The sequence below is a fragment of the Pleurodeles waltl genome, chromosome 6 (genome assembly GCF_031143425.1).
Source record: "Pleurodeles waltl isolate 20211129_DDA chromosome 6, aPleWal1.hap1.20221129, whole genome shotgun sequence".
NCBI classification, from domain to species: Eukaryota; Metazoa; Chordata; class Amphibia; order Caudata; family Salamandridae; genus Pleurodeles; species Pleurodeles waltl.
The window spans coordinates 605162185-605738900 of record NC_090445.1 but is presented as its reverse complement, the minus strand read 5'-3'; the positions used below and the strand labels follow the sequence as shown (position 1 = coordinate 605738900).

General features: G+C 45.7%; 2 protein-coding genes across 4 annotated transcripts; one reads left to right on the top strand and one right to left on the bottom strand.

The window, feature by feature from the left end:
* Window positions 1-125826: 125826 nt before the first annotated feature.
* On the bottom strand, window positions 125827-168770 carry PPIL1 (peptidylprolyl isomerase like 1). The gene is made up of 4 exons (XM_069238883.1): window positions 168505-168770; window positions 135288-135442; window positions 134799-134867; window positions 125827-129009 (listed from the first exon to the last, which is right to left on the bottom strand). Exons 1-4 carry the CDS (start codon window positions 168558-168560, stop codon window positions 128789-128791), a joined length of 501 nt encoding a protein of 166 aa, XP_069094984.1. The 5' UTR covers window positions 168561-168770; the 3' UTR covers window positions 125827-128788.
* A 145-nt stretch (window positions 168771-168915) lies between these two features.
* On the top strand, window positions 168916-522840 carry PSRC1 (proline and serine rich coiled-coil 1). 3 transcript variants are annotated; one of them, XM_069238882.1, is made up of 8 exons: window positions 168916-169019; window positions 182931-182987; window positions 183673-183730; window positions 240536-241169; window positions 247929-251484; window positions 357596-357850; window positions 412005-412107; window positions 521007-522840. In XM_069238882.1, the coding sequence occupies exons 2-7, from the start codon at window positions 182975-182977 to the stop codon at window positions 412097-412099; spliced, it is 4611 nt and encodes a 1536-aa protein (XP_069094983.1). In that variant the 5' UTR covers window positions 168916-169019; window positions 182931-182974; the 3' UTR covers window positions 412100-412107; window positions 521007-522840. The 3 variants fall into 3 exon arrangements, with proteins under 3 accessions (XP_069094983.1, XP_069094981.1, XP_069094980.1); XM_069238880.1 differs by lacking the exon at window positions 168916-169019 and adding an exon at window positions 169288-169455; XM_069238879.1 differs by lacking the exon at window positions 168916-169019 and adding an exon at window positions 169288-169459.
* Window positions 522841-576716: the final 53876 nt, after the last annotated feature.

Genomic DNA, 576716 nt, shown 5'->3' with positions numbered 1-576716 from the left:
CTTTTACTGATTACTGCTTCATAAGGGTTGATGACAACTAGGTGTGAAAAACTCACACTTCGTTGTGCCCATGTTGTGGGTCCTCCTGCTAGGGGACAGTCCATAACAACCTGCTGTGAAAAGCATCACTTTGCACAGAGACTGTGTCTGGAGAGCAGCCTTAGAAAGTTACTTAACAGGAGAATCATCCCAAACCAGTTATGAAGTTTGAGACAGTGGATACATTTCCTGTCAATATATTTTGCATACAAGTGGTATTCAAACCACCGCTCTTGGTTCCATTCTCAAGCTGCCAAATCAGACAAATTCAGTGCTAGAAAATGTTGTTTGGGTAAGTCCTTTTTCAGTACCCCGAAGGTGCTGCTGCATGAATCAGCCACCTTGAATTTGAAACTCTCCCCTTTCACTAGTGCAAGCGTTACGTTCCATCAGAGGTGCTTAATTCATAGCTACTGGCCAAACCAGTAACTGACAAAAATGGCCATAGCCCTGTCTTGGCATTAGGTTTGTCATTTCAAGGTCTGGGGCTGCACAAATGACCAGAGGAACTTGAAACGTGGGCTAAATTGCTCACCTAATGTAGTTCCTGCATATAGGTAGTATAATCCAGTATGACTCTGCAAGGAGACAGGCATCTGTGGAGAGGTGGAGCAGGCTGTGGCTTCCAGGTAAATGTGGTATTAGAAAATAGAGCTTGTGAACCTCTGCTAGTTGCAGAAACTCATAGATTCCCAATACTGACCTGGATCAAATGACAACTTACACCTGGCTCTTATGCTTTGCTCTTCTGACACCTTCAGGCTAATGTGGGCTCTTTTGCAGTGCATATGCACATGTCATAAACTGCTTAGTTTCCTTAAAACCTAGGACACTATTTCCTAAAATAATATAAAACTCAAATTAGATTACTGATTTTTCAGCCCCCAAAAAACTATGTGAAAACTCTCTCATCATCATCATTATAACTCCATGCGGTTATTGCAAACCAAAGTGCACAGAGCATGATGAAACAGAATGATAAAACAAATGCAATTCATAAAGAAGAGGGCAACAAATCATTTATGGACCACTCATCAAGACGAGGAAGGCACATTGCAGTCCAATCATGCGTGGAGGTCAACACAAGGCCTTTCGAGACCACCAAAATAACTTCCAGTGTGACAGTCAGTCAATCAATTAATCAGGGTTCTTGTAGAGTATGGCTAATCACCCATTAGGGTCTCAAGGCGCTGGGGGTGGTATTTGCAGTTCAGTCAAGAGCCAGGTCTTGAGGTCCTTCCTGAATTGAGGTAGTGAGGGAGATTGCCTGAGTGCTTGCAAATATTTATAGTAAGAATACAGTTTGCAAACTGCAGGATGAGTGCTGCCCACAGAAGGAACTCCCCATCTCCTCAGTTCTTTGTGTTCCAGAGGCCCCTTGTATGCCAAACTCATTTTAGAGGGGGGAAGGCTGACCCCAGCCTAATTGGCTGGCACTTCAAAAGCGTAAAGGTGTATTTGTTGTAATTGTCTTTTGATTAATTGCCAGCTGCCCACTTTATGAATGTAAGATGGCATTAGCCTGCAGCTCACTGAATAGCTTTTTTACTTGTACCTGAGTGGGCCATGGTTCTGGTAGCATAACCAGAGAGTAGGATCTGAGTGCTGCTAAGACTAAGCCTAGGCCTGCCCGGCTGCTACTCTTGCCCAATGTGATATGTCACCAGCTTGCCAAAATTGGACTGGCATATCTAGAGAGCCGCAAGGTAACCAGAGCTTGCTCTACCCATCCCAATGAGATGGACTGTGAGCTGTTGAGCATTCAGCCCCATCAGACACCAATGTTCTTGACCACCATCTGAGTCCATTGACCCCCACACCAACAACAAGATGGACTCTCCAAGAGATCAATCCTGCATGTGTAGTTGAGACAATGGCGACTCCACCTGGCAAGGATACCATTGTTTGTACCTTATTTTATTACTTATATTATTTTTTATCAATGCTCCGTTGATGCTGCTGCTGTGCATGTCAGTCCAGTACCCAGTTGAGTAGCCAACTAATTGAATCCAGGAACCATTATTGTTCACTCTGAGCTCTGTTTTTTCTTGAGAAGTTACCCACCCCAGAGAAGTTGATGTATCATTACCATACCCCTCACATATGTATATACAATACACATGCCAAGACACTGTTCCTGTGCCTTGAAAGGATGTGTGATATTGTTGACGCTGTAGCTGAACTTATCCATCATTTATGGACATTTAGATTTACGACCATCTTTAAAGTAATGTAAGAGACGCAAAGCATCCATTTTGACAGGAAGGTTTAAAGATTTTGATTAGGAGTTTCTGTATCCCTAGAGTTTCTGGAATAATAGTCATGTGTGAACTTTGGATACTGTGTCTACATAGCGTTAATGCTGCCTCTTTTCTGTTTGCAGGTTGTTCTACGAACGTTTCTGGGCTTGTGATCATTGGAGGTGTGCAAACATTTGAGCTTTGTAATCATTAGAACTTTTCATTGAGAGTATAGTGTGTTTAGCGAGAGAAGAGGGACTGGGGTAGTAGAGCAAGACATTTATGCTCATAACGAAAGTTGTTAATTTTGGCACAGCAAACTCATATAACAATAATTTTACAATCAATCAGGTTTTATTTGTTTAGTGCAAATTGTCATCCGAGTGGCCATCCAGGCGCTCGCTGCAGGTGTTTATTCAAAAAGCCAGGTTTTCAATCCCTTTCTGAAGTGGGTCAGCGACAGTGCAGTGCAGAGGTGGAGGGCGTTACAGGCCTTTGCAGCGAGCTGGGAGAAGGAGCGTTGTCCAGTGCAGCAGCACCGCATGCATGGTATCTTTGCGAGGACGATGTGTGCCGAGCAGAGGTTCCTGGTCGTTGGTGGAGGCGAAGGCGGTGGTTCAGGTAGGGGGATCCTTGGTTATGGAGGGCTTTGTAGGCATGAGCGATTTTTGCATTTGCATAATGAATATTTCAAATTTAAATATTTGAAAAATGGAAATAAGTGTGAGAAAATAATCATCTGGGTTCAACCTACCAACCACTAGGAAGGTTTACCGACCACTAGGAAGGTTTTTTACAGACCCAACAACCCAGAAAGCATATCTCCTTGCTATCCCAGTTCCAACCAGCAATCGTTATGCCCCACTCTCTGACATCCAGGAAATTAATTGACTCCCCGAGGCAGTAGAAGATTTGCCTGAGGCTGTAGCTTTGTCCACAGGTGGGGGGTGGATGACGTCTAGGCTGTGGCCCCACGTACCAGACAGATGTGCACCCCCCCTTTTTATTATTCCATCCTTAGATGGATCCAAACATGAACTATGAGTGGCCTCTCCCTCTGGACTTACTGCAGACCTTGATCATCGGTGGGTCTACTAGCAAAGAGGGTAATGGAAGGTTCTCCCCAGTCTCCTGGAATATAGCAGGCCTCTCCAGCTAGCTGGCTGACCCAAAATGGGGGTGCTTTTATTGACAGATTTGACCTGTGTGTGTTTTAGGAGACATGGCCCACAGAAAGTAAGCACAGGGGGTAGGACACAACCTAACAGGGCGAGGTTATAAGGCTCACAGATGGAAGCTGTAAATATAGGCAGATAGAAGATGCTTCAAGTAGGCTGGCCTAGGCTTTTCCTTTGTGGGCTGCCAATTCCAGCAGTTAGCAGAGCAGGTTGTAGGTGGGGAACCACTATCAGGAGTCTTGTGGGAGTTACACCAGGACTCCTCGTGTCCCCTTGGACATACACTACAAGCTCTCCCATCAATCAAAGGTGGAAGGACAGAAGTCAAGGATACAGGGGCCATTCAGTCACTTACTTCACGTGGGGGGGGGGGGCGAGAGCTCACAGCTCATGGCTCGGGACTCAGGGCATGGGTCTATGCATGGGTCTGTGCCATCCAAACTCTCCAAGCTACCAGGCTTCTTCTCCTCTTATTCCTTCTTCTGTGCAGCAACTGGTAACCTGCAAAGGAAGGGGCCCCAAGCAACTGCTACAGGTAAGGTGTTTTGCGGCACAGCTACAATATGCTTCATTTTTAATTTACTTTTTGTTGTGTTTTGTGTTGGAAATTTTGTGTGTGGGGGGGGCTTAGGGTGTTTTTACTCATTTCATTAAGTTGTTGGTAGCATTTTTTCAGCGTGGTGCATGTTAAGTGCCCCGCTTACTTTTTCATTACTTAGTGGGCATTTTGTTGTGTTTTGTGTTGGAAATTCTGTTGGGGACACCTGGGGCCTTCATACTTGTTTTATTCCATTGTTGGGAGCATTGTTTGAGTGTGGGCACAGGTTAAGTGTCCTGCTTACTTTTTCATTTAATTTTGGCTGGTCTGCGTTTACTGCACAGTTAGCGGGCTAGTTTATTGTGTACAGCCCCACTTAAGAGCAGCAGTGGCACTGACGTCCAGCAGGTGCACCACAGGTGCGCCAAAGGCAAGCCTGTCTGTGCCCGTCCATGCCCGAACAGGTGCAGTGGCCTGGGACCCTGCATCACTGCAGCCGAATAGAATGGTATTTTCGGTAGACCAAATTAAGCCACTCCACCCACCTGCTCAGAGTCCTGTTTGGCTTCCTTAGACCCACAAATGAGTCTAAAAAGCTATACACATTGCAATTTCTGGGTTATCCTAAATGGTAACTCCTACAACTCTTCCAGAGAAGAGGTCCCTTGTTCATATGGAGCTTTGAGTAATGAGACCAATGCCCTGCCTGGTGGGTTAGGGAGTACATTTCTGTTCTAGAGCATCAACTGTCACTCTCTGCAAAGCCATCAACAGCACATATTCAATTGTTTGATGGATAATTTTCCGGATGTCCTGTTTTTGACTGAAGCATGGCTTCACGAGGCCTCTTTAACAGATGCCATTGCCACTCTACCTGAAGCTATTGCATTCTTAGAAAGAATCACATGGACTTGCCATTTCCCCAGGCTGTCTGCCTGCCTGCAGCCTCTCCAGCAGCCAGCCCACCAGGGAGGTCTCATAAGCTATACCCTGAAGCCTCCTTGCCTCTGCAACTTGCATGGAGGCACACAGGGGTAAACTGAACTCCGCAGGGCCACAGTGGACTCAGAGTGGCTGGCATGGAGGACTGTCAGGGGGCTGCCAGGGACCACCTGGGGCCGAGGGCCAGGCTCCAATGGCTGATAACCTGGAGGTGCAGGGACTCTGAGATGCATAGAGCCCCGTGGCAAGCAAGCGTGCAGGGGGTGACTCCTCCTCCCTCCTGGAACCAGTCAATCTCTCACATTGCAAATTAACGTCCATACAAAGCCTTGAACAGGGGCGTAGCTTCAGGGGGGTGTTTCGGGTGATAAACGCCCTAACAGATGTATTTTCCGACGAATAGTTGGGTACAGTTGCTTTCAGTCAGGTATGGTGAGGTGTCAGTCGGATTTCACCTGGGATTTATTCATGCACACACTGACAAAACACAGATACACTCTCCCCTGTCTCTGTTCTGAAAGCCCTAAAAAGTGTTTATTGCTTTACAAAAATGTTGTATTTCTCTCACTTAGTACTCCTACCAACCCGCATACCTCTCCCATTCTTCAGCTTTTCTTGTGCTTTCCGCTTGCCATATAATGCATTTTAACATTGAATGGCAGCATGATTTTCGGGAAATCTGAAGCTCACACCCCACCAATCTTATTGACCAAGCTATGGCCCTGGCCATAAAAGACACATCTTCCTCTTTACGGGTGCAACAGTGATCGTAGATGTTTCTTGAGGAGCAGTAAGTGGGCAATAAACGACAACAGAGCTCCTGCTTTTTAATGCAGAATCTATCGAACCTTCTAGGTAGTGCAGTCGCTTTATTACACATAGTGGATCTTGCGGATTGGTGATGCATATTCGTTCTTTAAAAGGTAGCAATGTTACTTTAGTTTACAGATTCTACAGTCATACACATAATATTTTGTTGTCTTTGGTTTAATGAAGCAAATCAACCAAATATAATAATTGAACAAAGGACAATACAAAATTTCAAAAAACATTTTGTGAGGAAATACAATTTTGAGAATGCAAAAAGAGGAACAAATTAGCTAGGCATCACGGACTCAGTATCCAATTACTGGTTCTGAAAGATGATAACAATATTTTTTAAATATTTATAAAACATTTAAAAAATACACTTGGAAACTTGCAAATCCCAACAAGAAAGAGAAATGGAAAACTGTATTAATAACAATGAAAATAATTAAAAAAAGAAAATAGACAGAATTTGCTTAAGTGTGGATGGATGACAAGCAACAGCAAAAAGGAAAACAGGCAAGGAAAAGGGGAAGGAAACAAGTGGCTTGAGATGGGGGAGAAGAGGAAAAAATCCATGTGCCTTACAAGGGTTGCCATATAGTTAAAAAAAAAACAGAAACGGGGTCGAACATTAGGACGGGAAGGAAAAAGAAGAGAGAGGGAAGTTGGCTTATGAATGTGTGATTTTGGGGTTCCAATCCCACAAACAGAAGAAAAAGAAGAAAACCAAGAAAGCAGAAGAGCAGTTGGGGGTGAGATTAGTAGAGTCGAGGAAGAAGAAGAAGACAATGAAGAATCGTGGAAAAAGGGAGGAAGGTTCTATGTTCAGGGAGAGGCAGGAACTTATTCAGAAGAAAAGAAGACAACATCAAATGGGGATAATAGTTGAGTGTGAGGGAAAGATGAAAATAAAGAAATAAATCGATTAACATGATTGTTTAAGAAGAGAATTGTAGAATGTAGTTTCAAGACAGTGATCACTACATGCAGTTGTCACATTTGGTCATAATTCGTATTCTACAAGTTTGCCTTTTTTGAAGATCAAAACTGTTGTACTTGGCCCTTTCTGCAGGGTCACCAGCAAACTTTTGCCTCCACCCTCCTGATTTCTGCCAGCTAGTGCTAAAGTGATCATGTTCTCTCCTATAAAAGTGGTAAAATTGGGGAGCATGGCTTGCCAAAGATGGTGTCGGATACGGGCCAGTGAAGCTCCACTGCAGCGGACCTCACAGCGATATAGATCCTGGTACCTGGGGACAGTGAAGCCATGCAAGTCGGGTCCTGAGCTGCTGGACCATGGGCAGCATGGAGATCCCGACCTGCTTTGAGGGACTTTGATCTGGGCCCCAAGATGTCCCACGGAACTGGCGCCGGCATGGCGACGGCGTGCTGCCTGGCCCAGACATAGAGCCCAGCTGCAGTGAACGGGGTCAAAAAGGAAGTGACAGACCCATAATCGGCTGCCTCACTAGAGGTGAGATACAGTGGGCCCCCGCCACAGCCCTACGGGAGACCTGGGGCCATTGAGAAATGCTGCAAGAAGCCCTGAAGAGAGAGCCAAAGTAACTTTCAGCGACTTGATCAAATAGGACATTTTCTGCCATGGAGGAGTCTGGGACTGTGTGGAACATGGCATGGGGTTCTCCCCTCACCCACATACAGAGGGATTGAAACAACCATAGACTATGGACCGTGGTCAGTCCCCTGGCTCAAGGGACCAGCCTTAGAGGAGATAAAGCGCGCAGTGCGGCAGCGGTGACTTGACTTCCCCTGAGGTACTGAAGACTAAGGTGAGAGGGGCGCTTGTGCCGGCTGGGGGAAGTGGTTGGCTGGCTTGCATAATGGCCGGGATGGCTCCTCTCTAGTGGACCGAGGAGTCGGCCCTGTTGGTGGTGGGGGGGTGTGGTGGCATGTGGCTGGCTTCTCTTGGGGTGGTGGCAGACCCCGGTGACAGGCAGCTCCTGAGCCTCTAACTGTGGTGACTGTATCAGGGGTGACGCCCAGGACATACTGTTCAAGGTCAAGGACAACAAGTTTTCAAATTTATTTTGTCCTTGGGACATAATAAGGCCCAACCGCCCAGCAGCACAAACTCTTTGGCTGCCAGTTTAAAGGGAAGGGGACTGTCTGCAGTTGTGGTAATATGTATGTCCATGTGTTTGAACTTGTATTTATGGTTCATTAATACAAAGCCTTTATTATTAGGGTAAGCGATTTAAATAAATGTGGTTCCAGTAAAAAAATTTACACACACATTTGAAAAGTTTAATAATATGAGGCAATGTATAATGCTCTCTGATTAGATGCAATTGTTTGCAGAAGCTTGTTATCAAGATTGATGATTATTTGCTTTCAAAATAAAATGTTCAGAAAAAGAATTCAACAAGGGAAAAAAATGTTATGCTAAATTACTGCAAAATTTTAGGTACCAATTTTTTTAAGCATCATTTAGTAAAACGTGTTGATGCATGCTAGTATTTCCAGAAAATATTCATAACGGAAAACCAGTTTAACCAGTTTCAACAAGATTATGGGAAATATGAAAATAAACAAGCATTGGCAAAGCCACCCGATCCGACATTGGTGGTCAGTCTTTTGGTTTCGTCACTGCGTGTCTTGTTTTGACATGGCTTTTGTGAAACTTTGTTGTGGGAGATGCCAGGCCTTCACCATTGTAACAAGCAGGGGCAAAAGCAAAATAATATTTTACTTTTTCTCAAAAAGCACACATAGCCACATTAGTTCTAGGCACCGAACAAAACAATTCTGTGTGCCAATATGCTCTTTGTGAAAGAGGGGGATATTATCTATCACTCAGACGATAGATAGATAGATAGATAGATAGATAGATAGATAGATAGATAGATAGATAGATAGATAGATAGATAGATAGATAGATAGAATTTTAATAAAAACAAAAGGTCTTGGTTAACGCCAGACCTAATTATGGACCCAATTCCTAAAGGAAGTCATAAAAGTGCACCCATCTTATATGCCTTTGCATTAGTGCAGAATTGTGGCTTTCATGAATTCACAAGAATTTACAGAAGATTGGGAATTCATACTCCTAGAAAATATATGTGAACTGTATTTTAGCATGCGTAAATGTGTACGTAAAGATTTGCTCATGCAAAAATCTATTGATCGTTTACAAGTTCATTTTCCCTCCAAACACTTTTTTCACAATCCTGGATAAACTTCTACTTCTGCCCTTGTCAGGAGTACATTTCCGGCCTTTTTCAGTATGGTTAAAGATTATAGAAAAGCTAGTGAAAATCCTTAAAATATGCAAGTTGGTAGGTTTGCACAGACTCAAAGGCATTCCAGCCCTGGAACTATTGCTTACTGCTTCCTCCAGCCCTAGTATATAGATCTACAGAAAGGTGACAAAATAAGGAAACTGCTAGTATTCACGCCTTAATATAGTATTAGCTCTGCATAATCAGAGGCCCTTATCATAGCTCTTATATAGTGAGACTGCTGCCATAATTTGTCATCACACTACATGGCACCAAAGGGACAAGTAGATTTCTTTACAAGACAAGTAGATTTATGAAGCAAACTGTACCATCGACAAGTAGATATTTTATTAACTTCCAAACCCCTGCTGTATACCCGTGGGTGCCAGCTAAGAAGACTGAACGGGCTATGGTGCACACTAAACAGACACAGCCGAGCCCGCCACCTGAGTTGAAGGAAGGCCAGGCATCTGAACTGGAGGCAGACCGGTCCCCAGTGTGCGCAGGACTGGAGGCACATACGACAGCAATATGAACACCATTGGAGAAACAAAGATGGCACTAGAGGGCAAGATTGATGTGGTAGCCATAGACCTGGGTATCCTATGCCCAGATCACCACAAACCGGTGGACAGAGTGGAGGAAACAGAGTCCACGGTGACTCAATTGCATCCTATTACAGCAGCTCATGAGAAACAATCGAAATCCCTGTGTGCAAGAGTGACTGGAAGATGCGGAGAGCCAATACCGCTGAGACATTGCCCACGTGGTAGGCCTCCCGGAGCGGATGAAGGGCCCGAGTGTGGCACTTTATATAGAAAACTAGCTCCTAACTGTGGTCATGGAAGGCAAGGCCACCAAACTATTCACTGTAGAGAAGGCATATAGGGTAGAAGGGGCCCCCAGAAGCTGAAGGAACCCCAGAGGGTATAAATAGTTTGACTCCTCAACTAGGAATGACATCCTCCAATGGGCCAGAATGTGCGGACTGTGGGAAGTGGAAGGGTGGTTCAGCAAATATCCTGACTACACTCAAGCGGCCCAGTGCCAGAGAGAAATATTTGTGGTCATGAAACAACATCTGCGGACCCTATATTTGAAAAATGTGCTTCTCTTACCCTCCAAACTGAGGGTGGTGGAGCAAAACCAAGCCTACATTTTTAGCTCAGCAGAGGAGGCCTCATCTTGGCTGGAGAGCAAGGGCTGCATGCAGCCAAATGGACGGGAGACCCTGTATCAGGATGTCTGGCGGAAACCCAGACGAAAGTCACGCCGCCACTTGGAAGCAGGTCCAACAAAAGACCAGGCGTAAGTGGAGAGGGTAAAGATAGTGGCAGAATTGCAACAGACCTGCTTAATACCCAATACCAACAAATGGGCCGAACTGGTAAACTCATCACAAGGTTACGGAGGATACCTCTGAGGGATCCAGGGGCTCACTGGATAATCCACTTAGACCCTCAAGCTCAAACCCACAGGGACTCACAGGTGGAAGTGACTGGTTGGCCAGAGGGTCACACCCTCTACCCCTTCCCTAAAAAAAAGGAAGCTTTCGACTTATTGTCTAGAGACAAGTCTCACTTCAAGTTCTAGTTATGATGTTGGGGTGACAGGCTTCTCTGGCATTCAGGAGCTGGGTAATTTTGAGCCTTTAGTGTGAGGTGACGGGGGCTGTTTTGGAGGGGGCAGTGCTTTGAGGGCATGTGGGCGGCAAGGTGGGTCCCGAATGGATGAGACTGGAGAGCATCGCAGACACTTAGATACCAAATGAGGAGTGAGGCTGAAATAGGCTTGGGATGGGGACTGACCCTGAAGATACTCTTCTGGAAAGTCAATCACCTGGAGGGCAAACTCAAGAGGGGGTGGTACAGAGATACCAGCTCTGACACGACCCTGACATAGTCATTCTGCAGTGGACTCATTTGTTGGGAAATAACTGTAATATTTTAGGCAAAGGAAGATATGTATTGTTGGCACATACAGGCTTCACAAGGGGATCCCGGGGAGTGTGAATCCTGGCCCGAAGGTCCCTACCGCTAAAGGTCATCATGCATGGGTTGACGAGAATAGGTGCCAGGCTGAGATACACAGCAGTTGCTAAGGTGAGAACATGGTGCTGGGGTCATGGTACTTCTCTCCGGGCTTACAATACCTAGGCCTGAAATGTCTGGAATCCTGGCCAGTGGGTACCCCAGACACATTGACTACTATTGAAGGTGTCCTTAACCTAACTCTGCAGGGGGATCTGGATAGAATGCTGGGGACATACGAAAGGCCGAAACTGAGGCGTGATTGGCCACCTTCGTGGAGGCCATGGGACTGGTTGAACAATGGTGAGAGACACACCCAGGACAACACCAATACTCATTTGCAGCCAGATCTCTGAGCGCCTTGTCCAAACTGGACTTCTTGTTGGTGCCCAAACACCAGAAGGACAGATTCTCCTGTGTAGATTTTCTCTCCCAGGGCATATCTGACCACTCCCCCTTAACCATAGTGTTCCATATGGGAATGCTGGGTTGGGCAAAGATGTGTAGATTAGATGCCTGGGAACTGGGAGACAGGAAAATTAAACAGGTAGTGACCACCACCATGGATTAGTACTTGAAGACGGTCATGAGAGGCCAGCTAATTGCATGAGTAACAAGCAAAGGAAAGGAGAGAGAGGTGAAATGAAGAAAACATGAGGAGAAATTGATGCAATGGGAAACTGATTATGTTGCCACTCCATGCAGAGACCTGGCCCATAGAATAGAAGAAGTGAAGCAGGATTACACAGCTCTGGTGCATCAAGTGTCGAGAGCCCAGTTCTCAGCCATTCTGGGCCGATTATATGAAGTGGGTAATGAGGCTGGCAAAATATTAGTGTGGCTAGCCAAGAAAGAGGAGGGAGAGAGATAGATCAGGTGAATCAGAACAGAGCAACCCAAATTAAGGGTGACTTCTCAGGAAACTGTGCAGGTGTTTGCAACATATTTAGAAGAGTTATACAGGGCTCGCTCCACAACATGCTTTATTAGGGATCTGCCGACTCTGCGACTTAACCCTGACCAGGTGGAGCTGCTGGTCAAAGAGATTACTGAGGGGGAAGTGGTGGAAGCTATCTCCCAATTAAACAATGGCAGGACCCCTGGCCCTAATGGCTTCCCCATATAATTTTTTTAATGTGTAAAGTCTAAAATTGTGAAACCAATGCTGAATATGTTTACCAAGGCCAAGGGGATGGGTACATTGCCACAAGACCTTAGAGAAGCGACAATCTCCTGATCCACAAGGATGGAGACCCTACTGAAGACTGTGCCTCCTATAGGCAAATGCCGCCGGTCAATGTTGAAACAAAAGACCTAGCTAAAATTCTGGCCAACCGCCTCATGCAGGTGATAGACTCTTTGGTCTCTCCAGACCAGTCTGGCTTTATGCCCTACTGGGCCACACGGCACAATTTATGGAAGCTGATGGGCTGCTTAGCATGCAACAAGAGACTCCGTGAGCAAGAAGTCCTCTTGGCCCTGGACGTCAATTAGGCCTTTGACTCGCTAGAGTGGCAATATATGAAGGCGATACTTGGCAGTATGGGCTTTTGAGCATTTTTTTTAAACCTAGGTTGGCTGGCTATACAAAGACCCAGTGCCAAGGGTCCGGGTTAACAGAGCAGTCTCTGACACCTTCAGGTTAACCGAGGGCACCAGACAAGGCTGCCCAGTATCAACCTTATTATTCACAGTGGATCTTGAACCACTGGCATTATGGATCCAAGTGGAGGCACATATACGCGGTCACCAATGAGATCTAGAGTGGGAGGATGTCATCTCGTTCTATGCTGATGATATTCTCCTATTTCTGGCATACCCTTACTTTGACATCACATATTTTATGTATACTGGAGATCTTATGGACATTTTCAGGACTCTGAATAAATTGGCACAAATCGGTGGCCTTCTTTGTGCTAATGGGGGCCCTGGCTGCATCAAGAAGGGCCCTTTCGGTGGGCAGGTCTGGGGTTTCATTATTTAGGCATCTTTGTGACCCCGGATTGAGACTTGTTTCTCCAGAAAAACCTGACGAAAGTCCTGGAGACCTACTGTCCAAATATGGAGAGGTAGAGGGAGTTTCTGTTATCTCTTCTGGGCCGCATGGCCCTGAACAAAATGATCTACTTACCTAAATTCATGTATATTCTGCTGAACACCCCCTTCCTGGTTCCACACGAATTCTTCCACAAGGTGTACGGGACTACAAGGGTACTACTATGGGGTGCCTAGAATTGCACTTTCGCTATTGAGTCGACACGTGGCGGAGGGTGGCATTGCACTCCCAAATCTCCAGCTCTATTACTGGACCTCATAATTGCTGACAGTCAATGACTGGGCATTTTCATCCCAACTGGAATTGTCCCTGAGAGTGGATCAGACTGCTATGGCACTGGAGGATTCCCTCCTCATCCCCTACCCCATGAGTTCAGTGGTCAACATTTGGAAGAGGGCAAAGCATACATTAGGATGGCACGACAAAGTGACACTGAAGAACCCTGCTCTGGGATTTGGACCTCTTGAGTGGCTTACCAGAAGTGGAGGGGCACAGGAAGTGAGATATTTTGGGGATCTTAAAATTTAACACCATATGGAAGGAGGGAACGGTGGTCTTGTTTGCTGAATATAACTTGAATATGAGCTAACGGCGAATCAGATCCTGAGATACCAGTAGACGCAATATATTTTGGGGAAGTGCGAGGACCTCAGGGTGGACATATAGGAAAAAACTCCACTTGATTAAAAAGTGTTAGGTGCTCCCATGACAAAACACGCGATATTCCAAATCTAATCCACACTACTAAACAATAGTCTTCCACTACTTGAACCTCTTAGAGAGAAATAGGACAGGGACCTGGGGAGACTCGAAGACGATAACTGGGGGCAGGTATGCAGAAACCCGAGCTAAGTCGTAGTCAGGGCGGGATTCTGCTTCATCCAATTAAAGATCATACACAGGGCACACTACACACAAACATGTCTGTTCTGCATTGGGAGGGCGGCCAATGAGTACTGTCAACGGGGTTGTCGGATGAGGTGCATCCTGCTGCACACCCTATGGAAATTCCTGAAGATTGGGACCTACTGGTAGCGGGTAGGCAAAATAATAACTGAGGTTGTGGGTTATGAGTTGCAACTCACACCCCAGCTGGTCACACTGGGCATCTAGAGTGAGCAGTCCTCAGACCGATATGCTCTGCTCTTTTGTAACACCACCCTGCTGGTGCACATAGGGATTTACTGAAATACTGGGGGGTGCAAGCTTTGCATACTGTGCTGGAGTAGGAAGAGGGCAGGGACTGGTGTATTGGTATACTAAGCAAGAGGATGCCCACGCAATCTTGATTGGATCTGGGTCCTTGGGCAGAGGTAAGGGATGAGAGAGCGTAGGACTTCGGGGCATATGAGTGCAGGCAGAGAGTAGATCCGGCCTGGGCCACCAGACAAAATGCAGGGCTCAAGTGATGGAGAGTAGAACTCTGAGTCATGGTAATAAATGATGATCCCATTGAGATTACACAAAACTTCGTTTGATGACCGCTATATGCTTGCTTGCATGCTGTTCACAGTTGGGGGGAACTGTTATCTGTTTTCTCTGAAATTTGAATTAAATGATTTTAACAAAAAGTGGCACAATTGGTTTACACCCAATTGGCATATTTAATTTAATTAAAAGTCCCTAGTAAATCAGTACTCCATGTACCCAGGGCCTGTACATCTGTAAATTAAATGCTATGAGAGGGACTAAAACACTTATTGTGCCAACCACTTAAGCAGCCCTTTAAACACGTCTTGGGCTTGCCATTGCAGCCTGTGTGTGTAGTTTTAAAATGCCATTTGAAAGTTGGCAAGATAAACCTATTACCGGGCCCAAACCTTTCTTTTTAATGCATTTATGTCAGTCCTTAGGTATGCCAAAATAGTTCATAGGGCAGGCTACTGTGTATTTAAAAAGGTTGACATATAGTTTCATGATTTACATGTCATGGTAGTGGAAATGTATTTAATTCGTTTTTCAATACTGCAAGAATGACCTCTTCCATGGGATAACATCAGGTTAACTTATTACATTTAATAAGTGATAACTTTCAATTGGAAGCAGATAAGAATCTTGTGTTTGCGGTCTGAGAAATTTTAATGAAAAGTTCTCTTTAATGGTAAAGTTGGAGTTTAAGTTACAATTTTGAAAATGCCACTTTTAGAAAGTTGCCATTTTCCTTCCCTCAGCCACAAACCCAATTGTCACCAAAAACCAACCTTTATTTTCACTGCAATATAACCTTCGGAGCTTCCAGATTTTTTCTTTCGCTATCAATACCTTGAACCATATCATGAATGTGTGCGTTGACTCAGACCAGAGTTGAATACCAGTTTTTACACGATTGGTCTGGCTAAAGCACTGACTCGTCTGCATAAAACAGGTGTCCATCTCTGCTCGAAGCCAGCACACCAGTTTGTGATGCAACTCATCGATGTCAGAACGTTTCAGGAAGTACTAGTCCTCTAGTACACCTACACTTTAGAGGTTTCCAGATAGTAGAGGTGGTTTACTACACAGGCGCTGGCGTTTTTGCCCCCCCCCCCCCCCCCCCTTGCAGATTTAAAAGACAAAAGCCACTAGGCTTAGGACAGATGAGGGCGTATGATATTTATATTTATTATTAATAATGTAATAACTAGGTCGAGAGAATACAGAACACAAAGGCTCGTCCTTTGCTGGTAAAGGAGCAAGAAGGAGGTATTCATCCAGTCCTGCAGTGCATACTGTGGAACCAGAAACCTGGGTTTAAACTTTAAATCCCAGAACCTCCCCTTAACCGAACTGTGTGATCCTACGCAAATCTCTTTAGTACACTGTGCCTCATATTGATGAAATGTCGAATCTGAATCTACCTAGACAGAATTCAGTTCAGGGGTGCACTATATAGACATCTCACTCAAGAATGGTTCAATAGACAATAGTTTTACTCCACAAACTAAGACGTTAGCCATAGAAACAGCACACATGACGGACTGACACCTCTTGGTTTAGGTAAGGCAGCTTTGTCAGAGCATTCGGGAAGAAATGCTCTTGTTCAAAAAGGAATGCTTGTTCCAGGTATTAATGACATACTTCTGACAATCTAATGTACTAAAATGAAACAAAAGCGGTCAAGAAATAACCTATTTTTTAATTTTAGGAACTTTTGTTTGAAGTTCAACTAGTAATACGTCACAGGTACCAGAAGCAGTTGAATTGGCCTTGTAGTACAATGCGAGGTCTAGGCTAAGCCCACGGAGACGAAAGATACAATAACATCGCGCGCTAAAACGAGAGATTAGTTGACCTTAGATAAATGGCGAAGAGAACCCAGTCCTTGAACTGCGGAATGTAATATGTAAGGCCGATAGTTTGTACCACTATGCATGACACGTATTATTTTCAGAATATAAAAAGATGGAATAGAGGAGTCCTTAGCACTTAGAGCCAGGCCAGAACCCTGGCTCGGACCTCCGTGTGAATTTGCTGGCTTGCCACCTTTTTTTAGTGCATGCACAATTAGAGAGGGTCCGGTACAAAGTGCAGTGCTTTAAGTGCAGCGCTGCCGCCTCGGTACACAGACTTCACAGCTCTGTTCTCGTGCATACAGACGTCAGACCTCCGGGGGCTTCAGTGCTGCTTTAGCGCACACAGACAATCGAGCTTTACAGGCAGCATTTCTGCTCTGCCGAGGAGCGCACACACTGTCTAGATTTCTAGGCGACATATGTTCATGCAGACTTTACATCCAGGTAGGCCGAGCGGGTACGTAACAGCGCCTTTTGAGAGCTTTTATGGTACTTCAGCTCCTGTCAAAGACAGACATTAGGACTTGTAGTATTCATGATTTACAATACACACACGCTGCGGAATCTTCCGTGTGTTGCTGATGATACACTGCAACCCCAGCTTTAGAGACGTGCATGAAGTATGTGTGATTTTGTGTATACCCACTGTAAAAGTTTACTACGTGCTTTTGATCGTCCAAACTTTAGACTTACGCCTTCATCGCTCTAAGCAGCCGCTGATACTTTGAACCTTGAGAAACCTGGTTAATCATTACAAGAAGCACCGGCCGTCTTCATGCAGGAGCCGTGAGAAGCCACAGAATGGCGGAGCAGGGCTTCTACCCAGCGGTGGCACTCTACTACTTCTTCAAGGTGTCCCGGGGGTGCCAAGACGATGAACTGATCCTGGACTCGAGGGCCTCGATGAATGTGGCGTGCCTCTTTGTGGTGATCCAGCCAATCTGTCTGCTTCTTGGTGGCTACACCGGCATGCTGGTCTACCTGAGCTCAGCCTTGGTGTCATACAGCCTCATTCCCAGGAAGGCCAAAGATCAGGCTAGGGCAGGCCCGGTGAAGGACACGAGGGAGAAGAAGCAGGTGAAGGACAAGAAGAAAAATGGCACCAAAGAGGACTGATATGACCATAGACTCAGGTAACCCTTGAGGGGAACTGGGGTTGAACAGTCCTAACACAGTTTCGCCCTTTGCATCTGCTTGCCCCAGGAAGCGTTCTTTATCTTCAGGGGTGGGACAAAGTGCATACTCCTTCACTCTGTCCTTTCTTTTTCTCATCTGTCTTTCTCCCTTCCCTCTGTCTGGAGCACACATCTCACTATATCAATGAGTTCCTGTCCTTTAGAGAAAAATACCCCTCTTGCTACTCCTTCTGCAGGAGGGCAGCCCTCACGCATTTCCAAATATCTCACTTTAGAGTACCATATGCTGAAAAACCTTTTTGGAAAGTTCTCATCTTCAGCCCGAGCTTCCATCCCTCTGCATGAGCAATCATATCTCCCTCGGTCTTAGTAAGTCTCACCACTTCTAGCTCTATAGGATAATCTTCTCTCTCTAGTATCGACTCCCCCTCAGAGAGGAGCCTCACTGTTTCCTGTATGAGGGGAGTTTTCATTTGTCCCTCCCCACTGTCTACTTCCAGAGAAATCTCTATCTGTCCCTCTCCAGTTTTTAGGTGAGGTAAATAAAATTGCTTGGACTTAGATATGTTCATGAGTGGGGACTATGCGAATTCTTGAAAATGCCTGGTGGGATGATCAGATAGGCTAGAGGAAATTAGTTAGTATTGAGTTGTAGGGATATTGCATGATCCCAAAACTCTTTTTTTTTTTTATTTGGCCCACAAGGTCCAGGGGGTATGGATGCCCCTATCTTGCCTCCTTATAGTTTTTTATATATATATATATATATATATATATATATATATATATATATATATATATATATATATATATATATACATATATAGGTATATATGTATATATACATATAGTAATTTTCAGAACACAGGGACAGAGTCCCTGTGTCCTGTAATGGCAGCCGCTATATTTCATTTTATTTTGCAGCCAGCCAATCAGAGCACGAGCTCCCGCAGGAGTAAGGTGGCTGATAGGCAGACAAAACACAAGCTAATCTGATCTCCCTATTATTTGAAGCTGTGTGCCTGCAGGACTCCTGCGGACTCAACCATTCAAACAGTTATACATTTTGAACCATAATTTATATAAAGAATCTATTGAATGGATATACACCAAAGAATAAAAGTAGGCTGTGGACAGAGCTAGCTTTCTGCCAAATTTAGTGTAATTCTCTTCAGACATTTTGGCTGTAGTTCTGTTAAAAAATCAGTATGGAAAGTTTTCTCATCACCCTGCTTAATAAGTTTAATAATCTCTCTTCGGACCCTAAATGGCTCTTCTGCTATTGCACTACAAAGGTCTTACTTTCCTCTAAAAAATATTGTGAAACATGTTTCCTAAAGGTATTTACATGCCAAACTGTATAGGAAAAAAGCATTCCAAGCTTCATAACCTTCAAGAGCAAAGACTTTATTCAAATATAACAAAATAATCCAATTCAGATATAGCATATATGTCTTTCTTAGGATAAAGGGCATCTTGGCCGAGCATCAGTGAACATTAACGCCCTGTGCTCCAGTTATAGCAATTTCTGGCCTTTTTTTCATATGTATTATTTTTATTGAATTTTACTAAAATGTGAATTCACAAAAGTTACTTTGACTGCAGGAAAGTTAGAAGTATTCATATTGCTAAGTATAGTACAGTATCGAAGAATAGTGGCCTCCTGTGACTACCATGGAGAGTACCTTTAACGTCCCTTCCTTACCCCCAACACAACAACCATATAGAAACGAAAAACTATAGGAGACATCATGTTAGGCAGACTGATACATGCATAAAATCCACCTATGTGGAAGTAAAAGCAAAGAACTGAACATCAAACTATGCATTCATTTCCAAACCCCACCGCTAAATAACCTCACCAATACATACTCTGTCAATATTTCGGTCCTTGAATGCATTCACTGAGAGGAGACATTCAAGAGTTCTTGCGAGATATAGGACAGATGTCGGATCCATGTACTTTATCTCTATAGTGGGTGGACAGTGCCTGCGTCAGTCGTTCTTAGCCATCCGTGATCAGAGCCTCTGATGCCCGCGTATGATGGGTGGAGGAGTCCTCTTCTTCCAATGATAAGCTAACATGGTTTTTATCATCCCCAAATATTTCCAAGAGATGGCCAGCCTTTGCTTGGGGTGCCAAGAGTGGGCTGCAAGGGCAAAGCAGCATATAAGCAATGTCTGGAGGACGAAATATCCCAGGATAGACAGCAAGGATTTCAGACCAAACGTGTCTAAAGCCGGTACCATACCACTGGATGTGTCTATAGCCCCCCAGTAAGCCGCAACTCCACCATGATATCACGCTTTTGTAAATAAATGACCAGCTTGAACAGGCAGAGAACGCAACTTTAATGCACCTCCCTTGCCTGGTTACTGCTAGAGTTCTGGGTGATATCTCATGATTGTTGCTTTTATTTAGTTTCTATTATTTCCCTTTCTAGAATGTCTCTTCATTGAGCTTTAAACAGACGGGGTGCTGTAGAAGCTGCCCCCCCAAAAAGCCAAGATTACTTCCTTCACAACACAAGCTATTTGTAATCAGGTTTCCTTCTAATAGCAGCTTCCCTAATGCTCAACCGGGCGTAAAGTTTAGTCTATTAAACTTTTTCTCGAAAGGTAAGACCTCAGGTGTCAGGGCACATATCTGTTATAATCAAGCACTAACCCACACCTCCATCTATCAAAATGGACCAGGCGTGAGTGTAGGAGTGAATGTCAGATCATATTCATTTTGTGAGTGTGCCTCATGTTGTCAGTATGGCGCTTGTGGAGGTGCTAATGCATGCATTTGAGGGCCTATTTTGTTTTGGTTTCCAAACTGGGGTGGGGTTAAATAGTTCTTCCCATCACTGTGTGGTCACAGCTTGTCAGTTTCCCTAAGGGACATTTAGATAGGACGTGCAAATATGTAATCTTGTAGTATGCCTGAAAGTCTGGAGGCACAGTTGTCTTTAATTTTCGACCAACACATCATTCTGTGCAATAGTCTAGCTCGACGCTCTGCCACATATATTTTAAGGTCACCACTATGAGATCTGTAAAGAATTCCCACCACACCAGGGCTGGCAAGTCCGGGAATAGGTAGGGAGCTCTGGGCAATTGGATAATTTTGCATTAATTCTACCCAGCCTTGAAAGAAAGTTTGGGGTGGAGGGAGGGGCAAGGGGGGGAGGGGTTTTGGTGTCGGGAAGGATTGCTGTGCAGGAAGCATGTGAGCTGTGGGTAGTTCACCCTATAAGCATCTGTGGTAGCTGAAGTTATGTTAACCTCAAAATTAGCAAGCAGCCCATCTAAAGGATGCTTGCAATGACAGTCTGCCTTTCGTCTGAGTTGTATCAGGGACAGGAGGAATTATTTTCAAAGGTTTATATGAAAGTCTGTCACTCTTCCATATTGTAACAATTGGGTCTGAAGAGCTGGAATAGACATACTTTGCTTTGTCAGGGTTAGCAGACGCCATCTGCAACTTTGTATGTGTCTCGGCCGAATGGAATGCCGTCCATTGCCCCATCTGCTATAAGACAGGCCACAGAGAGTTCAATGCTCAAGGCAAGTAACAGAAAGAAAGTGGATCGTTGGCTGAAACACAAATCTCCGAAGGGTTTTGGTGATAAAACTGCAAACCTACTCAGCAGTCTTCCTTGTGTACGTCACTTCAACCCTACACAGCACTCCTTGTTGCTGTTGCCCCTGTGCTTCTGCCCATTCCACGTCAAGTTCTCGCTCACTCGTGTACTTCTGTTCCCCTGTTAGAAATGGGGTCCCTAGTTGGCAGTCAATTTACACCCTGTCCAAGTAGGGACCCTCACTCTAGTCAGGGTAAGAGAGTCACACAGCTAAGATAACCCCTGCTCACCCCTTGGTAGCTTGGCACGAGCAGTCAGGCTTATCTCAGAGGCAACATTTTAAGGATTTGTACCCACACACAGTAATGCAGTGAAAACACTACAAATGGACACCGCACCAGTTTAGAAAAATAGGCAATATGTAAAAAAGTAAAACAAGACCAAAACGACAACAATCCAACATACACAAGCAAAGATATGAATTTTAAAAGATTAAATCCCAACAAAGCGCTTAGAAACACACTAGTTCCAACTGGTGCTATCACAGCGTCATGACAGAGTCATTCCCAACAGTCCAACACCACTCATGAGGGAGTCCAGCGCTAGTCACAGACTCATACGCACCTCAGGTACAGTACCTTAGAAATGAGGCAGAGTCAAAGATATGGCCCGGAGTTGGGGAAGTAAAGTGTCGCTGAAGCCGGTGCGGCGTCGGTTCCCTACTGCTATGCAGGAGGTGAGGCATCGGTTCCTTACTGCTACGTAGGGGAGGTGACCTGAGGCATCGGTTCCTTATGGTGGCAGCGGAGGTGAGGCGGCAGCACAGTGATGGTTCCCAATGATCCAGAGGTGTCTATGAGTCCAGCTGGTCAAGACGTGATGGGGCGACCTCGCGGTCACAGACGTCCATGGCACAGCGCTCAGACTAACAATATTGCAGGTCTTCAGAGGCACTGCGGCGGCATCGGGCCTGCGGTGTCAGTTGCAATCGTCACACTTCAGCAGGGACCACAGCTTCGGGTACAGGCAGCGGTGCCGGTTCTGGAGTCGATGTGCTCGTCGCTTCAATTTTTATGCCAGATTTCACTCCCCAGGGCCCAGGAACTGGAGTGGGCACCTCTTGGTAAGTCAGGGTCTGCATCAAGAGAAACCAGGGGCTGGCAGGTGAAGTCTTTGATGTGCCTGAGACTTTTTAACAGGAGGCAAGCTCAGTCCAAACCCTTGGAGAAACTTCACAAGCAGGATACACAGCAAAGTCCGGTCTTTGTCCTCTCCAAACCAGAAGCAGCAACTGTAGGCCAACCAAGCAAAGCACACACAGCAAAGGGGCAGTGCTCTTCCTCACAGCTCTTCAGCTCTTCTCCTTGGCAGTCTCCTTTTGATCCAGAAGTGTTCTAAAAGTCTGGGGTTCTGGGGCCAATACTTATACTCATTTCTACTTTTGGAGTAGACAAACGTCAAAGGTAAGTATTTGTAGTGCACAAGAACCTGCCTTTCCTGCCCTGGCCCAGACACACTCTAGGGGGTTGGAGACTATATTGTGTAAGGACAGACACAGCCCTATTCAGGTGCAAGTGTCAGCTCCTCCCACCACTCTAGCCCAGGAAGACCCATCAGGATATGCAGGGCACACCTCAGCTTCCTTTGTGTGACCGTCTTGAGTGAATTCACAACCCCCGACTGTCATCCTGACCCAGACATATATTCCAAAGCCAGGCAGAGACAGAGAAAGGTTAAACAAGGAAATGCCCACTTTCTAAAAGTGGCATTTTCAAACATGCAATTTAAAAACCACCTTCACTAAAACATGTATTTTTAAAATGTGAGTTCAGAGACCCCAAACTCCAAATCTCTATCTGCCCCCAATGGGAAATTACACATAAGAGATATTTAAAGGTAATCCCCATATTAACCTATGGGACAAATAGGCCTTGCAATAGTGAAAATAGAATTTAGCAATATTTCACAATCAGGACATGTGAAACACACCAGTACATGTACTAACTTTTAAATACTGCACCCTGTTGGGCTACCTTGGGCCTACCGTAGGGGTGCCTTACATGTACTAAAATGGAAGGTTTGGGCCTGGTAAGTGGGTGCACTTGCCAGGTCTACATAGCAGTTTAAAACTGTACACGCAGACACTGCTATGGCAGGTCTGAGACATATTTACAGGGCTACCTGCACATGTAGGTGGCACAATCAGTGCTGCAGGCCCGCTTGTAGCACTTGAGTTACAGGCCCTGGGCACACATGGTGCACCATATTAGGGACTTACTAGTAAATCGAATATGCCAATCATATATTACCAATCATAATCACAATTTACACAGGGAGCACTTGCACTTTAGCATTGATCAGCAGTGGTAATGTGCCCAGAGTACCAAAACCAGCAAACACAAATTCCAGCACACAGTCAGAAATACAGGCGGCAGAGGCAAAAAGACAAAGAGAAACCACATGATGGATGCCAGGTATAACATCTCCCATGCTCCATGTTGCTCTCTCACACGTGCTTTATGCTTCCACCATCCTTTGTGTTGCTTCTGAACAGGGATGTTATGAACCCCCAGCTTTATCAGGTGGGGGGGCGAGGTTCTTCTTGCACCTCTTCTGTCTGCAACTTGGCATATAAAATCTCATAATTAACATTAAAAAGAAGAAAGTAATATAGGACAATAGGAAAGGGAAATAAGAATGGAAGGTTGAAAAAAGGAAAGTTGAAAATAAGGAAGGGTGAAAAAGGTGGAAGTGTGATAGGACAGATGAGTGGGTGGATAGATGGATGAATGGATAGGTGGGTGCATGTGTGAAAGGATGACAGAGTAAATGGAAATCTGAGTGGATAGATGACTGACAAAAAGGATCAATTGATGGATAAAATGATTGATGGTTGTTCAAGTCAAAGGATGGATGTATAGATGGACTGATATTTGAACGGATGCATGCATAGATGATGAATGGAATGGTGAAAGATTGAATGATGGGCAAAATAATTGATGGATGACCAAATGTAAAAGTGAAAAACTGGATATCAGCAGGTGGATGGAACAGTGAAAAGATGGAAGAGGCAAGGGAGCTCTTTTAAGGAGGGTCGGGCTTATTTGATTCACTTGCTTGGTTTCATCAGAGCATTGGTTCAAAGTGGGATTATTTTAAGTTTCAGGCTAGTCCCTCTAGGCTAGTCCCTCTCTTCAGACCCTGTCCTCTGCGATGCTTTTCTCCCACTTGCACCTTACATGTTGCTCACACCCCTACTCTCTCTCCCTTCTCTACGCTTTTGTACTACTTTTTTTATTTACAAATCCATCTTTGATCAGTAAATAAAAAGAAAAAAGAATGTGAATTTTTTGTAGGAGCTTGCATGTGCCTACAAAATGACAGGGCCCCGTCATAGCGCCTTTTTTTTCTACTTTGAGCTTAGTGATCTGCTGTACATGCTTGAGGGGTTCATCTCCACCCCTTTTTGTCTATGTCAGTGGCCTTTAAAAAACCTTGCTTGCTAATGGGCAATCCTTTCTCTTTGTCAACCCTTTATGTCTTTTGTTTCCTCTCAAGGCCCACCGGCAAAGTACTGTATTGTTAAGCTTAGCTTGTTTACCTCTTCGTTTGGGGGGACTATTTTATTAATTCTTTCCAGCTCGTGTTACAAGAGCGCTCAATGTTTTTAGTCACTTCGACGTCAGAATTCATAACAAGCTTCCAGCCTGTTGGCTAGATAGTAGGTGAACGCGACCCAAAGGTATTGGAGCACACAACATGATCTTCAGTCACCTTACATGCATTTAAACGATCTCTTCACAATAACAGTTTTTTTTAGATGATGCCGAGACTCTATACTGGCCATCTGTGTAATTTTACAGCACATGCTGCTTTCAAAGTAGTTAAGCCACCTGGCCTGTACCCTGTCATGCTATACCTGGTATACCTCACTGTAAGTTCCGTCGGTACAAGCACATCCCAGGCTCTGAGCGCGATGCAGGGGAAGATGAAAGGTCAAGTACATTTCTTATAGTTTCCCCCTGTGAGCGGTGAAAGGGCTATACCATACCGTAGCAGGGGGTTCACAGGACCTATACCATTCCGTAGCGGGGGTTCACAGGACCTATACCATTTCGTAGCAGGGGGTTCACAGGACCTGGATGCAGGTTTACAATCCTCAAACGTTGTTCATACTTGTAAAAAAATGCCACATCCATAGTTTAGCGGCATTCCAGTGGCGGCTGCTTCTGTGACTGAGTCAACTGTTTCACCCCACCCCTCCCTTTTCGCAGTGCAGGCTGCAGTACTGCCTGGCTTACACAAAGTGGCACTGGAGACCTGGGGCTGCATGTCTGCCCCCTCCGCCTCCCACAGAATCCTTGCACTTCAATGCCTGTTGGTGATGGTGAGTTGTGACTGATGGACTTATAACAAATGTGCGAAAAATAATTTACTTTAACTGTATTGGCCCATCGTTTAAAGACCGTGTGATTTCATGCATACATTAGCAGTTTTTTGTATTTGATGCAGAAGCGGGTTTTGCGAGCTCTTCTCCCCAAGGAGCTCCAAACAGACAGTGCCATCGCCTCTCCTGCACACACGCTGCTGTTCCCGTCTCTTAAGGTTATGGAAGGGACAGCCTGAGGCCCTCTCTGCTAAAAGAACTAAAATGAAATACAGATTTCTTGGCCCCTCCCCTCCTGCAAGCAACATCTTTTAATATTTTACAAGAGACCCCTTTTAATCCTTTCAATTGTTTTCTTCACCCTCCCGCCTTTCAACCCTACCTCCTCCGTGGCCTCGCCAACCTGCATTTGTGTTCATTTAAAAATATAAATAACATTCCAAGCGTTGTCTTAAAATATCATTTGTTTTGCCAATTATTTTACATTGTGTTGTAAGCAATCCCTTTGCAACGATCGGATTTGATTTGTTGTTGTGACCCAAACAATAGACACACCCCTGATCCGCTCTCTACAAAAGCACCGGTCTTTCAATTTGCCTGCCTTTGTTTTCATTCTCAAAATTGTTTAAATTAAACAAAAAAATAGTTTTGTGGTTGTCCCTAACCTTAATCAACCTCTTCCCCTCCCCTAGGGCCTTACCAATGGGCTCAATTTTCAAGGTTATAGGTGGCATCAGGAATGTTTGTGTTGTAACCCTAAATGGAAGAAGGGACTCACCTGAATTTCCCCACACAATATCTCGGTGAAGAGGGTAAATTTTGGGCCTACTTAAAGCAGCTTTATGCAGCGTCTCCAACAGACAGAGCAGGAGTAAATACTAGGCAAGGCTAGCCGCCGTCTCTCCCAAATGCTAGTCTCAATATATCTGGAACACCGCATGCAAAACAAAAGGGACTATCTGAAAATTCAGGGACTTAATTTTCTTCAGACACAGTTAAGGGAGTGACCTTCACCGATGATATCTTGCTTCCCAAATTCAAATTCATTGACAAAGTACTTAGTTAAAACCAGTGCACATCCCACATCGAGAACAACATGGATGCAACATTAAACACTTTTTATTTGTCTTACACTCAAATTCAACAGCATTTCATTATAGGAGTTCATAGTTACAACATAACTTAAAACTGGGTAAGAATACACCCCAAACATTGGCAATTAGGTGAAGTATCTCAAGAATGCACATTATAAACTTGAATACTTAATTAATTGACACTTGCTACGATGTTCAGACGGATGGCCAGAAAATCCACGCTTCGACAATTTTGTGTTCTCTGACGTGTTGTCTCTTGACCACTTTTAACAAACCGTCCAGGCACATACCTTACTCCAGATATCTATCACATATAGAGTGATAATCGTGTTTCCAAGGGGGCGCCATTCCTTAGCTTTATTTTCGCTAAGAGGCTTCAATGACTTAGCTTCTTCCTAATAGCCTTGACTATTTCTTCAAGGTTTGTCAGAAACTTTACCATTCTGACATTTATATACAAGTAGGCGGGATCAAGGGCTGCAATAAGAGCTTGTCTACAGTTTCGTATCCTTACCTGGTTAAAAACGTCCGGCATCATCTTTCTTCCTTTCTGCCACCAGGACTGAGAAAATACAAAGGATGTGAGCCATAGTCTCCAGCCCTGAACCACAAAGTCTACTGGCAACTGATTAATGTATTCTTATCCATGGGAGCATTGAGTCCAAAGTTGGATGGACTCCCAGCTGTAGTTGCATAAACTTCATGTTTGTTTGGTACCCATACCCCTGATCACAGTATGGCTGTGCTTTAAGCAGTTTATATGTATGAATACCTTAGCAGGCATGGGCCCTCTTGATCAGACTAGATGTATCCTGAGCTAGAATGGTCATGCTATTAAGCTCTTTTTTAAAAACACTGTGGGATATGTGAGAGTTCCACAAGTTGACTGCTCGAAGTGACTGAAGTGAGCCCTCGAACACAGCTCCAAATTTGTACATACTGTTCCGTTTGTATATTTCTTGCCAATGGGTTTTCATCAACAGATTTGAAACTGTAGCACATCTTGAGAAAAGGGTACTTAAGGGCCCAAGATTGTTATGTGAGCCCAAATTCAAGACGTAATTGAGCCTATGAGGAGTAATTTGGCATGTTATACACTGCCCGTAGGTTCTGGCCACTAATAAGTGTAACTGCTTTCTAGCCTTGCCTAGCGATTTCACCTCCATATGCAGCTGCTGAGAAGAAATCTTTCGACATTGTCTTCAACAAGGACATTAACATGAGGCCTGTAATGATCTGGCAAACTTGGTGATGGCCTTAGTTATCATTGTCTCAATTTTGTGGACTATAAGTGCCCCTTGAGTCAAATATTCCCCCTAGATATTTGTATTTTGTGTCACAGGTAAGTTTGGTCTCATTGATTTGCCAAGAGTCTGGTGTATTTGACTTCTTAGCAAACTTCACGACATTAGTTTTCCTGTGTTTTTTAATTCCTAGTTTGTTCCACGACATGTAGGTGTGAGAGGACGGTTCTATCTGGTCCGCCCTGATTTTTTGCTTTTTGATCACCTGTTTTTTTAATTTTTACTGTGAGAAGCATCATAGTTGGGGACTCACCCACAGTAAACTCAGGGTAAAATGGACTGTGCGTATTTACCGCTGGTGCCACCTTGCTAAGGGAAGGCTGCCGTGGCACAACAAGAGTAGGAGGCCCCAGGCTGGTTAAACTTGATCACGTGTGCACACATGAGGGCTGGGCGGGGAGGATTCTTGGCATGCGCAGCCCAAGATCTGCACTTTGGTAGTTTGGCGCAGAAGGAACTATGCAGAGTGGGTGGTGACCTGGAGTAGGTCTCATGAGATGGGTGTATACATGTTAGAGAAAGTCAGTGTGCTTAATGTATTTTCACTGTAGGGACACTCCATTAAATGTCAATGGGAACAAGTGGCCAAAGGCTTAACTCAGGTCCATAGGGCCCAGAGAGACCAGAGTCATACCAATGTGCACTGTAACCTGTATGAAAAGAATGATGCAGTAGATAACAAAAGCATAGTTGTACAACTTATGGGTCATCCAGGAATGTTATCTTTCTCTGACTCAGCTCAGAATTAGGATCAATTACTGCTCAATCCAACTACCTGAGCAGAGCCTTGCATCAATCAGCCAGCTGTCATCCTGTACCAGAAAATGGGCAGAGAGGCCCTGAAAGGAATGTCAGGGAAGAGGGGCACAGAGTTTCAGAGCAAATGGGGCACTAGCTCCTGGACGACGTCATTTTGAGCTATTCCAGAAGACTGTAGAGGAAGGAGAGGACAGAGGCAGGGAAGTGAAATGGCACATCTAGATTGGCCAGAGGTGCAGGCTTGCTTGACACTTCCGCCCCCCCTTAAAAGGTCTTGCACAGGGGAGAGCTCTCTCTCTTGGCTGTGCTTCAATGCAAGACACTGGGACTGAAGAGGGGTGTCATGGACAACTGGAAAGAAGAAACCCCACACTGCCCTCTGGTGCAGGGACTCTTCCCCTGAAGGACTTCAGGCCTAGCGAGGCACATGCCAGGTAAGCTAGCCCTCTTACCCTCCCTGAGACCAACTGGGGAAAATACTGGGCTGGTCCAAAGGAGTGTGCGCTGCCCAGAAGAAAAGGAGCCACCCAGGGGAAAAGCTGGTGCAGGGAGTCAATGGGACTGGCTCCCTACAATCTGGGATCCTTCTAGGCCAGAAGGCCTAATGAAAGTGCTCCTGGTGGCAAGGGCTCGCCACCAGGAGCGAAACGACACCAAGATCATAAAAATTGGCCCTTGGGGCCCAAGATATCAGGAGGAGAATGTCCATGACCTTTGACCTTTTCCTGAGCCAGCAGGGAAGTGCGTGGGAAGGCCTGGTAAGTGCCCCTGCATTCCCCTCTAACCCCCAGGTTTGGCCCGCCATTCCCCCTCCAGCGCTCTGCACTGGTAGGAACGAGGAGGATGGGCCACAGGGAGCCTCTGCCAGCAAGAGTGGGCAGATCAAAGATTGGTTGCCGGCTCCCACAGCAGCCTGGGAGCCAGAGAGGGTCACCAGAGGTGGGCTCCCCGAGCGGCCCTCCTTGGGTCAGCACCACATGGGGGTGTCCAGGTGGGACTGGACACCCCGAAAACGAGGGCAGCCAGGGGTGGGCTACCTGTGCTGCCCTCCAAAAAGGCAGCATGCCAGGGGTGTCCGGGTGGGACCGGACACTCCCCAAAACAACAAGAAACACGGCACAAGGCTGCAGAAAAGAAAAAAGGAAAATAAAAGAAAATGCACACAAAGGGAAAACCAGAGCGAAGAGGCTCTCCCTGGGCACAGCAAGAGAGCCGTTCATTCAATATGCAACTCGGCCCACAATGCCTTGCGATGCCCAACGTCTTCCTGAGCTCTGTTCTCAGCTTGTGGTGGCCTCAGGAAAATGGGACCACCACCCACCAAGTGCCCATGGACAGGGGGAGGTGCAAGAGCAACGTCCCCCCCCATGCAACATTTGTGTGCCCAATCTAGGTTGGGTGGGACAAAAGAATCATAACCCCTCCAATGGTTCCCAAAGCATCCTGTAGCACAAGCTCGGTGGAATTTTTGTTTTTTGCTTGTGGAACTGTGCCCTCTAGGGGTGAAATGCTGTAATTGCAAGCCTTTTTTATTGCACTAGCTAAAGCAACAGCACGTTATGCTAAGTGTAATCTGAGAATGTGTGCTACTAGTAGAGAGACCGCTAGTATGTCCTGAGAAGGTTCATATGACAAAGCATCCTCTAGGGGTGCAGGATGGTATTACAAAAATGTTATCAAAAGTAATCTGAGAGTAATCTAGAAGTAATCTGAAAGTAATCCTATCTGCACAAAGTACTCCAACATGCATATACAGGTTCTTGTATATGCTTATTTAAGTAATGAGACTGACAGCCACTTCTTATCAAAGTAGATGTACTTTAATGAAAGATTTAGGTGCTCTCACTCAAACTTACAGTCAAATATTGCATTGGGATACAAGGAATTGTTTTTCCATGTGGGTTGCTGGGATATATTTCCCCTCAGGGGAGACAAGAATGATTACACAATGTCATTCAAAAGTAATTCCATCAATTTGTGTATATTTGTAAATTGTTACATAGTATTGAGTAGTGTGTGTGTGTGTGTGTGTGTGTGTGTAATACATGTACTTTTACTTTATCAAAAGAAAAAGCAAAGAAAACAATTTTTTGAGTGTCATGCTTGTGTGCTCGATTACTAGCCCACACCACCTTCCTTGAGTAAGCCTTGGACTGCTCTGCAACGCTACCCTGTGATAGTCAAGTGCTGCAATGGGGTGTTTGGTTCCTAGTGGTGGTCGTGTGCGGACCCATTACTTGTGCAGCCCACACAACTAATGACCCACATTCCAACAGTAGGCATCAAGAGCATCTAAAAGATGTTGCAACCCAACTTGGGTCCTGCTCAGTAGTCTGTGTACAAAATATGGGTGAAAATTTGACCCCCAAGCCTTGGTGTGTGGGTGTTTAAAGTGTCCAAATCTTTGCACAGTGTAGATATATAGATATTAAACAGTGGGGTGCAAGTAGGCAACACTGCTTAAGGTCGGCTGTAGTGCGTATTTTCCTAGACAATTTTGTGCCATCTCCTAATTTCACACGGACTCATGCGTTAGAATTCAGGAGTTGACTAACTTTAATGTTGGTAAAATCCTGGCATATGTTAATTTCTGCCACAGTAGTTTTCTAGAGACTGTTGAACGCTGCCATGAAGTTCATGAAGCAAGCATATAGAATGTTTTTTTGCTGTGATCACCTTTTCCATACTGATTGCAAGAGCAGCTAAAATTGATGAAGTACTCTGCCCTTCATGGAACCCTGCTTTGTTCTAAGGGATTAGGCCCAAACTAACACACCAGTCTGACAGGTCTAGTAATATCCAACTAGCATAATCCTTAGCTTCGACATCTGGTTGGCAGGTTTACTCCTGCTGCCACCTTTACAAATTGGGTAAATTATAGAACCCTGCCAAGAGTCTGGTACGGTCTGGTGTAAACTGACTGTGTTATACAGAATTTATTGCCCAGTATTCTGTGCTCCTTCAGGTAATGGGTCCAGAATTCCTATGTTATATTTGCGTTATGGGCTGCTGTAGGGTTCTTATCAATCCCACTGATTATTTTCCAAACATTCTACTATTTCCTCTTTCACCTATATGAGGCATTTGTAACCAAAATTTAAAATGTGTCCATGTGTTCTATTTGACCTGCCAAATTGGTCTTTTTATATTCTCGTTGCAGCTTCCTCACCCTTTCTTCTTGGGCCCCTTCAAGGGGATGTTTCTTTTGTAGACGGTTTTTCCCTATTTAGGGCTTTCTTTATTGCTTTTTGGACAGCCATTGCAGATCCTTTCTTTTGGCTGTGACACTGAGCAAGGAGAACCTTTTTCTGCCATGTTTTTCATTACTAACTCACAGTAGTGCTCCCAGTTGTTAGCTGCTTTTTGCAGTGTCAATCAAAGGTTATCTAGTAAGGTCATACAATTTTGAAAAATGGCTTCCGGAGTCTTTGTTTGCCAGTGCAGTCTCTTCAGATTGCGTGTGATTGGATCAGAGATGAGTGTATTAGCTTGCTCGTGTAAGCATTGGCTGGCATTTATAGGTATTTTCTGGGGATTCTGATCACTTTCTTCACGTTCCTCTATCCCATAGACACCAATATATTTGAAGAGTGTCAATGCAGCTGTTGTATATAGTCGTTGTGGTCTTTTGTGATATGTGTGTCCAAGCTGGAGGTTTGTCCCCTGGAAAACTTCCATTTAATATTCAAAGTCCTGACGTTGTCAATAGAGTCACGAGGCCAGTGTCTGCACTGTCTTTTCTTCTTGGTGATACAGTCAACTGTGCTGGAATATTTCTTAGGTCTCTTCTGTCTTGTGTGGCTGCAGCAAGCTAGAGGTAAAAGATTCCGTTGTTATCAGATGATGTGTTTTGTGGTCTTTCAATAGATTATTTATTATCCTTTCCAATTCCCCTACAACAGCCATTTTTTCCTTGAAAGCTGGATTGATATCTATGTTGATTAAGTTCAGTGGTAGTTCTAGGCCTCCAGTCCAGCTTTCAATTCTTATGGCCTGAAGTCAGCTTTCTGGATAGTATAGCTCTTCAACAATTGGTTTTACTTGTGCAGCGGTATGTACTGTGAGGTCAACTTTTGATCTGTCCTTATGGCTTGTTCATTGAGCTTTCTTGTTGTAGTCAAGGTACCCTATCAGCGGCACTGAGTCTTCCACCCAGATCCCTAGTAATACAATTATGTGATATTTCTTCAGATACTCAATGATTTTTCCCGGGAACCTGAAATATTCCAAGAGCAGAGATAAATTGGGCCCATATACCAACACAAAAAGATGATGGGCGGAATGCTGAACATTGTCAAACATTCACCCCAGCCACAGATCTGGGTAAAATCCATAATATTTCTGATCACCACGCAACCCCGGTTTGAACCCAGCCATATGGAAATTAGTCTTGACCCTGCTCCCCATGGGAACAGTCCATCCAAAACTGCCAGGTAAAGTTCTCCCAGGACCAGAAAACAAGCAAACTGGTGTGGCAGATCTGTGACTGGGAGTGAATGTTTGACAATATTCATCATTCCATCCATCATCTTTTGGTATTGCTATACTCACCCTAAGTGGAAGGGTACATCCAGACGTCGTCCTGTGCTCACTATGGCCTTGGATTCAAGCTAGCCTGGCTGATGAAGGGTGATACCCAGAAACCGGTCCCAGGATGCTTATTTCTAGTCCAGGGAGGACCTGGACTGACAGTTCAGGCTGGACCCATGGCGAGCAAGGCTAAGACTGCTATGCATATGGCTGGGTCCAAACTGGGTGGCATGGTGAGCACAAAACCAATGGATCTAACCCAGATCCGTGTTTGGGGCTGAATCTTTGACAACGAGCAGCATTCCATCCACCATCTTTTTGTGTTGCTATAAATTGGGCCCAGCCAGATGGTTGCCTCAGTAGCTTTTGTTGCCTGCACAGGTGGTTGACATGATGATGTTGCAGTCTCTATTCATAAATGATTTTCCTCTGTCACTGCCGAGGGGAGCCAGGACCAATCTCCCTTCTCACAAGTTGTCATATTGGGAGGCCCTTCCATATTAGTGACCCGTGTCTGTAAAGATGTTCTTGTCTCCACCCTTGGGTAAGTGTTTGTTTTTCCATTAGGATTCTGCAGAATTAAGAATGGTGGCACTTTTGACATTGTCTTCGCAAGTTACAAGTTTTGTCTTATGGCTCTTTATAATCTCTCATCAACTGTGGGAGGATGTCCGTGGACCAGGGATGGGTGCTCCAATATTCGTCCCTGTATTTTGTCAATAGTTGAATCAGATCTAGGAACTGTTAGGGGTGTTTGATAGCAATGTTCTTGATGGGGCAATCACCATCCATTGAATGTTTCTCTCTCATCACGCACTTTTGGAGCTAATTCAGGTGTAACAAAAGATATCAATGTTGGTTCTGTGACTTGTGTTCCTGACGGTTTTAAAAATGCTACTGATGAGATATCCGAAGAGCACAAGTTATCTAAATTCTTGATGTTATGAATTTTTTTTATCAAATTCCCACAATTTAGAACTTTAAACAATCCCTTAGCTATATATTGAGGGATGAAGAAAAGTTTGATTTTGTAGTACTTGCTGTTTTGTTATGTGTTGAGTTTTGAAGATAAGGCCACATTATTAGTTGACATATATTCTTGGTTTGCTGGTAGACTGTGTTGGCTGCTTAGATGGGCTATCGTCAAATCCCAGTTAATCTGACGGGGCTTCATAGTTCAATATTGGCATACATTCCTTCCGATTTTTTAAGATGGTTGTGTTCTCTAACGATCCTAAATCTTCCCTAATTCTTGCTGTTTACGAATATGGTAAATAATTGCTTTTAGCGTAACTTCAGTTAAGCATTAATTCTGGTTTCTCCTTTTCACTTGCAAAGCCTTTTAAGTTCACTCTAACATATGCCCTAAGGCCCTCGCTGGGTTTCCAATTGTGTCATGTGCTTCACCTCCCTGGTGAGTTGCCTCCCCGTGTTGGTAAACCTGTATCTATTCATTACTAGGTGCTGCTACGCCCAATATTCTTTGTACTTTGGCCTCTTCCTGATCTTGGAGAGAGCAGCTATCCTCGTTCAGGTATGGGAGTTCCCCTTGTGGTGAGAGCTGGTCTGGTCCATCCAAGGCATACTTTTTCTGATGAAATCACTGATTTTGCCTTAACCTTCGAAGATAGTAAACTCAGAGGGAGTATTTCTCAGTGATATCTCTTCCGCATATGTTGGTTTGTTCTTAGCTTGGAGGTTATCTCCTGAATTGGCAGGCCCCTTAAAATCGGGCTCACAGGCTACAGCGTGATTGTATTAATCCTAGAGATTTCATTGTGGATTGAAGGCACCTCTGGCAGTGGCATGTAGTGAAGTTAACATAACATCTCTCTGTACCCTGGATATCAGTTTGTTTAAGGACTCCAACTGTCAACGCCCAATATAAACACTGCAATAGTATTTAAGATATCAACTTGTATGCCTAATTTAGTGGAGTGAAGATTTATTGCATCAACGGTTGCCTGTAGGCTGATCAAGAGTGTAGCCCAACACTTAGAATGTTTTATATAATCTATTGTTTCTGGGTCTACTCGAGGGCTGGCTGCCAATTTATGGGTTAGTCCCTCACAAGTAGGACTGAAGTTGCTTGTTGGTTGCTCATTTGAATGACAAGAACAATGAATTCGTTGGGGCATTTCCCTGATGTGGGAATAGTTACTGCAAATATTGAAATTGGAATTGGTGTTAGTACAGAGCTTTTCTTGCAGATTGTTTTCATACAGATACAGAGTCCTCTGAGCAGGAGACCATGCGGTTGACGTGGGCTCACTTGGCAGCTATGGCAACGTGAGGTTGGTGGGCTTGATGCCCTAAGTGGACTTTACAACTTTTACGAAACAGAAATATCTAAATGTTCGTTTGCTGTGGTTAACTTATCATGCATCAGACAATTGTCCAGTTCAGAGTGAACTTGCTCTAAGCGTATGAGTTGGCATGCCATTTTAATTGTGAGTTGCTGTGCTTCCCTCGTTTGAGATCCAGGTTTTGAGTTCATGTTATCCTCTTGATTTGGTCTCTCTTGCGTGCTCTGTTCTTGCCCATCCTGCTTGTCCAAAGCCCCCCGTTGGGCACGGGAGTCTTTATATAATTGTTAGGGCAATTGAGCCCTTACTACACTTGCAGCTCTATCTTTTGAGATGTTGGGGGATTCATTTGGCTTGCGTTCACTTTGTTGTCAGCAGTAGCAGCTGGGGAGGGTTGTGAGTGGTGTGGCTGGGCTAGGTCCAGGGATTGATTGGGAGGGAGGGTAAACGTTAGGCAAATGGACGAGTCTACAATAAAAACCACATATATTTGAAAAAAAAAAAAATACATTGTGAAATATGGTCCACCGGTTTATTAATGATGAAGCACAAATTAACGAATTAAGAAATTACTTTGAGATCATTTACGTTCTTATGCTGGATTCATGACATTATACGTTAAAAATTAGATTTGTGGGCATGCTATTTCTTTTTTGTCAGTGCTCTGAATGAGCCACCTGACTGCTTTACCTCAGAAGACAATAAGTACAATAAAAATAATCACATAAAAATGTACAAAGACTTTTCAATGTTTCACTTATTTGAAATCACTCAGTATGTGAGCCGGAGAGGACACTTCTAAGCCCTACTCTGCTGTTAGTTGGGATCTATCCCAATGCAGTAGACGTGACGATGACTGGTTTCAGGAATGTGATCTATGGCCATCGTGAAAATAACAAGTATTACTATCATCACAAGCTATACCGCCTCACAGTAACACAGGGCCACAGTTGCATCTTAGCAGCAGCAGCATGTGATCAACACCTCACCCAAGAAAGACATGCATCCTCCTAGCAAGGCATGGACAAGGCCTGTTAATCGTCATGATCAAGGGCACGTGCACCAGAAACGCTGTACTGGATCTTAAACATGTATTTTGCACGCAATAGTAACATGTTTTCAGTATTTTTAAATCTTATTTCATTGGTGGTGATTAAAGATGCAGATTCAGCTGAGTGTGCAGTAACCTCCCCCCAACCTATAGCACATTGACAAGACCCTCTCAATCGCTTGCAAAGCTGTGAGAACACGTGCTTGCTTCTTACCAACAGGTGAAACATAAGCAGGGCACGTGCATGCAACAAAGAACAATGCACGAGACCTACCCACTGAGTCCTGCTGTGCCAAACTAAGGGAAGGATGAAAAATTGCTAAGCTTATAATGGCCATTGCACAAAGCTCATCATATCAAAATATTTGACATGAGACTCTAAGTGCAAACAAAAGGGGGAAATAAAAATGGGGCTTAAATTAGCACCATCAATTGTTCCCTGCCCTTTCAGCACTGGGCCCTCCAGATAACACAGCCACCAGAATTCCTCTGCTCTGCCCTTAAATAGGGAGCACGTTGGCTCCCCTCTGCTCCCAGACCCTTTTTAGGTTGAGCATTGCAGCATGCAAGCACTGCTTTTCCGACATGTTGGTATCTATGTGGGCTTTTAACCACATCTATCACTTTCATTCGTTCATGTGTTTGCCTTTCAAAAATCCTTTGATGACATTGGTAAGTGCTTTATGTTTGTCCCGCTTTGGAGCGGTTTTGCTACCGCCTTGGAGACCAATCATGTTACATTGCCAATTGCATGTTTGCCGATATGTTTGACTGCGAGTGAACTTCTTTTTCCTTTTGTGTCTCTCCTTCGCGCTCATGTTCATGGTGGCAGTGGCGCTTTGAATTGACTTCCTCATGTCAACAGTTTTATTTTTCATTTTCAATTTATGCAGCAAGAAAAGTCCAGTTAGGAATTTACAACGCTAATAGCTCTAACTTGAGCAAACGCGAGACCCATTGCATTGCAAAGGCTTGTTGAAACATGAGAGGGGCAACCATTCCCTCAATGGAGCAAGGGATGAAGACTGTCCGGATCTAAAATGGTGCCCAGCAGCACCAGCATTAACTTGCAACTGGAAGCAGACACCACAAGTCGATACTGCGCAGTGTGTCTTAAGTCTTGATGATAAACTGCACAGACTCGATTTCTTGCCTTCCTGCACTCAAGGGTCTACCACACCCATTCCCAACTCGTCAAAGGGATAGTGTGACAATGCTCTCCATTCCCTGAGTGACATGGAGGCTTAGAACTACAGGGTGTGAGTCTGAAACACCCAGGGCTAGCTTTACCTCCCGATCATTAGGGGGTGGAGAATGATCCTTCATGCTCGGTCGTTGCCTAGCAGGTTACCTCACAGACCTCAAGGCTGTGAGATTGTCAGCCTGGACAATACTCGAGTCCAAGGAGCAAGGGGGAAAGCAATGCCCCGTGGCGCGTCACGCTGCACGCACTAGTTTCAACATCACGATGAAAGACAGCAACAACGGTGAGTGGCAGCCAGTGCCCCTATGATTACTTTCATTTTTACGGCGAATGGAAAGGGAGTGGAGCCCCGATGCCCTTGCACGGAAACTGCCGCTAGTCATCAGCCAGCCCTCCTGGGTTGATTTGGTAAATTAGCTGCTTCTCCCTTGCAGTCCTTAAGAATCTAGGTATAGTGTGTGTTAAAGAACTCTTCGTGATATCATAAATGTGTGTGCGGGCAGCATTTTCATGGGAGGTACTGACTGATAGCTTTTGTTATAACTTGCTGTTTTCCTTCTTCTTTTTGATGGGGGACCTTATTCTCTCAGATCGCATGCTTGATCCCCAGTGTTGCCTTTTTAATCCCTTGTTGACCTTTAACTTGTAATCTCCTTTAATAAATGTTTTCCCCTCATGTACTCCTCTTGTGTACCTCAATGCCCTGTGGGCGGGCCTCCTCTGCGGTCCTTTGTGTTCTTTTCAGATAGTTTTGCCTCTACTTAAGTGCCCACTTGCATCTCTACAGTCTTTGTTTTCCTTTTTCTTTTTTTCCTTTATTTCCATTTATTTTCCAATCAAAGTTGGGGCAGCCAACCTGGTATGATGATTATTACCAACGTGATATATATTCGTTGTGCAGATGTGCAGTTTTATTGCTTACATTAGGCCTCCTTGTTCAATCTGTGTAGTCCTTAGTTGTGCAATTGTGCATTTTCTGCCTTTTAGGGCCTTACAGTGATCCTTTCACTAGGCCTCACAGTTCCCATTTCTATTCCCTTCTGTCAAAGCAGCGCTAGATCACCCTCAACTGCACTGGCAGTGGAGGTTTACTCGGGCTAGAAGCTGAGGCACTTAAGCAGCAGTAGAGGCAGCAATATGTGCACCACGGGGAAAACCTCAAGAAAAACAATGCAAGGAGCAAGAGGCAAGAAGTGAAAAGCTACGGGAAGCTGCTAAGCAAAGTGGGTTAGGAGCAGAGTGGGGGCTGCGAGGCAGACACAAGCTGCACCGGCTGCTACGCGCCCTCCACCTCCGTGTCACATGACACACTACCCCTTTCTTCATCACCAGATGTCTGCTGCCCTCCTTTCCACCTCAGCCTTATGGTCTGCGGTCCACGGTCCCCAGTTTTTCTTTTCTTTCATCGTAACGGAGCAGTGTCACTGGTTGGGTCCAGTCACTAGAGGCTCCAGAAGTCCACCACGCCTTGCCGCTCCTGCTCGTTCAGGAAAATTACACAGGAGACACTGGTTCAGAATGGTGCATCTGAGATCATCTCAGAACCTCTGCTCAGATATCCATCTCTAAGCAAAAAATACAGACAGTGATAATCCCAATTCCTGTTAGAATTTGTCCTATGGCAGAATAGCTGAGAAGAGGGTGTGGGACCACTGACATGGGGGGAAGCGGCTCACTGGTGTAGTGATGCAATGTAGTTGGTGATTTCCCTCTTTGGTGGAGATGAATGTTGTTGCTTAAGGTCTTCCTCTTTCAGTTCCTTGCTGATCTATTTGTCCATCCTCTTTTGTTTTGGTACTGGTATTGTATTCCATCAGTTGCCCCTGCAACAGGGACTGTTGGTTGGCTATAATTTCTATACACGGAGGAATACTATAGTCTATCAGCATCCAAATTAATCTTCATAAGTCTGAGGGTTTGATACTTTCGGGGACAGGAGGTCAAAGATTGGTCGTCTCCTTACAAGCTGAAACCCCCTGTTGGTAGACCCTGAAGGGGCTCAACTCCCTGGGGATCTATTTAGCCCACAATTTACATCACACCAGGATCAACTTTAAGTTACTACTAAAAATGACTAAAGCACTCCTAAGCTTATGCAGCAGTCATGCCATTTCGTGACTAGGGAGAACAGCCTTACTTAAAACGATGACCGAAGACACATTTCTTTCAGGCTCTGCCTCTCCCACTCCTCAAAGGTGATATTGCACAGCTAGCAAGAGATTTGCAATACTTTGTTTTTCTTTTTGGAGGTGAGGGGCCAGAAGGCCTCGATTGCACAGATGTGCATGTACTACATACTTTAGAAAGGGAGGATTGGGACTTCCAGATTTACACCATTATTACGAAGCAGAACAGGTATATTATGTGACAGAGTAGTTTCAGGGCGAAACTGATAAAATATCTCAGACCAACGATCCGTTCATCGGGGAAGTCCTGTTGTCCAAAAAGTGCAAATATGTCAGAACCAATATATGTCCCCTATAACCACGGGAACAGTAGAGACAACTGGACCAGTCTCACCATAGCAAAGGTGTAATTTCGGGGAGTCATGAAGGCAGGCGAGAGAGCAGAGAATAAAAGTTGGCTTAAAGTTATGGCCTGTATGCCCGCCTTAAGTTATGTGTTATGGAAACCTCAATAAAAACGATTGAACCATAAAAAGCAGAACTGTACAAAGTGCATACATGTGTATTAACTGAACACAGAAAAAGAGATGTGAATACATTTCCAAAAAAGAAAGCTGATGCAGTTCTGCCTCCTATCTGCTATAGCAGCCATCCCAGGTTAGATAGGCAGTTTGTCAACTTCAGCAATTAAAATAGTGCACACCAGGTTTACAAGCAATTCCAGAGTAGTCTCCTGCTGCTGAAAGGGTCAGTGCATGTGCCCTTCTCATGAAAGCAATCACCCTGCCATTGGCAGACATTCTCAAGAACCCATCGATTTGTTAAATTAAATTTAAACTAGCTGTCTATCTGTCTGGGAACTACATCAAACTGAGAAGATATTCATTCAAAATTACCATGTTAATTTTCTTAAATCCTAACAAAATACCATATTGCGGTATAGCAATACTCACTCAATCCTTTGAGACAGCAAAGTAGACACACTAGAAAGTTCATGAAGAAATGTAATAAGCATTTGACTTGCTCTTGTAACAATAGCATGAGCCTTTTATGCTATTTTCACACTTTTCCAGTTGCTTTCAACTAATTCTAGTTTAAAAAAAAAAAAAAAAGTATAGAAAACTTGGTTATCTTTATGTCTGCGTTATAACTCAAAGATTTGTGAATATGCATGTGTGCTATTGTGAATGGGATGAAAGCAAAAATTTGTCAGTGGGTTGATGAGAAATGAATGCATGCATGCAAGGATCAGTGGCAGAGTGTGTATGATTAATGATTGAGTACTTACGTTCACTAAATAACTAAGATTCACTTTCAGTTATAAGGCAGGCCTATTGACTTTGCCAATGGTCTTTCTTTTGTGTTGTTTTCATGCATATAGCTACTAGATTGCCATGGGTGAAATATTGCTGTCTCCCATTTGTTTGAGGACATGATTCTAGGCTTTAGTTTACTTATATAAAACCTTGTGTTAAAGACCACGGGTCAGACGTACAAATGCTTGTTTTGCAACTTGTAATTTGCGAACCGTTTGAAAATCGTGATTTGGGAGTCGCAAAACAAAATGTACAACAGTGTTAAGCACACTGTTAGCGATTCACAATGGGGTTGCAAAGACCTACCTCATCAATATTCATGAGGTAGATCGCAATTTGTGACCCCATTGTGAATGGCCGCACTCATAGGGATTTTTAGCCTCCTGGGGATAGCAACCATGACTGTGACTGCTTTTTAAATAAAGCAGTTTTTTTCTAATGCAGCCCATTTACCTTAAAGGAAACAGGATGTATTACATAAAATGGACCACTGCCTGCCCTGAAAAAAGTTTTGGGACTTCTTCCCGTTTGCAAATGTTTACCACCAACTTGAAGTTGGTGGTAATCTGCAAATGTTTTGCGACCGCATTCCGGTCGCAAAACATTCACACATGCCAGTGCAACTCACAATTAGGAAGGGATGCCCTTGGCACGACTCTTCTTAATAGCAACTCACAAAAACATTTTGCGATTCGGTAACAGATTACCAAATTGCAAAATGGGGTCTGTACATGCAAACATTTGTTTTTGCATACACAAATGGCCCAATTCTGCGAATCAGACAATTTGTGAATGCAAAAATCTTTTGTACATCTCGCTCTACGTCACAAGAATATATGAATAAACAAGACTAGAGACTAAAACTTTTTTGTCTTGAGGGGGAAGGAAACGCTAGATGATAATCTATAAAATATACATCTATACATACACACGTACATCCTTTGTTTGCAAGTCCTGTTAAAAATACTGAATTATCACCACACCGATGACGATAGACATCAATTAATCATGCTGCACTTCACATTTATGCAACAAAAAGAACGATATGTGATGAGGTAAAGCAGTGAGCCTAAGTATAGGGATAATGGAGAATATGGATTGTGTCTAAGGAGGTGATCCATTCGTTTTTTAATTTGATCCCATTCACACAGCTTTGTTTGAAATCACTTAGGGTGGTGGTTGGTAGGGAGGCATGGGCCTTCTGGCTAACCTCTTTCTGCAGTGGTATGCCCACCACTTGTTTGTTCATGCTGAATGACTCCTATGCGTGGAAGCAGTTGTTTTTTCTCTAGTGTATGTGGCACAAAAAAGCAAGCAAATTTACTGAGTTGGTCCTCCGTGCTGTTCTACTCAGAGGTGTTGTGTTCTCAAACTTGGGGTAGGGTCCTAATGCCCGTAGTGTGCATTGTTCTTTACAGTAGGAGTACAATGCTTCTCAAGCAAGTGTACGATAGAGCACGGCATCATCATACTTCACGATTTTAAGCACTGTAAAGTTCAAATGGAACAGCTCTGCATTCCGCACCGATTATAACGAAGGTAAAATCTTCCCCTTGTTATTCAATTATTTCAGGTAATCAACACGGGATGCGGACACTAGGGAGAATATTCAGAAAATGACAGGTGTTGACAGAGTCAGCGCCTACTGCAACTTTCAGTTTGAGAACTTTTGAATGGCAATCAGTTTTGGAAACGGTGCCTCAAGAAATGGTTACTAAACTTGTAGCCCTGGTTCTGCAAAGTACGAATGATTACTGAAGTCATACAAATAGAATAATTCCCCAATGTATTCGGGTCCCATAAAACACTTCTTCAACAGTGTATGATTTAATTGCCCATAACTCAGCAGACAGGGTGAGGAATCTAAGATGTCCATATGTACCCAAAACCTATCTTAGGGAAGGTTTTTCGAATTCCAGACTTTTATACATGAGAAAAAAGTATCTCGTCTTAGGCTGCATTGGAACACTTATTGAAATGCTTACTGTCTGATGAACAAGCAATGAGAAAATGAACAGCTTGATAGGCTTGCATTAAAAGAGTTGAAATTGTGATGCATTCCTTTAAGGCACCATGAGTTTTCGCTACCTATGATGCCATGGACTGGCAACTGCCTCAAATAGTCATTTTGTTTTGGAAGCAAATTGAATGAGATGAATCAACTGCAAGTTGCTGTTCTTGATAGTCAGGGTGCAGAATGAAGTAGGAAAGCAACGATTTATAACAAAGTCTACAAGTAACCATTTCTTCTGCATGGTTTGATCTTCATTGACAGTTATACATTTTAGAATAGAACGAAAGCTAAAGTCAATGATTTGCACCTGTGTGACATAAGGAGTAAATACATGAAAAATCATAATAGATCCTTCCGTAATCTCTTTGTCAAAGAGATTCTTCCGAACAGGTTGGCTCACTATGGACAATGCTTTCATATCCACATCATGCTCATAATGCCTTATGAAAGTATGCATTGACGTCTAAGTGGCTGCTTAACAAATGTCTGATAAAGTAATATTTCTCAGTCAAGCAGCCATATGTGTTTTTCTTCTTGGAGAGTGGACTTCTGGCCTGTCCAGGAGGGGCTTTTTTTCTAATAGGTAGCATGAGACTATGCAGGCTATGATCCAAGATGAGGTGGACTGCTTGAAATAATTAGACCTTGACAGATGTGCCTGAAAAGTTGGTTGGATTTGTGAAGTGTTTTGATTCTTTCTAAATAAAAACGAAAAACCCTTTTAGTATCCCGAGAATGCAGTGGGCATTTTGCTGGCAATTATGTATTAGGAAAGAACGTTAAATAGTGATAGTTTGATTGATGTGGAATTCTCAGACTAGCTTCGGGATGAAGGAGGGACGAGTCCTAAATACTCCCTGTTAGAATGGAATACAGTGTAAAGAACTCTAGCCCATTGAGCCTGAATCTCACTAACACTATGGATTGACATGATTAGGAAGGCTGTCTTCCATGAGAGATGCTGTAATGAAGCCTTGTGAATTTCCTGAAATAGTGGGTTCAATTTGGTCATTATTAAGTTAAACTCTCAAAGAGAAGGTGGAAATCTGATGGGTGGAAACGCAGTCATTGACCCTTCCAGGAAGTCTTTAACGTAAAGTCTTTTGACCAGTCTCTGTTTGATCAGGCCCTTTTCTGTATGCTGTAATAGCAATGAGATAAGCAAGGTGAACCTTAGTCCAAGTAAACTATAATTGTGAGCCAAATACAACAGATACAGAATGAAGACATACTCTTGGTAGGTGATAGAGTCATAGGTTTTTTGTCGACACCATATACAAAATCTCTTCCAAGGAGTAGTTTGTTCTAGTTGAAAGGCATTTTGCTTCATTTAACAAGACTGTAGAAAACTGGATTACTGGTTGAGAAGAGTGACGTTACTCAAGCAGTAACCACAATTCTTGTCAGTATGAAAAACAAGTAAACCTCAAATGAACCTGTGCCCACCTCTGGCAGCTTGGTAGAAAGCACTCAGGCTTAACTTACAGGTAATGTGTAAAGTACTTATGCAGCACGTCAAACAGTAATTCGGTGACAACACAGCACAATCAATATCCCACACCAACTTAACATATATAGTTAAATATAATACATTATTTGAGACAAAAACCACAAAAATCCAATCAGTAGAACCGGAGATATGCAATTTTAACGATTTAAGTGAAAATAGTGCCTAGAAGCACAAAGCGCCAACTCTAGTTATCTAATCACACTGGACAGGGACAAAATCATAAAGTAAGGCTGACGACGATGACAAGGGGGCCGATTACAGGGATCAGGTTAGGCCTACTGAACAATGTATCTAAAATCCTGGTGCACAGTATGCATGGCGTTGCTTTGTGAGGCTTCATGTTGTGCAGAGTCTGTTCCGACAAAGCTCTGTGGCAAGGCTTTGCATCGCTTTGCGTCAGTCCCAATGGAGCTGGCAGTTGTGCGACAAGGCTTTGAGTCACTCAGCATCGATTCTAATGAGGTTGGCAGCTGTGTGCCAAGTTCGTGTCAGTTCCCAATGGGGACCACAACTGGATTGGAAGAGCACCGTCAGGCCCTCTTCCAAGGATCCAGGACTGGGGCAGCAACTCTCTGGGGGCAGTGCAGCAGGTCAAGTCCAGGTGCAGGGTTTGGGTGGTTGTAGCCTTTCCTGTCACTGAGACTCTGAACAGGAGGCCAGTTAACTAACCCTTGGAGTAACTCTGGTGGTCCTGGGTTCAAGAAGCAGGTCCAGACCTTCTCACTTGGTCAGCAGAGTAACAGTCCTTTTTGCAGCACAGCAGTCCTTCTGAGTCTTCCACAAGTCCAGAGGTGTACTGAAGAGCTGGATTGGTGCCAGCCTTGAAGTAGAAGATGTTTCTGGAGGTTTCCACCCCCAGAGATGTTTGGAATTTCCTTCCTCCTTGCCTAGGCCCCAGCTTGCCTGGGGGCACAAAAGACTAGTGTCAAAACTTTTGTGAGTGTACTCAAAAAGAGGCATTGTGATGGGCAGTTGTGGTAGGTGGCAGCTAAACCCACTATCAAGTCAGAGATGGCCCATCGTGCCAACACCGATTCCCCCTTTGTCTCACCTTCTGGTAGCAATATGCAAAGACCAACTGCCAGCTACACCTAGTCATGTGACTCAGGATACAAGCTGCAGGCACCAAGTGGGTGGGACAAGAAAATTTAAACTTTCTAAAACTGGCATTTTCGGAATTGTGACTTAAAATCCAACTTAACCATTAAAGAGGGTTAAAATTACAATTCTTTAGACACTAAACTCAATAGTCCTACTTACTGCCAATCTAAAGTTACAGTGACAGCAAACAGGAAGGCCTCAAGAGCTAGATTGATTGCTCTCAGCATTAATAGGTAGTCTTCTTCGGCCATTGGTTTTGCACTACCAGAGATTTCAGATGCTCTCCCTATCCTGACGGGAACTTCTGTGATAATGTATTAAGGTAACCCAATGGTATCCTTTGGGAGAGGTGGGGCTTCCAACACTGAAAAATAAATGTAAGAGGTTTTCACTACCAGGACATGTAAAACTTAAAAGTACATGTCCAGCTTTTTAAATACACTGCACCCTGCCCTGTGGGCTGTTTACAGCCTACCATAGGGTTGAATTATATGTATTATAAAGTGTGGTTTAGGCATAGCAAAAGAGTTATTTTGCAAGGTCGGAATGGCATTTTAAAACTGCAAACACAGGCTGAGATGGCAGGCCAGGACATTGTTTAAAAGGCTACTTAAGTGGGTTGCACAATAAGTGCTGCAGGCCGACTAGTAGCATTTAATTTACAGGCCCTAGATATATGTAGTAACACTTTACTACAGGCTTACAAGTAAATTAAATATGCCAAGTGTGTGTACGGCAATGTTCCCTTGCTTAAGGAAGAGAGCATAAGTACTTTAGCAATGGTTAGCAGTGGTAAAGTGTGCAGAGTCCTAAAGCCAGCAAAAGTAAAGTCAGCAAAAACAGGAGCTTGGGAGGCAAAAAGAGACTTGCCCCTGGCCATGGCCCACTACCAAATCTTTTGAGACTCTAAGAAAAGTGGTCTCAAGTTTTTGCACTCAGCTTGTTCAGGTAGTGTTGTATTGTTCAAATGGCTAAGGAGAGAGGCCACAGTGACAGCAGAAAGGAAGGCCTCAAGAGCTAGATTGATTGCTCTCAGTGATAATAGGTAGTCTTCTTCAACCATTGGTTTTGCAATACCAGAGATGCCAGATGCTCTCCCCACCCTGACAGGAGCTTCTGTGACAACTGTTTGAAATGGGGAAAAAAGGATTCATTGAAGCAAGTTTGCTGCCATGCACCATGCTTGGCCATGCTGATGTCGTAAGATGCAGTTTGTCTTCTCAAATGTTGAGTCTCTGGGACCTCTGATCATCTAGCCACTGTTAGGTATGCCTCATATGAAATATTGCATTCAGGAAAATGGAAATGCAGTAAGCTGTGGAACTCAGTAGAGAGAAGATTTGTTGAGCTCTTGCATTTACGTTAATTAGGAGAAGAAGGCATTTCTCCGGATTTATATCACTTTTCCCTCGGAAGGAAATACTTCTTACGGTTGTTTTAGTGTTGCTCTCAGATAGGATATTATTTGTTCCAGTGTTGACATTGACTTTTGTAAATGTATTTCTAAATCTAGGCAAAGAAGAAGATGTTGTCTTGTTGAAATTGTGCTGCACTTTTTCAGGGATATGTGCTTTCATCAGCCAGTCATTTATGTAGAGACTGGTAAATATTCCTTGAAGATGTAGATGGACTGCGACTTCCGCCATGCATTTTGAAAAGGTGCTAGAGGCTGATTTCAGAACAAAATGTAGTACTGTAACTTGATAATGTGTTCTTGCCACAATAAAACGCATTCACAATCTCCTCAGTCTTCCTTACGATGATCAGGCAGGTAAAAAGCCTTAAGTCCATCACATACTGGTATATCATAATGGCCAATAAGTGTTGTGGAACTAGCATTCTTCAAAGCAGTGGCTACTACACAGCACATCTTTCTACCAGCCATATTCATCCTCTTTCTCTCCCTATCTTGAGATGCCGAGGTTTCAGGCGCTGAGGCATGACCTCTTCTGACTAACAAAATAACAGTAGAATCTGCTTTTACGTCTGTTTTCTGAAACTCTGGATCCTGATGAGGACTATACATTTTTTTAGAATCCTTGGAGCTCTCGCTTTTACTACTACAGGTGTTAAGAATTGTTCTTCCATCTGTTCCAAGAAGCTTATAACTAAAGAAAAGGAGACGTTTAGGTTAAGCTCTTGATTGCAGTGTGCCCATTATAACAGACACCACCTTCTGTGGTGCCTCCAAACGAATGTCCAGTTTAGTCATTTTTATTACGAATACATCACAAAATGTTGTAATATTGTCCATGGTGATACTATTGCCAGAGATGCAACAGGTGATGTAGGAGTGTAAGAAGATTAGATTTTACTGTGCAACTAGCATGATAGAGATGAAGACAGTGATGTATTTCTTCTATGCCTCCTTGGCACATGTGGGGCAATTGGATCCTCTAAGAGAATTATGATCCTGAGGGGAGCCATGTCGTCCTGAAGGCTGTCAATGTGATGCTGGCAACTTCCTAGTAGGTGACATAGATGTATAACATGACACCATCTGAGAACAAAGGAGAGGTAAATTAAGAGGCTCTCGAGGTACCTGCTGAGGATCCTCAGCTGGAATTGTAAATTTAGAGGATTTAAAGGCTGTGTAGGAAATCACATTTGTTTCTTATTATGAGTAGATGAAAATGTTGAAGTTGAATACCTCAACATCGATGTAGGTAGGCCATATCAAGATAGGCCTTAATGCTGGTGGCCCCATCAAGGACTACTGTGGTGAAATCTAACGTATGGACCATACCAACAGCAAGCAGGATGCCATTGGTTTTTTGGAGTGATTTGACATTGATGTCCAGGCTGTCAGACATATCAACCTCAATCATTTCTAGTAGTGCCAATGATTTTGTTGTGGTATTGAAGGCAAGCCCTTCAATGGCAAGCCAAAGGGTGCCATGGGTCTCTATGACAATCCGATGGTCTTCGACAGCAAATAGTTCAGTCAGCAGTAATAATGATAGTGATATCTCCTTTCACCTTTTGCCTCTGGAGGTCACTTCTCAACTTTTCTTCTCCTGTGCACTCAGAGCTTCAGCATGCCTCTCATGTGTATTCATTGTCTGTCCTTAAGGGTCCTTTTGAAGCTGTTTTGGCAAAACGTACACACTTTCAGAGAATGAGAAGTAGGCAGGCATACCACACATCATGTAGGTCCAAGGCAGATTTCTTCCTCTCACATGAGGTGCACTTCATGAAGAGGAATGGCAATTTTCACAGAAAAAGATCTCCAGAAGTGCAAGAAGAAAAAAAGATACACAAGCAGAGCAAAAGGAACTGACTCTGGGAGGCAAATGCCATTACAAAGTATCATGGGTAGTGGAAGTTCCTTAAGCCTTAAAAGCAATGCAGTGCTATTAGATTGCATATTTCCTCACTACTTATATTTCAGACAGCAAGTTTTTACAATACAGGATTCAATGCAGTCTGAGAAAATATTTTTTGTATGTTTTATGAGTGTGGAATTTGGAAACCCTTGCCTATGACGGCCCTTCAGAAAGTGCTCAAAAACATACAGACATGTTCAGTTCTTCATTTTTCTGCTGAAAAATGGACAGATAGAAGATATATAATGCTGAAGACGTGTTCTGAGATCCCCCAAATATATACCAGAGATTTATTAAAATGTTTATGACTATCAATGAAGATCCTAAGATGCAGAAAAATAATTTACAAGAGAACACTAGAAAAATGCTACACATATTTGTACCACCATGCACTCGACAAGTTCCCTGTCCCACTCCAATGCACACACACCATGGCCAGACAAACTTGCAGAAACTGGAACAATATCCTGGTCTAGGTCCTCTCTCAACATTAACCTGCCCGATCACAGCAGAAGCTTCTCCAAAGCCATAAAGAAATTCATCAGCTAGATCATCTCCTGTGCTGACTGTCTGGCCCTCCTCAAGCACAGCAAAGCAGCAGCATCCAAACTTGGGGTGGGCAGAACTCGTGGAATGTGACTCCGCGGAGTTACATAAAAACTATGCAAGATTTTGCAGAGTTCCACCGATGAGTGGAAACAGGCACGTTGCGCTGTGACTCAGTACCGGAATCACTTTCCATGATGAGATATCAGTGTGAACTGCACCATGCGGCGCGCCAGAGGACGCATCTACTTGAATTGATTTTGCTGTCGCTAGAGTATATTTTCTACTTGAGCACCAGCCTTCTGACTGTGAATGGTAACAACCATTCTTGGTAGCAAAATCTCCCCAGATGTCTTTCTAGTGACCAGAAGTCGCACTGGGGGACACCAAACCTCGCTTCCGCTCACCAGCTTACTGGAGTCTCCCAAAAGAAACAATTCTGCCGCACAGCAATTGGAGGAGTTTGACTGGAACTCCAGTACTCTGCCAAAATCCACCAATTCTGCGGGCAGAACAGAACATTCCACCCATCCTAATCCAAACCTCAAGCCAGCTGGTATACAAAGGAACTCGGGATGATGAAGCTCCACTGTAAACAACTGGAGAGCAGCTGGAGAATAAGCCAAGGTGACGCAGACAGGAACACATTTAAATCTGCCCTGAGATGCTACCACTAACAGATTTGGCCCACCAAAAGCAGTGCCCCACAGACCACATCAACACCAGCACCAACAGAAGAAAATACATTTTCACCATTGTGAAAGACTTCACCTCACCAGCAGCTACCTCCAACAGAACTATCCTCTCACAGGATCTTTGCAACAGCTCAATTTTTCATAAAGTTCACTGCCATATACAACAACTTCAACTCTCGACCAGACCCGACAATCTTCGCCACAGGGCTAATTATCTCATCCAGAGAACCAATGCAGACTGCATGGCCCAACATCACCCCAGACAAAACTGCCACCACCATGAAGTCCAAACACTCAGGGGCCCATTGTACCATGCCAACAGACCTACACCAGAGGACTTCAACCCATCAGCACCACACTAACACCTATACCGAACACCTTCATCATGTCTGCAATCTTCCTTAATACTTGGAAACACACCACAGTCTTCCCTTTACTGAAGAAGCCCTCTGTAGATCCATCTACACTTGCCAATTACACACTGATCTCTATTCTTCCCTACCCGGTCAAGGTCTTACAAAAAAGAATCAACAAACGCCTCTGTGACTACCAACACAGTCCGGTTTCAGACCCAACCACAGACTTAAAACTGCCTTCATCGCTGACTCCGGGGACATCCGCATGATTGCGGAGAGCAGCAACATAGTGGCCCCCATCCTCCTGAACATCTCTGCAGCATTTGACATTGTCTTCTACCTGATTCTCATTGAATGCCTGCATGACTTTGGAACCCTAGGACCCTTGCTCTGCTAGATCTGCTCCTTGCTGAGAGGCAAGACCCAATCAGTCATCCTGGATTGCATCACCTCAGACGCCCACAACCACATCTGTGGAGTCACACAGGGATCTTCTCTGATCCTGACACTTCAACACATACATCATCCCTCTCACCAGCATCATCCACTCACACTACATAAATGTCCTTTGCTACACTGAGGATACTCACTTTATTCTATTTCTGTCTGGCAGGTCTCCCAGCACCTGGAACATGTTCACAGCCTTCATGATCAATAATATTGACTGGATGAAGACCAAATGCCTAAAACTGAAAACAGACGAAACTGAAGTCGTGCTCTTTGGGAAGAGCATCTGACTGTGGGACTTCACATGGTGGCTGTCCAAACTAGGACCCACACCCACCCCTACTCACCACGGTTCTCTGGATAATTACCTACAGCAAACTCTACAGGACTGCCCAAGTCAATGCCAGCATTAACTCATGTTACCAGACACTGAGATTTTCAAATGGCTCTCTGTCAACACCTGAAAAACTATCACTCATGCCCTCATTACAAGTAAGCTATACTATGGGAACACCCTCTAGGCCGGGATCAACAAACAACTCACCAGAGTTCGACAGGCCATCCAGATTGATGCGGCTAGAATCCCCCTCAATATCCTACATTGCACCCACATCTCACCTTACATCAGGGACTTCCACTGTCTACACAAACAAGCACAGTTCAAACTTGTCACTCATGTCTACAAAGCACCACACAACACTGGCCCAGCATACCTCAAAAATCCCATCTCTCTTCATAAACACTGCAGACACCTCTACTCATCTGGACTCCTATTTGTACACATGCCACACATACCGAAAGCTAGATCCAGCTCTCGAGCATTCTCTAACATTGTTCCTAAAGCGAAGAAAGACCTATTACTACATTCAAGCCTCCTCTTCACTTCTCCCCTAGAAGTTCTAAACTTGTGCCACCTATTTTCCTTCCCACTCCTGATAAGTGGCAGGTACGCCTCCTGACTGAATATGAACTAGAGGACTGGTCAGAATTGACTGTGGCCAGAGACCGTGGAGCTCGGGAGGCTCGCTTAAAATTTACTCTTTTCAAGACGTTACATGAGTGGTACTGGACCCCCCAGAAGTTACGCTCTGCAGGGCTATTACCCCACGCCTCTTGTTGGAGATGCCCCCACACCTGCTGTGATTTACCACATATCTTGCACGACTGCCCAGTCATACAACCTTTCTGGCGGACGGTGGGATGTACCCTTCGGGAAGTGTTACCCTTACCGCCTTCTCTGACCCCCTCTCTCTTACTACTGCATGACCCCAGAGATTTATACGACCTCTCCCGACCGCAGCAACGCTTATTACACACAGCATTGGCTACTGCCAAAGTGTGTATCCTCTGGCACTGGCGCGCAGAAACTGTCCCCTCTCATGGGGAATGGATCACTGCCATGTATCAGGCTGCTCCCCATGAACGTCTCATTTATGGCCTCCAGGATAAGATGGATGTGTTCCTCCAAACATGAGCCCCCTTTCTCTTAGTGCCGGAGGGCTGAGTGCTGCCCGTAGGTGTCCTGATTCGAGATACCAGGTGATGACATCCCTGTCTGGGACCCGCATGACCACACACCAGCACGTTACCCTTCCCTCCCGCTTGGCTCTAGTTGAGCACAGGCACGCGTTTGGGCCTTTCTTTGTTTTACCAAAGCTATGCTGTCCCTCCCTACCCTTGCCTCCCTCTTTCCCTCTACCCCTCCTGCCACTTCTCCTCTCATTAGCTCCGCTACCTCTCCTCGACCATTTCCTTCAGACTCTGCCCCCCCTTCCACCCTTCCCAATCACCCCCCCAGTCACTGTCATTCTCGCCTACTTTCCGTTTACACTTCTACTCTCACTCCTCTCTCTTACTTTCGTTCTCATTGTTCCTTCCACTTTCACCTTCCTTTCCACCGTAAATAATGTCCTTTAACTGCACTCCTCTCTTTTTTCTGCTGCTCCCACCTTCGAAGACCCGACCTACCCTCCGCTAAGTATCCTTGACACACATGGTAGCAGATATGACCAATATCCCTTGTTTAGCAGATACCTTCCTTCCCTCAGGTATTCGGTATTTATTGTGTTTCCACTGTGTTCTGCTCCCATACTATTGCTCATTTACAACATTTCTGCCCCCACTGCATTATATTGCATGCAACCCGCCATTACCTCCTATCCCTCCCCCTTTCCTCCTGCATTTCTCTCTTTCTCTTCTCTCGGTACATACGTCAATCACCTCTCCCCACCGTCCTAGCCCCCTCTCCCCGCCACCAGCTTGTGTCTTTCACCCCCGTAAGCCTGCGGAAATGCCCCTTCCCCCTGAATGTTCACTCACACGAAACATCCTCATGATCCCTTCTTCACCTGCAACCCCGGTGATGGATAATGGGGTCTGGGAGACTCGAGGGAGGGACATTTAGCGGGAATATGCCCAGAATAATGGGACCTGTACATATACTGCTGCTAGGGCATGGGCACGGACGCGGGCGAGATTCCGCACAATGGCTAGTCCACCTGTTCTGTTTCAATCGCTGCACTGTACTTCCGAACCGTACCAATTGTTATTTAGTCCTGTTGGACATTTATGCATCTCTGAATATGTTTTCCTCCCTGTACGGTTGACGTTTTCTGCACAATTATGTTGGAATTGATTGTGCGCCCTGTAACTGTGTCGCATTAGACAGATTTTTATACGGTGTCGTTGATTTTAAATAAAGAATTACAACACAAAAAATAAAAAATAAATAAAGAAGTTCAAAACCTGGATCTTCAAGTAGTCCCATGCTGCCCTAGCCAAGGCTGAACTTACACCTGCTCAGCGCCTGGATGCCGTCCTGGGTGATAGTGCATTATACAAGCCAACATGACATATGTAACCAAGTGAAAAGAAATCAGCCGGTTATGCAGCTGTAGCAGAGTCCCAAATACAACACAAAGGACAGGTTCAAAATTCAGCAATCTCAACATAAACTATACAATAAGGACTACAGTTTTGAGCTTAAAGCGCTGAAAAATTACATTGTGTGTGTGCTTGTTTATACAATATTGATTTTCTTGGCCTGTTCCTTGGCTTTTACATCTCAACACAAAACAAATGTCAAGCTCGTCACCTTGCTCACATGGATATTTAAAATGTTATTATTCAGATAACGTTAGCAGCAGTAGCACAGACAACACAATTGAACGGCTAAATATATTTTTTAATATATAAGGGTAGTGTAGGAAGTTGGCTCTGTATGTGCTATTTCAAAGTAAGGAATAGCATGCACAGAGTCCAAGGGTTCCCCTTAGAGGTAAAATAGTGGTAAAAAGAGATAATACTAATGCTCTATTTTGTGGTAGTGTGGTCGAGCAGTAGGCTTATCCAAGGAGTAGTGTTAAGCATTTGTTGTACATACACATAGACAATAAATGAGGTACACACACTCAGAGACAAATCCAGCCAATAGGTTTTTATATAGAAAAATATATTTTCTTAGTTTATTTTAAGAACCACAGGTTCAAATTCTACATGTAATATCTCATTCGAAAGGTATTGCAGGTAAGTACTTTAGGAACTTTAAATCATAAAAATTGCATGTATACTTTTCAAGTTATTGACAAATAGCTGTTTTAAAAGTGGGCAATTTTCACAGTTCCTGGGGGAGGTAAGTTTTTGTTAGTTTTACCAGGTAAGTAAGACACTTACAGGGTTCAGTTCTTGGTCCAAGGTAGCCCACCGTTGGGGGTTCAGAGCAACCCCAAAGTCACCACACCAGCAGCTCATGGCCGGTCAGGTGCAGAGTTCAAAGTGGTGCCCAAAACACATAGGCTAGAATGGAGAGAAGGGGGTGCCCCGGTTCCGGTCTGCTTGCAGGTAAGTACCCGCGTCTTCGGAGGGCAGACCAGGGGGGTTTTGTAGGGCACCGGGGGGGACACAAGCCCACACAGAAATTTCACCCTCAGCAGCGCGGGGGCGGCCGGGTGCAGTGTAGAAACAAGCGTCTGGTTTGCAATGTTAGTCTATGAGAGATCAACGGATCTCTTCAGCGCTGCAGGCAGGCAAGGGGGGGGCTTCCTCGGGGAAACCTCCACTTGGGCAAGGGAGAGGGACTCCTGGGGGTCACTTCTCCAGTGAAAGTCCGGTCCTTCAGGTCCTGGGGGCTGCGGGTGCAGGGTCTTTTCCAGGCGTCGGGACTTAGGTTTCAGAGAGTCACGGTCAGGGGAAGCCTCGGGATTCCCTCTGCAGGCGGCGCTGTGGGGGCTCAGGGGGGACAGGTTTTGGTACTCACAGTCGTAGAGTAGTCCGGGGGTCCTCCCTGAGGTGTTGGTTCTCCACCAGCCGAGTCGGGGTCGCCGGGTGCAGTGTTGCAAGTCTCACGCTTCTTGCGGGGAGCTTGCAGGGTTCTTTCAAGGCTGCTGGAAACAAAGTTGCAGCCTTTCTTGGAGCAGGTCCGCTGTCCTCGGGAGTTTCTTGTCTTTTCGAAGCAGGGGCAGTCCTCAGAGGATGTCGAGGTCGCTGGTCCCTTTGGAAGGCGTCGCTGGAGCAGGATCTTTGGAAGGCAGGAGACAGGCCGGTGAGTTTCTGGAGCCAAGGCAGTTGTCGTCTTCTGGTCTTCCTCTGCAGGGGTTTTTCAGCTAGGCAGTCCTTCTTCTTGTAGTTGCAGGAATCTAATTTTCTAGGGTTCAGGGTAGCCCTTAAATACTAAATTTAAGGGCGTGTTTTAGGTCTGGGGGGTTAGTAGCCAATGGCTACTAGCCCTGAGGGTGGGTACACCCTCTTTGTGCCTCCTCCCAAGGGGAGGGGGTCACAATCCTAACTCTATTGGGGGAATCCTCCATCTGCAAGATGGAGGATTTCTAAAAGTTAGAGTCACTTCAGCTCAGGACACCTTAGGGGCTGTCCTGACTGGCCAGTGACTCCTCCTTGTTGCTTTCTTTGTTCCCTCCAGCCTTGCCGCCAAAAGTGGGGGCCGTGGCCGGAGGGGGCGGGCAACTCCACTAAGCTGGAGTGCCCTGCTGGGCTGTGACAAAGGGGGGAGCCTTTGAGGCTCACCGCCAGGTGTCACAGTTCCTGCCTGGGGGAGGTGTTAGCATCTCCACCCAGTGCAGGCTTTGTTACTGGCCTCAGAGTGACAAAGGCACTCTCCCCATGGGGCCAGCAACATGTCTCTAGTGTGGCAGGCTGCTGGAACCAGTCAGCCTACACAGATAGTTGGTTAAGTTTCAGGGGGCACCTCTAAGGTGCCCTCTGTGGTGTATTTTACAATAAAATGTACACTGGCATCAGTGTGCATTTATTGTGCTGAGAAGTTTGATACCAAACTTCCCAGTTTTCAGTGTAGCCATTATGGTGCTGTGGAGTTCGTGTTTGACAGACTCCCAGACCATATACTCTTATGGCTACCCTGCACTTACAATGTCTAAGGTTTTGTTTAGACACTGTAGGGGTACCATGCTCATGCACTGGTACCCTCACCTATGGTATAGTGCACCCTGCCTTAGGGCTGTAAGGCCTGCTAGAGGGGTGTCTTACCTATACTGCATAGGCAGTGAGAGGCTGGCATGGCACCCTGAGGGGAGTGCCATGTCGACTTACTCGTTTTGTCCTCACTAGCACACACAAGCTGGCAAGCAGTGTGTCTGTGCTGAGTGAGAGGTCTCCAGGGTGGCATAAGACATGCTGCAGCCCTTAGAGACCTTCCTTGGCATCAGGGCCCTTGGTACTAGAAGTACCAGTTACAAGGGACTTATCTGAATGCCAGGGTGTGCCAATTGTGGATACAATGGTACATTTTAGGTGAAGGAACACTGGTGCTGGGGCCTGGTTAGCAGGGTCCCAGCACACTTCTCAGTCAAGTCAGCATCAGTATCAGGCAAAAAGTGGGGGGTAACTGCAACAGGGAGCCATTTCTTTACAGGTAGCACATTTTACCCTCCTGTACAGATATTTATATATGCAACATTGGTCTCCTTGCACTGAGGGAAGTCAGCCACCCCAGCTGTAATTCTGGACTGGGATGCTTTCTTCTTATATCTGGCACTCTGATGCAGTCTGCAAAGTGCACGTGTTGCATACAAAAACCACCTAGACATAAAATAAATGGTCTATCCGGCTTACATCATCATTGTAAATGTTTTTCCTCATAAACATACTTTGTGACTCCTTTCAGATCGTCCAATCAATACCGAAAGAACCAAAGAAGTCCCCAGGCAATGAAACAGTCACCCTGTGCTCTATGCATTTTAGGACCTGGATCTTACTTTACAAATACAAAGACCACTCTCAAAAATCTATCCACCGAGAAAACCCCTGTTCACTTGAAAACAATCTTTGGTATGCCTTCAGTGTGGATGCCCCCTTACTCCCTAAAGCGTTCTCTCTGGTTCCGAATTCCTCAAATCAAGATGATCTTCTGTCCAAGCAAGGATTTCCTCCTGAAACCCAATTTCAGTACAATGCATTTTAGTTCTCAATCTGTTTTCGCTCTTTACTTTAAAAAATGTACTGAAAACACCTTCCTGAGCATATGGATATTTACATAAATCGCATGTACATTATTGTATACGACTAAGAAATTCTCCTCCAAATATCACTTATAGGACTAGCCCTCTGTTCATACCCTGTAGATATTCTTGAAAACAATATATGCCAATTGTTTTGAACAATTTTACTATGGTGTAAGTAATATGTATACTTTATTAATATGTATGTTGCCATTTTACAATGTTTCTGCAAATGTCTGTATATTTGCCGACTCACTGGGCAGACACGCGCTTCATCCTTTAAAACTGTAAACTAGCGTCCTGTTGTTAACTGGTAGACCTGAAAGAAAATTCATACTCTTTACTGCAGGGCGAATGGTATCCTGGCATCTATAAAGGAATCAAATCATTTATGTTGTACACTGCTCCCAAGCCCTCCTGGGGCAAGCCTGTGCTATATAAAACAGCTGTAAATAAACAGATGAAACATCCCACATCTAAGCCAGCAGGGCGTGAAAAGCCTAGTGTAGGGACGAAGTTACAAAAGGAGGCGTGCAAACGTAACCACAACTGTTTCTCTTGCAGGACGCACAGGAGACAAATGACGCACGGAGACAAATGACGGACCAGAAAAAAAGCATCCTGACCACCGCCGCCATTATCAGATGGGCCCTATAAAATAAAGCCACAGCAAGGGTTTTGAACCGGATTACTGAATGAGCTGTACGAAAATGGCATAGTTCTGTCCTTTCGCTAACAGGAATAAAAAAAGATTCTCGTGTGCATGTTATCTTGCTGTCTCGTGTGGGGACACTATTAACTCACTGTGTCACTGACAGCAGCTCGGAGTAGTTGTGTCTCTCTTCTGACGTAAACAGTGTATGGACCACGTCCAAGTGCCAGGCACTAGTGTAATGCGCTTCACTTGTTTGCATGACCTTCTAAAATGCTCATGATTGGTGAATAACATTAAATACTCCCGACAGAGCAATGCAGATGCTAGGGGTTTTGTGGGGCTAAACTCAAAGGTAACATGATAGTCAGTGGTACAAGACCCTTCACCTGCGCTGAACATATAAAAGGTAAAGTTTGTCCAACATGGTATACAGCTCAGGCAGAGACGGCACAGGGAACTTAGGGCCTGATTCTAACTTTGGAGGACGGTGTTAAACCATCCCAAAAGTGGCGGATATACCACCTACCGTATTACGAGTCCATTATATCCTATGGAACTCGTAATACGGTAGGTGGTATATCCGCCACTTTTGGGACGGTTTAACACCGTCCTCCAAAGTTAGAATCAGGCCCTTAGTTTTCTCAGACAGCCTCACTCAACCCTCGGCTCACATATATAAGCTGTGAAACCCAGTCACAGTTACCTAAGCACCAGAAGCCCATGTCTGCATTCTCTTAGACATACCTTCAAAGCCTTTAGTCCCAGATTCCCTAAGGTACCTCTGTAGGAATACTCTTCATCTTGCCCTAAAGCCCTTGCTGCCCACATTTAGGCATTCTGAAAGCAGCTCAGACAGTCCGGAGTCACTGCCCCTCCTCACACTCAACAATGGTGATAAATAGCATATTACGCTCAGCGCATCTGCATAAATATACACACACATTGACACACACAGAGAAGAGCAGGATATGTAAAAAAAAATGTTCAAATTACTCAATGGAATAAATGTACATACACCAGAAATTACTATTGTCTCACAATGTGATGCTACATTGAATTACTGTGCTTGGACGGCTGCAGGCAGGACCTATTAAATACACACTTTAACACTGAAATGTTAATTTTTAGAGCCTGAGTTATTGATGGAGCAACAGGCCAAATTTCCCAGGTGAGCCGTTAACCCGCCTCTGACCTTGTGTAGAAGGTCGGCACGCGCTCGTTTACGAAAGCACGCACATGGAAAAGGCCCAAAGACGTTCGTTATCTCGCGCTGAGGCCAATCAATGTTGCAGGAGCCGATGCTGGAATCTAAATGCAGCTGCCAATCGTTCCTCATGAGGAGGCAGACGGGAGGCAGGAGAGGGAGGCACGCCTGCTCCCCGGAATTTGAACTGCTGTGGTCCTCACCTGACCAACTGTATTAGTGCCGGAGGAAATAAACAATGCTTTTACAGCGAGAATAAAAGTCTCACGCTGGCAATAGCAGAAGACGCACAAGAAGTGGCCGAATCTGCTTATCTGGTGTTCTGCAAGACCCCTCAATTGATCTTCACACAGCATTCTTTCAAGGGGATCCCTCCTGGCTGGTGGCAACCTACAGTTTTGAGAGGAAGGCAGTAGCAGATGCTCTCAAATGTGATTCAAACTGCCCTAAAGTGAATGAATCCCAGTATTTTTTGGTAAAAGAGACATCTTTGGGCTATTTCTTTTTGGTAAGAGTATTAACCTTGCTTTATGATTAGGGACATGTAAGCACTGAAATACATATAGTTGAGGGAGTTTAATCATGGGGATTGTTGAGGGGGTTACTCGTGGCAGATCATGAACATCTGTGTGTGCAAGATGGAAGATTAATGCTGCTCACAGAAACAAGGATAGATGATTCCTCAGGGAGAACGTGGCTGTAATGAAATAGGGTTCCACAGAGCAATCCCTGGACTTACCCATGTGTGATGGTACATAACCACAAGAACAGCAGTGGATGCCGAGAGTGGGACAAGTTTTTCTCCTAGGTAGAAGCAGCAGAAAAAGTTGACCCACCATAGTAGCAGGCATAAAAATATCCCCCCAAAATTAAAAAAATGTACAGCTAGTTACTGGTAGGTGGCTGCAGACCAAGTTGCAAGGACTGAATACAAGATGGTGGGACACTACATTGGTGCAGATACCAATTTTCTCAAGGTTACCCATGCAATATTGAAGCTCATCCGGCCAGTCCTGCTGGAGCGGACACAGACTGACTCAAAGATCTCAGGTGGCTCCAGGACATCACATAAAGGAGGGAGCCACAAAAAGTTTTCACTAAACTTACGAAAAATACATCAAGGCAGCTGCCTATATTCGCAAATGAATTGAGAGATGGCTGCATGAGAACTACACTCTCATTGTGTCCATGTTTGTTTAAACATTGTACCCCCAACCTGCACAATGTCCTTTCCTTACACCAATTAGCCAGGCCTAGCTCTCCATTTAGCAGAGACCCATCACAACTCTTTGGTCTTAGCGACAGAAGACATACCGCTGAGCCACACTTGGTGCTTCTCACTCTGTGCAACACGGCACAGTTACACCTGACTTGCTATCATAATACACCCCTCGCGGGTCCTAAACCCCTTAATCATCAAGCCACTCACCCATTCCAGAAGCAACATCAAAATATAAGTTAGTATCATTTTAAATAAGGCAGGGCCACCCGTTTTTTCAATGGTCACCTCAGAAACATATGGCAGGCCTACTGGCTTTGTCAGGGTGTTACCACATTATTAATAATAACCACATTCTAATTCTCCAGAGAGTCACCATTAAAACTAATGAGGACAATAACCAGACTCAAATGGAATCGTTATATAAGCATTTCAATGTTCATCATCAATATATCAATAAAGCATGTGTTCAAAACAACTACAGACATGTGTCAGTCTTTGTTTTACTGTCAATCTGCAGCAGGATGCAGCCATAGGGCTAACCACTTGGGGTCACTGCTCTCCAGAGATAGGAGCAAAAGCTCCAGCTCAAGGAGTGCTTTAAAAACAACAACAAAATCTCCTGGAATCCATTAACTCAATACAGCCTAAGACTTAGGTTTTAAAAAAAATATATTTTTAAAGAAGAACGTCTTGGGACTGCTGCTATCCTTGTAGCCCCCTAAACAATGATTCACAATTGTTGGTGGTGATCCTGCCCCCCGTAGGTCACCAGAGAAGCCATTAAGTACATTTTCAGCCTCCTTATGGAGGATTATGGAGCACTCCTCAGTCCACAAGTGCATTTTTTCGGTCTGTTTTAAGGATGTCCCAGTCCCACCTGGCCTATTAACTGCCCATATCGTCAAAGGTGGCCCAAAGTGGGGAGTCCCAGGACCCCCAGCATGCACAGGTGCTGGGATCTGCTCCTGCTGCCCAGGAGCATCTCTTTTGCTCTTTCCCCACCCATGCTCTTGGAGCAGCAGGTGGGAAGATCACAGCTTTTTCTTTCTCCTCACATGGAGTGTGGGCAGAGCACAGTGTGCTTATGCTTTCCTCTCTTTGCATCTCTTTATGCCTTCCTCTCTTTGCATCTTTCTTTGTATCGGGGTCCAGAGATGGATTTAAATGAAACACTGTGCATATCTCAATTCCGCTGGGTCAATTTTCTTCATCCAGAGCTTGTTTTGGTGCTGGTGGCAGAGGCCTAGCTACCAGGAGCAATTTCAAAAGGCCTCCTGACCTTTAAAGAGATGCCTTCTGGAAGGAGCTGGATTTGCTAACTCTCTGGACCGCCTGGCTGTTTCTTGGAACCTGATTATGAACTGAGTCAGAGAAATTTGACAATTCCTGAAGTTCCATAAGTTGCAAATGTAGTGTGTTAGGAACTGTGAATTCATACTCTGCATGCATATTTTACCCCAGTTTGATACATTTAGGGTAGATTTTACCTATATGTATAAGGTGAAAGCACTAGAGTTTTTTTTTACTAAACTCAACCGACGTACCCACTCATGAATGCCCACTCATACTACAAGGCCTAGGCCTAAAACAGGTCAGCACTAGTCCTTTCAGAGTCACTTCTGAGACAGGCTACCTTTTTATAGATACCAGGTCACGCACAATGGTAGCCTCAAATGTGTAGTCCTCATACAGGTGCACAGGTGTAACCAGCCCAATGTCTCTTACCCTTGCTGCGCAGCAACGGCATGATCTTAAAAGGTGGATACGGACAGGAAACATGCTTAGTTCAATTACCAGGAATTTACAGCGAGTTAGACTCATTCAGAGTTTTTCCCCAAAAAATAAAAAGGGTAGTGAGAGAAAAATCTGGGTGGACTAAATAGGTGGAACGCATTTGCTATATTGGGGTACAGCAAGCTTCTTCTGGATTCCAGGTTTTTAGTACTCACTGTAGAACAGCCCATCCACTAGTAAAGCAATATTTAAAACTTCAGAAAGATCAGCTTGTGAAGAATACAGCTTGCTAATAGTAGCTCAGATAGTTCCTTTGGAGAAGTTGGCAAGCCAAACTGCAGTATTTGTGTCTCTTTAGTGCCCAGAACTTCCCAAGTCCCTTGTGTGTTGCTGGGTGGTAGGATCTTATGAGAGATCTTTTTTTTCCCACTAAACTAAATAGTGATCTCCTGATGGTCTTTGCCCATGTTAGTACATTCTTCCTCAAAAGCCACTTCCCAGCACATAACTCATCCTGAGCTTTATCCTGCAGCCCAACAGTATACTTGAGCATGGATTAGCAAATTTATGGAACACAGCTGCATTTATTGTGGTATGTTTACAATACTTTATTTTAGGGACACTCATTAGCTTTCAGCTTTAAAAAATAACAAGCATTTGCAATGTAGTATGTCTCACATTTGCCTGAGTTAGAGCTATTGGCACTGGAAATGCATAACTGGACTTTTATTGCCACATAAATTAGCCAACTCTGCAGCATAATTTGGTCCTCTCTGCCACATAATTCAAGTGGGTCTGGATATAACTAAAGCACGTCAATTTACCTTTTTCTCTGTCTGCGGCAAAACTGAAAATGTTGCCATTATTTATTATATTTTTTATATTATTATTTTGGGGTCCCCCACTTTAGCGTGGGGACTCAGAGATGACCTACACAGAGAGAGCAGGTTGTGCGGTGAGTTATGGGCAAAATGTTTTGTACAAGGAATGCCCCACAAACCGAGTGCAGCGACTATTGTAGCATCTTGACTGTAGTGCTCAGAATAGCCCGTAGAGGGCACCATTATAAAAAACATTTGTAAGAAACATTGTCATGTAATCATACAGTCAGCCCGTAGAGGGCATAATGTCATGAAAACAGAATGGCAGAAAATAATGCAGTGTAACCATATATGTAGCCCCTAGGGAACATAGGGGGTCATTACAACATTGGCGGTAAAATCCGCTTACCGCCGTGCAGAAGACCGCCAACACACCGCCGCAGCCGCGGAATTCTGCCACAGCTATTATGACCGCAGCTTGGAATCCGCCAAAATCTAGACACCCACACAAGTCCACCACACCAAAAGTCAGTGATAAACTGGCGATAACAAAACCTCCACCGTCACGCCAACAGGAATATGCCCATACTATCACGACCCACTTATCCACACGGCGGTCTTTCAACCGCGGTATTCCATTGGCGGTACACACTGCTGCGCTCACAATTCACACACATTTACAAAACACTACCACATTGGACAATTCCAAATACACACACCTGATACTTACACACACACCACTCCCACACACCCAATACAATATAAAACACACACCCACATCACCCACAAACCCATACGACAACAATTGCAACAGAAGGCCAGAGAGAGACACCACCAGAAACAACACTAGCATCTACAGGCACACAACACCATCACTCACACAACATCCATGCACCTCACACAACACACCTCTAAATATCACCCCACACATCACAACACACCCCACCCCACACATCACCCACACCACCCCATGGCACCCCAAAGACACCCCAGGTTTTCTGAGGAGGACCTCAGGGTCATGGTGGAGGAAATCATCTGGGTAGAGCCACAGCTATTCGGATCACAGGTGCAGCACACCACCATAGCTAGGAAGATGGAGCTCTGGCGCAGAATCGTGGACAGGGTCAACACAGTGGGACAGCACCCAAGAACTAGGGATGACATCAGGAAGAGGTGGAACGACCTAAGGGGGAAGGTGCGTTCCGTGGTCTCAAGACACCAGATAGCGGTTCAGAGGACTGGCGGCCGACTCCCACCTCCTCCCCCAAAACTAACAACATGGGAGGAGCAGGTCTTGGCTATACTGCATCCTGAGGGCCTCACAGGAGTAGCTGGAGGAATGGACTCTGGTAGGTCAAACCTTTAACTACCATATCCCCCACCCTACCTGCATGCTATCACATACCCCCACCCACGCCCTCACCCCCATCACTCCAACTCCTCACACATGTCCCACTATCACAAACCACACATACCAAACCCAAGCCCTGCATGCAACACCAAAGCATGGACACCCATCACCAAAGCTTGTCCACTGCACATACCCATACACCCCCCTAAACCATTATCACCGAAGGTCCCACACAAGAATGCAAGCACTGGGGCACTGGGTCACCCACCCATTGCACACCATGGCACACACAGATGCAATAATCATGCCTTTACACCCCTGCAGGACCCCTACCCAACGTCACCGGACAGGAGGGTCCAGACATGTCCACTCCACCCACAGAAGAGGCCCACAGTGATGACAGCAGCTCTGTCCAACTGGATCAAGATGACCAGCCCAGCCCATCTGGGACCTCGGGACAGTCGGTTTCCCTCACACTGGCACAGGCCACTACAGAGCTTCCCCCCTCTGGAAACACCAGCACAGCACCCACCCAGCGGGCCCATACCTCTGTCCCCAGGACACGTCAAGCAGCAGTGTGTCCACCACTACAGGGAACCCAGGCTAACCCACCACCCCAACAACACCAGGGACCTGGGGTTAGTGGTAGTGGGCACACGGTTCAGGGGACAGAGGCCCAAGAACACAGGGGAACTGGGAGGGCTGCTGTGCGACAGGGGGAGGACAGGCCCAGGGAACCCACTCTCCATGAGACCCTCTCCAACATCATTGGAGCCTACCACCATTCCCAGGAGACGATGGCAACGGTACTGGCCAAGTTTCAGGAGACCCAGCGGCTGCAGGAGGAACAGTATTTGGGGTTCAGGGAGGAACTCAAATCCATCAATTCCACCCTGGGCACCATTGTAGGGGTGCTGAAGGAACTCGTCAACACCAGGAGGGACACTGTGGCACAACAAGGGGCCCCTGACATTAGCCTGGATGATGAACTGCCCACCACATCCACCGGCGCTAGTGGACAGGAGGCACCGCCACAGGACCACAACACCAGCACCCCACCCCCTGCAGATGGAGAACCACCCGCAAGCGGTCCCTGAGATCCAGGACAAAGACAGAGAACAATGCCAAGACCCTGCCAAGAAATGAGACCACCCAGATTGTCATCCTTCTGTCCCACTTTGTCACCCTGTCCATCCTTAAACTGCCCTAGCTCCACTTCCTATGCCCCTTTGGACAATGCACCTGTGAGACTAATAGACTGGACCTCGCCATGGACATTCCTCCACCATCACCCCTGACCATTTTACAACCCCCTCCACTATTTAGCACTTAAATAAACACCCTTAAATCACAAAACAATCTGGAGTCAGTCTGTGCTTTCAAAAATGTGTATTTGCAATAACTGTGGAAAAATGATATATCCAATGTAATGTCAACATACCTATGTCACACAGCTCTAGTCCATGCGGAAACAAAGCAGAGGTCACACAGTGGGACCCACATCTGTGAAACTGAAAGGGAAAGTGACAACTCAGTGTCCATACACTGGGTGAAAATGACAGACAGATGAGAGGTAGAAGAATTAAATCAGATGTAGCAGGCAGTGTTGTCTTCTTACCTGTGTCTCACTGGAAGTATTGCTGGATCACCGTGTTCCTGTTGTCTATGTCCTCTTCTTCTCCTTCCTCGTCTTCACTGTCCACAGGATCCACAGCTGCCACAACACCTCCATCTGGACCATCCTCCTGCAGAAAAGGCACCTGTCGTCGCAAAGCCAAGTTGTGAAGCATACAGCAGGCCACGATGATCTGGCACACCTTCTTTGGTGAGTAGATTAGGGAACCACCTGTCATATGGAGGCACCAGAACCTGTCCTTCAGGAGGCCGAAAGTCCTCTCTATAATCCTCCTAGTTCACCCATAGGCCTCATTGTAGCGTTCCTCTGCCCTTGTCCTGGGATTCCTCACTGGGATCAGTAGCCATGACAGGTTGGGGTAACCAGAGTCACCTGCAAATGGCGAGGGACAACTGTTAGACACACACTAACTCTTAGGGACATCCCCAGACCCAGACACCTAGTCACACTGTATTGGGTCCATGTCCTCACCTAATAGCCACACACGGTGCCTCTGGAGTTGCCCCATCATATAAGGGATGCTGCTATTCCGCAGAATGTAAGCGTCATGCACTGAGCCAGGAAACTTGCCATTTACATGGGAGATGTACTGGTCGGCCAAACACACCATCTGCACATTCATAGAATGGTAACTCTTCCGGTTTCTGTACACCTGTTCACTCCTGCGGGGGGACCAAGGCCACATGTGTCCCATCAATGGCACCTATGATGTTGGGGATATGTCCCAGGGCATAGAAGTCACCTGTCACTGTAGGCAAATCCTCCACCTGAGGGAAAACGATGTAGCAACACATGTGTTTCAGCAGGGCAGACAACACTCTGGACAACACGTTGGAGAACATTGGCTGAGACATCCCTGATGCAATGGCCACTGTTGTTTGAAAAGATCCACTTGCAAGGAAATGGAGTACTGACAGGAATTGCACTAGAGGGGGGATTCCTGTGGGATGGTGGATAGCTGACATCAGGTCTATCTCCAACTGGGCACACAGTTCCAGGATTGTGGTACGATCAAGTCTGTATGTGACAATTACATGTCGCTCCTCCATTGTCGACAGGTCCATCAGCGGTCTATACACCGGAGGATGCCGCCATCTCCTCACCTGCCCCAGCGGACGTGCTCTATGGAGGAGAACAGCGAGCAGAGAGTCAACCAACACTGAGGTACGTAAACATAACTTTATAGCAAAATGTTTGAAAATCGATATATGGCTGTATTAGTGTTTAAGCAAGGCCTAGATATGTGTGACGCAGTCAAAATTAATGCCATGTGGCCCCCAAAAATGGCGGCTGCCTGACCTGTAATGTGGGACAAGGGGATATGAGGTAACAGCGCTGGCGTTGTACACCGTCGCGGTAGGCGGTCAAAGACAGTAGAGGAATCCTGCATTGGTTAACATTGGACCCTATGGGTCCCAGGAGCCAATGACGATGTACGCCGGCTGTGATGGTACGCACCGCCGCGCACGTGACCGCCATTTTCTCTCTGTTCAATCACTTGATACCTGATTTTCAACAGGAGAGGACCTACACTGCAAGTGCTGCTGTGACCTCAGTCTGGAAGAGACAATGGCTCATGTGTCTGGGAAAAGGGCCCCTGCCTTCAGCACGGAGGAGTTGGAGAAACTAGTGGATGGGGTCCTCCAGACAAACAGGTAAGTACACTGTGAGCATGCCGAATGGGCAATGCCTGTGTGGAGTGGTGTTGATGAAAGGTGGGGGGAGAGAATGAGGCGTGCATGATACGACGGTGAGTGCATGTGCGTCATGGCAAGGGTAGGGATGCGGGCCAATGACTGTGACGGTGCGGACGGTTATATCTTCTCCTTTTCCCCTGTACTATTTGTGTTGGTCAGCGCCCACCAGAAGAAGGATATTTGGCGTGTCATCGCCAAGGAAGTCCGGACCCTGGGGGTCCACCACAGATGGAGCACCCACTGCCGGAAGAGATGGGAGGACATTCGCCGCTGGGCAAGAAGACGGCGGAGGCCCAGCTGGAGATGGCCTCCCAATGTGGGAGGGGTGCCCGTCGCACCATGACCCCCCTGATGTTCCGGATCCTGGCGGTGGTGTATCCGGAGTTGGATGGGCGCTTGAGGGCATCACAGCAGCCACAAGGGGGTGAGTACACTCTCATTCTGCTGATTCAGCGCGCATTGTAGGTGTCTGGTTGGGGAGGTGGGCTGTGGGTTCCCCTAGGCCAGGGCGAGTTTAGTAGGCAAGGTCCCTTCTTAAGGCAGGCCCTGTGGCACCCCACCCCACCTGTGTTCAGAGGCCACTACATCTAGTAGGCTCCTGTGACTTCCATGTGTGCAGCAATCGGGCATAGGCCTTGTAACCCATGTCCCTGTGATGAATTAGGGAACTCTAAGTGCATGGCGTAGTGCAGAGGGCTTCTGTGTCTGTAGTGTCCGCCAACGGTAGCGGTATTGGATGCACTCAACATGTCTTTCTTCTGTCTTCCCCCCCTTTTTTGTGGTCTCCCTGTTCTTGTGTGCATTAGCATTATCAGGTGGAGGAGCAGTGCCAGCGGAGCAGGAGGGAGCTGCATCCCACATGGCCCTGGAGGGCAACACAACAGAGTCAGAAGCCACCAGTGGGACGGAGGGCGAGGGGAGCTCCACGGCGGGGACAGGAGCTGAGACCAGCGACACAGACTCCTCCTCTGATGGGAGCACCCTTGCGGTAGCGGGTCCCTCTGTGCCCACCGCATCTACAGGTACAGCCGCCACCCCCCCTACCAGCACCGCTCTCCCAGCAGCACCTCAGCGTTTGCCCCGTGGCCGTTCACCCAGGAGGGTGGGCATCTCCTTCGCCCCAGGCACCTCAGCCCCTGCCCCAGTCAGCCCTGCTGCCCTCAGTGAGGAGGCCATTGACCTCCTCAGGTCCCTCACTGTTGGGCAGTCTACCATTTTGAATGCCATCCAGAGTGTAGAGAGGCAGTTGCAACAGACCAATGCATACCTGGAGGGCATTCATTCTGGTCAGGCAGCCCAACAGCGAGCTTTTCAGACTCTGGCCTCAGCACTGATGGCAGCCATTGTCCCTGTCTCTAGCCTCCCGCCTCCAACTTCCTCCACCCAGACCCAAACCCCTGTACCTCAGCCTATCCCAAGCACACCATCAGACCAGCATGCACACACGTCAACACACAAGGGAAGCTCAGGCAAACATAAGCACCACACATCCCACAGGCACTCACGCAAGCATCATACACATGCAGACATACCAACATCCACTGCCTCCACTGTGTCCCCCTCCTCCTTGTCTCCCTCCTCCCTCCCAATCTTGTCTCCACTCACACCTGCATGCACTACATCTTCAGCCACTACCTCCATCAACAGCACACCCCCCACCACAACCCGCTCACGTGCAGTCACCACCCCCACTACCATTCACACATCCCCTGGGTCATCTCCCAGTGTGTCTGTGAGCCCACCTCCCAAGGTACACAAACGCAGCCACACACCCACCCAACAGCCATCCACCTCACGATAGCCCCCAGCCCATGCACCTTCACTCAAAGTCAGCAAACGTACACCTCCTACAACCACTACCTCTTCCTCCACTCCCAAACCCCCTCCATCTACCCGTCCCAGTGTGTCCCAAAAACTTTTCCTGTCCGACCTTGACCTCTTCCCCTCACCTCCCTCACCCCTTCAGTCTCCTAGGGCCCGCCTTTCCAGGTCCTAACCCAGCACCTCAGCCACAACATCTGCGGGAACAGTGGTGCCAGTAGTAACCGGCTTCTGGAGTGCGCCAAACAGCAGGGCGGCCAGTGTGCCAAGGAGCCAGACCACAGACAGTCCCCCACCTCAAAAGCACAAAAAGTTGGCCAGTGCCCTGCGGGAGAGAGGCAAAACATCTACCACCAAAGCCTCTCCCAGGGGTACAGTTGGGAGTGGGAAGACAGATGCGCCACTATCCAAGGTGGGTAAGGGGCACAGAAAAACAGGCAAGTCGGCGAAAACCTGCACGGCGGACAAGACCGCCACCAGCACCGCTGCCAAGGACACCGCCGCCACCAGCACCGCTGCCAAGGACACCGCCGCCACATCCACCGCTGCCAGGGACACCGCCACCACAAGCACCGCTGCCAAGGACCCCGCCGCCACCAGCACCGCTGAACAGGACACCGCCGCCACCAGCACCGCTGCCAAGGACACCGCTACACCAGCACCACTGCTAAGGACACCGCCGCCACCAGCACCGCTGAACAGGACCTCGCCGCCACCAGCACCGCTGGAGAGGACACAGCCGCCACCAGCACCGCAGGCCAATGAGGGCCAAAGCTTCCGACACTACTGAGGCCGCCACGAGCAGGATGAATCACTCTGAGCACAAGGCTCCCTCCAGAACCAGTGGAGTATCACATCCACCACCTCTGTCCTTGGCAGGATGAAGCACTCTGGGCACAAAGCCCCCTCCAGAATGAGTGGAGTATCACATCCACCACACAAAGCCCCCTCCAGAACCAGTGGAGTATCACAACCACTACCTCTGTCCTTGGCAGGATGAAGCACTCTGGGCACAAAGCCCCCTCCAGAACCAGTGGAGAAAGGCATCCACTTGAGAGACTGTGGCTTTGCAACCCACCTACTGGAAAGACTTGTGAGACTGTGGCTTTGCACTCCCCAGGATGCAGCAGTGGGCAACCCACCCACTGGAGAGACTTGAGAGACTGTGGCTTTGCACTCCCCAGGATGCAGCAGTGGGCAACCCACCTACTGGAAAGACTTGTGAGACTGTGGCTTTGCACTCCCCAGGATGCAGCAGTGGGCAACCCACCCACTGGAAAGACTTGTGAGACTGTGGCTTTGCACTCCCCAGGATGCAGCAGTGGGCAACCCACCCACTGGAAAGACTTGTGAGTCTGTGGCTTTGCACTCCCCAGGATAAAGCAGTGGGCAACCCACCCACTGTAAAGACTTGTGAGACTGTGGCTTTGCACTCCCCAGGATACAGCAGTGGGCATGGAGCCCCCTTGTGGATCTGGCGTTGTGCACTCATCCGGCTGAGGTGCCCACCCTTCCCTTCCCCCTGAGGTGCCTGTTGTATTTCTATCTGATGCCCCAGCAGTGTTCTCTCTGTTTTGATTGGGTATTGAGTGTGGGCCTCACCCATGCATTTTGGGCCCAGTGGTCCACGGACTATGATGGTGGAATACCTTGGACTTGTACTCTTGGTGTATATATTTGTTTTTAGTGAAAATATTTATATATATATATATATATATATATATATATATATTTTGGATTACTGTATTTGAAAAGATTACAAACGTTCGACTCATTTCCTTTTGTCCTTGCATTCTTCCAGGGGGGGCTGGGGGTTGTAAATGTAATGTATCTACATGTACTTGTGTGTCTGTTGTAGTGAGTGAGGGTGGGGGTGGAAATGTTGCGTGTTGCGTGTGTGTTTCACTCTTTTTTCCCTCCCCCCTCCCCTGTGTCGTAGGTGCAGTAGTCACCGTGGTCTTCGCCGCCGTCTTTTTTGTTCCTGGTAGAGGAGCAGGAAGATAAAGGCTGGGAGTATCTGGAGCTCGGGTTCCATGGCGTCCTGGTTCCTCGTGGGGTGTGTAGAGGTGAGCGTTTTCCCTTCCAAGTCCTGTTTCCGCCGTGTTTTTGTTCGTGGTGAATCCACCCCAGAAAAGGTGGTGGATTGGCCTGTTGTAATACAGTGGGCAGTACATTGTGTTCCGCCTGTCTGTTGGCGGTTACAGTCGTGGTGTTTGTTTGTACCACCGTGGCGGTCGGAGTGTTAAAGTGGCTGTCTATGTTGGCGGTTTCCTTTTTTACCATCGGCCTGTTGGCAGTTTTACCGCTGCTTTAACACCGACTGCCAGGGTTGTAATGACCACCATAGTGCCTTGCACATTTTCAGACCTAGCAGACCTACTGCAATACTATTTTACTATTACAAACAAGGCCCTTAAAACACAATCTACTCTCAGCTGTAAAACAAAAGTTCCAGCCCTGAGAGAGCTTTAAAAACACTGATTGGTGGGAGAGGTTACTATTTTAGGGTCCCCCCAACCTAGGGTGGGGACCCAGAGATGACCTAGATAGAAAGAGTGCATCATGCTGAATGATTTGGTGGCAGTCCCATTGTTGTAGGACACCTCAGGCTGAGTTATAGGCAAAAATGTTATGAAAAATAAATGCCTTGGAAAGCATTATGGGACAAGTTTCCCCAAGTGCAGTGAAGATTGTAGTATCAACTCTCCTGCTGTGCCTGGAGAGCCCCTTTGAGGATTTCTGTGTTTATTCTTGTTATAAATGCTCCAGTTTGTATATTTTTCAACTGCTAAACTTGTAAAGTGGTCCTCATGTAAAGCACTTCTATGATGGAAACTTCACACAGTCATGTAAAGCGCTCCTCTGATCGAATTCGCACTATATGAAACTTCAGTGCTCCTCCCATCAAGCTTGCGCTATATGAACCTTTAAAAAAAAAATAATAATAAATAAATTAAAAAGAACCCCCCTCCAGCTTGCAGCCTTGTGCGCAGATAAAGAAACAGCGGCATGCCCAAAACAAGGAAGAGGAAGAAACAGCATACAACCACACAGGGCAAAGCAGTGAGGCAAAAGAGAAAACACAGCGCAACAGAACAAGGTATCTGGCCGATTGTGCAATAATCCATGTAACAGGGCCAGTCTGCAAGGCGTATCAAAGCAGCCTCAAGGCGGGACAATCTTAAAAGCATTTACCTATGAAATCAAGGGAATTTTGAAAGGCAGGCCCAGGAATGAATTAAAGTGATGGGTGCCGAGATGGGCGTGGTTAAAGCCTACAGAGTAGATTACAACAGGTCGAAGAGCAGTGCTTGCACGCTGCTAAGCTCGTCCTAAAAACTATTCCACCAGTCATATATTAAATCTAGATCAAGCACTACAGCGAATGAGGGAGAGAGAATGGATATGTCATAATTTTTTACTAATTTAACGTCTTCACCACATAACGTTTCTGCTTCTTCATAACCTCCAGATCTTCTTACCCTTCCTCCCCTGATCTCACAAAGGCCCTGCCTTGAGTCATGTCCTTCCATTTCACTAGTGATCAGAGCAGCAGAACCACTATGCAAACAACCAATATAAAATAATATATCAAGATGGATAACAATTTCACCACCACAAAAAACTGTCCTTGCACTGAACAGTTATACTTCAGGTCTTGGGCAACTCTTCCAGGCAGCAGCCTTTGGACCTCTCAGCAGGTGCACAAGTTACTTCCATATTCTTCATGTCACAGCAACAGAAGTTTGACCCTAGTTTGGAGATAGCAGCCAAGTTTCATGCTTCACACCCAATCCTTTCTCTGGGCATGAGCAAAATGTTTCACGGAATTCAAACGCTTAACTTGATTTTGGGCTCACAAAATATTTTCAAAGAGAGGAAGTTAGTGCCATGTCAACCAGCCAAGAAAAACTTCTGCACACTAAGTTTTAGAGGAACTATTTAATCAGTACCAAGTACATTTTCGTTCAGGTACAGTTTAGTCCTAGAAATTCAGTCTTTGATTCCATTGCAATTTCAAGCGCCTCTGATCGAATTCGCACTATATGAAACTTCAGTGCTCCTCCCATCAAGCTTGCCCTATATGAACCTTTAAAAACATTTATTATTAAATAAATTAAAAAGAACCCCCCTCCAGCTTGCAGCCTTGTGCGCAGATAAAGAAACAGCGGCATGCCCAAAACAAGGAAGAGGAAGAAACAACATACAACCACACAGGGCAAAGCAGTGAGGCAAAAGAGAAAACACAGCGCAACAGAACAAGGTATCTGGCCGATTGTGCAATAATCCATGTAACAGGGCCAGTCTGCAAGGCGTAACAAAGCAGCCTCAAGGCGGGACAATCTTAAAAGCATTTACCTATGAAATCAAGGGAATTTTGAAAGGCAGGCCCAGGAATGAATTAAAGTGATGGGTGCCGAGATGGGCGTGGTTAAAGCCTACAGAGTAGATTACAACAGGTCAAAGAGCAGTGCTTGCACGCTGCTAAGCTCGTCCTAAAAACTATTCCACCAGTCATATATTAAATCTAGATCAAGCACTACAGTGAATGAGGGAGAGAGAATGGATATGTCATAATCTTTTACTAATTTAACGTCTTCACCACATAACGTTTCTGCTTCTTCATAACCTCCAGATCTTCTTACCCTTCCTCTCCTGATCTCACAAAGGCCCTGCCTTGAGTCATGTCCTTCCATTTCACTAGTGATCAGAGCAGCAGAACCACTATGCAAACAATCAACATAAAATAATATATCAAGATGGATAACAATTTCCCCACCACAAAAAACTGTCCTTGCACTGAACAGTTATACTTCAGGTCTTGGGCAACTCTTCCAGGCAGCAGCCTTTGGACTCAGCAGGTGCACAAGTTACTTCCATATTCTTCATGTCACAGCAACAGAATTTTGACCCTAGTTTGGAGATAGCAGCCAAGTTTCATGCTTCACACCCAATCCTTTCTCTGGGCATGAGCAAAATGTTTCACGGAATTCAAACGCTTAACTTGATTTTGGGCTCACAAAATATTTTCAAAGAGAGGAAGTTAGTGCCATGTCAACCAGCCAAGAATTTTTTTTGCACACTACGTTTTAGAGGAACTATTTAATCAGTACCAAGTACATTTTCGTTCAGGTACAGTTTAGTCCTAGAAATTCAGTCTTTGATTCCATTGCGATTTCAAGCATCTCACAATTATATCAGGTGAAAAAACAAACTTAAAATCTTGTATGTATTATGCTATTATACTCTCATGTATTATTGTGTTAATAATTGCACATACAGCCTTGAATATTGCAACTATTTTAATCAATTATGGATCTCGTTTGTCATTAGTTTAAGGTGTTTCTTAATAGTAAACATGCTCATTTTCATGACTCTAATATGCACTGAAGCCATAGGTCTCAGGGTTGTACCTTGCAAAGTAACCTTGCTTTCGAACCGGTCACGTGGAAGCAGGATTTAGTAAGAATAATTAGGCTAGTATTGTGCAAATGAGTGATGTCTTCCCCTCAAAGCCATTCAGTGTTTCCTCTGCATGGAAGATCCTACCAATTGCACAATAGATATGGTGTCAGCTAAGAGTAAAACGTTTGTGTCAAATGATTAAGTTTTATTGACTCGTACAAAAAAAATATATATATATATCCACCAACTGCTCCAAAATAAGAGACCAGCTCCGACTCATTCAGAATCCCATTATAGTTTATTCAAACGTGGTTTCCATGAATAATGGATGTGTTTCGGCCATAAAACTGGGCTTTTTCACACATGGCAAACGCCATATTGCATTTGCCTTTTAAACATACCATAGTGCACGTGACACATAAACCTAGAAGAACAGTGCCAAATGTTACAACCTTCAAACTGGGAGCATGCACTATCCAAGCATCTCATTTTCTGTTATTTCACACCTTCCCTCATGTACGTGCAATAAGTCCAGTGTCTGCAGGTTGTCAAAATAATGAAGACCTCCAGTAAAATACCATTGACCAGAGTGGAATCCTCAAAATTAAGGCTCAACACACGCAGGTGACTGGGCAATATACACATATCATACTGAATAGAGTAAGTGGCAATCACAGGGTACATGCTTCCCACTCCACTCCCCTTAATCAGAGAAGAAATCATGTAGCTAAAAAAAGTCACTTTTCATGACAGCACTTGGTACAGTTCTCTTAAAAGTCAAGTAATTGTTATGGCGTTCCACTCCCCAATTATACTCGATGGTTTATATATATATGTATATATATATATATATATATATATATATATACATATATATATATTTTACTGAAAAAAAATCAAAGGTTACAGGGACGCTAAAGTTTGGTTCGGAATTTACTCGTATAAAACTATAGAAATTTAGCAGTTATAATTACAGTTATTTCAAGTAACTATAACTTGCGCCCCCGCCATGCACAGTTTTTTTCTTCTACAATTTGACTGCTAATGTTTCATTTATATTTTTAATGACGTTATAGAAGTTGTCAGGAGTGCTGTTATATCTGGTGTAATTAGCAGTGCATGGCGAAGGCGCAAGTTGTAATTACCTTAGGGCGCGAGTTATAGTTACTTGAAAGAACTCTAACTATAACTGCTGAATTTCTATGGTTTTGTACGAGTACATTCAGAACCTAACTGTAATGTCCCTGTAAACGTTGTTTTTTTTTCAGTGAATTTCTATGTTTTTTTAAATTCTATTTCCCAACTTTAACGTCACAGTAACCTTTTGCTCTCCCAGTGAATTTCTTTGGCTGTGCGTGGCAGGGGTTGGCCGCAGGGTCTGGCCTGAAGCAGGCCCTGCGGCCAATCCCCTATAAACACCCAACTTTGCGCATGGTCAAAGGGTCTGTCTCTCTGGGTGTGAGAATAGGTGGGAGAGGGTGTCTCTGGATGTGAGTGTGCCTGTCTGGGTGTGAGAGTGAGTGCATGAGGGTCTGAGTGGTTCTATGAGTGGATGTGTGACCTGAGTGGGTCTGTGAATGGGTGCATCAGTGTATGGGTGGATCTGTGACTGGGTGCCTGAGGGTTTGGGTAGGTCTATGAGTGGGTGTATGAGTGGTTGACTGAGTCTGTGAGTGGCTATGTGATGGTCTGAATGCATCTGTGAGTGGGTGCGTCAGTGTCTGATTGGGTCTGTGAATGGGTGTGTCCATGTCTGAATGGGTCTGAGTGGATGCACAAGGGTCTGAGTGAGTCTGTAGGTGGGTGCGCAAGGGTCTGAGAGGGTGTGTGAGTGGGATGGGAGAGAGTGACTGGACCGCGGGGGAAGCCTCAAGGCTCCCACAGTACTAGCTGACTCCCCACATCCTGTGCAAGCTGCCATTGCTCCCAAAAGCAGGGAGCTGTTTTTTGTATCAGTTCCCTGGTTGCAGGAGCAATGTTTTCATCTGTCTTCCCCGCACGCAAATGACAGATGAAAACTCTGCTTTCTGCGAGGAAGAGCTGTTTAAAATAGACCCCTTCTCTTTTTTTGTCTCCATATTTTGCCCCCCCCCCCCCCCCCAGAGGTGGTGGTCCCCGGCGCTGCAGGGTCAGGGGTGTGGAATTTATTAAAATATCTACTTGTCCAGGGGACAGGTTGCTTCTCAAATCTACTTGTCCTGTAAAAAGATCTACTTGTCCCTTTGGTGCCATGTAGTGTGGCGACAAATTATGGCAGCAATTAATAGCCTCTCTGATTATACCAGGGCTACTACCATAGTAGGGCTTGAATACTTGGAGTTTCAATCCCTACTGTAACAATTTCCTTATTTTGCCACCTTTCTGCAGATCTGCATACTGGGGCTGGAGGAAGCAGTAAGCAATAGTTCCAGGGCTGGAATGCCTTTGAGTCTGCAAACCTACTAACCTGCATGTTTTAAAGATTTTTACCAGCTTCTCTCTAATATTTTCCCATAATAAGAAAGGTTGGACATTTACTCCTGACAATGGCAGAATTAGAACTTCTTCCAGGGTTGGGAAGAAAGTGGCTGGAGGGAAAATGAACTTGCAGATGCTCAATAGATTTTCACATGAGCAAATCTACACATCGTATTTACCCACGCTAAAATACAGTTCACAAATATTTTAACGGGGTACGACATATACCATGGGTGCACTTTTGTGACTTTCTTTAAGAATTTGGGGCCACAAGTAGGTAGGTTCAGATTTGTGACCTGCAAATTGCGAGTCGCAAATCCGAATGTAGGATGGTGTCCTTGACACCATCTGTGATTCGCAAGGGCTTCGCAAATGCCCACATCATGAATAATCATGAGGTGGGTCGCAATTTGCGACCCCCTCACGAATGGTGGCCTGCTGGAGACCGCAGACCACCATGTCTGTGACTGCTTTTCAATAAAGCAGTTTTTGTTTTTTTTTTTTGTAATGCAGCCCGTTTTCCTTAAAGGAAAACGAGATGCATAACAAAAACGAAAAATGAAACGTTTTCGTTTCATTTTTTCAGAGCAGGACCACTGCCTGCTCTGAATTTTTTTTTACAGTGACATTCACAATGGGGAAGGGGTCCCATGGAGATCCCTTCACTTTTGCGAAAGTGTTAGCACCCATTTGAAATGGGTGCAAACTGCGATTGGTTTGCGCCCGCGTTCGCGGTCACAAAACAATCCTACATTGCACTGCGAGTTGCAATTAGGAAGGGAACACCCCTTACTAATTGCGAGTCGCAAACCTGTTTTGTGATTCGGTAACCAGGTTACTGAATCGCAAAACTGGGTTTTGCATCGCAATGTGCTTTTTGCATGTCGCAAACAGCGAAAGTCGCTGTTTGCGACATGCAAAAAGCTACCTACATGTGGGTCTTGGTCCCTAATTAGGTCTGGTGTTAACAAAGACATTTTGTTTTTATTAAACTTCTATTTCTCTCTCTTTCGGCTGGCTTTACTGTGAGTGATCGCATTCTGCTCTTCCACAAGGAGCATATTGCCACACAAAGTAGTTTTGTTCAGTGTCAGGAACTACAGTGGCAATCAGTGACGTAACGAAACTGGAGGGTGCCCCTTTGCAAAGAACATGGAGGAGCCCCCTCTCCAGACTCACTCAGGGCAGGTGCTGTGCTGACGGGGCCCCCTGGAGGGCGGCTGCGGGGCCTTTGTTATGCCGCTGGTGGCAACGTGTGCTTTAAGAGTTCAAAAACTTTTGGTTTTTTTTTTGCCAATGTTTGTTACAATGTTGAGGGCCTGGTAGCTCCCACAACAATAAAGTGTTACAAAAGCCATGTCAAAATAAGACACGCATTGATGAAACTAAAAGACTTATAAAAATATGTCAGATCAGTTGGCTTTGTCAGTGTTTGTTTATTTTCATGCTTCCCATAATCATGTTGAAAATGGTTACACTGATTTTCCATTAGAAATGTTTTTGGGAAATACTAGCATGCATCAACACATTTTACTAAATGACACTTCATTTGCATATAATCAGAGAGCATTCTGGGAGCATTATACTTAGCCTAAACTTTTCAAAAATGTGTGTACACGTTTTTTTTTTTGTACTGGAACCAACGTCAGTAGTGAAGTGTGACCTTAAAACATTTATTTACAGCACGCACCCTAATAATGAAGTCTTTCAAATAATGAACCATAAATACAAGTTCGAACAGCATTATCTTTTGGAAACACATTACCTCAACTGCAGAGAGTTCAACTCTCTGTAAACAGGCAGCCAAAGGGTTTGTGCTGCAGGGGGTTGGGCCTACTTGTCCCAAGGACAAAGTAAACATAAAAACTTGTTGCCCTTGACCCCAAACAAGATGTCCCGGGCGTCGGGCGATAGGAATTCCACAACCCTGAGGGTTCTGAAACGGATCCCCTTTTCTTTTTTTCATGCTTGCCCCAGAGAGGTGGTGGTCTCTGGGGCTGGGATGGGACCACGTGCCCTTCTACCTTAAATGAAAAAAAAAGTCCCAGGGAGGTGGCGGACCCCGGGGCACTGAAATGCCCAGGAGGTGAGCCGCATGCCCCCCCCCCTCCTTATGGGATCTGGTCTAGCTGGGGGCTTTACTCAAACAAGTGCGGGAGACCACACTTTTTTTGTTATTTTTTACTTTTGCTGCAAATTTGCAACAACACTGCAAAATTGTGGTAAAAATGCCCCTCTGGGATCCCAACACCAGAGCTAAGGGATCAGGGTGTTCCTACCCTGACCCCTTTTCCTTTTATTTACATTTTTGTTTCTGAAGCCAAGTCCCAAGATGACTGCCAACACTTCCTGGATAAGTGTTGGCAGCCAATCAGAGCTGTGAATTTCCCTGCACAAGATCATTATGATTTGTGAAGTCCTCATGACCTCAGGTTTACAAATTGGCATTTCCTTTAATTTCTTCTAAACTACTGAACAGATTTGCACCAAACACCCCAAAGCACAATTTACATACCAACAGCTAGCTTTCTGCCAAATTTGGTGGAATTCCATCCAGTGATTTGGGCTGTAGTCATGCTCAAAGGTTCTACGGGAATTAACATGGGAAACGTAACTTTTTTGACCCAACCCTTTTTCTTGGCCCCCCCACTTGACGGATTACCCCGAAACATTCGGTGCTCAACAAGAATCACAGTCACTCTTCTTTTGGAAAATTTTGTGAAGATTTGTCAAACGATGCCAACAATACAGGCAAGTCAAAAAATGCTTTTCCTATGGAAACATGGGGCCTCATTAAGAAAGAGGTTGGTGGTCTTTTGGAAAGACTGCCACAGTGGCTGCGGCCAAAAGACCACCAGGTTCGCATTGATCTGACCGCCATATTAAGAGTCACACACCAAAGTCTGCCAAAATACAGTAAAAACTCCAAAACCGACAGGACACTGCAGGGTGGGAAAGTGGCAGCCCCACCACCACCACCAGCACGCCGAAAAAACTCTGATCATATTACGATCCACAAATCATGAGAGTGGTTCTTCCATGCCGGAAAACCATTGGTGGTGCGAACCGCGGCATTCAGCGTTCACATCAGTAATGCACCACACCACATTGGATATTTTGAAAAGCTCACACCTGCCACACATTCACACACCTACCAACTGCACTGTAACACACACCGTCACATCCTACAATCCTTTGAAGCTAGAATGCCATACACAACCAGAGAGAAGCCAAAGTAGAAAATATTATAAAGTACACAATAGGCACCCTTACACATTTCACTCTGCACTCGTCCCACACCTGTACAACACATAATTTAGTACCCCACACAATACACAACCGTCAACCACACACAACAGCACCCACACCTCCTCACCTATTCATTTTTCTCCCCATTTTTCATTAGCTCATTGTCTCATCCACCACTACCATGTCCCCACAAAACCATCCCAGTTTCACTGATGTCGCGTTGAGATTCACGGTGGTCGAAATTACCATAGTAGAGCCATAGATTTTTGGAGCACAGGTCTAGCAAACATCAGTAGCCAGAAAAATGGATTTGTGGCAAAGGATAGTTGACAGGGTGAACTTAGTAGGCAGCTACCCACACACAAGGGAGGACATCAGAAAGAGGTGGAAGAACCTTAGGAGAAGGTCCGTTCCATGGCTGCCAGGCACCAGCAGGAGGTCCTCAAGACTGGCAGTGGACCTCCACCTTCTCCCCCTACTTTCACATCATGGGAGGAGAAGGTCTTGGACATCCTGCATCCTGAGGGCCTGACAGGAATACCTGGGGGAGTCACTACACCATTCATGTCACCAAAGAGTTTTGCATTGAATGCTCACTGATCACCTTTCCCCACCTCAATGACCAAACCACCCACCACCCCTGTGTCCAAATATACAAATACCCCTCTCTGGCATGCCACATGTCAACTAAACACACCTGGGGAACACTGTCTGAGTCTGCATGGGTAGTACAGGAACTGACAGCACTACAACTCTCAGCAGGCACTGTTCCACCTGTAAGAAAACCAGAACACAAGTAAAATAGCCTTGCATGTGAAACTAACAATCAATTCAACACACTTGAATGCTCCACTACTGGACAGTCTAAGGCAATGACAGCAATGCTGTGGCACACTACCAGTACTATTAAAAGCAAAACACAGCAACAGCTATGTTCCTTACTAAACTGGCCTTTGAAATTACCATCCAAACAATGTCATGTACTCACCTAGGGGGAAACTATATGGGAAGCTAGATGTACTTGTAGCACACCCATACAGAGACCCAAGTGAAATGGTAATTCCCATACTGTTGGCCAGCTCTGTAACCATCATGCATTGTCCAGCTGTTTGTTGTCTCAATTATGCCATACACCTTAGTAGGAGATAGCTTTATGTTGTCATGTCTTTTCTCAGACAAGATATGAGGGAATAAACAGTCATTTAATTAGAGTTTGGAGCATGGTGTATGCAATTGCAAATTTCTGTGTCCCACATAGCTGTAACCCAGATTTGAAAGCAGCTCTCATCGTCATATTAGGGGATCATGTAAAGATTTTGTGTGCTTGTCACATAGCATGTCCAGTAGTCAAAGTTAAAGATCACTTATTTCATCACTTACAGCAACTCTGTGTTCCACTTCTACTGGTAATCTTGCTGTTCACACCGTGGAGAGGGCACCAGAGACTGCCACTACCCCTCTGGACGAAGGCCACAGTGGGAAAAACACCCCTGGATGTTTGGACAAAGAAGACAAAGTTGGCGCATCAGCGACACCTGGTCAGTCATCAACTGTGAGCATCACCCTGGCCACATCGACTCCTCCCAGCCCTGTTGCATCTACATCACAGGCAACCATTTGCGCCCAAACCTGTGTCCCAAGGGCAGTGTTTACCATTGTGTGCCCCCCAGTACAGACAGGTACCCAAGTCACCTGCTGTGACCCCTGACAATGATGGACCTGCCACCAGTGGGAGTGGGCACACTGTGCCAGGCACTTGGGGGTACGGTGTGTGGGAGAGATGGTGTGGACCAGAGGATGGGGGCTCCAAGGAGCACTACTGACCAGGACACCATCTCCCAAGTCTTGGAAGCTTACCAACATTCCCAAGGCATGATGGGCCAGGTACTGACCATGATGGGGCGATCAGGTAGCTGCAGAGGGACAACCACCAGGAAGTCATGCAGCAATGGCAGGCCCAAAATGCCCACCTGGCTTCCACTGCTGGGGTACTAAAAGACCTGAATTCCACCCTGAGTAGGTTTTGTACCCAACATCTGGCCTCTTCCACTAGAAATGAAACATCAGACCATTCCACATCTGTGGCAGCTAATGGAATGGGGGACCTGTCAGCGGAAGTGAATGCCTCAGACACCCCACCCTGTGTAGCTGAAGAACGTGGCCATCAACCCGAACATCCTGGAGGAGCAGATGCCAAGACTAAAATCACTGCCAGGAAGAGAACCTCTACTGATTGGTTCCCCTTGGGGGGCACAGAAACACCCCGTTGACTGTTCTGAAACCTATCTCCATTTCCCTTTGTTAACAGGATGCTGGACTTGTGTTTCCATATGGTGTAGCAGGTACCCTGATGATTTCATCCACCATGACTGGCCCCTTCACTGTTTTCTTTCTGTTATTTTTGTTTTAAAACACTCATTTTGCTGTGCACTCCCCAATAAATACCACTGAGCCACAGATTGTGTGTTAGTGTTATTTATCAACCATATTCAACTGTCATGCATAACAAATCATGCTCTAAAATATTTCTCTCAAAAGTAAAACCTTTGTCATGGTCAACACACATTTACTGTATAACAGGCTATATATTGCATTGAATGATTATGATATACATTACACAAATCACTTGTATTGTACTTTCTCACATATAGATTTCAGAATGCCAATGATCACATAGTGAAGTACTGCTGCTAACTTCAGAGTGTCAGCATAGGTGCCATACACTACCAACCCACAGACTTTTAAAGTTATGAAAAGGTCATTCTTTAACTATGCCAGGAGACACACATATTGGTTCAATGCATCATCAGCTAAAGCCTAATCACATACCCATGCAAAAGCTTCCAAAATAACAGACCCCATGAAACAGACAGAGGTCAGTACTAATGTCCCCAGTCATGGAACCTACCACTTAGCATGGTCAGGTATCTGTAGGTTTGCCATTCACCTATGTCAGTCTTCAGACACATGCACATTAGTCTGCAAAGAGGGAATACACTGACAGCTACATACAAGTCAGTTCTCATCCAACACAAACCATTATGATAGAGCGTCTGAATACCACATCATGACATGCGTCAGAGACAAGTGAACACACACATGGAACCATTGGCCACACCTCTAATACCAAACAGGTATTTAGTGTTGAATACAACACTACTATCCCACTGTCTTGACAGTCTGGGCATAGAACTCACACACCACAAATCTCATGCCAGACAGTACCTGGTTCAATCAATGCATTTTACATGTCAGTCTGCAAATCCCATCTGCTTGTGACACTGTCTCATATTGCCAAATGAAGATGAGCCAAACAGTCAATCTGCAATCTGTCATTGACAAACATAAGGTATAGGCTACATTGATACATATACATTACACAGCCAATTTATATATACAAATATACTTCTGATTGTGCATTGTGAAAACATTAGACTATGTACATAACATGTCTGTACACAACTCCATATAACAATTGGCATGCATAGTTGAGCCATGGGCTTTGGAGCCACGTTTGACCTCTCTGACGGTCATAATATGGACCTTATCTGGCATTCCTAACCTCACCAATAACCCACTTAACCACTTTAATTACATCACATCCGATACCTTAAGTCAGGTGAAGTACTGATTGATGAGATCCACCTTGATGTCTCCAGAGTCATCCTCATCATGCTCATCCTCACTTGGCAAATCTGAATTTCCACCCGCAAGATCTGCTGGCTCCCCCCATCTGGTATGAATGGAATCTGACGTCTCAGTGTGAGGTTGTGGAGCATGCATCAGGCAACAATAATTTGACTTACTTGGTTGGGTGAGTACAGGAGGGCTCCTCAAGATTATCAATGCTACGAAATCTTGCTATCAACAGCCCAAACGTCTGCTCCACGACACGCCGTGTCCTTCCGTGGACCTCACTGAAGCGGACTTGCCCTGTGCGGTTGGGTACCTCACTGATGTAAACAACCAAGAACGTTTTCGGTAGCCAGAATCCCCTGTACGGAAAAAATACAACAAGCCAAACATCAATCTTGGTCATCCACATATGTGGTAGCCAATAAACGTTACAGACACACATGACATATATGACTTACCAACAAGCCAGGTCTTCTCTGTGTATTGTCGTTTCATTAGCAGTGGGGAATTCTGTTCAGCATGATGAAGGAATCACAGACTGAACCAGGATACTTTGCACAAGCTTGTGGTATGTAGAGGTCAGCCAAACAGACCACTTGGACATTGATGGAGTGAACGTTTTTGCTGTCCCTATACACATGTTCATTGGCATTTGGGGGCAACCAAGGCTAAATGGGTGTCACCTATGGCTCCAACCACATGTGGAATGTGTCCCAAAGCATCAAAATCAGCCTTTACATGGGCTAAATCTTCACGTTGTGGAAATCGGATGTAGCTGTCCAGGTGTTTCAACAAAGCAGCCAGTACAGCCTTCAAGATCAGACTGAACATAGCCTGAGGCATATCTGCAGTTAGGGCACTGTATTTTGAAAGCAGCCTGTGGCAAGGAAGTGTAGCACTGACATGACTTGTACAATGGGAGGTATGATATTGGGATTATGAATGGCAGGCATCAGATCAGGCTCCAACTGACGACAGAGATCCATAATTGTATGCCTATCCAGGCAGTGTATTTGAATCTCAGTTCGCGCCTCCATGGTCTGCAGTTCTGCTAGTGGACGGTACACTGGAGGTTGTCTTGCTCTTCTCATGCCAGGGTAACTATGTGGGACAACACCAGAATGTATGTATAACACTCAATCTATACAGCATACGTTTGATCACGTCACATTTAAAGCTTCATTTTGTCACTTGAAACTGTAAAAAAATTGTACTCAGCACATACCTAGGCAACATTTGACTAATAACTGCACTCAAACTCCCTAACCTGTATAATCGTTTTTAAACAGAGAAACATGTCACTGACAGTAAATATGACATTAACGTACTTAACACGGTGAACATATTTTGTACACCAATACTATTTTCAGATTGTCATAACTCTGCTGACAATCTATTTCAGGTACATAACTCAGGATACATCAATGTGTCCTCCTCTATAATTATACATGCACATTTCTACATGTTTGTATAAAGTCAGCAGTTAACACACTGCTGTAAATACGTTTCACAGTTAGTGACACACGTTTCAGAACCTTAGAGTTCCTAAATGAGCCTTAAAATGGCAGCTGCCTGACTTACTGTACTGAACATTAGGAAGTTACCTAACTCTGCTGTATGTGGTGGACGTGACCGCCATCTCATACTTCATCCTTCACTTAACTCCTGGCACTGCTGCCAGCAGGACCTTCACGACCTGAGCTGCTGTGTACTGCCTCTGAGAGCAATCATGCCACATCATACAGGTGACAGGGACCCTGCCTTCTCAGCTGACAAGCTGGGCAGGCTTGTGGAGGAGGTCCTACTCCTGCATGGACAGCTCTTTGGTGCATCAGAGGAGCAAGTAAGTGCAATGCAATGCCAATGTTTGAAATGTTGAGCGTATGATGATGTTCAGGAAATGTTGTTGAAAGAAGGATTGGGGTAATATGTGTGGGTAGATGGACATGTGCACATGTGCATAGATAGATTCTGAGTCCTGGTACATAGTAGGGAGTATGTGATGTATGTACCCTGACCCACCTATAAATTGTAAACATTATTTCAAAAATACTTGGACAGATATACCATGTTTAAAGACACGCTTGTGGTCTGGGCATGTTTCTAGCCGACACCTGGTGCTGGATATGCATGCTGTATGCCTGCCTCAACTTAACTTCACACATGGCCTAACTGTAGATGGTCATTCTACATAGAAGGGGATGTTCGAGGAAGTGTATGTATGGATACTAGCACAAACCTTTGTTTTCACACTTCTTGTTTTGGTATGGTGCATGTGTAAATGACTTTCTCCTCTTGTCTGTGTCATCCATGCAGGTCAACCTCCATCAAACAAAGGGAATTTGGTGTGCCATTGCCAAGAAAGTACGGACCCTGGGGATACACAGCTGGCGGAGCACCCACTGTAGGAATTGGTGGGAGGACCTGAGACTCTGGGCCTGGAAGACTGCAGAGGCCCAGCTGGGAATGTCCTCCCAAGGAGGACGGGGTGCCCATCAGACCTTGCCCCCCACCCTAATGGCCCACATATTGGCGGTGGTCTACTGTAAAGAAATGGCTCCCTGTTGCAGTTACCCCCCACTTTTTGCCTGATACTGATGCTGACTTGACTGAGAAGTGTGCTGGGACCCTGCTAACCAGGCCCCAGCACCAGTGTTCTTTCACCTAAAATGTACCATTGTATCCACAATTGGTAGACCCTGGCATCCAGATAAGTCCCTTGTAACTGGTACTTCTAGTACCAAGGGCCCTGATGCCAAGGAAGGTCTCTAAGGGCTGCAGCATGTCTTATGCCACCCTGGAGACCTCTCACTCAGCACAGACACACTGCTTGCCAGCTTGTGTGTGCTAGTGAGGACAAAACGAGTAAGTCGACATGGCACTCCCCTCAGGGTGCCATGCCAGCCTCTCACTGCCTATGCAGTATAGGTAAGACACCCCTCTAGCAGGCCTTACAGCCCTAAGGCAGGGTGCACTATACCATAGGTGAGGGTACCAGTGCATGAGCATGGTACCCCTACAGTGTCTAAACAAAACCTTAGACATTGTAAGTGCAGGGTAGCCATAAGAGTATATGGTCTGGGAGTTTGTCAAACACGAACTCCACAGCACCATAATGGCTACACTGAAAACTGGGAAGTTTGGTATCAAACTTCTCAGCACAATAAATGCACACTGATGCCAGTGTACATTTTATTGTAAAATACACCCCAGAGGGCACCTTAGAGGTGCCCCCTGAAACTTAACCGACTATCTGTGTAGGCTGACTAGTTTTAGCAGCCTGCCACAAACCGAGACATGTTGCTGGCCCCATGGGGAGAGTGCCTTTGTCACTCTGAGGCCAGTAACAAAGCCTGCACTGGGTGGAGATGCTAACACCTCCCCCAGGCAGGAATTGTCACACCTGGCGGTGAGCCTCAAAGGCTCACCTCCTTTGTGCCAACCCAGCAGGACACTCCAGCTAGTGGAGTTGCCCGCCCCCTCCGGCCAGGCCCCACTTTTGGCGGCAAGGCCGGAGAAAATAATGAGAAAAACAAGGAGGAGTCACTGGCCAGTCAGGACAGCCCCTAAGGTGTCCTGAGCTGAAGTGACTCTAACTTTTAGAAATCCTCCATCTTGCAGATGGAGGATTCCCCCAATAGGGTTAGGATTGTGTCCCCCTCCCCTTGGGAGGAGGCACAAAGAGGGTGTACCCACCCTCAGGGCTAGTAGCCATTGGCTACTAACCCCCCAGACCTAAACACGCCCTTAAATTTAGTATTTAAGGGCTACCCTGAACCCTAGAAAATTAGATTCCTGCAACTACAAGAAGAAGGACTGCCTAGCTGAAAACCCCTGCAGAGGAAGACCAGAAGACGACAACTGCCTTGGCTCCAGAAACTCACCGGCCTGTCTCCTGCCTTCCAAAGATCCTGCTCCAGCGACGCCTTCCAAAGGGACCAGCGACCTCGACATCCTCTGAGGACTGCCCCTACTTCGAAAAGACAAGAAACTCCCGAGGACAGCGGACCTGCTCCAAGAAAAGCTGCAACTTTGTTTCCAGCAGCTTTAAAGAACCCTGCAAGCTCCCCGCAAGAAGCGTGAGACTTGCAACACTGCACCCGGCGACCCCGACTCGGCTGGTGGCGATCCAACACCTCAGGAGGGACCCCAGGACTACTCTGATACTGTGAGTACCAAAACCTGTCCCCCCTGAGCCCCCACAGCGCCGCCTGCAGAGGGAATCCCGAGGCTTCCCCTGACCGCGACTCTTTGAACCTAAAGTCCCGACGCCTGGGAGAGACCCTGCACCCGCAGCCCCCAGGACCTGAAGGACCGGACTTTCACTGGAGAAGTGACCCCCAGGAGTCCCTCGCCCTTGCCCAAGTGGAGGTTTCCCCGAGGAATCCCCCCCTTGCCTGCCTGCAGCGCTGAAGAGATCCCGAGATCTCTCATAGACTAACATTGCGAACCCGACGCCTGTTCCTACACTGCACCCGGCCGCCCCCGCGCTGCTGAGGGTGAAATTTCTGTGTGGACTTGTGTCCCCCCCGGTGCCCTACAAAACCCCCCTGGTCTGCCCTCCGAAGACGCGGGTACTTACCTGCAAGCAGACCGGAACCGGGGCACCCCCTTCTCTCCATTCTAGCCTATGTGTTTTGGGCACCACTTTGAACTCTGCACCTGACCGGCCCTGAGCTGCTGGTGTGGTGACTTTGGGGTTGCTCTGAACCCCCAACGGTGGGCTACCTTGGACCAAGAACTAAGCCCTGTAAGTGTCTTACTTACCTGGTTAACCTAACAAATACTTACCTCCCCTAGGAACTGTGAAAATTGCACTGTGTCCACTTTTAAAACAGCTATTTGTGAATAACTTGAAAAGTATACATGCAATTTTGATGATTTGAAGTTCCTAAAGTACTTACTTGCAATACCTTTCGAATGAGATATTACATGTAGAATTTGAACCTGTGGTTCTTAAAATAAACTAAGAAAATATATTTTTCTATATAAAAACCTATTGGCTGGATTTGTCTCTGAGTGTGTGTACTTCATTTATTGTCTATGTGTATGTACAACAAATGCTTAACACTACTCCTTGGATAAGCCTACTGCTCGACCACACTACCACAAAATAGAGCATTAGTATTATCTATTTTTACCACTATTTTACCTCTAAGGGGAACCCTTGGACTCTGTGCATGCTATTCCTTACTTTGAAATAGCACATACAGAGCCAACTTCCTACATTGGTGGATCAGCGGTGGGGTACAAGACTTTGCATTTGCTGGACTACTCAGCCAATACCTGATCACACGACAAATTCCAAAATTGTCATTAGAAATTGATTTTTGCAATTTGAAAAGTTTTCTAAATTCTTAAAAGACCTGCTAGGGCCTTGTGTTAGATCCTGTTTAGCATTTCTTTTAGAGTTTAAAAGTTTGTAAAAGTTTGAATTAGATTCTAGAACCAGTTGTAGATTCTTAAAAAGTATTCCAACTTTTAGAAGCAAAATGTCTAGCACAGATGTGACTGTGGTGGAACTCGACACCACACCTTACCTCCATCTTAAGATAAGGGAGCTAAGGTCACTCTGTAAAATAAAGAAAATAACAATGGGCCCCAAACCTACCAAAATACAGCTCCAGGAGCTTTTGGCAGAGTTTGAAAAGGCCAACCCCTCTGAGGGTGGCAACTCAGAGGAAGAGGATAGTGACTTGGAGGAAAATTCCCCCCTACCAGTCCTATCTAGGGAGAACAGGGTCCCTCAAACCCTGACTCCTAAAATAATAGTCAGAGATGCTGGTTCCCTCACAGGAGAGACCAACACCTCTGAAATCACTGAGGATAGCCTCAGTGAAGATGACCCCCTGTTAGCCAGGATGGTCAAAAGATTGGCTTTGGAAAAGCAGCTCCTAGCCATAGAAAGGGAAAGAAAAGAGATGGGCCTAGGTCCCATCGATGGTGGCAGCAACTTAAATAGGGTCAGAGATTCTCCTGACATCCTAAAAATCCCCAAAGGGATTGTAACAAAATATGAAGATGGTGATGACATCACCAAATGGTTCACAGCTTTTGAGAGGGCTTGTGTAACCAGAAAAGTAAACAGATCTCACTGGGGTGCTCTCCTTTGGGAAATGTTCACTGGAAAGTGTAGGGATAGACTCCTCACACTCTCTGGAAAAGATGCAGAATCTTATGACCTCATGAAGGGTACCCTGATTGAGGGCTTTGGATTCTCCACTGAGGAGTATAGAATTAGATTCAGGGGGGCTCAAAAATCCTCGAGCCAGACCTGGGTTGACTTTGTAGACTACTCAATAAAAACACTAGATGGTTGGTTAACTGGAAATGAAGTGTGTGACTATGTTGGGCTTTATAATTTGTTTATGAAAGAACACATTTTAAGTAACTGCTTCAATGAAAAGTTGCATCAGTATCTGGTAGACCTAGGTCCAATTTCTCCCCAAGAATTGGGAAAGAAGGCAGACCACTGGGTCAAGACTAGGGTAACCAAAACTTCCACTGGGGGTGACCAAAAGAAAGGGGTTACAAAAACTCCCCAGGAGAAAGTGGGTGACACTAGAAATAAAGAAAAAGAGTCCTCTGTAGGCCCCCAAAAACCAGAACAGGTGGGTGGGCCCCAAGACACAACCCAAAACAAAGGTGGGTACCAGGGTAAGAACTGGGATGCCACTAAGGCATGGTGCCACAACTGTAAACAGTCTGGGCACCACACCAAGGACACTTCTTGTCCCAAAAACAAACCCCAGAACAAAATTCCTGGGGTAACCAGTGTAGCCATGGGAGATGACTCCTCAGATGAGGAGGTCTTCCTAGCCTTCAACTGGAAACAGGGCCCAACAGGTGAGTTGGAGATTCCAGAGGGAAGTAGACACTTCCACCACCTACTGGTGAATGGAATCCCAACCACTGCCCTGAGAGACACTTGTGCCAGTCACACTATTGTGCATGACAGGCTGGTGCTCTCAAACCAGTACATCCCAGGTGAGACTGCCAGGGTAAGAGTTAGCCTAGACAGGGTCACTAAGAGGCCTGTGGCTTTAGTACCCATAGAAGTGGGTGGCACTCTTAGCTGGAGAAGGGTAGTAGTCAGTACAGACCTCCCCCTTGATTGTCTCCTTGGAAATGACTACCCAGAGGTTAGTCAGAGCCCAAGAGAGGGACTGGTCCAGTGCCAGTCCTCTCCCAAGGATTCTGGAAGTCCTGCCTCTGCAGTAAATGCAAGTAGGCCCCAGAAGAAAAAGAAAAGGAAACAGAGTAGGAAAGGTGGACAACCTTTAGCCAAGGTTCCAGCAAGCCAAGGAGATTCTGCTCCAGTAGGGGAGAACTCCAAAAATGGCTCTGATAAAGTCCAACCTGACCCACAAGAAGTCCTGGCTAGTCAGGCAACTGTTAAGCCTGAGTGGGTGGCTCCTCAGCTAACAGAAGAAAGAGTGGAAGAAGGGTGTTTACTACAAGATGTGGTGACCCCCCACTCTAATACAGCAGACAGGCACCCTGAACCCAAAGAAGCCTGTAACTTAGCCCCTTCCCTTGTAGGTGAAGAGCTAAAGGTGTGGTTCTGGGCACTGACAGCTGTCAGTGGCCTCTGCTGGGTGTTAGCCTTTATGGCTGCACTATCCTTGGCCTGGTGGTCTGACCCCATGCCAAATAACAAGTTAGGCCCCCTGACCCTGTTGGTCCTGGTGGGGTTACTCCAGCTCTGGGTAACCTCTTTGGGTAAGCTAGGGGTGACCCTGGCTAAGATAAGATTAGCAGAGGTGGATACCTCTGACCTCAAAATAGAGAGAATGGGTGAAGACATAAAAAGCACAGACAAGAGGCAGTTCAGACTAGGTCCTATCACTGTGGAAGTGGGTCAGTTCCCCAGAGGGAATGACCTGAACAGGAGGATGTAAGGCAGAGTAGGCCCTGCAACAAACCAGCCATTTCCTCTACTCTTCCTCGCCTGACAGACTAGGAAGACTCTTCCAGCGTTGGCTGAGTCTCCTGGCCTGTGGGCTGGGGGGGGCTTGTGTAAAGAAATGGCTCCCTGTTGCAGTTACCCCCCACTTTTTGCCTGATACTGATGCTGACTTGACTGAGAAGTGTGCTGGGACCCTGCTAACCAGGCCCCAGCACCAGTGTTCTTTCACCTAAAATGTACCATTGTATCCACAATTGGTAGACCCTGGCATCCAGATAAGTCCCTTGTAACTGGTACTTCTAGTACCAAGGGCCCTGATGCCAAGGAAGGTCTCTAAGGGCTGCAGCATGTCTTATGCCACCCTGGAGACCTCTCACTCAGCACAGACACACTGCTTGCCAGCTTGTGTGTGCTAGTGAGGACAAAACGAGTAAGTCGACATGGCACTCCCCTCAGGGTGCCATGCCAGCCTCTCACTGCCTATGCAGTATAGGTAAGACACCCCTCTAGCAGGCCTTACAGCCCTAAGGCAGGGTGCACTATACCATAGGTGAGGGTACCAGTGCATGAGCATGGTACCCCTACAGTGTCTAAACAAAACCTTAGACATTGTAAGTGCAGGGTAGCCATAAGAGTATATGGTCTGGGAGTTTGTCAAACACGAACTCCACAGCACCATAATGGCTACACTGAAAACTGGGAAGTTTGGTATCAAACTTCTCAGCACAATAAATGCACACTGATGCCAGTGTACATTTTATTGTAAAATACACCCCAGAGGGCACCTTAGAGGTGCCCCCTGAAACTTAACCGACTATCTGTGTAGGCTGACTAGTTTTAGCAGCCTGCCACAAACCGAGACATGTTGCTGGCCCCATGGGGAGAGTGCCTTTGTCACTCTGAGGCCAGTAACAAAGCCTGCACTGGGTGGAGATGCTAACACCTCCCCCAGGCAGGAATTGTCACACCTGGCGGTGAGCCTCAAAGGCTCACCTCCTTTGTGCCAACCCAGCAGGACACTCCAGCTAGTGGAGTTGCCCGCCCCCTCCGGCCAGGCCCCACTTTTGGCGGCAAGGCCGGAGAAAATAATGAGAAAAACAAGGAGGAGTCACTGGCCAGTCAGGACAGCCCCTAAGGTGTCCTGAGCTGAAGTGACTCTAACTTTTAGAAATCCTCCATCTTGCAGATGGAGGATTCCCCCAATAGGGTTAGGATTGTGTCCCCCTCCCCTTGGGAGGAGGCACAAAGAGGGTGTACCCACCCTCAGGGCTAGTAGCCATTGGCTACTAACCCCCCAGACCTAAACACGCCCTTAAATTTAGTATTTAAGGGCTACCCTGAACCCTAGAAAATTAGATTCCTGCAACTACAAGAAGAAGGACTGCCTAGCTGAAAACCCCTGCAGAGGAAGACCAGAAGACGACAACTGCCTTGGCTCCAGAAACTCACCGGCCTGTCTCCTGCCTTCCAAAGATCCTGCTCCAGCGACGCCTTCCAAAGGGACCAGCGACCTCGACATCCTCTGAGGACTGCCCCTACTTCGAAAAGACAAGAAACTCCCGAGGACAGCGGACCTGCTCCAAGAAAAGCTGCAACTTTGTTTCCAGCAGCTTTAAAGAACCCTGCAAGCTCCCCGCAAGAAGCGTGAGACTTGCAACACTGCACCCGGCGACCCCGACTCGGCTGGTGGTGATCCAACACCTCAGGAGGGACCCCAGGACTACTCTGATACTGTGAGTACCAAAACCTGTCCCCCCTGAGCCCCCACAGCGCCGCCTGCAGAGGGAATCCCGAGGCTTCCCCTGACCGCGACTCTTTGAACCTAAAGTCCCGACGCCTGGGAGAGACCCTGCACCCGCAGCCCCCAGGACCTGAAGGACCGGACTTTCACTGGAGAAGTGACCCCCAGGAGTCCCTCGCCCTTGCCCAAGTGGAGGTTTCTCCGAGGAATCCCCCCCTTGCCTGCCTGCAGCGCTGAAGAGATCCCGAGATCTCTCATAGACTAACATTGCGAACCCGACGCCTGTTCCTACACTGCACCCGGCCGCCCCCGCGCTGCTGAGGGTGAAATTTCTGTGTGGACTTGTGTCCCCCCCGGTGCCCTACAAAACCCCCCTGGTCTGCCCTCCGAAGACGCGGGTACTTACCTGCAAGCAGACCGGAACCGGGGCACCCCCTTCTCTCCATTCTAGCCTATGTGTTTTGGGCACCACTTTGAACTCTGCACCTGACCGGCCCTGAGCTGCTGGTGTGGTGACTTTGGGGTTGCTCTGAACCCCCAACGGTGGGCTACCTTGGACCAAGAACTAAGCCCTGTAAGTGTCTTACTTACCTGGTTAACCTAACAAATACTTACCTCCCCTAGGAACTGTGAAAATTGCACTAAGTGTCCACTTTTAAAACAGCTATTTGTGAATAACTTGAAAAGTATACATGCAATTTTGATGATTTGAAGTTCCTAAAGTACTTACCTGCAATACCTTTCGAATGAGATATTACATGTAGAATTTGAACCTGTGGTTCTTAAAATAAACTAAGAAAAGATATTTTTCTATATAAAAACCTATTGGCTGGATTTGTCTCTGAGTGTGTGTACTTCATTTATTGTCTATGTGTATGTACAACAAATGCTTAACACTACTCCTTGGATAAGCCTACTGCTCGACCACACTACCACAAAATAGAGCATTAGTATTATCTATTTTTACCACTATTTTACCTCTAAGGGGAACCCTTGGACTCTGTGCATGCTATTCCTTACTTTGAAATAGCACATACAGAGCCAACTTCCTACATCTACCCTGAGTTGGATGGACGTTTGAAGGCACACAGCGGCCATAAGGGGGTAAGTACAGCTTTAACACATTTTCAGCCCTCTGCCAGGTCAGTGTATGAAGTGATAGAATCTAAGCTCTGACAATGTAGTAAGTGCAAAGGGTCTTCAATAATGGTACAGAGGTGTGCACATTCTATTATGTATAGGGACATATTACTCACCAATGTTATCCACTCTGAACAGAAGCATATGATACACATGTGACTATGTCAAATGTGTACCACTATACAGCTTTTCATACCCTGCTGGTTGTTCCTTCCTACCTACAGATCAATACTCCCAGTACCATGTCGGTAAGTTGTCCAGGTCTTTGCCCTCTGTCCTTTTCAATGTCCCTTGATCCATGTCTATGTGCAACATAGAGTCAGTCATTCCTACTTTTCATTAGGTTTTTGATGAGTGACAGATTCATGTGAGGCTGTTATGTCCATCTGACATTTCACATGGGATGCATGCAAAACGTACTCAGAGCTGTTAGAAGGTGAACCCTTTTGTTAAGTGAGGGCTGTACATTGGCCCTTGTAATGTTTCATCTGAGTGGTCATCCTACATGTAGGTAACCATGAAGGTATTGCTAGACTCCTATTAGATCATATACATTGATATCAGAGCTATGAATGTCAGGACTATTTACATGTTCTCTATGTGGAAAATGGCTACCCAGCTATTTCCTTAGCCATAGTACTGTAGGCATGATAAATAGGCCAAGACATCTTCTCAACAGTTACAATCTTAACTGGTTTTTGCCAACATCATGTGTACATTGTAAGGTTGGGTCGAAAATCAACATTGTAATGTGTCTCAAATATACCTTCTTTTGCTGTTTTGGATAGATGTTGAATGTTTTTTGTATGGGAACCTATTGTTTGCATTGACTACATTGTGGTGCAGGTGTGGTAGATCACATTCATGTGTGGGTGGACAGCCATGTATAGACAGGCATTTGGCTCGCATCAAGGTGTATGTCACTATCATGGTAGCTTCAGGTGTGGTTTGTTTTATTGCTATTTTCCCAAACAGATGTAAGGCTAGTCATGTCTGATGTGAGGATAGTGATGTTGCCACTCAGCCCTTGGGCTATTGATGTTGCCATGAACTGTAAGTCACCTTCATGCACGACGGGTGTCCATTGTATTGCAAGAGTAGTAATACTACTTGTGGTTAAGGGTGCATAAATGCTCTGGGCAAAATGTGTCCTTATACGTGTGCAAGACTTTGTTTACAGGAGGACAATGACTTAGATGAGTAGGTCCACAGGGTACGAGTCATCCTTTCCTACATTGCCACTGGCACGTGTTGGTGACGTGTTCAGATTCTATCATACTCCAATATGCCAAATAGACTGGTTGAATGTTTGCAAATTTCCATTGTGAAGGTTGTGAACTCTGTGACATGAAATGGTTCTCTCTTGTATGCAACATGCTGTCTTGTGTTTAGCATAGAATAAGGTCCCTTTCCTGGTACATGACATCTGGTTAAATTGTAAGTATGTGTAGATTTTGTGTATGTGATATGTGGAAATCAATGTTACCACTTTCTCCCAGAGCTTGGTTGTTGGTTGACTATGTTGCTGTGGTCCGGGACCCAGATTATTGTTGCCAACTCAGCTTGTCATGGAACAGTTAGTGTGATAGCTCTACTGATATAATGGTAGTGTACGTATGAGATAGGTGGCTTAGCTGGTGTGTGACGTTGATATATGGGGTGTGCATTGTATCTTGTTGTGACATGATGTTGGCACTAACCTGGTTCTACATGGGGGTGTAGTACAACTAGATGCAATGTTAATGATGTGTACAGTGTGATGTTAGTAGTATGAAAAGAATGTGATTACCCTACCTCTCTGTTTTGAAGCATCAGCAGGCGAAGGAGACAGGGCACAGCCGAGTGGGGAAGATGCTGGCCACTGGAGCTCCAGTCATTGGAACACAGACACTGAGGGACGTGCCACGGGGAGACACAATCCACTTCATCATCCCCAGAATCCTCGTTCACTGGACACTCCCTGGCGGTGGGGGACCCATCTGGGACCACCCTAGCACCATCTCTATCTGCCACTCCCCTTTCTATCACCGTCCTCCCTGTAGCTCCCCACCTAGTAGTCTGTGCCCGCTCACCCAAGAAGGTGGGCATCTCCTTTGCTTCAGGCACCTCTGCCCCAACCCATTAGCCCTGCTGCCCTCAGTGAGGAGGCTATTGACCTCCTGAGGTCTATCCCTGTTGGTCAGTCAACCATTGTGAATGCCATCCAGGGACTGGCAACTCAGATACAACAGAGTAATGCATTCCTGGAGGGCATTCACAGTGCACTGGCTGGCCTACAGAGATAATTTCAGGCTCTGGTATCCACACTGATGGCAGCCAGTCACTCTTTGTCTCCCATAAACAAAACCACCACAGGACACACCACCGGCATACACACAGGCAACATACACCTGCACACACAGCAACAGTCACAACCTGCCCTGACACCCCCACTTCCACAGACATCACACCTGCAGACACCACACCAGCATTCACAGATCCAGCCACTACACCTATCCTAACCACAGACAGCACTCCAGCAGACCCTCAGACATCCAGTCTAGTCACCACACCTGCAGACATCACAACCACTGACACTCTTACATACACCACATACACCATACCTGCAGTCACTACCCCAATTGACAGCCATGCACCCACCACGGCATCCCCCAGCCCACACACAAACGCCCTCACTCACCCACCCAACAGACACCCATCACCCACAAGCATACCTCCCACAAACACGCACCCAAGACATCCACAACAACATCTCAAACAACCACCCCTCTTCCTCCACACCGAAACCCTTTTGCTATGACATCCACATGTGGGGTGAGAGGGGGGATCTTTACAAGGTTTGCCCTTTTCCTTACTCATCTCCACCCGTGAAACCCCTAAACGTTCTGTTTCCCTCCCCAAGGCCATCCCTTCCACATCCAAGGCCTCCCCTACCCCTTGCAAGTACCCATGCCTCTCCCCGCCAAGTGTTGACCCCTCCCGAGAAGACCCCCCGCCTAACCCCAAAACCCCACCCCTTCCGCCACCACCCCTCCTACCTCATTCCTGAGGTGCCTGCCTGCCCCCTTGATGTGGCAGTCAGGTGTAAAATTGGGGCACCAAATAGTGCCTTTGGCAATTTTGAACTGCTTTGTTATTAGACTGGCTAATAGTCTTGTATTTAGCTATTTATACCTTTAAATAATATAAAATTACCAACCAGTTGTTGGTTTTGAGGTTACATCTTTGTCCTGAATTTCCTTTTCTAGGTTAAAGTTGTTCCTGGCTGGCACTGGTTGTGTGTCAATATTTGTGTGTATGTGGTGCATGTGCTTCCTGTATTGTATGGGCAGTTTGTGAGAGTTTGTGCAGTGCTTTTGCTCCCCAGGGACAGGGTATGTGTTGTGCAATGGGCATGTGTTTGCTGCAGACATGTTGATGTGATGGTATTGTGTGTTTATTGTGTTGAAATGTGATTGTTGTATGTGGCTTTGCGTGCTCTGACTGTGTGAGTGTGTGTGCATTGTGCATGGTATGATAGGTATGATGTACTGTATGATCGATGTGTCAATTGGTAAGTTGTATTATTGTGTGTTTATTCCCTGTTGGTCGTACATTGCATTGTATGTGTAATGTGTCCGAGTAGTGTCTATTGTGAGTGCTTGCCAATGAATGTGTTAACGATGGTGTGGTTGTGGTGTTCTATGGTATTGTGTGAGACTGGGCCTGTGCTGTGTTGCCATGCGTGTGTTTTTTTGACGTGTGGTGTTTGTGTGTGGTGGCTGTGCTGAGTATGTGAGTGTGCATGTCAGTGTACTGATACATGTGAGTGTAGCCCTCACACCCCCTTCACTATGGAATGTTATGTAAGTGTACAATATGTCACAATATACAACTTTAACAGGTGAGTGTGTGTACTTATGGTTGCTGTCATTGTAGATTTTGTAGTCTTTCACCGAGCAGGAGAAGTGGAATGACGTCTAGTTCTGGTTCCATGGTGGCTCTGGATGAGTAGGGTTTCCTGAAGGTGATTTATACAGTTTGTTTCCGCCTGGGTTTCCATGGTAGTCCGACCGTGGCAGAAATCTTGGCAGCGTGCAGCCTCCTAATCTGTCTGACTACAGTGACGGTGCTTTGGCTGTATTCCATAGGGATTACCGCTGATGTCATAATTTGGCAGTCTTCTCTGCCAGCCTGTTGGCAGTATGACCGCCAAACTCGTAATGATGCCCATGGTCCTAACTATAACGACCTAATGGCAACCGCCAATAGGTTATGAGATATATATATATATATATATATATACACACACACACACACACACACACAATATGATATATAGTTAGCTAGATCGACACACACAAATCTACACACTAGGTTGAAATTCAATTAATTTTACCTCTTTGTACCAAATATTATCTGCAAGAACCCAGGCCAGTTGAAATGGCAGCTGTTTTTGAGTTTTTGCTGTGCTGCTTACAATTTTACATTTAATGCTAGTTGGACTTTGGCTTTCCGACGTGTTTTATTTTTAACAGACAGCACACTAGTAGAAGTGAATTGTCTTAACAAAAGAAGAACGCAGGAGAGAACGCGACCGAGGTCCACCAGATGGCCTATGGCATCAGAGGTAAAGAAGTTTCTCCGAGGGAACTAAGGTGGAAAATAGCCCAGCACCAGTCCGGGCAATTGATTAAAACAGAAGTGCAAATTGAACCAACATTTTTGGTACAGTCTAACAGTGTTTACAGTTTGTCTGCTGCTTGCTTGATTGGCTACTATTGTTTGTGACCAATGTATTGTTAAAAAGTGTGCAGCTGTGGTCTGGATAGAAGACGACGGGGAGAAGAAAAAAAAAAGAGAGAGAAAAAGATTAGGTAGGCAAGACAGAGTAACTAGAGAAAAAGGCAAAGAGTATGCGTGTGAACCCCGGCGAGCAGGATCTAGAAATGGTGGGTGTGATAGACCTGAGCACCAGGACCCGAAGCAAAGGCTCATGAAGGATGAACGTGTGAAACAAAAATGACCCTCTGATATAGCCCTCTGACAGCTTCAGAATCCCCTCCAGGTGTTGACTGAAGGTTTGTCGAAAACAAGGGAATCTTTGGGTATGAGTGCTTGATATGCTCCTCTCTAAATTAGTCAAAACTCAATCCCACTTTCGGTTACTTTAATTCCTCCCTCAAAGAGATTAGACGTGGGCACAAGGCCTGTAGACCATTTCCTATTTTTAATTTGAACATGAATGGATTACAAGGAATCGAGATGGGGGCTGGACAGGAAACGTAGCCAGCTACCACGGACAGTGACTCTTGTCCACACTATGCACCAATGATATGTAAAATGCAAACACTTGAGAGTGAGTGGGACTCACTAACGAGGACAAGAAGTCATTTCTTCCAGAGATTGATACCTTTGAAATAGAAAGATAAGCTAATTCTCATGAACAGACTAGACGCAAAATGGCGTCTGCTATCATACAGACGCATGAGGAGGTACACAAGCGAAATCATGAATACCATGTCCCGAGTATGAAGTTACTCAGGAGAAGCTTGAATAGCAAACTAGCCATTAAGAATGTCCCCTTCATCTTTTCACAAGCCCTGAAATAGGATTCGGACACATTGGTTTTCCCTAGGGCTCTACGCAAACATGTTGAAGAGTTACTTTGGATCAGTCCAAAACGAGAGGGGGGCTCATCTCACTGCACTGGCTAAAAAGGGCCTCAAAACTTCAAAAGGAAAAATTGAAGTTTTGCCTTCCCAGAGTGCGATATAATTGCCATGAAATTTACACTGCAATCCTCACCTGTTTTCTGAACGAGTTGAAGCCATTCATGAGTTGCCTTGCACTTTCATTGTTTCTCATGTGCATACCTTTTTGGGAATGGTTGGGTACTGCAGACAATAGATTTTTGGTTATGCTGACATAGTCAAGCCTTTGCAAGACTTTATTTGAAGATGAACCCCTGAACCCTTGCAGTTGTCTGGCGGAGCAGAAAATGCATTTGTGAAAATTAAACAAGTGCTGACTTCTGCTCGCACCTAATGTCTCCCTGATTATGCAATACCTTTAATCCTGTACTGTCATTAACGAAATGGATTTGCACTTGGGTGTCTACAGAAAGGTGGGGTGGGTGCTGTAGCAATTAGCAAACATTTATAGCTGACCAACTCCCAGTTTTGGGCCAGCTCACGGCCGGGCTCCCACCTTGTTTACGGTATGTGGTGGCTGCCACAAATCTTGTTGAGGCATCTTAAAATACTCTGTTGAATACCCCACTCTGCAGCTGCACCCCTATTCACTACTAAAACCTCAGCATCTCTCTATGGTGACCTCATACTACTTTGATCTACTGCCCTACTGTCAATCCCCGTCTCCTCTTATGACTATTAGTAAGGACTGATTTGACTAATGAACCTCTTAACAAATGTGAATTAACTTATTTTGTGGATGAGCGGGTCTTGGAAATGACGAACTGAAGTAAACAAAGTCATGAACGTAATGTGTTAATTAATCGCATCCATTAGTAATTACTCAGAGTCTGTTAGACCTGACATCCATGGCATTGTATTACCCCAGACTTTTTGCCTTCACTCCCTTAATTTTCCTGAATTTGTTTTTATTGGCCTTAGGACCCTGTACATGTTACTCTTTCTATCCAGTGGTAAAATGCATGTGCTATTTCCCTTAAAATGCTTTTCCCTACATCTAATTGGCACATTTAATTGTCCCTAGTATGTGGTACTACATCTACCCAGGGCCTGTAAATTAAATGCTACCAGTGAACTGCAGCATTCATTGTGCTACATGCTATCATAGCACGGTAAAACAGGTCTCAGGCCTGCCACTGCAGCTTGCGTTGCCATTTTGAAATGGCAAAACATTCTTCACAGGCATAAACCTTCCTTTTTATTACTTACAAGTGGTAGGAAAGTACCCTCCCTTTTTGGCATGGTTACGCCCAGTTACGCCCATTATTTGCCTGCTGTCAGTGAGTTTTGACTTTGTTCACTGGGATCCTGCTAACCAGGACCCCGGTGACTGCTCTGTCCCTCTAAATTCAGTTGTTCCTGACTTAGTACACTTCAGAATTGGCATACTGGTGCCCCCACGTAAGTACCTAGTATATGGTACCAAGGGCTTTGGGGTACCATGAGTTCCCCATGGGCTGCAGCATGTATTACTCCACCCATGGGAACCCATACAAAATGTGTCTGCAGGCCTGCCATTGCAGCCTGCATGAAAAGGTGCATGCACCATTTCAATACAGCTCACTGCAGCACTGTAAGTCACCCCTATGGCAGGCCTTCCTGGCCTACAGGGCTGGGTGCATGTGCCATGAGCAGAGGTGCCCCTATAAACTCTAGCTCAATTTTCCTGGACTTCATAAGAGCGGGGAAACCATTTTACCATGTACTGGATTGGTGTCCAGTTACATAATGGTAACTCTGACCTGGGCATGTTTGGAATCAAAAATGTCGAAATCATATCCCAATACTGTTGCCAGTTTTGGTTGTATGATTCCATGCACTCTGGGGGCTCCTTAGAGGACTACTAGCTTTTCTCTTACTAGCTTGCTGGGTTTTCCCAGGCAGCCTGCGTTGCTGCCATCCTACAGATAGGTTTCTGCCCTCCTGCTACTTGAACAGCTCAAGCCCAGGAAGGCAGAACAAAGGATTTCCTTTGGGAGTGGGAGGCAACACCCTCTCCCTTTGGAAATAGGTGTTACATGGCTTGGGAGGGTTAGCCTCCCCAAGCCACTGGTATGCTTTGAAGGGCACATTGTTGCCCTCCTTGCATAAACCAGTTTGCAACAGTCCAGGGACTCCCGGTCCCTGCTCTGGTGCGAAACTGGACAATGGAAAGGGGAGTGACCACTCCCCTGCCCATCACCTACCCAGGGGTGTTGTCCAGAGCTTCTCCAATTTGCCCACTTGATTCTGCCATCTTTAATACAAGCTGGGCAGAGGCCCTTGAGGGCATCTGAGCAGCCAGGTCAGGCAGGTGATGTCACAACCCCCCTCCTGATAGGTGGTCTTCCTGTTAGGTGACCAATCCCCCTGCCTGGGCTATTTAGGGTCTCCATCCAGGGTGGGTCTTCAGATTCAACATGCAAGATTCCAGCTGGACTCCTCTGCATTGTTTACTTCATCTTCTGGCCATGGGGCTGCAACTGGACCCTCCAGGAACCAACAATCTGGAACTCCAGCGATGACTCTGCTTTGCAAACATTGTTTCTCTGGCTCCTTCCAGCAACTGCAACATTTTACTAGCTGTGCACCCTATGAGGGTGACGAGTCTTCAGCCTGCAGAAGAAGCAAGAAGGAATCTACCTTGGAGATCTAGAGTGGTCATCTTGGTCCTCTCTACCAGCTGTCCAACTTGGGAGATGGTAAGCCCTTGCCTCTCCTTGCAGGACAGTACCCCTGTGCACCGTGACTCTTGCAGCTACCAAGGCTTGTTGGCTCTTCTTCCAAGGGATCTTCTAGCTACGTGTAGCCCCAGCCTCAAGCACTCTTCCCTGCAAAGCACAGTCTCCTGCCTGCTGCTCCAGCAATGTGGGACTCCTTTCCAAGTGTGCTGAGTGCGCTTCACTGCGATTCCTTTGCCTGCTGCCTGTGGGGGCTGCATCCTCGACTTCTGACTCTCCTCACTGCTGAGAGTCACTTGGGACTCCCCTCCATGGGTTGAGCCCCCCTGGACCTTCCTGGTCCCCGGAAGCTCTGCATCTCTTAGTCTGCAACTCTTGCCTTTGCCAAAGCTTGTTGGTGGTTTTTCCACACCACTGACTGACTGCAACTCTTCTTTCGACGTGGGACATCGACTGCATCCCCTCTGGAACTCTTCTCCTGCTCCTGTGCTGCACAGCAGACTCCTGGTCTTCACCATCGCCCTGGTCCTGCATCTCCAGAATGGTGGGTAGTAGCTCCTGCCCCAACCGGACACTCCAACTCAAACTGGACTTGGTCCCCTTCATTTGCAGGTCCTCCTCTGTCAGTATCCACCTCTGGTTTCCCCAAGTCTTTCACAGTCCTCTTGCAAATTTTACCTATGGGTTTGTGAAAAAAACAGGTACTTACCTCTTCTCTCCTGGTCGCTGGGGGGGGGGGGGCAACCTTGTTCTTCCCTTTTGGGGTTCCAAGTTCCTTCAGCTTCCCTCTACAGATTCCACTTCCTTAAGTGGGAGACTAACTTTTGCATTCCACTTAGTATATGGTTTGGTCTCCCCCTAGGATCTCCATTATGTTTATGTTATTTCACTGTTTTCTATGCAGATTCCTGACTACTGTGTATATAAAAGTGTGTTTACTCACCTTCTAGAGGCATATTGCCTATACAGTATTTTAGTATTTGTGTTACCATAACAAAGTACCTTTATTTTTGTAACACTGTGTGATTCTTTCATGTGAGTAAGTGCTGTGTGACTGTAGTGGTGGTGCATAAGCTTGGCATGTCTCCTAGACAAGTCTTGGCTGTTCATCCACAGCAACCTCTAGAGAGCCCTGGCTTCCTAGACACTGACTACACCTCACTAATAGGGGATACCTGGACCTGGTATAAGGTGATAACACCATAGGTGCTCACCACATACCAGGCCAACTTTCTACACAAGTCACCCCTAAAGGCTCATAGGACAGGCTGCACGGAAAAACAACTTGAGCCATCTTTCACTGCAGTAAGGCGATCTCTCAAATACACTAACCTTTATTGCACTTATGTGATAGGTTCGGTTAGGGAATAGACAAAATAAATGCTTCCTTCACTTTAAAATCATCTTTAATGGTAAGATCAGATGTTACATTACTATTCTGAAAATTCCACTTTTAGAAAGTTGCCATTTTTCTTCCTAAACCAAATGTACATTTCTGCCAATGCCAAATGATTGTGATTGGCTCTCCTGTGGTGTGAGGTAGGGCATTGCTTTCCAGAGAGGATGTCGTGGGGGATTGTACTCCGCTTTCCTGAATTTCAATGGGTAGTCTGAGGGATATAATCATCCTTTTACTGACTTCTTAGGCTGCCTGGCCTGCCACTGGCAAATTCAACTCACACGAAGGCCTGCCTGCTCTTTGTTATCCTAGACAGTTTGGAACCAAACCCAGGAAAGGAGAACGTTTAGACAAAGGAGGAATGGTACTGGGTATAATAGCACCTTCTGCTCCTCTCCTGAGAAGACACCTGGACTTGGGGAAGATTCAGGACTGCCCCCTGCTGACTGAAGAAGGCTAGACCTGCTTGCCTTGATCACAGAAACCGCAGAAGTGGCTCAGAGGTTCAGTTGGCAGACCTCCTGTTTGACCTACAGGGACACAATAATCTTCCAGAAGCCATCCCTGCAACCTACAGCTAAGACTGCAAGGATTTGGACTGTGAGAAGGTAACCTCTTCACCGGATACACCTGATTCTGTATCTGACCCGCGCTTCATCATGTTCTGCTAGAATCTGTGCCTTTGACTTTTGATCCTGCCCAGCACAACCAGATACCCACGAGCAGTGCTTTGTGCTTTTTGGCGCTATTTTCACCACAAACTTCCAAAACTAATTACTGTTATACCAATTAGATTTTTGCCATACTGGAGTCCATTTGGTTTTATATTTTACTTCATTTTTCTTAATTGGTTTGCAGGTTCTTGTGTGTGTTTACACTTTATTACTATTTGCGTGCTGCATAAATACTTAACATATTACTTTTAAGTTTAGCCTGACTGCTTTTGTGTTAACCTACCAAAGGGTTAAGCACTGGTTTGTTTAGTGACCTTAGAGGTTCACCCAGACAAGGATTATGTTTATTATTTGAGTGGAGCCCCCCACCAACTAATAACCCAGGTTCTTACATTGGTAGTAGCAGTAGGTTCCAGTACTTATGTTTGTGCAGTGCAACTCAGTGATTTGTGCAAACCCCCCCCAAAACAAAACCTTGCAATAATCTGACATCACAATGTTTTTTTCCCTAGACTGGCCTTTTTTCCCCTTTTTCCAAATTCAATGTCTGCCCCATATTTGTGCAACTGTAACACTAAACTGTAACACTGGAGTCCTCTGCAACAATGAAGGCTACATTGCGGCAGAGCTGAAACAGCTGTGCAGGGAAAAGGGGTTGCAGATGACAAAAAGCTTCAAGAAAGAAGAGCTCCAGAAAGCCCTCTTTGCTTGGGAGGAGGTCACCGGCTGCAATCTACAGTGCAGATGCAGGAGGAGGATGAAGTGGAAGGGGAGAAAGAAACAGAGGAGGAAGAATGAAGAACCTCCAGACCGTGTCCCCATAGGAGAGAGGAGAACCCACAGCAGTGAGATCCCTTGCTGGATCCAGAGCAGAAAGCAGTGTCCTCCTGCAACTTGACCCCTGAGGAGCTGGAGGACAGAAGTACTGAAAATACAGATGGCCAAGCTGAAATTTGCAGCAGAGGAAAGAAGGGCTGAGGCAGAGTAAGCCTTGGCAGGGAAAAAAGCAGAGGCTGAAAAGGCTTTGTAGGAAATGAAACAGCTTCTAGAGGAGAAAAGGTTTGAGGCAGAGGGCGCCTTGGCAGAGAAAAAGGCTGAAATAGAGTTTGGCTTTTATGTTCAGCTCCTTTTGACTAATTTTATAAGCCAGCAAGATTTTTCTCTCCTTCAATTAGCTCTCGGAGACCACCAGCAAAGATGGCAGCGACAAAGCAGTGTACAGAGATCACTAGTTACAGTGTAGGCAAGTCTTCATTACAACAATCGGGTCTCCACTGTACTTTCCAGATACTTAAATGGCAAGCTATAACCATTCAAGAAAGTGGCAGATAGACATGATGTGGCAGAAACTTTAGTGCTGTCCCTCATGCCACAGAAGTCAACTATATGTGACAGCTTATGCATTATGTTAATTTGTTTAGACTAACCTTAGAAACCCTGGTTGTATAAAGTTTAACTAAATGTTCAAATAAATAAACTGATATCATGATGTCATTTAGACTCTAAACTAAAAGTATGTATTGAAACTATATTGATTTTTTTATGATTTAAATACGTGTGTAAAATAGAGAAATGCAGTTCCTCGTTATACTGAACGAAATGTGTTAAATTCATTTTGGTTAAAGTTACTGAAATATGAATGGTAATGAAGAATTATCAATGCAGAAATAACAGTTTGCATATTTATTATACCCCCGAACCCTAGAACTCAGATCCTGACTACCTATGAAACAAAGGACAAAGAAGAGTCACCTGTGCTGCAGAAGAAAGAAGCAGCTGATGTGGAACCAGTCCTTCTGGCCTGTCTGCTGACATCGATGGACTCTGCCCAAAAGATGACTTGTCCTGCAGCTGAGCCTCCATGAAACCCAGTATGACTGCCTGCCTTCTACTAAGACTCAGACTCCTGTAAGCAGCAGTACTTCTCTGCAACAAAGTTTCAGGAAAGGACTCTGCAGCCCCTGGAATAGCAAGGACCCGACACCCGAAGTGACCTCTGCACCCGCTCGCTACGATCCGAGGTGAAGCTAACCAACGGTGCCAGCCCAGTTCACCAACCGTTTGGAGTCCGAGTCCAGTCAGGTTTCACCCCTATTGAGCTCCCTCAAGTTGCCTCCACACAGGCCTCACCCCCTAAGTTGCCTGCACACATGCCCCACTCTCTTGCAGCCGTGTGGTGAGAGGAAACTAGACACCTCCAGTAACCACTGCACCTGTCACCCCATCTGAGGTGGGTCACTGGTGCCAACAACGTCCCTCGGCTACCCTCAGCTTGAGTCCACCCCTGCCGGACTCCCCGACGAGGCCTGCAGCTTCAACACGCAGGACCTCTTGACCTGCTCCCTGATGAGAAAACCAGGTGCATAGAGAAACCCCTGCATCCTTCACCCCTGGGCACTGGAGAAGAGAACTGGAAGTGCACCTACATCCCAGAGCACCCCAAGTCTACTACCTACATGCTTATTGTCCCCGACTGGCTTACAAGCCAGAGCCTGCAGCCTGTTTATCACAAGGTCCAACTCCCATACAGAACCACTAGGCACCCAACGCCTTACTGCACCCCTGCACTCAGCCACCCCAGTGCTGCCCAGTGTGACCTGTTGGTGTGATTCTGATCAGTGCACAGTACATACCTTTGCTACCGGAGCTTGACCTTGTAAGTCATTGTTAACCCTGTGTTTGCAGAACATTTTTTTCCTCCATAGGATAACATCAAAAGAACTCTAAAAATTGCACTGCGCTGATTTCTGAAACTGCAAAATATTTATGCTTAAATGTCTACTTACCTGATAACGAAGTACTTGGGTTTGAAACCTACAAAAAGAATGGTTATTTTTCTAAATTGGTCTCCGATTTACTATTTGTGTGTCTCATTTATAGCCTCTTTGAGTACAACAAATGCTTAGCACTGCCCTCTGATAAGCCAAACTGCTTGCCCACACTACCACAAAATAGAGCATTAGTACTATCTACTTTTGCCTCTGCAAAAGAGCCAGCTTCCTACAGGCACAACGTCTGGTGCGTGATGACTTCAGCTGCACCAGACTCACCGGTCACACACTTTGACACACGTTCAGCTATATCACACGAGGCAGTGTATAGCACACCTTTGGCTGCACCACCAACTCCCAAATTTGCAACCTGTGAACGGGGCACAGCACACAATGAGCGTGCAGCAGAGGATCACATGAGAGAAATGTGACTCAATTGCCTACAGCAGGCCAAGAGGGGTGCCGCAACGGGTAATCCCGTTCACATCAAAAGACATCTCGACATGCAGTGGTCCCCACAATAAAGGGTCACTCATCTGAAGTGCGGGCAGTACTTGCAGGCTCTGCACCAGGTAATTCCGCTCTCCATACAGACTACTTAGTCCACGCTCACGCCTGTGTTGCCTGGTGGAGTCCAGTATACAAAGTAGGCACAGAAGAGGGCACCGCTCTCCAGATGGTATCGGCAGACAATGTAAATCCCTCGCCGGAGGTCTTTGATGTCCTTGAGAACTCCGCAGAGAACACGGGGCAGCCAACCTGCCCTAATAGAGCACACCTCAGGTTTCGACACATCAGCAGGCAGTCAGCTCAGGCCAGCCACAATACAGGAAGGGTTCAAAGGGTTCTCCTTTGAACCACAGATGTCGCCCCTATATTTCCTCCTCCATCTGCCCCAAGGATGTGGAATGCAGATCTTTATCTTTAGTGGGGCCATGCTCTGGCTCCGAGAGGCCAAGTGTCAGAAACCTATCCTTCCAATCGATCTATTCCAGGCCCCGAATGGCAGGGGTCTGTCGTTCTGGATGCCCAAGTTTTATTGCTGTCATTTGGGGAATGCACAGATGTGCTCTTCATCAGCACCCAGTGGAATGAAGCTGAATTTACGAGACACACAAAGCACTTTAGAATCTAGAATCTATGACCTTAATAATAAAACCACCTTTACCATTAGAAGGGGTTGTCACTCTGAATCCAATGATACCAAACATCGTGAGGCTGCTCCTCTGCAATCCACTATTACAGCCAGACCTACTAAGACTGTTCTCCCCCATGTTAACTTAAGGTCAGAGCTTCCCTCGTGGGCAGTTGGAACATGAATGGGAGCTCCGCACCCCTTGTGCACATACAAGCCTGCAGATTCAGGATGGACACTTAGGTTACAGGCTCGACCCCTAAAGTTTTAAATCCCATGTACAAGTGTGCACACCCTGGCATATGATGCCAGAACAAATATCTATATAGAGAACCACCTGTGTGCCACTATTCGCAAATGGGCTAGCGCCAGGTTCACTATAGGTATGACGTCCTGGTGCAGGTAGGCACATAGAGGCCAGCTATGCCAGACTCAATAAATAAAAAAACACCATCATGCAGGTGGGCGCACCCTGGCCTATTGGCTACGTGACTCCAAAGGTCCTTTGGCGCAGTGCACACCCTGAGGACTGCCATGGCTGGTCCTGCCCACGTTGGTCAGCCCTACCTCTTACCAAGTAGAGGGCATGTGCGTGCACTTCCACCCTGCACTTACAGGGGGACAGTGCCCAAGGCCCAAAGGCCACTACTAGGGGGCCGGCCCATCCCATGGGTGCAACTTAGGTGGGGGTCTTCCCTACTAGAGCAGAGTACCCTTCATATACCTGCCCTGCGCTACGCCTACCACCTCGCCCATCTTTGGGGTCCTCCAGGGAAGGTTTAAGTCTAGCTCAGGGTTGGCCCTCGCATACGGGCTGTCACGCTGAGCGCAGGCGCACTCATGCCCCAGCCTGCCCATCCAATCGGGCCTAAGACATGGTTGACAGGGTCTTCTAGGGGGTGGCACGCACAGTGCAACGTCCCCCTAGAGGCCAGGGTCATACCTGCCCAGGTATGTGCGATACCTTTCTTACAGGGTCCTCCTGGGTACAGCACCTCAATCATGCCCATATTTGCCCCTTCCTATCATAGGTAGGAAGGGAGTGTGCACTTTCCCACTGCCATACAGGGGAGAAGATTCCCAGAGTCCTAAGCTCATGCACAGCGAGTAAGCAAAGACCAGGAGGAACAAAAAAATAAAGTTTTAGGAAAATTCCCCAAGAAGTGTCATGTCCAACAACCCCTAAACTTTATTCCTGACTGTAGGCTTCCTTGTATGGCCACATTGGCCATACTGTGTACCTTAATTGGTTTGTTTGGAAATTGTTTTAATGGTTCTACCACATCCTATGCAGGGTCCAAAGATTCATTGACCTCGATGAGCATTGATTCCTGTGAAGTATGGAAAATGCTACAGCAGATCTGGTAGCAGAGGAATGGTTTGTCCCACAAGGTGAGAGAACCATCAAAGTTTAATATTAGGGAGATAGGATTGGTCCCATGCGATAGCCAGCCCAAAAATTGTTTACCGAGAATTCTGTCTTGTGATCCATTCCGTGAACTGATGAACTACCAACGTCGTGCCTACAAGAGACAGATGTGCATTAATAGAGTTTTGTGCTTGCATTGCTTTTTGCCTGAAGACTGATAAAGTGTGATGTTGTGAAGTGTTTTGTGGAGTCGTCATACTCCTTTGATTGTGCTGCTTTTCGCTAAAAAATGTCCACAGGTCTGTTGTTGCCTAAGATTCCGGGGTAACACACAAGTGCAAAAGACACTTGGTTAATTTGTCTGCAGTGAGGTACTTGTCATGAGACGCTGTTGACAGTCCCAATAGCTTCCTTGAGTGAGTGTGAGTTATTGGTTTGTATTAGGTGAATCCTGAGTGCATATTGAGGATCTGTATCAACCGGAGTGAGAATTGCTTATCAAGTTTCACTCGTGCTATTGTGAAAGCTACAGCCAGAAAGCGTATCGCAGTACAGGTTCAAAGTGTTTGAGTTCTACCCTGTAGTGTGCAGACAGGTTGTTGGTTTTGCTCACAATATTTTGCATTAGGTGTGCGAGTAATTGTGTGAGAAACAATTGCTAATCAACTGTACTGCTGAAAGAAGTGAGCATGAAGTCAATGAGTGTCGCACTCGTATAGGTCAGTTGATGTGAAGCTACCCTGCTATTGATGGATAGTGCTGCATTGCTATTGATGAAGAGCATTGAGAGAAAATGATTGTGGTATTGACATTATTTTCTGATTCAATGGAAAATTTGTTTTGGTTAATTGAATTTGGTTAAAAATGAAATTGTGTAAAGCTTTAAAGAGTACATGAAGAGGAGGTGTATGTATTCTAGTTAGAGAGGTTATGGAGGCCCCATCCGAAGGAACGTAAGGTCATTATGTATTGTCTGTTAAAGGATTTCTTGCATGCTTGTGGCTTGAACAATGGTGCAACATTACTGAGAAAGAAGGTGCTTTAGCATTTCCCCATTATGGAACATTTAATCTGAGAATTCTAGACAATTTGAGGTGAATACTGTATGAGAAGAACCCATCTTCATGACTCACACAATGTCTTAGTATTTGGGAACTCATAGTACGCAAGAAAGTGAAACATATGAGAACAGAATGCAGAAAGCCATTAAGACACGTGCAGAGGCTTTATGGGATGCAGAACAGAAAATGTAGAGACAGGACATAATTGAGGGAGTAAGAATGTTTGCAGCTATTTCAAATGAAGATGGTGAAAGCACTAAACGTAAGACTAAGAAAGAGACAGGAAAAGCAGAACAGGCAACAGATACGGAGGATAAAACGAGTGACATATGAAAGTGATTCAGATGAGCTTATAAATCAGATCCTGATTCACTACCTGCTTCGGTACCACTCAGGTGAGGTAGGAACAAGAAGTAGAGCAGTCCTAAATGTAACCTCGAATGTGCCAACTGCTCCAGTTGCACAGTGCCCTGCATCAGATAGTACCAGGCACACCAGCAAGTTCAGTGACCCAGGTTCCTGTAGCAAATCAACTAGTTCAGAGTTTTAATGCAAACCAGTCTGTACAAAGTCCAGTTGTGAACCAGGTTGTGCCAAATTCTAATGTGAATCAGACAGTGCAGTCACCTTATGTGAATCCACCTGTAAAAAAATGATACCCCAAATCAACCTATGCCCATTATATTCCAGTTTAGTAAATGCCCGGTGTTACCCAGAGTCAAACAGGAAAATGTTTCAGCACTGTCTTAAGAGGACAGAGTGTAGGAATGACAATTCCTCAGAATCAGACAAATTATAGGGGTCCAGATGCATTAACAGTCCAGTCCCCATGATTATAGGTCCTGTTGTTCCCTTGTATGTTACAGGTATGTTTGGAAGCAATGCACACTCAATAAAGGTCCCAATTGTTCCTGATACACCAGTTACATCCTCTGGGATATCACCAATTGGTATGCTACAATCAGTACATTCAAACAACTCAAAGATGGAGAACACAGCTTCTCTTGTAAGACCACTGACCCCTACACGAACTGCAGATCCAAAAGCAATGAGGAGTCAGACAGATCTAACTCCTGATGCAAGGTTTCCTCAGGGATTCTCACCATATTTTGTGCCCAGACCTGATCAGATCCCAAATGCACACTGCACCACTCCTCACGGAGGAGTACCCTTTATCATGCCAGAGAACATGTCAATCTTTAATACTCTGGATCGACAGACTGTAAGACTATCAAGAGCAGAAGAACTACAGAATAATAACATAAGTTTGTGAGGTTTTACTGCACAACAGTTGACCGATTGGTTAAATAGTTCAAGTGCTCAAGGCGCAACAGGTATGACAAACTGCAATGCTAGAACACCACAGAGAGATAGATCAGTGAATGTGCCCTGACTGAAATTGGAATTGAATGAAAGGATACTGGGAACGTTAGACAAAGCCCAATTCGAAACCTATTAAGAAGATAAACTATGTTTCATACACAAATATGTTACTCAACATGCAGGACAGGCTTATGAGAGACTAGCTGGAGTAGTCTGAAAAATATGAAGTGGATTTAGAGAAATAAAAGCCCTTAAAGAGAGGTTACAGACTATAATTCATATTAAGATATAGTTCAAATGAGATCTCCTGGATCTCCTGGAATGAAGATGCACATTAAGGAAACAATTTAAAACATTCAGAAAAGGGGAGCCATAGATATTTGGGAAGCTAGATGGGCAAAGGAAAGAGACCAGAAGAAAGCAAAGCCAAATGTGCCTCTGGCAGGAGCAAGTCAAGTCAATGGAAAGATGATGACCATGAGGGAAATACCAGCTGGAGGTTATGTTCACGTACCCTGGAGTAGGAGTGATATGTCATTCATCAATGATTATCCAAGATTAAGAGAGAAACCAGTGGAGTGGTACAAGCAACCAGAGAGATTTGTGGCACTTTCAAAATGCTGTTGGAGAATTTGAATACTTTGTTTGACATTTTGGTTCTGACTAATATGTGGAGTGAATGTTTATTTTGCCTGATTGTGAACCTCGAAGAGACTCTGTAACGGGCATGCCATCTGAAGGGGTAATGAAAAAATATTACAAGGTGATTTAATTTCTGAAAAATAAGTTGTCCCTAAAAGATATTGATTGGCAGAAGATTGACAGGATAGCTCAGGAGTCAAAGGATTCCATTCTTACCTACTACAATTGCTTCAGGCTTTCAAACAGCATAGTGGCACAGAGACAATAGAAGCTAAAGATATGGGTCATTTTGTGTTCAGATTTGTGCAAGGATTGAAGCTAGACATAAGTGACATGATTCCGCAGCACCCGATTAGTTGGCAGAACATACAGATTGAAGAAACCTTGTGGTTTGCAAAGTATTGTAGTGACAAATGAGAACTGAAACAGAAAAAGTTGAAAGGGAAAGTGATGGTCATGCAATTGAAAGCTGCACAAAAAGATAGTCCGAGTCCACAGATGATGGTGAACACTGGCGGTACACAAAGAGTACCAGAGCAGGTGACAAATGTTATCCAGCCTAGAGGTAGAGGACGTGGTGGTCAGGTAGATCAAAGTAGAGGTGTTCTTGATGTTCAGGCTTTGAAGAGAACTAATCCTGTGTCATGTGTGTGGAAATTGACATCATTGTTGACAGGAGTGTCCACTTAATAATGTGAAGAATCAAGTGCAGAGTGTTGGAGTTGCTCAGGTACAAGGCAGTAATCAAGTTCAAAGAGTCCAAAGACCAAGAGTGCAAAATGTAAATATGTCCCCAGGACTGCAGAAGGAGGTACTACAGGCCCCCACAGACACAATAGCAATTGTTTTTTTTAACCAACAGAATTTAAACCAGATTGGAAATGTGAACCAGATTGCATCACAATTTCCTCTATTGGATTTGAGTGATGAGGAATTTTCAGAAATTCTTTAGCTGAGGACTCTGATGATAAGAACTACATCCTAGGTGCATCATTAGAAGTAAATCAGTGTGGTCCCTATATAAATGCCAATGCTACGGACCATGATTTATGATTCCTAGTTGATACAGGAGTTACACATTCCACTGTCTGAACAGATGAAGTCCCAAACTTGCCCCTTTCAGGAAAGAGAATTCATGTTGTAGGAGTCGCAGATGAGCAACTGACCATCCCTGTAACACAGCATGTCCCTGTAAAAATAGGTTCATTTGAAGCTGAGCACCAAATTGTGGTATGTGATTCAAGTCTTGTAAGTTTGGAAGCCACCTATTGTATAAGCTAAACTGCTCAATTAGCTGCACACCCCAAGGAATAGCCATTCAAAGAAATGTGGAAGATGCGCCTTGTAAAATTGTAGAGCAGTACCAGAGTGTCACATTGTACCCAATGCTGTCATGTAATGAATTCCCCAAAGAACTAAAAGACAGTGACACCTGAGGTTTGGGATTTTTCAGTAAAAGAAATAAGACTCATCAAAGGAGTTCAGCCTATTAAAATATTAGTGAAGCCAAATGCAGTATTATCAAAAACACCCCTGTTTAATATGTCTTCAGAGACAATTGCTGGCATGAGCCCTTTCATAAATTGTCTTATTGAACACGGAATCTTGAAAGAGAAAATGCTAAGTCCACGTAACTCATTCACTTTAGGACTGCGGAAGCTCAATCGAAAGTACCGCATAGTCCTGTACCTGAAAAAAATAAACACGATTGTTTTCTATGTTGACCTGTGATAGCGAATCCTACAGTGATTTGATTTAAAATTCCATGAGAAGCAGAATGGTTTACAGTGATTGACTTGTGCCAGCCACTCTTTTCCTTATCAATGCATGAGGAAAGTAAATTCCTCTTCTACTTCAAATTCGGCAGTCATGATTTGGCATGGTGCAGTCCCACAAGGGTATACTGAATCATCATCCATTTTCAACCAGATCTTGAAACAGAACCTGGAGTTTCTTAAAATGTCCTATCAGGCAGTGTTAGTGCAGTACATAGATAATTTGCTTGTTGCATCAAAAACTTGAGACGCACGCAGGAGAGGCACAACTGCTCTCTTGAGTCAATTAGGAGAGAATACACAAGGTTTCTCAAGCAAAATTACTGTACTACAAGAAACAAGTTATGTACTTAGGTCAACACATAGATGGAGGTGTGTGGAAAGTGTCACAAGAGAGAATCTCAATCATGAAAATGAGTCCCCCTGCCACACAGAAAGATTAAATGTTCCTGGGAATGGTTGGCTACTGTCGCCAGTGGATTCCAAACTTTTCCTTTTTAGCCAAGCCTTTATAGAAACTGACACATAATGATGTGTCTGATCTAGTACCACTGGATGATAGCTGCATACATGCCTTCACGGAGCTGGGAGAAAACGTATGCCAAGCCCCAGCTCTGGGAATGCGTTATAACAAATGTTTTTCTTTGTTTTGCTGAGAGAGGCATGGATGTGGCCTCTCAGTTTTGGCACAGCTGCATGGAAGTGCGAACAAGTCTGTGCCTTATTTTTCTGCCACACTTGATCTTGTGACTTCAGTGCTGCCTGGTTGACGGCAGTCACTGCTTTAAGCATCAGCATAAACAGTGCAAAGGCGTTGTTATGGGTCATCACCTGAATGTTTTTATCCCCCCCAGTCTGTGTACATTTTATTAACCCAAACAAAGATGCACTACCCAGCAAATGCACAATAGAAGGAAGTTATTCTATTATCTCCCAATGTTAATATCAAAAGGTGTACTGTCCTAAATCCTGCTACGTTGTTGCCAATTCCTGTTAAAAATGTAAATGACCGTGAGGATGAGGTTGTTGTCTTAATGTGACTGAATTGTGCACCAAACCAAGACCTGAAATTCAAGATGATCCCTTAACTGAAAATCATTATGTCATGTTTGTTGATGGTTCCTGTTTAAGAGATACACGATACCCTGAGAGCTGAATATGCAGTTTGTATGGTCTCAGATGTGGTAGAAGCCTATGGCTTCAAGGAGTCTTTTCTGCCAAAGTAGCCAAATTGGTCACTCTTTATAGAGTATGCTGTGTTTGCTGAACAGCTCAAACTGACAATTTCTACTGATAGTCAGTATGGTGGTGTTCATAATTTTGGACAGTTAGGTCCCAGAGAGGGTTGATGACCTCCTCTGGACCCCCTATCCAAAACAGTGGTACAATTTACAATGTGCTGAATGCATCACAGCTGCCTGAAAATATTGCTGTCATCAAGTGCACAAAGTCATACCTCCTTTAATGGAGAGTGGAGTAATAAGGCAAGTGATGGGACAAGTCAAAATTTCCTGTTGACTGCTGTTGATACATGGAAGGAAGTTAAGAGATTGCAGGAAGAAGTGACAGAAGAAGACCAGAAACGTTGGGTTAGAGCAGGATGTGTCAAGAGAAATGAAGATGATATTTGGGTTTCAAGTGATGGAAGAGCAGTGTGACCAAACAGCTTGTCGCCACCTATGGCTAGATACTATCATGAACAGGCTCATATAGGTAAGGATGCAAAAATCCAACCCTTTAGACAGACATGGTTTAACCCCAGATTGAGTGATTGCAGAAGCTGTATGCCACAGATGTGTCACATGCCAGCAGATGAATATAGAAAAGCACAGTTGTTACACTGAATCACATAGCTAGATCAGGAGGAACGTTCTACAGGATGCAACTGGATTTCATAGAGCTGCCTGTGTGCAATGGACTTATATATGTATTAGTCGTATGAATTTTTTCACACTGGGTTGAAGCCTACCCGACCAGGAGATGTGATAGTCTCACAGTAGCAAAGCTGTTACTTAGGGAGTTGATTCTGTGATTTGGATTTCCGATTTCTCTAGATTCAGACCGAGGAACTAATTTCAACAGTGCGGTCCTGAAAATGTTGTGTGCGGCATTACAAGTTGAGCAAATATTATATTGCAGCTGCAGGACTTGTAGAACAGATTAATGGAAGCCTGTATTTGAGAATAACGAAATTATGTGGATCCACCACTTGAAAAAGTGGCCAGACGCATTGCCTCTTGTCTTGAGGAGTATGAGCAGTACACCCAACAGAAAAACTGAGCTGTCTCCTCATGAAATTATCATGAGGAGGGCCATGAGATTGCCATCAGTGCCATTGAACACGCATATGAACATTACAGATGACTTGGTACTGGATTATTGCAAACGACTGGCTGACGTGGTTCGTTCTTTGTTTCATCAGGTTGGAGAAGCTATAGTACAGCCGCAGCAGGAGCTTTGTCATGACCTATGTTCAGGCGACTGGGTGATGATCAAGAAGCATGTAAGGAAAACCTGCTTGCAACCACGTTGGAGAATCCCTCACCAGGTGGTTTTGTTAACCATTATAACTATGAATTGTGCTGGCCTCCCTAACTGGGTACATGCAAGCCATACTTGCAAAGTTCCAGGTCCCCTAGATGATACAGTACCTGTTCCACAAGGGTTGGTTACAGTGAGCGAAAGGGATCAGGCTAGTCAAGCTGTTGGGACTGGACAAGTGGCTGCTACAGCACAACCACAGTCTAATGGGGGTTCTGTGCAAGTGAACAACAGTGGATGGTACAGAATGGCCAAGACAGAATCAGGTGACTCATGCGAGTTCAGATGCTGACGAAGGACCAATTGCTGTAGATAAAAGAACTGTACCAGAAGACAATTGGCCTAAAGAGCAAACTGTGCCAGCAGTAAAAGTGCCTCCAACTATTCCTGAAGAAACTAGAGGGTCAAGTCACAGTGAAAGTGATGCAGAGTGTCAAGTATCAGAAAATCAAATAAAAAGAGTACCCAGTCAAAAGTACTCCACACTTGAAAGGACATATTTTAATGAAAATGACTGGGAGAAGGTGTTTGCAACCTTTAGCTTCAACAATTTCAATCCAGTTCAATATTTTTGAGTTTGAAATTGCAGTGGAGCTTAATTTTGAAATCTCATTGCTGCTTGATGAACAAATACATTATGCTTTGGAAGTGATTATCAGGGATTATGAACTGTGCCCTTTATTGGAGACATTTGAACCTTTAATAGTAGCTTTTGAACACTTGCAAGTAGAGAACATGCTTGATGAACTTTCTAGAAAATCAAGTGTTTTGTGAATACTTTTCACCTTATGGAGATCATTTTTGCTTTGCTCACAAATAAAAAGGACTGGAAAGAGACAGTGATATATATTAAAAGCCACTTTGCCCTTTTGATTTTTGAATTCAAAACTTTGGTCTGAAATTAGACAACTTATGGAGTCAAAAATAGAGGTAGTAAATGTAAATACATATGTATAGGTTCAGTAGTAGTGACAGTTATCAGGATTATAATAATGCTCATTGGATTGAGTTTGCCCATAGCAACTGATTCAGAATAGGTTACATCCACAAGTACTCCAAATTTAGCAAACCCTATTGCAGATCAGAATCTATTTTACAGTGATAAGAAATATTTACACACTGAGGGTTCTAGAGGGGATCTATCCACAAATGTGTATTACAAATTGCTAGACAAGTATGTACCATGGAAGCTAGAGATTCCAACATTTGTACACAACTGTCTTCATTAGTAAGTGAGGGATTCACGTACCATAGTTTAATCCTAACATTGAATTTCCTGTAGCCTGCTATTATCACTGTTGTATCAGCAGTAGTATTATCAATACTTCTACTCAAATTATGACCTAGTGTTCTCAATTGTCCCTATCTTGAAACATTTGAGCAACATTGCAAAGATGAAGAACACTGACACAGAGTGAGGCTTCTTTGAGCCTTCATTGAAATTTGATGCAGTTTATGCTGACAAGAACAATTTGACCTGCATTCTTAGTCCTTTAGAAAAGTACTTCATTGGACAAGTTGAGGAAAGGAGAAGGGCTATTAAAACAAAAATTAAAAAAGGAGCAGTTTTACAGCATCAGGAAAAAGATGAAGGGGCAGATCGGCCTATTATTAGGCCGATCTGCCCCCGGAGGGGCAGAAACCTCTAGGCGCCAGGGCAAATTTTTTTTTGTGTGTTTTTTTTTTTTTTGTTTCTTTTTTTAGAGATGGGGAGCGACCCATCAGGCAAGGATCGCTTCCCTGGGGGGCAAATTGTATTTAGACCATTTCTGCCCCCCTGGGGGGAGATTGGCCGATTTTAGGTCAATCTGCCCCCAAGGGGGCAGAAACCACTAGGCACCGGGGATTTGTTTTTTGGCGCCAATGTCACGCAGGGGGAGCGACCCCGTAGGCAAGGGTCGCTCCCGGGTTGCGGGGGGTCAAATTTATTTTAGGCCATTTCTGCCCCCCCTGGGGGCAGATCGGACTATTATTAGGCCGAACTGCCCCCAGGGGGGGGGCAGAACCCTCGAGGCACCAGGGCAATTTTTTGTGTGTGTTTTTTTTGTTTTGTTTTTTTAGAGATGGGGAGCGACCCATCAGGCAAGGGTCGCTCCCCTGGGGGGCAAATTGTATTTAGGCCATTTCTGCCCCCCTTGGGGGCAGATTGGCCGATTTTAGGTCAATCTGCCCCCAAGAGGGCAGAAACCACTAGGCACCTGGGATTTGTTTTTTGGCGCCAATGTCACGCAGGGGGAGCGACCCTGTAGGCAAGGGTCGCTCCCGGGGGGGGGGGGGGGGGGGGGAGAGGGGGGGGGGTTTGGGGGGCAAATTTATTTTAGGCCATTTCTGCCCCCAGGGGGGAGCAGAACCCTCAGGGCACCAGGGCAAATTTGTTGTTGTGTTTTTTTTTTTTGTTTTTTTTAGAGATGGGGAGCGACCCATCAGGCAAGGGTCGCTCCCCTGGGGGGCAAATTGTATTTAGGCCATTTCTGCCCCCCTTGGGGGCAGATTGGCCGATTTTAGGACAATCTGCCCCCAAGGGGGCAGAAACCACTAGGCACCTGGGATTTGTTTTTTGGCGCCAATGTCATGCAGGGGGAGCGACCCCGTAGGCAAGGGTCGCTCCCGGGGGGGGGGGGGCAAATTTATTTTAGGCCATTTCTGCCCCCCCCTGGGGGCAGATCGGACTATTATTAGGCCGAACTGCCCCCAGGGGGGGGGCAGAACCCTCGAGGCACCAGGGCAATTTTTTGTGTGTGTTTTTTTTGTTTTGTTTTTTTTAGAGATGGGGAGCGACCCATCAGGCAAGGGTCGCTCCCCTGGGGGGCAAATTGTATTTAGGCCATTTCTGCCCCCCTTGGGGGCAGATTGGCCGATTTTAGGTCAATCTGCCCCCAAGAGGGCAGAAACCACTAGGCACCTGGGATTTGTTTTTTGGCGCCAATGTCACGCAGGGGGAGCGACCCTGTAGGCAAGGGTCGCTCCCGGGGGGGGGGGGGAAGAGGGGGGGGGGGTTTGGGGGGCAAATTTATTTTAGGCCATTTCTGCCCCCAGGGGGGAGCAGAACCCTCAGGGCACCAGGGAAAATTTGTTGTTGTGTTTTTTTTTTTTTTTTTTAGAGATGGGGAGCGACCCATCAGGCAAGGGTCGCTCCCCTGGGGGGCAAATTGTATTTAGGCCATTTCTGCCCCCCTTGGGGGCAGATTGGCCGATTTTAGGACAATCTGCCCCCAAGGGGGCAGAAACCACTAGGCACCTGGGATTTGTTTTTTGGCGCCAATGTCATGCAGGGGGAGCGACCCCGTAGGCAAGGGTCGCTCCCGGGGGGGGGGGGGGGCAAATTTATTTTAGGCCATTTCTGTCCCCCCTGGGGGCAGATCGGCCTATTATTAGGCCGAACTGCACCCGGGGGGGGGGGGGGGATAGAACCCTCTAGGCACCAGGGCAAATTTTTTTGGGGTGTTTTTTTTTTTTGTTTGTTTGTTTTTTTAGAGATGGGGAGCGACCCATCAGGCAAGGGTCGCTCCCCTGGGGAGCAAATTGTATTTAGGCCATTTCTGCCCCCCCTGGGGGCAGATCGGCCTATTATTAGGCCGAACTGCCCCCCGGGGGGGGCAGAACCCTCTAGGCACCAGGGCAAATTATTTTTTTGTGTTTTTTTTGGTTTGTTTGTTTTTTTTAGAGATGGGGAGCGACCCATCAGGCAAGGGTCGCTCCCTTGGGGGGCAAATTGTATTTAGGCCATTTCTGCCCCCCTTGGGGGCAGAAACCACTAGGCACCTGGGATTTGTTTTTTGGCGCCAATGTCACGCAGGGGGAGCGACCCCGTAGGCAAGGGTCGCTCCCGGGGGGAGGGGGGGGTGGGTTGGGGGGGGGCAAATTTATTTTAGGCCATTTCTGCCTCCCCCTGGGGGCAGATCGGCCTATTATTAGGCCGAACTGCCCCCAAGGGGGGGCAGAACCCTCAGGGCACCAGGGCAAATTTTTTTGTTGTGTTTTTTTTGGGTTTGTTTGTTTTTTTAGAGATGGGGAGCGACCCATCAGGCAAGGGTCGCTCCCCCTGGGTGGCAAATTGTATTTAGGCCATTTCTGCCCCCCTTGGGGGCAGAAACCACTAGGCACCTGGGATTTGTTTTTTGGCGCCAATGTCACGCAGAGGGAGCGACCCCGTAGGCATGGGTCGCTCCTGGGGGGGGGGGGGGGTGGAGGTTGGGGGGCACATTTATTTTAGGCCATTTCTGCCCCCCCCTGGGGGCAGATCGGCCTATTATTAGGCCGAACTGCCCCCAAGGGGGGGCAGAACCCTCAGGGCACCAGGGCAAATTTTTTTGTTGTGTTTTTTTTTTTGTTTGTTTGTTTGTTTGTTTTTTTAGAGATGGGGAGCGACCCATCAGGCAAGGGTCGCTCCCCTGGGGGGCAAATTGTATTTAGGCCATTTCTGCCCCCTTTGGGGGCAGATTGGCTGATTTTAGGTCAATCTGCCCCCAAGGGGGCAGAAACCACTAGGCACCTGGGATTTGTTTTTTGGCGCCAATGTCACGCAGGGGGAGCGACCCCGTAGGCAATGTTCGCTCCCGGGGGGGTGGGGGTTGGGGGGGCAAATTTATTTTAGGCCATTTCTGCCCCCCCTGGGGGCAGATCGGCCTATTATTAGGCCGAACTGCCCCCAGGGGGGGGCAGAACCCTCAGGGCACCAGGGCAAATCTTTTTGTTGCGTTTTTTTTTTTTGTTTTTTTAGAGATGGGGAGAGACCCATCAGGCAAGGGTCGCTCCCCTGGGGGGCAAATTGTATTTAGGCCATTTCTGCCCCCCCTTGGGGGCAGATTGGCCGATTTTAGGTCAATCTGCCCCCAAGGGGGCAGAAACCACTGGGCACCTGGGATTTGTTTTTTGGAGCCAATGTCACGCAGGTGGAGCGACCCCATAGGCAAGGGTCGTTCCCGGGCAGGGGGGGCTTTAAATTTATTTTAGGGCATTTCTGCCCCCCCCTCCCGGGGCCGGCTGAGCTAGAGGCCAAACTCCACAGGTAGGCACTTTGCAAAAAACACCTCTGTTTTCTGTGAAAAAATATGTTGTGTCCACGTTGTGTTTTGGGCCATTTCCTTTTGTGGGCGCTAGGCCTACCCACAGAAGTGAGGTACCATTTTTATCGAGAGACTTAGGGGAACGGTTGGTGGAAGGAAATTTGTAGCTCCTCTCAGATTCCAGAACTTTCTGCCACAGAAATGTGAGGAACATGTGTTTTTTTTAGCCAAATTTTGAGGTTTGCAAAGGATTCTGGGTAACCGAACCTGGTCCGAGCCCCGCAAGTCACCCCTCCTTGGATTCCCCAAGGTCTCTAGTTTTCAGAAATGCACAGGTTTGGTAGGTTTCCCTAGGTGCCGGCTGAGCTAGAGGCCAAAATCTACAGGTAGGCACTTCGCAAAAAACACCTCTGTTTTCTTCCAAAAATGTGGATGTGTCCACGTTGCGCTTTGGGGCATTTCCTGTCGCGGGCGCTAGGCCTACCCACACAAGTGAGGTATCATTTTTATCGGGAGACTTGGGGGAACATAGATTAGCAAAACAAGTGTTATAGTCCCTTGTCTTTCTCTACATTTTTTCCTTCCAAATATAGGAGAGTGTGTAAAAAAGACATCTATTTGAGAAATGCCCTGTAATTCACATGCTAGTATGGTCACCCCGGAATTCAGAGATGTGCAAATAACCACTGCTCCTCAACACCTTATCTTGTGCCCTTTTTGGAAATACAAAGGTTTTCTTGATAGCAATTTTTTACTCTTTATATTTCAGCAAATGAATTGCTGTATACCCAGTATAGAATGAAAACGCACTGCAGGGTGCAGCTCATTTATTGGCTCTGGGTTCCTCAGGTTCTTGATGAACCTACAAGCCCTATATATCCCCGCAACCAGAGGAGTCCAGCAGACGTAACGGTATATTGCTTTCGATAATCTGACATTGCAGGGAAAAGTTACAGAGTAAAACGTAGAGAAAAATTGATGTTTTTTTCACCTCAATTTCAATATTTTTCTTTTTCAGTTGTTATTTTCTGTAGGAAACCCTTGTAGGAACTACACAAATGACCCCTTGCTGAATTCAGAATTCTGTCTACTTTTCAGAAATGTTTAGGTTTCTGGGATCCAGCATTGGTTTCATGCCCATTTCTGTCACTGACTGGAAGGAGGATGAAAGCACAAAAAATTGCAAAAATGGGGTATGTCCCAGTAAAATGGCAAAATTGTGTTGAAAAATTTGGTTTTTTTTATTCAAGTCTGCCTGTTCCTGAAAGCTGGGAAGCTGCTGAGTTTAGCACCGCAAACCCTTTGTTGATGCCATTTTCATGGGAAAAACCACAAGCCTTCTTCTGCAGCCACTTTTTCCAATTTGTTTGATAAAAACGAAATTTTCCCTGTATTTTGGCCAATTTCTTGGCCTCCTTCAGGGGAACCCACAAAGTCTGGGTACCTCTAGAATCCCTAGGATGTTGGAAAAAAAGGACGCAAATTTGGCTTGGTTAGCTTATGTGGACAAAAAGTTATGAGGGCCTAAGCGCGAACTGCCCCAAATAGGCAAAAAAAGGCCTGGCACAGGAGGGGGAAAAGGCCTGGCAGCGAAGGGGTTAAAGCTGAACAACGCTTTTTGTCTGTATCTTAGCTATTCTTGTTGATGTTCGGATTGTCCTTGACCAATGCTTAGTTTTATTAATTTTAGTTTGTCTGAACTTATGTCATCACCTTGGCCAACCCATCATGATTTTGTATCTTTATAAAACTTTGTCTTACGAGTTGTCTACATGACTTTGAGCTTAAGTGTGTAATAAACCCCTACATTTTATTCCTGACTGGATTTGTCCTTGTATGGCCACATTGGTCATACTGTGTAACTTGAATGGTTTGCATTGACGTTGTGTTAATGGTTCTACCACATCCTATGCAGGGTCTAAAATCAGTTGACATTGATGAGCATCGATTCCAGTGAAGGACAAAAATGCTTCAGCACATCAGTCCAAAAACAGCAGATAAGAGCACATTAGCCCCAAGTTGAAGGGTCAACACTGGTTAGCAGTCACAAGAAAAGAACCCTCCAAGGCAGGGCCGATCTTACATTCTAGACTCAAAATGTATAGTACAAGAATAGATCCACTCTGTCTTTCAAAACTACAAAAAAAAACATTGGTAGGAGGTTGCTCAATACAAGCAGGCAAACTCTGGAACAGTCTCCTTAAAGAAATCAGGATCAGCCACAGGCACTTGGAATTTAGAAAAGAAATAAAGACCTGGCTGCTCCCAAAATCATGACTCTGGTGATTTCTCGGACTACAAGTCATAATGACATATACAGTGGTGATAAACTATGCCTTACATCCCCTTTGCATTTTACTCTATGCATTAAAGATGCTGATAGATGCAACAACGCCAAATTTGGAGCGCCTTATTCTGGCCACAAGTATGACATCAAAACACACCACTGGTATATGACACATAAACCAACAATGGTTTTCAAAGAATAGACTCACTTTCAAACGTGGTTTACTTAAAAAAGGAAGTTTATTTGACACAGAGAATTGAAGAACATCAACAGTTTTGCATGAGAAATAAAAAAAACAATCAATGCAATAGGCACAGGCTCTATTTTTGTGCTATTAACCCACTCACAAAGGTGATTTCGGAGAACCCAGTAAAAAACATAACTTGTTACCTTTCACAAAGGATACTTCTTTTATTTCAGTGAAATGCAACAAACTGATTGAAAGGTATTCTATTTACAACTGTAAAGAGAAATTCACTTGGTAGATGGATGCTACTAATTTATCCACAGCATCTTTCTGCTCAGTTGCAATATGTATATTAGCCATTACGGGTCTTGGTGGATGAAAGTTCTTGGATTCATTTTTTAGCTGTTAGAGCTTAAGGTCAAGTAAGCAGTCAATCTTTCTAGTCATTGTTTTCTGGGCTGCACGATTGTTTCATGTCATTCTGTTCACATAACACTAGTCTAGCTGTTGGTGTACGAGCCAAGGACATAAAATCTATAAACAGCTCCACTTCCTTAGTTGGGAGGCTTCTATAAAACCTGTCATCAATAATTTCAAAGGAAATTCTACTAATCAGTAACAGGAGTTACTAAGAACAATCGGTTTCTTAGCATGTGTTTTAATTTTACAGTTCACAAAATATAGATGTAGAAATATTCTGTTCCATTCAGCAGATCCTTCATAAATGTTAGTAATGTCTAAAGTTACATGATCCTGACTTCTTAGCATTCTTGAGCATGTAAATGTTAAGTAGCAATAAGTAAATGTACCATGCAAAATGCCTAGATGTACACTAACAAACAACTGTACTAGTATAGCCAACAACTACCCGTAATTCACCAAGGACAAAGTTCAAAATACGTGCGATTTTAGAATCAGAAAAGTCTGATTCTCAAGTGTGACACCCCCAGGACTGTAAGGCTGGTAAAACTGACCCAAGAGGAAGACTATGCTCCAAACTTGAAGACTTGCCAGAAGTACCTGCAGGAAAAACCTCAAGGTGGTTCAAAGATTTCAGCTTCGTGGTGTGGTGTTCTGTAAAGGGAAAGGCGTTGTAGTTTAAGCATCGCTCACATTTTTTATTTTATTTTCCCAATATACCGCCTGCTTCGACCCTGATGGAACATTTACTGAAAGAATTGTTTGACTAAAGAAAGCATGGAGCTTGAATGATCATCATGTTCGAGGACTAATAATTCAGCAGTGTTACATTTTTGTGACAATAGCATCTAGCATATTAAGCAGTAAGCAGCACTAAACTAAACAGTTTACTTAATTACAGAAAATGGCACACTGAATACATACAACCTCGTGGCATCAAACACAAGTTCTCCTTCATGGAACAGAATGCCAAAACGTAAAAACACATATCAGCCACGAGAATGTGTTTGTCTTCAGCTGCCACATAGTTGAAATTGAGGCATCCCTACACAACATGGAGTAGGACCCCCACGCACCCCCACTAACCCGCACACCTTTAGTGTAGGTATACAGCAAGCAATGCAAAAAGACTACTGCACTAACAACTGGCATATGATAGATGGTAATGGCCGGCACAAAGCTGATGCCCCTTTCCTGTGCTTCCAGAAAAAAAGGTAGAGGCCACACAGACCAAGACTCACAGGAACGGATTACCATAGGATGCAGTCAGAAATACCACAGAGGCATGCATGTGAGGGGTCAATTCAGAAGGCTGCAGAAAAGAGCAAGAAACCAACAGTGGAGGCATGTGCAGGAACACATTGAGGTTTTCCCTCCAGCACACAGACAGACAACCCGGCACCTATTCTGCTTACTAATTTTACACTAAGAAGCCTCTCTACAAGTGCACAGGGGATACATTTTATGCATGAACCTTAGAACACCTGTGTTGCAGCAGCCGTAAATCGGAGATTACTAAACACCCTCAATCTTAACACTGGGATGAAACAACAAAAACAATCCCTTCTTAGGTGTCAGTTGGACTGAGCGGTTAAGAGGGCCTTACGAGGCTCTCCGAAAATAGGACTGGCAAGCCTATTCACAACAAGGTGGCCAACAAAAGGTGCACATTGTTGTGACTCTAGGCTGTGCTATTTTCAAAGGTATGAGAGTAAAAGAAACACATGGTTTGAGGAAACCTTGGAAAACAAGCGGACCTGTGGAAGAGAAGGTTAGTTCAATTTAAAAACATTCAACATAAAAAAGGTTTACCAAAAATGTAGGAATGTCCCCAACCTCCACTGAATTTTTCTGTCCTGGTTAGTAACAAACCTTTCCCGCTTTTCAAGCACTAAAATCTACCTGGTTGTGGAAGCCACCAGGAGAATAGAATGTTTAGTACATAACTAAGATATTTTAGTTGACAGAAAAAATGATTAATGTGTTTAAGAGCTTTGTGCAAACAGTAATCATGGAGGGAAAAACATTTAAACCTTTTGTAGTTTAGAGGTGCACCATTTAGCTCTTGTACCATTTTATATTTTTTAATTCTCAGGCACTTATAACAACCTACTTATTTAGAACCCGATTTAAACTTAGTAGCTCCATCAGTACGGCAGGCAGGAGAATATGGTTGGTTGATTCCCCATTATCTGCATTTTGCAACAGTTAACCTCATCCGGTCTGGATTTGCAGCAGTAGCAAATTTCCTAATGAGACTTTCTGATCCATACTTAAATAGGAAAAGTGAAACTACAAGTCCCATAATCGAGGCTAATGTTACCAATACACCAGGCTCAGTTGGCTATTACATGACGTTAGGCAAGTTTGCAACTATGAATATTACAAACAGAATCAAGTATGCTATGAGTTGATGGAAAATGAAAGTTGACATTGAGCAATGTTGACCTGCTAAAGGAAGGGAGGAATTGTCAGCACATTCTAGTAATAACCTTCCTTTCCTCCAACCCATCCCGTCTGCACCACAAATCAGAGCTTGGCGGGATGGGGCACTGATGTCTTCCTCTTCTGAATTTTAACCTGCTGGGGCAGCTTTGAGGATTTTGACGTCATCTGCTGGGCGATCCTGGGAGTTGGTCTCCACCATACCGATCCGGTTCACCACACCAATACCCTGGCAAACACGGCCAAATATGGTGTGTTTGCCATCCAGCCACTGTGTGGGCGCCAGGCTGAGGAAGAACTGACTGCCATTAGTGTCGGGTCCAGCATTGGCCATGGCAAGAATTCCAGCACCTAGAAAAAGAAGCTAGTGTTAAGCAAACGTTTAACATGAGCAGAACACGCAAGCTGCAGATTGCTAGACCATAGGCCTCATCGCTTAGGGGTGAATACACCAAATATAGATTATTGGATATCTGCAATGTGGGAGCTTCATAACTTTGAATCCTCCCCATGTCATCTAATAAACCACAAATGGCTTAACAGCCTTAAAACTCGCTATGACATTACAAAGCTCGATCACAATATCGTGGCTGTGCAATCTACATACCCAAGTATTAAACAGTCTTTCCAAAAGGTGCAATGGGAGGCACTGACATATCATTGCAAACATGCCTTTGTGGACTACTCTGTCCAGCGTGCTACCCACACGAAGGGGGGTCTGTAGTAGGACAGTCACACATGGGAAACATTATGGCAATGCTCAAATAAAATGTAAAGCAAGACAGACTCAAATGTTAAGAGATGATCATTCTTTAAAGTAAGTAGCTCCAAATAAATACATGAAAACGATGCACAGATGGCACACTGGGCCTTTTGCCCTATCTCGTGTACTATTTCAAGTCCATTTTAGCATACTAGTTTTAACCTAGCTGTTCCCAAACATTTACTGACTTGCGCATACTGTGAGCTTCTGAATTTCTATTTGTTGCAGCCTGCTACTTCCACAGAGTTTCCATTTTGAAGTTCACCATCTGAATTTTGCTTCACCGCCTGTTCATAATGAACAGAGATCTGCGCGGCTCTTCATACACGGCTACGGGTATTTAACCAACGATCAAGATAAAGATGATGTAGGACAGTAGTTCAAGAAACATGAAAGTAAGAGGTACACTAAAAAATTACAAAAAGGTAGTAACATGAAAGGATGCCATTTTAAGGGGGGATACACGTGGGAAGGGCAAGGATTCGACAAGGCAAAATTGCAGGATGCACTTTTAAAGTTTAGAACACCCATGGAGGTTTAGGACAGCAGCTCACCAAGGTAACAGGACAGATGTCATGACAGCTGCACATAAACAATCTGAAATGCTATAATTCAAGAGTAACATCAGGGGACTACAGAACAAATGGTGGTAAACCCAGGAGTAACACTATGTTGTCATCGAAAAGCAGCATGTCATACAATCTATAAAGGTAACAGCTAACAATGGCATGAGTTAGTCATAGAACGGGTGCCCATGAACAAATGCCAAGGGTGGCAAAGTCAACCAGGAGATGGGCGGAGGGCAGCTGCACCAGATGTACACCCGAAAGGAGCAGCCTCAGGAAACACAAAAGAGGTTTTATTTAAAGTGGCTCATAATTTAAAATTGAAAGCGGCAACTCTGTAACATAAGTGAGGTGGTGGTCCCAGGACAGCACCTGGAAGGAGATGCCGCCCAATGGCTAGAGGTGCCGACCTTGGAGACCGAGAAAGAGGGTGGAATCCCGGCCTCAGGCCAGCGTCCAGCGATTCTGGGCATGCCACAATCTCCCTGTACCTACAAAAAAAAATGATAATAACAAAAAAAATTGAAACGCATTCCAATGTCCTCCACTCAGGTCCATGTTATTAAAAAACAAAAACAAAAAAAAAACAGTTAACTCGGGGGGAACTGAACGAGGTTATGGGCAGTCTAATGAATCAGTTTCTTAAATCCCTTCTGCTCATCACAGGATTAATGATTCCTTGGGGATTAGGAAAGCAATTTGCGATTGATCATGGGGAAAATTAATTTTGGGTAGATGTTTTCCAAACGCCATTTTAAATCCAATGTTAATTTCGTTATAACCCCCAGATGGCAGTGTTGCCTCATTTACAAACGAGGATCCCTTTGTAACTATAACCACCCCTTCCTTAAATCTTACAACAGCAGATTTTTGCATAAAAAGACATATTTGGATTTTTTAAGGCTTGTGGTATACTAGATGTAAATAATTAGAACTAAAGATTGTTGTTATATTGCTTTCTATGTCTATACCTGCACATGCTTTTGTTATGCTTTTACTATAAACAGAACTCTGTGTTCTATGGAATTTTCCTTAGGGGAATGCTTGATTGAGTTACTGACTACCTACTCTGCAGGTGGGTGTGATGTGCTGCCAGAATTAAACTCTCCTTTCCACAAATTGAAGTTCCCTCTATTCCTACAAGGGAGACGAGCAGCAGAGGTATCCTGTCATTGAGGGCAGCACAGGAACGGATTTACCTAAGAGGACCCATATTTTTTCTATGGAAAATATTTTTTGGGAAAACAAATTTATTGAACCTGGATAAGTTCACTATTTATCTGGATATACTCTGTGATGATCGCTTGGTGGACAACTGTACTATTTACAGTGAGTACTACTCTTACATATTTTATGCGACACAGGATAGTAACGTTACTGTTTCTACAACACCGACGGAATTGCTCCTCACTCGACCGAGTGAGTGCATTCTCTGGCTGCTGACTCGAGCGTGCTTTGAAGCGGCACCGGATGACTACAAGGAAGGGTGAAACATCACAAGTCACCATTGCACCGGTAGATTCCTCACGCACCACCCTTTGAGCACCCTGCTACAAACTTTCCTGACCTTCACATATTACGCTAGCGTGTACGGCAATGTTGTATTTTATCATCACTCTTAGGCAACTGCCTTCTATACAAGGAAGTGTTCGATTATGATCGTGAGCGTCTCAGCGCATTCACAAGCAATTTACCCACTGACATTATCGCAACTCAAAGTACATATTTCTCCAACGCAGTGTCATCCTGGATTCAAGTAACAAGTGTATATGGTGGTATTATTTTGAATATCTGTCATCTTTATATTTTAATTGAATTACTATATATTTTGCTTTTGATGATTATACCACTGATGGATTACAAATCATAAAGTATACAGTTCATTAATATTTACAGATTTAGAAATGTTGGGAGAAGTGGGGCATTACTGAAAAACATCACGCAGTCTGACCCACCAACAACATTTTTACAAAGCAAAGGGGAACCTTCTATACCTTGGATAAGGTGGAAGGACGAATTTATAATCTATTATGAAAGCTATTGATGGTAAAAGAATGGGGGCTGAACGAAAGAAAAACATTTTGTTACATTGTCTCAGGTCAGAAACTCAAGTTATATTTAGAACATTACCCCAAGTAATGACCTCTGGTGGTCAGGGAGATTTAGATGCATATCAAGAGCCACTTTTAAGGATGGGACTTAGATTCAATCCTACTACCAGCACTGTTCTGAGTAGATTGAAGTTCTTTGTAAGGGCAAAACTAGAAGGAGACACAGTTGATGAGTTTCTTACAGCTTTAAGAGCTACATGTCATTTTGATACCATGACAGACGAAATGATTAGGGACCAAATCAGTCCATGTAAAAACCAAGAAAACTCAGGAACAATTGTGGATCATGGGTGATCCCAAATTACAAGACGCAATATATATGGCTAAAGCATTATAACAATCATAAAAATGAATGTCTACAGTCAAGGGTACTACTATACCTGTGGGAAAAGGTGAAGATGTATATGTTGTGAAACGACACAACGAGTATCACGAGGATGGTAGCAATATAGGTGTTTCATGTACAAATCATTTTGGCAATTTGAGAAATTGAAAAGGGTAATGCATGTTACAGAAGTGGAAGCTGTAATCACATTGCTTCATGGAGTTTGTGTCCAGCAATAAAATAATTTGTAAAGTGTGGTTGCACAGCACATTTTGAACAGGTGTGCAGAGATCTTAAAAGGAATTCTAGACAAGTGCAGGGTAAAGTGTTGTTTGCTACAGAAGTGGTTAACCCCTTCCCTGCCATGGATGTAACGGTTACATCCTTGGCTGCAGCGCTGAGGAGCCAAGGAAGTAAACGTTACGCCCAGGGACTGGCTCATTGGGTGGGCGGGGGGGGGGGGAAGGGAGGGAGGGAGGGGTTAGTATGGGGTGGAGGGAGTGGTGCTCCTCCTATGAGCCTCCGACCCACCACCGCAGGTCAGGGATGGAAGGGGAATAGGTTCCTCTTCCACCCGCAACGTCTGATGATGTCAGCACGCGAACGAGCACTGACCTCATCAGAGGCCGCCCCCATCTTGCTGAAAGCTCAGCTTCCAGTACAATTGGAAGAGAAATGCAAAGCCTTTGAGCAAGGGTCGCTACCCTGGGGGGCATTTTTTTATTAGGCCAATCTGCCCCCCATGAGGGCAGAAACCACTAGACATCAGGATTTTGTTTTTTATGTCAGTTACACGCAAGGCAAGAGTCGCGCTCCCCTGGGGGGAAATTTTTATTTTAGGCCATTCCTGCCAACCTAGGGGGCAGATCAGCCCATTTTTCTTAGGCCAATCTCCTCCAAGGGGGGGCAGAAACCACTAGACACCAGGGATTTTTTTTTTTTTAGTCGCCAATTTCAAGCAAGGGTCACTCCCCTGGGGGTGCAAATTTATTTTAGGCCATTTCTGCCCGCCTTGGGGCAGATCAGCCTATTTTAATTAGGCCGACCTGCCTCCAAGGGGGGACAGAAACCACTAGGCACCAGGGATTGGTTTTTTTGGGGGAGTGACCCCTTAGGCAAGGGTCGCTCCCCTGAGGGGCAAATTTATTTTAGGCCATTCCTGTCCCATTTGGGGGCAGGGCGGCCTATTTCTATTAGGGGTGTGTGTGTGTTTTGTTTGGGGGGGGGGGGACAGCCCCTTGGGCAAGGGTCGCTCCCTATTGGGGCACTTTACTGCTGGCCATTTCTACCCCCCCATGGGGGCAGATCAGCCTATTTTTGTAAGGCCCTAGAAAGCCTCCCAGAAACCAAGGAATAATTAAAAAATAATAATAAAAAATAAAAAAATAAAAAAAAGAAGAGGGTGGGGGTATGGCCATACACCCATCTCATATAAATGGGGACAAAGTTGTGTTGCCCATCGGTGGGCAGATTGGGCAATTATCCCTAATCCACTATGGCAGGAAGCCTACTGGGATGACCGGGAATAAAAATTAAAAAAAAGTGGTGTGATGGCTACCAACCAGTATGGGCATGGTGATGCCCCCACCCCAACTGAAGGGGGTAAAAGTATTTCAGCTTTCCTCCCGCACACTATAACATCTTATCCCATGGCAAGCAAGAAGACATTTGGTTATTTTGGGTTTTAGTTTTACATTTGGGCCATGAGAGCTTGTCTAACTCTCAAAATCGTCCCACTTGTAATGGGGAGGGCTGCACTTTTTGGACTTTGGGATGCTGCCATGTAGAAAAATATACGAGACCTAAACACATCTGAAAACTAAACATCTAGGTGGGTCCAGGGTGGTGTGCTTCACATGCACCCTGCACCATTTTCATATCCACAATGCCCTGCAAACCTCCAACTCTGCTTGAAATCACACATTTTCCCCACATTTTTGTGATGGAACCTGGCGGAATCTGCAGGAATCCACAAAATTCCTACCACCCAGCATTGTTGCATCTATACCGATAAAGTTTCTGCCCCACTTAGCCTAAAAATGTTTTTTTTTCCAAACTGCCCTGTGGACCCACTTTGGTTCCAACTCAGTTTCGACATCCATAAAACCGGAGGCATATTCTCTTGACAACAAAAACCATATAAAGCAAGGATTTTCATGTTATATTCCCACTTGATGCCAAGATGCTTTACATTCCACTGGGAACAAAGGATTATACTTCTAGACATTCCATTCTTCTAGTAATTTATTGGTTTACTCAAGGTAAAAAAATTATTTAAAAAAACGAAGATAGCACTACTGGCCCTTTTGCAGCACGTCATCAAACCATGTAACTCATATTTCAAATAATATAGCACTGCTTAAGATTTCACTTGCCTGTAAATTTCAGATCAGGATGAAGCTCGTCCTCAAACTGTTTTCCAAATATCGAAGCACCACCGCGGCCTGACACAAGAGAGAAACAAATTTCTTGATGGCACTGGAAAAGCTTTGGAAATTGCGTCCCTGCTAACCACTCACAAAGTGTGCATCATTATAGGCAGCCTGAACTGGACAGTTTTGTTAGGGCATGCCATTAGCCCCGCATTTATTTCTGCCTTCATAATGAATCATAAGGAATCCAAATACTGCACGACCACACAAGCTTGTGGAGCTATGAGACACAAAGCAAGTTACTAAACAAATCGGTTTATGAAGTTCTGCCCCACGTTTTACAACTTTAAGCACCACCTTATTCACTTTTTTAAAAATGCCAACTCCATGAAATTGTGAAGTTTTAAAACTACCACTGCTGAAAAAGTAACTAAACGTTTGTCTTGAACAGTACCCAAACAAAGACCAAATTTATAGCATTTTCTGCCTCACCAGTTCCAGTTGGGTCTCCTCCTTGGATCATGAAATCTTTGATAATTCGATGAAATTTGGTGCCATTGTAATAACCTCGTCGGGCCAACTCAGCAAAGTTTTTGCAAGTTTTGGGGGCATGTCTCCAGTAAAGTTCAAGGACAATAGTACCCATGCTGGCAGGAGATTAAAAGAATGAATGAGTATTATCAAGAGACAATGAAGTTCAAGTAAAATAATCAATATCATTTTGCATGCTGTATGAATTTAAATGCTCAGTAAGGACATTTACCATTGTGTTTTCTCAAAAACAATTACTAATCTTTTGTGAAATGTAATCAATACAGGCTAAGTTTGAGAAACCTTAGTGGGTAGTGGTGAAAAGAAAGCATGCCGGCGCGCGCCGCACAAAAAAAAAGATATGTCACTTTAAATAAGAAATTTAAAATAGATCGCTTTTTGTACTTTGGCATCTTTATGACTGCAACGGCTGTGTGTTTTTCAACACACTGACGTCAATTAAAGTAGTACAAACCAAGAAAATAAAGCATGTTACATGAAGCGCAATATAAGTGCAACTACAACACAAAAGAGAGTGAGGACCTCATTGTGTGCAGACAGAATGGTCATAAGCCCTGAGGCACAGATCAGGTGTGGTGAAAGCGAAAAGCTGGTGGTGGCAGTTGGAGTTCACTGTCAAGATACATTTATAGCGTCAGACTTCTTACTCAACTGCTGAATGCTTTAAAATCGAGGAGGAGAAGAAAAAAAATATCAATGGAACAAGAGAAAAATATGGTTAGATGATAGCACCACTCCTCTTGAATCCCTAAGGAATCTGAATGTCCCCAATTCAGATCCGATCCCACCATATCTCTGCATTCCAAGGTTCATAAAAGTAAGTACCATAGAGGAATAATAGCACAATTTTCAAAGTAATTATACGCCTGGTGGTACACCAACAGTTGAAAGTGAGGCACAATCCCTAATGTCCGACCTAATCTTATGTAGGCCCCAACTCCATCTTAGTTCCTGGAGGCTGCCATCTTCTTCAACTTAGACAACATAAGTGTCCATATTCCCTGATTTATGCGGAATCATAGTCACGTCTGCCTCTTTCACGCAGATGTCGCCAGACTTTATCTTCCCAGGAACAGTGACAGCATCAAGTTCTTCGATTAATGACATAGATATAATATGTAATGCAACATTCGTCTGGGTCAGTTGTCTATTCCTTACTATGTGAAGGTCAAATTAGAACACATTTAGAGACATAACCAAAATTATGTAGTCTGAATTGATGTACTTTTGCCTTATACGTTCATAAGGAAACATCTAGGCTGTACCGAAATGGATGAAGAGCTTTTAAAAGTTGTATATACCTACTGAAACATTTAAAACATTACTGTACAAGTCCCAATAACATTCACAACATCAACAACATTCCCAGACAAATAGAAAACCGGTAAACACCAATTACTTTACAGTCCATACATCAATCAATTTAATAGCCCCAATCAGTAAAAGCGTAATCTTTCATTCACATTAATATGAAGCATCCTCCTTAAAGGTTTGGTTTTGTCTTCTTTTGAAGGCTTATTGCAATTTGCAAACATTAACAGATATGTCAGAACAAACCACATTACTCATTACTCAATGAATATTCTGCAAAAACCATTAGCAAAAGTTTCTCATCCAATACTGGGCTCAACCCAAATAGATTTTAGCTGCAGCGGGGCATTTAAAAATATTGTAAAATTAGATTTCCAATACCCAGCCATAACACCATCCAGTTACGTCCCGTTTCTGGAGGATTTAGCTCTCATTCAACTGCCTCAGCCAGCCGCTGAAATGCTGGACGCCCCTATCGAGCTAGAGGTGCTGTGACTGGCGCTGAGCATGCGCTCACAGGCAAAGGTAGTGACTGCTTCCCTCACAAATTTTACCAGGTACTCGCAGCAACAATCATGCAGAACCTCCTGGAGGTATTCTAGGAAGCATGGAAAGTGGGGCCCTACCACCCTACAATGCAGAAGGGGGAAAATATGTATGTTTCCTAAACCAGGTGGCAAAACGTCCCATCCCTTCGCCCATAGGCATCTCACCATGATCAATGTCAAAATACTCTGCAAACTGCTTGCTAACCGGCTGGCACCTCACATGTCTCAATTGATGAATGAGGACCAATGCAGGTTTGTCCCAGGTTGGAACACGAGAAAAGATTTACAACATCTTGCCCACATCTTACACGAAGTAGAGCCCAGTAACGAGGAGATTGTGCTTGTTTCCATAGACTTAGAAACAGCTTTCAACACTGTGGACTGGGGCTACCTCCTCAAAGTGCTTAGGACTATGGGAATTGGCCCACATTATTGGGAATGGGTACAACTGCTTTACGCCAGCTCCACTGCGAGAGTGCAAGTGGGGTGAACTCGATCAGAAGAATGTATAATGAAACATGGGACACAGAAAGGTTGTTCCCCTAACCCCCACCCCACCTCCTATTTGCTACCACCATACAGCCACTGGCGATATGGGCGTGCCACAGACTCAGATACCGGGGCATCCAACTGGGTACAAATCATCACATAATTTCTTTATATGCAGATTATGAGTTACTCTACATTGCCTTCCCACAAGAAGCAATACCTGTACTACAAATTTTAGAGAAGTTTGGGAATATATCTAGACTCTGCCTCAACCGCAATAAATCTCTGCTAGCCCAGGCCGGTACATCGCCGGATCAGCTCCCGTCTCTAGGACTACGCTGGGAAACAGCGCACTTTTGCTATCTAGGGTTGCAGCTGGTCCAGACTGAAACGTAGCAACTCTGGCTCAACATATAACGGGTCCTTGACACTCTCCAGACGTAAGTAAGCTTCTGGAACACATTGCTGCCATAGTTGATTGATACGCTGGCTATAACCAAAATGGTGATGTTGCCCAGATGTCTGTACACTCTGCAGAACACGCTCCGCCCCATCTCCAAGTAGGTCTTTAAATGGCTGAATTCCATAGTTATCTTGCTACTGAGGGCAGGTCGCCGTAGTAGAGTAGCCTTATCCACTATGACCAGACAATATGAAGACGGAAGCTTGGAGGTACCAAGTTTAGTTCTATAGTATTGGGCTGCACACTTACAGCATGCAGCAAAATAGTTTGAGGATGGGGACAACTGGGACAAGCGACTCCTGGCAGGCTTAATCGCCGCGGACCAGCTTCCAACAATACTAATGGAAGGGACGGGAGTACCCAGGGACAGACCTTATATAATCCATCAGACAGCAACATTAAGGCAGGACTTTGTTGAAATAATGCTAATGACAGCCCTGTTTGACACAGAACTTCCTATATGGATATTGAAGTCAATACACAATATGATCGACAATATGTCCTTTCAAGCATAGAGGGCGGGCGGATGCATCCTGTTGGAACATCTCTACCCTGGAGAGTACTTTATCACATATGAGCAAGCCTGTGAGAACTTTACACTAGGACCAGGGAACTACCTGCACTATGCTGAGCTTAAAGAGATGGCTAGAGTGACCTGGCCCACCTACCTGGATACATCACAAATCACACACACACACATTGGGCGTCCTACTGAAGTGTGAGTCAGGTCGACACCTAATAACGCTACTGTAAAGGGCAATGAGAAAAGACACCACAGGCCCTCTGGTCTGCGCACACGTCGCATGGGAATCTGATCTAGCAACTCCACTGGATGACAGGGAGTGCAACAATATCTGTAGAGACACACACAGAGTGCCTAGCAACTCGTGCTTCAAATTGGTGCACTACAACTTCTTCCATAGGACATACTTAACACCCAAGACATTGCAATGCATGACACCTACATGGCAGGATAGTTGTCCACCCTCAGAGCCAGTGGAGTGGACTTCATGCATTTAGCATGGTTTGCAGGGCTGTCCAGGACTACAGGAAACATATAGTGTTAGTGCTGGCCCGGCGCCGCATGGCTATCACATGGATGGGACAGAGGTCCCCCACTGTACAGCTATGGTACAAGGATGTCCAAGAATGAGCACTGGCAGAGGAGGTACACATGAGGCTGAACAGATGAGATGAACAATTCGGGGAACTTCTACAGACCTGGAGGGACGTCTGTGATACATTCTTAGACTCAGATAGGAAATTAGTGGATAATGATGACTTGACCTCAAGTAAAGACAATAGTACAGACTCAGCCAGGGGTCCTAGTGAAGGGCAGAAGAGCCAGTGTAGAACGCCACCTGTACATAATGTATTATAATATGTACTGGATGCTAGCAGGAATCCACGAATGTGTGCAAAGGCTGAAAACAAGTGCTTATCATTACATCCTGCCTTGTAATGTGTACAACGTTTCTCTAACTGCTATATGTTGCTATCTAAAAACTAAAAATAAAGGTTTACAAAACAAATATATATTTCAAATAGTCATACCTTGCAAAATGTTGAAAAATTGTAAAAGCTTGTAGAATCAAGGAGAGTGCATTACATTTTCTTCTAGCTGAATCACAGTGGAACACTTAAACGTAAAAGTGTCTCTACATTTTAATATTGGGGGAAGTTTTTTTATTTTTTTAAAGCCTCCCCCAATTCCAAAATTTGTCTGTGGTACCACATACCCAAGTACAATTTTAACGGAGAAACAAGGGTAGAGCCCCCAAATGGATTAATACATTTAGAAAAAGGGTAACCGTATGACATTCCACCCCAAGGACGATGTAGTTTGATAACCTAAATGTTTGAAACAGTCCATCTTGTCAACTGACTTTATACCCACACATCTTTTCCTGCAAAAACAGTTATCAAACACCATCATTTTGGCTTTAACTGTAAAGATTGACAAAGGAATTGCCTGTGTGTACATCAGAAGAGTAGATCATGCTATTTAAGAAGTGCCATAACGATCTGGGTAAACGCGGCTGCCTCATCTGCAAAGGGAAGCAGATTGGCCTGAGATATGGTATGTACACTTATTGATCCATAATGGCAAATTGCTACAGAAATACTAGATAAGGCCTTGACAAATATGTGTTTCTACCAAAGTTCATTCTTAATGCCAAATTTATTGGTTAAAACAGGTGCTAAATGGAATGCATTTCATGCATTGGGCTATTGCAACCACATTTGAATTTTAGTATTTATATTAATCGGTTTTTATAACAGGGCAAATTGCGGAAGTCTGTCAACAGTATTTTCCAGATACCCAAATACTGCGCAAAAGGTACCATCCATGAACAGTTTAATACTTTGACAGACTAGTATGAATGGAGTCAAGCTTTCTTAAGCCGGTTTTTAAAACAATACATAAATCGCACATTTCCATATCTGACACCAGAATGTAATGAATTTAGCAAATATTGTAGAAAAGAAACTCAGAGGTGCTAAACTAAGAAATTGAAAATACCATAACTCTCCTTTTCATAAATGGGTACATATGTCATCCCTAGCCAGGACAGGGGATCTGAAGTATTTCCATACCAATTGCAAAAATTAAAGAAAAATAACCCACACCATTCAAACCATCTCATCTCCAATATGAGATCCCTGCTAACATTTCTTGACACTTTTTCACTCAACACAAAAAGACATGTAAATTAACATATTTAATATCCTTTGACACTCTCATTCATTAAATTTTAAGAAGTCTTTCTAGAAATCTCATTCAAATTTGCCTTCAAAAAAGTCATTTTTTTCTTGTCAAACGACATATTAAGCTAGGGTAAAACCATTAGGCAACCACATTATTGTAATATACTAATCTGTAATTTCCTCAAATTGAGTAAGTATCAACATAACGTACAGTTGTAATTATAGGAAGTCACCTGTAGAACGCTTAATTATCTCTTGTAGTAATATAATGTATTTGGAATGTTTGGAAGGCTATGCTAGAATGTTGGATCTGTGAAAGTCACTAACGAGGTGGCTTGAGGAATCATAGCTTCTGAATAAAGGCCTTTGAACTTCATTTCTCTTGAGTGACTACTTCACTCTTTCTCTTAGACGAGGATGGGATGCACACTGCGCAGATGGAAGGGAATGAATACCTCATCCTTGTGAGATTCTACAGATAGCCACCTCACTTATACAAGTGCCAAGTTCAGGAGACGTTCTTGGCACAGTGACTGTATACTAAGGACAAAACGGGTACCGTTTCATGTATTTATGCAAACATCACTTGACAAGAAATGGAAATGGATGATTTGCACTCAGTCTAAAATATCACCTAACGGATGTTCTAGTGTGACAAGATAGAGAGGTACTAAAAGTGTTTAGGGAAATTAAGTCTAGATATCCTTGGTTTCAGCTATATTACACCAGTTTGGCACTAGACTGGAGTATACTAAAAGATAATCGTGCCAACTTACATCTGTACAGCAGAAAGTCACATACCTCAGGTGCCAGCTGCTGCGGTAAATGGAACTGCTTAGTTTCCACTCATTGGGGTGATTGCACACTGAGAAGTTGTGCCATCCTGTGAGCAGCAGGAAGTCAAGGGAAGGATTTGCTCACTGGTTTATGCAGAGAGTTAGCCAGCAGGCGTGGGGGTGCAGGACCGGCTTCACAACTATTGCGGAGACCCAACCGGACACATCAAGAGGGCCGAGAGTTTCTGTCAGTGAAATGACAGGTGTGAGGATTTGAGGCAACTGGAGGATCGAGGCGAACCTGGTAGATATGCCGCTTCAGGAAAGTTTTACGTTGAGGCTGACAGATGCAAGGATTTGTGGCGGTTGGAGGACTGAAGAGGGGCCGCTACGAGGGAACCTCGGTGCTGCACTTGTTGCTCTTGTTCCCATCATCGATCGTGGAGGGGGAGTGAGTTCTCATGGGCGTGAAGAGGGAGTTCACTCCGTTTGGCCAACACTCCATCTAGGAACCGAGGTAGACCTGGGGTTTGAGGACCGCCCCAGCCCTGCACAGATCCTGGATGATCTCTTTGTTGTCACCGGGACCCGCCCAACAGAGGTGGAGCTGGGGGTCTGAGGACTGCCCCAGCCCTGCCCAAATTCTGGCTGAGCTCTTTGTAGTAACTTGGTTATGCCCACATAGAACAGGGTGGAGTTAGGAGTTATACTGCTAATATTGCTGGAACCAATTTGGCAGTATTAAAAAGCATTGCGCAAAACATGCTTTCCCTGCAGCTTCTGCATTGTCGGTGACGAAGTCATCATGAGAATTGTACAGCTGTTGTCTAGCTGCATAAAAATAAAAAAAATATTTAAGTTCCATGACATTTTATAGACACATTATCAATAATGTTTCAAAACCAGACTACATGGAATTTCTTTGTGGAAGGAGGAGGAGTTTTATATGATTGTGAATGGCACAATAATGCACACAAAATGCATTTTGTGAAATTGTAAGCAAACGTATATTTCCAACTCTAAAGCAACTGCATAACAGCGTTCTTAATTGCTCTTCCCTGCCTCAGTTATCTCATCTTGTGTCCTAGGTGTAATATATATTCATTGTAGCATATAGTCAGTAGAGCATCAAACTGTACCAAACTATCAGTTTTTCTATTCAAATGGCAGCAGTGTGTATGACTCAACCTCCAGCCCTCCTCAATGATGTAGGGGAGCCTCTTCTACCATGGAATGAATGAGGGAAAATATTCAAATCATATTTAATTGCCATAGGTGGGGAAATGTTACCTGTGTGAAAGCAACATATCTTATTGTATATCTTAGGCATACAAGAGAGGAAGATATATGAAAATCTAACAGAAAAAGAAGATGAGGATGATGAGGAGGAGGATGGTGTACAAGATGACTATCAGAAAGCTCTTGGCAAATTAGAGACATGCTTTGGGCAAAAGGTTAATGTTGTTTTAGAACAACATACAATCTTTAGTAGAATCCAAGGAAAAAATGAGGAGGGGACTAGCTATGTAGCTTTTTTAAGCGGTTTAGCGAATGCATGTGAATTTGGATTGCTATGTGATTCATTAATAAGAGATCAATTGGTTCGTTGTACCAACGATCTACGTATTCAGGAAAAACTGTTAGGTCATAACCCTGGCTTAATTAAGCCATTGACATAGCCAAGAGTGTTGAGCACACAGCAGAATGTATTAAAGAAATGAAACATACCAATGACTCAGACACCGTACAAGTGGTTAATGAACCAAGTAGTCAAGAAAATCCCATAACTAATAAAGAGGAAAAACAAAAAGGTATATGAGGTGCGTGATAAAAAGAACGTCAATTCTGACAGGGAGGGAACAAACAACAGATGTTACCAATGTGGGAGTGGCAATTATTTAGCCAACAGTCCAAATTGCCCAGCAGGATTGTAGTGAAAATAGGTAGGTTTGACCACTGACTGTGTTTCACCACTGTGCATATTAGTTGTTCAATGTTCACCAGTTGCAGATTATATTTTGTGTTCAGATTAGCTGCCTATTGGCTTTATTGTGGCATTAGACATTGCAGATGAGCTGTGTTTTTCCACATGGCAAACTAAGCTTGTGTTTTTTGTATTTTCTCTTACCGAACACGACAGCATGATAAGAAAGCACATCTTTTTATGCTTTTCTTCAGTGCAGGGAACAGGTCGGCCTTGGAAGGGGAGCCTTGAAAGGTTGGCCAATTTTCAATGTTTTTCTTCCAACTCTGACCTACAGTAGCCAGCAATATTTCCATCTGAGAGGGGAGGGCCTTTCAGAAAGCTCTTTCCATGATTGTTTAAGCTATAAAAGAGGTGACCCTGCTCAGTAGCGGAGGAATTTCCATGACCTCGGTCAGGATTAGACGTTGAATGCCTGACACAGACACTTGTCCTGTGAGAGTGGATATCTCTTTCTAGCAGTTGAACAGGGGTCATCTTCTTGCTGGCATGAGAAAGATGAAACACTTGGCAGGCCCTACAGTGATGAAGTTTTACTTTATCCTTTGCTTTGCAATTATGCTATAATATAACCACATATATTTGCTGTGTACATTGCAGTTGAGAATCACTTTGATATATTTTCCTTTCGTTAATGTGACTATTTTTAAACGTGTGCCTTTGACCTACTAATCTCCTTCATTTTTTTAGGAACCTCCTGCTGGAATAATAATAAATGTCTTCTTTAAACTAAGAAGTGCATTCCAGAGATTTTTGTCAGCTCGGTCATTAGTGAAAGCAAAACAAGGATTTAGCGAAAGCAGAAAATGCAATAAAAAGGGAGACTATGCTTGTGTGTGTAAGAATGTGAAGGCTGAGAAAAAACAAGTTAATGCGGTTGAAGGCATGAGTAACAGCAAAGGTAAATTCATATTTCAGGTGAAGGGAGAGAGCCTAGACTCCACGTATCCTACATGAGAAATTACCCTAGATGAAATTAATGTAGCAATATTTGCCTATTAATGTTCCCCTTACACTTTTATTGAGCAAAAAGTGTTCAATAACAAATTCCAGGACAAAGGTTATGTTTTGCAACCTGCAGATATCCAACCGGGGGATGGGGGTAATAACAGGGATCCAATTCCCATAGCAGGAATGATAATGATGTGCATCACATTTAAGGACCGTCCGATAATTGTGGCAGAAAAGGGGCCAAACTTATTAGGCTGGAGACATCAACATTGAATCCTAATAACTCTTAACAATTCCTGACGGATGAAAGGTCTTTCACAGGAATGGAGATTTGCAAGGAGTTTCCTAATTTATCCGAGGATAGGCTGGGCATCTAAAGAATTTTCAGAACTACGTTAAGTTAAAAGAGTATGCAGTGCCAGTAGTGCATAAGGTTAGATCTATCCTGCATCTGATGCAGGAGCCCTTAACGGCAGAGTTAAAAAATAAAATAAAATAAAAAGTTGCTCAAGGGGTCATAGAATCTACGGATTGCTCTTTGAGGTTGGTTCCCATCATCGTCACCAAGAAACCAGGTGGTAGTGGAATTAGATTATGCATTGATCTGAGGGACTTGAATGCCAACATCTGAGCTGATCGGTTCTCGCTACCAAGAATAGGTCAAATGATAAGTATGATTGGTGAAGCTAGTAGTTTTGGTGAGATCGATTTATCATTGGCCTATCATCAAATAGAATGACATCCAGACTTCAAATCTATCACATCATTCATAACCCCACACAGAGCGTACAGTTTTTGCAGAATGCCTTTTGGATTGGCCTATCCAGCAGCTGTTTTCCAGAGAGTCATGCAGAATCTCTTAGAAGATACAGAGCACCCGATTATCTTCCAAGATTATATTTTAGTATATGGGGGTCATGGAAAATGCACACAACCACGTATTGAGAAAAGTATTCATGGCCCTGGATGATGCAGATTTGATGCTAAAGATAGTTAAGTGTTAGATTGGTGTGGGTTTGGTGGAATATTTCGACCACACCATTTCCAAGGATGGGGTTAAGCCCAAATTGGATTTGGTAGTCGCTGTTTGTGAAGCACACGCACCCACTAATAAAGAACTTAGGGCCTCCTAACGAGAGAAGGGAATCAAGATTCCCATGATCCTTTTTTATATGTTATAATACCCGGTCTCATAAAACAGGAGCGGAAGCGAGGGATTAAGGATTACTCCTTGTTAAAAATGCTGAAAGAGAAAATAATCCAGGGGCGGCCACCAAAATCAAAAGATCTGCAGAAAGAACTTAGAGGCTACTGGGATGTACGCCTGAAACTAAGTATATACCATGACATTGTAATGAGAGGAGAGAGAGAATCGAACCATCTAAAGAGTTATGGGACAAACTTGTCCACATAGCGCATGATGGAAATCTGGGAAGACACATCACAAAGTGTAAGCTCAGAGCCACTTATTGGTTCCTCCCTATCAATAGGATGGTATAATCTAAAGTGAAAGAAGGTATATGGTATGCAATGAGTGATAGAACTAAGCTGTAGGAAGCTGGCCTGGTGTGTGGTGGGTACCTATGGCACTTACACCTTATACAGGTCAAGGTATCCCCTCTCATTGAAGCGTAGGCAGGGTCTAGAAGACAGGTGCAGATGAACAGCCATGGCTTATCTGGGAGACATGCAAAGCTAATGCAATAACACTACAGCCACACAGTACATACACACCAGAAGGAAATCACTTGGTTGTACAAAAATAAAAAGGTACTTAATTTTTGAAACACAGTATCAGAAAATACTGGGGTGGCGACCCTCCAATAGGAGGTATGTAAGAAGCTGGCTCTGTATATAGTACATCAAAATGAGAGATAGTGTGCACAGAGCCCAGGGGTTCCAGAAGAGGCTTGACAGAGGAAATAATAGATAATACTAATGCTCTATTTGTGGTAGTGTGGTCAAGCAGGTAGGCTTATCAGAGGGTAGTGATGAGCATTTGTTGTACACACACAGGCAATAAATGAGAACACACACTCAATGACTAAACTCCAGACCAATAGGTTTTTATATAGAAAAATATTATTTTCTTAATTTATTTTAGAACCACAAGATTCAAATTGCAGGTAAGTACATTAAATGTAAGGTACTTTGCATAGGTATAGATAGGGCTTTGAATCAAAACAATAATGTACACAGTTTGGCATAAAATGGCAGAAATCAACAGTTTCTGGGGGAGATAAGTACAGTTAGGTTAATGCAGTAAGTAAAGCACTTAAAGGTTCAGTCTCCAAAGCATAGGCAGCCCACCGTTGGGGGTTCAAGTCAACCACAAACATCCAGCAACACAGGGCCGGTCAGGTGCAGAGGTCAAAGAGGGGCCCAAATAACAATGGTGCCTATGGAGACAGGGGGTGCTCCCGTTCTAGTCTGCTGGCAGGTAAGTATCTGCGTCCTTGGGGAGCAGACCAGGGGGGTTTAGTAGAGCACTGGGGGTCCCAAGTAGGCACACAAAGCACACCCTCAGAGGCACAGGAGCGGCCAGGTGCAGTGGGCAAACAAGGCATTGGGTTTGTAATTGAAATCAATGGAGGCAGCTGGGGGTCACTCAGACTTTGCAGGCAGGGCACAGGGGGGCTTCTCGGGCCAGCCACCGACTGGGCAAGGATGAGGGCCACCTGCTGGTCACTGCTGCACCAGTAGTTGGTTCTTCACGAGCCTGGGACCTGCGGGTGCAGTACTTCTTCCAGGCATCAGGTTTCTTCTTTCCGGGCAGTCGCGGTCAGGGGGGGTCCTCGGGATTCCCTCTGCAGGCGTCGTCGTGGGGGTGCAGAGAGGTTAGCCCAGGGTGGACACGTTGTCAGAGTTACCTGGGGATCCTCTCTGGGTCGTTGGTGTCTCAGGACATGGGGCGTCAGGTGCAGAGTGGCGGCGACTCACGCTTCTGGAGTGAGGTAAGAGTCCCTTTAAAGATGGTTTCTTCTTGCATGAGGTAGACAGTTCCGCTGTCCTCAGGAGTTCTTGGTCCTTTGTAGTTGCAGGGCAATCCTCTGAGTCGGCAGAGGTCCCTGGGCCAGCAGGATGCGTCACAGGTGTAAGTTGTTTGAATCAGGAGACAGGCCGGTAGGGCTGGGGCCAAAGCAGTCTTCTTCCTTCTCTGCAGGGTTTTCAGGTTAGCAGTCCTTTGTAGGTCATCAGGAATCTCCTTTCCTGGGTTCAGGGTTGCCCCTAAATACTACATTTAGGGGTGTGTTTAGGGCTGAAGGGCAGTAGCCAATGGCTACAGTCCCCGAGGGTGGCTACACCCTCCTCGTGCCCCCTCCTTTAGGGAGGGGGGGCACTTCCCTATTCCTATTGAGCTAAATCCTCCAAAGCAAGATGGAGGATTTTCTAAGGAGGGGGTCACATCAGCTCTGGTCACCTTAGGGGTGGACCTGGCTGAGGGGGTGACTCCTCCTTGTTTTGCTCATTGTCCTCCCAGTCTTGCTGCAAAAAGCAGGGGCTGTGTCCGGGGAGCAGGCATCTCCACTAGCTGGAGTGCCCTGGGGCGTTGTAACACCAGGCTTGAGCCTTTAAGGCTCACCGCCAGTTGTTACAATTCCTGCAGGGGAGGACTGAAGCACCTCCACCCAGGACAGGCTTTGTTCCTGGTCACAGAGTGCACAAAGGTACTCACCCCATTTGGCCAGAAACTGGTCTGGAGGTGGTAGGCTGGCAGAGACAGGTCAGCCTAGCACTAGCAGTTGAGCTGGCATGCAGGGGGCATCTCTAAGATGCCCTCTGTGTGCATTTCTCAATAAATCCCACACTGGCTTCAGTGTGGATTTATTGTGCTGGGAAGTTTGATACCAAACTTCCCAGTATTCAGTTTAGCCATTACGGAACTGTGGAGTTTGTGTTTGACAAACTCCCAGACAATATATTCTATATGGCTACCCTGCACTTACAATATCTAAGGATTGGCTTAGACACTGTAGGGGCATAGTGCTCATGCAGCTATGCCCGCGCCTGTGGTATAGTGTACCCTGCCTTAGGGCTGTAAGGCGTGCTAGCACCCCTCTACCCCTCTGCCCACAACCCACTGCCTGTGGTATAGATAAGTCACCACTTATCTATACCACAGGCAGTGGGTTGTGGGCATGGCACTCTAAAAGGAGTGCCATGTTGACTTAGTCTTTTTCTCCCTACCAGCACACAGAAGCTGTGAGGCAGTGTGCATGTGCTGAATGATGGGTCCCCAGGATGACATAATCCATGCTGCAGCCCTTAGAGACCTTCCCTGGCCTCAGGGCCCGTGGTACCAGGGGTACCTTTTACAAGGGACTTATCTGCGTGCCAGGGCTGTGCCAATCGTGGAGACAAAAGGTACAGTTTTAGGGAGAGAACACTGCTGCTGGGACCTGGTTAGCAGGGTCCAGCACACTTTCAATCAAAGCTGGCATCAACAAAAGGCAAAATGTTAGGTGGCAACCATGCCAACAGTGGCATTTTCCTACAAGGTAAGTAAATACACTTCAGATATACTCTAATAAAATAAACAGTAAGAGGCATAAAAAGGTTGTAAAACTGTGTAAAATAGCAATAGGCAATAGTAGCCCTAGGGGGAGCCAAAACCATATACTAAGAAAGTGGAATGTGAACACAGAGCCCCCACCTAAGTAAATAAATGTTGTAGAGGGGAACTGGGAGTACTAGGAAACCACACAGGTAAGTAATCAAGTACCCCTGAGCGACCAGGAATGCAGGAGTTAAACACTGGATTTCCCCAAAACCACCCCAAAGGATGAAAAGAAGAAAAAGAAAAGAAGACATCAGAACAGCCTACAAGAAATCAGCGGTGGAACACTGAAGATGGAGACCTGTGGAGAGAGGAGACCAAGTCCAGAAGTGTCTGTGGAGTCTGGGGTGAATAGGAGATAATACTCACCCAGAGGTACCTTTTGGAGTTGGTCGACGAAGAAGGAAGACAGGTCAGCACTGCAGCACAGAAGCTGGAGAAGAGTTCCTGATGCGTGAAAAAGGAATCCCACGCTGGAAGCTGGATTGCAGATGGGTGTCGGTGAAGGATTTCCACCAACAAGCCTTGACAAAGGCAAATTTGCGGTTAGAGGAAAAGAGGGGCTGCCAGGGACCAGCAAGGTCCAGGAAGACTCGACCCAGGAGGGTGGAGGGGTGGTCCCTGAACCGGTGTGGACTGGTTTATGCACGGAGGGCACCAAATGTGCCCTTCAAAGCAAACCGGTGGCTTGGGGAGGCTCCCCCTTCCAAGCCAGTCTCACCCATTTCCAATGGGAGAGGATGTTACCTTCCTCTACTAAAGGAAATCCTTTGTTCTGCCTTCCTGGGCTTGATCCGATCAAGCAGCAGGAGGGCAAAAACCAGCGAGGGGTAGCAGCAGCTGGGCTGCCCGGAAAACCCTGTAACACTGGTGGTAGCAATGCTGGGGGTCCTCTAGGAAGCCCCCACAGTGCATGGAATCATACTTCCAATACTTGCAACAGTATTGGGGTATGATTCTGACATGTTTGATACCAAACATGCCCAGGTTCGGAGTTACCATTATGTAGTCGGACATAGGTAGTGACCATATGTTCGATACACATATAAAATGGCGTCCCCCCCCCCCACCCCCCTCATGAAGTCCAGTAAAATGGGTCAGGAGTTCGTTGTAGCACCTCTGCAAGTGCAGGGGTGGCCTCACACACAGGTATCTGCACCCTGCCCTCTGGGCTGAGAGGACCTGCCATAAGGGTGACTTACAGTGACCCGGTGCAGTGACCTGTAGTATAACCGGGTGCGTGCACCTGGTTCACGCAGACTGAAATGGCAGGCTTGCAGAACCCTTTGCCTAGGCTCCCTTTGGGTGGCAGAATAACTGCAGCAGCCCATAGGGATCCCCTGGAGCCCCACTGCCCTGGGTACCATATACTAACGACTTACATGGGGGCACCAGTATGCCAATTGTTGGGATAAAAAGTTACCAACTACAACATTTAGAGGAGAGAGCACAGTCACAGGGGTCCTGGTTAGCAGGATCCCAGTGAACACAGTCAAACACACTGACAAACAGGCCAAAAGTGGGGTAACCAAGCTAGAAAGAGGCTACTTTCCTACATAAGCACACCCATAAAATAACTAATTGCCAGTTGAGGTACCCTTAAAGCCCTGGGATAAACTGGGGTTAGACATAATTGGACCCCTGAGTCACTCCAGCTGGGTGGAAAAATACATTTTGGTATCAGTCGATTATCATTCTCACTGGAAAGTCACAAAAGTAATGAACCACATGACCAACCAGGATCTATTACTTTCCTATCTTATGTTTTCATGACCGAATGGATACGTAGCATTTTGATAACTGGTAACTGGGTGCAGTTCACTTCCGTTACTATGAAGGAGTTCCTGACAGAAATGTCTATTCCGCATTATAGAATGGCTCCATACTATCCAAGAGCTAATTGATTAGTGGAAAAGGGAAACTGAATGATTAAATAATGTTTGCAACTCGCCACTAATTCTGTAGAACTGGTGAATATGGATCTCAAGAAGATGCAGTGGTCATACCACATGCACCCAATGCTGTCATAGATTGGACTCTGGCTCTGGGAAAGACTGCTGGTTTAAGGATGACAGTACTTTTGTTTGTAGGTGACTACGCCTTTCCTACAACAAGTCGCAACTGTTGTCCCAACCTTACCGGCTCACTAGCAGCACCTCACCAGAAACACAATAGTAAAAGGTGATTTGTGGCAGCCTTTACGCATGGACTCGAGAATAAGATATCTCAGGGAGTGTCGTGGTTAAACGGAGATTACCCCTTTCTCACAGATATATCATGTCTCATACAAACACAGGCAATGACAAAGATGTTTTTATTCAACATAACTGCAATTTGCGATAAGGTGCATGGGCTGCAATGATTAGGATAATGAATAATGCAAGAAAAAAAATTGTGAAGACGAGAGTCATTATTACAAAGACCCCTACCATCTTGCAATGCATAGAAAAGACATACGAGATGCAATATGCCCTAATACCCTAATGTGAAAGGCCGAACCTCCTACCTAAAGGAGAGCTTGGTTTGCTAAACCTAATCTGCCAATGCCATGTCCATGAGAGGAGCCCCCAACCCTCGTTACCTTGTAATGAGGTCTCTCTCTCAGACTCCGCAGGGACACAGACTGGGTCAGCGTCAAGACGACGCGCAGCATCGATATCAGCGATGGTGGCGATGCCTTCTGGTCGGAATCCCTCTGATTTTCTGTCTAAAGTGCGGTATATTTATACAGATCTACAAGGACCCCTGACGTAGGTGTGTTCCCAAACAATAGATAACAGACATGCTTGGGACGGCAATTAATATAAACAATCCCTCGAAAGTAAAGAGAGGGAAAATCCCTAAGTGTGAACACCTACTGTTTGTTTGTTTTTGTTGCTTGATCTTGACGCCTTAGCGCGGTAACACTGATAATGTAACTCATAACAAGTGGCCTAACTATAAACAAGGCAGCCATCTTAGAAGAAATAAATAATTAAATGGGCTAAGACAGAGCAATCTAAGTAGGTTAAAAGTAACTAGGTGACGGGGGCACGAGTCTGCAAGCCAAAGGCTAAGCTAACTCCTGTTATCCCATTAAAAACGAAGTAGGATCCACTACACCCTCCCCATTGCCCTAACAGGTATGACGAAGGTATAGGAACCCAAACGCTAAAACTGCTCTGAACTAAAAGCTAAAAGCATAAAAATCTGCCAAAAAAAATCTTTAAAATGTGTTAAAAACTTAATAAAAACAATGTCGCTAAAACACATACAGAGATGTTAATGTCAATCATGACAAGCACAGTGTGCCAAAGCAAGTTAATTGAAGTGCACAATTTTAAAACGGGAATGGCAAATCAAATCATCAAATTATGTGCTGTATGCATGATCTTGAAGAGTGTCATCGAAGTCACCAACCAAGGACCTCAAAAATGAGTCAACATCATCTGATTTAAAATCGAGAGCTGGGTGGACAAATGGATCCACAGAGCAGTAGTGAGCAGTATTTCCTGGTGTAACGTTATCCGTTCCAGTGTCCTCATCAGTGGTAGATCTCAAAACGGAAGGCTCATAGGTGGCCTCACGGAGCAAACTCAATCTGGCCAAGTTAATTTCATTATACATAGCATATAAAAACCTCTTCGAACGTTCTTTCCTAGGACCCAGCAGAAAATACTGCAAGCCTATAACTTCAGAAAGAGTATTCAGGTGTTTCTTAACTGCGGCTAACGTGTTGGTCTGTACCCATTGCTGGCACAGCTTACCCACACTGTATGTCGTAACTATACCTGTATGTTGACCCGATACAAAGCGAGGGTCTGGTCTGTTAATTGAGAAACCCCCTGAAGAGTTCAAAAAACGCACTTGACACTCATTAGTGTCAGTAGGCCAGATTAACCACCCGCCGGGACTAGAAAGTGAAGAATTATAAGTACCAGCCTTAACCATTGCATCTAGCTTGTCCTCAGTGATATTGAGGAAGTATTGCCAATCTTTAAACCTTGCCGGGGTGGGGATACTGGGCGTGTTCAAATCTTTAATTTTCGCTAACTCCAGATAGGATGTCTGTTGAATTGTGTCATTTAAGAAAATCATTTGCACAGGAATTAGGCATGCTCAAAATAAAGCCTTCCTACCCTGTATCTGCCAATCTTGTGTTCCCCATACACTTTTCAAATCAATAGTGCTCTTCCAGTATTCGTACCCGTCAACTGCGAGCCGGGAAACAAAGGGATCTGAATAAATCAGTTTTGTATCAGTTAGCAAAATCTTCCTAATTTGTGCCGGAGGTATTTTGAAATAATATGACTCTTGTGTCATGCCCAGAAAAGTATGTCAATTTATCACTATATTAACTTGGGCTCCCCACCGGAGGTGTAGAACAGTGTTCCCACTGTGTGTAGTTTAATACTGGCCTGTATCTAGTGGCATGGTGTAGGTAGTAATGTCCCCAATTGTTATAGCGAAACATTTCCCCATAATTCATTATATATTCATATACATCATCACTTTCAAAAGCGGAATAGTCCTTCATTTCAGTTAGCATGGAATCAACTGTTTGGACATCGCAATCATCAGAGACAACATCAGGTGTAATTACATCAGTCATTGAAATTTTTAACACGTATGGTATTTGAATAATTTCTGTAGGCCCGCATATTTCGAATGGAACTTTGTCACACACAATCCCATCAGAAATCGGTACTGCTGTAATATTTACAGGGGACAAATCTCTTCAGACCTTATGAGAAGAATGATGTGGAGTTAAAACTTCATCAACAGGCTCCACTGAGGAGCGATCAGGAATATAGTGACCATTTATAAGCAAAAAGAAAACAGTCAAAAACCCATAAAAATAATGCACAAAATGTCAAACAGAACCATAAGTACTTCCATGGGGTATTTCAAATAGTTCTTTTTAAGCCATTGATACAGCTTACTTCTTTTTGAAACAGTGTCAATCACAGTAGTGGATGAATCTGAAGAAAAATCATCAATGTCAATGGCATAGCCAGAGGTAGTCTCTGCAAACACGGGAGCTGGTGCACCATCCGTACTTTGGTCCACTTCACGTGAAGGCTCTTGGTAGACAGTGTCATTAGTCTGTGATGGGTTTGTGTAAAAAACATCTAGATCGTGAACCGGGGTGGTCACTGAAGTAGTGACTGGAACCAGCAAATGTTCATTTTCCACCCTCCCCATGGTCAAGGAGGTGGCTGGAACAGCAGTTGACATTGTTGCATAGTCTGTAGTAGTGACGTTCATCCTACTATGTAGATGTATGTCCTGTTGGGTAGTGAGAGGGGATCGGGAACCACCCAAGGGACCTCTTGGTCTACTGTGAAGGATCGGCCACATGGTGTAGTTTGATGTCATCAACGGAGAGGAATCTGTTTGTTTTAGAACCAGACAGTGGTAGTAAGATGACAGTCCTGGTGCCTTTTATTCCCAAGACCGGTACACGTGCTCTGTATGATGGACCGAATTCCTTCTTCACTGCGATCTTCTCACGAACCAGATCCCCTACTTTAGGAATCCAGCCAATCGACATTTTCGCTAAATCCCTTATTCCTAAAGTGGCAGCACTTGCAGATGATTTATCATCACGAAATTGCTGAAGCTCCTGTAAAACAGTGAGATGTTCATTCATGTCAAATGGTGTTTCTGCTGCCACCATACCAGGGGCATCAAGAACTGGGACATACATAGGTATCCCAAAGAGAACTTCATATGGAGTGCATCCCCCCCCAAGGACCGTTTTGGCAGATTATTCAGTGCTCTCTGGAACCCATTTAGGTGATGTAACCAACTGCGGCCTGAACCTAATACTCGAGCTGTTAAGGACTGCTTTAGATGGCAATTCCTCCTCTCCACAACCGAATTTACCTCGGGATGGTATGGTGAGGAGTAACGGAGTTCAACACCCATCGTCCCCATGGTGTCCCTGAATGCCTTAGAGGCAAATGCAGGGCCCTGGTCCGAATGGAATGCTGCAACCGCATATGTCCTAATAAAGATCAGCAAGTCTTTTATAACAGTCCGGGCGTCAGCCGACCTCTGTGGCCATACCCACAGGAATCTAGAACAAGAATCTACAGCGACTAAAATGTATTTGTATGCATCATCAGGCTGTAATGGACCACAATGATCCAGGTACACACACTGTAGTGGCCTACTGGACACTAAGGGGGATGTCTGCGGTGGGCATTTGATATTGGAGCCCTTAATCTGCTGGCAAATGTCACAGCAAAGGATGTACTGCTTTGTCCGTCTGCACAAACCTGGCCACCAGAAGCGTTTCTGTAGGAGTGTTATCGTGGCCTGAATACCAGCATGTGAAGAAGACACCCTCATGCGCTGCTTTAATTATATCCAATCTCTGGTCTTCATTGGGGATCACTCGATCTCCAACCCCAGGAATTGTTGTGTAAGCAACATTCTGCGCACTGATATGGTAAGTATAGTTTGTAGGGTATCCTTTTGGAATGTGTTTACCTGCAGCCGAAGCTTTAACGGCAATCAATATTTCATTATCCACTCTCGTCTGAGAACGAGTCACTGCAGCCACAGAAGCCGTAGCTACTGCTGCTTTGGCCGCTTCATCAGCCAATGTATTACCAGTAACATGTACTCATAAATGTTGGTGTCCCAATATATGGACTATTTGCGTTTAATGCTGTTCCCTTTAGAATCTCTAAACCCGTTCAGTTTCCAATGATTGAGATATTACTGCGTCCAGTCATACAGTGACTAAGAGTCACAAACTATTAAGGTCTGGCGTCCTGGCTCAGTATGTTCGAGCACTGGAATAAGAGCTTTAAGCTCAGCCAACTGGGCTGTGCAGTCCTCTAAGGTCTGCATGTAGGTATTGTGAGGGTGGAAAACTCCATCTTCCATCACTCCGCTCACGGCTGCAGAGTATTGATGTTTAGTACCTAAAGCCGGTTGTGCTGAACCATCAGTGTATATGACAGTATGGTAGTTGTCTAGTGGCAAGATATTTAGAGGAGTGGGGTACTCTTGTTCGTACTGGAGAAACTCTTCTGTCTGAAGTTTTGGATCAAAAATGTAATCAACATCAGTGGCGGTCAGAGACGTTGCCCATTGAATCCAATGTGGATGTAATGCTTTAGCATTAGGAACGCTTGCTTTGGTAACAGCCTCTAAGGCCGGCACCGGGGAGACAACAATAATATGTTTTCCCTGGGCAAGTGGCCTCTCTTTTATGACGGCCATCTGAACTGCCGTCAGAATCTTTTCTGTAGGTGCAAAACGCTGTTCAGCATTGGAGTATAAATGTGATTTATACGCTATGGGTACCGTGTCACTCTCATTGAAGGTGACATAAGTAAATCCAATGGCACTAGCAATTATTCTGATGACCAAATTTGTTTTGTGTTTAGCTTCTAGCATGTCCTGTTGCATTTCCCTAAGGATGCGTGTATGTTCAATTGTCCAGTGTCTGCTAGAAAAATTGGGCTGAACTAAGTCATAAAGTGGCTTAATCCGTTGTGCATAATCTGGAATGTATGTTCTGCCAAATCTAAAGAAACCTAGTAATGACTGGAGTTTCTTAAGCGTGTTGGGAGGGTGCAGTTGAGCAAATTTTTCTAGAAAGTGCGGTGCCAGGTTCTTTCCCTCATTTGATAGCTCATATCCCAGGAATAATACACTAAGAAAGGCTATCTTGCTTTTCTTAAAATTGAATTATTAACCGAGGTCTGCAAATCCCAAAATGATCCGATCGACCCTCGCAAGATGAATGTCGAGGATGTTGTCTGTGAGATATATGTCATCCACATAGGATAACACCTCGGAATCAATATCATGTAATATTGATGTTACACGGGCTGAAAATAGCCCCGGGCTATTCTTATAGCCTTGAGGTAAACAGCAAAAGCGTTTGTGAGAGCCGAATGAGAATGCACTCATGTCCCGACTTTCATGTGCTAAATTCTGGCAGAAGAATCCATTAGAAATATCTAATGTTTTATATTTTTTACGCACTATGGGCCATATGTACGAACACTTTTTCCCATAGACACAGAATGGGTAAAAACCTTGGCTACATCTGGCCCTATATTGTTTATTAGTGCCATGCTGTGTGAATTTTGTATAGCATATGTGCGTGTATGACTATTCTACATGAATGGTCTGGCTTTGCAACAGGGAATAACGGATTATTCATTGCAGATGTACAGGGCTCAGTCACTCCCTGGTACTCCAGTTGAGCATGGATCTCCATCACCGGAGCTTTTGCTTCATGTTTAACAGGATATTGTGGTTGCGGTTGGGGTGTAGACTTAACAGGAATAAGAAGGCAAGGAGACTCCTTGTCCCAACCTACATGATTGCGATATAACGCAGGTGTCTGCGCTAAAGCCCATTCAGGAGCATAGGCTTCTCTGTCTGCTTCCGGAACAAGATCGGAGAAAGAAGGCAAAATTACATCTTCCCCATGCGGGAGCTTGCGGACGTGTTCAGGTGGCCAGTCTCTTTCGGCCAATAGGATATCACTAGTAAGTTCATCCCAAAATATCACACTAGTGATGCGCTCCACGTCTCCCTCTATCTGAATTTTTAAATCATAAACCCTATCGGGGGAGAACGCGGCCATCCGCTGTTTCAACTGCGATGTAATCGCTAGTTGCTGTTGCATCCAGATGATTTTTCAGACTCTGGCGACATATTGTGACCTCTGCGGCGCTGTCTAACAGAGTCACCGCCCACGTCTTGTTCCTCAACAGTGTTCTCAAGTATACTGCCATTCTTAGCTGTCAGTGCTGCCACCGTCTTCTTTTTAAACTGTGGCTTTTGCTGGGGAGTCTTTTCTTCTTTTTTTAATGGTAGACTGCGAAGAGTCTCTTTTCTTTCACGTATTCAGGACGTCGATCTTGACAGCCCCCTCTCTCGCTACGTCTATCCGGTGCGTCCTGAAAGGAACAAGAGGGACGTGAATCAGTATATCTGTCTGGAGTTTTAATGTTCTCCCAATTTCTGAGATTGTATCTCCTTTCGAAGTTCTCCAGGTGTGGAGAATCAGCTCTCTCATTTCTTCTTTTTTTTTTAAATCTTTTTGTTTGTCCCAGCGCTTCTTAGAGCCCTCTTGTGCCTGCCTCGTACCCTCCTTATGGGTGGTACCTTGTAACTCCAATTTCTTTGGTTTGGCTCCCAAACTATCCCGTCCTATACTAGTGTAGGTATCGGAAATAATTTTCGGTAGCTGTCTCTCTTGTTCATGGTGTGGAGTTTCCCGGAGACGCTGGCGGATTGCCAGTGCTACCGCGTCCCATTTAATGTTACTGAGTATTATCAAGGATATGGCGTCAAAGTTACGCATTCATTTCATCCCCAAATCCAGGGCTGGTGCAGCCCTATGCTCATTTTGTATTTGTTTTAACACTTCCGGTAAACTCACAAGTGTCGCTGCGAACCCCATGTGGCACAGTTATCCACCGAGGGAACCATTCCAAAAGGCAAGCACATAGTGAGCAGTCTATGTTTTTCCTGTGGTCCCATATGGGGAAACGCAGCTTCCAGCTGATTAGTTTTCTGGGCAATCTAGAACTGTATTTTTTCCCGTTCCGCGGCCACTTTACCCATAATAGTATGTACTGTTTGTGGATTCATCCCAGTAGCCAATTGATAACCACCAGTGACTGGCGGTGCTGGACACGCTGGTGTTGTGTTCAATGTTCGCATTACGAACTGAACTAATCGTCTATATAATGTCACCAAATCATTATATAAATCTCGCAGATCTGCTATTGGCATATTTTGTATGCCTGGGTGAGGTGTGTCCGTCATTACTTAATGGACCTAACCTCACTATTTGTAGTACATGTGGTAGGGCGCCTTCGAACCAGTTCTGATGCGCTTGGTATGTGAGTGATATTTCATGATACTGGTATGCTCGGTACCGTTGAGGTACGTTCGCAATTTCATATGTGTGGAATGTATGTGTTCTTTGGTCGACCTCAGGAAAGGTGACCCATCAGTAAAATGTTTCCGTTTGGTATGCTTCATTAGCTTCTATTATAAGAGTAACATCCACGCTCTCATCTGTAAGGCCATGCATTAATAAATGTTGTGTTACTGCTTGTCTAGCATTTTCAGGAATGTCAATGGCTTTAGCCATATTTGTTTAGAAAAACGGAACACCAAAAACGGGGAGCTAATTCCTTTTATGAGTTCGAGCTCGAACAACCTACAGCTTAATCAGGTGTTACCTTTTTAGCTGAGGAGGATTTTCCCCAAAGACCACGGACGTCTCCGTATAATGGTACTTAGGGTACCTGTTGTCTGTGAGACAGTGATAGTCGGGGTATCCGTAAATTAGTGCCTAAACACCATTGTTGGTGGCGCCATGTCGTAGTTTGGACTCTTGCTCTGGGCAAGACTGCAGGTTTAAGGATGACAGTACTTTTGTTTGTAGGCGACTACGCCTTTCCGACAAGTCGCAACGGTTGTCCCAACCTTACCGGCACACTAGCAGCACCTCACCAGAAACACAATAGTAAAAGGTGATTTGTGGCAGCCTTTATGCATAGACTCGAGAATAAGGTATCCCAGGGAGTGTTGTGGTTAAACGGAGATTACCCCTTTCTCACAGATATATCATGTCTCATACAAACACAGGCAATGACAAAGATGCAGTAAAGTTTCAATAGTTTTTATTCAACATAACTGCAATTTGCGATAAGTTGCATGGGCTGCAATGATTAGGATACTGAATAATGCAAGAAACAATATTGTGAAGACGAGAGTCATTATTAAAAAGACCCCCACTGTAGGAAGTTGGCTCTGTATGTGCTATTTCAAAGTAAGGAATAGCATGCACAGAGTCCAAGGGTTCCCCTTAGAGGTAAGATAGTGGCAAAAAGAGATAATACTAATGCTCTATTTTGTGGTAGTGTGGTCGAGCAGTAGGCTTATCAAAGGAGTAGTGTTAAGCATTTGTTGTACATACACACAGGCAATAAATGAGGAACACACACTCAGAGACAAATCCAGCCAATAGGTTTTGTTATAGAAAAATATATTTTCTTAGTTTATTTTAAGAACCACAGGTTCAAATTCTACATGTAATATCTCATTTGAAAGGTATTGCAGGTAAGTACTTTAGGAACTTTGAATCATTACATTAGCATGTATACTTTTTACATAAAACACAATAAGCGGTTTTAAAAGTGGACACAGTGCAATTTTCACAGTTCCTGGGGGAGGTAAGTTTTTGTTAGTTTTGTCAGGTAAGTAAATCACTTACAAGTCTCAGGTTTGGGTCCAAGGTAGCCCACCGTTGGGGGTTCAGAGCAACCCCAAAGTTACCACACCAGCAGCTCAGGGCCGGTCAGGTGCAGAGGTCAAAGAGGTGCCCAAAAAACATAGGCTTCAATGGAGAGAAGGGGGTGCCCCGGTTCCGGTCTGCCAGCAGGTAAGTACCCGCGTCTTCGGAGGTCAGACCAGGGGGGTTTTGTAGGGCACCGGGGGGGACACAAGTCAGCACAAAAAGTACACCCTCAGCAGCGCGGGGCGGCCGGGTGCAGTGTGCGAACAAGCGTCGGGTTCTCTGTAGATTTCAATGAGAGATCGAGGGATCTCTTCAGCGGTGCAGGCAGGCAAGGGGGGGGCTCCTCGGGGTAGCCACCACCTGGGCAAGGGAGAGGGCCTCCTGGGGGTCACTCCTGCACAGGAGTTCCGTTCCTTTAGGTGCTGGGGGCTGCGGGTGCAGGGTCTTTTCCAGCCGTCGGGAAATGGAGTTCAGGCAGTCGCGGTCAGGGGGAGCCTCGGGATTCCCTCTGCAGGCGTCGCTGTGGGGGCTCAGGGGGGACAACTTTGGTTACTCACGGTCTCGGAGTCGCCGGAGGGTCCTCTCTGAGGTGTTGGTTCTCCACCAGTCGAGTCGGGGTCGCCGGGTGCAGTGTTGCAAGTCTCACGCTTCTTGCGGGGAGTTGCAGGGGTCTTTAAATCTGCTCCTTGAAACAAAGTTGCAGTTCTTTTGGAGCAGTGCCGCTGTCCTCTAGAGTTTCTTGTCTTTCTTGAAGCAGGGCAGTCCTCAGAGGATTCAGAGGTCGCTGGTCCCTTGGAAAGCGTCGCTGGAGCAGGTTTCTTTGGAAGGCAGGAGACAGGCCGGTAGGACTGGGGCCAAAGCAGTTGGTGTCTTCTGTTCTTCCTCTGCAGGGGGTTTTCAGCTCGGCAGTCTTCTTCTTCTTGTAGTTTCAGGAATCTAAATTCTTAGGTTCAGGGAAGCCCTTAAATACTAAATTTAAGGGCGTGTTTAGGTCTGGGGGGTTAGTAGCCAATGGCTACTAGCCCTGAGGGTGGGTACACCCTCTTTGTGCCTCCTCCCAAGGGGAGGGGGTCACATTCCTATCCCTATTGGGGGAATCCTCCTTATACAAGATGGAGGATTCCTAAAAGTCAGAGTCACCTCAGCTCAGGACACCTTAGGGGCTGTCCTGACTGGCCAGTGACTCCTCCTTGTTTTTCTCATTATCTCTCCTGGACTTGCCGCCAAAAGTGGGGGCTGTGTCCAGGGGGCGGGCATCTCCACTAGCTGGAGTGCCCTGGGGCATTGTAACACGAAGCTTGAGCCTTTGAAGCTCACTGCTAGGTGTTACAGTTCCTGCAGGGGGGGAGGTGTGAAGCACCTCCACCCAGAGCAGGCTTTGTTTCTGTCCTCAGAGAGCACAAAGGCTCTCACCGCATGAGGTCAAAAACTTGTCTCTCAGCAGCAGGCTGGCAGAGACCAGTCAGTCCTGCACTGAACAATTGGGTAAAATACAGGGGTCATCTCTAAGATGCCCTCTGTGTGCATTTTTTAATAAATCCAACACTGGCATCAGTGTGGGTTTATTATTCTGAGAAGTTTGATACTAAACTTCCCAGTATTCAGTGTAGCCATTATGGAGCTGTGGAGTTCGTTTTTGACAGACTCGCAGCCCATATACTCTTATGGCTACCCTGCACTAACAATGTCTAAGGTTTTGCTTAGACACTGTAGGGGCATAGTGCTCATGCACATATGCCCTCACCTGTGGTATAGTGCACCCTGCCTTAGGGCTGTAAGGCCTACTAGAGGGGTGACTTACCTATGCCACAGGCAGTGAGAGGTTGGCATGGCACCCTGAGGGGAGTGCCATGTCGACTTAGTCATTTTCTCCCCACCAGCACACACAAGCTGGCAAGCAGTGTGTCTGTGCTGAGTGAGGGGTCCCTAGGGTGGCATAAGACATGCTGCTGCCCTTAGAGACCTTCCCTGGAATCCGGGCCCTTGGTACCAGGGGTACCAGTTACAATGGACTTACCTAGGTGCCAGGGTTGTGCCAATTGTGGAAACAATGGTACATTTTAGGTGAAAGAACACTGGTGCTGGTGCCTGGTTAGCAGGGTCCCAGCACACTTCTCAGTCAAGTCAGTATCAGGCAAAAAGTGGGGGGTAACTGCAACAGGGAGCCATTTCTTTACACCCACCATCTTGCAATGCATAGAAAAGACATACGAGATGTAATATGCCATAATACCCTAATGTGAAAGGCCTAACCTCCTACCTAAAGGAGAGCTGGGTTTGCTAAACCTAATCTGCCAATGCCATGTCCATGAGAGGAGCCCCCAACCCTTGTTACCTTGGAATGAGGTCTCTATCTCAGACTCCGCAGGGACACGAAGACTGGGTCAGCGTCAAGACGATGTGCAGCATCGATATCAGCGATGGTGGCGATGCCCTCTGGTCGGAATCTCTCTGATTATCTGTCTAAAGTGCGATATATTTATACAGATCTACAAGGACCCCTGACGTAGGTGTGTTCCCAAACAATAGATAACAGACATGCTAGGGACAGCAATTAATATATAACACTCCCTCGAAAGTATAGAGAGGGAAAATCCCTAAGTGTGAACACCTACTGTCTGTCTTTGTTGCTTGATCTTGACGCCTTAGCGCGGTGACACTGATAATGTAACTCATAACAAGTGGCCTAACTATAAACAAGGCAGTCATCTTACAAAAAATAAATAATTAAATGGGCTGAGAAAGAGCAAGCTAAGTAGGTTAAAAGTCACTAGGCGACGGGGGCACGAGTCTGCAAGCCAAAGGCTAAGCTGACTCCTGTTATCCCATTAAAAACAAAGTAGGATTCACTACAATGCCATCACAGATATTTCTCAGCTTTTGTCACTGAAAGGGAGACTTCCTGGCATTAAGTTAAATTCTAATTGGTTGAAAGGGGGTGAACCTAGAAGGGTACAGAGGGAAGAAGAGAGTGAGAAAGTCTATCCATTTCAAAAGAAATACACAGACGGGTACAACTGGAAACAGGGGGCTAATGATGGACATTGGAAAGTAAGACAATGGGCTGTAATCAGGCTCCCTGATTCACGTCTGAACAAAGGCAGCAAATTTTCAAAACTAGTGAGAATTAAAAAAAAAAAAAAAAGAATCAAAGAAATGGTACATTAGAAGATGACATGGTATGAAGCATGTATAGGCTTGCCAAATGTGACTTATTCTCGCCCCATAAACTGCCTATCTCCGAGCAAAAATTCCATATTACTCCAGAGCAAGGGGGATCTCCTCATCTTGAGAGGAGCAAGACAGTGCCAACTTGGCATAAGGACTATGTTTTTCATTAACTGTGGGAGGGAGATGTGTTGTAATATACTAATCTGTAATTTCCTCAAATTAAGTAAGAATCAATATAATGTACGGGTGTAATTATAGGAAGTCACCTGTAAAACATTCAATTATCTTTTGTAGCTATTTAATGTATTTGTAGGTTAGTAATGTGAAACATTCCCCACCTTCGATACCCCCTTATCCCTTCCCTGCTTTGGAATGTTCTGAAGGCTATTTTAGAATGTTGGATCTGTGAAAATCACTGATGAGGTGGTTGGAGGAGTCATACCTTCTGAATAAAGACCTTTGAACTATATTTCTCTTGGGTAAATACTTCATACACATTATCCATCAACCTAATCACTAACTCTCTCAACATTATTGCACTTAGAAGTTCATAAAAGGTGATTCAGCAGACCTCCCTAAATGTTATGGACCAATGCTTCCAGAGAGGTGGTTTAATCTAGGGGACGCTCTTAATTATCAACAGATTAACGCCCCGAGAATCTGCAACTCCATACCTATTCACATCAGATCAAACCCTTCCCATCAGATCTTCAAGAAGCTATTTAAAGAATTCCTCCTCAACCAACCTCCACTCCAAAAAGAATCTCTCACCCCCACCCCTGCCAGATTTTTATCTTCTTGACTGTGTGAAACCCACTGTATAACTGTTCTCTTTGAATGTATTTGTTTATTATCTATACTGTTGTAAAGCGCTATGATACCCTTGGGGTCTTGCCAGCGCTATAGAAAACTATCTAAATAAATAAATTAAGTTTTAAAATAATAATCAGACTAGAAGGTTTTCTAAGTTTTACTCATCAAAAAGAAAGGCTGAATTCCCTTTTCAAGATTCTTATTCTCATTACCCCGAAATGGAAAATAAATAAAAATATTTTTCAAAAAGCAATCCCTTTCTCCAATTTGAGCAATTTTAAACTTGAACTTAAAATATAATTGATTGTTGAACATCGCAGGGCACAAAAAAGTTCTATAAGACACACGTCATCCAGAAAACTTACATTGAATGTCATCATTAAATTAATTATTTTTAAAAAGATTACTTTCATTTTCCACACCATTTAACGAGTGCCCGTTAACCTGGTATTAGCAACGTCCACAAATTAATTTACATTAATACCTCCAGATATCCGAATTAGTTCATTTGTGTGGGGTGGGCAGCCAATACAGAATGTTACTATCTTAACTAGACTCTACCCTAGAACCTGTAACAGCCTTCAAATCAAAGGAAAGAAAATACAAAAGTAAATCTGCATTCTAGTTCAAAGGACAATGATTTGAGCAAATATTGCACACGTTTGGTTTGTGCACTAGCCAATTTAATCTTGCAGCATTCCAAATGATGCAACCAAATATATTAGAAACATTTAGTCAAATACCCATGCACTCAAATATCCAATAAAGTAGCACTCGAACCAAGTGGGTCATGAAAAAGCCTCACAAACACCCCCAAAAAGAAACAAGCATTGGCAAAGCCAACATGTCTTGCCTTTAGGACTGATTGGCTTTGCCAACGATTTTCAGCCATGTCGTACTGCATGGCTAAAGAAGAAAAAAAACTAATATGCTGTGGCCTTCTGCATCATTTTAAAGGTGCACAAATCACACATGCAAACACCCTCAAAATGATGTGGGAGCTTTTCTTTTTACTTTCGATTTACCAATGCTAGATAGATTGGTAAATTTAAAAAAATGAATGTAAAAAAACAAACAAAAAAAAGTTAGTGTTTTTTTTTTTTTTTTTTTTTTTTTAAAGCAGGGGAAGCCGAAGCAACTCGGGAGTGCTGATGGCAGAAGAAACATGTGGATGTGGGAGGGACGAAACAGACGGCCTGGGAAGAATAGTGAAGAAAAGCATCAAGTAAGAAAGACCAACAGGGGAAAAAGTAAACAGGCGAGAGAGCAACATGGCGCTGGAGAGGGGCACATGGGTAAGAACGCAATGAGGGGGAGTAAAATACAAAGGAAAGCGAATCACGGAAGGGGATGAAGCACAAAGGCGAGACAGAGCTACACAGAGTGGGGGAGCGAGAAGAGCACTATAGACAGCTAAAAACACATGCACTCACTCGGAGTGCTTAAGAAAAATGTAGTTCACCAAACGTGACCAGTGAAACGACTGAAATTGGTAAAGCCAACCAATGTTAAGCAATGGGTGGATTGCACTCCCTCAATGTTCTTGGTAAGTCCTGATATGTATTTTGCAACCTGGAGCCTTTCCTTAGATCTATCATCTCAGAGTGTAAAAAACGAGACTGCACGATAAAAACTCTAAATATTTTCCTAGAAGCTGCAAACATTTCGCTCAATTGGAAATGAAGCTTATGGCTGATAGCAGACACACTGGATTTGAATACAATCAAAAGCAGAGAAAGTACAATTCTCATAATATTTTTTTCAGTTTTTCTTAGCTTACCCCTTAAATCTCTAACATCTCTAAAATCTGGGTAACATCTTTTTCTGTATCATAACTGTTGAGTTGCACCCGTATCTTCTGCATATACTCCATATAGATGTACATACATTTTTGATGCAAACGGCACCTTGGACACTGCATCTTTTTGTAGGATGTCCTGCTGTCGCCCCTGTATTGCTCAACAAATTCACACACATGCCGCTCGAGGTTGACAGCACCCTGATTAACAAGCTGTTATTAACTGCTTCCTCTAACGGGCTCCACACAATACACATGCTGGACTATTCTCCATCTCATTTACAGGGGATTACTGGATATTCGGCCTCCTTCAACCCAATATTACAGGTTTACTCAAAAACAATTAGCCTATTCCCTTCCTCTCAATCATTGATCCAATCATCTTCACCCTCTCCTCTTGAATTTACCTACGTTCACCATTCTTCAAACCTTATCAAACTTCCCTCCTGCCGCCATACGCTCCTTCTGGCCCACTTCACTATACAACCCACACTCCTCCCTGCCCACCACACCCCTAAAATAACATTTGCTCCACTGTCATTCAGCTCCTTTCCCATACTTTCTACTTACATGTTAGTTACAACTCTCCATCCTATCAGCCTCTATATAGTCTTTCCACCAGGACATCACCTTAACACTCCCTTCATAACAAAACATATACCCTGGTTCCCATCTCCAACAAGCCCATGGGACTATTGGTTTAATTCTATATATACACACACACACACACACCAAGAAATCCTTCCTTTATTATGTTTTTTTTTTCCGAAAGATCTTCCGCTGGATCCCCACCAACACCAGAAAAACTGTGACCCACGCCCTCGTCACAAGCCGCCTGGACTACGGAAACACCCTATACGCAGGAACCACCACAAAACTCCAGAAACGTCTGCAGCGAATACAAAACGCCTCCGCTCGCCTCATCCTCGACATACCCCACAACAGCCACATCTCCGCCCACCTGAGACACCTGCACTGGTTACCCGACAACAAAAGGATCACCTTCAGGCTCCTCACCCACGCACACAAAGCCCTCCACAACAAAGGACCCGAATACCTCAACCGTCGCCTCAGTTTCTACACGCCCACCAGTCAACTTCGCTCCGCCAACCTCGCACTCACCGCCGTCCCTCGCATCTGCCGCACAACGGCAGGTGGGAAATCCTTTTCCCCTACCTGGCGGCCAAGACTTGGAACTCCCTCCCTTCCAACCTCAGGACCACCCAGGACCACCTCGCATTCCGGAGGCAGCTCAAGACCTGGCTCTTCGAGCAGCAGTAACCTCCTCCCCTAGCGCCTTGAGACCCTCACGGATGAGTAGCGCGCTTTATAAATAATATTGATTGATTTTTTTTCCCAGTAGAGGGCCACAGTCTTTTCTACTGATCGAAATGTTTTTAGATTTAATGGGGCGGAGTTGGGGGCGGGGTGCCATAGAAGTCCACCAATGATAAGAAACGGGCCGGCTCCAAGCCACTTACTGTAAACAATAGTCTTGCAATCAAAAAGGCTCATCCTAAAAAGTTAGCTCCTGAATATAGGCAGAAGAACAAAAGTCCCCCAATCAAAAAGATGGTAAAAAAAAATGTTACTGGAGGAACCACCACAAGGAAATGCATCTAATAAACAGCACGCACATGATATTAACAAGATAGTCAACCCAAGTTAAGCAATGGGGTGGACCACAACCCATCGTAAACTCTGCCACTGTCCAATAGCTTGTTCCATTACCCAGCAAAGACATATGGGATGCAATCCATAGTTACTTTATTCTGACAAGGCTCCTGTGGCGTGTCCTGGAGGCCAGCTGGATCTGAGCTGTTAAAGCAGACCACCACAGGCTGGCATGCATAAACATTCCAAGCACTGAACATCACGTCTTGACTTAAAGCTCTATCTTTCGACAACAAATGAACGTGTTAGTCGGGATGTACGTATTCGTGCCCACCCAATATGCCTTATACCAAAACCTAACATAATATAGCCTTGTCAATGCTTGGTAAACGCTTCCTGTAGAAACGTAATTTCAATACATCTCGAACGCAACTGCTGTGGTTTCTGTCGCAAAGCATCCCACGTGGGTGTGTTCAGCACACGACTCTGTCACTTTATACAATATAAAGCAGTCTAGGCTTTCCTTTTGCAAATGGATATTATCCAGTCAGACAGCACAAGGACACGACTTCCAGAATGCCCTATTATATAAAGCGAAATGCCAGATATGGACATGTTGCATCCAAGAGAAAAGGAGTCACCGGATCACTCTACTCGTGGGTATTTCAAACATTGAGCAGCATGATGGTGTTAATCTCACCTGGTTTCTAACACCACGTTGGGCGGTTGCCATGAATCTGGTGGGACACCCGCCATAGTTCAACAACGAAGAGAATAATGACACAATAAAACACACAGATTGCAGCCCGTATCTCTGTGGCTGGTGCTACGAGTTCAAGCAAAACGCTTCCCGAGAACTGAACCAGTCCGTATCAGTTCAGTTACGCCCCTCTTGCGGGCCAAGCCTCGATTTGAAACCATTCGGAGTTTAAACGATTTTTAACTCGTAACCACCAGAAGGCTGTTTATTGTCGACCCGGCAGTGTGTAGCCAAAAAACACGATGCCCGATCGCGCCAAGCCCACAGGACGGCGTATAGAAAAGAAAAAAAAAAACAGAAATCAGCATTCCATTTAATCCGGAAAGGAAATATTCATGCTCTGAAACTGCCTACTGTTTTGTTAAAGAGCTAAATAAAGAAAGGAGGCGGGGCAGGAGGACGAAGTTGATGTGACAGAGAAGATAGACTAACTAAAGCAAGCGTTTTCCAGCTATGTAAGCTTCACCATTTTACATAGCAGAATTTCCACGTTTGGTTATAGAAAGGTAGTAGTATACCTCTGGTAGTGAAAAAACTGACCCACAGATATAGTTTGTTTTGCGAAATTTGTTAAGTAAACATGAAGCAAACATTAATCATAGTACTTTGTATGAGTTTGCATGGCATTAATACTTAAGAACGTGGTGCGTTTCCATACAAAATAAAACGTTTTGTTTTCTGATGTTTGCAAGACTACCGCCTTTTCGGGCTAGCTGCCGGAATTTGCGGCGGAGCCAGGAGCGCTGCTCGCTTGCTTCCGACGTCATCGAGGAAGCCGTTGGGCGCCCTGGATTTGAAAATGGTTTTGGACTGGTGAGGCAGGCGACTGTGAAGCAGAACCGAAGATAGGTGGAGCAGTGCGGGAGCTACGTTAGGACGGGGACAGCGCAAGTAGGTGAGGGTGGCGACAGTGAGAGCTCTGAAAGTTGGTAGCTGGCTTACTTGTCAGCTGCCGCCCACCCATCTAATTACAGAAAGTATTTTAACTTTTCAGTCGGCCGTCGTTAGAAAAGGGGTCGAGCAGTCAAATTATTTATGCAGTTTTATATAGCGCGTGCATTACATAGTTGTTCGAGCATTTTACAGTCACACTAGTACTTTACAAAACCCTCAAATCCTAAATGTACAGTACATGATGTGAACAGGGTTTAGGACTGCATTATCATATCTGAAAAGGCTTTAGTTTGCTTCTGTGTGACATTTCCACGGTTTCAGTGTACCTGTGAGTGACATGCTACTACCTACTTTGTGACACTTTGAGTGACACTTTCTTGTCAGGGAAATGTATAACTCATCAAACAGCATTGAGTTTCCTGGTAGTTTATTCAAATAAGAAAGCACACCAACACCAGTGTCTGCCTGTTCTCCACCCTGGTCAACTCCAACTGCCCCTTACTCCAGTTCTACACATCCTCTCCATTCCATTCTTTCAACTACAAACATTCCACTAACTCTACATTCTAAGTAAGAACAACATTACACAACACATCTTCCCCCTTTGGAAAATAAACAATAAGTAAAACATAAATCACAAGGAAAGGGAACAGAAGGAAAATGATACAAAGTAAACTAATTTACAATACAGATCCTAATTTACAATGTAGTCCTTTAAATGCAAAGGTTTATTAATCATTCTACCCAATCTGTTCCTGTAGGTTACATTCCTTCCAAGATTGTCCGGATGGTCCTTGGACACTTCCACTTCCTGTGCCGGGATGTCATAATTATCACCCCATTATCAGTTATTATCTTCCTAGGCAGCCCTTTCCTTTTAAACACCTCTATCCATTCCGACAATGAACTCGGACACCTCAACCTCTTGATAGGCCAAACCGTTCCTCATTTCGCTTTTTGTTCTGCACCTAAGAGAATCAGACAGAACATTAGAGTAACTCCTACAATCTCCCTTGACATTATCAGGAGGGGGGGAAATATAGACATTACAAATACATAGGTCGTTATATGCTGACATAATCATACATTATAACCATACATTATCAGATCCTCAACCGGGTGGGATAATCCTCGCCTCCGTGTCCTTAATGGAATTGAACATTCTTGGTGCGAATGCTAGCAAATGTTTTATTCTATTTCAGGACCAGAGACTCCGATTATGCTAGTTCAAAGCTGATTGAAAAACTCTTGTCGCAATATCACTCACCGGTTCGAAATAAAACTGCTCGAAAGTGGAATCGGAAGACCAATCAGCTGATTTCATAATATCCTGAATAGTCACTCCCAATTCGAGAGATCTGGAGGCCATAGCTCCTCTGACTTAGTGAACACCAAACTGAGTAACGTCAATCCCTGCCTCAACCATCACTCCTTTTAGCCATCTGGCAATGGTCGCAGCAGAAACCAGTTTGAAAGGTTTTTGCAATGAAATGAGTAATTGACCCCCCTCATCTGATCTGAAAACTCTAGTACATTCTTCATACTGTTTCAAACAATTCACTACGCACAGTTTTGAATTGAAGGGAAATGCAACGTACTCTATACTTGCAGATATTGTTTTTGTCCTTCTAGTAATAGTGAAAGAAACACCTTCCGGTGTAAACACTCTACCTTCAAGGTCCAGAGCTTTCATATCTGACGATCGTCGACATGCTGCAAGGCACAGCACCATGGCCAATTTTGCTGATAATTGCTTCCTAGATAAAAATTTGTTATCAGGCCATCTCTCAGACAACTTAAGCACGAGGGTAACGTCCCACAGAAACGTATATTTAGCCTTCGGAGGATTAGAAACTCTAATGCCCTTAAGAAGCTTAGAAATATTTGGATGCATTCCCACCGGATTATTGCCGACTTTGGCGTGACCTGCCGAAATGGCGGAACAAAAATTGTTTATTGTCCTATAGGATATGCATTCCGCTGCCTTTTGCGACAAAAAAATGACTTTTTCCACTATTCCCGCTTCCACGGGATCCACGTGCCTTCCCATGCACCAACTCCGCCAAGCTCTCCATGCTGAGGAGTATCTCTTCCTGGTAGATGGTGCCCACGCTCTACTGATAAAACTTGTAGCTGTGTCCAAAAAACCTGGCAAGCACCACTGTTGCCTGAAAGCCTCCATGCCATCAGACGCAATTGTCTCTTCACCACAAGAGGGTGCAACTCCCCTTGGGGACCCAACAGCATGTCCTGAGACCATGGAAGGAGTAGGGGAGAGTCACAGGCTAACTCTAGCATAAGAGGAAACCACTGTTGCGCCTTCCAGACCGGAGTGACCAAAATCACCTCCTCCCCCTGCTTCCTGATATGAGTTGCTACCCTCTGAATCATTGCAAATGGGGCAAAAGCATAATTGAGGCCTTTTGACCAGTCCTGGGAGAAGGCATCCGTGGCCATGTGAGAGGGTCCGGCCTCCAACTGAAGAAATCCTCCAGCTGCCGATTCAGACGGGAGGCAAAAAAGATCTATCTTGCAACTACCCTGTATCTCCTGGGTCAGGCAGAATAGTTGGGGAAGAAGTTTCCAGTCGCTGTGATCTTTGAGGTACCTGGAATTCCAGTCGGCAATTACATTGGATTGCCCCGGGATGTACTCAGCCACCACAATCCGCCTGTAAGACAGGCAATAGTACCAGAAGTCTTTGGCAATCTCCGCTAGCAGAGGGGATCTTATACCCCCAACTTGTTGATATAATGGACTGCCGAGATGTTGTCCATCCGTAAGAGGATGGAGCATGAGACTTTCTTTGAGGACAAGGTCTTGATCGCAAAGGATCCTGCTAGTAGCTCCGGACAATTCATAAGAAGCTGGAGTTCCTCTTGGGACCAATGGCCCCCCGTGGAAATATCCCTGCATCGGGCTCACCAGCCCCACGACTGGCATCTGATTCTATGATCGCCTCCAGTCAGGAACTGAAAATGGCCCTGCCATTCCAAGCGTTCACTTGCGTCAACCACCGCCTGAGTTCTGTCCTGACCTCCTCTGTCCGGGGAACTCGTTCTGAATACGCCAAACCTCTTTGCAAGTGTTGAATCTTGAGCCTATGTAAGGCTCGGTAGTGTAAGGGCCCGGGCATATCGCTTGAATCGAGAAGGCTAAAAGGCCCACCGGACAAGCTATCTTTCTCGGGGACAGAGACGCTTGCGTCAGGGCCACCCTCAACTCATTCTCGATGTCTTGAAGTTTGGACCGGGGAAGGATCAGTTGAGAAGTCTCTGAGTTGATCACAAAACCCAGGAACTCCACTGATCTGGTGGGCATAAGGATCGACTTGGCTTCGTTTATAACAAACCCTAGATCCTGTAAAAGAGAAATTGTCATGAAACCGTGTTGCTTCACCAACTCTTGGGATTGAGCCATGATCAAAATATCGTCTAGGTATATTATCAGCTGAATCCCTTTCTCCCGCAAGTGAGCTACCACCGGCCTGAGCGGTTTGGTGAAGCACCAGGGTGCTGAAGAAAGCCCGAAAGGCAAGACCAGATATTCTAGCCATTTGTCCTTCTATCTGAATCAGAGGAACTGTCGGTGAGGATACCAAATGGGGATCGTCAGATAAGCGTCCTTCAGGTCCAGACTCATTAGCCAGTCACCCGTTTGGAGTAAATCTGGAAGAAGATGAAGGCCTTCCATCTTGAAGTGCCGCTAAACAATGAAATAATTGAATTCTTTAAGGTTTAGTACCAAGCGGTGCCCTCCTCCCTGCTTTTGCACAAGAAAAACATTGCTGCAGAAACCAGCCGGGTGGGGATGGCAATAAGCCACTGCTCGTTTCTTCACCAAAGTCTCTATCTCTAAATCTATAAAGTTGGTCTCTGGTAGGGAAAAATAGAGAGGAGGAGGTGGAGCCAGTTGACATGGAGTCTGATAAAACTCTAAACGAAAACCCTGCACAGTCTGCAACACCCACGCATCCTGAGTTACTCAGAACCAATTGTGAACATAGAACTGCACTCGAACCCCCAACTGAATTAGTGAAGAATCCAAAAGTCTTACCTGCTGAGTAACCAGTAGGGGCTCTAGCCCGTGAGCCTCCCCACTGTCCTCTGCGCCGTTGGAAACGGCAGGGAAAGAAGGTACCACCTCGGGTGTAATCTTGGCCTCGCATAAAGGTTCCTCTCTGGGGCTTGATAGTATACGCGGCCTGACGAGCAGCCCCTGCTTCGCCCGGCCAAAAAGGCCAGAATGAAACACCTTCTTTAAGTTAGCTTGCGCCATGTCTAAGGTCGTAAATGTAGTTACGTATTTGGCAGTGTCTTTTACGAATTTGTTGCCGAAAAAGTGACCCTCTGCAGGGGACCTGCATCCACAGTGGCCAGCTCCGTCAAATTGGAATCGATCCTCATGAGGAGGGACTTGCGCCTTTCAGACAAGATGGCACAGTTGGTAGTACGCAACAGACATATCGCCCTCTGAGTCCACTCAGCCAGGATGTGGGGGATCAATAGAGGCACCAGTTGCCTTGGCTCTCAATGCCATCTCAAGGATTTTCGCCAGAGGACCCGGCAGATCAAAACGTTTGTTCTGGCAGGAGCACCAGGCCTGGTCAATCCCTTTCTTTGGGTCTTTGGCAAATTTTTTAGGAATGTAAGCTTGCTGGTATCGATCTCTGCCGTTTCCGCCACCTTATCCGGGATTTCGGGCCTAGGACATTCGGCTCGCAACATACTGCGGACCTCTTTGTCAAAGCTCTTGCGCAGCTTACCATGCAAGTATTCCGCTACAGCCTGCGCAGAAGCCCAATCCGCAGAACGGGGATGCACTATGTCCTCTAAATGGAACTGAAAAGGGTTGGAAGGAGGAACGGGGTTACCCTGCATCACACTTCTTTGATCTTTTGCGCTAGCGTAAGGAGCTGCTGGAATGAGATGATTTCGAATCACTGGGGTCAGAGTCTGATGAAGCATGGACCCCTCTAGGGAAAACACTGGAAGTGGACGGGGCAGAACAATACTGGTGGTCACTAGCAGAGGGCTGGTGCAGTGCAGCCATGACTCCATCATGAGGCCAAGAGGAGGGGGCGTCTTTTGATGTGCTAGGGAGGGAAGAACTCCCTTCTGTGGAATTACTCTCTGATAAGGGAATAAGACTTTGGGTTTTAGCGAAGGTCTCCAATTGCTGCATGAAAGGCTTTAGAGCCACCACCAATGCTTGATTAATCTGCTGAGGGACAAAAGCTCCTAGGGCCCTGCTGACTGACTGCTGAACCAAAGTGTTGATCGCCACGGACAGACCGTTGCCCAGGAACTGATAATGCTCCTCCTCCTCGAAGGGCACCTAATCGGTCATAGTAGTGAACTGTCAAAGAGCAGTAGTCATTCAGACTTCAAGGGGGGAGCCACCCGTAGTGCAAAGAAAAATGAGATTGACTCCTCAGCAAAAGCTGTCCACCAATTATTACAGCCCCCCAAGAAGGAGGAAATCTTGAGAGCCACACTTGTGAAGGAAAAATCAATATATATACGAGCGTGCACTCTGCTCAATTTCAGGGCCAACTCGGTTGCTACAGCCTGAGTATGGTGTCTACGGCACTGACAGGAAGCCAGGAATGCAGAAAGTGTGTGCAATGCCCGGCGTCCTGTCAGTGTCGGAGAGGGAGAAATGAACGTAGGACAGCGTGTAGCCCAGTCCTACCAAAATTGCCCAATTGGGCTACGCGCTAGTCTCAGGCTCTCTGCCTGGGACTGACAAGGGAAAGGCTCCGGGCCGTCGCAGATCTGCTGCCGTGAGGGGAAAAGAAACACTGCTGATGAAAGTATCAGAAACCCCCACCGTGCCGCACGCTGAAAGCTACTGACCTGTCACAACGTCTTTGGAAGGCCGGCTGGTACCGCAACTCGTCACGGATGGCAGCCGGTCAGAAAACTAAATACCAAGGAATGTAGATGCCGCAATCAAGGCCAAAAGAACGGATTGAGCGTCGCACGGACAGGAGAGATCCTGAGCGCAACGCAAGTAACACAGCACTAAGGTAACACTCTGTAAAAGGCAAACATGAGAAAAAGTGAGAGGCACTTATCTTATCCTCGAGCAGCAAAAAAAAGAGGAGTTCAAGATGGTGTTCGGGTCTCTAATAAGGCCTGGAGAAATGTGATTGGTGGACATATTATGATGTGCAATATGGGAAATGTAGTTGATATTTTTCTGTTTTGTGATTGGCTGCTGTTTTATGAGTAGTAAAGAAAGAGAAGCATAATCTGAGCCTCCGGTCCTGAAATAGAATCACAAGTGCCGCCCCAGTGACTCACTGTCAGGCTGGGCCGTGGTTTCTTCTTCGGGCTGGGAGCCACACAGGGCTCTGGAGTGCTGAATATTGCATGAGAGACCTGGGCTCAGTTATTACTGCTAGGCTCTGTGCCCTCAGTCTGGACCATGTTTAAATTCTGTGGTCTCACGGCCAGCCCAGACTTTTATCATCCCTGAAATTCGTGGACACAGTCATGTGTGTCACAGTGCGGCTTGCCTGCCAGAGAATGTGACCTTCCCCATGGTCGCACATTGACCAAAAGTGTAACTCTGGTGGCAACGGGATAGCTCAGCTTTGAAACAAAGCAGCTTCCTATTGCCTGAGCAGCTCTATGGCCGAGCAGACTTACAGGGTCACATTGGGTGGGTGCCTTACTGGAAAAGAACAACAGCCAAGGCACCGCCCCAAGATCCAGGAAAGGAACGCTGCTGATTCAAAATTATGTTTATCCATGCAGCGCTGTCAGAATATCCCATGGTACACTGAAGAGGCACGCAAGGCTCTGCTCAGATTAATGTGGGTGATAATTTATTCCCTGCGCAGCGCCCTTTTTCTGCTCTGAACCTACTTCTAGTTTGTAGTGGAATTCAGTGTTAAATCCATGGGTGATCCAGGAAAGCTATATATTTCTGTAAGATAGACAAAACTCAGAATTCAGCAAAGTGTTGTGTGTAGATCCCTCAAGGTGTTCCCAAGGAAAATAACTTGAAATAAAGGAAGATTGACAATGAGTAGGAAACATTGGGCATTTGTGACATTTTCATCTGTAACGTTTTGTCACGATGGCCGATTTACAAAAGGATTATACCATTACATTCACTGGATCTTTCTGGGTGTGGGGGTTTGTAGGTTCTCTAAGAAGCACGCTATCCAGAGCCAACAACTGTACTGCACCACACAATGATTTTTCATTGAGTTTCGAGTATAGACCAATACACATAGTGAAATAGGTAGAGTGAAAAATGGGTTTCAAGGACACCTATGTATTTCTGAAATGGGCACAAGATGTGCAGGTCTCGAACAATCATAAAAATGTTACTAGACCTGCAGGTCAAGTAATTTGAATAATCTACTCGACCTAACTGTAATGTATTTGATCTGTAAAAGGGTCTCAAATTGTGTGATCCTCGACAAATATTTTATTTTAAAGTCACCTTTTTCCTCATTCTCATACGAGTGCACCTCCAAATATGTAAGTTCAGCATTTCTGCTGTACAAAGAAAATCTTTTGTTTGATTAAATAGACTAAACATTTGCTCCATGTATAAAGTGGGGCCTATTTATGAGGCTGTTTGCATCTCTCTTCCTCCTCGCAACGTGGTGCAAGAGTGACACAAACCTTGTTGTACGGCTCCTATTGTTCGAACAAGACTGCAAGATTAGGGGCGTGGTTGTGGGTGACTGAGTAAATCCCACACTATCTTGCCAGTTGTCGGCCCATCCCTTTCGGCTAGCTAGCAGCACTTCACTCATACTTGGAGGAGAAGGTGAATTGTGGCAGCCTGAAACATGACACTGTATGACATCTCCGGGGAAGTTGTGGTCAAGTCTCACCCCTTTCTCTCTTTAGCAAAATATCTCATACACACACACAGGCAAAGAAAGAGCTGTAGGGTGGTTTCAATACATTTATTTATTGAAAAGACTGCAGTCTACAATAAAATATACAAACTGCAATTATTCGGGCAACGAGGCATAACAAGATTAGACCAGCGAGAAGAAAATAAACAGTCCCAACATATTGGAATAACATACATAGATTAATTCTACCTAACCCCTAAGCGAAAGCAAAGCAGTGATAGCCCAATCTGTCCGTACCTAGTCCATAAGAGGAGCTCCCACCCCCATTACCTGAAGGATAGTGGTCTGCCCGCTATCGTCATGGGTTGGCTGTAGAGACAGGGCTGAGGTCAGCAATGAAATGGCATGCAGTGTGTTAAAATCCTGACTGGAATGACCTCTCAATTGTCCTTTGGCCTACACAGTGTTTTTATAAGAAAACATATTTTTGTTCTGTGAAAAGGTCTGATGTGGGCAAGCTCCTAAGTGCCGGACTGTTTAAAACTCTTGTATCGAATATTACGATGTGGATCACCATGTACTTTGCCTTGTCAACCTTGGGCCATGGCACATGGTAAAATGTTGTGCACAGAATAATAATAACAAAGCATTCACAGAATTACAATGTTGAAGCTGATTTGAAAATAAAAACTTCACAGCTGAAAGCAGGCTACCTAAAAATGAAATATAATGGAGTATATGAAATCAGCACACATATGTAGGTAAAAGGGCCCGAGAAGAGTCTACAATAACCCCACTACAACCTTAAGAGAGATTTCTGAAGCCATGCAAAGCCACTTTGCGTGGGTCTGAGTGTCTCCAAAATCTATAATAATGCAATGTAGCGCTTATAGCTGCATTGCGTTACTCTGCCCTGGGAAGGCGTTCTATGGGTGTTGCATAGGTGTTCCCAAATCTCTCTGATGGAATTGGACTTATACCCAGATTTACACGAACCTGTAAACCTGGGGCTATGCCAAAATCTTACACCTTCCCAGTGGAGGAGTAGCAAGGAGAAATATCTCTATTTCTTCCTGTTTCTATGTGTGTTGCCTTCTGCAGCACATGTAGAAAGAGGACTATGACTCCCACGATTGTTTTTGTGCTGGAGGGTGTCCCTTCCTGCATAAAAACAATCCTGCATGCAAAGCAAGGCACCCTTGCATTGTGGTGCAAGGGTGCCTGCGTTGGCACTAGGCAGCCCATTGTGCGCCAGTGCATGGGAAAGGACAGGAATGTGCTGTATTGCTTTCCATATGGTGCATTCCTTTCCTTTTCCTGTCACGCAGTGCAGCAAGGTGACGTGCTGGACTTCTTCATAAATGAGGGCCTAAGAATTTAGCCCACATATAGGGTACACATGATCCCTGACTTGCCTCTTAGTTTACTAATAGCATTGCCATCAGGGCAGGGATAGGAGCATTTCTCAGTTAATGTTTAAAACATCACTTTTAATAAAAATATTAGAAAGTCATGATGTGGTAGCACACCGACATTTACAGCCAGTACATTTCCAAGAAATGAGCAAAACCCTTCCCACTAACTTGCAGCTTCACTGATTAAAAACTATATAGTGTATTAACAATCTGTGACAGTTGTTTCAGAAAACATAATTATGATTTGCACATCACCAAGTAAAGTGTTCTGATTTGTTTTCATCCTTTAAAATATTTTTTCATCACTCAGAAGTACACAAATTGGGCTTTCACAACTACTGAACTATATTTTGAAATGTTTGTACAGTTGATTTTAAATGTGTTAGAAAAAAATCTGACACTCTACAGCCTTTCATTTCACACTTTTTGTACAGCAGGTCAGACAGTTCAATATACAAGATCCTTGAACTCTGCAGTCAGAGAAGGAAAGGTAATTGTGATAAGACTGACGTTTGAACTCCGTATCTGAACACAGAGCAAATATCTCAAGATAAAAACAAGATTTAAAGGCTTCTTTATTGGTGCGTCACTTTCTGACTGAACAGAAAACCTGTTCTCTTGCAACTCGCCAGAATGGGTGAGTAGGTCCTAAATATAGCTCGACCTGATAAAATATGACTCGCCGTAGAGAGTGGGCAGGTAAATTTGTCGAGGCCTGATATGGACTTTACAGTGGTTATTTGTACATCCCTGAACTTGTGGGTTCACATACGAGCATATGATTTAAAGGGTATTTTTCAAAATGTCTTCTTTCTTATACACTTACCATGGGTCAGGAGCTTGAATTGGCATCTCTTCTGTACGGGGAGCCGGTAGAGTTGCTTCAGGTGGGGTGTGATGTGGGTTAATTGGAGAAGGCAGAGTATGAGTCTGGCTGCGGCATACTGTATGGCCTGAAGTCTTTGTAGGAGATGCGTGGCGATTACTACGTCGAAGACATTGCCGTAGTCCAGTCGGCTGGTGATGAGGACCTGTGTCACGTGTGTCTCGTGGAAGGGGTAGCCACGTGAAGATTTTTTATAGCTTGCACTAAGTCAGGAAGTAGGAGGAGGAGACGGCATTGACCTGTCATTTCATCTTAGTTTCACTGAAACTCTTCTATGTGAAAACCTTATAACTAACTACTTGAAGGCCAGCGGTCGTAGTTCTCTCCCAGCAAGAGTTGTAAAGCACCTGGGCATTTTCAGGAGCTGTGGCATAACTCTCTTACATAAGGTAGCCAGTAGTAAAAGCCTGTTTCTTCTACCTGCATACCAATATCCTGAAGTGCTTTTCTCCTTAGGTAGAATTGTTACTAAATGTAGGGGCCTGCCTTGTCCATAATGTCTTAAACCTCCTTATTTCTATAAAACCCTAAAGTCTGGGCTACTCCCCATAAAGCTCAGACTCATCACAATTGATAGGAAGCAAGTTGCCAGGATCTACTTTCGAATGGCCAAGTTCTAGAGCCAGAAATGCAGTCCTCATTTTTAGCTGCAGCACCAGCTCCAACATTTGACACAAAACACCTGACTCAACACATGCATTGGTGTCTTTTTTTAACTAGACCAAGTACTCTGAGAAAGAAAAACTGGTAGTGGATCTGAAATCATGAAAATAGGTATGCTCCACATGTCTTACAGAGTACACAGAAAAAATGCCAAGGAGAGAGAAAATGACTGGGGCTGCGAGCCTTGGCAGTGGAGCAGCGAGGCATTGACAGCGCCTCTTTCTACTCTGATAAACTTATGCATGCCCACAACTGCCCCAAGACCCTCTTTAAGGTGGTTAGAGAACTCTCTGATCCTCATAATGTGACTCCCGCTCCCTCGCTCTCTCAGACTCAGTGCGAGGAGCTTGCCCAGGTTTTCATTAAAAAGGTGGCAGCCATCAATCTTCATCTGTCCACAGATGCTAAGAGCAAACCCTTATTTAGTGTGTCAGCCATTTCTAACCACCCATTGAATCACTATCAACAAGAACTTAGTGACAGTGTGAGCAGATCTGGCTCGACTCCTGCTATGTCATCTTGGCCCCTCCTTGTCTTTTCTACCTTCTCCACTATCCTTCAATCCATCAAGTCAGGCTCTCCATTGGACCCTCTACCACCTTCCAAACTATGCCTTTTGGATCCGACACTACTACAGATGATAGTGGATCTCTTGAACACTTATCTACGTGAGGGCCATGTCTTCCCGCTCTCAAAAATGCCTAATCTGAACACGTTGATTTGGTCGAATTTCTAACCAGTCTCTAGGCTACCCGTGCTCTCCAAAATTTGGGAGAAGCGTGTGACTGCTCTGCTTACATCTTATGTAGAGGCTCAAGAGTTTTTCATGCCTCTCAGTCACGCTTCAGGGCTCGCCATGGTACTGAATCCGCCCTCCTTGGAGTCACCGAACACCTCAGACAACTCCTGGATGGGGACTGTACAGCTGCATTTATTTTATTACATCTTAGCGCAGCCTTGGGTTTTGTGTCTCACTCCATCTTGCTCAAATGTTTGGCTTCGGAAGGAAAAGCCCTTGTCTGGCTAACATCATTTCCTAAGGACTGCATGTTCCAAGTCTCTTGAGCCAACACTAGATCCGAAACCTGAGTCTTAACCTCTGTTGTCCTCCCAAGGCTCTGTGCTAAGTCCTCTGCTATTTAATATCTACATCCACCCTTTGGCAGACGTAGTGGAGAGTTGCAGTTTGGCTATTTTTTTCTTACACAGATAACACCCAAATTATTTTCTCTTTGTCATTTGCTTAGGATCATGGACCTTCTGATTTTTAACCTTAGCTTGAGCCGAGTGGCCAGTTGGATGAGTGCTAACTATCTCATGCTTAATGGTGATAAGATGGAGGTCATGGTCCTGGTTAAGCATGTCCAGCTTTAGGGCCCCCAACACTGGCCCAATTCCTTAAGACCTCTTCCCATTCTGTCCTCCAAAGTTAAGAACCTTGGTTTTGTTCTTGATGAAAAACGATCAATGAAACCTCAGGTGTCTAAAGTTACCTCCACCTGTTTCGCTGTGCTGAAATGGTACGAGGAAGAGCATCTGGATGATCCCCCCCAATCTGCCCAAAGGACTGTGATTCAAACCTTAATTTTATCTAGATTGGATTACGATAATGTCCTATTTTTGGGAATAGAACAGGCATCTATTGGGCGTCTGTGGATGGTCCAGAATTCGGCAGCCAGACTGATGTTTCGTCTTCCCAACACGCCTCCGTCTCTCACCCTTTTCTTGAGCTGCACTGGCTCACAATCTCTAAATGGATTCAATTCAATGTTCTCTGCTACATGTTTATGGCCAAAGCTAAAACATGTCCACGCCACATCCAGAACCTGTACCTAGGTTCCACCTGGCTGGGATGGGAGGGCATTCTTTTGCAGTGTTAGGTCTGAAACTGTGGAACGCCCTTCCCAAATCTCTCAGTGAAGGCCTGAAGACATGGCTATTTTAAGTTGACAGTTTGGCTTTTGTCCTGCTTAGCGCCGGGAAACTCTTTTGGGTAGCTGTGCACTCTACAAGACTATAAATAATAATTGTGTGGAACATGGAGGTAGCATCTCAGGCCTGGAGTAGAAATACTGATTTGCAGACAGTAAGGCACAGATGCTAACAATGGAACTCTAAGATGCACACATAGACATGCCTTCTAGAGGACCCAGACAAACTTGGCAACACTTAATCAGAGGCTGAAAGACTCGACATTTGCACAGGTCTTCAAGAATCATAGGAACGTCTCAGGAACGCACCTTCCATAGATCTCAAAGGAACACAATGGCATTCCAAATTGAAGAAGTAATAAGACATGCAGTAAAATAACATGACACCACAACAGCTCACTGCCTCTTGTCATTACTATGTTGCATAAGTTAATTTCAGCAGAACATTTGCCTTGAACAGACGTAAGAGTGGGACCTAATGTTATGGTGCCCAGTGCATTTTTTCCATTGTCTTTTATTATCTCAGTTTAGGAAATACACCACACAATTAATTTGATAGCATTTATAATCGGTTTGCTTTTTCCTATGTACATGCTGCCTTTTACTACTGGAAAGTTAGTGTACTTTATTTTGAAGGCACTTGAGGAAGTTCCTTAGTAGTGTCTGTTTATTTATTCATTTTTTTGGTGATTGGAAAATTATACTTCACTCTGGTATCTTTAAGCTATGTCTTGTGTTTTCTGTTCTAGGTACGCCTGAACAGACGTGGAGCTTGGCACTTGGGGAGGAGGACATGATGGATAATGGTAAGGAACCTAGGACAACTCTGTTCGCAAGGTGATAGGGAAAGCTCTTCCACAGATCTACATTCTAGAAGAAAAACGTCGAGCAGTCCAACACAACCTTGGTATTTTTTTTATTTTTTTTAATCCAGAGGGTATACAACACTGTTTCATGCTACAACCATTCTGTTATCTGCAGTCTTTTCTCTCAGCCTTTGCAGATTTATTTTCAGCATTGGAATTGCTGTGGGTTATGTATGGCTATACAGTGTATTTGTAACTTTTTTAAAGTAATGTGGAAAAGACTGGTATGTGATGAGAGACCCCATTCCAGTTCAGAATTGATAAACCAATTAGGTCGATGTTCCTGCTACCGAGAACTACACAATATGCCGGTCACACATTAGGCTCCAGCAAGGCAAACTCAGCTTTTTCTCTTTTGTAAGTCTACACAAAAACAGGTATGGTGAAAAGCTACAAACCTCCTTTATATGCGCTTTTAATGCATAATAAATTAGCAGTATCTACAAGGTTATGCGTCAGTTAAACCTAAAGCATCTGGTTGCTTATGGATAAAACGCATAGCACCTTAAAACTGGCGTTTTCTGATTGTAAAGACCAAATGTGCACTGAAAGTTTTTATACAATTTTTAGCTTTGCAGATGTCATTGAGATAGCATCTTCTTAATTCTCCATTACTTTGTTCTAGATATCACATTCATTACCGATGAGACATTTGACTTTGGAGTTAGTTCTTTTTCTGACAGGTAAGTGGAATTGTATTTGATACCCTTTTGTGTCTCCTTTAAAGTTTCTGCCGTGAACCGTATCCCATTTTGGCTGCAAATTATCAATTACTGCTAGGAAAAGGATATTACAGTTTTCATACCAGGAGCTGTAACTTAACAAGAAGCCCCTAATGTAGGATACTGAGGTAACGTGGGGGCAAAGTTGAGGCATTTAGCATGTGGCTGTTTTTGGAAATCATTTTGATTTTCCCCAGGTCCTGTAATTTTATCCGTATAACTTTCCTCATGACTTAAAACTATGAAGTAGCCCATTTGGGTACCCACAGGTCCACAGTGGAGAGATTTTAAAACATTCCACTTGTTATGTGCTTCACAGTGCCCCGAGAGTCCCTACTGTAGACCTTTTCACATAATGGAGTTGATAGAAGTTTTTTTCACTATGCACAGTGATAGAAATAATGCGTTTAAATTAACTAATTCTTTTAAAATGCCTCCGCCTTGTTTTTTAGTTGCCTAAACCAGTGGTACTGAAATCCAGGAACCACCAAGCAATTTGTATGATTTTAAATTTCAAATATTAAAACAGTAATTTGCAAAAAAAATACACAAGCAAGTACACACCAAACAAATATTCGAATTACTAATGATATCATTATTTACCCTGAAAAAATATGCAAATATCAAAACATTTTAATGGGAAGGTTGGCGCTGCATCTCGGCGATATTTGGTTTTATTTAGGAAAGCTGAATCCTCAAGTCAGATTCTACATATCCCTAGCGATTTCGTTTTTTATTTTTTCAGTAACGTAAGATCTGAGAAAGCTTTTTCACATAAATATGTGGTGGAGAAAGGAAGTAAAACCATAAGGGCCTCATCTCTCCATAGTATCTCTGTCACATGTATTTAATTTGTTTTATAGCTCAACTCAAACCAATGTAGGGAGTAGGAGCACTTTACAGGGGACTACAAGATGTAGGATTCACATGTCATCCATACTGGTAGGAATTTTCTTAGAGTACTTGGTCTGGAGAAGCACACACTCAGGATTCAGAACATAACACAGTGGTTAACATTGACTTTAATAATAAAAATGTATTTCTATGCAAGTACACCTTTTTTTGGTAGCATAAGGATAATGAAAGACTGGGAAAAACATAACTTTCTAATTTGTGCCATGAAGTTTGCATGTAGCTCTTTGATGGCAGTTAATATCTCACTCTACTAGATTATGATTGCAACTTATGAACTGCACAGTAACAAAAGAATCTCTGTGACAAAAGCAGAAACCAACTGTGCTATGCACATATAATACTGTTTCTTGCAAGATGCACGTTCTTTGCAGCAGGCATATTAACTATCTGTGCTACCTTAGATGAGTCAAAACGGCCACTAGACAAAACTCTGATCTCTCGCCAGCAGGTACATTAATCAGCAGAGTTATATTGATGCTTTTATTTTTGCCCAAAAGCTATTGGATGAACATGGAACTTTGCAGTGCTTTGAAAACTGCTTCACAAAAGAAGTAACAAATATAACAAGCATTTGCAATGCAATAGGTTTCGCACATTTCGAACAAGTTAATTGTCATCTTTTGACAACAGCGCCCACGAGCAAAAACAAAAACAAAAAGTGGAAACTGAGAAAAGACGACCTAACAAAGTAAAATGAAGTTAGCTTTAAAAAAAGTTGCAATTTTGTTTGTTCTGCTGGGCACGTTTTTGTCAGTCACAAGCCTTCTGTTTGTGGGGCACTGGAAGTTAGAACAAAATAGTACCTCGATCACGTCAGGAGCAGCGGAAGGGCACTAATTAAATTGAAATCAATTAGTGCTTGATCCCTGATCCACACAGAGTAACGGAAATGATGGTAGACATGCCTTGACAAATTACAAGGCTGTAGAGAAGAGTGCCACGCAAGCCAACAAATTGTGAGCGACAGGCAGACTCCAGGCCCTTTACTGAACACAACAGTGTCTCACATGCACTCGCAGGCTCAACCCTAAAAACGCGAGCGAGAGGCTTCAGCATGAGACGTGCCTTCGTGTCAGCCTAGGTCTGCAGACTACCTGGTACTGTGTCACGGACCCCTGGGAATTGCACAGACCACAGATTGGGAGCTGCTTATAAGTTAAAAGAGGATAACCATATCCAGTTTAAACTTTAAACAATTGTTTGAGCTTATCAATCTAATTCAGAATTGTTACAATTCTGAATAAGATCAGTTGCATCAGTTACAATTCTGAATAAGATTGTTAAGCTCAAACAATTGTTTAAAGTTTGAACTGGACTGGGTTAGCCTCTTTTAACGTATAAACTGATTTAAAACACATTTTCTCCTCTTGAATTTTAAAGGTTCAAAGGTGACAAGTAGTCACCGCTTGTGTTCATGATCCTAATATTTCTGTTAAACCATTCACTTCTGAACCTACACTACCTGGCATATTCACAGAGAACTCTGAAGTAGATGGTGTGCTAAGGCTTATTCAAGACAGACATTTGTGGTTGCTGCACATAATGGAGAGAGTACAGTCCCCTTTGAATCACTTCTCTCTAACAATTGAACCTTAGCAGGGTACATTTGGACAATGGACAAAAAATAAATGGATGCTACTTGTAGATTAAAATGTTTATTTGAATGTAAGATGTCCAAAAATCAAGAGGCTAGTATTATTGATTTTGTTGATCAAAGCCCATTTTGCGGTTTCAACTATAGAGCCCCTCTAACGCAATTATGCCATAATGTCTGAATGTCTAATGAAGGGAGCAGGCTAAAATTAAAACTGCTTATTGCTTCTTGATTTCAACTGTGTGCATTTAGATTCTTCTTATCTTTAATAATTATGTCTACTTGAATACAAGAAGTGTAGCTTGCGGTAGTGTAATGCACTAAAGTAATTTTTAAAAATCCTTCTGCCGTACTACTTATAGTGCCATCCCTTCCCACACACAGCACTGCCAGTCCCTGTCATGCTTGATACACACTACCCTCAGCATTCATGCTACTGCCAGTCATCTTCCAGTTTCTTTCTCACATGAGCGAGACCACACTATGATTGAGACTACTTCCTATTGTGGAAACTGAAAATAGCCTTATGTTTAATTTTTATGAAAGGCATTCAAAGGGTTCACATTTGAACACAGTGTCTAAATCCTTTTCTTGTACCAGCAGTCAGTGAACCAATATAACTCTGGTATTATGGCTGAGAGTCTAAAGCAGATGCACAGCTCAGTTTTGTATCGATGACTACCTCTCAAGCACTTAGCTAGGCTCAACTCCCCATTTAACCCAGTTTTCAGAATTTAAAAAACAATTTAGGTGTCCAATTACAGATAATCAGTCAGGTGGAGTGCCATGCGAGCTGTACAAGGTGCTGTGCCCTTTGCTCACACTCCTTACATTCCAGGGACCCTGGGATGAGGCGATGGTCTCTGCTGATTCTTGGTGCCACCTCTGTCGTAATGATTGCTCAGAACCTCCATGCCATTAAAAGTGGGCCCTTTTCAGCATGTCCACTTGTCAAATGTGCCCGGTGAGGAGAACAGACTAAATAGGTTTTGTTGACTGTATCAACCTGGCTTCCACAGCTAATGAAGGCATTCCCACTGAAGTGAGTATGAAAATGTGGGGTTTCCCTATGCTCTTTTGGATGAGCCATAGTTGGCTTGAGTTGTACCCACTTTGCTGAACAAACTTGGTTGACTTCTCTTGGCCCTCCGGCTAAGAAAAGGTACACTAGCATATCATCTTGAGTGGGGAAAACTGACGTGGTGTCCCACGGTTCTTTCTGAACTTACAGAGCAAGAGTTTGCGTTTGCAGCTTAATAGACAAACAGTATTGCCTGTCGGAGGCACAGGGTTTGGTGTGGGTCCATTATTTTCTTTTTGTCAAGCAGCAAAAACAAGAATTATGAAGCAGTCTTTATGTAAGGCTTTAGATCCGTGGTACTCAAAGTACGGCCCGTGGGCCGCCAGCGGCCCCACGCACCTACCTTGGCAGCCAGCGGACACGTTGGACAAATGTCATATGATAATGGCCGCCGTACATAAACATAGAAGAGGGCCGCGGGAGCATGCGCAATAGCGGCTTCTTTGCGCATGCTCCCGCGGCCCGCCTCTGTTTACATACGGCGGCCATTATCGTATGGTGTTTACATCACGAGCCTGGCTAGTGGCGGGAAGCCAAAGCCCCTAAAAGTAAGCGCTTGCAGCTAACTTTTACGGGGCTTTTTCGTCTGCTTCCTGCCACCGTCTCCACGTCTGACGCCGTACATTTGTGACATCTTTCCTCAAGAAGCCCCAACGGTAATTCATTGAACCTTGGCTCTCGTATATACATATAAGAAGTATACCAGAAGCATCTTTACAGTGCTTTATTGAGGCAGGTAACGCTCAGCAGCAGTATAATAATCATTTAACCAAGGAATTATTTGGGTGTGACTACTCTTTTTATATATTCTCTTAAAGGAAATTATGCAGCTTTGTCTAATGGGAATATATTTGCTTAGAATTTTATATAGCATTCTCACAGTAGTACAACTGTTTTCTCTCCACAATCCAAACTTATGATTGTAGAATATCCAGCCACCAGGTGGACTTTCCTCAGGTGTTTGTGCCTTTTGTGTGACTGGGAATGAGCACATCCTGATTCTGTATATCAGGAGTGAAGGAGACTGGCCCTCCAAGTAGTGTGCTAAAGTAGGCACACTGTGTAGTGGGTGCCTAGATTGCTTTCATGTTACCAAGCGCTGAGGCTAGTTACTGTACAAATCTTTTATTTGATCAGGGCACCTGGAGTCTTTGGTTATTTTTTTTTTATTATTTATTTATTTTAATGTAGTGCTACATCCTGCTGTTTCCAAGCGCTGGGACTCACTAATGCTAATTACCCAATGTATTAGTTGGTTTTGCTTGCTTTGAAAGGCTCCAGTAATTCAGGGGTTTGATAGTAATATCGCACTAATGTCAGCAGTGAATGTTTAGCTCACTAAGCCATTTTGACGCCTGGCACCAGCAATACCATTTTGGCAGCCCAAATGGTTCCGTGTAGTGGCACAAGTGCTGTCACCCAGAGGCTACACGTGAACCCATCCCATTTAGACCCTTGCTCCATCAACTTGGTAAGCCTTGTGACTGGCTTGTGATTTGCCACTGCCCTATGTTTTTATACCACCCTTGGGGGTAGTGGTGAGAGCAGATGGCGCTGTGTGTGATACTGGGGTAGGGGTGAGAGCAGATGGCGCTGTGTGTGGTACTGGGGTAGGGGTGAGAGCAGATGGCGCTGTGTGTGATACTGGGGTAGGGGTGAGAGCAGATGGCGCTGTGTGTGATAGACCGGACCCTGCAAGGGTAAGAACTATGCTGCTATATCTTTGTCTTGTAATGCTTAGGCACCAAGTTAGACCTTTGTTTGTGCAACCTCCAAACAATAATGCTTACTTTCATAACCCATACCCACCAACCCAGTACATCAAGTGAGAAACCACCCACCCATGAAAACTACCAGAAATCAGATGACAATCCCAGTATAAATCAAACCATTTGGGAAGGATCCAGTGGGGTACACTTTGTGTGTTGGGCAAACACCTTCAGCTTACTCCTCCTACCAGGGGTGCAGTTGATAAATGGCTGCCGCATTTAATTAAATGTCTCTTGTGATTAGGATAGGTATATACTCTGGAAGACTGTAAATGTTCCTGTTTGGTTCCTGTGATTAGAGTAGCAATATACTTCGCAGACTGTAAACATTCCCATTTGGCTCTTGTGATTAGTGTAGGAATATACTACTAGAGCCAGGGCTGTTGAAAATGTCTTACAATAATACACTTTTTTTTATCTGCCCCCTGGCATTTCTGCACAGTTGATTTCTATTGCTGTGTGACCCAGCGTGCTGAAAAAAAACAGTCTCTAAAAAGGGGCCCGTATACCATTCACTGGCCTCATTATCACTCTAGTATGCCTAGCAGGTTGCAAGCATAATTGTAAAAAAATACTTTTTATAACATGGTTCTCTGGGAATCGGGAAAGGCCAGCATGTGTGTTGACAATTGTTAGATCACGGTATGCTTTGTTTCCTTTTACACATCACTTTATATTACTTTGGTGTTGTGCACAGAGGTTTGTAGCGAGACGCAGTGTTGGTCCATTGGTCGTGAGGCGGTGTTGGTCCATCGGTCGGTCGTGAAATGGTGTCGGTCCTTTGGCTCTGAGGGGAAAATCTGATTCCTGACCCTTGATACTCATTGCACAAACTCGCCTGAGACCAATGGCCTACAGTCCAGTTACCAAGCCTTGCAAACGACCCAGATCCATACAGAGTGAACACAGATCATTCCAGGCAGCATAGGAAGAACAGTACTTGTTTGTTGAATGGCCAAAGGAGAAAGCCACCCGTTTGCTTTGCAAAGAGAAAGTAAATGTTCTTAAGAGATATAACCTGAAACAGCACTACAAAACTCGACACGCAAGTTATACTGAGAACTTCCCATTGCACTCACAACTGCGTTCAGCAAAAGTGGCATCGTTAAAGCAAACACTTCTTTCCCAGCAGAAGCTCTTCCTTTGCCAAATGAAGGAATCTGAGGCTGTTACAGAAGCATCATTCAAAATATACTACCTGCTTGCCAAACATAAGAAGCCATTCACGGAGGCAGAGCTGGTGACGAAATGTTTCCTTTCTGCAGCTGAATTTTTTTTTGGAAGACTATAGCAACAAATCCAGCATTTTAAAAGAAATCGGTGCATTACAGCTATCGGATACCACTTGTGCACGCAGAATAGAGGCAATGGGTGAAAATATCCAGGAGCAGGTGATCAAAGCTGTCAGAGAGTCACCGTTCTTCAGCATTGCCATGGATGAGTCCACAGATATAGGCGATGTGGCCCAGTTATTAGTTTGGGTGAGGTATTTGGACCAATCGCTTCATCCCAAAGAAGAGCTCCTGTGTCTTCTACCACTGCAAGGGCACACAAGAGGAGAAGATATTCTGGACAGTATCTGCAACTACTTTGAAACACATCACATACCACTGGACAGTCTTGTTAGGATCACAAAAGATGGCGCTCCTGCTATAGTAGGCCATGACAGAGGCTTTGTATCTTTGCTTAAAAAGAAGCTCACTGGACAGCCTGTAATAAACTACCACTGCATTATTCATCAGGAAGTTCTGTGTGCAAAATTAAAGCATGGAGAACTGAATAACGTCCTAAAACTTGCAGTGAAAATTGTTAATTTTATTCGTGCCAAAGCCCTTAACCATAGACTTTTTAAGGCTATGCTGCAGGATTCTGAAGCTGAATATACAGACCTCTTGATGCATACTAAAGTGCAATGGCTAAGCAAAGGGAAAGTTCTGGAGCGGTTCATTGCTTTGCTTCCTGAAATTGAACACTTTGTAAACAGCAGAGGTCAAACATTCCCAGAACTAAAGGATGTGAAATGGCTTTTAATGCTCCATTTTCTTTCAGATCTATTTGCACACTTCAATGCTCTTAATTTGATGCTGCAAGGCAAACAACAGCTTGTGTGGTCCATGATGAATGGTATTTACTCATTTGAAAGTAAGCTTGTGCTATTCAAAGAACAACTGGATGTTGCTGACTTCACCCACTTTCCAAAACTGTTGGCTGTGACTCAGAGGTTTCCAAATGCACAAGAAATGCTGCCAACGCTAAATCTTGGTGCATGTCTTGAGGAAATTTCTGGGGAGATCAAAAGTCGATTTTCTCAATTCAGAACACTCATCCCCCTGTTCAGGTTGTTTGAAAACCCCTGGATGGTGAGTGCACGAAATCTTGAAGCTGTTGAACTTATTGGCGTGAAAAGACCGCAAGCATAAATGGAGCTGATAGACATGCAGCAGAACTCAGCTCTCGAAGCATCTTTTTTGGGGCAGGCACCAAAAGAATTCTGAAACACTGTGCCTTCTGACAAATTTCCTGTTCTTTTTACAGTGGCCCTGAAAATAATTTGTATGTTTGGGTCAACATATGTTTGCGAAAGTTTGTTTTCCACAATGGGACTTTTGAAGAGTAAACTCAGAAATAAGCTAACAGACTTACATCTGGATCAGCTCTTCAGGCTTGCCGTTTCAGACATAATACCAGATTACAGAACACTAATAAGAGACATGAAGTGCAAAATAAGTTCTTAGTATGCCTTCCTTTGACATACCTATTTTCCAGACTCAGATAAACCTGTGCTGCATTGGGCCTGTGCTGAATATCCTGTTCACAAGGATTACCATGCCATGCCTCTTAAGATTACTATTATCTGATAATAAAAATGTTTTTCAAAATGTCCTCTTTGTTGGTTTGTAGTTATACCTGGATTCAAAATGCAGCATTGTCTAACAATGTTTTGAAAAAGGGGGCGGGTGGTTGCGCCCCCTATAAGCCACCCACCCCCGCTGTCCCTTCAGTGCGGCCCTCGGCCGCAAACCATACTGCAATTTTGGCCCCCAAGAAAAAGTTTGTGAGTACCCATGCTTTAGATGAAGCCAGTATAATACATATGATAAGTAAAACTATTAAAGTAGGTATTAAAATAGCGATAGCAATAATGAACAAGCAGACAGCACATATTACTCTCAAAGACAACATGTTAAATTAATTCCCTCTGTGGTGGCCAGGGTGGGATGGGAGAGAGGAGGGCGGATGGACCGAAGGTGATACATGTGGCTGGTAATACCTTTGGAATGGCTAACTCAATGCATATTCTTACATTGATTCTGAGGGGGGTGAATTAATTTGTGAAAAGATAAGGACCCACACATATCTTAGAAGGTTGGGAGTACAATTTGAGTTTTTTCAGGAAACACACCCCTTGGAGTCCGAAGTCCAGAAACTTCATAAAAAATGGCGGGGCAACTGTTTTCCTCCACTTACTACTCCTATGCCCGAAGAGTATCGATATGGGTGGCCCCAGGTGCCCCTTTCCAGATGCATTGACAGGTAGCTGACGTGGCCAGGGAATATGCGCTGTTGCATGGTATACTGGATGCACTGGAACTATACATGCTTAAGATATATGCCCCAAACACGTATGATGAGTTCTTTGGAGCTCTAGAAACCAAGTTAATACCCTATGTTTGATTGCCTGTAATCTGGGTGGGGTATTTTAATGTTTAGGACTTATAGCTGTATCGCCACCCACTATGTATGGATACGAAGCCCCACGTGGTGGCAGGGTTGCGCAAAATTATGAATAGACTTCAATTTGTTGACATGTGGAGGGAGCTCCACCCCGCATAAAGGAATATTCCTGTTATTTCCCCACACACGGGGCTTACAACAGATTGAATCGTTACTAATGAGGACGTTCTTAATGTTGTGAAGGTAAGCTACCACGTGCTGTTTCTCTCCGACCATGCCTCCTTGAGGCTGGAGTGTGAAGTGAGAGGTCTTAGACCTCATGTCCCTTTGTGGAGGTAGCGCCCCGAGGTGCTGGGAGATCCGGAGTATAACATTGATACGAAAGAAGCCTTCTGGGGCTTCTTCACTACAAATTGGAATACCACCCAAACAAGCAGTGCAGAACGGGGAACTCTTAAGGTGGTTGTTAGAGGCGTAAGTTGGTAGAAGGGGAAGAACAATTTGGAGAGCTGCATTATCGAGCTATAGGACAGAAGTTGGAAAATGAGTTGAGGCACATAGGACGGTGGCAGTCGTTTGGGACAGGCTAGACTCCCATGTCTGGAGAGACTGTAGGCAGCGCCTAAACAGAGAAGGAGATAGGTCAGGTCGCATGTTAGCCTGGATGCTCAAACATGAACGTCCCCCACCACTTATATTTGCCCCTCTTAGGCCTGACGACTCGGTCATTATGGGTCAGACGGCTATTAGCCAGCTGTTACAAGACTACTTGGCTGGTGTGTATAGTGCTCCGGCACATGAGGAAGCCCCTAGAGTCTAGGATTTCCTGGCTCAGATGACCATTCCCTGGTTGACCGAGGCTCAGGCAGAGGGCCTCGGATAAGTCATTACTCTGGAGTAATTGGGTGAAGCCCTAAGTGATATGGCCAGGGGGAAATGTCCAGGACCAGGTGGTCTCCGGTTTAATATTAACAGGCAAACTCTGCTGCCTTGCTCCTTGCGCTTGTTCCCTGCGCTTCTTGAGACACTACTCGAGCTGCCGAACTCCCATCCCATATGAGGTAAGCAATTATTATTATGGTCCCTAAACCGGGTAAAGACCCTTCCGACCCAGGGTCTTACAGACCACTTTCCATGCTAAGCGTGGACGTTAAATTGCTCTCTAAGGTTCTGGCACTACTGTTCATCCGGGTCATTGTGAACTTGATTCAGCATGATCAATGCAGCTTCATGCCAGGAAGAGGCACACACATGAACCTGAGACGCCTGTCCAATGTGATGCACGAAATGTGAAATTCAGACCTTGGCACGGCGCTGATAGCCTTAAACATAGAAAAGGCATTCAACATCCTGTCCTCGTCGTATCTATTTGAGGTCCTCTGGCAGATGGGGTTGGGTTCCCGACATGGGTGCAACTTCTATACAGGGCACCCACTGCAAGAGTGCATGTCGCTGCTGAGCTGCTTAACACCTTTTGTATAGAGAAGGGTACATGTCAGGGCTGCCTACTGTCGCCACTTCTGTTCTCCTTAGATATGGAGCCACTGGCAGCGTACCTCAGAGATCGGATGCAGGATTGGGGTATGCAGCTAGGTGACAAGACGCACGTTGTAAGGAAATGCCTCCTTGGCATGGTTACCCCTGACTTTTTGCCTTTGCTGATGCTAGGTTTTGATTTGAAAGTGTGCTGAGGCCTGCTAACCAGGCCCCAGCACCAGTGTTCTTTCCCTAACCTGTACTGTTGTTTGCACAATTGGCACACCCTGGCATCCAGGTAAGTCCCTTGTAACTGGTACCCCTGGTACCAAGGGCCCTGATGCCAGGGAAGGTCTATAAGGGCTGCAGCATATCTTATGCCACCCTGGGGACCCCTCACTCAGCACAGACACACTGCTTGCCAGCTTGTGTGTGCTGGTGAGGACAAAACGAGTAAGTCGACATGGCACTCCCCTCAGGGTGCCATGACAACCGCACACTGCCTATGCAGTATAGATAAGTCACCCCTCTAGCAGGCCTTACAGCCCTAAGGCAGGGTGCACTATACCATAGGTGAGGGCACCAGTGCATGAGCACTGTACCCCTACAGTGTCTAAGCAAAACCTTAGACATTGTAAGTGCAGGGTAGCCATAAGAGTATATGGTCTGGGAGTCTGTCAAACACGAACTCCACAGCACCATAATGGCTACACTGAAAACTGGGAAGTTTGGTATCAAACTTCTCAGCACAATAAATGCACACTGATGCCAGTGTACATTTTATTGTAACATACACCCCAAAGGGCACCTTAGAGGTGCCCCCTGAAACCTTAACCAACTACCCGTGTAGGCTGACTGGTTTTAGCAGCCTGCCACACTCAGGACATGTTGCTGGCCACATGGGGAGAGTGCCTTTGTCACTCTGTGGCTAGTAACAAAGCCTGCACTGGGTGGAGATGCTTATCACCTCCCCCTTGCAGGAGCTGTAGCACCTGGCGGTGAGCCTCAAAGGCTCACCCCCTTTGTTACAGCACCCCAGGGCATTCCAGCTAGTGGAGTTGCCCGCCCCCTCCGACCACGGCCCCACTTTTGGCGGCAAGGCCGGAGGAGATAATGAGAAAAACAAGGAGTCGTCACTGGCCAGTCAGGACAGCCCCTAAGGCAACCTGAGCTGAAGTGACTCTGACTTTTAGGAATCCTCCATCTTGCAGATGGAGGATCCCCCCAATAGGGATAGGAATGTGACCCCCTCCCCCTGGGAGGAGGCACAAAAAGAGGGTGTAGCCACCCTCAAGGACAGTAGCCATTGGCTACTGCCCTCCCTGACCTAAACACACCCCTAAATTCTGTATTTAGGGGCTCCCCTGAACCTAGGAACTCAGATTCCTGCAACCTAAGAAGAAGAGGACTGCTGAGCTGAAAAACCCTGCAGAGAAGACGGAGACACCAACTGCCTTGGCCCCAGCTCTACCGGCCTGTCTCCCCCCTTCGGAAGAAAACTGCTCCAGCGACGCTTTCCCCAGGACCAGCGACCTCTGAATCCTCAGAGGACTGCCCTGCTCTAAAAGGACCAAGAAACTCCCGAGAACAGCGGCCCTGTTCATCCAAGACTGCAACTTTGTTTCCAAAGAGGCAACTAAAAGACAACAGCATTTTCCGCCAGAAGCGTGAGACTTTCAACCCTGCACCCGGCGACCCCGACTCGACTGGTGGAGAAACAACACTTCAGGGAGGACCCCCCGGCGACTCCGAGACTGTGAGTAACCAAAGTTGTCCCCCCTGAGCCCCCACAGCGACGCCTGCAGAGGGAATCCCGAGGCTCCCCCTGATCGCGACTGCCTGACTCCCAGATCCCGACGCCTGGAAAAGACCCTGCACCCACAGCCCCCAGGACCTGAAGGATCGGAACTCCAGTGCAGGAGTGACCCCCAGGAGGCCCTCTCCCTTGCCCAGGTGGTGGCTACCCCGAGGAGCCCCCCCCCCCCTTGCCTGCCTACATCGCTGAAGAGACCCCTTGGTCTCCCATTGATTTCAACGACAAACCCGACGTGTGTTTGCACACTGCACCCGGCCGCCCCCATGCTGCTGAGGGTGTACTTTCTGTGCTAACTTGTGTCCCCCCCGGTGCCCTACAAAACCCCCCTGGTCTGCCCTCCGAAGACGCGGGTACTTACCTGCTGGCAGACTGGAACTGGGGCACCCCCTTCTCCATTGAAGCCTATGTGTTTTCGGCACCACTTTGAACTCTGCACCTGACCGGCCCTGAGCTGCTGGTGTGGTAACTTTGGGGTTGCTCTGAACCCCCAACGGTGGGCTACCTTGGACCCAAATCTGAACCCCGAGGTGGTTTACTTACCTGCAAGAACTAACAATAACTTACCTCCCCTAGGAACTGTGAAAATTGCACTGTCTAGTTTTAAAATAGCTATATGTGTTTTATTTGAAAAGTATATATGCTATTGTGATTATTCAAAGTTCCTAAAGTACTTACCTGCAATACCTTTCATGCAAAGTATTACATGTAGAATTTGAACCTATGGTTCTTAAAATAAACTAAGAAAAGATATTTTTCTATACAAAAACCTATTGGCCTGGAATTGTCTCTGAGTGTGTGTTCCTCATTTATTGCCTGTGTGTATGTACAACAAATTCTTAACACTCCTCCTTTGATAAGCCTACTGCTCGACCACACTACCACAAAATAGAGCATTAGTATTATCTCTTTTTGCCACTATCTTACCTCTAAGGGGAACCCTTGGACTCTGTGCATACTATTCCTTACTTTGAAATAGTGCATATAGAGCCAACTTCCTACATTGGTGGATCAGCAGTGGGGTACAAGACTTTGCATTTGCTGGACTACTCAGCCAATACCTGATCACACGACAAATTCCAAAAATTGTCATTAGAAATTTATTTTTACAATTTGTGCTATTTTTCTAAATTCTTAAAAGTCCTGCTAGGGCCTTGTGTTAGTCCCTGTTAGCATTTCTTTTAGAGTTTAAAAGTTTTGTAAAAGTTTGAATTAGGTTCTAGAAATAGTTTTAGATTCTTAAAAAGTATTCCAACTTTTAGAAACATAATGCCTGGTGCAGAAGAGAATGTGGTGGAGCTCGACCTCACACCTTACCTCCATCTTAAGATGAGGGAGCTAAGGTCTCTCTGCAAAATAAAGAAAATCCCAATTGGCTTAAGACCCTCCAAACAACAGCTCCAGGAACTGCTGGCAGAGTTTGAAAAAGCCAACCCCTCTGAGGATGACCTCGCAGAGGGGGAAGATAGTGACTTGGAGGAGAATTCCCCCCTTCCAGTCCTAATTAGGGAGATCAGAGACCCTCAATCCCTGACTCCAAACATAATAGTCAGAGATGCTGCTTCCCTCACAGGAGGGGCCAGCACCTCTGAAACACTGAGGATAGCCTCAGTGAAGAGGACCTCCTGCTAGCCAGGATGGCCAAAAGATTGGCTTTGGAAAGACAGATCCTAGCCATAGAAAGGGAAAGACAAGAGATGGGCCTAGATCCCATCAATGGTGGCAGCAACATAAATAGGGTCAGAGATTCTCCTGACATGTTGAAAATCCCTAAAGGGATTGTAACTAAATATGAAGATGGTGATGACATCACCAAATGGTTCACAGCTTTTGAGAGGGCTTGTGTAACCAGAAAAGTTAACAGATCTCACTGGGGTGCTCTCCTTTGGGAAATGTTCACTGGAAAGTGTAGGGATAGACTCCTCACACTCTCTGGAAAAGATGCAGAATCTTATGACCTCATGAAGGGAACCCTGATTGAGGGCTTTGGATTCTCCACTGAGGAGTATAGAATTACATTCAGGGGGGCTCAAAAAACCTCGAGCCAGACCTGGGTTGATTTTGTGGACTACTCAGTGAAAACACTGGATGGTTGGATTTAAGGCAGTGGTGTTAATGATTATGATGGGCTGTACAATTTATTTGTGAAAGAACACCTATTGAGTAATTGTTCAAATTATAAACTGCATCAGCATCTGGTAGACCTAGGACCAATTTCTCCCCAAGAATTGGGAAAGAAGGCGGACCATTGGGTCAAGACTAGGGTGACCAAGACTTCCACAGGGGGTGACCAAAAGAAAGGGGTCACAAAGCCTCCCCAGGGGAAGAGTGTTGAGACATCCAAAAACAAAAATAGTAAAGAGTCTTCTTCAGGCCCCCAAAAACCTGCACAGGAGGGTGGGCCCAGAGCTTCTTCACAAAACAATTTTGGGTACAAGGGTACAAACTTTGATCCCAAAAAGGCCTGGTGTCGTAGCTGTAATCAGCCTGGACACCAAACTGGAGACAAGACCTGTCCCAAGAAAAGTACCACTTCCAACTCCACTCCAGCTAACACTGGAATGGCTAGTCTCCAAGTGGGATCAACAGTGTGCCCAGAGCAAATCAGGTGTCACACTGAAGCAACATTAGTCTCTGAGGGTGGGGTGGATTTAGCCACACTGGCTGCCTGGCCTCCTAACATGCAAAAATACAGGCAGCAGCTCTTAATTAATGGGACAAGTGTAGAAGGCCTGAGGGATACAGGTGCCAGTGTCACCATGGTGACAGAGAAACTGGTTTCCCCTGGTCAATACCTGGCTGGACAAACTTATCCAGTCACCAATGCTGACAATCAAACTAAAGTACATCCCATGGCTATGGTAACTTTAGAGTGGGGAGGGGTCAATGTCCTGAAACAGGTGGTGGTCTCCTCAAATATCCCAGTAGACTGTTTGCTTGGAAATGACCTGGAGTCCTCAGCATGGGCTGAGGTAGAACTGAAAACCCATGCAGCCATGCTGGGTATCCCTGAATTGGTGTGTGTCAAGACAAGGGCACAGTGCAAGGCTCAGGGTGAAAAAGTAGAGCTGGAGCCTGGAAAAAGGGCCCAGCCTACCAAGAGAAAAGGAAAGACAACTGGGAAACCAGCTGCAACACAACAACAAAAAGAGAACCTCTCTTCTCAGGAAGAAGTTCTGCCATCTGAGGGAACTGAGCCTATGGAGTTGGAACCTTATCAGGTTGATCTCTTAGGCCCAGGGGGACCCTCAAGGGAGCAGTTGTGTAAGGGGCAAGAAACCTGTCCCTCTCTTGAAGGCCTTAGGCAGCAAGCTGCTGAAGAGTCCAATGGCAAGAAAAATGGAACACATAGGGTCTATTGGGAAGATGGACTCCTGTACACTGAGGCAAGAGATCCCAAACCTGGTGCCACCAGGAGAGTGGTAGTGCCTCAGGGGTTCAGAGAGTTCATACTGACCTTAGCCCATGATATTCCTCTTGCTGGGCATTTGGGACAAACCAAGACGTGGGAGAGACTAGTCAACCACTTCTACTGGCCCAACATGTCCCAGAAAGTCAATGAGTTTTGTGTCTCCTGTACCACCTGTCAAGCCAGTGGTAAGACAGGTGGACACCCAAAGGCCCCCCTCATTCCACTTCCAGTGGTGGGGGTCCCCTTTGAAAGATTGGGTGTGGACATAGTGGGTCCACTTGAACCTCCCACAGCCTCAGGGAATATGTACATACTAGTAGTAGTGGATCATGCTACTAGATACCCTGAAGCTATTCCCCTTAGGTTGACTACTGCCCCTGCAGTAGCCAAGGCCCTCATTGGTATCTTTACCAGAGTGGGCTTCCCTAAGGAGGTGGTGTCTGACAGCGGTACCAACTTCATGTCAGCATACCTGAAACATATGTGGAATGAGTGTGTAGTGACTTATAAATTCACTAGACCCTATCATCCACAAACTAATGGCCTTGTTGAGAGATTCAACAAGACATTAAAAGGCATGATCATGGGGCTCCCAGAAAAACTCAAAAGGAGATGGGATGTCCTCCTGCCATGTCTGCTTTTCGCTTACAGAGAGGTGCCTCAGAAGGGAGTAGGGTTCTCCCCCTTTGAACTTCTGTTTGGCCACCCTGTAAGGGGACCACTAGCTCTTGTGAAAGAAGGCTGGAGAGACCTCTTCATGAGCCTAAACAAGACATAGTGGACTATGTACTTGGCCTACGTTCAAGGATGGCAGGGTAGATGGAAAAGGCAAGTAAAAACCTTGAGGCCAGCCAACAGCTCCAGAAGTTTTGGTATGACCAAAAGGCTGCAATGGTTGAATTCCAACCAGGGCAGAAAGTCTGGGTTTTGGAGCCTGTGGCTCCCAGGGCACTTCAGGACACATGGACTGGCCCTTACCCAGTGCTAGAGAAGAAGAGTCAGGTCACCTACCTGGTGGACCTAGGCACTAGCAGGAGCCCCAAGAGGGTGATCCATGTGAACCGCCTTAAGCTCTTCCATGACAGGGCTGATGTGAATCTGTTGATGGTAACAGATGAGGACCAAGAAGCTGAGAGTGAACCTCTCCCTGATCTCCTCTCATCAAACCCTAAAGATGGTTCAGTAGATGGAGTGATCTATTCAGACACCCTCTCTAGCCAACAGCAATCTGATTGCAGGAAGGTCCTGCAACAGTTTGCTGAGCTCTTTTCCCTAACCCCTGGTCAGACACATCTGTGTACCCATGATGTGGACACAGGAGACAGCATGCCTGTCAAAAACAACATTTTCAGACAGTCTGACCAAGTTAAGGAAAGCATCAAGGTGGAAGTCCACAAGATGCTGGAATTGGGAGTCATTGAGCACTCTGACAGCCCCTGGGCTAGCCCAGTGGTCTTAGTCCCCAAACCTCACACCAAAGATGGAAAGAGAGAAATGAGGTTTTGTGTGGACTACAGAGGACTTAATTCTGTCACCAAGACAGATGCCCATCCCATTCCAAGGGCTGATGAACTGATTGATAAATTAGGTGCTGCCAAATTCTTAAGTACCTTTGACTTAACAGCAGGGTATTGGCAAATCAAAATGGCACCTGGAGCAAAAGAAAAGACAGCATTCTCCACACCTGATGGGCATTATCAGTTTACTGTTATGCCCTTTGGTTTAAAGAATGCCCCTGCCACCTTCCAAAGGTTGGTGAATCAAGTCCTTGCTGGCTTGGAGTCCTTTAGTGCAGCTTATCTTGACGATATTGCTTTCTTTAGCTCCAACTGGCAGGATCACCTGGTCCACCTGAAGAAGGTTTTGAAGGCTCTGCAATCAGCAGGCCTCTCTATCAAGGCATCCAAATGCCAGATAGGGCAGGGTACTGTGGTTTACTTGGGACACCTTGTAGGTGGAGGCCAAGTTCAGCCACTCCAGCCTAAGATCCAGACTATTCTGGACTGGGCAGCTCCAAAAACCCAGACTCAAGTCAGGGCATTCCTTGGCTTGACTGGGTACTACAGGAGGTTTGTGAAGGGATATGGATCCATAGTGACAGCCCTCACAGAACTGACCTCCAAGAAAATGCCCAAGAAGGTAAACTGGACTGTAGACTGCCAACAGGCCTTTGACACCCTGAAACAAGCAATGTGCACAGCACCAGTTCTAAAAGCTCCAGATTACTCCAAGCTGTTCATTGTGCAGACAAATGCCTCTGAACATGGGATAGGGGCAGTTTTGTCCCAAACAAATGATGATGGCCTTGACCAGCCTGTTGCTTTCATTAGGAGGAGGTTACTCCCCAGGGAGCATCGTTGGAGTGCCATTGAGAGGGAGGCCTTTGCTGTGGTTTGGTCCCTGAAGAAGCTGAGACCATACCTCTTTGGTACTCACTTTGTAGTTCAGACTGACCACAGACCCCTCAGATGGCTGATGCAAATGAAAGGTGAAAATCCAAAACTGTTGAGGTGGTCCATCTCCCTACAGGGAATGGACTTTATAGTGGAACACAGACCTGGGACTGCCCATGCCAATGCAGATGGCCTATCCAGGTTCTTCCACTTAGAAAATGAAGACTCTCTTGGGAAAGGTTAGTCTCATCCTCTTTCGTTTGGTGGGGGGAGGGGGGGGGTTGTGTAAGGAAATGCCTCCTTGGCATGGTTACCCCCTGACTTTTTGCCTTTGCTGATGCTAGGTTTTGATTTGAAAGTGTGCTGAGGCCTGCTAACCAGGCCCCAGCACCAGTGTTCTTTCCCTAACCTGTACTGTTGTTTGCACAATTGGCACACCCTGGCATCCAGGTAAGTCCCTTGTAACTGGTACCCCTGGTACCAAGGGCCCTGATGCCAGGGAAGGTCTATAAGGGCTGCAGCATATCTTATGCCACCCTGGGGACCCCTCACTCAGCACAGACACACTGCTTGCCAGTTTGTGTGTGCTGGTGAGGACAAAACGAGTAAGTCGACATGGCACTCCCCTCAGGGTGCCATGACAACCTCACACTGCCTATGCAGTATAGATAAGTCACCCCTCTAGCAGGCCTTACAGCCCTAAGGCAGGGTGCACTATACCATAGGTGAGGGCACCAGTGCATGAGCACTGTGCCCCTACAGTGTCTAAGCAAAACCTTAGACATTGTAAGTGCAGGGTAGCCATAAGAGTATATGGTCTGGGAGTCTGTCAAACACGAACTCCACAGCACTATAATGGCTACACTGAAAACTGGGAAGTTTGGTATCAAACTTCTCAGCACAATAAATGCACACTGATGCCAGTGTACATTTTATTGTAACATACACCCCAGAGGGCACCTTCGAGGTGCCCCCTGAAACCTTAACCAACTACCCGTGTAGGCTGACTGGTTTTAGCAGCCTGCCACACTCGAGACATGTTGCTGGCCACATGGGGTGAGTGCCTTTGTCACTCTGTGGCTAGTAACAAAGCCTGCACTGGGTGGAGATGCTTATCACCTCCCCCTTGCAGGAGCTGTAACACCTGGCGGTGAGCCTCAAAGGCTCACCCCCTTTGTTACAGCACCCCAGGGCATTCCAGCTAGTGGAGTTGCCCGCCCCCTCCGGCCACGGCCCCACTTTTGGCGGCAAGGCCGGAGGAGATAATGAGAAAAACAAGGAGTCGTCACTGGCCAGTCAGGACAGCCCCTAAGGCAACCTGAGCTGAAGTGACTCTGACTTTTAGGAATCCTCCATCTTGCAGATGGAGGATCCCCCCAATAGGGATAGGAATGTGACCCCCTCCCCTTGGGAGGAGGCACAAAGAGGGTGTAGCCACCCTCAAGGACAGTAGCCATTGGCTACTGCCCTCCCTGACCTAAACACACCCCTAAATTCTGTATTTAGGAGCTCCCCTGAACCTAGGAACTCAGATTCCTGCAACCTAAGAAGAAGAGGACTGCTGAGCTGAAAAACCCTGCAGAGAAGACGGAGACACCAACTGCCTTGGCCCCAGCTCTACCGGCCTGTCTCCCCCCTTCGAAAGAAAACTGCTCCAGCGACGCTTTCCCCAGGACCAGCGACCTCTGAATCCTCAGAGGACTGCCCTGCTCTAAAAGGACCAAGAAACTCCCGAGAACAGCGGCCCTGTTCATCCAAGACTGCAACTTTGTTTCCAAAGAGGCAACTTAAAGACAACAGCATTTCCCGCCAGAAGCGTGAGACTTGCAACCCTGCACCCGGCGACCCCGACTCGACTGGTGGAGAAACAACACTTCAGGGAGGACCCCCCGGCGACTCCGAGACTGTGAGTAACCAAAGTTGTCCCCCCTGAGCCCCCACAGCGACGCCTGCAGAGGGAATCCCGAGGCTCCCCCTGACCGCGACTGCCTGACTCCCAGATCCCGACGCCTGGAAAAGACCCTGCACCCGCAGCCCCCAGGACCTGAAGGATCGGAACTCCAGTGCAGGAGTGACCCCCAAGTGGCCCTCTCCCTTGCCCAGGTGGTGGCTACCCCGAGGAGCCCCCCCCTTGCCTGCCTGCATCGCTGAAGAGACCCCTTGGTCTCCCATTGATTTCAACGACAAACCCGACGTGTGTTTGCACACTGCACCCGGCCGCCCCCCCCCATGCTGCTGAGGGTGTACTTTCTGTGCTAACTTGTGTCCCCCCCGGTGCCCTACAAAACCCCCCTGGTCTGCGCTCCGAAGACGCGGGTACTTACCTGCTGGCAGACTGGAACCGGGGCACCCCCTTCTCCATTGAAGCCTATCTGTTTTGGGCACCACTTTGAACTCTGCACCTGACCAGCCCTGAGCTGCTGGTGTGGTAACTTTGGGGTTGCTCTGAACCCCCAACGGTGGGCTAACTTGGACCCAAATCTGAACCCCGTAGGTGGTTTACTTACCTGCAAGAACTAACAATAACTTACCTCCCCTAGGAACTGTGAAAATTGCACTGTCTAGTTTTAAAATAGCTATATGTGTTTTATTTGAAAAGTATATATGCTATTGTGAATATTCAAAGTTCCTAAAGTACTTACCTGCAATACCTTTCATGCAAAGTATTACATGTAGAATTTGAACCTATGGTTCTTAAAATAAACTAAGAAAATATATTTTTCTATACAAAAACCTATTGGCCTGGAATTGTCTCTGAGTGTGTGTTCCTCATTTATTGCCTGTGTGTATGTACAACAAATGCTTAACACTACTCCTTTGATAAGCCTACTGCTCGACCACACTACCACAAAATAAAGCATTAGTATTATCTCTTTTTGCCACTATCTTACCTCTAAGGGGAACCCTTGGACTCTGTGCATACTATTCCTTACTTTGAAATAGTGCATACAGAGCCAACTTCCTACACACGTCATATCCATATATGCTAATGATACGTTGATTTATGTGAAGGCTCCACAAGACAGTACTGTACCCCTAGCAGCACTGGTCCACCAGGATGAATCTGATCTCCCCGGGTGGCCTGCTGTGAGAGACCCAAAGCTTTTGATACATGGGCCTACAGATATCTCACGATTGCTGCCTTTAATATGAGCTGAACATTGGTGGTATACTGGAGGGCTTATGATGTCAGTGCGGTTTTGGATTACACTGCCACTGTCGACGATGGGTAGGGTAGCATTAAGCAAAATGGTCTGGTTACTCCTCTTCCTCTATTCAATGCAAAATCCATTTTGTGTACTGCCATCCACATTGTTTAGGCAGATCGATGCACTGCTGACGTACTTGGTCTGGGCTGGTAAGAGGAATAGAGTCTGCCTGGAGATCCTTAAATTGGACCCCACTCAGGGTGGCCCTGGGCTCCCAGATCTCCCGTTATACTATTTAGAAAGTCTATTATAATATGCTGCTATGTGGTGTGATGATGGCCCTAACTGGGAAAAGGGATTGGTTTCTGGTTCCTCTGGGGTACTCAAGCTCCCGAAGCTGCTGATGTGCAGCAATAGACTCCCAGTGAGGGCCCCATTAATTGTCTGCCAAGTGTCCCAGAGTGGGAAAAGGCCATCACAAGGGTCCTGAAACGGGCACCCTATGCTAGGCTTCTCACGATTTGGTGGCTGCTACTAAATGGCTAGAGGGGGGCTGACAGAATGCAGGAGATCTATTTGGAAAAGTCACCTTCATGCCTGTGGAGGAGGTTAGATCTCAATACAGAGTCGAACAAAGGCAGTTTTTACAATATGCGAGCATATTCTGCTGTGCTTCTGAGAATTGGACCACCTTCCCTGAGGAACCAGAGCAGTCCGAAGTCCTCCAGGTGATTTTAGATCCCGGATCCTTTAAGGGAACCAAAGCCTGCTTGAATACAGCCCTAAAATGTGATAGACGAACATTGCGATGAAGTACGCCAAATGGGACAGAGAACTAGTGTCCCCGCTTACAGACAGGGAGTGGAACAGAGCCCTTGCACAGATGAGGGTAGCCAGCAATGCTTGATTAAAGCTGGTGCAGTTTTACTTTCTCTATAGGGGGATCTAACTCTGCAGCGCCTGCACAAGGCTTATTGGGTCTGTTGCCTCTTACCCAAAAAAGGAAAAGAGATGCTGTACAGATTTGCCCAATTTGGCTTAGTGCTAGCAAGACGTTGCATAGCTATAGACTGGGCCAGTCCCACATTGCTGCCTTGGCCTAAGTGGAGGGCTGACTTCCTGAAGTGGACGGATGAGGAGGAGTGTTGGCTGCGGAAGGTACACACTGATAATCACGCAGAGAGTGATCTTGAGGACTGGGTTAGCATGCTGGATACATTGAGTAGACACGATACAGCCCTGGGAAATGAATCAGACTTGACCACATCAGAAGGGAGGGTCACAGCAGCTGCTAAGGTAACCGATGCTGGCTCTGAGCTAGATGAGCAGACGTCTCTCTCACATCCAAGCTCATCTGCTCCCTCTGTCACAACCGTGTCCACTTCGAGATCACAACTAAATTAGACTGGCTTGGGCCCCACATATGAAATTCATGTCAGTGTGTTGATGCATTTTATTTTTTTGGTCGCTCCTCCTCCCCCTGTATACTTACCTCTACCTGAGAAATCCCTGACACTACGCTTCCCACACATCAATAATGTGAATGTGTTTGAAGTTACTATTCTGCACTGTTGGTTTTTGTATTATCTTGAAAACAGAATGATTGAATAGTTAAAAAAAAAAAGAAATCATTCTGTTATGGCCCATAGTTAATAATAATCAACACTCAAAAGCTTGCCATCATAAGGAGTCCACAGGGTCAGTCGCATACCTGAATGCTGAGGGCAGATGGCTCAAAGCTGCCTGGAAAGGCAGTTTGTTTCTTGCGAAGCCAGGTTCTTCTTTAACTGCAGCTTTGATAGAAAACAAGTTCCCTAGTAGATGAAGTGTTGCGCTCTCCCTGAAAATATTGAGATTACTGGTTTTATTTTGATTTCCAAAACTATGGCTGTTAGAAATGGAGTCCATAGTTGGCAGTGGTTTGCACCCCGTCCAAGTAGAGACCCTCACCCTAGTCAAGGTAAAGAAGTCACACAGCTAAGATAACCCCTGCTCACCTCCTTTGTAGCTTGACATAAGCAGGCAGGCTCATCTCAGAGGCAATGTGTAAGGTATTTGTGTATTACACACTCACACTCACACACTCTCCGTAAAACAAGACCAAAGCAACAAACATACACAAGCAAAAATATCACTTTTAAAAGATTAAATGGAATTGTAGTTCCTTGAAATTAATGAAGCACTTGACTGAAGCAGAGTACCTGAGAGGCATCAAAATCTGAGCTGATGTGGGCCACATGGAGGTGATGCGTTGAAAGAGCCAGAGATGCGTCAGTTTCTTACTGTCGCAGTTGAGGTGGTGCATCAGTTCCTTACTGCCAGAGAGGAGTTGATACGTCATTTGTGGCACAAAGCGTTGGTTCCTTACTGCAGTGCGGTGTCGATAAAGAAAAGGCACCCAGGGACGATGCATCTTTGATGCGTTGGAAGTCAGGTCGTCATGTGTCAATCTCACAACTATGAAGCAGGCACTGAGTCGATGCGGTGCGTCACAGACTCCACTGATGCGGTGCTCGAAACTCAGGCAGCTGTGGTTCTTCTGACGTGCTGCGATGGAAAGCTGGGGCCTTCGTGGAAAACCGTGGTCGTTGCATAAAGCGGGGACCACACTCCGGTGCAGGCAGCAGCGATGCGTTGAATTCTTGTAGCGATGCATCAGTTCGGAATGATTCAGTGAGTTGATGCATGGATGTTCTTCTTGCAGCACCAAAATCCTCCTTCAAGGGCACAGACTGAATTTGGCACCACTTGGCAGGACAGGGCTCTCAATAGAGGAGCCCAGGTGCTGGCAGATAAAGTCTTGAATGTCCCTGAGACTTCTTAACAGGAGGCAAGCTCAATTGAAGCCCTTCGAGAACCTCGATTGCAGGATGTAAAAAGCAGAGTCCAATCCTTTCACTCCCATGACAGAAGCAGCAAGCAGTCACTCCCATGACAGATGCAGCAAGCAGCAGGCCAGCAAAACGCAGCAACTGGCAGAGTGGCAGTACCTCCAACAGTATTCAGATCTTCTTCCTGGCAGAATGTTCTCAGTCCAGAAGTGTTCTTTGTGGGGGCAGAGGTCCAGTACTTATACCCATTCTGTCCTTGAAGTAGGCAAACTTTGTGCACAAGGCCATGCTGTTCGCTGCTCTGGGCCCAGACACACTCCAGGGGGTTGGAGACTGCTTTGTGTGAGGGCAGGCACAGCCCTATTCAAATGCAGGTGTCGGCTCCTCCCACCACTATAGCTCAGGAAGACCCATCAGGATATGCAGGGCACACCGTAGCTTCCTTTGTGTGACTGTCTAGAGTGAATTCACAAACAGCCCAACTGTCATCCTGATCCAGGCGTGTATTTCACATCCAGGCAGAGGCACAGAATGATTAAGCAAGAAGATGCCCACTTTCTAAAAGTGGAATTTTCAAGCTTACAAATAAAAAAACAACTTCACCAAAAGACGTATTTTTGAGTTGTGAGTTCAGAGACCCCGAACTCCGCATCTCTATCACTCCCAATGGGAAATTGCACTTAAAAGATATTGCAAGCCAGTCCCCACTTTATCCTGTGGGAGAGATCAGCCTTGCAATAATGAAAAACAAATTTAACTGTATTTCACTATCAGGACATATAAAACACACCAGTACATGTCCTACCTTTTTTAATACACTGCGCCCTGCCCATGGGCCTGCCATGGGCTTCCTTAGTTGTGACCTATATGTAACAAAAGGGAAGGTTTGGGCCTGGCAAGTAGGTGCACTTGCCTGCCAGATCAAAATGTCAGTTTAAAACTGCTCACACAGACCCTGCAGTTGCAGGTCTGAGGCATGTTCACAGGGCTACTCATGTGGGTGACCCAATCAGTGCTGCAGGCCCACTAGTAGCATTTAATTAAAAGGCCCTGGGCACACATAGTGCAGTTTACTAGGGACTTACTAGTAAATCAGATATGCCAGTCTTGGAGAAACCATTTACAAATATAATTTAGACAGAGAACACTTGCACATCAGCACTGGTAAAGTGCCCTGAGGCCTAAACCAACAAAAACAGGTTGGGAAAAATAGGAGGAAGAAGGCTAAAAGTTTGGAGATAACCCTGCAAAAAGGGCCATTTCCAACAATGGCGAGATGATGAGAGAAAACCTATGGTAATCATTTCCCTATTCCACACATTTGTTTTATGCTGATATATGTGCTAATGTGCCCTTGTTGTATATTTTAAAGATATTGCAGATCACCTAGGAGTTCCATGACCATATACAGGAACAAGGCCAAAGGCAGAGTTCCCTTGTAAGGGATGGGACTCCCAAGTGATTTGCAATTTTCTTTTAATGTACGTCAAAGGGTATTTTGTAGTATATGGTCACACCATCACCCTTTCCCCAAACTGCATAAATACTGTGGTTGCACACATGAAGAATAAAAGTGGAATCTGTAGGTTACAACCAAAAAGCATTTAGTAATTTGTTTAAACAAAGAAAGATATCTGTATCAGTTTAATGTCAAATTTAAAATGTGTGTAGAAACATGCAGAAAAAAATGATTTCCTGTAAAGACTTATAGCACACAAAAATTAAAATAGTTCCATAAATGTCTCCTTTTTGCTAATCACTGTTAGCTGTAGAAAAAATGATAAAAAAGAAGGGTGGAAAGTTATTGTTTTATTGATTAAACTCCAGGCACAGTCAGGCTTGTGACCTGCCTTTCACCTGGGCTGCCGGCACCAGACATTATGATGTAACAGCTCAAATGTAGTAAGTATTTACCATTGAGCAGTAACATTATTTCATTTATACAGGTCACTGGCTACACCAGTTTTTATAATGGGATTGCATGTATTATAAAACTATTCAAAATAAAAGCATATGAATGTGAAAACCGAAATGTATAATGAATATAAAACACACTACATACAATAATACGTATAATATAGGCAAGCGTTTGTAATGCCTATTCACTCTACGCCCTTCAGCGTGTGAAGGAAGGCCCAGCCAAATCACTCCTCCCGTCCCTAAGCACGCGTGTCACTGGCCCGCCATTTTGACTGTTGGTAGAGCTTCTTTAGATACCTGCCCACGTCTCAATGTATCCAAGCACCATCACAAGAGGTCATGCAGTGTGACCTTGAGGGTCAGCCATTTTGGCCTTATTCTTAATGCTTAATGTTGGGCTTATGTTTAATGTTACTGAGGGACCATTTTGGATTGGATTCACATTTAGTGTTTCTGGAGCAGCCATTTTTCATTGGTGTCACCTCTAATATTACTGGAGTCATTTTGCTTTGGGCTGTCTGTTGAAAGAAATTATTCATTTTCTGTGCAGTCTTTGCTTAAAGTAACAGTTCCACCATGGAACGTATCAGCAATGTAGGATACTGGCCTGGTGTGTGGTGGGTACCCAAGGTAGTTACACCTTAGACCAGGTATCCCCTCTCAGTGAAGTGTAGGCAGTGTCTAGAAGCCAGGCTCTCTAGAGGTAGCTGTGAGTGAGCAGCCAAGGCTTACATAGGAGACATGCAAAGTTCATGCAATACCACTGTAGTCACACATGAAAGAAACCACAGTTACAAAAAATAAAGTTACTTTATTTTAGTGACACAATACCAAAATTACTAAAAAAGCAATACTCCCTTAGGTGGTAAGTAAACCCACTAAGGCCATCATTATGACATTGGTGGCAAATGCTGCCTACTGCCACGGCGACGGCTGCCAACATACCGTCCACCTTATTATGACCGTAGGCAGCATTCCTCCAGAAGGCTGGCGGAATTCCATCTACGGTCATGATGGCGGTAAGGTGGCGCTGCTGCCAGCAGCAGGGCCACGCCAGCAAAACACCGCCTACCGTATCATGTTCCATGGGCAGGGTCAAAATGCCATGGGCGGCCTAGTAATGGCCGCCGGTCTGGAGACTGAAGTTGTTACTGCCGTGGCGGTCGGTTTGTTGACTTGACGGTTTGGCTTTGGCCAAACCGGCAATGTCCTAATAGTGCAGATAGGTACCGCCAGCCTGTTGGCGGTAATGCCTCCACTATAGCACCAACTGCCAGGGTCGTAATGACCCCCTAAATATGTACACTAGAAATCAGAAATAGGCATAGAAAAGGTTTGAAAACAGTGCAAATAGCAATGAGCAAAAGTGTCCCTTGGGGAAGCCCAAACCATATACTTAAAAAAATGGAATGCGAACACTGGACCCCCACCTACTTCAGTGGAATGTGTAGAGGGAGCTGGGGGCACTAGAAAACCACAAAGGGAAGTAACAGTATACCCCCCAGCAACCAGGAAAACAGGAGTAAATCACTGGAATTTCCATAAACCACCCAAAAGGAAGGAAAAGAAGACACCCAGACAAGACTGCAGGAAACCAGCAGTGGATTCCTGGAGAAGAGAACCTGTGGAGAAAGAGGACCAAGTCAAAAGTCACAGTGGAGCCCAGGAGGAGTAGGAGCTACTACCCACCAAGCTGTACTTGCAGGAGTTGGTTGACAGTGAGAAAGGACAGGTCAGCACTGCAGCCCTGGAGCTGGAGAAGAGTTCCTGATGGATGCAGAAGATGTCCCACGCTGGAGTGAAGAATGCAGACTGGTGTTGGTGCAGGAATTTCACCAGCAAGCCGTGGCAAAGGCAAACAAATGGTTAGTGGAAAAGTGGTGCTGCTGGGAGACCAGCAAGGCCCAGGAGTGGGAGTCACAGGATACCCTCAGCGTCGCAGAGAGTCCACAGGAGCAGAGGCAGCACCCAGAGGATTCCCACAGGATTGGGACACTGAAGTTGTAGAAGGAGCCCAAGCAGCACTACAGAAAGGAATCCCACGCTGCAGGAAAACCATGCAGAGGGCTGAGCGTCTCAGGAAGGAGTGCTGGGGCTGGAGCTACACGTCGCCTGAAGATCCCTTGGAGGAGATGCAAACAAGCCTTGGCAGCTGCAAGAGATGCGTACACAGGGGTACCGTCCTGTGTGGGAAGGCAAGGGCTTACCTCCACCAAAGTTGGACTGCTCCGGACCACCACCTGTGATGCAGGATCCACGCAGCTCAGGATAAGAGGAGATCCACGCAGCCGGTTGTCGTTGCAGCAGGTGTCTGCGGATGGAGGGCAGCGACTCCTTCACTCCAAAGGAGATTCCTTCTTCTTCTTGTGCTGGCTGAAGAGTTGCTGTCTTCTGAGGATGCACAGCCTGGGAAATGTTGCAAAGCTGGCAGGAGTCGTGGAAACAAAGTTGCAGAAGAGCCTTCTTTGTGGTTGAAGCGTTGTTGGTTCCTGGAGGGTCCAGTCGCAGTTCCAGTGGCCAGACGTTGAAGTTGAGGTTGCAGAGGAATCCTGCTGGAGTCTTGCAAGCCCCCCCCCCCCCCCACCCCCCCCAGGTCACGTAGCCAGGGAAGCACCTATCATGAGGGGGCTCTGATGTCACCTGCCTGGACTGGCCACTCAGATGCTCCCAGAGTTCCCTGCCAACCTTGGAAACAAGATGGAAGAACCCAGGGACCCTGTGGAGGAGCTCTGAGCACCACCCGTGGGGTGGTGATGGATAGGGGAGTGGTCACTCCCTTTTCCATTGTCCAGTTTCGTGCCAGAGCAGGGACGGGGGGTCACTGAACCGGTGTGGATTGGTTTATGCATGGAGGGCACCAAATGTGCCCTTCAAAGCATACCAGTGGCTTGGGGAGGCTACCCCGCCCAAGCCAGTCACACACATTTCCAAAGGGAGAGGGTGTTACCTCCCTCTCCCAAAGGAAATCCTTTGTTCTGCCTTCCTGGGCTTCATCAGATCAAGCAGCAGGAGGGCAGACACCTCTTAGAGGTGGCAGCAGCTTGGGCTGCCTGGAAAACCCTGTAAGACTGGTGGTAGCAATGCTGGGGGTCCTCTAAGAGGCCCCAGAGTGCATTGAATCATACTTCCAATACATCCAACAGTATTAGGATGCAGAAGATGTCCCATGCTTGGCAGTATTAGTATCTGATTCTGACATGTTTGATACCAAACATGCCCCCGTTCAGAGTTACCATTATGTAGCTGGACATAGGTACTGACCTATGTCCAGTACACGCGTAAAATGGCATCCTCGTACTCACAAAGTCCAGGAAAATGGACCTGGAGTTCATGGGGGCACCTCTGCTAGTGCAGGGGTGCCCTCACACACAGGTACTTGCAGCCTGCCCTCTGGGTTAGGAGGGCCTGCCATAGGGGTGACCTAGAGTGACCTGGTGCAGTGACTTGGTAGTGAAAGGGTGCATGCACCCTTTTACGCAGGCTGCAATGGCAGGTCTGCAGAACACTTTGCATGGGCTCCTTTTGGGTGGCATAATACATGCTGCAGCCCATAGGGATGCCCTGGGTACCTATGTACCATATACTAGGGACCTACATGGGGGTACCAGTATGCCAAATGTGGGGTTAAAATGGTTCGAGCAACCAAGTTTAAATAATTGAGCATAATCACTGGAGTCCTGGTTAGCAGGATCCCAGTGAACACAGTCAAAACACACTGACAAACAGGCCAAAAAGTGGGGGTAACCATGCTAGAAAGAGGCTACTTTCGTACAGTGCGCCTTCTGCATTTTTATCTGCGCCTGGTATACCACTTTTATGCCGGGTTCAGTGGAAGGAAGCATTTGAGGCATACGTGGATGCCATTGATGGAGAAACATTTACCAATAACATAAAAAAGCATTACTCATACACAATTTGGATGCCATTGATGAAGACACATTCACCAATAATATGAAAAAAAGCACTACTCAGATGCAATTTGGGCCTGGAAGGGAGATAAACTTTAAAAACATTACCGTAACAAGAAGTGCAATTGGAACTACACCAGGAAGGTGAATCTGACGAAATGCTAGTGGTAGACGTTGTGGATGAGTTTGCTTTTATCATTAAAACTTCGGACAAAAGTTTTTCCCACACATGAAATGTTGTGTTGGAGAGGCATAAATTCTTACATACAGCCCAACAGCAAGGGTAATAAATGTATGACTTTGTGTCAGCTTTACATTAGCTAGCGGTCACTAGCAGTTAATGGAGTTCAAGCATGAAATTATTCGTGACCAGTTGATCAAAAAAAATCCAAGAAAGATTGCTTTCTACTGAAGACCTGTGTCTAGAGATGGCGATCACCATACTAAGGCAGTGGAGAATTCCGATGCATACTTCAAGGATTTGTCAGGCCATCGTGACCTAGGCACTTCTAAATTAGTTCATGCTTTGGAAGCAAAGTATGGACTTGAGGACGGAAAGAACTCATCCTTTTAGAAAGCCAAAGGAACAAAACTGGTAACATTACTGTGTGTTTTAGGTGTGTAAGTTACAATCGTGTTACTATGTGTGATAATGCTGAGGACGAAGGGGTTGACATTGCTGGCGAACCAGTTGAAGTAGCAAATGATAAAGTAGTGGTGAAACTAAAACCTTTTCATAGGAAGCTCCCTTTATGCTATTAACTTTGTAATCAATTATGTGAATGTGTGTTTGCTGGCAGATTCAGGGTCACCTTTCACGTTGTTTGGCCCCGATATTTTCTTGAAATTTAAACCACAAGAACTTCAACTGTCTAGTGTAAAAATATGTGCGTACAGTGGTAAAAAAAAGTCTAAGGTCAATTTGACGGGCTGTTGGAATTTGATGGCAAATCTGCACGTGGAGCGGAGTATGTGGCAAAAAAAGGGTTTGAACATTTTGGGATAACACGGACAAGGAAAGTTAGACATGTTTCTTAACCCATTTCACCCTGATTGTGCGATCTCCAGATCCAAGTTGATGTCTGTGCATGAGTGTTTCTCCTGTGAGCCTGTGGATTGATAAATTTACCAGGGTATTTACCGAACATTTATGTAAACTGAAAGTGTTCCAGCATAAAATTTTATTAAAAATCATTTCCACTCCTATGGTACACAAAGTGTGGAGGGTGCCCTTATCACTGACAAAGGATCTACGCAGTGAATTAGATAAACTGTTATTTGGATGCAATTGAGCCCATTGAAACCTCAGATTGGCTTGCGGTGTTGTTGCCATGTAAGAGTGATAGTGCTCTGCATTTATGCATGGATTTACATGATTTCAACCAAAATATTTGGGTGGATAGAGAACCCCTACCTAATATCAGTGAAATGTTAACTGCATTGGATGGAGCTACTGCATTTACCGCTCTAGACATGCCAGCAGCATACCATCAGGGAGTCTTGCGTGAGGAGTCAAGACACTTGACCTCGTTTGAAATTCCAGAAGATGCATTCTGTTTTAGGCGAATGCCCTTCAGGCTTCCATCTGCTTCATCAGTATTCCAAAGAATTATGAAGGATATATTTAAAGACAGGGATGTCCGGTATTTGCAGGACAAAGGAAAAACTTTGAGGGGAGATGGGTGTAAATTTTTATATATAGATATAGTATTTTTGTTTTTGTTGGGGTGAGAATGTGATGGGTCGGCCTTTGGGTGGAATCTTGTGATGTGGGCTAGCACATGAGATTTTCCAGGGTGGGGATTCTGGGACAATGGTTGGCAAAAGGAGAGCTGTTTGGTGGTCATGCGATGTACTGGTTGCGTTACTGTGCTCAGTACTTCAAAATTAAAGTATGAGTCACTCACCTTCGTGGAAGTGTAGGATCATTGCACTAACCTTTGTCGTTTATCTCCCTTACTGTTTCCTTTCGGGATCATCAAAACCTGTCAATTTGGTAAAATGTTACTCTACCAGATTTGCCTGAGGCCATATCTTGCCTTCTTACTGCAGTATGCAGAACCAGCAAAATCCTTCCCTACCCCTACCTGGCATTCATCCTACTTTCTTCTTAGGTCAGAAACCTGTAAGAAGGCATCTAAGCTTTTTGGTATTTCCCCATTGTGCCTAGGTCAGTTTTCTGCTCTACCTGCTCACCCAGATCTATTTGACTACTCCCCGACAACTCCTATTGAAGTGGCATAATCTCCTTTTAGCATGGGGTGGCAGATCCCAAAATCCCTGCAGCTGAAAACAGAGTGACAGACATATTTTTATTGAAACTATTCTGGACTTCAGCATTAGCCACAGCTGAGTTTTAACTAGGTGAATAAACTTAACTTGAGCCAGCAATTATCTGTCCTGCTATTAGAGCAGGTGTACTACTGCACTGCATGGTTCTCTGACCGCAACATAGATGTAATGTTTGTAGATGTTCCAGTCCAAATGGAAAATACTTTGATGATGGGAGCAAGTTATTTCAGGGTGTTTTTGTCACACCCCCAAGACTCAAAGCCTACTATGCATTTCCAAGTACAGCACCATAACCCTCACCTCCCAGGCCTCTGTGAATAACTCAGGCTGGTGACTACTAGCCATCAGGGTTCCTTATGTAAAATTATGCTTTTTAGTCATAGGAGCCAAATTTCCAAATCCTCATATCTTTCTAGATGCCCACACACAACCTAACATGTTGGTGCCTCTTCCTTGTGCCCGTAAATCGTACAAAGGCCCTCCCAGAAAGAGTTATTTTGGCCACAAAATTCAACTTGTACTTAAATATTTTTTTGGGTGGCTCCTTGCTCCCCATTACCACTGGTTTTGTTACGGCCAGCATCATCTTCTCTGTGAGCCTTCAAACCTGGCCACAGAATCCATTTTAAAGTCCAGTGATGTAAGGACACTTACTGGAACCAGTGCCTTTTCTGCCTCCAATCAAATGCGCAAGACTTTAGCCCAGGGGAGCGACGATGAGTGCCGGCAAGTGTGCTGTGAGCTAGTGAAGTTTCTAAGTCAGAGAATTAGTCCCCTAACAATCCTATTAAAAATATCCTGATTGGCTACCTAAAGGAGGCGGAAATTGGAAGCATGTGCTGCTAAAGAATAAGCTGACTAAGACAGGCATTGAACAAACTGATCTGGAACATGGCCTCACAGACAATATCAGCCAGAACATAACTGGCGTCCTTGACCGAGAGGTGGCAAAGTTAAAGGTGACAAAGGGATTTGAGCTTCCAGAGAGAGGACAGAAGGACTGCCCCAGCAGAAGGAAAATTAGAAGCAGGTTGCAGTGGAGAACAGGAACATGGCAGCAGTATGGACACCGCAGTGATGGGGCATCTAACATTGGCTTGAATATGGCCTTTCTCCCCAGAGCGGTGGCGGTAACAAGACTGTGTTGATGAGAGAGATTCAAGAACCAGAGAGAGGTTAGAGGCAAAAGGGAGACCAAAAGGAGGAGAATGTGGAAAACTGATAGACACTTGCAGTAGCTCCAAAACCCGGGAAAGAGAAAGAAATTCTCAGGATCCAGAGAGAGTAATGAGGAGCAAGAGAGAAGAGAATGAAAACAGATGTTACATTCAGAAGGAAAAACAGACTGTAGGGTGGAGTCAGCTGCTTGAAGGAGACAGTTTAGATCCCCAATACCCCCACCCCTGCAATACCACAACAACAACAACATATTGGAACCTGAGGCATACGATCATCATAAGGCCTAGTAAATGGGCAGAGAAGCACCATACATGACTCAATACACTTGAGGGGGAGTGAGTGTAAAGATATTTACTAAAGTGTGGATATAGGGGAAAACTAACAGGTCACAAAGTGGTCCCATAATTGAGTTTGCAGAGGGGGTGTCCCACTCTGATAGGTGGTGGAGAATAGCCAGGAGTATGCTGCTTTTCTACTTGAATCAGTGAAGCACAGCCTATGAGGAAGCCAAAATCACCCTTAAAAGTAGAGTCCAATTTTTCCTCCCTTTCATCTTCCCCAACTTGCTGCAGGAATGAGATGTGACATAGGAGCTAAGTCCACCCAGCAGAGAAAAATGGACCCATTCTTATGCAGCAAAACAAGAGAAACTGTCCAAAGGCTGGAAGAGTCACACAAGACTACGGAGCAAGTGGATGATCCAGGGGATCAAGATCCAATTTTAATTGAACTGTTAAGGGCAGGCCACAACTTAATAAAACTCTTCAAAATAAAATAGATTCAGTATCCATTTACAGTATTCTACTAAGATGAGATCGTAAAGGAAGAATGAGAGAGTGAAGGGAAGAAATACTGCCCACTCCTATCAAGTAAAGGTTCTGAGACTTAGAGGCAGGTACGTTGAAGAAAGCAAATAGCATATTGTTTGGAGAGAGAATGATGCAGAGAAAGGTCATGAAGGAACATCATCAGGCTGGTGTGAGTTCCAGAGTGAGAAGAGGAACCTTTTGCAGAGCTGCCCATGGAATACTGGGCATTAGAAATGCTGAAACTGAAGAGACTGTCATTTTTTCTTTAAATCAGTGGAAGAGGTCATTAGGGCCCTGTACCGCCTCGAAAACCAGGGAACCTTCTGCAGGCAATGCATCTTAAAGCATTGCAACCAATATGAGATCCTACAAGTGGCTAGGGAACAAGGCCATCTACAGTATGAGAATGCAACAATAAATGATTTTCCCTAGCAGTCTGGAAGCAGAGCTGCTGCTTCGATGGTGTAACAACAGCTTTGAGAGAGAAGAAGATAAAGTACATGGTTGTTTTTCTTTGCACAGCTATGCCTGCTAGAAGATGGCAGTTCATAATTTTTCCTAACATAGGATTAGGCCTGGAACTGGCTCGAGTGGTGGTGCAAGGTAGAATGGAAATATGTAAAGGAAGAAGGTGCACAAAGAGGTCACAAAGACCTGTCCCTTTTGGTATCAGGGGTCCAAGACATGACTTTGAGGCTGCCTCTGGCATGTTATGCATCCCAAGTAACCAGAAGAGACAGAAGCGATCAGTACATGAAGATGCTGATGCATGAGTGAAGCACAACACATTTAGAGATTGGGTAATGGCCCAATATGGGCCCAGGTGTGGAAATCCTTCTGTGAATATTGGTGGTAAGGTTGAGGTCCAATTGGAGGAGAAATGTCTGTGATGCTGTGATGCATCTCCACTTTCCTCTTTAATTTACAGAGGACACTGGGAATGAAGATGATTTAAGATTAACATCATCTCCATGCCGTGCAGGGCCACGTCACTGACATATAAGAAAATACTCCAGAACACATGGGAGATCCTGATACACTTGCATGAGTGCTGGACACATGATCTGGGGGGGTCTCGAAGGCCAGAACTGAGAGGAAGCCATAGTCTTCCCTAGAGAGGTGGCCATAAATTCAGGTTTCCACCTAATACAATTAAAAATCCGTCACCATTCATATTATCCCCTCGAGTATGTTGTTTAAGATGGGGAAGACAATAAGTGTCAATTGCAGACGGAGGTGTGGACAAGTGGGTACCTTCTATCGCACAATTTGGAAAGGTCCAAAAATACAGGGTTTTTGGGTGGCGGTAATTGACTTTGAACAAAGTAAATGTGTACTTCCTCACCCCGACTGCAAAATGGTGTCTCCTGAATGTTTGGGAGGAAGTAGACCTGCTGCGTATGGAATGTATATGGTTAACATTGGGGTTGGCCATGGAAAAAAGGAATATTGCCAAGATGTGGGGAGCAGAGCAGGTGCACAGTTAGAAGATGGGGAACAGGACATGGACTGGTGCATGCTAGCCGAAAGGGCTGTCAATGAAGGCCAGGGCTGCCCTTCAAAATAGGTTAAAATTTGGGGACAATTGCATGACACCAGAGGTAATATTTGTGGTGCCCCAGGCACTTCTGTTGTTTGTGACCAAATGGCCGTGGCAGAGCCATCCAGCAGGGTTGGGAATCACACTGAGAGGGGGAGGGTCGGTTGGGGGGAAGTAAGGTTTTAAAGTGTCCAGGTGTGTGATGCCTTGGTTTTTATTCTTAACTGTACTCGATCTTGTATTCTTTCTACTGAAAATATTAATACAAAGATTTGGGGGAAAAAATAGCATTATCTTGGATAACGAGATGAGGCACAAAGGGGGGAAAGAGAAAGGCATTAGATGATGGAACAGAGTTAGAAAAAGAGGGCACTGCTACAGTTACAATTGAAACTACTAGAAGGCGAAGTTGATATCAAGTTAGTGACATTAGGCGTGATGGGAGACAGGTTCTTATTGAATTGAGGTGGCAGTAGTTCAACAGCATGCAGCACAGGTTTTCAGCAAGGAGAGAATAGGGTGGAACAGAGCAAATTATAGTTCTGCTTAAACGTTAAGAGAAGATCAGTGGTAGGATGTTTGCAGTTTTAATGCACAGCGTATAGTGTATAAATTTAATTGGAATGAAAAGTACTCAGATTACAGAGTTTCTTTATTGTAGGGAAACTTAGAATGAATAACAGGCTTAAATTATCGACCTGGCATGTTAACAACAAAATAAAAAGGGAAATACTATACCAGGCATTCCAGTGACATGACCCAGATGTCGTTCTCTTACATAGAGCGGGTGCAGACTGCCAGATATCAAATAGGGTAACGTGCAAATCTATTGCAAGTGCAAATTTCACCACTAGCACCAGGGGAGAGGGCATTCCTTTTTTAAAAACAGTGCTCATGGTGGAAGACTAAACACGGACAGATATGCAGCAGCAGTGGTCTCATGGAATGGTGGAAGATCACCCTTTTAATCAGCGTATCTATCCCGTGGTCTCCAGAAGAAGACTACTGTCAAGCCAGGGTCCCTGTTACTAAAACTGAGAGACCAATTCATAATGTTGGGTGGAGACCTTCATTTGACAGGATCAGAGTTGTATATACAATGTGTTAACAGAGAGGCAGGAGACACAATTGATTACATTCCCTGAATGCTTTTGAGATGGTATATCTTTGGCAGGTGCCAACACACAAGGAGCTGACCACATACTTTTATCATTGAACCATAACACATTTTCTCAAACCAACTGTATGGTCAGAGGTATCTCAAACCATTTGCTAGTTTGTTCTGAGCTAACTGATAATTGGACCTCAGACACAAGCCGATGGAGAATGGATCCTAACGGATGGAGAACCAGAATACAGGGTGTTCAGCTATTACCGTTTGGGAGGCATTCAAGGCCTTCATTAAAGGACAGGTGGCAGCCTGGCAAAAAAATTAAAGTGGGAAAAATCAAGCACAAAACAGATAAACGTTTTGAACTGGAAAAAGGTATCTGTTATTAGAAAGTGTTGAGATAAGACAGCATCTTCGCCTCAAGAAACATGACTTTCTGATAGCTACAACTACCTGTGGATTCCTCACCCTTTGAATTCTCCTAGTGCACCAGCATTTGATGGAAATTTCTTTCTAGCTCTCCACCTCGTTGAGGACGTCATAATAGCACGGCTCCACACGTGACTCCATCTGATGTCATCAGAGGCATAAGAAGTCCTTGCTGGCGTGCTGACGTCCATTCCTTTTGTCTGCGCCTTCAACGCTAACGGTTTTCTACCTCTCCATTGTGTTGCAACTGTTTCAAGGGAATATATCTACCACTACAATGCCTCCACTGAGGAAATCTGGCTTTAAACCTTGTAGAGAGTGCTAGGGTCACGTGTCTGTGACTGACCCGCATGAGTTCTGTCTCTGTTGCTGAAGTTTGGATCACGACGTTGCAGGTTGCTCATCCTGTCAAAGCATGAATCTGAAAGCTCTGAAAGAAAGAGAGGCAAAGCTCTTTCTCTCAAAGGCCAAGAAAGAGAAGAGAGGACGTTTTAGATCCAGGGCTTGGGAGGTCACTTCATTGCACGGATTGTCAAGATCACACAAGAAGCGATGTCGTCATGGATCAAGGCGTTGTTCGTCCCTCGGTTGGTATTCCCCACTTCGAGATCACGGTGCCGCACGACTTCGGAAGTGAATCTGATTCTATCTCACCAACCAAAGTCACCTGAGGCGTCTTCGGTGCTGTCTTTAGTGAAGATACTGGCATCACCTTCGAGCCCTGTAGCTCAATTTTGTCCTGCATCCGCACAAGGTCAGGACTTGGAAGAGCAGGCGACAGATAATGAAACCTCCAAGGAAACAAGAGTATCCAGCCTTCCCGACTCCGGGAGCGGATCCGTCTATATTCTTAAATACTATTTTTAGCATTTTTAATAGAGCGATGGCCCCCTCTTGTGTGCCTGCTGACCCCATGGGTCCTTTAGATTTTACGCTCGGGATGCCAGCGCCGTAATGGCAGGCTCCATTCATGCCCTTTTTGCCTTCGACTTCATATGAATGGACTGGCTTGGTGCCGAAGAAGAAGACACCACCTCCGTCTGAGATGGCGGCGCCCATACTGGCGTCAGATAGACCTCGACTGACGTCAGCTCAGTCTACTCCGGCGCGGAGGAAGGATTCAGCATCGCCTGCGCCTTCGCCAGTGCCATTACAAGATTTATCAACGCCGTGCCTGGAATCCAGGCTGAAATCGAGGAGTGAAGCTTTGGGGCTGCTACAAGAACAGCAGTATTTGGAGGAACAGCAATAGCTGGAGAAAGGGGAAATACCAGTACCTTCCGATGAATATCAAAGGCTTGATGTAGCAAGTGGACTTGATACATCCCCTGAGTATGATTTGTTATCCCCTGGAGGTATGCTTTTATCAGAAGTAACTTCTTACCGTGAGGTAATTAGGAAGGCAGCAGAACTTTTGAACTTGCCTCTGCCTGCTGCGGAATTGAAAACAAATATTTTGACAGAGGTTCTACATTCTACAACCTTGTCATCAGAACCCCTTCTTGCATTTAATGAGGTGTTGTCGGACCTGATATTGGAGATATGGAAAAAGCCTGTTACTACTCCTGGAGTTTCAAAATCCATAGCCATGAGGTACAGAGTTGCACCAGGTGACCCAGAGTTCTGTAGTCAGCATCCAGCTCCTGAAAGTTTGGTGGTGCAACATTCTTGCTCGTCAGAATCAGCTCTAGGGTCGTTTTCTACAACTCCTGCAGATAGGGAATCGAAGCGCCTGGAGAAATCGGCAAATAAGACCTTCTCTTCAGGAAGCATGGCTGTGGAGTCATTTAATGCAACTTGTGTACTTGGCAGGTACATTAATGCATTGATGGACTCAGCAAAGGAAGTCATATCTAAATTGATGCAAGATGTACAGAGCCATTTTGCGGAACTGTTGCAGGCCAGGCGGCGAAAAACATACCTTTCAATCAGGCCTAGACACTGCAGACTCTGTTGCTAGAGCACTGGGGGCTTCTATTTCAACCAGAAGTCATGCTTGGCTCAGAGGATCTGGATTTTCCTGTGATGTGCAATCCACTCTGCATTTGACGGACCTAGACTTTTTGAATCGGCCCTAGGAAGATTTAAGGACAGTACAGCTACTGCTAAATCTTTGGGCCTTCAGACTTTATCCACAACCTACAAACCATTCCGTAGGTTCGGGGGTTTGGCCGTGGATCCTCCTTTTGAGGGAGGCAGCAGCTCCAAGTTAATCAGCCTACCAACCCCCTCTACAGATCTTACAGAGATTGTGGAAGACTTATATCACGAAGTGCCACCCAGCAGTCTTCCTCCTCTTCCAACTGTAACTTGTCAGGGAAGCAGCTCTAGTTCTCTCCCCTTTCACCAGCATGTGTTGCCCGTAGGGGGAAGGTTTTTACATTTTCTCCAACAGTGGGAGTTGTTAACATCAGGCTAATGGGTGCTGAGCATTGTGAGAAATGGATATGCCCTTCTCTTTCAGGAGTTTCCCCCTCTGACATTCTTTTTGCTTAGAAGAACATCATCTGTTGCTTCAACAGGAGGTGCGAAATCCTCTGTTCAGAGGGCACAGTAGAGTTGGTTCCAGTGCAGGAGAAGGGTCAGGGATGTTATTCAAGGTACTTCCTGATTCCCAAGATAGATGGTAAGTCAGACAAGACAGAGATCCTCGTAATCGGCTCCACCCCTACCGCCTGGAACGATCCCTGGTGCCCCACCGCACTGAAAAATGCCTCTACCCCCTCGGACCATGCACGCAACCTGGGCATCATCCTGGACTCCTCTCTGTTCATGACCCACAAAGTCAACACCATCTCTTGGTCGTGCTTTCACACCCACCGACTCCTGAGGAAGATTTTCAAGTGGATTCCCTCTAACACGAGGAAGACAGTGACCCACACACTCGTCACTAGCAAACTAGACTACGGCAACACACTCTATGCCGGCATCACCAAAAAACTTCAATCAAGACTACAAAGAGTCCAGAATGCAGCAGCCAGACTCATCCTGGATTTCACCCGACACAGCCGCTTCTCCTTCCACCTCAGAGACCTACACTGGCTCCCAGTTAACAAGCGCATCACATAAAAACTCTTGATCCACACCTACAAGGGACTCCACAGCATAGGACCAGCATACCTCGATCCCGCCTCACCTTCTACATACCCAACCGTAATCTCTGTTCCTCCCAACTTGCCCTTGCAGCCATCCCCAAGATCCAGAAAAGCACAGCAGCAGGAAGAATCTTCTCCTACCTAGCAGCCTGGACATGAAACACGCTACCTCTCAAGCTCAGGCAGACCGCATCACTGAAGCAATTCAGGAAGGACCTCAAGACCTGGCTCTTCGACTGAGCAGCACACCCACAAACAGTGCCTGAGACCCCATGGGCGATAATCCGTGCTCAACAAATCTATGTTTGATTGATTGTTTGAGGCCTATTCTGGACCGGAGGATTTTGAATTGGTTCCTTAAGCAGGAGAAGTTCAATATTCTGATCCTAGCTCAAGTGCTTCCAGCGCTGGACAAGAGAGACTGGATGGTTTCTATCGACTTGCAGGGTGCGTATTTTCAGATCCCCATTCTGAAGTTGTACAGGAAGTATCTCCCGTTCATGGTAGGGTCGCAGCATTACCAGTTTGCGGTCCTTCCATTTGGTCTTGCTTCTGCACCTCAAGTCTTCACAAAGGTGATGACCGTTATTGCAGCACATCTCAGGAGGAAGGGAATATCGGTATTCCCTTGCCTGGATGACTGGTTGATCAAAGCCAAGTCCCCAGAGTTAGTGTTGCATCATTTCGCAGTTGTTGTTTAACCTGGGCTTTTCGTTGAACATTCCCAAATCTCACCTGGAGCCCTCTCAGCGCCCCCATTTTAGAGGGGCAGTACTGGACTCAACATTGATTCATGCCTGTCCCCTCCTATTAGGATTCAGGACATTCAGGCTATGATTCCAATGTTTTAAAATGGAGTGTCGGTTCCAGTCCTAAAGGTCCTGCATGTCCTCGGTCTGTTTGCTTCCTACATTCTGTTAGTCACTCATGCACGTTGGCACATGAGGGCTCTCCAGTGGTGCCTCCGCAAACAGTGGTTTCAACATAAAGGGGATCTTGAGGAGCCAATAACAATATCAACAAACATGAGTAGGGTCGTACCTCCTGTGTAGAGAGGCTCTGCGGCTCTGGTCCTGGGCTCAGGACCGTCAGATTTGCATAGTAGCAAACCATTTGGGCGGAGTTCTTAACATACGTGTGGATGGTCTTGGTTGGCACTTTTTAGCAGATCACTAGTGGCGTCTCCATTTGGAGGTAGTTCTTCATGTCTTCCAGCTGTGGGAAACGCCTTAAATAGACCTGGTTATGCACTGTTCATCGTTCTGCAGCCTCCAGTATTCAATGCAGAAGGTATTGGGGGACGCATTCCAGCTGAGCAAGCGGCTGCTTGGGCAAGATGAGGGGCAAAACCCTCCACAAGAGAACTCTGTCAAGGTGATCATTCTTTGCATAAAGATATGTTATTCGCTGGCAAAGGAGGATCCTCTGGAGGGCATTAAAGATCATTCGACAGGAGCTTAGTCTGCCACTTCTACTTTGGTTAGAGGTGTCCCTGTTGATATTTATAAGGCAGCAACTAGGGCTTCCGTCCACCGTTTTGCAAAACATTATTGTTTAGACTAAAGTGAGGAGGGATGGTCATTTTGCCCGTTCTGTGTTACAGGACTTCTTGGTTTAACCAGTCAGGCACCCACCTCCGAGTGCGGGGCTGCTTTGGGATTCTAAAGGTGAGGAATCCACAGGTAGTTATATCCATCAGAAGTTACTTGCCTCCGGTAATGCTTTTTCTGGTGGATACAGTATCTACCTGTGGATTCCTCACGGTCCCATCTCCTCCCCGTTGCTTGTCTGGTCCTACCAAGAGTAATATGAGAGAAAGACAGAGAGAATATATATATGTGTGTGTGTGTGTATTATAGAAAGTGTGTATGTGTATATATATATATATATATATATATATATATATATATATATATATGATGTTTATGTAATGATTTTGCACATGTTGTGCTTGTGATGTTGGCATTCACTTGTTTGCCTCAAAGGCATAGTTAAAAAAAAGTGGGTAAGACTGATAACCAGTACACCGGCGAGGACTTCTTATGGCTCTGATGACGTCAGACAGAGTCGCATGCAGAGCCGTGCTATTATGACACCCTCGTGGGGAGCTAGAATGAAATTTCAGTCGAATGCTGCGCATTGGGAGAATTCAAAAGGTGAGTAATCCACATAGATACTGTATCCACAGAAAAAGCATTACCAAAGGTAAGTAACTTGTTCTTCAGGCACTAACATGCCCGGAACCAATATTTTGCTATACAAAGGAAAATCTATGAGATGGGAACTAAATCAGGGAAGCTCCTACCATGACTGGGAAAGAGAAGAGAGCTGAGGTTAATTGAGGGATAGGAGAGATAGAAAACTGAACAGGGCAAAGAAAGAAACAACAAAGGCATAGCACAGACATTTGCTATCTATTTCACAAAGCTGCGTACAGTGCAAAGCAAGGTGGTTCCAAGTGACATTTAGGAATTTTTTATTGACCTACCATTAACCTGTTCAACTAGGGAAAACAGGGAGCAGTTGGATCAAGACATATCCACTGAGGAGGTAGCAAGCATTTTCAAAGAGATGCATACAGGTGTGGCACCTGGGCCTAGTGATTTGTCTGTGGAGCTCTTTATAACATTAGCCACTAACCTAACTGTTCCACTGCAAAATATGTCTATAACATCTCAATAAGATGCCTTCTTGCCATATTACTTAAATATGACCACAATTGTGGTTGTATAATAAAGAGGGTGTGAAGTTCCCTAGGATGGGAGGACAGAGAGGTCAGAGTGAGAACTTAGAAAGCAGATCAGGGATCTGATTGCTCAGAAGCAAGAGCCCTCACATACCCAGTTGGGTGTCGTGCTTCATCATCAGACAGATCCTCAATGGGCTGCCGCTGTAAGGCACACAGATCCCTTAAGGGGGCTCTTTGCCTGAGGTCTTTTGAGCATAAGATGTTGATGTTAAGTGTAGGTTTGAGGTGCTTTGGGTGTAGATTGGTGTGATGTGAATTTAAAACAGCTAAGAGATACCCCAGTGAATTTTAATGGGTGAGTTCTCTTGTTATGGTTAAAAGCAGTGGGTGGCCGAATGTGAAGGTGTGCAGCTCATAAGGTAATATGTGTAAAGGTCAACATGTTTCTTGTCTCAAATGTCGTTATTAATCAGGACAATTCCTCAGGACCAAAAAACCCTATCTACTGGTGAGTGGGAAAGAGTGAGTGTGACATTAGCAAATGTTTCCCAATCAAATAAAGTATATGTCTTCACAGTATATTATATCTGTCAGTATCTAAGAACCAACCTAGAATGAGAAAAAACAAAGCAAATTAAAAGCACACTGTTAAGTACGCAATAGCCTCAGCCGTATTGAAGGCGTAAATGCAGGTAACAGAGTAAACTCATGCCAAGGCGTAATCACGCCCATCAGTGTTAGTGCAAATTTCCATGACAAACAAACATTGAAGCAAGCAGGTGACACACAAATGAAGTGATGCAGTAAGCACAAATACCACATCTGGGCTCAAATCCAATTATCTTTAAACCGCAATCACGGTGAGGCTTACCCAAATTCAGTAAGCTACTGACCCTATAGGTGATGGTAGAAACTGCGTAAGCTGCGGTTTAAAACTGAGGGTGAGGCGTTATATTGGACCTAAATAAGTCTTTAGTTAAGAACAGTATTGAAAGGCAATAGCCAAAAATACTCACAGCGTCCAGCGCCAGCCTAGAGGTAATGTGGCAGCAGAGGGGACAGTCTTTATACTGGAAGTAATGAGGTAAGTGGCTACAGGTGCCGTGGGTATAGAGCTCGGATAAGAGTGGGCTGACCGTTCAAAGTCCGTGTAATGGTCTGAAACCAACACCATGTTGGAGATAGGCAGATGCGTGCTCATTAGTGCCCTGGGCGGCTGATTCCCTTAATGCCCCTGCTGATCACTGGCTAAGACCTGCACCAAAGCCCGGCAGTGCTGGCTGTGCAGGACGCCGTCTGTTGATCTCAACAGCGAAGGTGCTTGGTGTGCGTGGGTCTCCTAATCGGGAGAGCCAAAACTACCTCCATATTGAAACGGTTAGAGGTGATGCTAGTTCCATTAAAGAAATATGTGAGAGAACGGTGCACATAGACATGTAGTGAGTGTGTAGGGGTTAAAAATGATATTAAAAAACCCTCTAAAACAGGGCAGTGATAATAGTTATGGGAGAAAATGAAGTTATGAAGCAAACAGGCGACGGCTATGAGTGGTAAACAAATGAATAAGGCAGTACAATATACCTCTTCGAAACCTCAACAGTGGGGTGGTTGCTAGCAACTACTGGCTATGGGAAAATTGGGACATAGCCTCTGAGACATCGAGAACTCTATGAAACAACAACTTGTATGAAAAAAAAAAAACACCCAGCCAGGTGTTAGGTGCCCCTTAGGGAAAGCCCCAGCTGTGGAAGTCTGTGGGCTGGGGTAAACTGGTGTGGTTGGTGTGTGTTCTGTACTGGTCAAGAGAGTATATTAGGATAGTTGTACTCAAATGGATGGAATGGGTGGAGGTTGTGTCAGTTACCCAGTTACCCATCTCGCTCCATGAGTCTCATTGTTTAGGCCTCTTTAATGGGAGGCCAAACCAAAATCCAGGTTTGGTCCCTCCTGAACATAGTCTGTTTGTTCATATGTGGGTGAGCTTCTAGATTGGTCCACCACACATCATCAGAGGTATGATTTTGACTAAGGTAGTGAGCACTCATTCTGGTCGTGTGTTCTTTTTTTTTTTTAACAAGGGATCCAACTACATTGTTCCTTGATCCGTGATCCTTCCTTTCACTGGTCACATAGTCCAGAGTAACGCTTGGTGCAAGGACATAAGATCATATAGATACAGTTTTTCATGTTGCAGTTTGTTTTTGTGTCCAAGTATGGGTCTCAACAAGAATTATTATTTTGTAGGTTCAGTGAGATCACACATGCCACAAGAACCACAGGCTCCTGTCACGGGGGTAAGTCCCACAGGAGGCGTTTCTCTGGTCTAGGAATTGACAACAAGCCTGTGTGCAGAATGGACCAGTGTTTCCGTATTATTTTTTTAAAATTTTCTTGGAACTTGAGGTAAATGTAGTGACACAGGTGAAGGAGTCTTTTTGTGAGCGGATGCTGGGTTCAAATAAGGCTGCTCGGTTATTGTTCCTGGCCCTCTGATGTGCCAGGTCATCCTTGTTGGGTGGAGAGTGCCAAGCTTGCAAACTGGAACAAAGTTGCTGTGCCTGTAGGTCCTAGTCTGCAGAAGTACTACAGTTGTGGCGTAGTCTCAAGAATTGGCATAGGGGAGGTTGTCCCTCAGGAATTTGGGATGATGGTTATAATACTGAAGTAAACTGTCAATCAATAGTTTTTTTTTTTTTTTTTAGGCGGTGGTTACCAAATGCTCTTCCGTACTAGTGATGCAAAGGTCCAGAAATGGGAGACTTTTATTAGAGATGTTCTTTGTGAACTTTTATAAAGGGGTTCATAATGTTGACCCAACCACAGAAGTACTCACATTCCCTAATGTTTCCCTGCCAGAAGATCAAGATTTTGTTGATCTATCAACTCCATAAGAGGATGTTAGTTGTGTGAAGGTTTTCATTACAAACGTTCTTCCCCTTTTCAGCATTTGCCATGTAAAGGCAGGCTAAGAATGGCACAAAGATGCTCCCCACAGATGTGCCCTTGGTTTGATGGTATAGTTTGTCCTTAAATTGGACAAAGTATTCTTTGAGGGCCAGAATGGCACATTTCATATTGAAGTTGATTGGTGTGGGTGATGGCCAGTCTTCAGTCATCAGAGTGCTCTGTATCACCTCCATTGTGGCGTCTGGTGGGATGTGTGTGTAGAGTGCCTCTACATCTAATGTCCCTAGAAGGTCAATGTGACTGAAATTGTTGGATTCGTCTATCACATTTAGGACATCCCTCATATATTTGAGGAGAGATTAGGAGAGAATTGGTGGAGGGTCTGGACAACTGTGATTAGATGCTTGGGATAGGTTAGAGTTGTGACACTAAAGACACTTCAGTGACCTCTTAGGAGACTCAGGAAAATCAGTAGGTTTCAAGAAATAAAATTACGCCGGGAGGTATCTGGAATGGAACAGACATTAAGGGCCAGATGTAGGAAGGTTTCCTTTTGCGAGTTGCAAATTGCGAGTCCCAGCGACTCGCAATTTTCAACTCGCAAAAGGAAATGCAGAAAGGTGTCTCAGACACCTTCTGCGACTCGCTATGGGGTCGCAAAGACCCACCTCATAAATATTTATGAGGTGGGTCGCATTTTGCGACCCCATAGCGAGTCTAGACACTCACGGGGATGGTGGCCTGCTGGAGACAGCAGACCACCATGTCCGTGACTGCTTTTAAATAAAGCAGTTTTTTTTTTTCTCTTTGCACCCCGTTTTCCTTAAAGGAAAACGAGCTGCAAATAGAAAAAATACCGAAACCTTTTTGTAAAAAATATTTTTGTGAGCATTCACAAAGGAGAAGGGGTCCCATAGGGACCCCTTCCCTTTTGCAAATTAGTTACCATCCACTTCAAGTGGATGGTAACTGCGAGTTGATTTGCGACCGCTTTCGCGGTCACAAATCAACTCTACATCGTGATGCGGTTGCAGATAGGAAGGGAACGCCCCTTCCTATTTGCGAGTTGGAATCACATTTTGCGAGTCGGTACCGACTCGCAAAATGTGATTCTGCATCGCGGAAGGCCTTTTGCACCTCGCAAATTGCGTTTTTCGCCGTTTGCGAGTCGCAAAAGGCTTACTACATCTGGCCCTAAGCTTTGTCCAGACTCTTAAGGTTGAGTATGAACTGGCAGACTCCAAATATTTATGCTACATAAAATGAGAGACTCTAAAAATGTACACTATATTCAACTTAGGCATGCCCTTAAGGTACATCTCAAAGAGGGAAGGAGGAGGGTATTGGATAGCTCCCCTCTGGAAGGTAGAATATTAGAGCAAATCTAGTAATACTCCCCTCAGTATGCATATAATCACCAATACTACATAGGCACTCTATTCTTACAATCCACAGACACACAGCCTCTAACCAAAAGAAAGCTAGTATGAATACCTATTTCTTAATTTGAGTCGGTGGGTTTAGGTGCTCGTCACCTGCACTTATGATAATGGCAGCCTGATGGTGCTTTTTGTCAAATTTAGAGATGAGCACAAGAACAGTTGCTTAATGACTAATAGCTGCCTACCAAGCCATTCTTATAGTGTTGAGGCCTTCCATAGTCTGAATTGTTGCACTTGGCTTCTTATAGCTTCTTATAGCTTTGGGGCCTCCAACAGTCTGAACTGGAAGAGTGAGATGCTTATTAATTGTGTTAGTACGGTCATTGGCAGCGCTGGCAGGGGCAATGGGTGGTGCAAGCTGCAGTGGCCTCCTGACCAGGGCCCGACACTTAAAATCGTCCCTTTTTTAACGTTATATTCAGTAGATGTTTCTGTGTTTTACATATGTGATACTTTTAATATATTAAGTATAATTTGTTTTTCTGATTAAAATGATATACATATATATTTAGTTAAATGAAATAATGTTTGGACAGGGTAAATAAGTTAAAAATATTACACAAGAGTTAACCACACACAGACACAGGAGGTGGGATGGGGTAGAACCAGATCTTGAAGATTGTCTTAGATGGTGTGGCTGAGTAGGTTTATTTCACCATATGCTTTGGAGTTGTCCCAAGGTCCAACCCTACTGGAAAGGAAATAAAGACATGTCCTACTTGAATTACACTGAATAATTTAAAATTAACGGCCAACCTGTGTATTCGGGAGATACGGGTTGTATAACAAATACTCTGTAAACTGGTCCTGTTGGTGGCAATGAGAAATGTAGTACAATTATGATGGGCAGGTATGCTACCAGAGCTGAAGGATTAGATAAAGACATGGGCTGGTGCAACAAAGCTGAGCAGTATATACATGAGGGCAGAGGATACCAAACAAAATATGAAGAGATCTGGGGCGGAGGTTTGTGTGGGTGGGTGAGGTAAAATACAGGGAAACTACTGAGGTGCGTAGTCAGAAATTAAATGCTAGGCTGTTAGGGAATAGTATCTAAAATATCAAAAATGCTGATTCACCTTAAAACAAGGTGGACACTGTCAACGCACCACCCTGATGCATGAGGGATCTTGATGTTTTGTTTCCTGCAATGTATGAAGGATCTGTATGTTTTACCACACTTGATGTGCAGCTATGCTCCCTGTTGTATTACTTTGCAAAGCCAATAAAAAAAGTAAAGAATTTAGCCAAGAATTGGAAGCATATACCCTACTCTGCAGTTTCCCCTGAAACTTGGTGATAAGCTGCCCTCTGAGATCATTTTCTGCAGCAGTCATTCTGAGAAGGGCCTGAACATCTCCAATTGCAACAAGGACACCAGGTAACACATAGGCATAAACTCATACACATATTCTGTCCTCAAACTAGACACCCATCAGAAGGAAACAATCTGTGTGCACAAACATAAGCCTGAAAGCAGGTTTAGTATATTTCATGGCCAGCAAAGCACCGCTTCTTGTTGCTCTTTCAATATTTATTGCTTTGTTAATGGATGAATAAAACATAGAATGCTAATTTTGACATGATTAGGGAAATTTCACTTTGGCTACCATTTTGTTGGTATGACCCCAAATGTCTGTGGTCTAATTACATGCAGAGTTATGTCTGCATTTTGGGCCTGAAGCCTTGGTTTTGTTGGAATCAGGCATCCACGCCATATGTTAGCAGTATGTTGTGTATTCTGATCTCATACAAAAACAGGTCTGTACTCAAGGCATGCGCTTCAACCATCAATGTCTTCAACAGCCTGGATTCTGACTACCAATACTTTATGTTCCTGTTGCGCTTTCCTTCCCTCTTCTTGCAGGATTTCAGTCAATCCTGTTCTCTCTTTAACTAGGCAACTATTTGTAATTATTGTTCCTCCTCTCAATGATAGCTCTTGGTTTGTGTACTGTTGAATGCTGGCTTCGTTATGACATTGTCTGGGACATCTCTGCCTCACACCCAGCCAACGTGTCCAAAGTCCCCATTTGGCATATTGCTCAACCTATGTGAAGTCTGTTGGTCTCGTCTGTTCTGTTGACCTGCAGCACATGCCACGGTGAGCTGTTTGAGAGAGCATGGTCACCTGGCCGCCTTGCATTAGTGCTCACACTGCTCTTGCACATTAGAGATCTGTATGCCTGCCAATCAGTTGCAGTTGCTGGCTTGGACCTGATGCCCCACTCAATGGCTCTGTCATCATTATGCCATGTTGTAGAGTGCCCAGTGTCACACCTTTAGTCCTGAAGGTAGATGTAGATGGTAATGGGTTACTTCTACATTCAGGGCTCTGGTGTAGATAAGCCATCCCTATTGTCCTTGGGGCTGTTGTCTTCTCAGCTATGCCATTGAAACAATAGCTGGCAGAACCTCACCTTGGTCATGAGTTATCTCCAACCCGGAAGGTGTGTGATTGATGTCTGAGGAACAGAGACTGTGGCCTCCTCTTCAGCGCTATTTGGGACACGTTTACTTACTAAGCGTTGCCTCCCACCTCCACAACCTGCTTAGAGTAGATCTCTCATTGGTCTTTGATAGGTAAAGAGTTCATCATTAGCACCCAGTGTCCCTTCTCCCTAAGCCCTTCTGAACTTGACATTATGCCCATCCTCTGGAGAGTTGAAATGTGCTGTAGACCACAAAATCTCCATGAGGGCTGTCAAGTCCATTGGGACCCCCACTCACTGATACTGTGCCACCAGAAGGCTGCACTGTAGCAGCTATGTTTAACCATGAGCTATCAAAATCCTGTTATCAGAACTCTTCTCTGACACTGACATTTTTCATCATCCTTATTTGCTACAGAGACTGAAAAAACATAGGAATACAGAGCACTGCTTTGGGTTACCGTCTTCCTCACTACCAGATCCATCATTATATCACAGTCTCCCTTCTCCTCTGTTTCATTTCCCTCTATAGCTGCTGTCCCTTATGGCAGTATCATTGCCCCACTCTTCAGAGTGTACTTTATCTCTTCCAACCTCAATTGCTGTAACCGTGCTGATGACATGATAATAATTCTAAATTTTGGAAAGCCATCAGATTTAAACTCCTGTGTCATTTATCAGTGCCTTCAAATTCTGGCCGCTATTTATTCCTACAAGAATACTCATAATTGACAATCACTGTGCACTTCAGTTAAACTAAATGTGGCTGTTTGAGTTCACATAATTTATTAATTCAGACTGTAGACAGTATCTGTTCTCACAGTATGCAATGCCTTATGCCAGCTGTGACAGCCTAGAGCTGCCTCCCTCTATCCTTCAGATCTAAACTGAATTATACCTGATTCTACAAAATTTTAACAATTGGTGCATTCTTTCTCATGTAACCCTTCTGATGACTTGCTTGCATAACGCTGGGATACACTTTGAGGCACTGTTGTGCTTTCTAATTATACGTAATTTCCAGCTATGGTTATTGTTTTTCTGCACCAACAAGCAGTACATAAATCTATACCCACCTCATCCATTCACTCCTTGTAGGTCAAACTACAACTTCTATGCTACCAGCCATGCACTGCGAAAGGGAACGAGAAAATCAATGTGAATCACTTTGCTTTGCAGCCTAAATATGGGGTACAGCACAAAATCAAACAATACCCGAGCCCCAAAATAATTATTAAAGGCTGCAGTACACCACACTGCAGTTTACTAGCATTAGAAAATTATTTTTTCCCATCACTTTGTCTTGCTGCTCAAACATTTGAAGAGGATACATCTTAAAATAGGACAACAATTGCCCAAAATGTAAATTTTGTGGTCTTTTGATTAAAACAACATTATCTAATCCCTACTTAAAAGTGATTTTAGTAATAAAGTTACAACAGTCTGTTAAATAATTTTAATTTTTTTATTCCTCTTCAAAAAAGTGTTTAGTTTGTGTTATCCATTCATTGAGTTTCCCAAGTTTGGTGTTGGATAGTTTGTATTTCTATTCCCCAACAGTACTTTGTTCTTTATTCATTATATTTCCCACAAGCTTTTATTTTCACTAACCGTTTTCGCCGTCTTCGTACTGCAAAGCACCTGAGTTAAAACACTCCCCCGGACAGGCTCCTTTCTCTGACAGGCTTCTTAATGGCCAACACTGCATCCACATTGCCTAAGGTAAGCCCGTCTGTGCCCGTCCACGCCTGGACTGTGTCCAGCGCCCGTCCCCCTGGCAGTTTGGTTTTTCAAGTCCAGCCACGCAAGTCATACTCCAGAGAGGAGTTACTTGCTCACAATTTATCAGGCAACACCATGCGCTGCCCCAAGCTGAATCCTATGTTTGTTATAAATCCCACCCATACACTCTTCCAGCTCTGTAAATGTAGGTTCATTAAAATGAACTTACAACCTTCTGTTAGACCTGACAGTTTTGCACAGAACACTTGGGTAATGTCATAAGTCCTAAAGACTTACAAATTTCCACCATCTTGATTGACTCAAGATCCTTGGTCAAGCACCATTTTGAGTTTGCTGATTTCCTAGACTCATATCAGTTCGGCCTACCCTTCGGCACACAAACATGAGTAGACCTTGCTTCTGGCCTGGACATGGTGGCGACTGTACCTTTTGGATACGCCATCAATAGAACTTTTTTAACATAGAACTAACTAAAAAACAGTCCTTCAACAGACTGCTAGTCTACCACCCTCCTGGACTCAGAGGTCCCTTTACCCATATTCTCTTCCGAAATGTGTCTCCCATAAAAGTTTCATGGCGCAAGGTGATTTCAATTTCCGTTTAGAAAATTTGCTAGCTAAACATACTGAATCTTTAGTAGATACACTGTCATGTCTTTGTCTCTTTCAGGTTCTAGCTGATTCTACATATCTTGCAGGGCACGCCCGTGACGTCATTTTCACCAACAATTGTAGCATCCCCAGTTCATCCAATCTTACATTAACTTGGACGGATCACAGGGCCATAATTTACGAAATTGTGATTCTTTCCAAAGACCCCCGGGTCTCCCCCACTAAATCCTCTTACTACTCACATTTCACATGCCTGGCACAAAATTCAGGCCTCTGAATTTAATTCCCTACTATAAGCTTCACTATCAGCTTTCATCAGTGACTTGGATCAGCTGTTTTTTAATTACTCTGCGTGGCTAAAATCAGCAGTCAGTACTCTTGCACCCCCTAAAACCAGGACCGGTAATAGAAGTAAACCATCAGCACCCTGGTTTAATGAGAACCTTACAGCTCTTAAACAAGGATGTCGCAAGCAGGAATGGATATGGGGAAAGGACTACAACTTCCTAGCAAAAGAAAAATACAAACATAGTGTTACAGAGTATAACAACTAGTCCTTGGGGGGAAAAATCTATTTATTACACCAAGCAAATTGAATTGGCTACAAATTCAACCAAACAACTTTTTCAGAATGTTACCAAGCTCAGTTCTACACCCACTAGTAAGTCGGCAGAATGTAGTCCGTTTTCTGTAACTCTCTTGTCAACTTCTTTCTTAAGAAAGTTGAGGACATGTTTAACAAGTTCTCCTCAAGCAATTCTACAAATCTTCTTAGTAACAGCACTTCATCGAGGGATCCAGCAGAACCAATTTTGGAGGAATTTGCACATCTCACTACAGATCAGGATAAACAGGCCATTCTTAGTACCAAGTCCGGTTCTCCTCTCGATCCCTGCCCACCTGTAGTTGTTGAATTGGTGCCAGACACTGTAGCTATTTTCTTGACCACAGTTTTTTATCTTATGTTTAGTTGTGGCTCCTTCCCTAAACCCTGGAAATCTGCTTCCATTCTCCCTTTACTTGAAAAGGCAACCCTTAATTCTTTAGATCCTGATAACTATCGGCCCATCTTCCTTTCCCAGCCAGAATGGTGGAGAGGGCCATAAACTGACAACTTGCATCCTTCATTGATAGTAACCACTTACTGGATGACACCCAATTCAGCTTCAGAAGTAGCCACAGCAGCGAAGCAGCACTGATTGTATCCTCTGAAGAAATCTAGTGAACTTTAGATAAGGGTGGTAGAGCAGCCCTTATTTTTCTTGACCTGTGACATGATCAATCACTATTTTCTGGTTAACCGGTTACACAATCTTGGGATCAAGAATACAGCTCTGTCTTTCCTCTGTTCCTTTCTCTCAGAGCTTTTTCAAAAGGTCACCCTTGGGGGATTCACCTCTGATTTGTTCTTTCTGCCTTCGAGGGTTCCTCAGGGCTCTTCATTGAGCCTAACCCTTTTTAACCTTTATGCATTGCCCCTCGCTAGTTTAATTAGTTCATTTAAGTCTTTTGGGTTTTCTTTGGTATCTTATGCCAATGACACCCAGATTGTTGTTTCACTCTCTAACAGTAATCATAACTCAGGTGAGGCTTTCCGGAACTGCATGTCTGCATTCATCAACTGGATGAACAACAACTGTTTGGAGTTGAACTCTTCAAATATGGAAGTTCTTCTATTAGGGAATATTTCTTTCTGGTTCCCCTCATGGTGGCCACAAGATCTTGGAGCTCTCGTCACCCTGCAAACAAGGTAAAAAATCTTGCCGTCATAATGGATGAGAAACTTACCTTTAAAAGCCAACTGAACGTGATTATTTCCTCTTTCTTTCATATGCTCAAGATCATAAAGAACATTTCTTATTTTATTCCTTCTGACTTACAATATTTACAGTTGTCTCTGCGCTGGTCTTGGTCAGGTTAGATTACTGTAATGGCCTATATCAAAATCTGCTAAAACTATTGTTGAATAAACTGCAAATCTTGCAAAATTTGGCAGCCTGGATGCAGTTTGATATTCCTAGATTGCAATCTGATGCTTTGGCTCTTAATAAATTACACTGGCTTCCTGTTAAGCAACGCACCACCTTTAAGGCGCTATGCATTGCATTCAAGGTCCTGCTCGGATCCGGCCCTGCCTATCTGCGGGAAAGGTTTAGGTGGTATTCTCCCAACAGAACTCTTTGCTCTTGTTCTGCCAACAATTTGATTGTCCTGTCTTTAAAATACTCCTCCTGGTGAGGCAAAAGCTTTTTTAGGTGTACAGCTCTTCAGTGGAACAGCCTCCATGTGAAACTAAAATCTTCTACTTCATTATTAGCATTTTGAAAAATACAAAAAACTTGGTTGCTCAGCACCTCGTTTGGTTCTGTTCAACCATATCTTAATTTGTTTCAACCTTTAGCTTGGGTTTCAGCCTTGTTCACTTACATCGCCAAGATGCCTCCAAGCAATCGAGCGCGCTATAATCTTTATCCTCGAGTGATATCATTTGTACAATGTAAGTATCCTCCTAAAATATAGTTTGATTTTTCTTGCTTGGCTTCTACCATTAAAGAGCATGATTAATCTCTCTCAGATAAGTCTCCCGTGATTAGTCTCAAAGTGATTTTTAGCCTTATACTGAATTTGGTGGTCTGGCGCCCATTTGCAGACTATTGAAGTTTATTTCTTTGCTTGACGAAATACTGTCCTGCGACGAAAACTTGTGGGCACACCAACCTCACATAAGAGGGCTTGTCACTCTAAAATGTAATAATTAACCACCCAACCAGCGGCAAACTCTTTTCACAGTGTGAATTAAAGGGAGGCATCACACCACAGTATGTGGACCTTTATTTCACTAAAGGTGTATGGGATTTCATTCCTTCATCGAAGTTAATCCTCCAGACCCCTAACTGCATTCAAGTCTAGAGCAGAGAGGGTGGGAGGCCGAAAAAGCACAGATGCAAATCCGATACCAGTGATACTAAATGTATTGGTTTCTAGTCTCCTTTGTCTGCCATTAGCAACACTTGTTGTTTATTACGCACAAATATTATTGATAGCTATCAACATTGATTAAGAACACACTGATATTTTTAATAGATTTAGAGATATCCAAATTCAAGAACACAGTTCTTTTCACGTTTTTAATCTTTACGGCAGCTTTCCTTAAGCAAAGGAAATGGAAGCTGTAGAGAATCCCTTTCTGCTACATGAAACTCCAGAAGTGAACCCAGCATTTAAATTTTTTTTCTTTTATTTCATTATTTCAGTTATAAACAGCCATAGTAGCTCTACAATTTTGATATTGCAAAGAGCAGTAAACTGGCATCAGCCGACACAAATATTCTTGCACAAGATTAAGCAACACAGTATATTGCAAGGAGTATGCGGCCTAAAAGGTAGAATCTTTTGGAGCGTCATTGGTTATATATTTGAAGTATGATTGGAACCAGTAGAAGAATCTAAAGTCTTCAGTAATCATTTGCATAATATACATTATTTTGAGAAACCCTAGTTTTTGGGCATACAAATTGTAAACATTTTGAGGTGTGCTTGCACACAGAAGGCACTGAAGGTAACAATCTTTTCTTAGCTTAAAATGATCATCCACTAGTGACGAAACGTCTCTGGTTCAGTCATTTATTGCATATAAAACACACAATTTCTGATGTTAGTGTTTATAGTATGCAGGAGGGAGAAAAGCTGTACATTTTTCTTTAGAAAACACCTTACAGAACACAAAAATAGAAATAATAAGTCAAAAGAAAGATAGGACTGAATGGAAGACCAAGGAGTTGCATAAGAAACATATTATTAAACTGATAACTTCTTAGTGCAGATGGTTGTTTCAAATACAAAAAGGTCAGTGCAAGACACGGAAATATTTTAGAGAATGACTCCATTCAACACATTATTTTTAATGTGAAACTATGAGTGGTTTATCCAAAGAAATGTAATTTATAAGGTGGTGTGATCAAAGCAGAAAAAAAGAAAGTTCAAACAAATGACGTACCAAACAAAGTAAAAAGAGACATTCTCATAATTTCAGTGTTGCAAATGTGAAAATATCACAGGATGGTCCCTGTAGATCACCTGTCATAGGGAAGAAGCTTTGCATTATATAACATCACTATTGTAATGTAAGCATACTTTGCCCTGGAGAAAACTTTAGTTTGGCCAGACTTTGTGACAAATTAAAATATGCATTAAGGAACTCACATCCACAATTGAGAATGAAAATATGAAAGTTAGAGTATTACAAAACATTTCATAGAAAATGGACATACCATGCCTAAAATTATGTTTCATGTCTGTATAGTGGTAATCCTGCCTCCAGCTGGTGATATTAAAAGATTGCGGGCGCCAGTCGTTAAGGTATTCAAACGAAATTCCAGTATTGCAATCAGTTCCGCTTTCATGTACCTCTTGCTGTAATCTGCTTCATTCCTTTATGTAGTTATAAGCAAAAAGGTGCCCATGTTTGTATAAGTTTACATCTATGATCAAGCATTGTAATTCAGGTTTTAGCATGCTTAACTTTTTCTCCTAAATAATTTTCTCTTTCAGTCCAGAAGATTGTGCAGAAGAAGGCAATGGACTGGTCATTCCTGGACCCAACCACTTTACAGAAAGATGTATTGCAAAAAGGATAGACCTCAATATACAAGGTGGGGACAAGTCATGTAAGAGCAGAGAAACTCTTCTACGCTGGAGTCCGCTCAGCACTGAAAAGTTGGAAGAGATTGTGAAGGAGGCTAATCGTCTGGCAGCCCAGCTAGAGAAGTGTGCCGTGCAGGAAAAAGAAAACAGTCATCTGCTAATAAATGGAAGCAGCTTATCTGACCAGCCAACACAAGAAGGAAATCCATTAGTAAAGGTCAGGCTATTGCAGGAGGAAAGACCCAGTCCCAGGGTTCCACGTAGTCCGAGGAGGGAGACCTTTTTTGTAATGAACAGTCCTCTGAAGGACCTGTTACCCACTATAGATTTAGAGACCGTATCCCCATTGGCTTCTCCTCTGAGTATTCTTCCCTTGGAAAGTCCTTTGCCTCCAAGCATTGGAGAATCTCCTCTTCACACTTCACTTATTTCTAGAACTGCTGGATGCCCTCAACCATCTGGGAAGATTATGCAGAAGAAACCCACACCGAAACGAACACCCACTTCCTCACCAATGAAGAAAGCTCCATGTAATCCTAAGGTATGTTAGCAGATACAAATCTCCAAGTAGACGAATTGACTGTCCTCTGAACTAAATGTTCCTAAGATTTGTACAGCTTAATATTTGCTTATGTGCACAGCTGTGGTTGCTGGACTATAGCATACAGAAGGGAAAGTATGAGCCCTGAAGAAAGAGTATGTACACTCTTTTTGGCCTTCTATGTGACTGAAATTGACATAAATTTAGTGAATCCCAGATGGTCGCATGGATTGCTCAGTAGAGCTCCCTAGTGAAACTAGGAACCTGGAATAAATGTACTTTTAATGATGAGGTGAACTTGGCTATTGAGTAGATCAGATCCCTTTCTGGGGCCCTTCAGTCTATCCAATGTGGTGATGTCATCGGAAATAAACACTTTACATGGTGTGGGATTGTGTGACAAAGAGCATTCCCTATTCTGTGATCTCCTTGAGGGTGAAGTTCACCTGGCTAGAGGGAAATTCTTCTTTCTGTCAGACTGGCAAATTACACTTGTATGGTTTCTCTTGCCAAAGGCTTGGATCATTTTAAGAAGGGGAGGTCTGTGGTCCAAAAGACATACTTAGAAAAGCACAACGTATGCTGTAGCTTTTTGGAGCAGATCTAAGTCATAAGTCACAGGGGTGGTCTAGAAGCAAAACAAATAGGATCTTAAACAATTTTCTGAATTCCAACAGATTGGTCTCTGAATAAAGATGCTATTGATAAAGCAAGGTCACTAAAGCTTACCATCCTGCTTTTGGGAATTAAGAAGAGCGAGTGTGAGTTCAAATGTAATGTGCTCTTCAATCAGTACCATTAGAATTTATCAGCAGTACGTTAGGAGTTTGAGAGTATAAAGATCTGTCACAAGTAATTTAAAAATTATTTGCTGTTTAAAAGGACACCAATGTAATTGGTGTAGAACTGGACTGATATGACAGGTTCTAGATACCTTTGTAATAAATGAGCAGCTGCATTTTGTACTTGATACAGCAGATAGTCTGGTTTGGAGCTGCCAGGTAAATAGGGCTGCGTGGGCCAATCTGGACTGTATCTGAGCATTTACCACGGGCATATGTAGATCAGCATCAATAAAAGGTAGGAAGGTCTTCAACAGCTTGAGTTTCCAAAAACATGTTTTGTCCACCTTAGCTGCCTGTGGTGCCAACAATGGTTTCTTATCTGTTTCAGTTCCTAGGTTGAAAACTAAATCAGCAGAATTGGGACAGGGGCGCATTTCTATTGGCCTGGCTAAATTCTCAAATATTGCAGATAATCTGGAATAAGGAATAATTCTGATTTGTGGGATTTCGTTTTAAGTAATTGTTTGACATTCACCACCTGACATAGCCTAGGGAGTTTTTAAGGACAGGATGGATGTTTTTTGTTTATTTTCGAGATCTTGAAGATCAACTGTATGTCATCCACATCAATGTAAAAGAAAGAGACAAGCTTGTGTAGCACCAGTGCAGGGGGTCTCTTGTATATGTAAAGCCAAAGTATTGGAGGAAGCCCTTGGTTACTCCACATTTGAGTAATTTAGGATGGGCTCAAAAAAAGGAAAAATACATGCTTAAATCTCTGTGTTGGGAAAGAGAAAAAATAATTTAGTGTCACTCTTTCATCTCTGTCTTGGAGTCACTCTACGAAAAAGGTGACTATGTCAATCCGAGCCAGAGCTTCGGTTTCGTCTCTGTTAATAAAAAATCTTAAATCATCTAACAAAACGTCTCAGAGCTTTTCCCTAGTTGAAATCCTACTTGAAAATTAAACAGAAAATTACTCTGATGTATCTGAATTAATGGAAAAGTGAAAACTGAACAACCATATTGGAAGAAAACAATAATGGAAAATCAATTTTAAGGAAAGACAATTAGAAAGAATTACAAATAAGTAAAAAAATGAAAGGAACATTATAAAGAAGAGCTAAATTTAAGGGAAAAATCCAAAATTGTATGCAACGTGGGTGAAATTTAGAGGGAGTGAGGGGTTTTAGGATTCAGGGATGGGGGATGTAAATGGGTGATGATGAGTTTTCAGGGGTCAATGATGGGTGAAGTTCAGGCACGGGAAAGGGTTTTTTAAGGATCAAGAAAAAGTCAAATTTAGGGGCGGTGAGGGACTTTTTAGGTTCTCGGATGGGCAGAGTTTAGGGTGTGGGAGGGTTTTTAAGGTTCAGTGTTTAGGAGTGGTGAAGGGTTTTTAGGTTTTAGAAATAGGTGGAGTTTAGGGTAGGGTTTATAGGCAGAACGAGTTTTAGAGTTCAAGGGTGGTGTTTTAAGGAGTTGAAAGGTTTTTTAACCACTTCACTGCCAGGCCTTTTCCACTCCTGAGCCAAGCCTTTTTTTGGCTATATGGGTCAGTTCGCGCTTAGACCCTCATGACATTTTCTCCACACAAGCTACCCATGCCAAATTTGTGTCCTTTTTTCCAACATCCTAGGGATTCTAGAGATACCCAGACTTTGTGGGTTCCCCTGAAGGAGACCAAGAAATTAGCCAAAATACAGCAAAATTTTTTTTTTTTTTTTTAAATGGGAAAAAAGGGCTGCAGAAGAAGGCCTGTGTTTTTTTTCTCTGAAAATGCCATCAACAGAGGGTTTGCGGTGGTAAAATCACCATCTTTCTAGCTTTCAGGAATAGGCAGACTTGAATTAGAAAACCACATTTATCAACACAATTTTGACATTTTACTGGGACATACCCCATTTACATTATTTTTTGTGCTTTCAGCCTCCTTCCAGTTAGCGACAGAAATGGCTGAGAAACCAGTGCTGGATCCCAGGAAACTAAACATTTCTGAAAAGTAGACAACATTCTGAATTCAGCAAGGGGTAATTTGTGTAGATCCTGCAAGAGTTTCCTACAGAAATTAACAGTTGAAATAAAAGAATATTTAAATTAAGGTGAAAAAAATCAGCCCTTTTTCTCCACGTTTGACTCTGTAACTTTTTCCTGCAATGTCAGGTTTTTGAACGCAATATACCATTACGTCTGCTGGACTCTTCTGGTTGCGGGGATATATAGGGCTTGTAGGTTCATCAAGAACCCTAGGAACCCAGAGCTGCACCTTGCAATGGGTTTTCATTCTATACTGGGTATACAGCAATTCATTTGCTGAAATATAAAAAGTGAAAAATAGGTATCAAGAAAACCTTTGTATTTCCAAAATGGGCACAAGATAAGATGTTGAGAAACAGTGGTTATTTGCACATCTCTGAATTCCGGGGTGCCCATACTAGCATGTGAATTACAGGTCATTTCTCAAATAGACGTCTTTTTTGCACACTGTCTTTTATTTGGAAGCTAAAAATGTAGAGAAAGACAAGGGGTTTTGCTATTCTGTGTCTCCCTAGTCTCCTGATAAAAATGTTACCTCACTTGCGTGGGTAGGCCTAATGCTCGCGACAGGAAACACAAAATGGACACATCACATTTTTACATTGAAATCTGACATGTTATTTGCAAAGTGCCTAGCTGTAGATTTTGTCCTCTAGCTCAGCCAGCACCTAGGGAAACCTAGCAAACCTGCACAGTTTTGAAAACTAGACACCTCGGGGAATCCAAGATGGGGTGACTTGTGGGGCTCTGACCAGGTTCTGTTACCCAGAATCCTTTGCAAACCTCAAAATTTGGCCAGAAAACACTTTTTCCTCTCATTTCGGTGACAAAAAGTTCTGGAATCTGGGAGGAGCCACAAATTTCCTTTCACCCAGTGTTCCCCCTCAAGTCTCCCGATAAAAATGGTACCTCACTTGTGTGGGTAGGCCTTGAGCCCGCGACACAGAAAGCCCCAAAACACAACGTGGACACATCACATTTTCCCAAAGAAAACAACTGTTTTTTGCAAAGTGTCTAGCTGTGGATTTTGGCCTCTAGCTCAGCCGGCACCTAGGGAAAACTTTCAAACATGCGCAGTTTTGAAAACTAGATACCTAGGGGAATCCAAGATGGGGTGACTTGTGGGGCTCTGACCAGGTCCTGTTACCCAGAATCCTTTGCAAACTTCAAAATTTGGCAACAAAAACACTTTTTCCTCTCATTTCGGTGACAGAAAGGTCTGGAATCTGAGAGGAGCCACAAATTTGCTTCCACCCAGTGTTTCCCCAAGTCTCCCGATAAAAATGGTACCTCACTTTTGAGGGTAGGCCTACTGCCTGTGAAAGGAAATGCCCCAAAACACTATCTGGACACATCAAAATTATCAAATACAAAAGTACTAGTTTTTGCGGGGGCACCTGCGTTTTTGGTCCTGGGCTCAGCAGCCATCTAGGGAAACCTCCCAAACTCAGACATTTCTGAAAACTAGACACCCAAGGGAGCCCAGGGAGGTGTGACTTGCGTGGATCCCCCAATGTTTTCTTACCCAGAATCTTCAGCAAACCTCAAATTTAGCTACAAAATCACATTTTGTCCCACATTTCTGTGTGGGATCATCGCACCAGGACAAATTTCATACCACCCAAAGTTCCCCTCAGTCTCCAGGTAAAAATGATACCTCATTTGTGTAGGTGGGCCAAGAGCTTGTGACAGGGAAGAGCCAAAAACATGTCGAAATTGAAGGGTAACCAAAGCAGGTCCAAAAAGGCAGTTTAAAAAAAAAAAAACATTTTTAGGCTAAGTGCAGCAGAATTTTTATCAGTATAGATGAGGCAATGCTGGGTGGTAGGAATTTTGTGGATTCCTGCAGATTTCGAAAGGTTCCATCACAAAAATGTGGGGAAAATGTGTGATTTCCAGCAAAGTTTGAGGTTTGCAGGGCATTGTGGGTAAGAAAATGGTGCAGAGTGCATGTGAAACACACCACCCTGGAATCACCAGATGTTTAGTTTTCAGGTGTGTCTAGGTCTTGTGGATTTTTCTACATGGCAGCGTCCGAAAGTCCATAAAGTGCAGCCCTCACCATTCCAAGTGAGACGATTTTGAGAGTTAGCCAAGCTCTCCTGGCCCAAATGTAAAACCAAAACCCAAAATAATCAAATGTCCTCTTGCTTGCCTTGGCATAAGATGTTTTAGTGTGTGGGTGAGAGCTGAAAGACTGTTACCCCCTTCAGTAGGGGTTGGGGCATAACCAGGCCCATACTGGTTGGTAGCCACCACCCCACTATTTTTGTTTTTTAATTCCCTGCCATCTTGTAGACTTTCTGTCCCCCGTCCCCCCACCTCGCTTCATGATCCGGCTTCTGAAATTTTCTGAGAGACTTCAAAGGGAAGGAAACTCCTTTCCTTTGAAGCTTCTCATGCCCCCACTACATGATCGGAAGAGAAATGCGAATCACGCTGGAAGCTGAGCTTCCAGCACGATTGGGAAGTGGCCTCTGATGAGGTCAGGGCGCGTAAAGCGCGCTGACGTCATCAGATGTCCCTGGGAGGGGGGGTTGGGGGTGGAAGGGGAAGGGCTCCCTCTGAGCTCCAGGCCGAGAATGTAATGGTTACGTCCTTGGCACAGGAGCACTGTGCCGGTGGATGTAACCGTTACTTCCCCGGCACAGAAGGGGTGAAGGTTCAGAGATGAGTTCAGTTTAGGTATGGTGAGGGGTTTTAAGAGTTCAAGGATGGGTGAAGTTTAGGGGTACAAAGAGCTTTTAGGGTTCAGGGATGGTTGTAGTAGAGGTGTGGTGAGGGCATGTAAGGGTTCATTTCAGGGATGGGTGGAATTTGAGGGTCAATGATGGGTGTAGTTCACGGATGGTGAGAGCTTTTTTAGGTGGTATGGATGGGTGGTGTTTATGGGTTATGAGGGGGTCAAGGATGAATGGTGTTTATGGGTGATGAGAGGGTAGTGAATTAAAAGCATCCAAAGTAATTGTTTGACAATGTAAAAGATATACATCCATAATAGAGTAAAACACTAAAATAAATAGTTTGCTAAAAAAAAACTTGGGATAAATAGATTCGACCTAAAATTAATACTTTCTATTGGATTTAGTCTTTTTTTTAAAATAATGATTTTATCAGGGCATTCTTCCAAGGCGTTCTTAGAACAGATCTGGAGAGGACTAATCTGTGAAGCACAGGCAAGTGAAAGGAACAAAAGGGCATTTTTTTTATTTTTTTATTAGAGTATTATCTCTCTCAATTACTGTGCCTTTCAGTGTTACAATCCTGTTTCTTCATAAGTGAGATGCCATGAATACCCCCTATAAAAATGTGCCTCATATATTATTTTAACTGCTGGGGTGAAATATCAGACGAGCTAGGTGCGAACTCTAGCGCCCTGATTTATCTGGGGAATTCTACAAAAACAGTGTTCATACACCACGATGTCAAAACCAATACAATATTAATGGCTGCAACAGATAACATATAAGCTTATAATTGTGGATCAGAAGCTCTTCATCAACAATTCCTCATTACTCAAGACAGATTGGGTTACATTGGTGGCATCATAATCATTTGATAAAAATTGAAAGACAATTATTGAAAATGGCCAGGTCAGATGTTTTTTAAATATCGTAGACCAGGAAAATTTCAACCTGTGGTACTATATTTGGCAGTGTTGCATGTAGTCATATTGTCATTGTTTAACAATTGTGATTAACTTTTGTGCTGTTCAGTCCGTGGGCTCATGAACCTTGTTGCACCTTTGTGTTTTCTATATTTAAACTGACTTTGTTAACAACATCAATTTCTCCCACATTTAGTACATATGTAATTAAGTTGTGAGTTACCATCTTTGGCTTATTAAGCGCTCTATAGAATTAGTGAATGCCATCATCTTTCTCATCTTTCCACTTCCACTAAATGTCATCTTCTTTATCTTTTCCTTCCACTTTAGTTAAGCTCTCTGGCATCAGAAAAGGCTCAAGCTCAGAATGAAAGGAACAGTCTCATTCATCCCATTCTCCAACCGGAACCGTCTCTAGTACCACAGAAGATCACAGCTCAAAAGAACCAGCTTTTTCCCATGAATTCCAGTTTCATTCTGGAATCTTTTCAAGCACAGGATAAGGTTGGAGTTCACAAGGATAAGCATTCTCCCATCCATTGTAATCCCACTACAAAATCTTCAGCAACAAGAGAGAAGGTTGAGTCAAGAACAAAAACACATTTGCTCATTCATTCTAGCCCTACATTGGAAACCTCACCAACAAAAAGGATCAAGGCAGAGGCTCGAAGCACAAGTACTTCTCCAGTTCTTTCCCATAACAATTTGGAATTCTCCACTGTACATGAAAAGGTTGACACTAAAAAGACCAGGCGTTCAATTGTCTATTCCAGTGCGAAAATAGAATCCTCATGCGTACGAGAAAAAAACAATGTTCACAAGAATAATCGTTCTCCTATCTGCGTCAGTCAAAACTTGGAATGCTTATTTACAATGCAGGATGCTGAAACGCCAAAAACAAAGCATTCAAATCACAAACTAAAATCCTCACCAGCACCTGCAAAAATAGAGTCTCTGCGAATGCAACAGTCACTTATCCTTTTTAGTCCGAAAAAGGAGCTGTCACCAGAACACAAGAAGGTTGAGGCTCGAAAGAGTAAGCAGTTGTCAATCTCCTTAAGTCCCAAATTGGAGTCCTTATCAGTACAAGAGACAATCATCACTGATCAGAGCTGTCAGCCACACAGTCACCTCATTCCCAAAGTGGAATCCTCCCCTGTACAGAAGAATACTGAGGCAGTCAGTACAAGGCATTCTCCGATTCATCCCAGTCCTAGTGTAGCATTCTCACTGGTAAAGGAAGAGGTTAATGCTCATGTGACTAAGAGTGAACCTATCCATGACAATACCAAATATGAATCCTTGCAGTCTGAAGAAGTTGATACTCTCAAGAACACAGTTTCTCCCATCCATGCTAGTCCGAAACTGGGATCCGTAGCTGAAAAGGAAGTGGCTGAGGCTCAAAATAGCATGCATTTTCCCATTGATATCAGTCTGAATCTGGAATTCTCACAATTAAAGGAGGCAGCAGATGCACGTAAAATCAGGCCTTCCCCCATGTACACCAGTACCACACTAAAGTACTCATCACAAGTGTTTGAGACTGGCATGAACAAGCATCCTGACATCTGTCAAAGTCCTCAGCTGGACTCCTTACTACCACATATGGTTGAAGCTCACAGAAACCGGTATTCTCCAGTCTCTGTCAGTAACAATCTGAAATTCGGACTGGTACAAGAGAATGCAGACAATCAAAGTAATATAGCTTATAGCAATATGAATACCACCCTGGGATCCTTGGCTTCTCATGAGAATGAGACTCCCAGGAATTCTGCTACCTGTTTATCAACAGAGATTTTAAGTCACAACAATATGGTTTCTCCCATCCATCGAAGTCCCAAAGGGAATTCTGGATCATCACAAGAGTTTGAGAGTCAGAATCACATGGATTTCCAAATCCAAGCAAGTCCTGCACTAAGATCAGTGTCAGAACAGGGAATGCATGATGATCAGAAGAACAGGGATTCTCCCCTACATACCATTCACAATTGTGAGTTGTCACTAGAATGGCTGAAGTCCGAGGATAAGAACAGTCACCCACCCATGCACTTCCATCCCACTCTGGTATCCTCACCCTCACAAGAGATTCACACGAACAGCCATTCTCCACTCCATCAAGGTGTCCAACTTGGACCTTGGCCTTCACCAGGGATGGATGCATGCAAGCACGGTTTCAAACTGGGATCCTCATCAAAATGGCAGACAACAGGTGTTCAGAACAACATTGATTCTCCCATAGATCCCATTCTCAATGTGTTGCCTTCACCAGCAGAGGAGGCAACTGAGGCACATAAGAGCAGGTATTCTGCAAGAAGCTCCAGCCCCACAGTTGGATCCTCACCATCTCAAGAGACTTATATGAACTGGCATTGTCCCCCCCTTCAAAGTGTCAATTTGGGATCTTCTGTTGAACTGAATATAGCTGATATTCATGTGGTCAGCAGTTGTCCGGTTAATGGCGTTCTCAATGATTTATCCTCACAACGAATGGAGAATGTTGAGGGATTTAAGATTGAGCATTCTCTCATTGAGACCAGTCCCAGAGTGGGATACTCGCCTTCACATCAAGTTCACTTGAGCAGGCATTCTCCTGAGCCTGAAAGTTCAGAAGAGGAGTACTTGTTATCACATGAAAAACAACCTCACACATGCAGGGATTCTGCCATCCATAATTTTATGCATGTGACATCTTCTCTAGAACAGAAAGTAGAGGCTAAAACAAACAAGCAATCTCCTAGCAATATGTGCCCCAACACGAGATCCTTGGCACCACAAGAGACTGACACTCCCAAGAATAGACAATCCCCAATCCATGGCATTCCAAGTTTGGATTGCTCTCTTTCACCAGAGGTTGGAACTCCCAAGAAGCATTCCCCTACACATATGAATCCCAAACAGGAATTTCTACCAACCTTGGAGAAAGTTGATGTTAAGAAGGCCAAATGTTTTCCTATCCAATCCAGCCCCAAACTGAGACCCTCCCCAAAACCAGAGCAGGCCAAATCCTACGACGGGCATTTTCCTACCCACACCAGTCCCAAACTGAAATGCTCACCTGAACTGGTGAAAATAATTGCCCAAAATAACAGGCATTCTCATAGTCAACAAAGACTCCATTTGGAATCTTCACGAGTATGTAAGAATCAAGAGATTCAAAAGAAAAGGCATTCACCTATTCACAATAGTCCCATAATGGGAATCTCAGCCCGGAAGAATGCCAAAGCTGAGAATATCAGGAAATCTCCCATCCATGCCAGTTCCACAATTGATTCCTCACTGTCTACACAGAAGGCAGAGGTTAGTGATAACAGACATTCACCCATCTACCCCAGCCCTAAACAGAAAGCCTCACCAGTTCAGGAGAAACTGATTGCTCAGAAGAGCACACGTTCTCCAATCCAGCAAAGGCTCACGTTTGACTCTTCAACAACAAAGGAAAAGTCTCAGACTCCTAACAATAAACATTTGCCCATGTATTTCAAACCCAAACAAAACTCCACAATAATCCAGGAAAAAGTTGTTGCTAAAAAGAATGCCCCCTCTCTGGTCCATCAAAGACTCAAATTAGAGTCCTCAACAGCACAGGAGAAAGTCAATGCTGAAAAGAACAGGCAGCACCCCAAATCGGGATCCTCACAGGCTCAGAAAGTGACACATGCTCCGATTTACACCAGTCCTAAGCTAAAACCCGCATCAGCACATGACAAAACCGATACTCCAAAGATAAGGCACTCACCTGTCCATGTTCATCCTAAACTGGTAACTGTCCCAACCCAGGAGAAAATCGAAACACAGAAGGCAGGACACCACCTACCACAATCCAGTGCCAAAGTAGAATCAACATTTGTTTGGAAGAAGACCGAACCTCGCAAGAAGACCACAGCAGGTACGTTTATTCGAGTTACTTTGAGTTTTCACGCCATGAGTGCAGTTGTTTTCCATTCAAGTACCCCATTGATATTTGAAGAGCAAATGTAAGGGTGAAGGATTTGAAATGAGTGGAAAGTAATTTTATCCACTTAATGCTTTTATAAAAGAAATCTATTTCACACGTGCTCTTGCTGTGTCGTTTTATAAGCTCGTTGAGTCTTTAAACTAGAGGAGCTATGGTAAAGAAATATATTCTGGCCCACATAAGAGCCTGTTCTCTTATTTGACGGGAGAAAGGAGAGGGTTAAGCTGGTGTAAAGGCTAACTACTTTGCCCACACTCAAGTTTTTTAACAACGTTGTCTGCTTACATTGTTTTATTAAATGATACAGTAAGAGAAAATATCACAGTAAGCACTGTCCAATAACCCTTGGGCATAATTGCTTTCTACCATAAGTCTTATATTCTGTTTTGTGGGTGCACAATTCATGCTGCTAAGCTAGAGAAGATAAATGCTGTCTAAATGCCTCTTGTGGAAAGTAAGCCAGAAACATTCAAATGTTACCGTACGTTGTGGTTTTACATATTCCTAACTAGCAGCACCTGGTGTTCTTTATGGAAGGATCAAAACGGCTAGTTCTTCAAAAAGAAAGTACTGCTTTATATGAAAGTCCTTCCCTGTCTTGCTTATTGTCTCTTCTCTGATTTATTTTAACTGCTATTAACTGGGACTTGTTTCAGAGGCTACCTAATGCATATTTTTAGGCCTCGTATCTACACATCAGTTCCCGCCCTTTCTTTATCATCATTTACTTAGCGGCTGCCAGATTTACTCTGCATGTGCCAAAATAATAATGTTTTGGCCCTTTTTCTCCGTTTTACATGGTATAAGAACTCCCTTATAGTTGCAGTCTTACTTATATATTTTTTCCTTTTTTCTCCTTTTGAATTTGTGAGGGCTAAACAACTAAACTGAAATTGTCAGTGTACCAATAATTTCTTTGGGCCATGAGGTTAAAAAAGCCTGGGAAGCACATAGCAAAAGTCAAGTTATATTTCTGCTACTTCAAATTGTCATCCAGAGCTGCAGAACATTATCAGAATATCTGTTGGTGTTGGATTTGTAAGTAGAGCAGTCTTGTCGATCTTGACACTGTAGCTCAGTAAGTCCCTCTGTCACCCCTAAAACTCCTTGTGTGAACCCACAGGCATGAGTCTTTTTTGTATCTGGACTTCCTAAGAGAACCACCCTTGCACCTTTTAAAGTCCTTTAAGTAATGTCTGGTCCTCCTTAGACAGGGAGTTCCCTCTTCACCATCTAACAAGACCTAAAAAATGAAGCCTTCTCCAAGGCTTTAAAAAGTCAAGCAAGACTCTTTTAGCATAATAGTAATGATACGTAGCACTATGAAGTAGCTAACCAGAGAAGCCCCTCGTTTTGCACCAACTTTCAGGCGGAGTTATTGAATTTCGAAAATCCAGGACCACTGTTTTAAGACTTGAGTGGCAATTTCCATACCTTCAGGTTCTTCATCATGTTCGGTGACGGACACAAACATAAAAGGTCCCTACCAATGTGTGTGATCTTGGAGCACTTTAAGGAGGGCTGTTATCCTTTTCATTCTTCATTTAAGAAGACTCTTTGTCATAAGAGACTAGTATAAAGCTACCCTTTTTCCCGAGGAAAAAATGAGGGATATGGAGCTTTATAGGAAGCATCTTTGTGAACCTATAAAATGAATAATACACCTTTAATATAGTGAGCCCACTAATCCTCTGCAGTGGCAGTTTGCAAGTTTTTGTTTTTTGTCAACTCCTGCTAGAATGACCTCTGAGCATTGGGTTCTGCCTTTTTCGGACAGAGGGAATCGGTTACACTTTAATTTTGTTATTTTCACTAATTGAACCTTAAAAATGTTTCTAGCGTTTCACACAGCTTCTTCCTCAGAATGATTCTCTCTGTATATAAGAAGTAATCTGAGAAGAAAGAGCTGTGTGCATGTGGCCCAACAATGACTCAGTGTAGGAAGTTGGCTCTGTATGTGCTATTTCAAAGTAAGGAATAGCATGCACAGAGTCCAAGGGTTCCCCTTAGAGGTAAAATAGTGGTAAAAATAGATAATACTAATGCTCTATTTTGTGGTAGTGTGGTCGAGCAGTAGGCTTATCCAAGGAGTAGTGTTAAGCATTTGTTGTACATACACATAGACAATAAATGAGGTACACACACTCAGAGACAAATCCAGCCAATAGGTTTTTATATAGAAAAATATCTTTTCTTAGTTTATTTTAAGAACCACAGGTTCAAATTCTACATGTAATATCTCATTCGAAAGGTATTGCAGGTAAGTACTTTAGGAACTTCAAATCATCAAAATTGCATGTATACTTTTCAAGTTATTCACAAATAGCTGTTTTAAAAGTGGACACTTAGTGCAATTTTCACAGTTCCTGGGGGAGGTAAGTTTTTGTTAGTTTAACCAGGTAAGTAAGACACTTACAGGGCTTAGTTCTTGGTCCAAGGTAGCCCACCGTTGGGGGTTCAGAGCAACCCCAAAGTCACCACACCAGCAGCTCAGGGCCGGTCAGGTGCAGAGTTCAAAGTGGTGCCCAAAACGCATAGGCTAGAATGGAGAGAAGGGGGTGCCCCGGTTCCGGTCTGCTTGCAGGTAAGTACCCGCGTCTTCGGAGGGCAGACCAGGGGGGTTTTGTAGGGCACCGGGGGGGACACAAGTCCACACAGAAATTTCACCCTCAGCAGCGCGGGGGCGGCCGGGTGCAGTGTAGGAACAGGCGTCGGGTTCGCAATGTTAGTCTATGAGAGATCTCGGGATCTCTTCAGCGCTGCAGGCAGGCAAGGGGGGGATTCCTCGGGGAAACCTCCACTTGGGCAAGGGAGAGGGACTCCTGGGGGTCACTTCTCCAGTGAAAGTCCGGTCCTTCAGGTCCTGGGGGCTGCGGGTGCAGGGTCTCTCCCAGGCGTCGGGACTTTAGGTTCAAAGAGTCGCGGTCAGGGGAAGCCTCGGGATTCCCTCTGCAGGCGGCGCTGTGGGGGCTCAGGGGGGACAGGTTTTTGTACTCACAGTCTTAGAGTAGTCCTGGGGTCCCTCCTGAGGTGTTGGATCGCCACCAGCCGAGTCGGGGTCGCCGGGTGCAGTGTTGCAAGTCTCACGCTTCTTGCGGGGAGCTTGCAGGGTTCTTTAAAGCTGCTGGAAACAAAGTTGCAGCTTTTCTTGGAGCAGGTCCGCTGTCCTCGGGAGTTTCTTGTCTTTTCGAAGCAGGGGCAGTCCTCAGAGGATGTCGAGGTCGCTGGTCCCTTTGGAAGGCGTCGCTGGAGCAGGATCTTTGGAAGGCAGGAGACAGGCCGGTGAGTTTCTGGAGCCAAGGCAGTTGTCGTCTTCTGGTCTTCCTCTGCAGGGGTTTTTCAGCTAGGCAGTCCTTCTTCTTGTAGTTGCAGGAATCTAATTTTCTAGGGTTCAGGGTAGCCCTTAAATACTAAATTTAAGGGCGTGTTTAGGTCTGGGGGGTTAGTAGCCAATGGCTACTAGCCCTGAGGGTGGGTACACCCTCTTTGTGCCTCCTCCCAAGGGGAGGGGGTCACAATCCTAACCCTATTGGGGGAATCCTCCATCTGCAAGATGGAGGATTTCTAAAAGTTAGAGTCACTTCAGCTCAGGACACATTAGGGGCTGTCCTGACTGGCCAGTGACTCCTCCTTGTTGCTTTCTTTGTTCCCTCCAGCCTTGCCGCCAAAAGTGGGGGCCGTGGCCGGAGGGGGCGGGCAACTCCACTAAGCTGGAGTGCCCTGCTGGGCTGTGACAAAGGGGTGAGCCTTTGAGGCTCACCGCCAGGTGTTACAGCTCCTGCCTGGGGGAGGTGTTAGCATCTCCACCCAGTGCAGGCTTTGTTACTGGCCTCAGAGTGACAAAGGCACTCTCCCCATGGGGCCAGCAACATGTCTCTGGTGTGGCAGGCTGCTGGAACTAGTCAGCCTACACAGACAGTCGGTTAAGTTTCAGGGGGCACCTCTAAGGTGCCCTCTGTGGTGTATTTTACAATAAAATGTACACTGGCATCAGTGTGCATTTATTGTGCTGAGAAGTTTGATACCAAACTTCTCAGTTTTCAGTGTAGCCATTATGGTGCTGTGGAGTTCGTGTAAAACAGACTCCCAGACCATATACTCTTATGGCTACCCTGCACTTACAATGTCTAAGGTTTTGCTTAGACACTGTAGGGGCACAGTGCTCATGCACTGGTACCCTCACCTATGGTATAGTGCACCCTGCCTTAGGGCTGTAAGGCCTGCTAGAGGGGTGTCTTACCTATACTGCATAGGCAGTGAGAGGCTGGCATGGCACCCTGAGGGGAGTGCCATGTCGACTTACTCATTTTGTTCTCACTAGCACACACAGGCTTGTAAGCAGTGTGTCTGTGCTGAGTGAGGGGTCTCTAGGGTGGCATAAGACATGCTGCAGCCCTTAGAGACCTTCCTTGGCATCAGGGCCCTTGGTACTAGAAGTACCAGTTACAAGGGACTTATCTGAATGCCAGGGTGTGCCAATTGTGGATACAATGGTACATTTTAGGTGAAGGAACACTGGTGCTGGGGCCTGGTTAGCAGGGTCCCAGCACACTTCTCAGTCAAGTCAGCATCAGTATCAGGCAAAAAGTGGGGGGGAACTGCAACAGGGAGCCATTTCTTTACACAAGCCCCCCCCAGCCCGCAGGCCAGGAGACTCAGCCCAAGCTGGGAGAGTCTTCCTAGTCTGTCAGGCGAGGAAGAGTAGGAGAAATAGGCTGGTTAGTTGCAGGGCCTACTCTGCCTTACATCCTTCTGTTCAGGTCATTCCCTTTGGGGAACTGACCCACTTCCACAGTGATAGGACCTAGTCTGAATTGCCTCTTGTCTGCTTCTTCAATGTCTCCACCCATTCTTTTTATTTTGGGTTTAGAGGTATCCACCTCTGCTAATCTTATCTTAGCCAGGGTCATCCCTAGCTTACCCAAAGAGGTTACCCAGAGCTGGAGTAACCCCACCATGACCAACAGGGTCAGGGGGCCTAACTTGCTATTTGGCATGGGGTCTGACCACCATGCCAAGGATAGTGCAGCCACAAAGGCTAACACCCAGCAGAGGCCACTGACAGCTGTCAGTGCCCAGAACCACACCTTTAGCTCTTCACCTAAAAGGGAAGGGGCTAAGTTACAGGCTTCTTTGGGTTCAGGTTGCCTGTCTGCTGTATTGGAGTGGGGGGTTACCACATCTTGTAGTAAACACCCTTCTTCCACTCTTTCTTCTGTTAGCTGAGGAGCCACCCACTCAGGTTTAACAGTTGCCTGACTAGCCAGGACTTCTTGTGGGTCAGGTTGGACTTTATCAGGGCCATTTTTGGAGTTCTCCCCTACTGGAGCAGAATCTCCTTGGCTTGCTGTAACCTTGGCTAAAGGTTGTCCACCCTTCCTACTCTGTTTTCTTTTCTTCTTCTTCTGGGGCCTGCTTGCATTTACTGCAGAGGCAGGACTTCCAGAATCCTTGGGAGAGGACTGGCCCTGGACCAGTTCTTCTCTTAGGCTCTGACTAACCTCTGGGTAGTCATTTCCAAGGAGACAATCAAGGGGGAGGTCTGTACTGACTACCACCCTTCTCCAGCTAAAAGTTCCACCCACTTCTATGGGCACAAGAGCCACAGGCCTATTAGTGACCCTGTCTGGGCTAACTCTTACTCTGGCCATCTCACCTGGGATGTACTGGTTTGAGAGCACCAGCCTGTCATGCACAATAGTGTGACTGGCACAAGTGTCTCTCAGGGCAGTGGCTGGGATTCCATTCACCTGTAGGTGGTGGAAGTGTCTACTTCCCTCTGGAATCTCCAACTCACCTGTTGGGCCCATTTTCCAGTTGAAAGCTATGAAGACCTCCTCATCTGAGGAGTCATCTCCAATGGCTACACTGGTTACCCCTGGAATCTTGTTCTGGGGTTTGTTTTTGGGACAAGAAGTGTCCTTGGTGTGGTGCCCAGACTGTTTACAGTTGTGGCACCATGCCTTAGTGGCATCCCAGTTCTTACCCTGGTACCCACCTTTGTTTTGGGTTGTGTCTTGGGGCCCACCCACCTGTTCTGGTTTTTGGGGGCCTACAGAGGACTCTTTTTCTTTATTTCTAGTGTCACCCACTTTCTCCTGGGGAGTTTTTGTAACCCCTTTCTTTTGGTCACCCCCAGTGGAAGTTTTGGTTACCCTAGTCTTGACCCAGTGGTCTGCCTTCTTTCCCAATTCTTGGGGAGAAATTGGACCTAGGTCTACCAGATACTGATGCAACTTTTCATTGAAGCAGTTACTTAAAATGTGTTCTTTCATAAACAAATTATAAAGCCCAACATAGTCACACACTTCATTTCCAGTTAACCAACCATCTAGTGTTTTTACTGAGTAGTCTACAAAGTCAACCCAGGTCTGGCTCGAGGATTTTTGAGCCCCCCTGAATCTAATTCTATACTCCTCAGTGGAGAATCCAAAGCCCTCAATCAGGGTACCCTTCATGAGGTCATAAGATTCTGCATCTTTTCCAGAGAGTGTGAGGAGTCTATCCCTACACTTTCCAGTGAACATTTCCCAAAGGAGAGCACCCCAGTGAGATCTGTTTACTTTTCTGGTTACACAAGCCCTCTCAAAAGCTTTGAACCATTTGGTGATGTCATCACCATCTTCATATTTTGTTACAATCCCTTTGGGGATTTTTAGGATGTCAGGAGAATCTCTGACCCTATTTATGTTGCTGCCACCATTGATGGGTCCTAGGCCCATCTCTTGTCTTTCCCTCTCTATGGCTAGGATCTGTCTTTCCAAAGCCAATCTTTTGGCCATCCTGGCTAACTGGATGTCCTCTTCACTGGAGTTATCCTCAGTGATTTCAGAGGTGTTGGTCTCTCCTGTGAGGGAACCAGCATCTCTGACTATTATTTTTGGAGTCAGGGTTTGAGAGACCCTGTTCTCCCTAGATAGGACTGGTAGGGGGGAATTGTCCTCCAAGTCACTATCCTCTTCCTCTGAGTTGCCACCCTCAGAGGGGTTGGCCTTTTCAAACTCTGCCAAAAGCTCCTGGAGCTGTATTTTGGTAGGTTTGGGGCCCATTGTTATTTTCTTTATTTTACAGAGTGACCTTAGCTCCCTCATCTTAAGATGGAGGTAAGGTGTGGTGTCGAGTTCCACCACAGTCACATCTGTGCTAGACATTTTGCTTCTAAAAGTTGGAATACTTTTTAAGAATCTACAACTGGTTCTAGAATCTAATTCAAACTTTTACAAACTTTTAAACTCTAAAAGAAATGCTAAACAGGGACTTAACACACAAGGCCCTAGCAGGACTTTTAAGAATTTAGAAAACTTTTCAAATTGCAAAAATCAATTTCTAATGACAATTTTGGAATTTGTCGTGTGATCAGGTATTGGCTGAGTAGTCCAGCAAATGCAAAGTCTTGTACCCCACCGCTGATCCACCAATGTAGGAAGTTGGCTCTGTATGTGCTATTTCAAAGTAAGGAATAGCATGCACAGAGTCCAAGGGTTCCCCTTAGAGGTAAAATAGTGGTAAAAATAGATAATACTAATGCTCTATTTTGTGGTAGTGTGGTCGAGCAGTAGGCTTATCCAAGGAGTAGTGTTAAGCATTTGTTGTACATACACATAGACAATAAATGAGGTACACACACTCAGAGACAAATCCAGCCAATAGGTTTTTATATAGAAAAATATCTTTTCTTAGTTTATTTTAAGAACCACAGGTTCAAATTCTACATGTAATATCTCATTCGAAAGGTATTGCAGGTAAGTACTTTAGGAACTTCAAATCATCAAAATTGCATGTATACTTTTCAAGTTATTCACAAATAGCTGTTTTAAAAGTGGACACTTAGTGCAATTTTCACAGTTCCTGGGGGAGGTAAGTTTTTGTTAGTTTAACCAGGTAAGTAAGACACTTACAGGGCTTAGTTCTTGGTCCAAGGTAGCCCACCGTTGGGGGTTCAGAGCAACCCCAAAGTCACCACACCAGCAGCTCAGGGCCGGTCAGGTGCAGAGTTCAAAGTGGTGCCCAAAACGCATAGGCTAGAATGGAGAGAAGGGGGTGCCCCGGTTCCGGTCTGCTTGCAGGTAAGTACCCGCGTCTTCGGAGGGCAGACCAGGGGGGTTTTGTAGGGCACCGGGGGGGACACAAGTCCACACAGAAATTTCACCCTCAGCAGCGCGGGGGCGGCCGGGTGCAGTGTAGGAACAGGCGTCGGGTTCGCAATGTTAGTCTATGAGAGATCTCGGGATCTCTTCAGCGCTGCAGGCAGGCAAGGGGGGGATTCCTCGGGGAAACCTCCACTTGGGCAAGGGAGAGGGACTCCTGGGGGTCACTTCTCCAGTGAAAGTCCGGTCCTTCAGGTCCTGGGGGCTGCGGGTGCAGGGTCTCTCCCAGGCGTCGGGACTTTAGGTTCAAAGAGTCGCGGTCAGGGGAAGCCTCGGGATTCCCTCTGCAGGCGGCGCTGTGGGGGCTCAGGGGGGACAGGTTTTTGTACTCACAGTCTTAGAGTAGTCCTGGGGTCCCTCCTGAGGTGTTGGATCGCCACCAGCCGAGTCGGGGTCGCCGGGTGCAGTGTTGCAAGTCTCACGCTTCTTGCGGGGAGCTTGCAGGGTTCTTTAAAGCTGCTGGAAACAAAGTTGCAGCTTTTCTTGGAGCAGGTCCGCTGTCCTCGGGAGTTTCTTGTCTTTTCGAAGCAGGGGCAGTCCTCAGAGGATGTCGAGGTCGCTGGTCCCTTTGGAAGGCGTCGCTGGAGCAGGATCTTTGGAAGGCAGGAGACAGGCCGGTGAGTTTCTGGAGCCAAGGCAGTTGTCGTCTTCTGGTCTTCCTCTGCAGGGGTTTTTCAGCTAGGCAGTCCTTCTTCTTGTAGTTGCAGGAATCTAATTTTCTAGGGTTCAGGGTAGCCCTTAAATACTAAATTTAAGGGCGTGTTTAGGTCTGGGGGGTTAGTAGCCAATGGCTACTAGCCCTGAGGGTGGGTACACCCTCTTTGTGCCTCCTCCCAAGGGGAGGGGGTCACAATCCTAACCCTATTGGGGGAATCCTCCATCTGCAAGATGGAGGATTTCTAAAAGTTAGAGTCACTTCAGCTCAGGACACCTTAGGGGCTGTCCTGACTGGCCAGTGACTCCTCCTTGTTGCTTTCTTTGTTCCCTCCAGCCTTGCCGCCAAAAGTGGGGGCCGTGGCCGGAGGGGGCGGGCAACTCCACTAAGCTGGAGTGCCCTGCTGGGCTGTGACAAAGGGGTGAGCCTTTGAGGCTCACCGCCAGGTGTTACAGCTCCTGCCTGGGGGAGGTGTTAGCATCTCCACCCAGTGCAGGCTTTGTTACTGGCCTCAGAGTGACAAAGGCACTCTCCCCATGGGGCCAGCAACATGTCTCTGGTGTGGCAGGCTGCTGGAACTAGTCAGCCTACACAGACAGTCGGTTAAGTTTCAGGGGGCACCTCTAAGGTGCCCTCTGTGGTGTATTTTACAATAAAATGTACACTGGCATCAGTGTGCATTTATTGTGCTGAGAAGTTTGATACCAAACTTCTCAGTTTTCAGTGTAGCCATTATGGTGCTGTGGAGTTCGTGTAAAACAGACTCCCAGACCATATACTCTTATGGCTACCCTGCACTTACAATGTCTAAGGTTTTGCTTAGACACTGTAGGGGCACAGTGCTCATGCACTGGTACCCTCACCTATGGTATAGTGCACCCTGCCTTAGGGCTGTAAGGCCTGCTAGAGGGGTGTCTTACCTATACTGCATAGGCAGTGAGAGGCTGGCATGGCACCCTGAGGGGAGTGCCATGTCGACTTACTCATTTTGTTCTCACTAGCACACACAGGCTTGTAAGCAGTGTGTCTGTGCTGAGTGAGGGGTCTCTAGGGTGGCATAAGACATGCTGCAGCCCTTAGAGACCTTCCTTGGCATCAGGGCCCTTGGTACTAGAAGTACCAGTTACAAGGGACTTATCTGAATGCCAGGGTGTGCCAATTGTGGATACAATGGTACATTTTAGGTGAAGGAACACTGGTGCTGGGGCCTGGTTAGCAGGGTCCCAGCACACTTCTCAGTCAAGTCAGCATCAGTATCAGGCAAAAAGTGGGGGGTAACTGCAACAGGGAGCCATTTCTTTACACTCAGGCACTATTTGCATTTCATTTTTTACTTAGCCTCTTAAAACTCCAGGGCACAAACAGGCAGTTAATTTCTCTCACAATGCTTTTATGCCCAAGAGAAGCATTGTGAGAGGAAGGAGTGATGTGTCTTTGCCCTGAAAAGGAACCAGATGTTGTTGGATTTTTTTTATTAGCAAAAAGAACAGATGACTGGGGCTGAATGCTTGATTTGTTCAGCATTCCATCCATCATCTGTTCTTTATGCATCTGTCGCCCTAAGTGGGAAGGGTATGCCCAGACTTGGGTCCTGTGCTCGCTATGCCATCGGATTCAAGCTAGCCTGGCGATAGGCTAGGGGCGATCCTCTGAAACTGGTCCCAGGATGCTTGTTTCTGGTCCAGGAAGGGCCTGGCCTGGCAGTTCGGGCTGGACTGTTCCCATGGGGAGCAGGGTCAAGACTTATTTGCATATGTCTGGGTCCAAACTGGAATGGCATGGGGGGGACAAGAAATGGTGGATTTAACCCAGATCTGTAACTGGGGGTGAATGTTTGATTTGTTCAGCATTCCGTCCATCATCTGTTCTTTTTTTGATTTTTTTTTTTTTATTAGCCAAGAAAAATACCAAGGCAGTCTGTGGCTCCCTGCTGGGGCACAGTAACACATGTCTCTGCCATAGCAAGAAAGAACTTTTGACTCCTTGCTGGATATTGGGACATGAATGTTCTCTTTATAGAGTACAGACGTTTTCCCCTGCCTTTAGTGCCGACTGTGTGTATCGGGTATCCTGACTTTTACTTCTGGCCCTGATTTCACACCAATCTAGTGTGTGTTCAGAGGTGTAAGCCTGTCTTGGTGATATGAGGGACCAGGACCTTTTCTTTGATCTGGGGGACATGCCAAGCGTATCATCTTAGTTGACAAAGGCCTACTGTTCCTGTCTAGGGTGCAGCCCATAAAGTGGTGGAAGCACCCCGTGGTGTCTGTCAGATGGAGTGATTAGATCTTTTTTATCTGGGTCAGTGAGAGTGTGGACTAGTGGTCCTCTCGTTTATAGTTCCTCTGGAAAGTGAATTCCAAGAACCTTGTGTTGGCACTCTGTGCATGTGTAGGATTTGTGAAACAAATGTGTAGTAATTAGACTGTGTGTGAGTCTTAGCATTGGAGTCAGTGGAATCCATTTTCGATGGCCCTGGATTAGCATGGCTCAAGATAGAAGATGAGGACTTCTTTCTCAAACATTGGAAGGGTATTGCTTGCATGCCTGTGACTGAATAGTGGCAATCAAGACACTGAAGTGAGGAGGATAGCAAGTGGGTTACCTTTAGAAATTCCACAAAGACATTGTTAACAAAGGGCTGCTGATTTAGTTCTTTCTGAGCTCTGCCTTTTGGTATGGAGGGTTTAAAGGTTCTGGGTCAGGCCTAACCTTTTGTCTATCCCTGATTACTTCATAAGAGAGGTTGACAACAGCCACTTATAGACATTTCGCACTTCATTGTGCTCATGATATGAATGCTGCAGTTTAGAGACTGCCCCAGAACTGTGTGAAGTCACGCTTTACAGAAATACTTTATAGAGAGCAGGCTGAGAGGTACACTTGAAATACAAACTCACTAGAACGGTGCTTAAATTTGAGGCAGTAGATCCAGATCACCTATCTGGAAAGTGTGTATAAAAGTAGGATACAAACCAGCCCACTTTGTACCAGTTCCAAGTTATTCATGAGCAACTAATGTATTGCTCTGCAGAGCACTTGAAGGACCACTGTGTGGTGTCTTCAGACAGCTAGTTTCTCAAAGATGAGTGGACATATGCAGTCTGCAGTTTCTGCTAGATCAGCTGAGGGTCTGCCTGCTATCTAGACGCCTGCCTGCTGAGGCAGGGAAGGAGGATGCATGGCCCTGCAGAAGACACTGTACAGGAGAAGAAACTCAGAATGTTATTGGACTAAGGAACAACCAGAGTAAGCAACTGCATGAGAGCGAAGCCAACAGTGGGTGCCACAGAGGGCCTCAGCCTCGCCTGGGGTTCCTAGGGTGGGCTGCGAAAGTCTGCGTGCCACAGTGTACAGACTGGGTTGGTTGGAGCTTTAACTGCATCCGTGTACTGGACGGCCCATTTACAGCTGCAACTGCTTTGGTGTACTCTCAGCCTGGGACAAAGAAGTTTTGCCTTGATGAGTACCAGCAAAGTGGTGCAATAGCCCACTGACCAACACCAGATCACCCCAACTGGCCAACCTCACAATAGTCACAACCCACACCCTACTTTCCTGGTGGCCATCATAGAACTACACACAGTAATCGCAGGCCTCCGGTTGTGGTGGATGTGAAACACCAAATTTGCACTAGGTGAGCCCAAAATATTAAAAGGCTGATTTCCTACTAGCTATACCACCAAGCGTAAAAACTCCAGCAAACAAGTGAACAGATTGCACATTTCACTTATGAGGAACCACAAATCTGCATCTGAGCTTTATTCGTACATGTCCTGTAATTGTTAGGGGTTTCATTCAGCTGAGGGCAACTAGGTGGGAGGGAGTGCAAAAGGGGAATAAGAGGGGTAGCAGGATCACTACCCCGTATAGTGGATTGAATTGTTTGGCATTGGCTACGGCTTCAAAATTATAAAGTATTTTCTTTTTAAATAAACAAGCACTGGGCTGGACATTTTAAGTTAATGTGCTGGTTGGGTGGTTGACTGAGCTCTGAATTCATGACTCTCACAATACCTCTGAGAAGCCTCTGACTACTCTCCCTCGCTACCCTGAGAGTCAAGTCTGAAGAGGTTGTATTTGGTCAGTTTGTAGAGCCATAGTAGGACACGCCCTCTGATAACTAGTGGCAAGCAACCTAAAATTCCAGAGTTGAGGCCCAGTAGCCCCTGCCTGCCCTCTGGCCCCCAAACAGGTTCTGACCCTGGAGCGCAGAGACACCGACTGTGCCACAGCAAGGAGTTTAAGAAAAAAATCCCTATAGTGTCTGGCTGCTTTCTGGGACACATACATGTGCCTGTGTTCAAGCAAGGAGCCCTAGGCTGTTTGGAAAAAATTCAAAGTGTCTCCCGCCTTGCTGGAGCACAGTAGACACACAGATCTTTCCTCTCACAATGCTGCTTTCTCCCGGAGAAACATTGCAAGAGAAAGAAGCCATGTATCTGTGCTTCAAAAAAGGACCTAGATCCTGTTTGTATCATTAGTATTATTTTTGCCCAAGAAATAATCCAACAGCATGTGTTTCCTTTCTAGGCACTGATCTACACATCTGGGCCCATCAAGAAGCCACATGCATGTTGTTAAAATCATTTTCTTAACCCAATTAAAAATATATATATGCAGGTGTAGAGACTCGTATATCTGTATCTCACCCAGCACCCAGATGCTGTTGGAATGTTTTGTAGCACCCCACAAATCCCAAACGTTCTCTTGCTCCTTTCTAAGGCATTGACACACACGTCTATGTCATTTTGCAGTTGGTTGCCCCTCCACCTTGACCTTCATGAAAGGATGCCTTCCCTGTGGGTCCATCTCTCAGGCCTCTTCCCTTTGAGGGCTTTTTTGGGAGAGCTGTTCACTGAACTGGTGCAGGTACCAGTGAACAAGAGGCCATCTGAACTGAGGCAGAGATTAATTTCCGTGCACACTGTACCATTGGAACCAAGCTATACCTTGCTGGTGATCCCTTTTAAGCGTGAAACCAGTCCTGGGTTGCTTGTCTTTGATTCAGCGAGGACTTGGCCTGGCAGTTCAGGCTGTACTATTCCCACTGGAGCAGGATCAAGACTGATCTGCCTACGACTGGGTCTAAACTGAGATGGCATGGTGTGCCAAATAATGAAGGATTGTTTTTGTACTCTTCAGGGAGTGCGGAGCTGGGGTAGGTGTGACAAACTTGTCGTACCACTGAGAAATGATCACATTGATTGGACCACTTAAGCCCGGCGCTATCCCTGTGGGGCCCATCCTTTATTATGAGGAGGGTTCCTGTCCCGTACACTCAACTTAGTTTACTACAAGAGTGAGGATTAGGTATGTCTGTTTTAGGTCCTGACGAATCACACCTTGAGGGGCCCATCAGGCTTTGCAGTGCCGCCCTGACGAGGAGCAAAGCCCGATGATGAAGTATGTCACCAAATGGTGAGTGAGGGCTCCTGTTCCTGACTTAGGATACCCACAGGAACCTACCGATCTCTCCCAGACTGGGAGTAGATCCACCATCTTTACTGTGGAACTGTGCATCCATTCTTTTGTGATTTTAAATGGGAGTATTATGCACAGGACCATTCTCTTGAAAAAGTCTCCCATCATATATGCCCTCCTTTTTTGTTTTGACTGTTTTTGTATACTTCAGCTTCAAACTCTGTCCTGCTACCAATTAGACTTGTAGTAGATGCAGACTTTTGGGATATTTTGCTAGCGTGTTCATTGGTACAGAGAAGAGAGTGAATGTAAGGGCAGTAGATAATGATAACCAGATGCTAGTAGAGAGTGTGAACAGTCTAATCATTTCTATGAGTATATGTGAAATCAAAGTAAAGTGTGAATTGGGAATGATGAAGGATGTCAAAGCTGATGTAATTACTGAAAGTTGAACTGCTGAGACGAACGGACATAGACACTTAGACGCAACGCAAGAGGAGGAGGAATCAAGGAGCAGAGCACTGCTTCCTGGAATCAGCCGAGAGGCCCCCAGGAATAAGTGAGTGTGGCTTGGAGGGGGACGCATCCAGTTTTTAGTTTTCCGTTTCTAGGTTCCTGGCCGCTCCTGCTCTACCTTTACTGAGCCGTTGGCGTGATCTTTACAAGCATAAGCTCCTGGTGCTGCTGTGCTGTGTCATCTGGACAGGCACTGAATGGGACCGGAGAGATGAGCAACAGCAATGCGGTTAAGGGGAGGCCTTGTCCTCGGTCCCCAGACCTGGAAAAAAGTCTGCAAGGGCCTCCCACCACATCCCCAGCCACCCCACCCCCCACTTCCTTCCCACAAGTCTTGCAGCTCGTAGGCTACAAACAGGAGCAAGCACAAGTGTAAGGTCCTGGGTCACCTATTGATGAAGGCCCAGGCAATTTTGATAATCACCTAACACATCAACAAAGATGCCAGACGCACAGCAACTGAGGAGAGACAAGGGAGGCATTATCACCGACTAAAGGAGCCTGGTGTCTGGAGCCTGGCACCCAGTACATTCGGGGAACCCAACGTTCCACTAACAGCTTCTGTGTCTACTAGGTCGGAGCGGTGCTGTGTGATGGGTCCAGCCTACCTTTGTGCTCCTTTGGGACCTAAATTCATACAACCTACGTGTGCTTGTGCCCCTGAAGTTGGGAGGGGCATAAATGGGAGGGACTATTACCAAGCCATTGGGAAAAAGACAACAGCATTAAAGAGAACTTTGTCCCTCTGCCCCACATCACCACCCCCATGCATCTGCAAGCGGTGAGCCTATAAGTAGCCAATAAGGTGGTCTTACGTAAGCAGCCTGCATCCCCACTTGGAGCTGTCAGATGAGTCCTGTCGGAGGGATTATCAGCAAGGAGTAAACTGCGCGGTACGCCAAAATCACAAGGCACTAGGACAAGCTCAATGAGGCATACACCTCATACTCATCCCACCATCCACTCAAGGAAAGCGAAAGCTTATGCTTCTAGGGTCACCGAGGTGCTTTTCACCAGTTCAGGAAAACTCTCCTTCTGGATCTTGACATACGAAGGCCCCCAAGTAATGCCCAGAAAGAGGTCTCACATGGCAATAAAAAGGCAAAGCCAAGGTTGCAGAAACTCCCAGGACACAGACCTTGCACAACTCCCACCCCCAGCCCCCCCACAAAGAGCCAGTACAGACTGGAATGAGCAGGGCCAGATGGGACACTAGTCCCAATCAGGCTGACTTCAAAGCAGTTCAATCAACAACAAAAATCAAGATGTGGGAATCATGGACAATGGCTCAAAGTCTGTGGGAGTGGTTGAAGAGTTGGGATCTCAGGCCCACCCCTCACAGTCCACACTTCAAGGCCTTTCAGGGAGGCTAGGCATTCCTGGGGAAGAAAAAGGTCCAGCTTCTGTCCAAAATTAGGAGTCCTTAGTGGAACAGTCTGAATCATTGAGCTCTCTTCGACATCTTTAGACCTCCATTTATCACCACAGATGAGGAAGGATGTAAGCAGTTCACTCATGTGTCACCCTGAGCCTCCACTGCATAGTCCGGCTCCTTGCAGGAATGTAACCACTGCGCAAGTTCTTCACATATCCCTGGCTCACGAAAATTAGGATGGAAAAAAGGAGGCAGCACCCCTTGAGGATGCTGTGTCCCCAGAAGACCTCGAAGCAATAGGGGTCAAGCAGACATTTGGTTACCCCCAAATGGAGAATAAATCTGGACTGAAAACTCCACCCTAGTCAGAGCCACATGTCTGGTTACAAAGATCTCCTGCTTTTCTGCCCTCTGACCTTTCTGATGCACAGGTCCCTGCCAAATTGATCCCAACAAATTGCTCCCAGCAGTTAACTACACACAGCAAGTTTTCCCAGGTACTCTGGCAACGACCTAGAAAAGATCCAGTGCACAGCCTATAAGAAGATATTCTCCCTCCCCTCTTATACAAGGAACACATTGATCAGGCTGGAATTTGGGCTTGTTCAGCAAAAACTTGAAAACCTGGCAGCTCTGGCAAAATAGTACTTCCAGACAACGACTGCGTCTGCCAACACCATGAAGGCCCTAATAAAAACAATCTTCACTAGCGCTAACAGCTCTTGGTCCGTAAATCTTACCACAGCCAAGGAAAGCCTGCAACTTGCGTTGGAGAACAGGGACACAAACACTGTTACATAAGCATTAAATCCGCAGTAGAAAAAAAAAAAACTGTACCACTGTTCACGGGAACGGGACACGGAAGCCCTTCTAGTTAGAGCCCCACACGAGTCACTAACGGCGCCGTAATAGTATGGATCAGCTCAACTTCACCTGAACCAGGCAGTGGGAAAACACGGTCTATACCACATTTAATCAGCTAGATTAGTGCCACTTCCAATTAGAGAACTACATCCAACTTGGAGAACCATTGAAACCATCACTCACTGCTGACTGTTTAACTATAGAAGGGAATTTCTCGCACACATACTACTCTGCTGTCCCGCCAGGTTTTACAAGCCCACCAAACCTTATTGAGGCCTAGTTGTTTAAAACAGGGCATCCGACCAAAGAGGCAGTTTTTCTTTTGTATACCCTGGAATCAGTGACTGACCTGGCCTAGTTTGGGCAATACATATTGCAAGCCCGCCATCTGTTAATGGGTAGGCGTGGGCATGAACCGCAAACCGCTCATCAATGAAGCGTGATTCAGTGGTCTGCGATAAAGTAGCTTGCACTTTTGCACCAAAGTCGTGTCCCCCTCAAATTGTGTATTTTGCACCCAAAAGCAACAGGTCACAACTTGGTGAACACAATTCGACACTCTTCCTCCTGTAGTATCTCTGACGTCACTATGCCTAGCACGCCCTCGAGCTGCTCTCATACGCTCCTGTCATGCATTTTATCGTAGCCAGCACTTTATTATAAACATGTACTGGCATCCACATATTCTTTTTCTAAGGTTTTTAAAGGATAGCGTGTTTTTCTTTAGTATAACATTTTCGTATTGCCATACTTTTTATTTTCCTTTAAACATTCTGTATTTCTATAAATTTTGTATTTATTTTTAGTGTCTCTAGTACTTTATTATGAACGTGTATTGCACACAAAATTATATTTTCAAGGACTTTAAATAATTGTGTGTTCTTCAGTATGTTATTTCAAATTTCACATATTTTTTGTAATCATTTTAAGTAATCCCACAATAATCTGCTGAATTTTTTAGTAAATTCGGGAGCCAAATTAACAATTATGTCTAGGGCTACAGTGATTATAGTTGTGAACGGTTGAGTGCTGGAATCATCAAATGTTACACCCACAGCAGACACAGTACAACAATATGAGTAGATGGATATTTTTGGGCTGGTATTAAGTGTACCAACAAATAAATTAAGAGTAGTGTTTGTGTGTATGTGTGTGTGAGAGACAAAGGTCAATACGTTTTACATCTAATGCATCAACTAATGTTAGACATGCGGGCTCTGCTCGGCATCCTTCTTTCAGTGGCAAACAACTCCCTAGTCACTGTACGGGTTTATCCGACACCATCTGGCTTCGAATGTACATCGATGTTCCACGATGAAGTTGTGAAGAGGATGGAATCAAAAAGAGAGGGTCAGCTCCCCCCGGGGGAGGAGCAATTTCAGGAGGTGCCCAATTATTGGGAATCAATCCTCACAAGCAAATTAGCCACTAGATAAGTTGCAGTAGTTAAACTGTGAAGCAGAGGATACACCAGTAGGGGGGTGGATATCCTCTTTTCTGCAGACGTGGAAGGCCATAAATTGAGACCAGTGAGTCCTGCAGACTTTGGAAAAGGGGTATATCCTACCCTTTCAGTAGCCATCTAAAGATCCTATAGCACGCGTAGTCCTGCTACAAAAGGGAGCAGTGGAATTTGTACCAGAGCAGGAAATTGGATTGGACAGGGGTGCTACACTCTGTACTTCCCGTTTCCCAAGAATGACAATGGCCTTCACTAATAAATAGACCTCCGGTCTTTGAACTTCTGCCTGCACAAAGATTTTCGAGATGATGTCCTTGGCTCAGATATTTTTAGCGGAGGATACTGGATAATGTCCCTTCACATGCAGGATGCATACTTTCATGTACTGATTCTGTGGTCACACAGGAAGTACCTGCAGTTTGTGGTGGGGTTCACACACTACCAATTTGTGGTTCTTTCTTTTGGATTAACTTCAGCACCTCGAGCTTCACTTAGATGATGGCAGTGGTCATGGTCCAGCTCAGGAGATTGGGGGATCTCAGTTCTTCCATACTTGGGCGACTGGCTGCGTAAAGCAGTGTAGGAAGCTGGCTCTGTATATACTTTATCAAAATGAGATATAGTGTGCACAGAGTCCATGGGTTCCTCAGAGGATTAACAGAGGCCAAAGTCGATAATACTAATGTAATCTTTTGTGGTGATGTGGTCAAGCAGTTAGACTTATCAGAGGGTTGTGCAAAGCATTTGTTGTACACATAGAGACAATAGAAGAAGCACACACTCCGTGAGAACTCCAGACCAATGTTTTTTATATAGAAACAATATCTTTTGTTAATTTATTTCTAGAACCACAAGATTCAAGTTGCTGGTAAGCACATCATTAAGCACGTATTTCACATATGAATCAATATTACTTTGTTTGGAGCTGGTAAATTACACAGTTTAAGAATAAATGGCAATCTGTTTTAAAAGTTGACAGTGCAATTTCGGAAACAGTTCCTGGGGGGAAGAAAAGTTAGTGCAATTTACAGGTGAGTACTTGACTTAATGTTCCAGTCTCCGGGAGTTAGGAATTCCACAGGTTGGGGTTCAAGTTCACCCCAAACACCCACTGTAGTGTGTTCTGATTCTTGTTTAGAATGGCTCTTAGCTGATGACTTAAGGAGATTCCACGAGCTATGACGTGTAGTCTCCTTGTGTCAGTTGAGCCTTAGCGTCTCTCCTCAACTGACCTGTTTCTCTGTACTACTGTACTTCAATAAAGAGCTTTCATCCATCCTGCATTCCGATCCTTCATTGCGGCACCACTTCAATCTGGCGACGAGGTGGAACTCTTACCTGTTATCAAGGCCTGGGACCTCTTATTGCATCGTGAATTTTGTTTTCCAGCCGCGTTTCGGGACGATCCAGCAACCCGACCGTTGAGGTGATATTTTTTTCTTAACCCCTTCAATGTGGGCGTCGGCCAATGGCCGACGCCGCACTACCTCCCTGGTGCGGGTCACGACCAGTGGGCGACACCAGGGAGGGGGTGCACCCGAGGATTTATTTTTATTTTTTTCACTCCCAGGGAGACACGGGAGCTCTTCCGTGTCTCCCCCTACCCCCCACCCGTCCCTTTGGGACGTCCGATGGGGAAAACGGCCTTCCCCACGTTCGGGAAGGCCTCGTAAGAAAGGGGAGAGTCTCCCCTTTCTTATGAGGCCTTCCTCAAAGTGTTTCCTGGCCCCCGATCGCAGCACAGCCACGATCGGGGGCCAGGAAACAGTTTCAGGAAGGCCTCGTAAGAAAGGGGAGAGTCTTCGGAAAACGGGCACCCCCCCCATCCCCCGGGGGCATATTTTGGCCCCCAAGGAAACCATACAACAACAAAAAAATAAAAAAAATATATATATATATATAGATAGATATATCTATGTAGATATATCTATGTACATGGATATATCTATAGATAGATCTATAGATATATATATATATATATATATAGAGAGAGAGAGATAGATCTCTCTCTCTATATATATATATATATATATGTCACTTTTGTCAATATGTGTGTGGTTTCCCTGGGGGCTGCAGTCGGCCCCCAGGAAAACCAGACCCACATATAAAAGTGATTATATATATATATATATATATATATATATACATATATATATATATATATATTTGCCACCAGTTGTCTTGCAGTTGCAGCTTGTGTCTTTAAAGCAATGCACATACTTCAACTGATGCTTTTCAACTGTAGCTTTTAGGCAGCAATAAAAAAGTCAAGTATTGTGATTATGTTTCTGCTACAAAAGGGTCAGACTTGTCTAATGGCAGTTTTAGTGGCATAAAGAAGCGCAGAAGGTTTATATGCCTACTGCAAAGAGCAAATCTGTATTTTATGTAAATAGCTGAGTACATTAGTAAAGTCAGCCATTACCTGCGCTATAATACAAATGAAATGTATGTGCGGGGTGGAGGGCAGCTATGGAGAGATGAAGGGCACTTTTGCTGGGTGGTAATGAGGGAATCCGAGGAGGAGGGAGTGGGAGCACCAATAATGATTGTTGGACTGGGCGCAGGAGGTGCTAAAGACTGTGACGAATGGTATGTGACAAGGTGTTTTTTGAGTGTCTTGAAAGAACGAGCTGATTGAGGGAAGAAGCGCAGGTAAGGTGGCCTCTACTGTTGCACGTATCTCACACACACCATCAATTTTGTGACTGTCTACGTAGGCTAGTGTTTTAGAGCAACAGTTTAGCCAATAGCAGAGATGGCATCTTGATGGATGACTGCTGCCGGCACTCGGGTTATAGAGGACAGCTCTGACATAGGATCAGAGACTGAGACATCAGATACTGAGACAGCATCTGAGGGATAGAACAATGGCGCAGACTCTGGGAGTGATTTTTCAGTAGGAGGAGTCCCATTTGATAACTCCTCTTCCAGTACATTATGAGGGAAGTGATGAGGACAGTCCTGCTGTCCCTTCGCAAGCAGTCTGTGCAACTGGGTAATAGTGGGTTAGCCAAACCCAGAGAGCAGGTGAATGCGGCGGCAATCAGAGAGAAAGAGAGAGCGTGCTCTCTTGGGAGCTCCCCAATTTAGTTCAGCCCCAAATTCCACATCCCAAATCGTATTGTGGACACATCAAAATTATCTATCGCAAAACAAACTGGTTTTGTAAGGCAGGCACCTTTGTTTTTGGTCCTGGGTTCGGCAGCCATATAGAGAAACACACTAAACCCAAACATTTCTGGAAACTAGACATTCGGGGGAGCCCACAGAGGTGTGACTTGTGTGGATTCCCCAAAGTTTTCTTACCCAGAATACCCTGCAAAGCTGAAATGTTGAATACAAACTTTATTTTTCTCGCATTTCTGTCACACAAACTGCAGGAATATGCTGGGATCCACAAAATTCCTACCACCCAGTGATTCCTCACCTGTCCTGATAAAAACACTACCCCACTTGAGTGCCTACACCTAGTGCCTGCATCAGGAATGGATCACCCCAGGGACAACAGCTGCCTCATGTAAGGACCAACATTGACCGTTGTGTGATCTATTCCTGTCGCGGGCACCAGGCCTACCCACACAAGTGAGGTACCATTTTTATCGGGAGACTTGGGGGAATGCTGGGTGGAAGGAAATGTGTGGTTCCTCTCAGATTCCAGAACTTTCGGTCACCGAAATGAGAGGAAAAGGTGTGTTTTTGGCCACATTTTGATGTTTACAAAGGATTCTGGGTAACAGAACCTGGTCAGAGCCCCACAAGTCACCCCATCTTGGATTCCCCTGGGTTTCTAGTTTTCAAAAATGCGCTGGTTCGCTAGGTGCTGGCTGAGCTAGAGGCCAAAATCCACAGGTAGGCACTGTTTTCTATAAATAAATGTGATGTGTCCACGTTGTGTTTTGGGGCATTTCCTGTCGCGGGCGCTAGGCCTACCCACACAAGTGAGGTATCATTTTTATCGGGAGACTTGGGGGAGCATAGAATAGCAAAACAAGTGTTATTGCCCCTTATCTTTCTAAAAAAAAATTCTTTCCAAATATAAGAGAGTGTGTAAAAAAGACGTCTATTTGAGAAATGCCCTGCAATTCACATGCTAGTATGGGCACCCTGAATTCAGAGATGTGCAAATAACCACTGCTCCTCAAAACCTTATCTTGAGCCCATTTTGGAAATGCAAAGGTTTTCTTGATACCTATTTTTCACTCTTCATATTTCAGCAAATGAATTGCTGTATACCCAGTATATAATGAAAACCAAATTCAGGGTGCAGCTCATTTATTGGCTCTGGGTACCTAGGGTTCTTGATGAACCTACAAGCCCTTTATATCCCCACAACCAGAAGAGTCCAGCAGACATAACGGTATATTGCTTTAAAAAATCTGACATCGCAGGAAAAAGTTACAGAGTAAAACATAAAGAAAAATGGCTGTTGTTTTCAGCTCAATTTCAATTTTTTTTTTATTTCAGCTGTTATTTTCTGTAGGAAAACCTTGTAGGATCTACACAAATGACCCCTTGCTGAATTTAGAATTTTGTCTAGTTTTCAGAAATGTTTAGCTTTCCGGGATCCAGCATTGGTTTCACACCCATTCCTGTCACTAACTGGAAGGAGGCTGAAAGCACCAAAAATAGTAAAAATGGGGTATGTCCCAGTAAAATGCCAAATTTGTGTTGAAAAAAGTGGTTTTCTGATTCAAGTCTGTCCGTTCCTCAAAGGTGGGAAAATGGTGATTTCAGCACCAGAAACCCTTTGTTGATGGCATTTTCAGGGAAAAAACCACAAGCCTTCTTCGGCAGCCCTTTTTTCCCATTTGTTTTGGGAAAAACAAAAATTTCACTGTATTTTGGCTAATTTCTTGGTCTCCTCCAGGGGAAACCACAAACTCTGGGTACCATTAGAATCCCTAGGATGTTGGAAAAAAAGGACACAAATTTGGCGTGGATAGCTTATGTGGACAAAAAGTTATGAAGGCCTAAGCGCGAACTACCCCAAATAGCCAAAAAAGGGCTCACCACTGGGGGGGGGGGGGGGAGGCCCAGCAGCTAAGAGGTTAAAGTATTTTCCTTGCCGATCGTCTACTTCCTGTTACTTCTAAATTCAAAATTTTTTTTTTTTGACTTCCTGGATTTTGACCGAGCGCAAGCGGAGACCGTTGCTTGCGCACGTGTCCCTGGCTTGGAACTGCCGCGAGCGCCTCCAGGGAAACGGAGACGCCAACTCGAGCGGCGATCCTAAGCGTCGGCACGTGTCTCCAAGGGAACGGAGACGCGGTGTCCGCAGCAGTGACGCGTGTTTCATGGTAAACAGACACGCGGCATCCTGCGCGCTGCTGTTCCAGTGACGCGTGTTTCAAAGTAAGCAGACACGCGGCACCCTGCGCTTTGCTGTTCCAGGACGCATTTTCATCCAAACAAGCGTCTCCTTGGGAATGGAGACGCAGTATATATGATAGTAGGAAGAACAAGGAAAAACAAAAAGGAAAACACGGTAACAGAACTATTTTTTTTTCCAATTGTTTTTATACTTGAACCTATAAAAGGAAACAAGCATATAAATGGGAACAGGTCCGGGAGGGGGGAGTATTGAACAGTGTCTGCGAGTTAAGTGGAATTATAAGGAGTATTGAACATTGTCTTCAAGTTAAATTTGAATTTTTACCTCTGATATGGCGCAACCAAATTTTACCATTGTTCCTCCGCAAGTATTTTGGGCCATGGGTAATACATCGCCCATCAAGTGGTTGGAGTGGAAGGATTACTTCTTAAACTATCTAGGTGGTATCGATGGTTGCTGAACAGAAAAAAAGGATTTTGCTACATTCGCTGGGACCTCTGGATTTAAAAACCTACAATAAAATGTCCAAAAGTCCTGTAAGCGGTGAGATATGCACCTTGAGTGCTGCAATGCTGGACCTCGATAAGTATTTTGCACCAAAAGTTTGCGTTGGAATTGTCCGATTCAAATTTTTCCAGAGGAAACAGGAAAAAGGAGAACTGGTGGACGACTACGTTGCGGATTTAAAGAAATTGGCCCTTGACTGTAAATTATGTGCAATTCATGATGAACTTATTAGAGATCAAGTGGTCATGCATAGTAATAATCAATCTATTCAGGAAAGACTATGGATAAATGGCGATTCTCCACTGGATGAAATTTTGGCTATAATAAGGAAGGCTGAGATTTCAGAAAGGTGCATTTCAGAATTGAAATCTACTGAGAAGAGTGGGGATGGTATTTACAAGGTGATAAATCGCAGAACTGGGAAGGAGCAGAAAAGTTTACAAAGTGGAGAAAACAAAAGAAGATGCCACAGGTGTGATAGCAAGGAACACCTGGCATACTCCAAGTCATGCCCAGCTTTAAAGTTAAGATGCAGCAAATGCGGGGTTGTGGGCCACTTTGCAAAAGTATGCAAAAACAAAAAGAAAGTAGTCAAATGTATCTACTAAGGTGATAATGCTGTGGGAAGTGATGTTGAGGAAAAACCAGAGCCCAGAGGGATTGCGGAAGATAGGAATTTCATTCTTAACAAAACGGAGATGAACACCAAAGGAAAACATGTATGTAACATGGAAATTGGGGGGGTCCCCATTACAATGTATGCAGACTCAGGCTCACCGTTCACAATTGTGAATGAGGATGTATGGAACAAAACGTTTGTAGAGAAAATAGGCAAGCAGCTAATACAACCAGACATTCAACCAGAAAGCTACACTGGGGAAAAATGTTATCTATTAGGATTTAGATGGCTTGTGTTTACATTCAAAAGCAGGAGCGCCAGAGGAAAATTGTATGTGTCTAAAAAAGGACCATACGTTCTGGGTTGGAAGGATCAGGGACAGTTACAGATGATTTTGGACCCAAATGGCAAAGAAAAAGTGTTGGTAGTGGGTGGTAAACATTCATTGGCTTCCGAGATGGAAAGAAGGTTTCCTAAAGTCTTTGATAAATGTCTGGGGAAACTAATTGGGTTTGAGCACGAAATTGTATTAAAGAGGGAGGCTGTACCCAAAATTCATAAAGTTAGGGCAGTGCCGATGATGATAAGAGAAGAAGTTTCGAGGGAATTGGAAGAATTGATGTTAATGGACATAGTAGAACCGATTGAAAGCTCTGAGTGGATTTCGCTTGTAGTGATTGCTCGGCGCAGCAATGGGAAAATTTGTTTATGGATCAAATCTGTTCATTAATATATATTTCAATGTAAACATTGTATATATAACACTACAAAATGAGACCAATGCCACAGCATACAATGTGTTCTATGTAAAGCAGTAAGGCAAAGAAAACCTAAGTAGTAAGAAAAAAGTAAAAAGAAAAGAACATCAAACACAGTTTCCCCTCTGTTGGCCTACATGGTCGCAGCAGTATTTTACATCCCCAGGACTTGGGTCTGCATAATCATGGCTCCGGACACGAATAAACGCAGCCCACCCCTTCCCACTCTAAATCAACTTCAGAACCCTCAAATAAGTTGGACAGGTCAGAGCCGTGAACTCCGTCGACAATATCTGCAAGAATGGTCGCCACAATTCCTTAAACTCATCCCCATTCTGCAAAGAGGACAGAGTAAGCTTTTCCATGGCGAGAATGAACCATAGCTTATGAAGCCATAGTGTTAGTGATGGAATCTGGTCAGACCCCCACATACTCAGCAACAACTGAGTAGCTGCATTTAATGCTAAGGCCATCTGTCTACCTTTCATTGACCTCAAAGGGAAGGTAAGCTCATTGGGTAAACCCAGCAAGACGTATGCAGGAAATCTAGGTATCTGAGTGTCAAAGGCTGAGTCGAGGGTGTCCAAAATACTTTCCCAATACCGATGGAGCTTAGGGCAATGCCATAGGAGATGTGCAAGCGAACCGGACATTCCTCACCCTCTCCAGCACAAGTCTGACTTAACAGGATCCCAGACATGAATCCTTGCCGAGGTATAGTACCAGTAAGACGCCACCTTATAAGCTGACTCTGTTCCTGCCGCGTTGTAAGCAGTGTGATGTGTTCGGTAAAAGATACTCTCCCACTCCTCCTTCGAGAGCTCTCTTTCCAGCTCCCTCTCCCATCTCAGCTGACCCTTAGTTTTGGGCGGTCGGGCCCCTCCTCGCAGGAGAGCATAAAGCTCAGAGATCAATCGCTTGCCATCTTTTTTTGTTATAATCCATTTTTCGAATGGTGTTAATGGCCTATCTATTGATGGTCTATTGGCAGGCGACAGGGCCCAGTGTCGGATCTGATAATACATCATCCTGTCCACCTCCGCCAGGCCGTATGTCTCCCTCATCTGGTCAAAGGGAATCACACCCTGTTCATCAAAGAAACAGCCAACCCTTTTACAACCCCTGCGTACCAACGACGAAGCGCCTCCACCTGAAGACCCGGCCCGAAGTCAGGATTCGCCCCCAGAGGGGTCATTGGAGATGGAAAGGTCGTCAGGCCCACGCATCCGCCCAAACTGTCCCATATTCGCATCGACACTTCCGTGACTAGGGACACATATAACCCGCAGGCTCTGTGACGGCGCCTCAACCAGGGCTCTTTCCAAATATGTGAGCCCGCCACCGCCTGGTCCATGAAACACCAGTGCTTCTCGGAGGATGGGCGGTTCCACTCCAGTAGGAAACGCAGTTGTGTGTCCTGAAAGTATCGCAGGAGACAAGGAACAGCCAGTCCCCCCTCCCGCTTAGGGCGATACATCAGTCGTCGTGGTAGCCTCGCCGCCTTCCCCTCCCATATAAATCTTAGAACCGCTGTCTGAAGGACTGCAATTGTTCGCGGCGGGGGTTCCACTGGGAGTGCCTGAAAAACGTACAACACTCTTGGCAGGATAGTCAGGATAGCCACCCGGCCCAACCAGGACAATTTAAGCCTCCCCAACTCTCCAGATCACACTGAACCTCCCGCGTCAGCTTCTTATAATTCAGCGATGCCGTACGGGCAACTGTCGGGCCCAACTCCACTCCCAAATATGGGAGCTTTGAGGAAGACCAGATAAAGGGGAAGCGGTCCCTCAGATCCCTTTCGTGTTCAGCGCTAATAAACCTGCTCATCGCTTGCGACTTTAGCATGTTGATTCGAAAACCCGAGACCCGTCCAAAATTCTCAAGCACATGCATTAGCGCAGGGAGCGAGGTCGCGGGGTTGGCTATGGTAAGGATCACATCATCGGTGTACAATGAGATGAGATGTTTATCACCCCGAAAATTTGTTTATGTGTGGACTTAAGATACTTGAATACCAATATTCTGATCGATCGTTTTCCTCTACCGAAGATTACAGAGATGGTTTCTAGCCTCGAGTGGGCATGTTGGTTCTCCACTATTGACCTGTCATCTGCCTACCATCAGGTTCCCTTGTCAGAGGAATAAAAAAAAATAACAGCCTTTATCACACCTTTTCGGTGTTTTCAATACAAGAGGATGCCTTTTGGGCTTGCGTCTGCTGCAGCAGTTTTTCAACGATTAATGCACAAATTGTTTGGGAAGTCCAGGGGGGTAATGTGCTTCCAGGATGATATATAAATTTTTTGGAAAGGATAAGGGTGTGCATGATGAGCGATTGCAACATGTGTTGGAGGTTTTGGGGAACAAAGGTTTAACTGTTGAACTAAGTAAGTGTACATTTGCAGAAAGAAGTGTGGAGTATTTGGGGCACGAAATAAGTGGTGAAGGCGTAACACCGAAGGCGTCATTAGTGAATGCGATTGTAGGTGCGTCACCTCCTATGACTAAGGAGGAGGTAAGAGAATTTTTGGGCATGGGGGAATTTTGTGTCAAATTTATTCCGAACTTTGCTAGCAAAGTTTATAACTTAAGTTTATTACTTAAAAAGAAAACTATTTGCATGGAGTGAGGCGTGTGATCAAGAGTTTGAAAACATTAAATGAGATTGGAGCAGAGTAGCAAATTTAGAAAGTTTTGATCCCAAGTTAGATAACTTTGTTACCACGGATGCAAGCAACAAGGGACTAGGGGCTGTTTTATCTCAGAGGGATGGGAACGGGAAGGAAAGGATTATATTATTCGCTTCCAGGTCATTATACCCATCTCAGGAAAAGTACTCAGTCATTGAAAAGGAAGTCTTAGCTTGTGCCTGGGCTCTGGAGCACTTCCGAGCGTTTGTGTGAGGTAAGGACATTACTATTCGGTGCGACCACAAACCCTTAATTAAATTGCTTACATGCAAAGGTAGTGTACTAGCATCAGCAAGAATATTAAGGCTATCCATGCGTTTGAAGGATTACACATATGGCATCATGTATGTTCCTGGTAAGAAAAATGTAATGGCGGATTGCCTATCTAGGTTACCAAATCCGCTGGAAAAGTGTGTTGATGATCCGTGGTATGAGTGGAGTGTTGCTCTCGTACAGGATTCCGGTAGACCTGCACTTAGTAAGGATTGTTGGAGGAAAGAAATGGAGGAAGATGCCATACTACAGTCTATTTTGAAGTATGTTTTAGAAGGGTGGCCTAAGAGGGACCAGTTAATCAAACAATGTAAGTGCTTTTGGGAGGTTAGGAATGAACTCTCTGTTGTGAGGGATGTTACTTGGAGAGGGGATAGAATCATTCTTCCGTACGGGATGAGGGAAGCAATTTTGGAATTATGGCATGAGGGCCATTTTGGCATTGTTAGAACTAAATTGGTGGTGAAAGAGTTGTTTTGGTGGCCAGGAGTAGACAAATCAGTGGAAAGATTAGTCAGAACCTGTCCAGTGTGTTCTTCCACAGATAAGAGCTTATGTACTCTTAAGACCACCTATGCAGCAAACATATTTACCCAAGCAACCATGGGAGTATGTTGCTGTGGATCTCTTAGGGCCGGTTGGTAACGCTCAAGAATTTGTGGTAGTTCTCATTGACTTATTTTCTAAGTGGCCTGAAATTGGGATATTGGAGAGAGCTGATTCCACCAGTGTGTTGGAGTTTTTGGATAGGGTATTTCTATCTGAAGGTATTCCTTCTAAATTACTGAGTGACAATGGTGTACAATTTATGTATGAAGCAGCAAAGAAATATTTTGAGAGAGTTGGGGTCGAACACAAGACTACATCCTTGTACAATCCTAGTGGAAATGGCACAGTAGAGAAGTTTAACAGAGTTGTCAAGGGTGTTATTCATTATGCTGTGGAAGGAGGTGAGTATTGGCATATTGCAATTTTTAAGGCAATGTGGGCATATAGGATTACTGAGAATGCGACAACAGGACTGAGCCCTTTCGTTATTATGAGGGGAAGGAGTCTGAGGAGCAAATATAACCCAGCATGGTTGGTGAAGACCGGTATCCAGCACTGGTCTATGGAGATGGTGAGGGATGGTTTGGATAATTCATTGGAGAAGTCGAAGTCTTATTATGACAAATTCCATCATGTCAAGCCAGTTGAAATTAATGTAGTAGATTGGGTTTGGGTCAAGAAACCTTACAAGGTGAGGAAAGGTGAGAGTCAGTGCTTTAAACCGAAACAGGTGATGGAGGTTCTGCATAATGCCGTCAAACTGAGTGATGGTAGGGTTTGGAATCTTAAGCGAATAGTCTTACTCAATGATGGACGAGAGTCTGGTTGCATTGAAGATCATGTGAACGGCAAGATGTATGAGAAGGGAAGGGCTGAATGGTTAGAGGACGAAGTTAAAGGTCACAGTTTTTCAGGTGTGGAAGAGAGTGGGCCTTCGTATATGCTGGATGGTCATGTCTTGGGTGAAGAGGAGAATGTGATGGGTGACTCTGGAAGTGGTGGTTCAAGTGAATCTGATCAGGTGCAGGAATACTCGGAAGTTGTGTTACAGAAAGGAAAAAGGAAAGTGACACCTCCAGGTTGGTTGAAAGATTTTGTGTTAGGACACATAGCGATATCTTCAAATATCCATGGGTAGGTTATCAGTTCATCATCAGTTCCTCTAGACTTTTGTTTTTTTGTTTTTTTGTTCTCTTGTATTTTGTTTTTTTAAATTCTTTTTTATTATTATTATTTATTGTTTAAGGGGTAAAAAGGGGGGATTTGTAGTGTGTTCTGATTCTTGTTTAGAATGGCTCTCAGCTGATGACTTGAGGAGATTCCACGATCTATGACGTGTAGTCTCCTTGTGTCAGTTGAGCCTTAGCGTCTCTCCTCAATGGACCTGTTTCTCTGTACTACTTTACTTCAATAAAGCGCTTTCATCCATCCTGCATTCCGATCCTTCATTGCGGCACCACTTCACCCACCACCAGCAATACGGGGCCAGCCGGGTGCAGAGGTCAAAGTTGAGGCGAATTGAAGGTTTCATATCTGCTGGCAGGTATGTACACCTGTCTTCGGAGGGCAGACCTGGGGGGGTTTAGAGGAGCACCGAGGGGGGGGAGGCACAAGTAGGCACCAAACAAACACCCTCAGCGGCACAGGTGCGGCTAGGTGTCGGGTGCATACAGAGCATCACACTCCCAATGCTTTCCTATGAGGGGACCCCAGGGTCACTTGGATGCTGCAGGCAGGGCCCAGGGGGTCGGTTCCAGAAAACCACAAGCTGGACAAGTAGGAGGGCTGCCTGCTGAACATTGCTGCACCAGAGGTTGGGTTCTCCCATGCCTGGGGACTGCAGGTGCAGTGTACCTTTAGGCATCAGATATCTTTGTCCGGAGCTTTCACGGTCAGGGGGAGTTCTCTGGAATCTCACTGCAGACGTTGTCGTGGGGTACAGAAGAGGTCAGCCTGGGTGGGCACTTGCTCAGAATCGCCTGGGGATCCTCTCTAGTCGGTTGTGCCACCTGGACACCGGCTGTGGGTGTTAGGTGCAGAGTGTTCAGGACTCGCGGCTCCCATGAGGCTCTGGAGTCCTTGGATGTTGTTTCTTCTTTGACAGGGCATCTATCTATGGGAGTTCTTGGTCCTCTGTGATGCAGGCAGTCTTCTGGAAGCTTGACAGAGGTTGCTAGACCCGCAGGATGTGTCACCTTCTTTCTATAGGTTCTCTGAAGCAGGAGACAGGCTTGTAGGGCTGGGGCCAAGTCCGTTTGTGCCTTCCTTCCTTTTCTGCTGGGGGCTCAGCTTCTTCTTTCTTGTGAGGTCACCAGGAATCTGATGACCTGGGTTCAGGCAGCCCTTAAATCCTGGATTTAGGGGCATTACAGGGGTCAGAGGGCAGTAGCCAATGGCTACTGTCCCTGAGGGTGGCCACACCTCCCCATACCTTTGGGGAGGGGGGACACAAACCTAACCCTATTGGTCCCTGTTCTCCAAACTATGATGGAAGATTCTGCAGGGAGGGGTCACTTCAGCTCTGGACACCTTAAGGTTGGTCCCAGCTGAAGTGGTCACTCCTCCTTGTTTTTCCTAAGTTTCCCACCTAACTTGCCGCCAAAAGTGGGGCTTTGTCCAGGGAGCATGCATCTCCACTAGCCCGAGTGCCCTGGGGTACTGTAACAGGAGGCCTGAGCCTTTGAGGCTCACTGCCACGTGTTACAGTTCCTGCAGGGGGAGGTGTGTAGCACCTCCACCCAGAGCAAGCTTTGTTTCTGGCCTCAGAGAGCACAAAGGCCCTCACCCCATGGGGTCAGAAACTTGTCTGCTAGTGGCAGGTTGGCACAGACCAGTCAGCTCTACACTAGAGCATTGAGTAAAATACAGGAGCATCTCTAAGATGCCCTCTGTGTGCTTTTTAGAAAATGTCCAACACTGGCATCAGTGTGGGTTAATTGTGCTGAGAAGTTTGATACCAAACTTCCCAGTATTCAGTGAAGACATTATGGAGCTGTGGACTTCGTAATAACAAACTCCCAAACCATATACTTAAAATGGCCACACTGTACTTACAATGTCTAAGAATGTGCTTAGACTCTGAAGGGGCATATTGCCCATGCAGCTATGCCCTCACCTGTGGTATAGTGCACCCTGCCTTAGGGCTGTAAGGCCTGATAGAGGGGTAACTTAGCTATGCCACAGGCAATGTTTTGTGGGCATGGCACCCTGAGAGGGATTCCATGTCGACTTTGCCTTTTTGTCCCCACCAACACACACAGTCTGCAATGGTAGTGTGCATGTGTTTGGTGAGGGGATCCCTTAGGGCGGCACAAAACCTGCTTCAGCCCTTAGGGACCCTCCCTGGCAACAAGGCCATTGGTACCACTGGTACCTTTTACAAGGGACTTATCTGTGTGCCAGAGGTGTGCTAATTGTGGAAACAATTGTACAGTTTTAGGGAAAGAACACAGGTGCTGGGGCCGGATTAGGACAATCCCAGCACACTCTCAGTCAAGTCTTCATCAATATCAGGCAAAAACTGAGAGGGTAACTACAACAAAGGCAGTTTCCTACAAGCAGGTTCACCGCTGATGTTGTTGCTCCACCTGTAGATGACAGCATCATTGTTGTTCGTCTTTGAGTTCTCAATCAATGTACCCAAGTGTCACTTGGAGCTCTCCCAGTGCCTCTGTTTTTAGGGGAAGTACTGGATATGAATTTACTCTATGCTTTCTCTTCTCGACAGAAGATTTAGAACATTTAGAATATGATTCCAATGTTTCAGGGTGGAGCTCAGCTTCCAGTCCTGATGTTATTACACATAGTCGGTGTGTTGACTTCTTGCATCCGTCTGGTCACATACTCTTATTGGCACACATGTGCCGTCTAGTGGTGCTTCCACAGACAGTAGTTCCAGCATGAGAGAGATCCAACAGTCTCTATTGTGATCTCCAGGGATGCTGTAAATGACTTAAAATAGTGGGAAACGGATCAGAACCCGACTCAAGGGAGGTCCTTCTGTCCCCTACTGGCATTTACCATCTTTAGGTGGGGGGTTGCTCCTCTGAGAGAAGTGGAGATCCAGGCCTTCTGGTCACCAGAAAAGCAGGGATTGCTCATCAGTCCACTTTAACGCAGGGTGGTCTGGCTGGTCCTCAAGGTCTTCCTCCTCTCTTTTAACAATCAGTCCTTTAAATTCATGACAGACAATACAACTGCCATGTGGTATGTCAAAAAGTGCTGCAGCCTCTCTTTGTCGGTTTCAGAGAGCAGCAGAACAGTTCTTACTCGGTCCTTTCTCCAGTGTAGATGTGATCTGAGGTTTGGGTGCCACGTTTTTATGCTCAGAAAGCGTTAGCGAGATTCAGTGACATCTAGCCAAAAGGCTACCAGGTCCCCTCCCACCTGATAACGACTCCCTGCATGGTGTGGCATCGAACTATCCCAGAATGCAAATTCTACCCACTCCCAAAATGGCAGGACCCCTCTCTGTGTGTTTCTCCTCCTCAGTCCTCAACACCAACCTGTAAGAACAAGAGAAGCCCCACTTGTGTGTTCCCCATTTGCCTTTCAAAGGAAGTGTCTCTTTTGAAGCTTTTGTTTTTGCTGAAACCCCTCCCCCCACCCCCAGTCCCCACTCCCCCACCCCCCTCAGTCCCCACTTCCCCCTGCCCCGAGGTCTGAAGGCTGTCTCGTGGTCAGCAACTGTAAATGGTGGCTGGTAAACTTTGATCAATAGAGTGACAGCTTCCTAAAGTTCCCATTTACTTTAAGGTACATTAAATTCAAACTGAGCATCAAGTCAGGTTTAATGCAGTGATCATTTTGATACCTTGATGTACCATTCAGAAGTTAGCACAGCTGAGTTGTCAGCGTGTAACCCTGTACTTGTCAATGGGGTAAGTGGCCTTTTTACAGCAAAAATGACAGTATGGGGTATTTACTGTGAGACCATGTAAAAACACTTTTTTTTTTTTTTTTTTTTTTTATTTTTTTTTTTAACTATGCCTGCCTTAGGGCATGGTAGGCCTGCTTTAATGGTGACTTATAAATATTAAAAAGGAAGGTCTGGACTTTGCCATTATTTTAAATACCAAAAGTCAAGTTAGCAGCTGGAAAACTGCTCTGCAAGCCAGCAGTCACAGGCTGGGAGTCATGCTGTACTTTGTCACACTCATGGTGGCACAATAAATGCTGCAGTCCACGAGTAGCACTTTAATTTACAGACCCTGGGTATCCATGGTATCATACACTAGGGACATATAAGTAAGTTTACTTATGCCAATTGTTGGTGAACTAATTAGACATATAGGTTTTAAGGGTTAGAGCGCTGGCACTGAGGCCTATTTGGCAGACCTGAAAAACCAGCAGCATCAGTTCAAACCTTTTGGGGGTGATCATGCATTTCCTTACACATTGTTTGTCTAAAAATCCATAAGCATAATGTTACTAATTCAACCCTGCAGACTCACTCACCAATTTGCAACATTCAGTAATGTTAGCACATTTGTACATTGTAGGAAAATGGCTCCCTGTTGCAGTTACCCCCCACTTTTTGCCTGATACTGATGCTGACTTGACTGAGGAGTGTGCTGGGACCCTGCTAACCAGGCCCCAGCACCAGTGTTTTTTCACTAAAAATGTACCATTGTTTCCACAACTGGCACACCCCTGGCACACAGATAAGTCGCTTGTAAAAGGTACCAGTGGCACCAAGGGCCCTGTGACCAGGGAAGGTCCCTAAGGGCTGCAGCATATATTGTGCCACCCTAAGGGACCCCACACCTAACACATGCACACTGCCATTGTAGATTATGTGTGTTGGTGGGGAAAAAAAGGCAAAGCCGACATGGCATCCCCCTCAGGATGCCATGCCTACAAAATACTGCCTGTGGCATAGGTAAGTCACCCCTCTAGCAGGCCTTACAGCCCTAAGGCAGGGTGCACTATACCACAGGTAAGGGCATAGCTGCATGAGCAATATGCCCCTACAGTGTCTAAGTCTATTCTTAACCATTGTAAGTACAGTGTGGCCATATTAAGTATATGGTCTGGGAGTTTGTCAAAAACGAACTCCACAGCTCCATAATGGCTACACTGAATACTGGGAAGTTTGGTATCAAACTTCTCAGAATAATAAACCCACACTGATGCCAGTGTTGCATTTATTGAAAAATGCACACAGAAGGCATCTTAGAGATGCCCCCTGTATTTTACCCAATCCTTCAGTGCAGGACTGACTGGTCTGTGCCAGCCTGCTGATGAGAGACGAGTTCCTGACCCCCTGGGGTGAGAGCCTTTGTGCTCTCTGAGGACAGAAACAAAAGCCTGCTCTGGGTGGAGGTGCTTAACACCTCCCCCCTGCAAGAACTGTAACACCTAGCAGTGAGCCACAAAGGCTCAGGCTTCGTGTTACAATGCCTCAGGGCACTCCACCTAGTGGAGATGCCCGCCCCCTGGACACAGCCCCCACTTTTTGGCAGCAAGTCCAGGGGAGATAATGAGAAAAACAAGGAGAAGTCACCCACCAGTCAGGACAGCCCCTAAGGTGTCCTGAGCTGAGATTACCCCTGCCTTTAGAAATCCTCCATCTTGATTTTGGAGGATTCCCCCAATACGATTAGGGATGTGCCCCACTCCCCACAGGGAGGGGGCACAAAGAGGGTGTAGCCACCTTCAAGGACAGTAGCCATTGGCTACTGCCCTCCCAGACCTATACACACCCCTAAATTGAGTATTTAGGGGAACCTGACAACCCAGGAAATCAGATTCCTGCAACCTGAAGAAAGAAGGACTGCTAACCTACAAGCCTGCAGAGAAGGAGGAAGACGACAACTGATTTGGCCCCAGCCTTACCGGCCTGTCTCCAACTGCAAAAACCTGCTCCAGTGACGCATCCGACAGGGACCAGCGACCTCTGAATCCTCAGAGGACTGCCCTGGACTACAGGACCAAGAAACTCCCATGAACAGCGGCCCTGTTCAAAACCAGCTACTTCTTTGCAACAAAGAAGCAACTTCTAAGGACTTCACGTTTCCCGCCGGAAGCGTGAGACTCTACACTCTGCACCCGACGCCCCCGGCTCGACCTGCAGAGAACTAACACCTCCGGGAAGACTCCCTGGCGACTGCGAGCCCATGAGTAACCAGAGATGACCCCCCTGAGCCCCCACAGCGAAGCCTGCAGAGAGAATCCAGAGGCTCCCCCTGACGCGACTGCCTGTAACAAGGGACCCGACGCCTGGAACCAACACTGCACCCGCAGCCCCCAGGACCTGAATGAACTGAACTTCGATGCAGGAGTGACCCCCAGGCGACCCTCTGCCTTCCCCAGGTGGGGGCTGTCCCGAGAAGCCCCCCGTACCTGCCTGCACTGCTAGAGTGACCCCCGGGTCCCTCCATTGAAACCTATACAAAACCCGACGCCTGCTTTGCACACTGCACCCGGCCGCCCCTGTGCCGCTGAGGGTGTGTTTTGTGTGCCTACTTGTGTTCCCCCCAGTGCTCTACAAAACCCCCCTGGTCTGCCCCCGAGGACGCAGGTACTTACCTGCTGGCAGACCGGAACCGGAGCACCCCTGTTCTCCATAGGCGCTTATGTGTTTTGGGCACCTCTTGGACCTCTGCACCTGACCGGCCCTGAGCTGCTGGTGTGGTAACTTTGGGGTTGCCTTGAACCCCCAACGGTGGGCTGCCTATGCCCCAGAACTGAGACTGGTAAGTGTTTTACTTACCTCCTAATCTAACCTTTACTTACCTCCCCCAGGAACTGTTGATTTTTGCACTAATTGTCCACTTTGAAAATAGCTTATTGCCATTTTTACAAAGACTGTACATGATACTGTTTTCATTCAAAGTTCCTAAAGTATCTGAGTGAAGTACCTTACATTTAAAGTGCTTAATGTAAATCTTGAACATGTGGTTCTTAAAATAAACTAAGAAAATATATTTTTCAATATAAAAACCTATTGGCCTGGAGGAAGTCTTTGAGTGTGTGTTCCTCATTCATTGCCTGTGTGTGTACAACAAATGCTTAACACTACCCTCTGATAAGCCTACTGCTCGACCACAAAATAGAGCATTAGAATTATCTGCTTTTGCCACTATCTTACCTCTAAGGGGAACCCTTGGTCTCTTTTTTCTGCTGGTCGGAGAAGCTGGACCGTTGCAACCTCAAGGACTATATAAACAACATGTGGAACCATATCCACTGTTTATTGCATGTAAATTCAGGGATGTGATACTGTCAAGGGTAGTAGAAGTCTGTGCTTTTCCCATGAGGTTAATTTCCCTCTGACTGTTCTTCAGGTTATTGAGAAAGAATGTTAAAGCTGACGTTCCCTGTGTATAGAAAACTGTAACTCGAAAAGAAACCTGAACACTGCACCAAATGTGGAAATTTTTACCAGAGTATGTGCAATATATGGGTACAATGTTCAGAAGTTTAATACCAACTCTGCTTCAGTATAAACTAGAATATCTGAATCCTATATGTGAATACGTTCACTGTCTTGCTGTTTGTCTCATATGGCTAACATATCTATTTCATCTAAATGTGTCCGGTATAATTTCCTACGTAATGTGTGCTCTGTTACTATTTGCTATCAAATATAATGTAGATGTGTGGACTGACACAAGTGTTAGAAAACCATTTTAAACAGCGGTCAACAGGCTCGTAAAACATAAACCATTTACAGATTTCCTGGACCTTTGTTAGACATTTTTTTAAAACATAGCTCATCAACACATGCATAATCTCAGTCTTCTGTCACAAGTCACGTCTCCCTCAATGGCATACCAAAAACGTTTGCAAGAGATAAAGGCGTTCTAATTTGTGAGAGCATTTAAGCTAATTTCGCCCTCAAAGGGATCAGGGATATAATTTCTACTATTTTGTTATAAAGAAAAGAGAGGGCTCAGCTCTGTCTTAAAAATCCAGATCTAAACCAGACACCGCAGCATTGCAGAAGAGAAGCAGAAAACTGTGTTAGGTTTCAGTCCTGCCTTTGGGTCTTTTCCATGAACCAGAGAGTGAATCACTTCTTGACCAACCAGACATTAATTGCCAGGTGGCTACGGAGGCTTCTGGAACTGCTGGGCTTGTTCGCATAGTTGGTAGAACATACTAAGCTCCACTAGTGATCCCTAGAGCTCTAGCTGTTGGCACAATGGAACCTGCACAACCCCCTGTAGACATCCCAGGTGCCAGTTCTGTGATGTAAGACACACATCTGTAACCTCTAGTATGGATGCCCATTGTTCTTGCACGTGTGCAACTTGCTGTTAAAGCTGCCCCCATAGTTTAGCTGGGGGCATATTGCGGAGACCTCTACATTAGTGCTTGGTAGGACAAGTCAGATTCATCCTTCTATATAACTGTGTTAGAGCTGAAGGCAGTCTTTCTTGGCACAGAAAGGGCTTCCTGCCACTGGTGATCATTTCCAGAGATAACACTACAGCCCTGTTCATTGTGAGAAAACAAGGAGACACTTATTTCTTGCAGCCCCGCTAGTCGCCAGTCCTTTTGTGGGAATGGGCCTAGCAACATGGCCTGTATCTGCTAGCCTCCCAAATAACAGCCCCAGAGTAGACACAGCCTATGCAGATGTCTAGTCACTACACAAGAGGGACATTTTCCAGCTAGTTCTCACCCCTCATTTCTGAGGCCGGGGGTAATTTTGCCAAGACCAATTTAGCCACTCACCTAGTCAGACTGCCTTGCTAATTCTGGATCTCAGGCTTTGGCAATCTACTTCGTAAGGACTGTATCCTACTCCCCAGACAGATGTACTTCTGTCCATGGTGGAAAGGAGTGTATTGCACCTCTCCTACAATTGCCAAGGAGTTTACCTTTGCACATCTAGGGTTCGCCTTTTGAGACTGAACATTTAGAAGCCCTGGGAACTTGTCCAAAATCTTAACCTGTACCCAATGCAAGAGAAACTGTCCTAGATTCTGCCACTAAACAAGAAACTCAACCCACTCAGATATATGTTGTGCCCTTAATGTATCGCCTGACTGAGTTTAGGAGCAGATGGACAGGGCTTAGTGCCACTTCAGCCTTTCACAATAGACCTGGGAAATCCTTTTCCTGGTTGATGCACAAACGTTTTCAGACAATGGCTGACTATAAATGTATTTGTATTATGGAAGGTTTCCTTCTTGATGTCTAAAATAATGTCCATTTGTATAAGTGAACTTCCCACAGTTTGTGCCATGCAACCTTTCACCATTTTCCATAAGCGGAGGGTGGTTCTTAGGACTCATCCATCCTCTGTCACTAAACAACTGTTGAAGTTCCTTTAAAAACTAAAACACCAATAGTCTTCCCAGTAACACTATGGTTATGGCCAAACAACATGGATTTAGCTTCACTTCATTCATACTGTCCATCTTGCAGTTCTTCCTTGTCCACATGCTTCATTATTGAGGAGAATTTACATAATTTGGACTTGAAGTGTGCCTTGTGCTTTTACTAGACAGAACCGAGGTCCTATATTCCTCTGACCCAGAATTGGGCATAGTGATGTCGGTTAAAAACGTCCTTAGGCTACCATTCCAGATGGGTACTGTCCTGTATCACCCATTGTTACAGGTTCATTAGCAAATTCATAGGAGTTTATAAAGGGACTAGAACTTGTCCCAGGCACTTTCGTTCTGGGGGGTCCTCATCACAGGATAAAAGGGATTAAATGTTGAAGGGAGGGTGATTTCCTACTCCAAAATAGGTTGCAAAGTTTACTGCAGATGTGGTTTCAGATTATTCTAGGTGCCAAAAGTGCAAAGTATGCCCTGCGTGAGCACCTCGAACTATAAAGTCCCGCTTTGGGTCTCTCTCCGTATCAGAGAAGGGTTTTGATGCAAAATCATGATCATCGGGTATGGCGAAGTGGGGGTCAAAAACACTTGCTATGAGGAACTTACGGGTGCATTTGCTTTCCATAGCCACGCAGGGGCCTATCTCTGTCCCAACAGCAGCCATAGTATGTCAGGCCCTGGGCATCTGTCGCAAAAGAACCCAACCCCCACTGTCGAGAGACATTAATCCCTGATTGATCTGTGACCCCTGAACAGGTTCCAAAAGGTGACAGTCTGCAAATATTTATGTGTTAAAGACTTTGGCCGGTCCAGTACATGGGGTGCCTCCCATTCATTGACTCTGTGGTAATTTTCTTCTCAGAGTGATACAAGATTTAATCAGAAAGTTCTCTGCAAATTGTTGGACTGTTGTAGGCTGCTTGAAGCTGCCTTCTCTCTTTCATTGGCAAACCAATGGAATCTAACTGCAACGAGAGCCTGGGAAGATCCACTATATAAAAATAGGACAATGTTACCTTTAAGAAGACTCCCTCTTCTTGGACTCTTTCCCATAATCAGTATTCTCCTCCTGATCCCTTGGCCAGCCACCAAAAGACACATTGATTGGCTAATTTTTTTCCACAAAGAGAACTGGTGAGGATGCACATGGATGGAAAGTCTTGCATAAGAATTGCACGGAACCTGGAATTAATAAAAACAACCCATGACAACACGTGTTTTGCTCTAGTTAAAGCTCACCAGAGAGGTAAAGCTTCAGGTTGGCTTGGATGGTACTTTACCAATCCGAAGCTGTAATTCTGTGCCTGGATTAGTAAAAGGCTTTTGCAACTTTTCTGCTCTGTGTGGAAGACACCTGCTAATCCTATACCTACAGACTTTGCTGTAAAGTTGGCAAAAGGCTTTGTCACTCTAGCTCAGCATAGAATACACTGTTCTAATCCTATGCTTAAAAACTCTGCTGGAGAAGAGAAGCAGGGTGTGTGGCCAAGTCGGCATCTGTAATGGCTGCCAGGTCGTGAAGCTCCAGCGGCATCCGCTCGACAATGCAGTCTTAAGGCACTGCATCCAGCACAATCCGCCCGGACCCCCACGCCAACATGCTCCACATAACCTCTGCCCCTGCTCAGTTATTGGGGCTGGGCGGTGACCGGGGCCACTCCTATGAGATTCAGGACGATGCGGCCTGCCATGCCCTGATGGCCGCTGAATATCTGGCAGGAACCAATGTTGTGGATCTTGCCCAAAGCTCCCTGGGCAATCGCCTTTCTGTGGTATTTATATCACCATCTTCATAGACTGCTCATCACTGTGCCGCCATGGGGAGAGGGGGTACTGTCGCGTGGGCTCTCATTATTCTAAATGAGACTACTGGATTTCTAGGTAGCAGGATCGATAACGGTGTGGGGGACTGAGTCTGACCCACGTGTAAAGAACTCTGTCACCCTAAATCCGGTTTTTGCTCCGGCTAACTAGCAGTGCCTCATTTCTCCCGTGTGGAAGGAATGATTTGGCAGCCGAGCGCATGTCATCTTTGGAACTTCTCAGGGAAGTCGTGGTTACTCAGATCCAAACCAACTCTCTTATTTCCAATATGATCTCATATACAAATGACAAAGACAGTATAAGTTTTATATAATGTTTTAATAAAACGACTGTATTTTAGATATTAAGGCGTGAGCCGCAATAACCAGAACGATACAACACAGTAGGATTGTAATAGTTACCAGGAGAGTAAAACATAAAAACAAAGCTATCATATTGTCAAACAGTTTCTACTCTCCCTCTGCTTGTTTTATCTAGAGCACAGCATGTTAAGCTTCTAGCTTGCCTATTAGAATCACTATGGATACATCAGCCCTCATACCTGAGCAAAGACCTATGATCTTGGTTCAGCATCTGCAACTAGGCAGTCATCGTCAAGTTGTGGTTCCCTGGTCGGAATCTCCCTCTTGCGTGTATTGGGACAAGGAAGTGATTTTATAACTAACATGTCATCGTGATCACAAAATGTCCCTACGCAGGAATGCCAAGTCTAAACTCTTACCACGTCTATCGGCAATGTACCAGACTGTATCCTTGACTGAAGCACAGAGTAAATATGTTATGGAGAACTCCAGTGCTGGAGTAGGCAAACCAGTATGATACGAATAAAAAACAACACCGTAGAACTGGCTATTTGAAAAATAACAGTACGAAGCCTAATAAAAAGCATGTAGAGCAAAGTGCACAGAGGCTCTAAGCTGTCAGCAAATTAATAAAATATATCCAGGGAAAAATGCACAAAGGCCTAAAGCCTGAAGCTAAAGCGCAATGAATACGTAAAACTAACCACACTACACCCTCCCCTTGTCGGTAGCAAGTGGTTCCAATAATATAAAAGGATGCCCTAAATATAAACAATACCTAAAACAATTATTTCGAAAAGGTGAGAAGACAACAAAGTCATAAATTTAGGTAACGTGATCATAAAGCCAAATTCAATATAGTGTCAATTTCGTAAAAATCCAATCGTCAGATAGAAGCAATAGAACGCAGGAGTTCCTCCACTTCTATATATGTCAATATCGGAAGATCCACGCCACAAAGTACCATGGAGCAGGTGTGATCCAAAGCCCCAAAACCATTCAGGGCGGCACCCCGTGCAGGGCCTATGAAAGAGACAATACCATCTTCCTCCAGGAAGGGAATCTCATAAACTGCCTCACGAAGCAAACGCATCCGTAGTGCACAAGTCTGGGAATGAGCCCTAATCGGGAACATCAACAGATCAGTATCGACCATTGGAGGGCGCTGCAATGAGAGACAGAGAGCCAGTGCATGTTCAAACGAGCACAAAAGGCATCGAAACACGGGTTGCACACAATCCAAAACCGGTCTGAATGACAGAGACCAGTCACACTCCAAATGTCCCAGGAGTGTCGCTCCAAAATGCTGCATCATGCGTTCACGACACAGCTGCGCTGACGGGAGCAGCAATACAGGATCTCGTTGTGACGGGACAGCCATTGCGAAAAAATAGCAACAACAGCAAGACTCCAGCCAATAAAGCCAAAGTAATCGGGAAACCCCCAAAAATGCTTCCGAAAATAGAATGTATAGCCGAAGGTATCAAACCGAATATGGAAGAGAAGGTGTGAGCGAAACCAACACCAACGACTTTGAAAAAATGTGCAATACCAGCAGTGCTGGATGCATTAAATATACATCCCACAAGTTCACCGAAGTGATTCGGAAAGTTAGTATTCAAAAGGGACTGTATCTCCGCCGATGACCTTGCCACCTGAAGTGCGTAGGTCTCGCTAGCAGATGTAAGGGCCACATGATTTTGAAACAATAAAGCTTTTAGCCGACTCAACTTGTCGAAATCAACCTTGGAAGTAGCAATATGAGGCCAGATGTCCGCCACCTCCCTAATTTGAGTGGGGGAAACAACACATTCCCGCAGCACGTAACGGCCTTGTTGACAACGACGATGTAAACTATTCCGGCACGCATGCCACAGCAGCGTTCGCTGTTAAGAACAATGTAACTGCCGTTAGAAAGCACCTGGAAAGTGTTTTTAATAACCGGGACTGGAACTCCCTTCAGATAACAAGCTAAGTTAGCAATCGAAGCGTTACACGCCCCGTGCAAGGACAGCTGTTTACAAACCATTGAATGGCTGACAGAAGCTTCGCATTCGCCGCCGCTAAGAAAAACCTCCTTCAAACCATTAACACATCTGTACTGAAAGGGAAGGTCCCACACCTCGTGTATGTAACTGTCTCCCAATAGTTCATATCTTCCCACCGGAATGTGTTTCAAACACGAAGTAAATTGCAAAGTAGAGATAGGCAAATTAATAACCCCATGAATCAACCATTCAGCTGACGGAATCTCAGCTACCGTGAAAGGCAGTTTCTCTAATTTCTCAATATTTAACATAATATATGTCGCTTCCTTTTTAGCCATCAGTTGTTGTTGACGAGTCAAATTAAAAGAGATAAAGATCTCTCTGGCACGAACGAGCTGCCATGGAACGCGACCTGCCTTCAAGGTCTGAAGAGTCCAACCCAGCTGCATTATGGACCGCGTCTGACTCTGCCCATGATATAAAGAAGACATGTCCGATTTAATAATGTCAATGGCAGAGGAAACAATGCTGTCAATCGTGTAAACACATTCAGAAAGAGTATGCATGCCATTATCAACAACAGACAAAGTCTGCATCAGATTTTCTTGATCAATCTGCCTCAACCGGGCTGCAGCCTCTTGTTGTGAAAGTTTCCAAATCTCATTATAAACCTCGTATAAGAACCTTTTCTTCCGTGGTACTTTGGGACCTGACAAAAAATCTTGTAAATCAGTATTATTAGACAGTAACATGAGATGTGACTTAACTGCATCCAGTGTGGATGACTTCAACCATTGCTGACAAAGCTTCCCCACACTGTATGTAGTTATAATATTAGCATGTTCTGGTGAAACGTAACGAGGGTCTACCCTACTAGTCTTGAACCCCCCTGAAGAGGTGCCAAAAAGTTGATGACACATATTAGTGTCTACAGGCCATAATAACCACCCGCCTGGATGTAACGATGAAGTGTTAAGCGTACCATTCTGGACCCAATGTGTAAAGTCACTGAAAGTAGCATTCACATAGTGCTGCCAATTTTTTAATTTAGAAGGGACAGGTATACTAGGCAAAGTCAACTCCCTAATCGTCGCGAAGCCCAAACAGCTAGTCTGTTGTACTGTGTCATTGAGGAAAATTGTAGGAAGTTGGCTCTGTATGTGCTATTTCAAAGTAAGGAATAGCATGCACAGAGTCCAAGGGTTCCCCTTAGAGGTAAAATAGTGGTAAAAAGAGATAATACTAATGCTCTATTTTGTGGTAGTGGGGTCGAGCAGTAGGCTTATCCAAGGAGTAGTGTTAAGCATTTGTTGTACATACACATAGACAATAAATGAGGTACACACACTCAGAGACAAATCCAGCCAATAGTTTTTTGTATAGAAAAATATCTTTTCTTAGTTTATTTTAAGAACCACAGGTTCAAATTCTACATGTAATATCTCATTTGAAAGGTATTGCAGGTAAGTACTTTAGGAACTTTAAATCATAAAAATTGCATGTATACTTTTCAAGTTATTGACAAATAGCTGTTTTAAAAGTGGACACTTAGTGCAATTTTCACAGTTCCTAGGGGAGGTAAGTTTTGGTTAGTTTTACCAGGTAAGTAAGACACTTACAGGGTTCAGTTCTTGGTCCAAGGTAGCCCACCGTTGGGGGTTCAGAGCAACCCCAAAGTCACCACACCAGCAGCTCAGGGCCGGTCAGGTGCAGAGTTCAAAGTGGTGCCCAAAACACATAGGCTAGAATGGAGAGAAGGGGGTGCCCCGGTTCCAGTCTGCTTGCAGGTAAGTACCCGCGTCTTCGGAGGGCAGACCAGGGGGGTTTTGTAGGGCACCGGGGGGGACACAAGTCCACACAGAAATTTCACCCTCAGCAGCGCGGGGGCGGCCGGGTGCAGTGTAGAAACAGGCGTCGGGTTCGCAATGGAAGTCAATGGGAGATCTAGGGATCTCTTCAGCGCTGCAGGCAGGCAAGGGGGGGGTTCCTCGGGGAAACCTTCACTTGGTCAAGGGAGAGGGACTCCTGGGGGTCACTCCTCCAGTGAAAGTCCGGTCCTTCAGGTCCTGGGGGCTGCGGGTGCAGGGTCTCTCCCAGGTGTCGGGACTTAGGATTTAAAGAGTCGCGGTCAGGGGAAGCCTCGGGATTCCCTCTGCAGGCGGCGCTGTGGGGGCTCAGGGGGGACAGGTTTTTGTACTCACAGTCTTAGAGTAGTCCTGGGGTCCCTCCTGAGGTGTTGGATCGCCACCAGCCGAGTCGGGGTCGCCGGGTGCAGTGTTGCAAGTCTCACGCTTCTTGCGGGGAGCTTGCAGGGTTCTTTAAAGCTGCTGGAAACAAAGTTGCAGCTTTTCTTGGAGCAGGTCCGCTGTCCTCGGGAGTTTCTTGTCTTTTCGAAGCAGGGGCAGTCCTCAGAGGATGTCGAGGTCGCTGGTCCCTTTGGAAGGCGTCGCTGGAGCAGGATCTTTGGAAGGCAGGAGACAGGCCGGTGAGTTTCTGGAGCCAAGGCAGTTGTCGTCTTCTGGTCTTCCTCTGCAGGGGTTTTCAGCTAGGCAGTCCTTCTTCTTGTAGTTGCAGGAATCTAATTTTCTAGGGTTCAGGGTAGCCCTTAAATACTAAATTTAAGGGCGTGTTTAGGTCTGGGGGGTTAGTAGCCAATGGCTACTAGCCCTGAGGGTGGGTACACCCTCTTTGTGCCTCCTCCCAAGGGGAGGGGGTCACAATCCTAACCCTATTGGGGGAATCCTCCATCTGCAAGATGGAGGATTTCTAAAAGTCAGAGTCACCTCAGTTCAGGACACCTTAGGGGCTGTCCTGACTGGCCAGTGACTCCTCCTTGTTGCTTTCTTTGTTCCCTCCAGCCTTGCCGCCAAAAGTGGGGGCCGTGGCCGGAGGGGGCGGGCAACTCCACTAAGCTGGAGTGCCCTGCTGGGCTGTGACAAAGGGGTGAGCCTTTGAGGCTCACCGCCAGGTGTCACAGCTCCTGCCTGGGGGAGGTGTTAGCATCTCCACCCAGTGCAGGCTTTGTTACTGGCCTCAGAGTGACAAAGGCACTCTCCCCATGGGGCCAGCAACATGTCTCTGGTGTGGCAGGCTGCTGGAACTAGTCAGCCTACACAGACAGTCGGTTAAGTTTCAGGGGGCACCTCTAAGGTGCCCTCTGTGGTGTATTTTACAATAAAATGTACACTGGCATCAGTGTGCATTTATTGTGCTGAGAAGTTTGATACCAAACTTCCCAGTTTTCAGTGTAGCCATTATGGTGCTGTGGAGTTCGTGTTTGACAGACTCCCAGACCATATACTCTTATGGCTACCCTGCACTTACAATGTCTAAGGTTTTGTTTAGACACTGTAGGGGTACCATGCTCATGCACTGGTACCCTCACCTATGGTATAGTGCACCCTGCCTTAGGGCTGTAAGGCCTGCTAGAGGGGTGTCTTACCTATACTGCATAGGCAGTGAGAGGCTGGCATGGCACCCTGAGGGGAGTGCCATGTCGACTTACTCGTTTTGTCCTCACTAGCACACACAAGCTGGCAAGCAGTGTGTCTGTGCTGAGTGAGAGGTCTCCAGGGTGGCATAAGACATGCTGCAGCCCTTAGAGACCTTCCTTGGCATCAGGGCCCTTGGTACTAGAAGTACCAGTTACAAGGGACTTATCTGGATGCCAGGGTCTGCCAATTGTGGATACAAAAGTACAGGTTAGGGAAAGAACACTGGTGCTGGGGCCTGGTTAGCAGGCCTCAGCACACTTTCAATTGTAAACATAGCATCAGCAAAGGCAAAAAGTCAGGGGGCAACCATGCCAAGGAGGCATTTCCTTACACAACCCCCCCCCCCCAAACGAAAGAGGATGAGACTAACCTTTCCCAAGAGAGTCTTCATTTTCTAAGTGGAAGAACCTGGAAAGGCCATCTGCATTGGCATGGGCAGTCCCAGGTCTGTGTTCCACTATAAAGTCCATTCCCTGTAGGGAGATGGACCACCTCAACAGTTTAGGATTTTCACCTTTCATTTGCATCAGCCATTTGAGAGGTCTGTGGTTAGTTTGAACTAGGAAGTGAGTCCCAAAGAGGTATGGTCTCAGCTTCTTCAGGGACCAAACCACAGCAAAGGCCTCCCTCTCAATGGCACTCCAACGCTGCTCCCTGGGGAGTAACCTCCTGCTAATGAAAGCAACAGGCTGGTCAAGGCCATCATCATTTGTTTGGGACAAAACTGCCCCTATCCCATGTTCAGAGGCATCAGTCTGCACAATGAACTGCTTAGAATAATCTGGAGCTTTTAGAACTGGTGCTGAGCACATTGCTTGTTTCAGGGTGTCAAAGGCCTGTTGGCATTCCACAGTCCAGTTCACTTTCTTGGGCATTTTCTTGGAGGTGAGTTCAGTGAGGGCTGTCACAATGGATCCATATCCCTTCACAAACCTCCTGTAATACCCAGTCAAGCCAAGGAATGCCCTGACTTGAGTCTGGGTTTTTGGAGCTACCCAGTCCAGAATAGTCTGGATCTTGGGTTGGAGTGGCTGAACTTGGCCTCCACCTACAAGGTGGCCCAAGTAAACCACAGTTCCCTGCCCTATCTGGCATTTGGATGCCTTGATAGAGAGGCCTGCAGATTGCAGAGCCTTCAAAACCTTCTTCAGGTGGACCAGGTGATCCTGCCAGGTGGAGCTAAAGACAGCAATATCATCAAGATAAGCTGTGCTAAAGGACTCCAAGCCAGCAAGGACTTGATTCACCAACCTTTGGAAGGTGGCAGGGGCATTCTTTAAACCAAAGGGCATAACAGTAAACTGATAATGCCCATCAGGTGTGGAGAATGCTGTTTTCTCTTTTGCTCCAGGTGCCATTTTTATTTGCCAGTACCCTGCTGTCAAGTCAAAGGTACTTAAGAATTTGGCAGCACCTAATTTATCTATGAGCTCATCAGCTCTTGGAATTGGATGAACATCTGTCTTGGTGACAGAATTGAGCCCTCTGTAGTCCACACAAAACCTCATCTCTTTCTTTCCATCTTTGGTGTGAGGTTTGGGGACTAAGACCACTGGGCTAGCCCAGGGGCTGTCAGAGCGCTCAATTACTCCCAATTCCAGCATCTTGTGGACTTCCACCTTGATGCTTTCCTTAACATGGTCAGACTGTCTAAAGATTTTGTTTTTGACAGGCATGCTGTCTCCTGTGTCCACATCATGGGTACACAGGGGAGTCTGACCAGGGGTTAAGGAGAAGAGTTCAGGAAACTGTTGTAGGACTCTCCTACAATCAGCTTGCTGTTGGCCAGAGAGGGTGTCTGAGTAGATCACTCCATCTACTGTGCCATCTTTTGGGTCTGATGACAGAAGATCAGGGAGAGGTTCACTCTCTGCCTCCTGATCCTCATCTGTTACCATCAACAGATTCACATCAGCCCTGTCATGGAAGAGCTTAAGGCGGTTCACATGGATCACCCTCTTGGGGCTCCTGCTTGTGCCCAGGTCCACCAGGTAGGTGACCTGACTCTTCCTTTCTAGCACTGGGTAAGGGCCACTCCATTTGTCCTGGAGTGCCCTGGGAGCCACAGGCTCCAGAACCCAGACTTTCTGCCCTGGTTGGAACTCAACCAGTGCAGCCTTTTGGTCATACCAAAACTTCTGGAGCTGTTGGCTGGCCTCAAGGTTTTTGGTTGCCTTTTCCATGTACTCTGCCATTCTAGAGCGAAGGCCAAGTACATAGTCCACTATGTCTTGTTTAGGCTCATGGAGAGGTCTCTCCCAGCCTTCTTTAACAAGAGCAAGTGGTCCCCTTACAGGATGACCAAACAGAAGTTCAAAGGGTGAGAATCCTACTCCCTTCTGTGGTACCTCTCTGTAAGCGAAAAGCAGACATGGCAAGAGGACATCCCATCTCCTTTTGAGTTTTTCTGGGAGCCCCATGATCATGCCTTTTAATGTCTTGTTGAATCTCTCAACCAAGCCATTAGTTTGTGGATGGTATGGTGTAGTGAATTTGTAAGTCACTCCACACTCATTCCACATGTGTTTTAGGTATGCTGACATGAAGTTGGTACCTCTGTCAGACACCACCTCCTTAGGGAAACCCACTCTGGTAAAGATACCAATGAGGGCCTTGGCTACTGCAGGGGCAGTAGTCGACCTAAGGGGAATAGCTTCAGGATACCTGGTAGCATGATCCACTACTACCAGGATATACATATTTCCTGAGGCTGTGGGAGGTTCTAGTGGACCAACTATGTCCACACCCACTCTTTCAAAGGGAACCCCCACCACTGGAAGTGGAATGAGGGGGGCCTTTGGATGCCCACCTGTCTTACCACTGGCTTGACAGGTGGGGCAGGAGAGGCAAAACTCCTTAACCATGTTGGACATATTGGGCCAGTAGAAGTGGTTGACTAACCTCTCCCACGTCTTGGTTTGTCCCAAATGTCCAGCAAGGGGAATGTCATGGGCCAATGTTAGGATGAACTCTCTGAACAGCTGAGGCACTACCACTCTCCTAGTGGCACCAGGTTTGGGGTCTCTGGCCTCAGTGTACAGGAGTCCATCTTCCCAATAGACCCTATGTGTTCCATTTTTCTTGCCTTTGGACTCTTCAGCAGCTTGCTGCCTAAGGCCTTCAAGAGAGGGACAGGTTTCTTGTCCCTTACACAGCTCCTCCCTTGAGGGTCCCCCTGGGCCTAAGAGCTCAACCTGATAAGGCTCAAGCTCCAAAGGCTCAGTTCCCTCAGAGGGCAGAACTTCTTCCTGAGAAGAGAGGTTCCCTTTCTTTTGCTGTGTTGCAGTTGGTTTCCCAACTGACTTTCCTGTTCTCTTGGTAGGCTGGGCCATTTTTCCAGACTCCAGCTCTACTTTTTCACCCTGTGCCTTGCATTGTGCTCTTGTTTTCACACACACCAGTTCAGGGATACCCAGCATTGCTGCATGGGTTTTTAGTTCTACCTCAGCCCATGCTGAGGACTCCAGGTCATTTCCAAGCAGACAGTCCACTGGGATATTTGAGGAGACCACCACCTGTTTCAGGCCATTGACCCCTCCCCATTCTAAAGTAACCATTGCCATGGGATGTACTTTTCTCTGATTGTCAGTGTTGGTGACTGTGTAAGTTTTTCCAGTCAGGTATTGGCCAGGGGAAACCAGTTTCTCTGTCACCATGGTGACACTGGCACCTGTATCCCTCAGGCCCTCTATTCTAGTCCCATTAATTAAGAGTTGCTGTCTGTATTTTTGCATGTTAGGCGGCCAGACAGCTAGTGTGGCTAAATCCACCCCACCCTCAGAAACTAGAGTAGCTTCAGTGTGGACCCTGATTTGCTCTGGGCACACTGTTGATCCCACTTGGAGACTAGCCATACCAGTGTTACCTGGATGGGAGTTTGGAGTGGAATCTTTCTTGGGACAGGCCTTGTCTCCAGTTTGGTGTCCATGCTGTTTACAGCTATGACACCAGGCCTTTTTGGGATCAAAGTTTTTACCCTTGTACCCATTGTTTTGTGAAGAGGCTCTGGGCCCACCCTCCTGTGCAGGTTTTTGGGGGCCTGTAGAAGACTCTTTACTATTTTTAGTTTTGGTTGTCTCATCACCCTTCCCCTGGGGAGTCTTTGTGACCCCTTTCTTTTGGTCACCCCCTGTTGAAGTCTTGGACACCCTTGTCTTGACCCAATGGTCCGCCTTCTTTCCCAATTCTTGGGGAGAAATTGGTCCTAGGTCTACCAGATGCTGATGCAGTTTATCATTGAAACAATTACTTAACAGGTGTTCTTTCACAAACAAATTGTACAGCCCATCATAATTACTTACACCACTGCCTTGAATCCAACCATCTAGTGTTTTCACTGAGTAGTCTACAAAGTCAACCCAGGTCTGGCTCGAGGATTTTTGAGCCCCCCTGAATCTAATCCTATACTCCTCAGTGGAGAATCCAAAGCCCTCAATCAGGGTACCCTTCATGAGGTCATAAGATTCTGCATCTTGTCCAGAGAGTGTGAGGAGTCTATCCCTACACTTTCCTGTAAACATTTCCCAAAGGAGAGCACCCCAGTGAGATTTGTTCACTTTTCTGGTTACACAAGCCCTCTCAAAAGCTGTGAACCATTTGGTGATGTCATCACCATCTTCATATTTAGTTACAATCCCTTTGGGGATTTTCAACATGTCAGGAGAATCTCTGACCCTATTTATGTTGCTGCCACCATTGATGGGTCCTAGGCCCATCTCTTGTCTTTCCCTCTCTATGGCTAGGATCTGTCTTTCCAAAGCCAATCTTTTGGCCATCCTGGCTAACTGGATGTCCTCTTCACTGGGGCTATCCTCAGTGATTTCAGAGGTGTTGGTCTCTCCTGTGAGGGAACTAGCATCTCTGACTATTATTTTTGGAGTCAGGGTTTGAGGGACCCTGTTCTCCCTAGATAGGATTGGTAGGGGGGAATTTTCCTCCAAGTCACTATCCTCTTCCTCTGAGTTGCCACCCTCAGAGGGGTTGGCCTTTTCAAACTCTGCCAAAAGCTCCTGGAGCTGTATTTTGGTAGGTTTGGGGCCCATTGTTATTTTCTTTAGTTTACAGAGTGACCTTAGCTCCCTCATCTTAAGATGGAGGTAAGGTGTGGTGTCGAGTTCCACCACAGTCACATCTGTGCTAGACATTTTGCTTCTAAAAGTTGGAATACTTTTTAAGAATCTACAACTGGTTCTAGAATCTAATTCAAACTTTTACAAACTTTTAAACTCTAAAAGAAATGCTAAACAGGATCTAACACAAGGCCCTAGCAGGTCTTTTAAGAATTTAGAAAACTTTTCAAATTGCAAAAATCAATTTCTAATGTCAATTTTGGAATTTGTCGTGTGATCAGGTATTGGCTGAGTAGTCCAGCAAATGCAAAGTCTTGTACCCCACCGCTGATCCACCAATGTAGGAAGTTGGCTCTGTATGTGCTATTTCAAAGTAAGGAATAGCATGCACAGAGTCCAAGGGTTCCCCTTAGAGGTAAAATAGTGGTAAAAAGAGATAATACTAATGCTCTATTTTGTGGTAGTGTGGTCGAGCAGTAGGCTTATCCAAGGAGTAGTGTTAAGCATTTGTTGTACATACACATAGACAATAAATGAGGTACACACACTCAGAGACAAATCCAGCCAATAGGTTTTTGTATAGAAAAATATCTTTTCTTAGTTTATTTTAAGAACCACAGGTTCAAATTCTACATGTAATATCTCATTTGAAAGGTATTGCAGGTAAGTACTTTAGGAACTTTAAATCATAAAAATTGCATGTATACTTTTCAAGTTATTGACAAATAGCTGTTTTAAAAGTGGACACTTAGTGCAATTTTCACAGTTCCTAGGGGAGGTAAGTTTTGGTTAGTTTTACCAGGTAAGTAAGACACTTACAGGGTTCAGTTCTTGGTCCAAGGTAGCCCACCGTTGGGGGTTCAGAGCAACCCCAAAGTCACCACACCAGCAGCTCAGGGCCGGTCAGGTGCAGAGTTCAAAGTGGTGCCCAAAACACATAGGCTAGAATGGAGAGAAGGGGGTGCCCCGGTTCCAGTCTGCTTGCAGGTAAGTACCCGCGTCTTCGGAGGGCAGACCAGGGGGGTTTTGTAGGGCACCGGGGGGGACACAAGTCCACACAGAAATTTCACCCTCAGCAGCGCGGGGGCGGCCGGGTGCAGTGTAGAAACAGGCGTCGGGTTCGCAATGGAAGTCAATGGGAGATCTAGGGATCTCTTCAGCGCTGCAGGCAGGCAAGGGGGGGGTTCCTCGGGGAAACCTTCACTTGGTCAAGGGAGAGGGACTCCTGGGGGTCACTCCTCCAGTGAAAGTCCGGTCCTTCAGGTCCTGGGGGCTGCGGGTGCAGGGTCTCTCCCAGGTGTCGGGACTTAGGATTTAAAGAGTCGCGGTCAGGGGAAGCCTCGGGATTCCCTCTGCAGGCGGCGCTGTGGGGGCTCAGGGGGGACAGGTTTTTGTACTCACAGTCTTAGAGTAGTCCTGGGGTCCCTCCTGAGGTGTTGGATCGCCACCAGCCGAGTCGGGGTCGCCGGGTGCAGTGTTGCAAGTCTCACGCTTCTTGCGGGGAGCTTGCAGGGTTCTTTAAAGCTGCTGGAAACAAAGTTGCAGCTTTTCTTGGAGCAGGTCCGCTGTCCTCGGGAGTTTCTTGTCTTTTCGAAGCAGGGGCAGTCCTCAGAGGATGTCGAGGTCGCTGGTCCCTTTGGAAGGCGTCGCTGGAGCAGGATCTTTGGAAGGCAGGAGACAGGCCGGTGAGTTTCTGGAGCCAAGGCAGTTGTCGTCTTCTGGTCTTCCTCTGCAGGGGTTTTCAGCTAGGCAGTCCTTCTTCTTGTAGTTGCAGGAATCTAATTTTCTAGGGTTCAGGGTAGCCCTTAAATACTAAATTTAAGGGCGTGTTTAGGTCTGGGGGGTTAGTAGCCAATGGCTACTAGCCCTGAGGGTGGGTACACCCTCTTTGTGCCTCCTCCCAAGGGGAGGGGGTCACAATCCTAACCCTATTGGGGGAATCCTCCATCTGCAAGATGGAGGATTTCTAAAAGTCAGAGTCACCTCAGTTCAGGACACCTTAGGGGCTGTCCTGACTGGCCAGTGACTCCTCCTTGTTGCTTTCTTTGTTCCCTCCAGCCTTGCCGCCAAAAGTGGGGGCCGTGGCCGGAGGGGGCGGGCAACTCCACTAAGCTGGAGTGCCCTGCTGGGCTGTGACAAAGGGGTGAGCCTTTGAGGCTCACCGCCAGGTGTCACAGCTCCTGCCTGGGGGAGGTGTTAGCATCTCCACCCAGTGCAGGCTTTGTTACTGGCCTCAGAGTGACAAAGGCACTCTCCCCATGGGGCCAGCAACATGTCTCTGGTGTGGCAGGCTGCTGGAACTAGTCAGCCTACACAGACAGTCGGTTAAGTTTCAGGGGGCACCTCTAAGGTGCCCTCTGTGGTGTATTTTACAATAAAATGTACACTGGCATCAGTGTGCATTTATTGTGCTGAGAAGTTTGATACCAAACTTCCCAGTTTTCAGTGTAGCCATTATGGTGCTGTGGAGTTCGTGTTTGACAGACTCCCAGACCATATACTCTTATGGCTACCCTGCACTTACAATGTCTAAGGTTTTGTTTAGACACTGTAGGGGTACCATGCTCATGCACTGGTACCCTCACCTATGGTATAGTGCACCCTGCCTTAGGGCTGTAAGGCCTGCTAGAGGGGTGTCTTACCTATACTGCATAGGCAGTGAGAGGCTGGCATGGCACCCTGAGGGGAGTGCCATGTCGACTTACTCGTTTTGTCCTCACTAGCACACACAAGCTGGCAAGCAGTGTGTCTGTGCTGAGTGAGAGGTCTCCAGGGTGGCATAAGACATGCTGCAGCCCTTAGAGACCTTCCTTGGCATCAGGGCCCTTGGTACTAGAAGTACCAGTTACAAGGGACTTATCTGGATGCCAGGGTCTGCCAATTGTGGATACAAAAGTACAGGTTAGGGAAAGAACACTGGTGCTGGGGCCTGGTTAGCAGGCCTCAGCACACTTTCAATTGTAAACATAGCATCAGCAAAGGCAAAAAGTCAGGGGGCAACCATGCCAAGGAGGCATTTCCTTACACAACCCCCCCCCCCCCCAAACGAAAGAGGATGAGACTAACCTTTCCCAAGAGAGTCTTCATTATCTAAGTGGAAGAACCTGGAAAGGCCATCTGCATTGGCATGGGCAGTCCCAGGTCTGTGTTCCACTATAAAGTCCATTCCCTGTAGGGAGATGGACCACCTCAACAGTTTAGGATTTTCACCTTTCATTTGCATCAGCCATTTGAGAGGTCTGTGGTTAGTTTGAACTAGGAAGTGAGTCCCAAAGAGGTATGGTCTCAGCTTCTTCAGGGACCAAACCACAGCAAAGGCCTCCCTCTCAATGGCACTCCAACGCTGCTCCCTGGGGAGTAACCTCCTGCTAATGAAAGCAACAGGCTGGTCAAGGCCATCATCATTTGTTTGGGACAAAACTGCCCCTATCCCATGTTCAGAGGCATCAGTCTGCACAATGAACTGCTTAGAATAATCTGGAGCTTTTAGAACTGGTGCTGAGCACATTGCTTGTTTCAGGGTGTCAAAGGCCTGTTGGCATTCCACAGTCCAGTTCACTTTCTTGGGCATTTTCTTGGAGGTGAGTTCAGTGAGGGCTGTCACAATGGATCCATATCCCTTCACAAACCTCCTGTAATACCCAGTCAAGCCAAGGAATGCCCTGACTTGAGTCTGGGTTTTTGGAGCTACCCAGTCCAGAATAGTCTGGATCTTGGGTTGGAGTGGCTGAACTTGGCCTCCACCTACAAGGTGGCCCAAGTAAACCACAGTTCCCTGCCCTATCTGGCATTTGGATGCCTTGATAGAGAGGCCTGCAGATTGCAGAGCCTTCAAAACCTTCTTCAGGTGGACCAGGTGATCCTGCCAGGTGGAGCTAAAGACAGCAATATCATCAAGATAAGCTGTGCTAAAGGACTCCAAGCCAGCAAGGACTTGATTCACCAACCTTTGGAAGGTGGCAGGGGCATTCTTTAAACCAAAGGGCATAACAGTAAACTGATAATGCCCATCAGGTGTGGAGAATGCTGTTTTCTCTTTTGCTCCAGGTGCCATTTTTATTTGCCAGTACCCTGCTGTCAAGTCAAAGGTACTTAAGAATTTGGCAGCACCTAATTTATCTATGAGCTCATCAGCTCTTGGAATTGGATGAGCATCTGTCTTGGTGACAGAATTGAGCCCTCTGTAGTCCACACAAAACCTCATCTCTTTCTTTCCATCTTTGGTGTGAGGTTTGGGGACTAAGACCACTGGGCTAGCCCAGGGGCTGTCAGAGCGCTCAATTACTCCCAATTCCAGCATCTTGTGGACTTCCACCTTGATGCTTTCCTTAACATGGTCAGACTGTCTAAAGATTTTGTTTTTGACAGGCATGCTGTCTCCTGTGTCCACATCATGGGTACACAGGGGAGTCTGACCAGGGGTTAAGGAGAAGAGTTCAGGAAACTGTTGTAGGACTCTCCTACAATCAGCTTGCTGTTGGCCAGAGAGGGTGTCTGAGTAGATCACTCCATCTACTGTGCCATCTTTTGGGTCTGATGACAGAAGATCAGGGAGAGGTTCACTCTCTGCCTCCTGATCCTCATCTGTTACCATCAACAGATTCACATCAGCCCTGTCATGGAAGAGCTTAAGGCGGTTCACATGGATCACCCTCTTGGGGCTCCTGCTTGTGCCCAGGTCCACCAGGTAGGTGACCTGACTCTTCCTTTCTAGCACTGGGTAAGGGCCACTCCATTTGTCCTGGAGTGCCCTGGGAGCCACAGGCTCCAGAACCCAGACTTTCTGCCCTGGTTGGAACTCAACCAGTGCAGCCTTTTGGTCATACCAAAACTTCTGGAGCTGTTGGCTGGCCTCAAGGTTTTTGGTTGCCTTTTCCATGTACTCTGCCATTCTAGAGCGAAGGCCAAGTACATAGTCCACTATGTCTTGTTTAGGCTCATGGAGAGGTCTCTCCCAGCCTTCTTTAACAAGAGCAAGTGGTCCCCTTACAGGATGACCAAACAGAAGTTCAAAGGGTGAGAATCCTACTCCCTTCTGTGGTACCTCTCTGTAAGCGAAAAGCAGACATGGCAAGAGGACATCCCATATCCTTTTGAGTTTTTCTGGGAGCCCCATGATCATGCCTTTTAATGTCTTGTTTAATCTCTCAACCAAGCCATTAGTTTGTGGATGGTATGGTGTAGTGAATTTGTAAGTCACTCCACACTCATTCCACATGTGTTTTAGGTATGCTGACATGAAGTTGGTACCTCTGTCAGACACCACCTCCTTAGGGAAACCCACTCTGGTAAAGATACCAATGAGGGCCTTGGCTACTGCAGGGGCAGTAGTCGACCTAAGGGGAATAGCTTCAGGATACCTGGTAGCATGATCCACTACTACCAGGATATACATATTTCCTGAGGCTGTGGGAGGTTCTAGTGGACCAACTATGTCCACACCCACTCTTTCAAAGGGAACCCCCACCACTGGAAGTGGAATGAGGGGGGCCTTTGGATGCCCACCTGTCTTACCACTGGCTTGACAGGTGGGGCAGGAGAGGCAAAACTCCTTAACCATGTTGGACATATTGGGCCAGTAGAAGTGGTTGACTAACCTCTCCCACGTCTTGGTTTGTCCCAAATGTCCAGCAAGGGGAATGTCATGGGCCAATGTTAGGATGAACTCTCTGAACAGCTGAGGCACTACCACTCTCCTAGTGGCACCAGGTTTGGGGTCTCTGGCCTCAGTGTACAGGAGTCCATCTTCCCAATAGACCCTATGTGTTCCATTTTTCTTGCCTTTGGACTCTTCAGCAGCTTGCTGCCTAAGGCCTTCAAGAGAGGGACAGGTTTCTTGTCCCTTACACAGCTCCTCCCTTGAGGGTCCCCCTGGGCCTAAGAGCTCAACCTGATAAGGCTCAAGCTCCAAAGGCTCAGTTCCCTCAGAGGGCAGAACTTCTTCCTGAGAAGAGAGGTTCCCTTTCTTTTGCTGTGTTGCAGTTGGTTTCCCAACTGACTTTCCTGTTCTCTTGGTAGGCTGGGCCATTTTTCCAGACTCCAGCTCTACTTTTTCACCCTGTGCCTTGCATTGTGCTCTTGTTTTCACACACACCAGTTCAGGGATACCCAGCATTGCTGCATGGGTTTTTAGTTCTACCTCAGCCCATGCTGAGAACTCCAGGTCATTTCCAAGCAGACAGTCCACTGAGATATTTGAGGAGACCACCACCTGTTTCAGGCCATTGACCCCTCCCCATTCTAAAGTAACCATTGCCATGGGATGTACTTTTCTCTGATTGTCAGCGTTGGTGACTGTGTAAGTTTTTCCAGTCAGGTATTGGCCAGGGGAAACCAGTTTCTCTGTCACCATGGTGACACTGGCACCTGTATCCCTCAGGCCCTCTATTCTAGTCCCATTAATTAAGAGTTGCTGTCTGTATTTTTGCATGTTAGGCGGCCAGACAGCTAGGGTGGCTAAATCCACCCCACCCTCAGAAACTAGAGTAGCTTCAGTGTGGACCCTGATTTGCTCTGGGCACACTGTTGATCCCACTTGGAGACTAGCCATACCAGTGTTACCTGGATGGGAGTTTGGAGTGGAATCTTTCTTGGGACAGGCCTTGTCTCCAGTTTGGTGTCCATGCTGTTTACAGCTATGACACCAGGCCTTTTTGGGATCAAAGTTTTTACCCTTGTACCCATTGTTTTGTGAAGAGGCTCTGGGCCCACCCTCCTGTGCAGGTTTTTGGGGGCCTGTAGAAGACTCTTTACTATTTTTAGTTTTGGTTGTCTCATCACCCTTCCCCTGGGGAGTCTTTGTGACCCCTTTCTTTTGGTCACCCCCTGTTGAAGTCTTGGACACCCTTGTCTTGACCCAATGGTCCGCCTTCTTTCCCAATTCTTGGGGAGAAATTGGTCCTAGGTCTACCAGATGCTGATGCAGTTTATCATTGAAACAATTACTTAACAGGTGTTCTTTCACAAACAAATTGTACAGCCCATCATAATTACTTACACCACTGCCTTGAATCCAACCATCTAGTGTTTTCACTGAGTAGTCTACAAAGTCAACCCAGGTCTGGCTCGAGGATTTTTGAGCCCCCCTGAATCTAATCCTATACTCCTCAGTGGAGAATCCAAAGCCCTCAATCAGGGTACCCTTCATGAGGTCATAAGATTCTGCATCTTGTCCAGAGAGTGTGAGGAGTCTATCCCTACACTTTCCTGTAAACATTTCCCAAAGGAGAGCACCCCAGTGAGATTTGTTCACTTTTCTGGTTACACAAGCCCTCTCAAAAGCTGTGAACCATTTGGTGATGTCATCACCATCTTCATATTTAGTTACAATCCCTTTGGGGATTTTCAACATGTCAGGAGAATCTCTGACCCTATTTATGTTGCTGCCACCATTGATGGGTCCTAGGCCCATCTCTTGTCTTTCCCTCTCTATGGCTAGGATCTGTCTTTCCAAAGCCAATCTTTTGGCCATCCTGGCTAACTGGATGTCCTCTTCACTGGGGCTATCCTCAGTGATTTCAGAGGTGTTGGTCTCTCCTGTGAGGGAACCAGCATCTCTGACTATTATTTTTGGAGTCAGGGTTTGAGGGACCCTGTTCTCCCTAGATAGGATTGGTAGGGGGGAATTTTCCTCCAAGTCACTATCCTCTTCCTCTGAGTTGCCACCCTCAGAGGGGTTGGCCTTTTCAAACTCTGCCAAAAGCTCCTGGAGCTGTATTTTGGTAGGTTTGGGGCCCATTGTTATTTTCTTTAGTTTACAGAGTGACCTTAGCTCCCTCATCTTAAGATGGAGGTAAGGTGTGGTGTCGAGTTCCACCACAGTCACATCTGTGCTAGACATTTTGCTTCTAAAAGTTGGAATACTTTTTAAGAATCTACAACTGGTTCTAGAATCTAATTCAAACTTTTACAAACTTTTAAACTCTAAAAGAAATGCTAAACAGGATCTAACACAAGGCCCTAGCAGGTCTTTTAAGAATTTAGAAAACTTTTCAAATTGCAAAAATCAATTTCTAATGTCAATTTTGGAATTTGTCGTGTGATCAGGTATTGGCTGAGTAGTCCAGCAAATGCAAAGTCTTGTACCCCACCGCTGATCCACCAATGTAGGAAGTTGGCTCTGTATGTGCTATTTCAAAGTAAGGAATAGCATGCACAGAGTCCAAGGGTTCCCCTTAGAGGTAAAATAGTGGTAAAAAGAGATAATACTAATGCTCTATTTTGTGGTAGTGTGGTCGAGCAGTAGGCTTATCCAAGGAGTAGTGTTAAGCATTTGTTGTACATACACATAGACAATAAATGAGGTACACACACTCAGAGACAAATCCAGCCAATAGGTTTTTGTATAGAAAAATATCTTTTCTTAGTTTATTTTAAGAACCACAGGTTCAAATTCTACATGTAATATCTCATTTGAAAGGTATTGCAGGTAAGTACTTTAGGAACTTTAAATCATAAAAATTGCATGTATACTTTTCAAGTTATTGACAAATAGCTGTTTTAAAAGTGGACACTTAGTGCAATTTTCACAGTTCCTAGGGGAGGTAAGTTTTGGTTAGTTTTACCAGGTAAGTAAGACACTTACAGGGTTCAGTTCTTGGTCCAAGGTAGCCCACCGTTGGGGGTTCAGAGCAACCCCAAAGTCACCACACCAGCAGCTCAGGGCCGGTCAGGTGCAGAGTTCAAAGTGGTGCCCAAAACACATAGGCTAGAATGGAGAGAAGGGGGTGCCCCGGTTCCAGTCTGCTTGCAGGTAAGTACCCGCGTCTTCGGAGGGCAGACCAGGGGGGTTTTGTAGGGCACCGGGGGGGACACAAGTCCACACAGAAATTTCACCCTCAGCAGCGCGGGGGCGGCCGGGTGCAGTGTAGAAACAGGCGTCGGGTTCGCAATGGAAGTCAATGGGAGATCTAGGGATCTCTTCAGCGCTGCAGGCAGGCAAGGGGGGGGTTCCTCGGGGAAACCTTCACTTGGTCAAGGGAGAGGGACTCCTGGGGGTCACTCCTCCAGTGAAAGTCCGGTCCTTCAGGTCCTGGGGGCTGCGGGTGCAGGGTCTCTCCCAGGTGTCGGGACTTAGGATTTAAAGAGTCGCGGTCAGGGGAAGCCTCGGGATTCCCTCTGCAGGCGGCGCTGTGGGGGCTCAGGGGGGACAGGTTTTTGTACTCACAGTCTTAGAGTAGTCCTGGGGTCCCTCCTGAGGTGTTGGATCGCCACCAGCCGAGTCGGGGTCGCCGGGTGCAGTGTTGCAAGTCTCACGCTTCTTGCGGGGAGCTTGCAGGGTTCTTTAAAGCTGCTGGAAACAAAGTTGCAGCTTTTCTTGGAGCAGGTCCGCTGTCCTCGGGAGTTTCTTGTCTTTTCGAAGCAGGGGCAGTCCTCAGAGGATGTCGAGGTCGCTGGTCCCTTTGGAAGGCGTCGCTGGAGCAGGATCTTTGGAAGGCAGGAGACAGGCCGGTGAGTTTCTGGAGCCAAGGCAGTTGTCGTCTTCTGGTCTTCCTCTGCAGGGGTTTTCAGCTAGGCAGTCCTTCTTCTTGTAGTTGCAGGAATCTAATTTTCTAGGGTTCAGGGTAGCCCTTAAATACTAAATTTAAGGGCGTGTTTAGGTCTGGGGGGTTAGTAGCCAATGGCTACTAGCCCTGAGGGTGGGTACACCCTCTTTGTGCCTCCTCCCAAGGGGAGGGGGTCACAATCCTAACCCTATTGGGGGAATCCTCCATCTGCAAGATGGAGGATTTCTAAAAGTCAGAGTCACCTCAGTTCAGGACACCTTAGGGGCTGTCCTGACTGGCCAGTGACTCCTCCTTGTTGCTTTCTTTGTTCCCTCCAGCCTTGCCGCCAAAAGTGGGGGCCGTGGCCGGAGGGGGCGGGCAACTCCACTAAGCTGGAGTGCCCTGCTGGGCTGTGACAAAGGGGTGAGCCTTTGAGGCTCACCGCCAGGTGTCACAGCTCCTGCCTGGGGGAGGTGTTAGCATCTCCACCCAGTGCAGGCTTTGTTACTGGCCTCAGAGTGACAAAGGCACTCTCCCCATGGGGCCAGCAACATGTCTCTGGTGTGGCAGGCTGCTGGAACTAGTCAGCCTACACAGACAGTCGGTTAAGTTTCAGGGGGCACCTCTAAGGTGCCCTCTGTGGTGTATTTTACAATAAAATGTACACTGGCATCAGTGTGCATTTATTGTGCTGAGAAGTTTGATACCAAACTTCCCAGTTTTCAGTGTAGCCATTATGGTGCTGTGGAGTTCGTGTTTGACAGACTCCCAGACCATATACTCTTATGGCTACCCTGCACTTACAATGTCTAAGGTTTTGTTTAGACACTGTAGGGGTACCATGCTCATGCACTGGTACCCTCACCTATGGTATAGTGCACCCTGCCTTAGGGCTGTAAGGCCTGCTAGAGGGGTGTCTTACCTATACTGCATAGGCAGTGAGAGGCTGGCATGGCACCCTGAGGGGAGTGCCATGTCGACTTACTCGTTTTGTCCTCACTAGCACACACAAGCTGGCAAGCAGTGTGTCTGTGCTGAGTGAGAGGTCTCCAGGGTGGCATAAGACATGCTGCAGCCCTTAGAGACCTTCCTTGGCATCAGGGCCCTTGGTACTAGAAGTACCAGTTACAAGGGACTTATCTGGATGCCAGGGTCTGCCAATTGTGGATACAAAAGTACAGGTTAGGGAAAGAACACTGGTGCTGGGGCCTGGTTAGCAGGCCTCAGCACACTTTCAATTGTAAACATAGCATCAGCAAAGGCAAAAAGTCAGGGGGCAACCATGCCAAGGAGGCATTTCCTTACACAACCCCCCCCCCCCCCAAACGAAAGAGGATGAGACTAACCTTTCCCAAGAGAGTCTTCATTATCTAAGTGGAAGAACCTGGAAAGGCCATCTGCATTGGCATGGGCAGTCCCAGGTCTGTGTTCCACTATAAAGTCCATTCCCTGTAGGGAGATGGACCACCTCAACAGTTTAGGATTTTCACCTTTCATTTGCATCAGCCATTTGAGAGGTCTGTGGTTAGTTTGAACTAGGAAGTGAGTCCCAAAGAGGTATGGTCTCAGCTTCTTCAGGGACCAAACCACAGCAAAGGCCTCCCTCTCAATGGCACTCCAACGCTGCTCCCTGGGGAGTAACCTCCTGCTAATGAAAGCAACAGGCTGGTCAAGGCCATCATCATTTGTTTGGGACAAAACTGCCCCTATCCCATGTTCAGAGGCATCAGTCTGCACAATGAACTGCTTAGAATAATCTGGAGCTTTTAGAACTGGTGCTGAGCACATTGCTTGTTTCAGGGTGTCAAAGGCCTGTTGGCATTCCACAGTCCAGTTCACTTTCTTGGGCATTTTCTTGGAGGTGAGTTCAGTGAGGGCTGTCACAATGGATCCATATCCCTTCACAAACCTCCTGTAATACCCAGTCAAGCCAAGGAATGCCCTGACTTGAGTCTGGGTTTTTGGAGCTACCCAGTCCAGAATAGTCTGGATCTTGGGTTGGAGTGGCTGAACTTGGCCTCCACCTACAAGGTGGCCCAAGTAAACCACAGTTCCCTGCCCTATCTGGCATTTGGATGCCTTGATAGAGAGGCCTGCAGATTGCAGAGCCTTCAAAACCTTCTTCAGGTGGACCAGGTGATCCTGCCAGGTGGAGCTAAAGACAGCAATATCATCAAGATAAGCTGTGCTAAAGGACTCCAAGCCAGCAAGGACTTGATTCACCAACCTTTGGAAGGTGGCAGGGGCATTCTTTAAACCAAAGGGCATAACAGTAAACTGATAATGCCCATCAGGTGTGGAGAATGCTGTTTTCTCTTTTGCTCCAGGTGCCATTTTTATTTGCCAGTACCCTGCTGTCAAGTCAAAGGTACTTAAGAATTTGGCAGCACCTAATTTATCTATGAGCTCATCAGCTCTTGGAATTGGATGAGCATCTGTCTTGGTGACAGAATTGAGCCCTCTGTAGTCCACACAAAACCTCATCTCTTTCTTTCCATCTTTGGTGTGAGGTTTGGGGACTAAGACCACTGGGCTAGCCCAGGGGCTGTCAGAGCGCTCAATTACTCCCAATTCCAGCATCTTGTGGACTTCCACCTTGATGCTTTCCTTAACATGGTCAGACTGTCTAAAGATTTTGTTTTTGACAGGCATGCTGTCTCCTGTGTCCACATCATGGGTACACAGGGGAGTCTGACCAGGGGTTAAGGAGAAGAGTTCAGGAAACTGTTGTAGGACTCTCCTACAATCAGCTTGCTGTTGGCCAGAGAGGGTGTCTGAGTAGATCACTCCATCTACTGTGCCATCTTTTGGGTCTGATGACAGAAGATCAGGGAGAGGTTCACTCTCTGCCTCCTGATCCTCATCTGTTACCATCAACAGATTCACATCAGCCCTGTCATGGAAGAGCTTAAGGCGGTTCACATGGATCACCCTCTTGGGGCTCCTGCTTGTGCCCAGGTCCACCAGGTAGGTGACCTGACTCTTCCTTTCTAGCACTGGGTAAGGGCCACTCCATTTGTCCTGGAGTGCCCTGGGAGCCACAGGCTCCAGAACCCAGACTTTCTGCCCTGGTTGGAACTCAACCAGTGCAGCCTTTTGGTCATACCAAAACTTCTGGAGCTGTTGGCTGGCCTCAAGGTTTTTGGTTGCCTTTTCCATGTACTCTGCCATTCTAGAGCGAAGGCCAAGTACATAGTCCACTATGTCTTGTTTAGGCTCATGGAGAGGTCTCTCCCAGCCTTCTTTAACAAGAGCAAGTGGTCCCCTTACAGGATGACCAAACAGAAGTTCAAAGGGTGAGAATCCTACTCCCTTCTGTGGTACCTCTCTGTAAGCGAAAAGCAGACATGGCAAGAGGACATCCCATATCCTTTTGAGTTTTTCTGGGAGCCCCATGATCATGCCTTTTAATGTCTTGTTTAATCTCTCAACCAAGCCATTAGTTTGTGGATGGTATGGTGTAGTGAATTTGTAAGTCACTCCACACTCATTCCACATGTGTTTTAGGTATGCTGACATGAAGTTGGTACCTCTGTCAGACACCACCTCCTTAGGGAAACCCACTCTGGTAAAGATACCAATGAGGGCCTTGGCTACTGCAGGGGCAGTAGTCGACCTAAGGGGAATAGCTTCAGGATACCTGGTAGCATGATCCACTACTACCAGGATATACATATTTCCTGAGGCTGTGGGAGGTTCTAGTGGACCAACTATGTCCACACCCACTCTTTCAAAGGGAACCCCCACCACTGGAAGTGGAATGAGGGGGGCCTTTGGATGCCCACCTGTCTTACCACTGGCTTGACAGGTGGGGCAGGAGAGGCAAAACTCCTTAACCATGTTGGACATATTGGGCCAGTAGAAGTGGTTGACTAACCTCTCCCACGTCTTGGTTTGTCCCAAATGTCCAGCAAGGGGAATGTCATGGGCCAATGTTAGGATGAACTCTCTGAACAGCTGAGGCACTACCACTCTCCTAGTGGCACCAGGTTTGGGGTCTCTGGCCTCAGTGTACAGGAGTCCATCTTCCCAATAGACCCTATGTGTTCCATTTTTCTTGCCTTTGGACTCTTCAGCAGCTTGCTGCCTAAGGCCTTCAAGAGAGGGACAGGTTTCTTGTCCCTTACACAGCTCCTCCCTTGAGGGTCCCCCTGGGCCTAAGAGCTCAACCTGATAAGGCTCAAGCTCCAAAGGCTCAGTTCCCTCAGAGGGCAGAACTTCTTCCTGAGAAGAGAGGTTCCCTTTCTTTTGCTGTGTTGCAGTTGGTTTCCCAACTGACTTTCCTGTTCTCTTGGTAGGCTGGGCCATTTTTCCAGACTCCAGCTCTACTTTTTCACCCTGTGCCTTGCATTGTGCTCTTGTTTTCACACACACCAGTTCAGGGATACCCAGCATTGCTGCATGGGTTTTTAGTTCTACCTCAGCCCATGCTGAGAACTCCAGGTCATTTCCAAGCAGACAGTCCACTGGGATATTTGAGGAGACCACCACCTGTTTCAGGCCATTGACCCCTCCCCATTCTAAAGTAACCATTGCCATGGGATGTACTTTTCTCTGATTGTCAGCGTTGGTGACTGTGTAAGTTTTTCCAGTCAGGTATTGGCCAGGGGAAACCAGTTTCTCTGTCACCATGGTGACACTGGCACCTGTATCCCTCAGGCCCTCTATTCTAGTCCCATTAATTAAGAGTTGCTGTCTGTATTTTTGCATGTTAGGCGGCCAGACAGCTAGGGTGGCTAAATCCACCCCACCCTCAGAAACTAGAGTAGCTTCAGTGTGGACCCTGATTTGCTCTGGGCACACTGTTGATCCCACTTGGAGACTAGCCATACCAGTGTTACCTGGATGGGAGTTTGGAGTGGAATCTTTCTTGGGACAGGCCTTGTCTCCAGTTTGGTGTCCATGCTGTTTACAGCTATGACACCAGGCCTTTTTGGGATCAAAGTTTTTACCCTTGTACCCATTGTTTTGTGAAGAGGCTCTGGGCCCACCCTCCTGTGCAGGTTTTTGGGGGCCTGTAGAAGACTCTTTACTATTTTTAGTTTTGGTTGTCTCATCACCCTTCCCCTGGGGAGTCTTTGTGACCCCTTTCTTTTGGTCACCCCCTGTTGAAGTCTTGGACACCCTTGTCTTGACCCAATGGTCCGCCTTCTTTCCCAATTCTTGGGGAGAAATTGGTCCTAGGTCTACCAGATGCTGATGCAGTTTATCATTGAAACAATTACTTAACAGGTGTTCTTTCACAAACAAATTGTACAGCCCATCATAATTACTTACACCACTGCCTTGAATCCAACCATCTAGTGTTTTCACTGAGTAGTCTACAAAGTCAACCCAGGTCTGGCTCGAGGATTTTTGAGCCCCCCTGAATCTAATCCTATACTCCTCAGTGGAGAATCCAAAGCCCTCAATCAGGGTACCCTTCATGAGGTCATAAGATTCTGCATCTTGTCCAGAGAGTGTGAGGAGTCTATCCCTACACTTTCCTGTAAACATTTCCCAAAGGAGAGCACCCCAGTGAGATTTGTTCACTTTTCTGGTTACACAAGCCCTCTCAAAAGCTGTGAACCATTTGGTGATGTCATCACCATCTTCATATTTAGTTACAATCCCTTTGGGGATTTTCAACATGTCAGGAGAATCTCTGACCCTATTTATGTTGCTGCCACCATTGATGGGTCCTAGGCCCATCTCTTGTCTTTCCCTCTCTATGGCTAGGATCTGTCTTTCCAAAGCCAATCTTTTGGCCATCCTGGCTAACTGGATGTCCTCTTCACTGGGGCTATCCTCAGTGATTTCAGAGGTGTTGGTCTCTCCTGTGAGGGAACCAGCATCTCTGACTATTATTTTTGGAGTCAGGGTTTGAGGGACCCTGTTCTCCCTAGATAGGATTGGTAGGGGGGAATTTTCCTCCAAGTCACTATCCTCTTCCTCTGAGTTGCCACCCTCAGAGGGGTTGGCCTTTTCAAACTCTGCCAAAAGCTCCTGGAGCTGTATTTTGGTAGGTTTGGGGCCCATTGTTATTTTCTTTAGTTTACAGAGTGACCTTAGCTCCCTCATCTTAAGATGGAGGTAAGGTGTGGTGTCGAGTTCCACCACAGTCACATCTGTGCTAGACATTTTGCTTCTAAAAGTTGGAATACTTTTTAAGAATCTACAACTGGTTCTAGAATCTAATTCAAACTTTTACAAACTTTTAAACTCTAAAAGAAATGCTAAACAGGATCTAACACAAGGCCCTAGCAGGTCTTTTAAGAATTTAGAAAACTTTTCAAATTGCAAAAATCAATTTCTAATGTCAATTTTGGAATTTGTCGTGTGATCAGGTATTGGCTGAGTAGTCCAGCAAATGCAAAGTCTTGTACCCCACCGCTGATCCACCAATGTAGGAAGTTGGCTCTGTATGTGCTATTTCAAAGTAAGGAATAGCATGCACAGAGTCCAAGGGTTCCCCTTAGAGGTAAAATAGTGGTAAAAAGAGATAATACTAATGCTCTATTTTGTGGTAGTGTGGTCGAGCAGTAGGCTTATCCAAGGAGTAGTGTTAAGCATTTGTTGTACATACACATAGACAATAAATGAGGTACACACACTCAGAGACAAATCCAGCCAATAGGTTTTTGTATAGAAAAATATATTTTCTTAGTTTATTTTAAGAACCACAGGTTCAAATTCTACATGTAATATCTCATTTGAAAGGTATTGCAGGTAAGTACTTTAGGAACTTTAAATCATAAAAATTGCATGTATACTTTTCAAGTTATTGACAAATAGCTGTTTTAAAAGTGGACACTTAGTGCAATTTTCACAGTTCCTAGGGGAGGTAAGTTTTGGTTAGTTTTACCAGGTAAGTAAGACACTTACAGGGTTCAGTTCTTGGTCCAAGGTAGCCCACCGTTGGGGGTTCAGAGCAACCCCAAAGTCACCACACCAGCAGCTCAGGGCCGGTCAGGTGCAGAGTTCAAAGTGGTGCCCAAAACACATAGGCTAGAATGGAGAGAAGGGGGTGCCCCGGTTCCAGTCTGCTTGCAGGTAAGTACCCGCGTCTTCGGAGGGCAGACCAGGGGGGTTTTGTAGGGCACCGGGGGGGACACAAGTCCACACAGAAATTTCACCCTCAGCAGCGCGGGGGCGGCAGGGTGCAGTGTAGAAACAGGCGTCGGGTTCGCAATGGAAGTCAATGGGAGATCTAGGGATCTCTTCAGCGCTGCAGGCAGGCAAGGGGGGGGTTCCTCGGGGAAACCTTCACTTGGTCAAGGGAGAGGGACTCCTGGGGGTCACTCCTCCAGTGAAAGTCCGGTCCTTCAGGTCCTGGGGGCTGCGGGTGCAGGGTCTCTCCCAGGTGTCGGGACTTAGGATTTAAAGAGTCGCGGTCAGGGGAAGCCTCGGGATTCCCTCTGCAGGCGGGGCTGTGGGGGCTCAGGGGGGACAGGTTTTTGTACTCACAGTCTTAGAGTAGTCCTGGGGTCCCTCCTGAGGTGTTGGATCGCCACCAGCCGAGTCGGGGTCGCCGGGTGCAGTGTTGCAAGTCTCACGCTTCTTGCGGGGAGCTTGCAGGGTTCTTTAAAGCTGCTGGAAACAAAGTTGCAGCTTTTCTTGGAGCAGGTCCGCTGTCCTCGGGAGTTTCTTGTCTTTTCGAAGCAGGGGCAGTCCTCAGAGGATGTCGAGGTCGCTGGTCCCTTTGGAAGGCGTCGCTGGAGCAGGATCTTTGGAAGGCAGGAGACAGGCCGGTGAGTTTCTGGAGCCAAGGCAGTTGTCGTCTTCTGGTCTTCCTCTGCAGGGGTTTTCAGCTAGGCAGTCCTTCTTCTTGTAGTTGCAGGAATCTAATTTTCTAGGGTTCAGGGTAGCCCTTAAATACTAAATTTAAGGGCGTGTTTAGGTCTGGGGGGTTAGTAGCCAATGGCTACTAGCCCTGAGGGTGGGTACACCCTCTTTGTGCCTCCTCCCAAGGGGAGGGGGTCACAATCCTAACCCTATTGGGGGAATCCTCCATCTGCAAGATGGAGGATTTCTAAAAGTCAGAGTCACCTCAGTTCAGGACACCTTAGGGGCTGTCCTGACTGGCCAGTGACTCCTCCTTGTTGCTTTCTTTGTTCCCTCCAGCCTTGCCGCCAAAAGTGGGGGCCGTGGCCGGAGGGGGCGGGCAACTCCACTAAGCTGGAGTGCCCTGCTGGGCTGTGACAAAGGGGTGAGCCTTTGAGGCTCACCGCCAGGTGTCACAGCTCCTGCCTGGGGGAGGTGTTAGCATCTCCACCCAGTGCAGGCTTTGTTACTGGCCTCAGAGTGACAAAGGCACTCTCCCCATGGGGCCAGCAACATGTCTCTGGTGTGGCAGGCTGCTGGAACTAGTCAGCCTACACAGACAGTCGGTTAAGTTTCAGGGGGCACCTCTAAGGTGCCCTCTGTGGTGTATTTTACAATAAAATGTACACTGGCATCAGTGTGCATTTATTGTGCTGAGAAGTTAGATACCAAACTTCCCAGTTTTCAGTGTAGCCATTATGGTGCTGTGGAGTTCGTGTTTGACAGACTCCCAGACCATATACTCTTATGGCTACCCTGCACTTACAATGTCTAAGGTTTTGTTTAGACACTGTAGGGGTACCATGCTCATGCACTGGTACCCTCACCTATGGTATAGTGCACCCTGCCTTAGGGCTGTAAGGCCTGCTAGAGGGGTGTCTTACCTATACTGCATAGGCAGTGAGAGGCTGGCATGGCACCCTGAGGGGAGTGCCATGTCGACTTACTCGTTTTGTCCTCACTAGCACACACAAGCTGGCAAGCAGTGTGTCTGTGCTGAGTGAGAGGTCTCCAGGGTGGCATAAGACATGCTGCAGCCCTTAGAGACCTTCCTTGGCATCAGGGCCCTTGGTACTAGAAGTACCAGTTACAAGGGACTTATCTGGATGCCAGGGTCTGCCAATTGTGGATACAAAAGTACAGGTTAGGGAAAGAACACTGGTGCTGGGGCCTGGTTAGCAGGCCTCAGCACACTTTCAATTGTAAACATAGCATCAGCAAAGGCAAAAAGTCAGGGGGCAACCATGCCAAGGAGGCATTTCCTTACACAACCCCCTCCCCCAAACGAAAGAGGATGAGACTAACCTTTCCCAAGAGAGTCTTCATTTTCTAAGTGGAAGAACCTGGAAAGGCCATCTGCATTGGCATGGGCAGTCCCAGGTCTGTGTTCCACTATAAAGTCCATTCCCTGTAGGGAGATGGACCACCTCAACAGTTTAGGATTTTCACCTTTCATTTGCATCAGCCATTTGAGAGGTCTGTGGTTAGTTTGAACTAGGAAGTGAGTCCCAAAGAGGTATGGTCTCAGCTTCTTCAGGGACCAAACCACAGCAAAGGCCTCCCTCTCAATGGCACTCCAACGCTGCTCCCTGGGGAGTAACCTCCTGCTAATGAAAGCAACAGGCTGGTCAAGGCCATCATCATTTGTTTGGGACAAAACTGCCCCTATCCCATGTTCAGAGGCATCAGTCTGCACAATGAACTGCTTAGAATAATCTGGAGCTTTTAGAACTGGTGCTGAGCACATTGCTTGTTTCAGGGTGTCAAAGGCCTGTTGGCATTCCACAGTCCAGTTCACTTTCTTGGGCATTTTCTTGGAGGTGAGTTCAGTGAGGGCTGTCACAATGGATCCATATCCCTTCACAAACCTCCTGTAATACCCAGTCAAGCCAAGGAATGCCCTGACTTGAGTCTGGGTTTTTGGAGCTACCCAGTCCAGAATAGTCTGGATCTTGGGTTGGAGTGGCTGAACTTGGCCTCCACCTACAAGGTGGCCCAAGTAAACCACAGTTCCCTGCCCTATCTGGCATTTGGATGCCTTGATAGAGAGGCCTGCAGATTGCAGAGCCTTCAAAACCTTCTTCAGGTGGACCAGGTGATCCTGCCAGGTGGAGCTAAAGACAGCAATATCATCAAGATAAGCTGTGCTAAAGGACTCCAAGCCAGCAAGGACTTGATTCACCAACCTTTGGAAGGTGGCAGGGGCATTCTTTAAACCAAAGGGCATAACAGTAAACTGATAATGCCCATCAGGTGTGGAGAATGCTGTTTTCTCTTTTGCTCCAGGTGCCATTTTTATTTGCCAGTACCCTGCTGTCAAGTCAAAGGTACTTAAGAATTTGGCAGCACCTAATTTATCTATGAGCTCATCAGCTCTTGGAATTGGATGAGCATCTGTCTTGGTGACAGAATTGAGCCCTCTGTAGTCCACACAAAACCTCATCTCTTTCTTTCCATCTTTGGTGTGAGGTTTGGGGACTAAGACCACTGGGCTAGCCCAGGGGCTGTCAGAGCGCTCAATTACTCCCAATTCCAGCATCTTGTGGACTTCCACCTTGATGCTTTCCTTAACATGGTCAGACTGTCTAAAGATTTTGTTTTTGACAGGCATGCTGTCTCCTGTGTCCACATCATGGGTACACAGGGGAGTCTGACCAGGGGTTAAGGAGAAGAGTTCAGGAAACTGTTGTAGGACTCTCCTACAATCAGCTTGCTGTTGGCCAGAGAGGGTGTCTGAGTAGATCACTCCATCTACTGTGCCATCTTTTGGGTCTGATGACAGAAGATCAGGGAGAGGTTCACTCTCTGCCTCCTGATCCTCATCTGTTACCATCAACAGATTCACATCAGCCCTGTCATGGAAGAGCTTAAGGCGGTTCACATGGATCACCCTCTTGGGGCTCCTGCTTGTGCCCAGGTCCACCAGGTAGGTGACCTGACTCTTCCTTTCTAGCACTGGGTAAGGGCCACTCCATTTGTCCTGGAGTGCCCTGGGAGCCACAGGCTCCAGAACCCAGACTTTCTGCCCTGGTTGGAACTCAACCAGTGCAGCCTTTTGGTCATACCAAAACTTCTGGAGCTGTTGGCTGGCCTCAAGGTTTTTGGTTGCCTTTTCCATGTACTCTGCCATTCTAGAGCGAAGGCCAAGTACATAGTCCACTATGTCTTGTTTAGGCTCATGGAGAGGTCTCTCCCAGCCTTCTTTAACAAGAGCAAGTGGTCCCCTTACAGGATGACCAAACAGAAGTTCAAAGGGTGAGAATCCTACTCCCTTCTGTGGTACCTCTCTGTAAGCGAAAAGCAGACATGGCAAGAGGACATCCCATCTCCTTTTGAGTTTTTCTGGGAGCCCCATGATCATGCCTTTTAATGTCTTGTTGAATCTCTCAACCAAGCCATTAGTTTGTGGATGGTATGGTGTAGTGAATTTGTAAGTCACTCCACACTCATTCCACATGTGTTTTAGGTATGCTGACATGAAGTTGGTACCTCTGTCAGACACCACCTCCTTAGGGAAACCCACTCTGGTAAAGATACCAATGAGGGCCTTGGCTACTGCAGGGGCAGTAGTCGACCTAAGGGGAATAGCTTCAGGATACCTGGTAGCATGATCCACTACTACCAGGATATACATATTTCCTGAGGCTGTGGGAGGTTCTAGTGGACCAACTATGTCCACACCCACTCTTTCAAAGGGAACCCCCACCACTGGAAGTGGAATGAGGGGGGCCTTTGGATGCCCACCTGTCTTACCACTGGCTTGACAGGTGGGGCAGGAGAGGCAAAACTCCTTAACCATGTTGGACATATTGGGCCAGTAGAAGTGGTTGACTAACCTCTCCCACGTCTTGGTTTGTCCCAAATGTCCAGCAAGGGGAATGTCATGGGCCAATGTTAGGATGAACTCTCTGAACAGCTGAGGCACTACCACTCTCCTAGTGGCACCAGGTTTGGGGTCTCTGGCCTCAGTGTACAGGAGTCCATCTTCCCAATAGACCCTATGTGTTCCATTTTTCTTGCCTTTGGACTCTTCAGCAGCTTGCTGCCTAAGGCCTTCAAGAGAGGGACAGGTTTCTTGTCCCTTACACAGCTCCTCCCTTGAGGGTCCCCCTGGGCCTAAGAGCTCAACCTGATAAGGCTCAAGCTCCAAAGGCTCAAGGGCAGAACTTCTTCCTGAGAAGAGAGGTTCCCTTTCTTTTGCTGTGTTGCAGTTGGTTTCCCAACTGACTTTCCTGTTCTCTTGGTAGGCTGGGCCATTTTTCCAGACTCCAGCTCTACTTTTTCACCCTGTGCCTTGCATTGTGCTCTTGTTTTCACACACACCAGTTCAGGGATACCCAGCATTGCTGCATGGGTTTTTAGTTCTACCTCAGCCCATGCTGAGGACTCCAGGTCATTTCCAAGCAGACAGTCCACTGGGATATTTGAGGAGACCACCACCTGTTTCAGGCCATTGACCCCTCCCCATTCTAAAGTAACCATTGCCATGGGATGTACTTTTCTCTGATTGTCAGCGTTGGTGACTGTGTAAGTTTTTCCAGTCAGGTATTGGCCAGGGGAAACCAGTTTCTCTGTCACCATGGTGACACTGGCACCTGTATCCCTCAGGCCCTCTATTCTAGTCCCATTAATTAAGAGTTGCTGTCTGTATTTTTGCATGTTAGGCGGCCAGACAGCTAGGGTGGCTAAATCCACCCCACCCTCAGAAACTAGAGTAGCTTCAGTGTGGACCCTGATTTGCTCTGGGCACACTGTTGATCCCACTTGGAGACTAGCCATACCAGTGTTACCTGGATGGGAGTTTGGAGTGGAATCTTTCTTGGGACAGGCCTTGTCTCCAGTTTGGTGTCCATGCTGTTTACAGCTATGACACCAGGCCTTTTTGGGATCAAAGTTTTTACCCTTGTACCCATTGTTTTGTGAAGAGGCTCTGGGCCCACCCTCCTGTGCAGGTTTTTGGGGGCCTGTAGAAGACTCTTTACTATTTTTAGTTTTGGTTGTCTCATCACCCTTCCCCTGGGGAGTCTTTGTGACCCCTTTCTTTTGGTCACCCCCTGTTGAAGTCTTGGACACCCTTGTCTTGACCCAATGGTCCGCCTTCTTTCCCAATTCTTGGGGAGAAATTGGTCCTAGGTCTACCAGATGCTGATGCAGTTTATCATTGAAACAATTACTTAACAGGTGTTCTTTCACAAACAAATTGTACAGCCCATCATAATTACTTACACCACTGCCTTGAATCCAACCATCTAGTGTTTTCACTGAGTAGTCTACAAAGTCAACCCAGGTCTGGCTCGAGGATTTTTGAGCCCCCCTGAATCTAATCCTATACTCCTCAGTGGAGAATCCAAAGCCCTCAATCAGGGTACCCTTCATGAGGTCATAAGATTCTGCATCTTGTCCAGAGAGTGTGAGGAGTCTATCCCTACACTTTCCTGTAAACATTTCCCAAAGGAGAGCACCCCAGTGAGATTTGTTCACTTTTCTGGTTACACAAGCCCTCTCAAAAGCTGTGAACCATTTGGTGATGTCATCACCATCTTCATATTTAGTTACAATCCCTTTGGGGATTTTCAACATGTCAGGAGAATCTCTGACCCTATTTATGTTGCTGCCACCATTGATGGGTCCTAGGCCCATCTCTTGTCTTTCCCTCTCTATGGCTAGGATCTGTCTTTCCAAAGACAATCTTTTGGCCATCCTGGCTAACTGGATGTCCTCTTCACTGGGGCTATCCTCAGTGATTTCAGAGGTGTTGGTCTCTCCTGTGAGGGAACCAGCATCTCTGACTATTATTTTTGGAGTCAGGGTTTGAGGGACCCTGTTCTCCCTAGATAGGATTGGTAGGGGGGAATTTTCCTCCAAGTCACTATCCTCTTCCTCTGAGTTGCCACCCTCAGAGGGGTTGGCCTTTTCAAACTCTGCCAAAAGCTCCTGGAGCTGTATTTTGGTAGGTTTGGGGCCCATTGTTATTTTCTTTAGTTTACAGAGTGACCTTAGCTCCCTCATCTTAAGATGGAGGTAAGGTGTGGTGTCGAGTTCCACCACAGTCACATCTGTGCTAGACATTTTGCTTCTAAAAGTTGGAATACTTTTTAAGAATCTACAACTGGTTCTAGAATCTAATTCAAACTTTTACAAACTTTTAAACTCTAAAAGAAATGCTAAACAGGATCTAACACAAGGCCCTAGCAGGTCTTTTAAGAATTTAGAAAACTTTTCAAATTGCAAAAATCAATTTCTAATGTCAATTTTGGAATTTGTCGTGTGATCAGGTATTGGCTGAGTAGTCCAGCAAATGCAAAGTCTTGTACCCCACCGCTGATCCACCAATGTAGGAAGTTGGCTCTGTATGTGCTATTTCAAAGTAAGGAATATCATGCACAGAGTCCAAGGGTTCCCCTTAGAGGTAAAATAGTGGTAAAAAGAGATAATACTAATGCTCTATTTTGTGGTAGTGTGGTCGAGCAGTATGCTTATCCAAGGAGTAGTGTTAAGCATTTGTTGTACATACACATAGACAATAAATGAGGTACACACACTCAGAGACAAATCCAGCCAATAGGTTTTTGTATAGAAAAATATCTTTTCTTAGTTTATTTTAAGAACCACAGGTTCAAATTCTACATGTAATATCTCATTTGAAAGGTATTGCAGGTAAGTACTTTAGGAACTTTAAATCATAAAAATTGCATGTATACTTTTCAAGTTATTGACAAATAGCTGTTTTAAAAGTGGACACTTAGTGCAATTTTCACAGTTCCTAGGGGAGGTAAGTTTTGGTTAGTTTTACCAGGTAAGTAAGACACTTACAGGGTTCAGTTCTTGGTCCAAGGTAGCCCACCGTTGGGGGTTCAGAGCAACCCCAAAGTCACCACACCAGCAGCTCAGGGCCGGTCAGGTGCAGAGTTCAAAGTGGTGCCCAAAACACATAGGCTAGAATGGAGAGAAGGGGGTGCCCCGGTTCCAGTCTGCTTGCAGGTAAGTACCCGCGTCTTCGGAGGGCAGACCAGGGGGGTTTTGTAGGGCACCGGGGGGGACACAAGTCCACACAGAAATTTCACCCTCAGCAGCGCGGGGGCGGCCGGGTGCAGTGTAGAAACAGGCGTCGGGTTCGCAATGGAAGTCAATGGGAGTTCTAGGGATCTCTTCAGCGCTGCAGGCAGGCAAGGGGGGGGTTCCTCGGGGAAACCTCCACTTGGTCAAGGGAGAGGGACTCCTGGGGGTCACTCCTCCAGTGAAAGTCCGGTCCTTCAGGTCCTGGGGGCTGCGGGTGCAGGGTCTCTCCCAGGTGTCGGGACTTAGGATTTAAAGAGTTGCGGTCAGGGGAAGCCTCGGGATTCCCTCTGCAGGCGGCGCTGTGGGGGCTCAGGGGGGACAGGTTTTTGTACTCACAGTCTTAGAGTAGTCCTGGGGTCCCTCCTGAGGTGTTGGATCGCCACCAGCCGAGTCGGGGTCGCCGGGTGCAGTGTTGCAAGTCTCACGCTTCTTGCGGGGAGCTTGCAGGGTTCTTTAAAGCTGCTGGAAACAAAGTTGCAGCTTTTCTTGGAGCAGGTCCGCTGTCCTCGGGAGTTTCTTGTCTTTTCGAAGCAGGGGCAGTCCTCAGAGGATGTCGAGGTCGCTGGTCCCTTTGGAAGGCGTCGCTGGAGCAGGATCTTTGGAAGGCAGGAGACAGGCCGGTGAGTTTCTGGAGCCAAGGCAGTTGTCGTCTTCTGGTCTTCCTCTGCAGGGGTTTTCAGCTAGGCAGTCCTTCTTCTTGTAGTTGCAGGAATCTAATTTTCTAGGGTTCAGGGTAGCCCTTAAATACTAAATTTAAGGGCGTGTTTAGGTCTGGGGGGTTAGTAGCCAATGGCTACTAGCCCTGAGGGTGGGTACACCCTCTTTGTGCCTCCTCCCAAGGGGAGGGGGTCACAATCCTAACCCTATTGGGGGAATCCTCCATCTGCAAGATGGAGGATTTCTAAAAGTCAGAGTCACCTCAGTTCAGGACACCTTAGGGGCTGTCCTGACTGGCCAGTGACTCCTCCTTGTTGCTTTCTTTGTTCCCTCCAGCCTTGCCGCCAAAAGTGGGGGCCGTGGCCGGAGGGGGCGGGCAACTCCACTAAGCTGGAGTGCCCTGCTGGGCTGTGACAAAGGGGTGAGCCTTTGAGGCTCACCGCCAGGTGTCACAGCTCCTGCCTGGGGGAGGTGTTAGCATCTCCACCCAGTGCAGGCTTTGTTACTGGCCTCAGAGTGACAAAGGCACTCTCCCCATGGGGCCAGCAACATGTCTCTGGTGTGGCAGGCTGCTGGAACTAGTCAGCCTACACAGACAGTCGGTTAAGTTTCAGGGGGCACCTCTAAGGTGCCCTCTGTGGTGTATTTTACAATAAAATGTACACTGGCATCAGTGTGCATTTATTGTGCTGAGAAGTTTGATACCAAACTTCCCAGTTTTCAGTGTAGCCATTATGGTGCTGTGGAGTTCGTGTTTGACAGACTCCCAGACCATATACTCTTATGGCTACCCTGCACTTACAATGTCTAAGGTTTTGTTTAGACACTGTAGGGGTACCATGCTCATGCACTGGTACCCTCACCTATGGTATAGTGCACCCTGCCTTAGGGCTGTAAGGCCTGCTAGAGGGGTGTCTTACCTATACTGCATAGGCAGTGAGAGGCTGGCATGGCACCCTGAGGGGAGTGCCATGTCGACTTACTCGTTTTGTCCTCACTAGCACACACAAGCTGGCAAGCAGTGTGTCTGTGCTGAGTGAGAGGTCTCCAGGGTGGCATAAGACATGCTGCAGCCCTTAGAGACCTTCCTTGGCATCAGGGCCCTTGGTACTAGAAGTACCAGTTACAAGGGACTTATCTGGATGCCAGGGTCTGCCAATTGTGGATACAAAAGTACAGGTTAGGGAAAGAACACTGGTGCTGGGGCCTGGTTAGCAGGCCTCAGCACACTTTCAATTGTAAACATAGCATCAGCAAAGGCAAAAAGTCAGGGGGCAACCATGCCAAGGAGGCATTTCCTTACAAAAATCATCTGCACAGGGATAATACATGCTCTAAATAACGTGTCCCTGCCTTGTATTTGCCAATTTTTCGTACCCCAAACACTTTTCAAGTCAACAGTTTTGAACCAGTATTCATATCTCTCGACCGACAGTTTAGATACAAACAAATTGGAATACAGTAATTTAGTATCGGTCAATAACATTTGCTTATTAGAATACGGTGTAACCATAAAATAGTAGGACCTAGCATTACGTGGATCATGCCCAGCAAAATATGCAAATTTTTCATAATACGTTTTTGAACTCCCTTATGGAGGAGTCGAGCAATGTTCCCATTGCACATAATTAAACATGGGCTTAGGGATACTAGCTTTATGAATAAAGTGGTGTCCATAATAGTTGTAACAAAACATGTCACCATGATTATCTCTAAACTGGTAAGCATCTTCATCGTCATAGACAGTATAATATTGCAAATCCGTTAGCATAGAATCTACTATCTTCACATACCAATCATCAGAAACAATGCCAGGTATGACAATATCATTCATTGATAATTTGAGGACATACAGTATTTGAATCAATTCAGTGGGACCATATATATCAAACATTACTTTATCCCACACAATTCCATCCGGAACTGGTATAGCAGAAATGTTCACTGTGGACAAGTCTCTTCGAACCATATGAGACGAAAAATGCGGTTTTAACACAGTCTCCACGTGCTCAATGTCAGATCGATCAGGAAGAAAATGACCATGTATTATCGGAAAAAAAGTAACCACAAATCCCAACCATAATAAAATAGTCATCACGGCCAAAAATAGTTCCAAGGAAAAACCAAATATGTTCGTTTAAGCCATCTCAGCAGCCGTCGTGGACCGTGGACAGAAGACATCGAGGACGAGGAGCCGGACCCATCATTATCAGCGTCGTTGAAGCAGCCAGAAGCAGTTCTAGCAAAAGGTGCAACTGTGAACGAAGAAGCAGATGGAGGCTCTCGCCGTGGCACGCTATAAACCACATGTTCAGAAACGTCAGTAGAACGTACAGCAATTTGATTACAAGATTCCATATTAATCGCCGTCGGTGGAACAATCGCAAGATCATCATCATCCACCCTCCCCAAGCTCGGAGAGGAAACAGTGTCTGTGAAAATCACCTGCAGCGGGACCTCTTCCCCAGTAGTGAGAGGGATTCCGGAACTACTGGGTGTCCCTCTTGGTCTGCTGTGCAGAATCGGCCACATGTTGTAACTTGACATTATCAATGGAAACGGAGCGATTTCCTTTGGCCCCTCGCAGCGGCGGTAAAATCACAGTTCTCGTGCCGCTCACCCCCAACACAGGGACAGGTTCTCGATAAGAAGGACCAAATTATTTTTTAACTGCGACCTTTTCACGCACTAGATCCCCAATCCTGGGTATCCAACCAGTAGGTGTTACTGGCTCATCCTTAATTCCTGAGGAGGCAGCACTGGCAGAAGAGTTAACTTCACGGAATTGTTGTAAATCCTGCAAAACAGTGACACGATCATTTATGTCAAAGGGCGTATCTGCCGCCTCCACACCAGGACCATCTAGATCAGGAACATACATTCGTGTTCCAAACAGGCACTCATATGAAGTACGACCCCCCAGTGACCTTCTAGGCAAGTTATTAAGTGCTCTCTGTACTCCATATAGGTGGGCTAGCCAACCACGACCCGTACCTATAACTCTGGCCGTTAAGGACTGCTTTAAATCACGATTTAAACGCTCCACGACAGAATTTCCCTCGGGATGAAATGGAGACGAGAATTGGAGTTGGACCCCCAACGAAGCCATGGTGTCCCTGAATGCCTTAGAGGCAAAAGCAGGGCCCTGGTTCGAATGAAAAGCCGCAACTGCAAATATATCGACAAAGATGCGCAAATCTTTAATAACAGTTCGAGCGTCAGCCGAGCGTTGTGGCCATACCCATACAAATCTGGAGCACGAATCTACAGCAACCAATATATATTTGTATGCACTATCTGGTGTCAGCGGACCACAATGATCCAAGTACACACACTGAAATGGTTTATTTGATATCAGAAGGGGCGTCTGCTGCGGGCGTCTAGCCGACGACGCTTCAATTTGTTGACAAACGTCACAACAAAGGACATACTGCTTCGTCTCTTTATAGAGACCAGGCCACCAGTAACAAGCCTGCAATAGTGAAATCGTGGCAGCCACCCCAGCATGTGCAGAAGCCACCCCTTCATGTGCTGCAGAAATTAATCGAGGTCTCTCAATTTTATTGGGAATTTCACGTACACCAATGCCTGGAATTGTAACAGTAGCATTTAGCGCACCATTCAAGCAGTAACTATATTTTGAAGGAAATCCTTTAGGAAAGGGCGTGCCATCAGCCGTAGCTTTTATGGCAGCTGAAATTTCTGTGTCTGGTTTGGAACTCGAACGAGTCACTGCGGCCACAGTGGCGACAGCCACTGCCGATTTTGCGGCTTTATCAGCCAAAGTATTCCCAGCAACGTGTATTCCAACGCGCTGGTGTCCAAGTGTATGCACAACATGGACTTTAGGAAGCGTTTCCTTCAGATCCGCAACCTTACCCCACAATATTTTATGCTTAATAGTGTTGCCTTTAAAATCTCTGAACCCATTCATCTTCCAATAGTGTAAATATTCGTTGAAAGACTGCACACAGTAGTAGGAGTCACAGACCAGCAAGGTTAAAAGTGCCGGATCCGCGTGCTCCAACGCTAACAATAGAGCTTTGAGCTCAGCCAGCTGTGCCGTGCAATCTCCCAAGGTTTTAGTATAAGTATGTCGGGGGCAGAACACTTCCCCCTCCATAGTGCCGCTCACCACCGCACATGCAGCAGAATACTGTTGTTTAGTCCCAACCGCTGGTTGCGCAGAGCCATCAGTATACATGACCACTTGATATTGGTCAATAGGCAACGTACCAGCAGGAACAGGGTATTCTATTTCGTATTGAAGAAATTCTTGAGTCTGCAGTTTAGGGTCAAATACATAATCTACATCAGTGGCTGTCAAAGACGTAGCCCATTGTATCCATCGCGGGTGTAAAGCTTTCGAATTAGGAACACTCGCTTTTGTAACAGCCTCTAAGGCCGGAACCGGGGAAACGACAACTATGCGTTGACCCTGGGCCAGCGGTCTTTCTTTAATAACCGCCATCTGTACTGCAGTGAGAATTTTCTCAGTTTGTGCAAAACGTTGCTCTGCAGCAGAATACAAGTGAGACTTGTATGCAATCGGGACAGTCTCCCCTTCATTAAAGGTGACATAAGTAAACCCAACAGCCCCAGGTATCACCCTGATCACTAAATGTGTCTTATTGTCCCGTGTGTGTAAGTGTTTAACTGCTGAGAGATCACTCTGTAATTCTCGCAGTATGTGTGTATGTTCAATCGTCCAAAATTTACTCGAAAAATTCGGGCGAATCAACTCGTATAAGGGTTTTATACGCGTTGCATAATCAGGAATGTAAGTTCTGCCAAAATTCAGAAACCCCAACAATGACTGGAGCTTCCGAACCGTATTAGGAGGCTGCAATAAAGCAAATTTCTCCAAAAAATGTGGCGCTAGGCTCTTGCCCTCACTCACAACTCATATCCCAGGAAAATGACACTGAGGAAGGCAATCCTTGATTTCTTAAAATTAAACTTATAGCCAATATCAGCAAACCCCACAACAATGCGCGATACACGCCTTAGATGTTGCAGAATCTCATCATCTGTCAGATATATATCATCAACATATGATAATGCTTCAGGGTCGAACTCATGCAGCTTTTCAGTTACACGAGCCGAAAACAGTCCTGGGCTATTCTTATACCCCTGAGGCAAACGACAACATTTTTTCTGAGAGCCAAACGCACTGAAACAGGTATAGTCCCGACTCTCGGGCGCTATATTCTGGCAGAAAAATCCATTCGAGATATCCAATGTTGTTTTGTATTTTTTACGCACTATATTATTCATAAGCGCCGCGCTATGTGAATTCTGTATTGCATATGTGCGTGTATGACTATTCAAATGTCGGTAATCCACCACTATCCTATATGAATGGTCCGGTTTAGCAACCGGAAACAAGGGATTATTCATCGGCGAGACACAGGGCTCAATTACACACTGATACTCCAATTGTGTAAGAATTTTTCTAACCGATGCCCTAGCTTCAAATTTGATAGGATACTGCGGTTGTGGCTGAGGTTTGCCCTTTATCGGAATTACATGATAAGGTGATTGCCTGTCCCACCCCACGTTATTTCTATACAAGGCGGGAGCCTGTGCTAGAGCCCATGATTTACTATAGGACTCCGCGAGTTCTCTCGGAACAAGTGGTGAGAAGGAAGGTGTAATAACCTCCTCCCCAACTGGACAGTCGCGAACAAAGTCAGGTGGCCAATCTTGTTCGGCCAACAGAACATCATATGATTTTACCACATGGTCCCAAAAAATGGCGTTTATAACACGGTCAATGTCCCCTTCCAATCGCAGACTCACTTCATATACTCTATCAGGATCAGAGACACCCATATCCGCCGTCTCGACTTGTATGAAGTCATCAGTTGCTTTCACCTCCAGATGCTCTAGAAGACTCCGGCGAACTATTGTGACCTCTGCCGCGCTGTCTAACAGTGCTAACGCCCATGTCTTGTTCGTCAAGAGAACTCTCTTCTTGAGCGGCATGTCTAACTGAGACAGCTGCCACTTTCTTCTTTTTAAATTGCTGTTTCTGTTGCAGCGGTTTCTCTTCTTGATTAATAGAAACCTCCGCCGAGCGTTGTGAATCCTGTCTCGGTTTCACGTACTCCGTCCTCCGCTCTGACCGCCCACCTCTCTCACTTCTCTTTTCCGAGGAGTCCTGAAAGGAACGAGATTGGCGTGTATCAGTATATTGATATCTATCAGGCGTCTTCAAAGTATCCCTATTCCTGAGATTATACTTATTCTGTGGGGTCTCCGGTTGCGGAGACTGCCCACCATCTTTCTTAGGTGTTTGCTGTTTCTTTTCCCAGCGCTTTCTTGAACCCTCAGGTTGTTGCTGTTTAGCATTATCTTTATTATTTTTACCCTGTAACTGGGGTTTTTGTGGCCTAGCCCCCAGGCTATCACGACCAATACTAGAATATGTTTCCGCTATTATTCTCGGAAGCTCTCGCTCCTGATTAAGCAGCGGAACATCCCGAAGACGCATACGCACTGCTAGTGCTACTGCCTCTCCTTTGAGATTACTCAAAATAATAGAAGAAACTGTGGCAAAATTGCCCAGCAACTGCATGCCCAAATCCAAGGCAGGGGCAGCCCCATATTCATCCTGAATCTGTTTAAGTACGTCCGGTAAATTAGCTAATGTCGGTGTACCGTGTGCCGTAGTGTAGAGCGCGGCAAACACCGTGCCCCAGGTATTACAAAGGTCCACCGGAGGAACCATCCCGTACGGCAAACACATCGTCAAAATTCTATGTTTATCCTGAGGTCCCGTATGGGGAAATACTGCTTCCAGCGTATTAATTTTTTGCGCCAGCCAAAACGGAGTCTCCTCGCGTTTAGCCGGTACTTTACCCATAACTGAATGTACAGTGGCCGGATTAATACCCGGAACCACAGCCTGTGGGTGCGCTGGAGCAGCACGCGCTGCATTCGTATTTAATGTCTGCATCACAAACTGAACTAATCGTCTATATGTAGCCGTTAATTCTGTATATAAACGACGAACTTCCACTACTGCCAATTGAGCAACCGCAGGATGTGGTGTATATATAGCCAATAAAGGCCAGGTAGGACCATCATTACTCAGTGGACCTAACCTAACTTGTGCTATTGAGTGTGGGAGGGCACCATCAAGCCAATTATGGTGTTCTTGATAAGATAGAGGTATTTCTAAATAAGCGTAAGCCCTGTATTGTCCAGGGACATTCGCAACTGTGTATTCGTGAAAAGTATTTGTTCCCCCATCCACTGCTGGAAATGCGACCCAAGAATAAAAAAGTTCTGTTCTATAGGCTGCATGGGCGTCCACCACAAAAGTGACTGGACCCCCCTGGACTGTCAGTCCATGTGTCAATAGATGTCCCGTGACCGGATGTCGCATATTAATTGCTATGTTCACTACATTAGGATTCGCCATTTTATTAAAAACGGCTGCAGGTCAGAGAAGGCACACCAATATCGGGGTTTTTTTCCTTTCAAAGTTCAAGCTTGAACAACCAACCACTAAGCAATAGGAAGCACCTATGCCGTGGCGGCGGAAACCCTCAGCCCCACGGACGTCTCCGTATACGGAACCGAGGAGTCAAAATATATATGAGACCAAGAGAGTCAGTCGGACCTAATCATTAGAGCCTGACCAAACGTTGGCGGCGCCATGTCGCGTGGGCTCTCATTATTCTAAATGAGACTACTGGATTTCTAGGTAGCAGGATCGATAACGGTGTGGGGGACTGAGTCTGACCCACGTGTAAAGAACTCTGTCACCCTAAATCCGGTTTTTGCTCCGGCTAACTAGCAGTGCCTCATTTCTCCCATGTGGAAGGAATGATTTGCGCCGAGCGCATGACATCTTTGGAACTTCTCAGGGAAGTCGTGGTTACTCAGATCCAAACCAACTCTCGTATTTCCAATATGATCTCATATACAAATGACAAAGACAGTATAAGTTTTATATAATGTTTTAATAAAACGACTGTATTTTAGATATTAAGGCGTGAGCCGCAATAACCAGAACGATACAACACAGTAGGATTGTAATAGTTACCAGGAGAGTAAAACATAAAAACAAAGCTATCATATTGTCAAACAGTTTCTACTCTCCCTCTGCTTGTTTTATCTAGAGCACAGCATGTTAAGCTTCTAGCTTGCCTATTAGAATCACTGTGGATACATCAGCCCTCATACCTGAGCAAAGACCTGTGATCTTGGTTCAGCATCTGCAACTAGGCAGTCATCGTCAAGTTGTGGTTCCCTGGTCGGAATCTCCCTCTTGCGTGTATTGGGACAAGGAAGTGATTTTATAACTAACATGTCATCGTGATCACAAAATGTCCCTACGCAGGAATGCCAAGTCTAAACTCTTACCACGTCTATCGGCAATGTACCAGACTGTATCCTTGACTGAAGCACAGAGTAAATATGTTATGGAGAACTCCAGTGCTGAAGTAGGCAAAACAGTATGATATGAATAAAAAACAACACCGTAGAACTGGCTATTTGAAAAATAACAGTACGAAGCCTAATAAAAAGCATGTAGAGCAAAGTGCACAGAGGCTCTAAGCTGTCAGCAAATGAATAAAATATATTCAGGGCAAAATGCACAAAGGCCTAAAGCCTGAAGCTAAAGCGCAATGAATACGTAAAACTAACCACACTACAGTACAAGGCAACACAAACTCCCCTTTGAAGGAGTGGAGAGGGTTAACAACGCTGAGGCTGTGCATCAGGCCGGGACCCCGTAAGAGCGAAAGATGAGACAGCTACAGGGTTAAAATAATTATGGCTGAAATGCGGGCCGAATTTTGAACTACTGAAACACGCTTCGATACCATGGCAGGTAAACTTGACAGGATGGGGGAAAACTCTGCACGTCTGTAGGGCACAGAGGAACGCATATCAAGTCTGGAAGATGGCAGTACTTCTCTTACCAAGCGCATGTACAAAATGGAGCGCCTCATAAAAACCCTGGCATTAAAACTGATGATCTAGAAAACAGATCTCGCAGAAACAATATCCGCATAATTGGCATAGCACAATCCACTAACATTGGCGGCCAGATCAATTTATTGAGCGATTACTGATAGACCTATTTAATTGCCAAAGCTTCACTGATACATTTGTAGTGGAGAGGGCTCATTGCTCGTTTAGCCCTCGGCCCCCACCGGGTGGTCCGCCATGGCCCCTCATTGCTCGGCTACTTAACTTTCAAGATAGACACATGGCACTTAGACTGGCACGTGAGCGCAGCCCTTTAAACTACCAGGGAGCCACTATCTCCATTTACCCCAACTTCATGCTAATGGTGCAAGATGCTAAAACCCCACTCCGGAAAAAGGGGGATCAAGTATGGCATGCTGTACCCTGCCAGACTCTGCATTGACATTGGGGGAAACCTCAATAATTGACATCCCAGCTGAGGCTCTTGCGTTCTGTAAATCTTAGAAGGGTGAGGCTGCTTCCTCCCCAGAACGTACACCAGACTTATCTTTCAATACTTCTAGAACATCCTCCGGGAAAGACCTCTTCGGTAGTGGGAGTGTGGCCTAACGGGGCCAGAAATAGCCACTCTATCTGTCTAGACTGCACGCCTCTAGTGTGCACTGAGTCCCACACTTTTGAGGCAGTTTGCTAACACACACTGTTCAAGATGCCTTAAACCTCCTCTTACACTGTTATGCCTCAAACGCAACAAGTAGGCATTGCCGATCCGGGCATTGTCCGCCCCTTTGGTATACACCAAATTTCAGTGTTTTTGCGATATGTAGGTTTCTTGGTTTATGGTATTGGGATTTGCCGAGCTGTTCTCGCTCAGTGGTAGGGTACGGGGGGGATGGAATGTTGACTGTTTTGTTAAGAATGCTATGTTACTGTTCTCGCATTGCCATCCCTATGAGGGAGACTGTTTTAACGCCACAACCAACTTTACCTACACAATTCACAAACCGACAATGTCTACGACTGTCATAAACTGCAACAAACCTAATATTATCCCATGCATCACTTGGAATGTACGGAGTTTGAATAACCCCCGTAAAAGGAAGCAGGTCCTGGCCTACCTAAATAGACAAGGGGCAAAGATTGCCTTTCTCCAAGAGACCCATCTCCAACCGAGTGACTCACCCACCTTTTCCAAGGCATGGGGACAGCATCACTACTTCTTTTGCTACAGCATCTACTTCAGAGGGGTCTGCACACTGATACATAAATCCATCCCCTCTAGCCTCCTCAACAGTTTCCTGGACAGGGAAGGCCGCTACATCATACTATTCTGCCGCCTCCTAGAGCAAGGAGTGCTCCTAGTCAACAACTACCCACCAAACACAGACTCTCCTGACTTTTACCATGATGTCTCCTCTGTTATGAACCGCTTCAGCACTTCAAATGATACAGAATACCTTGCTCGACTCCTGGTATACATCCCTCCACTAAGCCTAGGTCATTAAAGGTCCTCCAAGATATTATGGACACATTTTGTCTTCAAGATGCATGGTCTCACGTGCACCCTCCTCTTTTCACTCTGCCCCTCACTCTGTCTGGACCGGTATTGATTATTGGCTTTTATCAGTGTGCACTCTTGAGTGGATACACAAGAGCACATATGTACCCTGTACGCTTCTTGACCACACTCCAGTCCAAGTATGCCTAGACACCCCACTCCAACACAACCTGGAGAGACGCCGGTGCTTCCCCAGCACAGTTTTACTAGCTACAGTTTTCTACACTGTGCTTAAAATATTTCCAACTGAACATGGGTTCTGTGTCCTGCTACGCCACCTTGAGGGAAGCCTTAAAGCATACATTAGGGGGTTTGCATATCTAAACATGTGGGGAGTCCTTTGGGCCATTTGAAATAGCATCCGTCGAGTGGAAGATAGACTTTCTGAGCTGGACAGACCTACTGCCGTATCGGTGACCCAGACCACCCTTCACAAGCTTTCGAACCTAATGGAGGAGTTTTGCTCCCTTGCGGAGAATGAGGTCGGTTATCTGGGAAAGTATCCTAAGGCTCTCCAATATGGCGGAGGCGAGCATCCTGGGCGCACGTTGGCCAATCTCCTCTGTCCTCACTGAAATCCCACTTACATTACGGAACTCACCACAACTTACAGCGTAAGTGGTAGCACTACACCTGACATACTCAAGGTGATCCTACGCTGCTACAAAGGCCTATACTCCACCACTCTCCAGGGGAACAGTGCCACAAGGATAGCTTACCTTAAAGAGGTAACCATTGTCTGGGTTGAAGGCGCGCAGCATCAATTCCTAAGCGAGCTGATCTCTGCTGAGGAGATTCGACAGGCCATATATGCACTAGATGGAAGCAAGGCCCCGGGCCTGGACGGCTTCACTGGCAGTTTCTATAAAACATATAAATCGATTCAGACTCCACATCTATTAGAGATTTATGCTAAGGCCCTTGAAAATGTGAAACTTCCCCCTTCCCTAAGAGAGGCAGTCATCACACTTTTATTGAAGCCAAACAAAGACCCCAAACTATGTACATCATGTTGCACCCTGTCCCTGCTGAATTTCAACAATAAAATATTAGCTAAGATAATTTCTACACGACTCGCTGATAATCGATCGAACCATCTCCCCATACAGACTGTATTTGTCCCCAACAAATCCACGGCCTTTAACCTGCATACAGCATTCTCGGTATTGCACCACATTTCCCCTGTCGTCCTTGTGGCTGTGGCCCTCCTGGATGCTGAGAAGGCCTTTGACTCCATGGAGTGGCCCTTCCTCTGGGCAGTGTTGGAGAAGCTTGGCCTCCCTAAGGGCTTTTTATCACTCGTCATGGTCCTATAGTCACGCCCAACACCCCAACTCAGGGTGAATGATGTAATTTCAGACCTATTCCAGATTGCTAGAGGACCCGACAAGGATGCCCCATATCGCCTTTGCTTTTATAATAGTCATAGACCCACTGGTTTGACACTTGCAGGCTAAACGTATGCAGCAAGGGCTTTCATTCAAACAAGGCACACTGTTGTTCTCCATGTATACAGACGACATACTATTATTCCCCCGGCATCCAACCCAAAATCTCCACCCCCTCATTGCAGAAATTACACGGTTTGGAATATTCTCAGGATGACACATAAACTGGGCAAAATCTGAACTATTCACTGATTGATGCCACTGCCACCTCAATTTGTGACTATCCGCTTAGATGGTGTCAGGATTCAGGCAAATACCTTGGTATTAATATACATAAGGAGAATTCGTTTGAACTATGGCACTGCAGTCGAGAAACTGATGGTACAGAATGAGCGCTGGATAAGACTCCCCCTTTCACTAGCTGGACTGGTGGGTATAATTAAAATGGTAATACTTCTCCTGTTTCTATACCACTTTCTCAATATCCCTACACCACTAACCAACACATTTTTTGCTCAACTCAGAAACTACGCTGATCTGGACTGGTAGGAGACCACGAGTCAAATGGGAAACATTGGTGTTATTCCGGTATAGGGGAAGTCTTGGAGTACCTGATTTTCAAATGTACTATCTTGTGGCCCAGGCCCAGTTTGCTAAACACTGGTATCATGCAGATGCCAGGATCCTCCATTTGGTACCTGGGAAGAACCAAGCCGATACTACCCCTTTATCATCCCTTCTACCATGCGGTGTCAAACGTGACCCTGAGGATAGTCAAACATTGTCTACTACCTGCTGGGCATGGAAAAAACTAAACCGACTGTTGGGGGCGGGGCCGCTGTACTCACATTTGCTCCCTCTGCTTTAAAACCCTGGCTCCCACCTACCATGGAATACATGGAAAAATATGAACTAACTACAATTGGCGACCTATTACCTAGTGGCCGTGCCTTGGTACACTGCTCAGACACCAGATTCCTTACAGCAACCCATATGGTCCTCTTCTTCGTCTGACGCATACATGCTGGGCTCCATGCATGCATTCCTTCCTACCCTCTGGCCTGGGTGATTTCATCCTGCTTACAGCTCTCTTGTCGGACGAGTGCACAGTATCCAGGTTCTATAAAACCTGTATGACCCTACGACAGGCACATGACGGATAAGCGCAAGAACGTTGGGAACGAGATTTGGGCCACCCCCTGACTAACAAAGTGTGGGGATACTGTTATGCGCAAACTAAACTTGTATCATCACCACAGACTACTCCATTTTACATTTTTACATCAAGCATATGTTACCCCAGCTAAACTCGCAGGTTTTGACCCCACTAGATCACCCAACTGCCCTAAGTGTGGTGGAACTTCCTCCACTTTCGCTCATATGACATGGTCTTGTCCACCAATTTAGCAATACTGGTGGGACATATATACCCACCTTCCATTGATGACTGAGACAGACTTCAATCCTAATCCTCTACTGGCGCTGCTTGGATACATGGCTGATGTTCCCCCTTCGAACCGCAGATACACAGCAATTGCACTGCTACTCACCAAACATGAGGTGGCCCTGCACTGGGGCAACACTAGACGACCCACTGTAAAGGCATGGCTAGCTAGCCTTATCTATTGCAACACTACCAGTGAAATATACACCACCCTATAATCGCCCAAATTGCGTACTCAGGCTATCTGGCAGCCGCTAAGGGACTATCTATTGGCACTTATATCCGACTCTCAGGATACACACCCTAACCCTCCGCAGTCTCCCTAAATAACTGGGTAGATGCTTGCTGAATTTTGCCAGGACAGTGTGAGCTTTCCCTGTCCCCCATTGCCGGCTACGTGGCCTGCCGACACAATAAAAGTGCCATTCACATTGATGTAATCTTTCAACCCATTTCTAATGCTGTATTAACTGCATGTTAATGCAATTGTTTCTTTTTGTATGTTCTTACTTTGAAAAATGCTTAAAGTAAAAAAAAATATATATATATATATATATATATATAACTTGCGCCCCACTATGCACTGCTATTGACCTCATATTACATCACTCAATACATAATTGATGACATCACTCCTGACATCATCCAATAAGTGTGCTAGTTTATTTTATAATTCACATAGTGGCGGGTAACTACCATATTACTATTCTACCTAATTTTGTACAGCCGGTGTCTAGCTCAAGGGAATACATGTTTACAAAACGCATGTGCTTCTAAAGCATCATAGGTCTGTAGAGGTACTGAACACTTTATAGATCTTCATATTGAAGAGTAAGTAACTCTTGATTAGTGCGCTATACACATCAACATAACATAACATAGCTCTGTGTGCAGATTACAGTTGACAATTTGTCTCCAGTATGTTCCACACAGGTTTTTGGGTTCTGATACTAAGGATTACAAGCAGCCTTGATTTATTAGACAGAATTGTCGTAGCATGACAGTTTCTTCATAATATAGAAGACTGCTTACAATAGATACTGCACGCTTAGCTTCAAAAGATGGGCCATCTATCAGGTTTTTACCACAGTATGAAGTGTGTGGTATGGGATCAATGTTGCACATAACACATGCTTGCTACACATACATGTGTTGTATCTGTGAAGGCATTAATGATGCTTCATATTATTTTGAAATATTTTGTACTTACCTTCAGTCCTCTAATGCCATACTAGTTTATAGTGTAATGTATAAAAACAAGCTTGGATAATGTCATCAGTGATGCCATTTGAGATGTCATGAGATGTCATCAGTGATGTAATATTTGAGATCATAAGCAGTGTATGGCGGGGTGCAAGTTCTGGTAACGATCTGTGGTTTTTTTTAGTTCAAAATGTTAATGTCACTGAAATATTCACCCAACTATAATGTTACTTTAACCTTTGTTCTTTTCTGTTAATTTCTATTTATTTTTTTAACATAAATTTTTTATTAACATCCATGCCTAAGGCTGGGCCCTGCGGCAACTCCCACCCTCACCATAGGCAGCAAACTCCACAGTGCGCCCAGCCTTCAGCCGTGCACAGCAGGAGGTTGGCAACAGGGCTTGGCTGCAACCAACACCCCTGCATGTAGCCAACCTCTTGCTGTGCACAGCCTTCCGTCGTGAGGGGCATGGGGTTGACCACAGGCAGCCATCCATAGGCAGCAAACCCCGCACTGCACCCAGCCTTTGCTTGTGCATGGCGTGGGATTAGCTGCAGGACCTGTGTTGCAGCCAGGCCCTGCTTCCACCTCCCTGCAGTCTGCTAAACCTATGCTGCCCAGAGCCTTTGGCCATGCGCAGTGGGCTGTTGGATACAGGGCTTGGCTGCCGCCAGGCCTTGTGGCCAACCCCCCAGTAGGCTACCAACCCCACACCGCGTACAGCCTTTGCCGTGTGCAGCGTAGGGTTGGGATTCAGGCCCAGGAAGCCTTATTCCCCAGGGCCCAAATGCTTATATATTATGGGGAGGGGGTCGTGCAGCCCCCTCCCTACCCTTAATTGACCCTTGGGGCCCCATCCCCTGTGCCAAATATAATTAAACAGGGAAGGAGGGCGTGCTGCCCCCTCTTCCCTTCCCTGAGTGTTGATATGCCCAGGAGACCACATCCTGGGGCCAAACCCAATAAAAAAGAATTGTGAGACGTGGCACGGCCAATGTCCCCTTTTCTTCTTGGCCCTCAGGGACTCCATCTCCAAGGGTCAAAATCTATGGGGAGGGGTGCTGCACGCTTCATTAGGCCTTACGTATTTTAAGGGTAGAAGGGCTATGTGGCCCTCTTTCCCGAGCCTCATTAGGCACTGGGACCTCATAAATGATGGCCATATATATATATTTTTTTTTTTTAAAGGAGGAAGGGGGTTGCAAACTTCGCCACTCCCCGAGCCTCATTATTTCTTGGGACCCCAGCTCCTTTTTGTCCTTCTTTTAAAGGGGAGGGGGACCGTGCGGCCCACCTCCTATGCCTATTTTGGCCACAGGAACCTCATCCCACTGGCCCCCATTGCTTTAAGGTGGTCACCCTGGTACCCACCCGGGGCACCCACCATGCACAAAATTGGGGGCCGCAGAGGAGGCCCCAGCCGGCTCCCCGCATGCTGCGGGAGCCAGCATTGCTCCCGCCTGGAGGGAGCAGCGACTTAGGCTGAGCGCTGAGATGCCTACGGGCATTTGTTTATATTTATACTTTATAAATTGATAAACTTAAATTCATAAGCAGTGCAAACGGATGGATTCTTTGGGAAGAAAAATGTATGCCCCACTCGCCTCAATCATGAAAACAGCAAGTGGCACAGTTCTGGTAGACTTCTGTAATAGAGCCCTCTGGGACTCTTTACTGAGTTTTATCAAAAAGCTACCAAGGAAGGAAGGACAGACAAGATTTTCAAATGATCCTTGAGGAAGGAATGCTGGTGTCCAACTTATACATTTTTCAGCAGGATCTTCAGCCTTAGCTGCCCATAGGTGTTGCCCTTTAATTTGTCTCATGTGCTGTGCCTGGTTGGGGCTTACAGAGCTAAAACCAGAAGCCCTTCCGTTCTCTGGCAATTCAGTTTTTGGCTCTTATGCAGATGATGAAAGGGCTCGGATGAAGTCCGAAATAGCCTATCAAAGGCAGTACATCTTGAAAAGAGGAAGGATATCAAGAGAATCTATAAGCCTTATCATAGCAGGTATTTCTAACAGAGGGTTCAAGTCACTCAATGGCAACCATTACAGCAGCAAATACAAAAAGATAGCCTTTCCACCAAAGAAGGTCTGTGAAATGTAGAGGAAGCCAGCAGACATCAGCCGCCACAGGGAAGCCTACCTAAAATCAATTAGACCATACTTCCCTCCTCTCCGTTTGTCACCAAGCCAAGAAGCACTTCATTCTGATGGATACAACTACCTGTGGATTCCTCACCTTATGAATTCTCCCAATGCGCCAGCATTCTATGGAAAATCTTCTTCCTAGCTCTCCACGTTGACGAGGACGTCACAATTGCACAGCTCCCACGCGACTCCGTCTGACGTCACCGTGACAATAATAGGTCCTCGCCGGCATGCTGACGTCAGTTCCCTTTTTTCCGTGACTTCGACGCTAACGGTTTTCTCCTAGCTCTTGCTACTGTTTCGAAGGTGTTCCCTCTTGTCTCTGGTTACAATATCTCCTTCTAAGAAGTCGAGGTTTAAGCCTTGTCGGGAGTGTCGGGGTCGCATGTCGATTACGGACCCTCATGATGATTGCCTTTCGTATTTAAGTTCAGAGCATGACGACGAGGAGTGTGTGTCCTGCCAAAGCATGAATCCGAAAGCGCTGAAGGAGAGAGAAGCCAAACTCTTTTTGGCTAAGGCGAAGAAAGGACATAGAAGTCATCGTAGATCGTCTTCTCACACTTCTTCGAAAAATCATAAGAAGGGGCGTCGACACGACTCTCGGCGTCGTTCGCCTTGAAGCCTTTCAAGGTCCAGGTCTCCATCTAGATGGCGCCGTGCGACGTGGGAGGTTAGTCGTACGGTGACTCCACAGGCTTCTCCGGCGCCGTCGGTCTCCGAGGTGGTCGCGCCTCAAGAGAGTCCTTGCTTTTTGCCTGGGGTGCAGGATTCAGGTGCTCAGCCAGCGCAAGTGCCGCATGAAGAACAGCGGTATCGTGCCTTCCCAATGTTTAATATGTTTAATGCTATGGTCCCCGCTGGTGCACCGGCTGGGCCCACGGGTCCTTTGGCATTTACATTTGGCTCCCCAGCTCCTTGCAAGGTGGCGCCGTTTATGCCCTTTTATCCGGCTGAGGGTGCCGATTTGGTGCCGTTGACTTCACCTCAAAGGCCTACGGCGCCGATGACATCGCCTTATAGACCTGCGGCGCCGATGACATCGCCTTATCAGTCGACGCCTATGACGGAGCCTCAGGTGTCCACGGCGCCAATGGGATCCGCTCTGGCGCCAGATGGATCCTGATTGGACTGTAGTGTGTCTCCTTCTTCTCCTGGTCCGCGTCTTACAGTCTTGAAGCCGGTGTCATCTACATCAGCTAACTCTATGTAGACGCCAAGCTTGGAGGCCAGGCTGAGGTCGCGCAGAAAAGCACTAAGGCTTTTAGAGGAGCAGGAGTACCAAAGACAGCTGCTGGAAGAAGGAGAGATTGCAGAGCTCCTGGGGGAATATCAAGGCCTAGACTCAGCCAGTGGGCTAGACACGTCCCCGGAGTGGGACCTTTCTTCTCCAGGGGAGTTTACAGAGGAGGCAGCCTCTTTCCATTCTGTGGTCAGGAAAGCAGCAGATTTCTTGGATCTTCTCCCAAGGAAGGCCGTTTTCACTGCCTCCTCCGGTGGCCACAGTCATAACTGATGCTTCCACTCGACGGTGGGGAGCTCAACTGGGGGACCTGGAGATCAAAGGTCTTTGGTCTCCAGTGGAACAGACTTTTCATATCAATCTGTTAGAATTGCGGACAATACGTCTGGCTCTCAAGGCCTTCCTCCCTTCCCTTCGCAGTCAGTACGTTCAAGTCTTAACGGACAACACTACCGCGATGTGGTATTTAAACAAACAGGGAGGAGTGGGGTCATACCTTCTCTGCAGAGAGGTTCTGCGACTCTGGTCTTGGGTTCAGGACCATCGGGTTTGCTTGGTAGCAAATCATCGGGCCAGAGTGCTCAACGTACGTGCGGACAGTCTCAGTCGGCATTTCTCGATCGATCACGAGTGGCATCTCCATCCGGATCTGGTCCGTCACATCTTTCAGATGTGGGGTTCTCCGTGGATAGATCTGATTGCCACTCTGGAGAAGGCGCACTGCCCGTCATTCTGCAGCCTCCAGTATCCGGTGCAAGGAGCTTTGGGGGGATGCGTTTCAGATATCTTGGTGCGACCAGTTGCTTTGCGCGTTTCCCCCATACCCATGATTCCTTGGGTTCTGAGGAAGACTCGCCAAGATCAGACTCCGGATTGGCCGAGAAGGGTGTGGTACATGGACCTGCTCAAACTCTCACTGTGTCCTCCGCTCCATCTCTCTCTCGGGCAGATCTCCTCTCGTAGTCGCAGGGGCAGGTTCTACACCCCCGCCTCCAGAGCCTGCACCTTCATGCCTGGAGATTGAACGGGGCAATCTGAGTTCTTTCTCTCTCCCACCAGAGGTAGTGGATGTTATTTTATCAGCCAGGCAATACTCCACTAAGACTGTTTATGCCGGCAGGTGGGCAAAATTTGTGGCTTGGTGTGGAGAGAAACAAATTGATCCCTTGAGAGCCCATCTGTCTGATGTTCTGTTTGCTTTAACTTTAGCACAGAAGGGTTGTGCAGTTGCGACTGTTAAAGGCTATTTGTCTGCACTGTCAGCCTTTCTTTGCCTTCCGGATCAACCCTCCTTGTTTAAATTGCCTATTGTCATTAGGTTGCTAAAAGGTTTGACAAATACATTTCCTCCCACTCCGTTTCGTATGCCTCAGTGGGATTTAAATCTGGTTTTTACTTTTTTAATGGGTTCTCTGTTTGAACCCATGCATTCTTGTTCATTAAGATTTTTAGTTCTTAAGACGGTTTTCCTGATAGCTATTACGTCTGCTAGGCGTGCGGGTGAGCTTCAGGCTCTTAGTGTTAAACCTCCCTTTACTTCATTCTTGCTGACAAAGTGGTGCTGAAAACCAGGGTGGCTTTTCTCCCTAAAGTTGTCCCTTCTTTTATATGGGGCAGTCCATTAACCCTCCATCTTTCTATCCTCCTCCTCATCCTTCAAAGGAGGAAGAGCGACTCCATTGTTTGGACCCCAGAAGGGCTCTCAGTTTTTATATTGAGAGAACAAAGGACTTTCGGTTGGAGGACCAGCTCTTCATTGGATATGTAGGAAAGAGGAGGGGCAGAGGGATTTATAAAAGAACTATGTCCAGGTGGGTCATTCGTTGCATTAAGATCTGTTACTCGTTGGCAAAGAAGTTTCCTCCTAAGGGTATTAGAGCCCATTAAGTCAGCCACTTCGGCCGTGGCTAGAGGGGTTCCGGTGGTGGATATTTGCAAGGCAGCAACTTGGGCGTCCCTCCACACTTTTGTGAAGCATTATTGCTTGGACTCGGAAGTTAGGCGGGACGGCCATTTTGCACGTTCTGTGTTTCAGGATTTTTTGGTTTGACCTGTCAGGCACCCACCTCAGAGTGCGGTACTGCTTTGGGACTCTATACATAAGGTGAGGAATCCACAGGTAGTTGTATCCATCAGAAGAACAAGTTACTTACCTTAGGTAACACTTTTTCTGGTGTATACATTAGCTACCTGTGGATTCCTCAAAGTCCCACCTGCCCCCCACCCCCCTTGCCTGTCTGGTCATACCAAGACTTCTGTGCTACAAGCGTATATATGTTTTGATAATTTTATATATAAAGGATTCTTGTAATTGTGTTACATCAATATGGTTTTATGTGTGTATTCATTTGAGCTATTTTGAGGTCGGGTTTCACCTGCTCGCCTCAAAGGCACATAAATAATGGGTGAAACTGACGTCAGCACGCCGGCGAGGACCTGTTATTGTCGCGGTGACGTCAGATGGAGTCGCGTGGGAGCCATGCAATTGTGACGTCCTCATCGACGTGGAGAGCTGGAAAGAAGATTTTCCGTCGAATGATGGCGCATTGGGAGAATTCATAAGGTGAGGAATCCACAAGTAGCTAGTGTATCCACCAGAAAAAGCGTTACCGAAGGTAAGTAATTTGTTTGTCATTCCCTTTGTGTTAGAAAGTAATCAACCTCCTGTAGGGATTGCCTTTTCATCATATCTTAAAGAGACCATTTATTTTAGTAGAAATGTTCCCCCTGGGCAATGTCATTATAACATGCCAACTGAGAGGCAATAAACAGTGACTTTCTGCGCTGTTTTAGAAGAGGCAAACAGACCTTCCCCTAGAGCGTCATGTGCATTTAAGTAGAAAACTTACTGCAGCTCTAAGAGTTTACACAGAATAGCTATAACCCTATTAGATGCTAAAAAGTGGAAGTTCTCCAGTATTGGATCTTTCATAGATTCACTTGCTTGAATCATTCTCTGTCATTTAAATGGGAGTCCTTCGGTACCATTAAATAACAGTGTCAAATATCTAGAAAGAAAACAAGGTTAAGGACTTTCACTTAAATACCTTATTCAGATCATTAAAAAAGACCCAAAGTCCAGCCAGTCAGGTGACAGCTCCCTTTAGAACCCTCATCGCAGAGGCTCTATTCCCTCAGATTTTCTACTGCACACCGTATGGAGTCTCCGTGAGCTTTGCTCAGTTTTTTCTACACACTAGTATTGTAAGCTTTCTTACCTTATTGCCAATAATGTCTGAAACGCCTAAAAAATTGATATTTAGACCCTGTAATACTTGGGGGAGGAAGAGACAGAGGACCCCCTCCAGGAATATATTTACTGCCTGCACTGAAGGACTGTATGATCTGTCACACCTTTTCTACAAAAACACTGAAAGATCCTGAGGGGAGGCTTATTCTATGGCTTCAGAAGACTAAGGGGATCATTATGATCCCCGGCAGTTCAGCCCACCATTCCGGCGGCGGGTAAAAAGACCGCCACCGGCATGGTGGGCTGAACCGCCATATAATGTACACATGAAAGGCCGCCATAGGCGGCCCTCCTCCACCGCCAGGCTGCCTCTGACAGGTAGCCTGACAGTGGAAGGAATCATCATCCGACAGGGCAGCACTGCTGCCCCTCGGATAATGATCCCTACAGCCACCAGCCTCTCCCTGGCAGTTTCCCCCACTAGCAAAAGGCTGGCAGAAGGGGTCCTCCAGTGCTCCCCTGGGGGCCCCTGCACTGCCCATGCACTTTGTATGGGCTGTGCAGGGACCCTTGTGCAGTGCCCCATCGCGCAGGTCACTGCCCGATTTACGGGCAGTGATCTGCGCGACGGGTGCTGCTGCACCCGCTGCACAGAGACATGGAGCTGGAGCCGCCGGCAATGTCTCGGCCAGGCATTCTGCTGGCCGGTGGGCGGAAACAATGTTTCCGCCCGCAGGCCCAGCAAAATGTTCATTATTCGACCGGGGTGGTCCCAAGGGGGCTGGCGGTCAGTTAAATGACCGCCAGCCTAAACACCGCCATGTTCATAATGAGGGCCTAGATCTGAATCGTCTGTCTGTCTTCTGAAGAGGACAGTGACGCTTCATCGACCTCTCACAAAAAAGTCAAGTAAGAGGGAAAGATCCTATAACAAGGACTGCACAGGGAAATCTAGAAAGGCTGTAAAAAAGACTCACCATGAGTCTGTCAAAAGCACTGTCCAAAAGGGGAAAAAAGGAAAAACATCCTCAGAGCACAGTAGACCTCATCCTTCTCCTCCTCCTAAGAAACCTGAAATACAGCCCTCAAGATCTGTATCAGAACTGTCGACGGTTAAAACTACCTTAAAAATCTCTTCAATGACAACACCATTGAGTACCACATGATGCCATAGACTACTACAACAACGTCTTCCAGTCTTGCGTCGGCATCTGTTCCAGAGATGAAGATTTTGTTGGCGAAATCACTGTTGAAGCCACAGAAACTGCCATCGACGACAGTTCCACTGTCGACAGACCGCCAACAAAGATTCTGCCTCCATTAACAACCATGAAGGGCTTCACAATGATTTAGTCGACAACAGTGTTAATGATCATTAAAATTTCAAAACATTTCCTGCGCCCAAAGCACACCTCTCCCAGTAATGGGTCTCCATACCTTCCAAGCCATCTTCTGGATGTAGAAGACTGAGAATGAGGGACCATTTGGAACAGCACATAGTCCCTCGGAGCTAAGGGTTAAGTGCAAGGATATAAAGAAGAGGAAAAAGACCAATACTATGAAGAATATTATTAACAGCCCAGGTTTGCTAAGAGACCCTTAAATTAAGAAGAGCACTAGCAACACCATGACCAGTCTCATGCCCAACAAGACATCATACAAGTGCCTATGTCTTTATTGCAGGACCTGACCTACAGGGCATGTTAAAAGATTACCAATGGAGGTTTCCTGAACCTGCTCATCCACCTTCTCCTGAGCAGTTCATTGTTCTTCTACCTCTGTTGCCAAAAACTCCATAACCTATTCCACCACCAGTGACGCCCAGGATGACCCCAGTATCCAACATTGCAGCTCCCCCAAGAGACGACCCGTTTTCACTGGAGGACAATCAAGAGGAAGGAGAGATTCCTGAGGATCGGTCAGACCAGGAACGAGTTGATTACTTAATTCATACACCGTACCAACCCCCTCCCGCCACACCGCCCAACCACCCCCCCCCCCAACACCCCCCAGCCCCCCCCCCACCCCTCCACCAAGAAGTGGATTCTCCTTCCAATGATATAGGAGTATTCCACAACCTTAGGGAGAGGGCTGCAAAAAGGTTTCAGCTCCCGAAGGCTGTCAAACAGTCATACTGTTTTTTATGACGTCAATGAGCCAGCAAGAAAATCTGTGTGTACTAACCCCATAGTAGATTACATCTGGCAGGAGGGCACGAAAATAATGCAGAATATTTTATTGTTCAGGCAGTGCAATGCTGCTCTAAACCCCACTCACCCACCCCCCCCCCCCCCCCCCCCACCCCCCAAACCTGTTTCTGCTCCTTCAGATTGTCCAGACAGACGCCTAGACAACATAGGCAAACGATTTTCATCGATGTTTGCCATTGCAGTACGGGCTGCTAATGCTCCTGCCATATTGGGTTAATGCAACCGGCAGATGTGGTTGAATATTGGGGCACTGAACACCAAGCAAGGGCCTTGCTGTAAGCAAGCCTCACAGGAGAAAGAATCCAGCAGAAAACAGTGACCTGTCTCGAGTGTCGGCTACACCCAACCCCTCTCTACTAGTGGGTACGAACATCTCCAATTACTCCCATCATTTGTGGAAAATAACAACCGACAAGTGGGTATTGGATCTTGTCACCTATGGTCATACCCTAGAATTTGTCCAATGACCAACTATAATGCCCCCAAGGGGAATGCACCCACCTCACCTTCACTTACTTCAGGAAGAAGCCCACATCAGGTTAAGGAAAGGCGCAATAGAAAAAGTTTCTCAATCCCAAAATGAAATGGGTTTCTACTCCTGTTACTCCCTTATTTGAAAGAAATCAGGGGAATGGTGACCCATTCTAGTTCTACGGAAGTTAAACAAATTCCTCTGCATGTAATCCTTCAATATGCTCACTCTTCAGGACATCCTAAGGCTCCTACATCACAAAGACTTTATGACAACACTAGATTTACAGGACGCATACGTTCACATCCCCATACATCCCTAGCATTGAGATTTACAGTAGCCGGTGCTCATTACCAATTCAAGGTTCTTCCCTTCGGTCTCAAGTCAGCTCCACACATATTCCCAAAATGCCCAGCACCTGTGGCCAATTTACTGAGAAGCACTAGATACAGGTATTCCCATACCTCGACGACTGGCTGATCAAGGCACCCACAGCCAGTCAAGCGATGGAAGCCACCTCAGCTTGTCTGATGTTATTCAACAAATTGGGGCTCAGGTTCAATCATCTGAAATCATTGAGTACCATCAACAAACAGTGTTCCTAGGAGCAGCTTTGGATAGTACGCAGAACAAAGTTTTTCTATCAGAAGACAGACAACAGAGACTACAGAGTTTAGCCCTGAAACTACAAATAAAGAATTCAGTACAAGTCGCTCCTAGGGATGATGTCCTCATCCATAAATCTGGTTCCTTTTGCCTGCTTACTGATGAGGCCTTTACAAGAGATGCTTGACAAGCAGTGTGTACAAACAGATCATTCAACAACCTTGTAAGGATTACACCACACATGACAACAGCTCTAAAATGGTGGTCACAACCACACTATCTTTCCTAAGGTCTTACATCCCTGCCCTAGGTTCCCGATAATGTTATCACCATGGATGGCTTCCCTAGAGGGATGTGGTGGACAGCTTCAGGATTTACAAATGCAGGGGAAGTGATCTCCAACTTAGAAGGCCATGCACATCAACCAGCTGGAGCTCAAAGCAATTTATCTCTGCCTCCAGACTTTCCTGCCAAAAATAAAGGGCGTCTCTGTGTTGAAATGTACAGACAATACCACCAGGATGCACTGTGTCAACAAGCAAAGGGACAAAAGATCATTACCCCTTTCCAGAGATGCACAGAGGAACTGGAATTGGACAATGCTGCACAGGATAACTCTCAAGGGTGAACATTTTCCCGGAATAAGCGGCACCTCAGCGGCAAGGCTGAGCAGGACAAAGTCAACTTGCCATGAATAGGAGGTGGACCAATCCACACTTGAGATATTTTCTCAATGCGGCAAACCAGCAGTGGACCTTTTTTGCGACACAAGAGAACCACAAATGCCAGTTCTTTGCAACCTGCCATCCACATCCAGAGCCGTGGGGGGAATGCCTTTTCAATTAGATGGTCAGGAATATTTTCCCTGATACCTTTGAGCCCAGAAGTTCTCAGCAAGATCAAAGCAGAGGAGTGCCACATTATCCTCATAACTTCCAGGTGGCCCAGACAACACTGGTTCATGGAACTCCTTCTTCTCTTAGAGACCAGCCACATTCACCTGAGATCATTACAAGTACTATTGAAAATTAACATCCCCAGAATCAAGAAAAGCCCAGCTGGAGGCAGATCCTTCTCCTACCTTGCAGCCCGGCCATGGAACACACTCCCTCTCAAAAACAGACATGCTGCACCACTGAAGCAATTCAGGAAGGATCTCAAGACCTGGCTCTTCGAATGATCAGCATCCCCACCACAGCGCCTTGAGACCCTATGGGTGATAAGCCATGCTCTACAAGTACTGATTGATTGATCCATCATCCAGACCCGACCTCTCTTCACTTGTGCGCATGGCTCCTGAATTCAATGAATTCCAAAGCCTAAAAATCTCTCAACTGCCAGAACATCATCTCAAAGGCACAAGCGGATTCTCGATCAAAGACATACAAATTAAAATGGAAAAGGTTCTGTATTTTGTGTCAGAAGTCAATCTTACACCCTCTGCATGTATCACCTGAGCAGAATCTGTCTTATCTCCTTTGATTGGCTCAGTCAGATTTAGTTAATTCCTCTATTATAGTGCCCTTGGTTGCAATTCCCAGATACACAAGTTCAGAGCATTCTCCCTTCCTGTACTCCACCAGGATCGTCAAACAATGTATGAAAGGACTGTTTAAAGTCTTCCCACCAGTGAGGGCTCCTCTGCTTTAATGACACCTGATTATAGTCCTGTCTTAGTTAATGAAACAGCCTTTTGAACCCATTCCCAAAACAGACTTCAAGTTTCTTACCTGGATGATTGCTCTGCTATTAGCTCGGACAACCACCAGGCTTTTACAACTCCAAAACCTTTCTTGTGCTTTACAGATGTGCTATAATTCTCAGGGCCAATCCAAGGTTCATCCCTAAGGTGCCCTTTGATTTTCATCTCAATGAGCCTCTAATATTGAGGACATTATTCCTGAATCCAGCATCATTGTCAAAAAGACATTTACACATGCTAGATCTCAAAATGTGCCTCAAGTTTTACTTGCATCGCACAAAACATATCAGAAGAACAACTCAGCTGTTGGTCTTTTATGGTTACATTCATAAAGGAGCCCAGTCACTAAAGCAACCGTCACTCGGTGGATTTCATCCGCAGTCCTGTTTTGCCATTCAGAGGCAGGAAAGCCCTTATCAAATAAAGTCAAAGCAACTGCTTGCTACTCTGATTCAAGCGTATGAATCTATGAAAGATACAATACTGGAGAAAAATGAGTTACTTACCTTTAACTTTAGTTCTCCAGTGTTGGTATCTTTCATAGATTCACATGCAACCCATCCTCGTCCTCAAAGAGGCTCCCCTTAGCTTCCCTAGATTTGGATCACACTCGTACTGGAAACTCTGAGGCAATGGAGCCTCTTTGAGGGTTCTAAATGGAGTTATTGCCTGATTGGATGGACTTTGGGTCTTTTTTAATGATGTGAATAAGCTATTGAAGTGAATAGTCTAGTTGGTGCTTATAGCTATTAAAGAGTGTCCCCTGAAAGAGAAGGAAAAATGTCTTACCTGTAATCCTAGTTTTTTTCCAGGGCAGTCCTCATCAAAGTCATAAGTAGCTCTTTCCCCTCCCCGGGCAAGAGGTAAAACGATGGCCCTCATCTTTGCTAAGGATCTTATTATCTGTATAAAAATGAACTGAACTGTCACCTCTCAGGCATGATGGGGCACTGGAGGAAGTGTGAGGCCCTTAAAGGCACAGTGCCAGTTTTTCTGTTTTGCGTGTGCATCCTACCTGCTAATATTGCCCTGCATTCCATTTATTTTTTTCTTTCTCAAGGGGCTTGTGAGTACTATTTCTAGTCACTTTGGCAGCAGTGACTATTTTTCTAAAACTGGAGATATTTTCAAAAGGAAAACCTAAATGAAACTTGACAATGGCTAACCTTCTTTAAGCCTAAAGGAACAATGGTCCCTGAATTAAATAAGATGAACGTACAAATCATAGAGTTGCAATGAAATCTATTAAAACAGGTGAATACATTGTTTCAAAATGGAACTTGCATTTATTAAATAGACAAATAACGTGGTCAGGCAAGGTGGCAGAAAATTCCAAGCACCTCTGGGGATGGAACCCTCTAGTAACATCTACTTCAAAGCTGACACCAAAGATATATAGTGGACCCTTACACCCATCTATTCAGTACACCTCTGGAATATTCAAAAGGATTGCTGTGCTGCACTGCTGCAAGAAGGAAGCAAACCTGCAACTGGCCTGCCTTGAGCTTTGCTGACCTCTGCAGGAGCACGTTCCTCGTCCCCAGGAGGTGCCCCTCAGGTCCTGGACCCTTGGTCTGGCATCAGTTGAGTTACCCCCACCCCCTCAAGAAAAATGGTAAATCTTGAAGTTATGGGCTTTTTGCAACCATGAACAAGCCTTTTTGTGCCAAGATCATGCCGTCTGTGGCAAATGCCAAAGCGACTCTCTGGAACCAGACTCTTCACGCTACAGCAGCTGCCAGTGATGACCGGCAACACGAAAGCTGCACTGTGGGCTACAGCATCAACAGACCATGGTGACTACCAATGGGAATTTCCAACAACGAGCATCCGCGGCACCCGACAAGATCTTTGCCCTACAGCAACGACTGTTCACAGAATCAGCCTCCTCTTCACGCTACAGCAATGACCATCCACAACCTCGCCCTGCTCCTCGCAGCCCCCTCCACCGCAAACCAAAGATTTCAGGCTGTACTTTATAAGGTAACTCTTTCAGCAGGACTACCCAAATCCCTTTATCCAGCTGGCGCTCCATCGTTGACGGCCTGTACTAGTGTGTTTCATCCGGTCTCCAATTTCTAAATAACTGCAAGTAGAGCTTAGGGCTTTAAGGCGCTTTACTTACAGTAAATCTTTAAAATTGCATGTCTTTGTTCCTACTGACTGAATTTTTGTTAGTTTGGCCTCGAATAATAATTTATTACATTTTACTTTATTAGTCTAAATTTGTGTGGGAGTTGTGTTTTATTACTGTTTCAAGTGCTGCATAAATACTTTATACATTCCCTCTAAGGTAAGCCTAACTGATTTTGTGCAAAGCTGCCAGAGGTTTAAGCAATTTTCTATATATGTGTGTCTGTCTCTTTCTTTCTCTCTCTCTCTACATACATACACATACATATTTTGCAATGTGATCTGTGATCCTGTATGTGGGCAAGACAATTCAGTACTTGTGACTTCGATGAAGATTTCTCTTTAAGAGAACTAGGAATACAGGTAAGAAACCTTTCCTTTATCCTTCTGCAGTTGGTGAAAATGGAATAAGTGGGTATTTTGTTGACGTGTAAAAGAGAAGATGCCCTTTTGATTTGTCAAGACACCTGTGGCAAATAGTATGGCATTGCATCCTCTTTGAGTACATGTTCTGAAAAATGTTATTCTGTTTAAAGATACAAAAAAAAAAGTAGTACCGCACATTATTCTTTTACGAAGATGCCTTTTATATTTATTATAAACTCCAATTCTTTTTATTCCCATGTTCACAGAGATCGGTCTAATGAGACCTAAAGCCTTTAGTTCAGCAGTGAGCATTTCCACAACTGAAAAGCAAGTAAGAAATACAGGGATTCCCTTACCAACAAGCAAGTTGCCTGTCTCGTCCATTCCAAAGTCAATTGGCCTCAAAGCTCGATCTACAACCCCTGGAATGGAAGCACCACAGCCTACTTTAGACAAAACAGCTGGAACACGCATTGGATTGCCCAGGCCAACATCAGCTCCTGCTTCAAAAAGACCACACGGTGAGAGCCATAACTGGTGTTCTAGCTTAAATGTGGATGGAAAAAAGTGTTTGTTTTCTTACCAAAGCTTTCTCAGTGGTGTGGTGAATGATAAAAAATGGGGAAGTATCCAGTGCTGAGTACCATAGAAAATGACCTGTGACAATAATCAAACCACGTTGCCTCTGTTCAAATAAAGCTAATCGAGAATTTAGCTCTGAGAACTGGTCCTTGAACTGAGGCTGTAGTTGCGCACATTATCATTACTAGAAAACAGTAACTTTAGATCGTAATTGTTTGTGAGTAATATTTCTGATAAATGACAATGTAAATCTGATTAGTTTCATTGCTGTATAATCTAGCGTTCTACTCTAAAATAGTGTCATCTGCTTCAGAGTAACAGGCCTCAAACAAGCAGTACAAATCTGTTAAAGATGAATATCTGTGGCAGATTAGCAAAGCTATGTTTGAAGTTATTCTGACTTCAGGATATAACACAGCTTGGACTTTGATCACGAATATTCGTGGCTTTCATGTTCTCTCTCCTCTCTGAGATAAAGAAGTTAAAAAAAGTTTGTCGTGCAGGGTAATTCTCTTAGTTCGAGCAGACCTAAACAGAACATGATTCTGTTCATGGTGTAAAGTGTGGAGATTCTTACAGCTGTGGATGCATACTGAATTAAAAGGAACAGGGAGTGCTACACATATCCTATCTTAGTGACCTTGAGCGATTTATTCCTGGACAAATTAGATACAAACATTTGATTTTCTCTGGTGAAGAGTAAATAATTATCCCGGGTAGTTTTATTTATGATGAATGCTCCACGGATTGCCCATGAAGTATCTCTGGCTGTTTTACTGGATCAATTACCTTCCTTGCAGTTCACCAATCTAGCACTCTGTGGCACCGGTCACAGATCTGCTAGGGCACGTACTTGCACAAGGTGTTTGTAGAGTGGCCGACTTTTCATCATCACTTCACAAGACATTTTGCAAACGTGCCGACATTTTCCATGCACGGATACTCTTTCACATTGCTTTTGGGATTTAATTCTACAACCCCGTGCTCTAAATCAGACTCTTTAAAAAAAGGTATAGATCAGCTGGATATTAAGCTTGTTGAGGCTGTTATACTTCATTTGAGTTCCAAACCATTTACCACCTGCTTGAGTAGCCTTGGCTACTCACTATTGGCATATTTGGAGTAGTTTCCAAAATATATAAGTCTTTGCCACAAATGGAGTAAAATAGTCTTATGACCTGAAATGCCAATGGCAAACACCTGCATTGACTATGGGCACTTTCCACTAACCACATACTGCTGCAGGCCCTAAAGAAACAGTTTCATAATCTACTTCTGCTTTTTACCATTGTATTAAAATGACTTTAAAATGTGCACAGCACAATACAGTTGGTGAGTGCTAAAACGCGTTGACAGGACTCTTGGCAAGGTGGGCAATTCCGATGCATGGGCAGACATCACCATTTGACTTAAAATCTCATCCTGGCTTTACAATTTTACCTAAATATTCTAGAAACAAAAACCGAATTCTGAATCGTTTGGTCCCACAATACCGTGACGTTTTTTTGGGACGGGTAGTAACTTGGTCTTTCCACCAGAATCACTGCAACCCCATTTGAGGGCTAGTGAAATAGTAAACAAAAACAAAAAAACTGTGCAACCAAGAGGCATTGGGGCCTATTCACAAAGCATTTTCGTTGAATAAAGTTTCACTGATCTATTGCTCTTATATGTTCTTATATAAATGTGTGAACTAGCCTCAAAACATCTAAAACGGGAACATTCAGGCAATTTTCATATTCAATTGTGCACATTTACTAGTAGCGATTTGGAAGTTTTGGGGCCGATTCACAAAGGCGTGTTTTTGTACCTAAAATAATACTACTGCATTACTACGTCCTGTAACCTAAATGCTTTTTTGAATCGACTCCAGTGTTTTTAATCCCGGCCTCCCTAATTAACTGTGTGTGGGATTGTTTAAAAATTACCAAAGGATAAAAGCTTCTTTAGAAGAGAAGGGATGGTGAAGAGGATTTAGCAGGAAGGCAGAAAAACCATCGAAAAAACATTACTAAAGGTAAGTAACTTATTCACGTAATTATCACTTTTTCCACATAAATTTTATTCAGAAAGAACATGCAGCAATGCTTGCAACAGCAGAAATGTCTGAGGACCGTAATGAGAATGGAATGCAGGCCAGAACTTATTGTAAAGCAGCTCATCGAAAACGAAAGGACAGTTTCATCAATTGTATTTACCAACAGTGTGCTGCAGGTTGCTACCGAGCTTTTATTCTTGACAGCCCAGAAGTAACAAACGTCCGTATGTTGTGGGTAATTCGTAGCCCAAATTAATGCATAGCACAGCCACCTGTAATCATCCCTTCATCGCCATTCTACCTTTTTTCATTCCAGAGGAGCCAATTGGTCATCCTTCCTATTTACTCTATTCCTTTGAGTGCTTCGCATAAAAACATCTGGCCCTGTTTAGGTCTTGCCTATTAGACCGTGCATGCACTACACTGTCTGCTTCAAGATAGTGTCTGCTTACACTGGGCTTGAAGCCCGCCCATTACCATTGGTTGGCTTTATAGTCACTCTCCTTTGCTAGCTTCTCACATGTTAGCTTGTGTGCGCTTTGCTTCCTCTTCTTGTTTGTCCTTCCCCTGAGACATGGACATATTATTGAGTTCTTCCACTGCTCATTTCTCGGTGCTACTTTTTTCTTTTTGTTGTTTTTTTCCAGCTTTCTCCTTCATGTACATCTCTGCCACGCTTGTGTTGCTCTTTCTCTGTCCGTATTCTTCTCCCTATCGCCTCTGCTCTGTTCGTAGTCTTCTCTCCATCACTTCGGTCATGTGTTTCCCCCTTTGTGTGCTTCTCCCCCCACCATGCTTTGCATTATCCACATTGCCTTCATCTTTGTGCTTTCCCTCTCCCCCTCCAAGTTACTCTCATCTGTTTGCTTTCCCTCTCCACATTTCTGTCTCTCCTTTTTGCTTCTCCCACCTGCACCCACCTGTTGTTTTCCCTCACTTGTGGCCTGTGTTTTGCTTCCTCCCACCTACTCCCTCTTTATTTCCCCACAGCAGCTGCACCCCTGTGTTGCTTCCGCCTGTTCCCCGTATTGTTTCCCATCCTGTATTTCTCTCCCTTTTTTTCTTTTTGTTTGCCGATCCTTCTCTGATTGGTAAAGGGGAAAAAAAAGCAAATAAGTCCAAAAGGCGAGGCATACTGACTTTGCCAGCACTGGGATTGTTGAGCTGCTATAAGTGGTCCTCTGATTTGGGTGAGATGATTACGTTGGGAAAATTAAGTAATGTAAAAGTGACATTTGGCAGAGGAAAAAAGGCCTGATTTAGGATTTCACAAACATGATGGATATCTCACCCACCTTATTACATTATAACCATGACCCTTGGAATAAGGCAAATGGGATACCCATCACATTTGTGACGGAGTACCCTTTTACCATTTCTAAATCAGGCCCATAAGCATGCCTTAAGCAGGCAGAAAAATTGTAAACCTCGTGGGTGCAGGTGGCTGCAGCTCTTATACCCTCCAGGATGACATGCCATAAGTGTAAGTAAGACTGTTTTCATTATAAGTAGCCATAAATTTACAAAAATGAAGACTGTGCCATTGAAAGGGGAGGCTATGCATGGGTGTGAAGAAAGACTTAGAAACAAAGAACACTCTGGTCTCGAAATGGGGTCTTTGGTTGGCAGGCAGTTTGCACCCTGTCCAAGCAGGGACCCTCACTCTAGTCAGGGCAAGGGAGATACTTGCTTAAGATAACCTCTGCTCACCCCCTTGGTAGCTTGGCACAAGCAGTCAGGCTTATCTCAAAGGCAATGTATAAAGTATTTGTACCAACACACACAGTAACACAGTGAAAACACCACACCAGTTTAGAAAAATAGCCAGTATGTATCTAAACCAAACAAGACCAAAATGACAAAAATCTAACATACACAAATAAAGTTATGGATTTTTAAAATAATAGAATCTTACTCCATAGAAAACAAGGGAAATGTTACACAAGTACCTGGTTTGCGTCAAAAATAAAGCCACACGGGTGAGCGTGTGTCGGAAAAGTCAGCGATGCGTCGATTCCTTACACGCAAGTGAGGCCCTGCGTCGTTTCTTCTCCGGTCAGGTAGGCAATGCGTCGTTTTTCTTTCCCTCAAGAGAGTGATGTGCCGATTTCCGGACGGGGCACCTCGGATCTGCACAGGTTCACATTGATTTTGACGCTCAGCAATTATGTGTGCGAACTCTGTCCACACGAGGATGAGAATCTGCGCTACTTGGAGTTTGCGTTGCTTTCAGTAGCTGCAAGCGGGTGTTGTTATTTCTCCAGCCACAATGCAGGTGATGTCGATTTCCCAGCCGCAAAGCAGGCAGTGCGTCAATTTCAGCCGCGAGGCGGGTGGCGCGTCGTTTTTACAGCCGCGTTGCAGGTGGTGCATAAAATTTTTCCCCGCATGGCTCTTGTGCATGGATTCCCGCCAGCTTCACCTTTCAAGGGCCCAGCGACTGGGTAGGGCACCACTTGGCAGGGCAGGAATCTCAGCAGAGGGTCCAAGTGCTGGCAGGGGAAGTCTTTGATGGCCATGAGACTTCAAAACAGGAGGCAAGCTCAGATCAAGCCCTTGGAGACACTTCACAAGCAGGAATATACAACAAAGTCCAGTGTTTGTCCTCTCTCACGCAGAAGCAGCAACTGAAGGCCAACCCAGCAAAGCACAGTCACAGGCAAAGGGGCAGTACTCCTCCTACAGCTCTTCTCATTGGCAGCGGTTCCTCTTGGTTCCAAAAGTAGCCTAAAAATCTGGGGTTTTGGTCCACTACTTATACCCCTTTCTGCCTTTGAAGTAGGCAAACTTCAAAGGAAAATCTCTGGTGTTCACAAGTTCCTCCATTGCCCAGGCCTGGCTTCCAGACTCACACCAGGGGTTGGAGACTGCATTGTGTTAGGGCAGGCACAGCCCTTTCAGGTATAAATGACCACTCCTTCCTCCACTCTAGCCCAAATGGCCCATCAGGATATGCAGGCTACACCCCAGCTCCCTTTGTCTCACTGTCTAGTGGAGATTCACAAACAGCCCAACTGTCAATCTGACCAAGACAGGGAATACACAAGCAGACAGAGTCACAGAATGGTTTAAGCAAGAAAATGCCCGCTTTCTAAAAGTGGCATTTTCAAACTAACAGTTTGAAAACCAACTTTACCAAAAGTTGTATTTTTAAATTGTGAGTTCAGAAGCACTAAACTCCAAATCTCGCTCTGCTCCCAAAGAGAAACTGCACTTAAAAGTTATTTAAAGGCAGCCCCCAGGTCAACCTATGAGAGGGATAGGCCTTGCACCAGTAAAAACCAAATTTAGCAGTATTTCACTGTTAGGACATGTAAAACACATCACTACATGTCCCACCTTTAACATACACTACACTGTGCCCACGGGGCTACCCAGAGCCTACCTTAGTGGTGACTCACATGTGCAAAAAGGGATGGTTTGTACAGATTTGGCAGTTTAAAACTGCACACACATACACTGCAGTGTCAGGTCTGAACCATGTTTACAGGGCTACTCATGTGGGTGGCACAATCAGTGCTGCAGGCCCACTAGTAGCATTTGAGTTACAGGCCCTGGGCACCTCAAGTGCACTTTACTAGGGACTTAGTAGTAAATCAGCTATGCCAATCATGGAAAAGCCAACTACACATGCAATTTACACAGGGAGCACTGGCACCTTAGCACTGATCGGCAGTGGTAAAGTGCCCAGAGTACCAAAACCAGCAAAAACTAAGTCCAGCACACAGTCAAAACATAGAAGGCAGAGGCAAAAAAGACAGTGGAGACTACACCAAGGATGCCAGGTCTAACACACTGCAATTAAAGCCAGCATTGACAAAGCCATTAAGTCTGGCCTTGGTAATCTGGGGTGAAGGTTAATTCGTTTTTTTCATTATTATTCCAAGCATATACCACATAAATGCCTTTTCCTTGTGCCAACAGGAATCATGTTTTCCTGTGATATGCATTAAAATAAAATAAAAGGTTTTTATACGTGTTCTAAATACACCTACCTGTTAGGAAGACCTGTATCGGTTTAGTAAAATTATATGCAATGCCACTTATTTTTTTTCAAAATTGTATTGCAAGCATTTGGCTGCCACGTTTATGTGGTAGTAGCATGTCTACTGTTTTTGTGGCATGTGTTTCTGATATTTATTTGTAGAATAGCCATCACAACAGTTTTGCAAGGCCACACCTGTTAGCTTTCACAGTGTTTGTTGTTAGAGCAGTACTTTACCGTTGTATTGTCAGTCTGCATTTGCACCGGAACGTTTACACCAGTAGCAGAGTAGTCTATAGCATGCATATTTATGCAGATCTTAGATTCTCCTGTGCTCTAGCATGAGTAGTTGGCTTGTAAACAAGAAACATAGGGCCAAGCTTCCTAATTACACCCACTATTCCCCCGTGCAGTTTAAGTACGTTCTTTATTAATCAGGAGAAGTGGTAAGAGGGCTTTATGGTGTGATTTTGCAAAGGATCCTGTCCCCCTTTAACACTTGAGTGTTGGCCATGCTGTAGCAAGTATAGTGCCCGAAGGAGCAGATCTAGGCTTCCTAACCCTCTACTTGTTTACTGATAAAACTAAACTCATGCGTCTATAATTGGATGAATGTGGATTTTATTGCTGGACTGGAAGGCGCAGTTACCGCAGCTTGCTGAAAGAATTATGTTTATAAAAAATTCATATCTTACTGAAGCGCTGTCTGCTTGAGTATTTTCAAAAACGCTGACAGCCGAGATAATTGGTCGGCCAGGAGACTTGCTCTCATTCTTGTGTAATTTAAGGTTAGGTATGTTGATCATTCCTTATTGAGAGGTACTCTCGTTGGTTTTGCAATCCTGCATTGCGTCACTGATTCAATTCAGTATGATACTTGATTTTTATCGTTGCTGGCCTCTTCACTGCAGCACCTGGCATACCAGGTTTTGTCATTAATCTGGTCGTAAGCTTCATTGTTATACAAATCCAAGGGCCGTATTACGACGTTCACTCCGTTGACTGCATTTATTACACAATCTGATCTATTTTGGAGTTTATTTACTAACTCATTATACTCTTTCTGATGTTGACCAACACTTCTCTGTCATGTCTGCTTATACAGGTTTTTGATTTACTGAGTGACAATGTCATAGTGTATAGCAATTGCATCTTTTGCATCGTAGGAAAAAAAGTTGATGCTGGCTTTAAAGGGCTGGTAGCTTCTCCACACACTGTTTTCTGTAGACAATTTGCATGAACATTGAGTTGCATACTGTCAATTATTTCTCTTTCAGTTACTTCATCAGAGCTATCTAAAGTATAATTTATAGTTCTTTCAATTCTTCCATTAATTAATTTATAAATGTCCACTCTCGTTTGACTATAATTCAAGTCAAGTCAATGAAGTCTTTATTCGATATTTCATCATAAAAGACATGCTACACGTCATAATACTTATAAAATTATCAGTGCTAACAATTAAAACGATAAATACAATATTTCGTAAAAGCTACTAAGAACGTATTAAATCTATCTAATGCTTCAATTATTAAATATTTTAACATATTAAAAAAAAAAAAAAAAAAGAACATTACTTTGAAAACTCAGTTCTAAAGTTCAAGATAATTTACTTATCTAAAACATGTAGCTGTTTTAATAGTTCAAAACGAATTATCCATGCCCACCCCAGGAATTTGGCCACCCCTATTGCTATAGTAGGTGAAAGATCAGTTTTAAGGATCCTACAAGCAGTCTCGGCCGATTGTGTGCCCAGACTTTGGCATAGGGGAACCAGCCACTTCTTTCTTGGGGCAGCATATAGTGGACAGACAAAGAACAAATGGCTCACATTTTCCCGCATTTCTGTGCACAATGGGCATTTATCTGGGCCTCCAGTGCCCCAGGTTGACGTTAAACACCTTAATGGTAGTGAGCCCACTCTAACTTGGACTATAATTAAATTATCCTTCTATGGGACCTCTTATCACCCAGAACGATCATTTAATTATGGTCAAATGGGAGTGGACAGTTAAAAAGCAAAAGCTAATGAAATTGTACAGCACCAACAACGAGCAAAAGAAAGTGTGCAAACATGAGACCATCAGAAGCGTTTGAAAGTGTTAGGTCTTAAATTAATGATGTCCTTTGAGATGTCATCAGTGATAGCCTGTGAACGTGTCATGGGTGATGTAGTATGCGAGGTCATAAGCAGTGCACGGGAGAGGCACACATTATAGTTAGCTCACTAAACTATAACTGGTGGATTTCAGTGTTCTCTTTAGTTTAAAATGACATTTTTTTAACTAACATTTTCACGTAACTATAACCTCACTTTAACCTTTGTTTTTTTTTGTGGTAAACGTACAAGATTTACTTTAACGTAAAACAACACCTGTTTCTCACCCCTAACTATAACATCACTTTAACATTTGTTTTTTTCAGTGAATATGTTTGTGTGTGTGTGTGCGTGCGTGTATATTATGTGTGTGTGTGTGTCTGTATGTATATGTATGTGTGTATATATGTGTGTATATATATATATATATATATATATATATATATATATATATATATACAGTATATATATATAACCTTGTGGAATTCGCCAATAGGTAGGTATAGTTAGTACCTATTTTTTTATAGAAAGTGTTTTTTGTTTTGCTAATAAATTTGACGCCATTTGATGAATCTTCACAAAATTTTCTTCAAAAAACTACGACGCTAACTTCAGCTGCTGTCTGGAAAGTTTCGGGGTGATCCGTCAAGCGTGGGGAGAGAAAAAGGGGGGGTCCTTAAATGCTTTTTCCTCCTATGCATTTTTCCCTAGGGATTTTAAACGGGAATACCACCCAAACTACTAGACGGAATTACACCAAATCTGGCAGAAAGGTAGCTCTTCATCCATAAAGTGACCTTTTTGATATTTGGTGTAAATCCATTCAGTAGTAATATAGGGACGCAAAGGCTCCGCAAACCCTCCAGAGCTCGTGCTGATATCTGAGACCACCACCTCCCTGGGGCCAAACATACAATACAATGTGGGGGACACCCGGCCCTGCTGGGGACCGCCACCTCCCCGAGGCCAGACATAGAATTATTTGCGGTGAGACAGCGCGGCCCCCTCATGGGGCCAATATTGGCTCTGGGGACTGCTACCCACCACCCAGGGCCGGCTCTTGCTCTGTCCCAGGGTGCCCACCCCCAGGACATAGCTGTTTGCTGTGACTTGGCAGGAGCTTTGACAACTCCCAACACATCAGAGCAAACACTCCAGTTCCAGCAAGTAAGAGCTGTCAAACAAGTAACTATAACTTGTGTCCAAAGACAACGAAAACCTGCGCCCTTGCCATGCACTGTTATGGTCAGGCTCACGTTTTAAACGTACAAAACCATAGAATGTCACTTGTTATAGTTAGTTATCTCAAGTAACTAAAACTCGTGCCCTAAGGTAACGTAAACTCATGCGCCCGCCATGCACAGTTTTTTCATTGCATTGATATTATCAATGATGTCACGAAAGATGTCGTGAGTGTCGTAATTTGTGGGGTAATTAGCCGTGCATGGCGAGGTCGTGAGTTATAGTTATCTTAGGGCACGAGTTATAGTTACTTGAGATAACTCTATAACAGGTGAATTTCTATGGTTTTGTATGTTTAAAATACGAGCCTAACTATAACGTCCCTGTAATCTTTGGTTTTTTTAAGTGAATATATATATATATATATATATATATATATATATATATATATATATTTATATGTTTGATGGCATGTGTGGCTGTAGCTACACATGCTCTGCATACTCCTGCTATCTAGTGTTAGGTTTGGAGTGTTGCAAGTTGTTTTTCTTCAAAGAAGTATTTTTCCGAATCACAGGATTGAGTGACTCCTCCTTCTCGGTGATACTGCGCATGTGCTTCAACTCCTTCATTAGATTGTTTTCCCTACACTATCGGGTTTGGGCATGTCTTCCCTCCATCTTTCGATTTTCTCAGGTTCTAAACTTTCCTTCCGTCTTTCTTTTATCAACGGTATTGTTTACTCAATCGTGTATTTCCATCTTCTCATTCATCTCCACTCATGGTCCGGGCATCGACAGCGCCTCCCCCAGGGGCGACCTGGCCCATTCGGGCCCACCTCAATCATGCAGCACCGAAGAGTATGCTGAGCTGATGGAACAGATGCCGATTTGTTTCTGTCCTCAGTGCCACTCGAAATTCCCCCACCGACCAACATCTGTGTGTAGCCTGTGCCTCTCTGTGCTTCTCCCCAATCATTAGGAAGCTTCTTGCGATGCCTGCAAATCCTTCTGGTTGAAGAAGACCCTTCAGGGCTGAAGAGCTCGTCAGTTGGAGATGGCGCACAAGAGTCCGGACGACACCTCAGACATTTTTAGGAAGGAGCATGCCCAGGAGGAGCCAGAACAAGAGAGGAGGCCTTCTCTGTCCAGGTCTCTGATGTCCGGTCAGATGTTGAAAGCCACAAGGTATCATCAGCGCAACCCGTGAGTACCGTGGCCCTTCCTGTCCACCCTAAAACTGTTAAAAGGCCCTTTACAGAGGTCACCGGCCTACCAGTGTCACCAGGGCATGTTTGGAACTGAAAAACAGTTTTGGACGCCCCGCCCTCTGGCTCGGCTCCGAAAATAGGCAAGACTCCAGCAAGTCTTCAGCTATGCCATCACCAGTGGAGCCTATTTTGAGGACTATGCACACTCAACAGCACTGTCTCCATATCCAGGAGGGGACAGGGCGCACTATTGCTTCCTTCCTGTCACTTCCCAGAGGAAACTGTTCTTCCAAGAGGCTCTGGACACTTCACCACCAACAAAGAAGTCACTAAGGACAAGGCTACCACCACTTCTTGCTCCTTCTCCTGACCCACCTTCTCCACCTCCACTCCCTGCTTCTCCTCCACTCCCATTCACCTGCCTCTCCTACTACAGGAGATGTGACACCTCAGGGTTCCCCTTTATCAGGGAGGATTTGGGTGGGACACAGCAGCACCTAGATCCATGGCACGCATATGACCCCGATCCCATGAGAAGTACAGACCCAGATTTGTACCCTGCATGACCTTCTGCACAAGAGGATACTACACCCCACAGGCAGGTAGTAGCTCGGGCAGCCATCTTCCAGAATGTTTAGCTGCACAAGGGCCCCATTGAGCAGGACTTACTTTTTGATACCCTAATATCCACCCAGAGGGATATCCAGTTCCTTCCCATGCTTCCTGGTACGCTTCATCGCAGATGACATTTTTAAAGAGCAGGTCCACTCTAGGGTTATCACTCCAAGAGTAGAGAAAAAGTATATCTCTGCTCCCTCTCATCTACTATCAATCAGATCCCAGGTACCGCCAGACTCCACATAGTGGCCACCACTGCACGTAAATGGTCCAACAGTTAGGCCACATGGGACTCTTCTCCCCCAGACAAGGAGAGCAAAAAGCTGGATGCTGCCCAAAAAATAGTGACTGCACAGACATCCTGTCATTGGCACATCGCCAATTCACAGGCATTGCTAGCAAAATACGATCAGGCTCACTTGGATTAAATGGAAGAGCTCCTCCAATATGTCCCAGATGAGCACCACAAAAGAGGACAGCAGATAGTTGCGGAGGGGCCAACAATCACTAATGAGTCCATCTGTTGTGCCCGCGATACTGCAGACATGGCTGCATGTTGTGTAAACACCAGTATCTTTGTTAGGAGGCATGCCTGGCTTTGATGCTCTGGCTTCAAACCAAAGGTCCATCAAGCAGTGCTTAATATGTCTTTCAACAAGAAGCATCTTTTTGGCCCTCAAGTGGGCTCCACCCTTGAGAAGTTGAAAAAGTATACAGACACCATGGATGCTCTTCAGTCCATCTCACAAAGAAGCACTTTTCATCACCCAGTGTTCAGAGGTGGTTACAAACAACCTCAGAAGCCTATACCCCCAAGTCCAGACAGCCTTCAACCTCATATTCCTGAGGTTTTTTCAGGGAAGCTGATAGAGGCAATAACAACCGAGGTAGAGGTAAGAGCACCACCAGCCACAGCTTTACCTCCACATCAAAACAGTGACTATCTGCATCTCCTCACCCCTACTCCACACCTGTCGGGGGACGACTTCAAAATTTTCATACAGAATGGGTCAACATCACTTCGGACCAATGGGTCCTTTCCATTATAAAACACGGTTACTGTCTGGAGCTCATTACCACCCTTCCAAATATTCCCCCTCGCTCTCACAGGCTATCCCATGAACACCTCACCCTTCTCAAACAAGAGGTGCAATCCTTTCTTCTCAAAGGGGGCATAGAGCCTTTTCCAGTACAATGCCAGGGAACTGGAGTATACTCCCTCACCCCCAAAAAAGATGGCTCTCTCAGACCGAAATTGGATCTCAGGCCCTTAACCACAAAATTCTATCAGAACACTTTCACATGGCCACTCTTCAAGACGTTATTCCCCTCATACAGCAGGGCAACTTTATGATACCCTCAATCTAAAGAACGCCTACTTCTTTATCCCCATCCATCATGCACATTGAAAATACCTAAGATTGATAGTTGCAGACAAATATTACCAGTTCAAAGTCCTGCCTTTCGGCGTCATGACTGCTCCCAGAGACTTCACAAAGTGCTTAGCAGTAGTCACCACACACCTCAAAAGTCAAAACATACATGTGTTCCCTTACTTAGATGACTGGCTTATCAAAGCCAGCACCCTACCACACTGCCAACGTCACACTCAAATGACAGCGGACCTGCTTCACACACTGGGATCCACAATCAACTTTGTCAAATCCCAACTTCAACCTCTTCAAATACAGCTCTATCTAGGAGCTAATCTCCATGCAGAGCTTGGGCTAGCATACACCAGTCCTGCTCGAGTTCACACTTTTCAGTCTCTTCTCCTCCAGTTTCAGGAGAATCGTACATACACAGTCAGGACTATCATGCTCCTGTTAGGGATGATGGCTTCCTGCATTGCAATTGTTCCCCATGCATGCCTCCACATGCATCCTTTACAGCTATCTTGTCAGTGGTCTATGTCACAGGGTCACCTGGAAGATCTAGTGTTGTTAGACTGCCATACTCTCTGCTCTCTTGCTCTCTGCAATGGTGGAACACCACCAACCAATTGAAAGGGCGTCCTTTTCTGGACCCTGTGCCTCAGGTCATTCTGACCATAGATGCATCACTGACGTATTGGGGCTCTCACCTTCAAGGCCTCACATTACATGGGCTTTGGGATCTCATTCCCCAATACCTGCATATTTTTACCTCGAGCTTCAGGCAGTATTTCTCACCCTGAAAGCATTTCTTCATCATCTGTCCCACAAGTTTGTCTTAATCTGCACCGACAACATGACAGATGTGTATTACCTTCAGAAACAAGTAGGACACAGTCGTCTTAATTGTTACAACTCTCTCAGACAATATGGAAGTGGACTCTTCACCACCACATTCACCTGGTGGCAGATAATCTCCCAGGAATGGGCAGCAACTTTGAAGACCTGCTCAGCAGGATGTAGCAACAAGTTCACAAATAGGAACTCCAACCACAAGTCTTTCAAAAATACTTCCTAAAGTGGGGAACTCCTTAGCTAGACCTTTTTGCAACAACAGTAAACACAAAATGCCCAAGCTTCACCTCCAAGTACCCACACCCTTTATCCAAGGGCATAGGTCTGTGGATGAACTGGTCAGGGATATTTGCTTACGGTTTTCCACCTCTCCCTCTCATTCCATTTCTGGTTTGTAAAATCAGACAGACATCTCTCACCATGATCCTTGTAACTACCACTTGGGCACGTCAACCACACTTCTGGGTCTCTAAGTAGTTCCTCATGAGAAGCTCCCCAACAGGCCGGTCCTTCTCACTCAAAATGAAGGACAGATAAGAGATTCAGACCCCAAGTCACTCAACCTTACGATATGGCTCCTGAGGTAATAGAGTTTGGTTGCTTGGACTTGCCTGCGGAATGTATGGACATCCTCAAGGACGTTTTTAGACCCACAAGAAGAGCATGTTATCCTGCAAAATGGAAAAGTTGTGTATGCTACTGCCAACCCAAACATATTAATCCCATTAAAGGTACTGTCCAAGACATTGTTTGTTACTTGTTCCACTTACAGAAAGCAAATTTAGCTTACACTTCCATTTGCTTACATCTCACAACAGTAGCTGCATATTTACAGAACAAACAACATACTTCCTTGTTCAGAATTCCAGTTATCAAAGCTTTCATGGAAGGTCTTAAAAGGTTTATTCCACCCAGAGTGCCTCCAGCACCATCCTGGGACCTCAGTATTGTGCTTACCAGGCTCATGGACCCACCATTTGAGACATTTCATTCATGCTTTCTTCAGTATCTTTATTGGACAGTAAGTCACTATCACATCACTCAGACATGTTAATGAGCTCCAGGCCCTAACCTTGGAAGAACCTTTCTTCCAGATCCATAGAGACAAGTTGGTCCTTCATACAAACCCAAAGTTTCTTCCTAAAGTGGCTTCCCATTTCCGTATCAATCAATCTATTGAGCTATTGGTCTTCTTTCTGTGGCCTGACTCAGTTGCAGAAAGAGCCCGCAACACATTAGGTGTTAGAACGTGCATTAATGTTTTACATTGACAGAACCAAAAACTTTAAGAAAACCAAACAGCTCTTTGTAGTTTTTTCATTACCTCACAAGGGCTATCCAATATCTAAAAACAGCATAGCTAGATGGCTAGTGAAATGCATGAAAACTTGTTATGCTAAGGCAAAACAACAACTTCCTCTCGCTCCCAGAGCGCACTCTACTAGGAGAAGGGAGCCACTATGGATTTCCTTGGAAACATACCTATAGTTGACATCTGTAAGGCAGCCACATGTTCTACACCACATACATTTACAAAACATTATTGTGTGGATATACTTGCACACCAATAAGCCAATGTAGGCCAATCAGTAGGAAGAACACTTTTTCAGTCAACTGCAACTTCCACAGGCTAACCACTGCTTTCATGGAGGGGCTGCTTTACAGAATATGCAGAGCATGTGTATCTACAGCCACACATGTCATCGAACACAAAATGTTGCTTACCCAATAAGGATCTGTTCATGGCATTTAGTGCTGTAGATTGACATGCACCTCCTCCCTGGATGCCTGTGGCTGTTCCAGTTACTTTATATCTGTGTATACTCGTAGATATGTAGTTACATTTGCATGGACAGCTCTTCCTCCACACGCCTTTATTTACCCACATGTGGGAAAACAGTCTAACAAAAGTGTTGATGCGCAATATCACCGAGAAGGAGGAGTCACTCGATCTAGTGATTCTGAGAACCAACTTGCCACACACCAAACCCAACACTAGATGGCAGGAGTATGCAGAGCATATGAATCTACAGCACTAAATGCCACATACAGATGCTTACTGGGTAAGTAACATTTTCCATTTATAAATATTTTCACATAGTGGCGATTGGCACTACCTAGATATACTCAAATCAAAATTTCCATGAAAAGAGCTGTTTTTTTTTTTCTTTTGACACAATAATATCTTTTTTCACTGTTTGACAAATCTTCACAAAACGTTCCTCCTCCTCAGCTACTTTCTTGGATGTTTCGGGGTGATCCGTCAAGCGGGTGCCTAGAAAAAGGGAGGTGTGGGCCTAAACACTTTTTCCCTATGCTTTTTCCAAAATAAATATTGCACCCAGTTTGGGAGAAATCTAGATCTGTACCCAGAAACTGTGCTTTGTGATTTGGTGTACATTTGTTCAGTAGTTTTGGGGAAATTAGAATTCAAGATTTATGATTGGAGCTGTCTGATTGGTTGCAATTGCTTTCCCACCCCCACCCCCTCGGTCGGCTTGTTTGTGAGTCCCTTGGGAACAAGCAATCTGAGTGGCTGGCCGCAGCATGAAACAAAATGTTGTTACTACCATTACAAGATACAGCACATATATGGGACCAAAAATAATAATCAAAAATTGTTGGCCTTTTTGCGACTCCACAGCACTCATGTGGGAGCCAGTGCGATGCCCAGTATGCTTCAGTGTAACAAAAAATAAAATGTTTAGATTGAAATCGGATGTGTTTTTTGGAAAGTGCATAGCTTTGGATTTTGGCCTCTAGCTCAGCCGGCACCTAGGGAAATCTGCCAAACCTGTTGCCTTTCTAAACTAGACACCTAGAGGAATCCAGGATGGGGTGACTTGTGGGGCTCTCTCCAGGTGCTGTTACCTAGAATCCTTTGCGAACCTCAAAATTTGGCAAAAAAACACTTTTCCCTCAGATTTCAGTGACAGAAAATTCTGGAATCTGAGAGGAGCCACAAACTTCCTTCGACCCAGCATTCCCCCAAATCTCCCGATAAAAATGGTACCTCACTTGTGTGGGTAGGCCTAGTGCCCTCAACAGGAATTGCCCCAAAACACAACATGGACACATCACATTTTCCCCCAAAAAACTGACCTGGTTTTTGCAAAGTGCCTAGCTATAGTTTTTGGCCTTTAGCTCATCCAGCATTGAGGAAAACCTAGCAAACATAGACATTTCTGAAAACTAGACACCTAGGGGAACCGAGGATGGGGTAACTTGTGGTGCTCTCACCAGGTTCTGTTACCTGGAATCATTTGCAAACCTCAAAATGTGGCAAAAAAAACACTTTCCACGCACTTCGGTGATAGGAAGTTCTGGAATCTGAGAGAAGCCACAAATTTCCTTCCACTCAGCACTCCCCCAAGTCTCCCGATAAAAATGGTACCTCACTGGTGTGGGTAGGCCTAGTGCCCGTGTCAGGAATGGATCACACAACGGTCAATGTTAGTCCTTGCATGAGGGCAACTGTTGACACTGGGATGATACATTCCTGACGCAGGCAGTAGGTACAGGCACTCAAGTGTGGTAGTGTTTTTATCAGAACAGGCGGGGAAACACTGGGTGGTAGGAAGTTGTGGATCCCAACATATTCCTGTAGTTTGTGTGACAGAAATGCAAGAAAAAATAGAGTTTTATTCAAAATTTCACCTTTGTAGGGTATTCTGGGTAAGAAAACTTTGGGGAATCCACACACGCCACACCTCTGAGGACTACTGTCTAGTTTCCAGAAATGTCTGGGTTTGGTAGGGATCCCTATATGGCCGAGCCCAGGACCAAAAACGCAGGTGCCTTACAGAACCAGATTGTTTTGTGATAGATAATTTTGATGTCTCCACAATACGATTTGGGCGGTGGAATTTGGGGCTGAACTAAATTGGGAAGTTCCCAAGAGAGCACTCTCTCTCTGTGCTTGCCGCCACATGCACCTGCACTCTAGGTTGGACTAACCGGCTACTGTCCCGCTGCACAGACTGTGCTTGCGAAGCGACAGTATAACTGTCCTCATCACCTTCCTCAGAATCACTGGAAGTGGAGTTGTCGGAAAAATCACTCCCAGAGTCTGCGCCATTGTCCTATCCCTCAGATGCTGTCTCAGTATCTGCTGTCTCAGTCTCTGATACTACATCAGAGCTGTCCTCTGTAACCCGAGTTAGGGCTTGAGCAGCAGTCATCCAACGAGACGCCATCTCTGCTACTGGCTAAACTGTCACTATAAAACACCAGCCTACGCAGACAGTCACAGAATTGCTGGTGGGTGTGTGTGTGTGTGTGTGTGTGATGCCTTCAAAAGTCAGCTTACCTTCGCTTCGTCCCTCAATCAGCACGTTCTCTCAAGACACTCCAAAAAACAAAAAAGACACTCTTATTACTTCACCTTGTCACATACCGTCACAGTCTTTAGCACCTCTGTCGCCCAGTCCAACAATCATTATTGGTGCTGCCACTCCCATGACCGCCCCTTCTGATTCCCTCACTACCACCCAGCAAAAGTGCCCTTCATCTCTCCATAGCCTCCCTTGCACACACATTTCATTTGTATTAGCGTAGGTAATGGCTGGCCTAATCCACTCAGCTATTCACATAAAATACAGTTTTGATTATTGCAGTAGGCATATAAACCTTCTACGCTACTTTATGGCATCAAATCTGCCACTAGACAAAAGTCATATCCTTTTCTATCAGAAACATAATCACAAGAGTCACTTGACTTTTTTTATTGCTGCCTAAAAGCTACAGTTGAAACGGGTCAGTTGAAGTATGTGCATTGCTTTGTTGACGCAAGCTGCAGCTTCAAGAGAACTGGTGGTGAACATATATATATATATATATATATATATATATATATATATATATATATATATATGTATTTGTGTATGTAAAGAGATCACTTTTATATGTGGGTGTGGTTTCCCTGGGGGCCGATCTCAGGCAAACCACACATGCATTGACAAAAGTGATCTTTCTCTCTCTCTCTCTCTCTCTCTCTCTCTCTCTCTATATATATATATATATATATATATAGACATATATACCTATTTAGATATATCTCTATATAGTTCCTGCTCTTCGTCTTGGCCACACCAGCCGGGATCGGTGCACGGCTATGGGTGCAGGACCTGTAATTATGTAACAAAGCACAAAAAGAAACTTTAAATATTTCAAATGCCAGCATGCCAGATTACTCCAATAGTGGTTTAATAACTCATTAATGGCAATGCATTTCAACCCATACGGTCTTCTTCTTAGCCAAAGTGTTTTACAGAGGCCCCATTCCCCCCTAGAAATTATACTGATAGGTTTACTAGACATAAAAGAAATATAATAATCAAAGAGGTACTACACAATTTCCACAAATATTCAGCACATTTTTCTTTTTCAAAACAAGTCTACAAGTAACATATAAAAAAGGGGGTTTTCATCTGAAAAATATGTACTCACAAATTTTACCCTGTGTTATTCTAATTAGATTTGAAATGTGTATATTATAACCTGCTATTTTCATGTAAGTATCCTTCTAACATTAAATAAACATTTCTCTTAACCTATAACCAACTTAAAAATTATTTAATTAATGCAATTTTTACATTTCACAGTGAGCATCCATTCTTAACCAGATATACATTTATATGGTTACAGTATTACTATATAGGATCAAACCTTGTGCAATTAACTAAATCATACCATTTCAAATAATTTTGCGGGTGTGCCTATACCTTACATTTAATGCTAGCTATCAATAACTTTGAGAAATCAGGAACCCCAATGTCATGTGACCTTTAACAAGACCCGCTCAAACAGCAGGTATCCTCGGGGTTTGAACCAGGACGAGGAACTTTTTGTACATGTGGGTTAATCCAACAAAACAGATTCATTTAATGACTGAGCGGGATTGTAGTGGCACATAAACTGATTGCTGTAGACCTGGACTAACTGTGCCAACCACCATAATTTCAACCCGGTCATGGGCTTCTTGTATGATTTTAAACAGTGGTACTGCAAATGGTGACATCTCCTTATCTATGAACTTTTTCCTAATGTGAGGCATAGATCTTCAATAGTGCACTCCTCCTTTTACCATATGAAGCCCACATCGGATGCGAGAACATTGCACACGACCTATTCACTGACCTACAACTGGTATAATCGGACAGTAAGCAAGGGAAATAGCAAAACGTTTAGGCGCCTGTACTAATCGTGTACTGTTCTCTCTTAGCATATTAGTCTACGTAGGGATCTGTCATGGTGTGCTCACAGTCATCACCTACGTCTGATTCTCGCTCCCGAAGTTAGTGTTGTTGCACCAAGAGTACACATTCATTCCAAGTACCTGAGCAGGGTAATGTATAACAGAGGAGAAAGGGAGCAGAGAAAAGGGTGAAGACAAAAGCAGCACTTCTTGGAGTAGAACGTAGCCAATGCCTCACAGAAAGTGGGTCCTCTCTAACACTGAGGAGTGCGCTGTGGCTCTTGTAGAGTGCAACGTAAATCACACATGTTCACTTGAAACAACTGACAATTTAAAAGAACAAAACTTTTAGGTTTAAACTCAAGATGAGTCTTTCAGGAAGATGCTCTAATAAGTACCTTAATTTCTCTAGCGCACCTGCCAGTTAGAGGACAGTGTGCCACAACGCGGGCATTCCATTTGGCTCCTGCCCTTTATCACGCTGGTTGGCATAAATAAGCCATTCCGCATGTAATTCCAATGTTTGATTAACCACGTTTAGTAATAGTTTCCTCTTTAGTCTGTATCTAAATTTTAGATGAGTTACAGTATTAAGGAATAATTACCCTATGCTCAAATACTATGAGCAACCCAGTTGTACCTGTTTTGAAGCCCAGTGGCTATGGAAGATTCGTTTTGGCTGCTAGAGCGTGCCCCGGTAAAGCAAAATGGCCATTGCACAGGTTTGATGACACAGCGTACATGCAAAAAGTGCACACTTGACCTAACTAATGTTTTTTTCAAGCAAAGCTTTACCACTTTATCAACATTTCCATTAGGGTGGGGGCACAACACTGTTCACTCATTTACCGCCGAGGTATAAAAATAGACCTGGGATTTTTTGTAGTATTTATTGAGTCGTTATAAAGACATGCATGAAGTGTTTTATGTGGATGTCCTATTCTAAACTGCACGTTCACCCTGCAGATTTGACTGTAATGATAGTAGCTAGTGAAGGGTAAACAATATGTATTCGGTCAGTCAAAAGCGGTTTTAACTATGATTCTTCTGCATCATAGGTTCTTCATTGATAGTCAACAATGTTAGAATCATTGACAGCTGAGCAGGAGGGTCCCTTTTAACCTAATTATTGAAACTTTTAAATCTACATCTGACAGTATGAAATGCAGACAACCACACCACTGCTTATCTAAGGCCTAGTTTTCCAGAATGTTTTGAAGAGTTTGTATACCAATTAATGTGAAAAGGTTACAAAAAGCAACATTTAACGATAAAAGATAATGTCCGAACAGCATGGAAAAATAAAGGAAAATGCAGTCGGATAAGCAGCACCCTGAAGGAGACAGAAAATAGCGCTTTGTTCGTTTAAGTTGCCACTGTCTCTCAGCATGCTTTCTACTGCCAGTTGGCTCACAAGTCAGTTCTTTTTTCAGGCTGTGAGAGACATTCTCTAAACGTTATGGTCTTCTAGAACCCTATCTCTAGAAACTTTTCATCCAGATTATCTTTTTCAAATGTTAATTCGACATAATTGAAGTACTTCCACCCATTTTTACCGCCTTTCAGATGGATTTTTTATGTTTTCAAGAAGAAATATGCTTTCACTCATTGTGAAGTGTCCTTTGTGTAGGAAGAAAATAGGCAAAAAATAATTTACCTTCGATCTGTGTCTTGTGCCTTCCTTCATCCCACTCTATTAAGGAGTGCAAACGATGTTAAAAAAACTTCCCAGGCGAACTCTCATGGCTAGGAAGGCTATCCGCTTCACAGGGAAGCTGGAGGAGCTAAAGCATTTTTTTCATAGTTTTTATTAACTCTTTGAACATACACAAGCAAAACAGCAAGAGGCACACGAGACGCCATTTCCCAACTCACGTACAGTACATTACAGGTACATAAGCAATATTAATGCCGGTCACTCTACTCTTACCCACCCCGTTTTCAATGTACAGCTTTGTCCACACACAATTTCAAAAACACCTCTACACGAGCTCAAGGTAGTCTTGTGGGGTAGGGCCATTGTCTTAGCAAGCATGTCTCCCCAGGTGATCAAATCCTCTATCACCCAGTCATCCGTGCAAGTGACCTTTATTTGTAGTTCATCAGCTATCGCGCATTCCAATAGATCCTCCTTCCAGGCTTTACTTTCCGGGGCCCTAGACGTCAGCCATTGTATTTCTATCCACCTCTGTGATAACACCAAGCCCATCACCAACATTCGGAATTGCATTTTAAAACGTTTGTGTAGTGGCAGCACACCCAGAAGGAAGCCACACAGCAAACACACAACCCACCTCCTCTACTGCTCAAAAGAGTATCTAGATGATTATTTGGAAACGAAGTTACTTGTATATATAAATATATTGCAACATCACAGCACAGAATGAAATGATGGATGGAGTAGAGTGGTGTTGCATAGAGTAACACAGTGTAGAGTGGTGTGGACTGGAGTTGCATGGCAGAGTGCCTTAGAGTGGCATTGTGTGGAGTGGTGTAGAATAGAGTGGATTAGAGTGGTGTGGAGTAAGTGGTTCAGAAAGGAGTGGTGTAGCATAGAGTGTAGTGGCATATAGAGGAGTAGAGTGAGGTGGCATAGAGCGGGTGAGTGGCGAAGAGTGGCATTGTATAGAGTAGCATAGAGTGGGGTGGCATGAAGTAGAATGGCTTGGTGTAGAATGCCATTGAGTAGAGTGACAGTGAGTGGAGTAGAGTGGCATATGATGGAATAAAGTGGCGTAGAGTAGAGCGGTGTAATGATGTAGCATAGAGTGAAGTAGTGTAGAGTAGTACAGTTGTGGGTGCAAATGATTAAAGCTTCAATAGAGATGGCAGGTAAGTTGAAAGCAAAATAAATAGGAAGCTGTATGCTGTGTTGAAAGTACAAAAGCACATTGACCATCCAAGAATAATACTGAAATGCTTATAACATTTAAAAAGTAGCGAGTTGCAAAAAGACGAGGAAAACAAAGTTGAGAAAGAACACATGAACTTGGTCCATGCGCCTTGAAGGAGCTAACACAAGAAAGGAAGGGAAGCATATGGGTGCTAAGCAATCAAAAGATTGCAAATTAAAGTGACAACGGAAGCAACTAATGGTATGCTGTGGGCGGGTTGAATTGCAAACAATAGGTCTCACCCGCACAGCGTATGCACTGTGTACGTGACACCTTAAAATGGCCTTCTGTCTACATGTGGGGAACGTCTTGTTAATTGCATCAGAAAACTGAAACCTAAAATAAGGTGTGAGAGTCACAGTAACCACACACAACACACCTCCTCTACTGCTCAAAAGAGTAACTAGATGATTATTTGGAAACAAAGTTGCTTGCATAGCTACATATATTGCAACATCACAACACAGAATTAAATGATGGATGGAGTGTCGACATTTTTCAAACACTCACCCCCCAGTCACAGATCTGGGTTTAATCCATCTTTATTTTGCTTGCACGTCACCGCAGTTTGGACCCAGCCATAGGCAAATCAGTCTTGACCCTGTTCCCCATGGGAACAGTCCAGCCCGAACTGCCAGGCCAGGTCGTCCCTGGACAGAAAACAAGCATCCTGGGACCTGTTTCAGGGTATCGCCCTTCATCAGCCAGGCTAGCTTAAATCCAGTGGGTCAGGGAGCAAGGGACCCATGTCTTTACCACGCAAGCCTTCACCACGCATTTCTTTTTAAATGCATGTTTGGTAAAGGAATATGCTTAGTAAATCGCAACCCGCTGCCCCCCTGTCCTGCCCCCAACGCCTCATACGTCGGCCCTGAAATCCACTTCGACCCAGCCCTTAAAAAGGCCCCTCCTCCCCTCCCAGCCCTAAAACTCACCATGCCTTGCCTTTAAAACTACCCGATCCCCCTCTCCAGCCCTAAGCTCTAAAACTGACCCACCCTGCCCATAAAACTACCCCAAACCCCCCCCCCGTCCTGAGCCCTAAAACTGACCTCGCCCTGACTTTAAAACTACCCCTTCGCCTCCCCCGCCCTAAGTTCTAAAACCCTGCCCTTCCTAAAAACTACCCCAGCCCTAAAACTGACCCCCACCCATGAAAACTGGCCCATCCACGCCACCTTGAGCCCTAAAACCTGGCCCCAGCCCTTAAAACTACCCAACCACCACCCCCACCCTGAGCTCTTAAACTCTGCCCTGTTTATAAAAATAAAATAAAAACCTACCCTGAGCCCTAAAACAACACTCCACCCCTAAAAACTACTCCTCCTCCCCACCCCGGCTCCAGCCTCACATTCCTCTCCTGATCCTTCCTGTTCCAGTCTCTGGCCCCTCCCTAAAACTACCCTGACCCCAGCCACCCCGCCCTCAGCCCTAACACTGATCCCCACTCCTGAAAACTGTCCCTTCCACCTTAAAACTACCTCTCGCCCTGAGCCCTAAAGCCCTGACCCCCCTTTTAAAAGAAACAACCTTGACATCCCCCCTGCCCTGAGCCCTAAAACCACCCCCACTTCTGTAAGCTACCCCCCTCCAACCCGACCCCAGCCCTACTTGCCTCTCCCGATCCTTCCACATCTGTTCTTCTCCACCCATCCGCACAGCTAGACCGCACACAATTCTCTGCCATAACCACGTTTATGCGTGGTTTAGGCAGCGAAGTGGGGAATCATGGTTTAGACAAGCGTTGTTACACTTGCGGGGAAATGGCATGCATGACTTAGCCCGTGTTGTTAAGGCTGTTTCCCTGCCGGGGATGGCTGAGAGCAACAAATGCCAATAGATAAAATAAATTACAATAAATTACAAACAATTACTGTACAGACAAAGCTCGAGTATCGTGGGGCCTCCAGATAACAAGACCCAGTGAGCACAACTCCCTTGAAACCAATAGGACCAACACCATCATACCATTGGAATCTGCATACAGACAAAAATACCAGGAGAATAGTGAAATGTTAAGAAACACCACCTTTAAGATAAAAAGAACATTTATTAGTGCCACCAAGACATACACAATAATGCTCAACTAACCTCGATACAGCAGAGGACTATCCTATAGAAGAGAGACATTTTCTTTCCTTGCTTCTAATGCAGCCTGTTCCCTTGTATCACGGTCCTTCACTCTGTATATAGGAAATACTTCACATTGGAGGGGTCCTATACACTTGCGCTGGAGTCTTCCCAGCTATAATATCATCACCTCTCCCCAGTATTCTGTCAACCATGGGCAAGCCCACGTCATGTGCTAAAAATCAGAAACAGGCAGCCAACATTTGCTGCAAACAGTAGACTTAGTAGAGTAAATCTTGGTCAATTTCTGTGCTGTCATGTAAGTTCAGTGTCAATAGTGAAACTGAATCACTTCAAATCGTGCATTGTGAGGGACACCTGCTTAACTTGGTCACATGCCCTCTTCCACTCAGTTAGTCAATGCCTCTAAGCAGTCCATACTACACTGGTTCTTAGCCCGTTCAATCATGGCCCCCTTGACCATCACCTAGGCACATGCAAGGGAGTTATTAAACGCTTTCTTTCTGTCAGGAAACTGAAGCACAGCAAAATATGAAAGAACTGTGACAAGAAGGCCAGAGAAGGTAGATTTTTTCCATCTTCATTCTTACCAACTGTTATGATCCTGTGCTGAACTTTGTTTTTGCTGGCTTTAGGACTCTGGGCACTTTACCGCTGCTGACCAGTGCTAAAGTGCAAGTGCTCTCTGTCTAAATTAGGTTGGTAATTGGTTTCCTCCATGATTGGCATATTTGATTTACAAGTAAGTCCCTACTACAGTGCAATATAGGTGCCCAGAGCCTGTAAACCAAATGGAACTTGTCGACCTGCAGCACTGATGGTGCCACTCACATGAGTAGCCCTGTAAACATGTCTCAGACCTGCCACTGTGGTGTCTGTGTGCATGGTTTTCAACTGCCATGTTGACCTAGCAAGTGCACCGACTTGCCAGACCTAAACCTTCCCTTTTACTGCATATACGTCACCTCTAATGTAGGCCCAAGGCAGCCCCATGGGCAGGTTGCAGTGAATTTAAAAATAGGACATGTACCGATGTGTTTTACATGTCCTGATAGTGAAATAGTGCTAAATTTGGTTTTCGCAATTGCAAGGCCTATCTCTCCCATAGGTTAACATGGGGATTGCCTTGAAATATCTTTTAAGTGTAATTTACCATTGGGAGCAGATAGAAATATGGAGTTTGGGGTGTCTGAACTCACATTTTAAAAATACAAGTTTTGGTAAAGATGGTTTTTAGATTGCAAGTTTGAAAATGCCACTTTTAGAAAGTGAGCAATTTCTTGTTTAACCATTCTGTACCTCTACCTGGCTGCTGAATACACGTCCCGATCAGACTGACAGTCAAGCTGTTTGTAAATTCACTCTAGACAGTCACGCAAAGGGAGTTGAGATGTGGTCTGCATATCCTGATGGGTCTTCTTGGGTTGGAGTGGAGGGAGGAGCTGACACTTGCACCTGAATAGGTACCTTTTCTTAGACAATACAGTCTCCAACCCCCTGGTGTGTGTCTGGGGACAGGGCAGGGAGAGGCAGGCTCTTGTGCCCTACAAATAATTTTCTTTGAGGTTTGCCTACTTCAAAGTCAGAAATGAGTATAAGAATTGGACTGCTGACCCCACAACTTAAAAACGTTTCTGGACTGAGGACATTCTGCCAGGAGAAGAGCCGGATGCTTGAGGAGGACCTGCCACTCTGACTGCTGCTTTGCTGTGCTGGCCTGCTGCTGCTACTTCTTCCATGGGAGTGAAAGGACTGGACTTTGCGTACTACATCCTGCCTTTCAAGGTTCTCCAAGGGCTTGAACTGAGCTTGTGTCCTGTTGTGACGTCTCAGGGACACCGAAGACTTCATCTGCCAGCTCCTGGGCTCTCTTGCTAAGACCCCTGACTTGCCAAAGTGGTGCCACATACAGCCCACGGGCACTTGGAAGGAGAAGTTGGTAAAACCTGAGAGAAAATCCATGCACCAGGGCTGAGTGGCAGATAAATTGACAGCGTCTGCACCACGGCTGAAAAATCGACTCAGTGCCAGTGAAATTGATGAATCGCCTGCTTCAGCTCAGATCACTCATTGCCATGCATCTAGATTTTTTAACACATTGTCCCTGGGAATCAAAACTTCAACATCAGCGCATAGACCCGAGGCTTCCTGTCCGGAAATCAACGCATCCCCTTTCTGCGAGGAAAGAATGGACACATAGCTTACCCAACGGGGAAAGAATCGCAGCATGGCCTCACTTGCGAGTAAGGAATCAACTCATCACTTGTGTAAGGAAATGCCTCCTTGGCATGGTTAACCCCTGACTTTTTGCCTTTGCTTATGCTAAGTTATGACTTGTAAGTGTGCTGGGACCCTGCAAACCAGGCCCCAGCACCAGTATTCTTTCCCTAAACTGTACCTTTGTCTCCACAATTGGCACAACCCTGGCACTCAGGTAAGTCCCTTGAAACTGGTACCCCTGGTACCAAGGGCCCTGATGCCAGGGAAGGCCTCTAAGGGCTGCAGCATGTCTTATGCCACCCTAGGGACCCCTCACTCAGCACATGCACACTGCCTCACAGCTTGTGTGTGCTGATGGGGAGAAAATGACTAAGTCGACATGGCACTCCCATCAGAGTGCCATGCCAATCTCACACTGCCTATGGCATAGGTAAGTCACCCCTCCAGAAGGCCTTGCAGCCCTAAGGCAGGGTGCACTATACCACAGGTGAGGGCATTTGTGCATGAGCACTATGCCCCTACAGTGTCTAAGCAAAACCTTAGACATTGTAAGTGCAGGGTAACCATAAGAGTATATGGTCTGGGAGTTTGTCAAACACGAACTCCACAGTTCCATAATGGCTACACTGAAAACTGGGAAGTTAGGTATCAAACTTCTCTGCACAATAAATGCACACTGATGCCAGTGTGCAATTTATTGTAAAATACACCCAGATGGCATCTTAGAGATGCCCCCTGAAAACATACCCGACTTCCAGTGTAGGCTGACCAGTTCCTGCCAGCCTGCCACACACCAGACATGTTGCTGGCCACATAGGGAGAGTGCCTTTGTCACTCTGTGGCCAGGAACAAAGCCTGTACTGGGTGGAGGTGCTTCTCACCTCCCCCTGCAGGAACTGTAACACCTGGTGGTGAGCCTCAAAGGCTCACCCCTTTTGTTACAGCGCCACAGGGCATCCCAGCTAGTGGAGATGCCCGCCCCTCCGGCCACTGCCCCCACTTTTGGCGACAAGGCTGGAGGAGATAATTAGGAAAACAAGGAGGAGCCTCCCACCAGTCAACACAGCCCCTAAGGTGTCCTGAGGTGACCCTTACTTTTAGAAATCCTCCATCTTGTGAGTGGAGGATTCCCCCAATAGGAATAGGGATGTGCCCCCGTCCCCACAGGGAGGAGGCACAAAGAGGGTGTAGCCACCCTCAAGGACAGTAGACATTGGCTACTTCCCTCCCCGACCTACACACACCTCTAAATTCTGTATTTAGGGGCCCCCCAGGACCTAGGAAACTAGATTCCGGCAACCTTAACAAGAAGAAGGACTGCTGACCTGAAACCCTGCAGTGAAGACGGAGGCAACAACTGCTTTGGCCCCAGCCCTACCGGCCTGTCTCCCAACTTCGAAGAAACCTGCAACAGCGACGCATCCAACGGGGACCAGTGACCTCTGAAGCCTCAGAGGACTGCCCTGCAACCAAGGACCAAGAAACTCCCATGAACAGCGGCCCTGTTCAACAACCTGCAACTTTCTTGCAACAAAGAAACAACTTTAAAGACTTCACGTTTCCCGCCGGAAGCGTGATACTTTCCACTCTGCACCCGACGCCCCGGCTCGACCTGCGGAAAAAACAACACTTCAGGGAGGACTCCCCTGCGACTGCGAGCCCTTGAATAGCCAGAGACGACCCCCCTGAGCCCCCACAGAGACGCCTGCAGAGGAAATCCAGAGGCTCCCCCTGACTGCGACTGCCTGTAACAAGGGACCCGATGCCTGAAACCAACACTGCACCCGCAGCCCCCAGGACCTGAAGGAACTGAACTCCAGTGCAGGAGCGACCCCCAGACGACCCTCTGCCTAGCCCAGGTGGTGGATACCCCGAGGAGCCCCATGTGCCTGCCTGCATCATTGAAGTGACCCCCGGGTCCCTCCATTACTTCCTATCTAAAACCTGACGCCTGTTTGCACACTGCACCCGGCCGCCCCTGTGCCACTGAGGTTGTTTTTTCTGTGCCTTCTTGTATTGGGGTTGCCTTGAACCCCCAACGGTGGGCTACCTTGGCCCCAACTCTGAGACTTGTAAGTGTTTTACTTACCTGCAAACTAACTTTTACTTACCTCTCCCAGGAACTGTTGATTTTTGCACTGTCCCCTTTTAAAATAGCTTATTGCCATTTTTACAAAGACTGTACATGATATTGTGTTTATTCAAAGTTCCTAGAGTATCTAAGTGAAATACCTTTCAATTGAAGTATTACTTGTAAATCTTGAACCTGTGGTTCTTAAAATAAACTAAGAAAATATATTTTTCAATATAAAAACCTACTGGCCTGGAGTAAGTCTTTGAGTGTGTGTTCCTCATTTATTGCCGGTGTGTGTATAACAAATGCTTAACACTACCCTCTGATAAGCCTACTGGTCGACCACACTACCACAAAATAGAGCATTCGAATTATCTAATTTTGCCACTATCTTACCTCTAAGGGGAACCCTTGGACTCTGTGCACACTATTTCTTACTTTGAAATACTATATACAGAGCCACCTTCTTACAACTTTCTGACAATCCCTCACCCCTGCGGCTTTATATTTGACGCATACCAGTCACTCTGTGCTAAAACAACGTATCTATTGATTCTTATGGATTAAGACTATTTTTTAACCTTAAAAAGTAATATCTTTTCGTGTGTATTTTGGATTTTTGTCGTTTTGGTCTTGTTTGATTTAGATAAATATTGGTTATTTTGTAAACTGGTGAAGAGTCCTTTTGTGGTGTTTTCACTGTGTTACTGTATGTGTTTATACAAATACTTTATACATTGCCTCTGAGATAAGCCTGACTGCTTGTACCAAGCTACCCAAGGGGGTAAGCAGGGGTTATCTTAGGTTTGTGACTCCGTTACCCTGACTAGAGTGAGGGTCCCTTATTGGACAGGGTGTAAACTGACTGCCTACTAGAGATCCCATTTCTAGCAGCCTCAAACCCCAATGATGTATACTCATTCTCCAACACCACCTGTAGGAGAGAGGTGCAAGAAGTCTCCTAGACTGTCCCCCCCCCCCAGAGGAGCCATATTATTCAGATTCTGATTTCATAATACACCTCTTATACAGCCACATCCCAGCAGGTTCCACGTAATGGATTTTGCTAGTAGAAAATATTTCAACGTCCTGCCTCGATGATCCTTTAAGCTAAATTTTTCACTTGAGACACCGCACACTCTGTTGGATCTGTGTTCCTGCATGTTGTATCTTGCCTGTGGTGCCTTGTTTTGTAGAAATAGTGAAAGCAAAATGCCTGTCTCCTGCCACACCCGAAGTTGCAGCTTTTAGGTTGTTGAAAATATTCAAGCAGCCAAGTAAAATCAAATTTCCTTTGCATGGATCCAAAGCCACCACATTGTTATTTTCTCAGCAATTCAGAAGCAGCATGCCTCTACTTCAGAGACACATCTATCACCAGACAGGGAAAGCAAGAGATTAGATCTTGTTGGCAAAAAAGTATCGGGAACAAAGAGGAGTTGCCCTGAAAGCAACAAGTGCCTTATCTGTTTGGGGCAGGTAAGAGTTGAGGCACATGAGTATCCAGCCCTTAACTAGAATAACCTACCTAAAGACAGAAGGCAGGATTTTATCAGAAGTTGTCCATGATGACCATTTGGTACTTAAGAAGGTTATCAGGACATCCAGTAAATCTGTTGGCCTGTCTCTAAACGTGCTGCAATGGCATAGCCTTAAGAGGTTTGTGTTGGCTGAGACTGGCATTGTTAAAAATGAGGGTAAACAGTAAGTCATAAATCATTTGGGAGAGAAGATACCAATAAATACTTGAAGTCCAAATGAAAGACTTGAATATAGGCAGAGGTTTCAAAACGTCCCTGGTCTTACACAGAATATCGTCATCTCCAGCAACGTGTTGTGTTCCAGAGAAGGCCAGCCAGAGACAGGGGATCCCAGCAATCCAGCTCCTCTGGGAAACCACCATCTGGTTCAGAACATTTACTTTTTTCACTTCCACAAACTGGTGCTCGATATTATAAAAAAAAAAATTATGCTTTTCGTTTCAGTACACCGCCACTATCCATTCCACCCAAATTTAGTCTAAAGCAGTTGGAAATAGAAACAGCTGTACCTCTGACGACAAAGGTAACAGAAACAGACCCTCCTGCTCAGAAAAGAAAATGGATTCATAACAGGTACTTCTTGGTATAATTGTGGTCTATCCTACATCCGAAGCTAGCCCACTTCTGGATCAAAAGCAAGATGTTCCATGTGCTAGCTCTTTGTCAATTTTTCTGTCGACATGAGTGTGCAGATTGGATGTGTGTGATATACCTCCAAAATGCATATTTCAATAGCAAGAAAGCACAGAAGATTCCTGAAGGTCATGGTGGGGAGGTTGCAGTACCAACTTACAGCTCTGCCATTCGGCCTGAAGTCCGCTCTTCAAACCTCCAAGTGTATGGTAATTGTAGTAGCTCATCTAAGGAAGTAGACGATATTCATTCACCCTTAGCTGAAGAGCTGGCTTATCAAGGACAACAATCCAGAGAAAGTATTGCAAGATGTTCACATGACAACCAGTCTTCTGAATTAACTTGGTCTACCTATCACCCTGGCTAAGTGTGCAGAAAACTCAGTACAGCTGTTGGCTTATTTAGGAGCAATTTGAAGCAAACCAAGGAAAAGTGTCTCTTTGGTGGAAAGAATATCATCAATCTCTCAGAATTGTCATCAATACCTCCAAATACAGGCAGCTACAGCTCACCAATTTCCCTACCTTTCAGGATCGAATGTCTCATGTGACTGCCACAGCAATGTATAAGGAATCTGCAGGAGTTGGGAAAACAAAGTCCAGCTATCAGTGGGAGCTTAATAGTCCATTCCCTTGTGAAGCAAGTAAAAGAAATTGTTGTGAAGAGATCAGTTTCACCAAGGACTTCTTACCAGGAGGCGATGTGGCCTGGTGTCTTGTGCTATCAATTTTGGAAATAGCGAATCAGATTTGAATCCTGGCATTGGCTCTCCATCCTGTGGCTTTGGGCAAATCACTTAACCTCCCTGTACCTTAAAAAAAAGAAATTATCAGCTGATTCTCGTTTAAGATGTCGGGTTTTCATGTAAAGAACCCTTGACCCACATTGTGCTATATGAAACTACAAAATAAATACTAGGTTGATTTACAGATGCTTTGATGGTAGGCTGGTGGACTCGTCTTTGGCGCACAATGCTTAAGGCCTCCTGACGAAGACAAACTCTCACTAACATATCAGTTTCTTAAAGCTCAGAATCGGATATCTACCTAAAGGCCTTTCAGTCTTCTCTGAAAGACGAGATGATTCTAGTACAGTTCGATAATACTATCACCATACATTCCTTGAACAATCTAGGGGGAACCAGGCCCAGGTCCCTTTCTTTTAAGCAGAAGCAATTTCGAATTGGCTTCTTTAAAAAGAGCTGCCTCTGTAGGCTGTTCATCGCTGAGGGATGCCCCACACTTTTTCATGTTAAGCAGGTGCTTAAAGGAAAACAAACCCACACATGGGTCAGAAACAATAACGTTCTGCTAGAGCTCTTTGCACAGTGGGAATTCCCCGTAGTAAACACGTTCTCCACAGCTGAAAAAGCGACTTTGTTTTTAGGCCGCACTTATTGTCTGATGTGATGTGGTCATGCCTTCTTGTAGGATGATTTTAAAGTCCTCTTTACTATCTTCTGGAACCCAGTCAATAAAATCATCAAAAGAGTTATACAGCTACCAAACAAGTCATGCCTTGGAACTTGCAACACTCAAGAACATGACTAAAGTTGTTCAGACTTTTTTTCCCGTTGCTCCATCTGAAAATGACAGTAAGTGAATGGATGCAGAGAACTTGCAACACAAGCACTTTAGCACATCTGGGCGGTGGATACTACCAAGGAGGCTCAATGCAGAGTTTCTCTTAAGGGAAGGAGGTCAGATTCTGGAGGCCTGTAGATACTTTTGAGAATGGTCCACTGTTTTGATGGAGGCTGAAGTCTAGATGGCGTGCATAGTTGGTTCCAAGTGATCCAGAACAAAAGGTATCATGGATCTTGATTGTGGTTTTGAAAGGAGAGTTTCTAAAGGTGGAGCAGAAGCTTCAATGTTCAACTTTCTAGCTATTGGTAATTTCATGAAAAGAGAAGACTTCTGTCAGAAAAAACACTAAGAGGTGGGAAGTCTAAGATATAAATGAGAAAGCCGATAAGGACATTTCCCTACTTTGAGGATTGTGGGATCTGGATCTGCAGGACTGTTATGAACCTTTTCCTTTTGTATAGAGAGGGTGGCGATTTTCTTCTTAGCAGGTTCATCAGTGGACTGGTGATAACTACATTTATTGGGTTTTGCTTCTGCAGAACACAAAGGAGGTAGCAACTAAAGAAAAAGATGGCTGGTTGTTGAAGGAGGCAATGTTGTTGGTGTAGATGGGACCTTTTGAGCTTGGCGTAATTGAGAGTTGTCTTCTCCCAACAGTACAAGTGGTAGCTCTTCATTGGAGGGTTGTGGCTTTCGTGACATTAGAGTATCAACAGTATGTCTACAGTTTCTAACCTCTATGCTCGATATCTCCATCCGGGATCTTGGCTCTTTAGGAAGTACAGAAAGATCTCTCATAGCTCTTGGGGCACTTGACATTGATACTAATCTCACCATGATAAGGGCCTCAAGATACTGATGGTGAAGTTCCTTAAATCCTCGATGTTCACTCCTTCCATGTCTAGTGCCTGAAACGTCAAGCACAGCAAAATTGAAAGGAGCACTGGTGGTTCAAAAAGTGGGCTGAGTGACCCAAAGGGAGGTCAGAACTGTTCACAATAGAAGCAGAAGAGGATGATTAAGCCTTCCATGCCACTCTGAAGCCAGTGGACTGTGAGGCAGCGCAGAGAACTTTAATTACTCCAGTATTGGAACTTTCATAGATTCACATGCTTGAATCATTCCCCGTCGTCGAGATGGGAGTACCGGTACAATTTTCACAAGTAATGTTAAAACATATTGAAGAGAAAAAGGCCCTAGGGCTCTTCAATTTCATAGTCTATTAGAGTCATTTTGTGAAAAGGACCAAACCTGATCCTCCACCAATCAGGCGACAGCACCCTTCAGAACCTCCTGAGAGAAGCTCTAGCACCTCAGATTTTCTACCGCACGTCGTGCTAGGGAGTCTCCTCAGAGCTCTGCTCTGTCCTCACACCTTTATTCAGCTCTTTTTCTCTCAGAGAAACTCATTTATTTGGATTTGTCAGCTATTTTTCAACTATGTCTGACAAGGAAAAGAAGAGTCTCTTTAGAGACTGCAAGACTTGTGGGAAGAAAAGACTTCATTCTGAAGACCCTCATCAAGACTGCATTTACTGCCTGTACCCAGATCATTCAGCCAAGGACTGTAAGATTTGCCGTACTTTTTCTTCTAAGACCTTAAAAGATAGAGAAGGCAGATTATTAATATGGCTCCAGAAACTAAAACATAGGAAGGATCCAGTTTCTGGTTCTGAGAGTGAGGAATCATCAACATCTAAGAGATCAGCTAAAAGGGCAAGATCACGCTCTAGATCTCCCTCACATATCTCAAGAAAAGCCCTCAAAAAGACTGCTTCAGGGTCTTATAAGGGTCGCAGCCCATCTTCTTCCCCAACTAAACTCTCAAGTAAAGAGGGTAAAAGACATTCTTCCAGTTCTGAGAGGCACAGGAAATCTTCATCTGTTCCACCATCTGTGCCTTTCAAAAAGCCAGCCTCTGTGACTGGAAAAAAGGCCTCGTCGACGGATTCCCCGTCGACGGCACCGTCGGTGGGCGCATTGCCGACGACAACAGCTACTTCAGGATTTCCATCGTCAACGGCTCCTTCGGCGACGAGAACAAGTACACCACCGTCGACGAGAACTGCAACGACTGCATCAGCGTCGACAACCGTCTACACCTCGTCATCGTCGACGGCGCTGATGGTAGACTCGTCGGCGAAGCTTTCGGCTATTAAGATAACTGTGCGTCCAGCGTCGACGGCACCGTCCATGACAAAGTCGATTTACACGTCGTCGATGACACCGTTGACGAGGGGAAAACATCAAAAAAGAGGAGAAAAGTTAACTCCAACCCACGCATCACCTAGTAAGGTATCCTCCCTGGTGCCAGTACATCTTTTGGAGGGAGATGAAGATTCAGATGAAGATAGGCCTTTTGGAACAGCCCACAGCCCTTCTGAATTGAATGTAAAATACCAGAAAGAGGAGGAATATGAGGAAGCTTATGATCCCCAGGCTTACTCTGAGCATCAGCAGTATCCGCAGGGAGCGTATATTCCTTCCGACCTGCTTACTGGCCTTAGAGCGATGTTAGTGGATTACAACAGAAGGTTTACTCCACAAAGAGAACAGCCTCCTCCATCGCCTATTTCTGGTGTTTCTACTCCACACCAACGACCAACGTCTTTGCTTCTCACAGATGTGGCCACTCCGGACATGACGATTCCCCAAGACACTGACATCTCAGAAGGAGATCATGAAGAAGGGGAGCTCATTAACACTCACTCAGAGTGGGAGGAGTACATTATTCCTGCTCCATCTTCTCCTTCTCATTCGAAGGTGGAATCCCCACCTGAAGACATTGGAGGTTTTCACAATCTCCTAGAGAGGGCAGCCAAGCGTTTTGCTTTACTGCTACCTACGAAGCAAATAGATTGTTTCCTATATGATTTTAAGGAACCCTTTCAAAAGTCTGTGCGCTCTATCCCGATGGTGAACTACCTGTGGGAAGAGGGCCTTAAAGTCATGAATAATCCGGCAACAGTCACAGCAGTTTTGCCACGTCTGGATAAGAAATACAAAGCTCCTGATGATGCACCAACATGCTTGACAGGACATCCTCCTCCGGATTCAGTAGTGGCTCAGGCAGCTCAAAGAAGATCAAAAAATCCTTCTGCTCCGATTTCCGCACCCCCAGACAAGGAGGGTAGGCGGCTAGATAACATAGGGAAAATATTTTCGTCTATGGCCAGCCTAGTGCTTAGAGCTGCCAACTCCTTGGCTATTTTGTCTCGATACGACAGACAGCTTTGGGCGGATATTGCACCTTTTATTAATCAACTGCCAGAAGATGTAAAATCGGAGGCAAATAAGACTGTACAAGAAGGTCAACGCACGTCTGCAGAGCTTATAGACTGTGCAATGGATATAGCGACCACTGCTTTCAGACAGCTTGCAGGTGCTGCTGTATTAAGAAGACAGGGCTGGCTTAAAGCCACCTCATTTCGCCCAGAAGTCCAGAATAAAATCCTAGACTTACCCTTTGATGGCCAAGCGCTATTTGGGAAACATGTGGACGAAGCCCTACAGTCAATCAAAACGGACACGGACACGGCAAGGTCATTAGGAACCCTGCAATATCGAAGATCGTCCTTTCGTCCTAGGGGGCGTGGCCAACCCTCTTATAGAGGGGGATATCAACAACAGAGATATTCTTCCTATCCATCATCTTCACAACAATATCGTCCATACTACTCCCAAAGGCAACCGACTCAACCAGCCTATAGTAGACCGGCAGGCCGTGGACGTTCAACCCGACCGGCCAAAGACTCAGCTCGTAGAACCTGATGTTTTCGAGGCGCCGGCTACGCTCAGTCCTCCTCCTGTCACCCTAGGCGGGAGAATTTCCTTATTCCTCAGTCAGTGGCAAACCATTACGTCAGACAAGTGGGTCCTACAATTAGTGGAACGGGGCCATACTTTAGAATTTACCCAGATACCTCCCTCCAACCCTCCCCGCAGGACTCCTTCAAGATATCCTCAGCAACTAAAAGAAGAAGTCGACAAGCTGCTTCTCAAGGGAGCTATAGAGAAGGTGCCTCGGGCTCAACGAAGAACAGGATTTTATTCCAGGTTCTTCATCTTTCAAAAAAAGTGGAAGGATTGGAGGCCGATCCTCGATTTAAGGGAACTAAATGTATACCTAAAAAAGCAATTGTTTGAAATGATCAGCCTGCAGGACGTCCTTCTGCGTCTCAATCAAAGAGATTTTATGTCATCACTAGACCTCAAAGACGCATACTTCCACATACCCATCCACCCTGCCCACAGAAAGTATTTGAGATTCACCGTAGCCGGGAGCCATTATCAATATCGCGTCCTTTCCTTCGGACTCAAATCAGCCCCAAGAATATTTACCAAATACCTAGCACCAGTCGCAGCCTTTCTCAGGAGAAGAAAGCACCAGGTTTTTCCATACTTAGACGACTGGTTAATAAAGGCAAAGACTTACACAGGAGCACACAAGTCAACAAGAAAGTGCATTTCCTTACTGACCAATCTCGGATTCACAATCAACTGGGAGAAGTCCAACCCTCTACCAGTACGCAGTATCACTTTTCTGGGAGCAAAACTGAACACGGAATCCGGCATGGCATGTCCCACGTTAGAGAGACAACAAAGATTACTAACCCTAGGGAGTTCCATACACAGAAGACAAAAGGTTACAGTCCCTCTCTTCAAATCACTGTTGGGCATGATGTCTTCATGCATACCTCTGATCCCTCTGTGTAGGCTAAAGATGCGCCCCTTGCAGGAGCTGCTAAACCGTCAGTGGCTCCAAGTATCAGGCACTTTCGAAGACCAGATACAAATAACTCCGATAATGATCAAAACTCTCAAATGGTGGTCTCAAAAGCATCATCTGTCAATCGGTCTCTCGTTTCTTCAACAGCCAGCCCCGTGGACCATAACAACAGATGCCTCACTGGAAGGCTGGGGCGCAGTATTACAGGACCTGAAAATAAGTGGCAAATGGCCAATCCATCTGGCATCAATGCATATCAATTGGCTAGAACTCAGGGCAGTGCACCTCGCCTTACAAGCGTTTCTCCCAAGAATCTCTGGATCGCGAGTGGTGATCAGAACGGACAACACCACTACGATGCACTATCTCAACAAACAAGGAGGTACAAGATCTCTCACCCTCTCCAGGGAAGCCCAAGCGATCTGGAACTGGGCCTCACAGCAACGCATCACACGATTGGTGGTACACTTGCCGGGAATAAACAACAAGGCAGCAGATGCACTCAGCAGGCAGAAATCGGACTGCCACGAGTGGGAGCTAGACCAGACAGTACTGACCCAGATTTTTTCCCAGTGGGGAACACCAATAGTGGATCTGTTTGCGAAGAAGGACAACACCAAATGCCAGTTCTTCGCAAGTTGGCATCACCAAAAGGGATCTTGGGGGAATGCGTTTTCGATAGTCTGGTCAGACATCTTTGCTTACGCCTTTCCTCCCATTCCGTTGATCCCAAGGGTCCTCACGAAGATGAAAACAGAACCATGCACTCTCATACTGATAGCCCCGTACTGGCCGCGCCAACATTGGTTCACGGAGCTCCTCATTCTGTCAGTCAAACCTCATATTCCACTGGAGCCGTTACCTCATTTACTAACAATGAACAACGGCCAAGTTCGGCACCCCGATCCGCAGTCGATGCGGTTATCAGCATGGCTCCTCACCACAGAGAGTTTGCGCATTTGAACATCCCGCAGGACTGCAGGGATATTTTGTCAAAGGCCAGAGCGGATAGCACTAACAAGACGTATCAGTGTAAATGGAAAAGATTCTGTGCCTAGTGTCATCAGCGTCAAATCGACCCTCTACTCTCACCACCAGAAGAAATATTGCCCTATCTCTTACAGTTAGCTCAATCTGGCCTAGCGCACTCGTCCATTAAAGTTCATGTAGCAGCCATAGCTGCATACAGACGTTCAGATGACGCACCCTCGCTCTTCTCTTCTCGGCTGATTAAGAGATTTCTAAAGGGGCTTTTCAGGGTTTACCCTCCTTTCAGACCGCCACCTCCTTCGTGGAATTTGAATATTGTTTTGGCACAACTGATGAAGCATCCATTTGAACTGATCCACTGTGCTTCCCTCAAATACTTGTTGTGGAAGGTTGCCTTATTGATAGCTCTTACATCAGCTAGGCGGGTCAGTGAGGTGCAAGCGCTGTCCATCCAAGAACCATTCCTGCAGCTTAAACAAGATAGACTACTAATGCGCACTAACCCGCATTTTATTCCAAAGGTTCCGTCAGACTTTCACATGAACGAACCTTTGGTCTTCAAGTCTTTTTTCCCTCATCCATCCACTCCGGCGGAGAGGGCATTACACTCGTTAGACGTGAAAAGATGCGTTCAATTTTATGTGGACAGGACTAAATCTTTTCGGCGTTCTAATCAGCTATTTGTGGCGTACAGTGCTTCTAGGAAGGGGTACCCACTATCCAAGCAGAGTATTTCTAGATGGATCGCCTCTGCTATTCGCTTTTGCCATCAGGCAGCGGGCAGACCTTTGCAGTCTTCTGTGCATGCTCACTCGACGAGAAAGGTCTCATCGTCAGCAGCACTGTTTGCCGGAGTGCCACTACAAGACATATGTAGGGCATCAACATGGAAGAGCTGTCATACCTTCACTAAGCACTACTGCTTGGAGTCCCTCTCGCACGGAGAGGTAGCAGTGGGCCAGGCGGTTCTCAGGAATCTCTTCAGGTGAAGGAGAGCCATTTCTCCTCCATCCTAGAACAGGTATGCACATTATGAAAAGAAAAAAAAACAGAAATGCATGTAAGGATAAGAGAACGCTAGCATAATCCCATAAGTAAGCGGGGTTTTCAGACATTGATCATGTTACAGTAGTGTCTTATGATGATGTCTATTACTGTTTTGTTCTTCAAATTTCATCATGTATCTTTACTGGTATATCGATATATATATATATTAGAGATAAGTAGATAGTTATATTTATTTATGTATATATGAATATATATTTATATATATATATAGAGACATATGTCAGTACATTCATATACTTCATCAATTTATGCATGATGATAAGGTTTTGTGGTTTAAGATATTTTGTTTCTTAAAGATGCTGTCACTTTACAATGTGCATAGTTATTGCTTTCTACTCTGATTCAAGCATGTGAATCTATGAAAGTTCCAATACTGGAGTAAGAAAATAAGTTACTTACCTGTAACTGTAGTTCTCCAGTATTGGAATCTTTCATAGATTCACATGCGACCCACCCGCCTCCCCGGAGAAGCTCACTTCACCTCTTTCTTTCTATTTATACATATATTCAATATAATATAAGCACTTGTGCTTGGAAAATCTGAGGTGCTAGAGCTTCTCTCAGGAGGTTCTGAAGGGTGCTGTCGCCTGATTGGTGGAGGATCAGGTTTGGTCCTTTCACAAAATGACTCTGATAGACTATGAAATTGAAGAGGCCTAGGGCCTTTTTCTCTTCAATATGTTTTAACATTACTTGTGAAAATTGTACCGGGACTCCCATCTCGACGACGGGGAATGATTCAAGCATGTGAATCTATGAAAGATTCTAATACTGGAGAACTACAGTTACAGGTAAGTAACTTATTTTCTTCTGGAATATCAACTGGTTTAACACTTCATGTATGCCAACAAATTGGTCAAAAGAGAATGGTTCTGCATGCTGTCCCTTCATGAGATTGTTTCACATTTATATCAGGGAGACTGAATAGTGTCATATTTCCACATTTCCAGCAATAAGGCTTTACAGGAAATTCCATAGGTTTCAAGTAGGTGCAGCTCACTTACACTTACTTAGTTCTTTCCTTCTGTTCCAAGGGTTTCGTTCTAACTAAATGGCTGCAGTTGCAGCAACTCTTCGGTAGAGAGGTGTGTTTGTCCAAATGTTAACAACTGGTTGGTGAAGGCCAGTTTGCTCTGAAACGTCAGCAAAACATGAAAATCATTCTGGATTTATTATCTAGGCCTCCAGGTCAATTCAACAAAAAGCAGTTCTTCATCCTTTGCAAAGATTACCTGGATGCAAGTGTCTCTTTTGAAGGAAAATCTTTTGTCAAGGCATCTGGAAATTCTCTCTCTTGTTCCAGCATGACCTCTTGCATCTTTCAAGGTCCCAGTGCAAGTGCAAGGGGTGCATTGTCCATTACAGAAAAACCTTGACGATCAAGGGTACTAGAAGAGGGGTGGGAGGGAAGATAGGACTGTCAAGAGCAGCCTCTCATTCCTTCTCTTGGTCATGCAAGTCGACAAACATGCTTCAAGGAGTCCCTATGGGGAAAACCTCCAGTTATCTCAATTGTAATTGATGCCTTGATGGAAGCCACATGTGACAGCTCTTGACACAGGCCAGAAGGTCTCCAACTAGAAAACTGTTAGAACAGTTGTCCTAAAGATTTTGTCTTAATTCCATTTCAGGGAGTTTGCCCTACCTACATTTTTCCATATCTGCATGTCTCTATATCTAAGAAAAACAGATGCCTTAAATGTCTAACTCATTAGAGCCAGGGCGCTAAGTTCTACTGACCAGTTTTTTTTGTGTTGTTTGGAGGCAATGATACCAGAACAGAAGGATCAGGTTCACTATATGGTGCCTCATTTATTCTTTGCTTTACACTTTTTCCAATAATCAACACATTCCTCAAACCCATTAACTACCCGCTAAAAAAACGTGTTTTGGCTCAATTTTTCGGGAAGGGAGCTTGTGAGGGCACACAGGAGTGTTATGTTGAAGGGCCTTGCCTGACAATTTTAAAGTAGTTTTTGGCTTCCTTTCTGGCAAGGATGCCCACAGGTTGATAATGGGAATAAGCCCAAAGACTGAGTCTCCCTATAAAGGTAACTGTTTTCTCCTGTAACCTGTACTTTACTTCACTAACCAAGGATCCCCAGTGCTCACCCATCATGTCTGGAAGAGCAATCCTGTTGAGTATTTTTATTTGCCTTACGTTTATCTCTAGCCTCATCAGAACAGCTTTTACATTGGATTCTTGGTGCATAGTTCTACACTTAATACAAAAGTTACATTAGAAATCTGAAACCTAAGTCCGTGCATCATCTAAAGTAATTACTGCCCTCCTTCCTGCCTCTTGACTTTTCTGGAATAATATTTTATTCTCTTACATTGGAAAATGTGAGTTGAAGCTCTTAGGAGGTGAAGACGTACGCATGAATAACCTTTGGTTCCATTTGCAGCCATTCTATATATATATTCATTTCGTTTTTTTTTTTTATTTCAATACACTTTATCAAAGTTTTCTGTAGGTGTACAACAGAATTTATACCAATAAGCACCCGTTGGTAAGCAGGTAGGAAATTACAATGATCAATAGGACTGGACAAACAGCTTGGTAATTATTGTGGTTCATAGTTGCATGTCTTATTGTACAAGATAAAACTTGGGTGCATGGCAACTGATATCTAATAAATGGAAGTAATGATAATTGGCAGTATAATTTAGAGATGTGTTGAAGTCATACATATAATCTGACATATTGTCCCTAAAAGTCAACAAAGACAAGAAGAGGCGAGCAAGAAAAAGAATATCAGAGTCAAGAAGTAGGGGAGGGGAATTAGAGGCCAGATAGTTGATCAAAGTATGGTACGGATACATGAAGCACTTGGGTCATACAGTGGGTGGAAGAGTAATGGGCATGCTATAGGTGGGTCGCTACTTTACTGAGTTTGTCAAGTAGATCCCTTATACTGGTGGGCAACCTAGACGAGACCTGAAGGAGGAGTTGAGAGATGGATACGGCACGGATGGTGGGCACGGATATAATTTACCTGAGCCCACCATCTATGGGGGGGGCATGGGTAAATGATGAACAGAAGATCAAGAAGTGCATACTCTACATGGTTAGGAGTTAGGATTTGTAGGAAAGTACCATCTTGCCTGGCATGTTACCCCCATATTTCACTGTATATATGTTGTTTGTCTATGTGTCACTGGGACCCTGCCAGGCAGGGCCCCAGTGCTCATAAGTATGTGCCCTGTATGATGCCTAACTGTCTCACTGAGGCCCTGCTAACCAGAACCTCAGTGGTTATGCTCTCTCTGCTTTCCAAATTTGTCACTAACAGGCTAGTGACTACATTTACCAATTCACATTGGCATACTGGTACACCCATATAATTCCCAAGTATATGGTACTGAGGTACCCAGGGTATTGGGGTTCCAGGAGATCCCAATGGGCTGAAGCATTTCTTTTGCCACCCATAGGGAGCTCTGACAATTTTTACACAGGCCTGCCAGTGCAGCCTGCGTGAAATAACGTCCACGTTATTTCACAGCCATTTACCACTGCACTTAAGTAACTTATAAGTCACCTATATGTCTAACCTTCACCTGGTGAAGGTTGGGTGCAAAGTTACTTAGTGTGTGGGCACCCTGGCACTAGCCAAGGTGCCCCCAAATTACCCGGACTTTGTGAGTGCGGGGACACCATTACACGTGTGCACTATACATAGGTCACTAGCTATGTATAGCGTCACAATGGTAACTCCAAACATGGCCATGTAACATGTCTAAGATCATGGAATTGTCACCCCAATGCCATTCTGGCATTGGGGGGGGCAATTCCATGATCCCCCGGGTCTCTAGCATAATACCCGGGTACTGCCAAACTGCCTTTCCGGGGTCTCCACTGCAGCTGCTACTGCTGCCAACCCCTCAGACAGGTTTCAGCCCTCCTGGGGTCCAGGCAGCATTGGCCCAGGAAGGCAGAACAAAGGATTTCCTCTGAGAGAGGGTGTAACACCCTCTCCCTTTGGAAATAGGTGTCAGGGCTGGGGAGGAGTAGCCTCCCCCAGCTTCTGGAAATGCTTTTATGGGCACAGATGGTGCCCATCTCTGCATAAGCCAGTCTACACCGGTTTAGGGATCCCCCAGCCCTGCTCTGGCGCGAGACTGGACAAAGGAAAGGGGAGTGACCACTCCCCTGACCTGCACCTCCCAGGGGAGGTGCCCAGAGCTCCTCCAGTGTGTCCCAGACCTCTGCCATTTTGGAAACAGAGGTGTTTGTGGCACACTGGACTCCTCTGAGTGTCCAGTGCCAGCAGGTGACGTCAGAGGCTCCTTCTGATAGGCTCTTACCTCTCTTGGTAGCCAATCCTCCTTCCTTGGTAGCCAAACCTCCTTTTCTGGCTATTTAGGGTCTCTGCTTTGGGGAATTCTTTAGATAACGAATGCAAGAGCTTACCAGAGTTCCTCTGCATCTCCCTCTTCACCTTCTACCAAAGGATCGACCGCTGACTGCTCAGGACGCCTGCAAAACCGCAACAAAGTAGCAAGACGACTACTAGCAACCTTGTATCGCCTCATCCTGCCGGCTTTCTCGACTGTTTCCAGGTGGTGCATGCTCTGGCGGTAGCCTGTCTCCTCCCTGCACCAGGAGCTCTGAAGAAATCTCCTGTGGGTCGACGGAATCTTCCCCCTGCAACCGCAGGCACCAAAAGACTGCATCACTGGTCCTCTGGGTCCCCTCTCAGCCTGACGAGCGTGGTCCCTGGAACTCAGCAACTCTGTCCAAGTGACTCCCACAGTCCAGTGACTCTTCAGTCCAAGTTTGGTGGAGGTAAGTCCTTGCCTCCCCACGCTAGACTGCATTGCTGGGTACCGCGTGATTTGTAGCTGCTCCAGCTCCTGTGCACTCTTCCAGGATTTCCTTCGTGCACAGCCAAGCCTGGGTCCCCGACACTCTATCCTGCAGTGCACAACCTTCTGAGTTGTCCTCTGGCGTCATGGGACTCCCTTTTGTGACTTCGCGTGGACTCCGGTTCACTTTCCTTCCAAGTGCCTGTTCAGGTATTTTTGCGTGTGCTGCCTGCTTCTGTGAGGGCTCCCTGAGTTCCTGGGGTGCCCCCTCTGTCTCCTCCTCCAAGTGGCGACATCCTGGTCCCTCCTGGGCCACAGCAGCACCCAAAAACCTCTACCGCGACCCTTGCAGCTAGCAAGGCTTGTTTGCGGTCTTTCTGCGTGGGAACACCTCTGCAAGCTTCATCGCGACGTGGGACATCCATCCTCCAAAGGGGAAGTTCCTAGTCCTCTTCTTTCTTGCACAAATCCAAGCTTCTTCCATCCGGTGGCAGCTTCCTTGCACCCTCAGCTGGCATTTCCTGGGCTCCTGCCCACTCTTGACACTGTTGCGACTATTGGACTTGATCCCCTTGTCTTACAGGTACTCAGGTCCAGAAATCCACTGTTGTTGCATTGCTGGTGTTTGTTCTTCCTGCAGAAACCCCCTATCACGACTTCTGTGCTCTCTGGGGGTAGTAGGTGCACTTTACACCTACCTTTCAGGGTCTTGGGGTGGGCTATTTTAATAACCCTCACTGTTTTCTTACAGTCCCAGCGACCCTCTACAAGCTCACACAGGTTTGGGGTCCATTTGTGGTTCACATTCCACTTTTGGAGTATGTGGTTTGTGTTGCCCCTATACCTATGTGCTCATATTGCAATCTATTGTAATTCTACACTGTTTGCATTACTTTTCTTGCTATTACTTACCTAAGTTTGGTTTGTGTACATATATCTTGTATATATATCTTATCCTCATACTGAGGGTACTCACTGATATACTTTTGGCATATTGTCATAAAAATAAAGTGCCTTTATTTTTAGTAATTCTGTGTATTGTGTTTTCTTATGATATTGTGCATATGACACCAGTGGTATAGTAGGAGCTTTACATGTCTCCTAGTTCAGCCTAAGCTGCTTTGCCATAGCTACCTTCTATCAGTCTAAGCTGCTAGAAACACCTCTTCTACACTAACGGGATAACTGGACCTGGCACAAGGTGTAAGTACCTCTGGTACTCACTACAAGCCAGGCCAGCCTCCTATATTGGTTGTGCAGCTGTGGGATAAGTACTTGTAACTACTTACCACTTTGTCATTGTGTACTTTTCATAAGAGAATAATATACAAAACAAGTTCAGTGTATGTACACCTAACCAAAAAGTTTTGCTTTTCTCCTCTTAAACTTTTTACAAAGTTCTGAAAAGTATTCTAAAAAAGTATATCTAACTAAAAAGTTAGAAAACGTTTTTTTTCTCTGTTCTTTGAAAAGTTCTGAAACGTTTTCTTCCTTCTCACTATTTCTAAACCTTTTACTATCATGTCTGAAGTAGAGTCAGCTCTTAAAATGGTCAATACAACTTATGACAATTTGAATTACAAGAGCCTAAGGAGTCTCTGCTTAGAGAGGGGTTTAGTGATAGGAAAGAACCCTACCAAATAATTTCTATTAACATGCTTATTGTGAATGATGAGTCCCAAGCAGGCACTTCAAATGAGAGGTTAATAGAAGGTTCCCAATCTGACTCAGGGGATCTCCTTGAGGGAGGCAGGGAGGGTTCTGATCAGGATTTGCCCTCTAACAAGACACCCAGTAATGTTGGTAGTAATGGAGGTTCCCATCACAGTAGGGAAGTCTTTATTCCTAGAGGCTAAGTTGCTAGGGTTCAGTCAGTTAGGGACAGATCCCCCTCTGTTGTTTCCAATTTATCTTCTGTGTCCAAGCATTCCCCACCCACCCCGAAGACAACATGTTAGAAAGGGAACTCCAAAAGGTTGAGGGTTGAAGAGACCAGACTGAAGCTTAAACAGCAACAGCTGGCCTTAGATAGGGAATCCCTAGACCTGGAGAAGGAGAGACAGAGACTGGGGTTTGGACCCCATGGTGGCAGCAGCAGTATTCCTGATAGTAATCCTGTTAGAGAGCATGATTCCAGGAATCTGTACAAGGTAGTCCCCCCCCTTACAAGGAGGGGGATGACATCAACAAGTGGTTTGCTGCACTTGAGAGGGCCTGTATGGTACAGGGGGTCCCTCAAAGGCAGTGGGCTGCTATATTGTGGCCATCTTTCACTTGAAAGGGTAGGGATAGGCTCCTTACTGTTAGAGAAAGTGATGCTTACAATTTTGCAGTTTTGAAGGATGCACTCTTGGATGGATTTGGCTTAACCACTGAACAATACAGGATTAAGTTCAGAGACACCAGAAAAGAGTCCTCACAAGACTGGATAGACTTTGTTGACTGTTCAGTGAAGGCCTTGGAGGGGTGGTTACATGGCAGTAAAGTTTCTGACTATGAAAGCCTGTAGAATCTTATTCTGAGAGAGCATATTCTGAATAACTGTGTGTCTGACTTGTTACACCAATATCTAGTTGTCTCAGATCTGACCTCTCCCCAAGAATTGGGAAAGAAGGCAGACAAATGGGTCAGAACAAGAGTGAACAGAAAAGTTCATACAGGGGGAGACAAGGATGACAAGAAGAAGGATGGTAAGTATTCTGACAAGGGTGGGGACAAAAGTAAAAATGAGTCTTCATCAGGCCCACAGAAATCCTCTGGTGGGGGTGGTGGGTCCAAATCCTCTTCAAATCAACCTAAAAAGCCTTGGTGTTATTTGTGTAAAGTCAAAGGCCATTGGACAACTGATGCCAGTTGTCCAAAGAAAAACACCAAACCTCCCACTACCACAACCCCTACTGCAAATTCTAGTGCTCCTAGTAATAGCAGTGGTGGTGGGAGCAAACCTACTAACAGCCAATCCAAGGGAGTAGCTGGGCTCACTTTTGGTAATTTAGCTGGGGATGGTCTTGTTAGGGAGACCACAGAGGCTGTGTTAGTCTCTGAAGGTGCCATTGATTTGGCCACCTTGGTTGCTTGTCCCCTTAACATGGATAAGTACAAGCAACTTCCCCTAATAAATGGTGTTGAGGTTCAGGCCTACAGGGACACAGGTGCCAGTGTTACCATGGTGATAGAGAAACTGGTGCACCCTGAACAACACCTACTTGGTCAGCAGTACCAAGTGACAGACGCTCATAACAACACTCTTAACCACCCCATGGCTGTTGTGAATCTCAACTGGGGGTGGGGGGTTACTGGTCCAAAGAAAGTTTGGTTGCCTCAGATTTACCTGTAGACTGTCTACTAGGGAACAATTTAGAGACATCAGCTTGGGCAGAAATGGAGTTGGAGGCTCATGCAGCAATTCTGGGCATTCCTGGGCATATTTTTGCTTTGACAAGGGCTCAGGACAAAAAGCAAAAAGGACAGGGTAACTTGAATCTTGGTACAATGGACCAAGTGCTCCCTAAAGCTAGGGGTAGCAAGGGTAAATCCCTACCCACTATCCCTCCCTCTACAGATGATTCTCCTTCTGAGGAAGAAGAATTTTCTCCCTGTGCAGAACCTTCACCAGATGAGCTGGCAGCAGACACTGCTGAGCTTTTGGGTGGAGGGGGGCCTGCCAGGGAAGAGCTGAGTGTGGCACAGCAAACAGCAAACCTGTCCCACATTAGAGGGTCTCAGACAACAAGCTGTCAAGCAGCAAAATAGGGATGTCAGTGACTCACATAGAGTTTACTGGGAGTACAACCTCTTGTACACCGAGGCAAGGGACCCAAAACCTGGAGCAGCCAGGAGATTGGTCATTCCCCTGCAGTACAGAGAGTTCCTCCTAACTCTTGCACATGACAGTCCTTTGGCTGGGCATTTGGGCCAGATCAAAACATGGGAAAGGCTTGTCCCCCTGTTTCACTGGCCAAGGATGTCACAGGACACAAAAGATTTTTGCAAGTCTTGTGTGACCTGCCAAGCCAGTGGCAAGACTGGTGGCACACCAAAGGCTCCCCTTATTCCACTACCTGTAGTTGGGGTCCCGTTTGAAAGGGTAGGGGTTGACATAGTTGGCCCCCTTGACCCTCCTACTGCTTCAGGCAATAGGTTTATCTTGGTGGTTGTGGACCATGCCACAAGATATCCTGAAGCAATTCCTCTAAGGACCACTACAGCTCCTGCAGTGGCAAAGGCCCTCCTGGGAATCTTTTCCAGGGTGGGTTTCCCAAAAGAGGTTGTATCAGACAGGGGTAGCAACTTTATGTCTGCATACTTGAAAGCAATATGGAAGGAACCTACAAATTCACCACTCCTTATCATCCACAGACTAATGGACTGGTAGAGAGGTTTAATAAAACCCTCAAAGGTATGATAATGGGACTCCCTGAAAAACTCAGGAGGAGATGGGATGTCCTGTTACCTTGCTTCCTTTTTGCTTACAGAGAGGTACCACAGAAAGGAGTGGGCTTCAGCCCCTCTGAACTCCTCTTTGGACACCCTGTAAGAGGTCCACTAACACTTGTGAAGGAGGGTTGGGAACAACCTTTAAAAGCTCCCAAACAGGACATAGTGGACTATGTACTTGGCCTAAGATCCAGAATGGCCGAGTACATGAAAAAGACCAGTAAAAACCTTCAGGCCAGCCAAGAGCTCCAGAAGCAATGGCATGACCAGAAGGCTGTTCTGATCCAGTATCAACCAGGACAGAAGGTGTGGGTATTGGAGCCTGTAGCCCCAAGAGCACTCCAGGACAAATGGAGTGGACCCCATCAATTGTTGAGAAAAAGGGTGAGGTTACCTATCTGGTAGACCTGGGCACTACCAGGAGTCCCCTTACGGTGATTCATGTCAACCGCCTAAAACCCTACTATGACAGGGCTGATCTCACCCTGCTCATGGCAACAGATGAGGGACAAGAAGAAGAGAGTGACCCTCTCCCTGATCTCTTTTCCACGACTGAATCTGATGCTTTAGTGGAGGGAGTAGTTTTGGCAGACTGTCTTACTGCAGAACAGAAAGACAACTGCATAAATCTCCTTGGACAGTTTTCTGACCTCTTTTCAATTGCACCAGGAACAACTTCCTGGTGTGAACACACAATTGATACTGGAGACAGCTTGCCTGTCAAAAGTAAAATCTATAGGCAGCCTGACCATGTCAGGGACTGCATAAAACAAGAGGTGCAGAAAATGCTTGATCTAGGAGTGGTTGAACCTTCTGAAAGCCCATGGGTGAGTCCTGTGGTGCTTGTACCAAAGCCTCACTCAAAAGATGGAAAAAGGGAGATGAGGTTTTGTGTAGACTACAGAGGTCTCAATCAGGTAACAAGAACTGATGCTCACCCTATACCCAGGGCAGATGAGCTCATTGATACACTGGCATCTGCCAAGTATCTAAGCATCTTTGATTTGACTGCAGGGTATTGGCAGATCAAATTGGCTGAGGATGCTAAACCTAAAACTGCATTTTCAACTATAGGAGGGCACTACCAATTTACAGTGATGTCCTTTGGTTTGAAAAATGCACCTGCCACTTTTCAGAGGTTGGTGAACACAGTCCTGCAAGGGTTGGAGGCTTTTAGTGCAGCATATCTAGATGATATAGCTGTCTTTAGCTCCACCTGGGATGAGCACCTGGTCCACCTTTGGAAAGTTTTAGAGGACCTGCAAAAGGCAGGCCTCACTATCAAGGCCTCAAAGTGCCAGATAGGGCAGGGAAAGGTGGTTTATCTGGGACACCTGGTAGGTGGAGAACAGATTGCACCACTGCAGGGGAAAATCCAGACAATCGTGGATTGGGTTCCCCCTACAACACAGACCCAGGTGAGAGCCTTCTTAGGCCTCACTGGGTATTACAGGAGATTTATTAAAAACTATGGCTCCATAGCAGCCCCTCTTAATGATCTCACAAGTAAAAAGATTCCTAAAAAGGTATTGTGGACAGCTAGCTGTCAGAAAGCTTTTGAGGAGCTCAAACAGGCCATGTGCTCTGCACCCGTCCTAAAAAGCCCATGTTACTCCAATAAATTCATTGTTCAAACTGATGCATCTGAATTAGGAGGAGGGCCAGTCTTATCACAACTGAATTCTGAGGGCCAGGATTAACCAGTTGCTTTTATCATCAGAAGGTTGACCCCTAGAGAAAAGCGTTGGTCTGCCATTGAGAGGAAGGCCTTTGCTGTGGTCTGGGCACTGAAAAAGTTGAGGCCATACCTGTTTGGCACTCACTTTATTGTTCAGACAGACCACAAACCTCTACTTTGGCTAAAACAAATGAAAAGTGAAAATCCTAAATTGTTGAGGTGGTCCATATCTCTACAGGGAATGGACTATACAGTGGAACATAGACCTGGGAGTACCCATTCCAATGCAGATGGACTCTCCAGATATTTCCACTCTGACAATGAAGACTCATCAGGTCATGGCTAGTCTTATTGTCTTTCGTTTGGGGGGGTGTGGGGTTGTGTAAGAAAGTACCATCTTGCCCGGCATGTTACCCCCATATTTCACTGTATATATGTTGTTTTAGTCTATGTGTCACTGGGACCCTGCCAGGCAGGGCCCCAGTGCTCATAAGTATGTGCCCTGTATGTGTTCCCTGTGTGATGCCTAACTGTCTCACTGAGGCTCTGCTAACCAGAACCTCAGTGGTTATGCTCTCTCTGCTTTCCAAATTTGTCACTAACAGGCTAGTGACTAAATTTACCAATTCACATTGGCATACTGGTACACCCATATAATTCCCTAGTATATGGTACTGAGGTACCCAGGGTATTGGGGTTCCAGGAGATCCCTATGGGCTGCAGCATTTCTTTTGCCACCCATAGGGAGCTATGACAATTCTTACACAGGCCTGCGTGAAATAACGTCCACGTTATTTCACAGCCATTTACCACTGCACTTAAGTAACTTATAAGTCACCTATATGTCTAACCTTCACCTGGTGAAGGTTGGGTGCAAAGTTACTTAGTGTGTGGGCACCCTGGCACTAGCCAAGGTGCCCCCACATCGTTCAGGGCAAATTCCCCGGACTTTGTGAGTGCAGGGACACCATTACACGCGTATAGCGTCACAATGGTAACTCCGAACATGGCCATGTAACATGTCTAGGATCATGGAATTGTCACCCCAATGCCATCCTGGCATTGGGGTGACAATTCCATGATCCCCCGTTGGGGTGACAATTCCATGATCCCCCGGGTCTCTAGCATAGTACCCGGCTACTGCCAAACTGCCTTTCTGGGGTCTCCACTGCAGCTACTGCTGCCAACCCCTCGGACAGGTTTCTGCCCACCTGGGGTCCAGGCAGCCCTGGCCTAGGAAGACAGAACAAAGGATTTCCTCTGAGAGAGGGTGTAACACCCTCTCCCTTTGGAAATAGGTGTCAGGGCTGGGGAGGAGTAGCCTCCCCCAGCCTCTGGAAATGCTTTGATGGGCACAGATGGTGCCCATCTCTGCATAAGCCACTCTACACCGGTTTAGGGATCCCCAAGCCCTGCTCTGGCGCGAGACTGGACAAAGGAAAGGGGAGTGACCACTCCCCTGACCTGCACCTCCCTGGGAAGGTGCCCAGAGCTCCTCCAGTGTGTCCCAGACCTCTGCCATCTTGGAAACAGAGGTGTTTGTGGCACACTGGACTCCTCTGAATGTCCAGTGCCAGCAGGTGACGTCAGAGGCTCCTTCTGATAGGCTCTTACCTCTCTTGGTAGCAAATCCTCCTTCCTTGGTAGCCAAACCTCCTTTTCTGGCTATTTAGGGTCTCTGCTTTGGGGAATTCTTTAGATAACGAATGCAAGAGCTCACCAGAGTTCCTCTGCATCTCCCTCTTCACCTTCTACCAAAGGATCGACCGCTGACTGCTCAGGACCCCTGCAAAACTGCAACAAAGTAGCAAGACGACTACTAGCAACCTTGTATCGCCTCATCCTGCCGGCTTTCTCAACTGTTTCCAGGTGGTGCATGCTCTGAGGGTAGCCTGCCTCCTCCCTGCACCAGGAGCTCTGAAGAAATCTCCCGTGGGTTGACGGAATCTTCCCCCTGCAACCGCAGGCACCAAAAGACTGCATCACTGGTCCTCTGGGTCCCCTCTCAGCCTGACGAGCGTGGTCCCTGGAACTCAGCAACTCTGTCCAAGTGACTCCCACAGTCCAGTGATTCTTCAGTCCAAGTTTGGTGGAGGTAAGTCCTTGCCTCCCCACGCTAGACTGCATTGCTGGGTACCGCGTGATTTGCAGCTGCTCCGGCTCCTGTGCACTCTTCCAGGATTTCCTTCGTGCACAGCCAAGCCTGGGTCCCCGACACTCCATCCTGCGGTGCACAACCTTCTGAGTTGTCCTCCGGCGTCGTGGGACTCCCTTTTGTGACTTTGTGTGGACTCCGGTTCATTTTCCTTCCATGTGCCTGTTCAGGTACTTTTGCGTGTGCTGCCTGCTTCTGTGAGGGCTCCCTGAGTGGCTGGACGCCCCCTCTGTCTCCTCCTCCAAGTGGCGACATCCTGGTCCCTCCTGGGCCACAGCAGCACCCAAAACCCTCTACCGCGACCCTTGCAGCTAGCAAGGCTTGTTTGCAGTCTTTCTGCGTGGGAACACCTCTGCAAGCTTTATCGCGATGTGGGACATCCATCCTCCTAAGGGGAAGTTCCTAGTCCTCTTCTTTCTTGCACAACTCCAAGCTTCTTCCATCCGGTGGCAGCTTCCTTGCACCCTCAGCTGGCATTTCCTGGGCTCCTGCCCACTCTCTACACTGTCGCAACTATTGGACTTGGTCCCCTTGTCTTACAGGTACTCAGGTCCGGAAATCCACTGTTGTGGCATTGCTGGTGTTTGTTCTTCCTGCAGAAACCCCTATCACGACTTCTGTGCTCTTTGGGGGTAGTAGGTGCACTTTACACCTACCTTTCAGGGTCTTGGGGTGGGCTATTTTTCTAACCCTCACTGTTTTCTTACAGTCCCAGCGACCCTCTACAAGCTCACATAGGTTTGGGGTCCATTCGTGGTTCGCATTCCACTTTTGGAGTATATGGTTTGTGTTGCCCCTATACCTATGTGCTCCTATTGAAATCTATTGTAATTCTACACTGTTTGCCTTACTTTTCTTGCTATTACTTACCTAAGTTTGGTTTGTGTACATATATCTTGTGTATATATCTTATCCTCATACTGAGGGTACTCACTGATATAGTTTTGGCATATTGTCATTAAAATAAAGTACCTTTATTTTTAGTAATTATGTGTATTGTGTTTTCCTATGATATTGTGCCTATGACACCAGTGGTATAGCAGGAGCTTTACATGTCACCTAGTTCAGCCTAAGCTGCTTTGCCATAGCTACGTTCTATCAGTCTAAGCTGCTAGAAACACCTCTTCTACACTAATAAGGGATAACTGGACCTGGCACAAGGTGTAAGTACCTCTGGTACCCACTACAAGCCAGGCCAGCCTCCTACAGGGTTGACTTCAGGGAAAGTTTTAAAGTCTACCTGCTAAATACTAGAAGAACCCACTGAGATTCATAGAACACTTAACCACAATGCAGAAAAGACAGTTACATGGGTAACTTGTGAATTGTTTACTATTTAGTGCTCACGGATTTCAGACACATCCACACACCCAAATGTATAGTGCTTCAATGTTTTTCAAAAGGAAGCAGAGTATAGTAGCTTGGGAATGCTGTGTCATGAGTAGTTCATAGCCAAGGCATTGATTCCACATAAATAAAATTATTATGCTATGCTCATTGTTTTGTGCTTTGATATAATTTTCCGATGATCGGGTGTGAACCTACATCATTTGGTTTACAGCTGTTGTTCCTCTCTTAACCATTATCAGTCCTTAAAAGTATCTGAATGTATGTTTTTTATTACTATCCCAAGGTTCTTCACTTATTCCATCACGCATTCCAACTGCCACAACTACCAGCAGATTGCAGCCACCCAAGAAGGTGATCATACCGGGCACACAGAGGTAAAACAAAAGGTAAAAGACAACAATTCCATAATTATTTCATTTATCGCAGATATTTTGTAGAGATTGGAACAGGAATATACAATTATTCCTGACCAGAGTATAACCACCCTTTTTTACACCCAGGTTTGTTATTAAGTTCCAGGTTCCCTCTTTTCCCAGGCTTAACCATTCTAAGGTGGACCTTGTGTTTCTATACTACAAACGGACTCAATCGATCTAATTATGTTGAGTGGAGGATACATTTCGACTTCTTAGCAACTACTACTTGTACTTTTGCTCTCCTTATGTATTCCCTCTGTCCTAACTTTTTCTTTTCCGCTTCTGTGGCTAGCATCCATAGGATTTATTTTCCCCTGTTCAGTAGTATTTGAGGTTTTTCTTTCTATCCTTTTTCGTGCAGTTGTGTTTTCATATGTGTCCTAAAAATATTCAACACAGAGTGATTATGAGCACAGTCTTCGCAATTGATAACTATTAGTATGAGAAATTAGATTAATTTGCTTACACTTAATTACATGGCATTTTGGGAAAATAAAGCACAAATACATGAAAGGTAAATCTGGCTTTTAGTGCTATGTTTTAACGTGAAATGTGTCCTTGCGTCCATTTTGGAAGCAAGAATGCTTTTTGTGCTAACAAATAGCCCCAAAACCAAGGGCTGCAAACAGCCACTCACATTCAGTTGGTTGTGTTGTTCCTATGGCATAATTATGCGACGTGACGTAATGGTGTGATTTCAGGAATTTTGCATCATAATTGTAATGAAATGTGTAATGAAATTGTATGTGGCCAATCGAGCCAAGATGGAGGAGCTTAGCTCCCGAACATCTCACCGAAGCGACTGGAATCCTTGGTGCTGGTGGGGACTTCAGAAAGCATCCACCATTCTCCACACTCCCTACATTGAGGAGAGGACTTTTGCCCGAAAATTCCTACATTCACCTGCCCACTGCAATGCCCGACACCGTCGTTCACTGTAGGGCCAGGGAAGCGAGGCTGCTCCTTAGTGTTCCGGCGGATGAGCCCTGAGCCCCTCTGCAGACCCACAGTGAATTAAGGGATGGTGCTGCGACGGCTCCTCGGGGACTCCAGGTGAGGCAATACTGCAGTGCCGGCTGGAACCTGCGTCCCCTAACCCCCATGTTCGGGGCAGTGGGTGCACCTGTCTAGGACGGGCCGCAGGGGACCTCTTAAACACTGGCCCTGGCCTATCCACAACCCACAGAGAGAGACACTGGAGCAGCAGGCCCCGGGTGAGATCTGGCAAAGCTGTGCAGCTTACGTAGCGCCGGCAGGCATCGGTGCTTCTCCCTCACTCTGGGCTACAGGGGGAATTTTACAACAGTGTTAAGAGTCTGCAAGGGCCGGAGGCTGGTGACATGCGCTAAACCCCTCGGACAGGGGCTTGGGTAGCAACATCATGTGATGTCCTAGGTTCCCCCTAACTTCCCTCTCCTCAACTGCTGGTGGTGGTGATGCACCATCGGTACCCTGCTGACTAACCCCCCCCCCCCCATCCTCCAGGGTGCTCTTTACTGTGACCCTCTCTGGGCCATTACTGCACACCACCTCCTCCCTCTCCTGGACCATCCCACCTCCTCCACCCCCCCGGGACTGTCTTAGCTGCTCGTGCTGCCCCAGCTACCCCCCTCTCCCTCTACTATCCACTTGGTCCCATTTGTGGGGAATGCGGGCCAGGCCGAGGGCACTGATATCTTTCACAACCTGCATGTGCTGTCCGGTACCTACCCCTCCCTTGCCTTCATGCAGCACTTGGCCTGGTCGGAGTGCCACCAACGGAGGAGACACTCTACTGATTGACGGTCTTTCACCTAGGATATCATGGTGTGCGACAAACCCTCCATCTCCCAGTCGCAGGCCAAAATTGACAACTACACGGCCCCCTCCATGACCTTCCAGGGATCGTTGACTCCACTGGACCATCATGCCTTGCGTCCAAACCCTGACAATAGCGACGCCATCCTACAGGCCATCCAAGCCTCCCAAACCGCCCAGAAACCAAAATTGCTGAGGTGGGAGTGGAGGTCTCCTTCCTTTGCCAGTGCCTCAGGGGAGTGTCAGATAGAGTTACAGAAACTGATAGCCGGGTGCCAGAACTGGAAGGCACCATTGAGGAACTCAAGTCGATGTCCATCACCTTTTGACGTCTGCGGCAATGGGGGCTCAGGCTGAGGGTCGGGCCTGCTGCTGTAACATACGCTTCTTGGGATTTTCCGAGGCAGCGAAGGGACAATCTGCTGAGCATTTCCTGCAAACCTGGTTGACCTCCTAGTTGCTTGCCTCCTTGTCCAATTGCATTTTGTTGGAAAGGGCACACCGTTCACTTACGCAATTCCTAAACTCCTCTCCCCCTTTGCCCTCCCTCCTACCCCCCTCCTGATTGCCAAGTTTCTGAACTATCGGGTCTGGGACATCATCCTTCAAGAGGCTCGCAAGCTGAGCGGATTCCAGTTGCAGGGCAGCGATGTGATGGTCTTCTTGGACTATACATGTGAGTCAAGCAACAACTACACTCCAGGGGCATTTGCTATATGCTCCTTTTCCCTGCATGCCTCAAGATGCTCCACAACTCTAAATCATGTTTTTTTGAGTCCCCTGTGCAGGCCCTCACCCGGCCCTACAGAACAACTTCCTTTGAAATGCAACACTGCACCACCTTGGGGCTCCACTGGATAGGGGAGAAGGAACACCCCCCAAAGTACACAAGATCAACGCAATGCAACCGCTAGAACTCCCAAAGATACTCCTCGCCGGGTCCAGAAGTGGGGACCTTACGGACACACCCTGCCTCACCACTTGTCAGCCAATGGTTACCTGGATGACCGGGCCCTTTGAACAGATACCTTACCTGCCCTGGAGTCTCTATCTGTCCACTGTCATAATTACCGCCGGCACCACCATATCCTTTAATCAGCTCTAGCTTGATCATATTGGATTGGGACTCGGAGGGTTTTCTTTTGATTTGTTCTCCACTTAGTTATTAGTTGTTTTGTATTGGGATGACATGCTTCTGGGGTGGAAGTGTGAGGTGGGGGTGTTGCTTTGGGGTGTTCAAAGGTTTCAGTGGTTATGTTTATTATTCTGTTTTTTCTTGTTTTAGTTCTCTGCTGAATTTTCTGCCCACCCTTCCTCTTTAAAATTCATCCGCTATGACAAATTCCAATACATTGCTTACTGCTGTCTCCTGGAACGTCAACGGCCTCAATCAGAAAATCTTACACCGGGCTGACTTCCAATACCGTAAATGCCACTACCCTCTTGTGGTGCTTCTGCAAGAAACCCACCTGCTCTACAATCACTGCCCCGTCCTACAGTGAGGGGGGTACACCAGAGTATATCATGGCAGATATACAGCCATTTCCTGGGGCACTGCTATCTTCTTGCATAAACGGCTTACTCTGCTTCTAACAAAATTACATTGTGACCCCTTTGGTCGCTTTTTTCTGGTGGAGAGTGACATGGAGGATGTCCACTGGACAATCGCTTCCATTCAATCCCATGCTTGTATCTCTTATACAGTAGGCCCTTGCACCCTTACACCTTCAGTCTCTTTCTGGCCCCACTCTTTTGGGGGACAACTTCAACTCTGTGATGAACCCCCAGTGAGACTCCAGTGATCCCTCTGTAGGCAGCACATAAGACTTGGCAGCTGGGTCGTTATCTCTGGCCCTCTCCAACACATGGCAACTTCTCCATCTCCAGATTTAAGAATACACCTTCTACTCTCACCCTCACAAATCCCTAACCCAGCTTGATTATCTTTTTATACTCTCTATGGACACAGCAAGATTGATCGATGCCTGCATTCCTTCCAAGTGCACTGACATACCATGCTCCCATCACCCTGGCCCTCATGTCCTCGAGACATCAGCAACTAAGCCACTGGTGCCTTTGCGAATGGTGGCTGACAGACCCCAACTTCGCAGACTTTCTCTGCACTCAAATTTCGGACTCCCTCGACACCAACACATGCTCTGTCGATTCCCCTACCAAATTTTGAGAGGCCCTAAAGGCAACCCTTTGTGGCCAGATAATACCTTTCCAGACAGCTGCCTGATCCCGTAGATTCATGGAGGTTTTATCCCTAGATCATGAACTGCGCTAAGCCGGTGAGGCCTATTTTGCTAACCGTACCCCCTAGCTGAAACACAGCGGACTTAAAGAGGCCGGTACTCCGTCAGAAACAGCTGGACACTGAAACCTTTGTACACTTTGCCTCACAGAGCCAGGTCTATGAATTGGGGGGCTTAAGGCTGGGAAGCTCCTACTTTGGCTAATTTCTTCCCTGGTGATGGAGATGGGTTGGGAGGTGTCGGACAAACACTCGCTCATGCATGAATTTGCTCGCCTCTACGCCAACCGCCCGGTAATTGAGGCTGAATGCATTCACTGTATCGTGACACAGTCAGACATGGAGTGAAGGAACCCATCACAGCAGCCAAAATTACGGCGCCCATTGGGGAACTCTCCACTGGGAAATCACCAGGACCTAACAGCTTCCCACTGGAACATATATAAGAAATATGCCTCACTCCTGACCACTCCCTTGCTCGTAAGATATGAGGAAGTGCCGAGGGTGGGAGAACTCCCCTACGATTTCCAGGGAGCCACTATCTTTGTTATCCTTATATCACGAAAAACCCTGGGGGATTGCGGGTCTTATAGGCATACTTCCATCCTGAACATGGAATCTAAGATTCTTGCCAAAGCATTGGCAAATAGACGCCTAGGTGGCCTTTTGGACACAGGACTCCATAGGCATCTCAGCATTGGGGGACATCTTTACGGGCACACCTATGTGCACTTTTCAACACCTTGCGGACACTTACACTATGCACGTGACACAGTTCTTTCACTTTTTACAACTGCAACACACCCTGGAAGCCTCCCTTGACCCCTCAGAACCCCTCCCCCAATTCAACCCCCTGGAAGCATACCTCTTGATATCTTGGCCAGTCAGGAAGAGCATTTCTTGCCTCTACCACTCACTAGTAAACAATACTCCCGACCCCATGACTACTCTGAGGGAGAGATGGGAAGGGGACCTGGGCCCTTGGACGACTGGGTGGAAACCAAAATAGCCCCCAGATCCTTGGCAATACTATTGACGCTCCGCCTCATTCAATTGAAATATCTCCACTGCATATACTATAGTCCATCACAGTCGCATAGGATGGGAGGCGCTCTGTCACTGAGGTTTTGGTGGTGCCGACATCCAGCAGGCACCTTCTTCCATATAGTCTGAAACTGCCCAATTATCCAAACAAATTGGTCACGTATTTGCACCACCTTCTCCACGATCGAGAACAATACAGCCCCCCTTAATCCTTGTGGACCTGCTGGATGCTGGGGAAGGGAGTCGCTGTGTTCACTGGGCCTCATCATTGCAAAGAGGGACATCACCCGACCCTGGCATTCTATACTAGCCTCCTTGAATGGGCCCGGGGAATGGGTTTTGCCACTGCATCACAAAAATGTTTATAAGTCCAGGGGGTGCCTGGAAAAGCAACACAGAATATGGTATGAATGGTTAATATATTCAAAATGTCTGTCTTCTCTAATGTAACTTTTCTATTATATACTTCTGTATCTTCACCAGCTGGGTGAGATTGGGCTTACTGCATCACTGTTGATTTTGTTTGTTGATGTCATTTGTTATGTAACCTGAAAATCAATAAACCGATTTTATATGAAAAAAAAATTGTAACAAAAAAATCCTGAAATTATGCAAAAACACTAGTGTAATGAGGAATTCGCCCTGGCCTATAAACAATGCATACAGACTGACTGTAACATCCTCTGGGAATCTTGTGTTCTCTCCCTCAAATTCCCTCACAAAAAAAGTATGAACTTCCAAACAAGTATTCATGATCTCTATTTTTTTGCACAATACTGGTGCTACCTATTGGGGTAGTACGCCCAGTTTTGCAGAACGACAATCCAAGTTGACACAAGACACTGTTTGCTCTTATAAGTTATGAACAGGTTGCGATAGCCAATGAAAGCCACTTTACTTACTGCAATAATGGACAGAACAACCATTCTACTTGTTTGGCAAGCATGCTATTACCCATTCAGAAAGTGCTCTTAAAGTGGTGGAACACAATCTTCCATCTAGGGTGTTATCATCAAAACACCGCATTCTGGGGATATAAAGAATATCAACCATTATTCTTTATACTTAGTTATATTTTCCACCTGCCCAGAATCTTAGATGGAGCAAACTAAGGCCCTCATTACAAACCTGGCGGTTGGTGTTAAAGTGGCGGTAATACCGCCAAATTATGACCATAACGGAAAGATCTCTGATAGACAGCCAATGTACCACACCGAACACCAGGGTGGAAATAACAGGCACCACGGTGGTAGCCGCCTACAGCCAGGCGGAAGTCAATGTTGCGCCCACCATATTATGACTCAGGAAACCGCCACCTTTTCCGGGGCGGTACCAAAGACATCAAAAGCCTGGCAGAAACAGACCTCAGAAGGGAAACGACTCACCATTGGAGACACAGGGAACAACCACACCGCCATGGAGCCTGAGCTGCATGTCTTTCCCAAGATCCTCTACGTGCTGCTCCACCACGAACACCAACGCCGGCGAAGACGTTGACGGTGAGTACAGCCACCTAGCACACAAGGGAGGGAGGGAGGAAAAAGAGAGTGACACACATAAACGCAACACACACCCCAACACCATACACACAATCAGCTGCATTACTAAAACATTTTACCCCGTACCTCGGATGAATAATGTAAGGACAAAACGATTTTGAAAAAAATGAATGTAATGAGAGCAACATATCAAGATAAATAAGTGAGGCAAGATAATATATATATATACATATGTACATAAAAAGGGACACAGCCCAGTGCACAATGTACGTTGTCCACATGGCCAAAGTCCAAGGCCAAACATGGCACCTGCCTCAACACGGAGAGAACAAAACAGGGCCATCAGTTGGGAAATAAGCAGGCACCTCAGGGGGACAGGGAACGGGGGCACCTCAGCCGGCAGATGGAACAAGACCACTGGTTCTGGAGGGGGCAACATGCCCTGTGCTTGGTCCTGGGGAGTGCAAGGTCAGTCTCTCAAGTGGGTGACTTGCCCACTTGCTCTGGAGGGGGCAGCATGCCCTGTACTTGGTCCTGGGGAGTGCAAGGTCACAGTCTCTCAAGTGGGTGACTTACCCACTTGCTCTGGAGGGGGCAACATGCCCTGTGCTTGGTCCTGGGGAGTGCAAGGCCGCAGTCTCTCGAGTGGGTGACTTGCCCACTTGCTCTAAAGGGAGCAACATGCCCTGTGCTTGGTCCTGGGGAGTGCGAGGCTACAGTCTCTTGAGTGGGTTACTTGCGCACTGGTTCTGGAGGGGCATCGTGCCCTGTGCTCTTGATCCTGGGCAGTCTGGGGGTAGGTGGGTGTCTTACCCACTGGTTCTGGGGGGGCATCGTGACCTGTGCTCTTGATCCTGGGGAGTGCAAGGTCACAGTCTCTCAGGTGGGTGTCATACCCACTGGATTTGCAGGGGACAGGCCGCTCTACATACCGTCTGCCGGTGGTGAGGGCTGCTCACTGGTGGTGGTGGTGCTGCTGCTGCTGCTGGGGGGGAGGCACCTGCCCATCCCCTGCAACCTCGGGCGGCTGCTCCACTGGTGGTGGTGGTGGTGCTGCTGCTGGGGGGAGGCTCCTACCCATCCCCTGCAACCTCGGACGGCTGCTCACTGGAGGTGGTGGTGCTGCTGCTGGTGAGGGAGGCATCTGCCCGTCCCCTGCAACCTCAACGGCGCTCACTGGTGGTGCTGCTGGTGGGGTGAGGCACCTGCCTATCCTCTGCAACCTCGGCTGGGGCAGGCTCCTTAACCTTCTTAGCAGCAGCTTGAGCAGGCTCCTTTGTCTTCCTGGCAGCAGCATGGGCAGGCTCCTTGCTAATTCTGGCAGCTGTGGCAGGCTCCTTTCCCTTGAGGCTGCCTGGTGCAGGCTCCTTCACCCTCAGGACATGCGCCCTGGATCCTTTTCCACCACGAGTGGGTGTGGTGACGATTGGGCCCGTGGACTGGGTGGCTGAGGTGCTTGGCTGGCTTCTTCCCACCCTGGCCAGACGTGCAGGACAGGGCGGAGGGGTGGGGAAGAGGTCAATGGTGGATAGGAACAGTTTTTTAGGGACATTGGGGCCGGAAGAGGGAGAAGGTTTGGGAGTGGAGGAAGAGGGAGTGGTTGTAGGAGGTGTCTGCTGATTTTGGGTGCAGGTTCATGGGCTGTATGCTGTTGTGAGGTGGGTAGCTGTTGTGTGTCTGAGTGCTTGCGTTTGTGTACCTTGGGGGGGGGGCAGGAACAGTGGGAGAGGACACAGGGGATGTGTGCATGGCTGTTGTGGAGGTGTCTGCAAGTGAGGTGTGTGTTCTGCTTGGTGTGGTGGTGGTGCTGGTAGTGGATGATGATGTAGTACATGCATGTGTGAGTGTAGACAGATCTGGGAGGGAGGTGAATGAGGAGGAGGAGGAGGAGGGGGAGACCGTGGAAATAGTGGATGTTGGTATGTCTGCATCTGGATGGTGTTTTAGTGCCTGTGGGATGAAGTGTGGTGCTTGTGTTTGCCTGTACCATTCTTGTGTGTTGTCTTGTGTGCATGCTCGTCTTCCTGTGTGCTTGGGATAGGTTGGGGTTGAGGAGAATGGGACTGGGAAGAGGAAGTTGGAGGGGGGAGGGTGGAAACAGGGACAATGGCTGCCAGCAGAGAGGAGGCTGGAGCCTGGATCGCTCTCTGTTGGGCTGCCAATCCAGTGTGAATGCCCTCCAGGAATGCATTAGTCTGTTGCATGTGGGCTGCCAGCCCCTGGATGGCATTCACAATGGTTGACTGCCCTACAGAGATGCATCTCAGGAGGTCAATAGCCTCCTCCCTCAGGCCAGCAGGGCTCAGTGGGGCAGTGCCTGAGGTGCCTGGGGCGAAGGAGATTCCCACCCTCCTGGGTGAGCGGGCACTGGTGACTCGATAAGGGCGGTGCTGGTACGGGGTGGCAGCTGTAGCTGGGGTGGTCACAGAGGTGTCCGCTACCACCAGGGAGCTTCCATCGGAGGAGGTATCTGTGTCAGAACTGTTCCCTCCAGTCTCTGCTGTGGTGCTCCCCTCGCCCTCCATCCCACTGGTGCCCTCAGCATCGGTGGACTCTGCCTCCTGGGTCCTGTGGGATGCAGCTTCCTCCGTCGCCAGTGCCTCTGCTCCTCCGTCAGATGATGCTAATGCACATAAGGACAGGTTGACAAAACAATAAAGGGGGGGGGGGACAAAGAATACACTTGGTCAGTGGCTGCACCAACACCACCGTTGGCGTACACAGCACCCTCACACACAGGGAACAGGCCTATGCACTATGCATTGCACTACCAGTGATATTGCTAGCCACCAAGGCATGGGGAGGGGCACACACCGGCAAATGCGGCACACCTGGGACCCACGCAGCCCTCACCAGTAGTGGATGCCTATGAGCTAGCTAGCAGGATTTTCCCTTCTGAACCCTAGCCAGTAGGGGACCTACGCTGCAATGTCAGGCCTGACCTAGGGATACCCACTGACACACATCCACCACCCGGATACCACCCCACCAGGCGCAAGTAGTAATGAGGGGTACTGTACTCACCCCCTTGTGGCTGCTGTGATGCCCTCAAGTGCCCATCCAGCTCTGGATAGGCCACCACCAGTATCCGGGCCATTAGGGGGGTCAGGGTTCGACGGGCACCCCTTCCTCATTGGGAAGCCATCCCCAGCTGGGCCTCTGCCGTCTTCCGTGCCCAGTGTCGCAGGTCCTCCCACCATTTGCGACAGTGGGTCCTCCACCTGCCGTAGACCCCCAGGGTCCGCACATCCTTGGCGATGGCACGCCATATATCCTACTTTTGATGGCCGCTCACCTGCTGAGGAAATACACACAGGAATATAGAATTAGACAAACAGTCCTGCCCGTTACACTTATGGCCCACCATACCCCTTCACATCACCATTTGCACATACATGGCGCAGCACACATCCCCCAACCCCCTTACACAAGGCCTTCACACACCACTCCATGCATTCATGCCACATGCATCATGCCCATAGTGTACTCACCTGTTGATCTGGAGGCCCATACAGCAGTCCTTACTGGGGTAGGACCTCATCCACCAGTCTCTCCAACTCCGTGGAAGTGAAGGCTGGGGCCCTTTCCCAAGTAACACGCGCCATGGTAGGTTCCAGACACAGGTCACAGCAGAACATGCAGTGTAGGTCCTCTCCTGTTGAAGATCAGATAGCAAGTGAGGAATCAGATAGAAAATGGCGGTCATGTCCACTGTGGCGCAGACCGTCACCGCCGGCGTAGATCACCATTGGCCACTGTAACCCATAGGGCCCAGTGTTAACCAATGAGGAGTTGCAAGGCGGTTCACGACCGCCTCCCGCAACAGCGCACAACGTCAGCAGAATTACCTCACTTCCACCTGTCCCTCCACACAGGACAGGCGGATGCCATGTCCGGGGGGTAGGCCGACCCTGGATATTTGCTGCGTCACTGGTTAATTTTGGACATACTGGACAATTCACACTTACCCATTACAAGTTAACAGCATGCAAAGTTCTGTTGTAGCCCCATTGTTCAGTTAGTGAGCGGCTCCTCAATCTTCTGCCCCATAGATTGCTACCGCTGCAGATGAATAGGAGATGGAGACATACCTCCGTGTACAGACCCCTGGTGGACTTGGCAACAATGGAGGACTGGCACATCATCCTCACCTATAGACGTGTCGGGGCACAATCACAGAGCTGTGTGCCCAGTTGGAGCCTGAACTGATATCTGCTATCCGTCACCTCACTGGGATCCCCCCTCTTGTGCAAGTTCTATCAGTGCTCCATTTCCTGGCAACTGGTTCTTTCCAAGTGACAGTGGGCTTGGCAGCTGGAATGTCACAGCCAATGTTCCCAAACGTGTTGACCAGAGTCTTGTCTGCCCTGATTAAACATGTGCAGCAGCTACATTGTATTTCCCCAGGTTGAAGATTTGGCCACAGTGAAGGCCGAGTTCTATGCAATGGGACATATCCCCAACAAAATTGGGGCGATTGATGGAACACATATTGCATTTGTGTCCTTGAACCCCCCCCCCCTGCCAGAATGAACAGGTGTTCAGAAATCGTAAGAGTTTTCCCTCTATGAATGTACAGATGGTGTGCTTGCGGACAAGTACATCTCCCACGTCAATGCTAAGTATCCTGGGTCGGTGCATGATTCCTTTGTTCTGAGGAATAGCAGCATCCCAAATGTGATGGGCCAACTACAGAGGCACAGGGTGTGGCTAATAGGTGAGCCAGGGTCCCCACCCAGTATATGTTGGTGTATGGGTATGGTGTGGGCCATATGGGATAGTGTGTGGCTAAATGTTGTCACCAATATTGCAGGTGACTCTGGTTACCCCACACTATCAGGGCTGCTGACCCCTGTGAGGAATGCAAGGACAAGGGCAGAAGAACGTTATAATGAGGCACATGGGCGAACCAGAAGGATAATAGAAAGGACCTTTGTCCTCCTGAAGGCCAGGTTCAGGTGCCTCCATCTAACCGGTGGATCCCTGTGCTACTCACCCAAGAAGGTCTGCCAGATAATAGTGGCATTCTGTGGACAGTGAGGATGAGGAGGCAGAGGATGAGGATGAGGACAACAGGGCATCAGTCATCAGACAATACTTCCAATGACACACAGGTAAGACAGTGTTACTTCACATTTCAATTACATATTTTGGAATTTCTGTGGCACTGGCATGCTGTTATTTCCCACCTCTATGCCCACTTATTGTACCCTTAGCAATTCATTTTACGGGTGTTGGTGTCCTCACCTATGCTCCTGATGTGATCACTGCAGCCAGCTACAGGTCATTTACCTATGCTCATTTTCTGTACAGTTGAAGTGCAATGTTTGTACCTGTTTAAATCAATACATACTTGAAAAATTTGACATACTCCATACTTCTTTTTTTTGCAAGGGTGTTTATTGAATTGCTAAAATATTGATGGGCAAGTGAAATGGGATGGAGTGATGATGGAGGAAAGTCCAGGGTATTGTTCCAGTCTGTAGCACAGGTGCATTGTCCAAGGGGACATAGGAAGGGGACAGGGTGACTGAGTGGGACACAAGGGTGACAATCAGGAGAGTCTCATTTCCTGGCAGGGGTCTTGTCAAGTGTCTCTGGCTTCTGTCTGGATCGCAGGGAACGTTTGCGGGGTGGTTCACCTTCTGCAGAGGGAGGGGTGCTGGTGCCCTATTGGTCCTGTGGCGGGGTCTCCTGGCCACTAGCGGCAGCAGAGGTGGAACGCTGTTCAGATGTCAGTGGCAGGGGCCTGGTGTTGCGTGACTGCCTCCCTCATAATATTGGCCATGTCTGCCAGCACCCCTGCTATGCAGACCAGGGTGTTGTTAATGGCCTGCAAGTCCTCCCTGATCCCCTGGTACTGTCCCTCCTACAGCCAGTTCTTGTGCACATTGTCCAGGATCTGGCCCATCGTGTCTTGGGAATGTTGATATGCTCCCAGGATCTCTGCAAGTGCCTCCTGGAGAGTCGGTTCCCTGGGCCAGTCCTCCCCCAGGCACACAGCAGTCCTCCCAGCCTGGTGGGCTGTGCATCTCCCCTGAACGGTTACCCACTGGGGTCAGTCCCCAGGTCCCAGATTGTCTTGTGTGTGAGGTGTGGCCTGGGGTCCATGTAGAGGTGGACACGCGGCTGATTGACGTGTCCCGGGGACAGAGGTATGGGTACGCTAGGTCGGTGCTGTGGTGACTGATGGGGGAGCCTCTGTTGTGGTGTGTGACTGGGCCTGGGTGACCAGCTGTCCAGAGGTGCCTGATGGGCCAGGTTGGTCATCCAAATCTTGAAGACCAGAGTTGCTGTCAGCACTGGGCCTCTTCTGTTGGTGGATTGGTTAGTGCTGGCACCTCCTCTCCGGTGACATTGGCTGGGGTACCTGTGGGGATGTAAATGATGTGTTATTGTTTCTGTGTCTGACATATTGTGCACCCATGGCTTGCACCCTTTGGTTATATTTGCCCTGGCAGCTTTCACTTGTGTAAGTTGGTATATGGTGGGATGGCTGATTCTCTCTAGTGTGCATGCTTTAGTGTTAGGTGTCCATGCAGGGCTGTGAGTGGTGTCCATGCATTGGTATGGCATGCAGGGCTTGGCATTGGGATGAGTGAGATGTGATGGTGGGGTGTGTGGGACGTGGTGGAGTGATGTGAATAAGGGTGAGGGCGGGGGTATGTGATGGCATGCAGTTAGGGGGGTAGTAGTAGAGAGTTGACTTACCAAAGTCCATTCCTCCTCCTACACCGGCAGGCCCTCAGGATGCAGGATTGCCAAGACTTGCTCCTCCCATGCTGTTGTGGGGGAGGTGGTGGGGTTCCACCGCCAGTCCTCTGTACAGCGAGCTGGTCTCTTGCTGCAATGGAACATGCCTTCCCCCGTAGGTCGTTCCACCTCTTCCTGATGTCATCCCTTATTCTTGGGTGCTGTCCCACAGCGTTGACCCTGTCCACGATTCTCCGGCATAGCTCTATCTTCCTAGCTATAGATATCTGCTGCGCCTGTGCGCCAAATAGCTGTGTCTCTACACTGATGATTTCCTCCACCATGATCCTTAGCTCCTAAACTGTGAATCGGGGGTGTCTTTTTGGTGCCATGGGTATTGTGTGGGGTGTGTACGGTAATGTGTTGGGGTGTGTGATGTGGGGTGCATGGGTGGTGTATAGGTGTAAGTAGTGTGTGGCTCTGGTTTTGTCCGTGGTCTTGGTGTCTGTCTCGTGTCAATGGTTTGTATTCGTAAAGGGTTGTGGGTGGGTGTTTTATAGTGGTGTGGGTGTGGTGTGCATGGGCGTCAGGTGTGTGTGTTATTTAAATTGACCAATGTGGTGGTGTTTTGTTTGTGTGTTTCTGTTTTGAGCGCGGCGGTATGTACCGCCAATGGTTTACCGCCATTGAACGTCCGCCGTGGTGATTCGTGGGTCATAATGTGATGGGTGTTGTTCTGTTGGCATAACGGTGTGGGTTTTGATACCGCTACTTTATCACTGACCTTTGGAGGGGCGAATTTGTGTATGTGGCAGATTGGTGTGTGTGTGTCATAATATGGTGAACGGATATCTGCGGCGGTAAGTTGGCGGCAGTCAGCGAGGGCAGTAAGTGGGATTCTGATGGATACAACTACCTGTGGATTCCTCACCTAATGAATACTCCCATGGCGCCAGCATTCGACGGAAATCTTCTTCCTAGTCTCTGCACGTCGACGAGGACGTCACTCTAGCCCACGCGACGCCGTCTGACGTCATACAGGCAATAAGAGGTCCTCAACGACGTGCCGACATCAGTTCCCTTTTTTCCGTGCATTCGAAACGGTTATCTTCGAGGGAGCAACTGTTACTTTTGTGGTTACAGTGTATTTTTTGCTGCGTAGTCCTTCTCTGCAGTAATAATGTCGCAGAGAAAGTCGGGTTTCAAGCCTTGTCGAGAGTGTGGGGGCAAGATGTCAGTTACAGATCCTCACTCCGACTGCCTTTGGTGTTTGAGCTCCGACCATGATGTCTCAACTTGCGATTCATGCCAGCACATGAATCCGAAGGCCCTCAAGGAACGTGAGGCTAAGTTGTTTATGGCGAAGTCGAAGAAAGAAAAGCATCACAAGAAGTCTTCTTCGCCAAGGCATCGGCGTCATCGAGACTCCCGGTGCCGTAGACATTCACGGCGCCATTCAAGCAAGGAGACTCGTTCCAGGTCGCCTTCGGATCGGCGCCGGAGGACTTGGGAGGTCAGTCCCACGGTCACGCCGCATCCGTCGACGCCGTTGCCCTCTCCGGCGTCACCGACTTCACCTGGGCAGGCGTCGGTGATTGAGGTGATGCAGCCTCTTGTGTTGTCTCCGGCGTCGCAGACGTCGAGGCCGGCGTCGGGGTCGCCTTCGATACAGGCACCCCAGTATCCGGCTTTTCCCACCCCTGGAGCCGATAGTACCGCATTCCTAAATGCGATGTATACCATCTTCCAACAGATGGCTCCAGGGGGTGCTCCGGCTGGTCCTTTGGCCTTTTCATTGGGTGATCCTGTGCCTCTACGGCCGGCACCCTTTATGCCCTTTCTCCCTTTTGGGAACGTGGGCTCGGCGCCGGTGGCCGCTCCGGTGGCTTCAGAGGGATTGGCCCCGGAGATTTCCATCCCGTCGACGTCGGGATTTCGTCCTGTGACTCCGGTGGGTCCATCTGCTACAAGTTCTCTTCGTCCTGCTCTTTCATCGGCGTCGAAGTTGCCTGTGGCGCCGGACGCAGCGTCGGTTGCTTCTGGGGATCGGCGCCGATCTTCGACTTCGGCGGAGGCCATGTCGACTCCGCGTATCGAGCAGAGGCTACATTCGAGGAGACGGGCTCTTCGTCTATTGGAAGAGCAGGAGTACCAACGAGTCCTGGAGGAAGGAGAACTGGAGGACTCTGGTGATGGACTGCATGGTCTAGATACAGCCAGTGGGCTGGACACTTCCCCTGAGTGGGATCTTTCGTCTCCAGGGGAATATACGGAGGAGGCGGCTTCCTTTCACGCTGTAGTACGGAAGGCAGCTAACTTTCTGGACCTGCCTTTGCCGGTGGCAGAGGCAAAGCAGAATCTTCTAACGGAGGTGCTACATCCGGCCTCTGCTGCAGCGGAGCCTCTCTTGCCGTTTAATGAGGCTTTGCTTGATCCGGTGCTAGAGGTGTGGAAGAGGCCAGTATCTTCCTCAGCGGTTCATAGGGCTGTGGCCAGGAGGTATCGAGCTGCGCCATCTGACCCTGGCTTTCTTTCTAGACACCCTACACCGGAGAGCTTGGTGGTGCAAGCCTCCTGTTCATCAAAATCAGCGCCTGGATCTTTCCCGACGGTGCCTGGAGACAGGGACTCGAAAAAGCTGGATGCACAGTCCAAGAATTTTTTTTCATCCTGCAGTCTGCCGTTGAAGGCCACCAACGCAACTTGCATTCTGGGGAGCTACATCCATGCTCTTTTGGATGACATTTCGTCATCATTTACGGAGCTTCCCCAGGGTCTTTTGGATGTGGTTTCGGACGCCCAGGCTGCCGCGACCCAGATTATTCAGTCTGGGCTGGACACGACCGACTCGGTGGCTAGGGCAATGGGCACGGCTGTGGTGGCAAGGAGACAGGCCTGGCTCCGTAATTCGGGGTTTTCTGCGGATGTGCAGTCAACCCTATTGGACCTCCCGTTTGATGGGGACAAACTGTTTGGGGCCAAGGCAGATTCGGCCTTGGAGCGATTTAAGGAGAGCAGGGCCACAGCCAAATCGTTAGGGCTCCAAGCTCCTTCTTCCTCTGCCTCTTCCAGATTTTTCAGGAGGTTTCGTGGATTTGGGCGTGGCTCTTCCTCCTCTTCCTTTCGGGGGAGATTCCAGCAACCTGCCTCTTCCCATCCCTATAGATCTTTTAGAGGGAGAGGTAGGGCCCGCACCAGAGGAGCCTCTCAGCAGCACTCTGCCTCTTCCTCGTCCTCTGGAGGGGTGCAGCAGGGAAAGCAGCCTTAGGCTTCCACCATTTCCCACTCACTCCTCTCCTGTAGGGGGAAGATTACGGCATTTTCTCCGCAAGTGGAAGACTATTACAATGGACACTTGGGTTCGCAGTATTGTGGGAAAAGGCTACACCCTTCCCTTTCGGGAGTTCCCGCCCCCCATCCCGCCTCGCCCATCTTATTGTTCAGAAGAACACCTCTTGTTGCTAGAACAGGAGGTACAAGTCCTCCTTTCAAAGGGCGCGGTGGAGTTGGTCCCAGAGCAGGAAAGGGGTCGAGGTTGTTACTCAAGGTATTTCCTGATTCCCAAGAAGGATGGTCGGTTGAGACCAATCCTGGATCTGAGGATCTTGAATTGGTTCCTCAAACAGGAAAAGTTCAAGATGCTGACCCTAGCTCAGGTGCTTTTGGCGTTGAACAAGGAAGATTGGATGGTGTCTGTCGACTTGCAGGATGCTTACTTTCATATCCCGATACTCAAGTCACACAGGAAGTATCTCCGGTTTGTGGTAGGATCGCAGCACTATCAGTTTGCGGTCCTTCCGTTTGGTCTTACTTCAGCACCTCGAGTCTTCACAAAGGTGATGTCGGTGGTTGCGGCAGAGCTCAGAAGGAAGGGGATAGCAGTATTCCCTTACTTGGACGACTGGTTGATCAAAGCCAAGTCTCCGGAGCTTGTGTTGCATCATCTGCAGTCAACAACTCAGTTGTTGTTCGACCTGGGCTTTTCGGTGAACGAGCCCAAATCTCACCTGGAGCCCTCTCAGCGCCTCCTGTTCATAGGGGCATTACTGGATACAACATTGAGTCGAGCCTTTCCTCCGCCTCAGCGGATTCAAGATATTCAGGAATTGGTTCCAATGTTTCGAAGTGGAGAGGTAATTCCAGTCCTCAAGGTCCTTCGTCTGCTCGGTCTGTTTGCCTCCTGCATTCTGTTGGTCACGCATGCTCGCTGGCACATGAGGGCTCTTCAGTGGTGCCTCCGAAGGCAGTGGTCTCAACACAAAGGAGATCTAGAAGGTGCTGTCAAGATCTCCAGAGATGCTGCTGTGTACTTGAAGTGGTGGATTGCGAGCAACAATCTTTCACAAGGAAAGCAGTTCGCGCAGTCGCCACCAGTGGCCACGGTCATAACGGATGCTTCCACTCTAGGGTGGGGAGCTCATCTGGGGGATCTGGAGATCAAAGGCCTTTGGTCTCCAGAGGAACAGATGTTTCATATCAATCTGTTAGAGTTACGGGCTGTACGTCTGGCTCTCAAGGCCTTCCTCCCTTCCCTTCGTGGTCAGTCGGTACAGGTCCTGACGGACAATACTACCACGATGTGGTACATAAACAAACAGGGAGGAGTAGGGTCGTACCTTCTCTGCAGAGAAGCTCTTCGACTATGGTCCTGGGCAAAGGACCATCAGATTTGCTTGGTAGCAAATCATCTGGCCGGGGTCTTGAATGTACGTGCGGACGGTCTCAGTCGCCAATTCTCGGCAGACCACGAGTGGCGTCTCCATCCAGATCAAGCCTGTTTGATCTTCCAAAGGTGGGGGTTTCCTCGGGTAGATCTGTTTGCCACTCTGGAGAACGCGCATTGTCCGTTATTCTGCAGCCTCCAGTATCCGATGCAGGGAGCGTTGGGGGACGCGTTTCAAATAACCTGGTGCGGCCAGTTGCTTTACGCGTTTCCTCCCATACCCTTGATTCCTCGAGTATTGAGGAAGATTCGCCAAGACCGGGCGCTAGTCATCTTAATAGCTCTGGATTGGCCAAGGAGGGTGTGGTACTCCGACCTTCTCCAACTCTCAATGTGCCCTCCGCTCCGTCTCCCTTTCAGGGCAGACCTCCTCTCGCAGTCGCAGGGGCAGGTTTTACTCCCCAACCTCCAGAGTCTGCACCTACATGCCTGGAGATTGAACGGGGCAACCTGAGTTCCTTCTCTCTTCTGCCTGATGTAGTGGATGTTATATTAGCGGCCAGGCGACACTCCACTAAATCTATCTACGCTAATAGGTGGTCTAAATTTGTTGCGTGGTGTGGAGAGAGGCAGATTGATCCCTTACATGCTCATCTATCGCACGTTTTGTCTTTTGCTCTGTCTCTAGTGCAGAAAGGTTGTGCAGTGGCTACCATTAAGGGTTATTTGTCGGCCTTGACAGCCTTCATTTGTCTTCCAGACCAACCATCGTTATTTAAATCCCCTATTGTTATCAGATTCTTGAAAGGTCTTCTAAATAAATATCCTCCAAAACCATTTGTTATGCCGCAATGGGATTTGTCCTTGGTCCTGACTTTCCTTATGGGGTCTCCTTTTGAGCCTATGCATTCTTGCCCCTTAAGGTATTTGGTTATAAAAACAGTTTTCCTGGTAGCTATAACATCTGCAAGGAGAGTGAGTGAGTTGCAGGCCTTATCGGTAAAGCCCCCTTATACAACTTTTTATGGGGATAAGGTGGTGTTGAGGACCAAGGCTGTTTTCCTCCCGAAGGTTGTTTCACCGTTCCATTTGGCTCAGACAATTACTTTGTCCACGTTCTATCCTCCGCCTCATCCTTCTAAAGAGGAAGAAAGACTGCACCGTCTGGACCCAAAGAGGGCGTTGAGCTTCTTTATTGATAGAACAAAAGATTTCAGGCTGGAGGATCAGCTGTTCATCGGGTACGTGGGCAAGAGGAGAGGAAAGGCAGCCCACAAGAGAACACTCTCCAGGTGGGTTGTTCTTTGCATTAAAATCTGTTACTCTTTGGCAAAGAAGGATCCTCCTGAGGGCATTAGAGCTCATTCCACCAGAGCTAAGTCAGCCACTTCGGCCTTGGCCAGAGGTGTTCCTGTGGTCGACATCTGCAAGGCCGCAACTTGGTCGTCCCTTCACACTTTTGCGAAACATTACTGTTTGGACTCTGAGGTCAGAAGGGACGGCCATTTTGCACGGTCAGTGCTGCAGGATTTCTTGGTTTGACCATTTAGGCACCCGCCACAGGGCGTGGTACTGCTTTGGGACTCTATTCATTAGGTGAGGAATCCACAGGTAGTTGTATCCATCAGAAGAATGAGTTACTTACCTTCGGTAACGACTTTTCTGGTGGATACATTAGCTACCTGTGGATACCTCACGGTCCCACCCGCCTCCCCGTTGCCTTTCTGGTCTTACCAAGTAATCCTTGAGTGCGCTCCTCTTGGTCTTCAAGGTTGCAATAGATGTTGTATATATGGATACTTGTGTATATTTATCTGTATATATATATGTATATATCTTTGTGTATATACATGATTTGCATATATTTGTTCGTTTAAAAAAAAAAAAAAGAGAGAGTTATATTAAATTTACAGCTATTCATTGCAATTTTGTGTATTTTACAAGGTTATGGGATGTTGCCTTGCTCTTTCATTGCATTGGGTTGTTGTTCTCATGCACGTAAAAAATGTTGGTACTGACGTCGGCACGTCGTCGAGGACCTCTTTTTGCCTGTATGACGTCAGACGGCATCGCGTGGGCTAGAGTGACGTCCTCGTCGACGTGCAGAGACTAGGAAGAAGATTTCCGTCGAATGCTGGCGCCATGGGAGTATTCATTAGGTGAGGAATCCACAGGTAGCTAATGAATCCACCAGAAAAGTCGTTACCGAAGGTAAGTAACTCATTCTTTACCACCATTGTCATAATGAGGGTTTAAATGTATAAATTCACAAATCAGACAAAGCATTTTTTCAGCCCATTTGTCCTAAGTACTGTGAAGATAAATTCTTCTTTGTAGTAGGACATAGCAGTACTTGCAGTTCCATCTCCCTCCAGACTGCAGGCATTTCCAAGGCGCTCAAAAATATCTTTCACAGCAAGTTACATTTTTGGCGGTTGGGTGTATTCTCCCCTTAAACTTTTCCCCTTATCTGTCGACCAGCTCTCATCTCAGTCCATTTTTTTGACTTGAGGTAATGGGATGTGACTTCACAGCTTGCGGTTTTATGTTTTGAATGTGGCTTGCCCAAGGAGTACAAAACAAATAAACTTTTGAGTAAAAGCCCTTTCTGAGGCAAACCTGCTAAGTTTTGTAGTGCCCTAGAGCCAGCATCCTGAATCGGACTTTAAAACATGGGACTGGCCTACAATGTTTTTTTATATCTGCATCATTGTTGACAAAGCAAATCAGCCAGGGAGTAAAAGACCCAAGCATTGTGAGAAAAGGGATCACTTTATTGTTGCTTTATTTATGACCACTTCCAGTCATTGTCTCTGGGTAGCCGTCCATCATATCTCATGTAGTTAGTAGCACCAACACTGCTGGAAACCTTCTGGTGCATATCATCTTTAATTATGGGGTTCTTTCTTAGTTGACACATGTCCCTAAATTCACAAGAACCTTTACTCATGTCCCCTCACGCTTGCTCCACTGATGCTTACTTTTAGAGTCAGTCAAAGCATGACATTATTGTTATTCCCCCCATTTCAAGTATTTCTTCCTGGTCTACTTCTAGATCTACACTCTATAGCGTGTCATATTGGACACCTGGTGTGTACCAAGGCAAAATACTTACCAGGACTTTAGTGGCATTGTGGCATTGTGCTCAGACCTAATTTTCTCTGCACCTCTCCTAATACTGAAAGAAACTAGTTATTCTGGGTACTGTGAGATGATTTCTGAGTTGCTTGAGCGGATCCCAACCCAACCTTGATTCCACCATGTTCACTGTCAACAGATGCAAAAATGCACAGGACCTACATTTGCAACTAGTTGTGATACTCTTACCTTTACGTGATAAGTTTGTTTTTCTTGTACAAGGCAAGAACTTAGCTGACAAGTTTTGCTAGAAAAAAATACAACATAAGTTTGTTCCCAATGGCAGCCACATCTGCTGGCACTTATGGCAAGCTAACATATGAAACCTCAAGTTAATTTCTTTGTTACTCAGTGGATTTGACTTTAGGTGGATTGTTGCACTCCCTAATTTGGTGTGTCCTTGGAAACAAATGAATCTGTTGCCTGGGAGGGATCTAAAGTCATATCTTAGACATCAAGGGTACTGACACAGTGTTGCCTTAGGAGACAATCTTTGCGGGGACTACCATACAGTACTCCTGGTGTCTGTTAAAGCAGATCTGAGACATTTGGTACCTCCATTTTGTTTACGTGTCCTTCTCCTTATTTTTGCACTGTCATTGGGGTCCTGGATACATACCCTAATGAGGAGGAGAACAGAGAAGAGCTTCCTAAGTTAAAATCTTCTATAGAATTGTAGAAGACATGGATGTCTGCAGGGGATTGAAAGAATATACACTTCCTTCAGTGAAGACTAGGGTGCTGCAGCCAGGTGTTCCCTTACATTCAGTGGCCCACAGCAGATTTTTGTCTTGAAGACATAACTAAAAGATTAAGCCCAGAGCTATCAGAGAATGTCAGTTGCAACAGTTTTTCTTATAACATAATAGCCCTAGGTCCTGTTTGCAGGCCAGGCCTTTTATGTCTGATACTAGTACTAGAATGGTTGTCCTCTCAAATAATCTAAGATTGCCAGTAGTGGATTATTCATAGATTCACATGCTTGAATCATTCCCTGTCGTCAAAGTGGGAGTCCCAGGGTACCATAATAATGCAGTACATAATATTACCATAGCCTACAATGGTAATGAAACATTCACTTTCTTAACATATCAATATAATTTAAAAGGAACCGAACTCCAGCCAATCAGGCTACAGCACCCTCTAGAATACTCCCCTCAGTTCTTCAACCATAATGACAGCGGTTTTTATCTGCTATCATGTCAGAGCCTTTAAGGGAAGGGCTCTTCAGTCACTGTATCACCTGTGGGAAGAAGAGACCTAATTCTGAAGAGACACACAAGGACTGTATCTGATGCCACCACCCTACCCACAAGGTAAATGACTGCAAGTTCTGTTGCACCTTTTCCACCAAAACCCTAAATGATAGGGAGAGGAGGCTTATTTTAAGGCTACAGAAATTGGAATTAAAAAGATCTCCTCTTTCTGAAGAAAAAGATAGTGACAACTCTTCTTAGTCTCAGAAGAGGTCATGTAAAAGGGAAAGGTCATGTGACCAAGAAATATCAAAGATGTCTAGAAAAGCCTTGAAAAAGACCCACTGTGAGTCTGATGGAGACAGTTCTCACAAGAAGAGAAAAAAAAAATTCTCCTTAGAAACTGTTAGGTTTAAACCTATCACTTCCTCTTCTAAAATGGGAGTATGCCCGGAGAAGTCCTTCTCAGAAGCGTTGACGATCAAGTCTAAGATTGCTTTAAAATATTGACAACAACAGCGGTGTCTACGGTGACTATGGTGATGTCGATCGGCAGTGGCTACATTGATCCCACCTGAGAAAATATCAACGAAAGCTCCATTGACTACAGCATGACAGCAGACAATGCTACCACCGTCGACGAAGGGCCCGTCCATGAAGACATCATTGTCGAAGTTGAAAGCAGCAAAAAATCTCCTGCAACAAAAGAGCACAACCATGGACTTGATGATATTGTCAAGGACACTGTTGACAAGAGTGAAAACCTCTAAACAATTCCTGCTTTCAAAGCACCCTTCACCAAGTAAGGTCTCATCTCCCTCCAAGTGACCTTCTTGATGTGGAAGATTCGGATGATGACGGTCCATTTGGAATGGCCACAGCCCTTGTGAGCTCATTGTCTAGTATCAGGAGGAGGATGATGAACATTATTATGAGGACTACTACATACCGCAACAGACGCAATACTCTGAACGGCCTAACTAATATGGGCAACATTTCCAACATTATAACCACTCTCCTTCCCAAGAAGGCATGGTTCAGGTTAATTTATCCTTGTTCCAAGACCTCTTCAGGGCATGTTGAAAGATTATTCTAAAATATACCCAGAAACCACTAAGACACCATCTTTCACACAGCCTAACCGTCCACCTCCCATCTCTGAGAACACCTCCTCGTATTCCTCTATTCTTGACACCTAGAACGCAACGGGCTTCTACCATTGCAGTACCTCCTAGAGATAATCCATCCTCATCTGAGAAAGACCAGGATGAAGGGAAGATAGCCGAAAACCAATCTGTTCCCAAAGAATGGGATGACTATTTAATCCCCACTCCATCTCCACCTGCACCACAACCGTTGGACTCTCTGCCAGATGACATTGGATATTTCCATAATGTCATGGAAAGAGCTGCAAAACTATTCCAGCTACCATTGACATTTAAGTACTCTGACGGTTTTCTGTATGATTTTAAAGAGCCTGCCAAAAGTTCTGTTTGAGCAGTCCCTATAGTAGATTATATGTGGGAACAAAGGCACAAAAATAATGAAAATAATCCAGCTACAGTCACTGCTGTTTTACCACGAATCGACAAAAAATATAAGGCACTGGAGGATTCACCTGCATGTTTGATAGGATATCCAAAACCAGATTTGGTGATATCACAGGTGGCTCCGCACCGGTCCAAGAATCCCTCGATGCCTATCTCAGCTGCACCAGATAGAGAAGGCAGATGCCTTGATAATATTGGCAAGAGATTATCCACAATGTCGGCGATAACAGTCTGTGCTGTGAGCCAATGTTACCCTTCAGTGAAGCCCTTACTGGTGTCCAGCTGGGGACGTGATCCAAACCCAGCACAGGGGATCCTGTAAATAGGACAATCGGCCACCGCAATTGACCATCTCCTTCTGACCCTAGTTTCCTCACCCAACACCCCACCCCGGAGAGTTTGGTGGTACAAGCCTACACTTCTCATAGTGCCTTCCCTTCTGCTCCCCCAGATAGGGAATCCAAGAGGCTGGACCAACTTGGGAAGAAGGTGTTTTCTTCCTCCAGCCTGACATTGAGGTCTGTAAACACCTCATGCCTATTCGGCCGTTTTCCCCATACTTTATGGGATACGTTGGCACAGGTGCTGCCCCATGTCCCCGAGGGTGTACGCGACATTCTCACTCAAGCTGTCTAAGATGGGAGGGACGCAGCCAAGTTTACAATTTGGTGTGGTTTGGACACAACCGACTCGCTGGGCAGTGCGACTTCGACAGTGGCCCTTCAACGCCACGCCTGGCTTCGTACTTAAGGCTTTTCAGGGGATGTCGAGGCAAACCTGATGGGCATCCCTTTCGATGGCTCACGCCTTTTTGGAGAAAAGGCAGATTCTGAACTTGAGTGGTTCAAGGACCCTTGAGGTACGACCCGATCATTGGGCCTCTCAGCACCTGCTCGCCAGCAGTCTACCTTTTGCCCCTTTCGAGGCTTCGGAGGGGGTGGGGTACCACGCCACCCTCAAATCAGCCACTGCCCTCCATTATCTCAGCATCCAGTGGAGGACAAGGTCGTGGTACGTTTAGACCCAGAGGATCTATCCAGAGGTCGGCCACCTCCCAGCCCCCCACCTCCATAGCGCCCAAGTTCTCCTAGTTTGGTTCTGCAAGACCACATGCGTCCAGTTGGAGGAAGGATTCTATTTCATCTCCCTCACTGGCGGTCCATAACATCGGACAAATGGATATTGCAGATCATACAAAAGGGCTATTCCTGCCCCCCCCCCCCCCCCCCTTCAGTCTTTCCCTTCCTCTATGCTTCCATTAAAATAACGTCTGATGATTGCGAGGAAGTTACAGCTCTCTTGGCCAAGAGAGCCATAGAAAGGGTCCTGATGTCAGAAGTAGGCAGTGGTTGTTATTCCCGCGACTTTCTGATTCCAAAAAAGAACAAGGGTCTTCACCCTATCTTGGATTTAAGGGACGTCAATCTCTTCCTCAAAAAGGAGAAATTCAAGATGCTCACTCTGGCTCAGGTCTTCTCTGCCGTAGACCAAGGAGACTGAATGGTAGCGTTGGACTTGCAGGATGAGTATTTTCATACCCCCATCCTGCCTGCCCACAGGCGCTACTTGCGGTTCAAGGTGGGCCACAAGCACTTTCAGTTTACTGTGATCCCTTTCAGTCTCACCAGTGCCCCTTGGGTGTTCTCCAAAGTGATGGTGGTGGTAGTAACTCATCTGCGCAGGTTAGGGATTTCAGTCTTCCCCTACCTCGATGGCTGGCTGTTGAAGGCTCCTACGCCCCAGGCTATTGTCAACCACCTTCAGACGACGGCGAAATTCCAGCATTCACTGGGGTTCACTATAGACGTGCCGAAGCCACACCTAACTCCCTCTAAGAAGCTCCTTTTCATCTGAGCCGTTCTGGACACAGTAGCGTTTTGGGTTTATCCTCCGGAGCAGCGAGTCTAGGATATTCCGATTTATGATACCGATGTTTCGGCCTCTATCCTGGATTTCGGTGAGACAGACTCTGAGGCTGTTGGGACTCATGGCCTCCTGCATCCTATTAGTCAAGCATGCCAGATGGCAGTGGGACCTGAAGTTCAAGTGGGCACAGCATAAGGGGAATCTTACCGACACAGTTCAGATCTCGGAGGGAACTGCAAAAGACCTGCAGTGGTTGTTAGTGAACTGCGATTGGGTTAGAGGCAAACTCCTCTCCCTTCCCCAGCCAGCTCTCACAGTAGTGACAGATGTGTCGGCCATCTGGGAGAGGTGGAGATCAGAGGTCTCCATATCAATTTACTGGAGCTCTTGGCGATCCGACTGGCGCTGAAAGCATTTATTATTCCAAAAGGGAAGATAGTGCAGGTGTTCACAGACAACACACCCGCAATGTGGCACTTCAAAAGCAGGGCGGTGTGGAGTCGTGGACCCTTTATCAAGAGGCTCTGCGTCTCTGGACATTGCTGGAACAGCCGGGCATAACCCTGCTGGTTCAACACCTGGCAGGTTCTCCGAACTCCTGGGCAGACGCACTCAGACACCAGTGTCTAGCGGATCATGAACGGTATCTCCACCTGGAGGTGGTGCAAGGACTCTTTCAGCAGTGGGAAGAAACTTGGTTAGATCTGTTCACCTCTGCAGAAAACGCGCAATGTCAGCAGTATTTTGCGTTGAAGTTTCCATGGCGGCAATTGCTTGGAGACGCTTTTCGTCACAAATGGAGTGCAGGTCTCATGTACGCCTTTCCGCACATACCACTCCTGCCCAGAGTTCTCAAGAAGATCAAGAACGACCGAGCCCAAGTAATCCTAGTGGCTCCGGATTGGGCACAGAGAGTCTGGTATCCCGACCTTCTGACATTGAGCATCAGTCCTCCAATCAGGTTGCCTCTTCAGGAGCAATTTCTGTCGCAGCAGCAGGGGAAGGTTTTCCACCCGAACCTGTCAGCTCTGCGTCTACATGCATGGAGATTGAGCGGCAACAGTTGATGGGTTTTGACCTTCCCTCCGAAGTCTGCAAAGTTATTTTGGCAGTCAGGCTTCCCTCCACTAAAACAGTATATGCCTGCCATTGGAAACGCTTTATATATGATTGTACAGAAAGGTCTATTGATCCCCTTTCTGCTTCTCTTTCTGATATCCTTCTCTTTATTCTATCCCTTGACCCACAAGGTTCTGCCTTGGGTACTCTCAAGGGCTATCTTTCTGCCTTATCGGCATTTCTTCGGCTACCTGACCAGCCTTCACTGTTCAAATCTTCCATTGCACATGGTTTCCTCAAGGGGCTTGTACATATGTTTCCACCTACGCCCTTTGTTACGCCTCAATGGGACTTATCTTCTCCTTACATTTCTTATGTGTGCTCACTTCGAGCCCTTACACAACTGTTCCATCCGGATGCTTACCAACAAGTCAGCCTTCTTAGTGGCAATAACATCTGCCAGGAGGGTGAGTGAGATGCAGGCTCTTTCATCCAAGCCACCATATCTCTCCATATTTTCGGACAAGGTGGTTCTCAGAACTTGTGCCTCTTTCCACCCCAAGGTGGTGACCCCATTTCATCTGGGTCAGAACATCACCCTGCCCAACTTCTTTGCTCCACCGCATCCCTCTAAAGAAGAGGAGCGGCTCCACTGGGTGGACCAAAAAAGAGCGCACAAAAGAGTTCTGGGTGGATGACCAACTCTTTGTGAGGTACATGGGAGCAAAGAAGGGTCGGGTAGTGTAGAAACGAACCATTTCGCACTGGTTCATTCTCTGCATTAAGATCTGCTATGCACTTGCCAAGAAGCAGCCTCCTGAGGGCTCATTCCACCAGGGGCAAAGCTCTTAACACTGCGCTAGCTTGGTCGTACCAATCCTGGATATCTGTCGGGCAGCAACATGGGCATCCTTGCTCATGTTTGCAAAACATTACTGCCTGGACAGTCCGGTCCGGAGGGCCGGACACTTTGCCCGTTCAGTCTTACAGGACTTTTAAGTATAAAGGAGATTTATCCGCAGCCCACCGCCAGGAGGTTATGGCTTGGGTATCTATTCAAAGATCATGAATCTGCAGCTAGAAGTCTCTATCAGATGAACAAGTTACCTTTGGTAACGCATTATCTGGTAGGACAGTAGTGGCTTAATAGCTGCAACAGGAAATATAATTTCTGATGGATACAACTAGTGTGGATTCCTCACCTAATGAATTTTCCCCATGCGCCAGCATTAGATGTAAATTTTCTTCCTAGCTCTGCACGTCGACGAGGACGTGACAATTGCCCGACTCCCACGCGACACCATCTGACGTCAACCAGGCAATAGGACGTCCTCGCTGGCGTGCTGATGTCAGTTCCCTTTTTTCCGTGCCTTCGAGTAATGTTTTTTTTTCTTCGAGGCTCTAGGGAACAACTGTATCTCTGATACTGATACTTTGTTGTTATGTCTCCGCCACGTAAATCTGGGTTTAAACCCTGTAGGGAGTGCGGGGGCCGTATGTTGGTTACGGACCCGCATAATGACTGCTTGTGGTGTCTAAGCTCCGAGCACGACGTGGAGGAGTGTGGTTCACGCCAACAGATGAACCCGAAGGTGCTGAAAGAGCGTGAGACCAAGTTGTTCTTGGCTAAATCGAAGAAGAAGGAGAAACGTCATCATCGGAGGTAGTCTTCTAAGTCTTCTAGGTCACACAAGAGGCGTCGGCATTATTCCCGGCGTCGGTCGGGGAAAGACCGGTCCCGCTCAGGGTCTCCATTGGCTCGGTGCTGTAAATCGTGGGAGGTCAGCTCAACAGTGATGCCTCAACCGCAGACTCCTCAGACGTCTCCGGCGCCATCGGTCTATGAGGTCGAACCTCACCAGAGTCCTGACTTCTCGCTGGCGCAATCAGAGATGCCCTGATCCGTTGCCGGCTCCGCAGGAGTTCACAGCACCTCAAGTGCCGACGCCGCAGGGGTATCCGGCGTTCCCGGCGTGGATCCGGACGCATTTTTGAATGCGATGTTTAGCATCTTTGCCTCCATGGCTCCTGGCGGTGCACCGGCTGGTCCCTCAGGTTCCTTGGTATTTGATTTGGGTGTTCCGGCTCCACGCAGACCGATGCCCTTCTGTCCTGTGGAAGGTGCTGGTTCAGCGCTGATGCCATTGGCGTAGCCAAGAAGGCCTGTGATGCTGCTGCTGCCCCGGCGCTGTTCACTTCGCCTCGACTCCAGTCTATGCCAGCAAAGAGGGTCAGCCCGTCCATGGCGCTGATGGATCCAGTGTCTGACGAATCCGAAGATCTGTGTCAACCGAGGTCTTCGGCATTGGCTAATTCCTTGTCGACTCCAAGGATAGAGGCCAGACTGTTCTCCACGAGAAAGGCTCTGAGGTTGCTTGAAGAGTATGAATATAGGAGGCAGCTCCTGGAGGAGGGTGAGATCGAGGAGCCCCTGGGAGATCTTCCGGGCTTGGACTCTGCCAGTGGTCTGGACACTTCCCCAGAGTGGGATTAGGCATCTCCTGGGGAGTATACTGAGGAGGCTGCTTCGTTCCACTCGATGGTGAGGAAGGCAGCGGACTTTCTAGACCTTCCGCTTCCCGCTGGTGAAGTCAAGACCAACATCCTAACATGAGGTATTGCACCCTACTTCGGCTGTGGCGGAGCCGCTCCTCCCCTTTAATGAGGCGCTCATGGATCCAATCGTGGAAGTGTGTGGGAAACCAGTCTCTTCTTCGGCCGTCAATAGATCTGTGACGAGGAGATACCGAGTGGCTCCTGGGGATCCAGGATTCCTTTCAAGACACTGACTCCGGAGAGTCTGGTGGTGCAGGCCTCATGTTCCTCTCGTGCAGCTCCTGGGTCCTTTCTTGGGGTCCCGTCAGACAGAGAATCCAAGAAAATGGAGCAATCTGCAAAGAAAACTTTTTCATCTTGCAGTATGGCCCTGAAGTCGACCATCGCAACCTGTGTCTTGGGCAGGTACATCTAAGCCTTGATGGACGCAGCCAAGGCTGCGCAGCCTGATTTGTCTCAGGATGTTCTGGGCCTTTTGTGTGATGCATAGGCAGCGGCAACCCAGGTCATTCAGTCAGGGCTAGATACTTCTGATTCGGTGGCCAGGGCGATGGGCACGTCCATAGCAACCAGGAGGCATGCATGGTTGAGGTCGTCTGGATTCTCATCTGATGTGCAATCGACCCTTCTAGACTTACCTTTTGATGGGGACAAACTATTTGGTACTAAGGCTGACTCTGCCTTGGAGCGGTTCAAGGAGAGCAGGGCTACAGCTAAATATCTGGGCTTGCAGGCTACTACCACCACCCCTTTTCGTTTTTTCAGGAGGTTCAGGGGATTTGGGCGTGGCTCTTCCTTTAGGGGAAGGTTCCAGCAAGCCCAACAGCCTACTACTACTCTCCCGTATAAGACATATAGGGGGCGGGGTGGGGTTAGGACGAGAGGAGCCGCCCAGCAGCACCCTGCCTCTTCCTCCAGAGGGGTGCAGCAGGGAAAGCAGCCTTAGTCCTCCATCTATTCCATCCCCTACTTCTCCTGTAGAGGGAAGGCTATTGCATTTTCTCTGAATGTGGGAGTCAATCACATCGGACTCCTGGGTCACCAATATTGTGGGGAAAGGCTATGCCCTTCCTTTTCAAGAGTTTCCCCCTCCCATCCCTCCCATTCCATCCTTCTGCACGGAAGATCATCTCCTGTTGTTGCAGCAGGAGGTTCTAGTCCTTTTGTCAAATGGGGCAGTGGAGTTGGTTCCAGAGCAGGAAAGGGGTCAGGGTTGTTATTCAAGATATTTCTTGATCCCCAAGAAGGATGGTCGGTTGCGGCCTATCCTGGACCTGAGGGTTTTGAATTGGTTCCTAAAACAGGAGAAATTCAAAATGCTGACCCTAGCGCACGTGCTTTTGGCGTTGAACAAAGGGGATTGGATGGTGTCTGTCGTCTTGCAGGATGCTTACTTTCATTTTCCCATTCTCAAGTCGCACAGGAAGTATCTCCGGTTTGTGGTGGGGTCGCAACACTACCAGTTTGCGGTCCTTCCTTTTGGTCTTACTTCCGCACCTCGAGTCTTCACGAAGGTGATGGCGGTTGTTGCAGCAAGTCTCAGAAGGAAGGGAATAGCAGTATTCCCTTACCTGGACAATTGGTTGATCAAAGCCAAGTTTCCAGAGCTTGTGCTGCATCACCAGCGGATGACAACCCAGTTGTTGTTCGACCTGGGCTTTTCAGTAAATGTGCCCAAATCTCACCTGGAGCCCTCTCAACAGGTTACAATGCAGGCCTATTTTGGCTTTAGGACATAAAAAACAAAGTTATACACACAAATTAGTTTAAAATGATGACGTTTATTGTAGTGACCTCATTTCTCAGAGAGCCTAAAGAAAAGAATGAAATAAGACCATAGTATCTATATTGATGTTTAACATTTGAATGTTGAAACTCATCGGAGCTCTTTTTGAATGAATGCCTGAGTGTGGACTTTGAATTGGACGTGTAAGGTAGCTTTTTTTTTTTTTTTTTTTTTTTACTATAACATTGGCCATAGCAGGGTTATTGAAATCCAAGCCCCACTTACTTATGAATACTTTACTCTTTTAATTGTGACAGGATGGTGTCAAGAACACCCTTTCTTTGCAATGCAATGAGGAAGATGGTCTTTAGAGTTAAGAGCTGTAAAGGACAGCAGTGCATTAGCTCGAAGGCCATGCACATGAGAAATGTTAAGACTGAGTTCATGTCCAATTGCAGAATAACAAACAGCTTCTGAGGACGTATGTAAGCCAAACCTTTCATGAAATACAAGACAGCCAAAGACTTAAACCGAAATGGTTGAAGAGACAACAAATAGCCTTTCAATATACCTACCACAAGCCCTTACTGGTGTCATGAAAGAACAACATGCATCTGAAAGTATGGCATGTAAGGTGTCAATGGTTCGGTCCCCTACCAGGCAACAAATTTGTTTCCGCACAGATCAACTGTGTAAAAGGGCGTCCAGACACATGGATGACATCAACTACCTTGATTAGCAAATCGAAGGCATTCAGCTGTGGCTGTTTAATCTTCACATGTGGAGGTGCAAGTTGTGGAAACCGAGGTGCAGGACCCTGCCCTGTTCCTGTGACACAAAGCAATAGCCTCCTCAGAGGACAACTGCTCATACTTAGGAGCTCTGGGCAGCAAACCTTCCTGGCCCAGTTGGGGCGATTAAGATGATTTGCACCCGGTCTGTTCTGATCTTCCTCAGAACTCAAGGCTGAAGAGGTAGCAGCGGAAACCAGCACAACAGTCCCTTCTTTACTCCAGTATTAGAACTTTCATAGATTCACATGTTTGAATCATTCCCCGTCGTCGAGATGGGAGTCCCTCAGTACCTTTACAAAGTAGTGTTAAGATAGAGCTAAACCTAAAGGTCCTAGGCCCACCAGTTTAGTGTTCTATCAGACTCATTTGTAAAAAAAAAAAAAAAAGAAACAGGACTAAAGTTGAGAGTCCACCAATCAGGTGACACCACCTTCTACAATCCTCCTTAGAGAAGCTCCAGTCCCTCATATTTTCTACTGCATGTCATGCTAGGGAGTCTCCACTGAGCTCTGCTCAGCTTTTCACTACTTTTGGAAATTTCAAAAGACTTTAGTCACATTTCTCAATAATTCTAATGGTTATACCTTTAGGACTTACAGCCGAACCTTAGCAGACATTTGCCATCATATCTGACAAGGAAAAGAAGAATCTCTTCAGACCCTGTAAAACTTGTGGGAAAAAGAGGTTACACTCTGAGGACCCTCACGAGAATTGTATTTACTGCCTCTACCCGGATTATTCAGCCAACGACTGCAAGTTATCTCGTAAATGTTCTGCCAAAACCTTAAAGGGCAGGGAAGAAAGGATGCTGATTTGGCTGCAAAAACTTAAATCCAGAAAACACCCAGTTTCGGACTCTGATAGTGAGGAATCCTCCTCATCTTCCAGGAGATCTCAAGAGAGAGAGAGATCTCCAATTGCTAGATCCACCTCAGGACAGCCTAAAAATGCCTACAGAAAGCCCACCCCAGGGTCTTACAAAGGCTGCAGCCCTGACACATTTCCTCACATATTCACCTCTCAATCATCTAAAGAGAGGAAAGAACGTCCTACATCTTCTGAAAGGGTTAAAAAAATCAGCCTCCTACACCACATATTAAGGTAACACCTTCTAGTAACCTTCCTCAGCTCCACCTTTCGGCAAGCCATGTAGGAGAACCCCACCAGCGACAACGACTTCGCCATCAACGAGACCGACGACAACTTCGCCACCGTTGACGAAAATGATGATGAGTACCCCATCGGCGACGAGAGCATCATCGTCAACCAAGACCTACACAACTCCATCTTCAATGAAGTTGACCGTAACTATTTCTTTGCAGTCTACGTATGCCTCATTTCCGATGACAACATCATCATCGACGACAGGTACTCCACTGACAATGAGTACAATTCAATCTATACCACCGACGATGCCACCTACACATCAACGACCTCGTCGTCAGCCCCATCGACGAGTAAAAAAATATTGAAATGGCAAGAAATGGTAAAGTTAACCCCAGAACACACTTCCCCTAGTGAGGTAACTCCTCTCATACCAGCTCACCTACTAGAAGGGGATGACGACTCTGATGATGAAGGACCATATGGCACAGCACATAGGGGGATCATTCTGACCTTGGCGGTCCATGACCGCCATGGCGGAGTGCGGCGGAAGCACCGCCAACAGGCTGGCGGTGCTTCCTGGGCGATTCTGACCGCGGCGGTAAAGCCGCGGTCGGAAAAGGGAAGCCGGCGGTTTCCCGCCGGTTTCCCGCTGGCCCAGGGAACCCACCATGGCGGCGCTGCTTGCAGCACCACCATGGGGATTCCGACCGCCTTCCCGCCAGCCTGTTTCTGGCGGTGTCCACCGCCAGAACCAGGATGGCGGGAACGGGTGCCGTGGGGCCCCCTAATAGGGCCCCACAAAGATTTTCACTGTCTGCTTAGCAGACAGTGAAAATCGCGACGGGTGCCACTGCACCCGTCGCACCCCTTCAACTCCGCCGGCTCCATTCCGAGCCGGCTTCAGTGTTGAAGGGGCTGTCCCGCTGGGCCAGGCGGCGGTCTTCTGGCGGTCGGCCGCTGGCCGCGCGGGAAAGCCGGAATGGCCGCCGCGGTCTTTTGACCACGGTGCGGTCTTTCGGCGGGAACCGCTTGGCGGGCGGCGACCGCCGCGGTCAGAATGACCGCCATAGTCTCTCTCAATTAAATGTCAGGATGGTGATGTAGAGTATTATGCTGATTATGACCCACAATATTTCACCTCCCAGGAACAGCCATACCAGGAGGGGATGGGGTGTATGCCAAACTCCCTAATCTCTGAGCAACAGGTTATGATGGGAGATTATAGAAAAATAATCCCGCCCACCAAAGAAGTGGCACCTCAACCAACCACACCTGTTAGATCCCCAGCACCTCAACCAACCACCCTGCTCCAGAGGCCAACATCCTTACCCCTAATGACAGTTTATACACCAGCAATAGCTTTGCTCCACGGCACAGACACCTCGGATGAGGAGCATGAAGAAAGTGAATTATAGGATGATCATACAGATTGGGACGATTTTGTAATTCCCACTCCATCATCTCCCTTGCCTATGAAAGTGGATTCGCCTCCTCTGTATATCGGAGGCTTTCATTATTTACTAGAAAGAGTTGCCAAAAGATTTGCTCTCCCGATGCCATTCAAACAAATGGATTGTTTTTTATATGACTTTAAAGAACCATTCCTAAAGAGTGTACGCTCCATACCTATGGTAAGTCATATATGGGACGAAGGTTTGAAAGTCATGCAAAATCCAGCAACAGTCACTGCGGTGTTTCTGCGCCTTGTTAAGAAATATAAAGCCCCGGAAGATGCTTCGGCCTGCCTAACTGGGCATTCACACCCAGATTCAGTTATCGCTCAAGTGGCCCAAAGAAGATCCAAAAAACCCTCCACCCCGATTTCGGCACCCCGGACAAGGAGGGGAGATGGTTAGACAATATTGGCAAGCGCTTTTCCTCAATGTCAAGTCTAACTGTCAGGGCGGCTAACTCTCTAGCGATAGTTGGTAGCTATGAGAGGCAGTTATGGGCTTGCATCGCCCTATACATTGAACAGCTACCAGAGGAATCTAAACTAGAATCAAGAAAGATCCGTCAAGAAGGAGAGCGGACATCAGCTGTGCAATAAATATTGCCACCACCATATTTCAACAGCTTGCTGGGGCTGCAATGCTTAGGAGACAAGGCTGGTTAAAAGCAACGTCCTTTCGCCCGGAGATGCAAAATAAGATCTTAGATCTGCCCTTTGATGGACAAGCTTTGTTTGGGAAACATGTGGATGAAGCTTTCCAGGCAATTATAACCGATATGAAGACAACCAAATCACTGGGTACACTATAATTCATAAAGTCTTCCTTTCGTATTACCAGAGGACGTGGGATGCCTTCTTATAGGGGAGGATATCAACAGTACAAATACCCTTCGCACACGTCCACCTCCCTCCATTTTTGTCTCCAATACAATCAGAAACAACCTTCACAAGCAGTGTAGGGCAGACCTGCCCCTAGGGTCGACAGGCTTGTCAAGGAAAGGAACTGACTTGCCAACAATGGTCTCCTAGCCACGCCCTTCCCTTCACGCTTCATACTAAGGGGCAAGATTTCTTTATTTCTCCAGCAGTGGCAAACGGTAACATCAGACCAGTGGGTCTTGGACCTGGTACAATTCGGACACACTTTAGAGTTTCTCCAGAAGCCACCTCACAATCCTCCTCGCAAATCTATTCCCAAATATCTCCATAAACTCAAATTAGAAGTCAACAAGATGCCTCTGAAAAGGGCGATAGAGAAAGTTTCACCTTCACAGAGGCAGAGAGGATTCTACTCCAGATTCTTCCTCATTTGCAAAAAAATGAATGTTGAGACATATCCTCGATCTCAGAGACTTAAACATCCATTTAAAGAAACAGTCATTCAAAACGATAACTCTACAAAATATATTTCTTTGCTTAAACCATGGAGGTTATCTTTCCACCCTAGATCTGCAGGATGCATATTTTCATATCCCAATCCACCCTTCCCACAGACAGTTCCTCAGGTTCATGGTAGCCGGCAGCCAGTACCAATTTTGAGTTCTGCCATTCAGACTGAAATAAGCCCCCAGAATATTTACCAAGTGCCTGGCACCTGTGGCGACATTCTTATTAAAAAATAAACACCAAGGGGGGCATTCCGACCCTGGCGGTTGTGTACCGCCAGGGCCGGGGAGCACAGATGCATCGCCAACAGGCTGGTGCATCCATGGGCATTCTGACCGCGGCGGTACAGCCGCGGTCAGAAACGGGAAACCGGCGGTGTCCCGCCGGTTTCCCGCTGCCCTAGGGAATCCTCCATGGCGGCCCTGCAGGCAGCGCCGCCATGGGGATTCCGACCCCCTTACCGCCAGCCTGGTTCTGGCGGTTTTGACCGCCAGAACCTGGCTGGCGGTAACGGGTGTTGTGGGGCCCCTGGGGGCCCCTGCAGTGCCCATGCCAATGGCCAATGGGACCACAGGGTCCCACCAAGATTTTCAGTGTCTGCTTGGCAACTGCACCCGTCGCACCCCATCAACTCCGCCTGCTCCATTCGGAGCCGGCATCCTCATGGAAGGGGGTTTCCCGCTGGGCTGGCGGGCGGCCTTCTGGCGGTCGCCCGCCAGCCCAGCGGGAAACTCGGAATTACCGCGGTGGTCTTCTGACCGCGCAGTGGTATTCTGACGGCGGGACTCCCAAGTCTTTCCATATTTGGATGATTGGCTGGTCAAGGCAAAGTCCTTCCGAGCAGCACAGACGTCAACAAAAAAGTGAATTGCCCTACTCAATATCTTGGGCCTAACTTTTATTTGAAAAAAGTTGAGTCCTCAACCCTTGCGGACTATGGGGGTCATTCTGACCCTGGCGGTAAAAACCGCCAGGGCCAACGACCACGGGAGCACCGCCAACAGGCTGGCGGTGCTCCCATGGGCATTCTGACCGCGGCGGTACAGCCGCGGTCAGAAACGGAAAACCGGCGGTGCACCGCCGGTTTCCCGCTGCCCTGGGGAATCCTCCATGGCTGCGCCGCCATGGGGATTCAGAGCCCCATACCGCCATCCTGTTCCTGGCAGTTTTGGCCGCCAGGAAGAGGATGGCGGTATGGGGTGTCGTGGGGCCCCTGGGGGCCCCTGCAGTGCCCATGCCAATGGCATGGGCACTGCAGGGGCCCCCGTAACAGGGCCCCACAAAGATTTTCAGTGTCTGCCATGCAGACACTGAAAATCGCGACGGGTGCAACTGCACCCATCGCACCCCTTCCACTCCGCCGGCTCCATTCGGAGCCGGCATCCTCATGGAAGGGTGTTTCCCGCTGGGCTGGCGGGCGGCCTTCTGGCGGTCGCCCGCCAGCCCAGCGGGAAACTCAGAATAACCGCAGCGGTCTTTTGACCGCGCAGCGGTATTCTGCCGGCGGGACTTTGGCGGGCGGCCTCCGCCGCCCGCCAAGGTCAGAATGAGGGCCTATAACCTTCCTGGGGGCAAACCTGGACACTGCATCCAGTATAGCCTGCCCCACAGCAGAGAGACAGCAGAAATTAATTGCCTTGACAAAAGTAGTTCAAAAAAGAAAACTCATTTCAGTACACCTTTACAAGTTGTTATTGGGGAAGATGTCTTCATGCATCCTTCAAGTACCATTCTGCAGACTGAAAATGCGCCCCCTCCAAGAACAACTCAACCTCCAATGGATCCAAGCCACAGGAGGCTTCGACTAACTGGTCAAGATCACTCCACCCATGGTCAAAGCTCTGACTTGTTGGACTCAGAAAGAAAATCTATCAATCAGCCTCTCCTTCTTATCTCAACCATCTCCGTGGATCGTCACCACAGATGCCTCACTAGACCTTCCTACAAGACCTACAGATCTGTGGCAGGTGGCAAACACCTCTTCGGAGTTTACATATCAACCTTCTAGAGCTAAAAGCAGATCATCTAGCCTGCCAAACTTTCCTTCCCAAGAGTGCCAACAAAGAGGCCTTGATAAAACAGACAATACCACCACAATCTATTACCTCAACAAGCAGAGGGGTACAAGGTCCCTTCTGCAAATCTTCAAATGGGCCATAGCCCATGGGATGCATCTTCAAGCAGAACACGTCCCAGAAAAGCTGAACAAGATAGCCAACACTCTGAGCAGATTAAAATCAGTTTGTCATGAGTGGGAGCTGGATCAGGAGATAGTAGACCACATATTCTCTCAACCCAATTTCGACCTCTTCGCCAGCCCTTCAAACAACAAATGCTGATGCTACGCAAGCCGGCTTCATGATCATGGAGGAATGCATTTTCAGTGGCATGGTGCACAATCTTTGCTTACGCCTTTACACTCATTCCCCTGATACCAACGGTTCTCAACAAGATGAAAATTGAACCCTGCACACTGACATTAATAGCTCCAACGTGGCCTCACTAACACTGGTTCAAAGAGCTTCTCCTGTTATCAGTGAAACCTCACATCCCTTGAAGATCTCTCCTTATCTCCTGACCATGAACAAGGATTAAGGGGGTCATTCTGACCGCGGCGGGCGGCAGTCGCCGCCCGCCAAGCGGTTCCCGCCGAAAGACCGCGGCGGCCATTCCGGCTTTCCCGCTGGGCCGGCGGGCGACCGCCAGAAGACCGCTGGCCGTCCCAGCGGGACAGCCCCTTCAACAATGAAGCCGGCTCGGAATGGAGCCGGCGGAGTTGAAGGGGTGCGACGGGTGAAAATCTTTGTGGGGCCCTGTTAGGGGGCCCCTGCACTGCCCATGCCAGGGCATGGGCAGTGCAGGGGTCCCCAGGGGCCCCACGGCAGCCGTTCCCGCCATCCTGGTTCCGGCGGTGGACACCGCCAGAAACAGGCTGGCGGGAAGGCGCTCGGAATCCCCATGGCAGTGCTGCAAACAGCGCCGCCATGGCGGATTCCCTGGGCCAGCGGGAAACCGGCGGGAAACCGCCGGCTCCCCTTTTCCGCCGCGGTCAGAATCGCCCAGGAAGCACCTCCAGCCTGTTGGCGGTGCTTCCGCCGCCCTCCGCCATGGCGGTCATGGACCGCCAAGGTCAGAATGACCCCCTAAGTCTTGCACTCAAATCCAGAATCCCTGCATTTATCAGCATGGCTCCTGAGCACAATGAGTTTGCACACCTGAACATCCCTCCAGAATGCAGGGATATACTCTCCAGGGTCAGAGCTTCCAGCAATAATAAAATTTACTCCTGTAAGTGGAAGAGGTTCTGTTTATGGTGTCAACAACAGATACATCCTATATCGTCCTCATCTGAACAAATATTACCCTACCTCTTACAATCTAGCACATTCGGGCCTAGCTCATGCCTCCATTAGGGTTCATCTGGCTGCCATCTCGTCTTTTAGACAGTTGCAGGACACAACTTCCTTGAGGTCCTCGAGACTTGTCATACAGTTTATGAAGGGACTATTTAGAGTATTTCCACCATTCAGACCTCCCCCTCTTTCATGGCATCTTAACATAGTCCTTGTGTAGCTCATTTGAGCCGATTCACAGGGCCACTTAAAAATTCTTTAATGGAAAATAGCTCTCCTAGTGGCTCTCACATCAGCCAGGTGTGTCAGTGAGATTCAAGCCATGACTATTCAGGTACCCTTCTTACAAATTAGAGAGGACATTATAATCCTACGAACAAACCCACGATTTATACCCAAGGTTCCTTCGGACTTCCATATAAATGAACCACTGATCCTGAAGACCTTCTTCCCAAACCCTTCACCACTAGTGGAGGGGGTGCTTCATTCTTTGGATGTGAAAAGGTGCATCAAGTTCTACCTTCATATTACCAAATCCTTCTGTAAAACTAACCAGTTGTTCGTGGCATACAGTGCACCAAGAAAAGGCCAACCCCTTTCCAAGCAAGGCATCGCACAATGTCTTTTGGCTGCAATTCACTTTTGCCATGAAGCAGCAGGCAAACCATTACATACTTCTGTCCTTCCACACACTACTAGAGCAAAATCAACATCCACTACACTGTTTGCGGGTGTACCGCTCCAGGAGGGCACCTACCTGGAAGAACTGCCACACATTCATTTGACATTACAGTCTAGATTCAACTCCTCAAGGAGAAGTAGTGGTGGGCCAGGTGCTCCTAGGACATTTTTTCCAGTAAAGGTGAGTTATCTCTACCTTCTCGCCATCCTAAGGTTAGTTCTACACATTTTTTATCATTAAGATATACTAAAAAGTCAAATGTTCATAGCCTGTATGATTTCAAGTGACAGTACTAAACAGCTGTGTTTGAATTAGCTTAGGTATATTTATACATTTACTTAAAAGTTCTAATTCATGTTCTTTAGAAGCACTTACAGCTGACACTACAGTGAGCCTCACTACTGCTTTCTGCTCTGATTCAAGCATGTGAATCTATGAAAATTCAAAACCTGAAGTAAGACAATGTTACTTACCTCTAAAAATAGTTCTCAAGTGTTAGAATCTTTCATAGATTCACATGCAACCAACCCACCTCCCCAGAGAAGATCACCTTTTCCTCTCTCAGTAAATTAGTATTGGTAAGCACTAGTGCTGTAAAAATCTGTGGGACTGGAGGTTCTCTCCGGTGGGATCTAGAGGGTGGTGTCGTCTGATTGGCAGACTGTCAACTTTAGTCCTTTTTTTCAAAATGACTCTGATAGAACACTAAACTGATGGGCCTAGGGCCTTTATGTTAGCTCTGTCTTAACACTACTTTGTAAAGGTACCGAAGGACTCCCATCTCGACGACGGGGAATGATTCAAGCATGTGAATCTATGAAAGATTTCCATACTAGAGAACTATAGTTACAGGTAAGTAACTTATTTTCTAATGATCCAGTCAGAATTCCCTGAGCGAGCTTCAGTTTGCAAAACAGTTGGCACTGCTCGATCTCAGAAGATCTAGCTAGTGCAAACCTCACTGGTCAAAGAATCCTCTTGCCACTCTAGGGTGGAGGTGGCAGTCGTGATCTACCAGCCGACGTCTGCTCAGCTTAACTCCTCTGGCATTCAGAAACCCTGTCAGATGGTTGACTACCAGAAAAATGTTCAGCTGGTCTAGCCACTTCCATAGGCCTATGGTTTCCTGGCACAGGACGCAATTTCACCCTGCTTGTATACCACGCAGCCGTTGGATTGTCTGTGAGGCTCTGCACCAGCCTCCCTTTGGTAGGCAGCAGGAAGACTTTCAGAGACAGCCAGATGGCCCAAACCTCCAAAAAGTTAGTGTGGAATTGGCTCTTCGATCTCCACCTAGCCCAGTTGAACCTCCTACCGCAGTAGTGACACATCTGTAACAACTGTTACAATGGGCTGCTGTAGGTCAGGCTGGCGTTTGTCTGCAAGCTTAGGAGATAATGAACTCTCTCCTGGGAGATCTGGATTAAGTTGGGGAGGCAGCCCTGATGCTGGACCTACTGAAGCCTGACATTGCACTGCAAGGCCCACATATGCCTTCTGGCATTTGGGACAAGGTAGGAGTCCAGGAAGTCTCAGTCATCCTAAACTGAGACCCATGATTGTGCCAAAACCATCAGCATGATATCCTGAATGTCCTGGACTTGCTGCAGCAGTGGAATGACTTTGAACACCATTCTACCGAGAACAGTGAGTTAAGGGAATCATCTGTGTATAGTGGAGGTGGGAATTCAGCACGGTGATGGGCAGCCTCAAAGATGTTAGGAGTTCATCTGCCCTTGAAGTGGTCCACAACTGTCTATGGTAAGTATGGGAATATGTGTGTCCCTGGCATCTGACAATAGACAGTGACCACCACCTTCACTTTCAAGAAGACTTGTGGGGCAGATGTAAGTTAGAATGGTAAATCAAGGGTTCTTGGCCCACCTTGGACTGCAGATAAAGCTAGTAATACTCTAGGGCGGGTGTATTGAAATATGTGTCCTGCAAGTCCAGGGACACCATCCCAGAACTGAAAGCGCCTACGAAAAAGTGAGCATTTTGAGCCTGTCCTTCCTCAAAAAGACGCTGAGCAGGTCGAGATGCAATAAGAGCTTGAGGCCTCCGTCCTTTTTAAGAACAAGAAAGTATCACAAATAGCACACTTCCCTCCTGCTTCTCCCGCTGAGTCTGCACCCGGTCAATGGCACTGCATCACAACTGTGAAGTGCTCCTCTGAAGATTATTCTGGCATCAGAACCAGATGTGTAGAAGAAATGAAAGTGAGGTCATAGTTCCTTTGAACAATTTGTTAGACCCACCTTTCTGAAGTGATGGATCTCCAACCAGACAACACAACACAAACAAAAGAACTTTAGACGATTTTGCCTCAGATCAGTCAACATACTTCTCCTCACACCAGGTGACAAATTAAGCCCAAGGGCCTGAATGATGGTTCAATCCCTAGTCATGAAAGTGTAGATCGTGGAGGTCTGGATAGAGTACCTTGCTATGTTGTTGGGACAGAAGGTACCCCCGAAAGGAAGGGCAAATACTCTGTCAGAAGTTCACAGAACACAATCCTTCAAAGCCAGCCTAGGGCCACTAGAATGATTTGTGCTCAATCCTGCCTGACTTTACTGAGAATGCATGGGATTAGAGGCAGGAAATGTGTTACATTAGGCCGAAGTCTGAGTGAAGAGGGTTCATGTCTCTTAAAGATCCATGAGGTGGAAACTGTAGGGGGCAAAACGCTGTCTACCTCTGTCTTTAGAGGTGAGGTGAAAAAAAGGTTCCACCATGGGTCCTCTAGGTGTGAAAGCCATTCATTATTGGCAACATGAAACCTGGTATGTTTTCTTGCCCCAGGTGTTGAAGGACATTAATAGGTGATTAATTGTTAGCAAAATCATGTTGGACTAGAGGTATTGAAGTGAAAGTCTGAACAAGTCTAATCCACGCATCTCTGCTTATTGCAAAACCACATGGTGGTTGCTTTGCCTGAGCATGTGGACGACCTTGCCCCCGATTAGCTACAGAAATGCCCTGAGAGCCAGATCTCAACTCTAATAAATGTATCTGGTGCTGCCAAATCTAGATGGACGTAAGGCATCTAATCTTCGCTTCATCCAGGTGACCGAGCCAATGCATCGGTGTAAGGAAATGCCTCCTTGGCATGGTTACCCCCTGACTTTTTGCCTTTGCTGATGCTAAGTTTTGATTTGAAAGTGTGCTGAGGCCTGCTAACCAGGCCCCAGCACCAGTGTTCTTTCCCTAACCTGTACTTTTGTTTCCACAATTGGCACACCCTGGCATCCAGGTAAGTCCCTTGTAACTGGTACCAAGGGTCCTGATGCCAGGGAAGGTCTCTAAGGGCTGCAGCATATCTTATGCCACCCTGGGGACCCCTCACTCAGCACAGACACACTGCTTGCCAGCTTGTGTGTGCTGGTGAGGACAAAACGAGTAAGTCGACATGGCACTCCCCTCAGGGTGCCATGCCAACCTCACACTGCCTATGCAGTATAGATAAGTCACCCCTCTAGCAGGCCTTACAGCCCTAAGGCAGGGTGCACTATACCATAGGTGAGGGCACCAGTGCATGAGCACTGTGCCCCTACAGTGTCTAAGCAAAACCTTAGACATTGTAAGTGCAGGGTAGCCATAAGAGTATATGGTCTGGGAGTCTGTCATACACGAACTCCACAGCACCATAATGGCTACACTGAAAACTGGGAAGTTTGGTATCAAACTTCTCAGCACAATAAATGCACACTGATGCCAGTGTACATTTTATTGTAACATACACCCCAGAGGGCACCTTAGAGATGCCCCCTGAAACCTTAACCGACTACCCGTGTAGGCTGACTGGTTTTAGCAGCCTGCCACACTCCAGACAGGTTGCAGGCCACATGGGGAGAGTGCCTTTGTCACTCTGTGGCTAGTAACAAAGCCTGTACTGGGTGGAGATGCTTATCACCTCCCCCTGCAGGAACTGTAACACCTGGCGGTGAGCCTCAAAGGCTCTCCCCCTTTGTTACAGCACCCCAGGGCACTCCAGCTAGTGGAGTTGCGCGCCCCCTCCGGCCACGGCCCCACTTTTGGCGGCAAGGCCGGAGGAGATAATGAGAATAACAAGGAGGAGTCACTGGCCAGTCAGGACAGCCCCTAAGGTGTCCTGAGCTGAGGTGACTCTAATTTTTAGAAATCCTCCATCTTGCAGATGGAGGATTCCCCCAATAGGGATAGGAATGTGACCCCCTCCCCTTGGGAGGAGGCACAAAGAGGGTGTACCCACCTCCAGGGCTAGTAGCCATTGGCTACTAACCCCCCAGACCTAAACACGCCCTTAAATTTAGTATTTAAGGGCTCCCCAGAACCTAGGAACTCAGATTCCTGCAACCTAAGAAGAAGAGGACTGCTAAGCTGAAAAACCCTGCAGAGAAGACGGAGACACCAACTGCTTTGGCCCCAGCTCTACCGGCCTGTCTCCCCCCTTCTAAAGACACTGCTCCAGCGACGCTCTCCCCAGGGACCAGCGACCTCTGAATCCTCAGAGGACTGCCCTGCATCTAGAAGGACCAAGAACTCCCGAGGACAGCGGCCCTGTTCACCAAAGACTGTAACTTTGAAACAAAGAAGCAACTTTAAAACAACTTGCGTTTCCCGCCGGAAGCGTGAGACTTGCCACTCTGCACCCGACGCCCCCGGCTCGACTTGTGGAGAACAAACACTTCAGGGAGGACTCCCCGGCGACTGCGAGACCGTGAGTAGCCAGAGTTGCCCCACCCCCGACCCCCTGAGCCTCCACAGCGACGCCTGCAGAGGGAATCCCGAGGCTCCCCCTGACCGCGACTGCCTGCTCCTAAGATCCCGACGCCTGGTAAAGACTCTGCACCCGCAGCCCTCAGGACCTGAAGGATCCGAACTCCAGTGCAGGAGTGACCCCCAGGAGGCCCTCTCCCTTGCCCAGGTGGTGGCTACCCCGAGGAGCCCCCCCCTTGCCTGCCTGCATTGCTGAAGAGACCCCTTGGTCTCCCATTGCTTTCTATTACAAACCCGACGCTTGTTTGCACACTGCACCCGGCCGCCCCCGTGCCGCTGAGGGTGTACTTTCTGTGTGGACTTGTGTCCCCCCCGGTGCCCTACAAAACCCCCTGGTCTGCCCTCCGATGACGCGGGTACTTACCTGCTGGCAGACTGGAACCGGGGCACCCCCTTCTCCATTGAAGCCTATGCGTTTTGGGCACCACTTTGACCTCTGCACCTGACCGGCCCTGAGCTGCTGGTGTGGTAACTTTGGGGTTACTCTGAACCCCCAACGGTGGGCTACCTTGGACCCAAACTTGAACCCCGTGGGTGGTTTACTTACCTGCAAAAACTAACAAACTCTTACTCCCCCCAGGAACTGTTGAAAATTGCACTGTCTAGTTTTAAAATAGCTATATGTGATTTATGTGAAAAGTGTATATGCTATTTTGATTATTCAAAGTTCCTAAAGTACCTACCTGCAATACCTTTCATTTGAAGTATTACATGTAAATCTTGAACCTGTGGTTCTTAAAATAAACTAAGAAAATATATTTTTCTATACAAAAACCTATTGGCCTGGAATTGTCTCTGAGTGTGTGTTCCTCATTTATTGCTTGTGTATGTACAACAAATGCTTAACACTACTCCTTTGATAAGCCTACTGCTCGACCACACTACCACAAAATAGAGCATTAGAATTATCTCTTTTTGCCACTATCTTACCTCTAAGGGGAACCCTTGGACTCTGTGCATACTATTCCTTACTTTGAAATAGTGCATACAGAGCCAACTTCCTACAATCGGTCACAGAGGGAGTAAGCAGAAAGGTTTTCCGCATGTGAAGTTAGTGCCCATCATCCACCACTGCAAGTTCTGTGAAGCCTCTTTGGAAATGTGGATCTTGTCCAACAGGTATCCCCAAAGCTGGATCCATTGCTTACAAAACTTCCACGAAAATGGCCGCATGTGTCACAAAGCATGTGGCACTATCACGTGACACCAGCAGGGAGAATGAAGCTCACAGCCTTTCTGGGACTGCAGCTTTCCACAGAAACATTAGCATCATTGTCTAAATATCCTCCACACACTGTGAGGAATGGAAAGCTTTCAAAGCAACAATGTACAAGATGGCCCAATGAAAGGTAACCTCTGAGGTGGGTTGCAAACTCGTTGGTGGCACACCCCAGGGTGGTTATCAATGGCATCCTGTGCAAGTGGTCTGGCACTAGCTGACAGAACTCACTTTCAACAGCCTGTCTTCAAGGTATCATAACACGTTTCCTCTACCTGCCGTGACCACTTTGTAAAGCTCCAGTGGTATGTGGTCAAACAGTATTAAGACGGTGAACTGAAAGTGAATAGATATCCACACAAAATTCAGATATTTCCTTTGGGACCACAGGATCGGTACATAAAATTTATCCTGCAGGTCTACAGATTCTATCCAGTCCTTGTTGTCCAAGGCTAGCAGAACATGCAAGTGTCATAATTTTGACTTTCTCCTTTCGAAAGAAGGAGTTCAAGATTCTCAGGTCTAGAATCAACTGACGATCCAGATTTTCTTGGCAACAGGAAGTAATGGGAGTAACATCAGAGTCCCCACTAAGCTACTCAAGCAGTCTCACTCGCCCTTTTGGCCATTAACACGAACACCTCCATTGAGAGGGTTGGAGCATGATCTGCTGAAACCAGAGGTACATGAGGTAGAGCATCAATAAAGGGTAGTGCATAGTCAACGTGGACATTTTGAAGGATCCATTGATTTGGTTGAGTGCCACTTTGAATTCTGCCTGCTGTGGTCACCCATGTTTGCACCAGGCGAACAAATATAGATCCAGTGCTTTGCCAGATGAGAAGTAGGGTTAATGTTGTTGTTGCCACTGCTGTTCCTCTTCCTTTGGCAGCACCTCTGCCTCTTAAGACCTGAATTTTTTTCATGTTTTGCAAAACCTAAAACTGATGGAAGGTTGAGACATATGGAATATCAAATATAAGGATGGAGAGCTACAGACGCTACCCACTCATCTCATTAGCATACCCTTTGAGCCCAAAACTGCACATTCCCTTAGGCCCACAGTCCATGGCCCACGCAGTACCACAACCAGATTCATCCTTGACCTTCCCTGACGATCCAACATCACACACACCTTGAGCAACTCCACTTGCTCCCTGTGCAGAAGAGGTGGGTATTCAAGCTGCTGGCCCACGCACACAAAACTCTACACAAACAGGGACCCACTTACATTAACTACCACCTGAATTTCCACCAACCGTCAAGAAGACTACATTCCGGGTCCCTATCGCTTGTCCACACTCCACACATCCACTGAAGCAGAAGTGGAGGACGTGTCTTCTCCCACGTAGCAGCAAACAGCTGGAGCAGCCTCCCCACAAATCTCTGAACTATCACCTCTCATTGGGGATTCTGTAGAGCCCTCATTACCGTGCTATTTGAAGGAGCCGCTAAGACCTGCAAGCGCCTGGACACCCTTGAGGTTGATTAGTTGCGCTTTACAAATCCTGTTCGATTGATTGATTGACACAAGATAAATTAATGCTAAATTGGAGGAGTAACCTAGCTGTTTGCTAGAAACTCATAATCTTTGACTAAATTGTCTCCAGAACTCAGTCTTCTCTCAGTGAGCATTTGGATATAAAGAAGTCAAGATTTTAGTTCCAAGTGTAAAAGAAACTAAAAAAAACTTGTATTCTTTCAGTTACTGACCTTCAGAACTAAACAGCCAACGCGTTTTGTTCCTTTACAAATGAAGCTTCTTCAGGGCTGTTATTCCTTTTATAATTTCATTGTTTGTTTATAAAATCATATACTATAATATGTAGTATATAATATGTGTAATATGTATCATAAGTATACAATAAATAGATATCAAAAGTGACTGTAAAAAACAAGAGGAGTGAGAGTTAAAATTATTTTTGTGGGTTTGAATCCTAAAAGCTAGACAATTGCATTAAGGTCCCTTTAGATAGATTGATCTTTATGATAGTGCCTATCCATGCAAATAGACTGAGAATTTTCTCCCATGGTTTAATGCCAAACTCAAGACTTTTGATGTGTGACCAATAGTTTCTGATGGATACAACTACCTGTGGATTCCTCACCTTACGAATTTGATCCCTGCGCCAGCATCCGACGGAAAGTCTTCTTCCTAGCTGTCTACTTCGACGAGGACATCATAATGGCACGGCTCCACGTGACTCCGTCTGACGTCAGCGTGCCAACAAGAGGTCCCCGTCGGCGTACTAATGTCAGTTTTTCCTTTTTCCGTGCATTCGACTTCAACGGTTTTCTTCCTGGCACGTTGGTTACTGTAGCGATCTTGTGAAGTTACAATGTCGCCTCCGAAGAAGTCCGGTTTTAAGCCGTGTAGGGAATGCGGCGGTCGGATGTTAGTGACCGACCCCCATTCGGATTGTATTTGGTGTTTGAGCTCTGAGCATGATGTGGAAGACTGTTCTTCATGCCAGAGCATGAATCCGAAAGCTCTGAAGGAACGAGAAGCAAAGCTCTTCTTGGCCAAGGCAAAGAAGAAGGAACACAAGCTTTCTTCCCATGCTTTTCCCAAAAAACAGAAGAAGCGGCGTCATCATGACTCTCGGCGCCGTCATGACTCTCGGCGCCGTTCGGAGCGGAGCCGATCGAGGAGTCGTTCGAGGTCGAGGTCTCGTTCGTCACGGCGCCAGAAGACGTGGGAGATGAGTCCTACGGTCACGCCTCAGCCGGAGAGTCCGAGGTTGTCACCGGCGCCTTCAGTCTATGAGGTCACTCAAGATAGTCCTCGTTTCTCACCGGCGCCGAGGGATCCTGATGTTCCCCAGACGTCTACACAGCAGTACCCAGCGTTCCCGACTCCAGGGACGGATCCGGCCGCATTTTTTAATGCGATGTATGCTGTGTTTCAAGCCATGGCCCCTGCTGGTGCAACGGCGGGTCCCACGGGGCCATTGGCATTCAATTTGCGCTTGCCGGCGTCATACAGGGCTGCTCCATTCATGCCCTTCTGCCCTTCAGAGCCTGGTGGTCTGGCGCCGGGGGTTTCCCCTGGCAGGAGTCCTTCGCCTGGGATTGTGGATCCGTCGGCTTCTCGTCCGACTCCTTCTCCGCGCCATCCGGCGTCTTTGGTGGCCTCATCCAGACCGGCTCCATCTCCTTCTGCGCATTCGGCGTCGAGGAGGTCATTGGCCGACTTCGGGTCGGCGTCGGTTGAATCCGGGGGTCTTCCGGAACCAACTAGAGGTTTGAGGTCTTCGGCGTCGATGGAGTCCTTGTCGACGCCGGCTTTGGAGACCCATGTAAGATCTCGGAGGAAGGCGTTGAGGCTTTTGGAGGAAGAGGAGTACAGAAGGCTTGAGGAAGGCGAGATAGAGCCTTCTGATGATTTTCAAGGACTTGCCACTGCAAGTGGCTTGGATACTTCCCCGGAGTGGGACATTGCTTCTCCGGGGGAGTTTACTGAGGAGGCCTCCTCTTTCCATGCTGTGGTGAGGAAGGCGGCTGACTATCTAGATTTGCCTTTGTCCTCGGTGGAAGTCAAGACTAACTTGTTCACGGAGGTTCTTCATCCTTCTTCCTCCAGTGCTGACCCCTTGTTGCCTTTTAATGAGACGTTGACTGAGCCTATTATGGACCTGTGGAGAAAGCCGGTGACATCTCCTGCGGTGAACAGGGCAGTGGCGAGAAGGCATAGGAGTGCCCCAGGAGATCCTTCATTCCTATCTCGTCACCCGACTCCGCAGAGTTTGGTGGTTCAGGCATCATGTTCTGCGAAATCTGCCCCTGGTACATTCCCTGGTGTTCCAACAGACAGAGAATCCAAGAGGATGGAGCAATCCTCGAAGAAAATGTTCTCTTCTTGTAGTATGGCCCTGAAAGCTACCAATTCCACTTGTGTGCTAGGCAGATACATTCATGCCCTGATGGACTCTGCGAAGGAGATGGCAAAAGATCTGCCACAGGAAGTGCGGAGATCTTTGGGGCCCTTTTCTTGGACGCGCAAGCGGCTGCACAGCAGATTATTCAATCTGGCCTGGATACTACGGATTCTATAGCCAGGGCCATGGGAACATCGGTGGCTACGAGAAGGCATGCATGGCTAAGGTCTTCGGGTTTCTCGTTGGATGTACAGTCCACGTTAATGGACCTTCCTTTTGATGGGGAAAAGCTGTTTGGGGGCAAGGCAGATTCTGCCCTTGAACGGTTTAAGGACTGCGGGCTACAGCTAAGTCCCTGGGTTTGCAGACCCCTTCTGCTACTATGTACAGGCCTTTTCGTAGGTTTCGAGGGTTTGCTAGATTCTGCCTTTCGTAGGTCTCAATCGTATGCCCAACAACCTGCCAACTCGCCCTATCGTGCCTTCAGGGGGCGAGTTCAGGGGTTCAGGGGACCAGCCCAGCAGCTCTCTTCTTCTTCATCCTCCTCGGGTGGACAGCAGCAGAAACAGCCCTAGTTTTCCCCACTTTATCTGTCACACTTCTCCTGTAGGAGGAAGGTTGAGTCTTTTTCTGCAGCAATGGAGGTCAATTACAACAGACTTGTGGGTGCTAGGAATTGTGGAAAAGGGCTATGCTCTCCACTTTCAGGAGTTTCCTCCTCCCCGTCAGAAGAACATCTTCTGTTGTTGCAACAGGAGGTTGTAGTCATGTTGGCAAAGGGCGCTATAGAGTTGGTACCGTTGCAGGAAAGGGGTCAGTGGTGTTATTCAAGGTATTTCCTGATTTCCAAGGTGGACGGTCGTCTAAGGCCGATCCTAGACTTGAGGATTTTGAATTTGTTCCTCCAGCAGGAAAAATTCAAAATGCTGACCCTAGCACAGGTGCTGTTGGCGTTGAACGAAGGAGACTGGATGGTGTCTGTCGATTTGCAGGACGCGTACTTTCATGTTCCCATAGTCAAGTCGCACAGGAGGTATCTTCGTTTTGTGGTCGGATCGCAGCATTACCAGTTCGCGGTCCTCCCGTTTGGTCTTACTTCAGCACCCCGGGTCTTCACAAAGGTGATGGCAGTTGTTGCAGCACATCTCAGAAAGAGGGAGTTAGTGGTTTTTCCCTACCTGGATGATTGGTTGATCAAAGCCAAGATTGTGTTGTCTCATCTGCGAATGACAACGCAGTTGTTGTTCGATCTGGGTTTTTCGGTGAACGTACCCAAATCTCACCTGGAGCCCTCTCAACGCCTCCTGTTCATAGGGGCAGTATTGGACACGACAAGGTTTCGGGCCTATCCCCCGCCTCAGCGGGTGCGGGACATTCAGGCACTGATTCCTTTGTTTCAAAGAGGAGCGGCAGTTCCAGTCCTCAAAGTCTTACGCCTGCTAGGTCTGTTTGCTTCTTGCATTCTGTTGGTCACTCATGCTCGCTGGCATATGAGGGCTCCTCAGTGGTGTCTCCGCAGACAGTGGTTCCAGCACAAAGGGGATCTCAGGGATTCAATAAAGATCTCCAGGGACGCTGTAGCGGATCTTCATTGGTGGTCAGTAGACGGCAACCTTTCCCAAGGGAAACCATTTTCACTACCACCTCCGGTGGCCACAGTGATATCGGATGCTTCCACTCTAGGGTGGGGAGCTCATCGGGAGGACCTGGAGATCAAGGGTCGTTGGTCTCCAGTGGAACAGATGTTGCAAATCAATCTGTTGGAATTGCGGGCTGTACGTTTGGCGCTCAAGGCCTTCCTCCCTTCCTTTCGCGGTCAGTCAGCTCAGATCCTGACGGACAACACTACCGCGATGTGGTATATAAACAAGCAAGGAGGAGTGGGGTCGTATCTTCTTTGCCGAGAAGCCCTACGACTCTGGTCCTGGGCTCAGGACCATCAGATTTGCTTGATAGCAAATCATTTGGCCGGAGTGTTGAATGTACATGCGGACGTTCTCAGTCGTCACTTCTCATTAGATCACGAGTGGCGTCTCCATCCTGATGTAGTCCTCTACATCTTCAAGATGTGGGGTACTCCTCAGGTGGATTTATTTGCCACTCGGGAGAACGTGCATTGCCCGTTATTCGGCAGCCTCCAGTATCCGATGCAAGGGGCATTGGGGGATGCGTTTCAGATGTCCTGGAACGGCCAGTTGCTTTACGCGTTTCCCCCCATACCCTTGATTCCTCGGGTTTTGAGGAAGGTTCGTCAAGACCGGGCCCAAATCATATTGGTGGCACCGGACTGGCCGAGAAGGGTATGGTATACAGACCTACTTCAACTCTTTCAGTGCCCTCCGCTCCGTCTCCCGCTCAGGGCAGATCTCCTCTCTCAATCGCAGGGGCAGGTTCTACACCCCCACCTCCAGAGCCTGCACCTTCATGCCTGGAGATTGAACGGGGCAACCTGAGTTCTTTTTCTCTCCCACCGGATGTAGTGGATGTTATACTATCGTCCAGGCGACACTCCACTAAGTCTATTTATGCCGGAAGGTGGGCAAAATTTGTGTTGTGGTGTGGAGAGAACCAAAAAGATCCTTTAAAGGCCCATCTTTCAGATGTACTTTTGTTTGTTCTCAGTTTGGCGAAGAAGGGCTGTGCTATAGCAACAGTTAAGGGTTATTTGGCAGCCCTGTCGGCGTTTCTTTGCCTTCCGGATCAGCCATCTTTATTCAAGTCTCCCATTGTACATAGGTTCCTTAAGGGTTTGGTGAATAGATTTCCTCCTACTCCTTTTCACATGCCTCAGTGGGACTTAAACCTTGTTTTAACATTTTTAATGGGTTCGCCTTTCGAGCCCATGCATTCATGTTCATTGAGATATTTAGCCTTCAAGACTGTTTTCTTGATCGCAATTACTTCTGCTAGAAGGATTGGTGATCTTCAGGCGCTCTCAGTTAAGCCTCCTTTCACTGTCTTTTTCCCTGATAAAGTGGTTCTAAAAACCAGGGCTGCTTTTCTGCCGAAAGTTGTCACCCCTTTTCATTTAGGGCAGAATATCACTCTTCCTGCTTTTTACCCTCCTCCCCACCCGTCTAAAGAAGAAGAGAGACTCCATAGGTTGGATCCTAGGAGGGCCCTGAGTTTTTATCTCGAAAGAACTAAAGACTTTCGTTTGGATGACCAACTATTTGTTGGGTATGCTGGTCAACAGAAAGGCAGAGCTGTACAGAAAAGGACACTCTCCAGGTGTGTGATCTTGTGTATCAAGATCTGTTACTCTTTGGCAAAGAAGGCCCCTCCTGAAGGTATCAGGGCCCACTCTACTAGAGCTAAATCTGCATCCTCGGCTCTGGCGAGGGGTGTTCCATTGGTAGACATATGTAAAGCGGCAACTTGGGCGTCCCTCCATACTTTTGTGAAACATTACTGTGGGGAGGAACGGCCACTTTGCTCGCTCGGTATTGCAAGATTTCTTAGTGTAATCAGGTGGGCACCCACCACCGAGTGCGGTACTGCTTGGGACTCTATTCATAAGGTGAGGAATCCACAGGTAGTTGTATCCATCAGAAGAACAAGTTACTTACCTTCGGTAACGCTTTTTCTGGTGGATACACTGACTACCTGTGGATTCCTCACGGTCCCTCCCGCCTCCCCGTTGCCTGCCTGGTTACACTCTTATCTTGCAGTATTAAGCTTTATATTTATATAAATGAAAGCGTGTATATATATATATGTATATTTATATGTATATAGTGATATTTCTCTATTTATTTTGTATATTTATGTATCCCAGCTTTCAATAAGAATGGATTATTTAAATGATCAAGGTTTTTGTGTGTGTATATCTTTCTATATTATTTATAAATTTTCATGGTCGGTTTACTCCTATTTGCTTTAAAGGCACGAAAAAAGTGAGGTGAAACTGACGTTAGTACGCCGACGGGGACCTCTTATTGGCACGCTGACGTCAGACGGAGTCACGTGGAGCCGTGCCATTATGACGTCCTCGTCGACGTAGACAGCTAGGAAGAAGACTTTCCGTCGGATGCTGGCGCAGGGATCGAATTCATAAGGTGAGGAATCCACAGGTAGTCAGTGTATCCACCAGAAAAAGCGTTACCGAAGGTAAGTAACTTGTTCTTTTGGTGTAGACCCCTTGAAGCAAAATGGAATAGCCTCTGTTCTAGAGCCTTCTGTCCTGAAGATAGGTTTTAGGTACTTCTTCCAAGCATCCAGCAAAAGTTTGCACAGGCAATACTATATGTTCAGTAGGACTCCTTGTAATCCTGACCCTCTGATATGCCTCTGTAAAAAAAAATGTTGTCCAGAGATTTTCATTTTTGATTTGTGTTTTTGGAACATTAGAGAAGTAATTTAGCTTGGATAGACATTGCTTTTCCGGGCCAAAATTTTTCTGGACCACATTTTAAAAAATGGTGGATGTGTTGCAGTGGTGATGTAATATTTTGGGAACCATGAGACCCAATTACTTCATTTTTGTGTCAAAACATAGGTTTTGGGAGTCAAGTAGTCTTATAGAGATGGAAAACAACTCCTCAGAGCAATGCCTCAGCTATTTTCCAAAATGGCGGCTATAATAGAGGAAGAAGAGATGTATAGAAATGAAATAAATAGTAATGGTTTTTAGTCCGTTTATGTATACACCAAAGAATGTTTATGATCTGATTAGGAAAAAAAATAATGTTTATCACTCCTGTTTTAGACACATTTTCATAGTTTCATAGATCATTTTATTTGTTTTGGCAATCGCTCGTATATTTGCAGAATGTTAAACATTTGAGAAGAGCATATTGACAGGGACGCGCTTGAAGCTGACACTGCTGCTGACGCTGTACGGAGGAGGAGGGGTCTGACCCAGGGACAGGGAGCCCTTTAAATTTAACAACAGCGCTCCCGCTCGCGGGACGCGCCCGGGCCAAGGGCGGGCCCGTCCTTGCCCGTCATTGCCAGGAAGAGGCAAGGCAGGGCCCCCCCCCCCTGAAATACCTTCATATCCCCTTATAGATTTTGGATTAGCCACTCCATAGGCATTTGGCTGCCTGAAGATATTGCGGGGCAGCTGTGACTGGAGCTGGACAGCAGGAGGAGGGCTGCCACAGGAGACTTTTATGCTCCCGCTCGTTGACCCGCCCTCCCCCCCCCCCCCCCCCCCCCCTCTGTGTTCTTCAGGAAGTCCCTGAGTAACCGGTACTAAGTAAGACTTGCTAACTGAGCGTTTTTTTTTTTTACATATATTATTTATATTCCTTATATTGCCATACTCTGTTTGTGTATTACTCTTGTTGGATTGGATTGGGCCAAATTTTGACACTTTGCCCTTTATCAATTGAAAAACGATAGGTAAAAGGAAGAACATCACACTTGGGGCGGAAGGAACACATGTTGCGCCTGTTCAATCGTCCATAACCAGTTACTTATCTTCAGTCATTGGGGCCATTGAAACTGAAATTGTTCAAGTAGAAGAAAGGACTGGGGTGGCCAATAACTTCACTCAAAGAGCCCTCTTAGAACCTACAACTTATACACAATCTGTAGACTCTTTAACTGCCCCCCATAATTCTGAACCGCTTCTGCCTGAAGACAATGCTAACGTCCTGCACTCCTTACAGCCCTCTAATGTAGCTAACACTGAACATTTAGCTAATATTCCCCCTCCCCCTCAAAAAAGGAAAGCTGGGGGACATCACAAATGTACCAAATTGTTAAAACAATCATCAAAGGCTAAGGAACTTATCTCTCCATCATTGGTCGCTCCGGCTGAATCTCTTTCTAAGACTAATCTATCATTTGGCGAACTTGGCTCAGATTGTAGGAATTTAAGAGATAATCATTTGACTAATTTGGACTTAATACTCAAACCCCTTTTTGTGGCTTTAGAGGAGAGATTAACATCTTTAATTAATTCTAAATTTGAGCAGTTACAAGAATCTGTTCTTAATTTTTTTTCTCAGCAGTCTACTATAAAAACTGACATAAATCCCACTTCTTCTACTCGGAAATTGCCGTCTGATCCCAAACCCTTACAGCAGGTTAATTGCTCATCGAATTATAATCAACTTTCATCTCACTGTATATCTACTTGTGGCTCCCATGATGATTCATCAATTGATCCCCTGCCCACTTCGACTGGTGGTGCGACCGCCTTATTGAAGCCCGATACAGTTTTCAAGCCTAGACCTCTTTCTAGTACACAGGAGGTTCTACAGCTTCCACCGGATAGCTTGCCCTATGTTTTAGTTTTAGCTAATGTGCCCCCCCTTGATCACAACCAGAAGGAAGATACTCATGCTCTAATAAGGAAATGTGCACACTGGATGAGCCGAAAACTTAGATATCAAGACGATTTAAATAATAGAATAATTATGGCAAGAAGGGTGAAGTGGGTAGGTTTGTCTAAAAAGGTACACAAAGGTGATTGTATAGTGATCAATTTTGCAAATTCTCACTTTGTTAATTATCTGCTGGCGACTCTACCACTGTGTGCGAAAGGGGAAGGTGGGATCAAAATGTATTAATTATGTTTTTTTTATGGGCTGACCACTCTTTCACTTCCTTCTATGATGGTTCCCCATGGACAAAGTATCGTTCTGCCAAAGGTACCTTCTTGTAACCCCACCGTCGATCCTGAGGGCAACCAAAATCAGTCCTCCCTTGATGCAATTGATTGACAAATGGAGGGGTTGGGGTTTCTAAATGATTCTTTACAGGGAATCGAGTTGGCTGGAGGGCATACACTTTTGGTTCACCTACAGGGCCTGATGAGCCAGTTAGATTATCACAGAATATAACAGATACGGCTATAATTAAGGGGCCTGGGATAATGTCCCAGCAAAGTAATGAATTTCTATCCTCAATTAGTTGGAACATTGCTGGTCTCCGTTCTAAAGCTGATAACTTAGAATGGTTGGAGTTTGTATCCACTTTTGATATCATCTGTCTTCAAGAAACGTGGCATACTGCACCTTTTTATCTAGATGGCTACTATTCTGTGTCCCAGCCAGCTCTTCCATCCAGAGCTGGCAGAGCAAGTGGTGGGCTCCTGGTACTTGTGTCATTATTACTTCCAAAAATCAAGGTTTCTTTGATCTGGTCCTCTGCTTTTCTCTTGGTGGTTTTATTATCAATGACTGGGCGGAAAGACATCTTACTTTTAAATTTTTATAACAATATTCCGAGTACCGCCCTCCCAGGAAGCCTCGAAGAGCTTACAGATTTTTTAGGCTCTGCTGGAAAACTCCAGGACAGGGAATTTGATATGATTTGGGTTGGAGATTTTAATGTTCAATTGTGCAATCACGAATTACCCCATTTGTGTGGTGCTTCCACAGAAGGCAGACAGCTACTCACCCATTTTACCCACTCTAATTTAGGTAATGCCTTGAATACCCTTATTTACAAATTTGATCTCGCTTTTGCAAGGGATATGACAAATAGTCGGTCAAGGGAAATACCCACCTATACAGGGAGCACGAATGTCAGCACCATTGATTTTATCCTTATTTGTCCTTCACTTTCACGTTCAATGGTGGATTTTAAAATTAAATCTCACTGTGCCAGCGACCATAATCCCTTGAGCATAGAATTAGCTCTTAAAAGTAGGGAAATTCTACCTAGAATAGTACATAAAGGTAAAGAGGTTTTTAAAAGAAATTCTGGCCCCCGCATGAGATGGGAGAGAGTAAACCCAAATACTTTTCATGAGGCCCTCATAACTCAAAACAAGGTCCACATTAATACTTGTTTGTCCCTGCAATCCACTTGTGATCATCTTATAACTACTTTTGAGTCTTTAAGCTGTGCTATTTCTGAGGCACTGAAGTGTGCCCAACATTCCAAAGGCGCACAACCTCAACGGTGGTTCAATTCGGCCTGTACGGCTGCCCATAGAGATCTAAAGACAGCTATTAAAACTATTCCATTCAGCCGCGATTCAGTTAAACAGGCTAGGGGCCGATACAAGTTAGTTCTTGAGGAAAGAAAGAATGAAATACGCACTAGCGCATGGTAAGATCTCCTGGCAGCCACAGAATTGCAGGACCCCTCCCAATTTTGGAAGGTGGTTAATCATCCATATTTTTCAGGGCAGGCAAATAGGGAGGATGACTGTCTGATACCAGAAGGGGTCTGGGTAGAACATTTCTCAGCCGTATTTCAGTCTGTAAATAACCCGAATTATGGTGTGGAGGCACGTGTCCTCCCACGCTCGCCCACTTCCATTCTAATCAAGAGTAGTATTTTATTTGAGGCATATGAGATAAGTGCAGCAATAAATAAAATGAAAACAAGGAAAGCCCCTGGCCTGATGGGATTCCAGTGGACTTATTTAAATCTTTACCTGATTTGTGGGTTCCACTAATTACAAATGTTTTGAATAGTGCTATTCAAAGCGCTATCTCTTCCTCATGGTTAACAGCAATACTTGTCCCGATATTTAAAAAAGGTAATAGGTTTGATCCCTTCTGCTATAGACCCATCTCTCTCATTGACTCCACGGCTAAGATTCTGGGGAGTATCATATTGACTCGGCTGGAGGAGTGGGCTGCAGGGACAAACATTTTATCGCCAATTCAATATGGGTTTAGGCCTGGATTAGGCACAGTGGATCAGGCCCTAAATTTACATCTCATTCTTAGCAAATATGTTATTGCAAAAAGGGAATCTATCCACCTAGCCTTCATAGATCTGTCCAGTGCATTTGATATGGTGAACAGAGCAAAATTGTGGGAAATAATGGACACAATGGGGATCGAGCAAGATTTGTTGGATTTGATTAAACGCCTATATTCTGACCTTACTATTATAATTCAGTTTGGACAACATGGCGAAAGATCCCACCCTCTTGCATCCAATCGGGGTGTTAGACAGGGCTACACTTTGGCACCTTTTTTATTTCTGCTGTATATAAATGGTTTGTATAGTTATTTAGCCCAAATTGGCAAGGATTTCCCAAGGATGCGTTTTAGACAATTGCCGATTTTATTATACGCCGACGACGCTGTTTTAATTGCCCGCACGGCTAATGGCCTACAGTCCGTTTCGGACCTTTTTTTAACACACATACAAGAGCTCAATCTGAAAGTTAATTAAAAAAAATCACATGTTATGATTTGCGGCCCTAAAAACACACGCACTAAACGTTTTATAATGGGGGGAAATGTTTTAACAAAGGTAAAAGATTTTTGTTATCTAGGTCCGTACTTAAGTACCACTCTGTCATGGAAATTTCATTTGAATTTTAAGCTCCAACAACTGGAAAGAAATGTTGAAGCAATTTTTCGCTTTGCCCGTAGATTAGGGCATAGACCGGTTCACCAGATCATCACGCTCTATAAATCCAAATGTGTTTCGGCGGCGATTTATGGGAGTGGCCTTTGGGGATATACCAGTTCAAGTATATTACAACTGGCAGAGAATAAATTTCTCCATCGGTTACTTATGGTGCCCAAGAACGTAGCAAATATTATATGCCATGAGGAGTTGGGAATCCGTTATATTACAGACCTGATAGATATTGCCCCACTTTTGTTATGGATAAACGTATGGTTAAATCCGACGGCCATTTTAACACATGATTGTATAAAAGACTGTATCTCGTTAGCAAATTTTAACAAAATTCCATGGTTAAATTCTGTTCGCAATGGCTTTCGAAACTTGGACTTGGAGTACATGTATTTGAAACCAGAGTTTCTGTCCGCCAATGCAAAAGAAACTGTTAAACTCCGTTATAAAGAGCATGTTACGAATCTTAGATATCAAGTGGCAGAGAAATTGAGTTCTTTTAATTCATATGTGCAAATTTCACCTTTAGATTCGTTAGAACCTTATTTTGTTTGGTTCCCGATCCCCTCCTTATACTCTTTACTTGTACTTTTTAGATTTAACTTGATACATTTTAGAGTGGCGTTCCCGACAAAATGTGTGTGGGAAAAAATATTACCACCATGCCCTTGTGATAATTTTTCAAAACAAAGCACTTGCCACTTTATTTTATTTTGTACACTTTACTCAGCTCCTAGGGAAATCTTTTTATTAACTATTTTGCGTAATTTGCATACCCTTTCCTATAAAGAAGGATTGATTGGCATTCAAAGCCTTTCATCCAAACAAATGTGCAGTTCTATTTTAAGTTTTATCAAATCCGCTATCACCATTAGGAACCGATACGAATCAGTAATGTGATTATTAATTAAGGGAATTTAGATATTGTTTTACTGCTGTATACGATTTTATAAGTATTTATTATTTTATACTGATTAGTAGGTTCAAGTGGCAAACTTAGATTTTATAGGTTTGCAGATCCAAAATATTTGTCTTTGAATTATACAAATAAGTACTGTATATTATGATGATTTACATGTATGTATGTGTACTTTTATGGCAGTATGCCGAATAAAGTCATTCTGACTGACTGGCTGGCTGACGGGGACACCTTTTTTGTAGCACATGTTTTGGAAGTACATGTATGTGTACGTTCTGGGGGTAGAGGCTTTAGAAATTTCGTCCACGCACAGAATATGACATCGGTGGAAGGTCACTTAGCGGGACTGATCTCTTGAACTCACTGTACCGAAGATCGTCAAATGTTTGACAGAACTCGTTTTTCCACATACACTTTATTTTTCTACGTCTTTAGTCACATTCTTCTGTCTCAGCAAATCATTTTGTCTCTGCCACATCCACTGAGATAACGTCCTGCACACCCAACACAACTTTTGTCATGTGGAAAACTTCACAGGTTCGGCAGTTAAAGCTCCAAGCTTTGTTCCAGTTTTGCTCATTGTCCTCACCTGTAAAAATAGAACACTGAGCATCTATGGGTCAAGTTTCTTGTAAAGAATATGAAGTGGTTAAGTGTATTTTCTTGCCTGTTCCATAATGTATCCATAACTCTGACAATCCTGGACTCATGAACATTGCAGCAAATGTAAGTAGCACAATAATAAAATCTGTGTCATTTGACAGTACAATGGCTCGATTAGAACCATTTCGAACAGCCCACTCAACATGTGGCACAACATGAATGTCAGCTTCTTCCAGTTTGCTGTGAAGTTCTTGAACAATACGCCCTTACCTTTTGAATATATCCCTGCAGACACCATTTCCTCATTGACAATTATTCCACTTGCAATAATTGGAAATTCGGTGTTCACTGAAGCATCAGCAATGTTTTGGTGAGTTAACATCTCCAAGTTCATCTTGTTCGATGTTGATGACCAGAATGTATCAAATTGCACAGGTATAGGTGTCGAATTATTGGTGCAGGCAAGGTCAATAGTTCCACTTGTAGACATTTGTGTGATTCTCTCATATTCTTTGACAGATAGTGCAAGATAACTGTCAAAGACAATGTACAGTTCTTGCAAGGTGCATACTGACTTAGATATCTGTAGAACAGTCTGAACGTCCTCTCTGAAGTTTTGCTTGGATGAAATCTTGACCATTCACAATTGTGACTTATAGTCCACAACAGCAGCAGTTTTCAATGAGGACACCTATTCGAATTGAAAATCTTCAGTTGAAAGTTTTTTTCCAAGCTCTTGTACAAGTTTGTGCTTCACTGGTTTGGCTGCAGCATCTCCATCAAATAATGTGTGTTGTTGGAAGATCATTCGACAGACTGTCCTTGTTAAATTCACTATTTATTTTGCTACATCTATGTGCTTTATTTTTTTTGTAACCTGTTTTGTAGTGATTATGTCAAACAGCTTTATCTCTTTCAATACAAATCTCTCCTGCTTCAGTACTGTGTATAGTTTCGATCTATGTTTCAGGACATCTATTAGTGATGTCTTTATTTTGTTATCCACATATTGTTTGTTCCAAAGTTGTGTAGTCGCAAAAACTCAGTCATTTCAAAGGGTTTCCTTGCTGATGCATGAAACGAAGAAGGATGTGAACATCTTTATTAAACGTTCCTCTCTCTTTCCCACAAGTTTGTGGTAAAGAACAGTTTCACAATTGTTCATTAATTTTGAATTTGCCGTCTCTCCGAAAACATTGCAAATATAAAGGACTTCCTGGTAAACTAGCTGCCATTGAGCAATATATTAATGTTTACCTGTCTGACCAACAATTCCCTTGGAGCTTTTCTGTGATCTCTGGTTCAAGTTTCCTATCTGGAGACACAGCATTGGACCTTCTTTCACCACAAAATATCTTTGGATTAATTTTCTGTAGCGGTAAGGTTTTTCCACCTTTAGCTTCTTCACTCTTTCCCGATCAGCCTGTACCAAGTTTTTCACTAGAGCTACGATCTGTAAAACATTTCCCAGTACTTGCAAAGTTCTGATTTTTTTTTTTTTCACATTCTTTGACAAACTCTACAAACTTGGTTTTCAGGTTTTCTGATTTTGAACTGAGTGTATTGAACATTGCCTGGCTTTGCATTCTGTCTTTTGAATGAAGTGCACCTGTGCCCTATTCACTCCTGAGATGAGATATAAAAAACCTAATTTGTCATTCTTGTTCCAGAAAGCATTCCAACGCAATGTTTCTATAGCCTCAGATATGATGAGCATACCTTATAACGAATGAACATAATGAGTGCTGCTCAATACTGACTGGGCAGTTTTGCTTCCAAAGATTTCAGCCTCAATAAGTGCATCGTCTGTGCCACATCTACTGAAAAACTTCCTGCACACCGCAACACTACTTTTATCATGTGAAAAACACTTATCATTGGATAAAGATCATCAAATTCTACTGGATTGCTCATAAAAATGTCAGCTACAATACAGAAAACACCTTCATCACAGGAAATTGGCAATATAGGCTGGGCTTCAAGCTGAACACACACATTTTGGACATTTTTTTAGAGCTGTGTGTACTGTTGCATAGTTTGTGACTGGAGATGGTATTACTCGTAAAAACCCAATCTTCTTCAGTGGGAAGGTATTCTGTGAGATCAAAGCATGAATTCCAGCCCACAGAGAAACTGGCTTTTCTTCATCCTTCAGTCCGCACTGTATAAGTGATAGGATAAATTCAGTTAAATCAGCTTTCCGGACCACAGCATCAGGTAGAAGAAGATCCATGTCCTCAGCAACTTTGAAACTTTCTGGTAGACTGGGATGTGTTGATGGCTTCTAGTGATTTTGCACACTTTGGCCAAGCAGTTGGGTTATAAGTTTGCAGCTTCGTTTTTTTATACCTACAGCTGGCACCGCTTGTTTTCCTGCAGCTATTATTGGTACAGTCTTGAAAAAGCTCCATAGCAGTATCATGTGTGCTGGATGTTCCAAAAAAGAGCTGTCTTCAAAATCAAAATTATCAAGAGCAGCAATTGTAAATGTACAAGATGCTAAAGTGATTTGGAAGTGGTGTGCTGTCTGAATCACAAGATTTTACAGCATGAGCTGCTTACAAGTTCCTGCTCCATACTATATAATTATAACTTATTGATAAAACAGTCCTATTTATTGAAGTGATTAGCTTTCTACTTGTCATAGATTGCGTGGGCAGTCATCATGTGTACCAGAGTTTTCTTTTTGCAGTGATATAATTAATAAAACATGATTTGGAAAAGACATTTGCACAGCATATCCATGTCGGTTCATGGAATTGTCTTCCACTTCCTCGCTTGTGTCTTCGAAGCCACCATGAATGTTGTTTGCTTCTGTCCTGAACTCATGAACTTTAGTGTGTAACACTTTTGCTTTGCTGATATTAAACAATGATGTAAAAAATGTTAAGACAGCATCAGTGGTTCTTGTTGACCCCCATGATTTGCAGAGCTCTGGGGCATCTCAAAATGTGTGATTAAGTCCAAAATCTAAATCTTCCAGGACATTTCTTTAAATGGATCCTGCTGATTTTACTGATATCCTGTGATCTTATTTTGGCAGCAAGAGCTCCAGGAGTCAAATCAGCGGATTGATGACTTATTCTTTTTGTTAGACTGACAAAAACAAAGTCTGACATTGTGCATTCTCACCAGAAAAATCTTAATTTCATTATTATGGATCAATACAGTTTCATCAATGTTGACCATTATTTCTCTGATCTCAGAGAGTGTAAATTCGTAGCTGACTGAATTTGCTTTTTCAAAGACTGCAAACATAACTGAAGGCTGGTGGTTACATTGCTGCTGGGAGCTCATTGTACATTCATATTTTCAAATGTATGCACATGTGCAGTTCAAGCGGGCATAACAAATCCGCTGCAAATAAGTTGACCTTGCTGTTTAGATCAGCTACTCGGCTTAATCTTGGAAGAAACTAGCTGCAGATAAAAACCTTTGCCCTTTGAGACTCACATACTCTGTACTTTGTTCTTTCATCAATCCCTTTGACCATTGTTCTGGCTAAACCACAGATAACACATTGGAGAGCCTCTGCTTCCTGATCAGTTGTTTATCGATCTCGAGTTGAATGGGCATTGGGTTTGGTTGTCGTCGCTTTCTCAGCAGACTCCGATTCCTGTTGTGATTCACAGTTTTTTGCTATTTTTTGAAAAATTCTTTTCCAGGCTTTTTTTCCATTGTATACGACTTGTAGCACTTGTTGTTACAATGATAAAATATTTGATCCTCTTCACCTATCGGTTTCAATCTTTTGTGAACTTTATCTTGCCATATTTCTGCAGCATCTCAAACTCTTTCTGTCCAGCCGCAGTTGATGGTAGCTTTTGTTTCGGATTAGCTTTGCATATGACACATTTTTCTTTGTTGAAGAAGTCCTCAGATTTTGTAGTTAACAGCTCTCTGTCAGGAGGTAAAGATCCTCTGCTGCCACCTGCTTCGCTCATGTTTACGAATTTGAATCAACGGAAAACCAGAAACAAAACAATATTAAAATTAATTACCAATATGATGGCTAAAACACATCATTAAATAGCCGCTATTTTTGAAAATGGCGGAAGGGTTGCTCTGAAGAGTTATTTTCTGTCTCTATAAGACTACTTGACCCCCAAAACCTATGGTTTGACACCACAATAAAGTATATAGGTCTCATGGTTACTGAAATATTATATAATCACTGCAACACATCTGTCATTTTCAAAAATGTCATACAGAAAAAATTGGCCCGGGTAGCAATATCTACCCACACTAAATTACTTCTCTAGTGATACAAAATCACAAATCAAAAGTGAAAAAATCTGGACAGTTTTTTATGGAGGTATATCAAGGAGCCCAGACTATTGGTGTTTTTGCAAACACTGCACAAATTGTGGTTTTACAACTGTTTTGCGGGAGCCGTTGAATTCCTTAAATGGGAGGTACAAGTCTAAAGAGCTTCTGCTCCCAGAGATTCATGTTAGAGTTAAGATATGGTTATTTTAGTATAGAATAACAGTTGATGGAGTAATTATGAATTTTGTACTTTGTTGCTGTGCTTAGGTCAGTAATACCAAATGCTGTTTTTACTTCTGGTTTTACCAGCAGGTCTCCGTCTTCTCCAGTCATATTTATTAAATTGGTCAGTGGTGGCAGATTGTGTTTTGTCAATAACGTTGAGATGGACTGCTCAGACATATTGGTGTCTTCAGTAACCAGATCATTCTTAATGTGTGCTTTTTGTGTGGTGATCTCTGCCAGCCTACAGTACATGAAATAGATCATTCATGTAATTTAGGCCAGAGGAGTGAGGCCTAGGTCTAGCGTTAGATGGCATTATGGTGTTGAACTCCTTAATTTTAGAAGTCACCTAATGCAGTTTAGGAAACTCCTTTCTAAGATTTCAATTCTTTTATGATTCCAGATTAGAGAACCATATAAAATGGCTGTGACAATCATTGCCTTGGATACATCTATGGATGGGCCAGTCACCCTTCCTCCATATTCTTGTGTAAACCTTTTTTCACCCTTTCTCCGTATTCTTCTGTAAACATTCTTATGTTCCATTGGTGTCTGAAGTTGAACTTCTTAGCTTCTCTACATGGAGATGACTTGGAAATGTACAATTCTTGAATCTTGAACTTCTTCTTTCTTGGTTGTATGAATGGTCCAAGTAAATTTTGAACCTCGCCGGCCAAAAGAAATCAGCTTAATTTTGTTTGGCTGTACGACATTACCACCCTTTCATTTAACACACATGTTTTTACAATGCAGATTTTGCATCGCATACCACTACCACGCATTTACATTCACTCAGATGTGAAATACATTTATCACACAATCCACTACCAGGCATATATTTACCACCCTCACAGTTATAGTGTTATTTTTAAAATGTTAATTAAAAGATTATTTTAAATATACAGTGATAGTAGTTACAGAAAAATCCAGCCACAGTCTGACACACCACTTACAGTTCAATGGAAGTAATATTACCAAAACCTATGAAATTATGTAATACATTTTATGTTATTGTAAACAAATGATATCTATTTTTAAAAAATACACTTATGTTGATTACAGGTTTACTACTATTTTTAAATTTTATATGTGGGGGGGAGACCTCCAAATCCTCCTAGAGTTGTAGGGTAAAGACTTGTGTTGTAAAAGTACTTGTGATGTAAAAAATGTGTTATAATAGCATTTCGTGGTTAAAAACTGTGTGGTAAAGGTTGTTTCCCGTTTTGCTCCTATTGATTTGGAGAATGTTTTCAACATTAAAATTTGATCCATCCAGTTGCCGTTATAAGCCAACCTGATTGGTTGACAAAATGACAAGATCATCGTCATAGGTTAGAACAGAATTTTAATGCGGGTTAACTTTGGGATGTCATTCAATTGCTGTTCTAATGTGTCAAAATAATCCAGTATACATAGACTGGAGAGTAGACGGGCCAAGATGGTGCCTTGTTTCATGCCACTGTGAGCGAAACTATTTGGAGACATTCAATGACAACGTGACACTAACCCAGGTTTTCTTATTCAGTTGTATAACTAGCTGTAATAAGCCCAGGTCTGTGCCCAATACTAGTTGCTTTGCCCAGAGTCATGCTCTTCACAATTTTGTTGAAAGCTGTTAAATAAAAATCATTAAGACATACTTGAAGATTACATTTCTCTTCCAGGGGATTCTCATCAATAGTCATAAACAATTAATATTCCCGCCCCCGTGCAGGGATCCCGGAGCATATACAAAAACACACATGAATACGTAGGAAATATATATGAAAAATATAGCATTTTTTAGTAGACAATTTTCATACCAGATTCATGTATACATGTGTATAACAGCAATGCAGATTATATTGATAAACAGGCTAAAATGATTTATTTCTATGGATTTTTTTTATTTTTTTTTAAACACTCTCATTTCTAATTACAAGAAAAAAACTTTCTAAAGCCCCATAGCCGGGCACAGAAAAAGAAGTACCAGCAACACATGTGAAAAAAAAAAGATAAAAACAACATTGAAAACAATAGAGCATTATTAGCCAATAGGCTGCATGCAGGTTAATACAGCAGAACCACAAAATTTGGCACCGTGCCTTTAAGACCCTGAGCACCTCCAGTATCCCACCATGCCTCAGGGGTGAAGGAGAGGTGACAGTTGGTTCACAGTTAGGTCAGTTCTTTTTTCCGGCTTCTTCTGAGAGGACCCTGGAGCATTGAGCTCTCAATTTTTCTGAGTTTTTCCACAGAAAAATATTCAAAAACATTGTTTTTTCTACCTGCACTCAACGTTGTTCACCTTTTTCTGAGTGAGGGGATTTTTTCCTAACTGGAAAATGCCTTCTCTTTTTGTGAAGTGCCCTTCCTGTGGGAAGAAGAAGGCCCAGTCTGATCCACATTCTCTCTGTATTGTGTGTATGCCTCAGAGCCACTGACCTGACACATGCAGGCACTGTAAAAACATGTCCAAAAGGACTCTGAAGGACAGAGAGAACATCAGACTTCATGGACTTCATGAGAGGCAGAAAACATCGTCCTCTTCGCTTCCTAGGCAGTCAACAAGCCATTCTCAGGAGAGACAGGCTAGATCGACGTCAGCTGGTAAGAAGGTGCCTGTCTTTTCCCCGTCGACGTCATCACTGCCACGTCGCATCATCGCATATCGCCGCCAACGGCGACCCGACTGACGTCGAAGGATACGATGTCGAAGGTGCACAGCCATCATCGGGACAGATCTCCGTCGATGGCAAACCACCGATCGACGTTGAGCCAGCACCACCGTGCTCGTATGCTGTCAAAGGCATCACACTCCTCGGCGGCATGGAAGACGACGTCGAGATCGCCTCAACGGGGAGAGAGGAGGCTTCCGTCGTCAGCGGTCCATCATTCAACGGCAAAGCATACGACCTCGAGCCGCACACATACAAGGGACCACCGGTCGCCGTCGAGGTGCTCAACGTCGAGACCTGAGCAGTCCACAGTACTTCCTTCGATGTCAGTACACCTTTCGACGTCGAGACAGGTCCTGCTATCTCTCAAGGGGAAGAGCGTCAGCAACCACCGGCTGACAAGAATGTCACTCCACCAAGTCCAGTGGTCTCCATAAGGAGTGGATTGTCTAGACGGTCAAGGGCCTCATCGTCAGGGCACATCTCGCCCATAAACCTATCACCAAGGTGGTTGGAGAGTCTTAACAAGGCGCCTGCTTCTCCAGACTCTCAATACTCGCGGATGTATTCACCTTCAGTGTCTCTTCCCGAGGACACCATGGCCAACGGCGCATACAGAACGGGCTCGTTCTGCGTCTCGCCAGTCTGCCACTAGGCCTCGGCTCACTACAACAATATCTAGGAGCAGGTCACGCTCCCATAGGAGGTCTAGGTCAAGGTCGCGCCATCACAGAAGGTCTCCTTGGTCCACATCGTCGAGGTCTTCCATAAGAGGTTACTCCCTGACTCTGACGGATTCTCCACCAGCTAGAGTTTCCCCGGTGGATGACATAACAACTTTCAATGAGTTGCTGCTCAGGGGAGCACAAAAGCTTAATATTTTTGTCCCTGAACCTTCAACTTCCTCGTCAGTAATCTTCGAAACCCTGCAACACAGGACGGTTTCAAAGAAGTTGTTACCACTCGTGCCTGGTCTTCTCCAGCCAACCATGGAGACTTTTTTTACGCCAGCAAATCTCCGTTCAGCTCCCGCTAGGATCTTGAAAAAGTACAAGGCCCCTGATCAGGATCCTTTGTTTCTCAGGGCTGATCCACCACCAGACTCAGTCATATTAGCCACAGCCCGCAAGACGCATTCAGTGGCGTCATCCTCTACAGTTCCACCGGACAAGGAGAGTAGACCTATGGACTCTCTGGGAGCAAGATGTGTGGCACGGCGGCGTCGATGATGAAGGTCTCCAGCGCCTCAGCACTCCTAGGCAGATATGATCGATCCCTCTGGGACTCTCTGAGCAGATTTGAGGAAAAGCTGCCTAGAGAGGACAGGCAGGACTTTCAGGAGATCCTTCAGGAGGGAAGTCTGGTGTCCAATCAAATCATCAGTGCAGCAGCAGACGGTGCAGACTTGGCGGCGCATGGATACGCGCATGGTGTTTGCGCAAGAAGATCTTCCTGGCTGAGGCTCACAGGATTAAAGCAGGAAGCGCAACAGCGTATCATGAATCTTCAGTTTAACGGAAACTCGTTATTTGGAACCCACACGGATGATGAGATGGCACGTATGAAGGCGGAGGTCGACACAATGAGGGCAACGGGCCTCGAAAAAAGGAAAGACTTCAGAAGGAGGTACAGGCCTTACGACAGGCGCCCGTTCCAACAGAGGGTTCAAACCCCTCATTGGTCTCAAAGACCTCAACAAAAACGAGGGAGTCCTCTCTTCCAGTCTCGCAAGGCCACAAGAGACGGAGGATCAAGCAGACCTCAGCAGTCTACCACCAAAGCCTCGCAAAACAATGAGGGTTCGCTTCCCTTAATACCGTACACCACTCCAGTTGGGGGAAGTATCACAGCGTTCGCTCACGAGTGGCATGGCATAACAAGAGACAAATGGGTGCTGAACATTGTAGAGAGTGGATACTCTCTTCTTTTCCGACAACCTCCACCTCATTTGCCACCAGCCAAGTCGAGACCTGCTCACATGAACTTACTACGCAAAGAGGTTCACGCCCTGTTGCAGAAAAGAGCGATAGAAAAGGTGCTAGCCACCCAAAGAGGAAAGGGGTATACTCCGCTATTTTCTAGTAGCAAAAAAGGGTCGGGAAGGAGTCTTCAGACCGATTCTAGACTTGAGGCTGCTGAACAAATACATACGGAAGCAAACATTCAGAATGCTGGCTCTTCATCAGATTTTCCCTCAACTGCATCGAGGAGACTGGATGTGCTCCATGTATCTGCAGGATGCGTATTTTCATATCCCGATCATTCCCAAACATCGGAAAGTCCTACGATTTGTGATAGCCTCCCAACACTATCAGTTCAAGGTGCTTTCTTTTGGCCTCAAATCTGCCCCTCGCGCATTCTCCAAGTATGTAGCAACGGTAGCGGCGCATTTAAGGAAGCAGAAAATCATCATTTATCCATACCTAGACGACTGGCTACTGAAAGCCTCCTCTCCGGAACAGGCGAAAAAGCATCTAGACATTGTGCTCAGTGTTTTCCGATCTCTAGGTCTGCAAGTCAACTTTCAAAAGTCCACCCTCATCCCAACACAAACCCTCCACTACCTGGGAGCTATACTGAATACAGAGCTAGAAAGAGTGTATCCTTCGGAGGAACGACTGTTATCAATAAGGAGGAAGTGTCGTGATCTTCTTGTTTCCCCCGCGCCTACGGCCCGTCGGGTGACATCTCTGTTGGGCTCCATGGCCTCTTGCATTTTCATTGTCCTGAACGCCAGATCGCATATGAGACCTCTTCAAAAGGCTCTAGAGGAAAACTGGAATCAACACAGGGAGGACAGGATGCTTCTTCCGGTAGGAGCGCGACAGTCATTACAATGGTGGATGCGCAGACATCACCTGTCAGTAGGAGTTCCTTTTCACCATCCAATCCCTTCCAACACTCTGGTAACGGATGCATCGCTTCAGGGCTGGGGAGCTCATCTGGGTTCCCTTCAAGCTCGGGGCTTGTGGTCCAGCAAAGAGAAGACGTACCATATCAACCTGCTGGAGCTCAGAGCGATTCATCTGGCTCTCAAATCATTTGCACCATTGATTCAGGGAAAGTCTCTCCTGGTGCAGACGGACAATACGACGACAATGTATTATCTGAACAATCAAGGAGGTACGAGATCCCGGCCCCTGTCTCTGGAGTCTCAAGCCATTTGGCATTGGCTCATAGCGAGGGGAATGTCTCTTACAGCAATTCACCTCCCAGGGCAGCAAAACGTGGAGGCGGACTTCCTAAGCAGAACCCTCGAGGACACCCACAACTGAGGTAGTCGAAGACATCTTCGTTCAATGGGGTCAGCCTCAGTTAGATCTGTTTGCAGACGAGGTAAACAAAAAATGCCCAGACTTCGCGTCCAGGTTCTACCGTCTGGGGTCTCGAGGGAATGCCCTGTTGATCGACTGGTCAGGGATATTTCTCTATGCTTTTCCACCGATTCCCCTGATACCAGTGGTGATAAACAAACTCTACAGATCCAAAACCAGAATGAATCTCATAGCCCCGCAATGGCCTTGTCAGTTCTGGTACACAGATCTCCTCAACCTGTCAGAACAACTGCACAAGAGGCTGCCGTGCAGACCGGATCTCCTTTGCAGGCTGCGAGGCAAGATTCTTCACTCCAACCTTCCCTCTCTGAGCTTGACGGCATGGCTCCTGAATTCCTGCAGTATGGGCATCTAGGGCTCTCGCAGGAAAGCATGAACATTTTAAAGGAGTCCAGAAGGCCTTCCACGCGGCGCACTTACGCATTCAAGTGGAAGAGATTCTACATATGGTGTCGTCAGCAGGGTCAGAATCCTATTCTGGCTCAGGAGGAGGTCATATTGTCTTACCTGCTCCATCTGGCGAAATCAGGTTTGCAAGTGTCATCTATTAAGGTACATTTATCTGCCATTACAGCTTATCGTAAGTCACCTTCTCAGGAATCCTTCTTTAAAATGCCAGTAGTCAAGGATTTCTTAGAAGGTTTAAAGAAGGTTTTTCCACCCATTTGAAAACCCTTGCCTCCATGGGAACTGAACATAGTATTATCTAGACTCATGGGCCCTCCTTTCGAGCCTATCCACAAAGTTTCTTTGCAACACCTTACGTGGAAGACCGCTTTTCTCGTAGCCCTTACTTCGGCTAGGAGGGTCAGTGAGATTCAGGCTTTGTCCTCCAAGGAACCGTACACGGTTTTCCATGAAAATAGAGTTGTTCTAAGAACTCATCCATCATTCTTACCTAAGGTGGTGTTGGATTTTCACATCAGACTATATCACTACCAACTTTTTTCCCCTATCCGGATACTCCAGCGGAGAAAGCCTTGCACTCCCTGGATTTGAAAAGTGCTAAAATTTTACCTGGATAAGACAACATTGATTAGACGATCTCACCACCTGTTTGTAAATTACGGACATATGAGAACAGGCGATGCAGCCTCAAAACGAACCATATCTAGATGGATAGTTTCATGTATTGTTACTGCATATCAGTTCCGTACCTCGTCTGTGGTGTTTGGAGCGAGATAACGACCCAAAGTCGTGCTCCGATTGCCAGGCTGTGCATCCGAAGGCTTTGAGGGAGTGGTCCCTAAATCTGATGGCTGCCCTGCAGGCGACTTTGAGCAAGTTGAGGTGCTGGTCGAGCGGAAGGTCCTGAGAGTGATCGCAGAGTCCAAAGTCTTCTGCATCCCATTACAAGTCTTTGGGACGATCGGGGAAGTTGAGGCACAAGAAGAAGAGCAAGAAGTCAAAGCAGTCTTTGACTTCTCGTCCATCGGGCAACGCAACAGGGTAGCGTCAGCATTCTAGGTCTCATTCCTTGGCAACTTGTGCTTGGGCCGGCTCATCGACTTTCCGATGCCAGCAGGAGCCTTGCCTCCTAAATCTGAGGTTGAGCCCTATTCTGTTCGGCTAGGCCTCGGAAGACTGGAAGGGGACGCTGGACCCTTTAGAATACCAACCCTATGAGGAAAAAACATACATGGACTGGTGTGAGGATCTTGGTGAAGCCATTGGACTGGATACTTCTCCAGATACTGGTATGTTTTCTCCCCGTACTGTGGCTTCCAAGGAAGGAGCTCCCTGGTCAATAATGGTGCAGAGGCAAGCTGAGGTCCTAAACCTTCAGCTACCCTGAGTGGCAGTCAAGACTAACATTTTGACAGAAGTGCTTCAACCGGGAATCTCCACATCCGACTCCCGTTTAATGATGCACTTACGGACATCCTTTTGGGCACTTAGCCCAAACCCAGCACAGGGACTCCTGTGAATAGGATGATTGCCTGCCGCCATTGTCCTGCTCCAGCAGACCCAAGTTTCCTCAGGTAACAATGTACCCCTGAGAGTTTAGTGGTCCAAGCCGTCATTCCCAAGGTGTTTTCTGCTCCCCCGGATAGGGAATCAAAGAGGTTGGACTCATGTGGGAAGATGTTTTCTTCAGCCAGCCTGGCATGGTGGCTCGTGAAGACTGCATGCCTTTTGGGGCGTTATTCCCATGCTCTCTGGGACATAGTTGCACAAGTGCCTCACAGGTACCGGAGGAGACCCGAGCTGTACTCTCTCAGCATGCTGCCATCCTCTTTGTGGACGAGGGCGTGGTATCCACAAGGCCCGTTCCCCCTTCCCTCCCCCTTCTCTGTGGGATATGGTTGCACAAGTGGTGCCACAGGTCCTAGAGGAGGCCCGAGCTGAGCTCTCAGGTTCTGTGGATAGTAGAGATGTAGTAAAGTTCTCAGTTAGTTGTGGACTTGACACAATCGACTCACTAGACCGTCTGGCTTTTCGGGGGATATCCAAGCTTCCCTTATGGGCATGCCCTTAAATGGCACATGTCACTTCGGAGACAAGGCAGATTTTGCTCCTTTCGTGATTACGGAAGGGGCCTCCAGCCCTGCTATTTCCTGCCCAACCACTGTGCAGCACATGCTGCACAGCCTCATGGTGGACGAGGGCACGGTTTCCACAAGGTTCCCCCTCCGCCCCACCATGTGCCAGAGGAGCCTCTAAACCCTCTTACTCTGCCTCTGTACCACCATGGACACACAGGTGGCGGCAGGCTTCACCTTCACCTGTACCACTGGCAGTCCATAACTTTGGATAGATGGGTTTTTACAAACTATCCGAAGGGGCTACTCCCTCCCCTTTGAGATTACCCCACCCTCACCGCGGGCGGGTTGAGAGATGTCACCATCCCTCAACCACATGCCGGAGGATTATCTGTCCCTTCTCTGTGAGGAAGTTGCAGCTCTATGCCAGGGGAGCCATTTAGAGTGTTACTGTGCCAGAAGTAGACTGTGGTTGCTATTCCAATTACTTTCTGGTTCCCAAAAAGGACAAGGGTCTTTGCCCTATCTTAGACCTCTCAGCCCTCTATCTCTTCCTCAAGAAGGAAAAGTTCAGAATGTTCACATTGGCTCATGTCTTGTCTGTCCTGGACCCATGATACTGGATGGTAGCGTTGAAGTTTCAGGAAGCTTATTTCCATATTCATGTCCTGCCTGCACACAGACTTTACCTGTGGTTCACGGAGGCCACAGTGCTCCCCTTTGGCTTTACCAGCACCCCTAAGGTGTTCACCAAGGTGATGGCAGTGGTGGCAGCTCATTCCTGGAGATCAGGGGTGTCATTCTTCCCCTATCTCGATGGCTGTTGAAGGCAAGCTTGTCCCAGGCTGTCGTCTCCCAACACCAGACAACGATGAACCTCCTGCATTTGCTGGGGTTCACTAAAATTGTGCCGAAGTCACAGCTGACTCCCTCTCAGATGCTCCCTTAATTGGAGCTGTTCTGAACACAGTGCAGTTTCAGGCTTATCCTCCCGAGTCTAGGATATTCAGACTATGATATTGAATTTTCAGCTTCTGTCCTGGATTTTGGGGAGACTGACTCTGAGGCTGTTGGGGCTCATGATGTCTGGCATCCTGCCGGTGGAACATGCCAGATGGCATATGGTGGCTCTGAAGTGGGACCTGAAGATGCATTGGATGCAGCATCAGGCAAAACTTTCCGACATGGTGCAGATCTCGAAGGGAACTGCAAAAGATCAGCAGTGGTGGTTAAGGAGCCACAATTGGTTCAGAGGCAAATCCCTGTCCCTTCTTCAACCAAATCTGATAGTAGTGACATGCATCACTCCTGGGATGGGGTGGCTATCTTGGACAGGTGGAGATCAGAGGACTGGTGGAATCCATACTGCACATCAATCTGCTTGAGCTCCAGGTTATCCCACTGGCATTGAAAACCTTACTACCTCCCATCAAGGGAAGGCTGGTGCAGGTGTGCATGGACAACACCACCATCATGTGGTACTGCAAAAAGCAGGGCAGGGTGGGGTCGCGGACCCTTTGTCAAGATGTTTTGCTCGTCTGGACATGGCTGGAACAACAGGGCATACCCCTGCTGGTTCAATACTTGGCGGACTGTCTGAATGCCCAGAGGAGACAAACTCAGCACATGCCTAGTGAATGACGAATGGCGTCTCCATCCGGAGGTGGCGTAAGGTCTTTTTCAGCAGAGGGGAGAGCCTTGGTTAGATCTGTTTGCTTTTGCTGAGAACGTGCAATGTGAGCAGTTTTGCATGGTGCAGTTTCCAAGGAAGCTATCGCTCAGAGACACTTTTCGTCTTGAGTGGAACTGAGACCTCCTGTACCACTCTTGCCTAGAGTTCTCAAGAAGATCAGGAACGACTGAGGTCCTTGTGGCCCTGGACTGGGCACAGAGCATCTGTATCCCAAGCTACTGAGCATGTCCATCAAACTGCCCCTTTGGGAGGATCTTCTGCTACAGCAGCAGGGGAGAATTCTACACCTGAACCTGTTCAGTCTTTGCCTTCTTGCGTGAAGATTGAGCGGCAGCACTTAACAGCTTTTGACTTTCCTACAAAAGTCTGTAACGTCATCTTGGCAGTCAGGTTTCCCTCCACCAAGATGGTATATGCCTGCCGTTGAAATAAATTTGTGGCATGGTGTGTAGAGAGATCTGTTGATCCCCTTTCTGCCCCCCTCTCTGAGGTTTTACTCTTCATTCTTTCCCTTGCCCAACAGGACTCTGCCTTAAGGGCTAAGGCTATTTATCTGCCATTTCTGCTTTCTTGAGGTTGCCTGATCAACCATCCTTCTTTAAGTCTCCTTTTGTACATAGGTACCTCAAGGGCCATACTCATATGTTCCCTCCCTCTCCATTCATTATGCCCCACTGGGATCTTAATTTGGTTCGGACTTTCTTGATGTGCGCTCCTTTTGAGCCCCTCCACAATTGTCCCCCTCAGACTTCTGACATTGAAAATAGTCTTCCTTGTGGCAATTACATATGCCCGCAGAGTGAGTGAGCTGTAGGCCTTATCATCCAAGCCGCTCTACCTCTCTATATATACTGACAAAGTAGTGCTTCGTACAAGGGCCTCTTTTCTGCCAAAAGTGGTCACACGTTTTCATGTAGGTAAGTCTATCACCCTGCCTACTTTTTACGCACCCCCACATTCTTCTATGGAAGAGGAGAGGCACCACTGCCTGAACCCAAAAATAGCGTTGACATTCTACCTTGATTGTACCTGTAAGTTCCAGGTGAATGACCAACTTTTGTGGGGCATGTGGGTGCGTAGAAAGGTCGGGTGTTGCAGAAGCGAATCATCGCTCATTCTGCCCTAGCCAAGAAGCAACCTCCTGAAGGTCTGTGTACTCATTCCAACAGAGCTAAAGCTGCAACCACTGTGTTAGCATGCAGAGTTCTGGTCCTGGACATTTGTCTGGCAGCATCATGGGCATTTCTGCACACGTTTAACAAACATTGCTGTCTGGACAGTCAGGTCTGTAGGGATGAGCACTTTGCCTGTTTGGTCCTGCAGGACTTTGTCGTTTGAAATTGGTTTGCAGTCCCTTCTCCGAGGATGATATTGCTTGGGTATCTAAGGAAATCTGCAGCTAGAAGTCGCTATCAAATGGACAAGTTACTTACCTTTGATAACGCTTTATCTGGTACAGACTATGGGGGTTATTACAACTTTGGAGGAGGTGTTAATCCGTCCCAAAAGTGACGGTAAAGTGACTGATATACCACGAGCCGTATTACGAGTTCCATAGGATATAATGGACTCGTAATACGGCTGGTGGTATATCCGTCACTTTACCGTCACTTTTGGGACGGATTAACACCTCCTCCAAAGTTGTAATAACCCCCTATATCTAGTTGTAGATTTCTTACCGATCCACCCGTCCTCCCCGCTCTGCAAATCTCCACATCTAAAGCCCTACTCCTGTTTAGTGATGCACGGACTGACGTCCTTTTGACTTCCCTTTCAGGGCTTTAGTTTTGACACACCAGTGGTCAGTGTCCTTTATGGCTCTACGCTTCTGGTGTGGAAAAGAAACAGATGCTGGCACACTTGGGTTGCACCTTTATAGGAATCGTGTTGTCATTTCCAGTGCACACGATGATGGACACGGAGCTGATCAATGCCATCTAATGGCGTGCAGGGATACTGCTCACGAAAATTCTTCCGGATCCAGTCTGACGCCTGGGGAGAATTCACAGATACGGAACCTGCAGCCAGATATTGTCTCCACCAGATAAGGTGTTACTGAAGGTAAGTAACTTATCCTCAGTTTATTGGTCATGCCTATAAATGTCTATTCAACTGTCTACCTCTAGTTGACTAATAATAACAAGGCCCAGCCAAGAAAAGTAAATAGTTTGCAGGGGGCTGCAGTGGTGTTTGGACAAAATATCGGAAACCCAAATATTGTGTGACAGAATTTTGTGTCAAAATATTGAGAAGAATATTGTGAAGGTAATTTTCTAATGATAAGTAAAGTTCTCTCTTAGGGGAATTTCCATGATAAGTCATAAGCACTGAATAGCCCAGCCCACGTGCCGGGACCCCGGAGCACTTCTTTAAAATATTTTCCTATGTGGAAATTTTTGCCATTTTCTGGAAGGCCTGTAAAGTCACTTAAGAAATGGACAGATAATGCAGCCTAAGTACCTAAGCTATGCTGGCTGAACGCTTCATCTTAAATCAAAGACAGGGCCAGCACAATATAATTTGAGAGTAATTTGTCAACAGAATGAATCTTCCTCACAAACACCTTTTGCATGATCGAGATGAAGGACGGAGTAGCCCCATAGGCTGCCATTATATAGCTAAAAAAGAGAGAGTGCCTTTATGAAGTCAGAGACCAACAGTATCCCATCATGCACAGCTGGTGGCAGTTGCTTCAGTTCTTTTTTCTGGCTCCAGCTGACAGGACCCCGGAGCATTGAGCTCGCCATTTTTTTCAGGAAAACTCACTTCTAAATTTCATTGAAAACTATTTCACTCTACATCTTTTGTCTTCCTCCATCTTTCTCTGCCATTTTCTGACAGAACTCTGTGGTCTTTATTATCAAAATGCAACCTCTTTTTAATAAGTGCCCAGACTGTGGGAGGAAAAATGCCAAGACTGATCATCATAGAGTTTGTATTCTATGTCTTTCGGAGTCCCACATACCTGACTTGTGCAAAATTTGCAATACATTTTCCAAGCGCACCCTACATGATAAGCAGATTTGCCTTCAAGGTTTGGAGGAGCGGTGAAAGACGAAGGCCCAATCTACAGGTGGAACCTCAGGGCGAGGAGAGGCACAGTCCTCCACCAGGGCTCGGTCTTCGGCCTCTGGAAGGCGCTCCAGCCAAAGAAGGCCTGAAAAACAATGTTGGTCCTGGTCGACATCAAGGATGTCAAGGAGAGGTGCAGCACGACCTGTTCACCATCTCTCCATGGGTCATTGTTGAAGAAACACCTTACATCGATGTCGGAGCGAAGAAGAACGACGGTGGCACTGTCATCACACCGAAGACCTTCAAAGTCTAGGACTCCTTCGACGTCAAGGCACTCTCACCAGTCGTCGTTGAGGTCCTTATCGACATTGTCTAATCATGGTCTTTTGACGGCAAAGTCAAGGTTGACGCCAGCAAGGAACACTCCGACGTCGTACAATGTCACGAAGTGGACTGACGTCAAGGGAGATCAAAGTTGATCACCATTTCAGAATTATCACTTCTAGAAGGACGCAGAAAGTGGAGACAAATCTATAGTTCTCTTAATTCGTAGTATTTGCACACCTATTCTCCATGAAGAGCAGCCCCAAGTGACCTGCATCGCTTCCTCCTCCACAACCGGTTCGTCCACCTCTACCGACACCACCACGTCTCATTCTCCTTCAAGGCACCATTCTAGGTAGCACTCCAGACACAGTCAACGTATGCGACACTCTCTTACAGTACCAAGATGTTCACATCACCTTACGCCGTTACACCAGCTCTCGTTCCAGGCATTGCACAGATACTATCTCAACAAGTACAGGGAGATAGCCCCCAACTCTCTCCAACCCTCCTCCACTGCACATCTTACCAGTAGATGACGTTTCTACATTTCATGAAGTACTAGTCAGAGGTGGAAACAAGTTTAATATACCACTGTCCACACCTACACCGACGACATCTGTCATCTTTGAAACCTAACAGCAGAGGTCAGCCTCTCGTCCGTTACTACGTTTTGTTCCAGAGCTCTTGGAACTGGCCATGGGCCTTTTTTTGACTTGGTCATCCATCAAAGCTGCACCTTCAAGGCTTCAGAAAAAAAAACGACCACCTGAACAAAATCTGGCCTTCCTACGTTCGGACCCAACTCCAGACTCAATGGTAGTGGTAGCAGCAAGAAAATAATATGCCACTGCTCCCGCTTCTACAGTGCCTCCGGACAAAGAGTCGTAATTAGACTCAGTAGGTCATAAAGTCTGCAATACTGCATCAACTACAATGAAGGCAGCAAGCACTACAGCCTTGTTAGGCTGTTACGACAGAGCCCTATGGGAATCTCTACAACAAGTTATTGAACATCTTCCTAGAGATGAAAGAGAGGACTTTAACGAAATTCTCAACTAATGCTTAATGGTATTGAATCAGATCATTAGTGCAGCAGCAGACACCTCTTTGGTGGCAGCACCCGAATACTGCCATGGAGTCGCCATATGACAACAGTCATGGCTTCTAAGGATTCCACACTTGCCATTCTCTGGAACCATCTTCTTCGGCTCTCACACAGACGACGAAATGGCAAGGATGAAGGCAGAGCTAGAAACATTGGAAGCTGTCAGTTTAGAGAAGCCTAAGGACTCAAGAAAAACTTTCAGGCCTTTCCAACGCTTCTTCTCTTCACAGAGGGTTTAAGTCCTTCATTGGTATCGGGGTCACCAACAGACTGGTGCTCAGTCTCAACACTATCAAAGGTCCTATCAGCCTTATGAAAGAAAGCAGGTTAGAGGAAGATAGAGTCAACGACCCGCTCAGGAAGACAAAAAGCCAACAGGAACAAAACCCTGAATCATTTCTTCCCCCTCTTCCATTATCCACTCTAGTAGGGGGAAGCATTCCACATTACTTGGAAGAGTGGCAAACCATCACGCAAGACGCATGGATTCTGAATATTGTTTGCAATGGTTACTGTCTTAGATTTTCTGCTCATCTACTGTCTATTCCACCAAAACCTTCCAGTTTCCACATTCCGCAATAACAAGCGGAGATAGACATCCTATTGTAGAAGCAGGCAGTGGAACCGGTTCCTCCTCATCGAGGGGCCAGGATTTACTCCAGATACTTTCTAGTCAAGAAAAAAGACAGGTACGAATTCAGACCCATTCTTGACCTCAAGCTGGCCAACCAATGGATTCAGCGAGAAAAATTCCACATGCTGACATTACACCAGATCTATCCCCCAACTACACCAAGGAGACTGGCTCTGCTTCATCGACCTACAAGATGCATATTTTCATATACCAGTGGCCAGAAAACTTTGAAAATTCTTAAAGGTCGTATTGGTGCACAATTATTACCAATACCAAGTGCTTCCATTTGGCCTAAAGTCAGCACCCAGGACTTTTTACAAATGCATGGCAGTAGTTGTGGCCTTCCTTCGGAAACAAAAAGTATTAGTCTATCCTTACCTGGACGAGTGGCTAATCAAAGTGTCCACATTTCAAGAGGCCCAAATTCACTACAATTGGACTTGCAATCTCCTGCAATGGTTGGGACTTCAGGTCAACCATGTGAAATCAATCTCTCCCAGTACAACCAATGCACTACCTGGGAGGCCTCATCGATACCCTCTGGGCAAATGTGTATCCTTCAGAGGAGAGACCCTTATCGATCCTTCTGAAGTCTCAAGCTCTCATGAGAATTTCTCATCCAACCGTGAGAGCAGTGTCCTCTTTGCTCGGCTCGATGGCATCCTGTATATTTCTCACACCGAATGCCCATCTCCATATGTGAGTCCCTTACAGGAATGCCTTGAGGATCAATGGGAGCAACTGACAGTCAACTAGGACAACAAGGTTCAGCTGTCCTGTCATAGCAAACTGTCTCTGAAATGGTGGTGCTCTTCGGCCAACATCCTACGAGGAACACCATTCCATCAGAAGATTCCTCCTCAAACCATAATCACGGATGCCTCTCTTCTGGGATGGGGATCCCACATGGACCATCTTCAAATTCAGGGCAAGTGGTACCAGAGAGAATCTACATATCACATAAACCTCCTCGAACTGCGATCGGTTCATCTGGCGCTGAAAGCATTCTGTCCATCGTTCATCTCCAACTCCCTGCTTGTTCAGACCGACAATACAACAACCATGTACTATCTCAACAAGCAGGCAGGAACGAGGTCCAGGCCCTAGTCACATAAAGCACAGGCAAACTGGAGATGGCTTCTGGCCAGAGACTTATTGATAACTGCTGCTCACCTTCCAGGAGTGGGCTTTTAAAGAGTCGTTCAAGACGTATTTCAATGGTGGGGATATCCAGATATTGACTTGTTCGCAACCGCAGAAAACGGCAAATGCCGAAGATTCGCATCGAGGTACTTTCAACCAGGGACCCTGGGAATTACCCAATGGATCAATTGGTCTGGCAGATTTCTCTACACTTTTCTGCCAATTTCCCTAATTCCATCAGTCCTCATCAAGCTATCTCAGTCAAGAGCCAAAATGATACTCATAGCTCTGGAGCGGCCACAGCAATGGTAGTTCACAGACTTTCTTAACTAATCCATCCATCCACACCTCAAGCTGCCATGCAGACCGGATCTATTAACGAAATTCGGAGGCCAGATGGTGCATCCCAATTTCTCCTCCTTGAGTTTGGCAGCATGGCTTCTGAGCTAGTGCAATATGGTCACCCGAATCTTCCACAAGAACTGCATGGATATGCTTAAAAAAGCTAAATGGCCTTCCACACGAGCAGCCTATGCCGTCAAATGGAAGATATTTTGCATATGGTGTTCATGTAAAAGCAAAGACCCTTCCGCCTGCCAGGAAGATGCCATTCTTCCCTACTTACTCCATTTGGCACAATCTGGTTTTCAGAGTCCATCTGGCAGCTCTTACTGTATACAGAAAATGTCCTTCACAAACCCCTTTCTTCAGAATCCTTCTCATCAAGGATTTCTTAGAGGGTTTGAAGAAAGTTTTTCCTCCCATTAGGCACCCTTCTCCTCTATGGGAGCTAAATATAGTTCTTTCGTGCCTTATGGAAGACCCTTTTGAGCCCATACATAAGGCCTCTCTCCAACATTTAACTTGGAAAAATGCTTTCCTAGTGGCCGTTACATCTGCCCGCAGAGTTAGTGAACCATACCCTATTCAAATGAACCATACACAGTATTTCATTCTAACAAAGTAGCCATGAGAACTCACCTGAAATTCCTTCCGAAGGTGGTTTTGGATTTCCACTTCATCCAAACCATCTCCTTGCCTACATTTTTCAAAATCCCTCTACTCCAGCGCAAAGATCGCTCCATTCCCTGGATGTAAAGGAAGTTCTCAAATTCTACCTTGACAAGACACGAAGCATCCGCAAATTGGATCAATTATTTATCAAGTATGGTCCTCTATGCAAAGGCTTAGCCACCTCGAAGCAATCCATTTCGCTATAGCTAGACGCATGTATTTTATTCTGCTATCAAAAAGCTAACAAAACACTCGATACTAGACCAAAAGTACACTCTACTAGATGGAAAGCAGCCACTGTTGTGTTGCTGTGCAATATTCCTATCCCAGAAATCTGTAAGGCAGCAACTTGAAAATCAGTTCAACATTCACTAAACACTACTGCCTAGGCTCTGATGCTAGAGCAGATGCTCGAGTGGCGCAGGCTTCCCTCAGGAGCCTATTTGCTTAAAAATGTTTTCAGCTTATCCTCTGTCTTTTCCCTGTCTCTCTGCAGGGATGGGCTTGCTATTCTATTCAGTGCTTATGACTATACACGGAAATCCGCTATGAGAGAAGGCATGATTTCTTACCTGTAACTCCAGTTCTCTCATAGGGGAATTTCCATAAGTTATAAGCAACCCTCCCTCCTCCCAGGGAGAAAAGACTGAGGTATCCGTACACACTATATAAGTCTAACGTCGCCTTCAAAAGAACTGAAGCAAGTGCCACCAGGTGTGCATGATGGGATACTGGTGTTCTCTGACTTCTTAAACGCAGTCTATTTTTGTACCCATATAATGGCAGCCTATGGGGCTACTCTGTCCTTCCCCTTCAGCTCTATCATGCGAAAGGGGTTTGTGAGGGAGATCCATTCTGTTGACAAATTACTCTCAAATTATATTGTGCTGGCCCTTTCTTTGATTTAAGATTAAGAGTTCAGCCAGCGTAGCCTATTTACATAGGCTACATTATTTGTCAATTTCTTAAGTGACTTTACAGGCCATCCTGAAGAAAGGCGAAAACTTCCACTTAAGATATTTTAAAGAAGTGCTCCGGGGTCCCCATGCATGCGCGGGACTTATCTGTGCTTATGATTTATCATGGAAGTTCCCCCTAAGAGAGTATTGGCTTTACAGGTAAGAAACTGTTCCTTTTACTATATATAACTTCACATATATGTACCTTGACAATATATATATACTGGAGTTAAGAATAGTAAATTTGTACTTACCTATTTGCACTCACCTTATTGATCTCAATATTTCTGACACAATATTCTGTCCACACTATATTCCGATATTCTGTCACTGATCTGACTGCAACATATTTAGGTAAGTTTCTTGAACAGTAATAGCCAATATGATAGCGTCATGTTGTTGGGTGATGTATTTGCCATCATAAAATGGAATGGACTTGGTATGTCTTGAGCCTGATCGTGTCAGTGCGCCTTTGAAAATCGGTAGACTTTTATGTTTCCCTTACTTATTGGGCAATGCAGCATCTTTAGGAAAATTACATAAGCAACAATAGGCAATACATTGTGCCATCTTGTTGGATGGTGAATCTTCCACCTTAGAATGATACAGGCTTCAATTGTCTTTATCCCGCTCATATCAATCAGCCTGAAAATAAGCGCTAGGCTTGTATGTGTTAGCATGAAGACTTTTAGTTAAATAAGCTTGTTGACTCCCTAATGAGATTTCTTCTTTATTCCAATGTAAAAATGGAACTTATAAAAAAAAAATCTGTAACAGAGCTAAGAATAGTAATTGACAATAAATAGCGTCATTTCCAAGACACTGAATCTGCCATCTGAGACTTTTCATTTGGTAAAACATTTACTCTTTAATAGATGGTATTTTAAAATCCAATATGAACAGCAAAATAGTCAAAAAAGAGACTATAACAGAAATGAAACTAAATATTGTCCCACCAGTAATATGACCATTTTAAACAGGGAAAATATAAAGGAAAAAAAGGAATTACAGCAAATGCTACAGCTTGCATTATCCACAGTGTTTCAATATTGCTTTAATTGTGGGCACTAACTTGACAGTTACGGAGAAGAGTTTCTTAACAGAAAAAAATACAAAAAGCAAGTACTGAGATAGTCTCCAGCGACAGTGAGTACAAGCTGAATGGCTGCTTTGCTATCTTTTAAGATTATGTTTCACGTGACTCCTGGTCTTCAAAGTAAACACCATTTCAGATGGATACAACTACCTGTAGATTCCTCACCTTATGAATTCTCCCAACGCGCCAGCATTCGCTGGAAATTTTCTTCCTAGCTCTCCACGTCGACGAGGACGTCACAAATGCACGGCTCTGCACGTGACTCCGTCGGACGTCATTGTGGCAATAAGAAGTCCTTGCCAGCGTGCTGACGTCAGTTCCCTTTTTTTGGCACCTTCGATGCTAACGGTTTTTCCTGGCTCTCGAACAGTTACTGTTTCAAAGGTGTTGTTGTCGAGTTACAATGTCTCCGCCGAAAAAATCGGGCTTTAATCCTTGTCATGAGTGCAGGGGTCACATGTCGGTTACGGATCCTAATGAGGACTGCTTGTGGTGCCTAAGCTCGGACCACGATGTGGAGGGATGCGTGTCCTGCCAGCGGATGAACCAGAAGGCCTTGAAGGAGAGAGAGGCTAAGCTCTTCTTGGCAAAAGATAATAAGGAGCATAAGGGTCATCAAAGATCTAAGGCGAGGTACTCTTCTTCACATAGGTCCTCGAGGTCACATAAGAAGCGGCGCCCGCATGATTCTCAATGCCATTCTTCAAGGGATCGGTCTCGGTCCCCTCCAAGACAGCGCCGTACGGTGTGGGAGGTCAGTCCAAAGGTCACTCCTCAGAGTCCACAGGCTTCTCCGGCGCCATCGTTGACAGAGGTCTTCGAGTCCCTGTGAGTCCTCTGGTTCACTTTTTTCCTGTGTCAACTCATGGTCAGGAGTCGGTGGTACAAGCTTCGGATTCAGTTCAAGCGCCTCAGGAGGAGCAGAGGTTTCCTGCCTTCCCGACTCCGGGAGTGGATCCAACAGCGTTTCTTAATGCTATGTTTAGCATTTTCAATAGAGCTATGGCCCCTGCTGGTGCACCGCAGGTCCCACGGGTCCATTAGCTTTCACGCTGGGTTAACCGGTGCCATACAAACGGGCCCCGTTTGTACCCTTCTATCCAGCTGAAGGTGCGGGTTCGGCACCGATAACGTCACCCCAGATGATGTTGCTGATGGAGTCGATGCCGGCGCCACATGGGTCCCGATCGGGACGCATTGTCTCTCCAACCTCTCATCTGCTGGAGTCGACGACAATGGCTAATTCTATGTCGATGCTGCGGTTGGAGGCCAGACTGAGATCAAGAAGGAGGGCCTTGAGGCTCTTGGAGGAGCACGAGTATCGGCAACAGCTGTTGGAGGAAGGGGAGATTCCTGAGCATATGGGTGACTTTCAGGGCCTCCAGTGGTTTCCAGGACTATGGCTAGGAAGTAAAGAGTTGCTTTAGGGGAACCACAGTTTTTATCTCAGCATCCAACACCCGAGAGCTTGGTAGTGCAAGTCTCTTGTTCTGCCCGGTCGGCACCTGGTCATTCTCTGCTACTCCATCAGATTGAGAGTCTAAGCGAATGGAGGAAACAGCAAAAAAGGGTTTCTCCTCGTGCACTATGACCTTGAAGTCTGTCAATGCTACCTGTGTGCTGGGGAGGTATATTCATGCCCTCATGGACATGGCAAGAGCTGTGGTGCCAAGCTTGCCTCCGGATGTGCAGGGGCAGTTTGATGAACTTCTGTTAGACACTCAAGCGGCAGCCAAGCAGGTTATCCAGTCTGGTTTGGATACGGCATTTTCAGTTGCCAGGGCAATGGGCACTTCGGTGGCGACCAGGAGGCATGCGTGGCTTAGGTTTTCTGGCTTTTCCACGGATGTTCAGACAAGTTTGTTGGACCTTCTGTTTGATGGCGAGAAGTTGTTTGGATCCAAAGCCGTCTCAGCTTTGGAGCATTTTGAAGACAGCAGGGCTACTGCAAAGTCCTTGGGACTCCAGGCTTCAGCGTCCACACCCTTTAGATCTTTTCGCAGGTTCAGGGGTTTTGCCCGTGGTTCCTCTTTTCGCGGGAGGCCACAGTCCAGCATGCAGCAGCCTGCCAATGCTCTTTATAGGTCTTATAGAGGGAGGGGGAGGGTTAGAATGCGAGGAGCCACTTAGCAGCCTCCTGTCTCATCTTCTTCCTCTGGGGGAACCCATCAAGGAAAGCCCTAGTTTTCTCTCCATCTTGCATCATACTTCTCCAGTAGAGGGAAGGCTATTTAATTTTCTCCACGAATGGGAGTTAATCACATCGGACTCTTGGGTGCTGAATATTGTGGGGAAAGGTTATGCCCTTCCTTTTCGGGAGTTTCCCCCCTCACATCCCTCCCCGTCATTCGTTTTGCACAGAAGATCCTCTCCTGTTGCTTCAGCAAGAGGTGCAAATCCTTTTGTTATAGTGTGCAGTGGAGTTGGTTCTAGAGCAGGAAAAGGGTCAGGGATGCTATTCAAGGTATTTCCTGATTCCCAAGAAGGATGGTTGATTGAGGCCTATCCTGGACCTGAGGATTTTGAATTGGTTCCTCAAACAGGAGAAATTCAAAATGCTGACCCTAGCACAGGTGCTTCTGGCATTGAACAAAGAAGACTGGATGGTGTCTGTCGACTTGCAAGATGCTTATTTTCATATCCCCATTCTGAAGTCACACAGGAAGTAGCTCTGGTTTGTGGTAGGGTCGCAACACTACCAGTTTGTGGTCCTTCCTTTTGGTCTTACTTCCGCACCTCGAGTCATCGCAAAGGTGATGGCGGTGGTTGCAGCGGACCTCAGAAGGAAGGGAGTATCTGTATTCCCTTACCTGGACGATTGGCTGATCAAAGCCCGGTTCCCAGAGCTTGTGCTGCATCACTTGCAAATGACAACACAGTTGTTGTTCAGTCTGGGCTTTAGGGTAAACGTGCCCAAGTCTCACCTGGAACCCTTTCAGCGCTCCTGTTCATGGGGGCATTACTGGATACGGCATTGAATCGGGCCTACCCTCCATCTCAGAGGATTCAGGACATTCAGGCGTTGATTCCAGTGTTTCAAAAGGGAGCGGCTGTTCTTTTCATCAAGGTCCTACGTCTGCTAGGTCTGTTCGCTTCTTGCACTCTGTTGGTCACTCATGCATGTTGGCACATGAGGGCTCTCCAATGGTGCCTCCACAAGCAGTGATTTCAACACAAAGGGGATCTGGAGGAGTCGATAACGATCTCCAGAGGCGCTGCAGCAGATCTAAGATGGTGGGCTGTGGACGGCCTTTCCCAAGGAAGGCCGTTTTGCCTCCCACCTCCAGTGGCCATGGTCATAACGGATGCTTCCACTCTAGGGTGGTGAGCTCATCTGGGGGACTTGAAGATCAGGGGCCATTGGTCTCCAGCGGAACAGATGTTCCACATCAATCTGTTAGAATTACGGGCAATACGTCTGGCTCTCAAGCCCTTCCTCCCGTCCCATTGCGGTCAGTCAGTTCAAGTCTTGACGGACAACACTACTGCGATGTAGTACATCAGCAAGCAGGGAGGTGTAGGGTCGTACCTTCTCTGCAGAGAGGTTCTGCGGCTCTGGTCCTGGGCGCATTACCATCGGATTTGCATAGTTGCAAACCATCTGGCCGGAGTTCTAAACGTACGTGCGGACAGTCTCAGTCGGCATTTCTCAGCCGATCACGATTGGCGTCTCCATATCTTCCGGATGTGGGGATTGCCACAGATAGACCTGTTTGCCACTCGGGAGAACGCACACTGCCAGTCGTTCTGCAGCCTCCAGTATCTGGTGCAGGGAGCGTTGGGGGACGCGTTTCAGATGTCTTGGTGCAACCAGTTGCTTTACGCGTTTCGCCCCATATCCTTGATTCCTGAGGAAGATTCGCCAAGATCGGGCTCAAGTCATTTTAATAGCCCCGGATTGGCCAAGAAGGGTGTGGTACACAGACCTTCTCCAACTCTCACTGTGCCCTCCACTCCGTCTCCCTCACAGGGCAGACCTCCTCTCGCAGTTGCAGGGTCAGGTTCTACACCCCCACCTCCAGATCCTGCATCTACATGGCTGGAGATTGAACGGGGCAATCTGAGTTCCTTTTCTCTCCCTTCAGAAGTGGCAGATGTTATTTTATCGGCCAGGCGACACTCCAACAAGACTGTCTATGTTAACAGATAGGCGAAATTTGTTGCTTGGTGTGGAGAGAGGCAAAATGATCCCTTAAAGGCTCATTTGTCTGATGTTTTGCTTTTTGCCCTTTCCTTGGCACAGAGGGGATGCGCGGTTGCGACTGTGAAGGGTTATTTATCAGCGCTGTCGGCCTTTCTGATCAGTCTTCCTTATTTAAGTCCCCTCTAGTTATTAGATTCCAAAAAAGGTTTGACTAACAAGTTTCCTCCCACTCCGTTTCTCATGCTTCAGTGGGATTTGAATTTGGTTCTGACTTTCCTAATGGATTCACCGTTTGAGCCTGTGCATTCATGCCCGTTGAGGCTTTTAGTTTTAAAAACAGTTTTCTTAACGGCTATCATGTCGGCTAGGCGTGTGAGTGAGCTTCAGGCTCTTAGTGTGAAACCTCCTTTTACAACCTTTTATGCTGAGAAGGTGGTGAGATAACCAGGGCGGCTTTCCTTCCTAAAGTAGTCACTCCTTTTCATATGGGTCAGTGTATAACACTCTCATCCTTTTACCCTCCTCCTCCATCAAAGGAGGAGGAAAGACTTAATCGCTTGGATCCAAAAAGGGCTCTGAGTTTCTACATTGAGAGGATAAGAGACTTTTGAGTTCATGATCAACTCTTTGTTGGATATGTGGGCAAGATGAGGGGCAAGACCGTCTACAAGAGAACCCTTTCCAGGTGGGTCATTCTTTGCATAAAGATTTGTTATTCACTGGCAAAGAAGGTTCCTCCTGAAGTTATTATGGCCCATTCCACCAGGGCTAAGTCTGCTACTTCGGCCTTGGCTAGAGGTGTCCCAGTTGCTGAAATTTGTAAGGACGCAACTTGGGCTTCCCTCCACACTTTCGGAAGTTAGGAGGGACGGCCATTTTGCGCGTTCTGTTTTACAGGATTTCTTGGTTTGACCAGTCAGGCACCTACCTCCAAGTGCAGGAATGCTTTGAGATTCTATTCATAAGGTGATGAATCCTCAGGTAGTTGTATCCATCAAAAGAACAAGTTACTTACCTTTGGTAACACTTTTTCTGGTGGATACTGTAGCTACCTGTGGATTCCTCACAGTACCATCCGCCTCAACCGTTGCCTGTCTGGGAATACCAAGACTTCTTTTATTATAAATGTATATATACGTTTTTGGTGTTTTTATATAAACAAATATTGTGGTTTATATTTGTATTTGGATTGGTATATATTGTCCTTGTAAGATCGGTATTCACCTGTTCGCCTCGAAGGCACGAAAAAAATGGTGAAACTGACTTCAGCACGCCGGCGAGGACTTCTTATTGCCACAATGACGTCAGACAGTCGTGTGCGGATCCGTGCATTTGTGACGTCCTCGTCGATGTGGAGAGCTAGGAAGAAAATTTCCGTGGAATGCTGGCACATTGGGGGAAATTCATAAGGTGAGGAATCCACAGGTAGCTACTGTATCCACCAGAAAAAGCGTTACCGATGGTAAGTAACTTGTTCTTTAGGTCCAGTATAAATTTGCAGACCTATCCAAAAGACTAACAAATGAATGTCCATAAGTAGCCGCTCCATCATATTTGTGGCAGCGTGATTTCTAAAAAGGAGGATATTATAAGGAAATAGTGACCAATTCAAAAGCACAAAGGAACCAGCAATATTGTTGAGCAATTTAACCATAATAATTTTGACTAACTGGCTATTTATTTTGGTGAGCAAGGATGAATAAATCTATATAGGATCTGGTATAGAAAGGCCATTGTATATATCTTGTAACTAAAGCCATTTCTGATTACTTCCGTGGTAAAACGGAAAGCTCCCAAACCCCTACACTGGAGCTCTTTGCAACAGGGCAGAGCCTGTCACTTTCAAAAGCAAATTATATGACCATTCCCCCGTCACAATCTTTCTGTGACGATCTACCTGTTGTTTCAAGGATATAATAATTATTAGAACATTCGAAGGTTGGCAGCTCCATTGAAAACAATGGAGTGCTGCGGGCTTTTACTGGCCAGTAAAAGCCCGCAGCGCCAACATTCCAATGTTCGCTTTGTTCACAGCAACAGCTGTGAACAAATCCTCACGGAGCCCGAGGGGATTCTAATCCCCTCGGGCTCCGTGAGCAATTTGTTTTTTTAATAGAACATTCTGCCCTGAGTGGCAGAATGTTCTAATAGCCTTAGAACCCGCCATAGCGGGCTCTACCGGCTATTAAAGGCCCTTTCCCTTGTTAAATGCCCTCGCCTTCGGCTCGGGCATTTAACGCCGGAGCGGGCCTTTAATAGCCGGTAGAGCCCGCTACGGCGGGTTCTAAGGCTATAATAAATCAGATCTTCCAACCCCCCACTGTAAACATGAACTTAGGATTCAATATTAAAGCTGTCTCTAAAACAATAAATAATATCTCCTTGTCGGAATTATTTGTCCTCATGGAAGAAACCACAGAAGATATACTGCCCAACTTCAATACGAACTCTGCCAGACCGTTGTCCTCCTAAAAATTTACATTTAACCCCTCACTTAATCTGTCCCACCCTCACTGCACTGTGCAACAGCTCTCTGTCGAGCACCACTATGCCATGCTCCTGTAAAAGTCTATGATTGTTCCCCTTCTGAAAAAACCTTCAGTTGATCTTTCAGTATTATTTAATTAAAGGTGCATTTCTTTTCTCCCTCTGCCTGCCAAAATAATCGAAAAGGTGGTCAATCTACAGCTCGCTGCTTATCTGGAAAATAACACCCTCTTAAATACTTCAGTCAGGTTTCAGTCCTCATCACAGAACAGTATCAGCTTTACTTCCTATGACCGAAGACATCAAAAGTATCCTTGACAAGAAGGAACTGCAGCCTTGGTCTGATTAGATCTCTTTGCAGCCTTCAGTATGGTGCCCCACTGCATCTTATTGACACAGCATGCAGAATTTGGAATAGGCGTAAAGGCCCTTAAATGTCTTCATTCCTTTATCTATGAAAAAACGCAAATGGTCGTATTCCCTCCTTTCAAATCTCAAGACTCTGCTATTCTAGGTGGTGTGCCGTAGGGGTCCTCCAGAGCCCCGCTTTATTTAATGTTTGTTACCCATTTGGCCAGATTAGTCAGGCTTTTCCACTTAAACATAATTTCTTATGCATATGACACTCAGATTGTCATTTCTATTTCCAAAGACTTAGCCACTACTTAAAAGAACCAAAGCACTTGCTTGAGCAAAGTTGCAAGCTGGATGGCCCTAAACGGGTTTAAACTGATTGGTGATAAGACAGTTGTACTTATTTATGGCAAGCAAGCATTGATCTTGTCCCTTAGTTGCCGACCTGCTGAACTTGGCCTCACTCCTAATCCTGTGACGTCAGCCAGAAATGTAGGCTTGCTCTTTGATGACACTCTTATTTTTTTAGCCCATAGCAGGAAAACCTCAGCCACCTGCTTCTGCATTATGCGTATACTTAGTCATACTTTTTTCCAACCTCCTCCCGAAAAACCGTGATGCAAGCCCTAAGTTCATTTAAATTGGACTACGTCAACTCATTGTACCCAGGAACCTCTCACTATGTGGTCAACAGGCTACAAATCTTAAGAAAGCAGTCCCTCGACGCCTGAACCTACCTCATGGAGAATCTGTGCAGGGCAATCTCAAATAATTTCACTGGCTAACAATCGAAAAAAGCATAGGTTTTAAAGCTGTGTGCATTTCTCGCCAAGCTTTACATAACAACGGTCCTTGTTATCTAAGACAGTGATTCTCCTGGTACACTTCAAGGTCACTTCACTCATCTACCCTGCAGTTGACCTCAGTACCTAACAACTTCTTCTATAGACAAGGGGATAAATCATTCTCCTGCAAGTCATCTAAGGTATGAAACTCCCTTCCACTTTCTGTCAGACAGACAGGAGACCCCATATCCTTTAGAAATAAACGCAAAACGTGGTCACTTTTAAAATTAGATGAGTATCCTCCTGAGGAATATTTACATCGCTGGGATGCCTTTGGGTATTTGTTACCCGTAAAACATTTATTTATTTATTATGACACTGGTTCCCCGGCACATGCAACCATGTCTATAGAATTTAATTTCAGAGCTTAAAATCTAAGTGTCAGCATCCCAGCCTTCCTGGACAGACTATGCAAAGGATGCATCAATGTCCTCCTGATGCCCCAACAGAACATCACTTTTCATCTCTGACAGGGTGTGAAAATAACATGGCAAGAGACATTCAAATAGCGCAGCTCGAGGCTGTTAAAAGAGAAGGCTTTCTTACCCATGCATTAATATATTTTGATTCCCTATCTAGAGGTGTAGAAAGAAAGTTATTTGAATTGAATTTGCTAGTAGAGGCTTAGAGGTATAGGGGTTTGTGCCAAAAATGTTGGGTCCCCACTTTCTGGTCGTGACATCTGGCAATCAGGGATAACCCCTGGAGCTGAAAACGACTTGGATCAGGCTGCCAGGATAGGATCAACTAAGCTCTCTTTGAAAAGTAAAGAGTGTAAAGAATCTCTGCAAGTAGGTTAGCTTTGATCTCCTTGTTCAGAAGCTACAATACAACTGCAGCCTTCTTGATGAAAAGCGCGAATGAGGTGTCCAAATGGAGAATAAAGAGCAGAGACAGGCGAAGTGTTAAGGCCACTGGCACTCAGTAAATCAAGATAAAGACCAGCATCAGTATAACCCAGAAGGAGCACATTTTCTCCATCTTAATTGTGTTGGAGTGTGTCAGACATTTACCCCAGAATCAGGCCCGAAAATAGCTTCCATCCCCTTGAAATACTGGCGTTGAGAGAGTGGAGCTGCAGAAAAGTCATGCTAAACATAAGGCTGCAACTTTATAATCATTGTAGCATAACGTTGGGTGAACTCTCATAGAAGGTCCAGATCCGGAACTGGTGTCAACTGACCTGGTGCTGGCATCTAAATCAGAATTATTTTTGGTCCTGAGAATCCAAGGACAGAAAATGTAGGGGTCCTTTATAGACGTCTGTTTTTTGTGGCACACACATCATATCTTCAGTGGTGATGTCCTTGCAACACTGCCAGAAAATGTTTTTAAATCTAAATTTGTAAGACTTCAGTAAAAGCAGGAGCCAGAAAAAATGGAACTGACAGCAGCGTGCAGGGGTGATGTCTCTGTGGCTTCAGGGTGGAACAGAGTTGTGGTGGAGGCCACTGGTGCCACCCAGTCTGATGCCTGGGGATATTAAAAAGGAGGTTGATAAGGGTGAGGAATCTGAGCCATTGGTACAAGTAAGTAACTTCCGCTACCAGTTCAACCTCTTCCTCCATGTGCTCTTCAGAAATATCCCTCTAGGTTAAATACTCTTCGGGGCTGACCTGAAGAGTGGTTACTTTAAATTTATGTCTGATGTCGGCCCCTTACTTGAGTTCCAAAGGTTCTTGGCTGGGAGTTTGCACTACTGGAACAAGATAATTCACTTCACTTTCATCAGGGGAAGAAATCTGCCTCTGACCGCCCCTGCCCACCTCCCCCCCTTTGATGACTTCTTTAGACACAATCTCTTTCTCTAAAGGCAACACTGGACTCCTTACTCTTGATTTTGTCTATGCTTTTACAGCTTGGTTTATCGGTGAATCAGTGTAACTCCTTCCTCACCATGTTGCAGACAGAAGTGCAGGACATTTATATGGAGATAATATCTCCCCCCACTCCGGAAAGAGTCTTCACCATTCCCTGTGTTTAGGCCCATTTCCTTGCCAGTTTATCCTTCATTGTATGACATTACCAGACAGCTTTATATATGAAGGCTTCCTGCATCGAATAACTCTAGCTGTCTATTGGAGTTGGGAAATAAATCTGTCCTTCCTAGTCCCTGATCCTGGATGACCTGCTTTAGTGGCAACCCAGGACGCCACTGCTTTGTTGGGTGTCTCCTTTATTTACCATTTCTGACACTGATCATTGTCCTCACTGGTTTTCCATTTGGTCTGGGTATTGCAACGGGTGCCCTTCAGAAGCACAGACTTGGACACCCTCTTCCATGTCAAGATGATGTTGTTTCTTTCCCTGAAATCCTTTCTTCATCCTCTGCATGTGGGCCTGTTGTTGATCCTTATGTTTAACACAAAGGCACACCCACTATTACTAGCACTGATATCTGGCAGTTGACCTGCAACTGTTCTGATCTGAAAGTACACTGCTGTCAGCCATGGCGTTTTGGGCCATCCACACAACTCACAAAAGGGAGCTGCTCAACTCATGCAAAGCTAGGGAATCTTGGAGTTGATCTATTTCAGCAGTATAAAGGGTACTGTATTCTCCTGGGAGGTGAAAAGATCACTTGTCTGGATAATAAAAAGGACACATTGCTCATGGACTGGTGGAGGATGCCCTCCACCGTCATTATAACCGTCATTTGGTAATTACGTGATACTGTTGCGCCCTCTGTCCTAAAACCATTTTTTTTTTTCTTTGACATGAATGATCTACTAGAAATGTTTTTCTCCATCACCTGATTAGAATGAATATTGTTTTGCAACAGAAGGGGCTGGTGCTTCACCTCTGCCCTTGATTACTTACATCCGCTACCTGTTCCTTAAGCATGGCCTACTTCCATGTAGGGTTATCTGCTTATAACCTAGATTGCTAGGAGGGCATCTACCCAAATTGAGTGCAAAAAAGAGTGGCAGAAATGTGGATGATAAGATGAGATTTGGAATAAGGAAGGAGAGCAGGGTTAGAAGTGGGTATGAGATCAGATAGAACGGGTGTTGGTTGGTTGTGGGTGAAGTTAGGAGATACAGTGGGATGCAGATAATGATAATGAAAGTGAAATAGTCCATCACTACTTTAAGAATTTTGTTAATAAAATTCTTTTATGGAGATTATCACTTGCAAGTATTAACCTTGACAGTAAATGACTGTGCTGAGTATTGCCACTTTGAATGTAATAAGTCTTAGTGAAATTTGTAGGCAACATTTTATCTCATTAGAACACCATGAGTTTAAGGCTGATGTAGAATGTTTTCAAACACATGCTAATTATAATGATAAAAAGTCCTACACTAGTTTGGATATTAGCTGCTAACACCACATATCCCATTTGGGGGATCTGGTATAGTTGATCACCCCAAAGCCTGGCAAGTACTTCATAAGTCTTCCCTGATTTAAAGGCAAGTGGGCTATAATAGAGATGCACCCCCCACTTACAAAATTAGTCATATGTTCACTCAGTGGCTTAATCTTGACAACCCTCACTTTCTAGCAATAGAGTTAGTTGGGATGGCCTCATTATAGGAGGTGATTTTAATTTGTCTTTAGATTTAAAAAAAAAAAAAAAAAAAAAACCTTCTGAAGGACCCTCTTTGCAAATTTGGATGAAGCATGGAAGGTCCATGTTTTGGTAGATGGCTTGCGTTCCATGAATCAGACATTTTACTCTGCTTCACACACAAGAAATACACCCATATGGATATGTTTTTGATTCCAGGGCAGACCGGAATTGATTAAAATCTTTATTTTTTCAAACATAACATAAGCTCAGAACCATGTGGTACTCGCCAGGTTGGCTGTGCTTATCTCTTATTTATACATACATTACAACCATATCTATCACAAACTGATTGGTCCAAAAATATGAATTCACTAGTGGGAGGTCATCAAATTAAAGTCCTCACAAGTGGATCTGGGGTAATTTTCCCATCTGCCCACCAGTGGGTAGAACAACTTTGTCCCCATTTATTTGGGGTTGGGGTATGGCCATAACCTCACGCTCTTTTTTTGAGAAAAAAAAAGTCTTCCCTGGTATCTGCTTTCTGCCCCCATGGGGAGCAACCCTTGCCCAAGGGGCTGCCCCCCCCAATAAACAAAACACACACACAAATCCCTGGTGCCTGAGTGGTTCCTACCCCCCCCCCTCCCCATTTGCTCCCCCAGGGGAACGACCCTTGCCTAAGGGGTCGCTCCCCATCTGTAAAAAAAATAATAATAATAATTTTAAATCCCTGGTGCCTAGTGGTTTCTGCCCCCTTCGGGGGCAGATTGGCCTAATTAAAATGGGCTGATCTGCCCCCAAAGGTGGCAGAAGGGGCCTAAAATAAATTTGCCCCCCAGGGGAGCGACCCTTACCTAAAGGGTGGTTACCCTTCCATAAAACTGACGTTAAAAAAAAAAAAACTCTGGTGTCTAGTGGTTTCTGCCCCCCCCTTGGGAACAGATTGGCCTAATAAAAATAGGCTGATCTGCCTCAAGTGGGGCAGAAGAGGCCTAATAAAAAATTGCCCCCCCTGGGGAGCGACCCTTATGTCCATTAGAACAAAAAACATCCATGGTGTCTAGTGGGTATTTCTGCAGCCTGATCGCGTCACAATGGGGCTGCAGAAATGCTCAAAGAGATATGAAAGAAAGGCCTTCTCTTCTGGTCACGCTGGGGCCAGCCTCTGATGAGGTCAGCGTGTGATCGCCCGCTGACGTCATCAGACATCACCTGGGGGGGTTGAAAGGGGAAGAGATTCTCCTTTCATCCCTGCCCTGGGGGGTGGGTGCTACCCCGTGGGCCGGGTGCAGGACGTAACGGTTACGTCCTGGGCACCCAAGGGGTTCATGTATCCTACAAGAGGGGACTGATATTCATCTTCTCTAGGGTTTGAAACATGAAATGCCAATAGATCGAGTTGAAAGCCTTCACGAAATCCACTGAGACCAAGATACTAGCATCTTAGAGATAGTTGTCTTGGGCTAGGGATACCTCGTGACATTGGAGTTAGCGGTGAGTGCCCATTCCAGGCATAAAACCATTCTGGTCTTTGTGAAATAACTAGCAAATCACAGTGACTAGTCTATTGTGGAGCACTTTCACCTATATTTTAGCTTCTACATTGATAAGGGTTGTATGAGATGCAGATTTACCACATTTTTATATAACTAATTACGACAGTACAGAGGTCATGTAGTAGGTACCCCACCTGGAGGGCCTCATTGTATAGTGCCAAGAGAAGAGAGTCATATTTCTTAAAGGGTTCAGAGGGAGAAAAATGGGCCTAGTGTTTTACTGATTGGTATTCTGCCTGTAGCCTCCCGTATTTCCTCCACAGTCAAGGGCAGGTTTAATGTAAGTCGTCTTTCATCTGTGAACTCTAGCTTATCGTTTATAGTGGGAGTCCCTTTTTTCAGCAGCGGGGCTGTGTGGGGTGGCAACCAATTGGTAATACCTTATTTTAATATGTGGAACATGATTTGGCAATCTCAAAATTCTGGGGTCCGGTCTCCCTGCGTATTCTGGACTCTAGGAACTACCTTTGAATCTGTATCTTTATTGGTGAGACAATATAGGAGCGTGCCAGACTTATGGCTAGTTTTCTAAATTCTGTACTGCATAATGGCTCAGTAGAGTTTGGTCGTTTCCAGCATTTTTTATCTCAGGCATTGTTTGGCTACTTCTAACTGAAGGGAAGTTTCCTGATTGTACCAATTCCTGTTCTAGAGTGTACATATTCTTTATCTGATAGAGACATCTAGCCGCTGATTCCTTACTGTAGAATTCTTTCCCAGGCGCTAGACTGGATCCGGAACTTTTTCTCAGCAGTACCTCTGCGCGTCAGAAGAGGGCATCATGCGACTCGTAGCAGCGTCCACCGGATGTGACGTTGACGGAGTCCATATAATCTCCTCTCCGACGTGGTGACGTCAGTTCCTTCTTTTCTGTGCTACAACACAGATCCAGAGTTACCGCAGGCTTTTGGCCTTTCTCAACAAAAATGTTCTTTTGTTGAGGGTACAGTGTTCCCTTTATCTACATGTCCTCTGGGTTCAAACCTTGTGGGTCCTGTGGCAGGTAGATGTCAGTCATGTACCCTCATACTGTTTGCATGTGGTGCCTCAGGGAACACCACAAATACGAGGATTGCAGCTTCTGTAGTCGCCTTTGCAGGAACGCCGTATGAAGATCTTGGTGGCATGTCTGGCAGAGGCCCCCCAATGTCGTCTATCTTGCTCCAAGTCCAGGGAGCGGTTGCAAGTTCATTCCAGGAGCTGTGCCTGCTATAACACCAGCAGTCAAAGTCACAGCATCCACCTGCGGCAGGTAAGTCCGACGTTTACGACGCCCACTCCCAATCCTCAGTTGAGGAGTCAGCACATGAATCCACCACGGGGCACCCTTCTTTCAGTGGCCCAGATGCAAAACTATTACAACTCCCTTCACGCCGTTTTCGTGCCCCTACCTCCCTCTGGCATGCTTACTAGCCCCAAGGAGGTGAGGTGTCCTACCTAACTCCACGCTGGCGGAGGAGGAGCTGGGATTTAGCAACCCTGTGGACAAGATTGTCCAGCTTCCTCCGGTGGATAGTTGACTGATGGAGTTGCATGAGGCTAGTGGCCTTGAGTCCTCGCCGGCTTCAGACCTCCTTTCCCCCCAGCCTTGCGACAGAGGCAAGCTCCTGCTTCGCAGAGGTACTGAAGAGGGCAGCTGTGGTCCTAAAATTGCTGCTCCCCTCTGTGGAGGTCACAATTGACCCTTTGTTAACAACCATGGTCAGACAGGAATAGAGCCTGTGCTCCCATATCGTGAGAAACTCTTACATTTTATTCAGGACGTGGATTAAACCCGCAAAGGGGGCCCCTGTGGACAGATCCATAGACACTGGCCCACCCCTGAAGACTTGGCTTTGCAGACAGGGAGTCCAGATGGCTGGAATCTTGTGGGCAAAGTATTTTCTCCTCAGCAGGCTTGGCCATGTGGTCGATCAACACCTCTTGTATTCTGAATCGTTTTTCCCAGGCATTGTGGGATTCGGGGGCGCGGCTGCTATCTTTGCGTCGGAGAATAGGAACAAACTTGCCCAGATACTTCAGAATGGGCAAGAGGCAGCTAGTTTTGTCATAAGGTGTGGTGTGGTTACCACAGACTCAGTGGGCAGCATCATGGCTCACTCTGTTGCACTGCGCCGGCATGCCTGGCTACGTCTCTCTGGTTTTTCAGACGCTGTCCGATCTACATTGGAAGAAATGCCTTTCGATGGCACTCGCCTGTTCGGCACTCATGCCGATCCTGCGTTGCAAAGCTTCCGGGAGTGGCAAAAGTTCATAAACATGTCTATTCTGATGATAACAGATGGAGCCATTCCAGAGTGGAGTCCTATAGTTCCTGTCAAGCTCAGCTTTAGCTCCTTTTTTTCGCTACAGCCAGAACCCTTCTACCTTCAGGTGGCACCTAGTGTGGTGTACCTGCCTTTGCAGGTATTCCTAATTTTTCTTATGGCTGTTGCTGGCAGCTTTTTGTTGTTGCTGTCTGGGTAGCATATACTCTTGTGACCCTTGGTAGGTTTAGCACCTGTTACAACAGGGTTTTTTCTTTTTATCTGAAAACGGGCTTCATGTTCAAGAAATAGTTGCATTTATGGTATGATATATATATATATATTTACATTGCCAATTCTTTTTCTTTTTTTCCACTGTGTTTCTAGACAGTAACAGAGGTTTTTTTACTTGTTCTGTACCAATAGTTGTTTTTGTGGTCTTTGCCATATTTCTCTTTCAGCATTGTTCAAACCTTTTTCTATACAAATGGGTTCTTGTTTTTTCCCCCCTTTTTGTACCTGTGCTTTTATAGAGCAGCTTTGGCTGAAGTAATGGGTTCTTATGGTGAAGAGCTGTAGCTCAGTGGCATTGCCATTTTATTCCACTGCTGTGGTAACGCTATTCTCCTATTCCTCAATATTTTTAGGGCTTTACTTTCCCGTGGCACTTCCACAGTTCTTATGGTGAGGAGTATGTTCTTATTCACCTAGTCCTCAAAGTGTTTGGTCTCTCTTCTATAGCGGGGTGTTCCAGTCAGTAACTTTTCGCAGGATGAGTCGCCTTTGCATTACAATCTGCTATGCATTGACCAAGACGCAACTCCCCGAGCCTTGTGTGCTCATTGTACCAGAGTCATGTCCACGACCACTGCATTAAAATGCGGAGTTCCGGTCCTGAACATCTGCCAGACAGCAACGTGTTTCTCTGCACACATTTGTTTCCAAACATCAGTGTCTGGCTACTCAGATCCATTGTGATGGGCATTTTGCCCATTCCTCCCTTTTTAAAATTGGCCTGCAGACCCTCCTCCAGGGATGGTATTGCTTTGGTATCTATTCTAAGGTAAGGAATCTGCAACTAGATGTCTCTATCAGATGAACAGGTTACTTACCTTTGGTAGCACCTTATCTGGTAGAAACAGGATCTAGACACAGATTCCTTACTGACTGTCCAATCCTCCCACACTCTGCAGACAGATTTCTAGGACTGGGATTCTTCCTCCAGGGCCCTAGTTTGGACATCTGGCGTGGGAAGTTCATATGCAGTATCTGCATGTCCTCGCACCGAGATGGTGCCCCCAGTCGGTGACTTCAGTGCCACTTCCGGTGCGATTGACGCTAACTGAGTCACAAAGCACTCTTTCTTGGCATTTAGATTCCTTCTTTGGGAGTTTGTAATTAATTTGCACAGTGATGTATTTTTCTTTTGGCGCAGTTTCCTTAGGCAGTTTCTATAGTGGCTACCCGTTTTGGCACAGAAAACAGTCACAGAAGAAACTGATGTCAGCACGTCGGAGAGATGATTATATGGACTCTGTCGATGTCACATCCAGTAGATGACATCCCTATTTAGTCGCACAATGCCCTCTTCCAACACGCAGAGGTACTGCTAGGAAAAATTTCCGGATTCAGTCTGCAACCTGGGAAGAGAATTCAAAGGTATGGAATCTGCAGCTAGATCCTATCTCTACCAGGTAAGGAGTTACCAAAGGTAAGTAACTTGTTCTTTGGGGATGTGGTTTCCTTTTCCATTCCCATGCTTTCCCAATTGTGTAGAATATTTCATGCTCACTAAGACCTGCCTTTCATATTGAGCTGGCTGAGAAGACCAATTTGAGGATTGCCTCAAAGTAAGCTTTACTTCCCTCACGGATGAGTCTTCACGGATAAAGCCTTCATCTAATAGCCACCGGGCATCCATACACCAGTTTTTTGGGGCCTTCCTACGGGGCACCCTAGATACATTTCTGTGGGTGAGTGGCTTTATAAACACCTGGGCAAAACATGTATGCTCCTTATGTTGGTCAGCTGAATCGTTTGGGACGACGATGTGATTAAGTTGGGGAAAAATTACGAGAAACCAAGTAAATTATCTCTGGGTCGGACTCCACAACCTACAAGAACCACTAAGTCAAAGGGATGTTGCCCATCCGTAAAGGGTGGGTATTCTGTGTATGGGGACAGTCATTTTGTGTCAGTTGCGGGTTCATGACTGAGTTAAAGTCGCCCCCATTTTTCCTTCAAGTTGCTGCAAAGAACATCAGCTACCAGGCTCATTGTTTGTTTAGTTAGCAAGTTTGTTTTTCTCTTTACTACAGAGTAGTTTGACTGACATTTGGTGTAAATGAGCTTTAGAAGATTTGTGCAGTTTATCTCCTGGACAATCACATCATTGAGGAGTTTGACATTTGCAAGGAGATGCCATGTGAAAGACTGAGAGTGACGCTGTACTCATTAGAGCGCTAAACTAGCTCTTATGGGAAAAGAGGAGAATGGCAATGGTGGGACCACATGAGACCATGCAAATTCTTTCCTGCTTTAAAGGCACTATTCATTGAGAGCTTTACCAGCAATATGTTAGACATCGATATTCTTTTGTAGGCTTACCATCGACCTGTCAACCTGGGCATTGCAATAAAGGTGCTTCTTGTTAAATCTCAACCATTTCACTAATGTAGGGGCAAGAAAGCTGAACTTGAGCACCACTTTTATGTAGGTCACGATGTCAATAATTAAGGCAACTAAAATCAATCCAAACTGCTTAAGTAATAGGTACTTGCCTTTGGGAATCCACAATGGAGGTGTGTGGTCTACTGTTGAAGCAATAAATTAAGCAAAAAATTTGAATATCTGGTTCAAGACTCTCTGTTCTAGAGAGAAAATCCACCTGCAGATTCTTTAACTGGATGTGCGGTTCAGAAAAGAATAATGCTTCCTTTTTATCAACTCCCCCAGACAGGGAGTTGGGCATTAAACATTCACTTGTGGAAATAAAATCCACTGTGTCCATTGGGCACCGAGTTCTGTGGCACTCCTTTGTTGTTACTGCACCCTATGGTTACTAATGGAGCAAATTACATACCTCTTCCATTTGGACTCCAGAAAGCTTCTGCAAGACATTGATGGTATGAATGGTCACTTCAGGTTAGATGATCAGTTCTATGAAGGCCTTAGTGGAATTATATAATCATGGTTTTCTGCTGTGTAGTCATGAGGTGTTCTCCTTGTTTGTGCAGTATGCTAGACAAGATCCTGCACCTTAGCTTACTATTTTTGCATTTGACTTTGAACAACTTCAAGTGGGTGATATTCCGCATTTTGTATTTACAGACTTATATTAATCCAAGAACTTGTTAAAAAGTGCTGTATCTTTTTTATGTAGGTAAAATTAGACTACAGTTTTACCTACTACTAGTACTAATCGCAGATGTCCTTGTCAACAATTATTTTTCACTATTTGCATTTCTTCTTTGACTAGTCATAGTTGTCTTTTACCTTTGCCTTAAATGTATCTGTTGAGGGTAATCTCCAACAATACTGGCTGAGAATTGTGTGGTCAGTGATGAACGTTTGATATGTTTGTCCTTGATGGCTTCGGGTGCATAAAGGAATACTTTCTGGATGAGTTGGAGTCCTGCTTAGTACTAAGGGCACCATAAGAGACATCATGAGGTTTTGTTACCAACATCTGCTTCCAAATCATGAGGTACAGCTTAAAACCTGGTGTTTTTTCAGGGGCAACATCCATGCACACAGCCAGTTTCTTTAAAGTTTTGAGAATTGTGTGAAAACGAAATTGGTAGGTGCAGAGGGCATGCCCACCAGAGTTGCCTAAATGTCCCCTGAGAAGCCAGTAGAAAACATCAAGAGATTGAGGCGAAGTGTGACAGCATTGGTCATGGAGCTTGCCCAGAACTTTACTTGAGCAGGTGTGGCCCGCTGGCACTCGTTTTTTTAGAGGTGCAGAAAAAACACAAAAGGTGAAAAAATAGAAAGGAGAAAAATCGAAAAAAATGAGAAAGGGATGAAAAAGAACCTGCAGGAGTTGGATAAAGGGCAGTGTGTCTCTGGTGGTGGATGAAAGAGGCAAGAGGTGAATTCAAGACTAGGCAGCTTTGATATTCTGCAACCACAACATTTGGAAGTGTCAGCTGCAGGCATCTGAGCTAAACTGTGGGCTCCAGCACTTATTCTTTTCCAAATTAAGCACTGACCTGCTGACATTATTGGGGGAATCCAAGCAGCACTTCAGGATATGCTTTAACTCATCCAAGTCTTCCATGACCAAACCAGCAGATGACTCCTTAGTGTGTTCTGGCCGTCTAGTAACTGCCAGTCTGGCCCATATCCACAATGCATGGACACAGTGTCTTAGTAAGCATGTGGCGTTCACCATACAGCGAGGGAGGCTGTCTGATGCAAAATCCTTCCAGACCATGATGTCCACTTACTTAGAAATACAGTCTGGAGCATCATAGAGTAGCCACTGGGGTTCAGGTTGGAAGAAGAAGCCTGAACCAAGAGGTTGTCTTGCAACGGATGAGATGTATTCTGCAGAAGACTCTAGACAACTGCCTTTTTGTAGGCAGGCCTTAGCCCCCTGTCTTGGTCCCAAGTAGAAGGCACATAGAGCTTCTCCTCACACAGCCCAACTGTGACCATTTTTGGGGACCTCAAGCTCCCCTTCTTATATTCAATTTCCTGGCACCAAATGTGATTTAGAGTCTGAGTCTTCAAAGTTTATGTTCTGGGTCTCTTTCTTTTTGAAGTGTCCTCTCCTCTGCCCTGCCCTTCCCCCAGAAAGGAGTCTATCACACCAGTTGTGACTCCAAATCTGGAAGACCTACAACACAAGCCATGGGAGTGACTGCAATGGATGCCAGACACAGTGAAATGCTTATCTAAAGGATACCCCAGGGCCTCAGTCCTACTCTCTATGGCTCTCTTATCAGCCCCCATCTCCTTCCTGAGATGTCACCAAGCCCCTTTCCAGTGACCGCTCTTTAAATCAAAGAGCACCCTTTGAAGTGTACAGAAGAGCCTAGTTCTCCTTTCCTGCAGTGTATCCCAGTCAGCTCACAGCAATGCAGCATTATACAAATCTGTCTGGGTGGGATCCTTCTACCTCCTTATGTTTCTCCAGTCAGCCCTGGGTCTCCCAAAATGGAACCCAGAGTCTTACATGTAGTGTACCATTCACAGGCACACATACACCCAGCACATGTATATAGCAAACACATACACTGAACAACATAGCATTATCCTTTATTGTACCATTCACAGGCATGCGTACTCTCAGAGCATGCATATAACACACACACACCACTACTCACCAAACTAATGTAGGGCACGGATGAGCTAAGCACACAGCAGCATAACTTTAAATAAATGAGCATGTAGGCCTTACTCAAGTGACACAGGTAAAAGGGCATTTTCATTCCAACTGATCACTACACGGTATGCTGGCAGCACCACGCTTGTGCTGTTAACTCCTGGTGAAGGCAGTAGCCTTTCACCACTGTAAGGGTAGCACTTTGGGCACCCTTCCCAGTCTAAACAAAGACTGTAATTCATGAGACATGCCTCTGTCATGCCGCACACACCTGATATGTGTTCGTCCATGGCAAAAACAATAAACATCACTTTTCCAGGCATCATTGCAGTTGGGGTTCTCTGGGCAAAGGTACACGTCCATCACCATGCAAGGGACTTTTCTGTCTTAACAATGCATGTTTGCTCCTATTCTACACAGGTGTCTTCATGTTTAAGGACAAGGTCTGGACTGAAGTCTCATGGTGGCATCTGGTAGCACTAAAGTGTTCCCGCTGGGTGGGATTTTCAGACCAAGCCCACACATGGTAGGATATCCTTAAGTGGAGGAATCTGCATGAGGTATATCCATAATTTAGTCCCTTTTCCCTGTTGGGTGGTAGTGCTTATGAAGAGTGGAATCTGTAATTCATAACATAGAATTGGAAAGTATTGTTTTAGAACGTTGTTTCAGAAAACCTTTGGACTGTAGGCAGCACAATTATTGCACATAATTTCCTTTCAGTGTGTCTGGATATTTCCATGCCAACAACAGTTGGCAAAATGTATTTTTGCATCTATTTGCGATTACTTGAATAGATCCCATCAAAATCTATATCTAAGTCGTTAAGAATTCAATTATTCTGTTCCTTTGGCTTCATGAGTCTGGAGGGGAATGTAATGGTTTATACTGTTTTACTTGCCTTTTGCCACAAGAACTGTTTAACCTTTAAGGATTGATAGTGTAGGAAACTGGCCCCTTCTTTGCAGTTCCCTACCCCACCCCCCCCCACCCCCCCCACACACACACCTTTTCCTGATATTTGACGGTAACTTGACTGAGTGTGTGCTGGGGCCCTGCTAACCAGGCCCCAGGACTAGTTCCTTTCCTAAACTGTACCATTGTTTTTACAATTTCACACCCCTGGCACACAGCTAAGTCCCTTATAAAAGATACCTGTGGTATAAGGGCTCTGTGACTAGGGAGGATCCCTAAGGGCTGCAGTATGCATTGTGCCACCCTAAGGGACCCCTCCCCAAGCACATGCACACATCCATTACAGATTGTGTGTGCCGGGGAACAGAAAAAGTGAAAGTCGACATGGCACCCCTTCCAGGGTGCCATGGCCAAAAACTACTGCCTGTGGCATAAGTAAGTCACCCCTTCAGCAGGCCTTACAGTGATAAGGCAGGGTGCACTATGCCACAGGTGAGAGCATAGCTGCTTGAGCAATATGCCCCTACAGTGTCTCAGTTCATTATGAGACATTGTGAGTGCATTTTGGCCATATTGAGTACATGGTCTGGGAGTTTGTCATTACAAACTCCACAGCTCCATGATGGCTTCACTGAAGACTGGGATGTTTGGTATCAGACTTCTTAGCACAATAAACCAACACTGGTGCCAGTATTGGATTTATTGTAAAATGCACACAGAGGGCATCTTAGAGATTCCGCCTGTATTTTACCCAACCCTTTAGTGTAAGGCTGACCAGTCTGTGTCAGCATGCCACTAACAGACAGGTTTCCGACCCCATAGTGTGAAAGCCTTTGTGTCTCTGGGGTAAGGAACAAAACCTACTCTGGGTGGAGGTGCTTCACACCTCCCCCTGCAGGAACTGTAACACTTGGTGGTGAGCATCAAAGGCTCAGGCCTCCTGTTACAGTGCCCCAGGGCACTCTAGCCAGTGGCGAAGCCCGCCCCCGAACCCAAGCCCCACTTCTGGCGGTAAGTCCGGCGGGAAAATTAGGGAAAACAAGGAGTCACCAATTCAGTTAAGACCACCCCTAAGGTGACCAGAGCTGAAGTGACCCCCTCCTTGCAGAATCCTCCATCTAGTTTTAGAGGACAGGAACCAAAAGGGTTAGGAATGTACCCTACTCCCTACAGGGAGTGGGCACAGGAAGGGTGTAGCCACCCTCAGGGACAGTAGCCATTGGCCACTGCCCTCTGACCCCTGTAACACCCCTAAATCTAGTATTTAGGGGCTCTCCTGAACGTTTCTCACCAGATTCCTTGCAACCTCAGAAGAAAGGAGGACTGCTAAGCCGACCCCCAACAGTGAAGACTCCAGATGACAACTGACTTGGGCCCAGCCCTACCGGCCTTTGTGCAGCTTCAGAGACACAAAAGGATGATGGACGTAGTGCTGAACAATGCAAACACACCCCCAGTCACAGATCCGGATTTAATCCATCGTTCTTTTTCTCACCATGCCACCCTAGTTTGGACCCCGCCATATGCAAATCAGTCTTGACCCTATTCCTCATGGGAACAGTCCAGCCCTAACTGCCCTGCTTCAAGAAGGCAATGCATCCTGCAGGACCAGTGACCTCTACAAACCCAGCAGAGGACCAAGAACTCCCGAGGACAGTGGCCCTGTCCGGAAGAAATCACCAAAAGGACTCCAAAACCACCCAGGATCTGTGAGCACTGCACACTCTGCACCCGACGCCCACGGTCCGAGTTCAGGTGGCCCACTGGCCCAGAGGAGGTCTCCAGGCAATTACGACCTCAAGTCCACCAGGGGGTCTCCAGGCAATTACGACCTCAAGTCCACCCTGGGTTGACCCCTCCTGGCCAACACAACGAGGCCTGCAGCCTGAATCCGGAGGACCCCCCCTTGACCGCGACCGGATCCAATGAAGATTCCTGATGCCCAAGGAAACCCCTGCACCTGTAGCCCCCTGGCTTTGGGGAATCCACCCAACAGGCTAGCAACATCCAGCAGCTGCTTTCCCTACCTTTCTAGCATTTGGTTTCCTGGAACCGACCCCCTAGACCCAGCCTGCAGCATCTTTTGTGACCCCACAAGGTCCCCCGCATTGAAAAGCATAAGGCACCCAGATCTGTGTTCGCATCTGGCACCCAGACGTCCCTGTGCCGCTGAGTGTCTGTTTGGTGTGATCCTGTGCAAGTGCTGACTAAAACCCCCCCCAGGCCTGTGTCCTGAAACCACAGGTACTTACCTGCAATCCCTTTTCTACCAAGTCCCCCAGTCCTCATAGGATTCCATAACAAACCGGACACCAACTTTGACCTCTGCACCCAGCCATCCCCGTGTTGCTGGTGGTCCACTTTTGGGGTCAGCTTAAACTTTGACCTGTGGGCAACCTGACCCCCGAAGACTCGAATCATAAGTTGTGTACTTACCTGTTATATGTGCTAACATGTCCTCACCTCCCCCCTCCTACCCAGGACTCTTTTGACTCCTATGAAAAATTGCACTGTCAACTTTTGAAATAGAAAAGTGTTACTTGTAAACTGCTTTATCTGCAAAAAACAAAACAAAGTACATTTGATACATATGCTTGATACCTATTGACAACTGTACTTAATTGCAACAAAGTTCTGGTTTTAGTGATAAAAGAACAAAATATATTTGTGCTATGTAAAAAGAATTAGCCTGGAGTTAGTCCTTGAGTGCGTCTCATTTCTTGACTTTGTGTGTACAACAAATGCTTTGCACTACCCTCTAATAAGCCTAACTGCTCGACCACACTACTGCAAAAGAGAGCATTAGTGTTATCTACCATAGCCTCTTTTAAGACTCTAGGGAACCCCTGGACTCTGTGCACACTATATCTCATTTTGGTATAATATATACAGAGCCAGATTCCTACAGGTAGGTTTTCTTTAAAGTTAGCAAGTATGCCACGAAAAATATGTTTTTGTAACTTTTATTTCTGTGTGCATAAGAAATGTCTTTTGTTTATTTTTTCAGCAATTTATTCATTCATTGTTTTTCTTTCAGGAGTACAGGAACATTTGGATTTACTCCCATTGATTTGTGACCTCTTTAAGGAAGCCACGTTTGATGGATTTGATGGATGACAGCATTGCAACTGCCATGAAGATTCTTTTAACTCCGTTTGTGTGATACACACGTTTTCCCCCAAGAGTCTGGATTTTTATATGGGGAAAGCAATTTTTATTCTGTTGACAGGTCATCCTAGAGTTCGCCAGAGTTCTGCATGTAATGGAAAACTAAGAAGTTTCTGTTATGGACTTCATACTTGCTGCAGTACTGAATCACTGCAGAAATTGACACACTGGAATGTACCAGTTTTACAAGTCTTTGGACCACTACATTTTAAACTGCCGAGCACACAGTTTTCTTGGATGTCCGGATCTGCAGACATGATCCCACATGAAAGCATGTGTACTTTTATATATTTATTTTTTATACAACTTAAGAAAATATAACGGTCTAATAATTTGGGGTGCTTTACTGAGACCATCATACCGGCCTCTACTGTATTAGCTGTCACATTAATATCTGTGGCAAAACACAAACGTGGCAGAAGGCCGGCCCAGCATTACAATGCTAATGAGAGGTAGACAAAGGATTGAGAATCCCGGGTGGTCTCTCAAAGGTCTAAGAGCACGAAGACTGAATATTCCTTATTAGGGTCATCCTTGGCTCCCCTCATCCCACATTGAAATTGACCTTTTAGTTTGTGTTGCTGTACTTCTGCTCCTCATTTTATTGTTTGTTTTGTCTACTGATAAAATTGACATTTCTAGTTCCATATGAACATTTTTATGCTCATTGAAATATATGAGATTTGCACGAAAATGGATTTAAAATATATACGTGATGAGTCGTCTAGAGCAGATTGGATATGTCTCGTCCCATCCTGTGGGCACATAGTATGACGTTCCCTGCTCACTCGGCCGTCCTGCAAGTTCCATATTTACTCGCACCTACTCTGAACCCCACCATCATGCCACTACAGAGAGGTCTACAGCTTTCGTTTGTTAACTTTATTCTTATCCGCCTTTTCTTTTCCCCGCGCTTAATGGGTTCCAGCGCTAACAATATGTAAGCGCAAATGTGCTCTCGCCACCCTTCCTACTACGAATAGTATTCACTGGAAATGTTGACAGTCTTGTAGTGGAGGCAGCACTTCACTCAGTGGTAAATATTGCGACCTAAAAGACAATTTCCTAAATTCCTGAAGGATTCTTTGTTTGACCCTCTTTGTCATATCTCAATTCAAATTATTGCCACGAATAGCTAGCTGCCCAGGATGATTCAGTAGGGCCAAAGAGTGCAATTTGAGAACCCCAAGCATGCTAACGAAATAAATGAAAATGAAATTGTTTCTTCAAATGTTTTAAGGAAAGAGCACGGTGATATACTGTACATCTCTATGAACTGTAGCCTGTACAATAGTTGAAACTGTCTTGTCATAAAATTCTTCGTGGAACTTTTACCACTAGACATCAGGGTCAGATGCAAACATTAATCGCCTTTAACTTGGAAGCCAGAATTAAGGTTACTTTTAGGGACATTCATTTTACAATTCTATAGTAGTCTGTGCGAGTTGATTCATGCAAAGTGACAGGAAAACAGAGTTTCACTTTCTTCTGTCATCCTGGCACAAGCCTTTGAAGCTAGCATCACAGTACTATATTGAACAACTGCGATGCACCACAAAACAAGAACGTAGCATGCCAAACCCTATATATACGACTGAAATTTAGTGGAAAGCCTTCATAGTAGCTTCTCACCGCTGTTTTTGTAAGCATTTTATACTTGCACATATAGATAAATGTATTATAAAATTCATTTTAAACTTGTATTAACTTGTGTTGTATCATTTTGTCAAAATGAAATGCATCACATGGATTTGTATAGTACATTACTCCAGTATTGGAACTTTCATAGATTCACATTCTTGAATCCTTCCCCGTCGTCGAGATGGGAGCCCCCGGTATATCAAAACAGCTATACACATAATCTACTGCAATGAAAAAAGGCCTAAAGGCTTTCACTTCAGTAGCCTATCCTTATCACTATGAGTAAAAGGACCAAAGCAAGGCCCAGCAATCAGGCTTCCCCTCCGTCTAGAACCCTCCTGAGAGGAGCTCCCTTCCCTCAGATTTTCTACCACACGTCGTACTAGGGAGTCTCCATTGAGCTCTGCTCAGTTAAATTTTCAGAGAAGTTCATTTCTACTATTTTGTCTATAGAAAAGAGGATTTCCTACAGCAAGTAAGGTGTCATCTTCTTACTTTACTTAAAGGAGCTCTATTTTGAGGAGAATTCATCATGTCTGATAAAGAAAAGTATTTTCAGAGCTTGTAAGGCCTGTGGGGAAAAAAGACTTCACTTTGAAGACCCACACAAGGACTGCATTTATTGCCTCTACCCTGACTATGTAGCCAAAGACTGCAAGGTTTGCAGGACCTTTTCCAACAAAACCCTCAAGGACAGAGAGGGTAGGCTACTAATTTGGCTCCAGAAGTTGAAGTCCAGATCTAACCCAGTGTCTGGTTCTGACAGTAAGGAATCTTCAACTTCCTCAAGAAAACCACAGAAAAGAGGCAGATCTCCTCATGCCCACCAATCGGAGGATCTACCTAAAAAGGCTCATAAAAAGACCAAAAGGGTGTCTTCTAAAGCTGGCAGTCCTTCCAGTTCTCCTCAAAGGAGTTCTGTTTCATCTAAAAGACACTCTAAAGAATGAGCCTGGCAAAAGAGCCCTATCTGAGCCTCCAACGCCACCTCCTGTGGTAAAACATGTCTTTAAGAGGTCATCTGAAAAATCTGCGATGACGACAGTCAACAAGAGCACCGTCGACGGCAGTGTCCAAAGGTGTCTTTACAGCCTCGTCGTTGACTGCTACAGTCTCTACAGCGGCGTCTTCCTCATCGATGATCATCTCAACGACGTCCTCGCCGACGGCGTTTATGGTTGCTTCGCCCATCACCTCTCCTTCATCGATGCTGCTGCCGGTGAGACCGTCTACGTTGATTCTACCTTCGTCGGCTTCCTCGTCGACAAGATTTTCTCCATCTTCAGTGATGTCTCCGTCGCCGACCACGTTGGCGCTGCCGTCGATGATGCTGATACCGTCGACGATGCCGTCGACGATGCCATCCACGATGACGTAGGCAAGAGTTAAAGCATATAGGAAGTCTAATTTCCTTTGGCCATTGGTGACATCTCCAAGTAGGTTATCAGCCTTGGTACCTACACATTTACTGGAACAAGAGGATTCAGATGATGAAGGGCCTTTTGGGGTTGCTCATAGCCCATCAGAAATGCATGTCAAGTGCCAGGATCTAGAGGACACACAGCATGATCCGCACTCATATTGTCCATAATCACACCAGTATCCCTATCAGGAGCAAATGGTTTCTTTGGCAGGATCGCTCATAGCTGATTTGCAACTCATGTTGGATGACTATAGGAGGTGGTTTCCACCAGCTGGCTTGGAAGTTCAGCCTTCTGTCGCGCCCTCTGTGCCACTTCCTTCTACTCCGGTTTATCCAGGGTTCCAGCCATTACATGTGCCACCACAGACAACAATTTCGATCCCTACACAGCATTTGTCCTCTTCTGATGATGATGACAGAGGGGAGGGAGAATTGCCTGATGCCATAACAGAGTGGGCCGACTATCAAATTCCTACTCCATCCTCGCTCTCTCCAGTTCCTGTGGATTCCCCTCCTGGTGACATCAGTGGTTTTCACAACTTGCTTGAAAGAGCTGAGAAGAGGTTTGCGTTGCCCACGAAGCAGATGGACTGCTTCTTGTAAGATTTCAAGGAACCATTTCAAAAAAGTGTAAAATCCATGCCGATTGTGGACTATATCTGGGATGAGGGCATCAAAGTAATGAAGAATCGGGCTACGGTCACCCCGGTTCTACCTCGTCTTGACAAAAAGTAGAAGGCACCTGAAGACTCTCCGGCCTGCCTCACGGGCCATCCCAGACCGGACTCAGTTATTGCCCAGGCGGCACAGCGCAGATCTAGGAACCCTTCAGCACCAATCTCTGCCCCACCGGACAAGGAGGGTAGGAGGCTAGATGATATAGGAAAACGCTTTTCTTTGATAGCTTCGCTTATTATATTGGCTTCTCATTCTTTGGCTATCATAGGCAGATATGATAGACAGCTATGGGCTGACATTGCGCCCTATTTGGATCAACTGCCAGAGGATTCTAAGTTAGAAGCCAAGAACGTCTTGCAAGAAGGGGAGAGGTCTTCTGCTATGGATATCGCCACCACGGCTTTCCGTCAGATGGCAGGTGCTGCGGTTCTCAGGAGGCAGGGTTGGCTCCGGGTGACTTCATTTAGACCCGAAGTCCAGAACAAAATTCTAGACCTCCCTTTTGAAGGTGAAGCCCTATTCAGGAAGCACATTGATGATGCGCTTCAGTCGATAAAGACGGACACTGACAGGGCCAGGTCCCTTGGCACCCTGCAGTTTAAAAGGTAGCCTTTTCGAGGAGCAAGAGGCCGGGGGGGTATTCATCGTATAGACCATGCTTCCAACAGTATAGATACCCCTCTCTCTGCGGCATCTCATTCCTTTCGCCCTCAGATCCAACAAAGAATGCCTCCGCAGGCAGCTTATTCGAGAGCTTCACAGAGAGGAAAGGCTGGAAGACAACCAAAAGATACAGGCCGTAGACAATGACTTGCTACCGTCTCCGGCTACGAACCTTCCCTTGGACACAAGACTAGGGGGAAGGATTTCCCTCTACTTTCACAACTGGCAGAAGATAACATCAGACCAATGGGTCCTAAATCTCATTCAATTTGGCCATACTTTGGAGTTCCTGCAGTACCCTCCTACAAAACCTCCTCTCCCTAGAAGGGGAAAGCACTTGCATCTGCTCAAGAAGGAGGTCGGGTCCATGCTTTTCAAGGGAGCTATAGAAAGGGTTCCACATCAGGACAGAGGAAAGGGTTACTACTCCCGATTCTTCCTAGTTCGAAAGAACCGGAAAAGTTGGCGTCCAATCTTAGACCTCAGGGATCTCAACACTTATCTCAAGAAACAATCATTCCGTATGATCACCCTATCAGACATTCCGTACCTTCTAAATCCGGGGGATTACATGGCCACCCTCGATTTGCAGGATGCATATTTCCATATCCTTATTCACCCTTCCCACAGAAAGTACCTCAGATTTGCAGTAGCCGGAGACCATTTCCAGTTCAAAGTCTTACCCTTCCGCCTGAAATCGGCTCCCAGGATCTTCACCAAATGCTTGGCTCCAGTGGCAGCTATCCTCAGAAGGCAGAACCATCAAGTCTTTCTGTATCTGGACGATTGGCTGGTCAAAGCCAGATCCAGATCTCAGGCGCAGGAGTCCACGAATGCTAGTATCGAGCTATTCACAAGCCTGGGCCTAACGGTCAATCGCGAAAAGTCAGCATTCCAGCCCTTAAAGAGGAGAACTTTTTTAGGGACAATACTGGACACTTCGAACAACAATGCAGCCCCTACAGAGGACAGACGGAGAAAGCTCATATCCCTCGCGAGGCATTTACAAAAAAGAAAGTACGTTTCAAGTCCCTGTTAGGGATGATGTCCTCCTGCATTCCTCTGGTGCCTTTCTGTCATCTGAAAATGAGGCCCCTACAGGAGCAGTTAGATCTTCAGTGGACGCAATCCATGGAGTCTTTCGACGATATCATCAGAATAACAAAGCCCATGATATCATCTCTAGCTTGGTGGACTCAGGGGTCTCACTTAGTGAAGGGGCTTTCTTTTCTTCCCCAACAAGCACCTTGGGTGATAACTACGTACGCTTCTCTCGAGGGATGGGTTGCCTTCCTCCAGCACCTACGAGTCAGGGGCAAATGGAAGCCACTTCAGAAGGTCTTTCACATCAATTACCGCGAATTGAAAGCTGTTCGACTTGCGCTTTTCTCCCAAAAATAAGAGGTTCATTAGTTCTCATCCGGACGGACAACACAACGACAATGCATTATATCAACAAGCAGGGAGGAACCAGGTCTCTGCTCTTATTGAGAGAATCTCAGCGCCTTTGGGAATGGTCTATCAACCACAAGATCAACCTTTGAGCGGAACATGTGCCAGGCGTACAGAACATCATTGCGGACTCCCTGAGCAGATCCCGGTCGTCCAACCAGGAATGTGAGTTGGACCAAGGAGTCTTGAATCAAGTCTTCTCCTGATGGGGGAAACCGAAGCAGGATCTCTTCGCCACCCCGCAGAATGTGAAATGACGTTTTTTCACAAGTCAGGATCAACATCAGGGCTCTTGGGGGAATGCGTGTTCCATGGCATGGTCAGGAATTTAGGTTTACGCTTTTCCTCCCATGTCCCTCATACCAAGAGTTCTGGCGAAGATCAAGATCGAACGCTGCAAGCTCCTTCTGATTGCTCCGGCATGGCCTCGTCAGTTCTGGTGTACGGAACTCCTTCACTTCTCGCAGAGCCGCAGCAATCCTCTACCAGTGATGCCCTCCCTGCTAACAATGAACTAGGGCCAACTTCTCCACCCGGATCCAGCTTCACTTCACTTGACAGCCTGGCTCCTAAACACCATGAGTTTGCACATCTAGCTATAACTTCGGATTGCAGAGCCATCCTCGCCAGAGCTGCAGCTGAGAGTACCAACAAATGTTATCGTCTGAAGTGGAGGAGATTTTGCTCATGGTGTGCACAAGTTCAGGTGCATCCCTTTTCTTCATCACCGCAGCAGATACTACCTTATCTTCTACTCCTGGCCAGATCGGTTTTGGCTAATTCCTCGATCAAGGTCCACCTGGCAGCGATTTCCCGTTATAGGTGTACAGAGAACGTGCCTCCTCTGTGGTCGGCAAGGGTCATAAAACAGTTTCTTTAAGGGTCTGTTCAGGTCCTTTCCCCCAGTTCAGCCTCTTCCTCCATCATGGCACCTTAATTTGGTCTTGTCTCAATTAATGAAACCACCGTTTGAGCCAATCCACGAAGCGGATTTGAAGTTTCTATCCTGGAAGGTCTCCTTCCTTCTCGCTCTTACTTCAGCCAGAAGAGTGAGCGAGATACAGGCATTCACTATCCAGGATCCTTTCTTACAATTCAAAAGGGATAAGGTAATTTTGCGAACAAATCCAAAATTCATACCTAAGGTCCCGTCGGATTTTCATATAAACCAACCAGTGATACTGAAGTCATACTTTCCTAATCCATTGACACCAGGGGAGCAAGCTCTGCATTCTTTAGACGTTCAGAGGTGCCTGAAGTTTTCTCTAGACAGAACTAAACAATTTAGACAATCAAACCAACTTTTTGTGGCTTTCAGTGCTCCGTGTAAGGGACAAGCATTATCTAAACAGGGAATTGGGAGGTGGATAGCCTCTGCGATTAACTATTGTCATACAGCGGCAGCAAAACCCTTGCAGAATCCAGCGTGTGCACATTCTACAAGAAAAATGGCTGCATCCATGGTACTTTTTGCAGGAGTGCCCATTCAGGACATCTGCAGGGCAGCCACGTGGAAGTCAGTGCATACTTTTGCAAGGCATTACTGTTTGGAGGAAACTCAGCAAGGTGATATGGCAGTAGGGCAAGCGGTGTTAAGACATCTTTTCCAGTAACGGTGAGCTGTTGTATTTCTTTATTCCTTTTTTCCTGCAAGCCCAGTTTAATTTGTGCACATTGTATAGGTTTGTTTCTTCCTTTACGGCTGTGATATTTCTTGTTTTACCTACTCATGGTAACGTTCTTTTGTCATATTTATTGCTTATCTAATATGGTATATTTACCACATAATCTTTTTCTTTAAGGATTTTGCTGATATATGTATGTTCCAGGATTTTATTTATATATATATAAATATCTCCATATAACAACAGGTATACATATGGATTGATGCTATACAATGTGCTTCATTACTGCTTTCTATTCTGATTCAAGCATGTGAATCTATGAAAGTTCCAATACTGGAGTAAGAAAATAAGTTACTTACCTGTAAATGTAATTCTCCAGTATTGACATCTTTCATAGATTCACATGCCGCCCTCCCTCCTCCCCTGGGAAGCTCACCTTTTCCTGTCATCTTCAGATACTATACCACTCGTGCTTGAGAAAATCTGAGGGAAGGGTGCTCCTTTCAGGAGTGTTCTAGAGGGAGGGGAAGCCTGATTGGCTGTGCCTTGCTTTGGTCCTTTTACTCATAGTGATAAGGATAGGCTACTAAAGTGAAAGCCTTTAGGCCTTTTTTCATTGCAGTAGATTGTGTGTATAGCTGTTTTGATATACTGGGGGCTCCCATCTCGACGTCGGGGAAGGATTCAAGCATGTGAATCAATGAAAGATTCCAATACTGGAGAACTACAGTACATGTAAGTAACTTATTTTCTTATCCGATTTGCGCAGCCTGACTGGAGACTTTTTAGTAGTAGAAACTCAGACACTCTCTAAGGCCTAACCATGTAAGAGTTGCCTAACAGGAGATGGTTCTGCTTAGTGTGTAACTTGGGGGATAGTTCTGTGATCCAGGGTCAGAGCGTATAATGTGTGGTAACCTCAGGCAGGGCCGGGTGCTGGCCTGGATGGGTGGCGCTGACCTCAGGGGGGATGGAGGGTGCTGTGTTTAGCAATAACTTACGAAACCTGCTCTTGTGATTAATGTTCCTGCTACAGAGACAGCTCGAAATTGTCTAGTGTCAGTTTCGACTCGATATAAAGTAGCGCAGAGGGTTAATGTGCCTGCTGTAAAGAACAGAAATATATGTGGATAGCTGAGTAGATTGGTAAAGCCAGCCCATACCAGTGCTTTGAAACAAATTAAATGTACGTGAGAGAGGCAATATGGAGAGATGATGGGCACTTTTGCCAGGTGGTAGTGAGGGAATCCGAGGAGGTGGTCATAGGGTGGGGGGGGGGGGGGGGGGGTGCCAAAAAAGATTGTCGCACCCGGAGCCACCAGTGCTAAAGCCGGCCCTGACCTCAGGTTCTCCAACATGCCATCTTGCTTAGTATCACAAACATGTTTGAAGTTTAGCACTATATATAACAGAACAATTATAGAACATGTTTTGTAAGATCCGGCGTATATATTCAGAGAGGAGAATCCATACCCAGCATGGCTTGGCCAAACTAGACAGCAGCCATGATCTAAGAATTAAGTGGCAATGTTTACAAAAGTCTTGACAAGTAGCCCAGGTGTCCACTTTATAGATAACATACAGTTGTGTGTCTCAGATGCATTTGCTGTAACGGCATGAACATGCACTCCTAGCATAAGAGTAACGTTTTTATTGTCACTGTCCAGGATGTAAGAGGAGTCGTTTCAGCGGCGATAAGATGATGCCTAGACTACACCAATTCTTTTTTACAAAGGGCTTCCAAGTCATGTTTTCCAAAAATGCAGGTGATCCAGAATGCAGTTGCCCATCTCGTTGGTGAATCCACACCCCGCCGATCCTTGCTCAGTTTCAAGCAGCTAATCCAGATGAGGTGGTTGGAGCTATATATTCTGCTCAGCAGAATTATGTAATAACTGTCTGCCTAAAAGAGCTATAATTGATTACATTGTGAAGACTTTGCAGTAGTTTGAACACTTGGCTCTTCCCTGAAGTCTCTTACTTAATCTTTCCTTCTTATTCTCACTCTGCTTTCCTAATGGTCCCTGGAGCCAAGAAACCACTGGTGAACGAGCCCTTTACAAATTCCATCAACAAGACCCCTTTCATCGAGACTGTACAGGGTCTGCAGCCGACAAATCCTCAAGTGCACTTACTCTGCAAGTAGATGGTTTGCCATCAAAAAAAGCCCAGTAACCAATTTATTATCAGCTATAGACATAGGCTCAAATGGTTTGTAGGTCAGAGTGTTTAGGACCATAAACTGAAAATCTAACCCAGCATCAAGGCCTTGGATGAGTTTCTGACTGGGTGGAAGTGCCTGCCTCATCAAGGCCTTGGATGAGTTTCTGACTGGGTGGAAGTGCCTGCCTCATCAAGGCCTTGAATGGGTTTCTGACTGGTAGGAAGTGTCTGCCTCGGGAGAGTTGACATGCTGCTATGAGCTCACACTGCTGCCATTTAAACCTTACAGTTTGCCAAAAGAAGCATGAGTGGTAAGTGAGGGGAAATGTTCTGTCGCTCCTGTGGAGGTCCTCATTAGGGCAATGACCAGTAAAGTCCCTGAGCCAATCACAGTACATTAAACAAATCATCTGTTCAGATAGCAAGGACATATAGTGGGGGGGATCCCTTACTGTCGTAAAATCTGTCATTCTGCTTAATAGCTGAGTCCCCATTTGTGTGGTCCTAAATGCAACCCACTCCGCCCATCCACAGATTAAATACAGTCTCCTACCAGATGAGTCTCTACAAGTCTTTGTTTTTCTGGAGGGACTGTGACCATGGCTTCAAAGCTAACCCCTCCCCTTTGCTTGTTGGTTGCTAAATTGAAAGTGTAATTGAATATCCGTATGCCATTTTCCTATGAAAGGAAGGCTTGAGACCCCAAATCACTTTGAATTCTAGGCAATTTATATACTACTATGCAATGGGGACAGGAATGGCGAGGCTATTGTGTGCTTCTATACGCACTGCCAAGTATCATGCATTAATGCACTGATCTCTGGATTGAACACTTTGTCTGGTGCCCCTCAGAGTAGTTTTCTTTTTTAAGTCATGTAGTCATCAGTTTTTGTTTAGGATGGGACTCTGAGATAATTGATAATTTATATATTGGGTGAAAGTGAAACCTGAGGTTTTGGATCAGTTTCGTGTGTAGCCTTGCACCTTGTTTCTATAGGAATACCACTGTACCTAAGGCTATACGGTTCACAAGCATCTGTTTCCACAGATCCATTATGGAATCCTTTTGAAAAGGAGAACTGTCAGCTTTAAGACCTGGAGATATGTTCTGCCGTGAGATGTACACAGGAGAGTGCTAGTGAAAGTGGCATTTATTGTAACATTGATTTTTCTGAATTACACAAAGGTGTCAGTCACCTTCCTGGTTTGTGGTTGATAGGGTAAATGATCTTGTGTGGGGTCTTTGGGCCGCATACCTCACCTGACACAGGTTGTTTTTCCCCAATGGAGGACAGGCTGTAGTGATGTGCAGCTGAGGCCCTGGACCAATATCTGCCTTCTGTTGAAGTCAAGACGAATGTCCTTACTGAGGTTTTGCACTGGGCAAGCCTCATCTGAGCCCTTATTTTCATTTAATGAAGCACTGACTGTTAAATTGTGGGCAAAAGGAAAACTTTGCCCAAGTGCCCATAAGGGTGTCAGACAGGTGACTAGATGCAACAAAATGGCGCTAAATGACCTAGACTTTCTTAACAGTATCCAACATTTGAGAGTTTGGTGGTTCATGCTTCCTCCAGAAAAATAAATCCTAATACATTCCAAATCACTCTTCCAGGCAGGGAGTTGAAAAGGATTGAAATTTCCAGGAAGCAGATGTTCTCTATTACCAGCTTGGCGGTAAGGTCAATAAATGCAGTCTGCTTACGCACACCCTCTAGGATGTGGCCAGCAAGATCTTACCAGAGGCCCCAGAAGAATTGAGGCTATTTTTTTGCACAGACCTTTTAGGGGGGGTGAGATAAAAGCCTCCAGATTGCTTTAGTTTGCCCTTTGTTGTGCACAGCCACCCTGTGGTAAGCAGGATTAGATATTTGTACTAGGCCATCACATCTGACAGATAAGTCCTCCAGATCGATCAGCACGGCTATGCCCTTCGATTCCTTTCCTACCCACCTCAACTTCCTCCTACATCACAGGAGCACCAATCTTTTTCTGCACTGCCTTCTCCTTTGTCCCAGAGAAGCCCAAAAAGAGCTACTTGCCCACTCAATGGTCTTTGGTGTGATTGATGTAAAGCTTAAAGTTCTTTTAGGGTACAGCAGATAAAGTCACTCTTTTGAAGGGTGAGGTGGAGAAAAGAACGTTGGGAGGGTAGTGGACTGCCCAATGTGAAAAGCAGTCACGACTTTTTGGTAAAAAGGCCGCCTTGGTCATCAACCCCACTATATCTGGGAGAAACGTGGTATAAAGCGGCTGCATCAAGAGAGCATTGTGTTCACTTCTATGGTCATCTGAAGTAACAACAACCCGAAACAGTGTTGAGAGTCAGGAAAAGAAGTAGACAGCTGTGCATTGGTTCAAATGGTGTCCACACGAGGAAAGTGAGGACCAAATTAAGATCCCACTGTGGCATCACAAAAGGTATTAGAGGAAATGAACAAGTCAAACCTTTTATAAATCTCATCACAAAGGGTAATTTGAACAAGGACGGTTGGTTCTGGAAATGTAAAAATGCTGAAAGCGTGACAGATAACCATTAGCTGTGCCTAGTGCATGTTTTTGCTGGGCCACAGATAAAACAATCAGAAGGACATCCAGCAGTTTGGCCTACAAGGGATCATTATTGCGGGTGCCACACCAGGCTACAAACTTGTCCTAGTGCCTGACGTTGACAGTCTTAGTAGAAAGAGTACTGGCATACAGAATGACATCTACTTCTTCAGGAGGAAGACGGAATATAGTTAACTGCTGCCGCTCAGTCTCCAAGCAAGGGGTGCAGATTTTGCAGGTTTGGGTGCATGACCCTGCTCTGCTGCTGACAGGTAGTCCTCCAGAAGCAATAGGGTGATCGGAAGACAGATGCTGAGGCCCAAAACTTTGAGGTACCATACTCTCCTTGCACAATCCAGAGTCATTAAGATGACTTAGATCTGGTCATTCTTGGACATCTTCAGAACTAAGGGCAGGAAAGGCCGCAGTAGAAAGGCATGTAGTAGTCCTGTGCTCCACCCTACCTGGAATGCTTCACTGAGAGGGAGCCTTCTTGTAAACTCCAGCGTGTCAACATTTTGACATTGCACGTTCTTGGCGGTGGCAAAAAGACCAAGCCAGGTTTCACCCCACTGCTGGAAGATGCTGTGTCACCTTCGGGTGTAACTGCCATTCATGATCTGCAAGGCGCTGCTGTGTTTGTCCACACTGGCTTTCAAAGATCCCACTAGGTGTTTTTTGACCAGGGAGATGCCCTGGCTCTCCAGAGACAGAAAAGCTCCTGCCACAGGACCCTACTCCACCCTGCTTGTTGCAGTACCATATGGCAGTGGTGGTGTCTGAGAACCTGAATCAGCCTCCCTTTGAACAGTAGGAAGGCTTTCTGCACAAGGCAGATGGTCAGCAACTCCAACAGATTGATGTGGAAATGGTTCTCTGCCAGAGACCAGAGGTCTTTGATCTTTTCCACTCTCAGGTAGCCTCCCCATCTCAGCAGTAATGCATCTTTCACCACTGTTAGAACAGGGGTGGGGCAGAGAGAGGGGTGTGCTGCCAGTCCAATTACTATTGAGCCACCACTGCAAGTCTTTAGCAGTCTCCTCCGAAAACTAAATGAAATCGAACAGGTCTTGGTCCTACTGAGATTTCATGTTCCACTGCAGAGCCCGCATATGCCAGCTGGCACAGTTTACAAGAAGGAATCCAATATGCCCATAAGCCTCGAGGTCACTTTTACTGAGGCTGAAACGTCAGAATCGTAGCCCAAATGTCCTGGAATTGTTGTGGTGGAGGGGAAGGTCCCAAAAGTGCACAAAATCCAGGATGGCTCAGATGACAGGGAGCCTTTGTGAAGGAGTCAGGTGTGATTTTGGCACATTGATAGCAAATACTGGCTATGTCATGTTTGCTGTTGAATGGTCTACGACTGATTGTGCCAACCTTCAACAGCCAGTCATCAAGGCAGGGAACACCGGAATCTCCTACAAAGGTGTTCTGCTACAACCATCATCACTTTCGTGTTCACCCAAGGGGCATTGGTGTGGCAGAAGGGGAACAGTAAACTGAAAATTGTCCTTGGTGACCTTGAACAGCAAGCGGCATCTGTGAAACAATAGGACAGGTGCATGAAACTAAATGTCCTGTAGGCAAAGCCATCATCATCTAGTCACTTGGATTCACTGCAGACATAACTTGGGCTAGTGTGAGCATCTTGAATGTGTCAGTCTGCAAGAAAGCGCTGAGAGGGCAGTGATCTAAAATATGGCAAAGGTCTCCATCCTTCTTCAGCACAAGAAAATAACGGGAGTAACAACCAGTCCCTATTTCCAGGGCCAGGGCCCTTTCTATGGCTCCTTTGGATAAAACAGCCTTGGAGCAAGATGTGAGGTGCTTATATTAAAGAAGTTCTGATATGGGCAGGTGTGGTGGGTATAAAAGGAATGGCAGGGCGTAGCCCTATTGAATGATTTGCAGGACCTATCTGCCGGCTGTTGTCCTTTGCCACTCTTGGAGAAAAGGTCTGATCCTGCCTCCTACAGGGTGGTCGAGAGCCACTAAGGGCAAACAAAAATGGGTTGAGACTATTGCTGCAGGGGTTGTGTGTTGCTCCTAATGGCCTGGGCATTGTGTGCTTGATCCCAGTCCCAAACCTCAAATGACTCTGGTGCCTGGTGTAAGGGCGGTGGGCCTGGGCATTGCCTATACATCAACCCTCTGGTGTAGCCATGAAAGGGGTGAAACGGTTGGTTGTACTGTCTTGCATGAGTTGGAAAGGCGTAAGGAATGCACAGTGGCTTGGCTTTCTTTATCATCAGGCATATCCATTAAAAAGGCTTGCTTGTCCCCTGAGAAGCTCATGGATCCAATCCAGTCATGCTGCTGAAGCACCACACTCATGCCAACTACTCTGCCCAAGCAATCGGTCCAGCCCAGACTGAATGATGTACCTTGTTGCATCCCGGATGATCGGAGCCAGGTTGGTCTGAAATGCCTCTGGGAAAACTGCAAAGATCTCATCAACGATGTCCCAAAAAGCAGGGGTATAGCTACCCAGCAAACCTCTAGCATTGACTGACAGATTGGCTACATTAGCCAAGGAAAACAGCCTGTTTCTGAATTCCTCAATTTGTTTTGACTCTGTCAGAGGAGTCGGGGAGGCAGAATTGGGGTTCACCCTACTGGTGGAAGCCCGAGCCACAAAACTTTCTTATGTAGGGTGCTGCATCGCCTGCTGACGGTTTGTGGCATCTGGCATTCTGCCTGATCACTGACTGGCAGGAACAGGGCTTAGGCCAGGTGCCCTTTAGGTTGTCAGTCAGGGTTTTCTTAAGTGGAAGTGAAGGTTCTGATAAAGTTTATTACATTTGCTAAATCTCTATAAGTATGTTTGTTTTGTTTTCAATAGTTGGCAGTTGTAAATCAAATACCTCCACTGCACTTCTTATTACCATGGCATTGGATGCACCATCTTCCGTCGATGGTCCGGGGGACAACACAACCCAGTGCCCAGACAAATGTCCAACCCACTAGCTTCCTGCATGTCCAAATAGAAACTGTCATTATCATAATGTTGGGGAAAATAATCCCCTTCATCTCCATTGTCCTTTCCAAATGCAGGCTGGAGCCCTAGGGAGCGGTGTGAGGCGAAGACACAGTTGTGTCTAAATCTGATTGAAGTATTGGCAGTTGCCACAGTATGGCTTCAGTATCCAACCTAGGTGAGGGCTGAAAGGAATTTGGCTTGGGGTAAGTTATTACTGTAGGGGTCGGTTCTTCCGTTTTATCAGTGGTGACATGAAAGCCACCAGTGTGGACTTCGGTGCCAGACTGGAAGCCAGTTCCGGTGACAGAATGGAAACCGAGGTGGGTTCAAGAGACACAGACGAGGCCAAGGGTGGGCTTGCCGGCAGAAGGCTGACTGGAGGCCTCTGTTGACTCTTGGGGCCTGAAGTCATACCAGAAGGAGCTGGAATAGTGCCAATATTTTGTAACCACCTCCTGAAAGGCCTCAATCTGTTGCAACATCACCGATGGACCCAGAAGCTTGGGGTGCTTCAGCTGCGGGATTGTTTCCTTGGTTGTGGACTGTGAGAGAGACCACAAGGTACCCTGAAGTTCTCACAACTTCTCAGGAACAAATTCTGCTTGTCCTTCTTGTGCTTCTGCTTCAACTTATTTGAAGACTTAGACAGCGTCCTTTTGAAAGAAGGGTCTTGAGAGCAAGAGCAGGTTCACGCCCTCAGCTTCAAGTAGGAGTGGGACTTCTGAATCTTTTTTCAGTGTTCGGCAACGTACAGCTCTGCTTTGAGTTCCCAAACTGCCTTTGGACTCATAAGGGCACACTCCTCGCAGAACTTGGAGTTGTGCAGCAAACCTGGATACCAGATCGCCCACCTCATGGGGATCCGTCACAGACATTTTAGCTGCGACAGTCCATGCAAGGATTAAACCCTGTAGTGTTAGGAGGGGGGCATAGTTCCCTTGCACACTGGAGAAATTTTGCAAGAAAAAGCTTGTCCGGGACGACAAAAAGTTGGGAGCAAATGATGAAGGCATATACAAAGTCGCAGAAAGAAAGGAACAGCGCTGATGTGTAGGGGTGGCGCTTATATATGGCTCCACCATCACTTCTGGCGTCAAATAATGTCAACACTATGTCCCTACTGGTGCACAGAAGCTTTGCTTTTAAAATCTTCCAGATCCAGTCTGGTGCCTAGGGATATTCCAAAGGTGAGGAATCTAAACTTAGATGTATTCATCAAAATGTTGTGTTTATTGTGGATTGTTGTTGATTTTGCATTTCTGAACCTGCTATTTGCATGGTTATTTGCTGGCTGAACTAGGCTGAGATGTAAAAGCATTTTCAGAAGAGCAGGCATCTTTTCTTCTTGATCTCTGACACTACTCTCACTCTTTGGTTTGCCCTCCCTATCTCCCAAGAGACAAACAAAGGGAAGAAGATGAGGAGAGAACTAGGGGAATTGTTTTGCATACTTTGACATCCTTTAAGAAAGAATTGTAAAGCGGATATGGGAAGGAAAGTAGTGGAAAACATACTTTTGGGTTCTGATGACAGTGGTTTTTATGTCTGTCCTAGAGTAAAGAAAGGAGAGAACATTAGAAAGGTAGATGGCCACGTCACCCCCAAGGGGCCACTAAAGGGGACCGTCCCTTAGTGTTTCCCACTGCCTAGGTAATAGTGTTTCTACAGTGGCCACAGGGCCAACACGCTTGCCACAGCCAGCACAATTTCAATCCCCCTGAAACCTAGAGGTGGATGACGTTCTATCCGGTCTAGGTTTGGGGTATTTAAGAGCACTTGGCAGTTCTGCTCTCCCTCTTTCCGTTGGCCGCAGCAGAGAAAAACCTCCCACCTATCCATGCACTTGTGAGCTAAGAAGGAATAACCTATTTCTCTATAGGGTTGCAAGTGGAGTTACTGTGCGACCCTAACACAAGAAGTGGAAATTGCTCAAAAAAATGGAGATGGACAACAAACTTGGATATTGTCAGGCTATTGGGGCCCATCAGAAGAATGCAACAGCAACCACTTTAACCCACAAGGGACGGTTGTTATCCTCACATCTGGGGGTTGGCCTTAGTTTGCTTCATGTTTGACACAGGCACAGCAAACCAAGAATTGAATGAGCCGCAGCCCCAATGCAAAATAGCAAATCACTGTACAGCAAATACTACATTTAGTGTAAATCACAGTGGGTTTTTATTTTTTTAAGATGGATATATCGGTTGTCAGTCTTAAGCTGCACACTTGGATCCCCAGTAGGTGAACTCTGCCTGTGTATTGCAAATTAAGTTGTAAATCAACTTTCAACGTTTTATTTCCTCAAACAAATTAACATCTGGTCGATTGTGTGAGACATAAACTGTACATCTGTCGCAAGGATGATGATAAGGGTCTAGGGGGTGAAAATGGTAGGGCACGTCACAAGATGTATTGCTGTATGTTAGGGAGTATAATTGATTCCTAGAGAAGCCTAGTAGTTCACGTGACACTTGTGAGACATTTTCAAATATCCTTTAATTTGAGTTATACATTCATCAGTTTGTGCTGGAGGTGATCAAGCAGGAATGGAATGTCACTAACAACCACATTTATGGGAGTTTTATTTTTTAGGCAATATAGATTCCTTGCAATGTGCATGTTTACTCTTGTTGCTTTTTGGGAACATCTTCTATGGAAAATATTTTAAAGGATACTGCAGAAAAGAAAATTAATTCCTCTTTAAAGAAGGTTTACTCAGTCTGTTGTGGCTATGCAAGCTGGAGTCTATCACACCTATACAGTTCAGTCTTTGATTTCAGATTTCAAATCCTTTTTCAAGGTCACCCAGGAAGGCACAGGCTACTGTGATTAGTTGCAGAGCATAGATCACCAAACTGAACTTTTATAAGACAATCCTTTTGTTGGTCATATCAGTAGTACTGGCTAGTGGATCTTTGTTGGAAATATGCTCCTTCAGCAGGGTCACCCTGATTTTTTTTTTGCCTTTTGTGCTGAACTCTGTTTTTAATGGCTATAGAACTCTGTGCACTTCACTCTTGCTAGCTAGTGGTAACTTGTTTCGGCTTCTCCTTTCAACATAGCAAACTTGGTATACTCCGAACATATAAGTCCCTAGTATCATATGCTAGTGTACCCAGGCACTCTAAGTTACATATCACAATTGGACTGCAGCACTTGTTCCATACACTACAGTGACAATGTTTACAGACTGCAGGGCTGGATGTGCAGGTTTTAACTGCAAATTTGATCCATCAAAATAACCTCTTGACAGACCTAAATCTTCCTTTTAAATATTTATGTCACCCCTAAGTAGGCCTTACTACTCATAAAGGCAGGGTGCATGGTATATAAAAGTAGGGCATGTAAACATTTAAAGTTAAGCATTGGAAAATGCTCTCAATACTATTTACACTGTAGCATGTTTAGGAAACACTGGGATTTAACATTTATTATTAATCCTGTATCTCGGAAATAGGACCAGCTAGAAAAATAACGAAACAACTATTTTTAATAGTTACAAATACAATTCAATGGTTAAATTGTATTCTAAATGTTACACAAAAGTAACTTTTAAAAAATTACCTTATCTCTGCCTGAAGCCGTTGAAACCTAATTCTGCATTTTGTTCTCCCACTTCAACCAGCTAGTGTTAGGTGAGGTGTGAACTTGACCAAAGCAAAACAAAATGGAATGGCCTGAATGGGCATAGATAAATCCTCTGAACCTGACAACAAAAACAGTGGCAGCTGGTAATTTTAGGAGGGATAAGGGAGTAAGTGGGGGACACACATGCACACTCACTCACTCATTCATTCACACACAGACACATTAATTCACAACACTCATTACTCCAGTATTGGAACTTTCATAGATTCACATGCTTGAATCATTCCCCGTTGTCAAGATGGGAGCCCCCAGGTACATTTAACTAAGTAGTGTTGACATAGATATAATCTAAGGACCCTAGGCCTCTTAATTTAACAGTCAATCAGAGTCATTTTAAGAAAAAGGACCAAACTTGAGCATCCACCAATCAGAAGACACCACCCTCTAGAACCCTCCTGAGAAAAGCTCCAGTATCTCAGATTTTCTACTGCACGTTGTGCTAGGGAGTCTCCTTAGAGCTTTGCTCTTTCTTCACACTTTTGGATTAGCTTTAAGCTGATTTTCTTCTGCTAAACTTGTTTTGACTGATTGTGGATAAGGCCTACAGCATGTCTGACAAGAAAAAGAAGGGTTTATTCAGAGCCTGCAAGACTTGTGGCAAAAAGAGACTATACTCTGAAGACCCTCATCAGGACGGCATATACTGCCTCTATCCAGACCACTCAGCTAAGGACTGTAAGGTTTGTCGTACCTTTTCTTCCAAGACTCTGAAAGATAGAGAAGGCAGATTGTTGTTATGGCTGAAAAAACTTAAGTCCAGAGATAATCCAGTCTCTGAGTCAGATGATGTTGACTCCTCAACATCGCCGAAAAAGTCATCAAAAAGGGCTAGATCACATTCAAGATCTTCTTCAGAGCAATCAAGAAAAGCCCACAAAAGGACCACCTCAGGGTCCTACAAGGGCCCCAGACCGTCCACTTCACCTCACTGTTCTCCAAAAAAGGGGGAAGAGGTCATGCCAGCAGCTCTGAAAGGCACAAAAGGTCACCTTCTGTACCTCCATCTGCGTCTGCTGTGCCTTTCAAAAGGCCATCTTCTGCTCCTGGAGCAAAGACTGTAACGTCAACGACGGTTTCAGCACCGACAGCAGTTCTGACGACGACATCGTCGATGACGAGTATACCACCGTCGACAAGAACAGCGTCGACAAGGATCTAAACATCATCATCGTGGACGGCAGTGACAATGGTGTCCGCATTGCTGTCTTCATCGTCAGACTCTTCAGTTATGCTGTCGACGATTAAGATATCTATGCGTTCGTCGTCGACGATGGCTATATCTGCGCCATCGACGATGGAAAAACAGCACAAAAGCCAGGAGAAACTTACCCCAAAGCAAACTTCACCTAGTAAGGTAACCCCTCTCATGCCAGTACACCTGCTGGAGATGGATGAAGAATCAGACGAAGAGGGAGTATTTTAAACAGCACATAGCCGCTCACAGCTAAATGTCAAATATGAAGAGGACAATGATGAGTATGGCGAGACCTATGACCCGCAGTACTATGTATGGGATCAAGCATTCCAGGAGGAGGCATACATACCAAGCTCTTTGCTATCTGATCTCAGAGCAATGCTGGCTGATTACAGTAAGCGTTTTCCGCCTCAGGAACAGACAACAACAACCTCCTCCGTCACCCATGTCAAGGGTTACCACTCCACATCAGAGGCCAACCTCTTTGCCACTAGCGAATGTGGCCACACCGGATAGGACCATACCACAGGACACTGATATTTCTGAAGGTAATCAAGAATAAGGGGAGCTCCTTGACACTCAGTTGGAGTGGGACTAAGATGTTATTCCTGCTCCTCCTCCTTCTCAACCGAAGGTGGATTCCCCTCCAGATGACATTGGGGGGTTCCATAATCTCCTGGAGAGGGCGGCTAAACGGTTTGCTCTGCCAATGCCGTCCTAGCAAACAGATTGCTTCTTATATGATTTTAAGGAGCCGTTCTAGAAATCAGTACGTTCCATACCATTAAGCAATTTCTTATGGAAAGAGGGGTTGAAAGTCATGCACAACCCTGCTACAGTCACGGCGGTGCTTTCCCGACTAGACAAAAAGTACAAAGCACCGGAGGATGCCCCAGCATGTCTAACTGGTCACCCTCATCCAGACTCAGTGGTTGCTCAGGCGGCACAGAGAAGGTCCAAAAATCCCTCTGCTCCAATTTCCACACCTCCAGACAAAGAGGGTAGACGGTTGGTCAATACTGGAAAGAGGTTCCCATCAATGGCTAGCCTCGTTATAAGAGCAGCTAACTCCCTGGCAGTGTTAACCAGATATGACAGACAACTATGGGCAGACATCGCCCCGCATATTGACCAGTTGCCGGAGGATGTTTAGTCGGAGGCGAGGAAGACGTTACATGAGGGAGAGCGTACGTCAGCGGAACTGATAGACTGTTCTATGGATATAGCCACGACTGCATTTCGTCAGCTTACAAGTGCGGCTGTCATTCGGAGGCAAGGCTGGTTAAAAGCTACATCCTTCCGCCCTGAGGTCCAGAATAAAGTTTAAGATCTTCCTTTCGATGGCCAGGAATTGTTTAGAAAACATGTTGATGAGGCTCTGCAATCTATTAAATCCGACACTGATACGACAAAATCGTTGGGAACTCTCCAGTATCGGAAACCTTCCTTTCGAGCCACAAGAGGACGTAGAATGCCTTCATATAGGGGAGGCTACCAGCAAAACAGATGCTCGACGTATCCTTCCTCCTCTCAGCAGTTCTGTAAATACTCCACACCAAGGCAACCGCCACAGGCGGCTTACGGCAGATCTGGCTCTAGAGGACGCTCAAATCACCCTGCTAAAGACTCAGCTCGCAGAGCCTGATACACCCAAGACTCCGGCTGCATCCGAGCCTCCTCCTCTGGTTCTAGGCGGAAAGATATCCCGGTTTTTCAAACAATGGCAAGTCATAACATCAGACAAGTGGGTCTTACAATTAGTGAAACAGGGCCACACTTTAGAGTTTGTCCAAATGCTTCCTCCCAATCCTCCTCGCAGAACTTCATCAAAGTATCTAGAACAACTCAAAAGGGAGATCAACAAAATTCTCCTCAAAGGGGCAATAGAGAGAGTACCTCCATCACAGAGAGGAAGGTTTTTTTATTCCAGGTTCTTTCTCTTTCGCAAAAAGTGGAAGGACTGGAGACCGATCCTCGACCTCAGAGATTTAAACGCCTATTTTGAAAAACCAGTCCTTCCGCATTATAAGCCTACAGGATGTCCTCCTGCGATTGAACCAGGGAAATTTTGAGGGCATATGTATACTCTGTTTGCGCCAAATTTGCGTCAAAAGTTTTGATGCAAATTCGGCGCAAACCTAACACCGTATTTATACTATGATGCCCGACACCGCGAACGTAAAAATTCCTCTGTGTGCGTCATTTTCTGGATGCGGGAAACCGCTTTGCGTTAATGACATGCAAGGTAGGCATTCCCGTCCAAAAAATGACTTTAAGGCCAGTGTGCCTTATTTATACTCCTGCGTCATTTTGACGCACAGGAGGGGGCGGGCCTTAAAAAATGCCACACAGCCTGATGTGTGCAGTTTTTTAATGCCTAAGTGAGGGCAGGCATTAAGGGGCCTGTGGACTCACTTCCATGGTCTCGGACCATGTAAGCAGTCCACAGGTGTCCTTCCCTGCCCCCAGGGACACCCCCTGCCACCCTCGCCCACCCCTGGAGGACACCCATGGATGGGGGGGACCCATCCCAGGTAAGTAGAGGTAAGTATAATTTTTTTATTTCTTAAAGTGGCATAGGGGGGCCTAACTTGGGCCCTACATGCCACTGTGCCCAAAGGCCATGCCCAGGGGACAGGAGTCCCCTGGGCATGGCCATTGGGCAAGTGGGCATGACTCCTGTCTTTGCTAAGACAGGAGTCATTTCAATGGGGGTTGTGCGTCAAAAAATGGCGCAACTCCGGTTACAGCCATGATTTTTTACTCTAACCTGACTTGCACCATTTTTTTACGCACAACACCCATTTTTCCCTACGCGGCGCTGCCTGGTTAGAGTCTTTTTTTTCACTCTGACCAGCCCGCAGCGCCGGCTAACGTCAGTCCATAAATAAGGCGCCAACCTGGTGTGTTGGAATGGTGTTAGCCGGCGGTAAATCTTTTGACGCAAACCAGCGCCGGCGCTGGTTTGCGTCAAAAAGTATCAATATGGGCCTTTATGTCTACACTAGACCTAAAGGATGCATATTTCAACATCCCCATTCACCCAACCCACTGACAATACCTGAGATTCATGGTAGCCGGAAGCCATTTTCAATTTTGTGTCCTCCCTTTTGGCCTAAAGTCAGCTCCCAGGATATTTACCAAGTGCCTAGCGCCGATTGCAGCCTTTCTCAGGAGAAGAAGACATCAGTTATTCCCATATCTAGACAGTTGGCGGATAAAGGCAAACACCTACGCAGGAGCATGCAGGTCAACAAGAAAGTGTGTTTCCTTACTCAACAACTTAGGCCTAACCCTCAACTGGGAGAAGTCCAAACCTCTACCATCATGCAAAATCACCTTTTTAGGAGCAAAACTGGACACTCAATCCACCACGGCATTTCCCACTGTGGAGAGACAACAAAAGATGTTAGCTCTAGCAAAGTCGATTCAGAGAAGGGACTACATTTCAGTTCGCCTCGTCAAATCTTTACTGGGCATGATGTCATCATGCATACCTCTAGTTCCTCTCTGCAGGTTCAAGATGCGGCCCCTGCAAGAGCAGCTCAATCTGCAATGGCTCCAGATTTCAGGAAGCTTCGAAGATCAGATAAACATAACCCCAGCAATAGTCAAAGCTCTGGTATGGTGGTCTCAGTAACATCATCTGTCTGACGGCCTATCGTTTCTCCATCGTCCAGCACCGTGGACTATCACCACAGATGCCTCCATGGAAGGTTGGGGAGCTGTTTTGCAAGACCTACGAGTAAGTGCAAGTGGCCACTAGAGTTGAGGACAACGCACATCAATCTGCTGGAGCTCAAAGCAGTTTATCTGGCTTTTCAGGCTTTTCTCCCAAAGATTGCCGGATCAGAGGTCGTAATAAGAACAGACAACACCACTACGATGCATTATCTCAACAAACAGGGAGGCACAAGATCTCTTACCCTCTCTAGGGAAGCTCAAAGAATATGGAACTGGGCGTCGCAGCAAGGCATCAGGCTCACAGCGGTACACCTTCCAAGTATACAGAACAAGATAGCGGACTCGCTCAGGAGGCAAAAATCGAGCTGTCACGAATTGGAACTAGACCAGACCACAGTTGACCATATTTTTTCCCAGTGGGGAATGCCCAAATTCGACCTATTCGCCAGCGGGTTGTACGCCAAATGCCAAAACTTAGCAAGCTGGCATCACCAAAAGGATCATGGGGGAATGCGTTTTCCATTGCATGGTCAGGAATCTTTGTATACGCTTTTCCTCCAATACCATTGATCCCAAGAGTCCTGACAAAGATGAAGAGAGAACCGTGCACTCTAATATTAATAGCTCCATACTGGCCTTGCCAACATTGGTTTGCAGAGTCAGTGAAGCCTCACATCCTGCTGAAACCATCTCCGCACTTGCTGACAATTAACAGAGGGCAGATATTGCATCCGGATCCTCAGTCGATGCGATTATCAGCATGGCTCCTGAGCACAGGGAATTTGCACATTTAAATATTCAACAGGAGTGCAGAGACACTCTGTCCAAGGCCAGAGCAGCTAGCACCACTAAGGCTTACTCTTTTAAGTAGAAAAGGTTTTGTTTGTGGTGTCACCAACAGCAAATTGATCTGCTTTCCTCATCGCCGGAGCAAATATTGCCTTATTTACTGCATTTAACGCAATCAGGACTTGCGCATTCCTCTATAAAGGTGCACCTGGCAGCGATTGCATCGTACAGGCGTTCAAACTCTTCACCTTCGTTATATTCCTCTAGATTGCTTAAATGATTTCTGAAAAAACTTTGCAGAGTCTTTCCTCCATTCAGACTTCCTCCTCCCTCGTGGAATCTGAATATTGTCCTTGTGCAACTGGTGAAGCACCCGTTTGAGCCGATTCATTGAGCTTTTCTGAAATTCCTCTCTTGGAAAGTTGCCTTACTTGTGGCCCTCACATCAGCCAGACGAGTCAGTGAGATACAGGCTCTTTCCATACAAGAGCCGTTTTTACAGATCAAACAGGACAGACTAATCTTGTGCACTAACCCGCATTTTATCCCAAAGGTCCCTTCGGATTTTCATCTGAATGAGCCCTTAGTTTTTAAAACATTTTTTTTTAGATCCGTCAACTCCTGCGGAGAGAGCTTTGCACTCTTTAGACATTAAAAGATGTGTTAAGTTATATTTGGACAGGACTAAATCTTTTCACAGGTCCAATCAGCTGCTTGTGGCTTACAGTACACCCAGGCGAGGTCAACCGCTCTCCAAACAGAGCATAGCTAGATGGATCTTTTCAGCAATTCAATCCTGCCATCAGGCAGTGGGTAAGCCACTGCATTCATCTGTCCGTGCACATTCTACGTGGGCAGTTTCTTCCTCAGCAGCGCTGTTTGCTGGAGTACCGCTGCAAGACATTTGTAGAGCAGCGACGTGGAAGAGCTGCCATACGTTTACCAGACATTATTGCTTAGAAGCACTATCTCAAGGAGAGGTAGCGGTGGATCAAGCAGTCCTCAGGAACCTCTTCCTGTGAAGGTGAGCCACCTCTTTCATCCCACCATCCTGATGTCAGGTATGCACATTGTTTAAGACTAATAGTTTCGGATTCAGATCCAATGTTTATGGCGATTTAAAAAAAAAGAAGGGGAACAGACAGAATTTGATTTGAAAATTTTTCTGTATATTGACATGTTTTCTGTCTGTATCTTGAAAAGATGGCTAGAGTGTTTTAATGTGCATAGATACTGCTCGCTACTCATTCGGCTCTGGGCGCTTCATGGCTTAAAACTGAAGCGCAGAGGTCAGAAGCAACCGGTGACGTTCCACCTCATCATGAGGGTAGGGCCTCGAGGCACCTTTGCTAGGCTGAAGAGGTCACACCCACAGGGCTGTGACTTCTTCAGCCCATCAAAGTTCAGCTCAGGCAGCCAGGAGCCTGCGCAAATAGCGCATATCTAGCTCCTGGCTGCCTGACCTGAAAATTAAGAATGTCTGTCAGGCTGACCTTTGCTCAGCCTGACGGACACTGTTCTTGAGGGGCAAAAGGTAGAGGGGCGTGGCCCATCAGCCCAAAATGACAGGCTGCGGCTGCACCATACATAAAGGTGGCTGAAATAATCGATTTGACTTTAAAGTGTCAAGTCCTGCTTGACAGGTCTGCTGAAGGACTTTCAAATGACACTTTGGGCTCGCTTCAAAGGGTCCTCCCCTGTAACACGCATGTGTTAGCTGACATTTAGGCAGGGCCCTTATTTTGTACTACCAGATAGTCAAGCCCCAATTACAGTGGGACTCTTCAGTGTCGCAAACTGTTGGACAGCTTCTGCTGGGATCACATACAACATTTAGGGTGCACTTCAAAGGAGCATGTTGTATATTTGTAAAGTGTGCTGCCATCTACAAGGGTATCCTGGTGCTGAGCAGGTGTGTGTGTGCCTACCACTGCCTAAGGTAGGCTAGTTAATTGAAAAATGCCAGGACCTCTTCTTGCAGAAGCGAGGAGGAGGCGGCTGTGATGTGGACTAGGATCTGGTTCTGTGCATGCAGGGTAATGTGAGCGAGTAGGAGTTGTGGAGGTGGTTGGTGGAAGGAGATGCAGCTGTTCAGGTAGGTGTGGCCTGAGCTGTGTAGTGCCTTTAATGTGTGTGTGTGTGTGTGATTGAGGAGGGAAACGTGGCAAAACACTGCGGTAGATATATCATGATTTGGTTTAGGTATTTAACATGAGGACCTGTTTTAGGTAAGCTGCTTTTAGCGAAGACATTTACCTGCATTTTTTGCATGATAGGTTTCTAGGAATCTATGGTATGAGTTGCTTGTTTAGTTAGCCTTTGCATAACATGTCATCAGTACTTTCTGTCTAAGGCTGAGAACACTGCATATGATATGCTGGTTTGTGTTGCCAGTTCAGGAGACAGCGCCTAATACCTAGACACAGAATTGTATCAGACATGTGCTTGCAACATAGTATGGTTTATTATATAAACTGTGCACTGATCCAGAGGGGCAGAGGGCATTCGAGCCACAACTATCCTGGGAATTATGCTGTGTGACATTCAGCTCGGCTGGTGCTGATCTTCCTGCCTCCTGAGAGGAGTGACATCTACATCACAAGCCAACTCCTGACACTGTTTCCAGGTATGGGGTTAAGGCTTTATATGGTCTTGTAGATATGGAGTAAGGTAAGTCACTACATTGTCTTACTCTGCATCAAAGAGGCGTTCCATGGGTGTTGTGGTGGGTGTTCCCATACAACGCATTCCTGGATTTGTAAACCTAGGAATGGGTCAAAAGCTTACACGTAAGGGAGGCGCAATGAGGAGAAATACCTTTATTTCACCTTGTTTTTTTAAGTGTGCTGCATCCGCGCTTCATCATGGCAAGTGTTAAGGTCTTGTTCTATCGCAAATTATGGCTCTTTGTGCTTCTTAGTGCTATTTCTACTTAAAACTTTAAACATTCAAATCTCTGTTACCCCTTATTGGATTTTTGTCATTTTGTTTATTAAATGGACTCTATTCTTTAAATTTGATTTGGGATTTTTATTGTTTTGCATCTTGATTTTATCACTGTTTTAATATTGCACATATACTTTATACATTGCTTTTAAGTTAAGCCTGAGGTTGAGCTCCCATTAACTTAGTGACTTCAAGGGGTCACCCTTGCACAAATTGCGATAACTACTTGATTTGAGTACTTAACCCATCAACTAATATCCCAGCTTCTTACAAGCTTCTATGGTGGCCAGGTGTAATCTTCAACCAAGAAACTGGAACACAGATTCAACCCAAAGCTATGGCATTTAAAATGCCGTTTGAAGGTCCAAGCGCTTTTGGGTCCGAAATGGAAGATAAGCTGCATCGCATTTTTAAAGAAAGGAAGCATTCTTCCTTTAGACACAAATCATCCAAGTCATCAAAATCTTCAAAGTGGAAATCTTCCTTCAAGCAACCCTCCAGAAAACAACAGGGATATGATCAATCCCCTAGAAGCCAAGGGAAGCCTTCATCTTTCACTCCTTTAAGAAACAGAAACAGGATATAAACACCAAGAATCAGTGCTCCTGAATATGCTAGAGAAAAGAAGCGATGTGCAACCTTTAAGAGTTCAAGGACTAATATGTCAGTTCTTCTTAGCGAGGCCTGCGGTATCCAAGGACAAGCAGGTCCTTCAGGTCATCAAGAAACACTATCTGCTAGAGTTCCTGATGTTACCAACGTTCTTCCAGGATTCATTCCTACACCAGTTAACAGAAATGACTACAATAAGAACGCCCTTCTCAAAGGGGTTTCTACCTTGGAAGAGAAAGGAGCTATTTCTCAGCTTCCAAGGGAGGAAATATGTCTAGGAGTTTACGCCATTAAATTCCTAGTTTAGTGAGGGGAGGAGAGTTTTGCTTGGTAAGAACTTGAAGAAGTTGAATGTTCTTAGAGGACTTTTAATTCAAAATGCAGATCTTTCCTTTGATTACATTGTCATTTCATGACTACTGTAGACCACATGGATTGCTACTTAGTCATTCTGACTGGAAGGAATTATTGGAAGTATCTAAGGTTTTGTGAGCAGGGCCATTATTAGCAATTCACGATTCTTCCCGCTCATCTACAGTCAGCACAAAGGGTCCTTAGAAACATCATAGCCCCAGTCATTGTAACTCTGTAGGGGATTCCAATTGTTCTCTAGCTGGATAATGAGTTGCAATAAGCATCCTCTGGGGAAGAGACCTTTTGTGTCTTGGATTCGACAAAGACTGTAATCAGCCTTTTAGGATTACTTCTAGGTATCCTGATTTGTCAACATCAACCCTCAAGGGACCTCAAGTATATTAAAGCAAGGTTCTGACCAGACTTGGAGTAGGATTTTCTTCCTTTGGAACAAACTGTTCATATTCCGGCTTTGCTCCAGAATTTAGTGACCAACCATTAAGTGCCAGCCCAATTGTGGATGGAGATTCATGTTCATATGGCAGATGGGCTAGATTACATCATCAACCAATGTTGTGGAACCCCCAAAGATTCAGGTTTCCAGCAAAAGAGTCTCTAAAGGATCCAATTCCTCCAACGTTCATGATCTGAAATGGTGGTTGGATGTAAGGAATCTATCTCAGGATATAATTACGCATCTATAACAGCCTTTACTTCTGACTGAATTCCAGCCAACTAGGTTGGGTAGCTACACTCAATCAGATGTCATGCCAACATGCGTGGTCTACAGTGAAGAGCTGGAGATCACTGAACTGGAGGGAATTCACAGCAATTTTTAGGGCTATTCAAAACTTAAGAGATTGTGGGTAGATGTATTTAAAATTAGCACAACACAAGGTAAGTTACTGCATTGCGTGAATGTGACAGAGCTGAAAAGCACCATGGGGGTCATTCCAACCTCGGCGGTCTTTTCAACAGACCACCGAGGGACCGCCGTACGGAAGACCGCCAGTGCTGGCGGTCTTCCGCATGGGCCATTCTGACTGCTGGCAGCGCTCCGCCCGTTTCCGGACGGAGAGCTGCCAACAGCCATACTGGCGGCAGGCGGGGAAGTGGAGGTAGCTCCACCTCCACGCCAACAGAACACCACCCAGCGAATCACGACCTGTGATTCGCTGTGGCGATGTTCTGTTGGCGTGGCGGTGTCGGCGGAGCTGCCCCCATGGGTCCCGTCCCCTTCCGGAGGATCACCGGAACAGGTAAGGTGATCGTCCGCTAGGTAAGGGGGGTGTTGTTAGTTGTGTGCGTGCATGGGGGTGTGCGTGTGTGTATGTTGAGGGGGCGTGTGAGTGCGTGAATGAATGCGGGGGGGTGTATGTGCATGAGTGTGTGCATGAATGCGGAGGGGTGTGTGTATGTGCATGAGTGCGTGCATTGAATGCGTGCGTGTATGTGTGTGTATATGTTGGGGATCGGGTGGGGGAGGGGGGTCCTCCAACCTTTTGGGGGTGGCAGGGGTGGTGGGGGGGTAGGGGAGGGAGTTGGGGTGGGGGTTGGGGGTGGGGGGGACCCCTATCAGTGCCAGGGAAGGGGTTCCCTGGCACTGATAGTGCTTACCGCCATGGATTTCATGGCGGTCCCAAACTGCATGAAATCCATGGTGGTAAGAGGTGGTCAGGCGGGTTCGAATACCGCCGGCGGTATGTGTCGACCGCCGGGCTGGAGACCCAAGTCTCCAACCCGGTGGTCGTTACCGCCGTGGCGGTCGGAACGGTGAAGCGGCGGCTGGCCATGGCGGTAACCGCCATGGTCAGAATACATGAAAAAAGACCGCCAGCCTGTTGGCGGTCTTACCGCCGCTTCACCGCCGACCGCCACGGTCGGAATGACCACCCATATCTACTAAATTATTGCACTTTTCACCTCTCTCCCTGTACTGGCGTACTTAAAGCTGCCTAGCACCAACGCAGGCACTCTTGCACCACAGTACAAGTGTCTGCCTTACAGCAGGACTGTTTTTGTGCAGGAAGGAATATCTTTCTGCACAAAAACAATCCTTATAGCTATATTCCTCTTTCTTTGTATGTGTGCTGCATCTGAACCCAACAGCGGGGTACAAAAATCTGACTATGGAGCCAATGCCCATGCACATTGTCTACAGTAGGTGGAGTCACCACACATTGTGACTCAAAAAGACTTCTTTGAACAACACAGGGTGCACATGTTTCAGCCAATACTAGTGTTGCGTAGGCTCTCAATATTCTAATGAGACTTCTGGATTTTGAGCAGCAGAATCCCCAGCGGTGTGGGAGACTGAGTCTGACCCACTGCAGGTGACACCTGTTGCTCCAATACGGGTTTTGCTCCCCGGCCAACTATCAGTGCCTCATCTCCACCCAAGGGCAGGGATGACTGGGCAGCCAAACGCATTACATAATTGGTTTCTCAGGGAAGCCGTGGCCACTCAGGTCTCATCCGTTTCTCGCAGTTACATTTAGTCTCATATATACAATGACAAACAGAGGCAGTATATGTTTCAATAATGATTTTAATAAAACAACTGCATCTTAGATAACAAAGCGTGAGCCGCAATAACCAGGACGACACAACATGACAATATTAAAATTGTGACAAGGAGAGTGAAGCATAAGAATAACGCTACCATATTGTCACTATAGTCTGTAGACTAACTCCTACCTAAGCTATAATAGAGCACAGCGTGTTAAATTCTAATTCTGCCCTTCAGGTTCCCCTGGGAAGACATCATCCCCCATACCTGAGCAAAGGCCTGCGGTCTGCAAGACAGCTGCAGCGAAGCATTCGACAATCAGCATACAGACATGGTTCTCTGGCTGGAATCTCCCTCTAACGTGTAAGGGACAAGGAAGTGTTTTTATAACAACACAGCTGGTGTTTAGAGAAAATGTCCCTACGTAAGGACGTGTGTTGTCTACAAATGTTGGAGACTAAACTTCTACCACGTTCACTGGCAATGTACCATGCTGTAGCCTCAGAAGAAGCACAGAGTTAGCAAGAATGTCTTGTTTGAGAACAGAGTGCTGGCCTAGGCAAAAACAGTTGGATAAACTGAAAATAAAACAAGACCGTAAAAGTGGCTATTGTAACAAAAAAATAAAGCTGAATAAAATATATCTAGGTTAGAGTGCACAGCTGCCTGGCCCAGTGTGGTAAAATAACGTGCATGGAGCTATAGCTAAAATGGCTACACAACACTAGGTGGTAGGAGTATGCACCAATGTGTATCCACAACTACACATGCCACAAACACATATTTCTTATTATGCCTCACTGAGGAAGGCATAGCATTTGTACACATTCCTAAGTTTACTAGGTTTAGTAAATCAGGGCTTCATTTGTAATAAGAGGTGCTTTGTCTTTCTTTCTGTGCATCACCATTTACAGAGGAAGAACAACTGTTGCATACTTTGGATGTCATTGAGCATTGCTGATTGATCTTGGCATGTGATGAGAGTTCAGGAAATCAAATCATTTGTTTGTGACTTATGAGCAAGCAAGGAGAGATAAGAGAGCAGCAACGATTACTTTGAGCAGCTAGATAAAGACTACTATTATTTAGGCAAATAAGGTTGACCCTGTTCAAAATGTGGTCCAGGGCTGATACACAAAAGGAATGGCAATGTCATGAGCCATATTGCAAGGTGTTTCTATCCATGAGAACTACAGAGCTACAACTTGGTCTTCACATGATATAAAACGTTACTGTTTGAACAAAGGCACTGACTGAGAAACTAATTTTAGTTGTTGGGCTTCTGAAATCCGTTATGACTGAAATTATGTTTTGCATCACAAACATTGTTTCTTTAGATTGGCTTCGTTTCACTAGTATGAATTAACTGGGTGAGCATACTTAAGAGTCGAAGTTGTATTTTTAAAGGCCTTTTAACTTTGATACAACTCAAAGGTAATGAGAGGTACATAGAGGTAATGCCCTTATCACGTATATCAATAATTTTCAGTACTGTTACTACTACTCTTCGTTGTCACAGTTTTTACAACCCACCCACCTTCAGGCCTCTGACAGGTTTTATAGGAGAATTCTGAAAATGCCAGACCCTTTAAGGCATCCAGTAGGATAAGTGGGCCATTTCACTTTCAAAATCTCCTGGGTTGCTCCTCTCTCTGAGGTGAACTTCACCTCTAACATAAGACTGCAACAAGGACAAGTAGGTCTAAGAGTAATATACATAGTAGAGATGATGAGGAAGAGAATGGTCAAGACAATGAATAGTGGTAAGACCATGCAGCACTATAAGCAGGTCAAACGATACTGACATGTCGTGCAGCTACCCACTGGATATGCTATGCCGAGGTTTCACCAAGTGCCAATCTGTCAATTACACCATGTGCCTTCAGCTTTCTGTAACTGGACTGCCCCTTATTGTCAGTCCTCTTCTGACTCTATGTCGTGGATTGTAGGAATTAGTGAAACTGGTGTTGGAGAAATCAGTGGAGTACGCGTTTGATTATGGATGAAAAAATATCTACATTTTTTATCTAACTTGTAAATTCTCTCTGGTGTGTAGGCGACACACAAATAAATAGAACTTGGAATTAAAATCTGGAAATGTAACCCCAACCCTCATTGCACTAAGGTAACCAAACCCCTCTCCCAGGTTTAATGTGCCCATGGACATTATAGTTTCCAAAAAAAGCTGGTGCACGTAATTTGGCTGTACATTGTTGAAATGTATATCTACTGGGCAGGAAGTAACTGCTTAATTGTCTTCCCTTGTGAAGCATGCTAAAGTTAATTAGAACATTGGAATGTTGAGTGCCCCATATCCTGACGACAAATAGCCTTTTCTGACAATCCAAAGAAAAGGATAAAACTGTCATATTTAAAACCTCTTTCCGTGACTCCTGAAATGCATTGGTATGGAGCATGGAATTGCTTTATTGTATAATCAGATGTAAGTAAGTCATTCCTGAATGTATAGTTTGAGATTAAAACATCTGTATGTTTACTTTGAATGCATTACGTTCAGACCCCCTAAGAACCACTCAGGTTCTCACATTTGGATTCTTTTTGGATGGGGTGATTCCCAGGAGAGTGGGCTGCAAGTCTGTATACAAGTTGGGTGCACAACGTCTATCAGACCCCCTGCCCAGTTAATTCTGACTAGGTCACTCACCTAAATTACCCACCTGTCTCAACCACTGAGGATGTACCTCCTGATGCAAAAAATCCCCATAAGGGTAAGATAAGATGCCACACTCAGGGAAGCTCCAAGAAAATAATTTGGGGATCAACACCTCTTTCCTCAAACAAAAGATGCTGAGCATCGTAAGGGAGATCAGGTATCAGAGTCTGGGTGACTACCACAGCTGCAATAATTGTTAGCAGCTGAAGGGCTTTAACCCCTTCGCTGCCAGGCCTTTTCCCCTCCTGTGCAGAGCCTTTTTTTGGCTATTTGGGGCAGTTCGCGCTTAGGCCCTCATAACGTTTTGTTCACATAAGCTACCCACGCCAAATTTGCGTCCTTTTTTTCCATCATCCTAGGGATTCTAGAGGTACCCAGACTTTGTGGGTTCCCCTGAAGGAGACCAAGAAATTAGCCAAAATACAGCAAAAATGTCATTTAAAAAAAAATGGGAAAAAGGGCTGCAGAAGAAGGCTCGTGGTTTTCCCCCTGAAAACGGCACCAACAAAGGGTTTGCGGTGGTAAAATCACCATCTTCCCAGCTTTCAGGAAGAGGCAGACTTGAATTAGAAAACCACATTTATCAACACAATTTTGACATTTTACTGGGACATACCCCATTTTTACTATTTTTTGTGCTTCCAGTTAGTGACAGAAATGGGTGAGAAACCAATGCTGGAGTAGACATAATTCTGAATTCAGCAAGGGGTCATTTGTGTAGATCCTACAAGTGTTTCCTATAGAAAATAACAGCTGAAATAAAAGAATATTGAAATTGAAGTGAAAAAAACAGCCATTTTGCTCCACGTTTTACTCTGTAACTTTTTCCTGCGATGTCAGATTTTTGAAAGCAATATACCGTTACGTCAGCTGGACTCTTCTGGTTGCGGGGATATATAAGGCTTGTAGGTTCATCAAGAACCCTAGGTACCCAGAGCCAATAAATGAGCTGCACCTTGCAATGGGTTTTCATTCTATACCGGGTATACAGCAATACAGTTGCTGAAATATAAAAAATAGGTATCAAGAAAATCTTTGTATTTCCAAAATGGCCACAAGATAAGGTGTTGAGAAGCAGTGGTTATTTGCACATCTCTGAATTCCGGGGTGCCCATACTAGCATGTGAATTACAGGGCATTTCTCAAATAGACATCTTTTTTTACACACTGTCTTAAATTTGAAGGAAAAATGTAGAGAAAGACAAGGGGCAATAACACTTGTTTTGCTATTCTGTGTTCCCCCATGTCTGCTGATAAAAATGGTACCTCACTTGTGGGGGTAGGCCTAGCGCCTGCGACAGAAAAAGCCCCAAAACACAACATGGACACATCAAATTTTTCTTAGGAAAACTGACCTGTTTTTTTTTACAAAGTGCCTAGCTGTGGATTTTGGCCTCTAGCTCATCCGGCACCTAGGAAAACCTAGAAAACCTGGGTATTTCTGAAAATTAGACACCTAGGGGAACCCAGGATGGGGTAACTTGTGGCAGTCTCACCAGGTTCTGTTACCCAGAATCCTGTGCAAACCTCAAAATTTTATTTGGCCAAAAAAAAAAACTTTTTCCTCACATTTCGGTGCTGCAAAGTTCTGGAATCTGAGGGGAGCCACAAACTTCCTTCTACCCAGCATTCCCCAACATCTGATACAAATGATACCTCACTTGTGTGGGTAGGCCTAGTGACCGCGACAGGAAATGCCCCAAAGCACTACGTGGACACATCAAAATTATCAATTACAAAACTACCTGTTTTTGCAGGGTGGTCGGGGGAACTTACGTTTTTGGTCCTGGGCTCAGCAGCCATCTAGGGAAACCTACCAAACCCAGACATTTCTAAAAACTAGACATCTGAGGGAGTCCAGGGAAGTGTGACTTGCACGGACCACTCAGTGTTTTCATACCCAGAATTCTCCGAAAACCTCAAATTTAGCTAACAATCACATTTTCCCCACATTTCTGTGTGGGATTACCGCACCGGCATAAATTTCCTACCACCCAACGTTCCCCTCAGTCTCCTGATAAAAATGATACCTCACTTGTGTAGGTGGGCCAAGTGCCTGTGAAGAGCCAAAAACATGTTGAAATTGAGAAGGAAACCAAAGTGGGTCCAAAAGGGCAGTTTGAAAAAAAAAAAAAAAAGTTTTTAGGCTGACAAGTGGGGAAGAATATTTATTGGTATAGATTCAACAATGCAGGGTGGTAGACATTTTGTGGGTCCCTGCAGATTTCAGAAGGTTCCATAACAAAAATTGTAGAGAAAATGTGTGATTTCAAGCAGAGTTGGAGGTTTGCATGGCATTGTGGGTAAGAAAATGGTGCTGGGTGCATGTGAAACACAACACCCTGGACTCACCCAGATGTTTAGTGTTCAGTTGTGTCAAGATCTAGTAGATTTTTCCAGAAGGCAGCGTCCCAAAGTTCAAAAAGTGCAGCCCTCTCCATTCCAAGTGGGTCGATTTTGTTAGCCAAGCTCTCATGGCCCAAATGTAAGATCAAAACCCAAAATAATCAAATGTCCTCTTGCTTGCCTTTGGGATAAGATCTTTTAGTGTGTGGGGGGGAGAGCTGGAAGACTGTTACCCCTTCAGTTGGGGTGGGGGCATAACCATGCCCATACTGTTTGGTAGCCACTACCCCATTATCATTAATTTATTTTAGTAGGCTTTCTGCCCCCCACCCCCGGGGAGTGGATCAGGGGGCAATTGCCATATCTGCCCACCAGTGGCAGAACAACTTTGTCCCCATCTATCTAGGGTGGGGGTATGGCCATAGCAACACTTCTTCTTTATAAAAAAAAAAAATCTTCCCTGGCGTCTTGTGGGCTTGCTGTCCCCCATAGGGGCAGATGGGCCTTACAGAAATAGGCCGATCTGCCCCCCTTGGCCAACAGTAATGTGCCCCAGTGGGGAGCGACCCTTGCCCAAGGGGCTGCGCCCCCAAGCAAAACACACACACACCAATCCCTGGTGTCTAAGTGGTTTCTGTCCCCCTTGGGGGCAGAGGGGCCTAATAGAAATAGGCCAATCTGCCCCTAAAGGGGGCAGAAATAGCCTAAAATAATTTGCCTCCATGGGGAACAGCCTGTGCCCAAGGGGCCGCTCCCCTTACGTAAAATAGTAAAGAAAAAAATTTCCTGGTGTCTAGTTGTTCCTGTGGCCCAATAAAAGTAGGGGGGGCAGAAATGGCCTAAAATGAAAATGTCCCCCAGGGGAACGACCCTTGCCTATGGGTTCGCTCCCTTTGCGTGAAATTGACAAAAAAAATCCCTTTCGGCTAGTGGTTTCTGGTCCCCTTGGGGGCAGATTGGCCTAATAAAAATAGGCCGATTAACCCCCATGGTGGGCAGAAATGGCTTAAAATAAAATTGCCCCTAAGGAGAGCAACTCTTGCCTAAGGAGTCGCTCCCCATCTGTAATTGTTTTTTTTTTTTAAAGATCCCTGGTGCCTAGTGGTTTCTGCCGCCCTTGGGGGCGATTGGCCCAATTAAAATAGGCAGACCTGCCCCCAAGGTGGGGCAGAAAAGGCCTTCAACAGATGCTAAGGGGTCACTCCCCTTGCGTGAAATTGGCAAAAAAAAAATCCCATGTGTCTACTGGTTCCTGACCCGCTTGGGGGTAGACTGGCCTAATAAAAATAGGCCGATCTGCCCACCAGGGGAGCGACCCTTGCCTAAGGGGTCACTTCCCACCTGTATTTTTTTATTTTTTATTATTCTTGTTGCAGAGTGGCTTCTTCCCTCCCTTGGAGGCAGATCTTCCTAATTAAAATTGGCCTATCTGCCCCCAAGAGGGGGATTAAAAGGCCTTAAAAATATGGCCCCCAGGGGAGCGACCCTTGCCCAAAGGGTGTTCCCCCTTCATTGTTTATATATTTTTTTAAAAACTCCCTGGTGTGGAGTGGCATTTCTGCGATCGTGCTGCAGGAATGCTCAGAGAGACAAAAAAAGGAAAGGAAAAGCCTTTCCTTTTCTTGCCTCTCTGACCTCCCCTGCCCCCATCCCGAGGAGAAACTAACCAGTTTCTCCTCAGATCGCTGGAGGCGACCTCTGATAAGGTCAGCACACAATTGATCGCTGACATCATCAGATGTCACTTTGGGGTGGGGGGACAGGGGTGGTAGGGGAAGCGCTTCCCCATCCATCCCTGCCCAGGGTAGGGGAGAAGCGCTAGAGATGGATGAGCTGGTTACGTCCTCGGCACACGAGCGCCGTGGCAGAGGGCGTAACCAGCTCGTCCATGGCACCCAATGGGTTAAGCTCAAGAGAAGGCTGTGTTTACTTTACATGATTATCATTAGGCTGTAGATAGCAGAGCCTGATAATGAGCAGTGCTCAGTCAGATATATGGGCCGGACTAGGGCACAGAGGTGAAGAACTGAAGTATTTAACTCTTGAATAAAAGTCATTTTAGACTCAATATTTAAGTGTGCGATCAAAATGGTGTTTCTGAATGTTTTTCAACTTGAGAAAATTAAAATGAAAAGGTACTTTAATGGGTACATTTTCATTTTCATTTTCTTCCATTTCAATGTGTCACATTTACAAGCAGCAGGCCTTTTGCTCCCAGGGGCCAGTAGACACTGTGGCATATTTATAACTGAAAAAGCATTTTTTTTTTTTAAATAGGAGAAATTTAAAGTGAAGAAAACTTTTTCTATGAAAGTCTATAAGTCTTAATGTCTTTCTCCAATTTTAATTAAGCCAATTGCGTCTTATTTTTTTTATGAAAAATGCTTCTTCACTTAAAATTCCTCTCATTTAAGCAAATGTATTTTTCTGTTATAAATTTGGCACCATTTTTTGGGGCCATTGGCAAAAAGATGCCTGTTTTTTGTAAATGTGACACTTGGAAATGGGAGAACATTTAATGATAAGTTTTATGGAATCCATAGAAACAAAGTTAACTTCAGTTTAATTTTCTTGACAGTGCCATATTAATAAGTGAAAAATACAGCTATTATTTTAACTGGTAGAAATGTAAAGTGCAGAAAAATGTTCCATATTTTGAAAATTTTTGCAGAACTTTTTTCTGCACTTTAAATTTCTCCCATTTAAACAAATATTTGTATGTTTGTGTTATACCTGTAACTGTGCCACATATGGTGAAAAGTATGTCCTGCACCACAAGTACAAAAAAACAGTCTCTCGATCACCTGTACAGATTCATACGCACACATTCATATAATCCCTTCTCCCTCCCCCAAGGACCATGCTCTCACTGGCACAAATGGCAGCCCTGTCATAGTGCCCCTAGTCAAAGTATTTTGTTCAAAACATACTATCTGGCTGTATGGACATTTGCCTTGAAGTCAATTAAGCTGGGTGTGTGGGCATCTGATAACAATGTACAAGTTGCTTATCCTTCAGTAGCTCACAATGATTTTCAATGATCAGAAGTAGCTCTCACAAAAAAAAAGGTTGGAGACCCCTGGGCTGGATCCTCCCACCCCTAAAGAAACCTACACTAGACCTTGTTGACCTCGCCAACTACTGGCCCATCACTCACCTAATATTCATCAGCAAGATAATTGAAAAAGCAGTCTATGTTCAACTCCAAGATCACATTAGTGCTAACCATCTCCTGCATGACTACCAGTCTCGCTTCAGATCATGGTGCAGCAAGGAGACAGCCACCGTACACATCCTAGATAGTTCTCTCTTGACCACAGAAAATTAAATCCTGCCTCCTCATACTGCTGAACTTCAAAGGTTCCTTCAACAGTTGTCAATCGCATCATCATACGCACCCTCAAGTCACAAATAGTAATCACCAGCAATGTCCTTCACTGATCCGCCTGTACCTTTCCAACCATCACTAATTTATTCACATGGGTACCTCTAAGATCCCTATCACATGTGCAGTGTCTGAAGGTTCATACTGTCTGCTGTCATCTTCAACCTTTACATGGAGCCACTTAGTGATCTACTCACAGATAACAGCATTAAGATTCACCAATATGCTGATGAGACAAATCTATTTGAAAGCCTCCTCTGCCTCAAACAAGCAACATCTCAAACACTGCTCGCGCATCATCCAGACATTGATGTCCAGTGCCTACTTGAAGTTCAACCCAACCAGGACAGAGTTTCTATTGTTTGCCAAAAACAACAAACAAGATACGGTACAAACCTGACCCAATGACATGAACCTTGATGATTTCAAACCCCAAATCAAGCTGAATGCTAAATCGCTTGGATTTACCCTGGACGCCAACCTCTCCCTCAAGGAACACTTTACAAAAAAAGCAAAGAATGCATGGTACCAGCTCTCTTCTAAAGAAAGTTTAACCATTTCTTTTAGAAAACAAATTCAGAACTGCTGTTCAAGCCCTTGTAATGTTGCATCTGGATGGTGGTAATGCCCTATACTGTGGCCTTTCAGACTCCACACTGGAACCCCAGTAGTTTTGTTTTATTTCAATCAATCAATCCAATTGCATTTGTAGAGCGCACAACTGCTTCCAAAAAACGCTTTGTGGCGACAAAAACAAAAGAAACTAGCCTGCTAGGAAAGAATGCAAGTTAATCTAAGCCTCGTCAAAGAGGTGAATTTTTAAGTTCTGTTTAAAAGCAGACTCTGAGGAAGACATACAAAGACTGGTGGGCAATGCATTCCTAAGTTTGCCGTCAGATATGCAAAAGATCTGCCCCCTTTTCTAGCCTTGAATATTTTTGAGACCTGAAAAAGTCCAAGGCTGTTCGATCTTAAATATCTACATTGCTGGTAAGTCTATAGTATTTTTTTATTTTATTTTAAATAAAGGGCCCAAGTCCTGATGCTACTCTAAAAGCAAAGGTGAGTGCTTTAGATTTGATATGCTTAGCAATCACAGACAGTGCAGGCATTTCAAATGAGGTGATATTGATCAATAATGAGGAATTCTTAAAATCAATCTTGCTGCCGCATTTTGAACAATCTGTAGTCTGTGGGTTAGAAAGGTGGTAGGTCTCAAGTAGAGACTGTTCGCATAATCCAGTCTAGACATTACCATCGTGAGAACAATCATTTTCAGTGTGTTCTCCAAAACCAATGTAGCATTTTCTTCAGAGATTTGAGTTTCACAAAACAAAACGCTGATTCTTGTTGGATTTGCGATGAGAAGAACCACTTTTGAATTGAATATTTTTCTTACATTTCTGGCAGTAGAGGTGGGGCGCGGGAAGGATTAAGGCCCATATTTATACTTGTTTAGCGTCTCATTTGCATCATTTTTTGACGCAAAAGCAGCGCAAACTTGCAAAATACAACTGTATTTTGTAAGTTTGTGCCTTTTTTGGCGTCAAAAAGCGGCGCAAACAAGGCACTAAAAAATTATAAATATGGGCATAAGTTCCTCTGGCTACCACTTGCATGAAGCAGGCAGGCACTTTGATCCGAAGATAAGGATTTCTTTTTTTTCAGAATTTAAGAATATTGTCATTCATCCACCGTGCAACTCCCTGCAGGCACTGTTTAAAAGTAGTAAAGGCATTGTCATTATGCTCCTGAAAATACAAAAGGAGCCTGGTGTCGTCAGCGTAAGACACTAACTGCACACCTCTGGATTCAATCCACTTAGCCAATGGCTCTAGAAATAAATGAAAACGTGGGACTCCACAATCAAGCGGTTTAGAGGTGGTAGTGAATGGAAGAAGGTGCACCATCTACGATCTGCCGTTAAGGAAAGATTTTAATCATGCAAATGCCTGCTAGTATGATTCTGTCCAACAGGGTAGGTTGTGAGACCGTACCAAAGGCACATGATAGGTCAAGCATGGCTACCATGCAAAAGGACCCAGTTCCAGATTTCCTTTGACAAATTCTGTAACCTCCAAAAGCGGTTTTAGTACTAAACCCCAACCAGAAGCCAGACTGAGAATATTGCAACAAATTATTAGAGTCCAGGAAAAAGGTTAGCTGCCTGTTAACCAGTTTCATCAAAATTTTAGCAGCTGAAGGCTAACAGGTCTGAAATTGTTTAATATTGCCCGGTCTGCTTAGGTTTCTTTAGTAGAAATACCTGTTTCCAAATTGAGGGAAATAAACCTGATTCAAGTTAATTTTAACACAGGATTGATGGCAGAAGGGACCATAGAGGACATTGATCCCCAGGTGAACTCGATATGCATTTCTCAAGTTCCTTAAGGGTGTCAGCCTCAGAAATCGAGTTGAATTTTAATAGTTGAGGACCTAGACTCAGTCCAGACTCCACTTGGGCAATAGACAACTCTGAATTTACACATAAATAAATGAGAACAGGATGGCGGTAGGGGGTGTCAGAATCACCGCCGCCATGGAGGATTCTGTAGGGCAGTGGTAAACCGGCGGGAGACCGCCGGTTTATCCTTTCTGGCCAATGCCCTTGGGAGCACCGCCAGCCTGTTGGCGGTGCTCCCGTGGTCGGTAACACTGGCGGTCACCGGCCGCCAGGGTCAGAATGACCCCCTAAGTTTTGTTTCTCCACTCCTTTTTGACAAGAAAATGCAATCTTTGTTAAATGTGCAAGCTGTGGGAAGCAAAAAAGGCAATTAATGACGCACATATCTTACATCAGCTCTATCCTCTTAATTTCCATTAGGTGGGCAATGCCTCTTTTGCGAGATCAATGTCTTGGAGGACCTTTTGGGCTTTTGCCATAAAGGTAGGCTGGAGAACAACCTCAAGAGGCAGAAGATAAGTGAGGCACAGGAGCGCCATAAGGTGACCAACAAAGAGCATCCTTCTAATGTATATGAATTCCTCATGGAGGACACCAGGGAATGGAGTGGGCACAAGAGGCACTATCACTGTAAACAAAGGCACAAGGGTCTATTCTAATCCTAATCTCATAATTCAAAGGCACCAAAGACTAGCTTGGTGCCGTTGAGTAGTGCAGTTTCGCCATCAAGACTCCTCTACAAGATACAGTATTTATAAGATCTGACCCTATCTGGACTCAGTTGTTGTGTCAGTTTTGAGGAAGCATCTCACTTCAGCCCCAGAAACAACAATTGCCCCCAGATGGGAGGGCAAATGTACTACGAAAGAAAGTCATCAAGGGGACGTGGACAGGCAAATTCTAATTTTAATAACTTCAACAAATAAATTTACAATGTAGAACTAGAATGACAAGTGACTAAATTTCCACTGCTCAGTTGATCCATTGCCATTCAGGGGGTAAAATAAAGCATATTCCTGTGTAAGTGTGTCTCAAACCAGGCCTTGGTCTTCGTCATGCATGGGGCGTTTACTACGGATGCCTGTAACTTGTGAGGGTTTGTCTGGGAGTTCCTGAACTAGTGACTGCTGGTGTCTATTAGTGGGTATTTTTGCACATGCTTTGCCGCAGTAGTGGTCTCTTGAGTTGTGTTGCCCATGTCCATTTTATTTATTTTTGGCATTTGTATAGTGCAAAACTATCCCTTGCCTGAGAGTCTCTATGTGCTGTTAATACAATACAAATGAAAAACAGAGTTAGCAGTTACTGTGTAAACAGTCAGGACTTCAATAGTTTTCTAAATTGCAGCAGATTCTGTTATATCCATAGAATGAGTCGGAATGAGTTGCAGAATTATGGGTCAGCAATGGAAAAGGTCCAGTCTTCTCATTTCTCCAGTCTACGCATGGGCACTATGAACTGCATGTTGTTCTTAGATTTTAAGGACCTACTAAGGTCTTAATTCTTTAGTTTATATGTAAGGAAATGCAGGTTGTGGCCCATAGTACATTTTATGTAAGACAAGCTGTTTTAAATTGAACTCACTTGGCAGTAGGAAGCCACTACAGTTGTTGTCTGTAATTTTTTGGGATAAATAGTAGCCTGATAATGGCATTTTGAATGTATTGTAGTTGTTCAATGGATAACTTCAATAAGGTAAAGTAAACAGCATTGCCATAACTAAACTGAACTAAATAACCTCTATCATAATAGACTGGCATTATAATGCACTGGATGCCCTGGAGGTGTGCATCAGCTTCAAGACTTTCCATGTTATTTGAACTGGGTTTTGTTTAACCTGTTGTGTGCTAAGGACAGAAAGGTTCCATCCTCAGTGGGCATGTGCTGAGGATGGAACCGTTCCGTCCGCACAACTGCCCACAGAGGAAACGCCGTCGCTCCCCCTGTGGACCACCCATTTCAACCCCCCACCAGCGATGGCAGCGGAAGCACTTTCCCAGCCACCTCCATCGGTGATCTGATGATGTCATCAAATGGAGCCGGGACACGGTGGAAGCCATTTGCTTCCAATGTGTCTCCAGGAGAGAATATACTTTAAGACCATCTCCAGGTAAGTCTGGTGGCAGGGGGCTGGGGAGGAGGGGTGGGTGGGCAGAGGGGGTTGGACAGACACAGGAGGAAAGAGTTTTTCCTTTCCATCTGTGCCTATTTGGAGTGGATTCCTGCTCCATGATCAAGGTGAGGGCTGTGATCATGGAGCAGGAATCCACCAACTGGACCCCTATGGACTGTTGTTGTGTGTAGGGAGAGACTCCTTGGACAAGGATCGCGCCCCAAGAGGCAAGTACCTACATCCATGTTTGGTAGATCAGCTGTTTTGTTTGCCCGATCTGCCCCCTCCCCCCTCACTTGAACATCAGGCCTATTTTTACCGCCATAATTTACAGGAAGCGACCCCTTGAGCAAATGTCCCTCCTTTGAGGGATAATGTATTTAGTTATTTAACCCCCTATGCCCCCCCCCTCACACCCCTCAAAACAGATCAGCTATTTTTATGCTGAACTGCCTTCTGGGGAGTGGAATCCCACTAAACCACCAGGGATTTATTTGTTGATAGAGAAGCAACTCCGTGGGGAGGGGGTACCCCCCCTTGGGAGAGAATTTATTAGTTATTCGGATTGCGGCAAGCTGCAGGATTACAGCTCAGCAGGTTGTTTGTGTGAATTTCGACTCTTCCTGACCATGATTATGAGACTGACTCTGCATCTGAGGCAGGGGAGGAAGACCACCACTCTCAGTGCGGAGGAAGTGCCTCTTTCTTTTAGAGAAGGGCATTGATTTGCCAGTAGTGCAGCAAGAGGCATCTGGATTGCAACCTGGGGCTAAAAGCCTTCCCATGGTAAGTGCTGAACTTTGGGTTACCCCAAACATGGTGCAACTAGTGTTGCCTCCCTTTACTGGTGTTGCAGGGTGTAGAGTGAATGCTGAAAACGTTTTGCCTATAAGTATCTTTCAGTTGTTTATGGAGGATGCATTTTTGACCAGACTAATTTGTATTCTGAGCAGTATTTGAGGAACAACAGTTGTCAGACTTAAGCCCCATTCTAGAGCCCGCTGGTGGACTGCCACAAACCTGGATGAGCTGAAGAAGGTTTTGGTTTAACTTTTTTGATGGTCATGATAAGGAAGCTATTGCTGTCTCCATATTGGTCTACTAGCACCTTGATGGCAAAGGCTATATTTCCGGCAACCTTGAGTCATGATCAGTATTTGCTGCTTCTTCAGATGCTTCATTTTTCTGCTAATGCTTCAGCGTTGCCAAAAGATCACCCTGATTGTGACCGTATTTCTAAGATTTGGCCTGCCCTTCATCAGTTTGTAGATCGATTTTCAGAGATCTATGTTCCAGAGAAAGAAATAGCTGTGGATGAGTACCAAGAGGGCATGTTATGGAATTAAGATATATGCTGTCTGAGAGTAGAACTGGATATGTATGTAATTTGCGGGTGTACACTGGTAAGGATTCCAGTATCGACCCCTCTGGTTGTCCCCCCAATTTTGGTGTTAGTGAGAAAATTGTGTGGGAACTTGGTGGAGGATTTATATGTAGATAACTTCTACACTGGCGTGCAGTTGTTTAGGGAATTGTTCAAAGTGGACACTATTGCTTGTGGGACAATCCAATCTAACCATAAAGGTTACCCAAAGGGCTAGTTTGTAAAACACTTGAGAGGGGACACTGCAGTACCTTGTGTATTGATGAACTTATAGCTGTGAAATTTACAGACAGGAGAGATGTGTACATGCTGACTACCAACCATGATGAAAGTACTTCACCTGTGACTGTTTGGGGGTAAGGCTGCTGAAATGCAGAAACCGGTGTGCATTTTAGACTACAATAAGGACATGAGTGGTGTAAATAGAGTTGATCAGAGGTTGGAACCTTACACTGCTGTTTGTAAGGCTTACATTTGGTATAAGAAGTTGGCTATCCATTTGTTTAATTTAGCAATCTTCAATGCTTTTGTTGTATTCTAAACACTAGAGCTACCCACATTGGAAAAAGAGAGTCAGTTTTGGGTAGAAAAATGTGCTGCGTCCATGTTGCATTTTGGGCCATTTCCTGTTGCGGGCACTAGGGCCCCTATTTATACTTTTTTAGCGCAGCGTTTGCGTCATTTTTTTACGCAAAAGAGGTGCAAACTTACAAAATACAATTGTATTTTGTACGTTTGTGCCGTTTTTGCGCCAAAAAGCGGCGCAAATGTGGCGCTAAAAAAGTATAAATACGGGCCTAGGTCTTTCCAACCAAGTGAGGTACCATTTTTATTGGGGGAATGCCGGGAGGAAGGAGGTTTGTGGCTCCTTAAGGACTCTAGAACTTTCTATCACAGAAATGTGAGGAAAATGTGTTTTTGGTCAAAGTTTGAGGTTTTAAAGGGGTTCTGGGTAACAAAACTTGGTGAGAGCAACGCAAGTCAGCCCACTCTGGATATGCCTAGTTTTAAAAAATTTGCAGGTTGGCTAGGTTTCCCTAAGTGCCCGCTGGGCTAGGGTCCAAAGATTAGAGCTACCCACACTGAAAAAAGTGTCAGTTTTGGGTGGAAAAATGCGCTGTGTCCATGTTACGTTTTGGGACGTGTCTGATCACTGACATTAGGTCTAACCACACAAGTTTTGTACCATTTGTATAGGGAAACTTGGGTGGAATGCCGGGTGGAATGCCGGGTGGAAGGACTTTTGTGGCTCCCTGCAGATGCTAGAACATTCAATCACAGCAATGTGAGGAAATGAAAATGTCACTTACCCAGTGTACATCTGTTCGTGGCATCAGTCGCTGTAGATTCGCATGTTTTGCATAGCTCGCCATCTGGTGTTGGGCCGGAGTGTTACAAGTTGTTTTTCTTCGAAGAAGTCTTTCGAGTCACGGGACCGAGTGACTCCTCCTTTTGTCTCCATTGCGCATGGGCGTCGACTCCATCTTCGATTGTTTTTCCCCGCAGAGGGTGAGGTAGGAGTTGAATTGTAGTAATAGTGCCCATGCAATGGAGTGACTAAGTATGCACCTATTTAAGGTTGAGATGATACATATACAAATAGTTGAAGGTAACTTCCAAACTGCTACAGGCTCCCGGGGAGGCGGGTGGGCACATGCGAATCTACAGCGACTGATGCCACGAACAGATGTACACTGGGTAAGTGACATTTTCAGTTCGATGGCATCTGTCGCTGTAGATACGCATGTTTTGCATAGACTAGTAAGCAGTTATCTCCCCAAAAGCGGTGGCTCAGCCTGTAGGAGTGGAAGTAGTTTGAAATAATGTTCTTAATACGGCTTGACCTACTGTGGCTTGTTGTGCGGATAACACGTCTACACAGTAGTGCTTGGTGAATGTGTGAGGCGTAGACCATGTGGCTGCCTTACATATTTCTTGCATTGGGATGTTTCCTAGAAAGGCCATGGTAGCACCCTTCTTTCTGGTTGAGTGTGCCCTTGGTGTAATGGGCAGCTGCTGTTTAGCTTTAAGGTAGCAGATTTGGATGCATTTAACTATCCATCTGGCTATACCTTGTTTTGATATTGGGTTTCCTGCATGAGGTTTTTGAAATGCAATAAATAGTTGTTTAGTCTTTCTGATGTTCTTTGTTCTGTCAATGTAATACATTAATGCTCTCTTGACATCTAATGTATGTAGTGCCCTTTCAGCTACGGTATCTGGCTGTGGAAAGAACACTGGAAGTTCCACTGTTTGATTTAGATGGAACGGTGAAATAACCTTTGGCAAAAATTTAGGATTAGTCCTTAGGACGACCTTATTGTTGTGTAGTTGTATAAAAGGTTCTTGTATTGTAAACGCCTGAATCTCGCTTACTCTTCTTAGGGAAGTAATGGCGATGAGGAATGCAACCTTCCAGGTTAGGAACTGAATTTCGCAGGAGTGCATGGGTTCAAAAGGTGGACCCATAAGTCTAGTTAGGACAACATTTAGGTTCCATGAAGGAACAGGTGGTGCTCTTGGTGGTATAATCCTCCTAAGGCCCTCCATGAATGCTTTAATGACTGGTATCTTATATAGGGAAGTTGAATAGGTAGTCTGCAGGTATGCAGATATTGCTGCAAGGTGTATTTTAATGGAAGAGAAAGCCAGGTTAGATTTTTGTAAGTGAAGCAAGTAACCAACTACATGTTCTGGAGTTGTGTGTAATGGTTGTATTTGATTAATATGGCAGTAGCAAACAAACCTCTTCCATTTACTTGCATAGCAGTGCCTGGTGGATGGCCTTCTGGCTTGCTTTATGACTTCCATACATTCTTGGGTAAGTTGTAAGTGCCCGAATTCTAGGATTTCAGGAGCCAGATTGCTAGATTCAGCGATGCTGGATCTGGGTGTCTGATCTTTTGGTTGTGTTGTGTCAACAGATCTGGCCTGTTGGGCAATTTGATGCAGGGTACTACTGATAGGTCTAGCAGCGTTGTGTACCAGGGTTGCCTTGCCCAAGTTGGTGCTATTAATATGAGTTTGAGTTTGTTTTGACTGAGTTTGTTTACCAGGTAAGGAAGGAGAGGGAGAGGAGGAAAAGCGTAAGCAAATATCCCTGACCAGTTCATCCATAGGGCATTGCCTTGGGACTGTTTGTGTGGGTATCTGGATGCGAAGTTTTGGCATTTTGCGTTCTCCTTCGTCGCAAACAAGTCTATCTGAGGTGTTCCCCAGAGTTTGAAATAAGTGTTCAGAATTTGGGGGTGAATTTCCCATTCGTGGACCTGTTGGTGATCTCGAGAGAGATTGTCTGCGAGTTGATTTTGGATCCCTGGTATAAATTGTGCTATTAGGCGAATTTGGTTGTGAATTGCCCAAAGCCAAATTTTTTGTGCTAGCAGGCTTAACTGCGTGGAGTGCGTTCCCCCTTGCTTGTTTAGATAATACATTGTTGTCATGTTGTCTGTCTTGACGAGAATGTATTTGTGAACTATTATTGGTTGGAAAGCTTTTAGTGCTTGAAAAACTGCTAGAAGTTCTAGGTGGTTTATATGCAGTTTTGTTTGATGTACGTTCCATTGTCCTTGTATGCTGTGTTGTTCGAGGTGTGCTCCCCACCCTGTCATGGAAGCATCTGTTGTTATTACGTATTGTGGCACTGGGTCTTGGAAAGGCCGCCCTTTGTTTAAATTTATGTTGTTCCACCACAGAAGCGAGAGGTAAGTTTGGCGGTCTATTAACACCAGATCTAGAAGATGACCCTGTGCTTGAGACCACTGTGATGCTAGGCACTGTTGTAAGGGCCTCATGTGCAGTCTTGCGTTTGGGACAATGGCTATGCATGAAGACATCATGCCTAGGAGTTGTAATACCATCTTTGCTTGTATCTTTTGTGTTGGATACATGCGTTGTATGATGGTGTTGAAATTTTGAATTCTTTGGGGACTTGGAGTGGCTACTCCTTTTGATGTGTCTATTATGTCTCCTAGGTATTGTTGTACCTTGCGCGGCAGAATGTTGGATTTTGTGAAGTTGACGGTGAACCCTAGTTTGAAGAGGGTTTGTATGATCTGATTTGTGTGATTTGAGCACTCTATTAACGAATGGGCCTTGATTAGCCAGTCGTCTAGATATGGGAACACATGTATTTGCTGCCTTCTGATGTGTGCAGCGACTACCTCTAGACATTTGGTAAAGACTCTTGGTGCGGTTGTTAATCCGAAAGGCAGTACCTTGAATTGGTAATGTATTCCTTTGAATACAAACCTTAGGTATTTCCTGTGCGATGGGTGTATTGGTATATGGAAATACGCATCCTTGAGGTCTAAAGTTGACATGTAGTCGTGTAGTTTCAGCAATGGTAATACTTCTTGTAGTGTGACCATGTGAAAGTGGTCTGATTTGATGAAAGTGTTCACTACTCTGAGGTCTAGGATTGGTCTCAGCGTTTTGTCCTTCTTTGGTATCAGAAAGTACAGTGAGTAAACTCCTGTGTTTATTTGTGTGTTTGGCACTAATTCAATTGCATTCTTTTGCAATAGTGCCTGCACTTCTATCTCCAGGAGATTGGAATGATGTTTTGTCAAATTTTGTGCTTTTGGTGGTATGTTTGGAGGGAATTGTAGAAATTCTATGCAATAACCATGTTGGATAATTGCTAGAACCCAAGTGTCTGTAGTGATTTCCTCCCATGCTTTGTAATAATGACTTATTCTTCCCCCCACTGGCGTTGTGTGGAGGGGATGAGTGACATGTGAGTCACTGTTTAGTAGTAGGGGTTTTGGGGCTTTGAAATTTTCCTCTATTCCTAGGGAATTGCCCTCCTCTATATTGTCCCCGAAAACCTACTCTATACTGTCCCTGGTAACTGGACGGTGTTGCCTGTGAGGTGCTGGCTTGTGTGCTCTGACCCCGAAACCCCACTCTAAAGGGTGTTTTACGGAATGTGCTGTAATTCCCTCTGCTCTGCGGGGAGTAGAGTGCGCCCATGGCTTTGGCAGTGTCCGTGTCTTTTTTGAGTTTCTCAATCGCTGTGTCCACTTGTGGACCGAACAGTTCTGTTTCGTTAAAAGGCATATTGAGAACTGCTTGCTGAATTTCTGGTTTAAATCCAGACGTTCGGCGCCATGCATGCCTTCTGATAGTTACAGATGTATTAATTGTCCGTGCAGCTGTATCTGCAGCGTCCATGGAGGAGCGGATTTGGTTGTTGGAAATGGTCTGTCCCTCCTCAACCACTTGTTTTGCCCTACTTTGTAGGTCCTTGGGCAGATGTTCAATGAGATGTTGCATCTCATCCCAATGGGCTCAGTCATAGCGCGCAAGTAGTGCCTGGGAGTTAGCGATGCGCCACTGGTTTGCAGCTTGTGCTGCGACTCTCTTACCAGCTGCATCAAACTTGCGGCTTTCTTTATCTGGGGGTGGTGCATCTCCAGATGTGTGGGAGTTTGCCCTTTTCCTAGCTGCTCCTACAACGACAGAGTCTGGTGGCAGCTGTGTAGTGATGAAAGCCGGGTCTGTAGGAGGCGCCTTATACTTTTTTTCCACCCTTGGTGTGATTGCCCTACTTTTGACCGGCTCCTTAAAGATTTCTTTTGCGTGCCGGAGCATACCAGGGAGCATAGGCAGGCTTTGGTATGAGCTGTGGGTGGAGGAGAGTGTGTTGAATAAAAAATCATCCTCGACCTGTTCTGAGTGGAGGCTTACATTGTGAAATTGTGCTGCTCTAGCCACCACTTGAGAATACGCAGTGCTGTCCTCTGGTGGAGATGGCTTTGTAGGGTATGCCTCCGGACTGTTATCTGACACTGGGGCGTCGTATAGGTCCCATGCGTCTTGATCTTGGTCACCCTGGCTCATGGTGGTGTGAGCTGGGGAATGTGATGGAGTTTGTGCTGGTGAGACGTTAATCACAGGCGGAGGAGAGGGTGGTGGTGTAACTTTTTTCACCACTTTTGGTTGTGGTGTTTGTTCAGTTTGGAACTCCAACCTTCTCTTTCTTCTAATAGGGGGAAGGGTGCTTATTTTTCCTGTCCCCTGCTGTATGAAAATACGCTTTTGCGTATGATCCACATCAGTTGATTGTAGCTCTTCCTCAAACCTATGCTTTTGCATTTGGGAGGTTAGCGAGTGCTCTTCTGTATAAGAGCCTGAAGCTGGGTCGGTTGCAGTTTGTTTTGGCACCCAAACCCTGTCTGCATCTTTTTTCGGCTCCGAGGTGACTTTTTTCTTTTTCGGGGCCGAAACCTCTCGGCGTCGATCTTCTTCGGGGCCGCTGTCTCGGCGTCGAGCCGTGTCTACACCGGTATCTCGGTGTCGATGCTTGTCTCCAGCACTTTCTCGGTCCCGAGAAGGCTGCGTGCCGGGGTCTCGACCGGAGTCGGACGATCTCGGCACTGTTTGGGCCTTTTTCGGTGCCGACGGTCGGTCACCGAATTTATGGGTCGAGCCATGGCCTGGTGGCAGTGGCGTCCCCTGGGCCTTGTAAATCTTCTTCTGAGTGGTTTTCGACGTCTTACTCACGGTTTGTGTATCGTCGAATCCTTCGGAGTCCGAGTCTTGGATCGAGAAGGTACCTTCCTCTTCTTGTTCCTCGAACTCTCGGTGGGCTGTCGGCGCGGACGCCATCTGAAGTCTCCTGGCTCGACGGTCTCGTAGTGTTTTTCGGGACCGGAACGCACGACAGGCCTGGCAGGTGTCTTCACTGTGCTCAGGTGACAGGCACAGGTTACAGACCAAGTGTTGGTCTGTATAGGGGTACTTGTTGTGGCATTTGGGACAGAAACGGAACGGGGTCCGTTCCATCGGCGTTCTTCAGCACGCGGTCGGGCCGACCAGGCCCCGACGGGGGATCGAAAAACTACCCCGAAGGGCACCGGAGCTCTTCGATCTTTCGACGCGGTGTTGAATCTAACTATGCCGATCCCGAACGCAACAATACCGACGAACATCTTCCGAAATTAGCTATCTTTCCGTTCCGATACTCGGAGCGACAGGAACACGTCCGAACCCGATGGCGGAAAAAAAACAATCGAAGATGGAGTCGACGCCCATGCGCAATGGAGACAAAAGGAGGAGTCACTCGGTGCCGTGACTCGAAAGACTTCTTCGAAGAAAAACAACTTGTAACACTCCGGCCCAACACCAGATGGCGAGCTATGCAAAACATGCGTATATACAGCGACAGATGCCATCGAACATGTGTGTTTTTGGTCAGTGTGGGGTTTGCAAGGGATTCTGGGTAACAAAATGTGATGACAGCCACGCAAGGCAGCCCACTCTGGATATGCCTAGTTTTAAAAAATGTGCAGGTTGGCTAGGTTTCCCTAGGTGCCAGCTGAGCTAGGGTCAAAAACCTACAGCTACCCACATTGGAAAAAGTGGGTCAATTTTGGGTGATAAAATGTGCTGTGTCCACATTGCGTTTTGGGCTGTTTCCTGTTGCAGACACTAGGTCTACCCACACAAGTGAGGTACCATTTTTATCAGGAGACTTGGGGGAATGCCGGGTGGAAGGAAGTCAGTGCCACCCTGCAGATTCTATAACTTTCAATCACAGAAATGTGAGGAAAGTTTGTTTTTAGTCAGTGCGACGCTTACACGGAATTCCGGGTAACAAAATGTGGTGATAGCCACGCAAGTCAGCCCACCCTGGATACCCCAATGTGTCTAGTTTTCAAAAATATACAGGATGCCTAGGTGCCTACTGAGCTAGGGTCCAATATCTAGAGCTACCCACATTGGAAAATAACGGTCAGTTTTGGGTGGAAAAATGTGCAAAGATTTTGACTCATGAATCACTCCAGAAAGTAGTCAGTCACCTAGGACGACACGACTTGAAGGGCGATTAAAAGACACTGAAAACGATAAACAGATAAGGAGCATTACAGTCTTTTTATAATATGTTTGTTGTCTACAAGTGAGTAGTGAGCATCCCTTCACTCCATCTGCTAGAAAAACGTACCCTCTTAGGCATTCGAAGCAGAATGTTCTCCCTTCCGACCACAGGCATGTAGACAATCTTGGAACACTTCATAAACCGTATTGCGTAGTGTGCAATACTTATTCCTAGCCAGATATGTGTTTTGTAAGTTCCAACACATACAATCATAATTACGATGCCAGAGAATGTAAACTGGACTGGTAACCAGGCATTCATTTAGTGACATTAACACAAAAGACTAGTGCATATACAACAATGTCACTGACAGTGACTTTCTTTAGTACCAGTTCATCATTCCCAATGTCTGTTCGAGGCTAGTGTAAAATTACCTTTATTTTTCTGATGCGATTCCAGAAGCAGAGATGCCATTGGAAAAAAAAAACAATAATTTAACAGTAACAAAACCTCTAACCACACTGTGACTTTTTTTTTTATTATACATACTTAGTTATGGGCAGGTGGCAAAACTACTAAATATGATTCCTTGAAATATATATATTTTTTATATAACTCTCCCCAATTCCTATTTCCCAAACATTTGATTTCAAAAGGACCGATTCATGTTTTCTAATCATCGTTCTGTAAAAAGACTAACAGGAGAACCAAAAATTTGCAAGGAGTCACATAAAGGGGCTTGAATCCGAGGTCAACAGTCCGCAGACAAGAATTGGTGATTTGTATATTTCTGTTGCACAATTCTAATCTAAAGCCTAGAGTGAAATGGAAATTAGGTAGCCTGTCTGCTTTCCTCCGTATGTTTTATCGATTTCCCATCCCTTCTTGTAATATCCCACTCCATGTGAGCTGGGGATTAAAAAAGAACTCTGATCAATTAAATTAGCTTGCTAAAGAGGTTATAGAATGAGAACTCAGCTCACTGTACTGTGCTCCTGCAAGTAGGAAATATTGTATGTATAGTTAATACAAAACGTTTGGTGTTCTCTTTTTCTCTTCGTTTTAAAAAAGGGTCAGAACAAGCATTAAAGGGACTGGGTATCCCAACAGTGGTTCAAGAGATTCTTAGTGACATCTGAAAAACTCTGACCTTAAAGATGGTGAAGAATTGCACGTACAGCAGGATCCTCTCCAGTGGGCACTAACTAATACAACTTGTGGCAATGCTGTACAGCAAACAAAGCTGCTGCACTGTTGGGGAAGAGATAATTGCAGCAGCATGTCTACTAAGATATGGAGCTGCAGCTCTCAAGCCCAGCGATGGCGCACAAAGTCTGCCTAGCCAGCCAGCCAGACACACACACACGCAGCCCCTGTAGTGAAATATGTGTTTTGTATTCAGTTTAGTTGCCTATTTAATTTATTGTAGCGTTAGACACTGCCATGTTAAATGTGTTCGTATTTTTCCACATTGTAAACTGTGCTTGTTTTTGTGCTCTTTCTCACCAAAGAGCTAGGACATATTATGGGGGAGTTAGGCAGTCAGCACGATATGACTGTACCAGTCTGATGTTTATAGTGCCAGCAGGGAACGGCTTAGGCTTGGGAGAGACATCTTGGGAAACTGGCCAGTTCCAACCTGTTTCTTTCAACTCTGACCTAAATTAGCCAGCATGTTTGAACTGCTAAACGAGGGTTTTTTCCAGAAAGCTCCTTCTGTTTTTTTAAGGTATAAAAGACCAAGTGCGACAGCAAGAGAGAGAGTGGCCTCAATCAGGATTCTTGACGTCGGATGCCTGATATCTGTCCCATGAGGGTGGTAATCTCTTTCTCGCAGGCGAAAGGGGTGATCATCTTGCTGGCATGAGAAAGATGAAGAGCTTGGTGATTAATTTTTACTTCATTATTTGCTTTGCATAATATAATGTAACTACATATATTTGCTGTGTACATTGCAGTTGAGAATCATTTTGGTATGTTTTCCTTTCATTGCTGTGACTATTTTTAAACGTGTGCTTTCAACATGCTAACCTCCTTTTTAGGAACCTCGTGGTGAAATAATAATAAATGTCTTCTTTGAACTGAAAAGTGCATTCCAGAGATTTTTGTCAGCTCGGTCATTAGTGAAAGTAAAACAGCTCCCCCTCGCCCAAGGGTATCCTTCAAGTGCACATGTGCAATGCGAGAAAAGGTTGGAGAAATAAACGTTTCCCCTGGGTAGTGCTAATAATGTTACATCGAGGGCTAATTAACAGCGCTAAAAAGCTTGCACTGGAAAGTAAATATTTTATCAAGACTGCACCAGTTTGTCAAATTGTGACTTTATACCGCACAAAGTACTGATAAATCTGCTCTCGAATCCACATAGGGATGTCGAAGACTCTGAAATATTTTTCTGTTTCTTTTGTCCTTCTTTATACTTTAAGAAATAATTCTTAAATGCAACGTGAGAAGAAAGAACATGTCTTCAGTCATGAATGAAAAAAATTAAGGAATTTTGCACTCTCAGAAAGCTTATGTGGAAGCTGTGGTCTCA

What these genes read in the sequence shown, in the direction of transcription:
- PPIL1 (XM_069238883.1), bottom strand. Translation starts at nt 168,560, where the DNA reads ATGGCGGGTGTCCCACCAGATTCATGGCAACCGCCCAACGTGGTGTTA. An exon ending in AACGTGGTGTTAGAAACCAG is followed by an intron (nt 135,443 to 168,504) that starts GTGAGATTAACA and finishes ATCTCCTGCCAG; the next exon opens with CATGGGTACTATTGTCCTTG. An exon ending in TCCTGATCTGAAATTTACAG is followed by an intron (nt 129,010 to 134,798) that starts GCAAGTGAAATC and finishes TTCTTTTTCTAG; the next exon opens with GTGCTGGAATTCTTGCCATG.
- PSRC1 (XM_069238882.1), top strand. An exon ending in GTTAGTTCTTTTTCTGACAG is followed by an intron (nt 183,731 to 240,535) that starts GTAAGTGGAATT and finishes TTTCTCTTTCAG; the next exon opens with TCCAGAAGATTGTGCAGAAG. An exon ending in AAGCTCCATGTAATCCTAAG is followed by an intron (nt 241,170 to 247,928) that starts GTATGTTAGCAG and finishes CTTCCACTTTAG; the next exon opens with TTAAGCTCTCTGGCATCAGA.